The sequence below is a fragment of the Peromyscus maniculatus genome, chromosome 22 (assembly GCF_049852395.1).
Source record: "Peromyscus maniculatus bairdii isolate BWxNUB_F1_BW_parent chromosome 22, HU_Pman_BW_mat_3.1, whole genome shotgun sequence".
NCBI lineage: Eukaryota > Metazoa > Chordata > Mammalia > Rodentia > Cricetidae > Peromyscus > Peromyscus maniculatus.
Window position 1 is genome coordinate 18,794,594 of NC_134873.1, and position 567,034 is coordinate 19,361,627.

Consider the following 567,034-nt stretch of genomic DNA (forward strand, 5'->3'; position numbering starts at 1 on the left):
TGCCACGCATCCATAATCCCAGCATACGTACAGCAAAATGGGCGATGGATATAGGAGAATCTACCAGAAGCTCTCCTAGAAAGTGCGATGGTGGAAACAAGCATGATCCTGCCCCTTCCTGGGAAAAAAAAAAAGAGGAAGGAGAGAGCCAAGTCTCTTTGAAAATTTGTCCTCTGACTTCCACATGGCCACACGCTCATATGCACCTCCCCTACAAAGTTTTGGGGAAAAAAATGAACTATGGGCTGGAGAGATGGCTCATCAGTTAGGAGCACTTGCTGTTCTTGCAGAGGACCTGAGTTCATTTCTCAGCACCCACACAGCAGCTCACAACTGTCTGTAACTCCAGTTCCAGAGAATCTGATGCCCTTTTCTGGAATCTGAGGGCATGTGTTACATATATGCAGGCAAAATACTTATACACATAAGAACTCTTAAAAATTTTAACAAATAAACATGACAGATAGTTTTTACTTTTGAATGTATACACACAACAGAATAAAAAGGCTGAACAGATATTTGGACACCAATGCTCAAAGGAGTATTATTACCAATAACTAAAAGATGGAAGCAACTCCAGTGTCTACTCATGGGTGGCTGGAGAAAAGCTTGTGGTCTATCCACACAGTGGAGGATCCCTCAGATTTCAAAAGGGAAGAAATCCCGTGGCAACCAAACGAGGCATGAACCTTGAAATCATACTAAGTGAAATATGACAGCAACAGAAAGACAAACTGTAAGATGAGACTTCCAGGAGGTTCTGGGGTCGGGAAATTCATAGAGGTGGAAAGTGGAACAGAGATGACCAGGGCCTGGGGGAGTTATGTGCGAGGATTACAGACGTGGGCTGGCGATGGTGGCGAAGTTCTGGCGATGGACAGTGGTGATAGCTACACCAAAATTTAACACACGTGATGCCACCTTGTAGGCTCCAGAGCACATTTTATGGTGTATACATTTTACTACAGTCTCTTTAAACATTTATTTATTTATTATTGGATTTGTTTGTTTTGTTTTGTTTTCTGAGACAAGGTTTCTCTGTGTATCCTTGGCTGTCCTGGAACTCACTCTGTAGACCAGGTTGGCCTAGAACTCACATAAAATTTTACTATTTGTCTGTGTGTGTACACAGGTACGGGCATATGTAGAAGCCAGAAGTCAACCTCAGGTGTCGATCTTTAGGAGATAGCCACCTTAAGTATTTTTAAATTTTATTATGTGGGCATGGTGGTGCACACCTTTAATCTGGGCACTCAGGAGTCAGAGGCAGGTGGATCTCTGAGTTCAAGGCCAGCCTGGTCTACAAATCGAGTTTCAGGACAGCCAGAGCTACACAGAGAGACCTTGTCTTTTTTTTTTTTTTTTTTTTTTAAGATTTGTTTATTATGTGTACAGCATGTATGACTGCAGGCCAGAAGAGGGCGCCAGATCTCATTACAGATGGTCGTGAGCCACCATGTGGTTGCTGGGAACTGAACTCAGGACCTCTGGAAGAACAGCCAGTGCTCTTAACCTCTGAGCTATCTCTCCAGCTCTGAGAGACCCTGTCTTGAAAACAAAATTTATATATGTTATCTGTGTTTATTTGCATAAATTTATGTTCACCAAGTATGTTCAGGAGCTCCTAGAGGCCAGATCCCCTGGACCTGGAGTTTCAGGCAGTTGTGAGCCGACAGATGGGTACTGGGAACTGAACTCAGGTCCTGTGCAAGAATGGTAAGTTCTCTCAACTCTTGAGCCACCTCTCCAGCCTCCATCTTTTAAAAAAAATGTCCTTTTATTTATCATGTTATGTGTACAGGTGTTTGGCTATATGTACGTGTGTGTACCGCATGTCTGGTGTGTCTGGTGCTGGAGGAGATGAGAAGGGGCCGTGGGACTGGAGTTACAGACAGTTGTGAGCTGGCATGTGGGTGCTTGGAATTGAACCCAGGTCCTCCGGAAGAACAATCAGTGTTCCTAACCACTGAGCCATCTCTTCAGCCCCAGCACCTTATTTTTTGAGAAAGGGTCTCTCCCTGGGACCTGGGAGTGCTGACTTAGACCAGCTGGACAGCAAGTATCAGGATCTCTATGGCCTCAGAGCTGAGACTACCAGTGTGTACCATAGTGCCTAGCTTTTTACACAAATGCTAGGACTTAATTCAGGTCCTCGTGAGTGCTGGTTAGTTTTTCTGTCAATGTGGCACAATCTAGAACCACCTGGAAAGGCACTAATGAGGCATTAGCTACCATGGCATTGGCCCGTGGGCCAGACCATGGAGGACTGTTAATTGACGTCAAAAGTCCCAGCCCATTGTGGGCGGTACCATTCCCTGGAGTGGGGGTAGGCAGGTCCTAAGCAATGTAAGAAAGGAAGAAGCAAGCTGAGAGTAACCAACCACCAGGTTGTTCTTTCTTTGCTCTTGGCAGTGGATACAATGTAACTAGCAGTGGATACAAGGTAACTGGCAATGGACACAATGTAACTAGCAGCGGACACAACGCAACTAGCAGTGGATGCAATGTAACTGGCAGTGGGCACAATGTGACTAGCAGTGGATACATTATAACTAGCTATTTGAGTTTCTTCCTTGATGTCTCACCGATGCAGTTGTGAGCTACTTGACATGAATGCTGGGAACTGAACCCCGGTCTTGTGGAAGAGCAGTCCATGCTCTTAACTGCCGAGCCATCTCTCCAGCCCTCCTGAGTTTTTTGGTTTTTTTTGTTTTTTTTGGTCAGGGTATTTGTTCACAGTGACAAAAATAAAACAAGAACATCATGCTTACGTGGCAAAGTACTTTCCTGCCTGAGCCGTCTCTCCAGCCCCTGACTACAATTTCTAAAAATTAAGTAAATCACGGGCAGTGTCAGTGTGAAGTTGTTAGGGTCTGGTCTCTGTGAGCAGCCTGTGTGCTTACTGACGCCGATCAATCGGAGGAGCACCCCCCTGGACGTAAGCAGAAGCCGCCATGTCTGCCTTAACACGGGGCCCCAGAAGAGGCGAGTTCTCTCTAGCGTGTCCTTGAAAGCAACTGAGAGCTTCACATCCCAACCTCCCAGGGGGCTTGCTGTATCACTGCCCAACCTGGATCCTGGATCGGCACTTGCACAGGCTGCCCCAGCTGGAGGCTGCCAACAGCACTACAGAAAAGCACCATGGCGGCCGGCTGCCCCTCATATTCATACTATGGGCTCTGCAGGGACTCCATGCTGCTTGGAGATCCCCGTCTTCCCAGCTTTTTTTTTTTTTTTTTTTGATCCTGACGCTTTCAAACTCTCTCTACTTTCTTTAAATTTTCAATTTTTCAACGCCCCCATCATCTCTTCCTTTCAGCTTCTGAAACCCCTGGCTGGATCCAGCTCCCTTCACGCCTCCCCCGCCTAGCTCCCCCGGCTTCACATCCCCTCTCCTTTGGTTCGGTGGCTGTGTCTCAGGACATTCTCCTCTCACATAGCCAGGCAGACCATCTCAGATGCTCCGGTGGCTCTGGTGCCTCTGTGCTGTTCTCTGGCCCAGATTGGCTGGACCACTCCCCCAGATAATTGCCCAAGGGGCGTCTCACCCATACTTTTTGGCTTCTGCGGGCCGGTCAACCTGAAACACCTTCCCCATGCAAGACCTGGCAGGAGTCATCTCTCCCAGCTTAAACACAACCTGGTGGCATTTTCTTCTCATCTGTTAAATGCTCTGCCTCAGACCCTGCTCCTCCCTGCCCCTCCCCCACCTCTCTTCCACCTGCCCTGCACTTGGCCTGGGGCCCTTGCCAAGACCCTTCTTGCTCGTGTTTCTTCTCCGTGGCTTACACATGGGGATGTCTCAGGAGGGTGGCTGCTTTGGGTGGAGAACTTATCTTCCCTTCAGATGGCGCTGAGGCCAGGCCTCGCCTCTTCGGGTCCTTCCTCTGGTTCTTACCAACAAGAACACTCAGGTCAGGTCTGTTTCTGCAGCTCTGGTTCCTTGTGTTTGTTGGTCTACTGCCAGGGTCACCTTGGGTGAAAGGCAGGACACCTCATGCTTTTTCTGAGTCCTGTGTTATTCTTTCTGCCCCTCCCCCTCTGATCTGGTTCTCCGTGACCTAGATTATCCTCCCTTGTAGAGGCCATCCTGATCATGATGCTTCCAGGAGAGGCTTCTACTTGGGTCTGGGCTCCTGTGGGCTTGTGCATCAGCCACAGGAGAGCAAGTGGGTTGAACTTTTTCATTTGCTCCGTAGGAAGGCCAGACATGTCCCTAGAACAAAGGCTAGAGATGTCATAGAATTGTGACAAGGCCAGCCCAGCAAGAGAAAGAATATATCCTTCACCACGATCTCATCTCTTTCGTGCTATACCCCCCACTTCCTACCTCCCACCCCCCCATCCCTGCCCTTGTGTGCTGGAGTGAATCGCAGGGCTTTGTGAAAAGATTAAAAAAAAAAAAAAAAAGGCGAAGTGGGTACCTTTCGGTGGGCCCTGCCAAGGTCTGCCACTAAGCAAACACACCACGCATAACAACAGTCAGTGCAAGAGGTTTATTAGGAGAGGGAGGAGGGAGAGAGGGAAAGGCTGTGTTGGAGTGGGGACATCAGACAGACAGACAGACAGAACAGGGAAAGGACAAGAAACAAAGACAAGGGAGTCAAAAGCAGAAAGAAGAGGCAGGAGAGCGAGCTGTGCCTGGCGGGCACTTTTAAAGGGCGCACGTGTCGCACAGGTGAAGTGGAAAGGCACCTGGCGACAGGTGATGACGTAACTGCTTTGGTGGCAGAGGCAGGCTGCTGCTACCGCAGCGGAAACTAACACTTTGCGCATGGTAGACAAGTGCTCTCCCCTAAGCTTCGTTTCTAGTGTCCTAGAACTCTCTTCATACGTCCAGCCTTTGTCCACACAGAAGCTACCTTCTACATAGTTCTAGTTTGCCTTTTCCATTAATTATGAAGCCACGAACTTGATTCCACACATTTCAGAATCCTGTAATGGTTGTACAATATTGCAAGGTGATAATTTATATTTTTTGTTAGGTATACAATTTCTGATATTTTTTTTTTTGAGACAGGATCACATATAGCCCAGTATGACCTCGAACTCACATAGCTGAGGACGGCTTTGAACTACTGATCTTCTTGTCAGCACTTCCTGAGCGCAGGGATTACACCCAGTGTACACCAGCATGCCCAGTTAATGCAGTGCTGGGACTGAACCCAGGGCTTCATACATGCTGAGAAATGTTCTATCAACTAAGCTACATCTCAGCCGGTCTGTTTGTTTTTTGAGATGGGTTCCCCCTAAGTAGTGCAGGCTGATCTCAACTCCTGACCCTTCTGTCTCAACCTCCCGGCACTGGGATTATAGGTGTCTGCCGTCATGCCAGGATGTTGATTCTAATTTTTATTTTCATTAGAGTTGGTGAGTGTGGATTTGATCTATGTGATTATTTATATTATTTCCTTGGGATAATGCCCCAAGAATGGAATTGTAAAGAGGAAGAACAAACATTTTTATGATGCTTGAATCTTATCCCCCATGCGGCTCTCTGAAAAATACTGTATCAATTTGTAGGTATAGATTTCAATACTGACACAGCCCTGTTTGTTGCTAATGCTGATACATACTCAAGACATACTGGTTATTGCATTGGAAGTACTTTTGTGCTTATTTGTGCGGACAAGTTTCTTCTTAGGACCTTAGATTTTTCAGAATTGGAAGACATCTGCTTGTTTTACAAATGAAATGAGATCCAGAGAAATCATGTACATTCTCACACCAGTGGAGTTTGAAAATAACAGTATGTATAGTAAATGTGTGTCTGTGGACTCCAAGTCCTCGGCACTTGCTCCTCTGCCCAGCCGGTGCCGTTTGGTGCGGTTTATTTTCTCTTAAATGCACAGAAGAAAAAAATCACACCTCACACTTATCCTCTGGCCAAATAGCACCCCGAGTCTCTATCATGACATATGCTTGGGCAACAGGAAAAAGTGGGGAAGGCTAAGACCTCTATGACCCCCGACAGCTGAGTCCTCTGCTCCATGATACTACTTCTCAAAGGAGACCCCTTCACTCTTTCTTGGAGTCATTCTTACAGACCGTGGTCTCAGAGTCCTCCTTGGCTCTCAACACTCTGCCCTTCCCCTCGAGCCTCTGCTGAAACTTCTAGTGCTTGGGGAAGCTCTCTGTCTTGGCTTCCATAGGCTAACAGCCCTCTCTCTTCTGCCAGACTTTGGGTGTCTGTCATGTACCGTCGCCTAGCAAAACACCTTGGAGGTTTTCATATAAACTAATGATGACTTAGAATTACCCACAGTTCTGCAGGTTACCCATGTAGCTTCTTTGTCAATTTTGGCCAGAAAACACTCATTTGGTGTAGTATACACTCAACTTGTAATTCTTTGGCGGTTATTGGTGGCTGACATCTGAACCACCCATTTTTTCCCTCTGCCTCTTTATTCTCTTCCTCCTCCTTTCCTTTCCTCCTTCAATTCCCCCCCCTCCTCTTCTTCTTTCGAGACGTGGTCTTTTTAGTTTTTATGTTTTGAGACAGGGTCTCATATAGCTTGGCCAGCTTTAAACTTGTTATGTAGCTGAGGATGACCTTGAATGACTGATCTTCCAAATCCTAAGCCTGGTGCTTGCTAAACAATCTAAGCCAATCTCAGATGCCCAGGGATCCTCCTGATGAGTTCCAAAGGAGAAATGGGAGATGCATGGGAGCTCTGCCAGTCTGCAAAGATGCAGAGCTCCCGTTGCCAGGACCTCCTGCTGTGGAGGCAGGTTGTTCCTGTGTAAGGCCCTGGATATCTCTGGGGTACCCCAGGGCATGGCTTTATTTGATATTGGGGCTTTTGCTTCCATTGTTAAAACATACTTCCTTTCCTTTAAAAACTATTTTTTAAAAGATAGATTCTTTTAGATTTATTTTTATGTGTCTGAGTGTTTTGTCTTCAGGAATGTGTGTGTAGTGTGTGTGTGTCTGGTGTCCTCAGAGGTCAGAAGAGGGAGTCAGATCCCCTGGATCCAGATGGCTGTGGGCCTCCATATGAGTGCTGGGAACTGAACCTGGGTTCTCAACAAAAGAGCAAGTGCTCTTAACCTCTGAGCCCTCTCTCCAGCCCCATATAGTTCCTCTCTAATAGGAACTGGCCTGTGTCTGTAGCCAGGTAGCATTCTCACTGTGCTTTCTGCCTGCAGAAAGTGGGGCACCCAGGGGACCTCTTCATTTTGAATTCTGCTTTTAAAACCCCCTGAAAACATTGTCAGCTGTTCACACCTAGAAAACAGTCTACTTGTCAGCCAGAAGCCAAACCCATCACTGTTTCAGCGATGGTCCTTCTTTAATTCAGGAAGCCTATTGGAAATGATTTTGAGGGTCTCATCATCATCTACCCTAAGCCTCTAAGAGGTCTGAACAAAGGAGGCTTCCAGTCTCAAACTGAATTTGATCTCCACTCTGAAGCCATGCCTCTTTGTGCCTCTTTTTTTGGTGTCAAAAAGCCGGGAAATAAAAAAAAAACACTGATTTTTGCAGCCCAGCACCTTTCAGACCCTGAACGTCTCTTCTAAATCCAGTTTGCAAGCTGAGGAGTTCCTCCTTCCTTCCCAGTTAAAGCTGCTAAAAAGACAATTTACACCTTTAACACGCTGCCCGGAGATCTCCCTAGCGGCAGTCACTGGTTCATTAGGGACGATTCTGTCATCCCGGGTCCCACACAAGACAGTTTCACACACCACTGCTTGCGCTTTAAGTGTCCTCATTACTGGTCCTCTCACTGTGTCACACACCTTCCCAGCCTCCTGGAGCTGTTTCCTGCTACCTCTTCCCTACCCTGCGGCCTCCCTTTGTTAGGTGGCCCAAAGCACCCCTTTCTCCCAGGCCTGATTATATTACCCCCACGGTTTTTTTGACTTAAAGCAAAATGAATAACAACAATTAATAATAAACCGGAACAATTACAGTAATTCATAATCAATGAAAGTTATGAGCCAGGTGGCAGTGGCAGCGGTGGCAGTGGTGGCACACACCTTTAATCCCAGCACTGGGCAGGCAGAGGCAGGTGGATCTCTGTGAGTTCGAGACCAGCCTGGTCTACAGAGCGAGATCCAGGACAGGCACCAAAAATACACAGAGAAACCTTGTCTCAAAAAACAAAACGTTATGTAAATGTGTCCTCTCTCTCCTCTCTCTCCCTCTTCTCCTCCCCACCCCCCTTTCTCCACTCTCTTGCTCTGCCACAAGACAATGTGCACACTGTGGAAATGCTGGACAAATGGGTGATTTGGGTCCCTGGTGGGATGTGGTAAGATGACAATCTATTTCATCACACTATTCAGAATAACAGTTTAAAATTGAGGAATCCGAGAGAGGGCTCAGTGGCTAAGAGCCCATAAGGCTCTTGCAGACAACTTGAGTTTGGTTCCCAGAACTTTCACTAGGTGGCTCACAACCCCCTGTATCTCCATTTCCAGTGGATTTGATGCCCTCTTCTGGCCTCTCTGGGTATGTGTATTCATGTGCACATACCCATATACAGACATACGCACGATTATTCAATAATAAAAACAAATCTTTAAAATCTAAGAATTTTTTTCTTCTGTAAATTTCTATTTGCTTTAGGACTTCAGTTGACTTTGGGTAACAGAAAGCCTAGGTTGTAAGAGCATGGGTAAGGGACAGCGTCAGCTGACCAGAATGTGCAAGATTGTCTCATTCAAGTATCTGGGGATAGAAACTGACATTGAGTACACCTCGATTTCCCTCCACAGGCCTCTTATCCTTCCTGCAGCTATACTGGCTTTCTTTTTTTCTTTTTTTTTTTTTCAAAATTTTATTTATTTTTATTTCATATGCATTGGTGTTTTGCCTGTGTGTATGTCTGTATGAGGTTGTCAGATTCCCCTGGAAATGGAGCTACAGACAGTTATGAACTGCCATGTAGGTACCGGGACTTGAACCTGGGTCCTTTGGAAGAGCAGCCAGTGCTCTTAACTACTGAGCCATCTCGCCAGCAGCAGCACATTCCCCCCCCCTCTTTTTTTTGAGACAGGGTTTCTCTGTGTGGCCCTGTCTGACCTGGAACTCACTCTGTAGACCAGGCTGGCCTTGAACTCAGAGATCTACCTCCTCTGTGTCCCGAGTGCTAGGATTAAAGGCATGTGCCACCATGCCTGGCTAAGATTCAAGCCTCTTTAAGCAGAAATTTCCTGACCTATTTTCTATCCCATTTTCCCATTTCATAGCCTCTTGGCACAAACAAGGTACTCATTAAGCATTAGTTGCAGTGATCAGGCCCTAGCCTCACAGAGTGAAATACTATCGTTCTCGCCAGACAAGCAAGGAGCTCGTTTTGGTATTTCTCTCCAAGGGCCCAAAGTACTGCATGGGTCATAGGGCCTGTGACTTTCCCGGGTTTGTAAAACATCATGAAAGGATGTTGGTTGGTGGGCACAGGCATGTTAGTCTAGTCAGGGCAAACGGTCTTGGAGATAGATAGCTCAGTGGTTAAGAAGAGCACTTGTCTGTCTCTCTTGCAGAGGAGCTGGGTTTGGTTCCCAGAGCTCACATCGTGTGGCTCACAACTGCCTGCAACTCCAGTCTCACAGAACTGGTGCCCTCTTCTAGTCTCTGCATGCTTATGGAGCATATACATCAACTCAGGCACACACACACACACACACACACACACACACACACACACACACACACACATACTTTTTTTTCCCCATCATAACCACATTAATACTTGTGCTCCAGCCAGGTGCAGATCCGCTGAGACCCCAACTCTTTTGTTTACTCACCAATTTTGACCATGAGCCCTAAGCTTGAGGAACTTGCAATCTCGTTGAGGAATGAAAGGATATGTGTGAACCAACTGCAAAGTGCCTACCAAGTATGACATCTTCACCGTCAGCTTGACTGGATTTGGAGTCACCTGGGAGACACACTCCTGTATCTTCACTATTCCAAGAGTAGGTATTTTCCCCAAAGCATGTCTGACAATTGGTTTGCAGCTGAGATGTTTTAACTTGGAGATTTAACCAAAGAGGGGAGACTTACCCTGAATGTGGGTAACAGTATCCCATGATCTTGAGTCCCAGAGTGAATAAAAAGGGAAAAGTGAGGAAGCCAGATGGACACTGGCATTTGTCTCCTTCTACTTCTTGGGTGCAGTGGCCAGCTGCCTCATGTCATACCTCCTTGCTGTCATACCTCCCCACCACGATGGACCTCACCCCTTCTTAGGGCCAAGGAACTCACTTCTCTGTAGTTAGAGTTTTCCTGCCTTGCCCACAGTCAGGACAAATCTCTCTCACCTGCCAGTCCCACAGCCGCTCAGACCCAACCAAGTAAACACAGAGACTTATATTGTTTACAAACTGTATGGCCGTGGTAGGCTTCTTGCTAACTGTTCTTATATCTTAAATTAACCCATTTCTATAAATCTATAGCTTGCCACGTAGCTGGTGGCTTACCGGCGTCTTTACATGCTGCTTGTCCTGGCAGTGGCTGCAGTGTCTCCCTCTTCAGCCTTCCGCTTCCCAGAATTCTCCTCTCTCCTTGTCCCACCTACTTCCTGCCTGGCCACCTACTTCCTGTCTGGTCACTGGCCATCAGTGTTTTATTTATATAGAACGATATCCACAGCACTTCTCCTAACTTGCTTTTGTCAGATATTTTTTCAGAGAAAGGACTGAACACATCAAGCAACTGGCTAACAAATGCTAAAGTCTATACCTCTGACCCGGCCTCAACAAAATACTTTGCTTTGTTTGTTTAAAACACTTTCTCGCTCTGCAGCCCTGGTTCTCTAGTAGGGAGCATGTCTACCAGGCTGCCCTCAATTTTGTGATGATTCCCTCCCCACCCACTCCCCCCCCCCACCCCCGTGTGCATGCTATCTTTTGAGTACTGAGGCTGCAGGCTTGAGCTAGTTGGCTAGTTGGCAGGCCTGAGTCACCATCCACTGCATGCATCAGATCTGGAGTCGGGTTCTGATTGGGTGTGAATGGAGGCAGAGAGGATGTATGGCTTCTGATCTGTGGCTGTGGAAAGCCAAAGGGATGTGGTAGGAATTAACACCCAGTATGTAGGAGAATCAGTGAATCACGGAGGTTGGAGATGAAGTGGATGAGCTGGGCTGAGGAAGTGAGGAAGGCGGTGGATTCTCCTATAAGAATGCAGGTGCAGCTGGAGGATGATCCGGACCTCCCTGGGTGGTTTGTTTCCAGAGACTTCTGTACCTTACAGTGAAGTGCTTTTGCATTCTAAACATGTGAAGGAGTAGTTGGCACGATGGGTATGTTCTAGCTCCCTAGGGATCTCTGAGAGTTTGGGTAGCAGAGGCAGAATGGGTAGCAGGAGATGCTGGGTTGTGGGTTTCCACGTGCCACATGGTTTTGCTCAGTCTCAGCTGTGAATAAAAGTGATAACAAGGTGACTTTTTTTTTTCTTTTTGCAGTTTGGGTTTGGTGCTCCTGTATCTTTACAAAAGGTGGAACATCTTAATGTGAGAAAAAAAGCAAATTCCTCTAGGCAAAACCATTTGGCTTCTGCCCATCTCAGAAGCACCTGTGATGTGATGGAAGCCTTAGAGACCCCCATTTCTCCAAAAACTGTCCTCAGGCTGGACTGAAGCCTGGCAACCTTGGCCCTGCATCCTCCAGTTATGAGATCAGGAAGAACGCTGCTCTGTGCTTCTTCTGGTCTGAGCTGTGAGATGCCAAGACAGGCACAAACATGCCCCAACGCAGGGAAGAGACTGACCCAACCAGACCTAAGGAAATTCCTAACCCGGCGAAGTGGAGAAGCAAGAATGGCCAAGCATGGAAGAGAAGAGTCAGTGCCGCTAGAAAACCCCTCCCTGACCCCGGCGCCGGCCTTGAGCATGTGCCTGGAAGAGGAAGGAGATTCACTCCTCTCTCCTTCTTAGTGCCAACTGGGATGCCAAAGCCTCTATTTCAAAGCTGTCCAAAGCTGCCTGCCTGTTGGGATTCTGGAGTTTGGACCAGCCAGCCTCACCTTCGCTTCAGCACCTGCACAGGGGAACAATGTTGCTATTTAAGCCCAATGTGCTCAAAGCAGACAGAAGTGATCTTGGTCTCCATTCTGACTTGAGTTCCACTGTTCTTTGCATTCTTTCTATGGCTGGAACCTCCCCAAATAATTAAGTTTAACAAATAGAGGAGCACAGGCCCCCTAAAGCCTGAATGCTCTGCATATGTCACTGCTTAAACTGCAGTTTAGGAATGGAAAGATGGCTCAGAGGTTAAGAGCACTGGCTGCTCTTCCAAAGGTCCTGAGTTCAATTCCCAGCACCCACATGATGGCTCACAACCATCTATAACGAGATCTGGTTCCCTCTGCTGGCCTGCAGGCATATATGCAGGCAGAACACTGTATTCATAGTAAATAAATAAATCTTGAAAAAAACAAAACTGCAGTTTAATTGCGTAAACAAATTTGGTTCATTTATGTGGGGCCCAGGAGTAGGTAGGTATTTTTCCCAACGCATATTGGGTGACTGATGTGCGTCCAGGTTAACAATAGCTAGTCAGTCCTCTTGAGCAGGTTAAGAAGTTGAGCTGGGCTGGGCCAGTGGTGGAGCACGCCTTTAATCCCAGCACTTGGGAGGCAGAGCCAGGCAGATCTCTGTGAGTTCGAGGCCAGCTTGGTCTACAGAGTGAGTTCCAGGACAGCCAGGACTCCACAGAGAAACCCTGTCTCGAAAAACAAAAACAACAACAGCAACAACAATGAAGAAGAAGAAGAAGAAGAAGAAGAAGAAGAAGAAGAAGAAGAAGAAGAAGAAGACGTTGTTGAGCTGGAGATGTGGCTCAGCTGTTGGAGTGCTTGTGTTTGTCTAGCATGATCAGGCTGTGGGTTTGAACCCCAGGACCAAATAAACTGGTCATGGTGACCCACATCTGTAATCTCTGATCAAGACCCTGTCTCAGGAAGTAAGGTGGAGAATGATCAGGAAAATTCCCTATGTCACCAAACCTAGCCTCTACATGTGTGTGTGTGAGAGGGTGAGCACACCTTCACATGTACACACAGGCATGCACGCACACACTCACACCTGGGTGTAGTAGTTCACATCTGTAATCCTAGAGCTCAGGAGGCTGAGGATCAGACAGCCAAGGCCAGCCTGGGATACACGTGAGCCGGTCTTAAAAAACAAAACAAAACAAAACAAAACACAAACAAAAACGAAAACAAAACAAAAAACCCCATCACTAACAAAAATATTGCTTCAAGGGGGTGGAGACATGGTTCCAGAGAACCCAGGTTCAATTCCCAGCAGCCCCATAGCTGCTCTCTTTGGTAACTCCAGGTCCGGGTGATCTGATGCCCTCTTCTGGCCTCATTAGGAACTGCATTTACATGGTGTACAGACAAACACAGAGTTAAAATACCTATTTGCATAAAATACGTTTTTTAAAAAGATTGGATCCATATACAACACATTTATCTTTTCAGGCCTCTGATGCTTCCCAATAACCATCGGTAAACCTTGGTTTCCATGGATCAGCTCCTCAGAGTAATCTTTGGGAACTTTTGAGGTGCTACTTAACCTCCGCCCTCACCAGTTACGCCCAGTACAGTACAATGGCAGCCACCCCTGTGACCATGGCTCCCAGAAATCACAGTGGGGTAAGTCTCAATACCCAGACCAGTCTAGCCTCAGCTTGATCCCCAAGGCTGGCTTTGTTGAGAGCCTGGGTGCTGTTCACAAGGTGAATCTTAGAAAGTTTTGTCATGATGGTTTTTGCCTCCAGTTTCCACAGACTCAGAATGCCTCTGTTATGGAGAGGACGGGGCAGTGCCATTGTCTCTGGGCTGTCTCTCTTTCTTTCCCTAGGCCCATCCAGAAACCCTCAGTTTGCTTCGATTCCATCTTCATTCCATATTTGGGTCAGACTGGAAACCTGCGAACTCAGCCTCTGGTGTTAAGTGTTCTCAAATTGTCCCTGACATGCGTGCAACAGCAACCCATATTTATTTTTTCCAAGTTGCCCATTTCTGCCCGGGAGGGCCACCCTTTTTCTGCTGCGTTGGGAGAGGTGGCGACTCCCTCTGGGTTCCGATTACACACCCCATCTTGTCTGAACAAGCATCTTCCCCGAGCTTGCCATGCGGCCCAGGACCCTCATACTTTCTTTACCATGTGGATTACTCACTGCTGGACCCTTTCCAGGCCCGTTGTGTCATCCGCGGAGAACGGAATGGCACACGTTATGGGGTCAATTGCCTGTCATCAGATGGGAAGGTGAGCTGGCGCTGTCATTTCCAACATTACTCTGCACGTCTGGGTGGCTTAGCGTTAGGAAAGATGATCCTGGAAGCCAGACAGGATTTCTGACTTCAAGGACTGTTTGACTTGAGCTCATTTATCTTCCTCTTGCCCAAGCCAGGGCTGGCTGGCAGGTGTCTGCCTCCCACACGGCTCTCTCACATCCTCGGCAGCTTCACGCCACTCTCAGCTACCCTCCCACCCAACCCGGAGTCACGTGACCGCGGAGACTTCACTGTGTGCCTCTCCCCCAGATCACTTAGAACCTTCACAATCCGACTTGGATGCACAGGCTGGAGAATGTCAGTCAAGCCGGCTCTGGCATCAATTTTTTCTTTTTCTTCTGGATACAGAGTTTCACTCTATAGCCCCACCCGACGAGGGACTCATCATACAGCCTCGGTTGTCCTTGAACTCTTGGTGGCTCTCTTACCTAACTCTAAGTGGCTGAGATGACAGGTGTAAGGCCCCCCTGCCTGGCTTCTGGCATAGATATTTAAAAGTATTTTTACTACTTTCAAAAAACTATCCCTTCTGTTAAGACAGTTTTGAAAATATAAATAAATACAAAGAAAATTTAAAACTTGTAATCTTTATGGATTAGCTTATAAAAAATGTCTGCCGTAAATCAAACAGTGAAGGGGAAGATGAACAGGAATCTCATTTACACAACTTAAGTAAAACATAGCTCTCTGAACAGATGAAGATAGGTTTCCTCTGTATCCCAGAATCTAATCAATATTTATATGTATAATTCAGCTATTATTTGGCTTAAAAGGGCTTATTGGGAAATGTTATCATTTTTACTATTTTCTACAGAGAAAATATTTTCCAGTTTCAAATAACCCTGGACTTTTGAATTACCTGTTTTTATGTTAAAAAAAAAAAAAAAAAACTTGTAATCTTATCACCCAGAGAAAACCTCCGCTAACATTTTGGTTTATGTTTGTACAGTCTTTTATTCAGAGTCATAAAACACACATGCTTTATTGCGAACCATAGCCCTTATGATCATCCTGTTCACCAGCAAGGTGGTCCACATTTGCAATCCCAACACTGAGGAGGTGGAAGCTGCAGGCTCAGGAGTTCAAGGCTAGATAGAGCTACATAGAGAGGCACTGTCTCAAAACAAAACAAACAAACAACAAACGAATTTACACAAAATTTGCAATACAGAAACCATTTTACAAGACATCAAACAGCCTTTCAAAATTACTATAAATTGGACTCCAGAGACAGCTGTCAGTGAGGCCTGGGGGCTCCAGCACACAAGTATAATGCTGAGTATATGGGGTACACTTGTCGTTCCCATGCTGTGCTGCGGAACTGGAGAGGGGTGGATCCTGGGACTTGCTATCAGGCCAGCCTAGCCCCAGGCCAGTGAGGGAACTTGTCTTAAAAAACAAAAAAACAAGAGGTGGTCCTCTGGCCTCCACACACATGCCCACACATGCGCACAAGCAACAGAACACACATGTGTAGCTGCACACAGACCTGCACGTACATCACAAAAAAATCATTACAATTGTATATATTTATGGGATGCCGTGGGATAATTTGACATATGCATATACAGTGGGTAATGAAAAAAATCAGGAGAGCTAATATTTTTATCTCCTTAAAACATTTTCAGGGCTGGAGAGGTGGCTCAGTGGGTAAGAGCAAATATTGTTTTTGTAGAGGATGAGTTCGGTTCTGAGCACCTACATGGCAATTCAAAAGTACCCAGAACTTCAGCTCTGGAAGGATCCAATGTCTCTGGCTTCCTTGGGCACCTGCACTCATGTATACTACCCACAGACATACTCATAATTTAAAGTAAATCTTAGAAAAAATTTTAGAAACTTCAACTAACAGAATTACCGTACATATTTAAAAATGACCGTGCCTATTTCAATGCATGTATGCTATATATGATGGCAGGGAACTGTGTCGCTCACATGTACTGTGTACATGTGGTTAGGTTTATTTTTTAACTAGATACAAGTTAGAATCATCTGGGAAGAGGAACCTCAACTGAAAGATGCTTCCTTCAGATTGACTTGTAGGAAATATTAATGATTATATAGGAGGGCTGAGTGTACTGTGGGTGGTGCCATCCTTGGGCAGGTGGTCCTAGGTTGTATAAGAAATTGGGATGGTGTTGGCTGGAGAGATGGCTCCGAGGTTAAGAGTAGTGACTGCTCTTCCAAAGGACCCAGGTTCAATTCCCAGCACCCACATGGGAGCTCGCAACTGTTTGTAACTCCAGTTTCAGGGGACCTGACACCCTCACATAGACATATATGTAGGCAAAACACTAATGTTCATAAAATATAAATGAATGAATGAATGAATGAATGAATAAATAAATAAATAAATCAGGCCGAGAAAGCTATGGAGAATAAGCCAGGAAGCAGCGGTCTTCCATGGTCTCCGCTTCAGCTCTGTCCTCCAGGTTCTTGCCTCAAGCTTCTGCCCTAAAATCCCCCAATGTCAGATGAAATTAACCCTTTCCTTTCCAAGTTTTTTTTAGGTTAGATAAAAATCACAGCCCTGGAGAACTAAACCAGGACATCAGTTGTGTCTTGGGTGTTGTATTCAAGAAGACTTTACTAGACCCAAGGTAGTGAGATGCAAACCCCATTTTCTTCCAAGAAGATTATAGGTTTAGCTCTGACATTTAGGTTGTTGAAATCCTAACTCCCAGTACCTCAGAGTGTGACTGAAGTTGAAGAGAGGACCTTTAAAGGGATGGTTAACCTAAAACGAGGTCATTAGTGGTGGGCTCTATCAAACATGACTAGTGGCCGGGCGGTGGTGGCGCACGCCTTTAATCCCAGCACTCGGGAGGCAGAGGCAGGCGGATCTCTGTGAGTTCGAGGCCAGCCTGGGCTACCAAATGAGTTCCAGGACAGGCGCAAAGCTACACAGAGAAACCCTGTCTCGAAAAAACAAACAAAACATGACTAGTGTCTTCATAAGAGGAGACTGGGACACGGACACACAGAAGGGAAATCATCATGTGGTGATGGCCACCTACAGCCAGGGAGGACTAACTACAAACAAACCTGCCAATACCTTGATTTTATAAACTATTGTTTTTAACAGTGCTGATGTTTGACAAACCACGTGGACAGATGGTGTATAAAATCCTTTGCTTGCAGTTTCTTTCCATACATTTCTACAAAATGCTGCATGAGGCTTGCCTGGATTTGTGTGTTCCTCTTAGAAGTTTGATACCAACTATTCTGGTTAACAGTTTTTGTAACAAAGGACCCAAAAAGAAAATCCTGAAGTAAGAAACATTTTTGCTTGTATTTTTGTTTTTGTTTTATTTTTCAAGACAGGGTTTCTCTGTGTAACAGCTCTGGCTGTCCTGGAACTCACTCTGTAGACCAGGCTAGCCTTGAACTCACAGAGATCCACCTGCCTCTGCTTCCTGAGTGCTGGGATCAAAGGCGTGCACCACCACTGCCAGGCCTTTGTACTTTTATAAATTAGAATTCATTTAGGAGCCGTTGATGAGGGAGAAAATGAAGATATAATGGCTTAGAGAGAATATGTGTGAAGGCATGTGCGCATGTGCGAAGTGGGGGTGAACTGAGTCAGATGGGTGAACAATAGGCTTTCGAGTGCAGGCATGTCACAAAGCTAAGGGGATTTAAAAGAGTATAATACTTGTGCTATCAAGTGCTACCAAAGGTTCTAGCAGTCTGAGGACTCAGACGTGGATGGTGGTATTTGAGACGAAATCAGTCATTAATGCGGCAGAGTCCCAGCCCTGGGTGGACAGGCTGCTGTAGCGTGGGGAGGGCTTGTAAGACATTTATGAAAGAGAATACGGAAGGAGCAGTAGCTGGAGCAGAATTTTCCTTCTTAGGACAAGAAACGGTTGACCACTATAAATAATGCAGGGAAAAGACAAGTAGGTAAGAGACATCAGTAATCTTGAAATACGAGAGGGAAATAAATATGTTTGGGAAATTTTGTGAGGATGTGAGGCGATGACTCTCAAGAGATAGGAAAGTGTAAATTAGTGTGTTTCTGGAGACGTGTGCAATAGAGAAGCTTAAACTTGAAATCAGGATCAAGGTGTGATCCTCCTGCCTCAGCCTCCTGAGGTGATGCTCCTGCCTCAGCCTCCCCAGTGCTAGGCATACAGGTGTTTCAGACATCATGCTGGGCTTCCACAGCTTCAAGACACACACTCTACCGTTTTCATGCAAAAGCCAGTGTTTTCACCCTTGCAGTGCCCTCCCCACAGCAGGAGCTCAATAGATGGAAGAGAAGAAACTAAGTGGTTTTTGTTGTTGTTTTCGAGACAGGGTTTCTCTGTGTAGCTTTGCACCTTTCCTGGAACTCACTCTGTAGACCAGGCTGGCCTCGAACTCACAGAGGTCCGCCTGCCTCTAATTAAATGTATCTTATCTGTAGTCTGAGTATTCTGTTTGTTTGGATTTTTCGAGACAGGGTTTCTCCGTGTAACAGTCCTGAATGTCCTGGAACTCACTCTGTAGACCAGGCTGGCCTCCAACTCACAGAGATCCACCTGCCTCTGCCTCCCGAGTGTTGGCCTGAGCCACCACCACCTGGCTAGTCTGAGTATTTTAACATAGTTAAAGCATTCATCACCCAGCAACAAGTGAGTCTCCTCCAACATGCAAAATAGTCACAGCGTTCGCGAGTGAAAAGTGATGTATCTCTCCCCCCACCCCCACCGCGCCATTTACTTAAAGTCTTACCAGCCCCGCCTCACCATAGGAGGTTAAAAATAGAGTGAGAAGAGGAGGAAGAGGGTGTTCTGGAGGCAGGCTGCCAGTCTGATCGCAGCAGGTGGCACGATCTGCCTTTCCATAAGGTGTCAGCACGCTCAAAAAGCATCCTCAAAAGCTCACAGGCCGGGAGTTCCTTCCCTTCACACACGCACACGCACCAATAGGCGAACGGACCATACTGTTGTCTTAAATGATTTTGAGAAAAAAAAAAAATTGACAGTTTGAGCCATTAAAAGAAGCCTTGGCTGTTCCTAAAGAGTTTGGAAAGGATTCTGTAAAAAAAAAAAATGGTACCATGAGGCCGGGAGTGATGTCGCCGGCTTCTAATCCCAGCCCCCGGGAGAGAGACGCAGGTGGATCTCTCTGTGCTCGAGGCCAGCCTCGTCTACACAGAGAGAGTTCCAGGACAGGTAGGGCTACACAGAGAAACCTTATTTTGAAAAAAAACCACACAAACAACAAACAAAACAAATAGGTAACATGGGGGTCTGGAGAGAGAGAGCTCAGCAGCTAAGATCACTTGGATGTTAGCAGAGGACCTGGGTCTATTTCTCAGCACGCACATGGCAGCTCACAGTTCTAGGGGATCCAACACACTCGTCTGGCCGTTTTGGAGACACAAGTGGTGCACACATACTTGTAGGCCAAACACTCATACACATAACAGAAAAACAAATAAATCCTTTTAAAAAGTGGTAATATGAGCTGGCTGGTAAAGCTTTGCCGTTCCTGCTCCTTTGCCCAAGCTGTTTAATGTCTCAATGTTCCCCCTTTCAGCAACCACTGCGCAACTAAGCGGAAGTAATCTGTTCCTCCTCATCCTCTCCCAGCATCCGGCTGTGGCTGTGGCTTGCCTTTGCGCAGGTGACTGGGCTCGGTCGTTCGCAAGGCTGCTCTTCCCCTTAAGTTCCGCGCTCTTGGGGACCAGGGACCGTGACCCCGAGCGTGCCCACGGCGGCGCACCATGCACGGAGTCAGTGCTCAAGCGAGCCTGCTGAGTCAACGTGGAAAGTCACTCGGGGCAGGACCCCGCGCTCGAGGCGCCGGGGTGAATCATTCACCGGGTGTTCCTTTTGCATTCCTTACGGTGCAGTCACGTCGGCGCGGCATCCAGCCGCGGGGCAGAGCAGCTACCTGTGGCGTGCAAGCGCGCCTCCGCCTCCGCGCCCGGCGCCCCGCAGAGGCCCGGAGGGGGCGCGCGAACCCGCGGGAGGGCACCGGGCCGCCTCCCCTCCCCCTCTCGCGGCGGAAGCCCCGCCCCTCCGCCCCGCCCACCCGGCCGCTTGCCCGCCCGCCCGCCCGCCCTCCGCGCGCGCTCGCTCGCCCGCCCTCGCCCTCGCGCCCTCGCGCCCTCGCCGCCGGGGGCGGGCTCGCTGCGCGTGCCGGGCGGGGAAGCGGCGCGAGCCGGCGGCGCCGGGAACGTTCACCGCGGGGGCGGCTCCGGGGCCTGAGCGGGCGCCGTCGCCTCCGCCGCTGCCGCTGCTTCGGCCGCCCGAGTCGAGGGGGCCGGGCCGGAGGAGGCTGCGGCCCGCCGGAGAGCCGCACGCGCGACGCCCCCCCTCCCTCCACTCCGCTCCGGCCGGGAAGTGAGCCAGGTGGGGAGTCCGCCGGGGCTGGAGGAGCGAGCGGGGGAGCCTGCGGGGTGGCGGGGCGCGCGCGGCCGTGGAGCTGCGACCCTTGGGAGACAGCGCGCCGGGCTGGGGAGGCGGGGAGAGGGGTCCCGGGGCCACCCGCGCGCACGGCGGCGGGGCGCAGAGCCGGGCTGCGCGCGCCTGCTGATGCAGCCCGAGCCCGGCTCGCCCAGGAGGAGGCTCGGCGTTAGGTGCTGAAGGGGGCGAAGGCGGCAGGTCCTGGCAGAGGGCAGGTGAGGCAGGCAGGCCCTGGCAGAGGGAAGGGACTTCATTCCAGATCACCCTCCCACCCCCCGATGTCTCCCGGCAGACGAACCTGTCCACCCAGGTCACCCTGTGATGGGCACAGTGTCCCGGGAAGAGGGAGGATGCAGCTGACGACTGCTTACGGTTCAATGCCCGTGCCAGGCCTTGGGGAACCAGGGAGACTTTCCAGCATTCTCTGCAAGCGTTTATTGATTAGCTCCGGAGCAGGAGACAACCGCGGTCAGCACCGGGGTCACGACTTAGTCACTCCCAGCCATCATTTGCTGTTGAAGTGCTGACAGTTGGGCTGTGAAAGTATGCATATAAAATGGAAAGCGCTCAATCTCACGTCTCTTCTTCTGTGCACTTCGGGTCTCTTTAAGTCTTTTCCCCCAGCCCTGGGAAATTGGAGGCGTAAGTTGCTTGGTTTGTGGAGAAAGTGAGGGTAGCTGGTTGGGAGCTATTGGGAAGAGGTTGGAAGGATCTTAAAAGAGAGGGAAAGGGAAATTTGAAAACGAATCTTGCCTTCCCAAGGAGAATTAAGCTCCGTGCATGTGGCCTGGATCCCAATAGTCTTTGCAGTGGATGCCCACTGTGTGCGTGAATGGAGGAAGCAGGGGTTTGGTACATTTTATAGGGAGTAGTGTCGGTCTCTAGAGTTAGGGATGGTCGGTGGACTTCTTTTGGTCCTCAGATTCTCTTTTTGCCAACTTTGGTAACCCAGGGTTTTAGGCGCTGGGCAGGTTAAAACAGTGGCCTGGGTGGCAGACTTTGGTGGTTTGTGGCCACTCGGCTACATCCACGTGGATCTTACATGTTGGGCACCAGGTGCTTGTTCTTTGGGTGGTCGCTTGAGATCCGGTTCTGGTGGTCCTTCTCTCGTCGCCTTTCTTTTTTGAGAAGGATGGACGGTGCTTTTGCCTAGAGAGCACTTTTATAATTTCTCTTCTGCCTCGTGGGTCTTGGCTCTGAGGTGAGTTCTGTAAGGGCTGAGATCTGTCCTCCGCCATGGTTGGACTCTCCGGCCCCAGGTTGCTGTTTCCTTCCCCTGGCTCGCAGTGCTTGTTGGGTTACTTTGCTTGCCAAATTAAAACTTGACCTTTTGTGAGTTCTCTGAGGATTTTTATCAGACATAAGTGGAACTGCCTCTGCAGGGGGTGTGTGTATTCAAGGTGGTGCTGGCAGGGGCGGGGGAGTGGTCTTTATGTTCAATGAGTTTTGCCCAGGAGACAGAATTTCCACTTATGGTTGAAATATTAGAGTTCGTAGGATTTCCATTTAGCATTTATTTCACGTCTTCGATGTTAACATACCTGAGCCTTAGTTTCCTCATGCTAAAAAAAAAAAAAAGAGTAATATTAATCCAAGTTGGCATTGCATATATAGTAGACCTTGAAGTGCATCAATTTATTTTATTTTAGTTAGTATCTACACTTCAGAGTGCAACCTTAAGTGTCTAGTAAGTTTTGTTTTGGGGTGCCTATGTGGCTCTGCAATTTTGGGAGCCTTGTTTCAGGTTTTTCTAATATTTTTAGATATTTAATTTACATTTATTTCAAAATCAATATGTCATCTCCCCCCACCCCATTTTTTTTTGAAACAATGTCATGTTGTACCCAGCTGGCCTGGTATTCATCATACTTACTGTAGCCAAGCTGATAGGCTGACCTTGAACACATGGCTTTCCTCCTGTTAGTCTCCCATGTGAATCACTTTGCCTGGTTAAAACAAACTTTTTTGTTGTTGTTTTCTTTTTAAGATAGGGTCTCCTGGCAGGTGGTGGTGGCCCATGCCCATGCCACTAATCCCAGCACTCTGGAGGTAGAGGCAGGTGGAGCTCTGTGAATTCCAGGCCAGCCTGGTCTACAGAGCAAGATCCAGGACAGGCACCAAAGGCTTCACACACAGAGAAACCTTGTCTTGAAAAGCAAAAAAAAAAAAAAAAGATAGGCTCTCTCTATGTAGCCCTGACTAACTTTGAACTTGTGGCTGTCCTCCTGCCCAAGTGTGCTGGGGTTACAGGTGTGCACTATTATGCCTTCCTGATGTATAGTTTACATATGATAAAATGGGCAGGCTTTACCTGTTGAGTTGGATGCTTTGAAAAACCATACCCGTTGCCTGGTGTGATGGCACATGCCTTTAAATCCCAGCCCTCTGTGAGCTCAAGGGTTGCATAAGGAGACACTGTTTCAACGGAAAATAAAAGCAAACAAAGTAACAAAAGCCACCCTTCAAGAAAAAAGATACCACCACCACCAACAACAAAAAGGGAAACCATGTTTACTTTGTAACCTATCCCAATCAAGATATATACATTTGTATCCCCAGCAGGTGAACTCATGCTGTCTTGAGGACAGCCCCCTGCCCCATTTTACTTATTTCAAATTACACAAGGCCAGCGTTAGAGCTGTGGTTTCTAGTTGCGCTGGTTGTTTGCTGTCCAGTGTTAGGGCTGTCGTTTGCACTGGAGTCTCTGTGCCTGGCTACTCCTGGAGTTGCAGTGGTTCGAGTGGCTGAGAATGCATCCTTGGTTATAAAATACTCAGAATAAAAACACCCCCTTGACATACCTACTCCTTTTCCTACTTCCTAAGTTACTAGTTTGTTGTTTCCTTCCCAAGCCTTTTCCTATGCATTGTACTTTTTTTTTGCATGTGTATGTAGTATATATGAGTGTCTCTGTGGGTATACATGCACATGTGTGTACATTGCCTGTGAAAGCCCAAAGTTGACACTGGATATTCTCAGTTGCTCTCTTACTTATTACATTCAGCCTCCTGCTGAGCCTGGAGCTGGCCAATTTGGCTAGTGTAGCTAGCCAGTTTGCTCTGGTGATTCCCTATCTGTCTCCAGAGTGCTGGTGTATTTACAGGCGGCTGCCACACCTGCATGGTTTCTGTGTTGAGTCTAGAGATTTGAACTCCAATCCTTATGCTTGTGTTGTGGCAAGTACTTTATTCACGGACTCATCTCCAGCTCTCTGTCTGCATTTTACTATAGCATACTGTCCAGATAGCTCTTTGGGTTCTTTTTTTTCCCCTGATGGATAATTTTTGAGATTTTTTTTCATGTTGGAACACAGAGATTTACCCGAAGTTGTCTTTACTGTGTGATTTCTTAGTAGTATGTAGTATACTGTATTTAGTATATTTAAGCCTCTTTTTGTTAATGGTAATTGTTCAGTGAATGGAAAGGAAATACACCTTCCAGTCTAAGGCTTTTCTTTAACACACACACACACACACACACACACACACACACACACACACACACACACTCACACACTCCCCCAGACAGTGGTGGTGCATACCTTTAAGAGAAGAGGAAGGAGGATCTCTGAGTTTGAAGCCAGCCTGGTCTACAGAGTTCCAGGACAGCCAGGACTACACAGAGAAACTCTGTCTCAAAACACACACACACACACACACATACACACACACACACACACACACACACACAGAGTATTTAGTGTCATAATGCCATAAGTATATGAAAAATTTCTCCTAAGTGTCTCCAGGTGTGTGTGTGTGTGTGTGTGTGTGTGTGTGTGTGTGTTTGTGTGTGTTTTCAGAAACATTTCTCAAGCTGGTGCTGTGACTCAGCTGGTGAAGGCACCTGTCACTAGTCCTGATGACCTGAGTTCAATTCCTGGAGCCCACTTGGTGGAGGAAAAGAACTGACCCCTGTGGGTTGTCCTCTGACCGCCACCTAATACAGCATGTGGGTGGGTACCCTCACATACACACAGATAAGTGTAGTAAAGAACAAAAAATTGAAAATATTTTCTGTCTCTCAGGCTATGAATTATATTTCCTGGTTTCTTTTACTTAGCAATATGTATTTATGGTTCTTATATATCTGTTTATGGACTGATGGCTTATTTCCTTTTAGCAACAAATAATATTCCATTCAATAGAAATACTATTTTTTTTTAAAGATTTATTTATTATGTATACAGCATGTATCCCTGCAGGCCAGAAGAGGGCACCAGATCTCATTACAGATGGTTGTGAGCCACCATGTGGTTGCTGGGAATTGACCTCAGGACCTCTGGAAGAGCAGTCAGTGCTCTTAACCTCTGAGCCATCTCTCCAGCCCCAGAGATACCATTTTTTAAAATTTATTCATCTAGCAAAAGTTTTTGGTAATTCTGAATAAAACTTATAATCTTCTGTGTGCAGATTTTTTTTGTAGACACAAGTTTTTTTTTTTTTTAATGTTTATTTATTTATATATACAGCGTTCTGCCTGCATGTATGCCTGTACAACAGAAGAGGGCACCAGATCTCATTACAGATGGTTGTGAGCCACCATGTGGTTGCTGGGAATTGAACTCAGGACCTCTGGAAGAGCAGCCAGTGCTCTTAACCTCTGAGCGATCTCTCCAGCCCGACTTAAGTTTTTTTTAGACATACTTGGATAAATTAGGAGTGCAATACTAGATCAGATATTCCAGATCAAATATATGTTTGGCTTTATAGGAGACTGCTGAGCTGGCTTCCAAAGTGATCATTTAGCAATGGTAATATTTTTTAATGTTTATGTCCAAGTGTCCCAGTATGTATAATCATATTTGTAGTTGGTTGTTTTTCACTCATTTGCTCATTGGGGCTTGCCACTCAGCTCCCAAATAAATCACACAGAATCTTATTATTACTTATAAATTCCTAGCCTTAGCTTGGCTTGTTTCTTGCCAGCTTTTAAATTATCCCATCTACCTTTTGCCTCTGTGCTTTTTCCTTTCTCTACTTCTGTATACCTCTTTTTACTTCTTACTCTGTGGCTTGTTGTGTAACCGGGTGGCTGGCCCCTAGGGTCCTCCTCCTTATCCTGTTCTTTGATCTTTTCCTCCCAGATTTCTCCTCCTCTATATTCTCTCTGCCTGCCAGCCCCACCTATCCTTTCTCCTGCCTTGCTACTGGCCGTTCAGATCTTTATTAGACCAGTCAGGTGTTTTATTTAGACAGGCAAAGTAGCACAACTTCACAGAGTTAAATAAATGCAACATAAAATAATGCAACACATCTTTGTATCATTAAACAAATGATCCACAGCATAAGCAAGTGTAACAATTCTTAAAATAATATTCCACTACAGAAGTCAGTCTTGTCATGCTGTCTGTGAACTCACTATCTGGGATGAATTAATATTCAGTTACTGCTGTTGATGGCTCGCTTTTAGCATGGTTTCGCTTTGTGTAATTTGAAGGTTTTTGTTTTTTTGTTTTTTCAAGACAGGGTTTCTCTGTGTAGTTTTGGTGCCTGTCCTGGATCTCGCTCTGTAGCCTAGGCTGGCCTCGAACTCACAGAGATCTGCCTGCTTCTGCCTCCCGAGTGCTGGGATTAAAGGCATGCGCCACCACTGCCCGCCTGATTTGAAGTTTTGATTTATGGATTCATTCTACTTTGAATCTTCTTCTTCATCTTCTTTTTCTTCTCTTTTTGGTTTTTCAAGACAGGATTTCTTTGTATAGCCCTGGCTGTACTGGAACCCACTATGTAGACCAGGCTGGCCTTGAACTCACAGAGATCTGCCTGCCTCTGCCTCAAGTGCTGGGACTAAAGGTGTGCACCACCACCAGCACCACCAGCACCACCTGGCTTACATGTCTTTTTCTTTCCTTTTTCTGTGCTCACTCTTTTGTATGTTGTATGTGGGATTTCAGGTGTTCAGCTGGCCTGCAGGGGTCCCAGTCTAGAATCAGATATGACTTGGGGGTCAAGGGTCCTGCCCTCGGAGGTAGTTGATTTAGATCTGCTCATACATACATATCCTGGTTCCATTCCTGGTCACGAGTCTGTTTGCACCTTCCCACTTTTCCAAACGCGTAGCATTACGTAATCTGCATTCTCCGCAGAGACTGACAGTGGCATTTTAAGTTTCTTTTCAGCTCTAGTCTTATCCCCGGCCTTCAGCAGTGAGTCTGGTTTAAATGCCTCATATTCTCCACCCTCCTTTGGAATCCTGTTCCCCTGCAGGAGGTGCAGGTTCTGGACTCAGAATCCCGTAAGTCTATGGCTTCATCCTGCTCATAATTAATGTCTCTTGTTGTGTTTCTGATCCCAATGGAAGCTTTTCTTGTTTTTAAGCTTTGTCTTTTGATTTCTATTACATTTCCCCTTCGATTTGAAGGGGTTTCAGTGAGGTGTCTCTGATGTTGAATAGAGGTCTGAATTGATCTTAAGATCATACCACTGGCTTCTCCTTATTCTTGTCCCTTCATGTACCAGAGTTGACAATGGGCACTAAAAATTTTTTTTTCTTTGCTAAATGGATACTTAGTGTTTTGCTAGTATCTGTAATGTTTTCTGAAGGCTTTTGGTTGATGTTTCTTGTCCATTTAAGGATGTTCTTTCTATTCTTGTTTTTTTGAGTGTTGAATTTATCAATGGCTTGTTTTTGGCATTTGTTGAAGTTATCTTTTTTCTTTCTTTCTCTGTAGTATGGTAGAAATAGGGTGGACTGCTGGGGCTGGAGAGATGGCTCAGTGGTTAAGAGCACTGGCAGCTCGTCTAGAGGACCCGAGTTTGATTCCCAACACGGCATGGTAGCTCACCACCATCTGTAACCCCAGTCTCAGGGATCCAGTACCCTCTTCTGGCCCCTGTGGACCCAGGGCAAGTGCATGGTGCACAGACATATATGTGCAAAACAGCCATATACATACAAAGAAAAATTAAAAAAACTTTAAAAGAATTGGGATGGACCGCTTTGTATTGTAGTTAATTGAAAGACATGTCTACAATTTAATTTTTCCTTTGTTTTAAACAAGTTTCTGAGCAGAGTCTCAGTTTGTGATTACTGGCTGGTCTAGAACTCACTGTTTAAGTCAGGCTGGCTTCAATTCATGTCAGTTCTCCTGCCTCAGCTACCCAAGTGCTGACATTGCAGGCATGTGGCACTCTGCCCAGTTATGTTAAATTATTTATATATATTTGGTTTATGTATATATTTATATATATTAAATAATTATATATGTTTGGATATATAAATGTATATATATATATAATATATATGTTTGTTTTTTTAAGACAAGATTTCTTTGTATAGCCCTGGCTGTCCTGGAACTCACTCTGTAGACCACCAGGCTGGCCTCAAACTCACAGAGATCCACCTGCTTCTGCCTCCTGAGTGCTGGGATCAAAGGCGTGTGCCCCTATACCTGGCAATTTTTAGAGACAGCTGTGTGGTCTCAATCTCACTCTGTAGATGGGGATGACCTTGAACTTCTGATCCTTCTGCCTCTATCTCCTGAGTTCTGGGAATACTGATTTGAACCACTAAGCATGGTTTATGCAGAGTTGATGTTGGAACTCAGGTCTAGCAAACCCCGTAAGCATTTCTTGCATGTTGGTCAAGCACTCCAAATGAGCTGCATCTCCAGCCCCTGGATCTTTGTGTGTATTACTAACACTGACCCTAAATTAAGAGAGGACTGAAATGCTGTGATACCCAGGTTTGGACCGAATACCTTTGCGACTGAGCTGCACTGTTGTCCGAGTGCCCAAGAGCTGACGTTTATTAGGCACTTAGGTCGTGCCAAGCATTGTGCTGAACAGTTCACACGATTTGTTTGCTAGTCAGCATCGCGCCGCTGAGGTTAAGTTCGGCTGCTCAGAGCTCTGGGAAGATGTAGAGTATGTTACTGAATGTTTTTTTATTGGAACCCAGAGAACACTCTCAGATTTGTTCCAAGAAGATATCGAGGGTTTTAAATTTATTTTCCCTGGCACACTTTTTAATCTGAAAGAGAAAAAAATTAGAGGAAGGAGATCTGAGAATTTTCTCCGAAATGAGCAAGGGAGTTAGGTTATTTATTTATTTAATCTATTCTCTCTCTCTCTCTCTCTCTCTCTCTCTCTCTCTCTCTCTCTCTCTATTTTTTTTTTTTTTTTTTTTTTGGGACAGGGTTTTTCTGTGTAACAGCCCTGGCTCTCCTGGAACTTGCTCTGTAGACCAGGCTGGCCTCGAACCCACAGAGATCCATCTGCTTCTGCTTTCTAAGTGTGTTGTTGTTTTATTAATGGTAGTTTTGATTGTAGTAGTAACAGTCTGAGCTTAGACCCACCTGTATATCACGTGAACAGTCAGGGAATCTTGACAGATTTCTTCAGGAGACTGTGCATTTGCACATCGGTTTTCCATATCCCAGTGCTGTGTGTGTGTGTGCGTGTGTGTGCGTGTGTGTGTGTGTGTGTGTGTGTGTGTGTGTGTGCGCGCGCGCGCGCGCGCGCACGCCTCTGCTTTGCTTGTGTGTGCTGGTGCATGTGGCGGCCAGAGGATGACCTCAGGCGTTGTTCCTCGGGTACCATTCACCTTGGTTTCTGAGTTAGCCTCTCTGACTGGCAGGCTGTCACATCTGGCTAGTCTGGCTGGCCAAGAGAGCACAGCAGATCCACCCGTCTGCCTCCTCAGGGCCGGGATTGTAGCTGTTTGTCACCAAACAGCCTGGTTCATTACTTACCTCTTTGTTTCTGTGTCCGTGTGTGGTGTGAGCCTGTGTGTTCATATATGTGTGTTGTCTTCATGAGTGTTTCTCTGCCTTACACAGACAGGTCTCCCGCTTGAATCCAGAGCCTGCTGATTCATCTAACCTAGTGAGTCAGCTTGCTCTGGGGAGCCCTGTCTCTGCCTCCTGAGCGCTTGGATGAGTGCAGGCTGCCAGGCCATTTCACATGTGTGTGGGTGCTGGGAATCCCAGTCCTCATGTTGTGTGGCCAGTGGGGTCACTGAGCTATCCCCACCCAGCCCCTAGGTTTTTTTTTTTTAAGCACGGGGTTCCATGAACTCAGACCTTGGTGCTTTCCAGGCAAGCACGTCACTGCCTGAGCCCGATCTCTAGCCCCGTACCTGATTGCTTTGATGTGACAGAGGTACAAAGGTTAAGAAACTAACAAGCCAATTCAAAGGAAAGGGAGGCTCACTTAACACTTAGCACAGGACGGAGACGTGCTGGAGACATTTCCAAAGCATTCTCCCCCTCTGCATTAGTCTGTGTGCTGTGGCAATTACTTAACCTCTGCCTGTACACAGTGTCCAGCTCTGTAGCACACTGTCTTCCTAGGACAGAACAGGAGGATTCTTGCTGCCCTCCCCCCCAGGCTCATCAAGGGCACCGCTGTCTTGGTGATTTCTTTCCTTTTTTCATTTTCTCCTGCTCTTTTGCAGAGAGAGGGTGGTGTGCACCACGGGATGGAGAGGAAGGGCCTTTACAGCCACATTATTGGCTACCTAAAGTAATTGCTTCATAATCTTAGGTCTCAGTGTCCTCAGCTAGTTCTAACATGCACAGTCCTGATTGCTCCTAGGGCCTCTCAAGCACAGTCCGGATTTCTCAGTTTAAGGTTTTTTGTTTTGTTTTGTTTTGAAGACATGGCGAGTCTTGCTTTATTTCCAGGCTGGCCTTGAATTAAAAATCCTTTTGCCTCAGCCTCCTGAGTGCTGAGATTATAGGCAAAGGCACACCTGGCTGTCATGTCCCTTCCCGTGTCCCCGCCCCCCCCCCCCCCACTTATTCCAGAATTGAGAAGTGACAGGCATGGGAAAGGGTGCTACAAGAAGATTAAGCAGTTATGTTTTATTAATATGTAATCCGTCCATTGACACTTCATCTGTGTGTCTGATGGATGACGGGCCCCAGTGCCATGTGCTAGGGGATGGGAGCTGACGGTGGCAGCCCCTCCCCCAGCCTGGGTAGGTGATTCTCCTGTTTTCTCTGCTAATAGTATTTGGATAGACCGCAGCTCACTTCAGCCTGGCCCAGTGGGCTTTCAGATTGTATTATTTGATTGGAAGGAATGGAGCCCTGCTCACTAGATCCCTGGCTTACCAAAATTGCTGCCGAGAAGCAGCAGGGTGACGTTTGGTCCACTGAAGAGTGAGGCCGCGGTGTAAGCATACTCTCAGAGCGAGGAAAGGCAGCATGGAGGTCGCTTCTGTTTGTGTGATGGGCCTGTTGTCAGTCAAATGCCAAATACAGAAACAATGATCCGACTGATAGAGAGTCAGCCAAAAGTAACCCCAAAACCCCCTCTAATTATTAAAAATGCTATTTGTGTACACTGTTGAGTATATTATGCCTCAAGTGGTATTGTGATGATGTAATGATATTATGGACTATTTGTGAATTTATTTATTATTTATTTATTTTTGAGGCAGGGATTCTCTGTGTAGCCCCAGCTGTCCTAGAACTAGCTCTGTAGACCAGGCTAGCCTTGAACTCACAGAGATCTGCCTGCCTCTGCTGCCTCCCAAGTGCTGGGATTAAAGGAGTGTGCCACCACCACCCAGCGGAATTTTTTATTTTTATCTGTATTTTTTTGAGACAAGGTCTTACTCTACTGTGTAGCTCTGATTGACCTCTGTAGACCAGGCTGGTTTAAGCTCACAGAGATCTGCCTGCCTGTGCCACCTGAGTGTTGGTATTAAAGACGAGCGCCCCCATACCTGGCAGTTTTTTTTTTTTTGTTTTGTTTTTTTTTTGTTTTTTGTTTTTTTGAGACAGGGTTTCTCTGTGTAGCTTTGTGCCTTTCTTGGAACTCATTTTGTAGACCAGGCTGGCCTCGAACTCACAGAGATCTGCCTGCCTCTGCCTCCTAAGTGCTGGGATTAAAGGCGTGCGCCACCACTGCCCGGCTTTTTTTAGGTTTTTTGAGACAGGGTTTCTCAGTGTTGTTTTGGTGCCTGTCCTGGATCTCGTTCTTGTAGACCAGGCTGGCCTTGAACTCACAGAGATCCGCCTGCCTCTGCCTCCTGAGTGCTGGGATTAAAGGCATGCGCCACCACTGCCCGGCCTTGTGATATTTTAAAGCTAAGCATGCAGAATTGAAAACAAAATAAACTGAAAGACTGTATTTATTCATTTTTGAAACAATCTCTTGTAGTCCAGGCTGGCCTCAAATTCTTTGTGTCGCTGAGCTGGTCCTTGAACTCTTGATCCTCTTGCCTCTGCCTCCCAGTGCTGGAGTTACAGGCATGGGCCACTATACCTGGTTCTTTATTGAATATTTTTTTCAGTATGATTGAAATTTTGTGATAATTTAGTACCTAACATTGTATGAATTCAGTGATAAATTCTTAGAAGTTCTTTACTCTAGGAATGAAAGACAAAATTCACCATGACACGTAGGATAGCCTCACTGTGTGCCCCATCCACGCACCCTCCCGTCACCCCCACTCAGTCACGTGCTGACAGTTTGCTGTCTCTGACACCCTGCTTTCTCTAGGTCATGAGTGTGGGGTACCGCAGAATGTGGTGTTTTGATGTTGGCGTTTTTCCCTTTGCTACTTTTCACGTGTGTTTAAGCTTTTCCTTTGTATCGTTTCCCGACTCAGCACTTCATTCTTTTTCTTTGCTGAACGACATTGCTTTAGGAATGACTCTCGGAAGAACTGTACTTTATCTACACAGCCACCCGTTGAAGGGCATCTCTGTTGCTTTCAGGGTTTGTCAACTCAAAACAACACCGACTGGGGCTGGTTGTGGTGGAGCACATCTTTATTCCCAGCACGAGGAGGGCAGGGGGAAACAAGAGACTAAAACTACTCAGGTGTAGTGGCACACGCCTGTAACCCCAGCCCTTGGGAAGTACAGACAGGCATAGCCGGTGTTCAAGGCCAGCCTCAGCTACATAGTGAACTCAAGGCTAGCCTGGGCTACATAGCAAGACTTTATGTAAAAACAAAACAGGAACATTTGGATGGAGGTTTTGTGTGAAGTAAAATTTGAGTTTAGTTGGATAAACAGCACGATGTGACATCTGGGTCAGATGGTAAGAAACTGCCTGCCGCCTTCTAGTGCAACTGTTTGCCCGTTGTCTGGTAATAGGCAGGTGTTTCTTCTGCTCTCCATTCTTGTCAACATCTGGTATTGTCAGTTTTTTCTTCCAATTTTAGCCCTTTTTTTTTAAATTTATTTATTTTTATTTTATGTACATTGGTGTTTTGCCATGGATATTGGGTCCTCTAGAACTGGAATTACAGACAGTTGTGAGCTGCCATGTGGGTACTGGGAATTGAACTCAGGTCCTCTGGAAGAGCAGTCAGTGCTCTTAACCCCTGAGCCATCTCTTCAGCCCCAATTTTAGCCCTTTTTTTTTTTTTTTTTTTTTTTTTTTTGGTTTTTTCGAGACAGGGTTTCTCTGCGTAGCTTTGCGCCTTTCCTGGAGCTCACTTGGTAGCCCAGGCTGGCCTCGAACTCACAGAGATCCGCCTGGCTCTGCCTCCCGAGTGCTGGGATTAAAGGCTACTTTAAATCCCACTACTGCCACCCGGCTGGACTGGTTTTTTTTTGGATACTGAGTTTTAAGCTTTATTTCTAAAATTTGTATGGAAGACCTTTCTTATGTATGTGCTTTGGAAAAGTATTTGTTCATCTCTGTGTGTGATGTGAGTGTGGCCACTGGTGCCGTGGTGTGCATTTAGATGACAGAGGACAGCCCTCGGGAGTCAGTTCTCCTCTGCTTGGATGTGGATCCTGGGGATCAAACTTAGCTCACTGGTGCTTTTACTCACAGAGCCCTGCCACGGGCCTGAAGATTCTTCATCCTGCCTGTTTCCCCTTTTTTATAATAACTTTGCAGAATAGTTCATTTTGATAAAATTCAACTTAGAAGTTTTTTTCTCTCATGAGTTGTTGTTTTTGGTGTTCTGTGTAAAAAGTTGTTCCCTTGATTTGGCTTTGGGCCAAGAATATTAAACGGCCTCGTCTAGGAACTTGGAGTTTCAGCTTTTAGGTTTGAGATACTTTGCTTGTGTGTCACAGCTGGGGCTCTGGTCTTCGTTTACACTTTGTAGTGACTGCATCATGACTTTAATTTTTGTGGGAAGAAGCTCCTGCCTGAGAGGATGGCTGGATGCTCCGAGGAGCAGGCAGGTTTGTGTGGACAGAGCCGGGGGGGGGGGGGGGGGGGGGGGGGGCGGCGTGTGTCTTTGTGTGTCTGCAGGATGAAGTACAGGAAAAGGGGGTGGAGAGTCCTGGGATCAGGAGGTCATAGACTTTCATTTGTTCATTAATCTGGGTGAAGGCTTTGGCAGTAGAAATGGGAAAAAAGGGGGGGGGGTGAGCGTGAGAGTGACTGGGAGGAAGGAAATGGCAGGGTTTGAAATGAGAGCCAGTGTGTGAAGAGGATGGTAGAGAGATATGGTTATCTTTAGACTGGGGCCGAGAAGAGACAGAGTTCCAGGAGAGCAAGTGGAAGGAAGGAGAGAGCTGTGCTTACATTCATGCCAGTATTGATGTTCAGGGTCCTGCCTCAACAGCAGGGTTTACGGCCAGCTGTGGCGGGCGGGTGGTCCATGTTGGGTGTAGATCTGTTGAAAGCCTGACGGCGGAGATGCGGATAATGATGCCCATGAAGCATTGCCTGGGGAAATAATCCACGGCACTCTTAGCTTTTGTGACCCACAAGTTTGCACTTGAGGTAATCGGAATTGCGACCTTGGTCAAATGAACAGGTATCTTAATGTCTGCAGGAGCTGATTCTAGGCAGGGATTTGAATGCAAGCATTTTGTTCAGGAGGTTATCCCAGGAAAAACCGTTAGACGAGAGGAGTGAGATAGGAACAAGAAGACAGCAAATAAGGGGTTAATGATCCATGGTGTTAGTGGGAGAGTAGCTGTAGCTTGTTCTCACTGACCCCTGGGAGCCAGTGTGACACAGGTATCATGGGGTGGGTGAGGCGGCGGTGGCCCTTCTGTCCTGTTTCCACCAGTCATTGGGTAAGAATGTTTCCAGCTGGTAGGTTATAGTGTTTCAGACCTGCCCTGAAGGAGTCAAAATAGACTCCAGAGCTTGGGGATGGTGTGTGGGGGAGAGGGGGGCCTCGAGCAGCTGCTGCCAGTCTAGGATGCAAGGACTAAAGAGTAGATGGTGTGGAGGAGGAGGAAACCCTTTTGACACCTCCCCTAAAACCGTCTTGCGGTTCTAGCATCTCCAGCCCATTTTCTCTAGGATGTCATTTCAGCATTGCATTTCAGGTTTAAATAAGTCATCCCACAGCTCATCAGGATTGGCTCCAGATGTTTTTATTTTATTAAATCCTCATCCATGAGCCAGTGCCCCCTGTCAATCAACACACCTTTTCTTACCAGCATATACTGGGCCTCCACGTTCAGCACTCTCAAGAGCCTTCCACAGCTCCAGCAGGTGTTAGCTGATTCAACTCTGCTCTTCCCAAAGCACAGCTGACAAGCAAGTCTGGCCGACTCCTCCTCCTCCTCCTCCTCCTCCTCCTCCTCCTCCTCTTCTTCTTCTTAATGATTTCTTCATTTTTATTGTATGTGCATTGGTGTTTTGCCTGCATGGATGTCTGTGTGAGGATGTTGGATCTCCTGGAACTGGAGTTACAGACAGTTGTGAGATGCCATGTGGTGCTGGGACTTGAGCCTGGGTCCTCTGGAGGAGTAGAGGGCTCATAACTGTTGCGCCATCTCTTCAGACTTGGCCTCTTGTTCTTATTCTCTTGGAGGCAGGAGTAGATCCTGGAAGGTAAGCATCTTCCAGGACATAATCCCAGCACAAGCCTTTCAGCAGGAGAGACGGTCATCTTGTAGCAAGGGGGTCAAAGCTCTGTTTACAGTTTCTCGAGGCAGTAGATTGCCTGTGTGCTTTCTGCCCTGACACTGACACACACACACACACACACACACACACACACACACACACACACACACAGCCTCCTGATCGCCAGCTCCCTCCACCCATGTGGTGTGTTCACTAGACTCAGCGGGCCTGCATGGACACATCGTTCACTCCCAAGTTGGTAGTTTATGTTATGGTTGACTTAGTGTTGTGTGCTCTTGGCTTTAAACACATGGTATAATGGCATGTCCCAGCCGTCACCAGACTGAACAGTTTCACTGCACAAATATTCCTCCGGGTTCATTGGATTCATTGCCCACCTTCACTCAAGTGCCACCAGTTTTGACTGTCTTTGGAGTTTGGCCTTTTCATGGGTGTTGTATAGTTAAAACCATGTTTTTCCTCCTTTTTGGATTGGTTTTTGTGACAGGGTTTCATTTAGGCTGGCCTTGAACTTGCCAAGTGCTGGGATTACAGTGTCCACCACCTTTCCTACTAGTTGGCGTTTTTCCCTTCGTCATTTTCGATTGAGTGTCTTCAATGTCTTAATGACTTCGTGGTTCATTTCCTTTTAGAACTGAATAGTTGATCTCTTCACCCACTGAAGGCCAGTGTGGTTGTTTTCAGGATTTGGCAGTTATGAATAAAGCTGCTATGAACATCTGTGTTTTTTTGTAGATGTATGTTTTCACCGCCTCTGCCTAAATACCAAGGCTCGTATGATACTAGCCCATCTCGTTATGTAAGAACCCGGCTGATTGTCTTCAAAGAGTCCAGACCTGTTGCTTTGCATCTTCACTAGTGCGTGGGATTGTCTCTTCTCCACTTCGGCTGTTTTCATAGGCACTTGGTGCTGTCTCCTTGTTTTAATTTTCTGTATGTGCTTGTGTGTGAGTGTGCAGGTACATGTGAACATGTCTGTGGAGGCCAGAGGCCCTTTGTTATTGTTGTTGCTATTTTTGTTTTGTTTCTTGAGATGGGGGTCTCACTATTATAGCCTTGGCTGGCCTGGAACTCACTGTGCAGACCAGACTGCCCTCAAACTTACAGAGATCCACCTGCCTCTGCCTCCTCTGTGCTGGAAAGGTGTGCACCACCATACCTGGCCCTAACTTAATTTTTAGTGAAGGGGGGGGGGCGGTAAGAGAGCTGGCTGTGCAGACACAGGACTCGAGTTGGGATCCTGGCCGTGTTTGCACCTCCAACCCCAGCACTGGAGGGTGGGAAGGAACAGAGACAAGAGGATTTCTGGGGCTTGCTGCTTGTAAGCCTAGCTCCAGGTTCAGTAAAAGACCCTGTGGCAGAGGATTAAGGTTGTGAGATAGAGCACAGCGCCCCATGTCTTCTAGCCTCTAGTATGGGTACAGAGACTTGCTCCATACACCATATACTGCACACACACATACACCACACACAGAGTCATTATCCGCTCAATGTGGTGGCCCACACCTGTAGTTCCAGCACCTGGGACTCTGAGGCAGGAGGATTACTACAGTCGGAGGCTAAGACTGGACTACCTAGTTAGCCTAGTTCAAGCCAGCCTAGGTTACAGTGTGAGGTCCTGTCTGAGAAAACAAAAACCAGAGTCTTTACCTAACCCCTTTGCTTTCTCTTGTGATTTCTGGGAGCTGTATAGTTTTATGTTTGAAAATTAGGCCATTTTGAGTTAATTTTTTTTTTGAGACAGGGTTTCTCTGTGTAGTTTTGGAGCCTGTCCTGGATCTCGCTCTGTAGACCAGGCTGGCCTCAAACTCAAAGAGATCCTCCTGGCTCTGCCTCCCGAGTGCTGGGATTAAAGGTGTGCACCACCACCACCACCACCACCACCACCACCACCACCACCACCACCACCACCACCACCACCCAACATTTAATTTTTTGTGACAGGTATAAAGTCCGAGTTTAGATGAATATTTTTGCCTGTGGACATCCAGTTCTTCTAGTACCTTTTGTTGAAAAGACCACTTTCCTACATTGGATTGGCTTTTGATAGTGGGAGTCTTGAAGCAGGTGGCGTTTGGCCTCCAGCTTTTTATTTTTTTAAGATACCATCTTGGCTACTCTTAGGTTTTTGTCTTCTGTGTAGGATGAGTTTATCGATATTTACCAAGTAACTTGCTGGGAGTTTGGTTGAGATTGCATTGAATCTATAGGTGGAGTTTAAAGAAACTGATGTCCGGTTGGGGATTTAGCTTAGTGGCCTAGCAAGCACAAGGCCCTGGGTTCGGTCCTCAGGTCTGAAAAAAAAAAAAAAAAGAAACTGGCATCTTGACAGTGTTTGACCTTCTTATTTATGAACATGGAATCTCAGTAATTTTTAGTTTTATGTTGATTTTTTTCACAAGTTTTATGGGTTTCTTCACATTGGTCTTGTACATGTTTTGCTATGTTTGAACAAAACATTCACATCTTTTGGGGGATGATAGCATAAGTGATATATTTAAAAATTATTAGCTTTATTTATTTTTTATTTTATATGTAAGTGCTTTTCCCTCATGTATGTCTGTGTACCACGTATGTGCTTGGTGCCCGTCCACAGAGGTGAGAAGAGGGCATCGGATGCCCTGGAATTGGAGTTATGTTAGTTGTGTGCCACCATGTGAGCACTGGATATCAAATCTGGGTCCTCGGCAAGAGCGGCAAGTGCTCTCAACTCTGAACCATCTCTCCAGCATATATATTTTTTAAAGATTTATTTATTTATTATGTATACAGTGTTCTGCCTACATGCCAGAAGAGGGCGCCAGATCTCATTACAGATGGTTGTGAGCCACCATGTGGTTGCTGGGAATTGAACTCAGGACCTCTGGAAGAACAGCCAGTGCTCTTAACCACTGAGCCACCTCTCCAGCCCCCATTTTTATTTTTTAATAAAATTAAAAATTTTGTTATTCATTTTTATGCATGATGTTATTAATTTCATACTCTAGTTTCTTGCCACTATATAGGAAATGGATAGGTTTTTGTGTATTGATCATGGGTGTGCTGACCTTGCTGTAGTTGCTTATTCGTTGGCAGGTTTTGGTAATTCTGCTGTGTGTTCAGTGTGGACGATCATGTCAAGGTGAACAAAGACAGTTTTATTTCTCTCCTCTCAAGCCGGTTGCTTTTCCTTTCCCTTTCCCTTCACGGTTTTAACTCCTGTAGTTTTCCATCCCAGATGCCTTTTCTGCTTCTGTGGCCCTCAGTGTGAGATTGCCTGTGAGCTGGGGGAGGAGGGAATGAAGGGGGAGAGGAAAAGTGGTGGGGGATTTCTTCCATCTCTGCAAGCAAACAGGAGGGCTTGCCTGAGTGTTTTTTTTCTAGCATGTGCTACAAGGCTCTGTGGGGAGCTTGGCAGTTTGGAGTTCAGGCCTCGGGCTATGAGAGAAAGTAGTCAACTCGCCTTCTTGGGTGGTCGCTGTATTCCAGCTGCTCAGGCTTATTTCATGTGTGTCTCCAGTGACTCCACGTGCATTAGGTTGGATTTTGTAGTTGTGTTCAGTGGCTGAGGTGGTTATATGCTTACCCTAAATTCCAGGGTCCAGAACTTTCTCAGGCTGAGTATTTAGGGTTTATCTGTCATCTACTGCAGCTGTCCATTGCCCTATGAGAGTGAGTTAACTCTGCAGGCGTTTCTTGGCTAGAGAGCGTTCAGCCAGCTGGACGGAGTCCTCCAGGGAAGAGTGCAGCTGTGACAAGGTAACCAGCTCTTAGGATGGAAAAGTAACCAAGCCACCTGGGGAAGGGATCCGGGCCAGGACAGCATCCACTGCATTGTTACTGTTTCTGGGCTGACATGTACATCTCCAGTGTCTTCCTAAGTTGATCTTAGCCACCTCATTCAGAGTGTGTGTGTGTGTGTGTGTGTGTGTGTGTGTGTGTGTGTGTGTGTGTGTGTGTTAGGGGATGGTGTATATGCATGCGCTACCTTGGTGCTTCCACCAAGATTGATGTTAGGTGTCTTACTCTATTGCTGTCTACATTATTACTTTAGGCAGGGTCCCGCACTGAGCCTGGTGCTCACTGATTGGCTAGACTGGCTGGCTACCGAGCTGCTGAGATCAGCTTATTCCACCTCCCACGCACACCCCCACCCCAGCACTTGGGATTCCGGGTGCACACCACCACATCTGGCTTCTTTTATGTGGGTGCCTGGGATCTGAACTTAGGTCCTATGTTTCTGCAGCAGGCAGCTTACCCATGCAGCCATGTCTCCAGCTCCTGCCTCACTCTTTTTAAAACCTCTGAATTCCTGTTTACTTCTACGGTAAATTACTGTAAATTATTGAAGCGTTTTCATAGTGGCTTTTCATATTTTCTTCTCCCTTCTACATTTCTTCCCCCTGAGGTTTTGTTTTTTGTTTTTTGTTTTTTTTCCCTTTCCTTTGAAAACAAACAGACAAAAATAAGTAAATCTGGATGTATTCATTACTTGTCTTGTTGATGAGACAAAAATACCTGACTCAAGCAACATAAGGAGGGGTTTATTTTGGGTAGTGGCTACTGGAGCCCGAGGCAGGTGGTCACATTGTATTTGCAATTGGGAAGCAGATTGAGAGTGACGCCAGAACCTGAAGCCGACAGCTCCTCCAGCGATAGCGCCTCCGAGGCTGGCCTCCAACAACCCCTTCTACTAGCTAGGATGCAGTGTCAAAGGTTCCGCAGACAGCGCCACCAGCTGGGGACCAAGTGTTCAAACGCACGAACCTGTGCAGGACATCCACATTTAAACCACAACAGTTGGTGAAGTGCCTGTGGTTTTTATGCCATTTTAGCAGCAAGGGATGCATCTTAGAGTGATTAAAGTACTTCTCCCAGGATGGACTTCAGTAATGGAACCAAAAAGGCCATGGTATGATTGTGTTCATTTTGACAGCGGGGCCATACCAGCCTGATTGCAGCCAGACATGTAGCAGTTCAGTGTAAATTATTATTGCTATAAATAAGATTGGCAAACTTTTTCTTACAGGGCCAGATAGTCAAGTTTACTTTAGACTTTTCAGGCCAGAAGTTCTCTGTGGCATGCATTGTAGTCTGCCATTGTTTTGAGAATACAGAAATTCTGCTGTAGATAATAGAGAAATGAAGCCAGGTATGAATGCACATGCCTGTAATCCCACCACTTAGGAGGTGAGGCCGGAGGATTAGGAGTTCAAGGTTTCCCTCAGTTGTGTAGCAAGTTTGGGGCTAACCTGGACTACATGAGACCATGTCTAGCCCTCGTACTCCCTTCAAAAAAGAAAAAGGAAGCAGAACTGGATCAGCCTAGCTGTGTTCCAGAACTTTATTTGCAGGAGCAGATGGCGGGTCCAACTTGCCCAAGAAAGTTAAGTTCTATAGTTTGCCAGCCACCGGCCACTAGCAATTTTACATGCGGTTGAGGGTGCAGAAATTGCCTGACAGTACTTGTAGGGCCATCTAGATGACCCAGGATATATATTGCCTCCCAAGATGAATCTGGAAATAAAAATAAAATTTTAGAAAATTGCCATTAAGAATTTCATCAGTCTCTAGGAATTTGTTTTCTCTGCTTTGAGAAAAGTGATGTAAAGGAATACTGAAGTAGACAGAGGATATAACTTGTGAGACACACCATCAGGATGTTGTGGTTCTTCTGTTGCGATCTGTATCAGTAGTTGACTTTGTGAGAGACCAAATCTGGGATAAGGGAGCCACAAGCTTTTGAGTGGCCTCTTCTTCCCTTTGTAATTACAGGCTACTGGAACCAACTCCTGTTTTTTCTTTAAGTCCTCCATTTTATTAGATTGTTTTTCTGTTCCTGGCTGCTTTTTCTTTGGCTTTCTTTCTGTTTAAAATTCCTTTGACTTGGGGTAAATTGTAACCATGATGTGTGTTGAAGCCTTCCTGATAACATTTCCATGACCTGGGACAGGGTCATTCTTGATCAAAATCTTAATTAAGGAATGTTAAGGAATATATTTACATTTGAAAGTCTCTCTAGGGTATAACTAAACTTCCTATCACCAGGCAGGCAACTTGCTTTCATGAATATGCTGTTTATATAGTTGTCATTTAGTTTGTGATCATAAGATATTCGAGAATGGTTTGTACTAGTTTAATGTATAACAGTTTAATCACACTTGAAAGTGATTTACAACAGTTTAATCTGCTCAGGGTAATTATCTGGCTTATGTGCAGCAGAACTTGGCACAAGGAGGTCTGTATAATGGGTGCTGTTCTAGCTTTTTAGACCTTAGAGATCCACATTATCTGTCAATAACAGTTACATGAAGACCGTGTTCAAGAGGTTGCGAGGGCACCGGTGTTGAGCTGCGTGCCCTTTAGCAAGTTAGCTTTCTCAGCATCTGCTGCCTAAGCTGTGAGGCAGGAGCCGCAGGAATGATAAAGCAGGCACGAAGGCTTTTTGTGGGACCAAATAGATCATAGAGCAATGCAAGCGATGCTGTTGTTTTTGCTTTTGAGACAGAGTCTTGCTATGTTGTCTAGACCAGTTTTGGACAAAGTAGGTTATAAATTTCTCCTGTTAGGTCTGGAGAGATGGCTCAGCAGTTAAGAGCACTGACTGCTCTTCCAGAGGACCCGGGTTCGATTCTCAGCGCCTGCATGGCAGGCAGCTCACAAACTGTCTGTAGCTCCAGAATCCAACACCCTCGTACAGACATGCACACAGGCAAAAGACCAATGCACATAAAATAAAAATAAATAAAATATAAAAAAAATTCTCCTGTTTCAGCCTCTGAGGTAGCTGGGACTTGACACTTGGTTTTAACACCTGGCAGAGTCTAAGTGCCAGCATTAACTGCGATTGCTGTGTGACAGAGAGGTTCCTTTGAGGCGCTCTCTAGCTTGGGGATGACTATCTTTTTGTTGAATATTTTATGTCTGTCTTCTGTGTGGAAATGGAAAACTTTGTGTTCTTTACTATGGGTTTTCATTCTGTTATATCTGAGACCATACTTAGTAACATACTAATATATGCAAAGCAGTGGTGTAGAGGAAGCTGTCTCAACATACGCAGGGCTCTGCAAAGAAAAGAATTAAGTTGAAATGAAGGCATCCTCAGCCAGGCACGGCAGTGTGTGCCTGTAACTCCAGCACCCATAAGGCTGGGGCAGGAGAATAGCTGTGAATTCCCGGTCAGTCTGGGCTATACTGTGAGGTCTAGAGCAGCCCGAGTGAAAGTGTGAGCCCTTAAAGAAGAGGAAAGCAGTCCCTCCCGCATGCATTTTCAACTCAGGAACTAGACACACCAGCCCCTGTCAGCACTGACTGTCCAGTGTCGTTATAAGCTGCGAGGTGGTGGGAGAACGCCTCACCTTTCTCGGCGGAAGGCTCGCACTCAGGTTTACCGATGCTGCTGGAGAATGTTCTCTGTGGTGTGCTGCCCCTCTCACAGCTGAGTGATAAGTACCTGGTTGAGTCGTCACACACCGTGCCCTGGCTCATTTTGTGTCTTTGTTCATCTCTAGGATGATTGAGGAAGGTGGGAACAAGCGGAAGACCATGGCCGAGAAGAGGCAGCTCTTCATAGAAATGCGTGAGTATCCAGGGGGTCTGTGTTCGTTCTGTGGATGAGGTATGTATGTATGTGTGTGTGTGTGTGTGTGTGTGTGTGTGTGTGTGTATGTATGTATGTATGTATGTATGTATATTAGTTTCTCTGTGTAGCCCTGGCTGTCCTGGAACTCGCTCTGTAGACCTGGCTGGCCTCGAACTCAGAGACCCAGCTGCCTCTGCTTCCTGAGTGTTGGGATTAAAGGTGTGAGCCACCCCCACCCCCTGGCTAGGTAATAGTTTTAATCAGTTAGAAATTTTATGTTAGAAGCCTTAGGGGCTGGAGAGGTGGCTCAGTGGTTAAGGACACTGACTGCTCTTTCAGAGGACCCGGGTTCAAATCACAGCACCCATTAAAAAAAGGAAAAAAAAGAGAAGCCTTAGAGAGGGAAGAATGCGAGTTACAGAATCACGGAGTTGGAGGACTCTAAGCTACAACTAATATTTTCCTTGAATTGACTTGAGGCTTGAGTTGATTTTTTTATTTGCCTCTCTCTCTCTCAGTCATCCTTCACTCCCCCACCTCTCTCCAGGGTCTTACTATATAGCTCTGGGTAGCTAGGAACTTGCTATGTAGACCAGGCTGGCCTTGAACTCACAGAGCTCTTGCCTGCTTCTGCCTCCTAAGTGCTTTGAATTGCTTTCTTAGTTAAGATCGTAAATAATAACACCAAGGACAGTCAATGTTGGAGAGGATGTGGAGCAAAGGGAACACTCCTCCACTGTTGGTGGGAATGTAAACTTGTACAACCACTGTGGAAATCAGTATGGCAGTTTCTCAGAAAATTAGGAATCGAACTACCTCAAGACCCAGCCATCCCACTCTTGGGCATATACCCAAGGAATGCTGATTCATACCATAAAGATACATGCTCAGCTATGTTCATAGCAGCACTATTTGTAATAGCCAGAACCTGGAAACAACCTAGATGCCCATCAATGGAAGAATGGCTGAAAAAAATGTGGTACATATGCACAATGGAGTACTACTCAGCAGAGAAAAACAATGAAAGCATGAAATTTGCAGGCAAATGGATGGAACTAGAAAAAAATCATCCTGAGTGAGGTAACCCAAACCCAGAAAGACAGTCATGGTATGTACTCACTCATAAGTGGATTCTAGATATAAAATAAAGATCAATCAGACCACAACCCATAGAACCATGGAGGCTATATATATAGCATGGAGGTCCCTAGGACGACTGTGGCTTATAATAAATTTCGGTTTTACTCAATGATTGAAAAAAAAATAGCCAAATGAATGGAAACACATGAACTATGAACCAAAGGCTGAGGGGCCCCCAGCTGGATCAGGCCCCCTGAATAGGTGAGACAGTTGATTGGCTTGATCAGTTTGGGAGGCAACTAGGCAGTGGGACCAAGTCCAATGCTCATTGCATGAGTTGGCTGTTTGAAACCTGGGACTTATGCAGGGACACTTGGCTCAGTCTGGGAGGAAGGGACTGGACCTCCCTGGATTGAGTCTATCAGGTTGATCGCAGTCCTCAGGGGAGGCTTTGCCCTGGAGGAGGTGGGAATGGGGGGTAGGCTGGGAGTAAAGGGAGGGGTGGGAGGGGGGAGAATAGGGGAACCCGTGGCTGATATGTAGAACTGAATGGTATTGTAAAATTAAAAAAAAAAAAGATCATAAATAATAAGGTAGAGTGGAATACCTGTGACTTTAAGTCATGCCTACTGTTTGGAACTCTTTCTGTAACTGTTGATACCATAAGCTTGCAGGTGGTGATAAGTAGTTAATAATTAATACATTACATAAATTACCTTTTTACTAGATGCCAGGCATGCAGTAGAGAGAACTAAGCGTTAGAACCCTAAAGAAAGAACTTTACTATCCACTTAAAAATCTCCTGTTTTAATTATATTGTGACATTTTAAAAAAAAATCCCAAAACAGGGCCTGGAGGAATTGGGTGGTTCCCAGTATTTTGTTTTTTATGTGTTTGTGTGACTTTGACCATATGATACAGGCCACCTCACACTTGTTAGGTATGAAATTTCTTCATAGTATTGGTCGGGATTAGTCTTTGGAAAACCTTTGTGTGTGTGTGTGTGTGTGTGTGTGTGTGTGTGTGTGTGTGTGTGTGTGTGTGTCTGTGTGTCTGTGTGTGTCTGTGTCTGTGTTTGTGTGGTTTTTCAAGACAGGATTTCTCTGTGTAGCTCTGGCTATCCTGGATCTCACTCTGTAGACCAGGCTAGCCTTGAACTCACAGAGATCCACCTGCCTCTGCTTCCCGAGTGCTGGGATTAAACGTGTTCTCCACCACTGCCTACTGTAAACATTTTAAAAACATTTTATGGGTACTACTGCAAAGCTAGGTCTGGGCACGCGCCTGTCATCCTAGTGCTCAGAGGTAAGGCAGGAGGACCATGATGAGTTCAAGGACAGCCTTGGCTATGCACTGAGACCCTTATCTTAAAAAAAAAAAAAAAAATTACAAAACTGGTATTGCATGGCCGAATCAGGAAATAGGAGGCAGAAACTAGACTAGGACAGGACAGTCCTCGAGGTACTTGAAGAATTCTGGAATTCTGCCTGTTATGCTATAATTAACAGGTGAAGTTTCCAAAGATCCTTCGGCTCTCAGCATAGTTTGAATCTGTGGAGACTTAGTCGGTGGAGGCAGAGTTAGGCTCAGCTCAGAGGTGTAGGCAGACGACTGTTGGAGTCGTAGAGAAGAAACGCTGGCACCGAGTGCTAGTTATTTAAGGCAGGTGCTTCGCTCTGTCTCCCGCCCAAGGAAACAAAAGTGCAGTTGAGCTTACCTGAGGCCGTGCGCTGTCTCCCATCCCCCTCCTGTCTTCTCTCTCTTCACCGGGATCTCATCCAAACAGGATTGAACTCACCATCCTCTTGTCTCAGCTTCCCGTGCTGGGATTACAGGTGTGTGTGCCCATGGCTGGCTCTGTCACTGAGTCTTGGATCTGCTTCCCGGACCACAGGCTGTGCAGTTAGGATGCCTGGTCTGGATCTTGGTTTCCATGCTTAATGACCTTAGGCATATAATCTTTTATATCTATAACCTTGGGCAAGTTTCTTTCTTTCATTTAAAAATTTTATTATGCCGGGCGGTGGTGGCGCACGCCTTTAATCCCAGCACTCGGGAGGCAGAGCCAGGCGGATCTCTGTGAGTTCGAGGCCAGCCTGGGCTACCAAGTGAGTTCCAGGAAAGGCGCAAAGCTACACAGAGAAACCCTGTCTCGAAAAACCAAAAAAAAAAAAAAAAAAAAAATAAAAATTTTTTATTATTATTATTATTATTATTATTATTTTATGTGCATCCATGTGAGGGTCAGATCCCCCTGGAACTGGAGTTACAGACAGTTGTGCGATGCCATGTGGGTGCTGAGAACCAGGATCCTTTCTCCAGCCTCCTCATTTAAAATTTCTTAAGTCTCTGGGACTTTACATTTATTCCTTCACTTATTCCCTGATAAATCTATTGATTGATTGATTGATTGTGTGTGCATGCACATGCTCACATGCCGTAATGTGCATGTAGAGGTCAGAGGATGTTTCAGTTAGGGATATTATTGCTATGATGAAACTTGTGGAGGAAAGGGTTTATTTCAGCTTACACTTCCAGATAACAGTCCATCACTGAAGGAGGTCAGGACAGGAACTCAAGCAGGACAGGACCCTGGAGACAGGAGCTGATGCAGAGGCCATGGAGGGTGCTGTTGACTGGCTTACTCCTCATGGCTTGTTCAGTCTGCTTTCTTGTAGAACCCAGGACCACCAGCCCAGGGATGGCCCCACCCACCATGGCTTGTGTTCCCTCTCCCCACCCCCGACCCCCATCCCCATCAATCACTAATTAAGAAAATGTCCTATAGGCTTGTGCACAGCCTGATCTTATGTTTTCTCAGTCGAGGCTCCCTCCTCTCAGATGACATTAGCTTGTATCAAGTTGACATAAAAACTAGCCAGGAAAAAACAAAACTAGCCAGGATTGAGGACAACTTGCAGGAGTCAGTTGTTTTCTACTGTGTGGGTTCCAGGGGTAGAACTCAGATTGTCAGGTTTGGCGGCAGGTGCCTTTACTTGATAGGTCATCTTGTCAGCCTTTAGGCCAGGTTTCTTAATCTCTGTATGTCTCAGTTAACACATCTATGGGTTAATACTGACATCATAGAATTCTTGTGGTTAACTATGATAACACAAGGAAAGTACTCTGTACAGTGCCTGACCAAGGATAGTAAATGCGGTTAACTCTGAGTTTCTCTGTGTAGCCCTGGCTGTCCTGGAACCCGCTATGTAGATTAGGCTGGCCTCCAACTCACAGAGATCCGCCTGCCTCTGCCTCCCGAGTGCTGGCATTAAAGGTGTGCATCACCACCGCTGGGCTATGTTAAAATGTTTTAAAAGATTTTTAAGGATTTATTTTATGAATATGAATATTTGCCTGCATGTATGTCTGTGTGTCACGTGTGTGACTGGTGTCCTTAGAGGTCAGAGAGGGCATTGGATCTCCTGGAATTTGACTTACAGACGGTTGTGAGCTGTTCGAGGTGGGTGCTGAGAATCAAACCCGGGTCCTCTGCAAGAGCAACAAGTGTTCTCAGCTACCGAGCCACCTCTCCAGCGTCCATTTAAAACAATGTTTATCATCCTTTAAAAAAAAAGTTCTTAAAAATCATTTTGCGTGTATGAGTGTTTTGCATACAAGTATGTCTACATACCACTTACGCTCCTGGTACCAGCAGACGGCACCTAACCACCTGGAACTGGAGGACAACCGTTGTGAGTTGCCACGTGGGGCATAGGTGTGAACATTGTTATGACAGTTATGAGCTATGTGGGTGGTAGGTGTGAAGATTGTGCCTGGGGGTGCTGGAGAGATGGCTCAGTGGTTAAGAGCACTGACTGCTCTTTCAGAGGACCTGAGTTCAAGTCCCAGTACCCACATGGCAGCTCACAACTGTCTGTCACTCAAGATCTGACATCCTCACACAGTCGTACATGCAGCAAAACACCAATGCAAGTAAAATAAAAATATAAAAATAAATAATTAAAAAAAAAAAAAAAGAAAATTGTGCCTGGGCGGGAAGATGGCACCTAGTCACCTGGACTAGGAGTTATGACAGTTATGAGCCATGTAGGTGCTAGGAAGAGCAGCCGGTGTTCCTAACTGCTGAGGCCTCTCTCCAGCCCTCTTATTGTTCTCTTTGAACTAAGGCAATAAGCACCTGGTACGTTCTGCTAGCCCTGACCTCACGTCCGTAAGTGTGCCCTAGATCACGCTGTATGTGATCTAGATTAAACCATATAAATCCGTGCCACATCTCCGCTCAGAATTAGCTTAGTTGTTCCTTGTTAACTCCGTAAGAGAGTTCTGGCTCCAGACCATGCCTTTGGGCCCGTTCTTGCCTGTTCACAAGTTCCCAATTTCTATTTCTTGCTTGTGTTAACTTTTTGTTGCCTGAGATGATCGACTTATAAAGAGGAAACGTTTAGTTTGTCTCAAAGCTTGGCGGTTTCAGGTTTTTAACTGGCACCCCCTTCCTTTTATTTATTTATTTATTTTTTACAGTGCCAGGCTGTGAACATTGGGCCTCCAGCATGTGAGGTAAAATGTACCCACGGCGGGCCGGCCGCACGGGAAAACCATGTTTTTCCATAGCGGCATATAAATAAATAACAATGGCCAGTTGTAGTGAATAATCTTCAGTAAACTCATTCCTATCGGTACACCTGGGCATGAAAGCATAATCCAAGAACAGTTCAGTGTTTTGAAGAAACGGAGGTCATCAGACTTGTCTCTTTTTTCCTTGGCGTTTTCTCACAAGCACTCAGATTCCCCTTCTCCATTCTTGGCTGTGTTCCCATGCTCGTCCACCTCCCCTTGGTGCTTGATCGTGTGTGGCTGTGACTGTGCTAGCTTCCGTGTGTCCTGCCTAGTGTGCGTCTCCTGTAAACAGCACAAGTAGATTGCTTTAAAAATCCGGGTCTGGGGATGTAGAGCAGCGGAGAGCTCTTGCTTAGCATATGGTGAGACCCCCAAGTTCAACCTTCAGTATCAGGGGTGGGAGCGGGGAAGCCAGTGTTCCCCAGCCTGCCGGGGCTCCATCACTGCTTTATTCTGTTTGACCTTTGTGGGTGTGAATATTGCTACATTTTATTTTTTTATGACTTTACTTCAGTTCTGTGTGTGTGTGTGTGTGTGTGTGTGTGTGTGTGTGTGTGTGTGTGTGTGTATTTGTGTACATAGGTACATGTGTGTGTAAATGTGCATTTTGTTTTGTTTTATTTTTTTTGACAGAGTTTTTGCTGGGACTTGAGGCTCAGGGATTACGGGCTAGCTGGCCAGTGAGCCCCAAGGACGCATCATGTCTCTGCATCCCCAGCCCTGGAACTGCAAGCTTGTGTCAGCATGCCTGGCTTTTTATGTGGAGCCCTAGGTTCTGAACTCAGCTCCTCATGCCCGCATAGCAAGCACTCTGTTGACTAAGTCCTCTCCCCAGTACGACTGAGTCCTTCCTTGCTGTTCTCCTCCTTTCATGCCTTCTCTTGGGCGAGTTGGACTTTACACCTCACAGTTTCCCTTCATTTGAGTGTGACTGAGATACTCTCTTTGGTTACCTTGGAAGTTATAACATCAAGTCATATAAAGTCCAAGCTTACTAATATTTGTAACCTCATTGAAAGTAATACAGGTGCATTAGGCTATTGTAGAGCACCTTCTTTGTGAAGTAATGCCGTCTTTTAAAAATATGTCATTATTTTTATAATAATCACTCTTTTGGAAATACAATCCATTTTATTATTTTTCTTTCCTGTGTGTGCCGTATTTTTATTGTTGTTGTTAAATCCAGATTTTAAGACTGTGCATAGGTGTGGGTGCCAGAAGAGGGCTTTAGACTCCCTGGCACAGTAGTTAGAAGTGGTCGTGAGCCACCTGATGTGGGTGCTGAGAGCTGAACTCCGGGCCTCTGCAAGAGCAGTAAGTGCTCTTAACTGCTGAGCTACTTCAACGGTTCCTAAATCCAGATGTTTTGAAACGAAAAGCCAGGCTTGCGCTCCATTTCTTATCATTTCTCTTTGTGAATTTTGTCTTCATTTTTCCTCGTTCACTCACGGAGGTCGTCACCCTTCAGTGCTCTCAGGGTTTCATCTTTCCCCAGGATTTTAAATCCTTCTGCCAAGGGGACACACATCCTTGATGCTGCGCCTCTGCTAGTATTCTGTTTCATGTGTACAAGGGCATGCTAGAGCATGCGTGCGGAGGTCAGAGGGCAGCTTTCGGGACTCGGGTCTCTCCCTCACATGCAGGTTGTCGAGGATTAATACCCGCTGAACTACTTCACAGACCCTGCACTGCTATTCTCATGAAAAAAAAAATTATTTGAAATGCTTACAGTAGTTTAAGCAACACAGACACGTAGTTCTATGAACTCTACGTTTTAGTCCATTTCTGCTTCTAATAACATAACATGCAGACTAAGTAATAAGGAAAAAAGTTTATTTTGGCTCATGGTTCTGGCCTGAGTTGCAGGGCCGCATCTGGAGATGTCCTTCTTGCTGGCAGGGTCCTGAAGTGGGTGAGGACACTGCCTGGTGAGAGATAGGGAGCGAGTCGTGAGTCTTCTGGCCTCTTCCTCTGCTGGCGGTGGTTTTTGTTCATTTATTTATTTTTAAAATTTTTTTTTTTTTTTTTTTTTTTTTTTTTTTTTTTTTTTTTTGGTTTTTCGAGACAGGGTTTCTCTGTGTAGCTTTGCGCCTTTCCTGGGACTCACTTGGTAGTCCAGGCTGGCCTCGAACTCACAGAGATCCACCTGGCTCTGCCTCCCGAGTGCTGGGATTAAAGGCGTGCGCCACCACCGCCCGGCTTATTTTTAAAATTTAGGGTCTCACTCTAGCTCATGTGGCTTCCTATCTCAGCCTTTTAAGTGCTGAGATTACAGGCATGAGCTACTCACCCTGGCTCTGGTTCTCTCTCTCTCTCTCTCTCTCTCTCTCTCTCTCTCTCTCTCTCTCTCTCTCTCTCCCCCCCCCCCCAACTTTATTTTTATTTTATGTGCATGGATATTTTGTCTGCACGTACGTCTGTGCACCACTTATGTGCCCGTGGAGTCCAGAAGCCAGCATGGGATCTCTTGGAGCTGAAGTTACAGATGGTTGTTGTCCACCACATTCAAATACGAATGAAAGGAAATGCTTTTTACTTTTTTAAAATCTAATTTTTACCCTTTTTTTGGTTGTGGGGGGGGAGGGAGGAGGGCAGAGGCTCATTATATAGTCTAGGTTGGCCTGGAACTTGCTATGTAGACCAGGTTGGCCTTGAACTCAGAGATCTGCTGGCCTCTGCCTCCTGAGTGCTGTGATTAAGGATGTGTGCCACCACACTCAATACTTTTTACTCTTTGATGGGAGCTTACAGCAGCCAGCCCTGGTACTCCATGCCTGTCATGGCAGTACTCAGGAGGATGAGACAAGGAAGATCCCAAGGTTGAGGTCAGGCTGGGTACACAGTAAGCTCAAAGCCAATGCTACTTCGTGAGACTCGGTCTGGCGGTGTAGCTCTGAGGCAGAGCGCTTGCTGGGCATATTCCCTGAATTCAGTTCCCAGCACTTGAGGAGGTGGTGGCTTTTTTAGGGGAAGGGGTATAGTATACTATAAGCAAAGACATACCATTGTGACCGACTTGAGCAAAGGACAGTCTGCTACAGAGCGAGGAGGGGACCTTAGAGTTAGCTGTTACAGTTCCCTCTACCCATGAAGCCACAGGCTGAAAAAGAGATCTGCAGCATGGCCCCAGATGAGTTCATAGTCAGACTGAGGGCTGCAGATTAGAGACCTCCTTTGTCAGTCTCCCCACCTGTTTCAGATGGGTCTCACTGTGTCGTCTAGGCTGGCCTTGAGCTTGTAGCAATCCCCCTGTCTCAGTAACAATCTTCTTCTTCTCCTCCTCCCTCTTCGATAGAGTTTCTCTGTGCATCCCTGTCTGTCCTGGAACTAGCTAGCTTTGAAGAACAGGCTGGCCTCGAACTCACAGAGATCCACTTGCCTCTACCTCCCGAGTGCTGGAGTTTACCTTCTTGAGTCTCCTCTCCTCCGCTGTCCCTTCCTAATCCTTCAGCTCACAGCCTGAAGACACTGTGTGTTCCTCCTCTTGGAGTTCTCTCTAAGGCACAGCTGTGGCAGCGTCTTGGCATGTAGTAGGCGCAGGCAAGGTGTTTCCTCATCTCTTTGTGTATGTCATGGTGGAACCACACTTCTGCTGTTCTGTGTATGGACTGCTCAGTACAGCTCAGCTTTTCACTGTGTCCTCTTCTCAGGTGCTCAGAATTTTGATGTCATACGACTATCAACTTACAGAACAGCTTGCAAGTTACGGTTCGTACAGAAGCGATGCAACCGTAAGTCATTTCTTATTTCTCTGATGGGCAGACAGGGTTCCTGGTATTATGAAATAATTTTAATACCTTTCAGGCATACTGTAAAGTTAGTTGAATTCTGTTTGTCTCTTTGTAAATAATTTATCTTTATTATTTTTAAATCATGTGTATAAGTGTATATCTACATGTGGGTTCATGTACATAAATGTGGATGCTCCCAGAGGCCAGGTGTAGGCAGGGTGTTTCTGTTCGGCCAGTCAGCTCTGTCCCACCAGCTGGCTCCCAAATAACCACACAAAGACTTACTATTAATTATAAATGATTGGTTGATAGCTCAGGCTTATTACTGATTAGCTCTTACAATTTAAATTAGCTCATATTTCTTTTTCTTTTTTTTTTTTTAAGGTTTATTTATTTATTATGAATACAGTGTTCTGCCTGCATGTCAGAAGAGGGCACCAGATCTCATTACAGATGGTTGTGAGCCACTATGTGGTTGCTGGGAATTGAACTCAGGACCTCTGGAAGAGTAGGCAGTGCTCTTAACCTCTGATCCATCTCTCCAGCCCTAGCCCATATTTCTTATCATTTCTTAACATGCTCTACCATGTGGCGGTACCTTTTTTCGGTATGGCATATTCATCTCCTGCTTCCTCTGAATCTGGCTGGCAACTCTAGTCCTCTTCTTCCCAGCATTCTCCCTGTCTGGCTCTCCCACCTAACCTCTACCTGCCAACTGTTGGCCATTAACCTTTTATTAAACCAATCAGAAGGCGCCTTGGCAAAGGCACATCTTCACAGTGTAGAAATGACTGTCCCACAGCAGCCAGAGGCATAGGATCCCTTGGAGCTGGGGTTACAGACAGTTGTGAGCCACTTGACATGGGTGCCGGGATCTGAACCTGGGTCCTGTGGAGGAGCAGTAAGTGCTCTTAACCACTGAGCCATCTCTCCAGCCCCAATTCATTCTGTTTGTCTTAAACATTTATCAGAATATAAGCTTTGTAAATGGAATGCATTTGATGATATATTCCTGTTTCCCTTAAAATGCTTAACAAAATTGATGTTATAAGTAATGTTGCTAGAATGTATTTTTTTATTACATTTTTATTTGCTGTGTGTGTGTGTGTGTGTGTGTGTGTGTGTGTGTGTGTGTGTATGTGTATGTATGTTCACGTTATAGTTCACAGAGGGCAGAGAACAACTTTTAGGAATCATTTCTTTCTTTCCTCTCTGTGGGTTCCAGATACTAAACTCAGGTCCTCAAGGGTTGCAATGTGCCTTGACTACTGAGCTGTGGAGCCTGCTCCAGCCTTGACTACTGAGCTGTGCAGCCTGCTCCAGCCTGCTCCAGCCTTGACTCACTGAGCTGTGGTTGTGTGCATGTGTATGCACATGCATGTCTGTGTCCATGTATTCCTAAATAAAATACAGTTTGCCAAGTCTATATAGTATTTCTTATGTTTATATGTTTCAGAGCTGACTACTTGGTATCAGGTAACCAATTTGGGGGCCTCTTCCCTAGGGGAGACTGTTTCTCCTGTCTCGCTATTCCTTAGTTGTCTGTAGTTCTCTGTCCAAGGTTGAGGCCCCATAAGATTTCTAACACATTGGCATGTCTGTTGGTGTTGTCCTTGTTCAGGTCTTGTTTAGGCAGCCATGTTGTCGAAGCTTCATGGTGTAGCTTTCCTGTCATGGCTAGAAGACACTCTCACAGCAGACTTCCTGGTCCCCTGACTCTGGGGATCTTTCCACCCCTCTTTGGTGCTGTTCTCTGAGCCTTAGATAGAGGAGTTGTGTTGTTCATGTAACAGTTGTGCATGAACACTGTTACATGAACAACACAACACACCATTGCTTCCTTGTACTCTGCAGATTCATTGGTTGTGGTTTTCTGTAACAGTCTTAGTCTGGCTAGACCCTGGTGTGAACTGTGCAGGACCTGGCCAGGCGGGCGTACATACCTGGTTGTCATGTACCTGGCCTTTTACATGGGTGCTTGGGATTTGGACTCGGGTCCTCGTGGTTGCATAGTCAATGCTTAGACCCACTGATCATCCACCACTTCTGGCCCCTTGGCCATAGAGAGTGAAATTTGAGATGCAAAATGTTACTGAAGTTGCCAGACTAATATTACAAAATAAAGGTCATTCAGGATGATGTAGCAAATCGCTAAACAAGCTGAAAATTGGGCTGGCTCAGTGGTTAAAGGCACTTTTTTGTCACCAAGCTTGATGGGTGCCATGAGTTGAATCCCCAGAGTCCACAGGGTGAAAGAAGAGAATCAACTCTTAAATATTGCCCTTTGACCTCTATACGTGTGCCATAGCATGCACATATCCACCCACATACATACCAATAGCCCTACACTTAAATCAATGTAGCAAATATTTGTTTTAAAAGAGGAAAGTTTTTAGGAATAATTCTTGATATATTTTTCCTTTCATATCATCAACTGATAGAGGTCACATAGATCACTATTTACAAAGACCTGAAACACCAGTTATTTGAAGGAAGTCTCAGGTGGTCAGCCCTGTTCTGGGGCAGCTCCTTGATATCCATAATGAACATTCTATATCCTGTCGTGGAATGGGTTCCTCTGTTGTCTAAGGAGTTTCTGTCTTGTCTTTTTCCTTTTTTTTTTTTTAACCTTCAAGTTAACATTTCTCTATGTAGCCCTGACTTACCTGGCACTTGCTCTGTAGACCAGGCTGGCCTCAAACTCAGAGATCCGCCTGCCTCTGCCTCCCAAGTGCTGGGATTAAAGATGCGCGCCACCACTCACTCCCAGCTGAGTCTCTCTTTATTTTAAGCTTAAAAAATGAGTTGCTCAGTTTACGCCGGGCGGCGGTGGCGGCGCACGCCTTTAATCCCAGCACTCGGGAGGCAGAGCCAGGCGGATCTCTGTGAGTTCGAGGCCAGCCTGGGCTACCAAGTGAGTCCCAGGAAAGGCGCAAAGCTACACAGAGAAACCCTGTCTCGAAAAACCAAAAAAAAAAAAAAAAAAAAAAAAAAAAAGAGTTGCTCAGTTTAAATGTCCAGGTGTGGGGTGGCACTGTCCTTTAAAATGGTTGACAGTTTATTTTCTTTGGTTTAGTTCATCTCGTTGATATCTGGAACATGATCGAAGCTTTCCGAGACAATGGCCTTAACACCCTGGACCATACCACTGAGATCAGCGTGTCCCGCCTCGAGACCGTCATCTCCTCCATCTACTATCAGCTGAACAAGCGCCTTCCTTCTACTCACCAGATCAGCGTGGAGCAGTCCATCAGCCTCCTCCTCAACTTTATGATCGCCGCCTATGACAGGCTAGTACCTCACACGCTCACTTTTAACTGGTGCCCGTCTCCTCACGGCCCCCTCCACACCACCTTGCTGACCGCTTAGTTGGGGTGAATTACTCGTAGCCTACGTCCTCCCACATTCCGGACAGTCACTGCTGGCCTCTGGTGTGCCACAGGTCTGTCCCAGATGGGGAATCACCCACTTGAGTCATATCGTCGGGTAAAATGATAGGCCCTTTAGCAGACCTGTTCGCTCTCCAAGAATTAAGGAACATGCGTAAGCTTTGAACATGCTGATGTGGCTTTCTAGTTGACTTTAAGGCTAATCTTTCTTTACTCTGCAACACCAAATGCCTGTAGACTGAAGTTTTCTCCTGAACGGCTAAGAATCAGTTTCAGACTTTTTCAGTTTGACACACAGTGCGGTAGACTTTGCAAGAAGAGCAAGAGACCATTTGAGTGTAGCGAAATTCAAGTGGAAAGGATTTCCTCAGTTATAAAAGGCAAAGCAGAGTCAAGCCAGTCCCGAAGGGTGGAATGTGGGGGACTGGTTCTGTTCCAGGAGCCAAGAGTTCCTGTCTCTTCTCACTGTGCTTCTGTTGACCATGGGGTTTGGATGGATGCATTCTCTTGCAATCTCAAACCCTTGATAGAAATTGGTGTTCCTTGTGACTTAGCATTTGATCATGGCCCTGATTGGCCAGGGCTAGCTAGGGGCTTCTTAGGGGTATAGCTTTTCCATTCTCAGGCAAGTCTGAACAAGTCCCAGGCTTTGTCCTTATTTGGTTATTACCCGTGGGGTGGTGGTGGTTGGGGGGCAAGGGGAGTCGGCCCAGGCTTACGTATGGTCCTTGTCTAGTGTCAGGGGCATTGGTGATTGATTGTCCTTTGTTTGTGAACTGAGGCCCAGTTCTTAACTGTGTTATTAGGGCCTGTCATGATAGTCACCTGGCCTTCTCGGTCTCAAGGCAGGAAGGTGGAGCTAGAGGTCTCCTGCTGTGCGCCTCCGGCTTCTGCGTGTGCAGGCATGGCCTCACACAACCACACACACACACACACACACACACACACACACACACACACACACACACGGAGGTGGGGAGAATAACTAGACAGTTTATCAGAAGAAACAGAGAAGGGCTGTGTAGAACTCTCCTGGTTCATTCCCCAGTACTGCCAAAAGATGGTGTGTGTGTGTGTGTGTGTGTGTGTGTGTGTGTGTGTGTGTGTGTGTGAGAGAGAGAGAGAGAGAGAGAGAAAGAGAGAGAGAGAGAGAGAGAGGGGACATGAGTGGAAGAGCAGGCCGGACAGAACTAGTGGATGCAGAGAGATGAAGAGGAAGGGGTGCACTATGTTAGAGGGGGTCTTGGTAATCTTCAGGCCAGTATGTCTACACCTGACATTGGATGTCAGAATATGTTATCACGTCTTTACTAATGCTGAGATCTGGTAAGAACTTAGCTCTCCAGAAGTTTAAAATTGGTATCCTTGTACTGGAAACAAGAAAGGATCTGATTATTAAATCCTTCAAAGTTTAGCCATTTTATTGAATGGGCGTATTTATTGCTTAGGCTGGGGCATTCCTTTGATATGTAGATTACCTAGTCACATATTTTAATTGAGTCTTTCATATTTTGTATTCATAATTCCTTAAAATTAGAAATTGAATTCAATAATTAATTGTTCTTAATTTCTTTTTGCCTTCAGATTTATAGTCAGTATTTTTGTCCAAATGTTTTCTGAGTGGTATTGTAGATTATAAAACTCCCATACATGCTAGGGACAATTGGAGTATAGGATTTTATTCCTTAAGTGAATATTTTCTGAGGATTTATTTTATTTTACTTTTTTAAAAGATGAGAGTTTTGCCGGGTGGTGGCGCACGCCTTTGATCCCAGCACTCGGGAGGCAGAGCCAGGCGGATCTCTGTGAGTTCGAGGCCAGCCTGGGCTACAGAACGAGTTCCAGGAAACCCTGTCTTGAAAAACAAAACAAAACAAAAAGATGAGAGTTTTAAATACTGTTTGAGAACTAAGAAAGAGCAGGCGTCTGTGTGTAGGACTGAGTGAAAGCCACAAAGAGGAATGAAAACAATCACAAACCCATTTTCATCCCTGCGGTCCCTCACACCACAGGTGCTGATGTCCTGTGGTCTGGCCAAGCTGAGAGGCCCATGAGAGAGCCATGCAAGGAAATCCGTGTTCCTAGTATGCAGAGATGGCGAGGCTGCATCATTTCCTGCCACATTTACATTCTGGGGCTGTTACTTACAACCCCCTTTCTGTTTCCTGCCAGTGTGTTAGTTTAGCGACTTAGATCCCAGGCCTAGAAAGTCCAAGATAACAGGGGCCTACAGGGAAGCCAGCCCGGGTTTCCTCTGCATCTGGCTCTGGCCGCGTTCCCTGGAGCTGCTCCTGGCTTAGTCCTGTAGCATGAATCTTAAAGGGTCTTATTAATAAAAACAAACCAGGAGCCAGCTTGTTTGAATGCTGGAAGATCAGAGAGACGAACACAAGCCACAGATAAGGTCACCTCACCAATTCCTCAGCTGATCTTGTTTCCTCAAACTGGAAGCCTCTGTGTCCTCACCTGAATGGATCTCAGCTGAACTGCTGCTAAAAGCTTAAAAGCTTAACCAGCCTAGTTCCTGGTCCTCATGCCTTACATACCTTTCTGCTTCCTGCCATCCCTTCCTGGGATTAAAGGCGTGAGTCACCATGCCTGGCTGTTTCCAGTGTGGCTTTGAACTCACAGAGATCCAGAGGATCTCTGCCTCTGGAATGCTAGGATTAAAGGTGTATGTGCCACCATTTTCTAGCCTCTGTGTCTAGTGGCTGTTCTGTTCTCTGACCCCAGATAAGTTTATTAGGGTGCACAATATATTGGGGGACACAATATCACCACATAGTCCTCTTCTGGTGTCAGCTTTATTCTTGGGCTGACTTCAGAAGGATGCCTGCCATCGGGTCCTACCAAAGCCTCCTTCCTCCTTCCACACCTAGGTAAAGGGAGAGAGGGGAAGAGCCAGCTTTTCTGAACATCAAACAGAAGTACCCAGGCTTCCCTCCCGACCTGTGCCCTTAAGAAGTATGTCATGCAAGGGTTCTGTCTTATACTCAGGCTGTCAGGGTGTGTACCCCTGGGGCACAGGGTTGTTTAGTTCTGACCCTGACTGTAGGCCTCCATGTGGTGAGCGTGGATGACCTAGGTGTCCAGTGAGCTATTCTATGGCTTGGTACCCATTGCCGCGGAACCTCATGCACACTGTAAGCTTGTGGGTGCCTTTGTCAGGAAATGGCCCAAGTGCCTGGCAGTTCCTGAAACTTGACACCCGAGAGTCACTCAAGTTGTCGCCTCCCAGAGTCCACACGCAGTCATCAGTACTGAGTTCTTTCTGTCACATCTCCCTCCTGATCAGCTCTCCCATCTATGTACCTCCCTGTAGATTCCTGACCCACACCATCCGAGCCGCCCACCATCTGAGCCGTCCTCAGCTTCTCCTGAGCGGATGCAGTGCTCTTCACTAACTTTTTTTTTGTATATACGTCTTCCCTCCCTCATTCATTCATTCATTCATTCATTCCATTCATTCATTCCTAGAAATAATAAAATCATGCACTCACTGTCAACCTCAAGGATCGGAACACTGGCAGTGACTTCTTTTTTTTTTTTTTTTTTTTTTGAGACAGGGTTTCTCTGTACAGCTTTGGAGCCTGTCCTGGAACTCACTCTGTAGCCCAGGCTGGCCTCAAACTCACAGAGATCCGCCTGCCTCTGCCTCCCGAGTGCTGGGATTAAAGGTGTCCGCCGCCGCCGCCGCCGCCGCCGCCGCCGCCGCCGCCGCCACCACCACCTGGCTTACTTATTTTTAAAGACAAGGTCTAGTTATGTAGCCCAGGCTGGCCTGGAACTTTACGGAGATCCTCTGCCTCTGCCTCCTGAAGGCTGGGATTAAAGGCATGTGTCACTATCCTGGCTTTTGTTGTTGTTAGTTGTAAAAAGACTGCTATACATTGTATAACTTAAAGACTTAAGAGTGAGAGCCCTTAAAATTATTTCATGTCTGTCTTCCTTTCTTTGTCTTTATAACTTAATGATGACAGCCTGTGCTTTTGGTTTCATAGCCTAATATTAAATGTCACTATTATAATTCTTTTCCTGGGTAATGTATTTTTATTTATGTCTATATTATTGTGACTGTGCATTTTTGTTTTGTATATCTCTAAAACTAAGCAGATATTTAGCATTTTTTTTACTATTATTATTATTTTATCTGTGTGTGTGTTCCCCCCCCCCCCCCCCCCCCCCCGAAGTGTTATGTCTGTGCACCACATGCATTCCTGGGGGCTTTGCAGGCCAGGAGAGGGCATCAGAGCCCCTGTTACAGATGATTGGGAACCACCACATGGGTGCTGGGAATCGCACGTAGGTCAGTTGGAAGAGCAGATTTATTGTTTTTTGAAAGTTTCTCTCCAGTAGCCCAGACTGGGCTCTAACTCGCAGTCCTCTTGCCTCTGGCTCCCAAATGGTGGGGTTCTAAGTGTACACATAACCACGCCTGGCTACTGAGTGGACATTAACGTTTTTGTGTTGTTCTCATACTTATTCATCATATGTATTTGAACTGTGGTGAGTGTGTGGAGGTCAGAGGACCGTCTACAGGAGTCGACTCTCTCCTTCTACCGTGTGGGGCTGTAACTCAGTTAGGCCTTCACCCAGACTCAACAGCCCTAGGCTTGGTTTTTTTTTTTTTTTTTTTTTTTTTTTTTTTTTAAATAGCATCAACAGGGAGCTGGAGAGATGGCTCAGAGGTTAAGAGCACTGGCTGCTCTTCCAGAGGTCCTGAGTTCAATTCCCAGCAACCACATGGTGGCTCACAACCATCTGTAATGAGATCTGGTGCCCTCTTCTGGCTTGTAGGTGTACATGCAGACAGAACACAGCATGCATAAATAATAAATCTTTTAAAAAATAGCATCAACATCATTTAATTCATGAGTATGTTTATGAAAAGTTAAACAATGTTAATTGCATAAAGAATCGCCATCTGTTTGGTTTTTGAGTTTACTCAGGACTGCTGTCATTAGCAACGGCTTCCTTCTGCCTGAAGCATTTCCTTTGTGCGTGTCATAGTTTTATGTATTTTCATCATTTTTTTATTCTTTTTTTTTTAAGATTTACTTATTTATTATGTATACAGTATTCCGTCTACACACCAGAAGAGGGCACCAGATCAAATTACAGATGGTTGTGAGCCACCATGTGGTTGCTGGGAATTGAACTCAGGACCTCGGGAAGAGCAGCCAGTGCTCTTAACCTCTGAGCCATCTCTCCAGCCCCATTTTTTTTTTTTTATTCTTAAAGATATTTTCATGTGGCATGCAGTTATTGATTGATCATGGTCTTCTTCAACATTTTAAGAATGTTACTTCTTTTCGGTGGTGGTTTTTTTTGAGACAGGCTCTTACCAGGCAGTTCTGGCTGTCTTGAAACTTGATAAGTAGACCAGGCTAGCTCTATCTCACAGATCCACCTGCTTTTGCCTCTGGACTGCTGAGATTAAAGGTGTGCATTACCATGCCCAGCTCTTTCTGTTTTTGTTGCTTCTGTTGGGAGGTCAACCAAATATGTCGTCTTGGCTTCATTGACATTAATCTGTCTCTTGCAACCTTTAAGATTAAAAAGAATGTTTTTTAAAACTAGAATGATATAGCCATGATGTGATTGTCTTTGTGTTTATCCTGCTTGTATTTTGTTTAGGTTTTTGCAGTAGGTTGTTTGAGATTGCCATGTTTTGCTGAGATCGCAATTCTTTTTATTGGCAGGGGAGGGGGGTTTGAGACAGGGTTTCTCTGTGTAGCTTTGGAGCCTGTCCTGGAACTCACAGAGATCCACCTGCCTCCGCCTCCCGAGTGCTGGGATTAAAGGCATGAACCACTACCACCTGGCTATTTTCATAATTCCTTAAAGTCTTCTCCCCCTCTGTGAAAATTTAAATTATGTATAGTGTTCCTTCTTATATCCTTCATATTCTCTCTTATCATCTTTTGTGAATTTGCCTTATTTCCTCTTTTTCTGGCTTTGTTCTGGCTTTTTTCCTTCTAGTATATTTTCCTGGTACTTATTTTTTATAGATGTGCACCTGGTCTATGTTTAAGCCTCTTAGTGTAAATTTTAATGATTTTCTTTTTAGTTTGAGAATCTCTGTGTCAGATTTTTGAAAGTTAAAAAAAAAAAATCCTGTTCTCTGCCAAATATTTCATCGCTGTCTCTTATTCCTCGAATATGATAAGCTTAATTCTCTCTATACCTGTGCTTCAGCCTAATATCTGGATTTTATATGGTGATTTTTGTATTATTTATTGTTTCTATTTTTTATGTGTACTGTCTTCCTAGCTGAGTTATTTTTATTTATTATATGCCGAATGTTACATAATACCATTACTATTTTAATGGTTATTATATGACAGTTATTTGAGATCTTGGGAACTGTTTCTCTAGGCGGGGATATGTATGAGCTTCTGCCAGGTGCCTAGAGACCCTGGAAGTCCAGGATGACCTCCCTTCCAATTCTGATTCTGCCCTTGCCCGAGGCCCTGATGTCCTTTTCACACCACCATCTTTAGGTTGAGCTTCAAGTAACCTGGGTCCTCCCTCAGAAATCCCAGAGTCTCTCGCATGGAAAGAGCGATTCCAGGTATTGTGGAATTTTCCAGGGCACGGTGAAGCTCGAGCGAGTGGCGTTGGCTGTTGTAGAGCAGTGTGATCCTGAGGGAGAACCTAGTGTAAAAAGACAGCTGTCTTGAGGGCCAGGGGAGGAGGTCTGGTGTCATCACTGCATCCTGCCAGACTGGGTACCACCACCTGTGTGTCCTGATGAGAGCACTTTGTGCATCGTGTGACATGCTGCCCACATGCTGCTGCTGTGACAGGTGAGCTGAGCCACACTGAGCCTCTGCAACAGGGTCACCTGGGAGCAGAAGCATGTGACCCGGAAGCACCCTCACTTCTTTCTCAAGACAGGGTTTCTCTGGGTAGCAACCTTCACGGCTGTACTGGAGCTTGCTCTGTAGACCAGGCTGGCCTCGAACTCATGGAGATCCGCCTGCCTCCGCCTCCCAAGAGCTGGGATTAAAGGCGTGCACCACCACCACCACCACCACCACCACCACCACCACCACCACCACCCGGTACGCCCTCATTTCTTATTCTGGAGTTGTATAGCTTTTCCTCCACAAGTCAGCCTGATATAGGGAGAGGCAAAGGTACAAAGGTTTGAACACTAGCCAATATTTCAGATTTTGTTTTTGTTTCTTCTTTTGCATTTGTATCACAACATTTTTTTTAATGTTGTTAAAGAAAGGGCTAGACAAATACCTTTTCTAAGTGTATTGTTTTCGATTCATATATATATATATATATATATATATATATATATATATGAATATTGGCCGGGCGGTGATGGCGCACACCTTTAATCCCAGCACTCGGGAGGCAGAGGTAGGTGGATCTCTGTGAGTTCGAGGCCAGCCTGGGCTACCAAGTGAGTCCCAGGAAAGGTGCAAAGCTACACGGAGAAACCCTGTCTCGAAAAACCAAAAAAAAAAAAAAAAAAAAGAATATATATATATTCTGTCTCTGATGAGAACTCTCCAAATGAACCTGATAACTCTGTGACTTCACCTCAGAACTCTTCCAAGACTCATCTCTTGTTCCGGTCCTCATCTCTGCCCACACCGGGCTCCCAAGAAGTCCTCCCCTCTCCCACCCCTGTACCTCCCCTCTCTCTAAGGTACTTCTTTTCCCCACATGGAGTGTTTATTTCTCTCTTTATACAGGTGGAGCTCCTAGCTCTGCCTGACTCTACCTCAAGAGTTCCGTCCCTTTTTCTTCCAAATCTTTTCCCTCTCTCAGAGTTTACCTCAGGTTTTACCCAGGCTGTCCTTTTCCTTAACCTCACCAGCCCCACTTTGATCCCTTTGGGGACCTGTAGTTCTTGGCTGTGTAATTGTTTTGGGTTTCATTTATGTGATGCCTTATTAAGAGCACATCAGTGAACAGATGAGATTGGAACTCTCTGAGGACACAGGTCTACTTTGTGTCTTTATTCCTTAGTAAGCGCAGTGCTGGGTTCCTACTGGGGTCTGCGAGACCGAAATGAAAAGCTGCAGGTGGCTGGGAGAAAATCGAGTAATATCTGCAGTTGATTTTTCTCGATTAAGCTGTGTGACTTTTTTGTTAAGTGGATTCTCGACTTGCAGTTGATTATTGCACAATCCATTCACTGTGAAGTATTTAAAGTTATGATTAATTGGAAAAATATGTGTTTCTGGAAATCAAAGAGAAGAGCTCTTTTAGCAACATTGCATAATTGGACTGGTAACAGTGTTTCTAAAGTACAAATCTATTTTCATATAAGAAGTACTAATTTATGGCTGGCAGCACCCACAATTGTTTGCTACAGATGAAGAAACAGTTCATTTAAGTGAAAAATGGTCCCGGGAGTCTCGCTTCAGAAATATTAAGTGGAACATCAGACTCTTGCTAGGTACCGCAGGCCACTCGCCCAGATGGGGTTAGTTAACCAAGAGACAGAATTTGAGGCTTCCGTAAAGAGAACGTAACAGCTCCCAGGCAAAGGGCACAGGTGAGGCTTGCCGGTGCCTCTGAAGGTGCCTGTGGGTTAAAACATCACTGTTTATTCATCTGATTCACTGTCTGCCTAGCCTGGCCCCGAGTAATAATGGTGTTGTCTCAGTGTTGGATATTAAGAACCCCTTTTAGGAGTCACACGAGGTTTATTGTCAGTCTGTAAAGTGATAGGTGTGTGGCAGTGAATCATGGAGTTGTCTAAGGTAGAGACCTACCGTGCTCCTTGTGGGGATGGGTGCTTGGTGCAGGCTGCTGTTTGGGTGGGGCTAAAATAACAAGCTGCTTCCCATCCTCTCATTTTAGTCTTTGGATAGGGCTAATATGGACTCTGGTGTTACACTTAAACTGTTGACCCACTCATCAGCTCTCAGCTCCGATAGGCCGTGTCCGTGAGTTACGTGGTTTGTGCCGAAACTTTTTCCAAATCTTGCTTGCAAAGAACGAATTGTGAGGGAAGCTTGTGTTTTACATCAGAAGTGGTAAAACACGGACCTTTGGGAGGTTTGGCCATAAACAGGCTTTGGCAGGCAAGCGGCTGCTGACGGCTCAGAGTTCTAAGGGAGCTTGTGCAGTGTCCACGGAGTAATTCTATATGTGGGGTGGGAAGGATCAAGAGCGAGTTCTTCCCAGAAAGACCCAGTTAGATGAAGTGCATAATCATAGGGTATCGCTTCTACGTGACTCCAGTTTCTCTCCCTTGCCCCTAATTGTAGAGGAGAAATACCGAGCTTTAAAAGAAACGTCAGAAAAATGAAAGCAGCGCCCTCTCTGCTTGGGGAACTAACTGTTCATATATGGAAGGAGCCAAGAACAGTGTTCATGACAAAGATCGGTGCTGAAGTCGGGTTTAGCAAGCAAATAGTGAAGAGGGGGCAAGCAGAGGGGTTTTATTTTTATTTTTATTTTTTTTTAATTATTTTTTGAGACAGGGTCTCACTCTATAGCTTTGTAGACCAGGCTGGCCTTGAGCTCACAGAAGTCCACCTGCTTCTGTCTCCCGAGTGCTGAGATTAAAGGCTGCGCCACCACCGCCACCACCACCACCACCGCCCGGCTTTAGTAGGAGTCCTGATGAACAGTGTTTGAGTGCTGCTCTAGAACACCAAATTAATCAAGAATTTTATCTTTTCCCCCCTATATTCGAATATTGGGTCTAGGAATACTATATGTAACAATCAGGTTACAGAATATTTAGAATAGAGGATACAAAGTATTTTAGCATAGTGTTTCTAAGGTGTTTTGAAGATTAGGAGAATGCTGTGTCAGTACTAATTTCTAGAATGATTTTTAGAAGTAAAATGCCCTGGTATCAGTCAGAGTTACTGTGCTGACTTTGTGGAGGTTGCATTTGCCTCCACTGGAGAGCTGACGTTTGAGCTGTCTCTCTTGCTAGTAGCTAGAAGCTATTACATTTTCCTTCTCTTTGTACAGATGACATCAGTTTCTGTTCCCTAGCAAGGAATGGATGTTATTTTGTCTCTTTGAACAAAGGGAAAAAAAGTGAGATTTGGAGCCCAAAAGATATTTACAAAATATCCTTTATTATTCTTTAATCTTTTATTATGATAATTTTTTTTCCCCCGAGACAGGGTTTCTCTGTGTAGCTTTGCACCTTTCCTGGATCTCGCTCTGTAGACCAGGCTGGCCTTGAATTCACAAAGATCCACCTGGCTCTGCCTCCCGAGTGCTGGGATTAAAGGCGTGCGCCACCACTGCCCGGCGGCTATTATGATAAAATATTAAGAGAGAGAGAATATATAAATACAGTTAAAGAAGGTTTTAAAAATGTTTTGGCAACTTATTTTTATTTTATGTGATGGGTGTCTTGCTTGCATGTGTGCATGCAGTACCCACAGAGGCCAGAGGAGGCCTTAACATCCCTTGGCACTGGGGTCACAGATGCTTGTTAGCTGTCATGTGGGTGCTGGGAATTGAACCTGGCTTCTCTGGGAATGTAGTCAGTGTTCTAACCACTGGGCTATCTCTCCAGTGCTAGTTCAAGATTTTTAAGTACTGAGAAAAGTAGGGCTATTTAAGATCAAGGATCATCGTAAGTGTGAGGGAAGTTAATTTAAGGAGAAATGCTAAATCTTTAGGATTCAGAATGTGTAAGCTGTAGCTAGGCACCCTGAACATTGTGTTGGCTGTCCTCAGCTTAGGATGCATTTTTGAAATAATGGGAAGAGTTTTAAAAATAACGATGAGCACCGGGCGGTGGTGGTGGTGGTGCACGCCTTTAATCTCAGCACTTTGGAGGCAGAGGCAGGCAGATCTCCGTGAGTTTGAGGCCAGCCTGGGCTATAGAGTTCTAGGAAAGGCACAAAGCTACACAGAGAAACCTTGTCTCGAAAAAAACAAAAAAAGAAAAAAAAGTAAGGGTGAGCTTTAGTTACCCAGATGGTATACTCAGATATCTTCTAAAGGAGAACTCGAAAGACCCACAGTTGTTTTGATTCCTATAAAAATATTCCGTCAGGACTTTTAGACGTGTGAAATAATGATATGCATGTTGACCTGTGTCCTCACCCCTGGCAGTATCTGTGAGCTGAGGGCACTAGGGGAATCTCTTGTTTTTATGTTTAGTGTCTCGTTCCTGAGGAAGAGCTGCTACTCTTGCTGATGGTAGAGCTGAGGTCATCTTCTGTCCTGGTAGTTAGTCTTGGATGCTGCTAACTGACCAGTTTTCTAAGTAATGGGCATATCTGATCCAGTTCCCAAATTGTTAACCTCCCGAGCAAGAGCATCTATTGTTCTAATCAGGCGACTCCTGATGGGCTCCTGGGTAACCTCAGAATGGAAGCTGGTTGCCAGGGGGCCCAGGGCGCCCGGTCTGTTTGAGTACAGTTGGAACTTGCAGCTCCAGTCCCCAGCCTGGGGCATGAAAGAGGACCTGAAGGTTGAGTCAGACGCCAGCGTCCAATGACTTAGTCAGCCATGTGTGCGACTCCAGAGAACTGAGTTCGAGAGCCTCTGGATGGCTGAATGTACTCGTTGCCTAAGGAGGGCCTAAGAGCTCTGTGCCCATTCTCACATAGATCCTGTGGATCTTTTTCACACCCCTCTATTCATCTGTCTCCTTCATCGTGTCCCCTATGAGTAAACGTGTGAACAAAAATAGTTTCCCTAAGTTCTGTGAGTCGGTCAAATCCATGGAGGGAGTTACAGGGACTCCTGATTTCTAGCCAGTCAGATGTACGTGTTAACCACCTACCTACTTCTTGGAGCTGGCTTCTCAAGTCCAAGAGACGGAGTCTTCAGCCTGTCTACTAGGTAGATGGTGTCAGAATTGAACTGATCCTCATGTCCCCGCCCCCTCCTGCTGGGGTTACAGACACATGCCACCACACCTGGCTTTTCACATGGGCGCCAAGGGTCCTAATTCAGGTCCTCATGCTCACTTATTAAGCTCTTTACTCATGGAGCCATTTTCCAAGCCCTGCCCGGTTTCATTCTTAATTTGGTATTTTGTATCTTTTTTCTTCACAGGTTTGCTAGAGATTTATTGGTATAATTAGTGATCTGCCCAAACACTAGCTCTTTGCTTTTCTTAGTTTTTTTTTCCCTACTTTTATTTTCAGTTTCATTAATTTCAGCTTTTGTTCATATTCATTTTCCATTTTCTTGCTTGGAATTTAATTTGTTGTTTTACTTTCCCCCCCTGTAGTCATAAATTGGACGTGAGAACCCTTTTTCCAGTGAGAAGGGATCAAGTTCTTCTTCCGTTAAGGCCGTTGCCCGCCTCCCGTCATGGAGTCAAGCTGTTATTCTCTGTATCCCTTTACAGATGGTTTCTGCATGCACAGAACATGTGTGGAGATGCAGCGGTTCTTTTTTCTAAGTTTATTTTACGTGTGTGGAGGTTTTGCTGGCGTGTGTGCCTGTGCAGCACATGTGTGCGGTGTCCTCAGATCCCCTGGAACTGGAGCGGCAAAGGGTTGTGAGCCACCATGTGGGTGCTGGAAATCAAAGCCAGACCCTCTGGAATGGCAGCCAGAGCTCTTAACCACTGAGCCATCTCTCTCCGGCTCCGCTTTCTCTCTCCTTTTTAACATTTTCTCCATTGTACTCTGGCACGCACTTTATCCTGTCTCTGCTTGGCTTCCCCCCTTTAATTCTAGGGATTACGAGGCGAGTGTTCTGCCATTGAGCTACGTCTCCAGCCCCTTTTGATTTTTATTTTGAGACAGATTCTGGCTACATTCGGGCTGGCCACCAACTTACAGCCTCAACGCCTTCCGTATAGATGCAATTCAGGTGTGTGCTACCAAGCCTCGCCTTGCTGTCCGCTGCGGAGAGCGGTTTTTCTTGGATTTGTTTATTTTTAAATGGCCTTAAATTCCTCCCACCACCTCCTGAGCGCTGAGACCACAGCTGTGTGGTCCCCCACCACACCTGGTGTATGTGGTGCCGGGAACTGAACCCAGGACTTGAGTTCATACTAGGCAAACATTCTTCAAGTTCTTAGGCTCCAGCTTGACTTCTCCAAGTTCAATGAGACATGCAGGCGTTGACTTCAGCCATATTCTAGGATTCTTGACTATGTGGATTCTTTGGGGAAAGAAGGGAACAGTTTTATCTCCTTACTCCCCTGTCCCCCGTGTGTATTGTCTCATTTGTTAAGGGCCCAGTTGACATAAAAGTAGTAATTGTATTCCTGCACCAACTCTCTCACTTGTTCTGTCTAGATAACCTCAGACACACGAAGACTTATAAGACAATAATTCCTTCGCTATCCTATCGGAACCATTGTTAATAGTCACTGTGAGATCTGTAGTTGTGATAGGTCGGGGGTGGGGTGGGGAGCATTCTTTCTTAAGCATTTCTCAGGGTCTGTGCTTTTGCTCTAGGCCTGTGGTTCTCAGCCCGTGGGTTGTGACCCTTTCACGGAGATCACCTAAGACCATCGGAAAACCCAGATATTTACATTACGATTCATAACAGTAGCCAGAGTACAATTTCCAAGTAACAACAAAAATATTCCGGGTGGGAGTCAGCACGTGAGAACTGCACTAAAGGGCGGTGGCCTCGGGAAGGTTGATCGCTGCTGTTCTAAGCTGCGTTCAGCTTCCTCAGCGTCCTCGGGGTGTAAGCCTCAGACCCATCAGTTCTCATGCCGCTGGTTGGACTTTTATCCGGGCATGGTTTTGATCCTTCTGAAGGTCCACGCTTTTGAGTTGGGTGCAGTAGTGCATGCCTGTAATCCCGACGTTTGGGAGACTGACACAGGAGGATTGCTCTAAGTTCAAAGCCAGCCTGGGCTTCATAGTGAGTTCCAAATCACCAAGGACTGGGAAGACCTTATCTAAAATTTAAAAAAAAAAAAAAAAAAAAAAAGAGCATACTTTTTAAAATTGACTAATGATTCTCTAGACGCCGACCTTTCTTGCATAATGGAATGGTTGCTTGACAGGAACATTTCTGATCATTCCAGACCCATACTGCCTTACATATAGAACAGTGCCTTTATTTCTGAAGAATTGTATATTTCTAAAAACTCCTTCCTTGTTTTAGATAGTTACAGGGTTTCTTGTTTTTTGAATAAGCTGTGTGGTGTCATGGTTAAAAACTCAGCTGTAATAAAAAATGACTTACAGACCACGTTCTTCTCAGATGTGATCCTTTCAAATACAAGAAAGGTCGGGAAGCAGGGAGCACTGTGTGTGTGTGTGTGTGTGTGTGTGTGTGTGTGTGTGTGTTTCCTGTATTGAGATCAAATCAGGGCTACAGGCAGGCTAGGACTCGCTCTACACTGAGCTGTATCCCCAGCCTGGGAAACATTCTCTGTTGAATATAATGGGGCGTTTGCTTTTTGAAAGCCCACATGGTAATCTCTCCTCACTGCAAAGGTGTTTTGCTCTAAGTTACTGTGAAGCCTCACGATCACAGACTTTATAATACCCACAAAGGCCCGTCGTTAACCAGCTAGTGAAGGTTTTCATCTGCAGTGAAAGCCGGTGTGACCAAAGGGACGGCGCTCTGGTGATGTTACACAGCCTTCCTTAGGTTCTTCTCATCTTCTCAGTCCTAAAGAACCAGAGTTACTGTTCCCCTTCACTTGCTCACAGTGGTGAATGGAAGATTTGACCGAGCCGTGATGGAACTTCTCAGAATAAACACTTAACATTGTTACATAAAGATCACTACAAGAAAAACAAAGAAGTACATGCTATAAAATCTATAAAATCTTCATATCGGCGTGCATCTGGTGTTTAGTGTGATAAGCTACTGTTATCCTGATGTTGGGGCATTTCTTAAAATTATATTCAAACCGGGTGCTCTTTCAGTTTTGACCACTTGCTGTCACTCCGGCTGTAGATTTAATGTCTCGTTGATAGGAAAGTCCATTTCAGCCCGTCCACTTGGTTTCTTCCTACAGATCAACAGAGATTACAAGCTGTTTGTAAAAGTCACCTTCAGATGACCGCCTCAGCTTTCGCTGTCTCTGCCAATTGTAGATGAACCTTAGTTCTACAGAGGCTGAGAAAACAGAGTTGATAAATGTGGTACAATTGAAGCATGCAAGGGCAGGAATCAATGTCTTAGTTGCTCAGTGTATAGAGATACGTTTGATTGTTTTTGTGGTTCTTCCAGATAGCAATTATTTCTAATGTTTATTTTGCAGTGAGGGCCGAGGCAAGTTGACCGTATTTTCAGTTAAAGCTATGTTAGCAACCATGTGTGGTGGAAAAATGCTGGACAAATTGAGATGTAAGTATTTTCTTATTATTTGAAAGTCTTTATTTTGAAATTAGGATGTTTAAACAGCTTTAAGCGAATGAATGTTTTAAGAACCTTGCATAAGCTTCTGTTGTAGCAGTTGGCTCCAGATACATGAGCTGTGCCCCTCACTGTTCAGATGGATAAGCTGACTTCACTTCTTGTTAGCGTTTTTAAAAGAGAGAAAACTGTTCAGAATAATGATATTGACATTAAAGAAATCCTTTAAAAATGCTTTCCATATTAGTAAAGATGTGATTGGAGATGACTATGTTTTTAGTTAGAAAATAAATGTAATTGCTTTTACTAGGCTCAGACAAGTTTAGCCTTCTTACTAACTGCATTCTTTGCCAGTTGATTTTTGCTGTGATCCAATTGTTCCTTAGTCAGGCTCAGCTACTTAGAAATTGATTGCCTGGGGTGCTGGTGGTGGTGGTGGTGGTGGTGGTGGTGGTGGTGGTGGTGGTGGTGGTGGTGGTGATGCACTCCTTTAATCCCAGCACTTGGGAGGGGCAGAGAGGCAGGTGGATCTCTGTGAGTTTGAGGCCAGCCTGGGCTACAGAGTGAGTTCCAGGAAAGGCACAAAGCTACACAGAGAAACCCTGTCTCAAAAAACAAAAAACCAAACCAAACCAAAACAAAATTTAATGGGGCTGGAGAGATGGCTCAGAGGTTAAGAGCACCGACTGCTCTTCCAGAGGACCCAGGTTCAATTCCCAGCACCCACATGGCGGCTCATAACTGTCTGTAACTCCCATTCCAGGGGACAACACTCATGGCAAAACATCAATGAAAAAAATGAATTAAAAAAAGAAAAAAGAAAGAAATTGATAGCCTGATCCCCTCCCTGCCTGTCCCATCCCTTCCCAGCTGTTTTTCCTCTTATTCTGTTACTTGTTTTTCATTTCTGTTTTCCCCCTCTTTCCACAAGCTGCCATTTGTAACAATTTAATTTTGCTGCTTGTGGGTTTTACTTATCCAGTCACTGAGTTAGGTGTATGTGTGTGTGTGTGTTTGTGCCTGCCTGTCTGTCTGTGCACCATATTCACACAGATGTTGCCCTTTATAGAGGGGGCAACAGTGAAGGTATTCATCCAAATTTAGAGTCCAGTTTTAAGCTGCTGCTCTTCTCCACTGTGTTAATACTGCCATGGCATCCTAAGAGACACACACTTAGGACCAGGTGCCATGTTTCAGAGACACGAAAGCCAAGCGTGGGTTTTAGTGAAGTGTCGGAATTCTGTGTGTTGGAGGCGGGGTGCTTTGTCAGAGCCTGACAGGGCCCCAGAACTCACACCAGTCTCTGTGAGTTCCATGACGCACACACACAGGTATCAACATCGTTTTTAAAGAGACAGAATTCTAACTTTCTGTGTTTGAATGAAACATAATTTCATCCATATTATCATTTTTTTTTCTTCAAAAGAAATCTCCGTAAAGGAATAGAAAAAGGAAGAAAAGAAGAAATCCTTATATAAGTGGCCCTTAGCATTTGAAGTCTGTAGTGCTCAGGGGTCAGCCATACTGTGCTTTTGCAGATTTCATTTGTGGCTGTTTGTGGTAGTGATGTTCGGTCATGTGTTCGTTGTCACTGGCTGATTGGATGGTTTTAGAGGTGCACTGTCTTGAGAGATCTCTCTTTGCTTGTTCCTGTATGCCACTGACAGAGAAACATCACACAGGCAGGATTCCTTAAGTGGTTATCATGGGAGAAGCATCATGTATTCGGATGGTCAGTTTGGGCTGCCCGTGAGAACCTTTCCACCTGGGTTCTCCTTCCCAGATGTGTTCTCTCTGGTAGAGGTGGCTGAATAATGGTGCAGGCAAAAGAGAGATAAGGTCCTGCTTGGTAGCCTCCAACTGTAGTTTCTTTGTTTAATGTCTTCTCCTGCCTGTGGGTTTAGTTTACGTCCACACTGCGGCCTCTTCTTTCTGACTGCATTCTGTTACTTCTAGTAAAGGCCCCACTGTATTAAATAAACCTCTACTGTGTGGACTACACCTCAGCATTATTATTATTTCTCCTCCTCCTCCTTCCTTTTGCTTCTTGCCTTTTAGTATATTTTTCAAAGATTTATTTATTGTTTTATGTGCACTGGAGTTTTGCCTGCATATATATCTGTGAAGGTGCCAGATCCCCTGGAATTGGAGCTACAGACAGTTATGATCCACCACGTGGGTGCTGAGAATTGAACTCAGGTCCTCTGGAAGAGCAGCCAGTGCTCGTAACTGCTAGATCATCTCTCCGGCCCCGCCTTTTCGAATTTTTAAGCTAAAAAATTCCTTCATTTCCCCCTTGACCTTTACAAAACTATTTTTTACTTATGTGTGTATGTTTGTGCCTGCTTGTCTGTATGTACACCACATTCATACAGGTGCCTGCTTGAACTGGAATTACAGGAGGTCCTTTGCAAGAAAGCAAATGCTTTTCACTACTGAGCCATCTCTCCAGCCCCTGCCTCCCCTTTTATGTCTGATGTGTTTTAATATCAAAATAGCATTTTAAATGACTCGGTAAACATTTATGCTTTGGGTCTGAAATGTGTTAGATTTTTCAGAAATGCTTTGGGCATTCGTGTCTCTGGGACATTTACAGAAATGCCCCTTACTGTGGCCCCTAGGGCTGTATTCCTAGATCGAAAGGTAATTTGCGTAGGATTCTAAATGCCAGTGACTTGTAATCAGGCTAGACTTTAGTTGAAGTGTGATCAAAACTCAGTGTCAGCACCCCAGTGTGGGAGCAGCCCCCCAGACTGAAACCACCCCTGCCAAACCAGACCTAGTGGCCACTTGATTGACGGGTGACCGCCTTCCTTTGCCACGGTTCGCTACTTGTTTCCTAGGAAATTTAATCCTCTTGTTTAAACCCCATCTAGTCACACTGAAAGTGGCAGGCAATTGCGTTATTTGTATTTCGATTTGTTTAAGTTTTATTTTAAAGCTAGTGTTGTGATTGTGAAGAGCAGTTTAACAGATGTGTGGGGGAAGACTGTAGAGATGCTTTTATCTGCTCATTCACTGGACTTGGGGAGGAATGATCGGGGCTGTATCTCAAGTTACAGACACACACACCTCTAACACTTGTTTTTTATTATTATTATTATTATTATTATTATTATTATTATTATTATTAATTTTTGAGCTCTGAGTCTTGTAATGAGAGCCTAGAGCTCTTAGGCTTCAGGGATTCTCCTAGCTCAACCTCAGACAGTCCAAACATCAAAATGCTAGCAGCAGTTTTCCCTGGTTGAGCACACTGGGCTTACAATAGTACCTGTTTACATGACTTTACCGTTTCACATGTCTTCCAAAGACTGCACCCTGAGTAGAGAAAAGCTAGCCTGAGGTTCTCCCCTCTCAGAGGTTCGCTCAGAATTGGCTCTCCTCTCTGGTGTCTCAGCTGCCTGCTTCTGGTGTTTCATTAACAGGCCCTACAGAGGCCTCTGGTTGAGGCTTCAGTTGAACAGTTTCTGTCTTCAAAGTTCTGTTTCCTTTGCCCGGCCTTTAATCACCTGTCACTCTACCCTCACTGGTGTCTGCCAGCCAGCCCTTGATTTCTCTTTTAATCTGCATCAGAGACGCCCGTGTTTTGCCTTTCTGGAATAATTGAAATGCCTTAGAATTAGAAGCAAGCAAGAAATACTCTCTATATCTGCACTTTATGAACTATAAAAAAAAAATGAAGAAAAGCAAAAACTAAGAGAAGGGATGTTGTGGTTAGGGTTCTGCAGAGCAGTGGTTCTCAGCTTTCCCAATGCTGCAAAACTGTGCTGATCCCCAACCATAAAATTATTTCACTGCTATTTCATAAGTGTCGTTTTTCTACTGTTATAAGTCCTAATGTAAATATCTGTTATGTAAGATATATGGCCCAAAAGGGTCATGACCTGCAGGTTGAGAACCACTGTTCTAGAGGTACAGAACACATATGCATGTGTATGTGTGTATGTGTATACATATAGTACATGTATATTCTAATAAATCCTTTACATATACACACATACATCTATCTATCTATCTATCTATCTATCTGGGTTTATTCAAATGACTTACAGACCATGGTCCAGCTAGCCCAACAATGGCTATCTGTGAACAGAAGGTTCAAGAATATAGTAGTTGTTCAGTTTATGAAGCTGGTTGTCTCAGCTGGTCTTTAGTATATGCCAGACTCTCAAAGAAGTAGACTCTAATGCCAGTGAAGGAATGGAGTCGCCAGTGAGAGCAAGCAGGCAGAGTCCAAGTTCCTCCTTCCACGTCCTTATATAAGCTGCCACAGGAAAGTGTGACCCAGATAAGGCTGGACCTTCCCACCTCCAAAGTTCTGGATTAAAGGTGCATCTTCTCACCTCAGAAGATCTGGATTAAGAGTGGGTCTTCCCATTTCAAATGATTCAGTTAAGAAAAAAAAAAACCAAACCCCTCACAGGTGTACCCAGTCCCTTGGGTTTTAGTTAATTTCAGATGTAGTCAAGTTGACAACCAAGAACAGCCATCGCAGGGGCCAAGAAAGAACTCTATGTAAGGTGGGTGTGTCCGAGTCATCAAAGGCTTCGAGGGACCCCCCTCCCCTTCCGACCTCATCAGTGACGTGGGATTTTAATGAGTTGGAGAATGCAGAGTGCCTTGTATTTAGTTGTGTTGTGCGCTTATGAACAGACAGATGTGTGTACATGGGTTTCTGGGTCGAGCCACCCAGTAGGTTGAAAGATGGCCGGAGGTGGAAGTCATCTTTGCCAGGAAACATTCCTATGAAAGGAAAATGGCTGTTCATTAGTAGTCTTGTCTCTTTAGTCTGCACAGCCCTGTCCCTTTGCAGGGACCTCTGGTGGGTAATGAGTCTCCTGAGAGTACAAGGCGGAGGAGACACAGATGGAAGACCGTCAGTGCTTATATACAGATGTGAGCAGTCAGTGAAACCAGGGCCGCTGTCACCAGGAGCAACGTTCCAACGTGCCGATGGTAGATCTGCAGTCTTGTGCCTGTGGCTCAGGGGATGGAGGATTTTAGAAACTGGAGGAGACGTGCGTTCTGAGGGGCTCAGTTGTGGATTTCCCACAAGGGATCAAGCCTACTTTCCCCCTTCTTTTCTCTCAGCCAGGAACAACTGTTGAGGAACTGGCACACTTTCTTTCAGAGCTGTATAAATAGAAAGTTCACCCTGTTATGTCAGAACGGGATGGGGCTCTAATTAGAGAACTAATGTATTTTTCCTTGCAGTGCTAAGGGTGGGGCCTGTGGTCTCACACCCGCCGCACACCCCGGTACCTCCAGCTCTTGTTCTTGATAGCTTTATTCAATTTTATTTGCTTCTTTAAGCTTTGTCACAGGCAAGTAGTAAATTACGCTAACTTAGACTCATTACTTGTTATTCTTCATTTGAGAATTCCAAAATCAGCTTAGTTTTGCACCATTTTTCTTCAGACAAGAGAAGCTTATTTAAAAAAAAAAAAACCTCACTGGTTAAACCAGTAACTCAAGAAGTAATGAGTTACCTCATTATGTCTTCAGTTTTTAGAGCTAGCTGCACTTCTTCTCTTAAAACGAACAAACATGTTCCTTTTTTCCCTTTTATAATCAGTGCCCCTTTCCTGATTAAAAAATTACTACTTTGAGTCCATTCACATGACAGAGTAAGTGAGTGAAATTGAAAATAACACATTTTTATGGGCGTGGCTAGTCATAGAGTCTTTGGTGATTATTTCCCTTTATGTTTCTGAATAAATTAGATGACGTGAGTATTGTACGCATAAGCTTGTGATTATGATACTGTGCACCTGTCAGTGTGTGGTAGCTAATGTCCCCAGTCCTGTTTCTTCTGTTAATGGCCGTGAGTTACTCATTGTCTTACTAGCTGTGAATACATTTAGTGGTAACAGAAAACTTGATTAATAAGTGACTTAAATACATTGGAGGTTATATTCCTCATGTAAAAATAAGTCCAGAGGCTGCTGAGTTCAGAGTTGGTCCCATGACCCGAGGCCGTCATGAGACTCCATTTCTTTCCATCTTCCTGTCCTGGGTGTATGGTACCCTCCTTAGGGTAATAAGTTGACTGCTCTGCTCTGGGCTGGGGTATTCATTCCGGGCAGAGAGAAGAGAGGTACCAGTACTTTCCCAGCAATCTACTCCAGAGTTACAGTGTGGACGGGGGAGACTCTAAAAAACGTGCACACGGCCACAATAAACACAGTTAGGGTTCAGCTAGTGGGTGAGAGGGGAGGTAGACACTGTGTGGGTGCCTTGAGGTGTCTGCCACGTCCCGTACAGACCCTGTGTTCTGACTTAATGTGTAGTTGAGTTCCTCATAAGAATAGCAGCCAGGTTTTGAAAATGGAGTCAACTGTGCTCTTCCCTCCTTTTAAAAACATAAACATCTCCGAGCTCACTGCAGCCCTCAGCTGGGACTCAGTACTGGCTGTAGGAGGGCCCCACTTGCAAACATGTTGATAGGCCCTGCACTTAGTTCTGGTCTAGGTATCACATCTCTAGCTTCTTTATTTCAGTCAGGTTTGTCACAGTTTCCCAAGCTAGAGATTTTTGGGTATCATCCTAACCTTTAAAAGTTCTTTATTCTCTTATCCAATGCATTGAGACACCTTGACTTGATTTCTCTTCCGTATCTCTGGCCACCACTTCCGTAATCCATACTCTCGTGGACAGGGCTTTGTGGTGGCTGCCGTCCGGTCCCTCTCCTCCTCCTCCTCACAGTCATTAGCTGTCTACTCCTGAAAGGCAGCTTTTAAGCACTTGGGCTCCACTTAAACATTTTAAAATCAGATTCCACTCGTTTTTGTCTTTCAGAGTTTCTCTCATGAGAGAAACTCTGAACTTATCTCTCCGTGGCAGTGTGCTGCCCTGGTCAGAATGTTTCTTTAGTGCTGGCTTCTCGTTTACCACCCCATGAGGACATAGTCAATCTCTGTCAGGGACACTTGGACCCTTCTGTCTGGTGTGGCTCTAAGTTTCACTTGTATCCTGCTTGTACCACATTGTTTCAAATCTTCCTTTTTAGGATCTAGATACTAAATTCCTTTCTTTCAGACTTGTTTGGGTCTGGCATGGAGGTCGGTTGGTACGGTGCTTGCCTGGCACGCATGAAGCTCTGGGCTCACTCCCTGGCACCACATCCACCCTCCCTGGAGTGGTGAAGGGAGGTAGAGGCAGGGTCACCACAAGTACAGGCTATTCTTGACTACGTAGTGAGGTCTACACCAACCTAGGCCATGTGAAGTCCTTTCTCAAAAAGCAAACAAATGCCCCAAACCAACTTTTTTTTTTTAACATATTTAAATTAAATATGTAATTTACTTTTATTTTACGTGCATTGGTGTCAGAAGCTCTGGAACTGGAGTTACAGATAGATGTGAGCTGCCATGTGGGCGCTGGGAATGGAACCCAGGTCCTTCAGAAGAGCAGCCAGTGCTCTTAACCACTGAGCCATCTCTCCAGCCCCTTGACAGGACAGGAAAGTGCTCTGCCATTGTCCTCTTCCTGCTCTTTGTCTGACATGAGACTGAATATCTCTCCATTTCTCTTCTCAGGGAGAACTTACAGATTCGCCCTTCCTTCCTCCTTTCCTCCCTCCCTCCCTCCCTCCTTTTCTAGCATTTCCTCACCTGTCGTTCTGCCCCACCCACGGTGTTGGTTCTCGGCTGTAGTCTGTCCTATTCATTCTTGGTCATGGTTTGTGGTTCGTTTGGGGAGGACACCGTGGTTGAGCCTAGGCTCTCGCGAGTGCTAAGCAAGCTCTCCTGTCCCCAGCTTCGCTCCCCCCGTGTGTGCCCATGTCTCATAGTGACCACGCTTCTCTGTTGTGTTTATTTTAAAATCTCAGTTCACTTGTTCTCCTTCCTCCCTCTCGCTCTCCTTTCTTCCCTCTGGTTTTTACCAACACGGTCTTTTGATGGAGCCATGGTTGGCTTTGAGCTTGCTGTGTGGACGAGGATGGCTTCAAAGTTACGGACCGTCTCCTGCCTCTGTCTCCTGAGTACTGGTGGACAGGCAAACACCACCATACCCAGACACCACACCTCGCCAATGTTTCTGAAATTGGCATAGATTGTCCTTCCCGTCTGTCCTTATTTTTAAAGTAGCTTCTTTTTACCTTATACTAAGATGTCTTTAATTTTTTTTTGTTTTTTCCCAAAGGTTTATTTGTTAATTTGTATTATATATATATATATATATATATATATATATATATATATATATATATATATATATGAGTACTTTGTCTGTATGTACACCTGCCCACCAGAAGAGGACATCAGGTCCCATTCTAGATGGTTGTAAGCCACTATGGTTGCTGGGAATTGAACTCAGGACCTCTAGGAGAGATAAGAGCAGTCAGTGCTCTTATCCTGAGCTGTCTCTCCAGTCCCTAGGTTACATTGTAAGCAGTGTAATTTGATGAAATTTACTCCAGAGTCAGATAGGTATGGATTTAAAGCTTGATTCAACCATTGGCTAAAGTTCTGAACAATACTTTCTTAGGTCATGTGCATTGGTGTTTTGCCTGCATGCATGTCTGTATGAGGTGTCAGGTCCCCTGACACTGGAGTTACAGACAGTTGTGAGCTGCCATGTGGGTGCTGGGAATTGAACCTGGGTCCTCTGGAAGAGCAGCCAGTGCTCTTTACCACTGAGCCATCTCTCTAGACTTTAAAAAAAAAAAAACATTTATTTTATTTTTTAAAATTATTTTTATTTCATGTTCATTGGTGTTTTAGCATTACTTTCTTATCTGTTACTTTAAATAACTATATGTGAGCACATGTGCACATATGTGATAGAGGTCACGTTTCCTTGTCACATGGTTTTGAACTCCTGGTTATCTTTTTCGTCCCCTTAAGTCATGAAAAGAGGAATAACTGAGACAGAAACTCTGTACGAAGAACAATGAATAGTGTTACTGGAAATTCCTTTCCCATCCTCTTGGCCAGTCTCTCTGTAATGACAGGATTGTGTTATATCAGAATATCTTGGGATAGAGGAATTTATATGGTGTGTTAGCTGCTTTCCTGTTGCTGTGATAGAACACTCAGATAAAAACAAGTCAGGGAAGAAATGGTTTATTTTGGCTCACAGTCCCAGAGGGGGTAAGTCCATCACGAGGGTGGGGGGGGGTGGGGGGGCATGGTAGCGGGAGCGTGAGGCTGGCCTGGCAGTCAGGGAGCAGAATGATCACATGTCATCTCCATGTAAGGAGCAGAGGGGGGATGGGGAGGTGAGGCCAGCCCTAACAACAGTGTCAACACTTGTCCCCACACCCACGGGTAAGTGTAGTCTTCACCCCGTGTCAAGGACACTTGTCGCTGCCGCACGCGGAGACCACCGCGAAAAACCACAGCCAATCAAAATGCAGAGTGGCGGGGCCCAGTTCTCGTGGATAAAACGCTTATAAAACGCTCCTGTACCCAAGGCTCAAGGCACATTGCAGGAAGAGGGCGTGGAAAGAGGGTCGGAGCAGATGATCAGGGGGTTTTGTGGTGGGAGCGTGTCTCCTAGGAATGCCAGAAGCTACACCGTGGAGTCTCACCAACCGCCCAGACACAAGCTGAACGATGACAGTGCCAATAGATATGCCAGAGTGGACAGGGAAACGCCCACGCGGCCTCAGCCCTACCCAAAGAACTACAGGCGACCACGGAATGCTGAGAGCAGGAGACGGTCTGCCCTAGGGAAGGGCTCACCAGTTGGTTGTCCAGGGCCAAATGGTCAGCCCTGAAAACACACACACACACACACACACACACACACACACACACACACACACACACACATATATATAAAACATTGTACAGACGGAGCAAGCTGTATTCAGGGTGTGTGTGTGTGTGTGTGTGTGTGTGTGTGTGTAATACCAGTTATGAAAAAAGAGGCCATGATTTGAAAGAGAGCATGGGGGGCATATTCAGGAGGAAAGGGAAGGGAGAAATGTAATTATATTATAATCCAAAAAAAAAAAAAAAAGTGAGGCCGGGCTACAGTGTATAAAAACACCATGCCTGCTTTTAGTGACATGCTTCCTCCAACAAATAGGTGCCTCCTAAAAGTTTCAAAATGTTTTCCAACAGCATCTCCAACTGGGGACCAAGTGTTTGATACATGAGCCTGTGGGGGACATTTCTCATCCAAACAACAATGTATATGCTATTATTATTTTTTAGGTGTTTTAGTTGAAGTAGAATCACATCACTTACCCCTCTCCCTTTCCTCCATCCAGGCCCTCCCATGTGGCTCCCAACGTTCAAGTGGATAGCCTCTTCTTCTTTATTACTGTTATGTGCCGATGAGTATGTATGCGTGTACACAAATATAGAAATCCAACCTGCTGATCTGTTTTTGTTGTTGTGTGTATATGGCTTCAGAGCCGACCACTTTGCACTGGACACCCAGTAAGGGGGCTCATCCCTGGGAGAGGCGAATTCTCCTTTTTCCAGCAGTCTCTAGCCGCCTGAAGTTCTTTGTCTAGGGGTGGGGCCCTGTGAGATTTCCCATCTTCCATGCTGCTCTGCCCGTCGATACCGCCATCGCTCCGGTCTTGTTTATGCAGCCATTTTTAGGAGAGGCTGTCTCACTGCCGACTTTCTCGTAGTCTGGCTCAGCAGCCCCTGTTTGTTTCAGGAAACAGGGTCTCGTACCATTCAGGCTGGTCTTAAAACTGCTGTACAGTTTCTTTACCTGCCTCTGCCTTCTAAGTGTTGTGTGTGTGTCTTATATGACAGATACGAAGGAGTAAAGACATGCTGCTTCAGGTTTTTCTTAGAACAGTGGGTTGCATACATTAAAAGCTAATTATCCGTCAGTTAACGTGGATCTAGAAAGTTTCTAGGTGGGGGCTGGAGAGATGGCTTAGCAGTTAAGAGCACTTGCTGCTCTTGCAGAGGACCTGGATTTGGTTTTGATTTTGATCACAGCTGCTTGTAACTCCAGCTCCAGGTGATCCATTGCCCTCCTCTGGCCTCTGTGGGTACTGCACGCGTGTGCACAGCCCCTCCCCCACACTTAAAATTTTTTTGGAAAGGTAAGTGGGCATATGTAAATGGTTATTCCCCTTAGTGTTTAGGTAGAATCCTAAGTGATAGGATTGAGGGGTCGTGTGAGCAAAGTAACTAGGGATGATTTCAAGGGATGATTCTTTTCTCATAGTTTGCCTTTATTTGCTTTTGTCCCTAAAGACATTTTCTCCCAGATGTCAGACTCCAATGGCTTGATGATGTTTGGCAAGCTTGACCAGTTTCTGAAGGAGGCCCTGAAGCTCCCGACAGCCGTCTTTGAAGGCCCGTCCTTCGGTTACACAGAGCACGCAGTCCGCACCTGTTTTCCACAGCAGGTAAGAAGGACCTTTGACACAGCCTCGGGCCACAGGAGCCTCCAGCTTCTCCCAGACTGCCCCGATGGCTTCCAGCAGAGGCCAGAGTCAAGGCAGGGGAGGGGGAAAGTTCACCTGAGCACTCTGGTTCTCAGGTAAGGGATCATTGGAAGTACTTTAAAGAAAAATCTTTTAAAGGTTTTTTGTTTTTCATTATTGCGACTGAATGTATATGTTTTTCCCCCTTCTCTCTAAGTAAGGTTCTTTAAATTTTAAATCTAGGGATTTTGACCTAAAGCTATAGCGATCTTGGATCATTGTTTCCTGCAGTGTCCACCTGCCCCGGCAGAGTGCACTGAGTGCACATTGCATGTGACATGGGTCAGGAGTTTGGCTGCTCTTCCTGATTTTTCACCTAGAGGTTGGTATGAGTGAGTTCCCGAGAGTTTATCTCTGCCTCGGAGACTGGGAATAGAGTAGATACTCATGACTCAAGGTAGAGAATAGATAAAAGTACTGTAAGACTGTGTTTAGAAAGTTAGGACAAACAGAAAATTGAGGAAAAGATATCTGTTTTAAAATCAATAGAAAAGGGGCTGGAGAGATGGCTCAGTAGTAAAGAGCACTGGCTGCCCTTCCAGAAGACCCAGGTTCAAATCCCAGCACCCACGTGGCAGCTCAAGCTTGTCTGTAGCTCCCCAGTTCCAGGGGATCCCACACCCCCACACAGACACACATGCAGGCAGAACACCAATGCACATTAAAAAAAATACATAAATAAGTTTTTAAAAAATCAATAGAAAATAAAATTATCTTCTCAGAATATACTTTTTTAAAAAAACAATATATTTTTATTTTATGTGCATTGCTGTTTTTTCTGCATGTATGTCTGTGTGAGGATGTCGGATCTCTTGGAATTGGAGTTACAGATAGTTGTGAGCTGCTGTGTGGGCGCTGGGAATTGAACCTGGGTCCTCTAGAAGAGCAGTCAGTGCTCTTAACCGCTGAGCCATCTCTCCAGCCCCCAGAAGATGAAACAGTAGTTTTTCAGTTAGAAAACTAAACCAGACAGGAGACAGGGCTTCAGCCCAGCCGTCAGTCATGTGACCAGTAAAGGGGGAAGCTGACAGCTGGGGGGGGGGATGCGGTGAGTGGTGTGGCTCCCCGCTCAGACCTCCCTCTGAATCACACAGCTTGAATGGAATGTTGTGGAAATGTCCGAGGGCTCAATTTGTGGCTCCTCCATATAGCTGTGAATCTTGCCAGATTCAACAAGGTAGTTGACCACCTGAAAAGGTCAGAATCATAAAGAAAAGAAAAGACAGGAACGTTCCGGATTAGAGTCTACGAGTTGAAAAGTCAGTGACCCAGGGTTTGCTGGTTTTTTGTTTTTCTGTTACAAGAATAGGACAGTTGGAAAAATCCAAACAAAGTTTATAACCAGATAACAGTGTTCTGCCACTGAATGTTAATTTCTTGATATTGATATTTATCTTTAGCTATGTGAGAGAATGTCTTGCTTTTTTGTTAGAGAGAGAGAGACAGAGAGAGAGAGAGACAGAGAGAGACAGAGAGAGAGACAGAGAAGAAAAAGAAATTCAATCTGGACTATTTATGGAGAAAGGGACACCCATCTGCAGTGAGAACATGTTAGGGATCTGGATTGCAGGAAGGGTTTGGTAATTTATTTTACAACCTTTTTGTAGGTCTGAAATTATGTAAAAATAGAAAACTATATCCAGCGTGGTAGAGTATGCCTATAATCACACCTTTGGGAGGCTAAGGCAGGAGAATTGTTCCGAGCTGGAGAATAACCTGGTCTGTATAGCAAATTCCAGGCCGCGATAGGACTACGTGGGGAGTGGGGGGCCTGTCTCCAACCCACTGAAATGAAAATGTTTAGTCAATCTTTGATTCCCAAAGCACCCTAGGTATACATGTGCATCTTTTTATATTTAAGGTTTAAGGATCCATATTTTTCTGAATTCAAATGTTAAAGAATATGTTATAATTTGTGTAGAGGTTCCTCAGCTTTCACATGGAAGGTGCCACCAATAACAATGGGAAATTCTTTTTTAGTAACTTCTGAGATGTCCTCACATTTGTGCATAGTAGCTTTGTGCAAACTTTCCATTGTCAACTGTATTTCCTCAGTTACCGGTATAACTGGCAGTCAGTGTCAGCTTTTAGTATATTGAAGTACCTCCACTCAGTCTGTCAATAAAACACAGCTTGCATTTATGCCCCCCCCCCAATATACATCCGCAGAGGAAGTGAGGCTCTCCAAGCTCACACTGTTACCAGACTGTCCCGCAGATACTGAATCCCCTTCTCGGGTGAAGGCGGTGGTGTCAGGGTACCAGAACCACAGACGGCTTCTCCCGGGTTTAGCTTACCTTCCTGCTGCTGCTGCTGCTTCTGATGCTACAGGAGCACGCTTACCCCAGCTGGCTGCCCACACAGCACTTCGGAGCTGGCTTACAGGTGATATACACATGGCTCTTACACAAGGTGCTTCTGGAGATCAGGTGGGACCCTGATTCAGTTCTGGGATGCTGCTTTTGAGTAAAATGGTGGCAGGATCGGGGAGAGAAATTTATAGTAAAGTGTCAGTGAGGAATGATGTCTTTCAAGTGGTTGACAGTCACAGAGGTACTAACCCTAAAGTAACCTTTGACTTCATTGTGGTTTAGGACTGTAACAAGAATCTGCTATTGGAGTAGTGATTGAGACCATTGAGGGAGCTTTAGAAATTGTAATTGTTAATTCAGAGTGCTGCGAGGTCTCTGTAGATTATCTTAGATGTGCTCAGTGTGAGGCCTCTGAGCACACAGCCTGCTTATTGATTCTCATCTGCTTCAGATTCCCAGAAAATAGAAATCAGCCAGATGTCGTGTTGCATGCTTGTAATACCAGTACCAGGAAGGCAAAGGCAGGTGGGTCTCTGTGAGTTCTAGGCCAGCCTGGTCTACAGAGCCAGGGCTATGTAGAGAGACCTGTCTCAAAAAAGAAAAGAAGAGAAAAATCAGTCCACATTTTGAATATACCAAATTTGGAGAAGTCTGAGAAGCTCATGCCAGATTAATGATCCTTGGGTTTTCCTCAGTTCTTGAAGATGACATGGTAGAGGGAGAGAACCACCTCAGGGGCTAAAGTAGTTAAGTAGTATTGGAGAAATTATTTTGGTCACTCCACGTAGTTAAAAGGATATTTATTTAATGGCATAACTCACAAATTAAGTGAAAGGTAGGTCGCAGGGTCTGGGGAAGGTGTATCGCAGTCCAGCGGTGTTCTCCGGAGCTCTGCACAGTTCACCTTCACCATTCAGCGTCCCGGCACAGAGAGAGCGCACAGAGAGAGCGCTGGCCCATCCAGGTCTCAGGGCTCCAGGTACCTCCCCTGGCCCCGCCTCGTAGGCGTGACAGTTGCCAGAGTCTCAATGGGGGTTGGAACTTCCAGATCCAAGCTGAAATGGCTACCCACTACAAAGTAGTTAAGAATACGCACTGCTCTTCAGGGCACTGGATTAGTAAAGCCATAGTTAAGGATGTGACTGCTCTTTCAGGGTACTGGTTTTTTTTTTTTTTTTTTTTTTTTTTTTTCCCCTCAGTACCCATGTTAGGTTGCTCATAACTGCTTGTAACTCTAGCTCCAAGGGTTGTTAATATTTCTGGCCTCTGTGGACACTTACACTTGTGTGAGCATGCGCGCGCGCACACACACACACGCACGCACACACACACACGCACTTAGAAATAATCAAAGCAAATGTTAAAAAAAGTATCTTCAGAAAGAATAGAAACACTAATAGAGTGAGTTTGGACAAGGTTTAATACAAGAATTAAATTCATCTGGGGGATGGTGTCACACGCCTTTAATTCCAGTGCTCAGGAGACGGGGGCAGGTGGATCTCTGAGTTCTAGTCCAGCCTGGTCTAGAGAGCAAGTTCCAGGATAGCCAGGGCTACACAGCGAAACCCTGTCTTGAAAAAAAACCAAGGATTAAATTCAGTAAATTTTGGAGTTCTTTTTGTAAACAGTCTTTTTTTTCCTCCTGCACTCTCCTTCCTGCAGTGTATTTCTTCGATGTGAGTTGGTTCTTACACTGTCAGCTGGAGGGTTGTTTCCAGGCAAATTAGAGGTGGCCTTGCTGGTTCTGATGCAGGCTTCCTGATGCTTTGGGATGAGCGAGGAAGTGATTGATCACAATTAGAGAAAGGATGGAGATTTAAGACATTGGAGGTCCTGCAGACCTTCCTTAAGTGAAAGAGTTAAGAGGCCGGAGGTCCAGCCTTTACACCACACCTTGACAGGGTCCTCTACAAATGTGCTGGGCCACATTTGGGCATACCTGAAGAGATCGTGAGCTGCTTCCCTTTCTGCAGCATTCAGGTGACAGGCAGTGATGACACTTCCTCAGCCTAAAGTGCAAGGTTATGGAATTATGACCCAGTGTTTAGTTGGGTAAGACTGACCCATCTAGGAAATTGTTGCCCTTAGGAAGAAGGAACGAAGTATTGGATGTAAGCCTTCAAGTTTTGTTTGACTGATTCTTAGTGGTTATGAACCAACCAACTGAAATCAGAGGCTTAAAAGTTATTGAAAATAAACAGAAAATGAATTTAAATTCTCCCCAGTTTTCTAGATTCCCAAGTTTTGGAGGAAGACTGTTCTCCCCCCGCCTCCCCCTTTTTGGAAGATTTGTCCCTTGCTTGCTTACTTATTTTCTAGGTCTTGGTGCTGGCTTTAGCTTAAAGAGTTGACTACTCCCATGGAGATTTTAGATCTGATGTCTGTGTGGGCAGGGGAACGAACATCAGAGTCGGGAGGGAGGGTGGAGGGATGGAAGGTACGTCATACAACATGGCAGCCAGTGTCTTCAGACATCTCCGTGACACACACAAGAGGTGGGAATATGGAGAGGGGGGTGGCATTTTTGTTGGTTAGTTTTCAAAATAGTGAGACTATGTCATCTATTGGAGCGACTTCCTGACTTGACTTTATCCAGCGGATCTCCTCTGGCTATATGCCAAAGTGAATTTTCTTTCTGCTCGGAGACATTTTCTGGTGGTTCTGACTTTGCTTTCCTGGACGTTGAATAAAATTCGGCAAGAACTACCTGGCACGTGCATATTTGTGTTATACGGTACACATTTTAACCAAAGGATTTCAGCTGAGTAATTTCTGTAGACGAGTGCCGTGTTTGGTTGACCTGCAGACATCTCTCTACTTGTCATCTCTGGTGGTGAGCTGTGGCACATGACTAGTGGCGTCTTTAGTTTCCTTTGGGCAGGCACTGGCTGTGACAGGTTGTCATTTCCTGCGTGTGTGAGAACGTGGCCAGAACTGTTCGTGCTGACACTGCTGCTGAGTTAGAGCCTCTTTTGGTACTATACATGTCACTTCAGTCTTCTCAAAAATATACACTGTGACCGGGCGTTAACAAGTTACTGCAAATACAGGAAGATGTGAACGCAGACCAGAGGAGAAGAACTTGGCTGATTACTGCATTTATTTTGCAAAGCAACAGTTAGGTATTTACAGTATCTTGTTTTAAAGAGGATATCTACAAAAAGATGAAACTAGATTATATTATTTTTTATTACCAAACATTGGTGATGTCTGCGGGTTTCTATTACTTCAGTGAAACACCATAGCAAAAAAAGCAAACTTGGAGGAAAGGGTTTATCTGACTTACACTTCCATATTTCTGTTTGTCATTGAAGGAAGTCAGGACAGGAACTCAAACAGGGTAGGAACTTGGAAGCAGGAGCTGATGCAGAGGCCATGGAAGGGCGCTGCTTACTGGCTTGCTCCCCGTGTCTTGCTCTACCTGCTCCCTTATAGAACCCAGGACCACCAACCCAGGGATGGTGATGGGCCCTCTCCCAGGGATCACTAATAAGAAAATGCCTTACAGTAGGATCTTATGGAGGCATTTTCTCAATTAAATTTCCCTCCTTTCAGGGAAACTCTCTCGCTTGTGTCAAGTTGACATAAAACTAGACGGGACAGGTGATGGCCAAAATACCGCAGAAGAATTTCTTGTCACATCAAGCAGTGCATTTGAAGGTAGTGGAAACTCCCGAATCCTTTTGAGTTAGATGAAAGAAATTTCACTTCGTTAAGAGCTGGGTGTGATTACTCACATGTAATGAGGAATTGCAGCTAATTAAGCCATTGAGTTAGTTTAATTGGCTAAGTATTTTTCTTCCTTAGTGGTAGAAAAATATACATAATGATGTACCTTAGAAGTGATCTTCCCAGTGCATCTTAGATCAGACGAAATAGAGTGTATAAAATGGGTTTTATTATGAACGAGCCTGTCTCACTACCATTAATTAGACTGAGCAAAATTACAGAGACCTAGGAGTGAAGTTTTGTTCTAGCTGGGTCTGCAGAGGAGAACGTCTTATTAAGTGAGTCCTTAGACAGGACAGGTGGTTCCCCGGTTTTCTCCATTGAATTTTGTTAGCGCCCGCTGCCTGCATACTATACGAAACGTCCCCTGCTCAGTTGTTGCTAAGTGTGGAAACAGATCCAGCTGCATGTGCCATGCATGCCTGCCTGCCTGGGGCTGTGGGCAGGGTGGAAGGCTCCAGCCTGGAGTCTTGGGGCTGCTGCTCCAGCTCTTTGCCTGGTGTTTGCTGGTAGCGCAGTCTAGAGGGCATTCTCCTAGACCCTGGGTATTGCTCCTACCCTGCTGCTTTGTAGTTTTCTAGGCTTTATGGAAAGCAGGAACATTTGTTTTCCTTGGCTTTTTGGTCCCTTAGTGGCCCAGTGGTCCTCGAAAGAAGGCTGCTGGCCATGTGTCTTAGTGGTCCTTTTAATCGTAAGCAAGTTTGATGTTGGATCGTTTCCTGAAATGCAGCTCTAAGATGGAGAAATGGCTCATCTGGTAAAGAGTTTGCCTTGCAAGCCTGAAACCCCCAAGTTTGATCCTCAGAACTCATGTAAAAAGATCTGGGTTTGAGTGTAGTGTGCTTAGGATCCCAGCACTGGGGAGGCTGGGAGACAGGAGGAAGCCCTGGGCTCATCAGATAGGGCTGAATATGGTGAGCTTTAGCTGCAAAGAGATGTTGCCCAAACTATCTCCACTCTTTTGGAAAGCAAAAATAGAAACTTTTATGAATTCCTCTGTGTCTTCTGATAAGGTTCCTGTTGTGCCCTCCTGGCCCCTGCCATCTCACCCTCAGCCTGTCTCTTCTACGGGCATTCCTGGTGCAGACGTCTGCCACCAAGCCACGTTTGCTCCCTGGAGGCCCTTGCCAGTGTCCGGCTTGATCCCTGCAGCTTTGATTTCCATTTCTCTTGTTCTGAGTAACCCGCACTTGGGTGAGTGAGACTAACCAAGGTCCGGTCTCTGTGTATTTGTTAGCTTCCAGTGACGTGCAAGTCTCCCTGACTGCCTCTGATTTCATCTCCCAGCGAAGATCCCTGCCACTCCTGTCTGATGCTCTGAATCCTTCAGTGTTCTGCACTCCCATAGCATGTGTTTCTAGCCTGCAGCTCAGGGGCGCCCTGAGGGAAGGACATTAGTTCCCAACTGCACATCTCTAGTGATAAACAACACCAGGCCTAGAAAATGAGCCACGCTTACTAAATATTTAAACAGTGACTTTAAATCATGTATACATGAGAAAATCAGTATTTTTTGAGTTTGAGTTCTGACAGATTAAAACTTATGGTTATATTTGCACTCTCATTTTTATCATATTACTCCATTAGTTTCTCAAATGAAATAGTTATTACACTGTGGAAAATATAGAGTTTTAGAGCACTTTTTATAATACTTCTTGCAGCTATGATAAAAGCATCTCCAAAGGTATTCCAGCCTCTACAGTTGTATATCACAGAGTACTCTTGTTTTCGCAGGAGTGAAGGCTGCACCCAGGGCCTCATGCCCTCGACTGTTGAGTCACATCCTCAGCTTTCAGACTGTTCTGATGGTTTTTTTTTTTTGTTGTTGTTGTTTGTTTGTTTGTTTTTGAGACAGGGTTTCTCTGTGTAGCTTTTGGAGCCTGTCCTGGAACTCTCTGTAGATCAGGCTGGCCTCGAACTCACAGAGATCCGCCTGCCTCTGCCTCCCGAGTTCTGGGATTAAAGGCATGCGCCACCACCGCCCATGTTCTGATGTTTAAAGTCTAAATCTGTGACGGACAAATTCAGAGTCCAGTGGTGACGGAAGGCTGCCTTTTAGCATTGGTTCCTCAACTTAAGTTGATGTGTGTTTGCTCTTGGCAAATAAAATATACCTCCAACTCTACATAGTTATAAAAGCTACTTTGCAGTCAGTTTAAAAATGTTTTGGGGGCCATCGACATGTCTCAGCCGGTAAAACACTTACCGCCTTAGCCCGGCGGCCTGAGTTTAATCCCCAGGATCCAGGTAAGAGGTGGAAGGCGAGAACTGATTCCATAGCTCTTTCCTCTTTGCACACATGATAATAATAAATAAATACAGTTGTAATGTTTTTGTCCAACAGCTCATAAAAATGCCATTTTGAGACTAAATATCAACCATTTCTTAAGTTATAAAGCCAGTGGGTGAGAAATATTTACATATTGAGCAACAGAAAATACAGAGTACTTACAGGAAACGAAGTTAGAAATTGTAGCAGTGAGAATCTATTGCTAAATTATTTTGTTATTTTAAATGCTGTTTTAATGAGGCTAGATGTCTGAGGTAGGAGGGATGTGAAAAAGAAATAGAATAGTAATTGTTACTATCAAGGATCAGAATAACAAGTGATGATGAACAGAAATTCATTTTTAGGAAAAAAATACGAGATTACATTCAATAATGGGGATAACCAGTGTCTTACTAGAGAGAATTATAAATGCGTTGTTTTTGCTTAGTGTATCAGGCAGCTGTGAAGTGATTAAAAATGAAGACCTTGTATCAAATAAAAAAACTTCATAAAATGTTGAGTGAAAAATATTATTTGTGGGGGCTGGAGAGATGGCTCAACAGTTAAGAGCACTGGCTGCTCTTCCAGAGGACCTGGGTTCAATGCCCAGCACCCACATGGCAGCTCACAAGTGTCTGTAAGTGTCAGAAGTGTCAGGTTCCAGGGGACCTGACACCCCCACACAGACATACATGCAGCCCAAACACCAATGCACATAAAATTAAACGCAAGCAAACAAAACAATGCACATAAAATTAAAAATAAAATGTTATTTGTATTTGCCTCCTGCTGCCACAGGACGTGAAAGGGGAGGACTCTCTTAGTGCCCCTCCTCAGGTGATTGTGTCTGTGTCGTGCTGCGTCTGGACAGCCCCACTGTCCTCTCACGAGAGAACAAGGCTGAAAGACAACGGTATTCTAAGTAGGAGGAAGATAATTTACCCAGTGGATTCCCTGAAAATAAATGCTTAAGCACCTCTCAGGGGTGTCCTGGCCATGCTTTGAGAGCCACTTTCTGGTCCTTGAGAGGCAAAACAAACCCAGAACTATTAAGTCTGCTCCTCGTCCACCACACAGGCGTGGTGTGAGGCAGAGCGGAGAGCTGTGACTGCGCTCTTGAGTGTTCATTCCTCTGGCTTCTCAGGAACTTTCAGGACCCGGGGTCCCTTTGGAGATTGAACTGTGTGTGTTTAGGAGGGTCTGCTAGATATCAAAAATACACATTTGATCTTGACAACTAAAATGTTGGGGGAAACAGCATTACTATTATGAGTGGGTTCGTAAAACTGTGATAGTTAACAAATATATAAAGATACAGAAATTGTAAGCATTAAATTTGCAGTAGAGGATAAGATACGTTTTAAATTTTGTTAGTCCTAGCTGAGATTCAGGGATTGAACTAAAGCTGCCAAGTTGGCATGGTTAAGTAGCTTTACCAGCTGAGCCCCTTTTGGTGACAGGGTCTCTCTTTCTTTCTTTCTTTCTTTCTTTCTTTCTTTCTTTCTTTCTTTCTTTCTTTCTTTCTTTCTTTCTTTCTTTCTTTCTCTCTCTCTCTCTCTCTCTCTCTCTCTCTCTCCCTCCCTCCCCCTCCCTCCCTCCCTCCCTCCCTCCCTCCCTCCCTCCCTCCCTCTCTTTCTCTCTTTCTCTCTTCCTCCCTCCCTCCCTCCCTCTCTCTCTTTCTCTCTCTCTCCCTTTCTCTCTTTCTCTCTCTCTCTCTCTCTCTCTCTCTCTCTCTCTCTCTCTCTCTCTCTCTCTTTCTTTTCTCGAGACAGGGTTTCTCTAGTTTTGGTACCTGTCCTGGGACTCACTTTGTAGACCAGGCTGGCCTTGAACTCAGAGAGGTACGCCTGTCTCTGCCTCCCAAGTGCTGGGATTAAAGGTGTGCGCCACCACTGCCCAGCTTGACAGGGTCTTTCTAGATAGACCAGGCTGGCCATGAACTCCCTGAGACTGGGATTGCAGACATGCATCACAGTAACTGCCCACAGTTATCTGAAACATGCTTTGGGCTTAATTTTAGTTGTTGTTTTCATCTGCACATCCACTGTAGAGGTACTTTCTCTATCTGGCCCCCCAGCCACATTGAAGGGGGCGGGGCTTTCTGCCTTTCAATGTTGTCTGCTCATTCCTCCCAGATGCTACCTGGGTCTCAGAAACAGCAGGAAGTTGAGTGCCTTAAAGAGACAGTGTGCATTGGATAACATTGTCATGGAGTTTCTGAGCAGACTTCTCTCCTTACTGGCCAGCAGTGTGCAGGGGTGTGGAGAGGCTGTAGTATTGGTGAAATTATTATGGCCACTCCATGTAGTTAAAAGGATATTTATTTAATGGCGTAACTCACAAATTAAGTGATAGGTAGATTGCGGGGGTCTGGGGAAGGTGTATCGCAGTCCAGCAGTGTTCTCTGGAGCTCTGCTCAGTCAACCTCCACCGTCTAGGATCCAGGAACAGAAAGAGCGCCCCCCCATCCAGGTCTCGGGTCTCCAGACGCCTCCCTTGGCCCCGCCTCGTAAGTGTGACAGTTGTCAGAGTCTCAATGGGGGTTGGAACTTCCAGATCCAAGCTGGAATGGCTACCCACTACACTGTAGGAATGATACCCCGGCTCACCTCTGCTTTTTCCTCCCACCTTGATGCTTAGGCCTGTTTTCCCGTCAATGCAAACCACTTTTCCTAGGTCCTTACTACAGCTTTTCTCTCCCTCTCAGCCTCTACTTTATCTTCCTTTTCTGTTTACGTTCTAGTTTCTTCTTCAGAGATATCCTCAGTCAGAGTGACTTCCAGTTAAATGTAGTCTGGAGTCAAGATGTTCACAGTTGGCAAAGACCCAGGAGTGAATGTGTGTTTTTGTATTTGGTATGACAGGAGTATTGTGGGCGGATACCATAGAGGACAGTCCTTGCCTCTTCTGCCCGAAGCTCCCTGGTGTCATCACTTTTTGCTTGGGAGAAAATGGGATGAAATGCTGAGTGTCGTTGTTTTGCTTTGCCCTACCGACTCCTATACCCTGTCTTCATGTGCAGTATACCACCCCCCCACCCCCCATCCGGTACTGGAGATCAAACTCAGGACCTTACACATACTAGGCAAGTGCTCTATCACCTAGCTATACCTCCAGTCTCTACCCCATCTTCACAAGGCTGGACCAAGGCACAGAAATGTCTCCTTCGGGGTCATACAGCTTCTGTGTGCTGCCCTTTGTCTCTGTTCTTTAAAAAAAAGAATCTGTGTGTGTGTGTGTCTGTGTATCTGTGTGTGTCTGTCTGTGTGTGTCTCTGTGTGTGTGTCTGTGTGTGAGTGTGTCTGCATGTCTGTGTGTCTGTCTGGTTGTGTATGCATAGGCCTGCATGCTTGCTCAGGCCATGGCATTCATGCAGAGGTCAAAGGCCAGCCAGCTCTGTGGACTCGGTTCTCTCTTTTCCCTTTACGTGAGTCCTGAGAGCAAACTCAGGTCCCCAGGCTTGCCTGACAGGCACCTTTCCCTGAGGAGCCCTCTCCCTGGCCCTTGTCCTGTTTGAGACAGGATCTCATCTTGTGGCTCACGTTGACACGCAACTTGTGATCCTCCTGCCTCAGCTGCTGGAACTACAGGTGTTGTCGCCTTTCCTGGCTTCCTGCTCTTCCTCTGAGTACTGTCTGTCTGCTGTGGGCCCTGCAAATGTGTGCGGTCACTGCGGGCTTCCGACTGAGTGGCGCGACACTGCGTTCCCTTTCCTCTCCCTTTAGAGCTGGAAAGGTACTTTGTGGCTTAGAAGAAAGAAAAAGAAAGTGTATTAATTGGAAAAACTGCTTCACATTTGTTCTGTCTGAGTCACATAGCTGTACTTCTACCTTGCCTCTAGACAATCTTCTAGCTGTCTCTGTGGATCATAATAGTATCAGTGTTCCACCTAGTAGCAGCTGTCTGTTGAGAGACAGATACAGTCTATAGGGATCTATCGGGAGGAATGCAGGTGTATGTGTCTTACCTTGCTTGCTTGTTTATTTCAGTCATTACTTGTTATTTATTTTAAATTTATTTTTATTAGTTGATGTGTACGGGTGTTCTGCCTGTATGTATGTGAAGCCATCTGTCCAGCTACTCGACAGTTATCTGTTAAATGCCAACCGTGTGCCACTGTTGAGGATGCTGGAAACATGGCTCCTAACCAGGCATCCTCCCTTGCTGTTGTCGTAGACGTTTTGTTAGCAGGAGTGTGATGTCTGTCTTCCTCACAGGACAGCAGAAATGGTGATTGGAAGAACACTGGGCTCCGGCTCTGTGTCTGGTTTGGATTGGATGTGACCAGCCACTTAAATGCTTTACTCCTGTTCCTTACCCGTCAGAGGAGGAGGTCAAGACACTTAACAGGGGCTGGAGAGATGGCTCAGTGGTTAAGAGCACTGACTGCCCTTCCAGAGGTCCCAAGTTCAATTCCCAGCAACCACATGGTGGCTCAGAACCATCTGTAATGAGATCTGGCACCCTCTTCTGGCCTGCAGGGATACATGCAAGCAGAACACTTGCTTGTATACATAATAAATAAATAAATCTTTAAAAAAAAAAAACACTTAACAGCTGTTCTCAGAGACACGCCTGTAGAGATGCATTTTCAATAGAAGTGGTGTGTGTGTATTAAAATGTGTCAATGTGTGTAGTCGTGAGTGTGATAATGTAAAATAATGTTTTGTTGTAAAATTTTACATGCAGTTCATTCCTGCTTGGTTGGGGCAATATGAAATGAATCTAGAAGTTTCAAGACGCTGGCAAGATATAATGTGTATTTGTTTTTCCTCTCTTCACAGAAGAAGATAATGCTGAATATGTTTTTAGACACCATGATGGCCGACCCTCCCCCCCAGTGCCTTGTCTGGCTACCTCTCATGCACAGGCTTGCCCATGTGGAGAACGGTGAGTGTGGCTTGACCCTTCATCCCGTAGGCTGCAGGGAGGAGGACACTGTGGGCAGTGTCCTGAGCTGTTATTGTGAGAAACAGGAACTGCTGGCAGGCCACCATTGGAAGTTGTGCCTTTTGTTTTCAGAAGAAGAAATTTATTTCCTCACAAGAGCAGGAGTCTTGTCACTTACCTAGGATTCCGAGAGATAATAAAACCCACTTGGTATGGACATGGTTTTTTTCACCCTGAGATTGCTTGCGTTTACCCGATGTGGTCAGGAATTTCAACCCTTCTCCCCTTTTTAATTTATCAGGAATGTAGCTTTAGAAAATTGGAGCCCTGAAATATTAACCACCAAAAAACTCTCGTTGATTCTGAGTCATTAAAACATTGCTAAGTCAAAATTAAGTTCTGGGCCTCCTGTCTTCCTTCTTTTTCCCTTTATTGTTAATTGATTAATTAATTAGTTTATTGGTTCGTGTGTAGTCTATGCGTGTGCACTTAGTATGTGTGCATGCGGAGGACGTTGGGTGTCTTTCATTATCTTTTGAGACAGATGCTCAGTGAACCCAGAACTTACCAGCTGGCTGGATTGGCTGCCCATCACACTCCTGAGAACCGCCTTTCTCCATGGCCCTCCCACCATGCCAGGGTTCCAGACTTGTCTGACCACACCCAGCTTTTCTGCAGGTGCTGGGATCCGAACTCAGGTGCTTATGCTTGTGGGGCAGGCACCTTACTCCCTGAGCAACCTCCCCAGGCCCTTCTTTACCATCTTGCCTCTAAGGTGCCCTCGAGATCCTTCCCAGTGCTGTGAAGCATCCCAGGAAAGTAGATGTTTTCACTTTGAATTGAACCGATGCTGACTTCTCAGAACCCCTTAGTGTTTTCTGCTGTTCATGTCCGTGTTTAGGTTGTGGGACTGTGTTCAAGGGGGAGGCTGTCGCTTTCCCACGCAGCCCCCCTTCTCTCCAGGCTGTTGTCCGTCTTCCTGGATTCCACAGGAGGCACCGAGGCAGAACTGAGAGGCTGCTGAAAAGCAGGGTCCTCCTTCTCATTTTTCTCACATGCTTTTTATTTTTCTATCCAGCTTTTTTCTTGTTTTGAATGTCTATACAACCTTTTGCTCAAGTCTGGATACTTCACAAGCATCTCAGTTTCTGGATTATTTTTCTAAAGGACTAGACTCTTAAAGCAGCTAAATTTTTAAATAAGATTTTCTAAATAGATGCATAAGTATTTAAATTGCTGAGCTGTACTTGGTTTTCCTTTTTGAGAGCGATACTTTTATATTTTAAGTGTTTTAGTAGTTTCATATCCAGTTGATTTTCATAAACTATCTTGTATCTACTATGAGGAGGAGAGAGCCTCACTTGTCACGATGTGCTAATCATAGGAGTGTCGTACTATCACTTTATATGATTTGTGTTATTTATTGATCATATTCTTATATGATTAATAATATTTCTTCTTAGAGACAGAAATGTTATGGAATCTTTGAAATGTCTAGAAATCGTTTGTCTACCACATTGACATTTGTCTATATATCTACTTATTATGGTGGCAAACAAATCCTAAAATTATGATACACCTGGTTTTGATGGGGGGATCTTGTTTGGTTTGGGTTCTTCCTGGGTGTTGGAATTACTATTTAAAAGGACAAATACTACGCCAGGTATGGTGCTACATACCTGTAATCCTGGTACTTGGGAGGAGGACACAAGAGTGTCAGAAATTGGCTGTCATCATTGGCTGTATATTGTGTTCATAGCCAGCCAGGAAAACATCAGGACCAATTTAAGAAACAAAAAACCAAGCCAAACAAAAAAAAGGGGACATATTTTTATTTGTTTAAGCTGAAGTTATAGTTTTCATGTTGGTTTATAAATCCAGATGTGCACACAGAGGAAGGCACCTGGTCTGTGTTGCGCTTAACAAAGGCGACACTTTCCACAGTCTCTGAACAGCCGTTGGTGACAGACCTGCTCACTTGTTGATCTGCCTGCACTGGCTCTCACTGCCCCTCCCCCCGCTGTGTGAGCACTGGCTCTTAATATGCTCAGAAGAGTGGAAGAAAGTCACACATGTTCGGCCAAAATTGCCAGAGTCCATTTGATGACTTATGTGACTATACTGCGGCATTTAACATTAACCCCGAAACTTTCACGAACGTTGACCGTGCTGAGGTTGGGGCTGCGCCAGGTGATGGCTTCACTTCTGAGCTCACACTGTGGCTGGCGCTTCCATTATTTCTTGCAACCGTAACATCGGGGGTCAGACGGTTTCGAGCTCTTGGTCCTGCCTGTTTCCACCTCGGCTGTTCCATTAGACTTTTGGTTTTCCTCAGGGTTGGTTCTGGTGTTCCGTTGATGCTGTTCGGTCCCCCGCTCACCTCTTCTTTCTGGTCGCCAGTCTTCCATCCCGTGGAGTGCTCCTACTGCCACTGCGAGAGCATGATGGGATTCCGGTACCGATGCCAGCAGTGCCACAACTACCAGCTCTGCCAGAACTGCTTTTGGCGTGGCCATGCCAACGGCACCCACAGCAACCAGCACCAGATGAAGGAGCATTCCTCTTGGGTAACTAACTGCTCTGTCTCCACTCTTTGCTTGGCTCGTGTGTCGCACACAGTACTTGGTCCTGCAGGTGCCCTGCCCGATAGGGAGGTGGTGTCGAGAAATCTTAATGTCAGCTTGGATGCTGGGGTTGCGGCTGTGTTTTTAAAAGCAGATTTTTAAAATGTTCTGGGAGGTACAAGTGTTAACTGCGTTTAAAATGGTCCTTTGCAAAGTTAAAAGGTGGATGTCTTCTGATTGGAAAAATAGTACAGAGGAGATCTCCCTGGCGCTTATCCCCTTAGCCTTAGGTTGGGTTTAAAGCCCTTTCTTCAAGCCAGTTTTCTTCACAGGTTGGTGTGTTCATATGCTGCATAAAAAGTGTCATGTAGTACAGGAGTTACATTTGTGTATCTTTAGGTTGGAGAAAGACTGTAATTTATAATCGTTACTGCATTGCTAGTCTTACCTTCAAAAGGAGCTTGTCAATAGTCCTTGGGTGATAGACAAGCACAGTGGTGTACACCTTAATCCCAGGACTGAGGGGGCAGAAGCAGATAGGTCTCTGTGAGTTACATCATCCTTCCTTCCTTCCTTCCTTCCTTCCTTCCTTCCTTCCTTCCTTCCTTCCTTCCTTCCTTCCTTCCTTCCTTCCTTCCTTCCTATTAATAATTTTTTTATTTTATGTGCATTGGTGTTTTGCCTGTGTGTATGTCTGTGTGAGAGTCCTCTGGAACTGGAGTTACAGACAGTTGTGAGCTACCATGTGGCCGCTGGGAATTAAACCCAGGTCCTCTGGAAAAGCAATCTGCTCTTAACCGCTAAGCCATCTCTCCAGCTCCACATCATGCTTTCTACATGGTGAGATCCTGTCTTGAAACAAAACAAATAAAATAAAATAAAACAAACCAAACCCAACATTTGGATTGAAATTGATATCTGCTCTTGCTGAGGTGTTCATAAATCATGTAATATGAATCTCAAGTATTTTCCTCACATCTTATGATTTATTTCTAGTTTTCCTTTTTTTGTTTTGTTTTTTTTGTTTTTCGAGACAGGGTTTCTCTGTGTAGCCTTGGAGCCTTTCCTGGAACTCACTCTGAAACCCAGGCTGGCCTCGAACTCACAGAGATCCACCTGCCTCTGCCTCCCGTGTGCTGGGATTAAGGGTGTGCACCACCACCGCCCGGCTATTTCTAGTTTTTGTTGGCTGCTTGCTTTGCTAAATGGTAGAAGACCAGGCAGGGCCAGAAGTATGGTTCTAGACGTAGAGTCTCACCCCAGTACCTACTGGTCTGCAGGTCTTAAAAGGCCTTAACAACTGGGCTTCCTCACCCCTTTATTTTTCCTAGAATTCAACCAAGAAAAATGAAATAAGCCAACACCAGGAAAGAAGGGAAAAGGAAAGGAAACACTGAGCATCAACCCCGGTGCAGACTTGGCTGTATGAAACAAAACCTTGTTTGCTGAACATCCAATTGTCTAGTTTGCATTCCTGTACTGTGTTTTGGTTTAAGGTCATTTTTTTTTTAAAGTGGAAACCCTTCCAGTAATTTTTTAAAAAATTATTATTACAGGCTGGAGGGATAGCTCAGCCGTTAAAGGCTAGGCTCACAGCCAAAAAGTTACTCTTACCTAAAGATAACTTGACTGCCATTTTTTCCCTTTCCCTGGGTAAAGCCCTATAGCCCACCGTGCTAATTGTTGGTCACCGTGTCTTGTGTAGTTTTTGGTTTTAGAGTCCTGTCTGAACCGAGACAGGTTCTGCTCAGTCACTTTTCATGGTGATTTGGTCTGCTGGCAATGCTTCTGGTGAGAATCTCATTCTGAATGCTGGGGTGTGGAGAGCAAGGGGCTTCTTACTCCCTCAGTTTGAACCTGCTCGTTGACCCAGTCTATAACCTTTTCAAAAGTAAGGATTTTGCATTTATTTAAAGATCAGTAACTGGGGGCTGGAGAGATGGCTCAGTGGTTAAGGACACTGGCTGTTCTTGCAGAGGTCCTGGGTTCAATTCCCAGCAACCACATGGTGGCTCACAACCATCTGTAATGAGATCTGATGCCCTCTTCTGGCATACAGGCAGAGCACTTTAAAATCTTTAAAAAAAAGACCAGTAACTGAAACTGCTTTATGGTTTGCAAATGAACTTTTCATATACTCTTGAAATTTTTTTCTTTGAGTTATAGCATACATACAGAAAAGTAAAAGCCAGTCATGGTGAATTTATGCCTGTAATACCAGTACTTGGGCAGCTGAGGCAGGAGGATTACCATGAATTCAGGCCAGCCTGTGTTAAGATCTTATTCTCTACCAAACAAATAAATAAGCAGGTGCAGAATCCATAAGTGAATTCTTATGTATTTGATCCTGGCAATACTGTGAAGATTTTCTTTCTAAATATTTCTCATTTTTATTTCATCTTTTCTGTATTTTTTTCTGCCTTATCAATTCCTTTTTTTATAGTAATTTAAGATTTCCAAAACTCTAGTGTTATTAGCTTACATAATTTTGAGTCTGACACCGTAAATAGGTCAGTTCTGAATTTTGATGGCTTGCATGTACTTAGAGGGGTACATCTGTACTGGCAGTTAGTGTATGTGTCTATATGTAACTTGTTCTCAAAATTGAGAGTATGTACAGTAGTAACCTGGCCCTTTGAGGAGGATAGGGGTTCATTTTGAGGCTGGATACAGGAATTTCTGTTTAACAAAAAGATACATAGTTATTTTTTTGGTGAAATGGGATTGAACCTACATGCAAGGCAAGTGCTCTCCTACTGAGCCATGTCCCAGCCACTGTTACCAGTTTAATGGTGGGTTCTTTGAATGTTTTCCACTGTGTCTGTACCAGTATTTGAAACGAATGTGTCTATGTTTGCAGCAGCAGATTTTAGTTTGTTTGACGGGTTTGTTGAAGAACTGACACTGTAGATTTGATAGATGTATGTTTCGGTATTTGTAAGATTATTTTTATTGTCCCAAAGCCCGTATTTAATGTTTCATCTAAGTAAAGGAGTAGCAATTCAGTATTTCAGACCTCAGTGTGTTTAGTTTGCTTTTATTCCCCAAAACCGTCCTGTATGGTACTATACTCGATACTCCTCCTGTCCACGCATCATTTGTTCATTCAAAGGGTATTTTCGAGTGCTCACGTATGCAGTCAGCACAGGGACAGCTGTGAACAAACCAGTCAAAGGTCGCTGCCCTCTTGAAAACGTTTTAGAATATGAAAGCAATGGCTCGGCTTGCTCATGTCTCCATTTTTCTATTCCTGCTGGGCATCCAGACTGCGTCCCACACCTCCTTCTCCAGCTTTATATGGGTGGACTGTGAACAGATGCGTGTCTTTCCCCGGGACAGTTGATGACAGTGTCTTCTCCGCCCTCCGCTTCCTCACTTCAGAGGAGAGTTAAACTGTGAAATAAAAAGAAACTGGACCTATCATGAATGGTGGGTAGAGAGGAGCATATGCTGACCCATTTGCTTGAGATGGGGTCATGCTAAGAACTGTGTTCCCATAGCTGTTGAGGCTAAAACAGGAGGATTGAAGGGTCAAGGCTACCTTGAGTAACTTAGCAAGAGCCTGCCTCAAAATGAAATTTAAAATGGCTGGGGATACAGTTCAGTGGTGGAGAACTTGCCTGGTATTTACAAGTGGGTTCATTTTCCAACACACACACACACACACACACACACACACACACACACACACACACACACACCAAAACAAACAGAAAACCCCTTGTTTTAAATAATTAAAATTTTTGTTTCCCCCATAGTACTTAGTACTAGGAGTGGACCATTAGTAAAAATTAAAAGTGTATGGTGTGGGCCTGACATACAGGAGTATACCAATGAGCAGATAAATCAGATGATGGCGTAGAAAGACAAATCATGTGATACAGCCGTAACCAAATTGGTAAATCTGTCATTAGAGGTACTTGAAAGTACATTTACAAAGCCTAGTGGACATACTCAGGTGGAAGGACGAGACTAAGGGCCATCTGTAGAGCTTCTGTTGGTAGGGTTGAGGTCCATGATATCTGCATGAAGACAGTTCTCCAGGTTCCCTAAGTGATTCCGTCGTACAAAGTCAGGACCTTGTTTCGTGTGGCTTCTGGGTGGCTCCTGTTAGCCGAGAGTGAAAGACATGTGAAAAATGAGTCAGGCTTGAGAGTGAAGCCCGGGAAAGAACTGTTGTTTCTGGCACACAGCACCGACGGGGAAGAAGTAGATCAAAGGACCACTGTGTTCCTGGGGAGTCGTGTTGGCAAAGAATCCATGAGCCTGGACTGACAAGACCTTCTATTGTTGGAGCTAGACAATCACTTCAGGAAACCCAGAACTTGCTCGAATGCCAGTGAGGGGCAGGGATGAGTACGTTACGAAGGTTGTGTATCCTGAAAAGAGGGCATGCCGCAGCACACTTGGCCACGGGGGATATTGGGTAAGACGAGACTTACAGCCAAGTGTGGTGGTGCAAAGTTCTAATCCCAGCACCGGGGAGGTAGAATAGTGAGTTTGAGGCCAGTCTGGTCTACACGACACCTTGTCAAAACAGAGAAACCAAAGCTGGGAAGAAAGAAAAAGACCAAGCACACAGGCCTGCTTCTGTCCCCCAGTGTATCTTGGGAGTTGGGGAGGGTGCAGGTAACCCCCTTTCAGGTCAGTGGAAGCATTACTAGGAGTTGCATACGGCCCTGAGGAAGGCTGCACCACACACACCGCCTGAGATGCACTAAATGCAGGGCAGACCTTCTTCCTGTGTCTGCCATGGGAGGGGTTGACGGTGTTGAGACACTCGGTGACCACGGCGCTCACTAAACCATTTTCCTTTCTACCCAGGCATGCAGCTCATTATGTAACTCACTAATCGGGCCCACGTGGCCGGTCTTCTCCAGTGAATATTATTACCTCTCAGGCCAGGCAGTTTAAGCATGTCTGCCACCTCATCGTCATTGTCTTTATCCTCTCCTGCTGACGCCCACTGGCCTAAGGGAAATGTCTCCAAAGGGCCTAGGTGAGGCAAGAGCGAGCCCTTGATGGAAGGCGCCTGGGTACCTGAGTGGATGGAGCCCCTCTGCCGGTCATGAGCAAGGAAGGAAGATGCCAGATCAGGAGAATAGGGTTGAGGAGATTAGAGGCTGAGTGCAGATGTCACAGGGCCTGGCTTGGGAGGGGAGGAGCAAAGATGGATGGTTTCTGGGGAAGGAGCTGGAGTGCTGGGTCCGAAGGACCTGGGGTAGGAGCGCCCTGCCGGATCACAGAGCAGCCAGGGAGCCGGCGAGGCTGAGTAGCACGAGTCGTGGAAGAACTGCAGAAGAGGCCAGGACGTGAGCTAGGCTCTGGTCTGCTGTTGTCAGGACTTGTGAGTGATGTGAGGAGTCTTGGTAGAACTTGACATAACGTGATTTCATTCATGCTTTAAAATGGTCCATCTGGATGCTGGCAAGAAGTAAATGATAGGGTTGGGGATTTAGCTCAGTGATAGAGCGCTTGCCTAGCAAGCGCAAGGCCCTGGGTTCGGTCCTCAGCTCAAAAAAAAAAAAAGAAGTAAATGATAGACATAAACGAGAAGCGTAGAGACTGCTTAAGAAAAATTGTTATGCTAAATCTTATCAGCTACTCCCCTCATTGCTATGGCAAAATATCTAACAGGGAAACTTAGGAGAACAAGGATTTATTTCATCTGATGGTTCAGGGAATCTAGTCCTTCATGGCAGGGAAATTATGGCAACAGGAAGCTCCTCGCTTCCATCTGCACAGATTGGGAGACAGAGAAAAAGGGGATGCTTGTACTTAGCTGACGTTCTACTTTTTCTCTTGTTTATTCAATGAGACACCCCAGCCTATGAAATAGTGCTGCCCATATTCAGAGTGTGTGTGTGTGTGTGTGTGTGTGTGTGTGTGTGTGTGTGTGTGAGAGAGAGAGAGAGAGAGAGAGAGAGAGAGAGACAGACAGACAGACAGACAGACAGACAGACAGATGCATGCTCACAGCCGTTTTTTTTCTGTAGTTTGAACTCAGGGCCTCATATGCCAGGCAAGCATTTTACTATTGAGTTATCTTCTAGCCACGAAATGACGAAAGGGACTGAGCTGGGTTAAGTTATAAATCAGCGCAGTGGACCTGTATGGGACCTCGGAGAGGAGTTGAGAAACGCTGACTGTCCTCGGCCACTTGCATGGTGGAATTGTTAGTGGCCAAAGAAGGGGAAGGCTGCTGCTGTGGGTGGTACATGCCTAGGTCTTTGAATCACATGTGCAGTTCTGTTCTTTGTGGCAGAATCTCTTTCTGTGTCCCCAAGCATGCCTGGAACTCAGGAATCCACCCTCCTGAATGCTATGGTTAAAGGCATGAGTGATTATGTCCAGCTCAAGGCTTCTTCCGTTTGGGCCACGTTGCGTTAAAGTAGCTGTCCGTCCGTTTGGAGTGGTTGAGCAGGCCACTGGACATGAGTCTGCAGCGTAAGAGAGAGTCCGAGGTAGACTTCCACTTGAGGTGTATATGTATGTAAAGCTACAGGAACGGGTCACATTGAGTGGACGAGTGACCGACCAAGCCTGTCAAGTGTTTAGCAGCCGAGCGAGCAGACAGGGCTAGTGCTTTGCCCATTAACATCTGGGTTATTAACAGTGTGTTACTGGGGACACAGGCCTGATTAAAGTGAGTTCAAGAAGGAAAGGCAGCTCAGTACTGGAGCACGCCCTTAGTCCCAGCCCTCCGGAGGCAGAGGCAGGTGGATCTCTGAGTTCAAGGTCAGCCTGGTCTACAGAGTGAGTTCAGGACAGCCAGGGCTATCTAGTGAGACCTTGTCTTGAAAAGAGCAAAACACAAAAACAGAAGGGAGGAGTGTGCAGAGAGGTGGAGACGGCAAACGCGGACGTTTCTTGAAGTGACTGTTTGCTCTAGCAGTCTCCCCACCTCTTTGTGGGGTTTCACTGTGTAGCCTAGCCCTCCTGCCTTGGCCTCAAGCTGCGAGTGAAGGCTTCTACTGCTGCGCCAGACCTTTTGGAGCTTAGTCCCACTCCATTACACACACACACACACACATACACACACCTACCCCTCTCTCTCTCACACACACACACACACACACACACACACACACACACACACACACCTCTCTCTCTCTCTCTCTCTCTCTCTCTCTCTCTCTCTCTCACACACACACACACACACACACACACACACACACACACAAAATCTCAGCTAGGAGTTAGGCTGAGGACAGGCTGCAAGAGTGAGAGAGTTTTGATCGACAGGATTTAGTGAACTTGGAAGCAGCCTCCAAATTGGACACCCCCCTCTATACACACCTGCTAGCCTTTCTAGCAGGGGTTGATCTTGAACGCTGATGCTTCTGGGAAGCACAGGTCTTGCTGTGGAATCTGGAGACCTCAAAAAAAAAAGAACAGGAACAGGCTAAGGTGGGCATGTTCATTTCCTTCTCCATCACACTGACCAGTCTGTTAAATGAGGGGTGAGTGAGGGGCAGAGGTCCTCCACCTGGAAGCGAGGAGCGGAGGGGTAGCTCTCAGGTCTTATATCCCAGCTTGCAGGGGAATAGGTCGTCCTCCCTGAAATCCCTGGTTCACACCTGTGTGACTTTGCCGCCGGAGTTACAGCGCTGTAACATTTGGCGGTACTCTGTTGCATAATAAACCGCCCCCCAAAATCGGTGACATAAAACCCCATAGTCATCCGGTTATAGCCATGGTTTTATGTCAGGTATTTGGCAGGGTATAGGAATTGCCTGTCTCTACTTCACGCTTTCTGGGCTCTTCCTTGGGATGACTGAAATACTGGGGTGCATAGGTGTGGTGTGAAGGACTAGAGGCTTCTTTCTTCCCATGTCCACTGCCACTTTGGATGTCAGGACGGCCCCTCAGAGCTAGAACGGTTGCTAGGCTGCAGCCCTGCGTGCCCTATTCATGTACTGTGTGCCCCTTACTCATGTTTTAGGAGACTGCCTACGGCAGAGGCATCTGGAGAGCAAGCAGTGCAGATGCACCGTGCCGAGCTACCTGCCCTTGCCTCCTGGCAAGAGCAGCATCCCTCCTACCGTACCCTCTGGGCAGGGAGTGAGGTCACCGAGACCAGCCCAGGACAAGGGGGGGGGGGGTCACCGGGAGGGTGGAGTTGCAGGGATTCCAGGTGGTAGGAGTGCAGTTACCTCTTTCCAGTTTCTGTTTGGGAAACGGTCCACCGCACGCAGGACGTTCCCATGCAAGCAGGGCTTCCCGTACAGCGGTTAGCGTATCCACAGAGATGGTCCTGCTTTCCTGCTAAATTTTAAAGAGTTCTTACAGTACTGCAGAGGCAGAAGCAAGCAGATCTCTGTGAGTTAGGGGCTGGCCTACTCTATACCTAGTGAGCCAGCTCCAGACGAGATGATGTAGGGAGGTGTGTGCAAACACAGCCAACCCCGCATCTCTGCCTTCCTCTCAGACCTCTGCCCACCCTCGTTTTTCACTTTACCAAGGTCAGTCTGACGGACTCCCACTTCAGTTATGCCACATGGTAAGGGGGTTGGGGAAGGAGGGGGGAATTTATGCAGATATTCTTGGATCCAGACGCAGGTCTACGTCTTCAGTTACATAACTGGAGGGCGGGACCTGAACATTTCACCGTTCCAGCCAGCAGGTGGCAGGCTCCACCTCGGAACAACCTTATCCCCTTCAGAAACCTGTAAATGAGGAGGTAGTCTGTGTGTAACAGTGTGTTACACAAGCATTGCTGCTTTAAAAACGTTAATGATCATCTCACATGCAATTTCTGTAGCATTAGTAACACAAAGTTAAACCACTTAATATGAGGAGCCAGATTTATCAGAATCAATTAATTGTCCTCCCTTCCTCCCTCCCACTTTTCCTCCCCCCTCCCTCCCTCCCTCTCCCCTTCCATCTATCTCTCCCTCCTCCCCTCCCTCCCTCCTTCCCTTCCTTCTTTTTTTCTTACTTTCTTTTCTTTCTTGAGACAGGGTCTCACTATGCAGCCCTGACTGTCCTGGAACTCACTATGTAGACCTGGCTGGCCTGCCTCTGCCTCTGCCTCCTGAGTGCTCCACTGCTAACATCTGTGTCCTTACACCTCTTAAATTCTTAAAGATAATTTGCTAATCTATTCTGGGAGAAAAAAAAAGTGTGCTTACTGGCCATACTTTTTTCCATTTTCAAATGGATACATGTCATAATTTAATTCCTACTTTGTACATAGCACTAAACTAGATAGGAGGGAATATTTATTTATATATATTTATATAAATATATAATTTATTTATTTATAACCTATGGAGACAGGGTTTCACTGTTAGCCCTGGCTGTCATGGAACTCACTATATACACCAGGCTGGCCTCAAACTCAGAGAGATCCCCTTAGCTCTATTGGGATTGAAGGTGTGTGCCACCATGCACAACCTGGAGGATATGGAGACGTGTGTATAGATTTTCTTATGCATGAGTGTTGTATTTGTGTATGTGCACATGCATTACATGCATGCCAGGTGCTTGTGCAGCTCAGAAGAGGAAATCAGATTCCCTGATACTTCAGTTACGGATGGCTGTGAGCCTAGGTCCTCGGCAAAAGCAACAAATACCCTTAACCTCTCTCCATCCCTGGGTATATTTTTTTAAGTGTAAAACAGCATCCCCACAAAGTAGGAAGTGGAACATAGACTTGAAGAAATTGAAAAGAAACTCTACAGAGTCCAGTTTTTGGGCTCAGTGCCCAGGTGCCCTCAGAAGCCACCGAGGCAGTGTCTGCCCTGGCTGCTGTCCCTGTGTCTGGTGGTGGTGGTGGTGGTGTGGTGAAGAAAGCTGCCACCCCAGTGTCCTGCTTGGCACTGGCATTGCTGCTGGGCTCTCCCATGGGAGCTGAGAAGCAGCACCCTGTAAGAGCCCCACTTCCCCACGCCCCCTGCTGGCTTGCTGGTTATCGTCCCCACCCCCTCGTGTAGTTAGGAGACAGGTGGAATCATCGTTAAGGTGACCGTGTGACTTATCCCGTAAACTGGACTCGGTTGAGAGTGAAGGAAAGGGGTGCTGTTATGCAGACACCACAGGCATCATCTAAGGAGCACCTCCTGAAATGGAGGGCCCGGGCTCACTGTTTTAACATTCGGTGTCTGTGTGACGAGTCACTCCAGATTTGGTCAGAAGTCTAGGCACGGTGTGGCTGGATTCTCGTCTCCAGAGCCCTCTGAGCTGATACAAGGTGTCAGCAGAGGCAGAGGTGTCATCACCATCCGAGGCTTGTGAGGAATCTTGCCAGGTCACTGGTTGTTGGCAAAATGTATTTCTTTGCAGCTGCGGCTGAGCTGTGGTCCCTGCTTTTCCATTCATAGCCCACCTGCAGCCCCGTGCTGTAGGGCTGACATAGCCATCTACAACATTGACAGTCACTGCCTCCAAAGCCAGCTGGAGTGCATCGCTGTGATTTCCTCTCCTACCACTGGGGGTGCACTCCCCTTGGCAGTATAATGTTACGTAATCTAAAGGATCACTTCAGCATATTCACAGTTCTACCCGTAGTCCAGGGGAGTGGCGTCATGAGAGTGAGTGTTATTGAGGGTTAATTCCTAATTCTGCTCACACCAGTCACTCTGATTATCTGATTCCTCGCTTTTCAGTTTATTGCTTCTGGAACCTCTTAATTAAAAAAAGAAAAAGAAATCTTAGAAAATTCGAGGCCCCGCTTAGGGGCACATGCTGGTCTTGCTCCCCTCCTTCTCCTCCTGCAGTTATTTCCCTGACTGTGTGGTCAAGCCCCTTCGCTCCAGGGGATTGGTTTTTTGTTATCTCCCTGGTGATGTTACTGTCTGTGGAGTTAAGCCTTTTAAATCCTGTCTGTGCAGTCTCTTGACGTCTCTGGTTCTGATGATCTCCTCCAGTGAGCCTCACATATCTGCGCCGCGATTATGCCGGACATTTCACCCCATCTATCTGCTCCGCTCCCTCGGTCACCGGCATAGCCGTTCTCTTTGGACAAGCCGAGGTGATTCCCGATACGTTCCTCTGATCTCACTCGGGTCATCCTCCAATCTCCTTCCCGTTGCAGACCCGTTGACCCGTCTCTGTCTTCACTTCTCTCTTCATTTATTGGAGACGTGGCCGTCATTAACTCAGTCGTATGCGACTTTGTGTGTGTCTGTACCCGTAGGCATCGTCCCGGGGACACGCGCATGCGCCTCTGGACGCCAGAGGTCCACCTTGTTTTATGAGACCGTCGTTATCCTGAAACTTCCCGATTGGGCCAGGCTGACCGGCAGCAAGGCCCAGGGACCCACCAGTCTTTGCCCTCCTAGTTCTGGGATCACAGGTGTGGACTCCGGCGCTTGACTTTTTTTTTCTGGTTCCGGAGATAAAGCTCGGGTCCTCGGGTTTGCGTGGCAGACAACTTGCCCGACGGAGCCGTCTCCCCAGTGCTCGTTAGTATGTGACTGTTTAAAAAGAAATCCATCTCTTCTGCCAAGGAACGTCCTGGATAATTAATCGCTTTCTCTAAGAAAGCCGTGTAATGGGGCTGACGAGTGTTGCTGTACATCCATCACCGCTCCATCTCGGCGCTCAGCACTCAGTGCTAACCTGCCACGGTTCTGGGACCATCGTGCCTTGTCCTTTCTGGGAAGCCATCAGTTGAGGAAGTCTTTGTTCTTTTAAGCAGTCTCCTCCCTCCTCTCGGCAGATCCTTTCTTACCACAGGGAGATGCCTGGAGTCAGGCTCTCCCTCCACTTCTGCTTCCAGGGCTGCTCACTTGTTCGTGTTCAACAGATTCTTACCAGGTAGCCGTTAGTTGACCCTGTCGTAGGTGCTGGGGTCTTCCTGGGGCGAGCTGAAGGTCTGTCCCTTGATGGGGCTTGCACTGGACAGAGAATGGATGGAAACGAGCAGCCCAAAATGTCAGTTCTCCAACAACGAACCAAGAAGAAATGAAGTGATGGTTCTCTGTAGAGCAGTAGACGGTGGGCAGCTCTGTGAGATAGTCAGCAAGCTACCGACATTGACTCAGGTCACCAGTCCATGCTAGGTGCCAGCCCTGACCCCAGCAGTGCTGGGCAAATGTTCTACCACTGAGCTGCACCCTCACCCAGAACAGAAAAATCTGAACAGGCAATAACAAGTCAAGGGATTGAGTCAGTAATCACAATCTTTCTCACAAAGAAAAGTCCCTTAGTCTTTGCACCTGGGAGGTTGAAGCAGAAGGATCAGAATTTCAAGGCCAGCCTCAGGTATGTGGCAAGTTCTAGGCCAGCCCTGGGTCGTCTGAGACCCTGGTGCCTGGGGTGGGGGAGGGGGAGGACAGAGACAACGCACAGACCGAAGGAGACCAACCAACTGTGCCTCAGTGGTTTTGTTGCTGAGTTTTATTAGACATTTAAGGAATTAGTACCAGTGATTTACAAATTTTCCTATTAGATGAGACCAGAACACTTCCAAACTCATTTTATCGAGCCAGAGCTTTTATGATGCTAAAATAACAGTATTAAAAGCAAAAAATAGACTAATGAATAGATGCAAAATACAGTAGCCAGATATTAGCAAATTGAACTGAACATAAAATCCTATACAGCATAACCAAGTGAGAATTGCTACAGGATCACAAAGTTGGTTCAGTACGAAAAATTCAATAAAATAAATATTAATCAATACGGAAAAAAATCACTATTAATGGAATAAAGTACAGAAATTACAAGGTTCTCTTAATAAATGTGAGAGGGAATGTGGCAAAACTTAATGCCTTTTTGTGATTTAAGAAAAGAAAAAATCTTAGGGATATCGCTCTGGTGGTATAATGCTTGTTATCCAGCATGCGAGAATCCCTGAGCCCAGTGCCCAGCCTCAGAGAAACTGAGCAGGATGGCACGACAGCACTCAGGTGGTAGAGGCGGGAGGATCAAGATCATCCTTGATTACATAGCAAGTTTTTTGTTTTTTAAAGATTTATTTATTTATTATGTAGGCACCAGATCTCATTACAGATGGTTGTGAGTCACCATGTGGTTGCTGGGAATTGAACTCAGGACCTTTGGAAGAGTAGTCAGTGTTCTTAACCTCTGAGCCATCTCTCCAGCCCCTACATAGCAAGTTAAAAGCTAGCTTACACCATCTGGTGGGAAGCAGGGAGGAAAAGAGCAGAAATGCCTGCGGAGAGTTGAAGGGAGCATCTTCAGCCTCAGAGAGAATGCCCGTCAAGCACAGCGAGCGGCGAGCAGCTAGCGTGATAGTAAAAGAATGGACCCTTTCTTTGTAGGATCAAGAGTGAGACAAGGATGTCCGCTCTCGTTACATGCACTCAACATCATGCTCAGGGTCCTCCCCAGGCAATTACACAAGAAAAGGGAACCAAAAAGTGCAAAACATGAATAAATTTAACCAAAGAAATAGTAGGCTTTTACAACATATCACGAAGTGTTACCGAGAGAAGACTAAAGGAGTCAGAAAGACGTGCCAGGCTCCTGGGTCAGGAGTGTGAGACGGTCCAAGAGCAGCGCTCCCTAAGTCATTCCGCAGATTCACTGCCATCTTCTTGAAAATCTCAGCTGCTTTGTGTGACTCTATAAGCCGATCATTACGTTTATATGGAAACACAGAAGGTCCCTTCCAAATTTCCAAACAAAGTTGACCAGCTGGCCAGCACTTAGTTCAAGCCACAGTAAAAGGACGCCACAGCACAGGCATGAAGATGTACATGAAGATAAGTGGGGTGGAGTTCAACCTTCTACATTCACTCCTTATTTTCCCACAAGGATGAGAACACCGTTTACCAACGTTCCAAGATTAGTTGGCTCAAAATAGGGTGCTGGGGCAAGCAGATATTCGCGTGCAAAAGAAGGGGGTGGACTCCTTCTATAGATAAGATAAAAAGTTATTTAAAGCAGTTCACCCAGGGTGCTCGGGGATGGCCCTTGGGGTAAGATTGCTTTCCATGTAAGCATGAGGAGCTGCGTTCAGATCTTAGCACCCACATAGAAACAAAAGCAGATGATCATGGCCACACATGCCTTTAACCCCCACACTGGAGGGGAGTGAGGCTGAGACAAGATGATCGATAGGGCTTGCTGACCACCGACGTACCCCCAAAACCTGTGAAGTCTGGGTTCAGTGTGAGACCCTGTCTCAGGAATAAGATGGAGAAAGACAGAGGAGGATGCCAGTGTTCTCTGATCTCTCCGTGTGCGCACATGGGCATGTGCTTTGCATACTTTACACACTGGCACACATCACATACACACTGAATAGATCACAGTCCTGAATGTGAGAGCGAAAGCATAGGTCCAGGTTCCTCATCTCTCTCTGAGTTAGACCCCACGGGACACCCAAGCACAGTGTGATCAAAGGACTTCATCAAAATTCAGAACTTTGATGCTTTAACAGCTGCCATTAAGAAAGTAGCCGGGCGTTGGTGGCGCATGCCTTTAATCCCAGCACTCGGGAGGCAGAGCCAGGCGGATCTCTGTGAGTTCGAGGCCAGCCTGGGCTACCAAGTGAGTGCCAGGAAAGGCGCAAAGCTACAAAGAGAAACCCTGTCTCGAAAAAACCAAAAAACAAAAAAATAAAAAAAAAAAAAAAAAAAGAAAGTAAAAGACAGCCGGGCGGCAGCGGTGGCGGTGAATGCCTTTAATCCCAGTGCTCAAGAGGCAGAGGCAGGCGGATCTCTGTGAGTTCGAGGCCAGCCTGGTCTACAGAGTTCCAGGACAACCAGGGCTACATAGGAGATCCTGTCTCCAAACAAATAAGCAAAAGAAGGTGTGTGTGGGGGGGGGGGAGGAAATGTCCCACTGTATAGGAAAATTATACATTTGGCAAGGAACTTGTGACCAGTATGTTGAAGATGTTTAAACCACAGCAGCAGTAACTACAGAAAAACCAAGTGACATGGTACGAAGCAGGCACAGGGGAGGTAGAGTTGTGAGGACCAGAGGCTGTACTGGTAAGATGGGTACAGGGTTTCAGGCCTGTTTCACAACAGTGTGAAGAATATGCTTAGCCTCCGGAACTGTGTGCTTGAACATGACTAATATGGTGTGGATTTTGGTTTCTTTTAAAACTACAGTTTAAAAGGTAAATTAGGAAGAAAAAGAAAAAAGAATAAATACACTTAACCGTGAAGAGGGAAAAAAAGGTAAATTAGGGCTAAAGAGATGGCTCAGAGGTTAAGAGTGCTTACTGCTCTTCCGGAGGACAAGAGTTCAGTTCCCAGTACCCACGTTTCAGCAAATCTGACCCTGTCTTCTGGCTCCCGAGGGTACCTACACACATGTGGCCAATACGTGCAGACATACATATGAATTTTATTTAGTAATTTAGTGCCTAGGTATGATGGCACATGCCTATAATCCCAGAACTTGGGAGACAGAGGCAGGGGGATCACTGCAAAATCAAGGGCCAACCAGGTCTGCATAGCGTTGACCTTGGCTCAAAAGATAAAATAATGAGGAAGGGATTTGAATGCATTATTTCTTCAAAGAAATATACAAATAGCCAACAAGCAAGTGGGAAAATGTTGAGTAAAATAACCATTAGAGAAATAAAAATTTTAAAACCATGAAATGCTGGACATGATGCTGGTCCATGCCTCTAATGGAGGTAGGTGTGGAAGGACCCTTTGGTCAAGGCAGGCTTAGGCTGCCTATTGAGATCTTGTCTTCAAACAAATAACAAAACAAAATTCATGTGAGATGTCACACTCACAAGGATGGCTAAAATAAATAATGCTGACAATAGCAAGTACTGACAGAGATAAGGAAATCTTAAATCCCTCATAGGTTGACAGGGAGATTGTAAAATTGTTCAGCTATGTTGGAAGACAACGTGTTCTTGTGGTAGTTTGAATGAGAATGGCTCCTATGGGCTCATAGGTTTGAATGCTTGGTCCCTAGTTAGTGGAACTGTTTGGGAAGGATTAGGAGGGATGGCCTTGTTGGAGTGTGTCACTAGGGTGGGATTTGAGTTTTCAAAATCTCATACCAGGTCCAGCATCTCTTTCTTTGCCTGCTGTCGGTGGGTCATGATGTAAAGCTCTCCACTATTTCTCCAGCACCACACCCGCCTGCCTGCCAAAACACTCCACATGATGATAATGGACTATTAACCCTCTGGAGCTGTAAGCAAGCCCCTAGTTAAATGTTTTCTTTTATAAGTTGTCTTGGTCATGGTGTCTCTTCACAGCAGTAGAACAGTAACTAAGATAGTCCTCAGCATGTTGAACAACGTTGCCATGTGTTCCAGCAGTTCTGATCCTAAGTATATACCCTTGAGGACTGAAACCTCCGTAGGAGGGTTTGGAGACTAAGGATTCATAGGAGAGGGGATCTGTAAGAGAATGGACATTATCCCAAGGGGAGGAGCCTGCTTAATTGGCCAATAACCTTTTAGAACTCTGAGCTCTTGAACACCATCTGAGGCCAGAGGGATCCTGGTAACAGTTATCAGCTTGGGATGTTTTAAATACTGTTTTTGTCAATTTCTGAACATTGCCCAACTCTGCTGTGTGTATTTGGAGGCACTATTTATTCTTCAGCCCATGTACAGCTGCAGAAGTGCTGAGTTTGAAAGCAGAACATTTGCAGTGGACCCAGCTGTGTGAAAAGATGGCGCTTATCAAAGAAAGGAGTGGTGTGTCGTTTATAAACAATAAAGCGCTTCCCTCCCAACTGCGGCCGGGTTATTCTTAGAGCAAAGAGATGGTGAGGCCTGCAGGGAAGCGGGGCTGAAACCAAGCCGCCGTCCCGCAAAGAGCCGTTTCTCCTGGCTGTCATCACTCACCCACAGCCCTTTCTTCAATGTCAGATCCTCTTTGATTTGTACAGGTGGCCGCCAGAGCCAAGCCGGAGAGCGTCTGCTCTGCTTCCATGTGTGGGAACACCAGCGTTCCCTGACGACCCAGCCACGTGAATTGTTTTATCGTCTCTGCATTTTCTCAAGTCCACCAGTGATGACTGCTGTCTGCTTAAGATCCATACACATGGATTTAGGGGAGATTCTCCAATATATTAGTAACTGGATGTTATCTATATAATTTCCTTTTAGTGTCTGATTCATTGTCTGTTCATCTTCATTTAGTGTCCAATTATAAAAACACTCACATGCCATGTATTCATGAGACCTTTGGCTCACCTTCAGCAGAACAGATAAAAATTGTCTCCTCCAGTGTTCCCTCCTGAGCTCTTTTCTGCCCTGGGTGCACCTCCAAGAAAGCTTCTCTGTAGTTCCAGATCTCACATGCCCAACACTGATCAACTTTCCAGTTCTTAACTCCAGACAATGCTTCTTATGTTGGTTCTGATGCCTCTACTCACTGACCTCCTGGGCATCTCCGAGTCTTACCTGCTCTCTGTACACAAACAGTTCTACTAACGTTTCCATTCATATTTTTGGACTTCTAGAAGGCAATTTATTCTCACTTCCAAAAAGCAATAGCTGAAGCTCTTGCAGATAGTTTACATACCTAACTTGGTAGCAAGAATTTCTAAAGCACCATTTCCTAACCTTCTCTGCAAAGGACCTCTTGCGGATTGCTCATTCACTATGCAGAGTACCAGGTCCCAGCCCTGGGAAGTCTCACTTAGTGGCCCTGGGTTGAGGCAGAGGAGACTTGTTTTATTTTGTTTCTCAAAGAAGTACCCAGAAATTTCTCAGGTCCAGGCACATTTGGCAAAGGCCGTGTCAGGGCGGCACTAAGCAGCCGAGATGGCCTTCCCTTGCTGGGTTCGGGTGTGCTGTGCATGCTGCGGCTTGGCCACTCATGTTGCCCTTCTCTAGACCTCTCAGAGTTGTTCGTGGCAGCTGGGCACAGCCAGACAGTGGGCAGCCTTGCTGGCAGAGAGCCCTGTGCTCTGGACTTTGTTCATCAGTGCGGAGGGTGCAGGACTGGAGAGGAGGACCAGGCACAGACAGATGCATGGAGATCCCTCTGCCTCACTTTCCAGATCTCATCCTCCTTGGCCTTCCTTTCTGGGGACACTGGCTGCTTGTGTGACTCCAGCTCTTCGGGACTTGTGACCCTCATCCTTTGCCCTTCAGCTGGCTGTACCTGTTGTTTGTCAGCCCATAAAGTCCGGGTTGTGCTCGGCTCCATTTCTTCCCACCGTGCAGTCTGTGAGCGTGTGAGAGAGAGCTGAACAGCCGTCCGCTCAGCACTGGCTAGAAGCGCCTTCCAAAACAAGGTTACCTCCTCACAATGTGGTATTTTGAAAGCTCTTAGGTCTTTGATCCGGGGGTTTTCTTGTTTATTCATAGTCAGCAAGCAGTACGGCAGCATGAAACTATTTGTAGTTGCCTGGTATACTGTATTTTCTTAGGTTTATGCCTTTGAGTCTGGTGTCCTAGCTGCCTTTATCTCCTCTCTTCCCCATCCTCCCAGCTTGTCTTTGCCAAATTCTCTGTATCCTGTAAAAATTAGCTCAGTGGTTGCTTCTTTTTCTAGTTGCCCAGGCTGATGGCCATCTCTTCATGGTTTCCTGTAGCACACAGAATAACTTTTTCGAAGTATTTATCTCACTGTTAGGACCATCTCTGTATTGTGTGTTATTGTGCACATATTCCACCACTGGTCTTTAATGTGCTACGGTTAGCAGCCCTTACAAACCAGTTCCCTGGCACACAGCTTCAGTGTTGATTAAAAACATTGGGAAAGTTAGGGTTTCTCACTTGTTCCTGTTTTAAATGATTTGTGGCCATCGAAGTGTTTGTGTTATGCCTACCCCCACTTGCAGAAGAATGTAGGAGAGGGAGAACATCCAGGTTTGGCAGAGGGTAGGGAAGAGGAGTTTTCAGGATTCTGGTGTAGGGCGTGACTTGTTAGGTCTGAAGGACAAATCTTAAATTACATATGACCTTAGGCCCAACGACTTTCCATGTGGGAGTTCTCCCAAAACCACGTCTGTACCAAGCACACTAGGACTTTTGTGTGAGGATGTCATCGGCATAATTCAGAGTGGCTGAAAGAAGAGAGTGAAAATATCAGCCAGCCAGTAGTGAAATGGTTACGTTTACTAGGAGAGTTGGAAAGAGATGGCTCAGAGTTAGGACCACTGGATGCTCCTCCAAAGGACTCAGGTTCGATTCGCAGCATCCATGGAGCAGCTCACAACTGCCTGTAACTCCAGTCCCAGAGGATTTAATGCAGCAGCCGTGCGTGTGGTGCACAGGCACACATGCTGGCAGAACACGCATACACATAAAAATAATTTGAAAATTTTACTGTGGTGTGTAAGTACTGTGGAGTCCTATGTGGTAGTCTGTCAGAGAGCTGTGTACAGCTATGGAAGAGGTATGTAATATAATATGTGCATGTGTTTGTGTGTGGAGAGCTAGGGATTAACCCTGGTTCCTAATGCTTTCTAGACAAGTGCTCTGACACTGGGGAGCATCCCCTGCTCCCCCTACCCTTTTTTATTTTTTACTTTTTTGGGGGAGTTGGTGTGGTACCCAATGATCCTCCATCTTTAGTTTCTAAGTGCTTGGGACTATAGGTACATGCCGTCATACCCAAAGTATAATTGTTATTGAATGAGAGAAACAGGTTGCATATCTATATTCTACATAGTATAATCTTATTTTTGTAAGAGTAGATGATTTTGCATGTGTTTACTATTTCCTTGTTTATGTCTAGGAACCTGTTTAGAATAGTAGACAAGGGGAAATTCTGCTCATCAAGTTACATTATTTAAATATTATGTTGCACCACTTGATTTTTTTTCTAGTGCACATGCATGTGGGGGGAGTGCACATGTGTGTGTGAGTGCATGTGGCAGAGGACAACCTCCAGGTTGTCATTCTTAGGAACACTATCTCCCTCCTTTGAGACAGGGCCTATAATTAGCCCTGGACTCATCAGTGAGGCTAGCCTAGTGAGCCATAGAGACCTTCTCTCTCCTTTCCCATCTCTGGCACTACAAGCGTGTGCCACTGTACCTGGCATACTTGTGTGGGCTCCGGGGGTCTGACTCAGGCAAGCACTGTGCTAACCAAGCCGTTCCCCCAGCCTGTACATGAGTAGAGGCCAGAGGCCAGTGTTCAGGTGGTGGTCCTCTGTGTCTGCCGTGGGCTCTGGACATTGAACTCAGGTGTGTCTCGAGCGGTTAAGTGATTTTACCTGCTGACTCACCCACCTTCCCAGCCCTTCTCTCCTACTGTTAAAAAAATACATCTTTTTAAATTTTGTGTTTGAAACAAGATCTTACTCTGTCGACCAGGCAGGCCTAGAACTTGGAGTGATCCTTCTGTCTCTCCTTCCTGAGTGCTGGATGACAAGCATGTGCTGCTCTAGCTGGCTGGTTATTTTCAGTGCCATCTAGAATTCAGTTCCTCAAGTATTCCAGATCTTGTTTGCTCCCTTGCGAATAGACATTCAGCTGTTTCTGGTTTTCTGCTTTCCAAATGTAGTTTCAGCGGTTCTTTTTTCTCCTCTTATGTGGTATGGAGAGTGATCTAGTGAATGCTTTTAGGCCAGGACTCCTGTGCATTTTCAGTAGTAAAACGGTTTAATCTGATGAGGCCTTCCTTACTGCTTTGCATTCCTACTACATGCAAACTTGGCTGTTTGTTCGCATCCTTGTTTATAGATAACATGCTGCTTCTGTGACTTCTTGTATGCACTCGTGCACATCCATCTGGAGGCCCGAGAAGGACCACGGGGTCTTGTCGTATCACTGTCTTTGCCTTTTTCCCTTGACAGAGTCTGTCACCGACCCCGGAGCTCACTGACTGACAGGTGCCCCTCCCAGGCTGGCCGGCCAGAGGGCTCCATTGGTTCTCCTGTGCCCTTGCCTCCTTGCCCCAGTCCCCCAGAGCCGAACTCAGGGCCTCATGTTCGCATGGCAAGCTCTCTTATCCACTCACCTAGCCCCTCATCCTCCTGATACAGAACCGTCAATTCCCGTATAAAGCCGCAGAAGTAAACAAGTGAGATGTGAGCTGCCAGTCGAACCACACTGAGGGATGTTCCTCCCTTCCAGCCCTTCCCAGTTATAGGCGTTGTTTTTCTTACTAAATCTGCATCCTCTTGGCTTAAAAAAATAGTATGCAGAGAAAAAGAATTCGGTCCGTGAACTCAAATTGTGGTTTTATTGGGTACTGCAATAGCTGGGGTGGTGCCTTCGCAGTGTGTGCTGTGGAATGCCAGACGCCACTCAAGAACATTGCGGGGATCAGTTCAGGACTTCTCCTTCTTGCCGCCTTGATTCGACAACTTCATTAGGAAAACGTCGACCCCAGGCTTTGCCTCTATGCATTCACAATTTCGTCTGTCCTAAAGGGGCTGCGTTTAAGGCAGCGACCCTCCATCCTCCGTCCTTCATGCCCCTCTCAGCCCCAGGGGTGTCCTGAATGGGAGAATGACCGCCGGCCTGGCCGCTGTGGCCTCCTAGAAATATCGTTATGGATGCTGAGTTCCAGCAAGTTTTTCTTCTGGAAAGGCAACTGAAGGGAGTTGCTGAGCGCTGTGAGACGCTGCTGTTCCTCCTGAGCTGCGGGAGCAGGTGGGACAGCCGCGGCCTCTTTCATAGGTAAAGGGGTTTTGTAATTTGTAGAGACATGTTTCAGAAGCTGCATGACAACCAATTATATTTAATTCTTTAGTCATAGTTTCTTGTCAGAGAGCTTCTACTCTTAAATCTTGGAAGATTAACAAAAATGACACGAATTACATTTCTCTCATACATAAGTCACTAAAAAATACAGCTTTATTAGGGTAAGGGAAGCTGGGGCTTAGCAATTCTAATTTTCACTTGTGAAAAGCAAAGTTCAAAAAAATGTGTATTTTAGAATGAGGATTCCATTTCAAGCTGGTGGAGCGAGGACATGCTTCGTAGCCTTTTCCATCTTACTTCAGTAAGTTTCCAAATACTTAAAACTGGTAAGTTAGCATCTGAAAAATCATTAGCAGATACACTAACAAGGGAAGAGGAAGACAAACCTTAGCTGTAGAATATCCACGAGAAGCTGGTCTAAAGCAAGGGTAGGAAGTAGGGCAGGGAAGTGCGGATGCCTCGGCCGCCACCAACGCCGCCGCCAATGCCGCTGCCTCTGCCGCCGCAGGTGGAACAATGCCTGGAGCCTTTGCACTTGGAAATAGCTGCAGTGGGAGAGCAAGGGGCCCCAGACAGTTAACGGGGTGACTATGGCCCTGTGCATGCGATGGAGGCATCTCTAGCAGATTCAGTGAGTCCAGGAGCGTGGTCGGCAGAGACAGGGCAGTGTTCCAATGCTGGCGGGATCTAGGAGAGGAGGGAGTCCCCTGTCTAGGAGACTGCAGAGGTCTCACACTAGGGCGTCCGTCCTTCTGTCCCTCCTGCACGCCCCTGAGAACACCTCCTTCGCTTCAGCTCCAAGAGGGCATTACAACAGAGCAGGAAGCTCTGGCTACAAAGTGGAGCATTTGGGTCGAAACCACTCATAAGGAGGGGCACAGGCAGAGAAGGTTCAGAAATAGAAATAAGAGAATAAGTAAACTACATTTGAAATTTCTCTCTCTCTCTCTCTCTCTCTCTCTCTCTCTCTCTCTCTCTCTCTGTGTGTGTGTGTGTGTGTGTGTGTGTGTGTCTGTGTCTGTGTCTGTGTCTGTGTCTGTACAACTCCCAGGAGTCAGTTCTTTCCTATCACCCTGTGGGGCCCCGGGGACTGAACTCACGTAGTCAGTCTGGGTGCAAGTCTCTCTACTCACTGACCCATCCCACCTCTCCAAAACTACATTCATAGAACGTCCACTTTGTACTTTGAGAGATGAGAGCAGTTTTTTTTTCTACTAAAAATAATTAAACTTTTAAAAAAATTTACGTTTTATTTTATGTATGTGGATGTTTTGTCTACATGTATAACTTTGCACCATGTGTGAACCTGGTGTCAGTAGAGGCTGGATAAGGGCATCAGATCCACTGGAGCTGGAGTTATAGACGTTGTCAGCCATTAGGTGGGTGCAGGAATTGAACCTTTGAACCTTCTGGAAGAGCAGCCAGTGCGAATAACCACTAAAGCCATTTCTCCAGCCCCAAAATTAAACTTTAGACTACAAAAAAAAAAAAAAAAAAAAAAAAAAGTTCAGAGTCAGGTGTAGCTGCACACACCTTCAATCCTAGCACTTGGGAGACAGAGGCAGGCAAATTTCTGTGAGTTCGAAGCCAGTCTGGTCTACAGAGCAAAATCCAGGACAGCCAGAGCTATACAGAGAAATGCTGTCTGGGAAGAAGAAAAAAAAAAAGATGACTATGATCATGATGATGATGGAAAAAAGGAAAAGAAATTCAGTGACGGGCTGGTAAACAGTGTTCATAGGAAAGAGTGAATATATGAGCTGGGCTCTAGAAGGGAAGAATATCTGCAAATGTGTTACATAAGGAAAAGAAGAAAAAATTAAGGCCTGGGGATGTGCATCTAACAAGAGGCTGAGAAAGCAGCTAAAGAGAAGGCAGAGAGGTGACATTTAGAGTGAACAGATCCAGTGTCTGGATGGTTAGCCAAGCACACCTTGATTATTTTCATTCATCTGGACCCAAACCATCAGAGTGCTAAAACTTTAAGTTAGGTTAATAACCAGTATCCTTCATGACTGCCAACAAAAAAGGGAGTATTTCGGAACTGTTTGACATCTTTCAGTGAAGAAAGTGTGTTCAATAACAAGCTGCAGAAAGCATTGCCTGCTGGAGATCCTTTACTGCTGGATGCTCTGGAGCAGACTCAGCCTGGGGACCCCAGCCACGGGTAGTGTTGACCAAGACTACAAGCGAGGTTACTGCAAGACAGTTTATTATGTGTGTGTGTGTGTGTGTGTGTGTGTGTGTGTGTGTGTGTGTGTGTATGAATGTGTGCATATGTGTGCTTATGTGAGCCTGCATGTGGGTGCGGGATCTGAACCCACATCCTCTGCAGCCTCTCACAAAAGGCTTTAGAAAAGCTGACTCCTTAAGAAAAAGGAACGAGAAAAAGAGAGCCTGCTTCCAGGAGGTTAGAAAATGTTGAAAAACTGAAGCTGTAAATGTTTGCTGAGCTGAAGTATCCAGTGTAACTTTCTACCAACAAGTTACATAGTCACGTCCTTAATCCTAGCTCTTGGGAGAGAGAGACAGGTTTGTGAGTTCCAGGCCAGCCCGGGTTACATAGCAAGTTCCAGGCCCGTCAGGGTTATATAAAAAGACTCTATCACAAAAAGAAAAATAAATTAAAATTAGTACAAATATTTAACCGAGAGAAATGAAACTCTAGTTGTATGTCCCAGTATGGTAGTCATTAGACACGTGTGGCCATTTAATTTTAAGTTAAAATTTAAATTTTAAATGAGTTTCTTACATGCAATAAAAATATCACGTGTGCCCAGTTGCTACCATACTGGACAGTAGAGAAACAGCACATTTCCCTTAAAATTCTGTTGTATAGCACTACTCCAGGGGAGTGTCCATTGGGTGTAGCCTCCCACAACAACAACGACGACAACAACAACAACAACAACATCCCTCTGTGGCAGCATTGCTTAACAACTCAGACCAGAGGAGCTCCAGGCCAGAGCCCAGTCCCTGCTGAAGGAAAGCTCATTTTCAGAGAGGGAAAATCCAGTCACCGTGACGGAGAACCAGCAAATAAAAGCACACACGAAACAAATGAACAGACCAAGAACTTTAGAAAATGGTGTGTTAAAAAATACTAAACAAGGGGTTGGGGATTTAACTCGTGGTAGAGTGAATGCTTGCCTAGCAAGCACAAGGCCCTGGGTTCTGGTCCTCAACCCTGAAAAAAAAAAAAAAACTAAACAAATCAACTTGGAATATAAAGATAATTGTTTGGTTTGATAGAAGGAGGTCATCTGTTGTACTATATTTCCCAGGCTGGCCTCAAAACTTGTTCTTTGGCACATCTGTGTGAGCCTCCTAAGTGCCGAGATCACTGGTGTTTAAGCTGCCACATCTGGCTATCAACTTAAAAAATAAAAATAAAAAAAGGAACGAACGAATATGAAAAAAAGAGGCCAAATAGAATCCAAGAAATACAGAACATTAAGGATCAGCTCAATGAAGGGGCCGGATAACAAATGAGAGGCAGCCAGAGTGAAAATGGGAGAACGAGGAGTCGATTTTGAAGAAGATCCTGAGGCTGCAGAATACTGAACACAGATAAAAGATGGAAAATGGATGATCGTGGAAGGGCTTGAAGAGGAGAGTGAATAGAAGGTTGTAGAACTCTGTGCCCAGCTCATCTATTTAGGGTAAAGAAAGAGTAAGTTTTTTTTTTTTTTTTAAGAAATCCATTGCAATTGGAGCAAAGAAAAGATAATACTTGGAGGACAAGTAAATTGAAGCGAGGGGAGAGTTGGGACGTGGAAATGGTGCATTTAGTGGAATTGATAAGCATGGGTAAATCTAAGCCACAAATAGTAGCAAACAATACTAGTGATAGTTGGTTAGCACTAACCGACTTCACTGGGATTAAAGTAAGTCGCAGCGATCACAGCTGTGACATGGGACGGGTTGAGACATGATTCGATTGAAAGGATTTTAAGTTGCTGAATAAAGTGTTCATGTTAAAATACAGGAGATTCCAGACTTACTGGAAGATTTAATAGGCTTTGGATCAAGGGCCTTCCACGGCAGGGTACTTTTCTGCCCGAATCCTTTCAGATGGTATGGCCTGGAGCTCAGGATGATGTTCCAAAGGGGGCAATTAGAAGTGAAATGACAGAAACGGCCTCAGAGGCACCAATCTTAAGCTTTTTCTGGTAGGCTGTTAGTCTCCCAGGTGTCAGGGCCTGTCATCGTGTGCCCTGGCTGAAGAGTGTGCCATGCAAGGAATTAGCTGGAGGCTCCTTGAAAATACAGCGACAGGAGCTCAGAACTTAAAAACAAAAGTGTCTTAGAGCCCGGTCCGTGGCCGTCAGAGGAATCAGGTCCCAGCTCTGGTATGGGAAAGCCCACAGCAACAATGGTTTAGGTACAGGTCACCTCCCGGTGCCCATGGTGACATCTGCCCCACATCTGGAGGCTCTGTGTCCTGATTGTGATACTTGGATGTCCCACACTGAGCTCTGGATGTAGCTTCTCTCCAGCTGCTCTGAAGAATACCATGTTGTTCTGGGATGCCTCTCCTGCCTTCTGCATACTCTTTCTCTAAGTACCGTGACTGTTGAGGAGCTGGCTTTTGGCTGGAAAGAGTAATAAGACATGCCTGGCTCTGTGAGCTTTAGTGTCTCTACTGCATTTTAAAGTTTATTCCCATAATAGCCGAGGAGTCTTTTTAGTCCCATAAAAGCACCCATGGAGTCTTTGTACGGAAAAGCCCATTAGGTGTTATGGCTCTTGTTGTTACCCCCACCCCGTGTGTGTGTGTGTGTGTGTGTGTGTGTGTGTGTGTGTGTGTGTGTGTGTGTGTATTCAAGCAGTAAAATTGCCAAAATTTAAGATAGAATAAAATGAGAACTTAAAATAATTCTGGTCCTGTGCCATTTCCGAGATGTTAAAAAAAGTAAAGACGCAGAAAAATGGAATATTAAGGTGTTTTTTTTTTTTTAAGAAAAGACATAGCCGGCAGTACTAATCAAAAGACATTCATAAAATCATATTAATCTTAGGAAAAGGACCTTGAGGCAAAAATCTTTATCAGAAAAATTAGAATGGTAGGTTTTATGAGATCCATGTTTTATCTCGGTTTTAAAGAGTCCTTACCAGAGATGGAGCTTATCGAAGATGAAAAGATGAACAATTCTACACTAATAACACCTAATAATATAGCTCTATGATTTAAAATTTCAATGGGCCTGTGAGCTGGCCCGGTGTGTAAAGGCACTTGTCACACGCCTGATAACCAGCGTTCTATGCACTGGACTCACAGGACAGAAGGAGAGAATCAGCTCCCGTAAGTTGTCCTCTGACCTCCACACGTGTGTCACGGCTCATGTGCTCCCACATATAAAAATAATACATGTAATAAATTAACTAAGAGCACAATCAAAGTTGAGACGTATGTAAGCAGGTGGCCTTAACAACCTTTCTCAGCAACTGTTAGACTTAGTAGATAAAAACGAAGACTGTAGGAAATTTGGACATGGGCCGGGTGGGTATCTCAGTTGAAATAGTATGTGATTTACAAGCATAAGGACCAAGTCCAGTCCCCAGGGTATAGTGGAATGTGCTTGTAACTCCAATACTGGGAGCTTTGCTGAGACTCCCTAGCCAGACAGTCTAGCCTAATTGGTGAGCGCCATGCCTGTCTCGGAGGTGTATAGCTCCTGAAGCGGTTCTTTGGCCTCCATTCATGTGTGCATACAGGTGCACATGCACTTGCACACATACATGTACTGCCCACATGCACACATATGGAATGGGAGAAATCCACGGAGTCTGCTTTAAGGGCAAAGGAATTTATTTGGGGTTTAACTCACTACCATGGGAGATTTATCTTAGGGTCCGGGAAAGCTGAGCCATGTGCCATGCTGATTTGTCTGGTCCAAGATCTCAGCATCCAATACCGTGAGGAGGCAAAGAGAGCGCTGCGTACGTGCATCCCAGGTCTTAAGGGTCCCCAGCAGCCATACCCCAGGGGCAGATACTTCAAGGTCATAGGTGGAACAGCTACCCACTACACATATGTATATATAAACAAAATAGAGTTATTTTTACAAATCTGATTGTTTCCATTACTGATTGCATTCTTAGAAAACACATAAAAGAAGCCTCAAAGGGAATTCATGCCACATAGGCTATATTCTCAGGGAATTCAGTAACAACCAAAAAGCTTCCGTGCATTCGGAGATTGAAAGCTTTGTTGACGTGAACAAATTCCTAAAACAGCACTGCTATTCAAAACTGATTCCAGATGGAACAGAAAACCCAAATAGCTGGGAAGGCTGAGACATGAGTGTTGAGAGTTTGAGGCCATCCATGGCAAATATCAAAGCCTCGTCTCACAGAAGGAAAGGGGACGGGAGCGGCGTGGGGGTGGCAGGGGTGGGCACTAAGAGCATTGGGTTAGTAACTTTATCTTTCCACAGAGGAAACAGTCGGGCCTGCCTGGAGGACGTTGCATGAATGAACATTCAAATAAAAGATGCCAGCATTACAGAAAATTTCTCAGATCCTAGAAAAACTAATAAGCATTTCTACTTTATTTTTTTAGACTTTAATTATATTGGCACCATCAAGTTAGGAAATCATCAGAAAAAAAAAAGGAACATGACAAGCCACTTCTGTGCATAGATATAAATGAAATATAAACAAAATAGTGGAAGACAAATGAACAGCTGATCCCCAAAGACACATCATGACCACACTTGCTTTATTCCAGAAGTTAAGGACCTAGTATTATAATTGAACATAGATTTATAGTATGATGGAGTGAATCCATATAATCGTCTCAAAAAACATAGATGAAAACTTTACAAAATCCATTGAAAATCTAAACACGCATGTAACAACTCAAGAAAACCCTTAGATACCCACTAGTAGGAGAGATGCCCTTAACCTAGTGTGCGGTCCTTTGCTAAGTCACGGCACCCATTATGTTTACTGCTGAGATAGGGAGGCAGTTTGTTTTAGGATTTTAAGCAAAATAAGGAGATATGCTGTAGCCACTCTTATTTGCTGTGCTCTTAGCAATCCTGAACAGTCAAGTAAATAAGGAAAAGAAAAGCTGTTTCACTACTTGGTGACTGACAGTGTAGAAAGGTGGAGACATTTTCCCGGGTAAATCCTTAGAATGAGAAAAAGCATCCGGGGAACAAAGCTAAAAATGTATGAATTAAGCTATGTCAAAATGTAGAACTTAGGTGCATTCAATGATCAACAGCGAAGAATCACTTTTGGAATGGTGGAAGACACATGCAAAGTAGCCTGTCTCATAAGAAGTTAATATCCTGAGTATATAAGGACCTACATCTCAACGAGAGACTCCTCTAATGCTGTTGAAAGATGGTAAAGATGAACACACTCATGGAAGGGATTGTTGGGTGTGTAAAGGGGTCCCTTCCCTGCAGAGTTATCTACGGCTCTGTCAGCTCCCACTGAAGTCACAACAGGTTGTGTTTGTGAGTAGGGGGAGTAAATGACAAATGTATTCTAAAGTTCAAGTGGGACTGCAAAGAGTCCAGAAAAAAAATGATGCCGGGCATGGTGACTCACACCCTTAATCCCCGCACTCAGCGGGTAGAGGCAGGTGGATCTCTGTGAGTTCAAAGCAAACACTCCTCACGGACTCTTGCTGTGGCTGAATGGCTGAGGTGGCATGCTGTAGTAATTAAACTGATGTATTGCCCAGGACAAAATGTCTGTTAAATGACTTTTATACAGTTGGTTACCCTTATAGGAAAAAAAATGGATTCTTGCCTCATACCTATCAAAATCTATCAGCGCTAGGTTGGGAGGAAAAAGGACTGTGAATTTGAGACTAGCCTGGGATATATAGTGAGTTGTTTTTTTTTTAAGAGTCATAGCTAAATATATTCAGACTTAAATTGAAATCTATAAATGACAAACCTTTAGTGCATGATGGGGGAGGTATGCACATGAAAGCCAGTGGACAATTCTGTGGAGTTGATTCTCCCCTTCCTCTTTCACGTCAGTTCTGGGATCAACTTCACTCCATCCCTCCTGCACGGCCCCTGCTTCAGAAAACCTAAAGGAGAAATTATACAATATAGCTTTCCTAGGTTTAAAATACAAAAATATAAAGAATTGTGGCAAACCAGTAAGAGGGCCAGGCCTGATGGCATCTACAATTGTGATGGCAGTTGGATCACATGTTCAAAGCCATCCTCTGCTACATAATGGGTTGAGAAGAGCCTGAGCTACATGCAATCCTGTCTCAAAAAAGATTAAAAAAAAAAAAAAGTAAGAGGATAATCCCTACCAGCCTCCTAAACTGACTCTTTATCAATCTTTGAAACAGTAGGAGCAGTTATTTTAGAGAAGCATGAACAGCCTACAAATATAGGCAAAGACACCCAGTCTTTTTGCTTCTGAGGAAATTGCAAGTTGAAATCACAGTACCGTTTACTCCCCACAGGCCTAGCAAATGTTGAAGTATCTGGCAGTGACGAGGGTTGGAGACAGTGTGGAGTTTCGGGAGCTCTCCACACAGCTCATGGGAAACTAGTGTGACTCCTTCGTAGAGCAAATGAGTTGGCAGTGGTTACCAAAATTGGAATGTACACGGCCATGCAAGCCAGTAGTCCCAAACTTAAGAAATTCTCACATGTGGCCATCAAGCATCATGACATAGAAAACCTAGTAGCAACATTGTGAATAATAGGACCATATGGAAACAAGGCATTACTCATTGTTCATCGGCAGTGGAGTGACCATCTAAATTATAGGAAACTAAGCATGAAAGTACCATCAGGCAATGTATAAATTATAATTTATAAAAAAACATATATCCGGGCGGTGGTGGCGCATGCCTTTAATCCCAGCACTCGGGAGGCAGAGCCAGGCGGATCTCAGTGAGTTCGAGGCCAGCCTGGGCTACCAAGTGAGTTCCAGGAAAGGCGCAAAGCTACACAGAGAAACCCTGTCTCGAAAAACCAAAAAAAAAAAAAAAAAAAAAAAAAAAAAAAACATATAAATTATAATTATCTATATACCCACATAGATAAATTATAACAGTTTTGAGTGAAAGAAAGCAAGCTGATGAACTTACATTTAGCCTCTGTAGGTTTTAAACATTTCTTCACAATGTCTCATTGTCTACCATTGTGAAAATAATAAAGCTAAGGAAATCATTAATACAAAGTCCAAGTTAGTGCCTACCAGGAGAAAAGGAGATACGGTAGGAGGAGGTCAAGGGAGAACCCGCAAGAAACTTCAAAGTGACTGTCAGGTTGTTTTTCAGGCAGAATACTGGATAGATGGACATGATAACTTTTATAGTTTTATGGCTTTTAAAAGTATAGCACATATTTTATACCCTTTTGAACTTAGTATGTAACCAAGGATGACCTTGAACTTCTGATCCTCCTGCTCAGACCTCCTGAGTGCTGGGATTACAGGAATACCACCACATCTGGTTTATGTGGTACTGGGGATCAAACCCAGGGCTTTATGCGTGGTAGATAAGCATTCTGCTGACTGAACTACATCCCTAGCCCAGTGTCTGTTTTGGAGGCTTGAAATGGAATGCTATCTTTTTTTATTATTTTTATCTATTTATTTATTGTGTTGGGGGTATGCATAGATTGCAGCACATATGTGAAGGTCAAATAATAGTTGTGGGAATCAGTTCTCTCCTTCTCCCGTGTGGCTCCTGGGCATCCCACACAGGTCATCAGGCTTGGTGGCAAGTGCCTTTATCCATCTGGCCTGCCCAGAATTGCAATTACTTGTTAAACCTTGACTTAAAGCAGTATTTTCAAGAATACTCCAGAATATTGTTAAGATTATTAAGGATTATAAATGCAGACGCTTATTTCAATAGTCAAGTAGTTATTTTAATGTTGTTTACTAAGCCTTTGATTTCATGGCTGTTAGTGTTCAGGATGTAGGTACAGTGAATCTGTCTCATATAGACTGCATGAATTATTGTCCCAGGTGGTTCTTTGGTATACCAACAAATCATGAAGTGAAAATTAGTCGTAAAGGTGAATTAAACTACTGTGTTCTGTTTCCATTGGTTGGCTGTCTCCTACTTGTAATTCTCAAAAAAATGAAAAGCTGAAAATAAAGCTGGAAAATTGTGTTCCAGCCACATGTTCTAGTCTAAGAATAGGCTCTGTAAATGCAGAGATGAATAAGACATAGCTGGTCTCTTCAGAAGCAGGAGTCTAGCGAGGATGGAAAAGGAGTTCGACTCTGTGATCTAACATGGTCGGTGTGCGGGTGGGCATGTGCACAAGGTCATGGGTAGCCTGGAGAGGCGGCACTGAGCAGTGGAGCGGTGAGAAACTCTTCACTGAGGAGACTCCAGAGGCCTGGGAAACAAGCAGGAGACATATATATATATATAAGACTGGTGGGAGAGGACAGGCCTGGGAAAGGCGTGTGCCCAGGTCTCCAGACCTAAGGGACATGATGTGCATCTGCTGTGCTCCTTGGGGGTAGGAGATGAGAGAGGTGCAGGCTGGGAATGCATGTGCCTGTGTGGAACATGATGGTGTTCCTTTAGCTCTTGGTGTGTATGGATTATTAGCCCGTGAGAGCTACTAGGAGAAGGCCTTGCTCTCTAGGACCAGGGGTGGGCTAGAGGGGAGAGCCTGCAGCAAGCATGGCCACTTGTCAGTGAAAGGAAAAGGAGCAGAGAGCAGGGGGAGGGAGGGAGGAAGGTCAGAATTCCTACTGTGGTTTGCTCTATGTAACTTGAGGGGAAATAGGTTGGATGTAGACTTTTCCCAGAATAAAATGGGTTGAAGGGTCCGTGGTTGCTAAGATATCCAAAACACAGTTTCTGAAGATGCTGGTATTGACTTTATCATAATCAAATATTGACTTTGCCTATATGGTCTTAAGGGAAAACAGATTTGTGTTTATGTGGTGTTAAAATACAGCGAGCAGAATATAAAAGTTTAATAGTGGTGAATGCCTGTAAGTCCAACATTTGAGGCTGAGCAGCAAGATTGCAAGTTGAAGGCCAATCTGAGCTCCATCGTGGGTACCATTAATAAATGATAAGTGGGAATGCAGTATTGATGAGCCACATAGCTGCACACAGCTATACTTTCTATTCCAAGTGTCACATTTGATAATAAATTGTATAGACAGCAGACTTAAATATTCAAACTTATTGCTCATTAATATCCTGCCAAAATCTCAGACAGCAGTGTTATTTAAAGGGAATTGGATGGACAGCATACAGTATATATAAAGAGCCTCTATGGGAATTTTCAGAGGCTGTGGGTGTATATAACCCAGAAGTATGAGACCCTGGGTTTACTTGCCATCTTAAAAAAACAGCAAGAGGCAGACTAAGTAAGGGCTATAGAATAGAATATTCTGTTCAATATAATTATGAAATTTTATTCACTTTGTGCACATGTACTATTTCAATGAACAATCTTGGGAATTGATGTTTCTGCTTTCCAGAGAAATCAATAGAATTCCAACTTTTTTTTTCTGTACCTTGTAGTACATTATCATCTATCGTCACAGGTCTAGTGCTCACAGCTTGTATATAGACTTACACTTGTTTAAATCTGTTGGCCCTGACAGACCCTTAATGCCAAATATTCTGCCACAGTTTTTTGTTGTTGTTTCAAGACAGAGACTTATGTAGCCCAGGCTGGCTCAAATTAACTGAGTGGTTATAGATGACCTTGGACTCTTGATCCTGCTGCCTCCACCTCCTGAATGCTGGGATTACAGGCTTCCACTACAGTAACCGGTCTGCCTTGCTCTTATTTGGAATATTCTAGCATTTAGACAATTGATTTGCTAACATGTGCTCTTTTCATTGTCTCAGCCTTTTTGTATTTTACTGGGGGAATCAAAAAATTCCCCCAGTAGGAATTACCCTAATATCTTACCAGAAATGACCCAGAAGCCTCAAAAAGGGGGGTGGGGACTCCCAATATGTATAGATAACCAGAAGACATTTACCATGTCTCTTTAGCCCCATCACTTGATAATGTGACTTTATGGTGTAGGAAGCGAGGAACCGCAGGAATGAAGAAGCCGCAGGAGGGAGACGTCAAGAGCTTGGCTGGCTCTTTTCTGCGAGGCCCAGTCACACTGACTGCAGTGAAATTTGATTTGTTCTTGAAAAGGTCTCATTTCCTTATTTTCTCCTTTGACACAGAAATCCCCTGCAAAGAAGCTGAGCCATGCAATTAGTAAATCTTTGGGCTGTGTCCCCTCCAGAGAACCCCCACATCCTGTTTTTCCTGAGCAACCAGAGAAACCACTTGACCTTGCACATATAGTGTAAGTATACGGCTGCATGGGTGGTGCTGAGATGGGGCTTTCTGCTGGGGACTCTAACTTCAAGTGCTGATCTCGTTAAGCCACCGTCCGCGTCTGCGCGGACCACTCTGCCTTCCTCAAGCCAAAACAGTGCAGCAGCCTCCAGAAACACGAGTGCGCCGAAGAGCGTTTATGGGCGTTGAAGTGGGTTCTCCACCGCTGTCTGTGTGTCCTCCCTTCCTTGAGTGTGGCCGCCATGTCTGCTCTGTGCCCGTGAAACCCATGGGGACTTAGCTTGGATAGTCACATGGCAAGGGAACGCAAGTCTACTGGGTTTTATCTTTTCAAACTTAAGGACACAGATCGACGAAAGGCAGCCCAGTGTAACAGCTCATGGTCATTCTTGAGTGTAAGTTGTGAAGCCGTTTCTTCTACATATGTCTGCAGTTCATATGAGATGGATTTTTGTCGTGTGGTGTGATATTGAATTAGTCACACACACACACACACACACACACACACACACACGCACGCACGCACGCACGCACGCGCGCACGCACGTACACACACATGTACATGCACCTACGCACACCAATCTGCATTTGAACAATAACTTGCTTCCAAAGTCATTTTTTTGCAGAATAATTCATTTCCCCCATGTCCTATTGTTAGTGCTATCATTGTCAAAATTAAAATTTCCAGAGCCGAGGAGATGTAGTTGAGCATTCACATAGCATGTGCAGGCTCTGGGTCAGGCCTCTGATACTGCATAAATAAGAAAAAAGTCGTTTCCAAACGTACACAGACTGATGATCTTTATTCTGTCCTTTGGCCAAATTGGCTATCATCCCTCTGCCAGAAATCACCCTATCTCAGTTACCATAGAGACAGTAATATGTTTTAGGACTCTCTTCTCTATTCTTGTCCTCTCTTGTTTCCTACAAATTTTATGATCAGCTTATTGGATTCTTCTAGGAATTTTGTTCAGGTTTTTACTGATTTTTTTGAACCCAAAGATCAAATTGGAGAGAATTGACATTTTTATAATACTTAATGTTCTATTCTGCAAACATGACCTTCACTTAAATGCTTTTTTGTGCCTTTAAGTAAAGTTTTATGGTTTTGACCTAGAAAAAGTGTTATAGCCGGGCGTTGGTGGCGCACGCCTTTAATCCCAGCACTCGGGAGGCAGAGCCAGGCGGATCTCTGTGAGTTCGAGGCCAGCCTGGGCTACCAAGTGAGCTCCAGGAAAGACGCAAAGCTACACAGAGAAACCCTGTCTCGAAAAACAAAAAAAAAAAAAAAAAGAAAAGGTGTTATATATGTTAGATTAGTCTCTTTATTGAGATTTTGGGGTGGTTTATTTTTTTTTGAGCAGGGGAGCATCTCACTATATAGTCCAACTTGACCTTCCGCCCTCTTCTAGCCCAGGCTACCCTTAGTCTTCTGAGTGTGGGGTTGGAGTGTCTCACTTGACCAGATTGATTCCTAAGAACTCTACATATTTTGTTGCAGTTACTAATAGTTTTTTTTCCCTGCAAAATTCTGAAAATATATTTAGTATTTCATAAAAAACCTTACGTATATAATTTCTGTGAATTTGGGAAATGTCTTATCATGACAGTGGGCTCTTTTTTGAATTATGTTTGTAAGCAGTTGCTTGCAGTATGTGGAAATATTGATGACTTTTGTATTTTAGTATACTGTGTACTTAGCTTTCTTAACTTGCTCATTGCTTCTGATAATTTGTATTCAAATTTCTCTTTAGAGTTTTCTGTAAATAATTTTATAATCTACAAATAGTGATGACTTTGTTTTTTTCTACTTTTAGACTTTCAGAAATTAATCATGCCTTTTTGGGGGCAAAAGGTTTTACTATGATGACTAGAAACCTCCATACAATACTGAATAGAAAGGGTGTAATAGGCATGCATGCACTCATTCATTCTTCATTTATTCATTCATTTTCTGTATAGCCCTTACTGTCCTGGATCTCACTCTATAGATAGACCGGGCTGTCCTTGAACTCACAGAGATCCACCTGCCTCTCCCTCCTGAGTGCTGGGATCAAAGGCGTGCACCACCACTGCCAGGCACAATAGGCCTTCTTATGTTATAGTAATCTCAAAGAGAATGCTTGCGGCTGTCACATAGTAGAGATGGTGTAGGTTTTACAGACTTAATCAGGTTAATCAGCTTCTTTTTTTAATCTCTGTTTCCAGAGAGTGCTTCATTTTGGTGATGAACAGATGCCAAATTGTGTCAGATTTTTCTGTTTTGAGATGATTGTATGATTTTTTTCCCTTTAATTAATGTTGTGAATTACATTAGTTGGGGGATAACTGTGTGTTTGTGATGCTCGGGATTAAACCCAGGACTTCCCACACATGAGGCAAGTGCTCTACCCCTGGGCTACATTCCCAGCCCTATTTTTAAGAAATCACTCTTACATTCCTGGAACAAACCTAAGTTGGCTATTCAAAGCACAGTTGAATTTTGTCTGGCAATGTTTTGTTAGGGTTTGGCACTGTTTATAAGTGAATCTGGACTTCAGTTTTCCTTGTCGTCCCCCCCCACACACACACACACTTTTTTTCTAATAACTAAGAAAGGCTTTATTCTAAGACAAAACAGTTAGCATTGCTATATAGCCAGATTTCATAGTGTGTGTTCATTTAAAAAACATCTTTGAATGGTATAAGTACGTGTCTTATCGGTGTGTATGTATGAGGACACACGCACATGTGTGTGCATGACTGGACAGCAGAGATCAATGTTGACTGTCTTTCTCAGTTGATTTCCCCTTTATTGGGTTTGAAGACAAGGTCTCTCTCCCTAGAGCTTATTTAGCTAGACTAACCAGCTAGTGAGCTTCAGAGACCCACCTGTCTCTTCCCTCTCCACCACCTCTAGAGTTACAGATGCGGGCTGCCACACCCAGCTTTCCACATGGGTACTGGGGATCCAGGCTCAGGTTCTCGTGGGTACATAGTAAGCAAGTGGTTTACCTACTGGGCCCTTTCCCTTGCCCCCTAGTGGGTTTTATAAGAGAAATATTGAGCTAGGGAGATGGCGCAGCTGGTAGAGTCCTCTTTCTGCAAGCGTGTGGACCTGAGCTCGAGCTCCAGAAACCATGTTAAACACGGAGCGTGGTGGCTCACGCCTGCAGTCCTAGCGCTTGGAAGATCAAGACAGGTGGCTCCCTGGGGCTCACTAACCAGCCAGCCTGGCCTAATGGGCAAGCCCCAGGCCCTAGTGAGAGACCCTGTCTCCAAAAAAGAACAATACCCAGTATTGAACTCTGACCTCTGCACGGACACAAACACACATACAAACACACACTCAAATAATAACTATAGTAACAATTTGAAAAACTGCTCAGATATCAGCTCAAAGCTGGAACTATTGAGGAACAGCTAAAACAGCTCAGCAGGCGAAGGCACTTGCCACCCGAGTTCGATTTCTGGGTCCAACATGGTGGAAACAGAGAACCAGCTCTTACAAGTTGTTTTTTGACCTCCACATACGTGACCTGCACACATGCATCTCTCTTTCTGCTCTCCTCCGAAACACAAATAAACAAATTATTTTGTGTCTGCACTTAAGTGGAAATGCATGACAAAAAATAAGGCGATATAAGACAGGTAGACTTTAAGACCTCTTCTGGCTGGGTGGTGGCGGCTCACACCTTTAATCCCAGCACTCAGGAGGCAGAGGTAAGTGGATCTCTGTGAGTTCGAGGCCAGCCTGATCTACAGAGTGAGATCCAGGACAGCCAGGGCTGTTACACAGAGAAGCTCTGTCTTTAAAAGAAAGAAACAAAAGCAAACAAACAATGTCCATTCTAATGCACTCTTGCTCAGCTTTCTAGAATTAAAGTAATTAGCAGGTGATTTTTACAAAGAATGTTAATATCAAGGCAAACTTCTAAACAGTGCATTTGTATCCTCTGAAGCCAGATTTCACAGACACTTGCGGTCCCATGGAAACAGGGATTGAGGCTGGTTTACTCATGATTGCCCAGGAACTCTCGCTTCCTCACCTCTCCATCTCCGTCAGCCTCCTGCATCGCGGGCTGCAGCACCTCATTGATCACATTCTTGCTGAACTCAGCATGCACTTCAGGTTTATAAATGGCGGCTTCCCGGCGTCGGCATCACCGGAGTGGGAAAGCTTTCAGGGTTTCTGTCTCCCTCAGACATTTTCTGAGTCATCTGTGTCGAAGTCACTAGAAGTCACTTTTCCTGTCCTTCATCCATTTTGCTTATTATTTTCTCAGCTTCTGTCTTGGGTCCAAGGTCCAGGGCTCTCATAGATGTCTTTAGTGCCCTGAAACTAGAGTTACAAACAGTTGTGAACCACTATGGGGGTACTGGGAATCAAGCCCAGGTCCTCTGCAAGAGCAGCCAGTGCTCTTAACCACTGAGCCGTCTCTCCAGCCCTGGTCACTGAACCCTGTCCTCTTCCTGATGTGGCCATTTGAATTAATCTGTGTTCTCTGCTTTTCTCCGTCACTGGTCCTTTTAATACGTTTATTCAGGAGCTGGTCACGCCTAGTCAGTCGGGGCTGCTGGAGCCCTGGCTTCTGTCTAGAAACCCTGGTACAGTAGGACTTTTACAGAAGCTCAAGTATACCATGAACCTTTATCCAAACTTCCAAAATAGGTGATTCGTATGAATGCATAAAAACATATACAGAAGATAACCAACAAACAGACATTCGTGGCTACCCTTCGGGAAACAAAAGGTAAAATACATTCTGCCTAATTTGACATGCCACTTCAGAATTAAATTTTAATATTGTACCTTGTAACTGGTGTAGATCAGGGCCTTCATATTTATTTACTGTGTGTGTGTGTGCGCGCGTGTGTGCGTGCGTGTGTGTGTGTGTGTGTGTGTGTGTGTGTGTGTGTGTGTGTGAGAACATATGCCGTCTGTGTGCCTTGTGGAAGTCTAGGGTGATTTTAGGGAGTTGGTACTCTCCTTTCAGCATTTACATCCTGGGGCAGGCATCACACAGGTACCTTTTCCCACTTAGCCATCCCACTAACGATAAATGTCTGTTAAAGATGTCTAAGATTGTACTTGAAAGAATAGCTTCCTTGTGTTAAATATCCTTTAGCCGTGTGCCTTTGGCCTTCTCTGAACTAAATACCAAGGAGCTTAGGGATTTCTTTAAATCTCCTGAGAGTTTCTTGATGAACCAGTTTCATGGTTTCTGATCAGTTTCACAATTGTCCCATTGTATTCAGAAGAACTCTCCTGTTTACTTTGAAGCTTTGGAAAATAATGTCTCATATTTGGCCTAATATGCAAACTAATTCTGTAACAAGATGTTTTTACCTTATGGTCTGTCATTATCTTAGTGCCAAGCTAGGAAATGCACTCGTGAAGAATGGCATTTATGATGAAGCCAGAGATGACTAGGAATTAGCTGTGGAGGGTGCTGTGTCCTGACAGAAGAAGGCATTAGGACCAGAGCCATGATGCGCCAGAGGAGGCATGGGCCGCTGCAAGTTGATAGGCTTTATCCTGAAATGAAGATCTGTAGATAGGAAGACTTACCAAGTTTTCTATTTAAAAAAAAATTAAAAATAAAAACAAACAGAAACCCTACGGTCTATTATGTTGAAATGAGGAACAAGACAAGAAAGAACGAGGAGAGACCAGCTGAACAAGTGTTCCCTTGGACCATGGTGCTTTGGACTCCTGTGGCCATAGATCTTACAAAGACATTAGATATCTTAGGTTTAGGGCTTAGAGGATGCCTCAGTGTATACAGTGCTTGCTGTCTAAGCTTGAGGACCAGAATTCAGATCCCCAGACCCCACATAAAATCCAGGCGGGCCTAGCAGCTGCCTGTAATCTCAGAACCCAGGAGGCATAGCTAGAATCCCCAGGGCAAATGGGCCAGCGAGACTAGCTGGAGCCGGTGAGCTCTGGGGTCAGCAAGAGACCTCGTCTCAACCAGGAAAGAGAACAGTGACTAAGGCAGGAGGATTGCTGTGAGTTCTAGACCAGCCTACCTTATAGAGTGAGATTTTTGTCATTTAAAAGGTATATGTAAGGCTGGGTGGAGAGATAGAAGCAGGAGGATCTCTGTGAGTTCAAGCTCAGTCTGGTCTACACATCAAGTCCCAAGTCAGCCAGGGTTACCTATTGAGACTCTGTTTCAAAAAAATAAAAACAAAGAGGGTGTGTGGCAGAGATTGTTAAGGTCTTAGCTGGTAAAGTGCCTCCCATATAAGCATGAGGACCTGAGTTTGGATTCTCCAAACCCACGAGCAGCCAGACACAGTGACTTGTGCCTGTCACCAGCATGGGGGTGACAGGCACTTTCCTGAAGGTCATTGGCTACCCAGTCCCGCCAAATGGATGAGCTTCTGGTTCAGTGAGACCTTGTCTCGAAAAATTAAACCATAGAAAGACAGCTTGTGCCAACCCCTGGCCTGCCTACACACACACACACACACACACACACACACAAATGCACACAAAATTTTACATTTTCCTACTATTGCACAGAAAGATATAAAATTAAAATTCCAACCGAGGTGTGGTGGCACACTTCTACAATTCCAGCCCTTAGGAAGTGAAGGCAGGAGGGTCAGGAGTTCAAAACTACCCCCAGCTACCTTGTTTCCTGTAGCTGTAGCCGGCTTGAACTGCATGAGACCCTGTCTCAAAAAAAAAAAATAATAAACAAAAAAATTCAAATCTGCGGCAGGAATTTGGGGTGGACATTTAAGGTGACCGTGATACATAGAGTATTTGTGACTGTCTCCTTGTTCGCACAGAATGGGGATTTGTTCAGGTCTACAGATTCGGAGGTCACGTGTTGCTGCTGGGGACACCCAGCAGTCTAGACCTTCGCTTATTTAACTTGCGCAGCGACCCTTATGGTATAACTGTCACGAGCCTGTTGAAAAGCCAGGGACAGTCTTGGTGAGACTGAGTGACAGCCCCGTCATCACATAGGAACAGAGCAACGTTGTTGGGGCTTGTGTCCAGACCCAGCCTTCCGTTTCACCTGCTTCCTGTAGTGCTCAGAAGCCGTCGGCACAGAAACGGGGAGTTCCAGAATCCAGGGGGAACCCCGAGTAACCGTAACTTGGTTGGTTAGCAGTGGAAGGAAGCGATGGGATAAGACAGAAGGAAAATGAAGACCTCAGTTTGCTTTCTTGTAAGCTGGTGCTATCAGTCTGTCAATTACCTCAGGATACTCTATAAGAACAATGCATGTGGAACACTTGGAAGAGGTTAGGATTTCCTAAGGAACTTAAAAGCTTTTGAAATCTTTTCCTCAAGTAAGTAGAATCATCACAAAAATATGTACTCCAGAAGGCTTTGGCTTACTCTCTGCCGAATTCTAAGCGTGTGAAATAGTGCCCAGAGCAATGTAGGCATTTAAATATATTGAAGAATAAATGAATGAGTAGCACAGTACATGCCTTTTTGTGTTATAAAAGTCCTAATGGTCACGTCCCTATAGGTCCCCAAAGCCTTTTTGTGTTATGGAAGTCCTAATGGTCACGTCCCTACACGTCCCCAAAGCCTCCACTAGATGGCGGCTATAATTCCTGATGTTCCTTGGGGGTGGTTGAGACTATCAAGTAAACAAGGTTTCTAAAATCTCGAGGCTTATATTCAAAACAAAATAATTTGTCTATCAGCACTCTCTCAGCTTTTCTTCTAAGTCTCTGAGAGAAATTAGTGTGTCTTTGATCAAAATATTTTCGTACAACTTGCAGCTCTTGATGCCTTTGATAAACCTTCTGCTGTTATAGTTCAGGCAATTTGCTCTTGCTCAGGGTCTAATTATCTAACCACACAGCCCTGAAACCTAATTTCTCTAATTAGAGGTTACTCGCCGTTTCACTTCAGCTTGTGGCTATTTATTTCTGACAGGAAGCAAAACTAGCTGGTGTCGCTTCATGTCTGTATTATTTTCATACTCCAGCAAGAAGAGCAGGGCCATACATCCTTCTATGTGTAACTGGGGATCATTGCATTTTTTAACAGGCAGGGCTGACATGCGCCCTCCTACAAGAGAAAGCCAGCCGATAGATGGTCCACAGTCTAGGAATGACTTTCCTATTTTTCAACCATTAAAGATAATGTAGTATATGTGGACACACTTATGTACATGCATGTGAAGACCAGAGGTCAGTGTCAGGTGTGTGTGTGTGTTTAATTACTCCGTACCTTATTCTTTTCTACTACATTCATTGACTTCGTGTGTAGGGGGAGTGAGTGTTTGTACACGCCAGCCACAGTGGGTCTGTGGAGGTCAGAGGATATCTTATGAGAGTTGATTCTCTCTACCGTGTGGGTACTGGGCATTGACCCAAGGTCATCGGGTTTGGCAAGAAGTGTTCACCCACTGAGGCCTCTCACCGGGCTTCTACCTTATTTTTTTGAGACAAGGTTGCTCGCTGAACCCAGAGCTTGTTCATTTGACCACCACGCTTTAAGGATCCTCCTGTCTCTGCCTACCTCAACGTTGCAGGCATGTACCACCACTCACGGCTTCTTCCATGGACTCAGCAGTTACCGTGCCAACTGAGCCACCTCCCCAGCCCTTAGAGATAAATCTTAATTTATCTTTAGATAAATTTTAGTAAAATTTAATTTTATTAAATTATTTATAGAATAAAGAGAAGTTTTCGTAAAAAGAATGCCTAACCAGGTGTAGTAGCTCATGACTGGAATCCAAGCAATCCAGAAATGAAATCAGGAGGATTGCGGAATGATTGAAGCCAGCTGTGGTGATGTAGGCCAGACTGTGATGTACAGATGCACAGAAGTCAGAGAGTGTGGGTGCATGTCTCCTCGGGTGCGCGCTACTTTATTTACTGAGGCAAAGCCTCTTGCTTGTGGTATTGTATTCCCCCAAATATTGTCCGTGCTAATAAACTTATCTGGGGTCAGAGACAGAACAGCCACAATATTAAACATAGAATATAGGCAGTGGTAGCACACGCCTTTAATCCTAGCATTCCAGAGGCAGAAATCCATGTGTTCAAGGATACAGACAGGCATGGTGACTCATCACACCTTTAATCCCAGGGAGTGGTGGTAGAAAGCAGAAAGATATATAAGGCGTGAGGACCAGAAACTAGAAGCATTGGGCTAGCGGCATTTGGCCTGGTTAAGCATTTGGCCTGGTTAAGCATTCAGGCTTTTGAGCAGCAATTCAGCTGAGACCCATTCTGGATGAGGACTCAAGAGGCCTCCAGTCTGAGGAAACAGGACCAGCTGAGGATCCGGTGAGGTGAGCTAGCTGTGGCTTGTTCTGGCTCTCTGATTTTCCAGTGTTCACCCCAATAACTGGCCTCAGGTTTGATTTTATTAATAAGAACTGTTAAGATTCCTGCTACACTTGCTGAACTGGGAACTTTCCAAGGATCCATTGTCTTCAGCTCCCAAACACTGGGGTTCCAGGTGGACCGCCACACCCACCTGGTTTTTCTGTGAATTCTGGGGTTTTTACTCTCTCATGCTTGCATGGCAAACATTTTTCCCAACCAGACATCTCCCCAGCCCCATGATCTTTTTTTTTCAAGACAGGGTTTCTCTGTGTAGCTTTGTGCCTGTCCTGGATCTCGCTCTGTAGACCAGGCTGTCCTCGAACTCACAGAGATCCGCCTGCCTCTGCCTCCCAAGGGCTGGGATTACAGGCGTTGCGCCACTGCCGCCCGGCTATCCCCCCATGATCTTCTTGGGCCTCTGATCATACAGTCTCTGCCTGTCAACTATTGGCTTCACAGGCGTGGACCACCATACCTTGTTCATGTAGTGCTGGGAATCAAACCCAGTACTTCGTTTCTCCTACGAAAGCACTCTGCCGACAGGGTGGTATCCACAGGCACTGGATCTTGTTTATAGCTGTTTTCAGTTACAGTGGCAGAATAGAGTTGCTGTAACTGACGCACCCTAACCCTAACATTCATTGTCTGATTCTTCATAGAAAAATCTTGCCATCCTCTGCTTTTAAGGAAGCATGAATGAAAACTGACAATTTTGAACACTTGGTGCTTCTTCATAGTCTTCTTTCTGAACGCTTATGACCTTTGGTTCTGTGGTGCAGCTCGACGTTCCCAGTTAACAGAAGTCTTACGTTTTGCTCTAATGATTTTGAAAATGGTGCCCTTGGTAGCACGATTTGGAACTCAACAGTGCTCCATCAAGCACCCAACATTTCGGGCTTATACCATTTGACCTGTTTGTAACATGAATCTTAAAAGGCCTTATTAATAAAAACAAACTTGCCACTGGGTATTGGGGTGAACGCTGGAAGATCAGAAAGGCAGAACAAGCCATAGCCACCTCACCTTGCCAGTTCCTCAGCAGATCCTGTTTCCTCAGACTGGAAGCCTCTGTGTCCTCATCCGAATGGATCTCAGCTGAACTGCTGCTAAAAGCCTAAATGCTTAACCAGCCGAGTTCCTGGTCCTCACATCTTACATACCTTTTCTGCTTTCTACCATCACTTCCTGGGATTAAAGGCGTGTGTCACCATGCCTGGCTGTTTCCAGTGTGGCTTTGAACTCACAATGATCCAGAGGATCTCTGCCTCTGGAATGCTAGGATTAAAGGCATGTGCTACCACTGCCTAACCTCTATGTTTAGTATTATGGCTGTTCTGTTCTCTGACCCCAGATAAGTTTATTAGGGTACACAATATTTTGGGGAACACAATATTACCACACCTGCTGAAAGAAGAAAAGTTGCTTTTATTTCCCCTTTTCATACAGCCTAGAGTGGACAGCTGGCATGACATGACTCTCAGGCCACATTACAGCTGATTCTGACCTGTCTCCACAGCGTTGAGATGGCTTTGAAGACCTAGCAGTTCATACAGGGCTCATTAGAGGCTGAGTTCCAGACAGTCCTGTCCTGGCAGCTGATCAGGCTGAAGGTCCCTAAATCATTGTCTTCTAAGTTTAGAGTTGGCCTGCTGGTCCCAAAACTCTACCTTCCCAACAAGACTGAACACAGAAGATAGTGAACTAGCATAGTTCTAGAAATAGGAGGAAGATTTAGCCTGAGTGTGTGTATGTGTGTAGGGGTGGAGGAACTTGCATACACTCACAAACCCATACCTGTGAGTGTATATCTGTGTTACTTCTGTGTGTGTGTGTGTGTGTGTGTGTGTGTGTGTGTGTGTGTGTGTGTAACAGAGAGATGGCCGCATGAACAGCAAAGTATTCATTGTGGTGCGTTAAGGAGACCCAACTTTATGTAGTACAGTAAAACTAAGAGCTGCCAGGGCTTAATCCTAGGAAGGTATTGTTTACAAGCAGCCGGGTCTCACCCTGCTCTTGGGATCTTCTCAGATATTAACACCGGATCGCACAAAACCATCTACTTTTAAACTCTAAATCTCACATGGCCACAAATTATGCCTTGGCTTCTTAAAAAACTTCTTTTGACATTTAATTTTTTTTTTAAAATTTATATGTGTGGGTGTTTGCCTGCATGCACGTCTGCACATGTGCACATGTGCACTCAGAGGCTAGAAGAAGAGGGGTTAGGTCCCTTGAAACTAGAGTTACAGAAGATTGTCAGCCGCCATAAGGGTGCTGGGAATTGAACCTGGGTATTCTGGGAGAGCCGCCAATGCTTTGAACTGCTAAGTAATCTCTCCAACCTTTTGCTTTCTCTTTTCAAGTGTGTGTGTGTGTGTGTGTGTGTGTGTGTGTGTGTGTGTGTGTGTGTGTGTTATATAAACCTGCATATGGGTGTGTGCATGTAGGTGTGTTTACGCATTTGTGTGTGCATATGGAGAGTAGAGGTTAATGCCAGGTGTCTTCCTTAGTTGTTCTCCACATTAATTCTCAGCTAGACTGGCTAGTGAGCTCCAGGGATCTGCTTATCTCCTGGTCCAGCCCCAGGACTGGGGTTACGGAAGTGCTGTCGTGCTCAGTTTTTACATGAGTGCTGGGAATCTGAACTAAGTTCCTCATCACCAGGGGATCCTTTTGCCTTTTGGCCTCTGTGGGTACTCTACACCCATGGTATACAGACATCCATAGAGACAAACACCCATACAATTAAATTTAAAAAAAAAAAACTTTAAAACACATTATCATCTTAAAGAATTTTAAGTATGTAGTTCATAAGTAAAGAATATTTACATACCATAAAATTTGCTCACTTTGGCAAGTTACATTACTTTTCCTAAATTTACATCATTTTATAACCATCACTACCATCTGGTTTTAGATATTTCCATCATCCAAAGAAGTTTCTCTCATTTATTATAAATTGCGGCTCACAGTTCCAGCCCTGCCTTAGTTACTTTTCTATCACTGCAAAGAGACACCATAATCGAGGAAACGTACAGAAGAAAGACCTTATTGGGGCTCACGGTCCCAGAGGATTAGAGTCCATGACCATCATGGCAGAAGGCAGGCAGGCAGCTGTAGAGCTGGGGCAGAAGCGGAGAGCTCACATCTCATTTGCAAGCACACAGCAGAAACAGGGGCTAGCTGGGAATGGTGCAGGCTTTTGAAACCTCAAAGCCCACCCCCACTGACACCCCTCCTCCAACAAGGCCACACCTCCTAATCCTTCCCAAACAGTTCTACCAACCGAGGACCAAGCATTCAGACACATGAGCCTCTGGGGGCCATCCTCATTCAAACCACCACGAGCCCCAAGACAACTCCCAGTCTGTAGTAGTTTCTCTTTACCACTAAGAGTACATTCCAAGTCCCCTGGTGGGTGCCAGAAACTGCAGCGAGTATAAGTCACTTATATGTCTGTGTATGTGTGCCTATGCATATGTATGTGCATTTCACATGTATGGATTAGAGTCCATGACCATCATGGCAGAAGGCAGGCAGGCAGCTATACTTAAGGACTGGGGAGATAGCTTGGTGGGTAAAGTATTTGCTGGCAAGCCTGACAGTCTGGATTCTGAGAACCCAAATAAAAAGCCAGAGGCAGTAGCACAAGTGTCTATATATAGTACCAGCATGCCCCAAACAGAGAGCCGGAGAGAGACATGGCCGGATGATTGTAGGCCAGCCAGCTTAATACATGCAACAGTGAACAAGAACAGAGATCCCAACTCAAACAAGGCGGAAGGCATGACACACACACACACACACACACACACACACACACTAAAAGCAACCTACATTTAAAACTGTTCTTTTTAGGAGGAAGAAATTTGAGGAAAGGGAGGAGAATCGGGTGTAAGGGAGGGGGAGCATGTTCAACATACAACATATATTTGTAAGAAAAACTAATTCAAGGTTTTCTCTTTAATTATTTGTGTATGATTTGCCAGTGCAGGCATGTGGACGCCAGGCACACGTGTGGAGGCCAGAGGCTAGCTGTGCAGGGCGGGTCCTCTCTTCTCACAGTTGTGTGGCTTCTGGAAAATGAACTCAGGTTGTCGAGTTAGCATAGCCAGTGCTTTACCAGCTTAATCATCTCATCAGCCTGGAAAAAAATTTAATTAAAATTTAAATATATTAAGAGAACTGTTCTTTTGGGGTGCTCTCTGGTTCGCCCGTCAGAAGCCTGAGTCTTCTCTGAAGGATTGCCCTTAAAAACTTTAGCCTCAAATAATCTTCTCGGTAATCTTCCAAGGAACCTGAGCTTCCCCCCAAACCAGAAAAATACAAACTGGTGTGAATAAGAAGTAAAAGAAACCATGGTCAAGTCCCACAAAGAGTCTGGGTTGTCAAATATAAACTCAGAAAGTGTTGCAAAGAGTTTAAAATAAAACTGTAAAGGTAGCAGAAAACTTGGAGAAATCAAATCAAACTACTAAGAACTGAAAAAGTACTAGAAACCTCAATAAGAGAAAATACCCATCAATAAGGAGAGAATTAATGCACTGACGGATAAACCCAGAGTATTAGAATATAGAATGGCGAGACGGAGATGGAGGCGGAGAGCTTGAAGTTCTGACGTCCGAGTTAAAGAAAGTCAGCGGAGGGTTAGCCTTCCCGAAGCACAAAATGAAGTTAGAGGAAAAACAGTGGCAGATGTCAGCAAATTCCAGTGATTCTTTCAAAGAAGGGCTGGGCCACTGGATGTACTGTAGAGCTGCTTGGAGGGTCTGCAGCGGTGACCCTGCTTTAAAGAAGTCACTTATATGTCTGTGTATGTGTGCCTATGTATGTGTGTGTCTGAACTCTGACCTGGACCCCGGGCGAGACAGGGAGCTGTAACTCGGAATGTTGGTTATGTTTTGTCGGGCTAAGCATTGAGTGAATATCTGAACAGAAAACAAACTGGTCTACATTGAAATAAGTGTTACGTCTGAAGTCCGGGGTTACATGTCATCCAGCTTTGGCTTTAGCTTTTCCATGTCCCTTGCATTTCCATTGGAATCAGCCCACTGGGTTCTGCAGAAAAGGACACCTATGATGTTGATCAGAGATGCATTCCATCCATAGGTCAGTGCAGGGAGGTTTTTCCAACTCATGGACAAGAGGCATCTTTCCATTTATTTAGATTGTCTTTAATTTATAGTTTTAGAGTTTATGCAAGTCTTACACTTTGGTGAAGTTTATCATGGGCATTTTATTTTTTTTAGTGCTATTGTGAATGAATTTGTTTTTTAAATTTCATTTTGATTCTTTACAATTGATGTTTTGTTCATTGATCTTGTGTCCTGCAGCTGTGCTGAGCTCAGTTCTAATAGTCCTTTTGTGTGAGTTTTGAGGGTTTTCTACATGTGAGATCACGTCATCTGAAAATAGAGCTAGTCTTACGTCTTCTCGATCTGGATCTCTTATTTCTTTTTCTTATCTAATTGTATGGTGCCGCTGTGTGGTTTTGTTTGTTTTTGTTTCAGAAAGGAGCTCCCTGTGTATCCCAGGCTGGTCTCAAACTCACGATCCTCTGGTCACAGCCTCCTGAGTGCTGGAATTATAGTCGTGGAACCTTGTCTTCTGGGGGTGGCAAGGCATTATCGTCCTGAAATCAGAGCAACTGTAATTACTTCATGAGACCCTGGAAGGGTTGGGTCTGTTACATTAACGAGGAGAAGAAGGACGTCATCAGACCCTACCTGAGAGTCCGGCCACTCAGTCCGTCTTGTTTCATGCAATCTGGCCCCAGCTGCACTTAATTTGGGGAATGCTAGAGTATGCTGGGATAGATAGGGCTTTTCGGGATGCAGTTTCAGAAAAATCACACATGCTTTTGTAAGTAATTCCCATAAGTTCATGTTCACCTGGACGTGTGTGTGGGATCCTCTCTTTGGTCTTTGATAACCTGTCTGGGGTGGGTAGGTGTTTCTCCAGGAAAAGTCACACCACACGGGTGTGACTTCACCACCAGAGTGGTCTGGCAGGTGTTTGGTGTATATGCAGAGTACTGCTGCATCCAGGGGTCCAGGGATTCTCCGAAAGTTTTATCTAGTCATTATGACTTCTCCCACTCTGGAATATTTGCCCTCTCAAACGGCCTGCCTGACACCCTTCCTGAGTCTCCTGTCTAGACATTTGTCTCGTTAAGATTCAGTTCAGGTGAACCTTTCACTAGTTGGCACTTTAGGGTTTCAGATAGGATGTTGTTTGAAGTTGGTTAGAATGTTAAGTAGAATCATAAAAAATTCAGGTAGGAAGGAGACTCGTTATTTCACAGATTTGTTGTGGTTGCTGTTGTTGTTTGAGACAGGGCCTCTTGTAGCCCAGGCTGGCCTTTAAACCTCTGTGTAGCCAAGGATGTGTTCCATCCTGCCTAGCTGAACGGATATTTCTTGAGCTCCTACCATGTTCCAGTCGTGGTTTTAAGTAGGCAGTGTGAGTCAGATAAATGGAGAAGTGAAACCTGCCCTCGAAAGGTTGACAAGCTCCTGGGCCAGCAAGATGGCCCAGTAGATAAAAATGCCAGCTCCCAAGGCTGGCTAATGATCTGAGTTCAATCCTTGGGGCCCACACAGGGGAAGCTGAGGACCGACTCCTGCAAGTTACACCTTGACCTCATCCACGTGCAGTGGAAGTGCAAGGGTAGACACACTAAAACCACACAAATAAGTATAGCGAGGTTTACAAACTCTGAGTAAAAGCAGCTGATACATAAAACACTAGTTACACGCAGTTGCAAACGATAGTGAGTACTAAAAAAGAAAAATCTGGATGTTGGGAGAGAATACAGCAGGGACCACTCATTTAGACCGTGCAGTTAGGAAGGGTCGTCAGGTTCTTTACAGAGCAGTGGAACCTGCTAATCCACTGAAAGCCTTCAGTGGAGTCGGGATGGAGCGTCTTCCTGGAGTAGGAATGGAGTTAGGGACAGGTCCCGGAGGCAACCAGCCCCTCCACACAGGGCAGCTGGCCAGGCCCCAAGAGCTTCACTGTCCAGAGTCACTCTAGTTCCCACACCGGGAGAGAGCAGGCACAAAGCACAGGGTGGCCCTCCACCAGAAGGCCCCTGAGACAGTCAAATGTGGCTGACTCAGGACTGGCAGCACTCTGTGGGAGTTTGAAAATGGATCCAGTTCCCCCACACCACCCTTGGCCACCGCCCTCATTCTCCTGTGATACACTTCTGTTCTGAAGTCACGCTGTTTCAGGGGTGTTTTGTTAGGTGTTTTGTTTTTTGTTTCTTTCTGTCTCTCTCTCTCTGTACCTGCTTCCCCCCTCCCCGTGTGTGTGTGTGTGTGTGTGTGTGTGTGTGTGTGTGTGTGTGTGTTGTTGTTGTTGTTGTTGTTGTTGTTTGTGGGGGAGAGGGTATTTTGGTTGGCCTGGAACTCACTATATATAGCTCCAGTTGGCATGGAACTGGTAATGAGTCTCCTGCCTCTGCCTCCTGAATGGTGGGATTCCAGGTAAGAGTCACCATGCTGGACTACATTTTCTTAAATAGGAAAGTTGGTGTTTCAGCAGAAGTGCTGGCATACACTTTTAATCCCAGCACTTGGGAGACAGAGGCAGGTAGTTCTCCATGAGTTCAAGGCCAGTCTGGTTGAAATAGCAAGTTCCAGGCCAGCCAGAGCTACACAGTGAGGCTTTGTCTTAAGGGGGAAAAAATTGATATTTCTGTAAAGTGATAATAAACTTCCTCTTAAGTGTAATAAAGGAAGAAGAGCTGCATCCTGCAAAGGTTTTTAAAGTAAAATGGTGTGTTTCTGTGTATTTGGGATCTGCACCACTTTCTCAGAATGAATGATACTGGGTGTGCTGGCCCGTTCCTGTTGTTCCAGCACCGAGGAGGTGGAAGTAAAATGCTTTCTAATAGTTTCAGACCAGCTTGGCCTGCAGAGTGAGACTCTGTCTCAAAATCAGATCCCACACGCACAGGAAGTACTCTTGAGTGGTTCATTTGCTCATTGTTTCATCTCACAATTTGACCCTTTTCTCGAGCTAGAGCAGTGGTTCTCAACATGTGGGTCGTGACCCCTTTGGAGATGAACGACCCTTTCACGGTTTGGGGGGGTTTGAATATCAGATATTTACGTTACGGTTCATAACAGTAGCAAAGTTACAGTTATGAAGTAGCAACAAAATTATTTTATTTTCACCACAGCATGAGGAACTATCTTAAAGGGTCTTAGCATTAGGAAGGTTGAGAACCATTGAGCTAGAGAAAGACAGAAAGGTTCCTCTTCATGTCTCTGGATGCAGTGTGTAAGAAAGGTATAAGAAATAGTAAGGGGTGGCGCACACCTTTAATCCCGTCACTCGGGAGGCAGAGGCAGGAAGATCTCTGTGAGTTTAAGACCAGCCTGGTCTACAGAGTAAGGTCCAAGCCAGCCAAAGCTACATAGTGAGAGCCTGTTTCAACACCCCTCCCTGTCAAAGTTAGTTAGTGTGAGGCTTGTGAGCTGACTCAGCAGGTAAGGGCACTTGCTACTAAAACTGACTACCTGAGTTTAACCCCAGGGACCTGCATGATGGAAGGAGAGAACTCTGGCAAACTGTTATCTGATATCTGCACACACACAGAATAAGAAATTAAATATAGTTTTTAAAAAAATTAAGAATTAATATGCTAAACCTTTTCCTTCCTGGAAAAAAAAAACTCATTAAATAAGATCTGTATCACAAGTGGTTATGTTGAACTACTAGAAATAGCAATTGAGGCATATTTACTCATTGATTGATTAACAAGTTAATTATAGTCTGTTTAGATTAGAAGTTGATTTGGAAATGATACATATCTTCTGTGGGTTAATCACTATGGATGACTGTTAAAATGTGCTTCCTGGAAGTCAGAGAAACCTCGCCAATGATAAATAAGTCATATAGTGTTTTTGCTATACTATAGTACTGCTGAAAACATTTTTTGGGAGATTTATTTATTCTCGTGTGCATGGGTGTTTTTCCTGCATGTTTGTCTGTGTGAGGATGCCAGATCCCCTGGAACTTGAGTTACAGACAGTTGTGAGCTGCCCTGTCTGTGGGTGCTGGGAATAGAACCCGGGTCCTCTTGAAGAACAGCCAGTGCTGTTATCCGCTGATCCATCTCCAGCCTCTGATATTTTATCCTTATGATTATCAAAGGATGCTTTAGCTTATTGTTGTCTTGCTTTGCTTTGCTTTGGTTTGGTTTTAGTTCTTTGAGATAAGGTCTCTCTAGCATCGGCTGTCCTGCCTGGAACTTACTGTAACCCAGGCTGGCATTAGATTCACAATATTCCTCCATCACTACACATCCTCCTACACAACACTCAGCCTCTCAAAAGCTGAGATTAAAGGTACGAGCCACCTTGCCTGGTTTAGTTGATTGTTAGACTTCTTTGCTTTGGCAGAGCTTATTAGAGTAATAGGAGGCAGTTTGTAGCAAAACATCACACTATTCAAAGAAGATAAGATGAGCCATGCTTACAGTAGCTATTGCCTACAGGCAGAGCATTCTGTGAGGAAATAATAGTCATAACAATGAGAAGAACTTGAGGCTCTGCTTGTGTTACTGTTCCACCAGAGCAATAGAATTCTCTTTACCATAATGATAAGCTGGTTTTCTTTCTAGACAATTTATTATTTCCATTTGTGAGATAAAGGAATAATAGGTTTATAAATTTGAGAGGATAAGGACCAAGTGGAAAGAAACAGATGTTGGGCTGGGGCTTGGGCTGCGGTCTCAGTGGATAAAAGGCTTGCCATTTGGGTCCCCCTTCACACTAACGGGAACAAAGAGACCAGAAAGTCTATTAAAGATGCCCAAGTGCACGCTGACAGCTGGCTGCCCAGGTGAAGAGTAGTGGTACTGTGAGCGTAATGTCTGTAACTAAAAAACCGCAAGGGGCGGGGCGGGGGGATTCACACACCAACAGTGCAAGACTCTGACTTCCTACAGAGGGCTTCGGTCTACAGGCCCTGGGGAAAAGGGCGTCCCTGACGGAACTGGGCTCTCACTCCTCCGGCAGGCTTCGGAGTCAGCCCCAAGCTTCTGTCTTTCATTTGCCCGCAGCGCCAGGTACATGTTTTGCTCCCGTGACAGAGATGCTCTGCGTTCGTGTCCTTGGTTAGGGATCCCCATCTAGACCGTCATAAATTCAGAAGGCCAAAGCATGGGCTGGAGGGATGGTTCAGCAGTCAAGAGTCCCTGCTGCTCTCGTAGAGGTTGGATTCTAGGTTGGATTCCTAGCACTGAGATGGCGGCCCCCAGGCCTCTGTAACTCCAGTTCCAGGGGATCTGGTGGCCTCTCCTGCTCTCCATGGGCACTGCACGCAAGTGGTACATATGCATACATTGTAGGCAAACACTCATATGCATAAAATAAAGAACATCTTTAAAAAAAAAGCAAGCTGTAACTCTCAGCGATGGTCATGTGCCCTTTGTTAAATTTTTGTTGGTTTTAAGTCCGCAATCTGGCAGATAACTGGCTCACTACATTTACTTAAGCTCTTATACTGAGATTAAGAATTTAGTTGAGCTTTGATGTTATGATTAGATTTTTAAGTCCTCTTCAATAAATCAGAGGCACTCTTTGAAGGAAGGGAGTCACTCTGTTTCATATAGTTTTCTTTGTGACTGAGCGGAAGCTGAACTGGGAATGGTGTCTGTCACACACTTGTTTTGTAATTCCAACCCTCTGAAGGGTGGGCTGCTAGGATATGGGGTTCCAAGCCAGCCTGGGCTGCAGAGTAAGACCTGGTTCAAAGAAACAGAAAACAAACAAGCAAACAAAAGTGTTGCCTGGGGATAGGCACTTAGAATACCGCCACCGCATCATGATGATGTCATGGAGAGCCATACTCTGGGAGCATCATTGCCCTTGCTCCTTTGAAAAGGTTCCGGAAACTGTGAGCTGAAGTTTTGTTCTGTTTTTACTGTGTCTGTGTATCTGAGCGCTTGTATATGCAGCTGCCCAAGGAGGCCCGAAGAGGGCATCGGATCCCCTGGTGTTGGAGCTGCAGGCCGTTGTGAGCGGCGTGATATAGATGCTGGGAAATGAACTCCAGTCCTTTGTAAGAGGAGCAAGTACCCGTGATTGCCAAGTCCACTCTCCAGCCCCACATGATTGGTTTTAATTTAGCCACTGAAATACCAGCCTTAAATCAACATGTTGCTTAAAGGCAGTAGAGGCACCAGGCCACCAGGATGGAGAATAGCGAGAGCCATGCTGCCCTGGTCCGCAATCCTGAGTGTCTCACAATTAGCCTTTGTAACCTCAAACGCCTAATAGCTCTAGACAAGCATAGTGGCGCACGCCTTTAATCCCAGCATTTGGGTGGCAGAGGGAGGTGGATCTCTGTGAGTTTGGAGCCAGCCTGGTCTACATAGAGTTTCAGGACAGCCAGGCTACAAATAGATATTTATCTCAAAATAGATAAATAAAACATTACAGCTCTGTATGCCTTCGTTTTTAAATGTAAGGTTTAAATAAGAATCCCTGGAAAATACCCCCACTGAGACACGTACATGCTCAACACCCAGTAAGTATTGCTGCTGTTGTTGCTGTTGTTGTTAAAGACACACTGCCCTGCCGTCTCTGTCACTGAGTCACAGATTACATTAAACAGAGGGGAAATGGCAGACCATTTAAGTAGAGCAGAAGATGCCAGTTTCCAATACAAGGATGGGGAAATCCTGCTCCAGCTGCAAATGTATCTACCAAATATAACATTCACCAAGAGTTTGACGTAAGCTAAATTCACACATTCTCTGCTCTCTACACTGCTCTGTGTTCACAACATGGTGCTGACTCACAACCAGCAAATCCTTACTGAGTACTATGCTTGGCACTTGAAAGATGATGATAAAAATACCACACACATTTCTTACAGTACAGGAGCGGAGATAATCCAGAATTAGCCATGACGTTTTCTTTACTTCCTTCTAAGGGGTGGTAGGGATGTTGGGAGGCTGTGAAACTGGAGATACTCAAACTATTTCACAGGTCTTCACTGCGAGTGTCAGAGTTCTACACATAGACGCTCAGATAGATGCCCTCAACTGAGGATAGGGTTTTACGATCTTGCCCTATAGAAAGCTTCCCAGGTGGTTTCTGTGTACAACCACCCTGCAAAAAGAGGGGACTAGTCAGCAAGTGTCATTATCCTTTTGAGACAGGACCCATGTATTCCAGGCTGAGTCCAACCCAAACTGGCTCTGTAGCCAAGGTTACCTTCTAAGTGCTGGGTTTACAAATTTGGACCACCACGCCCATTGCTTATTTGGTGTTTGCTTCAATCCATTACTGGAGATCAGACCCAGGGCTTTACGCATCCTGGGTGAGCAGTTCTACCAGACGGGATTTTACTCTGTAGCCCAGGCTGGCCTTAAACTTGATGGAGTTCATGCTAGCTTAAATTGGAGGTAATCTTGCCTCAGCCTCCCTAGTACTGGGGATATAGGCATGAGCCACCATATCCAGCTTACATTTATCTTTTAAAACCTGGGCAAGGTAGCCATACTTGCAAATCTCATGTATGTGTGTGTGCTATGTGCATGACTGTGCCATCAGATTCCCTAGAACTGGAGTGAGTTATGGACGATTGTGTAGTTGCCATGTGGGTGCTGAGAATTGAACCCAGATCCTCTGTAAGAACAAGTGTTCTTACCCATTGAGCTATCTTTCCAGCCCCTGGTTACTATGAATTTAAGGCTAGCCTGGGCTACATGAGATCCTATCTCAAAAAATAAAACCCACCAAATTAAAACAATAATAAAAAATCAACTGTGATCACATCATTTTCCATGTTGGAAATACTTAATACAGGCTGAATGTGGTGCTGCACACCTGAAATCCCAGCCTCAGGAGCCTGAGAAGAGTTTGAAGTTTGAGGTCAACCCGGGTGACGTAGGAGACCCTGTCTCAGACAGAAACAAACCACTGGGAGCTTATTATACGGACTCAGAATTGTTGAGCTAGTGAGAGACCAAGATTCCTCCTTGCCGTGACCATCACCTGCCTTTCCCGTTACCCCCTGGTGTCTTTGGATCTAATCAAATGTGTTGAACCCAGTATGCCCTGAATTATTTTATGCCTCGTCTGTCTAGGGTGACGTGATGGTTTTCATGTTCCCGGGAGGCCCTTCTCCCTGTCACTTCACCTCGACGCCTCGGGCAGGAGCACACTCTCATCTTCCCCCAGGGTCTGTTCGCTCCGCCTCACTCTGTCCTTGGCATTGGGACTGCACATCTGTCCCCATACATGTGTACTTAACTATTGAGATAGAGTCTTACCTTTTATGACTATGCACTCGGGAAACATGCCTCTTACCCTTTAAGAAATAAAAAGAGAAGCCCGACTCCAAGGCAGAAGCAGCAGATCTCCGAGTTTCTGTGCGCTCAAGGCTAGCCTGGTCTACAGAGCAAGTTCTAGGACAGCCTGGTCGACATAGCGAGGTCCTGTCTCCAAGCAAACAAACAAAATGACAACAAGGCTCTGAAGAGATAGATGCTCAGTGGTTAAGAGCGCCAGCTGCTCTTCTAAAGGACCTGGGTTTGGTTCCCAGCACCCACATGATGCCTCACAACCATCCCTAACTCTAGTTTCAGAGGATCCAACACCCTCTTCTGACCTCCTTAGGTACCAGGTACATGTGTGGTGCACAGACAGTTATGCACACAAAAAATAAATGTTAAAAAGAAATAAGCCAGGTAGTGGTGGCGCACGCCTTTAATCCCAGCACTCTGGAGGCAGAGGCAGGCAGATCTCTGTGATTTCAAAGCTAGCCTGGTCTACAGAGTGTGTTCCAGGAAAGCCAAAGCTACAGAGAAACACTATATTTTTAAAAAATAAAAATGAAAGAAAGAAAAGAAAAGAAAAAGGCACTGGACAGTGTGGCCACAACTATAATAGATGTAGTTCAGTGATAGAGCACTTGCCTAATATACCCAGGGTCCTGGGTTCCATCCAAACTTCCTAACATAAAGGATGCTGAGTCAGGATGACTGCAAGACTCTGTCTCAAACAAAAATCAAAAAGACTCACAGGGGCTGGGGAATTACTCACAGTGGGTAAGAACGCTTGCTGCACAAGCCTGAGGCCTGAGTTTGAACTCTCAGAACCTACATAAAAAGCCGTGTTGGTGGGGACACACGTTCCTGTAACCCCAGTGTTGTGAGGGTTGTGGGGGACAGAAGGATCCACCCCAGGGGCTGCTTGCTGTCAGCCTAGTTCTAAGTTCAGTAAGAGACCTTGTCTCCAGGGAATAAGGTGCAGCATGGTAGAGCAGGCCATCCAACATTACCCGGCATCTGCGTGTGTGCACGCTTGCACACATGTGTATATATACACCTCTGTGTCTCTTCTCCACCCCCACCTCCCCCACAGAGAGAGAAAGAGGGAGAGAGGGAGAGGGAGAGACGCCAGACATTTTTCCTGACTAGCAAATTATTTTCGTCTTCTGCCTACGTCACTGATCTGCTTCTATCTGTTCATTTGGGGGGTGGATATCCTACTGGCAAACAGGAAACTATTATTTTTTTATGGTATGTGTGTGGCTGTTTTGCCTGTGTGCAGGTCTGTGCACCACATGCCTGCCTGGTACCTGCAGAGGCCGAAAGAGGGTGTCAGGTCCTCTGGAACTGGAGTTACAGGCAGTTGTAAGCCACCATGTGGGTGCTGGGAATTGAACCCAGGTCTTCTGGAAGAGCAGTCAATGCTCTTAACCACTGAATCTTCTCTCCAGCCCCCAAGAGGCATTTCCTAAGAATGCTTCGGTGTCGTTGGCTTTCCCAGTGGCCTGCAGCTCTGGTGGTGATCCCGTTTTGAGGACCTTGTTGAGATTTGCAAGTTCCAATTTCATTGTTCGGTAAAGCCGAGTTGTCTCTTTAGTATATGGTAGATGTCTAGAAAGGATGTGGACTGGGGGGCGGTGGTGTGAGGAGTTTCCAGAATATGATGTAATCATGAGTATCTGGCTTCTCTTTGTGTGAAAAGGTAATAAATAGTTGGTTGTGATATCTGCCAAGAGATATGAAGACTCTTCTGGCATCAGACCCAACACAATGCTACAGATCATGACATTTTGTCATATGTACTCATGTTCAAGAAATTAAATTTTTTTCGACTGTATTTATTTCCTCTGAGAGTGTCAACAAGAAAATGGATGCAGTGATATCTTTAAAATTGAAGTAAAGCAGATAACTACATTAGTTCTGAAAGCAACGTGAAATGTCCTTATTTCAGAAGTGGGTCGCTAGTAATAATACCCCGAGAAGCCAAGCCTGCTCTGTCCCTGACCAGCGTGTCTGGTGCCCTTAGAGTGCGGACTGCCGCTCCTCTGACTTGGTTCCTCTATAGGGATCGGCTCCTTGTTTCAAGCAGGACAATTGATTTAAAAGACCCAGAGGCAAAAGTAGAAATTTAGGACTAGAAGTAAGCTAATCTATCCATTTTCTCCCTTCATTAGTCAACCTAAAGCGATTGATTAATTGATTATAACTCAGTGCAGCCATTAGCATTAACAAGCTTGCAGGTTTAGATGTTCGTCTGGAGACCGGACGGCAGATGAATAGCTTAGAATTGAAATCTAGCCTGGGAAGGCATATTTCTCTCATCAAGCAGCGTCTAAGCCAAGCACTGTGACTTGGGCCTTTTATCAAAGCACTTGGAAAGGTGAAGCATGAAGCTAACCTGGACTGTCCCCTGAGACCCTGCCCTAAAAAAACAAAACAAAACAAAACACAGAGGCCTGGCTATGCCCCAGATCTGCTTCTTGCATCCACTTTTCCATTTTGGATTTCCTCCATTAAATGGGAAATAATTGTTTAAAGGTGCCTTACTCAGAAATGGAATTAGTGTAAAGAAAGTTTGGAGGTGCATGGGTATGTAGAGAGAGGATTCTCTCTCTTCCTCTGGGCCCGCTGGCTCTCCCCAAACTAAGTCCCCAGAGCCTTTGCATGAAGGTACTGTGTGCAACCTGCCAAACAGTCAAGTAGCTGTGCCCTCGCCATCACGGGGCAGTGCCGATGTAGCTTCTTCAAAACATTCCGTGCAAGCCACTGTCTCGGAGGCGAGGAGGACCCAGCAACTACCTGAGTGTTTCCTACTGGAGCTTGGATGACTTTATCGCCGGCACCACCCCTGAAGACAGCGGCACCCCTCTCCCCAAAAGCCACAAACTGCCAGCAGTCCCTCAAAAAGGAATGAAGTCTCATGAGCCTGAGCCCTTCTCCCACCCACGAGAAAACGCTGACCGGCCTGATTCTGGGCAGGTCTCGTTCTGCTAACCACAGCTGCAGTGCGCTTGTGAGTGAGCCAGCATGCGGCGTCCAGAAGACTGTTTCACAGCACTCTTTCCCGCCCACTGGCTCTCGAATTCATCTGCTCTCTCTTTCGTGGTGTTCCTGGAGCCTTGGATGAGGTGATACAGATGCCCGTCCAGGGGCCAGCACTCAGCAGTCACTCACTCTCAGGAGTAGTTCTTCCATCAGTTAGGAGTTTTTCCATTAACTGCTGCCCATTGCCCAAAGAAGCTTCTTGCTGGTCTCTGAGTGCAGATGTATTTAGAAGGCAGCTGACATCCATTTGGCAAAGCTACACTAATAGGTTCTCCACATGACCTGCGATCTCCCTAGCCGTGGGCTCTTGACCAGGTTCATATACCAGGCATGAGCAGTCTTATTTTTTATTTAGTATTTAAGAACCAAATACTTCGGAGTCTGGTGTGGTGGCACACATCTACCATCCCAGCACTTAGGAGGTAGGGGCAGGAGATCAGGAGGAATTCAGAGTCATCCTAGGCAGCCCAGAAAGTTTGATGCTGACCTGGGCTACCTGACACCCTGTCTCAGAAAAAAGAAATTTAAATGTTTTGATAAAACGTTTGCAAATTGAATATAACAGAACAATGAGCTGTGACTAACTGAATCTCAGAGGAAGTAACAAGTGGACATCGTGACCTGTCCTTAAACCAGACATGAATACTAGACGGGAGGCTCAATGGGTAAAAGACGCTATGCTCACACCCATACCACACATAGACATGTGTGTTCACGTGCACGCGCGCGCACACACATGTAATTTTTAAAGGTGGAGAAAAAAAGCAGATTAAAATTAATTAAAAGTATGAGCTGACTTGGTGGCGTATGCCAGCCACTCAGGCTGTGGAGGTAGAAGGATTTCCATCTTGAGCCAGTCTGAGCTCAAGAACAAAAACAAGAATGAACAAAAAACTAAAAGCAAGTCAGAATGGTACTATAGCTCAGTGATACAGCACTTGCCTAGGATATTCAAGGTGTTGCATTCAATTCCCAGTATCCCACCACCGTCAAAAGAATGGGCACAGTAGCAAGTGAGTGGATTTATATTCTTTTGTATGAAAACTACACAGCAGGAGCAAGCAGTTCCATCCCCAAATAAGCTTTTTTTTTCCCTTTTGTATGTGTTGGGGGGGTGAGGCAGTCTACTCACTGGCCCAGGCTGGCCTTAAATTCTAGGATATCCCAATACACCCTGCTCCAAAGTAATGTCTTTATAATCTGTCGCCTTCCCGGTTTGCCCCAGCTTCAGTGCTGGGGCCTTTGAGTGAGAACCCATCCTGTTGAATTTATGTAGGCCTGAAGAATCTATTTCTGAGCCCGCAGCCATCTGGCCCGGCATGTATCAGGAACCGTGGTAGCCGGTCCTTTGCCGACTCTCCTCTTTTGTTTCCTCCAGCCCTGGTAATTACTAATGTGATGCAAATCTCTCTTTCTTTCAGCCCTCCTCGCCCCCTGACTAATATGAACGACACCGTGGTCAGCCACATGTCCTCTGGAGTGCCCACTCCCACCAAGAGGTAGGTCCGTCTTGTACCTGGAAGCTGGGGGCGGACTTGTGCCGCTGATGCCCTTGCCCTTTCAGAAGCGGGGCTTGGGCAGAGTGTCCCACTGGGCGGGAAGACTGGCGTTCCTACCCCCACTGACATCCTCTTGATGTCATTTTCTGTCCTCACCCTCCCGCCCCTTCTGACTCATAATTCAGCTGTTGACGTCCAGCTCTGGCCAGTGCACAGCGGAGAGACCACAGTGACAGGCAGCGAGTGTTGTCAGTCAGAGTGGGTTAGGCGGGTTCGAGATCTCTACCAACACTAAGCACAATTTACTAGTCATAAGTTTCGACAATTTTGTATTTGATTTCTTTTACTATCAAAGATCATTTCTGCATCTGATTACAGTCTATAAATTAAATTAATCTCCTATAAAGTACTCTTAAGTCATTCTGTGTTCATGGTTCATGAGCATTTAAGTTGAAAGGCCCAGGTCCTTCAGTCTTAGTTATACAAAGAATTTGCTGTAGGGTCCTTCAAGAAAAGAGAAGTCGATAAACTCCTTTCTCCTTTTCATTTAAATTTCTCTTGTTCAAAATTCTCATAGGCAGACTTAAGAGAACTATACTGAATGACATGCTTTTTATTTGATTTAAGCTGTTCCATGACCAGAGCAATACAGAAACTCCCTCAAGGGCACAACCATTAAAGAATTCTTTCAACAGTCATCACTTGAAAAGGAGACGGAAAAAAAAAAAAAAATCACAGACATCCCAATTCACCCAGCATGACATCCCATCCTCCCTGGAAAAAACCAAAACCACTTAGTGCCATATGTGCTGAGCACTTTGGATTAATGCCGCTGTAGAAATGCGATCTTCCTAGTAATAATTTGACTCAGTATCTGATCCTGAAGGGCAGCAGTGGTTGTTCCCATTGGCTAAAGGTCCCCGAGCAGCATCTCTTAAACCTGCAGAAGAGAAGAAGCCCCTGGGGCACTTGTTAAAAATACACATTTCTAAGACCATGTCAGACCCAATGAATCAGAATCTCCGGGAACGGGACGGGGGTGGGGGGTGGGGGAGGCTGTGGGTTTAACAAGTTCTTCAGGTAGATTTTTGTCATCAAACCAATTTGGGGGAATAACCTTAGCGGGAAGCAGAGGGGCCAGCAGCAGGGCTACCCTAGAAAGAGAACTTAAAGGCCGAGGACATCAGTGAGACAGCTCTGTCTGTGTGGAGCCCCAGGACCTGGACCAGGTAAGAGCACTTCCAGCAGGGCGACAGCCATGCGGTGTAAATGGAGCCAAGCAGTCCGCGGTGCGGGGCGCTGGGGCACAGTCTTTTGAGCCATGCCGCCTGAGTTTGGGTCCGGCTCTCGCCTGACTTTAGACATGTTTCAATTCTTTAATCTGTAAGGCCGGCGGTGACATTTGCCTTGTGGGGTTTATGTGGGATTTAATAAACTGCCTTTATTATTTTAGAGGTAATTGGAGTAAGAGACCCAGTGAGAAAGACAGAGACTAGGTTACAAATTGATGTCCTTTAGGACCCAGAGCAGCCGACTGCCTGTCCTCAACATTATATATAATATATATATGTGTATATATGTATATATATATATATATATGTGTATGTATGTATATATATAAAAGCTGTAACATTTAAACCCTGCACTCTCCATTGAGTATGTTCTCACTTCCAAACTAGAAGGCGGGGCAGGTGGTTGGAAGAATTCAGCTTGGAAATTTATGTTAACTTGAGTAGCATTGCTTGCTGAGTAGGGGTTGACTGCATCTCAGTTCTTCGCATGGTTTCTGAGTTTTGCTCCTCTGCATCACTAGAGCACACAGAGGCTCCAAGTGTTAAGGAGTACCAGGATAAGATGCAGGGCACGCACTGACCACCCGTGAGTGCCGCTGCCAGGGGCCATCGCGAAGACAGCGTCTTTCTGACAGTGTTTGATTGATTGGAAAGATTGACAGAAGGGACCCTGGACCCACATTAACCACAGCCACTTTCACAGACAATCCTTAGGCTACCAGTGTCAGTCCTAAGATTATCTCTGCCATTTTTTTAGAGCTGGTTCAGACAGCAGAATATATTCCAGATTAAGACATATAAAGTCAGCATTTCAGCTGGCACCTTGGTCTGTGTGAAATTAGTCCTAGAGCAGATATTGCAGTGTATCCATGGCAACCAACGGGGCTATGCAGCTTGGAGAAGCACAGCTCAAGAGAAGCCACTTGGGCACAAGATGCCCTACCCTGACACTGTACCGTTCGGATCCTGGGGGATTTCGTGTATGTCCAGCGGACATTGTGAGATGTCACAGGGATGGTAATAGTTCATACATGTGGCCTTTTGTGGCTCTAGTAGCCAAGGACTCTAAATTGCAGGGAGCATGTTTACTTCTTCAAGGCTCAGCCCTTTTTATTCCCGCTCTTGAATGTACTCAGACCTGTGTTTCCAATCTGTGAAAGCCAAGTACCCAGCATGTCTTCCCATCATGAAGTCTGGTGCTCCTGAGGCAGGGATTCTCCAAGGGATGATGGTGCTACTCTCCAGAAATAAGCAGTTTCTTGTGGGACTCAGCACAAATATCAGACCAGATCAGACAGGAAATGTGTACTGTAGAAGTAAAAAAATAATAATAATTTTTAAGTAGGAAAATATTTGAGGCTGGAGAAATGACTCAGAGGTTAAAAGCACTGACTGCTCTTCCAGAGGTCCTGAGTTCAATTCCCAGCACCTCATGGTGGCTCACAACCACTTGTAATGAGATCTGGTGCCCTCTTTTGTAATGCAGGCATACATGCAGGCAGAACACTCAAATAAATAAATGTTTAAAAAAATAGAACATTTTAAGCAATTTGGCTTCTCCTTTCTTCCTTCCTTCCTTCCTTCCTTCCTTCCTTCCTTCCTTCCTTCCTTCCTTCCTTCCTTCCTTCCTATTAACCAATGTACTTTTTTGAGATTAAGTTTCATGTATCCCAGGCTGGCTTTGATTCACCTCTTGAGCGCCTGCGCTACCACAGCTTTGTGGTCCTGGAGAGCAGAACCAGGGCCTCATGCATGCCAGACAGGCACTCTTCCCACAGAGCTATGACCTCATCTTCTACTTCCTCTAGTAGGCATTGCGGATATGAATGGCTTTGGCTAGAGTTGTCAAAATAATGCTTTATTAGCCAAAAATAAAAGATGTAGATGACTTTCTAAATGGGAAAGATTCTGGCTGTCTTGTGAGCAGCTACAAATTAATTATATTCCTGGAAGTTTCTACTCAAGGGGTTTGCTCTTTGTAATATCCCCAAGTCAGGGAGCTGGAGAGATGACTAACGTCATCATGAGGACCAGGGCTCGGATCTCAGCACCCCCTTACAAGCCAGGTAGCCTGCACACACCTGTGACTCGAACCCCGAGGGCTCGAGACAGAAGGCTCACTGGAGCTTGCTGTCTTCTAGGCTAGCTCAGAAACCCAAACTCCAGGTTCAGGGAAGAGACCGTGCCTCAAAGGACCAGGAAGAGAGTGATGGAGAACTCCTGGGGCACTCTTCTGGCCTCTGCTCAAGCGAACACATGCACACACAGTTGCTCTTTTTGTTTGCTTGTCTTTTCCAGACAGGGTTTCTCTGTGTAGCCCTGGCTATCCTGGAACTCACTCTGTAGCCCAGGCTGGCCTTGAGCTCACAGAGATCCATCTGCCTCGGCCTGGGATTAAAGGCATGCACCATCACCACCACCTGGCCACATTTGCTTTTATATGCGTACAAGACACATGTACATTTACATGCACACAGGCACACAATAAATTTTTTAAAAAAGCAAAAAACTCTATGGATATTTCTATAACTAAAGAGAAATTTTGTCTTTGTCTTCAACTAAATAGTTTCTTTCAATTTATTTTCTTTGTATTCATTAGAATGTCACATTTTGAAACAGTTTGAAAAACTGTGAAAACTTTAAATAAATAAATAAATAAATAAATAAATAAATAAATAAATAAATAAATAAATAAAGCAAAACCAGAAGCAGTTTGATCCCTTCTTCCCTGTCCATTTTCTTCCCTGCTGTGGCCCAGCCTGCCTTTGCCTCAAGGCTCAGAACGTGGATCCAGCTGCTCACAGCTCTTGCCCTGAGACCCAGATAGCTTTGGAAAGCAAAGTTAGTATTTTATTTCAAATCTCTTTTAAAGTTTCAGCTTTAATTGTTTGTGACTAATTCAGTGCTTACAGTTCTGTGGAAATTTCATGTAACTGTACAGTAACAAAAACTGTCAATATGAAACTTTTTGTTTTGTACATTTGTAACTTCTTATGTTTCCAGGATTTTTTTTTTTTTTTTTTGAAACAGGCCTCACACTATAGCCCTTGCTGATCTTGAACACACTTTAGCCCAGCTTAGCTTCACACCTGAACATCGGTCTCTGCCTCCCAAGTGCTGGCAATACAGGCTTTACACCCTAACTTTACTAGTTACAGACCCACAACGTACAGGCACAGCTAGAGAGGGAGGCTGGACTCTGCGTTGATCGCCGGCAGAGGCTCCTTCTCTCAGAGACATCAGCACTTTTCCTGTAGTTGGCAGACAGACGCACATACCCCACCGGGACAGATACTCCCAGTATTCCTGGGGTGCTAGTGCACACCACAGCCAGGGCCCTCCAGGGACTATGCTTTTCTACCCTGTGATTTAAAAGTCCAGGAGAGGATTCCTGGGGCCTAGATTGTGTTCCTGCCTGTCGGGGGAAGGGGAATAGGCTATGCCCTTGAGAGCTGCATCATCAAAACAAGCATAGGGGCATTTCTCTCGCTCTCTCTTTAAATAATAAGGCCATGTTGTCAAGAAATGACAAGGTCCTGGGACAGGAAATGATGAAGCTATGTTCATATGTGCACACATTGCACACACACCCACATACACACACCTTCTCAGACCTGCTTCTGCTCCCACGATTTTCCTCCCGTAAGGCAGCTCTCTGTATTACTATAGATGCTATCACACCTTTCTTTCCTCCTGTGGAAAGTGCAGGTTGAGGATATCTAGGTTGAAGCCGTTGGTCCACATCAGATCTCAGTGTTTTTTGTTACTCTTCAGTCCTTGAAGCCATGTACCAAATAATACACTCTTTTTTTCTCTAAGTGATGCATTTAAATACTTGCACAGAGGTAAAGGTCTGCAAATAGACTGAGCATGGTGCTACATGCCTGTTATCTAAGCACTCAGGATGCAAAGGCAGGGGGATTGGAAGTTCAAGGCCAGTCTTGGCTACATGAGTTTTAAGAAAAAAAAAAAATGAAACCCCCCAAAAGATCTGCAAAGATGATGGTTGCCGATTAGAAAAGGAAGGAATGGAAGCCAACAGATGACATGGTATATTAAGTCACACCTGCCTGTAGTTCTTTCTGAAACACCACCAAAAACTACAGACCCAGATGCGGTGAAGCAAGCCTTATACCCAGCACTTGCGAGGCTGAGGTAGGCAGATCTCTACATAGAGAATTTCAGGCCAGCCAGAGCTCCTCCTTAGAGAGACCCTGTCTCAAAACAGATAAATAAATAAGAACTACAAAGAAAAGCAAGCTATAAGAAGAAGCAATAGATTTTAGAAGTAGCCAAGCAAGTGAATGAAAGAACAGACTAGAGAAAATGAGACCAGAGGTGTAGCTCCATGGTAGAGCATTTGACCAGCATGTATGGGGCCCTGGGTTTGACCTCCAGTCTGGGGCAATAGGGGGGATTCTTGAAGAATGTTGTATGCCTCCATGGGAAGTCACCGTTTGCTTGGGATCCTGGGTAAGGGCAAGGTATCATCACTTAGAACTTTCTTACATACTTTTTTACATACCAGAAAGCACCACAGTGTAAAACACTGTTCCTGGACTATGGGAAGGTTCAAGGTAGGCTGTGCTGTGATAGCGCCCAGGTGGCTTGCTGACCGGGGAGAACTCACTGGGTCATCCTCGGAATCCGGTAGAACGAGGAAGACCACAGTCTGCTGGCTTTTTAGATGGAGAGCAAGAGAGATGTGGGGGAAATGGTGAGAGGAGGCAGAAGGAATTGGCTGAGCCAGAGAGTCGCCATATATGTGGCCTCGGCCCACTGAGTGGCTTCCCAGCTCTGAAGAGAGGAAAATCAAGTCTGATTAAAGAGCAAGAATTAGTGAAGGTTGCAGGAAACAACTGGCCGGTTTGCATTCTTCGTGAGAAGCCCTCCACGTCAACACAGGAATTATGGTTTTTTCTCCGGTCTTCTTTTGAAAGATAGAAAAGCATAGTAATTAAAAATTAACACATTATCGGAAGAAACTGCAGGGCCCTCAGTGTTGGCAGACACCCAAAGCCGTCCCGGGCCTGGGCAGTCTGCCAGATTTCAGCCTCTTCTGGGTAGGGATTAGATTCCCGTTCCATGTAAGACTTAAGGTGGACTTTTTTTTTTACCAGTTCTAACTCAGACTGGTACAAACAGAAAACCTGAATATTTCCAGACAGATAGTTGCAGGCCTAAGATTGAAAACTCGAAGCAGACAGAAGCATAGCAGCGGGTCCTTTCCTCCTCTTGTTGGACTGAGGCCGGCGTCACGTCTGAACAGGTCATGGCAGTGCAGTGTGAACGGAACTAGGGTGGAATACTGCTCATTGTTCAGTTCCAGCCGAGAGGGCCTGGGGTGGTGCGTGTGGGTGCCAGGCTCTGGAGATTCTGTAAATCGGGCGGCCGAGGAAGAGGAAAGGTAATGTTCTGGGTCCCTTCCTGGCTTTCATTAAGGTAACTCGGGCAAGAAGCCAGCACGCTTATTTTGAGTTAGAGGTGCCTGTGGAACACCATAGTGTTCTTAGTACCTCATTCTCCCGTCTCCCAGCAAAGGGCGTGCCAATGCTTAGATCCAGCAGACAACCTGTGGAAGACACACACACACACACACACACACACACACACACACACACACACACACACACACACACGTTTCTCCCTCCCCTTGTTCCTGTCATTGTGTCTCTGCTTTTCTCTAATTAGGATCTCCCCCTGGGTCCCCACCCCACTGTAACGTCTATTCCATTCATTGGTTGGTTTGGTTTTTTTTTTTTTTTTTGAGATAGTCTCGTGTAGCCCAAGCTGGCCTCAAACTCCATAGCTAGGGATGATTCTGAACTCCTGCTCCACCCCCCACGGGCTGAGAATTCAGTTATGCACCTTCGTGCCCAGTTTACGCAGGGCTAGGGTACGAACTCAGGGCTTCATATATATTATGTGAGTGCTCTAAAAACTGAGCTACAGCCGGGCGGTGGTGGCGCACACCTTTAATCCCAGCACTCTGGAGGCAGAGCCAGGCGGATCTTAGTGAGTTCCAGGCCAGCCTGGTCTACAGAGCGAGATCCAGGACAACAGGCACCAAAACTACACAGAGAAACTCTGTCTTGAATCCACGCCCCCCCAAAAAAAACAACAACAACAACAAAAAACATACCAAAAAAACTGCATATGGCTGGTGCATGAGGAAAAGAGAGAGATTATGTTTTGTTTCTTTTTCCTCTGTTATGATCTTCATTGGCAAAGGTTTTTGCTGTGGTCAGTATGAGGTAAAGTCATTGGCAGACTGTCTGAGGAAACGGCACCTTACCGTTTCATCGGGGAAGGTGAGCGGTGTTGACAGGGCTGCTGAGATGCCATTCTCTGTCACCTGGCTGGTGCAGGTTTGCAGAGGACCTGACAGGTCATTTGGCCCGTTTGTCTTTCTCCATGGGTTCTTACTGGACAGCATCATTTGTCCTCGTTGGCTTATGTTGCAGTAAGGACCCAGAGGCAGTGAATCAAAAAGATGTCCCTCTCTACCCCTTTCACCTTTCTCCACGTTCGGTCCTTCACGAAGAGATCGAGGTTGGGGAGACGGCTTGGTGTGGACTAGCCCTTGCTGAGCAAGCGTGAGGACCTAAGTTAGGATCCCAGCAGCCTCGTTAACAAGCCGTGTGTAACTCCAGCATTGCTGGGGGCTGGGGCGGGGACAGGAGGCTCACTGGGCCTTGTTAGCTACCAACTTAGCTCTAGGTCGGTCGGAGGCTGTCTCAAAGGAATAAGGCAGAAAATAGAGAATAGTACAGCCGGACACCAGACATCTTCCTCTGGCCTCCACACGCATACATGTACACACACACACACACACACACACACACACACACGCACACGCGCACACGCACACGCACACCGTGGGTATGTACACACACACACACACACACACACACACACACACACACTCACACCGTGGGTATGTACGTACATACACACACACACACACACACACACACACACACACACGCACACCGTGGGTATGTACGTACATACATTCATATTCACACACACACACACACACACACACACCGTGGGTATGTACGTACATACACACACACACACACACACACACACACACACACACACACACACACACACGCAGGTATGTGTACCCACCCACGCACATGCACATGATCCTTATACACTCTCCCTGCACAAAACAAAGATGAATCTGAAAGGAAGAGAAGACGTAACCCAGACGGGGACATCCTGTCACCCCACCTCTCCCACACTAATGCCCTGACATCGTGTTTCTTTTAGTGACAGGAAAAAAGCAGCTTGGCTTGCCCGCAGGACTACTTACAGTGCCAGAGACGAGGGCGGCATTTTTTTTGCTTTACAGAGCTTGGAGTCTCAGCATTTGGAAACCACTGTTGCGGTACACACTGCTGAACGTTCTTACCGTACATTTTGCCGTAGAGGGATGGATGTCCCTTGACCAAGGGTGATCCGCAGCTACTGCCTCCTACCTACAGACTCTATCCTGCTGTTTTCAGTGTGCTCCTCTCCTGTCTCCGTCTCCATCTCCAGAAGGGCTTTCCTCATGAAGTCATTGGGTAGTCTGGTTATTTGGTGTGAGGTGGGTTTTTTTGTTTTGTTTTGTTTTGTTTTTGTTTTTGTTTTTGTTTTTTGGTGGGGGTGGGAAGTCTGTTTTTGTTGTTGTTGTTGAAAGGTGTTTAAATTTTATTTGGCGTGTATCAGTGTTTTGCCTGCGTGTGTGTAAGCCACACGTGTGTGTAATGACTGAAGAGTTGAAGATGGTGTCAGGTGTCCTGGAACTGGGGTTACAGGGAGAGTCGTGAGCCCCTGTGTGGGTGCGAGGAATTGGACCTGAGTCCTCTGCAAAAGCAGCAGCAGATGTTCTTATCCGAGGAGTAATCCCCCGGTCCCTGGGTATTTGTGTTTTAATTAGACTCCCCCTGGATGTCTTCCAGCCCCTTTGACAGGGGCCAGGTTCCCCCTGCTCTAACAAAATGCTAACATTTCTCTGAATCTAAGTGCTAGAAGGAGCCAGAGAATTGTCTTCCTTCGGCTTTGCTGTTGGAAGCTGCAGGTTTCACCGGCCGAGCGTATCAGGTGGCCTTGCTAACGGAGCCGCGTGCGTGACGTGTCTTCTTAGAAGTGCTTCATTCGGTTTGACCCAGCAGTCTTTCTCCCTCCTAGTCTTGCATTTAGAAGAGGAAGGAGGAAAACAGTAACAAAGTTTCCGAGGAACGGAGTTGTTTGTTACGATCTAGATTCCCATGTAGCTGAAGTTTGATCTCTTCCTCCTCCCTTCCTTCCCCGGCCTGCGGTTCCCTGTGTGCTGGGGTTCTTCGGGTCTCTGCTCTATGCTTCCTGTTGCTTGCTCCCCTTAGTGGTTCCACATCTTAATTCCCAACCACATCACTTTCCCAAGTTCCACTCAGAAACACTGGGCTGTGTCACAGGTTTCTCAAGGTCCAGAAGTGTGTGCCTGAGCTACCCTTGCCTCTAGAACCTCTTCCTCCTCATTACCTCCTCCCAGTGAAGAGCATCTCCACTTAGTTCTTTTCTGCTCTGCTCCAACAGGCAGTCACCACATCACTATTTTGATCTTTATGGAGTTATAATTTAAATGGAATTCAATTCACCAATTCAGTGTACATACCAGTAGTTGCTTGGTTTTGCGTTTGACTCCTTTTTTTTTTTTTTAATTATTTATTTGAAGCTGGGCATAGTGGCAAAGGCCTTTAATCCCAGCGCTTGGGAGGCAGAGGCAGGCAGATCTCTGTGAGTTCAAGGCCAGCCTGGTCTACAGAGTAAGTTCCAGGACAACCAGAGCTCTACATAGTGAGAACCAGTCTCAAAGCAAACAAAAATTTTATTTGATATGCACTTTTGAATTATATTTTTAGCCAGGTGTAGAGGTTCACGCCTTTAACCCCAGCACTCAGGACGCAGAGGCAGGCGGATCTCTGTGAGTTTGAGGCCAGCCTGGTGGTCTATATATAGTGTTCTGTGTCAGCCAAGAGTGTATAAAGAAAAGTTGTCTCACGCTCCCCCTGCAAAAAGCCAATAATTGTATTATGTTTCTATGTGTTTGGGAGAGGGAGGCATCTGCAGGCCAAAGGACAGCTGTGGGACTGGTCCTCTCCGTCTGTCATGTGGGTCCCGGGGGTCGAATTGTAGTACCCTCAGGCTTGCCAGTGAGCACCTTTACCTGCTGGGCTGCGTTTGACTTTCGATTTAGCTTGTTTTTGTTACCTTATTTCCTAAATATTGGCTCTCTCACTGTCATTTTGACCAATTACTTCCTGTGGCTCTCGGACCTGTTCACGTGGATTGGCCTTCGTTCATTTTGTGGGGCATTGTCTATCTAGCATGTTTTACCATCTTCCCTCCAAACTTAGACCATATCGGAACGCACCTGAGACCGGTGTGGCCGTGTGTATAACCACGAGCCTGGCAGGAACAGTGCAAAACAATGCAAATCGTATGTTGTAGCTTGGAACGGCCCTGTTAGATATGGAGCACCTTGCAGTTGATCCTGGGCTAGCGTGGGTTACCAGGAAACAGAATGTGGTAATTCCAGAGTTCCTCTTCCCTGGACTGTGTCACCATGGAAAGAGTGCAACTGCCGTTCTTAGTCTCTCACCAACGTCACAGTGCATCCCCAGGGACACCTAAAATTCATTCAGAGCACTGAGGACCCTGGAACATAGTTGGAGTGTAAGTAGGTTTAAACATTAGTCAAACCAGTCAGTGTGGCTCTGGGCTTCTCTGGTTCCTGATATTGACCCACATTTGAAACTAGAAGACAGACTTCCAAACCTTGCAGAGATGTTGGCATCGTGGGTGAGGTGTGTCTAGCCTTAGATTACTTTCCGGCCACCATATAGACTGCAAACTGTATACCCTGCAAGTAACAGCCTGGCTTTGTTAATAAAGTTTTATTGCCACACAGCCATGTCCATTTGACTACATGTTGTCCATGGCTGCTTCCTCCACAATGGCAACTGAACAGTTTATAACAAAGATCCCCATGGCCTCCAGAGCCTAAAATATTCAGTACCCGGCCTTTTGAGAAAAGCAGCCACTTCAACTTCGTGAATTTAGAGTAAGGATGCTGAAACGATGCGCTGTATTTCTAAAGACAAACTGCTCTTATTAGACTCTGGAATGGCATAGCCAAGAAATAGAACTCTGGAAATCAGTCTGTTATGGTTCATTATTGAATTCAACACAGGAGGTGATGACCTCCAATTACAGCAGGTTTCAGAGGCCCCCCTCGAATCTGTTTCATTAATAGTATCTTCTGATTATTGCGGGGGGGGGGGGGATCAAAGGTACAAAATTTGACCCCTGTGGAATTATTTAGAATCTCAAATATGGAGATGACTCTTACTATTACTTCACTTCAGCACGCCCATGGGCCTGGTAATGGGGAGGAGGGGTATGGTGGGGTATGGCTGAGTGTGTGAACGCTCTCAGACCCAGAGTATGATAGACATTTTCCTCAGAGCCGCTCGCTGGTCCTTAGTAATTGGGAGGACTGCTTCCACCGGGGCAGACAGTGTCAGTGAATAATTGTCCACCCGTGCATTAGAGGTCACTTGATGCTTTTAGCCTTCCTTGGAGGTCAGTCCCCTAAATGTCTAGCACTCTGAATAGAAGCTAAAGAGTCGCAAGACTGACGTCATTGTCTGAACTTCCGTCATGGTGTCGCCATGTAATCTAAAAATCAAAAACTCCCCATTTCACATTCCATTTTCTGCCCAGTATTTATCATCATCGTGTGATTATACTGTAAAATTATCACTCGTGGGCTAGCGAGATGGTTCAGTGAGTGAGAGCACTTGCTGCCCAGCCTGGGGACCTGAGTTCCATCCTCGGAACCCACGTGGTGGGAGGAGAGAACCAATGTCACTGAGTTGACCTCCACACTGGCCATGGTACCCTTGTGCCCACACATGTATGTGCATGCACAAAAGGAGTGATTCTCTGGAAACGGTCACTCTTCATCTCCTCCACTAGAATAGAAGCTGATCCAGTTGCTGTTAGTAATTAATTAGATCTAAAGAAATGATTATGCCTGAGTGTATTTGGCCCATGCTTCTTGGGATTAGAAATCCCAGCAATTGGGATGTGAAGGCAGGATGATCAAGAGTTCAACACCAGCATGGTGGCGCACTCCTTTAATCCCAGCACTTGGGAGGCAGAGGCAGGCTGACCTCTGGGTTCAAAGCCAGCCTGGTCTATAGAGGGAGTTCCAGGACAGCCACAGTTACACAGAGAAATAAACCCTGTTTCACGAAAAGGAAAAAAAAAGTTCATCACCAGCCTTAGCCACTTATCAAGTTTGAAACCAAGATGAGGTGTATGAGGACCATGTCTGAGAAAGTGGGGCCATTGAGGTGACTCAGCAGGGAAAGGCTTAGGCCACTAACCCTGACAACCAGTTCCATCTCTGGGACCCACATGGTGGAAGGAGAGAACCAACCATGAGGCTGTCCTCTGACCTCACACACACACACACACACACACACACACACACACACACACACACACACACTGTATTCGATACTTTTCGGTTGGCTGTGACAAAACACCGTAACCCAGGTAATCATTATGTAAGAGGTTTGGCTGATAGCTTCAGAGGGTTAAGAATCCATCGTGGCAGGGAGGCAGAGCAGCAAGCAGCCGGCGTGGTGGCTGGCACAGGAGGCTGAGCACGCCCATCTTCAAATGCAGGCATGGGGCAGAGAGAGCAGGCTGGAAGTGGTGAGAGGCTTTTACTATTAAAGCCTGTCCCCGGTGACATACTTTCTTCAGTTTCACCACCTAAACCTCACCAAACATCACCACCAACTGGGGACCAAGTGTTCAAATGCCTGAGACCATGGGGGGCATTCTCATCCAAACCATTGCATGCTTGGAAAAAAAAAAAAAAGGGAAATTCAGGGCTGAAAAGATGGGTCAGTGGGCAAAAGCACTTGCTGTACAAGTGTCCTTGGGATCCATGAGGAAGCCAGATAGAATGGGGCGTATTTGTAACCCCAACACACCTAGTATACGATCAGAGGCAGAGACAACAGACTCCCCTGGAGGCTTGTAGACCAACTAGCCCACCTTGGTCAGCTAACAGCTTCCTGTCACTCCAGCTCCAGGAGAGTCAGTACCCTCTTTTGACCTCCAGAGGCACCACACTGATGCACACAAGCTCATGCTTGCACAAATACACATTTACATGTAATTAAAAATAGGAATAAAATATTTTTTAAATGCTAGGAACTTCCAGGTGTGGTAGTGCACATCTGTAATCTCAGCACCCGAGAGGCAGAGGCAGGTGGATCTCTAAGTTCAAGGCCAGCCTGGTCTACATATTGAGTTCTAGGCAAGTCAGGGCTACATACATAGTCAGACCTTGATACATACACACACACACACACACACACACACACACACACACACACACCCTAAAACCATAGGATAAAAGATTGATGGAGGGGGCAGGGCACAGTGGAGCAGTATGGCCAATAATATCATCCGTAAGTCTGCAGTAGGTATCATCTGGAATGTTGCTGAAGAATGAAGAGACCACCAAATTCTTGTCTTTTCTCAAAGCAAATGAGCAAAACCTTAAGCCCCTAGATGTAATCACAGAGAATAGAAAAACAAACTCCACAGAACACAACCAGTGGAACCAAGAGTATTCCACGGGGTTCACCAGCATACGAAAGAAGCAGGGGAAAGAGAGAACCACGCTGGATTGAAAACAGAAATGTGTCAATCAAACACTAACGTGAAAGAGACGTATCAACCAAATGTAGTGGGAACCTACTTTGAATGATGATTTTTTTGTTGTTGTTTGTTTATTTGTTTGTTTTACTGAAAAGGACATTTCGTAAGATCTGAAAGTCTTTCAAATGGGCTTCAGACATTAGAACAAATGCCAAAATTGCTAGATGTAGTAGCATTGAGATCCTATGAGACATTTTCACTATCTCACAGGGGTTCCCCGGGTAAAAGGTTGCCTGACATCTAATTATGATTAGATCTAGGTGCCTGGGGCACCTTAGGACAGGAAAAAGGTGACTCGGGAGAAAGGGGCCTGCAAGGTGGCCCAGTTCAGGGAAAGCTGCCAAACCTGATGACCTGGACACCTTGATACCTGGAACCCACCTGTGGGGGAAGAGAACTGACTCTCCGACCTCCACGTATGCACTGTGTCCACATACGCACCACCACCTGAGAAATGAATGAATGCAATTATAAAACATTAAAATTGGGAAAGGAGGGCTAGAGTAAACAAGATTGATTGAGTGGTGAGGTTTGTTCAGGTTTGGCGACGGGTGCCTGGAGGGCAGTCGTTAGATTACTCTGCAATGCATCACTGCCGTAGACAAAAGGTGGTGGTGGTTGTTTTTAAGCTCGTATGATTACAGATCTTCCAGAGACTCGCTGTTCTGTCATACTGTTAGATGCAATTCTGAGGCGTTCGTCCAGGTGCTGGTTCGGTGAGGACACTCGATTCTCAATAGAACAGAGATACCTCAGCTGGCAGGTAGCGTGCAGTAACACTGGAAATTCTTAAGTGTAGAAAAGAGACGTAAATTGCAGTGGTGGCGCACGCCTTTAATCCCAGCACTCGGGAGGCAGAGCCAGGCGTATCTCTGTGAGTTCGAGGCCAGCCTGGGCTACCAAGTGAGTTCCAGGAAAAGGAGCAAAGCTACACAGAGAAACCCTGTCTCGAAAAAAGAAAAGAAAAGAAAAAAGAAAAGATCATACCATTAGGGTGTCACTCAGCAATAAGTGGATTGACTGTGCTTAGTTTTTTTTCTGCCAGAGGGCTTTTCCTAAAAGGTAATTCTATCCCAGAGCCCACAACCTGGGCAGAACTCGGGGAGCAGGGTTCCCCCTCCAGGACATGTTTCAGTCGACCAGATCGGAAACAGAAAAGACCGCTGTGGAGTGGTGGGGGCGACTCTCCATGACCTAACACCGTTATTCCGTTATGCATTGTGGTTTTATTGTTTTCCTTATCGTGATTTGTTTGTCTCTTCTTCTTTTACGTTCGCTGGTTTTAACCCATGTTCATTTCTCCCCCCCTGTGTCCATGTCACTCTTGCTGTCTTTGCCTCCACCGTTCCCAGGTTACAGTGTAGCCAGGACATGCCCCATCCCTTGGCCGATGAGCATACGCTGATAGCCTCCTATGTGGCCCGTCTGCAACACTGCACACGGTTAGTGGCCAGAGCAGCAGCAGCAGCCGCCGCCCCGGGAGGGAGCGCGGCCAAGGCTGCTCGGAGGGAGGGAGGGCGTGAGCTCTGGTTCCCGGGGTTGCCAGCAGCAGCAGCAGCAGCGCTCTGCATGTGTGGTGTGACTGAAGAGCTGCCAGCTGTGATTGGCAGAGTTAATTGCCAAAGCATTGGCTTCCCTAAGAGAAGGAGCCCGGCCAAGCCTGGCACTCACCTCAGCGTGGAGTTAGAAAGTCTCCTCTACCGTCAGGCACAGTCCCTGCTGGTCCCTGAGAGGCTTGAGGTTCCAAAGCTGGAACATCCTCAAAGGAGACACATTTTTTTATGTCCTCTTCTTGGGCAGTTGTCGTTGAGAAAAATGTACATAGGGAAAGAACTGTTTGGGGCCAGGGAGATGGCTCAGCGGGGAAAGGCCTTTGGAGATGAACATGATAACCCAGGCGGCAGAAGGAAAGAACTAGTTCCTAAACACTGTCCTCCAGCTCCACTGGCATGCCTTCGTAGCCTGCCAACACGCACGCACACATCCACATCACACACAAAATTAAAAACATACATAAATGAAAAGGACTGTTTTAACGGTTGCATTTCATACTATTTCCAATTACCGGTATGACTAAGCAGCAACCTTATTTAGGGGCATTTCCCTCTCCTTAAAGTCTTGGGGGAACAATCAGGTCCTACAAACTCCCAGGTGGGTTTGATGGGCTTCTCCTGTGGGCGGGAGAAAGGAGCTGATAATCGCATGCTCTGTCAGAGAATTTCCCTGTGCACCAGATGGTGTCTGTGTACTTATCCCAGCCTCTTGGTCTCTGAGAACAGAAGTGTTTATCTCAGGCAGAGTAAGTAACGTTCTGTCAGTAAAGGCAGTTGCTCATGGTACTTGAAAGCGTCCGTGGTAACCCATGGTAGCTGAATATTGCAGGGGCTGCTGCTTGATATTTCAGCCCATGAGTTCATGGCAGGTTTAGCTAGCATCCTCAAGTCCCAGATCAAGGATTGGTGACCACTGGTTCAGAAAGAGCAAGAGGAATGGATGAGTACTGCGTCCTCTATGGTCTACAGTCTAAGGAAATGAGCCCCATACTGCCCTTATTCCATTATGCATTGTGGAAGGAACCAGAGATTTCTTGGCTGATTATAAAACTGAAAGTCGACTAGAACAGACAGGTAACAAACCAATGACTATTTTGTTTTGTTTTGTTTTATGGCACTAGTGATTGACCTGGGGGCTTCATCCGTGCTAGAAAAGTACGTTACCACTGAGCAATATCCCTAGCCCTCTTTTCACTTTTGATTGGGGAACAAATTACCCAGGCTGTCCTTGAACTCATTTTGTGGTCCAGACACACCTTGAACTTATGATCCCCTTGCCTTAACGTCCCATGTTGCTCTGGTCAAGTCATCATCATCATCCCTATCTCCCTAAAGCTTCTTAGTGGACATGGTGGCTCATATCTGTAATCCCAGCACTCAGGAGGGAGAGGCAAAGAGGGTCACTGTGAATTCAAGGCCAGCCTGGGCTACAGAATGGAGCCTGACTTAAAAAAAAAAAAAAAAAAAAAAAAAAAAAAAAAAAAGTTAGCTATATCTGTGGAGCTGATTTTCTTTTATCCGGTACCATATTATCCGGTACCTCATCTGCATGGGTCCTCAGATTGTTACAATAATGGATGAGGCCGGACATAGTGACACACACTTGTGATCCCTGTTCTGGGGAGACTAAGGCAGGAGAATTGGGGTCTATGTCTGGGCAATAGAGAAATAACTCAAAATAACTCATCCCCACCCCTACCCAAAAAAAAAAATGGAGAGGAGGAGGATGGGCTAGTTCACTTCACACTGGACCCATGTATGAAATGAGCATCGTATGGCAGGAGAAAGGATGTTCAAGGGGAAGTCTAGTACCATGGACTCTTTGCAACTTGACAGTCTTCTTGGCCAATCCTGGCTGAGATTCTCCTTTTTCCTTCAGCCAGTATTAGTATTTCCTCAGCCGTCTGTTTTTTGTGATCCCATAGTTTTCTTAAGACCTAACTCTACAAAGTTAGTTTTCCCAAACATTTGGTCAGAAATCCCCGTCTTGGGTTTTTGCAGGGTGTCTTTTTTCAGCCCTCCATTCAGAAAGAAGTTGTCCCTTTGCTGATGTGGATGCCTGGGGATGGTATCTGCAGCCTCATTATTTCCCTGAATCCCCTCATCTGAGAATACCGAATGTCTGTGACCCAGATGTCTACTTGTTGTTATTATCATTCTTAGTCATAAGCCTTTCTCCTTGAGGAACAGAAGAAGAATTAGAGATGTCTAACAGACACCTATTGAATCTTATCTCCTTGGCAGTGTCCTGGACAGTCCGAGCCGACTGGATGAGGAGCACCGGCTAATAGCACGTTATGCTGCCCGACTGGCCGCAGAGGCTGGAAACATGGTACGTGAATGGAGGCTGCCAGGAGAGTACTGGAGTGTAGCGTCATTTGAATAGACATTGAATATGCGTATTACTTAGGAGAATAGTAATTGTGAGACTCATGAGAGGGGGTTGCTGGGGAGTAGAAGCAGGGGGCTGTGGAGGAAGAGAATGAAGGAGCTTTTAACTGTATCTGTAATGTTCTCTTTGAAACACAGATCAAGAAAAATAAGCAAACAGAATCTAGTTACTCAAAAATATCAATACATTCAGTGTAAACTCCTAACAATACCAATCAAGGGAAAAAGAGAGGCAGTACAAATTACCAATGTCAGGAATGAGAGAAGGGACATCACTACAAATCTTACAGAAATGGAAAGAATGAGAAGAAATATTATCTTCAATAAAATTAATAACCCAGCCAGGTATGGGAAGTGAATGCCGTTAATCTCAGCACTCAGGAAGTAGAGGTTGTAGATGTAACTGTCTTGTTAAATAAGAAACACAGAGCCAATGCAGAGATGAAAGCCCAAGAGGTCAGGGTAATAGCTAAGAGCTAAAAACCTTACCCTTCACTGCCACTGCTGTCCTCCTCAGCAAGAGAACTACTTCCTGTGTGTCTTTCTTCTTATAGACTTTCTGTTCTGCCTTCTCATTGGTTGTAAACCCAACCACATGACCTCCTCGTCACTGCCTGTCTGTACAGACCTCCAGGTCTTCTATGGTTGGTATTGAGATTAAAGGCATGTGTCTCCATGCTGGCTGTATCCTTGAACACACAGAGATCTGTCTGTCATGTGATTGGGATTAAGGGCATGTGCTACCACTGCCAGACTTCTGCTATGGCTTGCTATTAACTCTGACCCCCCAGGCAACTTTATTTATTAACATACAAATAAAACCACATTTCAGTACAAATAAAATATCACCATAACAGGTGGGTAAATCTCTGTGAGTTTGAAGCCATCCTGGTCTACAAAGGAAATTCCAGGCCAGCCAGGGCTGCACAGTGTAACCCTGTCTCAAAAAAAATAAAAAATAAAAAATAAAAAGGTTAGCACAGGTGCAGTGTGAATATTTCTTGAAAGACACACACAAATAACATGAAAATTAGCCCCCAAAAAATCAATTAAATGTTAAAGAAATTTAATTCATAATTAACTTCCCACAAAGAAAAAAATCCATACACTGATGACTTTACTGTTGAATCTATCATGCTTAAAGAATGGGGGGGAATGTGAAAAGGCGAATACTCCATGATCAGCTTAATTTATCCAAGGAATGCAAATTTATATACTATATTAAAATGAATCAGTGTAATTCACATTAACAATTTAAAGAAGAAATTTGTGAGATCATTTTAGTAGATGCAGAAAAGGCATCTGACGTAGGACAGACTTCCTCCCCTGAGCAGTGCCTAAACACACAAACCTCACGCTAGTGTCAACCTTTAAAGACTAAATTCTGGAACATTCCTCCCTATACGTCCTCCTGGTCTAATTTTGCCGTCTCTGTTTACAGTTAGTTGCATTAGAAGTCCTAGCCAGTGCAACACGAAGCAGAAACTCTGAAAAGAAGAACAATGGTCTTTGAAAGTAACTCGATCATCTCCAGAGAGTGCTTAAGAACCTGTGTAAACACTTGACGGTAGAGCTACAAGATAAAAATGTCTAAAGAGACTGGGAGTGTAAGACTCAGGGCTGGAGTGCTTGCCCTGGATTCAGTCTTCAGCGCCACCAACAATAAGATTAATAACAATGAAAGGGAGTTAAGACGGAAAGGTATAAAGCGCTGCTAAAAGAAATGAAAGAGCCTATGTCAATTGAGAGGTGTGCCATGTTGTTGACTGAAAGATTTGGTGTTGACATAAGTGTGTATCTTCAGACTGACTTAGAGAGGCAATACCAGTCAGAGGCCCAACAGGTATTTGGTTTTGGTTGGGTTTCAGGAATCTAAGTATATAAACCACCCTAGCTGGCCTCTAACATCCTGGGTAGACTAGGCATGTGTTACTGTGCCATATTCAACAGGCTTCTGTTTGTTGCTAAATTGGCAAACTCATTTTAAAATATGTTTAGGAAACTAAAGGACCTGTCTTAGTTTGGGTTTCTTTTGCTGTGAAGAGACACCATAACCATGGCAACTCTTACAAAGGAAAACATTTAATTGGGGCTGGCTTACAGTTCAGAGGTTCAGTTCATTGTCAACATGCAGGCAGACATGGTGCTGGAGAAGGAGCTGAGAGTTAGTTCTACATCTTGATCCAGTAGAAGTAGAAGCAGTCAGTAGAAGAAGTGTGCCACACTGGGCGTGGCTTGAGCATCTATGAGACCTCAAAGCCCACCTCCACAGTGACACACTTCCTCCAACAAGGCCACACCTACTCCATCACAGCCACACCTCCTAATAGTACCCCACCCTATGGGCCAAGCAATCAAACACAAGAATCTGTGGGGCCATCCCCATTCACACCACCACAGAACCCAGTGTAACTATGTCAGTCTTGAAAAAAGAACAGAGTTGGCAATTGTCACCCTAGGTGAAACCAAGGCCTGCTGTAAAGCTCTAGTAATCAAGAAAGTGAGGTTTTGCCAGGCATGGTGGCACACACCTTTCTAGCACCCGGGTGGCAGAGTCAGGTGGATCTCTGTGAGTTTGAAGGGCTACTCTGGTCTACAGAATGAGTTCTCTGTCTCAAAAAAACCAAACAGACAAACAAAAAAGTGAGGACTAGTCAAAAGATGGGCAGATAAACCAAGGAAACAGGACAGAGTATCCATAAAATAGACTCCCAACAATGACACAAAAGCAATTCTGTCAGGAAAGGGAAATAATTTTTTAAAGATTTATTTTTATTTTATGTATATGGATATATGTATATGTTTTGTTTTGTTGCCTACATGTGTATCTGTGTACTATTCACTGCTCTAGAGGTGGTGCAACCTGGGATAGATAGAGCCGATAAATAACGTCTCATGCAATAGTTTTATTCAGTACATCAGTGTAGTTGGATTTTTTTCCCCTTACTCTTTACTCTTTGGGGGCCCACCACCCAGCTTCTAAATAATCACACAAAGTCTTATTCTTACTTATAAATGCCTGGCCTTAGCTTGGCTTGTTTCTAGCCAGCTTTTCTTAAAGTATCCTGTCTACCTTTTGCCTCTGGGGTCTTACTTTTTTCTATGTCTGTACATCTTTTCTTTCATTTTTATTCTGTGGCTGGCTGTGTGGCTGGCCCCTGATGTCCTCCTCTCCTCCTTTTCTTCACTCCTCTCCCTTCTCTTTTTCTTCTTCTGTTTATTCTCTCTGCCTGGCAGCCCCGCCTATCCTTTCTCCTGCCTTGCTATTGGCTGTTCAGCTCTGTATTAGACCAATCAGGTGTTTTAGGCAGGCACAGTAAGACAGCTTCACAGAGTTAAACAAATGCAACATAAAAGAGTGCAACACATCTTTGCATCATTAAACAAATGTTCCACAGCCTAAACAAATACCACACAACTTAAAATAATATTGCACAACATAACAGACAATTTATACTCTGAGGGTTAAGAGGAATCACATGAGTAAAGTGTCCAATGACAAGGACGAGCTGCATGTGGCAGACAAGCCGTTCACGCAAAACCATGTTTTTCCATTGCAGCATATAAACAAGTAATAATACACAGTTGTAATGAATAATCTGAAGTAAACTCATTCTTATCTGCTATACTTTGGAGGAACACAAAAGCACATCCCAAGAACAATTTTGTGTTTTTGAAGAAACCGAAGTCACAAAATTCTTGTCTTGTTTCCTTGGAGTTTTCTCACAAGCACTCAGAATTCTCCTCACACAACTCCATTCTTGGACCGTGTTCTAGCTGTGTACCATGCATGTGTGGGAAAAGGCCAGAAGAAGGCACCAGATCCTCTGGAACTAGAATTACAGGTGTTTGTTACCCATCGTGTAGGTATTGGGAACTGGACCTGGGTCCTCTTGAAGAGCAATCAGTGCTCCTAGCTGCTGAGGCATCTCTCCAGCCTCCAGATTTCTCTTTTATAAGTTATTGATGTTAGAAACTTGGGGTGGGAGTGCTGGAGAGACACCTCAGCAGTTCAGAGCACTGGCTGCTCTTGCAGAGGACTGGAGTTCAGGTCCCAGCACCCACATCTGGCAGCTCACAACACTCTAAGGGATTCAATGTCCAGTTCTGGCCTTTGTAGGCACCTGCACTCATGTGCACAAGTCCATACACAGAAACGCATGTCCACATAGAACCAAAAATAAAATATTTTTTTACTTAAAAATCAGTCATGGTGTTAATGAAATATCAGGCACAAGTGAAAATAAAAATTTGTGAGCTAGAAAATATGTATAAAAAAATGTCCAAAACTTGAGTCAGAGTGGCTTGTGTGGTAACCCCTGCTGCAAATTTAAGGTCAGACCAAGCTATATAGTGAATTCCAGGCCATCCTGGGGATGTGTAGCACATCCAGAATTCCTGAGCATGAGAATCCAAAGTTCATGATCATCTTCACCTGCACTGGGAATTTGAAGTTAGTCTGGGCTACATGAGACCCCAGCTCAAAAGAGGGAAAAAAAGAAAGAGAGAAAGAAGGAAGGAAAGAAGGAAGGAAGGAAGGAAGGAAGGAAGGAAGGAAAGAAAGAAAGAAAGAAAGAAAGAAAGAAAGAAAGAAAGAAAGAAAGAAAGAAAGAAAGAAAGAAAGAAAGAAAGAAAGAAAGAAAGATCTCCAAAACATAACACAGAGTTGGATAATGTGAACTAGTGTGTTCAGAGATGGAGTATAGAGAACCAACAGCCATCAAACTAGAGTGTAAACACTTTAGAATTAGGGTTAAAAGCAATGGTTAAAATGAAGAGTCCTCAGGAAGTTCTTCTCTGAGTCACCAATGATAGTGGGAGGCACTGCTGCTTGGTTTTAGAGTGCTTTCCTGGTCTGCACAGTTGCTGACCTCAGTCCCCAGGACCTCAAGAGTAAGAGAGAGGAACGTACTGTTTACAAAGGAGTGGTAATCTCTCCACAGCAGCAATGGGATGATTTTTCATAAATGGTGGGGGAAAAGCTTTCTTCAAAGATACAGTGTATCTGAGTGTATCCTATGTTGCTGACGGTTTTTTTTGACAAAACTTAAAAATATTCCCTAGAGGGGAAAACAGTTGAGTGTCATTACTGCACTGAGGAGAGCTGGTTCCAATGGTAAAAGGAAAAGGAGAAATGTACTCCAGCCAGCTTGGGAAGGTCACAGGATGATGATGCTTATCAAAAGACTGGCACTCATGGCTCACACTTCCGGACTGGGCACTAGGTGGCAGTCACTATCCTAAGTGCTCTGCAGACCTTAGCTCATCGATGATTCAGAACAGCCCTGTTTGCTGGGGCCTGAGAGATAAACACCCAGGGTTGCAGTCTCTAAGTGGCTAAGCTGGGCCGGGGATGCCCTTTTTATCTCTCAAACACTGATAACTTAACTGTTGAAGGTTAAGGTTCTGGATGAAAAGAAGTAACAAAAAAAAAAAAAAAAAAAAAAACAGAGAATGAGATGCTCAGAGAGATGAACCCAAACCACGGACTCTCAGACACTTCCCGGTAAAAAGAACCAGGCTTTCCTCTTGTAAAGGTCCGGGGGTGGAGGGAGCAGGGTTTGGAGGCTCGTCCTGGAGAGAAGTGAAGCAAAGCAGAAGCAACATGGTCAGAGTTGACAGTGTGTACCCAGTTAGGTCTCCTTCCTCAGGAGGAGATAGACTTGCTTGCCGAAGCTGCTAACGAAGGCTCTTGATGCGTCTCTTCTCCCCCAAATGATCCCTGATTTTTCTCTTGAGAATCTAATACTGGGCCACGCAGCTGACTCCAATATTACAACTGTAAAGGCTGGTGGAGTGGAAGAAATCACAGTCTAGGGGAAAGGCAGAACAGTGTGGGAGAGGCGGGTGAACCTCACACATGCTCTCCGTCGGTCACCACCGGTCAAGCCGTTTTAGAAATCAAGATTCATGAGTCAGTGAATCTTGATTCACTGTGGAGATGGGCTGCCCCGTGCCTGAACTCCAGTTTAGTGTGCTGACCACCTTGAGATAGCCCGGGTGACCTCACGGGGTGCTTTAAAATACTGTAAATAAGAGGCAAAGCCTTTTCACCCCAGGTCCTGGTCTCCTTTGCCATGAACCCAGATAAGGATGTTTACACCCGCCGGCTCCCATTGCCTGCCATCCGTTGAATTGTCAGGACAGTGATCACAGCTCAGAGGAGCTGGAGGCCAAGTGCTGAAAGGGTCCCTTTCATCTTAGTTTATTTTGCCAAGTATGGCTATCTTCTAAATATCGGGCCTCTCGGGGGATTCTTCCTCACCAGCCCTCTGCCTGACACAAAACCCCTAATCCTCTAATCTCACCCTGATACAAGTGCTTTGCATGAAGTGGGTGTAATGCTCTGAAGAGTTTGTTCCTAGCCCACCAGATAGGCTTTGTATCAATTTTTTTCTCACAGGCCTCCTTCCACGGAGAGAGGCTGGTCAATCATTTGTGCAGCTGGCACACACCCCATAGAGCGCTCCCCCAGAGGAAGCCGTAGGGCGGCTTCAGCCTTGGTGCCCGACAGACCCCGCAGTACCTCACCTCAGGCTGACGCTTGAAGAAGGGCACTGTGGGTGTCTCAGATGTGCCAGGAGGACTCATTTGTTTTCCTAGAGTGCCTAAGTCTCTTTAAAAAAAAAAAAAAAGGAAATGGAAAAACCTGTGCTGTGTGGTGAGTCATAACAGTAACAGCAGATTCTTAATTCTGTCACCTGCCCGGCACTGGATGCGAGCTGATGGTTTACTTTGAAGGGTTTTCTCATGACAGAAATAAAAGACTTAAACCCATTACGGAAAAGGTGAGAGGGAGGAGAAAGCATTGCCCATTGCCATTCTGCCTCACGTTTAAACATTTCTGAGAGGCTTCGGCCACACACGTACCCCAGCCACGGTGACCTCATTGTCACAGTTACTCGAGACGCACGCTACCTCAGGAGCATCCCCGTGTCTTCTCAAACTTCAGGGATCAACAGTATCAAAGCTGGGTTTTGCACACGCGTAATGACTTCAAGCCCGGCTAAAATAGTCTCTGCAAAACCCGGCCACATAATGTGATCGTACATGAAGCACTTTAAAATGTGTAGGCTTTGCCTCTGACCTACTGAATGGGAGCCTCTGGGTTTAGGGCCCATCTGTCTTTACTGAAGAAGGAGGGAAAAAAAAGGAAGAAAATGCGATGTCTTCTGATTTACAGCCAGCCTGGGAGACACCATCTTAAACAGCATTATTGGATTCCGGGGAGAGGTTAATAACCCATAACCCTCCACTTGTCCTCTAGGAGGTGGGATTGTGGGCACACTGCCCAGGGGTAAGAAGACAGTGTAATGGCTCTCGGGGACATCTCTTTGGACTCGTCCTGTCAGGTTCCGACAGGTCACAGCCATGGGTCCCTTTTTCAGGAGGCTACAGAAATGCATGCCAGGCTCCATCTGGCTGCGGACATGTAGCATTTGCCCCGTTCCGTCAGAGGGACCTTGTTTCTTACCCTGTGTCTGTCAGATGTGTCCCCTCCTCTATAAACATGGTGTAGCTCTGTGACACTCTTGAACCGGAAAGGATGCTGATGTCTGAGAAGCACTGTCTTTCCTAGGAGAGGGACTGCGACCTAAGTGGACCCCACTCTAGGTTCTCACACGGAGCCTTTAGTCTCCATTACTAAAATCCCCCTCCCCCACTCCACATGGTTTGTTACATAGTCTAGTCTAGGCTGGAACTAGGTTACTCTGTAGTCAGTGCTGTGTGTGTGTGTGTGTGTGTGTGTGTGTGTGTGCGCGCGCGCGCACATGCCTGCATGTGTGCTCTTAATGAGGACATCAGAATCTCCTGGAGCTTGAGTTACTAATTAGGAGCTGCCCATTTGCGGATGCTGAACTCCAGTCCCCTGGAAGAGCAGCACATGCTCATAACGGCCACGCCATCTCTCCAGCTCCAGACAACTTTAGGAGACAGATAAGATGCCTGATGTGATTTACAAGTGGGAAAACAGACACAGAGAAAACAGGCAAAGTTGAGTCGCCTTGCTGAAGGTCTGCACCAGACTTGAGAGAGTAAATATAGGTCTGTATGACGTCACGTGTCGGTGAAGATCACCTTGCGCCTTTGCAGCATTGGTATTTTAACACACACATCACCAGTGTTTTTGCTAAGTACATTGAGGGGGAGGTGATGTTGTTTGGGGTTTTGTTTGGGTTGAGTTTTTTGAGACAGTGCCTCAAACTTGATATGGAACCAGGGATGACTTTTAATTCATAATCTTCCTACTTCTACCTCCCAAGTGCTGGGATTTAAATTGATTTGCTTTTAAGAATTGTTTTTTGTTTGTTTGGGGGAGCTGTAGTGGCCAGAGAAGTACTTGCAAGACTCAGTTTCTTCTTCCACCATGTGGGTCCCCGAGACTGACATCTGCCAACGGGTTTGGTGGGAGGTACCTTCACCCACTGAGCAGGCTTTGCCGTCTCTGCCTTGAAGGGAGGGGAGGGGGGAAGGAGGGGGTGCTAGAGAGGTGGCTCATGGTTAAGAGCACTGAGTCACTCTTTCAGAGGACCTAACTCTGCTTTCTAGCACCCAAATGGCAGGTCCAGGGGACCTGACTCCCCCCCTGACCTCCACTGAACCACGTGGTGCACATACATACATGTAGGCAAAAACACTCATGCACATAAAATAAATAAATAAAAACCTAAACACAAAGCCAAAAGCATATAGGAGGCATTCTAAGATGCTGGGGTTTTGTCTGTTCAGAAGAAGGTTAAGATATTTTGGAAACTGGAGTAATGACCCCTGGGGGCCGCTATGTGGGGGTTGGGAACTAAACTCTCCAGTGCTCCTAACCACCGGGCCATCTCTGTGGCCTTTGTGTTCGAGACAGGGTCTCACACTATATCGCAGGCTAGCCTGGAACTCACTGCGTAGCTCGGGCTAGCTTTGCATTTGTGGTAATCGCCCCGTCTCAGCCTTCCAAGCACTGAGATTACCGGTGTGAGCCACTGCCCTGGGCTTAGTTTGCTGTTTCGTTTGAGCTTCTTCTCGGGTCTCCTCCACAGCCCCAGATCTGGCCAGAGTTTCCTCACCTGGAGGCCTTCTGGGAAGAGAGAGGTCAGGCTCTGGTTAGAGGAATTGCCCTGTAATAGAAGCCCTCTTCCATTAATGAGAGGTTGGCCAGCTGATCAGAGGTTGGCTCTAAATAGTTAAAGAGCTGGTTACTGAAGTATGAAGTATGACAAGCATTTTGTGTAAAGATACTTCAGAGTCCCGTTAACAAATTAGTGTGAGCTTAAGGAAATTGATCTATTTCCTATTGTCTGCTTAAAATGTCCGTTTTTTTTCAAAAGTAGGTTAGAATGGGGAACCATAAACACAATCCGAAAGTCTCAGCACTGCTTTGTGTACACTCACACATAGTTTCGTGATGAAATCTCCTAAGCGCAGCTTGTCTGCTTTGCATGAAGCGATCTTTCTTTTCTTCTCGCTTCCCTTTTCAGCTCTGTGCCGAAATGACCGCATGGAAACTGATAAACTCTTGACTACCAAATTCTTCTGCCTTGCTTTCAAGCCCTTAAGTGGCCTCAGCGGGGCCAGCCGCCTTGGCACCCACCCTTTCTAGGGCACCTGCTCTTCTGGCTTGCTGCGCACGCTCAGAAGCACCTCACTTGGAGGAACCTCTGTCCCAGTCTCCACCTTTCTTCCTGTGCCTGTTACTGCTGGCGTGTGTTTATTTACTCATTTTTATGTCTTTGGTTTCTGATCTTCCCCGATGTAATGTCAGCTCCACGAGGTGAGGGTTGTTTCTCATTCACCCCGGCATCACTAGCTTGAATGGTGTCTGGACGCTGTGGAGCCAGGAAATGAATAAATTGATTTTGTTCTTGAAAGAAATTACCTAGGGTATCTTCTAGACACTGTATCCTGTGTCTTTATGAACTGATCGTTCTGTTTCTGTCTCAGCCTCTTCAGAGTCCAGAAGGTATTTCAGGAAGGGAGATTTGCCTTTGTTTTATTATATCATGACTATTATCATTAAGGAGCCCCCCATAGTGTTTGAGATAGCAAATAAATACTAAATGTGTCTGTTATATAACACATAGTCCATTTTTCATTGCTAGAATACCTAAGGCAAGGTAGTGATAAATAAAAAAGGTTTATTTGGGCTGGGTGGCGGTGGTGCATGCCTTTAATCCCAGCACTTGCGAGGCAGAACCAGGTGGATCTCTGTGAGTTCGAGGCCAGCCTGGTCTACAGAGTGAGATCCACGACAGGCACCAAAACTACACAGAGAAACCCTGTCTCAAAAAAACAAAAAACAGGCCGGGCGGTGGTGGCGCACGCCTTTAATCCCAGCACTCGGGAGGCAGAGCCAGGCGGATCTCCGTGAGTTCGAGGCCAGCCTGGGCTACCAAGTGAGCTCCAGGAAAGGCGCAAAGCTACGCAGAGAAACCCTGTCTCGAAAAACCAAAAAAAAAAAAAAACAAAAAAAACAAAAAAAAAAACAAAAAACAAAACAAAACAAAAAAATTATTTGGGCTCACTAGTCTGGTAGTCCAAGGTCAAGGGCCAGCATCTGGTGACAGTCTTCTTAGGGGAAGGGTCCCGAGGCATCCCAGAGCATCATACTGCAGGAGACAGAGATCAATGTATGTGTGCTCTATAGAATTCAGTCCTGGAGAAGCCACCAAGATGGAGTCATGGAGTCTCCATTCTAAAGACCTCTTTGAATCCTAATTACCTCTCAAAAGTCCTGTCCGAACATACTGCGGCCCCTGGAGTTTCCACCCTCTTTAATACCTCATCATGGGGATTACAGTCTAACGCACGAAATAGGGCACACCCAGAGAAAAGCACCTAGGCCATATTTACTGTTTTCATTTTGTTCTTTGGGACAAGGTCTCACTGTGTAGCCTTGGTTGTCCTGGAACTCACTCTGTAGAGCAGGCTGGCCAAGAACTTACAGAGATCTGCCTGCCTCTGCCTCCGGAGTGCTGAGGTTGAAAGCGTGTGCCACCACTTATATTTACATCTTGACCAAAGGAGACAGGCCACGGTAGACACTCACTGGGACTGGGTTGGGGGTTCTGTGAGTCCAGGCAGGTGGGGAAGCCCAGACCCCATTCTGTCGGCAGGAACTGTCGCTTGCCCGCTTCTGTTTGAGAAACAGCACTTCTGGGAGCGAGGGAATCTTGCCTGCTTAGGGGTCTCTACTATTGGCTTTGGGGTCCTACTTCCGCCTCCACTATGGGAGACAGCAGGTCTACAGTCTGACACAGAAAGTACCGGGGGTTATTTAGACATTTCCAGTGACTGACACCAAGCACGCTTGTTCTCTCAGGATGCAAGTCCTTCCCGCACCTCTAATCTCTCCTGCTCTCACCCTCACAGAAACTATAACTTTTACTTCCACTTCTTCTTCTTCTTTTTTTTTTATTAGAAATTGATTATTTGTAGCCAGGTTCATTCTCAGGCCATTTTTTTTGTAAGGCTCAGCCCAAGTTCTCACAAGACTAAATCCGGAGCTCAGGGGGCTGCTGGTCCTCACTTCATTTTTAGTTTTCATAGAAAGAAGAAAACTGTCGGGTGACCTGGTGAAATGCAGATCGGCTGTGCTGTTCTGCCTGTTTATTTAGGAGACACCCTACGGAAAGACTGCGTTACTGACTCTCTAAGCTCCGGGCAGCGTGTTAGGTTCCTGCCTCTTGTAGGTGGTGCTTGGGGCAAAGCAGAGAAGGTGCAGAGCGAGCGTGGCTGGCGCAGAGCCTAACCGGGAGCTCCCGTTGGAGCCGCCAAGTCAAAGGGAGACACCACCTCACCGTCCCCTCTCCTTTCTGTCTCCCTTAGCTAATAAAAGACTGTTGGGGTCGGGGGCGGGCTAGATACAGTCTCCCATGGCCCGAGCTAGCCTTGGACTGGCTATGGAGCCAAGGATGACCTTGAACTCCTGATCCTCCTGCCTCCACCTGAGTGTGAGGATTACAAGTATGTGTCCCCACACCTGGTTTTAGGTGGTGTTGGGGTGTTGGGGATCATATATGCAGGGCAAGCACTCTCTCAAGCTGAGCTACGTCCCCGGGCCCTGACCCACCCTGTGCAGTGTGTATATGGGTCTGGTTCTAAACGATTGTTGTTGTTTTCTACCATCTCCCTGAGGGAGCTAACAAGGGTACAGATCACACCCGCATGGTCTCTCCAGAGAGAACACAAATAATGACTAAGCCCCCGAGAGTGTGCTCAGCACTACAGCTCTTAAAGGGACCCACGATGAGATTCCCTCACACCCAAGAGAACGACTCCTCGGAAAGATGAACACGTACGCGTTGGCAGGCGTAGGGAGGGAAGGAGGAATGCCGTACAGTGTTGGTGGGAATTAGTCCAACCACTTAGGAAAACAGTCGCTCAAAAGGCAGTGAGCATGGGACTCAGCAGTTTTACCTCTAGATGAGGACTCAAGAGAAAACATATTTCTACACAAATGCGCAAACAACCCAAATGTAAATCAACTGGTAGAAAAATGAGATATGTTTATATTGTGGAATAATTTTCATCCATAAAAAGAGAAAGACTTGTTTGTGGTATAATGTGAGGGAAGCTTGAACGCATCTTGCTAAGTTAAAAGAAGCCTGAAGCTAGAGTTTTCCTGCCTGGCCCACAGTCAGGACAAATCTCTGTCACCCGCCAGTCCCACGGCCGCTCAGACCCAACCAAGTAAACACAGAGACTTATATTGCTTACAAACTGTATGGCTGTGGCAGGCTTCTTGCTAACTGTTCTTATAGCTTAAATTAATCCATTTCCATAAATCTATACCTTGCCACGTGGCTCGTGGCTTACCGGCGTCTTCACACGCTGCTTGTCCTGGCGGCGGCTGGCAGTGACTCCTTCCGCCTTCCTGTTCTTTCTTTTCTCCTCTCTGTTAGTCCCGCCTATACTTCCTGCCTGGCCATGGGCCAATCAGTGTTTTATTTATTGACCAATCAGAGTAATTTGACATACAGACCATCCCACAGCAGAAGGCTGCCGATTGTTTATGTGTAATATACAGAACCTGTGAAACTACCGAGATGGAAACAACGGTGGTTCTCAGGGCAGGGGAGAAGAGATCACGACTGCTAACGGGCGAGGGATTATTGGGAGCAGTAAAACTTTGCTGGAATTAAAGGGTGGGGATGGCTTCACAGTCTCATGAACACACTAAAAACTGCTAAACTGTGTATTTAAAAGGCCGGGCCTGGGGCTTTGATTCAGTCAGTCAGTGCTGGCTCAGCGTGCACAGAGCCCTGGGTTCAACCCCCAGCACAGCATAAACCAGGTGTGGCGCAGATGCCTGTAAGCATTTGGGTGGTAGAGGAAGGAGGGTATGAAGTGCAGGGCCATCCTTGGCTGCATGACATTCTAGGCCAGCACACGCTCCTATCTGAGACAGATTTATGAAATGTAAGCTCACCTCTCCTTAAATAAAAGGAAACCTTACAGGAAGGATGTTGAAACAAGGAAGGTCTGAACAGGTTTCAGCGAGACTGCTATGACATTGGAGCTGTGGAGGTGGCTTAGAGATTAAGATCACTAGCTGCTCTTCCAGAGGACCTGGGTTCAATTCCCAGCCCCCACGTGGTAGCTAACAACCATTTGGTACTCCAGTTCCAGGAGTTCTGTAGACGCCAGGCATATGGGTAGTTCGCAGACATACATGCAGGCAAAACAGCCATATACATAAATATAGAAAACAAAACTTAAAAAAAAAATGGGAATCCTCAGTCCTCATCAGACTGGGAGGGGAGGGGAAATAGTTGGCTCACCTACTTTGGGAAACAGTGTGAAAGAAAGTTCCTCAGACCTCGTTTATACATCTAGCATGCGGCTCAGCGGTTCCATGTCAGCATGCTTATTGAAAAGAAATAAAACATATATGGGGGCTGGTGAGGTGGCTGAGGGGGTAAAGGCTCTCGTCACCAAGCCCAAGTGCAGTCCTGGAGCCTACATTGTAGAAGGAGAGGGGCAGTTCACACATACGTCCTCCCACCTCACACCATAGCATGCGCGCACACACACAGTGGCATGTGCGCGCACATACATGCAAAGTAAAAGAACAAAGTGTCGCCGGGCGGTGGTGGCACACACCTTTAATCCCAGCACTTGGGAGGCAGAGCCAGGCGGATCTCTGTGAGTTCGAGGCCAGCCTGGGCTACCAAGTGAGTTCCAGGAAAAGGCGCAAAGCTACACAGAGAAACCCTGTCTCAAAAAACCAAAAAAAAAAAAAAAAAAAAAGAACAAAGTGTCTATTGATAGAGAGACTTGTAAGTAAAAGTTCGTTACTGCTTCATCTGTAGTTGCTGAAAGCTGGAAGCAAGGGAATACTCCTCAGCAGTAAACGAAAGTGGACAACAAAAACCCTCCTGCTCCATCAGAACCAGACTATGCACAGAACGATTCTGTTGGGTGACGTTTCTAGGAAGGCAAAGCCAGGTAGACACCCCACACGTCGGTGCCCAGCGGTGGCCTGAGCTCACTCCAGCTCACTCGGCAGTGGTGGTAGCAGCTGAGGACAGACTGCCCTCGGGGATTATTTTATGGTGATGGAAAATGTTCTAGAACTGCATTGTGGTGGTTGGTTATACAAATGTTTAAATCTGCTAAGACCATTGGATTGGATAGGTTTTATGGTATGCAAACGAAACCTCAAAAATTGATTTAGAAAAAAAAAAATCAGTCAGTCTCAGACTCTGGATGTTTGAATTTGGGGGAAAAACAAAACAAAAACAAAAACCTCTCCCCTCCAGACCCGACCTCCCACGGACGCCAGCTTCAACTTCGATGCCAACAAACAACAGAGACAGCTCATTTTAGAACTGGAAAACAAGAACAGGTGAGAATGTGCTCTCCCACCTGAGTCCCATGGCCAGTGTCCCCTTCTGTGGGGTCCTCATGACCCCACAGACTACGCGGCTTCTTCGCTTGCTCTTTTTGCTTCTGTAAAAAACGGCCCCTTGTAACCGAGGCTGACCTCGAACTCACTGTGTAACTGCAAGCAGACTTTGCTGTCTGGAGGCTCCTGTCCACCCCTCTCCTACCCCTCAAGTGCTAGGATTGTGGGTGGCTCACCACACCCAGCTCTGTACGGCTCCTCAGTGGACAGGAGTAGCCCAGGACTGGGAGACACTGCATGCTGTCCGTTCACGTTGTCCTGTTACCTCTAGAGAGGCTCTGTCTGAGGACTCGTCCCACCCACCAGTGTGTCCCCAGGAGCATTTTGCTCTGTCTTCACAGCCCTTCATGGCCTATTCCACCACATGTATCCAGTCTCGTTTTCTCATAAAAGGCCATTTTAAATGTTGCTAAAAGGCCCAGGGAACCACACATTACACCACTAGGCAGTGAGAGGTAGACACCGGGACATGGGGACTGACCCTGGCTAGCAAGCACTGGGGGGAGATGGTAGCGGCCTCCAGTCAGGAGGCAGGAATCAAGCGAAGGGAGAGCATGGAGAGAGAGTTGGGAAGTCCACGTACGACCCATGTTGGGAGGCTGCGAAGAGTTCTGTCCCTGAAGTGGAGCAGGGTGAATACAACGTCCCAGTTATCGTTTCCCCTTCCTGGAGAGGGTTGAGGTCTTGAGAAGAGCGTAATCTGTGGGGAGAGCACCCGAGGAGCTGGCGGGGGGGGGGGGGGGGCGGGGGGGGGGAGACTGTTGAGAAGGTATCCCCTGCCTCAGAGCGGAGGGGAGAGGAGGCACCACGGGGGTAGAGCCGTGGGGAAGGAGACGTCAGACACTAACAGTGTCTCCCGGCATCCCCAGAGAGATCCTGCAGGAGATCCAGCGCCTGCGGCTGGAGCACGAGCAGGCTTCCCAGCCCACTCCCGAGAAGGCCCAGCAGAACCCCACGCTGCTGGCGGAGCTGCGCCTGCTGAGGTAGGCACACATGCCCCTGCTCCCAAACTGCAGCCTGGGGGGGGGGGTTCCGTACGGGGAAGCCAGCCCAGACGGCATGAGAGTTCCGTCCACCACGCTGGAGAACGTGGTATGAGGATGACCAGACCTGTAACGAGGCATCTTCCTCTCTGCCGCAGAAGCATGTGGGTTTCCCTTAAGTGGAGACATGGAAACCGCCATATGGAAACCAAATCCGATGTCTTAGTTCTTTCTTACCAGAGCTCCAGATTCTTGAATAGTGTGCCTTGCTGTTTGTGTTGTAGCGTTTAGAATTCTACATTTGATACTTAGTTTTGGGGGGAGGGGGACGGGGAGATAAGATCTCATTCTGTAGCCCAGGCTGGCCTGGAACTTTTAGTGTTATGTAGTATAGGCTGGCTTTGAACTTGTGGTGATCTTCCTTCTTCAGCCTCCCAGGGCTAGGATTACAGGCCTGCACCACCATGGCCTCCTCATACTTCCTCATGAATGTGCTAGCATCTGGGATACACATAGCTGAATAGCGGAGTTTTTCAGGTGCTTTCTTTAGATCCTTAACCATGATTTTGGTTAGGTAGGGATCAATGATTATTGGTTCTCTACTTGTTTCCTGTCATTTAGATTTTTATCATCAATAACCGAGTGTCCTTTCCCCCAAAGCTTCATTTCAGGCTGGACATGTCGGTCAGTGCACACCTTTAAACCCAGCCCTTGAGGCAGAGGCAGGAGGATCTCTATGAGTTCAAGGTCAGCCTGGTGTACGTAAGTTCCAGGCCAGCCATGGATGCATAGTGAGACCCTATCTCAGGGGGAGGGGGGGGGAAGCTTCATTTCAGTCTGTGATTTAGTTAGGCTGGTTTTTTGTTTTGTTTCGTGGCCCCCTTGTTCACTGCCACACATTTGGGATGGTCACGTGGTAAGTGCTTTACTAAGGAAGACTGAGGAAGCAGGTGCTGACTCAGCAGAGGGTCAGAAGAGTCTTCCATCAGCTTAGGACACACTTGCTTCACTTCCTTCGCTCAGCTCAGGTACAGGTGACTGTTTTTATCTCTAGAAAAGCAGAAACCGTCGTTCTGGTATCTGTTGCCAGAACCGTAGTTACCGGAAGTGTTTGGTGACAATATAAGGACCTGAAAAGCATTGCGGATTCAGTCAGCTGAAGCTGGTTCCGGGGACACCACACAAAGCAGCAAGAAGCAGAGTTTAAGTCCGAGGGGGATCTGTGGCTTGAGAAGTCGGGAGTCCAACTCAGAAACAGCTTCGGTAGCATGAGGCAAGGAGGCACGTTAGACCACTGAGCTAGGCCAGTTGCCTGTACACGTGCGCACACACAGTACAAAGCCAGTCGCAGATGAATTAAACAGAAAGACAGGACTTGAAAACTTCTGAGAGAAAACACAGAGGAATTTCTTTAGGGTTTTGGAATGGAAAATGATTGGTCAGAATTACATACAATGGAAAGAAACTGGTAAAGCCATCTACATAGATAATAAGACCAGCGGGGCTAAGGATGTAGCTCAGTTGGCAAAGTGCTTGCCTGGCATACACAAAGTCCTGGGTTCAGTCCCGGCACAGCGTAAACCAGGCACGGTAGTGCATGCCTGTAACCCCAGCACTTGGGAGGTAGAGGCAGGAGGATCGTAAGTTCGGGGTCACCCTCAGCTGCATAGAGTTTAAGGTCAGCATGAGATGAAGGAGACGTGTCTCCAACAAAACAAGGCGGGATTCACCTGTAGGTATTTCGTGCCGTTTTGGTTTTGACCTGTCTGTATGGGTTCAGGACCTGCCAATCACAAGTCTCTGTTTCCTCCACCTCCCGGGCAGGCAAAGGAAAGATGAGCTGGAGCAGAGGATGTCAGCGCTGCAGGAGAGTAGGCGGGAGCTGATGGTGCAGCTGGAGGGCCTGATGAAGCTGCTGAAGGTAAGAACCCGTGTGCTCTCCGCCCACCGCATCTCTCACCTAACAACATGGGGCCGCGGAGAAACAGTTTTCAGGTAAACTTGCGTAAGTGGAGCCTAATCGGGTATCAGTCACTGATATCCGCATAGAGCCTCCAAGATGCCTTAGCAGGTAAAGGTGCTCACTGCCAAGCCTGACCGTTTAAGTTCAAACCCCAGGACCCACAGGGTGGAAGGAGAGAACTGACTCCTGCAAAGTGACTCCCTGACTTCCATACACACACACACACACTCACACACACACACACACACACACTCACACACACATACACACACACATACACATACACACACACACTCACACACACACACACTAAATAAATAAAATAATAGTTTTGGAAAGAGTAATGTTCTTAAGTAATTGCTTTGGCTCAGTGGTTAAGAGCACTGACTGCTCTTCCAGGAGACTCACATTCTATTCCCAGCACCCACATGCAGCTTACAACTGTTTGAAACTCCAGTTCCAGGGGATCCAACACCCTCTTCTGGCTTTCACGAGCACTAGGCTCACAAGTGGTGCAAATACATAAATGCGAAGAAAACACTCATACACACAGAAATATAATAATTGCAAACAAGGACCTTTGTCAGTCAGACATTAACTATGTATAAATGAAAAGTATTTCTTTTTTTTTTTTTTTTTTTTTTTTGGTTTTTCGAGACAGGGTTTCTCTGTGTAGCTTTGCGCCTTTCCTGGAGCTCACTTGGTAGCCCAGGCTGGCCTCGAACTCACAGAGATCCGCCTGGCTCTGCCTCCCGAGTGCTGGGATTAAAGGCGTGCGCCACCACCGCCCGGCGAAAAGTATTTCTTAACTACTTAGTTTCTTTTATGACAAGTTTTCAAATAGCCTGTCTAAATATTTGGCGAACATCAATTGTCCTCTTTTGAATAAGAAGTACAGCAGCAAAAACTGTATTAGGGTGTTTGCAGAGTGCTGTGGATACCGTTCTATATAAATAAAACACTGATGGCCAGTGACCAGACAGGAAGTATAGGCGGGACAAGGAGAGAGGAGAATTGGGGAAACAGGAAGAAAGAGGGAGAGACATTGCAGCCACCGCCAGGACAAGCAGCATGTAAAGACGCCAGTAAGCCACCAGCCACGTGGCAAGGTATAGATTTATAAAAATGGGTTAATTTAAGATATAAGAACAGTTAGCAAGAAGCCTGCCACGGCCATACAGTTTATAAATATTATAAGCATCTGAGTGATTATTTTATACGTGGATTGTGGGACTGCGGGGTTTGGTGGAACCTGGAGAGAAGCCCTCCAGCAACACAGAGAAGCGGCCCCAGGAGAATATTTACAGCTTTAGAAGGGGATTTATTGTGGCAAGTAGCTTGCTCCATCATGGAGGCCGAGGCATCTACTAGGGAGACACGGGAAAAGCAGTGGTGTGACCCAGTGTGTCTGAGGCCTGAGGACCTGGGGTAATGACTGCGTCATCCGAATCCAGGAGGTGGGTTGTAAGGAATGGGGGGTGGGTCCACCTAAGTCCTGGCATCTCGGGGGCCAAAGCCAGGGGAGCCCCAGTGTCCCAAAGAGAGAGCACACACTTGTTTCCTTTGCCTTCTGGTTCCATCCAGTTCCTCTGTGGTCTGGATGGTGTCTTTCCCTGTTGGTGAAGGCAGATCTCCTGTCCTTGGTCTTCTGGTTCCAATACTCTTTTCAATACTCTCAGGACAGGCCTGGGAATACTGTAATCTCTGTGCCTAGCCTTTAACCCTGTCAGGTGGTCACAAAGGTAAACATCACGTAATCCAACTTACTCATCCTGACTCTTTACTATATAGGGGAGAAAAATCAGAATATCCACTCTAGGTTTAGTGTATAGGAGAAGTGAATAAATCCACACTTTCGGTTTTTTCGGTGTTTGCTGGAAAGCACATTACAGCCCCTTACTTTAGATCAGAGAAAAACGATGGTGTCGTTAAATGTCCTCACCTGCACGGTGTGTCAGCGCTGAAGACTCAGTGGATTGTGTGGCAGAGATTCGAGGACAGTTGCCTGGGCTGTTTAAGGTCCTACCTGGCAAGGCTGCGCCCGCGCCACATTGTACAGTCTGCCACAGCAGCCACAGCCCGCTGAAGAGAGCGGACTAAATCTGCGACGAAGGGGAGTTATTAAAGATTTTAAAAAGCAGGGTTGAGACAATACGGGGCAGGCTAGAAGAGCAAGACACTACATGATGATAGGAGGACTTGTGTGATCACCAGGCCCGAGGTGACAGGGGTCCACCTAAGAGTGGGAACTCAAGAAGGCAGTAGCTGAGACATCTCCTCCATGTCTACGTTCTAAGCCAGCCCCTTAATAATAATAAAGTGGGTCCTGGCGACTGGCACAAATGTTCTGTTTGTGTTGGAAACTGATGCTTGACTTCCTCAAGCAATTACTTCCTTCAGTCTGGAGTTGAGGGGTTTTTTTTTCCCCCTTGCTTGGTCTGGTATTTGGTTTATTTTACATGGACGGACGTGTGTCTGCATAGACCCTGTTACAGATTTCCTCTCAGACGTATTTCATGTGCAAGTGAGTCTAATTTCAAGAAAACCTTAACCAGAAACTTGATCGTTCAAGTTCCCTGGAGTGGTCAGGTGCTCAGCTCAGTGGCCCCATCCCCAACTCACGACGGCAGCTGTGTACATAAGCAGTTGTCTCACGTGATAGCTCTCGCCCTGAGAGGTGTTGAAAGCTACGCCTTTTGGAGTTGGCACACTTGTAGGCCAGGAAATGGTATGAGCATGCCCCTCCCGTTCCTGTGTCAACCTCTAAATGTTAGCCACACATGGATGGGAAAGTGCCCAGCTGTGATTTCTGGTTTGCTTTGCTTTGGTTTTTTGGAGACAGGGTCTTACTATGGTACCTTAACTGGCCTGGAACTCAGGAGATTTGCCTGCCTCAGACCTCTCAAGTGCTGGGGTTGTTGTGCACCACTGTGCCCTCTCTGGCCCTCCGAGGGCACCTGTATGCAGATGGTGCTCATATAGACAAGCAGGTGCACACACATACACATAAATAAAAAAATAAATCATAGGCCAGGTGGGTGGAACATGCTGTTAATCCCAGGACTTGGGAGGAGGAGGCTGGGAATCTAGGAGTTCAAGGCCAACCTGGACTGCATAGTGAGACCCTGTCTCAAAATAGTAGTAATAATTACTATTAATCATTATTCTGTGTCTATATATTTTTCAAGTTTCTAAATGTCACGTTAAGTAGTTGATGAATAATGACTAGACCCAGTCTCTGTCATCAATCAGTGTCAACAACTTTCTCCTTTGTTTTTTTCTTTTAATGATATAATGTCATTGACACTCAGGTACCAATGTTCTATACGTTTTCTTTATATTTTTTCTTGTTTGTTTCTTTTTTGGGGGAGGCGGGTTTCGAGACAGGGTTTCTCTGTGTAGCTTTGCGCCTCTCCTGGGACTCACTTGGTAGTCCAGGCTGGCCTCGAACTCACAGAGATCCACCTGGCTCTGCCTCCCGAGTGCTGGGATTAAAGGCGTGTGCCACCACCGCCCGGCTTTATATTTTTTCTTGATGCATCAATATGTAACTAACCTCTTTCTCAAACTACTTATTTAATCTGTAAGTAATTATGTGTCAACTTTTCTGTTTTTAACTCTTGCTTCCAATGTTTTTACTTCACTTAAATTTTCTAATATTGCGTTTGTGTTAGTTTTTAATACAGGCTACTGCCCAACAGTGGTGTCACACGTCTTTAATCCCAGTGCTTGGGAGGCAGAGCCAGGTGGATCTCTGTGAGTTCAAGGCTAGTCTGGTCTACAGAGCGAGTTCCAGGATAGGCTCCAAAAGCTACACAGAGAAACCCTATCTGGAAAAACTGAAAAAAACAAACAAACAAAACAAAATAAAAAATACAGACTGCCATAGAACTTACTTGTAGCTCTAGGCTGGCTTTGAACTCATGATCCTTCTGCCTCAGCCTCTCAGAGTTCTGGGATTATAGGCATCAACCATTATCCTTGGGTTAGACGGTCAGTGTCTTTGGAGATGATTGCAGTAACGATGTTATTACTCTTCCACCAGAGAGAAGAGATAGATTCACGTATTTTTAGGGAACATAAACCCTTCTAGATTTGTGCCTCATCATTACGATATCATGACCCTCTTTAAATCAGGTTAGTACTGTCTCTTGTCATCAGTCCATGCTGACTGATTCTAGTGGACTCATACAAAATGCTCTCAGACCTTATAGCTGACCTTTTTTACTGTGCTGACAGAGCCCTAAAGGCTTCATGTGACTAACTCTTGTGAGTTTGTGTAACACCAGCCTAGGGAACACTTTGCCAGAATCTACCCTCTTTCAACTAGGAGACCTCCTCAGTCCTGAGAACACTGCCCTGTCCATCAGCCCATCCCAACCTGGCCCATGTTTCCCGGATAAATTGTAGTAGTAGTAGTAGTAGTAGTAGTAGTAAATAATAATAATAATAATAATAATAATAATAATAATAATAATAATAATAATAATAATAATGTCCTGGGGCAACCTACACAGCAGAGTGAGCATGGTGTGGTTTTAAAACATCATTTCTGAAATCTCCATACTTCGTGTCAAGACTGATCTTGAGACGGTCCTCTACCTAAGCCTCCCACGAGCTGGGAACCCAGGCATGAGCCAACACAGCAGCTTCCCAGTTGTGTTAAACCGAAGCCATGGCATCTTCGTTACCAAACCTGAGGCACATGGTTATATTTAGCAGTGTTCTTAGTGTAGCCAGGATTTCGGCCTGTGAAGATTGCCCCACCCTCCTGACCGCTCTCACTATATAAACGTGGCTGACCTCGAACTCACAGAGATCCCTCCGCCTCTGCCTCCTCAGTGCTGGGATTAAAGTTGTGCGCCACCATGCCCGGCCCATCTAAGTTTCTGTTTCAGCACGTAGTGCCGGCAGTTTTTAAATTGCACAATACCTCTCCTATGGCTTCTTCCTTGCCCACTGAGAGCTGGAGATGCACTTGTCTCAGACAAGCATCCTTCCAAGCCGCAGCTTAGCCCCTCCATGCTGCAGATGTGTTGGGAAGCCTCTGACTTCTCAGGTGACCCAGGCAGTCAGTGCTCAGGGCCCCCGGTCTGCCCACTGGGGTCAGTCCCAATGCAGGCCTTTAGCTTTCAGCATTAAAATCTCCTTCCCCAGCTGAACCGGGCCTCCAGGGATTTCTTGGTGCTCATTGAGTTTTGAGTCCATATCTGTCTCTCCCTTGCAAGAATAAGAAAATATTCTCCACGTTTTCCCCGTCCTTTGTGCAGTTCCTTTGCAGTACCAAATCACTCTGCCCTCACATCCAGACCTGAGGACCCTTCAAGAGCAGGAGCATCTCCAAGCCTGTGTCCCTCCACCCATGTACGGTGGGGACCACTGCACCCACGGACCCAGCATATTCCTAGAGTATTTAGATAACCTTCTGTGCTAACAGCTATGCTCAGCCAGAACTCCCAGTTCAAGCCTCCCTGTAATTATCATTATTGGTAGCATCCGGCCAGGTCTATCACCGGATGGAGGAAAGTACCTTATCAGAGATACCTTTGTACTCTCTAAGAACAGACTTAAGCATCCAGGCTACTTGTTTGAGAAGGCCTGGTGGATGTGCTAATTAAGCTTAACTTCTTTCCCAAATCTTACCTCCAGTTCCAGATCTCCCTTTAACTATCACCAGAGGCATCTAGCTGTACACAGGTTGCCTAGAGACTGAGCACACTTTTCCCCACCCTGCAGAAAAACAGCAGACAGCTTGGACAGATAGGAGCCACAGGAAAAAAGAAGACAGTTTTATTTTCTCCCATTGACCTAGCAACTTATAGATTTTTAACATCCTTTACCAAACACATTTAAGGTTATAGTTGTGCACGTAAGATCCCTCTTCTTAGATATTACCCGTATTTAGCCTTTAGTTAGTTCATTAGTCACTTCCCCTTTGGGTCACAAATGGTAATTAACAACTAGAGCCCCTCTTTGTAATTCTTATCAACCCTCCATTTGATCCTGATAATGGACAATCACTGCCTGAGGAAGTTCAGGCTGAGTGTCCTGGGTGGAGGGGAGGATTGTGATTTCTGGGGGATATATAACTGTAAAACAAGGGACGAGGAGGAGAATTAAAGCGAATGGACCAAAGAACTCTGCGTGCATAGATTGATTTACCCACCCATGTACGGTGGGGACCACAGCACCCCCGGACCCAGCATGGTGGAGCCATCATAGCCACACATTGATTTATATAGTGGGGCGCCATGGAGGCTCCCTGACCACAGTTACCCATGATGAAAAGGGTACAGAAAGAAAAGGCAAAGAGACCAGAAAGACAGTGACTGAGGAGCTCAGGACCAAGGCAAGAGAAACTCTAAAGGTTTATCTTTCCTTCCTTCAGCTTTTCTACAGCTCTGGGTACTGCGTCCATCTGTCGACCATAGTTAGCATGTCCTGCTCTACTTGCCCTTACTGTAAGGTTATACAAGAGAAGTTAATAAAGAACTGAGATTGAGAATCCCATTCTTCTCTCCCTCCCTCAGACAAGCCCTTGTCATGTAGCCCAGGCTGTCCTAGAATGCAGCTTCCTCTTCCCTCGGCCTTCCCAGTGCTAGGTTTACAAGCATGGAATACAATGCATAGCTCTAAAATTCTTTTTAACCTTCCCCTGGTGGCGGGGGGGGGGGGGGGGTATGTTTTATTTTATTTGTTTTATTGTGACATAGTCTCATGTATTCCAGTCTGGCCTTTAACTTACTATGTGGTCAAAGATGGCCTTGAACTCCTGACCCTTCTGTCTCCATCTCCCTAGTGCCAGAATTACAGTCATGAGCTTCCATACCTGGTTCATGTAGTGCACAAATCAAACCAAGGGCTTCCTGCATGCTAGGCAGGTACTCTACCAACCAAGCTATACCCCAGTCCTTAGAATCCTTTTTCTGAGAGGCCTCCCAGGGTCTTGAAGCCGTTTCCTGTTCCGTGGGGGACGTGGGCATGTATGTGCATCCCCGCAGGAAACAAAGCAGCTCGAAAGCGAGCTGGCTGGTGCAGCTTCAGCGAAACTGGAGAAGAGGACAAGCACCTGTGATCAGGAGGAACTGTTAGACAGGATGCTACAACAGTGCTTCTCAAATCGAACCCAAGGCTCTCGGGACACATTTTGAGTGTCCCCACCCCCATCAGAGCTTTGGCTTAATGGGTCTCAGGTGGGGCCTAAAATATTCCCCTCTGAGATGACCCCAGGTAATCCTGATGTTGGTGGTCCATGTTCCACACCATGTACAGCTGCCCTAGAAATATGGACCTAAATATATACGAGCATTGTAAATGGTGAACTACAGTGATAATTGGAATTTGAAGTTGAAATTAAACTTCCTCTTCAGTTTCCCTTAAGTAGTTGAGACTCTAGGCTAACCAGGCCTAGTCGATGGTTCCTAAGATTCGTTGGAAGTCATCATTGCACTCATTAACTGGTTGGGACCAACTACCGTCATCTACCATATCCTACTGGCCTTCTGGTGAATCCGGCCGTTGCTCTCCAGATCTGTGCGTGGCCACAGTTTGCCTAGTTTCTCCTGTCATTTCTTCCCAGTGTTTGTGGTGATGGGCATTAATTTCTTTCTTTTTCTCCTCTGCCTCTTTCCATCGTCAACACCTCTAGGAGGAAGAGCAAAAGCAGGCAGTAAGTGAACTTCAGAATTCTCCTCTGGCCTCTCCTTCCGTTGCATGTTCCTCTGCTCCTTGTGTACATGTCTCATACCTTCCCCTTCGATCCTTGCATCACTGATCTCTGAGGAGCTGGTTATATGTGAAGCCCTCAGAAGTTTCCCTCCATGGTGGTGTGCCATGGCCTACGCCTGGGCTGTGCTTACCTAAGGGAGCATGTTCTTACTGCAAGCCCAAGCTTGTTGAATTTGTGCCCATTTAAATGTGCATGCTCAGCCAGGCTACCATTGCGTTTTCACATTCTTTTATTTTCTGCTGGTTTTATGTCCCAAGTGACCTTCATTGCTTGAAACAGCTTTCCAGGTGGTGGGAGTGACCTCAGGTCCAAATGATGTGTTCTAAGTGAATATGCATGAAAGTGAAGTGTTCCTTGGATGATTGTGGACATCCTATGGTTGCAAATAGGCCCTGGCTCCAACCGGCCTTCCTGGCCAAAGTAGTGATATTTCCTGCTCTGAGCCTTTGAGGGCTGGGAAATCAAGTGACTCAGGGTGTTCTGAGTGGCATGGTTATTTATTAATTAATTAATGGTGTTTGGGACAGTTAATATTTGATTTTGTTTTTCTTGATAGCTGTTATCCTACACACAAAAAAAATCGAGGGCTTGTCCATGATAATAACCTGGGATAAACTAAATTCAAGAGAGAAATATGAAATACTAATTCCAAAAAGGACTTTAAAACATTTGATTTAAAAATGACCCATCTTTTGAGGCTGGAGAGATGGCTCAGTAGTTAGGAACCCTGGCTGCTCTTCCAGAGGACCCAGGTTTAGTTCCTGTCTCTCACATAGCGGCTCACAAAGGTCTGTCACTCCAGTCCCAGGGAATCTGACGTCCTCTGCTGGCTGCCAAGGTCACTGCATGAACATGGTTCGCGTACATGCAGGCAAAATACCTCTACACATGAAATAAAATGAGAAAGAATTCTCCATCTTTTTCAGAAATATGGATGTATTAATGTGTTAGATTTATATGTGAGTATTTCCGGCTAGGAGAGCATTGCTGGTGTGTGGCAGAGACAAGGAAGAATGATGAGAGACTGTCAGTGAGGGAAGAAAGCATTGGGCCCAGCTAAGCACCCAGAAATCCCATGGACGTGAATGTCCCAAGTTTGCCGGGTTTGGGTCTTGCCTGGTTTTGGTCCTATTTCCTGAGTCACACAAAGGGTTTTTTTTGCACTTGTCCCTCGATAGGTGCATTCACCTGAGCAAAACAGAAAGATGAAAAATCAAACCCAGTTTTAAACATTGTTGCTGGAAGGTGACAACATCATCATTTCCATCCCCCTTCATTGATGAAAGAAAGCAAATCCCACGGCCACACTTGACTAGAAGAGGGTCGGGAAGTATGTTTCCAGCTTGTTTAGAAGTCAGAGAGGCCGGGCGGTGATGACGCTCGCCTTTAATCCCAGCACTCAGGAGGCAGAGGCAGGCGGATCTCTGTGAGTTCGAGGCCAGCCTGGGCTACAGAGTGAGTTCCAGGACAGCCACCAAAGCTACACAGAGAAACCCTGTCTCGGAAAAAAAAAAAAAAAAAAAAAAGTCAGAAGATGCTGGGGACGCCTCCTCACCCAAGCAGGAGAATGAGTGACTGGGCTGAGGGGAGAGCCAAGGACCCCAGTCCTTCCTGTCCCTCCAGCCCATGCCTTTGAAAGTCCCTTCCCCTCATCCGATGTGGCCAGCTGCTGACGCAGACGCCATTCCATCCGTAGGCACCGGCCACCGGTGTACTTCTTCTCTCCATCCCTGTACCCCGATCCCACTGGGTAGCTGACAGCACTTCCTGGGAGTCTGCTTCCAGAGGTCTTCCTCGCTAGCAGCTAGCACAACTTCCTAATGTCCCTGTCCCTGAATGTGACAGCCCAAAGGGACCCATGGGTTGGAGGGACCCTCTTCGCTGCCCGAGAAGAGGTCCCATGAGAGCGGCAGAGCTTCCTGAGGACGTTACGTTTTCTTCAGTTGTTTTATAGAATAACGTGTAACCTACAAAATAGCAATTGCCAGCCCTGGGAGGCGAATTTAATGCTGTCCTTGCTGTATCTGGTGGTCAAGACTGTGATCCTAACACTGGGAGATAGAGGCAGAAAGATCAGGAGTTCAAGAACAGCCTGGGAGCTGGGCGGTGGTGGCGCACGCCTTTAATCCCAGCACTCGGGAAGCAGAGGCAGGAGGATTGCTGTGAGTTCGAGGCCAGCCTGGTCTACAAAGTGAGTTCCAGGAAAGGCGCAAAGCTACACAGAGAAACTCTGTCTCGAAAAACCAAAAAAAAAAAAAAAAAAAAAAGAACAGCCTGACAGCCTGGTCTATAGGAGACATTATCTCCAAAACAAAATAAATAAAAAGTAAACAAAGCTAACCTTGAGCAGACATGATCCAAGCACAGCATACTTGTCCAGTGACTTTTCGTTCTGCATGAAATCACCATCTCCTGAGATTGAAAAAGGAATTTTCCATGTCCGACAGCCCGAGCACATATCCTGATCCTTACAGTCTGGTAGGACTGTGTCCATCTAGATGGGGAAACCCTTCTGTCCACCCCACAGAGCTTACACTGAGAACTCACACAAGGTCGGTTCTGAAGCTCCATTGTGGCTTGGAAGACGTTACATAATCCAGCTGTGTGTGTGTGTGTGTGTGTGTGTGTGTGTGTGTGTATGTGTTTTGTAAGATAAAAAAGATTCTAAGTCTTTAGAGCCAAGCCTTCTGTAGCCCATATCATTACTGAGTATGACAACAAAACTTTTTAAATGAAGAATTGCTTTGGGGTGGGGGTAGGGCAGAGAAGCCAGAAGATGCCAGGTCCCTGGCCCTGGAGTTACGGGTAGTTGTGAGCCATCCAACGTGGCTCCTCGGGACGAGCAGCAATGTTGTTAACCACTCAATTATCTTTCTGACCCCTGCAGGGGTTCTTTGTTAACTAGTGTCAAGATTCTACTCACAGAACCCTTCAGACACCAAGTATGTGGGGCTTCTGTACCAAACCGTTTTCTAATCCACCATGGATACCAACTGGTGGTGCTGTCATTTAGCTATTTATGATACTAACCGGATTTAACCCCAAGTCCCCAGGCTAAGGGCTCATCTCACAAGACTGACCCTGACTTGAAGTATCAGTTATAAGGACTGGGTCTCCTGTTCCCTGCACTTCTGTCTGATTTGACTGAAAACGATTTCCTCTTCCTCAAGTTTGACCTTCTGCAGTAACGGCTTGTGCAACTAAGAGAATCCTTATTTGCTGTTATCAGTTTGACATGAGGATGTTATAAAAGATACAAATGAGGCTGGGCAGCAGTGGGGCACACCTTTAATCCCAGCACTCAGGAGGCAGTGCCAGGCGGGTCTCTGTGAGTTCGAGGCCAGCCTGGGCTACAGAGTGAGTTCCAGGACAGGCTCCAAAGCTACACAGAGAAACCCTGTCTCGAAAAACAAGAACACAAAAACAAATATACAAATGAGCAGATAAAGAGATACATACAGCAAGGTCCAGAAGGTCCCTAGTGCCACAGTTCTTTCTATGCGCTGGGGACACTGTCCCCTGGCATGTGGATGTGTTCACTAACCCCTTCGTTCAGGTTGATGAGGTTCTGTTTCATAGGCATGATTGATTCAGTTACTGGCCACTGGTAATTAGCTTCGTCTCTGTTCCCCTTCCTCAGAGGTCTGGAGAGGGCGACAAGTTCTAACACTGAATCATGCCGTGGGCTCTGGCAACCAACTCCTATCCTGGAAGCTGCTTTAGCATATAGACACTCTAATCATTCCGGTGATCCCAAAGACTTTTAGAAGCTCTTGTGGCTGAACCTAGGGCAGAAGACCAAATACATACTTATTATATCACAGTATGATAAAGTCATTTTGACTTTACAAGGACTTGAGTGATGGATAGAACTGCTACTTTATAAACTCCGATGCCACCCCCTCCGCTCGCCCCTTGACACCTGCAGCAGGTCGGGCCCTGCACCTTGCCTGGGCAGCACAGTGGAGTTGACCCTGTGGACAGGGACGCGGGTGAGCCGGCCCTGAGGGCGTGAGATCGGCATAGCTGGTACCACCTCCTTCATCCGTGGTGTGGCGGTGGGAGTGAGGGAAAGATGCCCCCCCCCACAATGCCTGAGGCAGGTGGGAGAGCTGGCCTTGAGGTCTTAAGAGCAGGGAAGTTGTTCCTGCCCCCCACCAGGGACAGCAGCCCTCAGGACAACAGGTCCTGCATCTTGCCTGGGCAGCACCGTAGAGCCAAACCTATTGACGGAGGTGTGGGTGAGCCAGCCCCAGAGCTGTGAGCATGGGAGAGCTGTTCTCACTACTTGTCTGCCATGTGTTGGGGTGGGCAGGGGAGAGATACTCCCCCCGCCCCCCACATACACCTGTAGCAGGTGGGAGAGCTGGCCTTGACGTCATAAGAGCAGGAGAGCTGTCTCTGCCCCTCACCAACTGCAGCACTCAGGAGAGTGGTTGGGAAGAGTGGCCCCTACACGTTGCCTGGGCAACACAGTAGCTGGCCCTGAAGGTGTAGGTGTGGGAGAGCTGCCCCTGAGGGTGTGAAAACAGGAGAACTGACCCCATGCCTTGCTGATCGCTGTAGGATCTCTACCACAGAGGGCAACCACAGGATAACCAGAAGGAATCCCAGTGAGGGCTCAGCATCAATAGTATAGCAGAAGCCAGAGGCCTCCAGCCAGACAGACCAATGACTCTCTGTGATGAACACTTGCACGTAAAGATATATAGGTGAAAGGACTGTGTGACTCACTGTGCCACATTCCAGCTTCCTTGACGAGATTTTTCCTTTCTCTCTCTCTCTCTCTCTCTCTCTCTCTCTCTCTCTCTCTCCCTCTCCCTCTCCCCCTCCCTCCCTCCCTCCCTCCCTCCCTTAAATTTTATTTTATTTGGGTAGGGGAGGTTGCAAGGGCAGAGGGTGGCTAGAAAGGAAATGAAGAGGATCAAAATGCATGATGTGAAAGACACAAAGAACAAATAAAAAGGAAGTTGAAAAGAAGCTTTGATGCTAGGGGTCAGAGGTATAGCGCAGTGGGTAGAGCCATCCTTAACATAGATGGGGCCTTGGGTTCCATCCCAAGCACTGGAAATAAAAGAATAAATAAATCAGCACAGTTATGGAGGCTAGGGCTCTGTCTTCAGTCTCACCCACATTTTCCATGCCGTGGGAAACCTTCCCTAGCAAGCCTTCTGTCTTCCACTTCCTCCCCTTCTCTTTCCCCAGATACAAAGATTAGAATTGAGCGCAGAACTGCCTGCCTGCCTCGGGTCACACTGCTCAGCTGATGGTTGACTCGGTAGTTAACAAGCTCTTTAGGGGCTGGAGAGGTGGCTCAGAGGTTGAGAGCACTGACTGCTCTTCTAGAGGTGCTGAGTTCAATTCCCAGCACCCACATGGTGGCTCACAACCATCTGTCATGAGATCTGGTGCCCTCTGCATACATAATAAATAAATTAAAAAAAAAAAAAGTTCTTTAGACTGGTCCAGGCGACTCAGGGTTAATCACACCCAGAAACATCATGAGACCGTAATGAAAGGACCTTGGCAGCTCTCTTCACTGTTGTTTCTCCAGGTCTCTAAACCAGCCTGCTGCATGGCAGACAATAAATATTTGCTAAGGGAAAGAAAGCCACTGAGAACCAGAAGACAGCATGAGTTCATCGGTGTGTTAATTGTGAGGGGCAGACCCAGTTCCAATGCCTGTAGCAGTGATTCTCTTCCAACCACTCTCAAGTAATAGGCAGATCCACTCAGGAGACTAAGGTCTGACTCAGAAATTCTCCTGATAGTAAGGAATCAGCCCTGTGTGGTGGTGCACACCTTTAATCCCAGCACTCAGGAGGCAGAAGCAGGCGAATCTCTGTGAGTTGGAGGCCAGCCTGGTCTACAGAGTGACTTCCAGGACAGCATAGAGAGACTTTCTCAAAATTAATTAATTAAAATGAAAAAGAAAGACAAATTTCAGTGCTCCTAAAATTACAGGAGTGCCAAGTTCATATATGGATATGATATACTTGTATTAGTTCTGTCTAGAGAGCAGATTATCTGAAATAAAATCGCCATTTGCCACTGGTAGCGTATAACATGCAGTAGGTCAGTTAGGTCATTTGAAACTAATTTCATCACTGCTGAGTGGAAAATGCCAGTGTGGACCATCAGGGGGTGGTTGTGGGACTTGTCTGCGTGTTACAAGGCAAAGAGAGCCACAGACTGACGACCAGACGGCCCCAGTGAATATGATCCCCAGCACACTGGACCCCGGAGCTGCTGCTCTAGATCACACTGGAAGGACTTGAGATGTGCAGTTCCCTTTGGAGACGCCTCCGATCTGCATTTCCCTCAATGACTCAGTATGCCACATAGTTTCAGTTCTAGATCCCCAAGGCTCAGTGAAACAAGCTGCCCGTGGCCAGCGGTTCGGCTTTCCATAAAGAATGTGTTTCCTTGAGCATTTCTATTCACCTCTCATACAGCTCCTCCTCTGTTTCTCACAATGTAACAGAAGCCCGAATCTGCTTCCAACACAGCAAGAAATTGCCGTCTAGTCCCTGACTTAGAAGTGCTTTACCACATCTATTACGGGCCATGGACTTAGTCTGTTAGAGGATAAAAAAGGAAACCCAACACAAATTCCAGTCTCAGTGATAGGAAAGTAATTTTCTGGTTAGTAGGAAAGTCACTCTTTGGTTGACACAGTGCCTTAAATACAGAAGTACAAGCTGGGTCATCAACATCCTGAGCCTGAAATACACTCCTGCCACCCTGAGACTGCAGAAAATGTAGCTTCTGATGAGTAAGGATTGATGTTCGGTACTTCAGGACAATCCCACAGCCCTTTACCCTGAGTCCCAGTCTCTATGCGCACAGACTGGCCACCAGCTCTAGTGGCCTGCAGACAGCGTGTGGAAGTCTACCCAGGGTGCTTATTTATCAGTCTTGCATTAAGCTCACGGTAGGGCCCCAGTGGTTCCTTGTTTGGGTTTTGGTTTCATTTTGTAAAAAGAGGAACTATAATTATACTCTCATAGAGCCCTCTTGACGGCCAGCAAGGAGTTTTCAGAGTGATTAGAAAGGAAGAAATAATTCTTGGATCTGAGGAGCACAGCCATGTTTTCATCACTCCATGAAAGACAAGCCAGGAGAGTCTCATCCTGTCCTGTATTTCTGTCTTTTCCTTTCCTGACCATAATGTGTATACGATATGAAAACTGTCCCCCAGGAAAGTCTCCACACACTAGGACTGGAGAAATTCCCCCTCCACTGAAAGAACATTAAATTCTAGTCCAGGATACACTGTCTCCAGAACGCTACCAACCATCTAGATCTCAGCAAGCATCCCAAGAAGAGGCTTACTGAGCACAGCTTCTAGGTTTGGAACCCCGGAATCTGGAAAAATGAAGGTCCCTGCCAGCAAACAAGTGGAAACCGATTATCCCGGGTTAGGTGTGATCTTGGTTGTCATAGTCTTGGTTATGTGGCTAACCAAGAAGTCAAGTAGGAAGGCTTACTAGATGCCAGAGCTGTGCAGCTAAAACTCGCGTGGGAAACTGGGCTAGCAAGGTAGATTTGGAAGTCCTCAGCATAGAGTCAGTGTTGAAACCATCAACCCAAGTCTTAGGGGAAATGCAGAGTAGACAAAACAGAAGAAGAAAAGACAGAAAGAAAGTCAGGGAGGACTGTGGATTCCCAAAAGGCCAGAGAATTTCAAGGGGATAGTAACTAAGACAAGGAAACCCTTGGATTTGACAAAAGGCAGCAGTTACCAATAACCACCAAGAAGGTTTTCTTTCTGTCGCGTATTAGAGTACAGTCCTCTGTTGTTTTGTGGTCCTGGAGTTTTGGCCTGGGACCTCACACATGCTAAGAAAGCACTCTATTGCCATGTTACATCTCCAGCTCTTACAGATACCTCCCTAAAAGTAAAACAACACAAAATTTTTAATAATTTCTTTATTTTTATCTTATGTGCATTGGTGTTTTGCCTCTTATATGTCTGTGTGAGGGTGTCAGATCCCCTGGAACTGGAGTTACTGACAGTTGTGAGCTGCCATGTGGATGCTGGGAGTTAAACCCAGGTCCTCTGGAAGAGCAGCCAGTGCTCTTAACTGCTGAACCATCTGTCCAGGCCCTGGTTATAAATACCTCTTTAAAAAAACAAAAAAGCTTTATCTTGCCCAATCATCATCCTGCCCCTCCTTCAATAACCTCACCTCTGTGAAGGAAGGTAAAGTGGGTGTTAGTGAGTCGTATGTGAGCGGACAGCCCTTCTGACTGACAAGACCTTGATGGTAAAACCTCACTTGTATCTGAACAAGTGCACAAACCTCGTTACAGACCTCGTTTTCTTCATCTACCGCCGTAGTTCTTTGATGAGAAAAGGGCTGTACGGAAAGAAGGGTGTACAGAGATCTGGTTGGTTTATGTGACGAGTTTCTTTGGTGACTTGGAAATCCGCTGGCCCTCACTTCACTGTCTGGCTTCTCAAAATACTGCAGGCCTGCTGAAAGGAGAGATGTCACTCCGTCCACATCACCACCCAGCACCCCAGACTGATGGCAAAGACTGATGTGTGTAGTACTTGGTGCTCATCCTCACCAGCACCGGGAGGCAGATACAGTCGTCCCCGTTCTGCAGATGAAGACTCTGAGACACAGAGGGGTTAAGATGCCCGAGAGCACACAGCTAGCGAATGGCAGAGCTGGAATCTAGGTCCAGCTAGTGGCCAGGTCCAGACTGTAATGACTGCATTACATGCAGCAGGCATGTGAAGATCTGGTGTTTTTGCCTTGGTTTTCGTGTGTGTGTGTAGGTGCCTATGGAGGCCAAAAGAAAGAGTTATATCCACTGGATCTGGAACTACAGGTGCTGAGAACCAAACTCTGGTCCTCTACAAGAGCAGCATGTACTCTTAACCACTCTTGGGCCATCTCTTTAGCCCCAAGCAGAGTATTACTAAATGATAATAATACTTCTTCATACATACAAGTGGCATTTCAGCTGGCCTCATTGAATTGTGAAGTGCCATTGGTAGGTTTGAGCCGCTGCCTTCTCACTGACCTAGCCTTCGAAAAGGACCACATCCTCCCAGGGACCTGTCTAGTTTTGTCTCTCAGGTACATCTGGAGTTTTTAATGTTGTCTGTAGAAGATTTTTCTCTTAGTGAGGTTCCTGACTATTTTGCTGAGAATTGGCTTTGAAGTCCTGCGCTGGACACTCGATGGAGAGACCATCTTTTATCCACTTTCTTTTTTCCCTTGAGTTTATTATAAGTTATAGTAAAATGTACCTTGTTCCAGAAATTCAGGATGCTGCTTTCCACCCAGAAAAATAAGTAGATAAGGAGTAAGTTCTGGCCTCTATTACAACTCCCTGTGACTCACAGAGAGACAAATCACGGTGATTGGAAGCTAAATGTATGCCACTACCTCCTGCCAAACACTATTGATCCACTTACAGAACATGGGCAACCCAGAAGACCTCACAGGCCTCCACAGTGAGATACTGGTCATCTATGGGCCCTGAGTTTCCTGTCCTGGTGTAGGAACAAGCAGGTGTCTGTCCTCTGCAGAGGGACCATATGCAGGCCTTTTGGTGGCCTTCTCCATCCATCAGATATAAGATAGATAGATAGATAGATAGATAGATAGATAGATAGATAGATAGATAGATAGATGATAGAGATAGACAGACAGATATTCTCAGAGCAGAGAAACATCATAGAAATTCTCCTCAGTGCTCTATGAGGAGTCTAGCAGCCAGGTTTGCCTTTTAAAGGTCATGCTGGCCTGTTCTTGCAAATGGGCACTCGCTGAGGCAGGACGCTCGAGCGCCTCCTTCCCTGCTTCAGCTCTGCCCAGACGGAATGCATCCCGCTGCCTTTCTTACTGCTGCTGCTGGTCCCTGCTACCCCCTTATGCATGAGATGTGGCTCCCAAGCCGAGTCCTGACTCCCAGCGGTCAGATGAGGTGGTTGTTTTCTCATCCTGCGGCTAGGCTGACTGCAGAGACAGCCCACCCTCTCTCCACAGTCAGTGGCTGGTGCAGCCGCGGCTTCCCAGCGCAGCTCCCCCTCGGCAGCGGCGCCAGCCCAGGCGTGTGAGGCTTTCACCTGGTCTCCCAGGGAAAATGCCCTGAGCCCATTCTTTATCAGTTCCCATTCTCCACACTGCCACCCGTTGCCTTGCCTAGATTTCAGACTTACAGCTCTTCTCTCTCCCCGGATTTTGTTTTTGTTTTTCTGAGAGGGCATCCAACAATCAGCAGCAAAAAGGCCAGTTTGTTTAATTTAAATACACTGCGGCAAAGTGAAGGTAATCGTCCACACGGGCCATCTGCCGCCTGGCAGGTATCCATGAGTCAGGGAGAGAGATGGAGACTGAAATGTCCTCCGTCCTGTTGCCATGCTACCAGCCTGGCTAGGGGAGGGGGAGTGTTCAGGGGGAGGAGGGCTCGCTCTCAACGTTACACTGTTTACCATAGGCTTCCCTGGGCTTGGCTACTTGTCTATAAGGTGTACCAATGAGATTACCAAAAAAAACCTTCCCTGTTCCATATGGAAAAGAGAGAAAGAAGGGCTATTTGTGGAGTCCCTACTGTGTGCCAGGCACCCTACTGGGGATGCCTAAAGACAGCCAAGAGCCGTGCCCTGGTCGTTTTGACTGAAGACAGTGCCCTTTTCTCTCTGCAGCTGGTCCTCTGGCAAGTCTCTGCCTCTGCGTCTGAGTTCCCATTCCTCTGGGGAGAGATCCCTGTCCTCAGCTCACCTTCTCTGGCATTCTCTGTACCTGTTCTGGCTCCCGGGTTTGATCTGTGTTCCAGATAAGCGAGGAGGAAGTCATGATCTGTCTGCCTTGTCCCTTGCTGCGTTTCTGGTCCTCCCTGGAAAGGAAGTTGATTCTCCTACAGGAAATCACAGTCGCGCTGGGATTATGGCTAGCCAGTAGAGGGCCCAGGGCCCACTCTTCCTGAGGGGAAGTGGGGGAACCATAGTTCGCCTCAGTCGTGGGAAGTCTTGACTGATTCGTGTTCCTTCTGACCTCAGGACTGTGGGAATATGATCCAAGCATACTCAGGCTTTTCCTAGCCATTCGAGAACCTTCTGCTGATCTGTTTGTAGCCTGGTTGACCTCTGTGGGTCTCAGTCTCTACATGCATAAAATGAGATAGGGCATAAGACCCTTGAATACATAAATGTAATTTCTACACACTTTTCCGGAGCCCAGGGCAAACCTTTCATAGCTTTGCTGGTTTGAAAATGAGCACCAGCAGTCTGGACTGCTGCTCGGGTTGGACTGTGCCTCTAGCTCTACATTCCCAGCGGAAGTGTTTCCAACTGTAAGGGTTGTCTGCATTCAGGGAACCTGAGTTATAGGACATTTGTCATGTGTGCTTGTTGGTTAGACCTATGATTGGCCATTCTGGATGCCAGCCTTCACTACGGAGTGTGCTGCAAGTGGTGTGTCAGGAATCCCAAAAGTTCTGCATTGTGTTGCAGGGCTTCTCTTCTTCCCAAGGCCAACGGCCCTCCTACCCTGGAGCCATGAGGGTTTTTATCTTACTCTCAGATTCCCTTGCACCCTCAGCTACCCATGTGCTGCTCATCCTGGACTAGTCGCTCTTCACGGAGAGCCTGGCAGTCCCTGTGGAGAGGGCATACCTTGACCACGGCCTTGCTGTTGAGGCCAAGTGCTAGTAGACCGTACAGCACTACCACGGCTGAATTCTTGGTGTCTGTCTGGCCTCAGCCTGTCAAGTGCCTGATCCCGGGTAGATGAGACAAAGCAAGGTGAGGGGATTGCTGTGCACCCAGGGCAGGCTCAGGATGTCCCACCGAGCTTCCCACATCCCAGTGTGTGTACGCGTGAGCAGAAGGCTCTTCTCCAACTTTCTTTCCAGAGCTCGTCCTGTACCCTGCCGGGCAGCCTGGGCCCTGTGCCCCTCCTCAGCTTCACACCTTCAAGACCTCTGTGTGCACTGTCTCTTGTGTGCAACCTCTCTGGTCCTGGCTGGACTTGTGAGGCAGGTTAGTTACAAGCAGGACATGTCACCAGGTGACACGAGACAGAGCCATTTCTTCTCAGGAGCATGCTCTTCTCTGACAGTGGTTTCAACCCAAGCCAAGCAAGGCCCTGCTGGCACTGGGGAGGATGCAGTGACGTGGTGAAGACCATGGATCACAGCATTTGTTTTTTTTTTATCTGAAAAATACCTCAGGTGTCAGCTAGCATCCTCCTGTTTATAGATGGGAAAGCTGGACCCTGGACATAGTTGGGTCTGAGTGCCTGCCATACGGTGGAGAGAAGAAGCCGAGTCTCTAACTTCCATTTCCAGCCCCTTGTCCCTGACCCACTCTGCCTCTCTCTGTGCTCACCTGGGAAGACCTAGGATCGCATCTCAGGACCTGCTTCCCTTCCGCTTTGGGTACCGAGCAGTGCTACAGGGCGCTGACAGTCATGGACAGAGAGCCAGAGACTGGGTATTGGGCCAGGCTACTGGTCTCAGGGCCCTGGGTGCATTGTCACATCAGGAAGATGTTTTCCTGGTTACCTTTCCTTGCCTCTCTTCCCTCCCATGGGCCTCTTCTGGGGGCCTTCAGCCTGTCATTGGGGCCTCTGGTTCTAGTCTCTCCCTAAATCCTTCTGCCCACTTTGTCAACCCAGTTCCAACTGTGATTGCTCTATTCAAGTAGTTATTTTAAAAAACAGAAACACAGTAAGTTTGGTGCATGTTTGGTTATTTATTGCTACACAGTATCATCTCAAAACTGGCTCGGAAAGACATATCACCCACCAGGCGTGGTGGTGCACGCCGGTAATATCAATCATATCACAACCCCTATGGGCCAGGAACCCTGCAGAGGCTCCTATAAGGCTACAGTCAAGGGTCACCCAGGCTATGGCCACCATCTTTTATAACCTAACCTCAAAAGTGGCATCTGTCCCATTTGTCTGATTCATTAGAAGCAAGTCACTTGGCCCAGCCAACATTCCAGAGCAGGAGATTATTCCAGGATGTGCATGGCAGGTCACTTTGGGCTGTCTGAGGTCTGGCTACCACATTTAGTCAGCTAGTTAGAGAATTTCACACCAAGATTTTCCAGTGATAGATAGATTTACTACTCCCTGGGGAACTCATTGCCTGCTCTAGCTGCTTTCCTACTTTCCATTACCAAAGGAAGGGTGAGAAACTCGATGCCCCTCATCATCGCCTGACAAGGACTTACTGAGCATCCACCTGTGCTGAGTGAGCACAGTGGTGTAGGCTTGGAACGTGAGAAGACAGTGCGTGCTGGAACAGAGGAGCAGAGCCTCTGCTGGGTCTCAGGATGACGGGGTCTCAGCCTCCAGGCCGACGCCTGGGGGTCCAGCAGGTGTACATGGGTCAGGAGGCACAGAGGGCAAAGGGCAATTGTGCATCTGAGGAGAGAAGGCAGTGTGAGTCACGTCGGTAAAGGAGGGCACAGTCTTTTCAACAGAGAGAATGCAACATTGCCAGCACTCTGGTGTTGGTGCTGGTGTTGTGTTCTGTTAGAGCGAGATCATAGTCTCTCGGCATCCCTGGACCAGTGGCATTCCACAGCCAAGACCAGTCCCTTCTCACACAGGGCTGAAGCAACTGCATGTCCATGAACCACCCCTTGTGTCTTCGAGCTACCCTGGGTACCAAAGTATTCCTACTCCACCCGGACAGGGGTTCCTGGACCCCTGCCGGCTCTATCCCAATGCTTTTTTAAGATTAATTTTTTTCACCGGGTGGTGATGGCACACGCCTTTAATCCCAGCACTCGGGAGACAAAGCCAGGCGGATCTCTGTGAGTTCGAGTCCAGCCTAATCTACAGAGTGAGTTCCAGGACAGGCTCCAAAAGCTACACAGAGAAACCCTGTCTCGAAAAACAAAAACAAATTATTTTTTCAATTTTATGTATATGAGTTTTTATCTGCATGTATGTATATGTACCATGTACTCTAGGTGCCTGAAGAGGTCAGAATAGGTTAGTTGGATCCCTTGGAACTGGAGTTACAGATGGTTGTGAGCCACCATGTTGGTGCTGGGAATTGAACCTGGGTCCTCTGGAAGAGCAACAAGGGCTCTTAACCACTGAGGCATCTCTCCAACTCCCTGTTCCAGCAATTTTAATATGCAAATATTAAATAGCCCAAATTGGTGGCTGCTGGGAGGGAGTCAGTTCCCTTCAGAAATGCAGCCCCTGAGAAACTACCCATGCCCCAGCGGATAGTCCCACACCCGCCCGCATGCTGGACTAAGGACTGTTTTATTTGTTTATTTTTTTAAGTACATGAAATTGAAAGGGAATAATGGTAGGGTGGGACTGGAGGAAGGATTGGAGGGGAGGGATGGGGTAGATTTGATCAAAACACATTTTATATATATATGTGTGAAATACTCAATTAAAAAAAATTGGCCATAAGAGGATTCACTTGTAACTGGGAAGAAATGATACATACTCTGAAAAAAGTAAGAAATAATAAAATGTTTAATAATTACTGACAAATAAAAAAATGAGTCTTTCACAAAATAAAAAAAAAATCTAGTCATGTCACATTTTATGAATCCAAGTTAGTGGACTTTGGGGTTAGTTCCACTTGGAGCTGTTCAATTATCGCCAGTAAACATTTGTACGATTTAGGTGGGCTTATGTTTTCGTTCCCCTCAGGGAGTGCTTGGGAGCAGGGTTTGCTGGGTTCTGTGGTTGGGCTTCTGACTGACAGTCTAAGAAACCTGGCAACTTCTCGCCCTCAGCAGCCGTAGGGTGGTTTCAGGTTCCCCCCACCCTTGACAGTCCCCAGTTGTAGCTGTTTCTAAGCAGCCCTGAGCAGAGTATTCTGTGTTGTGTGTGCAGAGTCCTGTCCCTTGGGACTTGGCACGTGCATGATTACAACACTCAGACTCCTCCTGTGAGGAAACGTGTGCTCAGATTTTGACTACTTTGTGGTTACCTTGTTTGTCACGTTACTGAGTTAGGAGAAATCTTCCTGTGTTCCGCTTCAACTATAATTTGTGATGTTTACTTCCAGTCTGTGCCTTTCTCTTGACTCACGTCCATCTGAAATTCATTGTTTTTAACTGTAAAATTCAGTGTTATTTTTTGTTCGTTTGTTTTTTGTTTTTGTAACTATATTCTCAGAGTTGTACCGTCATCATTACCTTCAGTTTTGGAAACTTCATCACTTCATCGGTCTCAAAAAGAAAAAAAAAGCATCATGCCCGTTCACAATCATCCCTCAGCCTTCCCAAACCCCCCATCTGCGTATATAACCACCAATGTTCTTTGTCCACAATTTCCCTATTCTAGGGTTTTCGTGTAAATTTAGAATGTGTCTTCTTTTGAGAATGGCTTCCTTCACTTAGCAAAATGTTTTCATAATGTTGTGAATGTTATCAGTTCTTCATTCCTTTTTATTGCCTAATACTATTCCACTGTCTGGATGTAACCCATTGGATCTGAAGCGTTCAAGTTGACTCTTGAGTTGTTCCACTCTCGGGCTGTGTTAGCGTTCTCGTGAACATCCGGACACCAATTTTGTTCAAACACGTTTTCCTTTCTCTTGGGTGGATATATACCTGAGAGTGGAATAGCCGTGTCATGGGGAGATCAGCCTTTGGAGGAGCATCCAGGCTGTTTTCCAGAGCAGCTGCATCCTCTCACATCCCTGCTGGCAGTGTCTGAGGATTCCCGTTTCCCCACATTCTTGTCGGCACTTGTTATTATCTTTTTTTGTAGCCTTCATCCTAATGGGTGTAAAGTGGGCTCTCATGGTGCTCTTCATTTCTTTCCCTAGTGTTCAGTGCCATCGAGGATCCTTTTCATGCCTGTTGGACGTTTTCCTGTCTTTAGAGAATTAACTGCTTGATCTTTTGCCCGTTTTCAAATTAGATTACTTGTCCTTTTGTGACTGAGTCGGGAGAGTTCTTTGTCTGTGCTAGGTGAGGTCCCTTATCCGAGATTCTATCTTAAGACTCGGCTCCCTTTTGTGATATCCTTTTTCTTGTTGTTGTTTTTCACTCAGATTGTTTTATTATTTTATATGTGTGTGCACACAGGCCCATGGAGGCCAGAGTGGGCGTTGGTTCCCTTGGAGCCACCTGATGTAGGTGTAGGGATCCGAACTCTAGTCCTTGGACAGCAGTGATCAGGGTCTCATGCAGCCCAGGTGGTCCTGGCTGAAGCTTACGGCACAGCTGAGGCTCGTCTCTAATCCACAGACCCTGCTGCCTCCCCCTCCAAACTTCTGGGATTACAGGCACATCTAACACTGAGTCAGTCTCTCTCTCTCTCTCTCTCTCTCTCTCTCTCTCTCTCTCTCTCACACACACACACACACACACACACACACACTATGTAGATCAGGCTGGCCTCAAACTCAGAGCTCTGCCTGCCTCCACCTCCCAAGTGCTATTCTGTTTTTGTTTATGTAGATCGTTGATCCATTTTTTAGTTGATCTGCCCATATGGAGTTTAATGACTGTACTTTGAAAAGCAAAGGGTTTTTTTTTTAATCAAAAGATGATAATTTTACATCTTTTTGCAGTATAGCCTGATCTAAGTTATATTGTATCAATTAACTAGTGTTTATTCATCCATTGGATGGATAATTATATCCATCATTATAAACAAGTAATACTTCCCTGTGATAAGAACATTTGAAGTTTTCTCTTCTGGATATTTTGGTAAAAGTTTCTAACTTGATAAAAAAAAAAAAAAAAGCCAGTGTATCATGGGCTAGGGAGATGGCTTGCTGGTAAAGCACTGGGCATGCAAAAATAAGGACAGGGTGGCACACACTTGTAATCCCAGCACTGGGGATGCAGAAATCACATCCCTGCGGCTTGCTGGCCAGCCAGACTAACCTAACCGGTGAACTCCAGTTCAGTGAGAGACCCCCATCTCAGGTGGAGGATGGAGAGATGGCTCGGGGGCTAAGAGCAATAGCCATGCTGGATATGGTGGCTCATACCTACAGTCCCAGCATTTGGGAAGTAAAGGCAGGTGGTTCTCTTGTGATCTCGAGGCCAGGCTGATCTACATAGTGAGTTCCAGGACAGCCAGGGCTGTTACACGGAGAAACCCTGTCTTAAAACAAACAAACAAAAAAAACCACTTGGCTGTTCCTCCAGAGGACCTGGGTTCAATTCCAAACACTCACATGGCAGGTCACAACCATCTGTAACTCCTGTTCCAGGGGATCTGACTCATCTTTGGGCACCAGGTACACAGACCCATATATATGCAGACAAAACACCCATACATATTAAAAAAAATATAAAAATACACATATAAAAATAAATACATCATAAGAAAAAATAAAGTGGGAAGTAATTGTAGAAGGTACCTAATATTGATCTCTGGCTTCTCCAGGCAACGCATAAAAACATGCATGCATTAAAAAATAAATAAGCCTGGAGAGACGGCTCAGAGGTTAAGAGCACTGGCTGCTCTTCTAGAGGTCCTGAGTTCAATTCCCAGCAACCACATGGTGGCTCACAACCATCTATAATGAGATCTGCTGCCCTCTTCTGGCCTGCAGGGATGCATACAGGCATACTGTATGCATAATAAATAAGTAAAATCTTTAAAAAATAAATAAATAAATAAAATTTATTCCTTTTTTTCCATTTAAGCATAATGGTTTGGGTATTATATTCAAGAAGTCTTTGCATAGGATTTTCCTTTGCTTTCTTTGAGAAATTGTGCGATATTAGGTCTAATATTTATTCTGCTCCTTTTTGAGGTTATTCTGTTGGTTTGGTTTGGGGTTTTTTTAAGACAGGGTTTCTCTGTGTAGTCCTGGCTGTCCTGAAACACTCTCTGTAGACCAGGCTGGCCTCAAACTCAAAAGTCGCCTGCCTCTGCTTCTCAGGGGTGTAGTTTGTTTTTTTAATGTGATGTGAAGGAAGGGTCTAAATTCATATGTATTTGTATCATGGATCACTTGCTAAGAGTATGCTAAGTAATAGAAACAAATTTAAAAGTAATCATTGTAGTTCAATACCATTCATACAGAATTTAAAGGCATGAAAATATTATATTCATAGTTATATATGTGCACATAGGTAAAAGAAAAAAGTCCACACCAAAAATCTCTGGTTAAAAAAAAAAACAAAAAAACAGGAAGTTTCCAAAGGGAAGAGATGAAGGGACTAAGCCTGCAAAGAATTGGGGGTTAACGGCATTGTAAGTCTATCTGTACTGTTTTTAGATTAAAATAAATTGTATGGGATTATTCACTTGGGGTGGTTTATGGTGTTATATCCAATCATTTTCTGAGCTTTTATATTTCTTAAATTAAAACACACACAGCTGGCATTGCAGTATGCCTATAATGCAGTACTTGGGAGGTAGAGGCAGGAGGAACAGGTGTCTGTGGCTATCCTGAGTGACATAGCAAGTTCAAGGCTAGCCTGGGGTACATGAGACCCCCCTTTTTTTTCCCTAGACAGGGTTTCTCTGTAGCTTTGGAGTCTGTCCTAGAACTCACTCAAACTCACAGAGATCCACCTGGTATTAAAGGTGTGTGCCACCACCACCACCACCACCACCACCACCACCACCACCACCACCACCACCACCCAACAAGACCCTTTTTTTTTTTTAATGAATAAATAACATACCCCCCAGCTGGGCGGTGGTGGCGCACGCCCTTAATCCCAGCACTCGAGAGGCAGAGCCAGGCAGAGCCAGGCGGATCTCTGTGAGTTCGAGGCCAGCCAGGGCTACCAAGTGAGTTCCAGGAAAAGGCGCAAAGCTACACAGAGAAACCCTGTCTCAAAAAAAAAAAAAAAAAAAAAACCATACCCCCACACAAAGGTTGAGCAAGAATCATCAAGAACAGGACAGAGCGGCAGGCTCCTGAAATCCCAGCACTGGCCTGCAGCAGGAAGATCTTGAAGTTGAGGCCGTGTCTCAGAAAACAAACTAGAAAAAGGAACCATCGAGAACAAAATATTCCATTCAGCACCCACACAGCTGCAGCAGTGAGGGGAAGCATTGTGCAGACCTCCAGGCAGCCGTGTGGGGCATACTCTGGCTGGCTGGCATCTCTGGGCTAAATCCCGAGAGACTCGCAGGAACCTGTCCTCAATTGTTACTTCTATTCATCCAGTTTTGCTACCCCCAAATCCTCCAATCTGACCCCCTGGGCCTCCGATGAGTTGACTTCTTCCAGCTGCTACACCCCATCGCTCCAAGCTGCTTCTTAGGGGGTCAACCCTGTCCAGACGAAACCAGCCATTGGAAACATGGACGTGGGCAATAAAAGTGATCATCGAAGTTCCTGTGAGAAGCGCATGGCCACAGAAATAGCTGCCGATGCCCTGGGTGAACGACAGGGTTTTCCCGCGAAGCAAGGTGTGTTGACCCACAGCGGAGTGAGTGGCGTTCTTGTTACCGACCAAGGAGAGCTAGGGATGGGATGTGCACCTCTGTTCCGAGTGTACTGGGGGTGACAGTCTGACTGTTCTCAGCTTGGTTATTTTTAAGAGAGAAGGATATTCCTGGACCGACAGACATGCTGTGCCTCTGTGGTTGGGGCCCAAGAGAGCTAGCAGAATCTGAAAACTTAGTTTCTTTAAAGAAGATGGTGTCCACCAGTGTTGTCAGAAAGGCCTTCTTACAAAGGAGGTAAGACGCCCAGGACCAGTGCACCCAAGATTCAGCGTCTTGCTCCTCCACGTGTCCTGCAACCCAGACGCAGCCCACTGCTCTGAAGAAACAATATATTAAGCAAAACAAGGAGGCTGCAGAACGTGCTAAGCTTTGGGCCAAGAGAAGGAAGGAAGCCAAAGAGAAATGCCAGAAACAGATTGCCAAGAACTGCAGGCCGTCCTTGCCAAGAGCTTTTTCTTCCAAGTCCGAGTCCAGTCAAAAATAAGTCTTTAAGAGTAATGAACAGCCGGGCGGGCGCGGTGCACACCTTAATCCCAGCACTCAGGAGGCAGAGGCAGGAGGATCTCCATGAGTTTGAAGCCAGGCTGGTCTGCATAATTCCAAGACAGCCAGGGCCACGTAGAAGAGACCCTGTCTTAAAAAGCAAGCTTGGCGGAAAATCCAAAACTATGCTAGGCTTTCTTGAGGAAAGCGCCCCCTCTAATGAGCCTGTGGTCACTCACCTGGTCCTCCAGCTACCCAACCAGACCTTCCCGGGAGGGTGTGGCAGGCAATGTGGCGGTTTTGCTGGATCTCACATGTGAGAGAGAAACCCTGCCACCGCCCTCCCCACCACCGCCGTCCTCCCCACCACCACCGCCGCCCTCCTCACCACCACCGCACACACTGCCCGTGGATTATTCTGGCGTGGCCTCTGGTGAACTGTGCTTCCTCCCCCACACTCTTGAGAAGCCTCTCCCGTGGTCTTGATTTTCATCTCTACAAGTTATATGAAAAGATGGGTGCTTTCTGCCCACGGGTTCTTGTGGGATCAGCTAAGAATGGGTACAGAATGTTGGCCTGCAGACACGAGGATGTTGGTGGATTTGTTGTTGTTGTTGTTTATTTTTTCCCCCTCTTGGACCCTCCTGGATGTCCCTGCCACGCGCTTCCCGCCTCTCTCAGCCCCTCCTTTTGGTTTTGATTTTCTGAGGCAGGTTCTTACCCTGTAGTTTTGAACTGACTGTGTAGCCCAGGCTGCCTTTGAATTCCCAGCCATCCTCCTGCCTCCCAAGTACGGGGTCTCAGCCTGATCTTACAGTGTTCTTATTCCCACGCCGCCCCCTTCTCTCTCTTCCTTCCCTTCCTTTCCCGAGTCCTGGCTCCTGTTTTTTTTTTTGTTTGTTTGTTTGTTTTTTTAAACTATGATCCCGGGAAGTGCTTTCCCCCTTTCCTTAGAGAGATTGGACACCCAAGGTGACATGTTTTCTCTCTGATCCTCCCAGGCTCAAGCCACAGGGTCACCTCACACATCACCCACTCATGGAGGCGGCCGCCCTATGCCCATGCCTGTGCGTTCCATGTCTGCCGGCTCCACCCCGACCCACGGCCCACAGGACTCACTGAGTGGAGTTGGGGGAGATGTCCAGGAGGCCTTTGCACAAGGTGAGGTTCCGGGCGCGTCTGTGGAGAGCTGAGGGTCTGAAAGCACATGCAGGATCCCTGCCAGGATCTTTCGAGTCACTTGCCTTTTGTGCTCCTGGCTTCGGATGATCAGATAGTGTGGCCTTAGTAATCAGATTGACAGTATAAATAAGTTATGTGCTGGCTCCTTCTCCGTGATAGGCTGGTCTTCCATGGGAGGTCTGCAGGCGCCTGCGTGAAGGTAATTGGCCCCTTGGGTTCTAAGCTCTGGACTGAAGGAAATGCCTTCCCTTTGGGCTTTGCCTCCTCACACATTGGCCCTATGAGGTCCTTATAATAAGCAAGAACAGGAAGAGCGGTAACTCCATAGGACCTAACCAAAGGGCAGTAAGCATGCACTTGCCACGCGGCCGACTGAGGAACCAGGGTCTGCTGCAGTCTTAAATAATGGGCAAGGGAGTCTTGAGGAGAGGGGATGGAGACAGGTAAGCCCCTCCCCCTGAGACTGAGGAATGTGCTGAGGCAAAGCTAAGCCGGAACCCCATTCTACCGTGGTGCCTTCAAAGCATGGACTTGACAGGCTCCCGCCCTCCCGCTGGAGAAGACGGAGTGGACTGGACGGTCCAGGAGCATGCAGAGCTGCGGCAGTCCCACCTGCCCTAATCGCCTCTGCACCCGGGTTCCAGGGCCTCACTGGCTGGGGCATCCCTCAGCGCTCTCCGCCATGCTCACCCATCTGCATTACCATCTGCTCTGACTCCTCAGGTACGAGGAGAAACCTCCGCAATGACCTGCTGGTGGCTGCTGACTCCATCACCAACACCATGTCATCCCTGGTGAAGGAGCTCCATTCAGGTGAAACCCAGAGCTCCCCACCAGTCTCCATCTCCCTCCCCTCTGTTCCCAGTGTCTTCCTGCCCTCTCCTACCTCCAGGCACACGGCCCTTCGTTCCACTCCGTTTTCCCTTCTAGGAACACACAGACTCTTCTCCACCCAGTGCCTCCTCCCTCCCACATGTGATCACAGCTTATGTTAAGAACAGTCTGAAGGAGCAGACATCATTCCAACATGAAGGAAAGTCTGCTCTTCAGTGCAGCCAGAGCCCTTCTCTCTCTCTCTCTCTCTCTCTCTCTCTCTCTCTCTCTCTCTCTCTCTCTCTCTCTCTCTCTCCCTCTCTCTCTCTCCCTCTCTCTCTCTCTTTCTCTCTCTCCCCCTCCCTCCCTCCCTCCCTCTCTCTCCCTTCCTCCCTCTCTCCCCCCTCCCCCCACCTCCACTTTGTCCACAGTGCCTCTCTCTCCCTAGGCTGGCCATCGCCTCCTTCTGAAGCTGTCCTGGATGTGGCAGCCGTCAGCACCACGCCCCCTGTCTCTATTCCAGCTGCCCTCTGGCTTCCTCCTGACTCTGTTTCGTCCATGAGCAGGCTCTGATCTCACCTGAAGACCCCAGCTGCAGCTCCCTCCCTTCTCCATGCTCGGTCCTGTTTGACTCCTTCCTCTGCTCCACAGCGTGTTCCCTTTACATGAACCCTGGGAGGGGGGGGACCACAAAGCCACCGTACCTCCAAGTACCCCTCCGCTCCATCAGTGATGGAGCCACTCAGAGCTTAGGGATTATCCTCCTGCCGCGGCATTCCTGTGCGGCTGCCATCCCCAAAGGGCCCTCTCCGTCCTTCATTACCCAAGGCAGTGTCTGTAAGTACTCTGCAGTAGCTTAGCAGAGCGTTGTGTCCAGGGGGCCGTTCAGACACTCCTGTGGAAGGCAAGCCACATTTCAGCATGGGAACGCATCTCCTTGAGGGCTGTCGTCTCTTCCACACCTCAGCCCTCACGTCCACCTCTTTTCCTTCGGAAGGGGTTACTCCCGTGGCCTGATTGGCTTCCCCAGCTCAGCTCGCTCGCCCATTCTGCCACGGGCCATGTGACGCCCTCGCCCTCTCTCATCCTGTTGCTCATGGCCACACTGAAACCCAGCCCTCACTGTATATGCACAGAGCTGGACGGGGGTCGGGGAGGGTGACCTCAGGAGACCTCGCAGCTGACTAGAAGGCCCTTTCTCTAACCGAGCTCCCTAACAGACTTCACTTACAGTTTCAGAGGGAGTTTCTCAGGGACTTCTAGGACACGCAGAGAGAGTACAGTTAGAGTTTAATGCAAAAGCAGGTGACTCACGAGCTCAGGGCTCATGAGAGTGGGATTTGATGGACAGGGACCGAGGCAGGATGGCAGTGCATGCCTGCCATCCCCAATTCTTGGGAGCCTTATGAATTCAAAGCCCACCTAGGCTCTATGGTGGGGGAGGGAGGCAAGAACATCAGTTAACATGGAAAGTTGGTTCTAATAAAACTGTGTCATTTAGAAGGTGTATGTTCGCGGCCCTATTGTCCAACTTTCTTATTTTTAGAAATATGGTGAGGGAGTTTTCAGGGAAGTTGCTTGTGATCACACAGCATGCAGAGGCAAAACTAGTTCTAGAGCAACATGAAGCCAGGCGACGGGGCAGGTTCTGTGATGCTCCTTTCCTCAAGCACAGAGGCCTGTAGTTCGACATAGACATCCGTCACCCAGCACCCTCGGTAAATGCAGAGATGAATCCTATCCCTCGGTGGATGCCCACGTGGCGCATGTTGACTTCTTCCTTGAAGGTGGCTTTGGTTAGGATAGGAGTGGACAACAGGTTGACTCTTCATACACCTCCCGCAGCATGCACAGGACACACATCTATAGTTTGTCTTCCTCATTTTTCAAAAAAATTTTTTTCAAGTAATGGAATCCTAGGGTTCAAAGGGGTCTTAGAGATATTTCAGTGAACTCGCTGTCAATTTAGAAGCCTCCAGTTTGAATATTTCCGGGGAGCTCATTTATAGCCAGCTCTAAGAGTTCTTCCTTATTAGGGAGCTAAAATCTCCCTTTCTGTCATGGGTTGTTTCCTGCCGAAAGCTGCCCTAAGTCCAGACTTTCTCTCCAGGCCAGCTTCAGAGTGGATGGTGGTAGACAGTGTGGTAACTCCCAAGTTTCCTCCTTTTTTAGGAGAGTCTCCCCAATCTCTTTAACATGTATCAACTATGTCATGATTGTCTGCTCTCCTGTTTGGCCACACCTGGCGAGATGTGGCCTGATTTCCAAGGTCCAGATGCAGCGAGAACACCCAGTGTTGAGCACACAGCCCCCTTTCAAAGCCGGTCTTAACCTGGGCTTCCCTCCGCCATGCACTTCTATAATTGTTTTCTTGAACCTGAATGCAAAATATTGAGTATAACCCTAGTAGATGGCACCCCCACCTTGATCTCCAAAGATGCCAGCAGGTTAACATCATGCCCCTGGCTTCATGGGTGTGCAGGGTTCCAGTCAAACAGTACCAGGGTGTGGAGCTGTTGGGCACGGGCAAGGGACATTTATACACCCTGGAGGCTGCTCGCTGCCTCAGGGCTCGGCCTCAGACCTCGGGCCTTCCAAGTTGCCTCCCTCACCTGCCTCCCACCCTGGTGCCAGACCCAAGGGTCACTGGCCTCCTTGGACTTGTTTCCACAGCAGAGGAAGGTACAGAGGAAGACGAGAAGATGCAGGCTGAGAAAGACGGAGGTAAAGGCAAGTCAGGACCCCTAGTTTGCATGGGAGACCAAGCTGTAGAGCAGTAGATGCTGACCTCCTTCCTTCCCTTTGTTTCCGACCTCTCCCCTACCACACCCTCCCCAAGGCTGCAGCCCCCACGGTGCCTCCTGCTGTTCTCCCAGCTGCCTTTGCGGTGTGCCCACAGGTGGTAGTGTCAGGCCATTTCCTCCTACTCCGGGGTGCAAAGGAGTCACAGAATATTGATTGCCCTTCCTCCTGGGGTTGACGGTCTAGTTGGGGAAGCACGACCCGACTGTGCAGAGGAAGTATGGGAGGAACCAAAGCAGCAGAAAAGCTCGATCAGGAAGGGTCAGATGTTGGCTGGGGAGGTGGCTCCCTTGGGAGATGGCTCACCTCGCACACCCAAAGGCCAGGCCAAACCCCGCACCCCACGAACCACGGGAGCAGTGGCATGCACCTGGAATCCCGGTCCTCGGCAGGCAGAGGCAGGAGGATCCGAAATTCAGGCTCATTCTCTGCTGCAAAGTGAGTCTGAGGTCAGTGTGGGCCACATGAAACCTTGCCTCAGAAGAGAACACCGTTAAAGCTGGGTGTGGTGGTGCCCGCCTTTAATCCCAGCACTCAGGAGGCAGAGGCAAGCGGTTCTCTGAGTTCCAGGCCAGCCTGGTCTACCAAGTTCCAGGAGAGCCAGAGCTACGCAGAGAAGCCCTGTCTCAAAAGAGACTATTGATGTAGAATAAATAATACTAAGATGTTCTGAAAAGTAAGAGACTTGTAGGTTGGAATAGATGGCTTCCTGGGGGAGTAAAAGCGAGAAAGAAAGGTGTTGGCCAAGGACAGTAATACCTTCCGAGTCTCCCTGTGCATAGAAACTATTCATGTGCTTGTTCTGTGCTAAGTGATTTCATGTCAAATCTCATGCGACCCTTTATGTTAAAATATACAGATAATAATATCCCCATTTAAGTAATAGGGAAACAGATTCTGGGGGAGTCTGTTCACACAGCCTCTGGATGAGAATAAGTATAAGCAGACTTGAAGTGGGTCTTACTGACTCCAAACTTCATGTTCTCTCTCTCTCTCTCTCTCTCTCTCTCTCTCTCTCTCTCTCTCTCTCTCTCTCTCTCTCTCTCTCTCTCTCTCTTTTGGTTTTTTTGGTTTTTTGAGACAGGGTTTCTCTGTGTACCGAACTTCATGTTCTTGATTGTTATCTTTCAGCGGGATATTAAGCCAATAACGAAATCCTCTTGAGACGTTTGAGAGTCTCCAGTTATGTCTGTCCTATATCGATACGTTGTTTCTGGATTCCTCCAGAAGGTACACTCCCTAAGGCAGAGGTCTTGACCTGTGCTGGTGGTGATGTATTCCCAGTGTCTGGAACAGTGCCTGTCTTCTAGTAATGTCAGTGAATGAGCCCGTCCAAAGAAATGAACAGGGCGACAGACATGCTAGTGTTAGGTGAGAGGCAGTGATCCCCCAGCCTCAGGAGGTGAAGGGGGAAAGCAGGAGAGGTGAGGAGAGACCCGTGCTGGCTCCTAGCTACCTCCTAGACCCGTAGGTAAGTCTGTAACACAGCCATCTTCATCTTCACTTGGCTTCACAACCCCAGAGGGGGAGAATTCTAGCCAAGGCTCCAAGGCTTATTAACTGGCCAGGTTAATAAGTGGCAGGACCTGGATCCACTCCAGGAGGCTCCAGCTCCAAGCCCAGGGTGTTATAGTCCAAGCAGAACTAGACTGCGTGGAGAAGCCCCCAGTGCAAGGTGGAAGGCAGTGACGGTGGGGACAGGTGGGAACCCCCTCAGAATAGTGGCTGTGTAATGCAGTTTTGCCCCTGGGATGGTACATTTAAGAGAGAGTATTTGCAGGCTGGGGGCAGGGAACCAGTCAGCAAGGGCCGTGATGACGTTACCAAGGAGACAGGAGAAAACACTGCCCATGTAGAGAAAGCACTAGGAAGCCAAAATGAGGCCTGGGAGAAATGGGCCACCGGGCGTGAGTTGGTGGGAATTGCTGCCCTGGCCACACTCGGGGCTGTCAGAGAAGAGCCATTCAGAGGTCCAGGTCCAGAGAAGAAGGGCCACGAGGCAGGAAGGAGGACAGAGACATGCCCCTCATGTAAACATCCGCTCACCCCCGAACACATGCCCATACCCCAACCAGACTTCAGCATTGCTGTGGAGATTTCTTGACTAAAGACATAGCTACTGCCTTGACCTCCCTCCTGTGTGCTTCCCCGTCCTGGGACCTCCTCCAGGCGCCCCTCAGCTTCCCTCTGTGTCCCCGAAGCAAGCCTAGAGCCCTGCCTTTGCCGCCCCACCTTGCCTTAACCGTGGACTCCACCCCGCCCCCCTCAGTTGCTTGTAGGAATTGGAGAGGTTTCTGTCGGCCTGACCTGGCTCGGGGCCTCCGTCTCTGTCCCTGGCTGACCCTGTCCGTCCCTTTCTGTCGGACTGGATGCTTGCTCTGAGTCTCCCTTTGTCCCTCTGAGTGCGCACACCAGGGTCTGTCTGTCTGTCCGCGTGCAGGCTGGGAGAATGCCTGAGCTTCCATGGCGCTTAGGTGCCATCTCCAAGAGCAAGAGGGTGAAGAGTCGGGGGCGAGATAAGGAGAGTTTGTTCGGGTTTGCCTCTCAACAATGTGCGAGTCCTTGCAGATCTGGGGTGGGGACATTTCAAATCAATAACTACCAATTTACAGAGGAGGATTTCTTGTCTTTGGGGTGAAGTCGGGCTCAGGTGACTTCAACACAACCCAGTCAGCTCAGCACGCCCCAGCATCTTCAGCGCACAAGGCGTGAGCACCACATGGGCACTTTGGAAGAACTCTGACCACAGCAGGCTTCCCTGCCATATTCACCCCAGCTCTCACCCCTGTCTGCCCTACTGTGGCTGTTGGAATCCTAGACAAGGATGCTGCTACTCTGTGGTACCTTCCCTCTGAGCATCCTTTTATCCTGCGTATAAAACCAAGAGCGCAGCGTGAGGCATAGACTGTCGCCTCCTCTGTCTGCCCCAGCACTCCACGTTCACCCGAGCTACCCCAGAACTGCTGTGTCCTTCAGGATGTCCCCTAGTTTATACACTGAAGCACCCTCATGCATCTCTGGGCAGCGGTGGCCCTCTCTGAGGACAGACGGGCTCAGAACCTCCAAGGGCCCTCTCTAAAGACACACATGGACATCCAAGGGGGGGTCTGGATAGCCAAGTTGTTCCAGAGTGTGGAGAAACAAGTTTCCCGTCAAAACTGTTTCCCTTTCAGAACCAGGCAGGCTCTGCTCCCCTCCCTATAACTGCTCCCTAGAGCTAAGGTGGCTTCCGCTTCCACTGGCTGGCTTTCCCTCACAGCACTCCATGCCAGCTGAGTTGTGGGCGGTGAGCAATCCACCTCTACCTCATTATCCCTGGCAGGCAAGCGCCAGAGAAAGGAGACAGAAGGCTAGCCCCTGGGCCGGGTGGGTCAGGAAAGCCCCCTCAGAGAAGTGCAGGAGGCCGTGGAGAGCCCAAGTGTGACCTCAGTATTGTTTCTGCCCATGCTGCCGCAGGTTAGCCGAGGAGCAGCCCGGACACTGGAAACTCAGGTGAGTAGTGCATCCTCGCCTTCCACCTCCCCGTCTTGCGTCACAGGTCCCACGCCAGAGCAAGCCTTACCACTGGAATTTTCTTGAAAGAACCCAATTGCTCCTTTCCCTCCGCTCCCCCACAGCTGCCGCCGCTGGACCTGTTTACTGGTTCCAGGCAGTGGCCTGTCTTGCACCGCGTGTCTGTGGCCCCGGTGTCTCCAATGGCACTGACGGAAGCGGGTGGCAGAGTACCAGCCGGGAGTAGCCACCTCCCGGGGCTGCCTCTGCCTCTGCAGCCCTGTCCTCTGTGTCCACTGTACCCACAGCAAGAATTCCCCTGGGATCCTGTCACTCAGCACTGCCCCCTAATGGGGTCCCGACCCAGCCACACTGACCACAGAGAGCCAGGGAGTCAAAGGACAGACAGACAGACACTCTTCTGGTCTTAGGAATGAGTCTGTCGGGGTTTTTTTTTTTTAATCTGTAGTCTTGATGCAACTTCCAGATTTGCTTTCTTTTCTTTTTTCTTTTTTCTTTTTTCTTTTCAAGACAGAGAGTCTTGAACAGCTTGGCTGTTCTAGAACTCAAGAAGATCTGACTGCCCCTGCTTCCCAAGTGCTGGACTAAAGGGGTGTGTCAACACTCCTGGTCTCCACTTATTTTTAAAAATTGGACATCCTTTTCAATTACAAATCTTCAGGGTAGAAAAAAAAAAAGCCGAGGGCCGTGGCACCACCAACCGGAAAAGGGACTTTCTCAGATAGCCTTCTAAGAATGACATCTCAGAGCTGCCTCTGGGCCGAACTGGTCCCCGCCCTTCCCGAAAGGTCAGCCTGCACACTTGGTTTGCTGAGCTGGCTGCAGGTGGGCCAGCACCAGGGTACTGCTGCTCAGTATATGCAGATCAGGCCCTTCCTGTGGCAAGCCCAGGCTGCTGCATGCAGCTGGTGAGGTCAGGAACTGACTCAAAGGCCTTCAGGAACCTGCCGGGTCCCCTCTGTCCCTAGGGGGGGACACTGGGGCACACTTTCTTGCCAAGAAAGACTGCGTGGGAAGGAGATTTGTGAGCACCATCCAGCCAGCCTGCTCCTTGGGTGCACATGAAGGCGCCAAAGCCCGCACAGAAGGACTTGGTGCCAGGGCTGGAATCGGCTGGTGCCTCTGCCTCACCGGCTGTCTGTCCTCTGACCCGTGTCAGGAGTCACGAGGAGCCAGCAGTAGAGACCGATGAAAAGTGCCACACACCGTGACATGCTCTCTGCTGCCAGAGACTCTCTCCCCTTCCTCTGCCCATCTCCTCCACCGCACCCCTCCCCTTCCAAACCTGCCACTGTGACCCAGTTTTTTGACATAAGCAATGACCTCAGAAGACACGCACCGTCACCCCACCCCAACCCTGTCCCACCAAAAGAGAAGAGGCAGCTACGTGCAGTGGAAGAGCTGAGCGCCCCGGCCGGCCGGCCCCACTCTCCCTGCAGATCTGCCGGTTCCCAGCCGTTGGCAGCTTTGCCCTGCGCCCCCAGTGTGCTTGTGACTAACAGTCTGTCTTGTCCAGGCACAGAGGCCGAGGAGGAGCACGCTGGCTGGCTGGCACCGACAAGACAAGGGAAGGTCTTCCCCCAGAGGCGCATTCCTGTCCGTCTTTGCTGCTGCTGCTGCTGCTGCTGCTGCCGCCGCCGCCGCACACCTGGGCCGGCCTTGCGGGCTGCCAGACTCACTCAACCCCCCGGAGAGAGGAGCCAGGCCTCTGGGAAGTGGGAGGGACTGCCCGGGGCCCCAGCTGGTGGGCCTCCGCGCGGAGCCCTGCATGTCCTAGCATCTGCATTCCTCCCTCAGGGCATGGTCTCATCTCTGCATCAGGAATTTACCAGGAGGTGGAAAAGAAAAGAAAAAGCGCTGAGCCGGTGTGTGTGTATGTGTGTTCCTGACCTAATGGGGTTCCTCCTGGCGTCTGGCCAGCACAGGGTACGGCCCCCTGGTGTGGGCACACAAGTTTCTTTCCTACCTTTGACCTTTAAAAAACCAACAGGTCTTCTGTCTATGCACAGAAAGCTGCAGGCCTTGCTCGGTTCTACAGACATTAACACCCTGGCCTCGGTGCTAAAAATAGTCCCGTCTCCGCTCTCCCCCCCCCCTACCTCTCTGAACTTCCGCCTGCACAGTGCTGGGCTGTACTGTTGCTCTGCAGCCAGGAGGAGGGCAGAGGACTCTGTGGTCCAGTCACCGGGGGAGGCAGCGGTGTACTAAGTGGCCGAGCTGGGGCTGGCAGCCAGGGGGCGCACTGCGTGGGTGCTTCTCATGCATCCTCTCCCCTGGGGTCCTGTGGCACATGTGATCACCAAGTCCAATTCACATTGATTTTTTTTTTCCTGCTCCCTGAGCTCCAGGATGTTATTTTTAGTAGAAGAGCTACTATAAATATTTATAAAGGGCAGTGACTGGAGGGAAGAGAGAGGACCCACAGCTGGCATTGCAGCAGACCCCTCCCCTAATTTTGAGGTGTGTGCAGAGGCCACACATGGATGGGGTCCCAGGAGAGTCTCCTCGAGGAGCAGTTGGGAGAACAAGGGTGGATGCTGCTGCATTCCTTCCCCGCCTGTCTCTCTCCGCCTTACTCCCGGTTCTAGCTGGAGTGAGTCAAGGCTGGAGTGGGAGAAGTCATGGGGACCTTGCTGGGTCAAGGTCCTCAGTGTCCTAGGTACTGTGTATGAAAGGCATGGATTACTGCCACTGTGAGAGCAAAAAGAAAAATAGGAGTTGGGAGCTGGCTTCTTCTGCGCACGCAGCTGTCCCAAAAACACTTGGCTCCCTGACACAGGTGTGCTTGGTTACAGGGCAGAGCTCAGGACCTGGAGGGCCAGCAGGGGCCTGAGCAGCGATAAGCGCAGTGAAAGGCTGCTCACACTCAGGGAAAGGGGATTCGGGCTTATGGAAGGCCAGCAGGGCAAAGATGAACACTCCCATGTAGGAAGTTCCGGGGACACCCTGCACACCCCAAAGATGAAATTGACAGTGAGGGTGTGACAGCCTCACAGACAATACTATGTGGTCTATGCCTTCCGCCATTCTCGCTTTTCACACTCTGTGCCCGGGGAACGGGGAACGGGGCAGACTCCCACCTCCTGACTCCTCACAGGAGCTTCCTGTTTCCCCCAAGAGACAGGAACAAAGCAAACTACCCAGGGCGGCAGGGCCAAACTGCTCTCTGCCAGTCTGCTCTCTGGGAGGGGTGACGCTCACCTCACTGCAGGAAATGCTGGCCACCCTCGGCCATGGAGAGGGTTGAGGGCCAAGAAAGGGGCAGGGTTCGTGCCTCTGATGCCAGCATTGGAGACATGATGTCTACCTTTGTTATATCAATTCTTGATTTCTTTGAGAGCTAGAAACCCATAGCTAAGGCCCCTGATGTCTTGGCGTCCGCTTTCAGACAAAGTTCTATACCATCGTCCTCGTCTCCCCAACCTGGAACCCAGGAGGCCATTCTGTGGTGGGAACTTCCTTGTTAATTTTCCCATAGCCACTTAATTTAACTTAGGCAGATGATCTGTGAAAGACCCGGACTGGCAGGTGCTCCAGTCTGGGGAGTCCAGTCACTCTACAGTACCCTGGCCTAGATTGCTGCTGTATGTGGCATGGGAGAACCAGATGCTCCCTGGACTGTCTTTTGTGTGCGTTGAGGGGAAGATTGAGATCCTAGCCTACCTGGAACTTGGGGTCTTCCCGCCTCTCCATCTTGAAAGGTGAGAGGTTGTGTGTCACCACCCTGGCCCTCCTGGGTCTTGAGAAAGCAACCACCCTTCTAGCCCTGGTGCATGATTACAGCTCTCCTGAACGTCTCCTCTCACCTGCCATTCTCTATCCACTGGTCGACTCCTTTCTGCCTGCTCCCTGCTGCAGGTGCCCACCAGCTTTAGAGAGATGCAGTTGCCATGGCAATGCCGAGTCATCTGAATCCCCGCTGCTGCTGTGTCTGGAAGCTGGAAGAGAAGGCCTGACCTCAGCCCGATGCCCGCTCTCCAGGGGTCAGGTGTTTGCTTACAGCTGGAGTGTGGGAGGGTGGGTGGCCTACCTGCCTCTGGAAGACCTCTACAGTGGCAAACCACCCACGCCCTCACAGGCTCTCAGAAACGGGAAACTCCCAACACAGGTTCCCTGGGCAACACTCTAGGCTAGTAGTTCTCAAACTGAGCAGCACCCACGTCTACTGGGGACCTTGTTGATGTCGCCAGGGTTTCTGAGCCAGTTGGCTGTGGGCTGGAGCAAGAGCTTTTCGGTTCTGTGGCATCCCGGGTGATGTTGGTGCTCTTAGCCTGGAGACTGTGCTGCCCGCACCACGCCGAGCTTTTATAAGGAGGAAAACAATTGCATCCGTGCAGGGAAATACCTTTTAGCCAGGCAGAAAAGGGCCAGAGTCTGTTGTCTGTTCTAGAGAAAGATGTGTTAGGGGGAACCTCAGAAATCCCAGTTCTTGCCTGGGGACTGGAAGAGAGTAATGTGTGCTGGAGCTGGTGATTCCTATACTGCATTTCTTTCTCCTTTTCTCTTTTGTCTAGACTTTTTTTTTTTGTTTTTTTTTTTTTGTTGTTTTTTGGTTTGTTTTTGTTTTTGTTTTTCGAGACAGGGTTTCTCTGTGTAGCTTTGCGCCTCTCCTGGAACTCACTTGGTAGCCCAGGCTGGCCTTGAACTCACAGAGATCCGCCTGGCTCTGCCTCCCGAGTGCTGGGATTAAAGGCGTCCGCCGCCGCCGCCGCCGCCGCCGCCGCCGCCGCCGCCACCACCACCGCCACCACCACCACCCGGCTGTTTAGACTTATTTTTAATTACGTGTGTCTGTGTATGGGTCTGTGTACATACATACATGGGAACATGGGAGTGTAGGTGCCCACAGAGGCCAGAAGAGGGGGTTAGGTTCTTTAGAGATGAAGTTACAGGTGGTTGTGAGCTGCCCGGTGTGGGTAACAGAAACCAAATATGGGTCCTTTGCAAGAGCGGTACATATTCTTAACTGCGGAGCCATCTCTTCAGCCTGGTAGACTGAACTTCTCTCTTATTTTTTAATGGTCAATAAACAGAGGGCCTGGAGAAATGGCTCATGTCTGCTAAGAAGTCCTTAATTAAACGTAATCAACCACCACCACCTAACCTAGCTCAGCGGGAGTCCTTAACCGGGCGACAGAACCCCTGTCCCAATGGGGTAGTATAAATAAGCATGGCCACACTAGCAGTTGGGTCGATAGTGCCGTGGAAGTCTGAGCAGGCTGATCCATCCCACCCACGTCTGTAAGGGTCACCGATACCCTTGAACTCCAGTGGGTCCTGTGGTTTCCCTGTGAGAAGAACTTCAGATTCAGCCCCCGGCTTGTGACTGGTGAGGCATCCGCCCCACGGAGCCTAAAGGCCACCTGTAGACACTGGGCTTTTCACCGGGGCCCAGAGACATCTATCGGTCCCTAGTGGAAAAGTGTCATCCATCATCCCATGCCAGGCACCAAACCCTAAAGAGCGAGATCAGAAAAGAGTCAGTTTGGGTCCTGTGTCTGAAGCCAATAAGAGTCCTCCCCAGAGCTCAAAAAACTGTCACCCTCTGAGGATAGGCCCTTCTCCCAGACTTCCTATTCCCACGCAGCCTCTGGAGCTGTGCCTGGGAGAGGACCCCCTCTTTGGCCACTGCCTTCCTAGCGTTACCTGTCTGCAACTCCTTGGTGATTGGGGTGCCTGCTACTGCTGGGAATGACACCATATAGTGAATGACGAGCCCAGGGACAGGAGCCAGGCACAGGTGACAGCGGCCAGGAGGGGGTCTGGTGGCGTCCTCTACCTTCTGCCTATCTTTTCCTCTTGGCGGCCAGTTGGTGTGGGTTCTGCTTTCCTTGTTGCCTAAGCAACCCCTAACACCCCCCCCATGGGCACCCAGATCCCTGCTCCTAAGAGGGGACAGAGGCCCACGGAACAGCAGGTGAGCTGGGGAAGAGAAGAGAAAGCGTAAAAGGAACAGGAATAGGTGCACAGCTGTGGGTGGGCGGGCCGAGCTCACACCGGAGGGTGCACAGGGTGCCAGAGGGGCAGCTTCCCTCGCCCTGTCCCCTAGGCTCAGGTGAGGGCTTCCTTTGTCCAGGAGCACCTCGTTAGGTCTGGGGTTGCCCTAGTGTGCTTTGGGGACCTAACGCCACAGTCCCTTCAGGAGGCTCCCTCTGTCCCAGAGACCCTTATCTGCCTCTCCTCCACTTCACACCCTGCCCCTCCCCCAGCCTATCTCCTACCGGACTTCCTGGGGGCTGCATGCTTCAAGGGGGCCGCTTATCTTTGTGCCTTCAGCCATCCAGAGAGAGTGGGAATGAGACTGGGGGTCATCCAGAGGCCTCGGGCCGAACTTCGTACGCTGTGGGGTTTAAAGCTGGTTTAACGTTCTGTTTGCTGAGGCCCCTACCCTGAGCAGCCCAGGGCCTCACCTGGTGCGGGCTGGGCTTTTCCCGGCCCCCCGCTTTATGACTTGGGTCTTAATCCTCTCCCGTTCGGTGGAGAGGAGACAGCCCTATGACAAGGTCACCTGGGCTGTGTTGTGCACACACAGCTCCCCTCAGAAAAGGCCTTCCACGCGGCACACCCAGGCACACCCTGGATAGGAACTTGGCTTTCAGAGCTATGTCCAAGCTGAGCCCTATGCCCAGAGTGTAGAGACGGGGCCCCGATGGGGTAAAATGAATCGGACTGTAGAACTGCTGAGACACTGAGAAACATGGATAGAGCTCACTGGTCCGGTGCTTGCCGAGAATATGCCAGGCCACAGGTTCAATCCCCAGCGCCAAAATTAAAGACATCTGGATAGGGAAAAGTGAATCCGGGTGTAGTGGTTCACACATACATTCCCGGCACTGTGACAGAGACAGGGGGATTGCAGTTAGTTCACTGTGAGGCAAGATCCCATACAGTGAGGCCTTATCTGTAGCAACAATGAAAACCAAGAGTTGAACAGTTATTCACGGCGACTCCGGAAGAAGAGGAATGTGTGTTGGTTGGGCTCATGGGCGTCGCTGACTGACCAGAGCAGGTGGGATTCTTCAGGGCTTTTCTCTCAAGGAAAGGGAGCCAGTGTACACTTCATGTCTGCCGCGTGCCAGGAGTGTTTATGTGTGCAATCTTGTTGAATGTCATTTGCTCACAAAGCTGCCACGTGAGGGCTTATCCATCCCCGGAGCAACAAGGCTCAGAGAGGTCAAGTGTCTTGCCTGAGATCACACAGAGAGGAACGAGCCCCATAATTGTGCTTGACTGGTGGCCCTGTGACCTCAGGCTGCTAATGAGGTAACGTCTGTGCAAAGTTTCGAGAAAGACCCGAGGATGCCCCGAGTTGAGCTGAAGGTGCAGGGAAGGGCTCAGGGAAGAAGCGCTGAATCTGGTTTTCCCACCTCGAAAGGCACAATGGAGGCTTGTAATGTAGTCCAGTTGCTACAGTGTTTACCTAGCATGCGCGGAAGCATAGACTGGGCGTGGTGGTACACAGCTGTTATCACCAAACTGGGGAAATAGAGGCAAGAGGGTCAGAAGTCCTAATGTCATCCTTGGCTATCTAGTGACTTTTGGGGCCAGCCTGGGCTAAAGAGATCCTGTCTTAAAAAAAAAAAAAAGAAAAGAAAAAAGAAAAAAATCGCAATGGAAGCTGGGCTTTATACTGTGTGTGTGGACTCCCAACATCCTGGAAACTGAGGGAGGGTTGCAAGTTCAAGGCCAGCCTGAGCTCTACTGTAGTGAGTATGAGAGCAACCTGGGCCACAGTGAGACCCTGCCCCCCACCCCACCCCACCCCATAAAAAGACAAAGGCCAAGCTAGAGAGATGACTCAGCCGTTAAGAGCAGTGGCTGCTCTTGCGGAGAACCTGGGCTGGATTCTTACCACCCACCCTCGTGGTGTCTCACAACCATGTGTAACTCCAGTTCCAGGGGATCTGATGCCGCCTTCTCCTTGGGCACCTGGCACACATGAGGTACATAACATACATGCAGACAGAATACCTGCAAGCATAAAACAAAAGATGGGGGGGGGGGCTACAGTGGAGGAATAGCCACTCCGATTCGCTGTTAACTGTTTAAGCCTTACAACGGATAACGTCTTACCATGCAGTAGTGGTGCACGGCTTTAATCCCAGTACTCGGGAAGCAGAGGCAGGAATATCTCTGAGTTCAAAGCCAGCTTGGTGTACAGAGAGAGTTCCAGGACAGCCAGGGCTACACAGAGAAAGCCTTCCTCAAAAAAAAAAAAAAAAAAAAAAAAAAGTGGATAACGTCTCAATTCCTAATGCTACCCGCCCCCCCCCCCCCAGACATACCCTTCCGTGCTTTCCAATCCATTTAAACCCAACATGGACCTGCCACAGATGACTGTTCACTTTCCCTAGATGTGGACCCTGTGATAATAACCCCGGCCAGAAGGGAAGGGAGCAGCAGCAGCCTGGCTGGGCCCATTGAGTATACTTGCTGGCAGGGTTCAGACTGACTCCCACAACTGTCCCAATAGGCACTGCGAACACCATCATCCCCTGGGGACCAATGAGGCAACTCCTCAGGGATGCTGCCTGAGGACCAAGGGGTGATGATGTGAATCTCAGAGCTGTCTCCAGAGGCAGATCTAGCCCCAGGAGGCTCTGCCTTCCCTTGGTCCCTCGTAACAACACTCCTAGTAGATTGGGTGAGGACTGTGAAGGATGGTTTGTCCAGCTCACCGCTCTCGAGGCTGGAAGTCCAAGATCAGGAGTCAAGTGGCCAGGACCTCCTGTTACTTCACAGTTTGGTGGGAAAGCAGGGGGGCATGTGTTAAAGAGAAAACCACAAGGGACAGGCCTTGCTTTCTAGCAACCCACTCTTGCAGTAACTAATCCAGTCGCCCCCCTCCTCCAGAGAACCCACTAATCCCTCTTAGCAATCTGATCACCTCTTAAAGGTCCACAGTCTCTACATGCTGTTCCACTGGGAACCAAGTTTGAATGTGTATCTCAGAGGAAGCAAGGCATGTTCAAACCATAAAGTGCCTCGATGCCCAATAGACTTGGATATGCAAGACCTTGAGTCTCTTCCGTATATCATTTCCTTTAAACAGGAGTCTCTGCTTAACCCGGGTGCTTTCTCTCTGAGGTCGTTCTGCATCAGGGATCAGTATTAACAGTTTTCAGGGCAGAATGGGAAAAGTCCTAGGGTCCTCTGAGAGGTTACCCTGCCTGACTCTGTAAGGGGACCTCCAAATTGAATCATCCCTACAGAGAGGCTGAGCGGTTCCCTCTGCCATGTGAGAAGCAAGGCACAGAGAGCCTCATGGAACTTGACAGCTCAGGAAACTGAAGCCAAGGCCTCACGTGGGCCAGGGCCACCCAGAGAGAGGTTGGAGGCGCTCCCAAAGGGGCCGATGATGCCTTCCAAACTCCTGCCAGCACGCATCATGGCAACTGGTCCTGATGCAGGAGAGGATCCTGGGTAGGGGACAGGGTGGTGAGAACACTCACTCTATACCCAGCGTGAAGCTGTGAGCATCTGCCCTCAGTCCTTGCCTCCTTCACTTTGTGAAAAGCCTCATGACTGACTTCTAGAGAGCTGCTTCCAAGTCCCAGGCTTCCCTACCACCAGAGACCGACGTTTACATCACAGGTCCCCCAAAAATGACATTTATCCTAGAGTTGTCCTATCCAGTAAGTAGTAAGTAGTCTGTCTGAATTTAGCTGACCAAACAAAGAGGATCCCCCTGCCCTGTGCTTACTTAAAAGTCCCCTGCAAGGTTAGATGAACAAGCAGGGCCGATTACAAGGCCTCCCACAATGAGGATGCCAGGCCCTCTGGGAAGGAGGTGACTGGCTGGGACTGTAAAAGACGACCAGACGAAACGACACCTGCTCTTGACCAAACCAGGACATAGAAAAATGCCGAGGGAAGAAGAGTCAACTTGGAGTAAATAAGGCAGTGGTAACATCTGAGGGCCCACAGTCCTGTGGCCTCATTCCATTCTAGGCTGGTCAGCTCCGTGAGCATCCTTATTTAAAGAACAAACCAACCAACCAAAGGGACTATTGTTGAAGTAACGCGTTTCCTCCTGGGGGAAAACTTGGCTTCCCTGGCTCCCGCCTTTGAGGCTTAGCTGTCACTGCTCTCCCTGGCAAGGCTCTGAGGTCCCTTTCAGGCTGGAGGCCTGCGGTGATGTCAGCATACCCCAGCTGCTTTCAATTAAAGCCCCTTGAGCTGAAGAGCGAATGGCTTTAGCGAGTTGATTTTCCAAAGGGTCAATCTTATTTTGAACCAATGTGTCAAAACAAAATCAACTCAACCACAACACATACTAAGCAAATAAATACATCTCTTCTCGGGTTCCCTTTAAAAACCAGAAGTGTGCAGGAAGAGGCGGCGTGCATGTGTGCATGCGTGCGGCTCAGCCCTCAGGACGCAGCTCCAGGAGGGAAAGGGTGGGGTTCTGTTCCAGCTCCCCTAAAGTAGGGGGCCAAGACCTGGCCACACAACAGGGTCTGGCTTTGGGGTCACCTGTGATGATGCTGGCTCAACACAGGAGGCTGTCTGAAGTGAAGGCTGGGCCTCCCCTGTTCGTGCCTTTACCTTGGAAACCGGCTGTGCCAACTGGGAAGGACGGATAGCCCACGGGAGTGGGTGGCGGCAGAGGCTGGCGAAGGCCATTGGTGAGCCTTCAGGAAGTGGGGTGCTGGTGCCCCCACGCTGTGGGTGTCTTCTTGCTGCTGGGAGGAACGCTTGGAGCCCAGTACCCCCAAGTCAGGTGGTTACCCATCAGGCTAAGGGAGTGGGTGCTGCTTTGAAGCTGGGGTCCACGTTGGGAGGTAGAATAGGAGGCGGCCCAGGGTTTTATTTTGTCTGACCAAGAGAGTGTTTTCAAAAACGGCAGATTGGGATGGTGAACTGTCAAGAGGTTCTACCAGACACAGACTTTAAAGCTTTCTTCTGCAAACACCGCACCCTCTCAGCTCCTTCAGTTCACATGGCAACCAGCCTGCTGTTCTTGGACGTCCCCACGGGCCTGCCTCTGTAAACACACACCTTGTTGGCCATGAGTCCCCGGGGCAACTGTTCAAGGTGCTCCATCGGCATGCGGCATCCCTCCCCCCCCAGACCCTCCAACGCGGAAAACCTCCCTCCCCATCCCCAGGCAGCAAGCAGCCCATCGGTGGCCACCCGCTGACCGCATCAATGCGCCAAGAAACATCCATACACCCGGGCGGCCCACCCTTGTCCTGAGGTCACCCCGACAGAGCCAGGAAGGCCTGCTGCTGAGTCAGACATCACTCTGCCCCAGTCAGCTGTTCCTGGGGCCTGCCATCACCATGCCTTCTGGTACCATTTCTGCGGCGGGGGAACTCCAGCAGCAAAAGTCCCACACCTCGAATCTACATGCAGATCATGTAATTCTGCTCAGTACAACATTTGCATAGGTAATTGTTGGAGGGTGGTATTCCTGGAACTTGCGACCTTAGACTCCCCTCGGGTGATTGCAGGCCTGGAATGGCCCACTGGGATGGCTCGGCCAGACGCAGGAAAATAATAAATAAATAAATAAATAAATAAATAAGAGAAATGATTTAGAATTGAAAAAGCTTGTAATGCCCATACTAGGAAGGTTGAGGCAGAAGGATCACCCAGAGTTGGCTGCCAGCCTGAGTTACAGAGTGAATTTCAGGCCAGCCTGGACTGTAGTGTTGAGAACATCTCAAGATAAAAAAAACTAAGAAAGGGGTGTGGGTGAGAGGTCATGAGGTTACCAGCCAGCCTGGCCTGTTACCTCGTGGATAGTTCAGGTGTCTTGCTTTCTTCTCAGCACACCCTTGCAGATGTCCTGGGCCCTACAGCTTTGTACCATGACTTCCACTGTCTTCCAGAAGCCAACGAGCTACCCAGGGCCTGCTGGGGTTTCTTCAGATACATATATTTATATTATCTGTAACATATACATATAAAGTAGATTCAATGTCTACCTGTTAGCACTCATGAAATGATACACTAGTATCTGACGAAGTTTGCAAATAACAATACTATTGTATTGCTTTAAAAAAAAAAAAAAGATCCAGAGCTGGAGAGGTGGCTCATGGGAGACAGCCCTTGCTGTGTAAGCATGAAAGCCTGAGTTTGGATCACTGAGCCTACAAAAAGCCGAGTGTGGCCTTACCCTGGCCTGTAAGCCCAGCGCCGTGGAAGACAGAGACAGGAAGGCTGCTGCCAGCTTGGCTCCGAATTCAGTGAGCCTTGTCGAAGGAATAAAAGGGAGTGAGAGAGATGGACACCTGACACTCTCCGGCCTCCATGAACAGGCACGCACACCCACCAACATACACATGTACATCACATGCACATCATACACCACATTCACACATACATAGACACACAAAAGAACTTTTTAAAAACACCTGTCATCGACGGTCTTCCAGAACAGTGCCCCAGACGGTGCAAACCTAAAACAGAGCTTCATACCCCATGCAAAGGAGATGGTCACCCAAGGGTGTTGGGGCACCGACTCCTGCCTCGTGACTCTTAACAGTGGGTGAGAGAAACGCCCATCACCAAGTCACCCATGTTGCAATTATTTTTTCTTTTGAGATTGTGACTTCTATACCCAAGCCTAGCCCTTCCCCTAGGACCACCCCAGACCTGGTCTACATCTCCCACGGCACTCACCTTGATTTTCCTCCTAAACTTGCTGCCCCTCCTGTGAGTGGCACCCTATAGGACCCCATGTTAGTCTCCTGGTCCTGCGCCTGTCCTTGCTCACAGGTGACTTCACCAGTATTAATTCTTTTTTTTTTTTTTTTTTTGAGACCATGTCTCATGTAACCCAGGCCTGCCATGTAACTACTGATCCTCCTGCCTCCACCTACCAAGTGCCAAGATTACAGGTGTATGATGCTACCACACCTGGCTTTTGATTTTGGGGTGTGTGTGTGTGTATCTATCACAGTGTATATGCACCACATGCATGCAGTATCTGTGAAGGCCAGAAGAGGGAGCTAGAGTTAAAGGCAGATGTGAAACCCTGACATGGGTGCAAGGAACCAAGCTTGAATTCAACAAAAGCAGCAAGTGCTCTTAACCACCGAGCCATCCCTCCAGCCCCTTGTTTTTGTTCTTTGAGAAAGTCTAATGTAGTCCAGGCTGACCTTGAACTCCTGATCCTCGTATCTCTACCTCCCAAACGCTGGCATCACAGGCTGGTGCCACCACCATGGCTGCACACCTGCTTTTGAATCCCAATGCTGTTGCCTTCAAGAATGCTTTACCTCTGCATGGACAGTGAAGGTAATCCCAACCTGGACTGCCGTTTCGGGTTGTATTAGACGCCCAAGACCTGGAGTGGTGCTGGGAAATGTGGCAAATTACTATAGCTATTACAGTCCTTCCTATCACCAGTGTTTGTACCACCCAGATGGCTCCGAAAGTCAAGGACACCAAGCCCTGGCCAGGCCCCTCCTGGCTCAGTCAGGAGGCTGTGGTGGTGGCATATGGGCACCTGGCCCTGCGGGAGCCGAAGGGCTGAGAGTCACCAGGCTGGCAAGCATGGTCAGGCTTGGAGAGCTAGTTCATGTCCCCCACAACAGACACATGAAGACTACCTTCAGAAGGTGGGGTCCCAAGTGCCAAGCCATACCTCTGCTCACAGCATCTTCACACAGCCGCAGAGGCCATGTCTGGGGAGAAAGGTTGGTGCTGGTCCAGGAGTGCCAGGTCAGGCACCCCACAGACCTCACCCCATCACTTGGCATATGCATACCCTCCTCGGGGCCTAGCAGCTCCCTCAGTATGGAGAAGGGCTCCCCCCTCACCTCACCCCGTCCCGCCTCAAGCCTCTGAAACACCAAGGTCTTGTCTCACAGGACGAAGGGCTATTTGCCAGACTGGAGACAACCTGCTATGTAGAGTTTACCCTTCACCGAGGACGCTGGACCCTGCTTACCCTAGGTGCAGATGAGGGTGGGGGACATTCCCATCCATTGAACACCGAACAGACACTTGTGCGCATGCGTCTGGGGGGGGGCTGCGCTCACCACTCAGGACCTGTGCAGTGCAGAGTTGGGGCGGGACTGTCTTCCTCAGTTTCCACCGTATTTCCTGAGAAGGACTCTCACTGCAGCTGGCGCTCACCTTTTCGGTTAGACTAGTTAGCCAGTGAGCTCCTGGGACCCACCCGTCTTCACTGAACCCTGTGCTGAAGTTACAAGCGTGCGGCCATGTTGGGTTTTTCCTTTCGGTTCTGGGGATCCGAACTCAGGTCATCAATCTTGTGCTGCAAACACTTTTTCTGTCCCCCCAGCCCTGAACAGATATGCCCCCTTGTTCTCTCTCCCTCCTTCTCCTCCTCCCCTCCCATCTCTCAGAAAGAGTCCTATGTAGCTCTGGCTGGCCTGGAACATACTGTGTAGACCAAGCTTGCCACAGTCTTGCTCAAAGTAATCCTCCTGCCTCAGTGCTGGGATTACAGACATGTGCTACTGTGGCACCCTGTCTTAACAGTTTTGGGTACCTACTATGTGCCAGGAATCATCTAGGCCCTCGGAAGCAACAAGACTACGCACACCTTTAGGAAGCATCTGTCTTCTGTGTAGGATATGGACAGTAAAGTAAGTGACTGCAGGCTGTGAAGAGGCGAAACGCGCTTGGGGAAGCATGTGGTCTCTACACTATTGTACAATAACCAGCTGCTTTTTTTTTTTTTTTTTTTTTTTTTTTTTTTTTTTTTTGGTTTTTCGAGACAGGGTTTCTCTGTGTAGCTTTGCGCCTTTCCTGGAACTCACTTGGTAGCCCAGGCTGGCCTCGAACTCACAGAGATCCATCCGCCTGGCTCTGCCTCCTAAGTGCTGGGATTAAAGGCGTGCGCCACCACTGCCCGGCACCAGCTGCTTTTTTTTAGATGAACAAAGAAAACACACTTGCCAGGCATGGTGGCACACACACACCTTTAATCCCAGCACTCAGGAGGCAGAGGCAGGTAGATCTCTGAGTTCGAGGCCAGCCTGGTCTACAGAGCGAGTCTCAGAACTGTCAGGGCGACACAGAGAAACCCTGTCTTGAAAAACAAAAGAAAACAAAAATCGGGGGAAAAAGAAAACCCACACTCTTCCTTGGCAGGATTGTCTGATCCACCTCTAAGTTCAGGACGATGCGTGACAATCCCATCATCCCCCTCCCTGAGGGCCCACAGGGAAAGCTCTCTGGGCCCCATGTCCCTCCTCTGTCCTGTTCCTCTCCCTTCCCTGGATCTGGCCACCGGCCTTTGCTGACTGCATCGGAGCTTTGGTGGTTGGGAGCTGGGCTTTCCCATCCTTCACGGACACCTTCTCCGGTGACAAAGGTTTTCAGTCCCCATCCCTTCCAACTCAGAGCTGGCTTTCTATCTGGAGCAACCAAAAGATATCCTGGGAAGTTACACCTCTGGGGCTTACCTCCACGGCAACCCGACACAGGCAAGTAGTGCCCCCAGCTGTCCAGGGCACCCCAAGATGGGCCTCTTCTCCATCTGTGCCCCTGATGCAGACCCCCCGGATCATCTACACTGCGCTCCAGAGCAGGGGCTGTGTCCTTGCAGGGGAACCCGACATCTCCCAGGCACCAGCCACACCCCATTCTCCCACAGTTATGAGTCTCAGACATGCCTCTCTGGGCCAGGCAGGGCCAGATCTGCATCAGTCAGGATACTCCAGTCAAGGTCCATCACATCCCCAGCGAGTGGACGCTTGACCATCTGCTGTCAAAAAGCAGCCATGGAGGACACTTGCCCTGGCTCAGGACGCACGGTCAGGGGCTGAGAGAAAGATGGGAAGGTGTGGGACCCCCCCACCCCCAAACCTGACCCGCCTTATAAATAAACCGACAAGCCGGGCATGATGGCTTCTCCCTGTCACCTCAGCACCGAGGAGCCTGAGGCAGGAGGATTGCCTGTCTCCAAAATAAATAAAAATAAATATTACACGAAAAGAAACAAACAATACATCTCTCTTAAGTAGGTCCCACCAGGGATTTTCCTCACATGTCCGTCTGTGGGTTTTTTTATAAATGTATGACAAATGGGAGACTTGGTTAATTATAGTCTTTACAAATTGCCTTTATTAAAAAGGAAAAACAAGATCATGAAATTGGGATTGTCCCCGAGGAGTGAACACACCACCAGCGTCCTCTTCACAGCAAGGAAGCCAGCTCCTCCCTCTGACCGCGTCCCCCACCACAGGTCCCCTGGGACGGTCACCTCGCCAGCCTGAGCCCAGCCAATCAGAAGTCAGCCTTCCCGATGTCCCGCCTCCTCGGTGACTGGCAGAGGCATGCTCCGCCCCGCCCGCCAGCGCCACCTGGAGGCTGAGGAGCGCAGGTGCGGCGTCTGCGCAGAAGGTGCTGGGCCAGGTTCCTAGGTGGATCCCTGCGGGTCCGCTCTGTGGGGTGCTGCGGGGGGTGGTTTTTCTGGCGGGGCCTCCAGGAACTGCCACCAGCGCCTTGAGCCTCGGTGCTCAGCTAGGTGTGTTGTAAAATACATCCCCTCGTTTGTTTTCCCCCCCCTTTTTAAAAAATGATTTGCTAAGGGAAAATTGGCTCAGAAAAGTGACCAGAGAGCATTGTCTATTTTTTTTTTCTTGCCCAGTTCCTCACTGTGTAAAACAGGCTGGCCTCTAACTTGCGGTAATCCTCCTGCCTCTGCTTCCCCAAATGCTGGGACTGCAAGCATGTGCCACCACACCTGGGCTCAGGAGCTATTTTCAATGCTCCATCACTCCCATCCACGCGGTGGATGCATGGGGGCGGGGGTGGCGCCCTTTTTCCTGGTCTTCACTCAGCCCCTCCCATCCTACCTACCTAGAGGGATGCAGGAGTGAGCCCAGGCCTCCAGGCAGCCATGGTTCGCTCGGCTACCCGTTCTTAATCTAAACAGAGCTCCCAGGGATATGGATGCTTCCTTTGAGTAACTCGGTGATCCTTAGGAGGGCAAGCGGTCACTCAGGCCACGCCACCCTGGCTTTGGGCAGCCCAGACGTGAGGGGGTGCGCCTCAGTATGATGGGGAGAGTGTTGGAAGAGGTGTGCTTTACTGAGCATCTACAAGGAGCGACAAGCCCTGGGATTCTGATTGGACTAGCAGCCTCCCCATAACCGGGAGAGATTTGTTTTAGCTGTGGAATATTGTGCATCAGTTTTACACAAAGGAAAATACCCAAGAGATAGAGGGAGAGACAGAGAGAGGGAGAGGGAGAGGGAGAAGGAGAGGGAGAGAGAGAGAGAGAGAGAGAGAGAGAGAGAGAGAGAGAGAGAGAAGAAGAAGAAGGAGGAGGAGGAGGAGGAGGAGGAGGAGGAGGAGGAGGAGGAGGAGGAAGAGAGGAGAGAAGAGGAAGGAGGGAGCCCATGGAACAGGAGAGAAAGGCAGAGGCATGCCACCTGAGGAGTGGGAGGAGGTCTGCCATGGGTAGCCAAGGTTTAGGGGAGACCTCCTAAGGCAGGTCGCTCCCTGTGGGTGAGGAACCTGCTTGGGGAACTCCAAGGTCATCTGCCTGGCCAAGGGAGAAAGCCATAGTCCCTGCTTAGGGCTGCCTTCCAAGAGGGAGCATGTCAGCCACGCCTCCAAGAGATCCACTGAATAGGGGCTAGGTAGACTGAGGCCAGCCACACCCCAAGGCTACTGGGAATAGTCCTGGGGTTCACGGAAGCCTCACCCCTGGAGTACTCAAGTGAGCCCTGATAGAACCAGCAGAAACCCCAGGATCCAAGACATCCCAACCCCATCACATCCAGACTCTGAACCCCCAAGGCCTGTGCTGTGGGGTCCACTGAGGCAGGCACTGGGAAGTGCTGGAGGCTATGAATTCCTGGTCTGGTGTTGCCTAGCAACCAGCCTTGGTTTCCCTCCAGTTTTCCCTCCAGAGTGTGTCACCCCTCCCCTGTTCCTGGTTGCTCTGTCCCCAGGGCTCCAGGGACATCAGCTCCTGGTTCCTGGTCGGGTGAGGCCCCAGTGCCTGGGGCAGGTGCTGCTTGGATTCGAAGTGCCTGGAATACCAAGGAGGAGGAGAACACAGCAAGGAGAGGCTGGCTTAGACCTGCCCAGGGAGGAACAGAACTGTGATCGCCAGGCCATCTGGAGCCCTTTGGAAATCCCCTGTAGGCATGGGATGCAGCTGCATGATCGGGTCTGGTTCTGGCTCTGCCACTGACTAATAGCAGCCTCATTCCTAAAAGGGACATCACAGGGCCGGGCGGTGGTGGCGCTCGCCTTTAATCCCAGCACTCGGGAGGCAGAGGCAGGTGGATCTCTGTGAGTTTGAGGCCAGGCTGGTCTACAGAGTGAGTTCCAGGAAAGGCGCAAAGCTACACAGAGAAACCCTGCCTCGAAAAATCCGCCCCCCCCCAAAAAAGGGGACATCACAATTGCTAGTCCGCTGGCCCACCTTGCCTGCCCTCATGACAAGGATGTAACCAGAGCTCCCCATCCCTCTGGCCTCCTGTGAGATGGGGCAGAAAGAACATGGGTTGCTATGAATCATGGTAGTGTTGATAGCATATGCAGAGGGCTGGCTACGTGTCAGGCACTAGGTACTCTCCCTTAACACTCACAGCCCTAAGGAGGCAAGGCCGTCACTCCTGATGGCAACATTATCAACATCACTGAAGCTAGTGAAACCCTCAGGAAAACGCACACTGGCCTAATGAGGTGGTTCTCAACCTGTGGGGTCGCGACCCTTTGCTAGTCACCTATCCGGTATTTATTATGATTCATAACAGTAGCAAAATTACAGTTATGAGCTGGGAGGTGGTGGCACACATCTTCAATCCCAGCACTCAGGAGGCAGAGACAGGCAGATAGCTGTGAATTTGAGGCCAGCCTGGCCTACAGAATGAGTTCTAGGACAGCCAGGGCTACACAGAGAGACCCTGTATCGGAAAAAACAAAACTAAACAAACAAAAATTACAGTTATGAAGTAGCAATGAAATAATTTTATAGTTGGGGGTCGCTACATCATGAGTAATTGTATTATAGGGTCACAGCATTAGGAAGGTTGGGAATCACTGGCCTAAGGCAAAGGCACCACCCTGGGACAAAATTCCCCTGAGGGAGAACTCTGGCGTGGGGAAAATGACCTTGCTAGAAGTCTAGTCTGAGTTTATTACTCTGTCCAGCTTCTGTGGGTCGGGAAAATTTGGTTAACATCCCTGGGCTTTCACGCCCACAGTACTTGACCGCAATGGCTCCGGTTCCTTCCTTCAAAGCCAGCTGCTGAGGGTCTCAGCAGCTCCACTCTCTCCTCTTCTGTGCTGAGGACCCTGTGACAACAGACATCTGGGGCTCTCCTCCCCACCCCAAAGTCTCTGTCCTCAACCTCAAGTCAGGCACAGTGGCTTACGCCTGCAGTCCGAGCACTCGGGAGGCTGAGTAGCATTATTGCCACAAATTCAAGGCTAACCTGAGAAATCCAGAGAGTTCTAAGGCCAAGCTGGGCTATAGAATGAGACTCTGTCTCAAAACGAAACAATGACCCCTCATTCAACCCCCCTGGCAGGTGGACCCGACATCTTCACAATTTTCATCAATTAGGAACACCATTCTGCCTCCTCTGTGCCCCCTGTGTTATGAATTATTGTGCAGGGGGACCCCCGAGGGTATCCGGTGCATGCAGGGAAACGTGCTGGGCAGTGGGCTGGGCAGATGCATGCCATTCATGTGGGCATGGCGGCGGCGGCGGCGGCGGCGGCAGAGGCAGTGGCCAGTAGTTCACAACCCAGATACTGCATCCACGTGGAGAGTTTATTATAATAGAGAGATGAAGGAAAGAGATGATAGGAAAGAGACAGAGAGAAAGAGAGAAAGAGAGAGGTTGTACACCTTGTGGGAAGAGTTTTTTTCGTTAGGATGAGGCTTTTACGTCAGGATGCAGGGCGGCACCAAGGGGTGGGATTTCAAGGGGCGGATCAGGATATTAACATCCCTCCATTTTGATTATTATAAAAAGAGGTGAATTATGGGAGCAAGTGGGGGAGCAAGGGCACTGAATTCTCAAGGCTTCTTCAAGCTGACCAGGGGTGAAGTGAGGAGGGGGGAACTGGGAGTCACACCAGGCAGAAGATCTCAGGAGCGTCCCTTGGGGGAGCCGAGGAGGCAGGTTTGCAGCAGCGGTCTTCCAGGAGCGTGGGGGGAAGTGGCATGCCAAATCAGGAGTATAGACGCCATGGCATCTGCTATTTCTCTGGAGGTCAGGCAGGAGCAAGGAATCTACAAAGTATGCTAAAAAAATAAATAAATAAATAGGTGGGGTCAGTAATGGGCTCTGGAGATGGTCAGTTTTCATCAGACTAGATTTCTTGATGCAGTAGCAAAACTTTTCCCAGGAGCCTGTAGATATCTGTAAGACAGCTGGAATGGATTTACATCATGGCAAAAGGGTTATAAATCCACTCATGGACTCTTAAGAACTCTTTGTAGTCAATGTTCTGTCAGTTTACCAAAGCTGCATTTATCAGTATTAAAACTTTGAACCTCTGGAGTTATATCTGAAACTGGTCTATCCTGTACCATGAAGTCTGTGCATGAGGCATACCTGTCTGTAATAAGAGAGCATAAATCAAGATATATATAATCTTGGGATTAAGGCTGTTAAGCTGATACCCTAGTCATCAAATGTCATCAGATCTGAGAAGGATAAATTTAAGAAGTGAGACACCTTTCCAGTTAACTAGCAATCCCAAGTCTTTCCATGGTCTTTGCAGGGCAGAAGCCCCAAAGGCAGCACTTGTTCAGATCATAAACCCAGAAGAGCTGACAGATTTTTTTTTTGTGAAATAGAAATTTGGGGATACTGACCCACCTTGACTTTGCAGTCTGGGGCAATCAATCCTCCATTGTTCCACTTATTCACAGTCTGGACAGGATCTTAGATTTTTGCTGTGTGGCCAGCCTTGCCATGAGCTTCCAGGTAGTTCTTCTGTGGCCATCTATCTTCTTGGAGGAGATATAGGATGCTGCCAGGAGCTGACATGTCTCTTTATCATAAAAAGGCTTTATATTATATGCCATATTCTCAGACCTCTACAGGTGTTTGAGGATTGGGGGAACAAAATCTGTTAGATGTATTTATAACGTTAAGAGCACGTATATGACTTAAATCTGAATATACAGGTTTCCCAGTTAGTTACAGCTTAATGAAGTCATCAGGGACAAGGAGGTTCACATTCTTAAGCCTGAATAGACCTTGGGTAAGGAGAGACATTCTTTAAGCTGTTGGCAGTGATATCTGAATCTATTACATTTTAAGGCCCTATATCTGTAGTTCTGATCTTTGAGTACAGCCAGAGTATAATCATGAATGACTTATATAGAAATAATTATTTCTTAAGCTGTCTCCTGAGAAGGCAGAGAAGAGTGACGGGAAAGATCCCAAGGCTGAATGAGAACAGGAGAAAAAGGGGCTTGTGAGTCAGGGTGCAGCCCAACTCGGAGAAAAGGACCCTGTGAGAAAAGGAAAAGGACCCTCTTGGTGGACTCTATGCCAGGGTTTCCATAACCAAGCCCTCCAGCCTGTCCTGGGAACAGGGAGCACAGGATGACGTGTTCTCCATAGCTGCTTCAAGCTGAAACAGGGCGTAGGTGGTCAGGTCTCTGGCTAGTTAAAGGTAAGGAGGGAATCCAGGTATGTGGTCATCTGACCTAGCTGTAGAGGCAGGGAACAATTACATTCGGCTGGGCTGGTCCACATCACATAGATAAGAATCTCTGCTGACATCCGTAGCAGGGAAAGCGCTGCAGGTTGTGGTCCACAACTGCTGCTCTGATGTTCCTGCCAGCCTGCTGAAATAGAGACTAGAGACGGAGTTAAAAACGTATGAATTTATATGGAGCCTTTTGACCCATGGTCTTAGTAATTGGGAAGAGCAGGAGTCCCAAGAGAGAGAAAAAAATACCATTCTTAGGAATAGACAAATGAGGGGGAAAAGTTTAAGATAAATTAGTATTATCAATCAGTACTGAAATCCAAATCATAGAAGAGCAGGTAATGAGTAACCAAGGGATATTTAAAATCCTTTTAAAAATCCTGAGTTTGTGACCCCAAGTGTATCAGAATTGTATTAATGTTAAAATCTGAATTTAAAATCTTAATATAATGATACCGCCTGCATGTGGTTTCCTGATGGCCCGGAGGGGAGTGCATACCTCTCCAGGACCTGCCCACACGAGTGGCTGCGGAGAAATGAACACCAGGCCACGACTGAGCCCCCGCCCCACCCAGATGGCTGGAGCCCGAGAGAGGCAGCTGGGGAATGCCAGGCCAAGGCCGGAGGATTTCTCCTCAGCCTGTAACACAATGGTGAAACGATGCTTGGTGGGAGGAGATGATTCCCTAACCTCCCTCCATACAGATGGCCTGAGCACCAGGGGCCCCCGCCCATGCCGCCCTTTGTAAAGATGGTGGTGAGGTCATATGACCTGCCTGTTCTGACATTAGCCAAGATGGCTGCTAGACCATGTGATTGCCCTTATTTAAGATGGCACCTTGATTGTGTGATTGCCCTTATTTAAGATGGTGCGGCCTGATCACGTGATCGCCCCTCTCGGATATGGAGCTCGACCACGTATTCATGTGGGTTGTTTTTATTTTCCCAAAATAAACTGAGCAGATAAAGACCAGATAAGTTGAAGCATTTAAAAGTCAGTCAGGGGGCTGGAGAGATGGCTCAGAGGTTAAGAGCACTGGCCGCTCTTCCAGAGGTCCTGAGTTCAATACCCAGCAACCACATGGTGGCTCACAACCATCTGTGATGAGATCTGGTGCCCTCTTCTGGCCTGCAGTCATACATGCTGTATACATAATAAATAAATACATCTTTTAAAAAAAAATAAAAATAAAAGCCAGTCAGAAAGAAATATAGATGGCCATACCAATCATACATTTTTATTTGCGCATAGGAAATAGACTTTGTGAAGGAAAGACGGAGAAGCTGTAGTGCAGCCGGGCAAGAGAGAGGGACTTAATAAGAGAAAGCTTGAAAGTAGGGCACCCCTTTCACCTACTGGATCATTGGCAGAAGCCGCAAAGGTCCTGTAAAATACCAGGATGTGGAGTGGCGGTAAGCGGCAGGCATTTTGATTGGTACATGGGACCAAGTCTGACTGCAAAGGCGGATAAGTTAAGCCCTGATGGAGGTAGGCACATTTTCCATGAGTGAGGTGGAGGAGGCCCAAGGGCCGAAATCTCTAGCATCCCAGAAATCCAGTGAGGATTGATGAGAAGACACAGCTGCTTGGCGAACAGTCATTAAAACAGCAGGGGCCGATGGGCCAGGAGCCCGGGTGAGACACAAGCAGCCTCCATATGCTGTCGCATAGGTTTAGGGCTGAAAGGGCTTAGAGCCCAAAAGACACGTGGTACCAGTGAGCAAAACGAGATGAATATGACCTCCAGTGTCCCGGAGGGTCAGTGAGGCACGAACAGCGCCAGATAGCCAATGGACCGTCGGTACCAGAACCAGAAGAATCCTCACTTGTGGGAAAATGGCCAGAAGGGGAGGGAGGACTCTTTCCAATCCCATAGGGTGGAGAGTCCCCGGCAGTGCTACAGTCAGAAAAACGGTGGGTGGTACAGGGTCCCAGGGCTCCTCAGACTGCCAGCGGGCAGGAGAAAGCAGTGGGAATGCCTGGCGACATTGGGCGCCAACGTTATGAATTATTGCAGGGGGGACCGCTGAGGCTGTCCTGTGCATGCAGGGAAACATGCTGGGCAGATGCATCAGTGAGCTGGGCAGAGGCATGCCATGCAGGCATGGTGGCAGCAGCCAGTAATCCACGTGGAGAGTTTATTATAATAGAGAGATGAAGGAAAGAGATGATAGGAAAGAGAGAAGAAGGAGGAGGAGGAAGAGGAGGAGGAGGAGAAGAAGAAGGAGAAGGAGAAGGAGAGAGGTTGAGGGTGCATATCTCGTGGGAGGAAAAGCAGAAGAAAGGGGGGAAGGGGAGGAGTTTTCCCTTAGAATGAGGCTTTTAAGTCAGGACTCAGGGCGGAGCCAAGGCGGGTGGGAATTCAAGGGCAGATCAGAGTATTAACACCTTGTCCCAAAGAGAATTTCCCAAATTGCTACACTTCTTACAGTATGTGAGTTAAGCTTTGTCCTTATTCTCTCCTGGGTGTCTCCCCCAAAGTCTGTGTCCAGTCCCTCAGTCCAGCCTCTGAACACTCGGCGGGGGTTCCTCTGGGGTGCCAGCTCCTGATGGGAAGCGCTCTGTGCCATCTTCTTAGCCTCTCCCCATCTCTGAGCTGGACAGGCCCGTGGCTTGGCAAGGCTCTGTCGCTGAGCCACACCCTCAGCCCCGCAGAGCTTATTATTGCTTTTATTCCTGGCTCTATAGGTTGGGGATGGGGTGGGGTATTGGGGAAAGGACTTGGGTGATGAAATTGGGGTCCTCTGGAGACCCTGAGTGTGCCTGTGTCTCTCTGAGGTGCTGGGACAGCTGAGCATTTCTACTCATCCCCTCCACTCTGTCTTCCGCCACTGATACTCTCCAGAGCCATCTTCTCCCCGGTTGCTCTGGGTAGTCTGAGATCAAATGCAGACACAGGTCTCTTCTCCCAGCAGCGGGCAGCTCACAAGATAGCTCTCTGGTCTTCAGATCCTGCATCATGCCCTCTCTCCCCCGACCTGTTTGTTTGTTTGTTTGAGACAAAGTTTCTCTGGGTAGCCCTGGCTGTCCTGGAACTTACTCTGTAGACCAGGCTGGACTCAAACTCAGAGAGATCTGCCTGCCTCTGCCTCCTGTGTGCTGGAATTAATGGCGTGCACCACCCCTGCCCAGTGATGCCCTCCCTTTTGAGTGACGTGCTTCTGACAGAGGCACAAAGCAAAGCTTCCAAGATTTGGTTCTGGAAGTTTCTCTCTCATTCACGGTGCCCTCCCTCTGGCTCTTACCTGCTCCCGAATATAGGTTAAGCCGGCTGCCATTCTGTGAGCCCTCTGTGGAGAGGCCGACATTGACATGGCAAGGAAATACGCCAAGGGTGCCCACCAGCCACTGTCAGAATGAAGCCCCCACCCAATAACGGGGAAACTCAGGCTTGCCCACTCCCAGCATGGAAAGGAGCTTGGAAAGGGCTCCTTCCCCCTTAGTCCTGGAGATGGTGGCAGCCAGACACCTTGATGGTAGCCTGAGAGAAACCCTGGGCCAGATGACCCCACCAAGCCCTTCACAGATTTCCCACACACTGAAACTGTGAAAAGAGAAATGCGCAAGCCGCTGTGACCAGGGCAGCTCGTCAGGTGGCGCTAGATGAAAGACACACACACACACCACAGACACAGACACACACACCACAGACACAGACACAGACACACACACACACACACACACACCACAGACACAGACACACACACCACAGACACAGACACAGACACACACACCACAGACACAGACACAGACACACACACACCACAGACACACACACACACACACACCACAGACACACAGACACACACACAGACACACACACCACAGACAGACAGACAGACAGACACACACACACACACACACACACACACACACACAGTCTTCTCGACCTCCTGCCTTGCTGATGGGGAGGAGGTCTCCATCCTTGCCCTTCATTCACTCATCTGTTTCTCCTCTTACCACCCGAGCCTGTTTTCCGCTGCCAGCCATCTCTCCCTTCCCCCAAACTGTGCTCTCTCCAGTGTCCCTGTTCTCCACATTCTCCTAGGCGTTGCCCACTCATGGCCGTGGATGTTCCCCACGAAGATCCCCTGTCTCTCACCACCGCACTCTGGCTCCCGAATGGATATTTTATCTGGATGTTACTCTAGCAACCCAAATCAGTCTCGCTGGTGCCCTCCATCATCTGGCTATCTGCTTTCCATCAGTGACAGAGGTTCTCCTGGGAATGAGGTTGAGTCCAGAGGGTGGTAGGTCCTTCCTTTAGCCTTCAGAGGAGCCGTGGGAAGGAGCAGGGAACTCAAAAAGAGGAAGAGAAGAATGAGGTAGGGAAGGTCTTCAAGACAGGGTGTCCAAGCTTAGGGACTGAGAGACCAGAGAGAGGAAATCAGAGAGTGAACTCTGTCCTGTGGCCATGTCCTCTCTGCCTTCTCCTTGATATTCTCTGCACCCAGGCCTTTGGTGTGTGTTGTGAGTGCATGTGTTGTGTGTGTATTACATGTGTGTAAGTGTGTGTGTGTGTGACTGTGTGCGTGTCTCTGTGGAAACCCAACACATCTTCAGTCCCAACCAGAGACACTTTCACCTAGCCAGGGTCACATCTTGCTTCAGCACCAAAATTCAGCCCTAAAGGGAAATGACTCGGCTCTGGGTGGAGTCTAAACCTTGCAGGCCAAGACCATCTTTCCAGGTCCTCTGGCAGGATGTTAGGCCCAGACACAAAGGTGCAGGGGGTCCCTGTCAGAGACTAGGGTGTGCTGCAGGGGTAGAGGCTTGCCCAGCCTACTTGAGAACTTGAGGTCATCCCTAGCACTAAAGATGTTTTGTTGTTTTATATCAAAATCAAGGAACAGCAGCCAGGCAGGGTGACACACGACAGTATCCCAGTACTTGGGAGGCAAAGCAGCAGGGTTTAGGGTTCAAGGTCCTCAGCTACGTAGAGAGCTTGAGGCCAGCCTGTGCTGTATGAGACCCTGTCCCAAAACCTCATCAGCTGTGTGTGGTGGCACACGCCTTTAATCCCAGGACGGAAAGACAGGTGGGTCTCTATGAATTTGAGGCCAGCCTGCTCTATGTAGTGAATTCTAGGCCAGCCAAGGCTACAGAGTGAGACCCTGTCTCAAAAAACAACAATGGGGGGCTGGAGAGATGGCTCAGAGGTTAAGAGCACTGGCTGCTCTTCCAGAGGTCCTGAGTTCAATTCCCAGCAACCACATGGTGGCTCACAGCCATCTGTAATGAGATCTGGTGCCCTCTTCTGAACTGCAGGGATACATGGAGGCAGAACACTGTATGCATAATAAATAATAAACAACGATGCAAAAATAAAAACAAAACAAAACCTACAAACTATCATCAAAAAGAAAGAAAGAAAAAAGAGCCTCCTCACTTGCAGAGACCATAAAAAAAAAAAAAAAACAAGGAAAAAAGAACTAACCACCTGACAGAAAAGTGGTCCAAAGACACTCAGTGATTCTCAATCTTCCTAATGCTGTAACCCTTTAGTACAGTTCCTCAAGCTGTGGGGACCCCCCCAACCCTAAAATTAATTCGCTGCCACTTCATAACTGTAATTTTGCTACTGTTATGAATCATAATGTAAGTATCTGATATGCAGAATATCTGACGTCTGACCCCTCTGAAATGGTCTGTCAACCCCAAAGGGGTCATGACCCACAGGCTGAGAACCACTGGTGTGCCTAGTGACTGACTGATCATTCTTGACTTCTAAATTGACAAATAGGCCCTGAACGTATGAAAGGTCCAGCTTTTTTTGTAATGTGAGAAATACAAAACAAAATGGAAAGTGAGAGGCCCTTCCCACCTACTCCAGAGGGGAAACGCCCCCAGTCTGTTAGCATAGTCAACCCGAGAGCCTTGAATCCTCCATGTTCCTGGTGGAGAGGCAAAATCCTGAACTCCCTATAACTCGGTGGAACAACCTCAGACTTATAAAGGAAGCTGCAATATGGTAGAAAACTCTTTCCTGGTTCAGAGCCATTGTGAATAAGCAGTCAGCCCCTGACATCCTAGTGTATATTACTTACAGACTGTACATTTTCTTTCATGGCTTCAGCGAAACCATCAAAATGAGGAAAGTAATATTGACTAATTACTACCACCTAATCTTTAGACCTAATTCAGATTCATCCAACTGATCTAACAGTATTTATTTGTTTATTTATTTATATTTTTATTTTGAGACAGGATCTTTCTACATAGCCCTGGCTGTACTGGAACTCACTCTGTAGACCAGCCTGGCTCCAAACGCACAGAGATCTGCCTGCCTCTGCCTCCTGAGTGCTGGGACTAAAGGCGTGTGCTACCATTTACTTGTTTGTTTGTTTGTTTATATTATGTGTGCAAGAGCAGGTACCCACATACCACAGTGCACATAAGGAGAGGACACCTTTGGGAAGTTGGTTCTCTGTTTCCACCATGGGTTCTGGGGAGCAAACTCAGGTCATCAAGCTTGGTGACCAGGGGTTTTTCACCTGCTAACCCATCTTGTGGGTTCTTACGTGTTTTCAGACAAAGTCTCACTCTGTAGCCCTCAAGTTTGTGAGGTTGCTCCCGCCTGCGCCTCCTCATGCTGGGGTGACAGGTGTTAAGTCATTGTTACACGGCGCCAAGATCCAAACTAAGCCTTTCACTTTCATGTGTCCAGTCCCCTTCCATATTGTAGAGTCAATTTTTTTTTCTTTTTTGTATAGCTGGTGAGCAAACCAAAGGCCTCCTACATGCTAGGCCAGCACTCTGCCACCAAGCTACGCTCTCCGCCCTTCAGTCTTTCCTGAACGGCCACGGTCTTGACTTTCTGGAAAAATGCAGTTAGTTAATGTGTAGGCCAGCCCTCATTTAGGGTTTGTCTGGTGTCTTCTGGAGATCCGATTCGGGGGGCGGAGGGGGGGTGGAATAGTGGCACACACCTGTAACCCCAGTACTTGTGAAATAGAAGCAGAAGGGTCAGGAATTCAAGGCTAGCCTCAGCGATATAGTAAGTTCGAGGACAGCCTGGGCTACAGGAAACAATGCTATGTCCTCTCCATAGCTTATTAGGTATAGAGCCACGGGGTTGGAATGGTTCTGCTCGGGTGGCCTCACAGAAGAGGGTGACGGTAGAAAAAAAAAAGAGGCTCAGGGTGGGGGACACTTACTAAAAGACGTGGAGTTGTGTGTCCTGGAGACAGTGAAAGATTCCAGGAAGTTCTATTGAGAAAATTCAAAGCCAAGACGAGTATGCCTTTCAAAGCTGGGTGGAGTTTGCTTCAAGTAGTGTCTGGTGGTGCATGCTTGTAATCCCAGTGCTGAGGAGACAGAGGCAGGAGGATCAGCCTCAGCCACAGAGTGGCCCTGTTTCAAATCCCCCCACCCCTCAAAAGAAGTGTAAGAGGGAAAGATGGATGACCACGTGGTGGAAAATAAGCCGGCATGATGGCGGAAAAAGGGGGCATTCCTACCCTGAGCTGCATTTGAATCCTGGAGTTGGTTACCTGTCCCTGAGTCCCCACCCTTGGGCCTCCCAGGTCCCTGTGTTTCATTTGGCTGGGATGCCATCTCTGGCAATGGTGAGTTGGGGCCAGCACAGCCACCCTCCCTGTAAGGCAGGTGGCAGCGTGACCATTTGGTGCAGATGAGGAAGGAGCCAGCATCCATAGTGGTCCAAGATGGCCTTCTCCTGGCTGGCGTGACTTGAGGACAACTGGGATGGTGAGTCCCTGGGGGTTGGAGTGGGGCTGACATCACCAAGCAGGGGGGCTGGCGAACACTGTCTGGAGGCCAGGGAGGCGAGTGGGGCGGCATGGGATATTGGAGGAGATGATGGAGAGGACAGACACAGAGCTAGAGACAGTGTGGGTATGCTGGGGTTGTCCAACTACAGTCAGCAGAGGAGGGCTGAGCTTCCAGTTGTGGCTCTCTGTAGAGAATGTCAGGGGATCCTGCTGCCAGTGAGAGGGTCCAAAGAGCCCCCATGGTGACCTCTGTGGCTAATTATCCAAAACAAACAAACAAATAAATAAACAAACAAGGTTTCATACCGCTCAGGCTGGTCTCAAACTTCTGATGACTTTGAACCCATAACCCTGCTGTTTCGACTAGAGTTACAGGTGTGCGCCACCACACCCGTTTCTGTGGTGCTGGGGATGGAAGTCAGGGTTGTGTACTTGCTCCACCGACTGACTGACATCCTCAGCCTAACGTGTCTGGTCTTTGGGGCCTTCGATAGCTTGATACCCAGATCTCTAGTTGATCGGAACTGTATGTCTAGTTTTACCCATCAATGGCATGCCCATCGACAGGGTGACATCCCCTGGTGCTTCCTTAGATGGTGGCGCTTTCTGCCCATCAGAGGCCCTGGATAGTGCATGGACACAGCCCCCAGTCCCACCCTGCAAACCCACAGAGGACGCATGGCACTTGCAAACTTTCCACTCTACTTGCTTTATTGTAGTCGCATACATATAACACAAACATCACCGTTTTTAAGTGTACCAGTGCATCCCACACCACCCGTCTCGGGAAGGCTTTCGTATTTCAGGATGAAGCTCTAGCAGTGATACCCTCACTTGCCATTCTCTCCATCCAGGCCCAGGTAGCCAGGATTCTACTTTGCCTGCACAGATTTGGCTATTCTAGGTACCTCGTGTAAACAGGACCATGCAGCATGTGCGTCTGTGACCAGTTTATTTCACTCAGCGTGATGTCCTCAAGGTTTCGCCCATGCTGAAGCACAGGTCAGAATTTCCTCTTCAAGCCTCGAAACTATCCTGGTTGTATATACAACATGATTATCCATTCATCTATTTGCGGGCAGACAGGTTTGCAGATTCAGGTTGCTCCTATTTTGTGGCTACTGAAAATAGTCATAAACACTGGTATACCGACACTCCACGTCTCTGCTTTCAATCCTGTTTGTTTGAGACAGGTCTTCCTGTGTAGCTCTGGCTACCCTGGAACTCACTATGTAGATCAGGTTGACTTCAAATTGTCAGCCATCCTCCTGCCTCTGCTTCTAGAGTACTGGCATTAGGGACATGTGCCACCACACCTGGCTTGCTTTCAGTTCTTTTGGACATACAGCTAACAGTGGAATTTCGGAGTCGCACGGTTACACTGCATTTAACTTTTTGAGGAGTCACCAAACTGTCATAGAACTTGGTGGTTTTAAGTTACAGAGATTTGGGGGTGTCTGGTATTATAGGGATAACTTTTTCTATTGGAAGCAGTGCTGCATCTTAACCCAGAATATCGAGGACCAAAGCAGTGTGTTCACTGCTTTTCTGTTGTGATGAATACCTCACAGAAGCATCCTAGAGGAGGAAAGCTGGACTTTGGTTCACGGTTTCTGAGGGTTCAGTCTGTGCATGTGGGCCAACTGCGGGTTGAACACTATGGTGGCAGGTGCAGGTGGTAGAGGAGGCTGCCTGCCTCAACCAGACTGCGGCCAGGGCAAGATGTAATTTCCAAGGACATGCCCTCAGTGACCTACTTCCTCCAGCCAGGCCTCATGTCCTGCAGGTTCCAGAACCTCTCAAAACAGCACCTCCAAGCTGAGTGTGGTGGCGCACGCCTTTGGTCCTAGCACTCAGGAGGCAGAAGCAGGCGGATCTCTGTGAGTTTGAGGCCAGCCTGGTCTACATGGGGAGCTCCAGGTTAGTCAGAGCTGCATAATATGTCTCAAACATAACCAAACAAACAAAAAAAAAACCCAACAGCACCTGCAGAGGACCAACCCTTTAATGTGCAAGCCTTTATGGAGGGATACTTCATATTCAAACTATAACAGAGCCTAAAGGCTACACCTATTTGAGCTGAACCTAGTTGTAGCGTGAAGAGGGTCATCCAGCATTGATGTGCTACCTCTCTGGACCAAAGACATCAGCGCTGGCATCTAGAATCAACAGCAGAGCTGCATGACCACTTCTCACTGGTCACAACTCCCCTACCTTGGTTACTGTGGGTCTCATGACACTAGCAACCCAGGTATCCAAGGCCACAGGCTTTTAAGGCTCCCAGTGACATCACCATCGGTACTGAACACAGACTTCACATTTGGCCCTCTTGGTCAATTTTGGCTTCTTGGGGGGCAACTGTGATATGCCAACCTGAGTCAAACAAACCCGGCCTTAACTCTTACTCTGCCAGGCTTAAAAAAGATGGGGGCTGGAGAGGTGGCTCAGCGGTTAAGAGCACTGGCTGCTCTTCCAAAGGACTCGAGTTCAATTCCGTGCACCCATATGGCAGCTCACAACTGTCTGTAACTCCAGTCCCAGGGGATTCAGTGCTCTCATGCAGACATATGCAGGCAAAAACACCAATGCAAATGAAATAAAAAATAAATAAATCATTTTTTAAAAAAGATGATGTGTATGGATGCTTTAACCTGCACCCATGTCTGTGGACCATGTGGCATGCAGCGTCATCAGAAGCAAGGTGTCGAACATCCCCTGGAACTGGAGTTAATAAACAATTGTGGGCTGCCGTTTGGGTGCTGAGAATTGAACCCAGGTCCTCTGGAAGAGCAGACCTCTTAACTGCTGAGCCATCTCTCCAGCCTCAGGATGGGCTTTTTGTTTGTAGTATTGAAGACTGAACCTAAGACCTGGCGATTACCAGGCAAATTCTCTACCACCAAGTTTCACCCCCCGAGTCCAGGCATGGGCTTCTTCACTGGGAAGTAGGGACAATACAAACCACTTGACAGGGTGGCATGGGCAAGGGAGAGGTGTCGTGTCTGCTGGGCTGCTCTTTGGGGGTAGTGCCATGTAACTCTTGAGGACGTTAAAGTCTTTCTCTAAAACAGCCTTGTCCTTAGTCAAGCCGGAAGCACCGTTTGGAGGGGCTGTGGATTTGGATTTGGATGAAGGGGTCTGTAGTTCATACTGTCATTCAACCAACATTTATCAGGACATAGCATGTACAGGTGCTACGCCGATGACAAATGGTGTCCTTGTCGTCACAGGGCATGGCGAGTCTTAGCACCGGCCAGGTGAGAGACCATGTGTAGCAGAAAGGAGTAGCTTGGGGGTGGGCATGGGGCAAGAGGTAGGGTGACATTAGGAAAGGTTAGGACAGTTGCCTGGGTGTGGCGAAGACTGAAGAGAAAGGTACCCTGCAATATGGAAGGTGGTTCTGCGTCCCAAGGAATTAGGCAACTGTCCCCGTGACCCTCAGTGGTGTGTGTGGTGTGGGGACCTGCTTCAGCATTGAGGGTCTGCACATAAGTGTGACGCTAAGTGTGGGAGATGCAGCCCAGGACACTGGGGCACAGCTGAAGGTCTGGATGGATGGGGCTGTCCAGTGGCAGGAGGGAGGAGCCAGACGAGGAGGCTGGGAGTCAGGGGATCCAGCGCCAAGCTCCAGTGATGGTAGCTGGAGGAGATGTAAGCACTACAGACCCGGAGCCCTGAGAGCACCCCCACCTTGAGGGATCCAGGTCTAGGGCAGGTCTGCGGAGAATCTGGCCGCTGGAAGAGGTCTTCAATGTCATTTAGTTCAACCTCCCACCTCTTCAGATCTTTCCAGAGCCCACCTGAGGGCATCCAACTCTTCTCGGGCACATCAAGGTACGGGAAGCTCGCTCCCTTCTAGGCAGCCCACCCCACGGCGGTGCCCGAGCCCCTAGGGTGGCCTCGAGGCGCCAGGCGCTCCGACCTTGGCCGTGTGCAGCCGTCTGGCCACCGCGGCACCTGGCTGGGGGTGGCGACGCGGCTGGGCAGGCGCTGCTGTCCCCAGCCCCAGTGCTGAGGCGCGCAGAGCGCAGTGGGCTCTGGTGGAGGTCGGGAGAACTGCAGGGCGAAGGCCGCCGGGGGCTCCGCGGGCGGCAGGGGGGAGGCACTTGACACCGGCCGGGGAGAGGAGGGGCCGCTGTCCCTGCGGCCAGTGCTGGATGCGGGGACCCAGCGCAGAAGCTGCGCCAGGTAGAGGGGCGTCGCGCGGTGGGGAGGCTGAGGCCAGGCGGCGACTCGAGGGGCATCGGGCAACCCGGAGCTCAGCCCCGGCGGGGTGCCTGGCCCGGAGCGCTACGGCCGGGGCGCGGCGGGGTCCCGAACCCGTTCCTCCCGCCGGGGGCGCTAGGACCGCCCGCCGCCCGGGCCGCTCCCGCCGCGGCGCCCCGGGGGCCCCCGGTGCTGCCTCCCGGGCGGCTCCGCAGCGCCGGGGCCGGAGCCAGCGCGGCCACGGGGGGCGAGCGGCGGGCGGAGGCCTGGGCGGCGGGCGGCCGGAGGGAGGGAAGGAGGAAGGCGGAGAGAAGGGGCGGGCGGGGGGGACCCGGCGGAGGAGGCGGAGAGAGGGAGCGCGACAGCGACGGAGGGAGGGAGCGCGGCAGGCAGCGGGCGGGCCGGGAGGCGGCGCGGGCGGCGGCGCGAGCAGAGGACGAGCCGGGACGCGGCGCCGCGGCAGCAGGGCGAGCCGGGCCGCCCGACCCGCCGGGCCACACGGTAACCAGCGCAGCCCGCGGCCCCGGAGCTGGGAGGGCGGGCGGGCGGGTGGGCGCAGCGGGGCGGTGGGGAGCGCGGCTCGGACCCTGCAACTCGGTGCGCGGCGCGCGGGGCCGGCGCTGCGGGCGCGGACGGCCCGGGCCGAGGGTTTGTTTATGTCCCCCTCGGCTCGCCCGCCGCCCCTCTCCTGCGCGCCGCCTCCACCGCGGACGCCCCTCGGCGCCCCCGCCCGGCCCGGGCTCAAGTTCAAGTCCGTACAATGCCGCGGGGGGCCTCCGCCGGCCTGCGCGCTGCCGCAGGGCCCCGCCGCCTCCGCCTTCCGGGCTCTGCCCCCGCCCCGGGGCCCTGGCAGGGCCTGGGGCCGTGCGCTGCGGGGCGCGGACCCGATCCGGAATCGGGAGGCGGGAGGAGAGGGGGGGGAGAAGGGGGAGGGGGCGCGGGCGAGCGGGCAGGCGGGCGGGCGGCCGGGGAGCGCCGTGGCCACGGCAGAAAATGGCAGCCTGGCACGACCCGGGCCCCGCGCCCCGCCCCGCCCCTCCCCCGGGCCTGGAGGCCCCGCGCGGCGGGGGGACCCTGGAGGCCCCCGGCAGGGCCGAGGGGACGGTCGGGGCCCGCGCCGGGGAGCGCGGCGTCGCGATCTTCCCGCGGCCACCTGTGGCTTGGGGGTGCGGGGCGCCGGCGGGCCTGGGAGGGGCGCGCGCGCGTGGGGAGCGTGCCCGTGCGGGGGGCGCACGCTCCCGCGGAGGCCAGGCGGAACGGCGTGGGGGGGCGTCGAGCCCGGCTCCTCCCTGCCCCCGCTGCGGGCCGTGGGAGCGGGGTGGCGGCGGTGGCGGCGGCGGCGCCGCAGTGTGGGGGCGGGGCGGGAGTGGGCGAGGATCCCCGGGCCCCGGGGCCGCGGAGGACTGGAAGGTGCGGGGGCGGGAGCGGCAAGGCTGGAAATGACTCCGGTGGGGATGCCGGGGTCGCCCCCCTGCAGCAGACGCCCCCTCCCTGCACACACTCACACGCACCCCCGCCGGGCCGGTGTAGACGTGTCCTTGAAAGCTTCGCATCTGCACAGTGAAGGACGAGGCCTCGCGGAGGCTGCGGATCGGGGGGTCGCCGTCCCCACGTTGCCCCACACCTCAGGAGACCCCCCGAGCCTCCGAGCGGCGCCGGCCGCGGTCCGTGTCCCGCCCTCACCCGGGCTCCCCACTCCAGGCCGTCATGCCCTCCCTCCTCGTTGGCGCGGACCGAGCTGGCATGCGTCCAGGGCCCGCCCCCGGCCTCCCCCCCAGCCCCTCTTCGCGGGGCCCGCGGCCCTATGGCTGCCAAACTTCATTTTGCTTTCCTGGAGCCTGTCTTCTTGGGGGCACCCTCTCCCTGCGCTCCCCCCACCCACCCTCGGTGACTTCCCCCTGTCTCTGCATCCCCTCCTCTCCTCTTCTCCTGCAGAGCCAGCTGAGTAGGTGTGGGCGCCCTGGGTGGGAGAAGGTTCCCACTAGGTCTTAGGGCTCCCTTCCCGGGCTCCCCAAGGGGAGCCCTCTGTGGCTGCACCTTGACCCAAGATGGCGTCTTCTTGCACCCAGCTGGGCAGTTCTGGCCTTCGGAGGGCTGGGGAGGAAGGGAGGGCTGGGGGGAACCTCACGACTGCACCCTCTCGAACTAGAGGGGACAGGAGCCTTCGGGGAGGAGTATCCTCCGCCGGGTGACCCAGCTTGCCCCTCGATGCCGTGCCCAGAGACTGCCATCAGCATCCCCTGGGGACAGGTCGGTCTTCATGTTTCACCCGGGGCTGCCAGCGGCTGAACCTCCTCCTGGGCAGGCGGGCGGGCGGGCGGGCAAGCTGCGCAGGGATTCTGGGATCAGGTGCTGCTCCGCTGTGCCTCCTCCTCCTCCCTCCCAGGCAGATGTGACAGCTGCAGCCTGGGGAAGCTGTTCTTGCGTTGCTGGGGTGTGTTAGGGCTGGCCTGGGGGATTCGGGAAGCCCAGCTGCCAGGCAGACCCTCTTTGCACTGTCCCTAGGTTGGCGGGGGTGGGGGGTGGCATTTGCAGGTAGTTAGGGCAGTCGCTTGCCTTTGGCTGGTTGGGTTGTGGAAGCTCCTGTGGGCTTTGGGGGGGCGGGGGCAAGCTGACTAGTCTCCTCTGCCTCTGGGGTCCATGAAAGGCCCTGGCGGAGCTGTTGACAGGTAATCCTGTCGAAGTGTGCGTTTGTGTGTGTGTGTGTGGGGGGGGCAGGGGTAGGTAGAGGCCCCAGGCCAAATTGTGTCATAGGTCTGGCACCTGCCTGCTTACCTTCTTACAGCCCCCTTCTCCTCCAGGCCCTGGTGCCTTAATCTTCTGCTCCCCCCGCCCCCCCATCAGATCTGCAGCTCCTGATTTCCTGGGCTCAGGATGGCCCAAGCTTCTCCTTGTTACCTGGCCCAGGCTCTCTGGTGCTTGCCTGGAGCCTAACCTGGGGGAAAGTGACTCCCCTTCAGACTCAAGGAATGAGCATCCCAAATGCAAGGGCCGCCTTCCTTCCGCACTAGAGGAGACTAGAGAGATGCCAGTGGCCATCTGTCAGTCTGTCTGCAGGCGGGATTCCTCTGTGGCTGGGGTTCGATGAAGCTTGAAGGCCCGTGCCGGCTTTGAAATGCTATGGCTCCAGTTTTCCTGGTGGAATTCCAGACCTAGACTAGGGATAGGGTGCTCTGTGTGTCCCGCCACGCCACGGTAGTGGTGGTGGAGAAGGTGGGAGAGAGTAAGGGCCTGCCAGGGGGTGGGCCTCGGCGGAGAGGGGAGGGATGCTGTGTTGGTGTAAAACACAGGTTCCATGCAGCCTTCACACTTGGGGCTCTCCTGAAGGTGTGTGTGTGTGTGTGTAAATCTGTGTGTGGGTAACTTGCAAGGGTCTTTCCCCGGCCAATCTGTTACAAGTCCCCCAGGCCTTAAGGATATGTCACTATTGTTTTTTTTTTAAACCAGCACAGGGACAAGATGAGCCGAAGGCTCCTTGTCCAGCATCTCTGGGTGGGAGGAATTGAGGGTGATCTGCCCTCTGGGGAATTCTGGGTGTTCTGTTGGACATTTAGTGGGGCTCCCATGAGGGGGTAGCTTGATCAGGTTCCTCACTGTCTCCCAGGATGTTGCTCTCTGTCTTGGTCCCGTGGCCATTATCTGTGTATAGGCCACCTGGAGAGGTCACATCTCCCAAGTTCTTTCCCAGATCCCCCCTGGACTCCCGTTTTAGGGAGCCAGATAGAAAGGGGGAGTCTCAGCACAGCCTCGCCTGTCAGAGGTGGGGACCCCCTTCTAAGATGTTACCATTAAGGCTCCAGCCCTCAGGATTGTGGCTGGGCAGAGAGAGCTGAGGGCACCTAAGAGCCGGGGTGGGGGGCTTTGTGGGAGAGGGCAAGCCCCGGTCCTCACAAGGTTGGCCCTGCTTCCCCCGGGGCCTGAGGCAGAAGGGCCCCTGAGCACGCACTTAAGGCCTCCTCTTCCAGTTTGTTGGCCGAGGGTCTCCCCTACCTCCTTCCCACTGATGGCTGAGTGCGTCCGGCTTGTACAAGTGCGAGCTACAGTGTGGTCTTTGGGGGAGCTGCTTCTACCTCCATTTTAGTATCTGGTGGGTACCAGAAGCCACCCGTGTCTCAGCAAGGCTGGCTTTCCGCAAGGGCTTTGATGCTCTGGACCAGGGCTCTGATAGTACATTAAAAAGGTGCCAGGTTCCTTTCCACGCCCCCCCTCCCTGCCCCCCCTCGGAGATCAGGTCTTGCTATGTAGTCCAGGCTGGCCTGGAATTGATCTTCCAGCCTCTGCCTCCCAAGTGTTGGTATTATAAGGAGGTTACTTTGTAAACTTTAAAGGCTTGTTTTGGGTCATTTGTCTTGTTTGTTTTATTTTTGAAATCACTCTTAACCCATACTGGTCCTAAGTCCTGCACTCAGCCCCCCCCATCCCCCCTGGGTCTGGCCTCATTTGTCTTGTTGTTTACAGTATTTTCCCCCTAAGACATGAAGTTGAGTTCCAAAAAATGCAGCCCTTTCCCTGGGATCTGTGTGGTGTCGGAGCTGCCTCCCTCTGACTAATTGTGTGGGTAAGATGGGGTCCGTGCCGTGTGCATGTCTGCATACTTGTGCAGATGTGTGTGGACTGGCAGGCTTGCTTTTCGGGAGCCTGTGTTCTGCACAGTGTAAGCAAGGGTCTCGGAGTTAGGAGGAGGAGGTATCTGTTGACTCGGCCTAGCTGCAGGACTCCCAGGATGTGTGGAAGAGCCACCACCTTAGCCAGGGGTCGGTGATCGTGGGTGGGTTGCTGTCTCTGCCCTCTGCATGTGGGTCTGCAAGTGGGGGGGGGTGTGCATTTGAGGAACTCCACCCACTTTTCTGCCTCTTTTTACAAAACCTTGGTTGGGTGAGGACAGTGCTGACGACGACGACGACGACGCTTGAAAATCTTGGCAGTCTGTCCCCAAGTCTCACAAATGGCTTTGTCAACAGGTTGTCCAAGCACCTCCAAGTCCCTCGAGTTAGTTCCAACAGTTTTCTTCTTACTCTGCCTCCTTGAGTCCGGTAGCATTTTAGTTACCCTCTGGGTTGGCTTCCTCTTGTCTGAGATTTTATTTGCAGGGCATTTCCTGTGAGCAGGGCCCTGTGCCCGCTTGGAGGGGAAGCTGTATTGTGGAGTACCCAACTAATTAAAACTGCAGGGTGCTGGAGAGGGAGGCCACTGCCAACTGAGGGGTCAGGCTTCTAGGAGGAAGGGGCAGGACCGAGTGGTCCCAGAGCCCAGGAGTGGCGCACGAGGGAGTGGGGGGGGGGGGGGGAGGATGCAGATCATCTGGGGCAGCTGCAGTGTGGTGGACCTGGCCTGGGAGGTGCTGGAATCTTGGCTAAGGCTTCCCGGTAGTTTGGAGAGAGGGTCCCTGCATTTGGTAACTGCTGTGTGTGCTCATGGTGAAATGCCCTAAACCTCCTGCGGGGTGTGTGGGGGGGGGGGTTGGAGGGAGGGGGAGGCAGGCTGGGCCAGCTGAGCCCAGGTGGTGCAGGATCTGTAGACTGGGGCTTAAGAGCTCAGACGTGGGACAGGAAAGCAAGGGTTCAGGTTGCCTAGCCCCAGGGGGTCTTGGCAACAAAGGGAAGGCCAAGCCAAGGCCTCCCAATGCTGCCACTGATGGCAACAGCCTTGTGGATTGCACACAGAAGTCCCTGTTCTGGTGCCCCAGAGGTCTCCACATGCCCTGTTGCTCATCTCCAGGCAGAGACCCTCCAGCAGGTTTTAACTCTAGAGTTCTGCCTTGTCCTCCCCTCCCTTCCCTATACCACGGAGATGTCTAGACAGGTCCGGGTGCTGCTCCTCAGTCAGTGGGGGCCCACAGGCCCCCCCAAACCAGATCTCCTTGCTGACCACAGCAGGCCACTAGCCAGACTGGACGACAGGAGGAAGTGTGGATACTGGGCCTTTCCTAGCTGAATTGACTATCGTGTGATCATTTTTCAATAGTGGCTGTTGCTCTGTACTGCCCTCTGTCCTTCTGTGGTCCTCTCTGACCCCCTACGGCTTCCCAGCCTTATTCAAACACTGGACCAACTTCCCGTTTTCTCTCGCCTGTGGTCATCCCTATTGATCCTGCCTCTGTGTTTCAAACGTCAAGGTCATTTTTAATTCTGAGCCTGTTAACCGGCCCGTCTGGGTACCCAGATGGGATGAACAGGTGGCCGGCCATCTTACAGCCAGTGATGGGACTGCGGTTGGGGTCTCCTGAATCTTAACCCAGTGTTCCCTTTTGGTTTGGTTTGGGTGTTTGAGGCCATGTCTCACTGTATCCGAGGCTAGTGCCGTACTCACAGCCATCTTCCCACTGTGGCCCGTAGAGTGCTGGGATTGCAGATGTGAACCTCTGTATGCGGCCCTAGTGCTCTCCTTACCCTGGATGGGGGGAGGCTGGTGCAGAAGACCGTTCAGACCTGACAGGTCAGCGAGTTCCAGTAACCATTCTGAAAAATGACGTGAGATACTTAGGGTGCTGACGGAGGGACCGGGGGTCAGGCTTGTGGGCTGAGCTGTTGGCTGGATGTGGACTGCATCATTGAGACTGTCTGTGGGTGGCCATGACCTTGAAGCATGCCTTCTCTGTTTCCCAAAGGACTCTGGGAAAGTGCCAGTGTGCCCTGCCCATGCCAGGCGGAGACATCCTCTAACATTCCAGCAGGCAGAAGCTTGGAGAGGAGGCTTGCCAATGGTGTGGGCTTGTGTGGTTAGTACAGTGTCTGAAAGGATCAACTTAATACAGAGATCTGCGTAGCCCTGTGAGCACGGGAGGGTGTCTGTTCTGATTGGTCGAGTGTCCGTGAGGTGCTGTAGGGTTACCCCAAATTGCAATGTGCTTAGTGTAATCTCTTGCCTTTTGTAGACCAAGCTAACCTGGAACTCTCCATCCCTCTCTGCTTTCCAAGGGCTAGACGTATAACTCACTGTTTAAAACTCTTTAAAATTTTATTTTATTAGATTTGGAGTGTGTGTGTGTGGGGGGGGGGTAGACACACGCATGACAAGCATGTGGAGGTCAAAGGTCAACTCTGGGAGTCTTCCTCCTACTATGTGGGTCAAGTTTAATAAAGAAAAGAAAAACCGGTGTAGTTGCGCACATCTTTAATCCCAGCATTCAAGGGTCAGAGGCAGGCAAATCTCTTGTGAGTTCAAGGCCAGCCTAGTCCACACTGTGAGTTCCAGGCCAGCCAGGACTACAGTGACACCATGTCTCAAAGAAAAAAAAAATTAATTATTCACACTTACAGGTTAGTGGATGCATAGAAAAGATTGCCCTCTAAGGATACACACCAGCCTGTGGAGAATATGGTTTTTTTTTTTCTTATTTCATATTCATGTTTTTATTGTTTGAAAAATGTCAATGAATTTATAATGACAACAAGAAGAAAATAAACTCAGACTTTAAAGGAGGTGGGGTAGGAAAGAGTCCACCGTGTAGAGGGCTTCATGCTCCGTTAGCTGGGACCGAGGGGAATCCAGGCCTAGGGTCATGGCTGGAGGCAAGGGGTAAAAATAACTAACGGAAGCCAAGCATCGAGGCTCAAGCCCGTGACCTCGGCACTCACGAGGCTGAAGCAGGAAAGCGGCTGAGAGTCTAGGGCCAGCCTGGGCTCCAGAGTGAGACCCTATCTCCAAACAAAACCAAAAGCTGGACTTTGTAGTGCACACATTTGGGGGGCAGAGGCAGGAGGACCTGGAGTTCAAGGGCATCCTCTTCTACATAGTGAATTTGAGGGCAGCCTGGGCTATGTGATACTGTTGAAAAGCAGGTCCCTGAAAGGAACCCTCAGGCGCGGGGCTTTTGCAGAGCAGGTTTCATAGGAGTCCCGTTGAAGGCAGGCCAGGGGCAGTGGATGAGATTTTGAGAGGTCTGCCAACAAAGGAAAATCATACTTGAAAACTTGTGGATAGAATATGGAGCGGGGTGGTGGTGGTGGTGCACACCTTTAATCCCAGCACTCAGGAGGCAGAGACAGGTGGACCTCTGAGTTCGAGGACCACCTGGTCTGCAGAGTGAGTTCCAGGATAGCCAGGGCTACACAGAGAAACCCTGTCTCAAAAAACAAACAAACAAATAATATGGAAACAACAATAACAAAATAAAAGCCAGAGAGAAAGCCAGGTGGTGGTACACACCTTTGATCCCAGCACTGGGCTCCAGAGTGAGACCCTATCTCACTCTGGGAGGCAGAGGCAAGAGGATCTCTGTGAGTTCTGGGCCAGCCTGGGCTACAGAGTAAGAGCTCCAGGAAAGGCTCCAAAGCTACACAGAGAAACCCTGTCTCGTGGGGGGGGGGAGAGCCAGAGAGAGAGGGCTCAGTGGGAAAACATGCGTGCAAGACAAGCCTGACGATCAGGGTTTAATCCCCAGGAACCCACATAAAGGGGTGTGTGCCTTTAATCCTAGCACTTGGGAAACAGAGACAGGAAGATCTGTATGAGTTCGAGTCCAGCTAAGTCTACATAAACAATTTCAAATAAACAAAACAAAATTACAAATAAATAAATGGTAAGAAATGGCTTAGGGCTGGAGAGATGGCCCAGCCATTAAAGGCTAGGCTCACAACCAAAAATATAAGAAATGACTTAAAGACTGGGGGTCAGGTGACTCAGTGTGTGCAGGAAGAGGCCCAGATCAGGAAGGGCTGGGTGCAGGGGAGCTGCTTGTACTCGGATTCCAGGGACAGTGGACAGGCTAGCTTTATAGGACTATGACTGGATAGGACTATGACTGGACCAGGATGGGGTGTGTGCGCATGCGCCGGGGTGGGGGGGGGATCATTTAAATGCCCCGAAAGGCATCACTGCAGTGGAGTACTGTCCCCAGATTGTCCCCTGGGAGTGGAAGACATAACTAAAGATCCAGCCAGAGGTGGAGGGCGTGTCTCCCAGCCCAAGTCCGTACAGAGCACCCGGAGAGGCCACACTCAAGCAGGAGACAGTGGCCTTGCCACTTCAGAAGGCCTTGCCATAGAAAGCAGTATCTGTAGAGTTCGCCTGGTATGTGGGCTCAAGCTGTGTCCAGCTCTGGTCCAGGAAGTCCTGAGGAGCTAGGTGACAGTCAGCTGGGTGACCTCAGAGAAAGAAAGGGGTAAGGAAGGGAACATAAAAATTCCTCTTCCTGGTCACCTTACTGCCCTGGGAAGCTCAGGGCCAGCTGTTTAGCAATGGTACCGTACCCACCTTGCCTTCCTCAGCCCCTTCCCCAGCACTGGCCATGGGTGCCTCTTGGATCCATGTCCCTGTTGGAGACATGGCTGGAATAGATAAGACAGGGAGAAAAAAAGAACCCAGCATGGAGATAAGCCCAGGGCCTGTCCATCTGCTGATCAGAACCTTAGTTCCAGGCTCTTGGTGACAGATGTGCAGGATAAAAAGGGAACTGGCGAGGGGGAGTCAGGCAGCCCCCCTACGGGAGGGGGGTCTTAGCATCTCAGCTGCTAAGACTCATTGGCTGCCTGGCCGCCAGCAGCTTTGAGTTGCAGGCTTTCTCTGTAAACTGTCTAAGGACAGAGTCCCTATCTTATAACTGCACATAGTGGGTACCCAGAAAGGAGGCGCCCCTTTTCTGAAAGTGGGGGTCATTATACAACGGTCCATGAATAAGGAGGGCACTCATGAAGGCCTTGTGGTGTGAGAGCCTACAAAACGCCTGTCTCATCACCCTGAGGATGAAGGGAAAGGGTCACTTTGGTCATTGTATATCTGGATGGAGAGAGAGAGAGAGAGAGAGACAGACAGACAGACAGACAGACAGACAGACAGACACATGTGTGGAGGTCAGGAGAACCTGCTGTGAGGTATCTATTCTCCTTCCCCCAGGATGTGGGTCCTGGGCATCAAACTCCAGTGACGGGGTTTGGCAGCAGACACCTCCATTTCCTGAGCTACCTCGATGGCCTCTGTTGCTCCCATTGCAAAGCCAGGAATTGTCTGTAGAGGCTCCCGCCCAAGTGGTATGGCACGAGGCCTGCCCCTGAGCTCCCTCCCTGCCCCCTGGTCTCCTGTGCGTTCTGGTCTTGCTGGCACTCCTGGCTTTGCCCATAGCCTAGAGCATGGGAGGGTCCAGACCATAATAAGCAGCTTGGCAGCCGGCATCGCAATGGCTTCTAATGGTTTTATCATCAGCAACCGTGTGGCTGGCGCCTGTTGCCATCCAGAGGCCTGTGGTTCCCAGCCTGGCTGGTGGTCGTGGCCGGAGGGCCCTGCCTGCCCCTGGAAACTCATCTAAAAGCCCAGTGGGGCTGGGCAATGCATTTACATTTTTCTCCCTCCCAGTCGCCTGGCATCTGAATCCCGGGCCTCAAGGTGGCTGGTCTCGCAGCCTTTCGGCTTTCTCTCTGGAGGACCCTTGCTCCAGGTGCATAGTGCCCCTATTCATCTCTGAAACACCTCCAGGGTGTCACGTGTTGGTGACTCAGATGAGACCCAAGGACCCTGCAGCTTCAGGTGGAGCTGGGTAACGAGAAAACAACAACAACAAAAACCCGGAAGGGGGCTCCTGTCTTTACTGGGGTTAGATAAGGGAAACCTAGTCACTAGGAGGGAATGTCCTGAAGGGATTTCTGCCGGATGTGCTGCCTAAGCTGAGCGGAAGGGCACAGAGCAGTTAGCTATGGTGGGTGTCAAGGGCATTTTCAACTCAAGGGGGCTAGAGGGTGGGGCCTGGCCAGGCTGTGGAGAGCTGTGATGTTATCCCCAGATGAGGGTGAGTGTTAGTTAGACTTGGAGTCCGAGCCCCCCCCCCCCCCCCCCCCCCCCCCCCCCCCCGCCGTGACATCCGAGAAAGGTCATTCTGGGGTACCAAAGAAGAGAGATGCAGGTAGAGAGCCAGTGTAGACATGTAGGGGACAGCCGTGCAGCGGAGGAGGGTCTGTGTGCTGAAAGAGAACGAGGGGCGGCAGTGGTGACCCTCTCCTCTCTACATGCGCAGGACAGCCCATGAGGGCTGTGGAGCGTTGCCTCCTGGGAGGCACTGGAGCTGTGGTTCACGTTGATTTCCTTGGGAGAGCCTGGGCCTGGGCCAGGCTCGCAGAAGGAGGCGAGAGCATGCGTCAGAGGGCCTGAAGGGGGCGTCCGTGGGATGGGTGACAAAGCATGGCCATTGCTTTCATCGGTGCTAGGCGGCCCTGCAGATGTGTGAGGGAGTTGGTGACTTCACCAGGCGTGTGCCACAGGCATCCGCGATGCTGGTGCTTGGGATTGGAACTGGGATGTCTGCTTCTTGGTAAACCCTCCCCTACCCCACCAGAGATGAGCTACCAGGTCTAGCCCTCCACTCCCAGGCTGCTCCATTTGGGTAAGTATCATTGAGAATGTCCTTGGACTTGAGTGAAGCTGTCTTCTCTATGGGGGGTGGGGGTGGGGGCACAGGTCTGCCCAAGTAGGAGGGAGCAAGCCGGGCCCAGCCTTTTTGGTAAGAGAACAAGAAAAGGAACAAGACCCAAAGGAGTCTTCAGTGTTTCACAAGGTAGACTCAGAAGGCTGTTCCCAAAGAATTCTGGGATAAGGACATGAACCGTGTTGGTCTTGCTGAACTCAGGCAGAGGCGGTGTGGCAGCGTGCCACGGCCACCAGACTTGGCACCGGGCGGATGGGGGTTTGACCTTGGCTCTGCTACTTCCTTGGCGTGTGTCCTTGAGCGGGTCACCCAGCCTCTGTCCACCTTGGTGTTACCATCTGCAGAGTGGATGTATACGGTCAGGCTCTCTCACACTCTGTGTGTTTGTCTGTCTGCCTTGTGTGTGCCTCTTGCTCCAAGCCTGGCTATTCTCTTTCCCTCGTCGCTTCAAAGACTCCTTAGGCAGTTGGCTTCACAGGTGTTGGAGGATTTAAATCCAGCCATGTGTGTTCCTGGTTTGGCACAGGGAAAGCGCGTCCGCACATGCCTGCTTCCCCTTCCGTCTTTGTGAGCTGAGCAGCCGACTCCACACCTCCCGCTCTCTGTAGCTGTGACGGTCTCTATCAGGTGCCAGAGACTTCCTTGCGGTTAGGTCTTTGCCACCAGCCTGGGTCACCCCAGTACACTTGAGAGGCTACTGAGTGTGGGAACTGAGGGGATCAGGGAGGGGGAAGGGAGGTGACCGTCATGGGGTGATGAGGTCTGGACCTGGGTGGGCTGCCCTTCTTGCAGAGCCAGAGCTCTGGAGACAAGTGGGTCCAGGTTCCCATGGGGGCATTTGACTGTGTTGTGAGCCTGGGACCCTCGCCTATGGCTTCTGGTAGACATTTGAAGATCCTTTGTATCCCTTTGGCTTTGGCCAAAGATGGCTTCTCATCAGGGATGCATGCTGATGATGTTGGCCAGAAGGGCCAGGCAAGCCTTAGACTGTCCCTGGCCAGCAGCAGTAAGACTGGGTGTGGCTTGCTATGGATCTGCTCCGGAACCTTGCAAGGAAGGTCCTTGACCCTGGCCTGGCCCTGGGGAGGCTGGGCCTCTGTGAACTCAGGGTGTGGAGGTGTAATCACACGAAACATACAGCATAATTAATCCTGTATGCTCTTAATGATATGCATAATTGTGCTGCATGGTAATTAGGTGTAAATGGTAAGCAGTTCACATAAATGTTTTTGTAATTGGTATTAATTTTGCAGAGGCAAACCAAGTTTATGTGGTTTTCTTCCTCCTTCTTGCTCTGTTAGTTTTCTGGTACAGACAATTCCCAGCTTTTGGAGGGTTCTATTGCAAGTGTTTGTTTCTAGGGCAATGGTTTATATTTTCTTGCAGAACAATGTTGTGAATGGTTATGAGCTTCCCAAGCTGGTTTCCAAATGCCTCTTTGGCCCACACAGTAGGTGAAATGTGCAAACTGCCATCTGTGTGGGGGTGGCTTTGGGTCCCCTGTTCCAGGTGTCCCCCCCGGGTCTATAGCTCCTGGAGGGCCCATGCCTGTGGGTCACTGTTAGAGCCTTCCTGTGTCTGGGTCTGTGTGCTCATCTGTGACTGTTTATGTGACTCTGTGCATCCATCTGGGTGTCTCTGTGTGCATGTCTGTATCTTTCATGTGGGTGTCATTATCTCTATGTCTGGGTGCCTCTGTATGTGTATCTGTGTTAGTAGGGATGTGTTTGTGAGCCTGTGTGTGAATCTGCGTGTATACATCCACGTCTCTGTGTGGCTCTGTGCATGCTTGTGATGGTGTCTGTGTATTTGTGTTTTGTGTTTCTCTCTGTGCATGCGAGCATGCCTGTGTGTGTGTGTGTGCGCGCGCGCGCGCGCGCGCGCATCTGAGTTTTTGTGTGTGTTTGGCCTTTGTGTGTGCATTTGTTGGTGTGTATACATCTGGGCCTGTGTGACTAACATATTTCTAAGGCCACCCTGGAAGGAAGGAAGTTGTGACCCTGAGTCAGGCTGCAGCAGACACCTAGGAGTGTGGGCTAGCGCTTCTGAGTGGGACTCGGCACACAGTCGAGGTGACCTGGCTCTTTATCCTGAGTCACAGAATAGTTTTTAAAATGACCATCTGCTGAGCTTTTCCCATATACGCCGGGCACCGCGACACACGTCTCACTCAGATGTTCTCATAGCTCGAGATACAGGCTGGGGGTTCTCATTCATCCCACTTGACCGATTAGGGAGCTGTGCCCCACACCTCTCCGGGGTCCGAGATATGGTCTGGTGAGCCACTGAAGCTGGGCTTCTGTGGAGGGGCTGGGGGTTCTGGGACGTGGGCTTTCTCCTGTTCTCCTCAACCCTTTCCACCCATGAAGAGGGTAGGGAGACAGAGCAGACGCACCAGGTGTTAGAACTGCCCCTTCCTGCCTTGTGGTCTGAGGAGAAGTTGACTCCACCCCACACCTCCCAGGTCCTGGAGACCCTAGGGCAGTTCCCACTTCTGACCTAGCAGGGGTCAGCTCCGTAGTTATCGGCATGCTTGGCGGAGAAAGAGGCGGGTAGAGTAGGCCTGGGGGAAGCTTGGCTGTGGACACTGTGGTCAAGAGGAGTGGCAGGCAGCCAGTTTCCAAGGGTCCCAAGGGGTGGGAGGCCTGCTCCTTTCTGGACTCCTTGTGATCCCCTCACCTGGGCATCAGGGGACAGGAAGACCTGCAGGACCCATGGCAGGTGTCACTTTTGGCCTGGGGATGGTGGGCTAGAGCCTCAGCTCCATGTGACCTTTCCATGTCTTCCAAGCGACCCCTAGAACGAGGATTGTGGGGGGGGTGTCACTAGGCAGTGCCCCACTGTGCTGGGGATGCTGCAGCTGCCTGGGAGTGACTTCCCAAAGTCCTCTCTACTCAAGGGTCACCTAGAACAGGGCAGAGGCCAGCCCCAACTGTGGGCTGGGCGGCCGGATAGGAAAGAACAAGACGTGAACCTTGACCTCCTATGTTTGGGGAAACTAGACACATCTATATACATGTGCAGTTACATGACCACCCACAGGCACTGTTAAAGCCCCTGGGTAGGAGGTCAGGGGAGGATGAAGGAAGGAGATATGTCAGCCTGAAGGATGGGGTGAGGGGTTGTCAGGGGGCTTGGGAGGGGCTCCCCTTTCAGAGGAGATTGGTGTGAACAGACTGTGGAGACAGCATATTAGCTGAGGACATGACCGGACATGGAGTGATGGGGTCAGCTGGGAGAGGGGAGGGGAGGTCAGAGCAAGCATCGAAGTGGTGTGTGGCCAGCTGTCAGGGTGAGATCGGATCAGTGAGGTTTTATCACGTGTGGAAACCATGGGCACCTCACAGCTGGGGGAGTCCGCTTTAGCAAGATGGAATTTGCATTCTGTACAGTCCACCCTTGTAAAGTGTACAGTGGGATTGTCGTAAATACCCCCCCAGGACTACGTCCATCACCGCAGTCGTAAACTTCTCGTAGGCATCAGGTTTGGCTCGAGGGAAGCCTGTGTGGACATTCTGCTGAGAAAAAAAAGCAAAACTCCAGTGAATACAGAAGTAGTGGCTATGAGAACAGCTAATGCCCCTGTAGTCGCCAGAGTACCAGGGAAGACGCTGGCCTTGATGGAGAGGGTGTGGCCATGGTTCCCTAAATGGCAGAGGGGTCACGAGTGCCGTGTGGATGAATCTTAGCAGAAGTCTGCATCCTGGACTATCTGGGTCTAGAGGAGGCATCTTCCTTCGAGGTTCGTTCGCTGCTCAGCTCCCCAGGGGATTGCTGGGAAGCTGCTGGCTGCCGCCCTTGTACCCTGCTGGAGCCAGAGAAGCTGTAACAGAACCGAGTGCTGGGAAGTCTGGGCTCCTATGAGAGCTTGATGCTAGAAAGCGTCCATTCTGAGAGCCGGATGCTGAAGAAGTTCTGTATGACAAAGGGACCTTCAAGACAGCACACTGGTCCAGGAAGGTCAGCTTCCCCCTTGAGTGTCTCTCTCCAGAGCTGCCGCAGCCTCTTCCTCCTCCCCCTATGGTTTTTTTTTGAGAAAGGGTTTCTCGGTGTAGCGCTGGCTGTCCTACAACTCGCTCTGTAGACCAGGCTGCCCTCGAACTCAGAGATCCACTCTGCTTCCTGAGTGCTGGGATTAAAGGCTGCCTGGCTCTCCAGTGCCTTCTCCTAAGTTTTACATTGTGCCAGCCAGCATAGGAGAAATAAAGGGCCCATCTGTACTTTCACAGAAGGCGGCGGTAAAGGGCGCTAACACCTGGTACAGTTTAGTTCTTTGGTTACATGACTTCCGAGTGAACCTCTCTTACCCATCCGACCTCCCACTCAGCAGCAGAATAACTGGGCACCTGTCTACCTGTCCAGACTTATCCTTGCAAAGTTCTTAATCCTGGCTAATCATGGTGGCATGGATCTGTAACCTCAGCATTTGAGAGGTAGAGGCTAGAGATCAAGAATTCAAGCTCAGGGGCCAGAGAGACGGCTCAGCAGTTGAGAGCACTTGCTGCTCTTCCGGAGGACCCGAGTTCGGTTCTTAGCACACACACACATCAGCTGGCCCACGATTACCTGTAACCCAAGTTATGGAAACCCCACAAGAGTCCTGGTTTCTGCGTTTGTTCACATTTTTGATCTCATTAACCAGTTCTGTTTTAACCCTGCTCACAGCCTGGAGAGCCTCGGCAGGTCCTGCTTCACTAGTGAACCTGAAGGAGCCAAATCCTCCACTGCCCTCACTTGGGAGCATGGAAATTCTCAGATCCCCTGGGGGGATTTCTCTCCCTTCTAGTCTGGCCTTCCTGGGGTCCTGCACACCAGCAATGCTTACTAAGAGGACCAGTCATTCCAGACATTGTAGTAACTGTTTTCAGACAGTTGAGTCAGTGGCCCCGGGGGCCCAAAAAAGCCAGGCAGATGTCTCACCTCCTTACAGACCCATTTGGAGGTCTGCTGGTGAAAGCTTTCTTTGGGGATTAAGTGTGTCTCCGGTGAATAGAAAGGTATGTGTGGGGAGGGGAGCAGGAGCCAGATGAACTGGGTAGAGAAGGGACTAAAGAGGCTTTGCAGTTGGCAAGTGTGGCCCGTTCTTGAGAGAAATACCCAGCTCTGGTTCAGGCGCCACCTCCCGAAGAGGGTAGGAGCTGCCACAGAGCTCCTCAGGGACCTTCAAGCTTGGCCCACCCCGTAGTCCTTACTCAGACCCTGGCAAGTTGGTTGCCACAACACATACCCTGAGGAGATGGTCTTTTGTTCCCCACACCCCGCAACGGGCGCTCCTTTATGGGAGTCTGTGGTGGCTCCCGTTGACTCCTGAGAACAATCCCAGCTCTTTCGCGGCATCTATTTTGGGCACAGACCTTTTATTCTCTCTGCTTTAGGGGCTGTGTCATGGTAACCATTAGCGCAAGCAAGGGAGTGTATGATTCAGACCCCTCCCCTCGCCTGTGGCTGCCATGGTGGCGGGAGGTGTAGCGTGCTCGTGCGTGGATGCTTCTGATGGTGGAGCTATGGTTTCTGGGGAGTCTGAGATCCTTCCACGATGACTCCTGAGTCAGCTGGGCTCAGAAGTGAGGACAGGATGGTAGGACTGTTGGTCTTCTGTGGGCAGCTGGTGGGCTGGGTGAAAGTGACGTTCCGGAAGGTGGGAGCAAATGGGACGATGATGTCACCTTACCCAAAAGTGGAACCAAGACCTCCTCCGGTCCCTTCTACCCAGCCTCAGCCTTATGACCCAGGGAGGCTTTTGGTAGGAGGTCGGGGAACCCCTGATGTCCCACTCAGCTTTCTGCTTGGACCACTTTCGTGGATGATGGGGTGATGTGAGTGGGGGACAGGCCCACCCTCCACAGGAGTCCCCTCTACCTCTTTCCCACCTCAGATAGGAAACTCAGCCATGTGGCCGTTGTGCAGGAGCTAGGGTCCCCCGGGTCACTGGCTTTGACACTGGGGTCTAGGCTTAGCATGCCCTGTTGGGTGCCTCCCTGTTTCCAGGGCTGTGGAGTAGGCTGGACCTGGATCCGTGATCCTGCCCCGGACTGCCACAGCTCCTTAGGATCCTCCGTTCTTCCAAAACATGGAGAGCCACCGGACCTGCTTAGGTTTGTTAGAAGGACTGAGTGCAGCAGTTTACACACTCTCAAGCACAGTGCTTGTCATGTGACAGGGCACTCAGCAAAGAGCTGAATGAATAAGTGAACTCCTCCATCGGGCAAAGCACTACAGTAGAAGACTGTGGTGTGTCCCACCACAACCAGCCCCCCAAACTGAACCAGGAGTCAGAGGGGCTGGAAACTGTTTCCTGGCCTGCCTGTGCCCTAGGTGAATATAGCTGCAGAAGTCCCGAGCTAAGTACAAGAGATGGTGATGGACAGGACGGCCTTTGAACCGTGGTCCTCCGACTATGACCTTGGGACAGTTTGGGAACCTGCCCAGACTTCATTTTCCTCATCTGGGAAATGGGGATAAAAATAGTTCTTCACTCCAGATGGTGGGGGTGCTGTGTGAGAGTTAATGAGATGTTGACATCGTAAAGCTCTATTCACAAGCGTGGCGTGGCGTAGGAGCTTAATACACACAGCTTCTGGTTGAGCGACGTCCACTTGTGGGCACTCCAGGGATTTTGAGAAAGGAGAGAATCTGTGGGTGGATGAGTCAGACTAATAATTGTGAAGATTTATCGATGTTTTTCTCAGTGCCAGGCACTCTAGGAAACATTTTTAATTCATTACTTTTTTGAGTCTCTCCACAGTTGTGAGAGGCAAGTTCTGTTATTCCCTCTATTTACAGCTGAGGAACCCGGGGCCAACCTGATTCAAAGGGAAAAGGTCAAGGTTTGGACCAGCCTGGCTTCCTGGAGGGCTTCCCAGAGCTGGAGACCAGCTCCTGAGTCAGGCTGCCTCCTATCAGCCTCCTCCTCCGACTCACTCACACAGTACAGGAAGTTCCCTCACCTCAGGTGGGCCAGTGCCTTGGCCAGACAATTATTACCTTTGATTCCTTCTCTACATCCATTGGCTCTTTGTTTTGGGCCCTACTCATCCCATGTGGCCTCAAGACAGTGGCTGGCAGCCTCCTGACTCACTTTCGGCTTATCTCATCTTTCTGTAGTATCAGTTAAAAAAAAATTCCAGGTAACGCCTCTGATTGGCTCTGTCGGGTCACATGGTCATGCTGCACCAGGGTGGGTCTGGGGGCGGGGGCGGCAGAATGCAAGCACAATCCAAACTTTCAGAAATCCCCAGAAGACTGGAGGTGAGGCGGGAGGGACTTTGGGACTGTTCAGGTAGGACAAGGATTCGGGTCTGTGGGTGCTGATGGGGTTATTTTGGTAAGTGGGAGCACAAGAGGAGCTGAGACCCAAGGCATCCTTCTGAGCTGTTGAGGAGGTTGAGCCTGGACAGGAAGGTGGAGATGGTGTCGGGGACAGTGGGTGGGACCCAACTTGAGGCCCCAGAAGGAGGCTGGATTGTGGGGCTTTGATCTGACGTGTGGCTGGCTGTGCTTGGGATGTGTTCAGCATCGACACCCCCAGTTTTGGGAGTGACGAAAATGAGGTGATATCATGGGCTGGAGGACTGGATACTTCATGAAGGACAAGGTGCATGCTGGGAGGGAGGTAGCTGGTGACGGAACTGTGTAGGTGTGACAAGCTGAGGTTGGTGGCTCTGTGGGACGTGATGATTTCACCGAACAGCCGAAGGGGAATAGCTCCTCTCCTGTTTCTGGAGGAGAGACCGAGGCCACACACCATCAGTGGCCGAGGTGGAGTTGAAGGCCTTTTCCCCACGCCGGGTCCCTCCTGGTAAATCATCTCTCCTAACGGTAGTACATACAGAGGGTCTAGGAAGCAGAATACCAACGATGAGGCAGGTGGCCTTTGCCTGTTCCTCTGCCTTCTGAGGGGCAGCTACTATTGATCCTTTTAGATGTGTCCGCCAGCCATCTTTATTTACTTCTGCACATAATAATCCCTCTCTATAGATACTTTTCATTGATTTTCTGTTCAATAGATTCTTTTGAATCATTATTACATCTTATTTGTGTGTGTGTTGAGGGGGTACACACACCCTGGCATGTGTGTAGAGGTCATCTTGCAGGGGTCACTTTCCCCCCCTCAATGTTATTAAACTCGGGTCATCAGGCTTGGTGGCAAGCCCCTTTATCCACTGAATCACCCTAAATAGTTTGTAGTAGGCTTACTATTAACAATACCCTTTCGATAGTCATTCAGAAATGTCTATGCTTATGTTCACACATGTAGTTGCCTGCTTCTAACAGGCATAATAAAAATGGCCATGTTCTAATTCCCTGAACCTATGGATATGTTACCTCTCATGATCAAAGGGACTCGGCAGATATGATTAAATTAAAGACCTTGAAAATGGAGAGATTATCCTGGATTATCTGAATCCATCATTGTAACCACGGGGGCCCTTAGAAATGAACCATGAAGGCAGGAACAGAGTGTCACAACATGATGAGAGGGACCGATGACCACAGATAGCTTTGGAGATGGAAGGGGCTGTGAGCCCAGGAAAGGAGTCAACCTCTAGAAGCTGGGACAAGTGGGGAAGCAGATTCTCCCTAGAATCTGTAGGAAGGGAATGCAGCCCTGCCAGCACCTTGACCTTAGCGTTATGGGGGAACCACTGTGACTTCTAATGTGCAGGGTTGCCAAGTAAGAAATCTGTTCTTGTAGGCCGCTAATTTTGTGTTACATAAAATGTTTGTGCCATGTGTGTAGATGTGTGTCTGTGTGTGTAAGCACCTTTGTTAAACCAACATAATATTTGCGTTATTGTGTCAATGTAACTTATTCACAGCTGAGCCTTTTTATTTTCCCTGTAGTTAGTGGTTGCCTTGTGTTTTGCTTGCCTTGTCTTTTTTCTTTCCTTCCTTCTTTCCTTCTTCTCTCTCTCTCTTTCTGGTTTTAAGAGACGGGGGTTTCTCTGTTTAGCCTTGGCCATCCTGGAACCATCTCTGTAGACTAAGTTGACCTCAAACTCAGAGATTCCCCCTGCCTCTGCCTCCCGGTGCTGGGATTAAAGGCGTGCGCCACCACCCACCACCCGGCTTGCCATGTTTTCTTTGTACCTGTTGCTAATTCCTTCTGCTCTCCTGAGAACCTTCAGAATGGTTTGCATTGAGACAGTAACAGTGGGTAGAAAATATCTCTGCCCACTTTTTGGGGTCTGTTCTCCCGCTGGGTCCACTAGGCAGGTGGCTGCGGTGGGTGACATTCCTGATGGTCCTTTGTGGTGATCCTTGGAACACTTGCTCTCTACCTGTGGGTTGTGACTGCTTTTGTGCCCTCCTCTTGCTCGGTTTACCCCCCTGGTTGGAGCATGTCCTCTAGGACAGGTGACGGAGTATCCAAATCCAGGCAGCATCTGGGTTCTGGCCATAGACTGGGACTAGAAGATGTCCCCGCCACTTGTCAGGTCCAGCAGCAGATGGCAGGGCCTGGCAGGCCTGTACCATGAGTCAGAGCATCACTGCATAGATGCTTTTCAGCTTCACAACAAAGATCGCTTTCCCTCATCTCATTGGCTGTATTATAGATATTATAATAGATTATAGATGTGCTGGATTATAGGTGTTTTCCTCAGCTTCCTTCCAATAGAGTGTGAGACCTTGTGTGCCTGAAAGTGTCTTTATTCTAGTCTCACATTTAAAGGACGATGTGATGGGGTAAAGCACCCTGCCAGGAGAGGTGAGGTCTGTTTCCTTTTGTCCCCAGGCAGTATCTTACCACATAGTCTTGACTGACCTGAAATTTGCTGTATAGACCAGGCTGCTCTTAAACTCATAGCAAGCCTCCTGTCTCAGCCTCCCAAGTAGCTGGGATGACAGTTTCACGCATAATCATGTCCATCTTTTTTTTTTCTTTTAAACAAAACACTTCTATTAAATTTTTAATAGAAATTTTAATAAAATATTAATTTTTCTACTATATGCAGGTTTTGGTGCACATTGTCAGGTATTTTTGCAAGTGGGTGCACGTGGGTACATGGTTTTGTGTGTGTGCGTGAGTGTATGTTTGAGTGTGTTTGTGTGTGCGTGTGTATGAGCGTACACATGTGCATGTGTGTGTGTGCATGCGTGTGTGTGTGTGTGTGTGTGTGTGTGTGTGTGTGTGTGTGTAACACTACTCTATCTGACCAGCGGGCGTCTGGTGGTTCTCTGGTCTCCATCTGCATCTTCTAGGATGTGAGTGAGTGGGGATTACAGACTTGTGTATTCCGGCACCTGCCCAGCTTTTTTGTCTGAACTCTCTGCTGTGCCTGTGTATCACACGCGCACACACACACACACACACACACACACACACACACACACCCTCTCCTGCCTGCACTTGGTATTTCAGTACTTCTGTGTAACATGCTCATCAAGGTGTTAGGGGTTCTGTGTAACATGCTCATCAGGGTGTTAGGGGAACCCTTACTCAAACATCAATCATTTCTTTGTGTTAGGAACAAACTCTTCTTCGTTGCTCTCCTGGGCTGCAGAGCATGAAAGTTACTCCTCCAGGAAGTTGGAAAGATGGCTCAGCAATTGCAGAGGGCCTGAGTTCTGTTCCCAGCACCCATAGGTGCCTTGGGATCCATTTCCTGGGGATACAGCGCCCCCCTCTGGCCTCTGAGGGAACCCACACATGTGATACACATAGTCACGTACATACAACATACATTTAAAAAAAAAAACTTTAAAAAAAAAGTTATTACGTGTACCTAGCTGTGCCCCTGTACCCATTAATCATCTTTTCTCACCCTCTCACATCCCTTCCCTTCCTCTGGTAACTGCCAGTCTATACTTTTTTTTCTGTGAGACCAACATGTAAAACAGCTTTCTCCTCCTCCTCTTCCCTGAGGCAGAGTCTCACTCTGTAGCTCTGGCAGGCTTGGAACTTGCTCCATAGACCAGACTGTCCTTAAACTCACAGATCTGCCAGTCTCTGCCTCCCAAATGCTGGGAGACGTGTGCCACCATCCCTGGCCAAACTTTTATATGTAAATAAAGTCATGTGATGTTTGTCTTCCCATGCCTGCTTTCTTTTTCTTTCTTTGGTTGTTTTGTTTTGTTTGTTTGTTTTTGATACAGGGTTTCTCTGTCTAACAGCTCTGGCTGTCCTGGATCTCGCTCTGTAGACCAGGCTGGCCTTGAACTCACAGAAATCCATCTATCTCTGCCTCCCAAATGCTAGGATTAAAGATGTGTGCCACCACTGCCTGGTGATTTATTTCTTAATCTAAGGTGCTCCCAGCCCTTCCCTGTGGCTGCAAATGGAAGTTTCGTGGTTTTGTAACTGAACAATACTTGATTGGGCATACATCCCATCTTCTCTTTATTTGGTCGTCTGTTGGTGGATTCCCTGTCGCAAACAGCACCTCAGTAAATAAGTACAGATGTCTCTTTGACATCTTTCAACTCTTTTGGATATGTGTTGGTATGACATTGGGCTAATGAGATCCTGGATCATATGATAAATTATTTTATTTCTAGTTAGCCACCGAGTTTTGTATTTCTACAACCATGATTTTGTAGTTCTACAAGTTCCTTTTTTTTTTTCTAAAAGATGCATTTATGTTTTAGCGATGTGTATGCCTGCCTGTCTGTGTATGTGAATGTAGATACACAAGAATCCAGAGGTGTCACATTCCCAGAAACTAGAGTTACAGGTGATTATAAGCCAGTTGATGTGAGTGCTGTGGGTGGGGTTTTCTGTCCTGCCAGCCTGCTCCCAAATAACCACACAGGGACTTATTATTAATTATAAATGCTTGGCCAATAGCTTAGGTTTGTTACTAACTAGCTCTTTCAACTTAAATCAACCATATTTCTTATCTACACTCCACCGCAGGGTGGTACCCTTTTCAGCACGGCATGTTCATCTCCTGTTTCCTCTGCATCTGGCTGGTGACTCCGCCCTTCTTCTTCCCAGCCTCTCTTTTTGTCCGAAAGTCCCGCCTAACCTCTACCTGCCTAGCTATTAGCCATTTAGCTGTTTATTAAACAATGAGAGCAGGGCTGGAGAGATGGCTCAGAGGTTAAGAGCACTGGCTGCTCTTCCAGAGGTCCTGAGTTTAATTCCCAGCAACCACATGGTGGATCACAGCCATCTGTTATGAGATCTGGTGCCCTCTTCTGGCGGGCAGGGATACATGCAGACAGGACACTATATATAGTGTATAATAAATAAATTTTAAAAGGAAAAAACAAAAAGACAGTGAGAGCAACAGATATTCACAGTGTACCAAAAGGTTGTTGCACAGCATGCCGGGAGCTGGATTCTGTCCTCAAGAGCGGTGTGCACTCTTAGCCCCCATGCGTCTCTCCAGCCCCCAGAAGTCCTTTCCTGTTCTCTAACTTTTCTTTTTCAGTAGCATCACGTTCTTGTTTTGCGGCTATAGAAACATCTTCTCTGTATCTAGCGTTTGTTTCGCCAACTTCCTGTTACCATCCTTGTGCTTTGTCCCAGTTGTTTTGATGTTATTTATTCTGGTCCCTGTCTTCCAAGTTAGATGCTTTCCTTTAAAAACATCTATTGGCCCTTGGTTGACCTTTCTAGATTAAGAACAGGGGATTGCAGGACGCAGAAGCAGGCAGAGCTCTGAGTTATAAGCCAGCCTGGTCTATGTAGCAAGTTCTAGGCCAGCCAGGGCTACGTAGTGAGATCCTTTCTCTAAATAAATAAGTAAGCAATGAACGGGGGACTGGCCAGGTGTGATGATTCATGCCGGAAATCACCGCTCACATGGTAGAAGCAGGAAAATCTTTAGTTTGAGGCCATCCTAGGCTACACGGAAAGTTCCAGGCCATCCTGGGTGCTATAATAAGATCCTGTCTCAGAAAATAAACAAACAAACAAAAAAAAAACCCAAAACAAACAACTGAAACTAACTAACCCAGAGAAGTTGTTTGGAAGCCCTCGGCCTGAAGGCTCAGATCCACACTGGTGGACCAGACAGGCAGTCCTGGCCCCGTTGTGGTGCTGATGTGAGTGCTGCCTCCTTAGGCCTTTGCTCTAGAGGAGATCTGGGCCTGGCTGCCACGGTTTCCCAGTCCAGTGGGGAAAGAACTCACATCAGCACTGAAACGGACTGCCTGGCTGGGCTGTGGCACCTCTCCTCCAGCCAACTTGCCCTCCAGAGAACCCGAAGTTGTGACTTGAGGAGAAGCAGGTGCCGGGAGGGTTCTGGAGCCAGCCTCTTTATCCTCACACGTGTGTCCTCTTCAGTCTAGTCCCACAGGTGCCCGGTGCCGTGGAGACAAGTGTCTGTTAAGGACTGTGCGTTGAAATCAGCTTTTCTCTGCCGGCCTCTGATTTGGCTGTTAACGTTGCTTTCCCAATCTTGAAATTTTGTTGGTAATGTCTTTTCCCTTGTTCAGCCCATTCCTGTCACTTCACATCTTAAAAAAATCAAAACCTGTCTAGAGGGTGAAGGTGGTACAATGTGGAGACTAGATGGTATTGCACCTCTCACGAGGCATGGTGGCACAGGCCTGTAATCTCGGCTCGTGGCAGGTGGAGGCAGGGGGATCAGGAATTCAAGTTCTCAGCTCTATAGCAAGTGTGTGGGCAGCCTGGTCTGTGAGACCCTCGCAGGAAACCAAAGTCAACAAAAGCGGCTGTCGGGGTGGTTCACTTAGTGGGGTTCTTGGCAAACACGAGGCCCTGGGGTTCATCCCCAGCACCACAGAGGTCAGGTGCGGTGGACACGCTGATAAATCCCAGCCCGCGGAAGGCAGAGGCAGGGGGATCAGGAGTTCAAGGATGAGCATTTCCTCACTAAAGATGACTTTTTATTGTGTGTGTGTGTGTGTGTGTGTGTATGCATGTGTGTGTATGTGTGTGAGCGTGTACCATGTGTGTGCCAGTGCCTGTGGAGGCCAGAAGAGGATGTCAAATCTGGAGCTAGAGTGGCGGTTAGGAGCCAGGGTCCTCTGGAAGAGCAGCAAGCACTCTTAACCAGTGAGCCATCTCTCCAGCCCTAAGTTTGTTTGTTTTTGAGACAGAGTTTCTCTGTGTAGCTTCTCGCCTTTCCTGGAACTCGCTCTGTAGACCAGGCTGCCCTGGAACTCACAGAGATCCGCCTGCCTCTGCCTCCACCTCCACCTCCTGAGTGCTGGGATTAAAGGCGTGAGCCACCACTGCCCAGCTCAAGGATGGACATTTTTTTTTTTTTTTTTTTTTTTGGTTTTTCGAGACAGGGTTTCTCTGTGTAGTTTTGCGCCTTTCCTGGAACTCACTTGGTAGCCCAGGCTGGCCTCGAACTCACAGAGATCCGCCTGGCTCTGCCTCCCGAGTGCTGGGATTAAAGGCGTGCGCCACCACCGCCCGGCCTAGGATGGACATTTTTATGCTGTTCTTACACACATTATTCAGGGTCACTATGGACATGAAGAATTATTGAGGAGAAGATAAAAACATGGCTGGGCTTGTGGTGAGGATTCCGGTTATGCAGCCTTGGCCTCGGTGAGGAGGATGCTGTAGGTGCTGGGGTCTGCTGGATCCTGAGGTGGGCTCTGTGCCGGCTGCCAGCTTGGGATCTCACTGCTCCCTGTAGTCAGGGTAGCTGGAGAGAAGAATGTGGCTCTCCAGAACAGGTGGGCAGTGCTATGCCCAGGCGTGGGGCCTTGGCCACTGAGTGGAACCTTGTCTGGTCACATACTGATGATTTCAGGTAATGCTAAGCAGTTTTGAAGTCTCTGGACAAACACAAAGGGACCTAGGTTTGACCCAGGACCGCTGTTTTCTGTGACGGCCTTTCATGAAGCTCACGTGTCAGGGACGTGGGTGGCCCGAGACACATTCCTTCATTTCCATTTCCTGGGTGCCCTCTGCCGTCCTGTTTTTCCTGCCCACTCAGGTCAGAGGCTCCTCTCCCAGAACCCCAATACAGGTTCCCCTGGGTCTCTCTGGACCGTGGCGCAGACAAATTCCCATTGCTTGCTCTGTGCCTGGTCTGTGTCCATTGGAAGACACTTGAAGGTGCCTCCTTAGCCTGCTGGCAGCCCCCTCCTGTTGCCTGTGAGACCCCAACTGTGGGGCAGGTGGAGCCAGGTGACATCCTGGCGATCAGCTGACCCAGTCGGGACCTTATCTGTTGGCTCTGGGTCCAACTTTTTTTTTCTACCAGCTGCGCCTCTATGCTATCATCCACTTTTCAATCTTTGATGTGGGGTGATTGGAAACAACCGTGGTCACGAAGGGAGAGCTGGGATTTGGGAGGAATCATCGCAGATAGCAGCAGGGAAGCCTCTTGGAGGACTGGGTTGGATCAGTTTTCCCCTTGTGCTGTGGGGAGCAGTTTCTATGGGCCTGGGGATAAGGAGGACTTAGCTTCCAAGAGCACTCGGGAGGGGGGGGGGCTCAGAGTTCAGTCATGAGATCTGGCTCACACCTCAGACATGTCCCAACTGTTTGAGCCCCAGCCTTAACGGTAAACTGAGAAAGTGTTTGAGCTTTCCAGATGAGGTGCGGGGTCCCTGTGTGGAGCCATGGAGCCTCTGCCTCAGGTATTGGGGCGGCCAGCCTTCACAGAACCCAGCACCTCGCCAAGCTTGGGGCTGTAGGGAGTAAGGTGCCTCCTATCCGGAGCGCCCCTTAGATAGGGTGCCCCTGTTGGGCAGAACCTCTTCAGCGGGCCTTGGTTGTTTAACTTGGGAGGCCCTTTCTCTCCTGACTCCGCCACGGCCCCCTCCAGCTCCGGCTTCCTTTCCGCCGCTGCCAGATCCCGATCTGAGGCACCCACCTCCCAGGCTGTCACCTCCCTGGGGAAGGAACGGGGGCCCCATGGGCAACCCAAGCTAGACGGTCTCCCGCTCCTGGTTTTCCAGGGAGCCCTGGCAGAGCGGGGGCTGGGAGGAAAGGCCCAACCGGGAGGGGAGCTGGGAAGCCGAACAGGGAACTGGAAGGGGAAGGGTGTGGGTGGGCTCCGATCCAGCCTACCTCCTACTCGTCCTCTGCTGCCAATCCCCTCCCGGGCAGGCACACACTCAAGGCAGGGGCTTGGCGCTGTCTCTGGGTGGGGGGAGCAGGGACCGCTGTGTGTCTCTCTGGGGGGGGGGAGCGAAGGAGGGTTGATCTGTCGCAGTAACACACCCACCCTGAGCTGTGGCCTGAGGCTCGGGCTTTGTTATTTCACTGGCTTGCGGCCCACACCTGGAGGAGGAAGAAAAACCCCGAGACTTACAGCTGTGTGTGCGTGTTCGGAAGGGCTCAAGCCCCCCAGTCCTGATGGCAAATGGGGCCAGGAGAGCGCCTTGCATGCATGCCTGTTCAGTGAGGCCATGGCCTCGGGCCTCACCCCTGGTACCCAGAGAGTCCAGCACACGCGCCTCCCAGCACAGCCTGGGTTAGGGCCGCAGCGTTGTTAGTGGGGTGCGTGCTGGTCCTGGGCAGGCCCAGCAAAGTGACATTCATTTCACTACATCCTGCGGGCGGCTGCTCACTTCCTCCTCCACTGGAGGAGCGGTGTGGGGGTGGGGGTGGGGGGGGTCGGGTGAGGACAGATTAGAAGGAAAATGTAGCTGTGCTGGGGGCCCCTGGTGGTGGCTGGGGTTTCCCAGGGACGGGCTCGGGTGGGAGGGAGGGGTTGCGGAAGTGTTCAGAGGGAAGAAAAGCAGAGGAGGGAGGAGCAGGAGGCCTCTGGAAGTCCCAAAAGTGGCGCACACTGTACTACACCTTTGAGTTCCTGAAAGGGATTGTCACGGCCTCCGGCTCTCGGAGGCGGTGGGGAGGCTGCCTCAGTTTCTCCCACTCTGGTGCGCCGGCGAGACCGGGAGAGGAGAGGTCAGAGGCCAGGCTGGCCCTGGGCTGGAGACTAGTCCTGGGAGGGAGTGGATTGCGCCCCGCGCTGACCAACTTCTCTTCCCCACAGGCAGAGCCACCCGAGGGCCAGCATTGGGGCGGCAGAACTCTTCCGAGGGCTTGACATCAAGATCTATGTGTAAGCTTTAACTCGTGCTCACGAAGACCACAGTAACTCCGTCTCTGAAGGCCAGCAGCCCCCCCAGAGCCCTCGAAGCCCAGACTGCCTCCTACTGCCCAGCTGCCAGCCATGCCCTCCAGCGGCCCCGGGGACACCAGCAGCTCCGCTCTGGAGCGGGAGGATGATCGGAAGGTAAGCAGCCCCCTTGGCTCTTTAGGGGACCCTGTGGCTGGTGTCCGGGGAGGGAGAGGGGCCTGTCGCCACCAGAGGTTAAATTCTGAGGTGACATAGGACTCTGAACCCAGGTAGTCTGGTTCCAGGACCTTCGTTCTAACCTCTGGGTCTTTTCGAGCACAGGCTCCAACTCTAGGCTCTGTAGCTTTGAAGGGTCCTGCTTGCAGGGGAGTCCCCAAAACCCGGATTTCTTTTTGGATCTGTCCTGTACGATCTGTGAGACGTCGGGTGAGCCACTGTATCTCTGTTGGAGCGGCTTCTGCTTCTCCCTTGTATTCGGTAGCTTTCTGGAGCACTCTAGACATGAGGTGAGGAGCCCACGCAGACATTCACACACACGTGGCTGTGTTCAGATGTTCAGGAGCAAGTGACATCATCGACCTTTGGAGATAATGATGTCACCACCCACCCAGGCTCCAAAAGGGAGTGTCACTGGGTAACTTTTGATGTGGCTCTAGGCCGTGGAACCAGTGACTGCTGTTTTTCAGAGTCCCGTGAGAGGTGACTTCCCCCCCCACCCCCCTTTACTGAACTCCAAGTCCGGATTAAGTTAGTAAAAGGGGATTTCATCAGATGGGTGGGAATCCCAAAAGTCACCTTGGAGTTGTGGCCACACATGCCAATGCTGGCCTCTGTGTCCACACTGCTGGTATGTGAACATCACTGTCCCGCCTTTCTCAGCCAATGGGAGAGGTTCGAAGTCTGTTCTTCTGACAAGGGACGGCCACATGGCTCAGGTGTGGGGCCCTTGAGTCCGCTGAGCAAGGGCAGCAGCTGGGAGCCCACGTCACCCACACTTGGCTCCTTCCTGCCTCATCCATTCTTTTTTTCTTTCTTTCTTTCTGGAGCTGAGGACCGAACCCAGGGCCTTGCACTTGCTAGGCAAGTGCTCTACCACTGAGCTAAATCCCCAACCCGTCATCCAGTCTTAATGTGTGTTTCTGTGTACTCAGTGTGTTCCGACCGTTGTGCCTTTTGTCCTGGTGACAGCCCTTGAAACACGTGAGGTTAAGGCAGGTGGCCCTGGTTTACAGAAGGGGAGGATCCTGAGCTCGGTGGTAAGCCCAGATCGGGGGTCTGGTCTCTTGCCTCCTGAATCTTACCTTCCCATAACCACCCACAGTCTTGATGTAGACAAGGGTCCCACCCCCAGGATACATAGGTGTGCCTACAGAAAGTCCAGGGGCCCAGCCTGCAACCCTGCACAGTGCTGCATGTGTGTGTGTGTGTGTGTGTGTGTGTGTGTGTGTGTGTGTGTGTGTGTGTGTATGTTCGTATGACAAGGTGGGAGTCAGGTGTGCTCTCGGTCTGGGTTCTTAAGCTCTCAGTTCACCCCCTTCCCCTTTTGGATATGGTCTCATGTAGCCCAGGCTGGCCTTAAGTGCCCGATGCAGCAAAGCATATCCTTGAATTTCTGATCCTCCCACCTCTGCCTCCTGAGTGCTGGGCCCGGCTTGTGCCGCCCCGACTGGCTTATGCAGTGTTCGAACCCAGTCTAGTGTGTGTTCGGCAAACACTGCTCACTGGGCTACATCCCCGGCCCTCCAGCCTCTCCCTTCTGATCCCATGGGAAATGACTAGACAGTCCAAGTTCCCTATAGGCCTTCTGAATTCTCTTGCTCTGAACTCCAGCAGTGCACAGACCCTGGCCATAGGGCTGAGGATGCACACAGTCTCCTGAATTCTGCCAAGGCCTGGCTCTGTTTCTTTGCTAGACTGGGTGACCCTGAGCCTCCTCTGCCCTGGCTCCATGCTCTGACGGATGCTGACACCCCTGCACATACACTTCAGACCGCCCCCTCAGGTGGGGCAGGCTCCTGGGGTCGGCCTGTGCACCCCATCCTGCCCAGCAGCAAGGCAGGTGATCTCTGCATTGTGATAGTTCCGTATGGAGGAGCAGAGGAAGAAACGCTGTACAAGGAGTCAGAAGTCCCCAGGCCCCAGCCCTGGGGCTGCTACGCATGGGGGATGTGACTTCAGGCCATCGGGGCTTGTGTTTGCTCAGCTGGAAAATGGGGATAGTGACTCTCGCCGTGCCTGTCCTATTACAGGGCGCCTGTGGAAGTCAGATGAGGTCACGGGCAGGGAAGTGCCCTGCAGACAGCAAAGTCTGGTCCAATTATGAGGGATTACGATTGCTATTATTATCTACCCATAGTAACTACGCTGGCTCGGGTGGTAACAAACACACACACACACACACCCAGCCCTAGATCCCGGGACTGATAGAGCAAACACACTCACATGCTGGCAGGGGCCATTATACCAAAAGATGACAGCGATCTGGAGAGACAAAGGCTGGGGCCTGGCCGGGCCTCCCTTCTAACCACTCACTCCCACACACACAGGCTGGCTCACCTGGCATTCTTCCCTAGCACCCATGGACTGGCTCCAGCAGCACCCCAGAGCCACCTGGTAAAGGCAGGTAGAGACACTGACGGTTGCCGTAATGGTCCTTAAAAAGCCAGCCTGGGGCCCAGACATTGTGGGGCTGCCTGTGAGGGACATGGACTTTGCTCTCTAGTCGAAGAGCCTGCTGAGGTGCCACAGACACCTGGCACAATGGAGCCATCTGCTGAGCCTGAGGGAAGGGGTGAGGCTCCTGCTGGCCCCTTGCATTTGCCAGCCCCGCCTGCCTGTCTAGCCTCATCCCTGCCGCCTCCAGATGCCATTTGAGCCCTGCCCGGGTTTAGGCCTTGTTTTGGCCTCCCCTGTCCTGATGGCGACGTCCTTGATCACCCTCCACTCGGGGAAAGCCCTGGCCGCACGCTCGTGGGTTCCGGTGTGCAGGAGACCAGTGTGACTCGGCTGTGACTCCCAAACCAGCCACATCAGCATCCCCCTGCCAACGTGTGGGAACTGCAAGGTGCAAGCCCCTGCCTGACCTACGGAGTTGAGAGAGCTCTGGGGAAGGGACCCTGGGGGTCCGTCGTCACCCACAGCCCAGGAGGGTGGGGTCTCTTACACATACTTCCCCGGGGTCTGCGGTGGCATGAAGTGAGAAGAATGTCATGGAGAAGAGCCAAAAGGCATCAAACTCCACCAGGGTGCCGGGGGCCAGGCAGGTGTGGCGGCGTGCGGAGTTAGAGCGACACTCACCAGGAGCCCTGCTCGCCTCTGAGCGTACACAGAGGGGGTCTATGGAACGGAGCTCCATTCTTGCATCCCGCCAGCCATGAGCTAGCTGGGCAGGGGTTGCTGCTTGGGGGGGGGGGTGGCTGGTGGGGGGGTTGGGGGCAGTGCTTTGGTAAGTGAGTCTACGGCACAGGGTTGAGACTCAGAGAGACAAGGAACTCGGGAAATGTAAGTCCGTGCCATCCCTATGGAGGGGAAGGGAGCAGGAACATTCAGGGGCTTCCTCAGACCCCCACATACGAAATGGAGCCAGCGGGGGGGGGGGGGGGGGGGTCTGGGCCCCAGGCTATATCCATGACCTTCATGACACCCTTTCCTCTGGCTTCAGATACTTTGTGACCGAGATGCGTTGAGCATTGACTGCTTGCTAGACACTCTGCAGTGCATCATTTTATTTCATATAGTTGTCCCAAAGGCACTTAATTGAGGACTAAATTGAAGCTTGGAGATGCTAAGTCACTGGTCTGAAGTCTCCCAGGGTGTTGTTCGGGTCCTCCCAGGTGAAGGGGGTGGGGTGAACAGTGGCTTCCAGCTGTGCCGCCCTGAAGCATTGCCCAGAGTTTCTCCTGCTGCAGACCAAAAGGTTGTTTATTTAGAATGAAAATGGAGGTCTGGGGTCTGTGGAGCTCTTCCCTGTGCGTGTGTGTGAGTGAGTGTGAGTGTGTATGCATGCACACACAGAGTTAAATCTTCCTCATTGAAGACACTACTGTGGGCATCTCACTTCTCTCCACCCCTCACTCTTTGGAAGCACTGTTCTTTTTCTAACCCTGTCTTTCTCCAGACTTCCCCACCTTTCGGGGGGGGGGGCAGGGGGGAGCTCTCACACAGCTCAGTCCCACAGTCTGCAGGATGAACCAAATGGTCCTGGAGGGCTAGTGAAGGACTTGGGTAGAAGGGTAAGGCCATGCCATGTCGGTCGGGCTGGTCCTCGGGCAGCTTACCCCTCCTGCCCTTCCCATTGTGGGGTGGAGGAGACTGCAGTAGTGCAGATTTGTGCAGGAGAGCTCAAAAGTATGTGCGTGCATGGTGTGTGTGTGTGTGTGTGCACGTGCATATCTGTAGACTAAGATTGGGGCTCTTTCCTTTCCTCCGTCCTTCAGGTCCAGCCCCGAGGCCTGGCAAGTACAGGTTTCCCTTGGCCCTGAGCTCTTCCTCGGTGTGGTACACAGTTCAAGGGCATCCTTGGGTGAGCCCCGCCAGCCTCAAGTCCCGGGTGCTTTGTTTGAAGAACCACAGGTCTTCAGGAGCACAGAGCCTTCTGGGAGCTCTGCCTTTATTGTACTCCGATTTCTCTCCATGCTCACTTAAGGCCGGCAGGTCATTAGGGGCTCCTCTGAAGAATATCTCCAGAGGAACCTTTGTTTGTTTGTTTATTTTTGGTGTTTTGCTTGCATGTATGTCTTTGTGAGAGCGTTGGATCCCTTGGAACTGGAGTTACAGACAGTTGTGAGCTGCCATATGGGTGCTGGGAATTGAACCCAGGTCCTCTGGGAGAGCAGCTAGTGTTCTTAACCACTGAGCCATCTCTCCAGCCCCATTTATTTAAAAATTTTAAAAATCATTTATTTTAAACCTGTGTGTGTGTGTGTGTGTGTGTGTGTGTGTGTGTGTGTGTGTGTGTAGGCTAGAGGTGCCAGGTGCTCTGGAGCTGTACTTAAACCTGGGTGTGAATTGCCGATGTGGGTGCTGGCAATAAAACTCAGGTCCTCTGAAAAAGCAATGCACACTTTTAACCACTGAGCCCTCAACCTTCTGATGGACATGGCCCACTAGAGCTGACGAGGACCCAGGCTTGGGCTTATGTTGTCTAAAATTCTTTAAAGTTAGATGCTGTGAACCGTCAAGTTTAGCCATGCTGTCAGAACGGCTGTGGGTGGGGCCGACCAGGCCCTAGACACAGACCTGGATTTGCATCAGGGCTTTTCTGCATGACTCAGCGGCCGAGACAGCAGCACCCTGTCTGCCTGGGATGCTTCAGTGGAATGGTGTGTGTGAGTGATTGATTAACTTAGGGACCTGTTACATAGTAAGCTAGCCTCATTAATCTAGATTTTGCTTGGTTTTGTTTTCTGAGACAGGGTTTCTTTGTGTAACAATCCTGACTGTCCTGGAACTCACTTTGTAGACCAGGCTGGCCTCGAACTCACAGAGGCCCACTTGCTTCTGCCTCCCTAGTGCTGGGAATCAAAGGCGTGCGCCACTGCCGCTCGGCTTAATATAGATTTTGGATAACTTATCGCTTATCCCTCTGCTTATTTGCCTTCCTGCCTCCCATACCTACCAGTCTGCCTGCCCCTCTCTGGGGATGGGGCCACTAGGGGCTATGAGCGAAGGGAGCCAGGATGGGGTGTGTTGAATGTGGCCTTGAGTCCTCTCTGAGCCAGGCCTGTGAAGAGAAGCTCTTCTCCAGGTCTGCAGGCCCCAAAGGCCTGAGGGACAGAAGGGAAACCAAGTCAGATGGCAGTGAGATCTACTACCTGCTGTGGCTAGCTTCAGGAGCCTAAAGCCAGGACTACAGTCTCTTGGGTCCTTCCTGCTGTAAATGATAAGGTGAGGATCAGAGCTCAGCCCTGTTAGGAAAGCAGGTTCCCTAGCTAGGGTAAGTGTAGGGAAGACTGGACTCAACAATGTAGAGGAGACATGGAGAGCTGGGTTTAGCATCCCAGGACAGGAAATGACTCCTTCTGCCCTGGTACCTGGCCTGGGCCCAGGAGGCCTGGTTGTGCCTGTGGCCACCTTTGCAGAACCACAGGACAGTGAAGGTGTCGGCCGTAGGCTGTATTGTGTGGCAGGTTACTCAGGCATCTCTCGATGCACAGTTGTTCCTGGTGACCTGGGAGACGCCCACTCCCTTTATCCCCCGTTCTGCAGGTGGGAACCAAAGGAGGCTAGGGACCCTGGCAAAGGTCAGGTGGCTGCAAAGTGGTTTCATCTAGCCTCACTCCTTCTGTACATCAGGGCAAGCCCAGAGCCATGATGGCTGATGCGCTGCCGGAGGAGCAGCAGGAGTGGGTGGGCTTGGTGCCCACGGGGCTGGCCGCCAGCAGAGCACTGGGAACATTCCACTCTGGCCCTCAAGACTGAGTTCCATTTGTGTCCCGTACACAGTGGGTACCCAGTGGATATTTTCATCATAACCCTGTTGCCTGGCCTGCTGGTGGGGGGTGAGGTCCAGCACACTGGGCTTGCGTTGTGTTTTGTTTTTTCTTTGTTTGTTTGTTTTTGGTTTTTTGAGACAGGGTTTCTCTGTGTAGCTTTGCGCCTTTCCTGGAACTCCCCTCTGTAGACCAGGCTGGCCTCGAACTCACAGAGATCTGCCTGCCTCTGCCTCCCAAGTGCTGGGATTAAAGGTGTGCGCCACCTGTGCTTGTGTTTGTTCCAGGAGTAGGTGAGGCAGGCAGCTTGTGGAGGCAGCCTGGATGCCCTGGCAGGCAGAACTATTTCTAATCCTTTAACATGTATGAAGCACCTGCTATGTACAAATACCATGATCTGCAGGGGACCCCAAAGGGACACTAGGACATGGCTCCTGTCTCCGGGGATGTGGCCTTTGGCTAGGAGGGATGATTTCCATCAGTAATTGCCCTATGAAGCCACCGGATGTTTGCCCACCACTGTTGAATTACTGAAATGAAGGGCCGATGAGCTTTCAGAGGTGACTGTGAAAGTATCCCCAGCAATTCTTGGGTCCTCAGCCTTTGTCCCTGGCTGTGTGGCAAGAACTACCTCTGCAGGGGGACGAGGCATGTCTGCATGTGGGAGCTGTGCGTGTTTTGAACCGGTCTGAGATGCCCTGTGATAGGGTGCTCTGACAGCCCCGGGCAGGGCTTTGCCTCCTGCAGAGGACAATTCTTTCATCAAATGCCCCGGCCACAGACAGCCCCTGGGAGACCAGCCAGCTGGCAAAGGCTGTACATGCTTATTGTCCTAGGAGGCCTGGGCAGGTAGATGGCTGGATCTGGCAAGTTCATCCCCTTGACTCAAACACCAACTTGAGGCGTCTGATCAGCAGATTCTGGGTCAGTGGCTTCTGGTCTAAGCACTGACAGGAACATGGATGTCTTTCTGTTTTGAGAAAGGGCTTCAGGCAAAATATCTGTTTGTGGGGCAAGGATGCCTACATCTGGGGATGGAGAGGGAAGTGTAAGTGCGTATGTGTGCCAGTGAATGTCAGGTGTGCTCTCAGTGTGCATTGCTTGTGTGTAGAACATGGCATGGGGGGCGGGTGGAGAATAGAGGCAGCTGCATTGGAAAGACCCACAGACTGGGAATGAGACGGTGGAACTGTTTGAAGGCCTCCTCGCCGGCTTCCGCCTTCCAAGAGTTTCATAGTCTCTTTGAACTTCAGTCTGCTACCTGTGTCGTGGGAAAACATGACACTACTCTGGTGTCTGTAAATCAGAAGATTAAAATTAAATAGAGCCTGACATGGTAGCGCGGGCCTATAATCCCAGCGCTCAGGGGGTAGAGGAAAGGGGATCAGAGGTTCAAGGCCAGCCTCGAGTTCTTAAGAGCCTATTTCAAAACCCAACCACCAAAAGGAGTATATGGAAATGCTTTCTTGATTCTGCTGTGCTGTTCAAATGCGAGCGGTTATTGTTGCCATAGCCAAGCTTGTCAGAAGGCAACGTTGTGTGTGGCTTAAAATAATCCATCCAGTGAGCTGTGCTAAAATGTAGGTCAACTCATAGCCTCCGAAGTTTAGAGAGAGGCTGATGGGGACCACTTAATCTAGCAGGCCCCCCTAGCTGAAGGTGCCCACAGAGCTGCAAAGACTTCCAGAAATGGAAAGTGGCAATGGTGTAGAAGATATATTTTAGGTGGGGGTTGTGGTGCATGCCTGTAATCCTGACACTTGGGAGACGAAGGCGGGACCACCATGAACTCATGGACAGCCTGAGTCACACAGTGAGGGCCTCCCTCAACAAACAATAACAGAAGAAAAAGAACACAGGTGTGGTGGCTCATGTCCATTATCAGCACACAAGAGGGCAAGGCAGGAGGATTATTATAGTTGGAGCCAGCCCAGGCTACATAATGAGTTTTAGACCAGGCTGGGCTAAAACCATCATACTCCTGTTTGTAACTGTGGAGACATAATGATCTGTGTGACTCTGGAGTCCTGTGCACTGTGTATTTGCACAGGTCTGTAAGTGTGTCTCATTTGTGTATGTGGCCTCTATTCTTTACTGAGTGTCCACTGGGTGATAGTCATTCATTTAAGGGTTTTCCAGTGTCTGTCTTGTGTCGGGTACATCAGTCCAGGCTTTTATTCTTTTTTGTTTTGGGGTTTTGAAGGCTCTCAAGTACTCTAAGCTAGCCTAGAACTTCTGATCCTCCTGCCTCCACCTCCCAAGAAGTCCCTATTGGCCAAGCACAGTAGTACATGTCTGTAATCCTAGCACTGGGAGGCTGAGGCAGGAGGATTGCAAGTTTGAGACCAGCCTGAAATTCACAGTGAGCCTTTGCCTCCAAAAACAAAAATAAACAACAGCCCTGGTTGCTTCCTTCAGGAAGCTCATAGCCTAGTCAGCATGATGCCCAAGGCTGGACTCCTGGGTGGTAGGCATCACAGGGGAGGGTGTCTATCAGGATCTACCCATTCAGTTAGGCAGAAGACAAGAAAAGGAGGACCCGGGAAGCAAGCCCAGGACCCGAGGCTGGGAAGCCTTCAGGAGAGGTGGGCTAGGCAGGGGAATGGTTGTGCCTAGATGCCTGGGAAGCAGCTGCTCTTGCACCTGCTGCATGCCTATGTCGGGGCCCTCGGACGCAAAGGAGGCACAGGCGTTCCAGCAAGAGGCCAGGGAACCTTTGCATGAACCAGGAGCTGGGTTGGATCCTGCAGGCCCCCGGGCTTCCCCTCAGAGAAGGTTGAAGCTCTGTAGAAGGACATAATCCACCGGGCGATTTGGAGAAGTCGGGGAGCCCCAGCATCCGCATAGCTCACCATAGCAACGGCAGCGGCCAGATGTTGGGATCTGTCTGCTGGTGAGTGATGGCTGCACATGGAAGGGAGAGAGCTGGGATTTGCTGGAGGCCAGGAGGGGTGGGGGCGGGGTGCTGGGGATGCTGGCCAGTGTGAAACATTCTAGTCAGACTGTATGGAGGCAGGAGGAAGTGAGCAGTTCCCCCGGTGACTGTCACATGTTCATCTGTCCCCTTACTTATTTCTCATGCTGTCACTGTGAAGTAAGCATGAGCCCCGTGTTATGGATGAGGGAAGCAAGCTGCAGAGAAGATATAGTGAATCTGAAGTGACTAGTAAATATAGAGCACAGCAGAAGTCCGCGCTCACCCCAGCCCTGCTCTTTCTACCTCCCTGTCTATAATGTCTGCCCCCCCCCCAGATCTTTTTTTGTAAAACATAAAAACAGGTTATAATTCCAAAGTCCAGAATTATTTGAAACTGGAAAGTATTTTCTCTGTAGAAAGTAGTAAAAATGATAACATTTCCCAATAAGCCCTTTTAAGCCAAATAATAGCTGCATTATACATATAAATATTGATTAGATTCTGGGATACAGAAGAAACCTAACTTCATCTGTTCAGAGAGCTATGTTTTACTTAAGTTGTGTAAGTGAGATTCCTATTCATCTTTCCCTTCACTGTTTGATTTATGGCAGACATTTTTCTATAATCTAAAAAGATTTTAGCCTCCCCTCCTGAAAGTACAGCCAGCGTATCCTTTCATCAGCTTGATACAGTACAAATTCTTATCCTAATAGTGAAATGTTTCACTAAAGCTTGCCCAGTGATTGGGCAAAACCAAAACTTATTATAAGCCACAGTCATCCTAGGGTCCTCCCTGCTAGGTAGCCTCCCAGGATCTGCCCCACAGCTCTTGAAGTGACTGACTGAGTCTCCTAACTTGACAGATGAGGAGGCCCGCCTGGACTCTAATCTGTTCCCATTAAATGTGTTGCTGTTTCCACGTGCTCAGGTTACTGCAGCTCAGATCCTTGCATTTCAGATGCCCCTTCATTCAGTGCTGCTTGCAGGACTTGAGAAGCAATAACCCCACATTCCTTTGCATAACCCATCAGCACAGACCCAGCGTAAAACAGGCCCCTGACAGATGCAAGCATAAGCCACTTGATACACTTCCCTGGAGTCACTGAGGGCATGGCCCGGACCATCTGTTCCCCCGACTCAGTGTATCAGCCCCCTGCCCGGCAGCATGAACCACGGGCGGGCCCAGAGCGGAATGCATGCCCTCCATTTTAGAATGGTATGTTGACAACTTGCTTTCCACAAAGCTGTCCTTCTGAGCCACATGGGAAGGTGGGAGCCAAACCTACCTGAAGACCGGGAGGTCTGCACATACCTTGCTTCAGGCTGGGCATGGGTTTGAGCCTGGCACATAGCTGCCTGCCTGATACTCTCCATGTTGTGGAGAGGTGGCCCCTTCTTCCTGGGCTGGGTTACCTTGAATTGAATCTAGCAGGGACAGAAGTGTGTTGAGTGTGTGTAGCATGCCTGGACAGCTTGCATGGGGGTAAAGCAAGGGACCACAACCATATGGCATAGTGTTTTACGGTCAGAGACGCTCTCCCATGGGATTCATGAGAACGGGGGGCTTGTCTGTACTGAAAGGCCCAGTGTCTTTGGTTTGGGTCATCCTTTTCTGTTTTGGTCAAGGCCTCCGGTGGTTTTGAACCCTCCATTTAGTCATGAATAACCTTCAACTTAAGATCTTACGTTTCTGCCCTCCGAGTGCCGGGATTATGGGCTGCCATGCCTGGTTTGTACTGCTGGGGTTCTAGCGCAAATTCAAGCATGCTAGGCAAGACTTCTACCAATCTAGCACAAGAGGCTTTGTTTTTCTGTCGTTGATATGTGGTGGCCATCTTTTCTTCCTGATTAAAGACCAGATTGGCTTTCACCCTTTGATTTTTCCAAATGAAATCTAGAAGGTCAAACCCCAAACAAGTAACTAATCAGTATAGTTTGCTAAAGAAATAGTTCAAATCCCAGGTAGTGTAGTTCTTACAGGATCCACCCTAGGCTCTGAGGTAGAAACAGCAAACAAACCAGACAACAGACCTGCCATTTGTTTACTTTAGAAACCTGAAAGGCTCCGTCCGGGTGGTGGTGGTACACACCTTTAATCCCAGCACTCCCAGAGGCAGGCAGATCTCTGGGAGTTCGAGGCCAGCCTGGTCTACAGAGTGAGTTCCAGGACAGCCAGAGCTGTTACACAGAGAAGCCCTGTCTCAACTGCCCGCCTCCTCCCTGCAAAGAAACCCAAGAGGCAGGCGGAATGGCCATATTCTTACCTCATCTCGTGAATGAAGGAACCTGAGGCTCAGAGAGGTGGATTCCATGATGAGAAACAGGAGCTCTGGATGTGCTTTTGTCAACTACAGGTCCTGTGCCATCTCTACGACCTCTTCATAGTTTTATGAATATGGTAGAATCAAGCCAACAGCAATACCTCACTCCCAAAGTTGCTATCCTATAACGACCTTCACACTCTGAGCTGTGTGGGTCAGATTTGGTCTGTGTGTCCCCGGTAGTCCTTTCTTGCAGGGGTATCCTTAGAACCTTGGGAGACAGCTCTGAGCCAACAGCCTGACTCCCTTGGGCATGTGTCCTTGGGCTACCCATGGCAGGTCCTTTGAGGTTCCCCCACCCAGTCCCCTTTCTGATGCCTGTCTCCCCGGAGCCTTCTATCACCTCTTCTTCGTCAGCCTCCCCTAAAAGGAGCCCCCACACCGGAGCCTCCTCTGCTCGATGGCTCCCCCAGAGAACCTTTATGGCTTACATGATCCTCTCCAGCCCTTCTCCAACTCCTTGTCCTCAGGCCATTGTGTGTTGCCCAGTGGCAGTACCCTCCGAAGCCAGCTCTGATGACCCCTAGCCAAGTCTCCTTGACCTCACTGCATCTGCTCTCTTGCCTAGCAACCGTCCTTCCTTGTTCCTGCAATGCACCTGAGACCTCGTCTGTACCTCTGTCTATTCTGTCTCCTTTGCAAGCTGGACTGTCCCCACCCATGGGTGTCACCTCCACTCACTGTCTCTTCAGAGGCCTCTTAGAACTGGAGCTGTGATTGTCTGCTTTCCAGACACACCTTGAGTAGATGGATGGATGGGCAGACGGACAAAAAGGTCAAGGATGCTCTTACTGGCTGTCAGATGTCTGTGATTGGTCACAGTAGGTCTTCACTGCATGCCCTACCAGTACCTGAAAATTAATGTGGTGAACCACAGACTATTTTGAAATCACAGAAAATGAAAGCTGAGTGGGATGTGGGGGCCATCTCAAATCTCCAGGAAACCTGAGCACCCTCGCCTTCTCTGTCCATGGTACCGGTGTCTCTGCAGCTTGGCTCCTCCAGTGAGATCTGCGAAGCCAATTTCAGCTCCCAATATCAGGTGGGGCTTGGGGGGCAGCCTGCCACCCTTCAGCTGGGTCCAGGGCACTTTCCCCTTCCCCAACATGGTTTCTGCCACTGGTTAGTCATGCTGGAGTCTGCTGAGTCAAAAGAGACTTGTGGGTGGTTTGTGGCCAGGCTGGAGCAGTGAGGCAGGACTTTCTAGGCATGCAACTCTGCCCCAGGAGTAAAGCCCAGAGGTCTCAGCCCTGAGCGGGTTTTGATGAACAGGAACAAAGCAAACAGAACTCTGGGAGTGAGAAGGATCTAGGGGTGCCATGGTCCCCAAGACACTTCTATGGAGCCATGGCACATCCGAGCCAGGGCCACATGGACCAGGCTCCAAGGTAGAGGTGTTTGCAGCCTGAATGAAATTCTGCATTCTGCACAGAGGCCTGCATTTCAAATATGGCATGCATTTTAAACAACATCACTAATTGACCATTTCTCTTCATGTTATTTTGTTGTCGATAAAGATTCATTAACTTATTCCTTGAATGTTTGTTTCTGTATAGATTTTTTTTTCTTTGTATAAATAAAACTTAGTGTGGTCTGGGATGATGGCTCCGTGGTGGAGCATGTCTACAGCACATGGGAAACCCTGGGTCCCAAACCAAAGAGACTCAGAAATAGATCTGTTACCAAAGCCTTGTGTTACGGTCTTGTAGTTAGGAAAATATGGGGGCTGGAGAGACAGCACAGTGGGTAACGTTCTTGCTATGCAAGCATGAACACCCAAGGTCAGATTCCCCAGCACCCACGTAACTGCTGGGTAAGGGGGTGCATCTCTGGAACACCAGTGCTGGGGTGACAGAGTCAGGAAGACCCTGGGACTTGCCAGCCACTTTAGCTAAGCCATTGAGTTCAGTGAGAAGACCCTGTCTGGGAAGATAAGGTTCAGGGTTGGCGATACGCAGAGTTCAGTCGATAAAGTCACTTGGCCCAAAGCCTGACCACCTGAGTTCAACTCCCAAGACCCACAAGGTAGAGAGAATTGACTGAAAGGTCTCTGACCTTTTCGTGTGTGCTGTGGTACATGTGTGTGCATGCACATATCCACAAATGATATGTGTAGTAACTTTTCTGTTGTTTGTTTTTCAAGACAGGGTTTCTCTGTGTAGCTTTGCTCCTTCCCTGGATCTCCCTCTGTAGACCAGGCTGGCCTCGAACTCACAGAGATCCACCTGCCTCTGCCTCCCAAGTGCTGGGATTAAAGGCATGTACCACCACCACCTGGCCCTATATGTAATAACTCTTAAATTATTTCTTAAAAGGTGGAGAGCAATTGAAGAAAACACTCAAGATCTCCACATGTGTGCACATACATGTACACATGCACCCATACACACAGAAAGAAAAAGAGTATGGTTAAAGCCAAGTATGGTGGCTCATGCCCAGCACCCAGAGATGGAGGTAGTAGTTCAAGGTCATCCTTGGCCACATCAGGAGTTTGAGCCTACTCTGAGCTAAATGAGATCTTGTCTTAAAAATCAAAAGAGAAGCCAGGTGGTAATGGCACACGCTTTTAATCCCAGCACTTGGGAAGCACAGGGAGGATGATCTCTGCGTTTTGAGGGTCCACCTGGTCTACAGAGTAAGTTCAGGCCAGCCAGGGCTACACAGAGAAACCCTGTTAAAGAAAAGAAAAAAACCAAAAAGAAGCTTAGTGTGGGGCAAGCACCTTTAATCCTGGCACTCAGGAGGCAGAAATAGATGGTTTCTTTTGAGGCCTATTCTACATAGCAAGTTCAAGGTCATCTAGGGTTATAGAGTGAGACCTATCTAAAAATAAATAAAACGCACACTCAATGTAGTCATCAGAGGGTGTAATGTCCCTGCTGTGGGAGTGGGGTCCCTGCTGGGGAATTGGGGTCCCTGCTGGGGGAGTGGGGTCCCTGAAGGCCCTCTAGGACTTAGGTGACCAACTTTTTTTATTTGGTCAATGCTGGGGACTGAGCCTAGGGTCTTGTGCCTGCCAGGCAAATGCTGTCACTGAAGCTGCACCCCAGCCCTCCGGATGTATTCAGATGGGGCTCAGCTTTACCATACAGGAAGGGTGGGGACGGCATGGCACGGCCCTGGACGTGTGACTTGTGGAAGTAAGGCAGGAGGAGGCCAATGCCAGTCCCACTAGCCTGGAACACAGTGAGTGCCTCTTGGGTCAGCCCTGGCTTACAGGGTGTGTCTGTGCCCACAGGAAGGAGAGGAACAGGAGGAGAATCGTGGCAAGGAGGAGCGCCAGGAGCCCAGCACCACGGCCCGGAAGGTGGGGAGGCCTGGCCGGAAGCGCAAGCACCCACCGGTGAGTGTCCTCTCGCACAGGACCCGTGCCTGTGCCCATACCGTGGACAGCAGTGATGTGTGACTAAGGCCTTGGGGAGATTAAGGCCAGCTGCGAGACTTTGCTAGATCCTCCCGTCTTTGAGTTCCCTTTCCCTGTTCGCTCCAGTTTTGAACTAGAGGCCAGGGAACTTGGCTGGTGGCTGTGGGAGCCGAGATTTCCACCCGGCTCTGACCCCTGGCTTCCCTCCGGAAGGGCACTAAGAGAGCCGGCCAGACTCTCCAGCTGGACTGAGAGCCTCTGAGTCTGGCCATGCGGGCCGCTGCCACAGAGTCTTACACTAGCCATGGGCCCTCTGCTCCCAGGAGGGAAAACTTTCAGGAAAGGACCTGAGGCCAGAGCCTGATTCCAGAGAAAGGAAGACATGCCGAGCTTCTGCAAGGGAGGTGCAGGTCCTGCGGACCGCCTGCAAGATGGAGGCAGGCGGGGCAGCTGGCCCCCAAGCTCCTTCTCCAGGGAGCCATGCTGAGGAGGTCTTGGGGAGCTCTGGGTCTGCTCAAGATGGAGAGAGCTGGGGGTGTGGCGAGGCTGTGGGCTGGAAGAGCCTGCCTGCCTTCCTCCCGCCTAATTATTTCCCAGCAGAGGGCCAGCTGGTTCCTTTCTCTTAGCCCTTCCAGAAGAGAGCGGTGCACTTGGAGCAGGAGCCCTGCATTGGTAACTCAGGCGTGCATGGCAGCTGGGCAGGGAGCAGCAGCTTTTGCACAGCCCGGGGTAGGGAGGTGGGTCCAGAGAGGCCTGGGAACCTGGTGGGCGCTAACCCGCGTCCGATTGGCTTGCTGTGGAGGGAAGAGCGGAAACTTACTAACTAGCTGGTAAGTCACGGAGGGCGTTTTAATAATAAAGCACACATGGATATTTTATGGCCTGTAATGAAAAATGCACTTGACAATGGAGGGATGAAATGAGAGTTCAGAAGAATTTCCGCTTTGGAGCGGGCTGCACTGGCAGATTCCCCCCCCCCGGGGGGGCGGGGCTCCTGCCCCACGTTCACCTAAGAGCACCTTGAGGGGTGAAGGTGTGTGAAGGGGGAGCTGGCCCCGTTTGCCTGCAGCAGATCCCTGCCCCCTGAGGCGCCTCAGCCTGTAATCTGCCGAGCAAATTTCTCCACTCCGGTTGCTAAGGACCCAGAGTCACCACCTGTAACAAATAAAGAGTCAGTGACCCTTTGACTCCAATTTGTCGGCCTGAAATCAAAAGGAAGGCAGAGCCCTGAGAGAGGGTGAGAGTCTGGGGTCAGAGGGTAAATATAAGGAAACAACCTGCGGAATTGGGGCTGGGAGGGAGCCGTTCAGCCCTGGCCTGGATTCCCACTTCGGGGCAGGAAGAAAAAAACCTGTCTTTGGAGTCCAGCAGACGTGGGTTCAAATACCAGCTTCACCATTCACCACCTTTCTGAGCTTGAACAAGTCACTGACAACCACAGCTTCCTTCTAGAGTGCTGTGACAGGGTGGATTCGGTCTCTACCGGCTGGTGCTGAGCAAGCGCACCAGGGTTTGACGGGAGAAAATTCCCGTGTTTGATGCTCCCGCGCTGTGTGACGGGGCAGTTGTGGGACGGGGCAGTTATTTAGCCCCGTGAACACCCGCGAATGACTTCTGGGGTGCTTGCAAACAGCACAGGGGAGCCCAGATGAACAGTGCTGGCCAGATTATAAACTTGCGTAATTTCAGTGGCCAGTGGCCACAGACCGGAGTGCAGGCCTTTGGGGTGGGGTCCAACCCTGACCTCCGAGCCGCCCCCATGGGAGGCAGTAGACGTCATGCAAAGAGCATCATGTGGATATGGTCCAGCTGTGTCCTGGGTGACATGTCAGCCACCTGGACGCGGAGGAGGGACCTTTGGAGAGCTGGCACGGTCTGAGGAGTCTGGGGTGTGCTCCGGGAATGTGGCTTGGTTGGTAGAGGACTTGCCTTGCATGCACGAATCCCTGGGTTTGAATACCATATAATACTGAGTATGGCACCACACGTCTGTATTCTTAGCACTTGAGTGTGGAAGCAGGAGGATTGGAAGTTCAAGGTCATCCTCAGCTAAATAGTGAGTTCGAAGCTAGCCAGTGTGACCCTGTCTAGAAAATTAGGTTAAAAACAATTTTTTTTTTTTTTGTTTTTGTTTTTTTTTTTTTTTGGTAAGGGGCTAGAGAGTTGGTTTAGCAGTTTGGAGTACTTGTTGCTCTTACAGAGGATCTGGGGTTTGACTCCCAGTAACTAACTATCTGATGGCTCACAACCATATATAACTCCAGTTCCAGGAAAACTGATGGTCTCTTTCTGACCTCCAAGGGCACCAGGCATGAATGTGGAACACAGACAAACAAGCAGGTGATACACTCATACATATATATATATATATATATATATATATATATATATACATATATATATATGTATACACACACACACACACACATTGGAGGAAATAGAGAAAATCAGCTCAGAAAATGCTTTTTTTTTTCTAGGAGACCGCCTGGGCATGCTGCTTCCGGTTGTTACTGCGGGGGCAGCCGGCAGCCTCAGGCTAGGTTTCTCGCTCTTGTGCGGCAGGTGTGGGCCGGGCTTCCTCTTCTCTCCTGGGGTCTCTATCTCCTTCTCAGCAGGAGCTCTGCCGGCTTCTCTGGGATCTGCAGTGCCTGGGGCTAGATTCCCTCGGAGCGTTAGAGACCCAGTTTGTCTCCTGGTAAGCCTGTGGAGGGCGGGGAGGGAGAGGAGAGGAGGCCGGGGACTTCCTTCAGGAAGGTTTGGCTCTGCAGCGCTCACTGCGCAGGGACGTTCAAGTACCCCAAGTGCTCCTCCTCCCCAGCCCCGTGGCTCCTCCTCCCCAGCCCCGTGGCTCCTCCTCCCCAGCCCCGTGGCTCCTCCTCCCCAGCCCCATGGCTCCTCCTTCCCAGCCCCGTGGCTCCTCCTCCCCAGCCCCGTGGCTCCTCCTCCCCAGCCCCATGGCTCCTCCTCCCCAGCCCCGTGGCTCCTCCTCCCCAGCCCCGTGGCTCCTCCTCCCCAGCCCCATGGCTCCTCCTCCCCAGCCCCATGGCTCCTCCTCCCCAGCCCCGTGGCTTCCTCCTCAGTTTGTCCCCAAGCCTTTCCTGCTTTGTCATCCTCAGATATCTGTCCTTTCGTGTTGCTGTGTTAGCCCCCTCCATCCCACCAGCCAGGGATGCCCAGGCTAGCTCACTTTGCAGACAACCCGCCCCCCCCCCATTCCCTCTGGCCCTTCACATGGGAAGAAGCAATTTATCTTCCAATCTAGTATACTGTAGAGGAGAGGCGTAAGTCACAGTAATATACTGCTTGGCAGGTCTCTGTTCTTGAGACTGTTGAGGGCAGCGGCTCCCAACCTTCCTCCCGCTTCGACCTTTTCATCCAGTTCCTCATGCTGTGGTGACCGCCCCCCCCCCCCAACCATAAAATGGTTTTATATATATATTTACGTTGGTGTTTTGCTTACATGTTTGTCTGTGTGAGAGTGTCAGATCCCCTGGATTTGAGTTACAGAGTTGTGAGCTGCCATGTGGGTTCTGGGAATTGAACCCCGGGTCCTTTGGAAAAGCAGCCATCTCTCCAGCCCCCCAAAACTGTTTTCATTGCCACTTCATAATTGTAATTTTGCGACTGTTGTGAATCTTAATGTAAATATCTGTGTTTTCCAGTGGTCGTAGGAAATCCCTGTGAAACGGTCGGTCGATCCCCAAGGGGGGCCACAACCCACAGGTTGAGAACCACTGCTCGAGGACCTCCCTTCTCCCCCACCCCACCCCCCTTTTTTTTTGTTGTTGTTGTTTTGTTTTTTTGAGACAGGGTTTCTCTGTGTAGTTTTGGTGCCTGTCCTGGAACTCACTCTGTAGACCAGGCTGGCCTCGAACTCACTGAGATCCGCCTGGCTCTGCCTGGGATTAAAGGCGTGGGCCACGCACCGCCCGGGCCCCCTTTTCTGTCACAGGGCCTCACTCTGTAGCCCTGGCTGACCTGGAACTCATTATATAAACCAGGTTGGCCTTCTGGAGTCCTGGGATTAAAGGTGTGTGGTGTGTGCCACCCCACCGAGCCCAGCGGGCGTGAGCTGCTGTGTGGGTTCTGGGAATCTGGGACCTGGGTCCTCTGGAAGAGCAGCCAGTGCTCTGAATGGTTGAAGCATCTCTGCAGCCCCAGGGCTCCGTTTCTTATAAGACAAGGTCTAGAACATTGTATCTGATGTTCCAGCACCTTACCATGTCACTTTCCTCCCAATCCCCTGGCCCCCCACTTGCCCCTCTTGGACAGAAGAACCTCCTCTTCCTGCTGCTCCACAGAACACCCCAGGCCCATTCTCCACTTGTGCTCTCTCAAAGCCCTGCTTGCCTTCTCCCTTGGAGCCGCACCCCCATCAAGCCTTGCTTGAAGACCTAGGGCCAGGGAGGTGGTTCAGCAAGCAAAGGTACCTGGACTCCCTGCACATAGCTGGCAGCCTGCGTTCAGTCCCCAGAACCCATGAAAAGGAAGACCAAGAGGACCGGCCCTACGACGTTGTCCTGGGACCTCCACACCCACGCTGTGGCGTGTGCACTCCCCCATATAACACACACACACACACACACACACACACACACACACACACACACAGTTACATTTTAACTAAAAAAATTAAAATAAGAAAAAAAAATTAAAAACCCAGTTTGGCCCCTTGAGATGGTCAAGTCCCTTCTTGACCTGGTTGTAAAACCAATCCTGGTGAAGAATTAAGAAACCAGATGAGCTAGGGGAGGGGGGGGGGAATGCACACCTTTAATCCCAGCACTCAGGAGACAGAGCCAGGCGGATCTCTGTGAGTTCCAGGCCAGCCTGGTCTATAGAGATCTCGGACAGGCACCAAAAACTACACAGAGAAACCCTGTCTCGAAAAAAAGCAAAAACCAGATGAACTGCAGGCCTCACTTCCAAAAACATGCTTGCTGCTTGTCCTCATAAGCTCCAGAATCAGTGTCTAGGAGCTTGAGGTTTTTGAAACTGCAATTTAATTTATTTACTTATTTACATACTTACTCAGGAGTACTTAAACCTAGTCTATACATCTTCTGCAAGTGCTCAGCCCCTGAGCCACGCCCCCAGCCCTGGCCTGAGCCACGCCCCCAGCCCTGGGAACATCCATCTTCATCCTCCTCCTCCTCCCTACCCCCTCCTCCCACCTCTTCTTTAATTGAGTTATATTATCGCATCCAGGGGCCTGTTTTTGTTTTTAGAATGATACGGTTTCTTAGCAAATAGAGAACTTAAAATACAGCCCCATCTCAGCGCCCCCAATCCACACCCCAAATCTTGGATTGGCCTTTGACCCCGGATGAGGAGAGCCTATCCCTGCCCTGGTCTAGTTTTGGTTTAGTTTGGGGGCTGGGGGTTTTGTTTGGTTGTGGCGGTAGGGAACCTGCTAAGCATCTGAGGTGGCCCTTACTCTACCGATTCTCCTGCCTCCACCATGTCTCGGGTACTGGGATGACAGGCGTGAACTCCCACCACACACCTAGCTGGTTTGGGGTGTGTGTTGGCTGATTGTGTTTTGAGACAGTCTCACTTTGTGGCCCTGGCTGTCCTTGAACTTGCCACAATCCCCCTGCCTCTTGACTCCCTTAGTTTGACCCTTGGTACCGTCTCCTTGGCATGACTGCCAAGGGGAGCTCATTTCATTCCCCACCACCAAGGACCGAGACCAAGAGTAACAGCCAGGAGCACAGGCTTCATTGCCTACAAAGGCCCCTTTAAAGGCTTACCTCAGGCTAGGGAGATGGCGTAGGTGAAAGCCTGCAGAATCCACAGGGAATGGAAACAACCAGCTCCCAAGAGGTGTCCTCTGACCCTGACAAGAGTGCCATGAAAACACACACACACACACACACACACACACACACACACACACACACACGCATGCACGCACGCACGCACGCACGCACGCATGCACAAGCACATGCACACACCCCACACTTGCGTGCACGCACCCCAATCACAGTTATTAATTAGAAGCTTCACCACTTGGATTCCCTGTGAAACCCTGTGCTTCCCTTCTCACTAATGTATACGAGGCCTGGGAGCCTGGGTCCCCAAAGACTTACTTAAGTTAATATATGAATGCAGGGCCGTTTGAAAACGTGTGCAAACCGTTTCAGAAAACATACGAAGAAAACTGAGGTCTGGGGGTGTGGCTCAGTGCGGAGAGTGCCTGCCATGCGTGCACCAGCACTGGGTTTGAGTCTCAACCCTGCATAGACATGCCTGTGTAATGGCAGCACCTGGGATATGGAGGATCGGAAGTTCAAGGTCATCCTTAGCTAGAATCAAATTCAAAGCTAGACTGGGCCGTCTGGGACCCTGTCTCAAAATAATAATAATAATAATAAAAACTAAAAAGAAAGGAACTATAATTGAGGGAGGGGTTTGATGCAGGTCTCGGGGATGCAGGTATTACTGGGGGAGCCGGAGTGGTCCACGGACTGGGAAGCGAGCCGGCTTCCGAGTAGGCATTGGCGTGCTTCGCTGGCAGCTTTGCGACGACGGTGAGAGCCAAGATAGCTCCGGCAACAGGAAACAGGAAGCCAGCTGCGGGGCTAGGAGGGGCTTAGGAAGGGAGCTGGCACCTGGGCCAGGGCCTGTGGGGCTGCCCAGTGCCCATGCAGGGGAGGAGACCAGCATGGGAAATCAGGCCTGTGCGTGTATCCCCGGGGGTGAAAGAAAAGGCCGTTTCCCCGTCCACCAGCCCCTGAAGACATTGCAGTGTGACAAGTGGGGCTGTGTCAGGCTGGTTCCTGCCTGGTCACAAGCCCAGACCGTTCTGCAAAGGTCTTTGTTCTTTGTGGGTGGTTCCAGCCGGGGCATCAGAGGGACAGTTTCTGCCTCGGCCCACCAGACCCTGGGGTTGGGGTGAGGGGGTGGCGGCGACCTGTCCTGCAAGGGTCTACACCACCGTGTGCTAGCTGCATGCATATCAGTGGGGATTTATACCCACCAACTTCCTCCGGGGTTATTTTTGCTTGGAGGGAGCATTCTGAGGTCACTCTTGCTAAGAATAACCCAGCAAGGGCGGGAGGAGGAGTGGGTGGGAGCTGGCGCTGAGCTCAGCGGAGGAGCCGGGCTGGGCTCCTTACTCCTTAGCAGCCTCCTGCACAGCCGGGAGGCAGTGGGTTCCAGAGGGCAGCAATACAGGGCGGAAGGGCAGAGGCTAGGGCAAGCCAGGGAGCTTTGGGGCCGAGCCTCAGCAGGCTGGGCAGTTTTACTCAGCTCCGAGGGCTTGATTCTTCTCCAACAGAATACCCTCCTTGTCTCCAGACCAGAACTGCTCTTTAATCCCAGCAGTGGTCTTCCAGCAAGCAGGAGGAAGATAGAGCTGTGATGGAGGATGCTGAGCTCCAGGCATTTAACCCTTCCCTGAAGATTGGCCCTCCTGAGCACTCACGTAAACTCTGAGGGAGTCCACCGCGGAGGGGCCTGGTCAGTTGTAGGGACCTTGAGGGTCATGGAAGCCAGGGAAAACTTGCTGGGACATGTGGGCCTTGCCTGGCCCTTCAAGGGGGGAGGGGACCAGCCAAGGGGAAAGTGGCAGGCCCTGCTGAGGCCTTGCGAGCAGGTGTGTTGTGCAGAGACTAAGAGGCAGGTCCTGAGCCTACCAGCCTGTCTGTGGACTAGGGTTTCATTAAAAACGGGTCTTACCTGGGCTGGAAAGGTAGTGTGCAGGTAGCCTAAGGGGTTTTATTCTTTTTTATTTTTGAGTCAGAGTGTCCTGAAATTCACTCTGTAGACCAGGCTAGCCTCAAACTCACAAAGATCTGCCTGCCTCTGCCTCCCAAGTATAGGGATTAAAGGCGTGCGCCACCAAACCCAGCTTCTTTTATTTTCGAGACAGGGTCATATTGTGTATCCCAGACTTGTCTCCAACTGGCAATCCTCCTGCCTCAGCCTCCAAAGTGCTGGGTTTATAGGCATGCACAATCATCACCTGGTGTTTTCATTCTGTGTCCTTTGAGACATGGGGAGAGAGGGAGCATGGGACAAGAAGCAAGGGCCTGGTGAGAGTGGAGAAGAACAGTGCTGGCCCCTGGTCAGGTGAAGGGGCAAAAGGAGATGCTACAGGCCCCACAATGGTACAGGGGGACAGTGTCAGGAGATGCCACAGGTCCCCATAATAGAACAGTGGGACAGTGTCAGGAGATGCCACAGGCCCCACAGTGGTACAGGGGGACAGTGTCAGGAGATGCCACAGGTCCCCACAATGGTACAACAGGGACAATGTCAGGGCCGTTGTCGGAGACCAAGGCTTCTGAAATAGAGTCAGTAGAGATTGCTGTCAATAGCTGGTCATAGCTTTGGGGGTGTAGTTCAGTGGTAAGCACTTGTCAAGCATGCTGGGTTCCACACCAACATTGGGGGACATTAAAAAAATGGTGGGAGGCTATCCGGTATTATTGGGGGACTTTCCAGTGAATTTAAAAGAATAACAAAAACAGGGGCTGGAGAGGTGGCTCAGCGGTTAAGAGCACTGATTGTTCTTCCGGAGGACCAGGGTTCAATTCCCAGCACCTACATGGCAGCTTACAACTGTCTGTAACTCCAGTGCAGGCAAAACACCAATGCACATGAAATATAATAAATTTAAAAAAAAAAAAAAAAAAAGAATAACAAAAACCCACCTCCCTTCATGCCCCGTCTTGACTCCTCCCCGGAATCACACGTTTTAGGGCCACTTCCGATAAGCATCTCACGTGCATCGGTCTCAGTTGCTGGGCCCTCCCCGAGGTCCAGTCACACCAGCCTCTCTCCCACCATGCTTCAATGGCCAGCGCATGGACCCTGGGGGAGCCGAGGACCTGTTTCCTTTCCTCCACCTCACCGGGGAGTGTTGTGTGCATGTGATGCTTCACATTGACTGCCAACTTGACGAGATCGAGACTCACCCAAGAGACAGACCTCTGGGTACGTCTGTGGGGAGAGGCGCTAGTTCGGGTTCACTGAATGAAGGAGGTGCCATTCCATGGGCTGAGATCCTGACCTCGGTGAAAAGGAGAAAGCCAGCTGAGCAGCAGGGTTCATCGCTGCTTCCTGAACTGTGGTGCAGTGTAAGCAGCTGCCCGCCCCTCCCACTGCCGTGATGGACGGCATCCTGGAACGAAACTTTCCTTTCTTAAGTTGGCTCTGTCGGGTTTTGTTTGTTTGTTTTTCTTTTTTAATTTTTATTTTTTAGTAAGAAAAGCAACAGATGGCAGCTCTTTCCACCCCAGGAAAGACATCAGCAAGCTGGGACGCCTGGGAAGGGCAGCGAGTGACCAGGGGGAGGTGACAGCACTAAGCTGGTTATGGCTTCCCAGAGAGTGACAGAGACTCTGTGAGCTGGGGTATGATGGAGGCTCTGGAGTCATGCTAGGTGCAGTAGGATGAACACAGCGCTAAGATTGAGGGGGGACCCGAGACGCCACTTCCTAGGGTGGCAGTGCCTTTTCCAGCTCACCAGCTGTGGGCTAGCAGAGGTGGGAGACTCGATGCTGTGATTTCTCAGAGTTATTGATTTTAGGTGTATGGGTGTTTTACCTGTGTGTGTGTCTGCATCACGTGCGTTCCTGGTGCCTTCGGATACCAGGAGAGAGCATCAGATCCCCTCAGACTAGAGTTAAGATGGTTGTGAACCATGATGTGAGTCTGGGAATTGAACTGGGTCCTGTGGAAGAACAGCTAATGTTCTTTACTACTGAGCCGTCTTTCAATCCCTCAGAAGTAGCTCTAAGGGGACTTCCTTTCTTATGTGGTTGTCCTATATACAATGCTTCCTTCAAAGGACCTTCCAGTTCCCCTGGAACCTTTTCAAAAATTTGCCCGTTAGCCAAGCGGCGGTGGTGCACGCCTTAATCACAGCACTTGGGAGGCAGAGGCAGGAGGATCTCTGTGAGTTTGAGGTCTGGCCTACAGAGTGAGTTCCAAGACAGCCATGAAGACAAGAAACCCTGTCTTGGGGCGAGGGGAGAAAAAAGTTTTGGTGTGTGTGTGTGTGTGTGTGTGTGTGTGTGTGTGTGTGTTTGTACCACATGTGTGCCTAGCTCAGAGGTACCAGAAAAGGGCATTGGATACCCTGGGACTGGAGTTACAGATGGTTGTGAGCCCCACCATATGGGAATTGAACCCGGGTCCTTTTGCAAGAGCAGGAAATGCTTGTAACCACTTCGCCACGTCTCCAGCCCCACCCCAAACCCTTTGCAGCTGTCCTTCAAAGAGCCCAGCTAGGCCCCCATGCAGGTGGACAGGTATCCCTGCTGGACAGGTATGTCGCTGGATTGGCTGTCACTGGACATGCCTGTCCTCAGACCCCGTTGGCATGGCTTGTGATAGCCTAGTAGTTACTTCTTGGCTGAGTCCACACAAGGAAAGGTCTCGGGGGAAGCAGCAGAGCCGGGCAGAAGTCATGAGGAGAACCTGGAAGGCCTTGAGGCGGGCAATAGCCAGGCCTGGGCCGGGGATTCTAGAATAACCCTCCTTGTTCACCGTCCTGCTGGCCCTGTCCACACCGCTGATGCTTTTAGCTAGTCTACTGGGTAGGAGACAGTCGGAGGAGACCTGGTTCTAAAGCCATGGCATGTGGCTGTTCCAGGAAGGCCGAGCAAGCGGACCTGGGGAGCCTCTTGTGGAAGAGCATGGGGTGGGCATCCCTGGCCCTCCTGCTACCATAGGCTTCTTAGGAGCTACAAACAGTAGGGGGCTGTCAGGGAAAGGGCTCGGGGGAGGCAGTCATGACCCAGGGCCAGCCCTTCCCCAGGCAGCTGCCCTCCTACTCACTCAGACATCCAACTGATTCCTAAAACTAGAGTCAACCTGGGAAAACCCAGGCTAGGTCTGCACTGTCGGGACGAGTGAGGAAAGGGGCCGAGCTGACACACTTTTGTTCCCATCACCCCTTGAGTGATCCAGCCACCGCGGAGGTAGTTAGTTGGCCAGCGACTGCTCTGCCTTGCTGGGGTGAACCCGTGTCTGTGCGTACGTACGTACGTACATAACTGTCAAGAGCCCATGACAGACCAGGGTTCCTAGATGGCCCAGCACTGCCAAGGCCTTGAAGGCCTTCAAGGCACAACAGCAGGCCCTAAGAATGCAAAGGGGTCTTGGTGGCTTGCAGAGGAAGGAGCTAGGGAGGAAACGGAAGGGAGCTAGCTGCCTTGCCTCTCCCTCCACCTCCCCACCCCGGTGAACACCATGGGCGCTTGGGCTCCATTTCTCCAATGTCTTCGCCCACTCCTCCTGTAAACCTGGTTGGGGGCTTTTAACTAGAAACATAGTTATAACAAAGAATTTTAATAAACTGTGTCCCCCATGGGCATTGTGACACGTCACTTTCTGTTTGAGAGCCACGGCCCTCACCTGGGGCAGGGCCGGTCAGAGTGACGCTCTAGCGGAGTTCGCTAGAGAGGAAGGGTGGGTGACAGGGGACTCCAGACGGGTTGGAGTCTGGCCAGGCCCCTGCGGAAGGCTCCTCGATTGACCCCTGGTTCCTCCTTGAGCGGGCAGCTGCCCTTCTTTTCACTGTAAAGCTATTTTCCTGTACGGGAGACTCAGCCAGGAAGGTGGCTGTCCTTCAGAAGCCCCTCCTGTCCTTGAGGCAACCCTCGAGCTTTGCTGAGGAGTACGAGGATGTGTGCGAGCCGGGGCCAGCCTGGGAGCCGTCTTCCTCGGACAAGCTCGGACTCCACCTACTGCCCCGGGATCCTCGGGATGATTAAGTTTATTGGTTTTAGAAGTGAATGGAGGCCAGGTCCTTTGCTGGGTGCTGGGGAGCTGGGGTTAGAGAGAAAGGAGAAGATCACTGAGGCACAGTCCGGAAGGGAGGCATACAATAAACAAGCCATTAGGCCCAGCATGGGGAATACTGAAAGGAGAGAGTGGGATCTCTGTAAACAGTGGGGCCTGCCATGGGACGGAGGAGGGAAGGGCACAGTGGACTCCACCGCTCCTCAGGGCGAGGCTGGGCCCAGCAGCTGTCCACATCTGCCATCTACGTGCGGAGGACTGTGGAGCTGTGCATAGGCTGAGGGTTCCGAAGATCAGAGATCACGGCCTATCCCAAGACCTCCCGGGGCATCCCCGGTGTTCCTTAGATGATGGGAAGCTGAACAATGATTATTGGGCGGAGGGAGTTTCAGGGGTACAGAGCTGTGTGGGATGATGGTGATGGTCACAGAGCATGAACATAGTTGATGTATACTTGAAAATGGTTAAAATGGCAAAGTTTGTATATACTTTATCATAGATTTGGGGGGATTATTTTATTTATTTTTGAGACAGGGTCTCCCTGTATAGCCCAGACCAGCCTTGAATGTGTATCAATCCTCTTGTGTCCATTTCCCAAGTGCTGGGATTACAAGGTAGGGATCACCACAGCCCCAGCTACCACAGAATTTTTTTTGTTGTTATGTATTTTTTTTTAAAATGTATCCCTTAAGACCAGACGTGGTTGATGGTGAGGTGTGCAGCAGCATCCTTGACCTGTATCCACCAGCTGCCAGCATGTGACATGTGACACCAAAATGAACTCCAGCCACATTGCCAAATGTCCTGAGGGGACCAGTAGTGTTTCCCTAGCCAGAAACCACTGGTGAACTCTGCTCAGAATGTGTTGCCCCAAGCAGAGGCCGAGGGGGGTGCTGGGTGGCGAGGAAGCAGGGGAAAGTTGTCTTGAGACAGGGATAGATAGGGTCTTGTCAGGCAGGGGACAAAGGCCAGCAAACCCTGAGAACTTGTAGAGGTGAGTGCCTCAGTGGACCCCACCGGTCCTCAGGGTGAGGTTGGGCCCAGCAGCTGCCCACACCTGCCATCTATGTGACGAGGGCTTTGGGCCTAGGCTGTGGGCGGGGCTTACAGACCCAGAATGGGGCATGCTGGGTGGAGGAGACGCCATGGCAAAGGGACCCAGTTTGACTGAAATCTGGGGTCTCAGTGTCACCATTTCCAGAGTGCTCCCTCCCCAGTTCTGCAGGGAAGGAGAAAGGGGACTCCATGCTGCTGTTGCCGCTCTGGTCAGTGCCTCCCGAGGTGGCCAGCAGTGACCAGTGGAATGTCCGTCTCAGGGCCGCGCTGTCTTCTTCAGAGGCACTGTCGAACGAAAGCAAACAGAAACAGCTGGTGTGACATTTGCATCTGACGTGGCAGCCCTGGGCCAGAGCTCCCTCTGGGCTCACGAGGAGCTGCGCCTTTGCCCTTTTAACCTGGTCTTTGCCATTCATGAAGCGATTGGGAGTATTTATGGAGCGCTGTTGGGGTCCTGCTCCGTGTCCAGCTGGCTCAAACCAAGTCCCCGGGGGGGGGGGGGGGGGCTGATAGGGACAGCGGAAGAGAGGAAGCTCAGGCCAGATAAGCAGGTCTGGCTCTTAAAAATGCCCCTTTTAGTGAGCCCCTATCTCCTCCCAGAAACTGGAAACCTACTTCAGTTCCTTGACCTGATTCCTTCCTCTGGGTAGTTCCTGTAGGTGGATTTCCCTGCCCAGTTACCCAGGTCCCAAGAGCCCAGGGTTCTGGTGGGTAAGGAGAAGCAGGGGTTTGCTACGATGTGAAGGAGACATGCGTTCACTTGAATCCAGGTCGGTGGCTGACTGATCACCTATCAGAACCGGAAAAGGAAAAGAAGTGATCTGGGGACGTAGCTCAGTGGGTAGTGCTGGCCTAGTGTGCCTGAAGCCCTGGGTCCCACCCCCAGCGTTGCGTAAACTAAGCACGCTTGTAACCTCAGCACTCAATAGGGCGGGGAGGTAAGGATCAGGAGTTCAAAACTAGCCTGGACTAGGTGAAACCAATCTCAAGAACGAAACGAAACAAAACCAAGATAGGAACCAAAGAGTCGAACCATAGAGGGTAGAGTGGTTAGGAAGAGAGCTTTGGGGGCGGGAATGGGGCTGGAGATATGGCTCATTGGCGGCATTTGCCTAATACATGGAAGGAAGGCTCTGGGCTTAATCCCGGCGGGGTGGAGAGGTGTGGACCGAGAGGAAGGAGTAGACCCTTCAGCCACTGAGCTGATCCTAGGCTTACAGCTGTGTGGTAGGTTCCCACTTCTGGGTATATCTGATACTACTCCCCAAGGGGGTCCTTAGGGCAGGGCTGGTGGAGAAGTACCAATGTGGTGTGATTGAAAGATTGTGTGGCCAGGCAGAGAACCCCCCTGGGCTAGGCTGGGTCCCAGAGCTGGCACTCCTGGCTTCCTGGGCCGTGGAGCTGGCAGCAACCGGAAGTGAGTCCTTGGGTGAGGAGGCCATGTGGTTCCCCAGGCAGGAAGTAAGCCTCTGTGGGATGATCTCACACAGCTCCATAGGGCAGCAAGGAGCTCAAAGAGAGAGCAACCCTGAGAGACTGGCTCTATTCAAGTGTGCCTCATGCCCACCTCCCTGTAGTGCGCGTTGGCCTTGTGGTACCCGGCACCACTGGTTCCTAGAAAGTGTCTACGGGGGCAGCGAGGCATGGCCTTCTCTCATGCATGACTCAGCCTCGCAGGGGGACAGACTGACACATGGGGGGTGCAAGGTGCAGTCTCAGCCCTGGGGTGGGTTGCACACGTGGCATGGGGACTTAAGTAAGTGGGTGGTCATCTGTTGGCTGGCTCCCCTTTCCTTCCTATATCTGCCCAGTAGCTGAGCAGCCTGGCAAGGCCAGTGGAGGCCTTCTCCTTCCCACCAAGGCACTTCCTCTTCTTCCGGAACTCCCAGCTGCTGAGGCCTGCAGTAATGAAGCTCCTCACCACTTTCTCTTTCCCAGATGAAGAGCCCGCAGCAGAGCCCGGGAGACCAGGGGAAAAGCCAGCCACGGGGCCAGCTGCCGGGCTCCTCAGGGGGGTGGCCTAGTCAGGGGACACTGGGTTTGCTGTTCTTTCCCAAGGCTTTGGTCCCTGTTATTCTCACCAGGTGGCTCACAGTTCCCATCCTAGGCCCGAAAGGGAGGCTGTGCCTCTCGGGCTATGTGCAGGTGCTGAAGCCTTTTGGAAGGGAGTTTGGCGTTTCTCTCTATACTGAGCCCAGCCAATCCTCCGGGGACTGCCCTGCAGAGAGGCTTGGCTATAGAGAACTGGAAGTAACTCACTGTAGCTCACTACAGCAGGAAACGGATCAGCCCCAGTACCGACGATGACGGCTGGCGTGAGTCACAGAGCATCCGCCAAGCAGGAGGCAGAGCCATATGCACGGCTGTGGAGAGATGCCACTGTACTTATCAGGGGAGAAGGGAGCTGTGGAACATTACGGGCAGCATGATAAAACATGGTCTTGGATCTCGTTATGTGTGGGACTATGTGGATAAATGCGTAGCTTACATGTGACTGCGAAAAGTCTAAAAGGGAAGTCCAGCCCTTTGGCACATGCCTGTAATACCAGCACTTGGCATGTGAAAGCAAGAAGATCAGGAGTTCAAGGCCAGCCTCAGATACATAGTTTGTTTGAAGCCAGCCTAGGCTACATGAAACTTTGTTATATTTCATTCTTAAAATTATTTTATGTATATGAGTGCTTTTGCTGGCCTGTGTGTATGATCACCATGTACATGCCTGGTGCTTGTGGATGCCAGAAGAGAGACTAGACCCCCTGGGACTGGAGTTACGGTTGTAAGCCACCATGTGGTTGTTAACAATAGAACCTGGGTCCTCTGCAAGAACCGTTAGCCGCTGAGCCATCTCTCCAGCCTGTGAATGAAACAGAAAACCTAAAAAGGCCGAGCAGGCTCCCATACACTAAACCTGGTACTCAGGAAGTGAAGGCACATGGATCTCTGAGTTCCAGGTCGTCCAGAGCTCCATGGTGAGACTCTGTTTTCTGGAGGGTGGGGATGAGGACTGAAAAGGACATCTGCCAAGCTGCTAATAATGATTCTCAGGGAGGAAGTAACTTGGGGTGTTAATATCGGAGTTCTAACTTTTTGCTTGTTTTTTGTTTTTCAAGACTGTGAAGCTCTGGCTATCCTGGAACTCGATTTGTAGACCAGGCTGGCTTCGAACTCACAGAGATCCACCTGCTTCTGCCTCCCAAGTGCTGGGACTAAAGGCTTGCACCACCATGCCTGGCTGGGGTTTTAACCTTAAAAAAACTATTTTCTTTAAAATTTTTTGTTTACATTTATTTATTTGGTTTGTGCGTGCGTGCGTGCGATATGGGGAGAGGGACAGAGGAAGAGAGAAACTGACTGACTTGTGTGGAGGTCAGAGGACAACTTGTAGGAGTTGTTTCTCCCCTTCCATCTTGTGGGTCCTGGGCATCACACTCGGGCCATTCGGCTTGACAGCAAGCGCCTTATCTGCTGAGCCATCTTGCCAGCTCAGGTTTTCTCTTTCGACATTTTGGTTTGTGCAATTCAAATTTTTATGGGGCTGGGATTTTGGATTAGTGGGTAGAGCACTTGTCTAGAAGTACAAGGCCCTGGGTTCACTTTCCAACACCACGTAAACTGGGTCCCTCCATTCCTCAGAGGGAGGCAGGAAGATCCGGAGTTCAAGGTGATCCTTACCTACATAGCAAGTTTGAGGCCAGCCTGGGATAAACGTGTCTTCTCTCTCTCTCTCTCTCTCTCTCTCTCTCTCTCTCTCTCACACACACACACACACACACACACACACACACACACACACACACACACACACACAAAACTGTGTGATGTATTTCTGATTTTTTATTTCTAATTAAATTTATAAATTTATTTTTGTTTTGTTGAGAGACTCTCATTATGTTGTCCGGGCTGACCTAGCACTCAAGAAATCTGCTTGCATTCGGGCAGTGGTGGCACATGCCTTTAATCCCAGCACTTGGGAGGCAGAGCCAGGCGGATCTCTGTGAGTTCGAGGCCAGCCTTGTCTACAGAGCGAGATCCAGGAAAAACGCAAAACTACACAGAGAAACCCTGACTCAAAAAACAAACAAACAAATCTGCTTGCCTCTGTCTCTGTGCCACCATGCCTGACCCATTACTTTTATAATAGAAAAAAAAAAAATCCAGGCAAGGTGACGCATGCCTGTCAAGTGCACCACACAGGAGGCAAAGACAGCATGGTCAGGCGTGCAGGGTCAGCCTTACCTCTATAATGAGTTCAAGGCCAGCCTGGACCACGTGAAGCCAAGAACAGCAAAGCCTCGGGTGCAGTATTCATTGATCAGCTGTAATCACCTTACCTGACAGGAGGGGAGCCTTCTTTTGGTTTGATTGCTTTGGGTTTTTGAGACTGAGTCTCCTGTACCGAGGTTGGCCTCAAACTCACTCTGTAGCTAAGGGTGACCTCGAACTCCTGATCCTTTTGTTTCTACCTCCCAGATGCTGGGCTTCCTGGCATGGCCACCATGCTTGGCTCAGGTCTCACCTGGGGCTTGCTGAGCCGATTCTACCCCTGCTCTGCACATCCTGGCCCTGAGCATTTTCTACCTGCTGGGTTGCTGAGCACACCTTAGCCTGAGAAGGTAGCAGTGTCTGCCTGAGACAGGGACCCTGAGCTAAGCACCTCCAGTCTGCCAAGATCTCCTGACCCCTTGCCTCCTGATGAGCAAGAACAGAGAGCACTCACACACACACACACACACACACACACACACACACACACACACACACACCCTACACACCCTACCCTTGTACAGGGACATGTGAGGACAGCCCGAGTGAGTGAATCTTGATTTGATTTCCACCAATTGGAGCCTCAGCAGGTTCTGACCTCAGGCCCCAGGGGATGAAGCAGTCTGCTGTCTTTCCAGGCAGACCTATGCCCAAGGCAGGTGCAGCTCAGGCTGGAGACAGCTTAGGGCCTTGGTGAGCCTGGGTCTGAGACCCTATGGGGGCCTGATTTGGGGACAGAACACTGTGAGGCTAGCTCAGGTCCAGAGAATGCTTCTTAGTGGGGACTTCTTTGACACCCCTGCCCCTCCCCCCACCGTGAGGGCAGAGGAGGAAGTCTCTGAGAGCTGAAGCCAGGCCAGCCTCGGGGCCTCTGAAGTTGATCTAGTGACGTTCACTGGAATTTTCCAAGGAAGGGTCCAGTTTCAATGATGGAGCATGAGGAAAATTTTTGTTTTGTTTTTGTTTTTTGTTATATATATTTTTTTAATTTTTATTTTATGTACATTGGTATTTTGGCTGCATATATGTGTGTGTGAAGATGTCAGATCCCCTGGAACTGGAGTTACAGACAGTAGTGAGCTGCCATGTGGGTGCTGGGAATTGAACCCTGGTCCTTTAGAAGAACAGTCTGCTTTTAACTGCTGAGCCATCTCTCCAGCCCTCTTGTTATATTTTTATTTATTATGGTCATCTGTGTAGGGAACACACACACACACACACACACACACACACACACACACACACACACACACACAGAGTCTCATGTAGCCCTGGCTGCTCTCAAACCCAGAATGTAGCTGAGGATGGTCCCCAGCCATCCCCTGCTGAGTGCTGGGATTACAGGCGCACACCGCTCTGTCTGGTTTACACAGTGCTGGGTATCGAACCCAGGGCTTCATGCGTGCTAGACAAGCGCTCTATCCGCTGGGCTACATCCCGAGCTGCAGGATCATTGGTTTAGAAGTGGGAAGCCAGAGGAGTCTGAGTGAGTTTGGCTGCAGTGTGGTATCCCTGGGGTGGTGGGACCAGGCCCGCCTGCTTGATTTCCACGGTTCCCTGAAGCCTCTGATGGTGCCAGCCAACCTGTGACTCCATCTGCTGGCGTGGAGACACACGTAACTGCCCGGCACTCACGCCTGTCATTAGAAACTCAGGACCTAACCCTTACATTTATTTGTCTGTTTTCACCTGTCCAGGTGGAAACCAGTGACACCCCCAAGGACCCCGCAGTGACCAGCAAGTCTCAGCCCATGGCCCAGGACTCTGGCTCCTCAGATCTGTTACCCAATGGAGACTTGGAAAAGCGGAGTGAACCCCAGCCTGAGGAGGGGAGCCCGGCCGCAGGGCAGAAGGGTGGGGCCCCAGCTGAAGGAGAGGGAACGGAGACCCCGCCGGAATCCTCCCGAGCCGTGGAGAATGGCTGCTGTACCACCAAGGAAGGCCGCGGAGCCTCTGCGGAAGAGGGTGAGTCCCAGCCTGAGGGAAACCTCTTCCGGGCCCTCTGAGCCCCTGAGAGTCACAGGCTCGGGTCTGTGGCGGGTTTCAGGACGATGGGCAAAGGTGGAAGCTGACCATCGGCTTGCCAAGGCAGTGGTCTAGAAGCTACTGGATGAATACAGCCTGTGTCCATGTTCACTTGGCCCACCCAGTGTGCTAAACAGTTAAACATTAGTTGCCAGTCTTTTTAAAAAAAAAAAAAAAATCAAGAAATTCCACATGAAAATCTGGAGTTTTGGCTCTTCGTGGGGAGAAGAAAAGCTGGCTCTTGCACCAGGCAACAGTGGGTTTGCATAATGTCAAGGGATGCTAAGCTGGGGTAATAAGTGCCCCCCCTCTTCTTTCTATGCTGGTTGTGTGCCTCAGTTTCCCTCCACTGCCAGCTGGCCTGCTGGCTTACTCTTACCCATGACCTGCCTAGGCTCATGAGGACCACCCAGGCCATGTTGCCCTGTCCCAGTGCAGAGAGCCAGCCTGGCACACGGTGGTTTGGATGACTCCGTGGTAAACTGCCACCATGTGAGTTGTGACAGCGGACACCGAGGAGGGGAGGGCCGAAGGAGGCCGCCTGCGCGCTGCCCTGCTCGGACCTCTCCATCTGGGGGACTCGGTGGCCCGGGCCCTGGAATTTTGGAAAGTTGCCCACTTTTCTCTTTCAGGTTAAGCCAGAGATTTCAGGGCCAGGCAAGCTGTAAACAAGTGAGTAATGAGGACAGCTAGCATTTGTCCCGGGCTTCACAGTTTACACAGCGCCTCCTCCTCCATTATCACATTGATACCCAGGGGCCCTGCCAGGTTGTTTTACATATGTACATTTTAATTTCAGAAAGTCTCCCCTTCCAAGTGTGTATGATGGCATGAGCAAATTGATTAATTGGCATAACTTATTTTGCATGACTCCAAACCTAATATTTATGCAGAAGAGGGAATATTTCCAGGAAAAAAAAAGAGGTTTCCAAACTTATTTTGGAATTTCTTCCACTCATTATTCAGCAAATATTTGCGATGCTCCACCATGTGCAAAGCACGCTCTACGTTTCGTTCTGTTTACTCTTCCAAATGGTCTTGTTCAAGAGGTGTTACAAGCCCGTCCTAAGTCCAGGAAGAAAGTACAGCTTAGAAGGTGACCCTTGTTCATGCCTCCAAACCTGGCCTCTGGCCTTTGGTGCTTATTTTTTTTATTCTTTCAAAGGGTCTCACTATGTAACACTGGCTAGCCTAGAACTCACTATGTAGACCAGACTGGCCTCCAACTCAGATATTGCCTCCCTCTGCTTCCTGAGTGCTGGGCTTAAAAGGTGTGGGCCATCATTGTCTGGCCCCAACCTTGAACTTGATCCTGCTTCCTGTACCTCCTGAGTTGTGGGATCACACAACCGTGCGCCCCATGCCTATTTTAATTAACTACTTGTGTGTGTGTGTGTGTGTGTGTGTGTGTGTGTGTGTGTGTGTGTGTGTATGTATGTGACTTGAGCATGCCATAGCATACATATGGAGGTCAGAGGACACCTTGATTCTGTTCTCTCCTTCCAGCATGTAAATCCCTGGGCTGGAGTTCAAACTCACATTGTTAGATTTGGCCACAGGCTCCTTTATCTGATGAGCAATCTTGGCTGCCCATGCCTGTTCCTATGTAGTTCTGGGGATTGGGCCCAGGGCACTGGACTTCACACATGCTGGCCAAGCCTTGTACCAACTGAACTAACCCTCCAACCCAGGACTAGTCAACTTCTGCTCCTGAGCTTCTGCTCTGCTCTGCTCTGGTGCCCTGTGCTGTGTGGCTCTCAGAGGAGTGTTGGAAGAGCTTGAGAGGAGAGAGAGAGAGGAGGAGAGTGCCCCCCTCCCCCGCCCCCTACACCCCCTGCAGTTCACAATGGCAGATATGCAGGAGAGCTCAGCCAGCTCACTACCCTTCCTAGCCAGACAGTGTGCTCCTGTGACTCACCTCCGGAGTGCTGGATCAGACCCAGGCAGGTGCCCAGAGCCAGGGCCAAGGCAGGCCCTCCTGCTAGGCAGGATAGAGCCAGAGTTCCAAGGCTGCTTGCTCTTTGACCTTGAGGGTTTTTTTTAAGGCTTTCCCTGCCTGTATTTCGGTTCTTAGGCACACACTCAGCCAACAAGTGTTCACTAAACATGTGTGGTGTGTGCCAGGTCCTGTGCCGGCCTGTGGAGACCATCCTGAACAGAAACCTGGCTCTTGTCCTCAAGGACCTCGCAGTTGGTAGAGACTCTGCCCTTTCAAATGTGTTATTAGAACCGGACATGTAGCCCTGGTCTTAACTCCCAGCACTGCATTAACTGGTACAGTGTCCAAATCTCAGGATTTGGGAAAAGCACGGAAAGTCAGGAGTTCAAGGTCATTCTCTGCCCATCAATTTTTAGGCCAGCCTCCTCTCTCAAAAGCAAAACAAACTAATAACAAAATCAAATGCGCGGTTGTGTACAGAGGACCGTGCTCCTGGGGTAAGGGGATACAGGGCCGTGAGGAGCTAGGACCTCAGGACCTAAGCTGGCCCCGGTTATTCTGTCTTAATGGAGGGATGTACTGGAGCCTGTCACGTGAGGGCTGTGGGGAGGAGAGAGTGAGAACAGACCGATTCCAAGGTGAGAGAATGGGGCAAGGAGGAAGGATGTGGGCAGGGAGTGGGCGGCAGGTGGCCAAACCAGGCTTTCCTAGCTGCCTTCTCGGGACCGACCTGACAGGCTGTGATTGGAAAAGATGACTTCCCATGTAGATTCCCCAACGGTTCAAAGGGGCTGGGAAGTGGGGTGAGAAGTCAGGGGGCTGCTGCAGGTGTGGGGAGGGAGCAGTCTGCCCTGAGAAGCAAAATGGATGGAGGGAGGTGAGCAAAGGCTGCCTGCCGTCTAAGAGGTAAAGAAATGGCGGAGTTGATAAGCTGGGTTGGGAACTTTCAGACAAGTCCGAACGTGATAGGCACAAACACCCTGAGTCTCGGCTTCCATTTGACCTTGGGGGCACTCCTGAGTGACCCTGGATATCCAAGAGAGGTGTGCAGCGGCCTCCTGGCAGCTCTGGCCTGTGTGTTGGTGTGTGGAGGCTGGTCCCTGCTCCAGCAGTGGGCTGACAGTGTATGCCCAGCCAAGGACTTCAAACGAGAAAGGAGGAGACTCAGCTACAGCCCCCCACCTTCCAAGACTCTTTTCAGAGAGTTGTAGATGGATTTGTCTTTGGACCTCCAGCTCTCTCTCTCTCTCTCTCTCTCTCTCTCTCTCTCCTCCAGCTCTCTCTCTCTCTCTCTCTCTCCTCCAGCTCTCTCTCTCTCTCTCTCTCTCTCTCTCTCTCTCTCTCTCTCCTCCAGCTCTCTCTCTCTCTCTCTCTCTCTCTCTCTCTCTCTCTCTCTCCTCCAGCTCTCTCTCTCTCTCTCACACACACACACACACACAGACTTATTATTAATTATGAAAACTCGGCCTATAGCTTAGGCTTGTTTCTAACTAGCTCTTATAACTGAAATCAACCTATTTCTATTCCTCTATGTGCTGCCCCATGGATTGTGGCTTTTACCTCTCCTCTTGTGTGTCTTGCTCCCTCTGAGTCCGGCTGGTGACTCTGCCTTTCTTCTTCCCAGAGCTCTCTCTGTCCAGAAGTTCCTGCTATACCTCCTGCCTAGCTGTTGGCCATTTAGTCTTCTATTAAACCTGTCACAGTGACATATCTTTATACAGTGTAATCAAATATCTCACAGCAGAGTTCCATCTATCCTTCCTGGAAACCCATGGCGCCTGCCTATACGGCACAACGCACTGTACCCTCACTGCCCAGTGGTCCATGGTCCAGCTGTGTCAATAGTAACTGGGAAGCCAAGGTGCAGGCTCTGTAGGTCCTCGTGCTGTCTGAGAAACCGCTCGCTTCAGTCTTGTGCCCTGTGAGGAAGACCTTATTGTCTCAGGAAGCCAGGTGTACAAGCACACACTTGTAGTCTCAGAACTTGGTAGGTGGACGCCAAAGGATCAGAAGTTCAAGGTCCTCCTCAGCTACTTAAAGCCCCGGCATCCAGACTGGGACACAGGAAGCCTGGTAACAGACAGAGGAATGGCTGGGGGTCAGCATAAGGCTGCTCTGCTCAGGCTGAGCATGGGGACAAATATGGTCCAGTAGCAGTGCTTATATAAGTCTAGCATCTGTCCTGTCAACTGGGATATTGTCTCATTGTGAAGAGAACTTGGGAATGGTCCTTGCTGGACATACTTGAGGCCCCTGACCTCTCCTGTCCCCAGGACCCGAGGTGTCTTGGGGTCATGTTCCTATCCTCCAGGGCCACTCTGGAAGGCACACCTGGCCCTGGCACCCTGGGTCTGCAGAGGGAGCCCTCAGAGAGCAGAGAGCCAGTGACCGCCCAGCATTCTGTGTCAGCCAGTCTGATGTGCTGGCCAGGCTGGAGAGAGGAAGAGAGTGCATGTGTGCGTGCATGCGTGCGTGTGTGCGTGCGCGCGCAGCTGAGAGAACGATCAATCACTTGCATGGGCATGCGCAGTCTGTCGGGGAGAAAATTCCAGAAAGAAGCCAGTTGGAAACTGTTTCAGGAAGTTTCCATTTGGGAGACCTTGGGGGCCAGAGACCTGGCAAAGGAAACATGGAACAGTGTGGTGGTAGCGCACTTGGGAGTCAGGAGCCCCGAAATCGGATTACAGCTCTGCTCACCCGGCCTCAGTTTCCTCGGGTGAAACATGGAGCAAACTCAACCACATCTTCTTTTCAGCTCAGCTTTTCTTGTATTCTAATAAACAAATCACTCCTGATAAACGTAATCCAAAGCCACTGGGTTGGGGTTGGGGGAGGGGGGTATTCAGGAAACTCCTAGGTCCATAGACAGTCCAAATCGCGTGGGCCAGCTTGGGGGCCTCACTCACCACCCTCAGCTTGCTGCATGGCTGCTGCTGCAAGCTGTTGCAGCTTCAGCAGGAGCATGGAATGCGAGCCAGGGCAGGCGCCCCCTCCTGGCAGCCTGGGCCCTGGGCCGAGCACCGAGGTCTGAGGGAGGGGCCGGTCCCAGAGGTGGGAGCCTCCTGCCCCCCCCCCCCGGGGAAGGCGCATGAGGGGGAACCCCGTGGAAAGTGGGGAGCTGACTGCGGTGGGAGAGAGGCCGTGGAGGAAGAGATGGAGATGGGTGTGACGGGTGAGACAGGCCTTAAAAGGCCAACCACAGACCCTGTGCTGGGAGGGGCGCACGCCCCCACCCACACACCCCCACACGGGTGACAGCCACCACGCTCCTCCCCCGCACCGCCTCCACGGGGGGCCCAGCAGCGGCACGCCTCCCACCCACAGGGTCCACAGCCCACGGGGTGTCCCGCAGGGGCTCTGCTCTCCCTGCCTCCTCCCCACCCACCCCTGTGGATGGGAGCAAGGCACACGTGGCCGTGGGGCGCCCTGGGCAGGTGCAGAGAGGAACCCCAGGTCGCGTCTGGTAACAAGAGGGAAACGTCCAGGCTCAAAATTCAGAGCCGTAAATGCTGCGGGTGGTTTCCGCTCCTGAGCTAGGCGATGCAGCAGGGGCTGTTTTTTCCGTTTGGGGCTCTTTGTCTCCCGTACCCCCCTCCTCCTCCTCCCCGTACCCACCAAGCGACGTGAGTGAGCCAGCCTTAGTGACCTTCCTGCTCCGGGGTGGGGGGGGGGGCCGAGCCCTGTATTTTCTCAGCCTCAGAAAAAGGCGTTCAGGCACCCAGGGGAAAGGTGGCCCAAGTCTCCCCACTTGCTAGGAGAAGCCATCCAGCTGGCTGCAGCCGGGCTGGCTGGGAGAGGAGCTGGGCAGGCAGGCAGGCCGAGGCGGACAGGAAGATTGTGGCTGCCCGCATGTCGCATGTCTGGCCTCGAGAAGCCCAGAGCCCTCCCTAAAGATGGCGCTGTGGGGACTGCTGTTCCCAGCCCAGATGTCCCTCCCTGGAACTGGAATCGGTGCCCAGTCCAGGAACTTGGAGAAAAGCCAGAAAAACAGGGGAAGGAGGAGTCCCTTGGGGCGGAGGCATGCCGACACATATTGAGCGCCTACTGTATGCCAAGCCCTGCTCCATGCACTAGTTGCTCACGCGCCAATCTTTAACTCACACGTCTCACTTTGTTGGTGAGGAAACAGCGGAGGTTAGGGAGGTCATCCCGGGGCAGTTAGAATCCAGACTTGATCTCGATGACCCGAGAGCGGGCCAGGAATGGAGGACAGTTGACATGTTAGTAATGGGGCCGTACTATGTAGAACTGTTTACAGTGAAGAGAGACTCTCGAAAGATGGCGCTGCTTCACTTGGGTCTGGGCCAGCTGACCCATTGCCCACGGCTGGGCACCTTTTTCTAAGACCTCACACAAAGAGGTGAACAGCCTGGCTTCTTCAGTCCAACCCCGCTCTGCCCCTCCACCCTCCTGTTCCTTGCTTTGAAGGTGCTTTGAAGGTGGCTGCTTCGAAGTCCTTTTTTTATGAACTTGGGACCAGGGTCCGTGGGCCAGAAACCAGGCCCGCGACTTTTTTCTTATTCCTATGTTCTTGGGCCTGGAACCTGGGCCAGGACGTCTCTGCTCCAGACATCGTTCTGGGTCCTTGGAGCCAGCCTGGCACCTGGTAGGCCAGCATGGACGGCACATGCAAGGAGCCTCCCCCCCACCCCCACCCCACCCCTCAGGCTCCTCTGAGCCACGCGTGAGTTGGTCGACAGCCTCCTTGTGCTTCCCTTTCCACAGGCAAAGAACAGAAGCAGACCAACATCGAATCCATGAAAATGGAGGCAAGTGTTTTCCTCACCCCCAGGGGCTCTGGATCCTGATTCTAGAAGAAAGCCACCTCTCTGACGGACTGTGGCGAGTGTGTGTGAGGGGGGCCCGAGGGTGGGTCCCTGCCCCTTCTTTGGTGTCCCTTTGTGAGAAGGAGAGGAAGTGGGGGGGTGGAGGTTGGAAGTCCCCTAGCCAGGCAGCCAGCTCATCCCCCTCCGGAGATCAAGCACTTCCCCTCGGCAGCGGAGTTCACGTGTGGCTACCGACTTCGAATCCCTCCTTCTGTATTCTGGGGTCAACCCCCCTCTGGCCAGGAGCCAGAATTCCTGTAGTCTGTGTGGGATGAGTGACCCCCTCTCCGTTTCCCCTCTAGGAGGGGCAAACCCTGCAGAGGTACCTCCGCCTGCCTTAACGTCTGTCTGTCTGTCTTCTGTCCTAGGGATCCCGTGGACGGCTGCGGGGTGGTCTGGGCTGGGAGTCCAGCCTCCGTCAGCGGCCCATGCCAAGACTCACCTTCCAGGCAGGGGACCCCTACTACATCAGCAAGCGGAAACGGGACGAGTGGCTGGCACGTTGGAAAAGGGAGGTGAGACGCCTTCTGTCCCTGGTGCCGAGTGTGAGAGCGGCAACCCAGAATTCAGTTCTAGCCACTCCCGTCAGGCTGGAGCTGAGGCTGTCAACTCCGAGAATTCCCAGAAACCTGCTACCCGGCAGTGGTGGTGGTGGGGTTCGTTTGTCCTCCCATGTTTTGGGGGTGCTAGCTGTGAATGAGGTAGCGTGTGCCTATGGCGGCGTTCCTGCCCGTGTGGAGTCGATGCTCTGATGGGCGAGCGGGACAGAACCGAAGGGGGTTGAAGGCTCGGTGACACCCAGGTGGCGTCTCCATTCTCAAGAGTGTCCAGATGTGGACGGTGTCCGTGGAGAGAAATGAATCTGGTGCAGGGGGCAGCGGTGGAGACAGGACAGCTTTGGCTGCATTCTGGTGATAGGCTCCAGGGCGTGTTGACGGGAAGGTCAGAGAGACACTGTCAGCTGTGGCCTGGACACACAAGGGGATGGCCGTGTTTGCTCTGGTGGGAGGACGAGTTGTTGGGATCCAGAGCTCAGTGCCAAGGAGCTGGAAGCTGGACGTCGGGCTGCAGGTACCAAGGTGCAAACAAAACAAGGTCTGCGGAGCCTGCGCAGTAGAGGGCAGAGAGGCAGAGTCTCAGAATTCCCTGTGCAGGAATGGAGAGGTTTGGAGAGCCACCGGAGACCTGGGGAGAAAGTGTGTCTGGGAGAGCTGGTTCCTTTAGACAGTGGCTGCGCTGGGTGGGGGCGTGCCCCCACACTGGGCAAGCCTGAGGGAGCTGGTACTTTTCCTGAGGAACCTCTGGGGGATCTAGGAGGGAGCTGGAAGCAGCCCAGGGCTGCCAAGGGGAAGGAGGTGGGAAGTCAGATAAAGACCTAGGCAGCCTCAATCCTTTAAGATCAGCTGTGGGAAGGAGAGTTGTGGGTACCACTTCCACCAGGAGGGAGAGGAAGCAGGGTCTTGACCTCAGGCTATCTGACAGTATGTGCCAGAGGCCCTAGAGAAAGTTCCAAACGAGTGGGAGGGGACATGGTCCTGGCTGCTTTATTGTTTTCTAGTTCCCTTGGGATCCAGGAAGGCAGAAATCATCCTTCTGAGAGGGGCGCCTTCAGCCCTGGTGCTAAGACCAGGGTGCACCTTCAGAAAGTGCGCTGTTCTCTCTCTTCTTCTGGGGCTCTGGGACTCAGGCTCTGTGTGCCATGCTCCTGAGCCGTGAGTCGGAGGTGCTGAGGGGGTGACCTGGGTCTGATCTCCTTCCTTAAGCAGCGCATGGAGGTCACAGGAAGAAGGGTTTTTCCCACTCCTAGAAAATGAAGGTCCGTTTTTTTATCAATTGTAAGTTTCAGCTAAAATTTTTACAAGATTTGAGTGGTCAAGTTGGGCCCAGCCAGTAAGGGAACTTGTCACTTGAGTTTAGTCTCCAGGACTGACACAGAAAAGAACCAACTCCTCCATCCTCCTCACAGGTGCTGTGTACACACACACACACACACACACACACACACACACACACACACAGACAAATGTAGGTAAGAGTTTTAAAATTTAACCTCAGAGCATGTAAGATAGGTGTGATGGTATACACCTATAACACCTATAATTTCAGTATTTGAGAGATTGAAGAAGGAAGATACAACTTTGAAGCCAGCTTGGTCTGTATGTCACCACATAGTTCAAGCACTTCCACCCCCAACACACACACACACACACACACACACACACACACACACACACACACACAGCAAGCCCCGATCCCCCCAAAACAAAAATAATAATAAGTTAGGAGCCAGACGGTGGTGGCACACGCTTTTAATCCCAGCACTTGGAAGGCAGAGGCAGGCAGATCTCTGTGAGTTTGAGGCCAGCCTGATCTACAGAGCGAGATCCAGGACAGCCAAGGCTTTTATATAGTGAAACCCTTGTAGTTGTTGGTATTTTACTCTTTGGCTCTTTACTCTTTAGCTCTTTTGGGGGTCCACCACCCAGCTCCCAAATAAATCACACACGAAGGCTTATTCTTAATTATAAATGCCTAGCCTTAGCTTGGCTTGTTTCTTGCCAGCTTTTCTTTATTTATTCCTTCTACCGTTTGCCTCTGGGCTTTTATCTTTATCCTGTACACCTTTCTTTACTTGTTACTCCAGGGCTTGCTGTGTAGCTGGGTGGCTGGCCCCTGGAGTCCTCCTCCTTCTCTTGCTCCTCAATCCTCTTTCCCCAGATTACTCCTTCTGTTTATTCTCTCTGCCTGCCAGCCCTGCCTATCCTTTCTCCTGCCTTGCCATTGGCCATTCAGCTCTTTATTAGACCAATCAGGTGTTTTAGACAGGTAAAGTAACACAGCTTCACAGAGTTAAACAAATGCAATATAAAAGAATGCAACACATTGTTGCATCATTAAACAGATATTCCACAGCATAAACAAATGTAACACATCTCAAACTAATATTCTGCAACAAACTCTGTCTTGAAAAAGAACAAAAAAAAAGTTAGGAACATTGGCCATGTGTGGTGGCTCATGTCTTTAATCCAGCAATCAAGAGGCAGAGTACAGTGGGTTTTCTCTGAGTTCAAGGCCAGCCTCATCTACCTAGGGTGTTCCAGGCCAGCCAGAGCTACATAGTGAGACTTTGTCTCGGAAAAAAAAAAAAGAAAGAAAAGAAAAGAAACATTTGCTAATATACACAAAAGTAGAACAAGAAATTTATTATATAATATATGCATATATCTATACATACATATATATCTATATCTACATCTATCTATATCAGTATCTCTCTATATACCTGTATCTGTCACCTACTTCAGCAATTATCAAAAGCTTTTCTAGTGAGTCTGCCACATCTGGGCATTTGCTTTTCCACCCCAACCAACATAGACGCCATTGGTCTCTAAGTGTTAACAGAAAAGTGGAAAACATTGATTCAGTTTGAACTGTTGGAGGTGCCTGTGACCTCAGAACAAAATCTGCTTCCTAGCAATGAAATGAACTCTGTGACTTCTAGTGCCGCGAGGTCCACGGGTCTTTTTAAGTTGTAACTACACATCCCTCGATCCTGGACTGGCCACAGCCCCCCAGGACAGGGGGGGAATGGGGCCAGAATGCAATTAGAGTTTAGGTTTCTTAAGAGTTTAGCTCTAAACGCCACACCCAGATAGGGGACAGGGTAGGATTAACTGCTGGGAAAACACAGTTACTTTCCAGACTACGGAGCAGAATCTGATGTGATTGGGCCCGATTTCTTTTTCTTTTCTTTCCTTTTAGATTTATTTAATGTGCATGACTGTTTTGCCTCATATGCGTGTCTGGTGCCCACAGAGGTCAGAGGAGGGTGTGGGATCCCCTGGAACTAGAGTTATGGATGGTTATAAGAGTTATAAGCCACCATGTGGGTGCTGGGAACCGAACCTGGGCCTTCGAGAACCAGTGCTCGTGACTGCTAAGCTAGCTCTCCAGCACTACCACCACCCCAAAACACACACACCTGCTTCTAAGGCTCACCTTAGCTCCTTAGCCTTTGACCTTTGCTTCTGATACTGTTTCCCTGGGCCTTCCTGGTGCCCCTGAATTTTATACTTCCTGCATTTCTCAGCAGCATATTTTGTCCCCCTTTACTCGGGTATCCTCGGGTCCCCTCTTCTTGACCTACTTACCTGCATTTCTTGGTTTGGGGGGTTGGTTGGGGGAAGGGTTATTTATTTATTTTCTTTGCTATGTAGCTAAAGCTGACATTGAACACCTGATCTTCCCGCATCCACCTCCAGAGTACTGGGATCACATTTGTGCCTCTGAACCCACCTTCATTTCCCACATGTAGCAGATTGACTAGAAAGGCTTTCGTAGATCTAACTCCCCACTCCTAACCACACACCCCCACCCCCACCCTCCACGCCTCTACCGCCACAAGGGCACCTGCATCCCAGGCAATGCCACCAGCCGGCCTTTGCTACATGGATGGGATGCAATAGTTACCTCTGCTTTGAAACTTCCTTCAGGCACGTTTTGAGCCCTTTGCCCGAAGTCCTGTGAGCTCAGTGACCTACAGAAAGTACACGGCTCTGAACCCGGCCTCAGACTAAATTCATCAGCAAGAGGCCGAGTTGGGCTTTTAGAGGACGAACTGGAATTTTGGGAGGAGAGAGGGAAGCATTTCGAAAGGGATGACTTCATCTGTGAAGTTCCCAGGGTTTTTCAGGAATGGAAGTGTGTGGCTCAAGCCTGAAGGGCTTGTGTGGCCTGCTGGAAGCTTCCATTGGCTCCCCACCCTAAAAGTCCCTCTCCTAGGGCTAGGGGTGTAGCCTAGGGGGAGAACGCTTGCCTTGGCTTGGGTCCCAGTGCCATACACAAGTAAGAAGCTCCCTTTGCCTTCTTCGTCAATCACATCTCAGCTCGTGGGTAAGATCCATCCGTTTCACCTGCCCAACATTAACTCCAGAAGGTGGCCTGTGCCTTTAATCCCAGCATTCCGGAGGTCAAGGCTGGTGGGTCTCTGAATTCAAAGGCCATCCCTGGTGTATGTAGCAAGTGAGACCTGTCTTTTATTTTATTTTTCTCACTAATTTTTATTTATGAAATTTAATTTTACATATCAGCCACGGATTCCCTTGTTCTCCTCCCTCCCACCCACCCCAGACCTGTCTTTTAAAAAAATAACTTAAATTGTACAAATGAAATACACTTCAAACAGGTGATAAGGGAAACTGGCCATTTCCTTCATCTCTGAATGGGACTTCCTGATGGAAAGGGGAAGGCTGTTGTCTGCTGTGTGCCAGCCCTGCTGTATGTAGTAAATGACTGAGTTCTGCTACAGAACCCATGGCGGCTCCCTAGTGCCCGCAACCCAATCCAACACATAGACAAATTTTGGCTGTTTCCCAATGTTTCAACCCTGTGACCTCCCAAATCAGCCCAGCGATTGGGCTCTGTGGTGGATGTTAGGACTCACCCTGGCGATCCTAAATCACTTCCAGGCAGGCCTCCCATTTTCCAGGCTCTAGGGTATCTCCTATCTTCTCTGGCTCCCAGCTGGAAGGTTGGGCCCTGGCTCCTGCATCCTTATGCTTATCAGATAATATTGCATTGTGATAGTAACAATCTGTGGTCTGGCCAAAGAATCCCAGTCTCCCCTCCCCGCTCCGCCCTTAGGTGCACCCTGCCCCCACCCTAGGCTGTCCATTACATTCCTGAGGTGGGGGGGGGGCTTTGTCCCTAGGCCTCAGGGGGCATTGTGCAAATGCGGGGGTTTTAGACTTCAACACCAGGCCCTCCCCTTGGACGGACTTGCCTGAAGTGGGCTGCATGAGGAAAGACTCCTAAACACAGAAGTATATGGATTAATAAAGAACATATAGCCTTTACGGCTCTTCTTAGAGTTGGCATGGACAGGAACTTGTTTGCTGTTTGTTATTTTGAGACATGGTCTCTCTATGTAGACCAGGCTAGCCTTGAACTCACAGAGATCCGACTGCTTCTGCCTCCCAGGTGCTCAGATTAAAGGCGTGTGCCGCCGCCTCCCCAGGCAAATGAGTTTATGTGTACATGTGTGTGCTATGGAGTGCATGTAGACCTGGAGCAACCTTGTGGATCTGATCACCCACCCTCCCACAGGCCCCAGGTTCAGCTCCTCAAGCTTGGCTGGTGGATGCTCCATCCAACTGAGCCATCTTGCTGGCTCCTGTTTTTATTAGTTTCTGAGACAGAACTCTGTAAAACAGTCCAGGCTGGCCTTGAACATTTGCAGTCTCCTGCCTACTTCCCCCGGGGTTAGGATTCTAGGTATGAGCCTCCATGTTCAGATGATTTGATACAAATTATTATTATATAAATTATGTAAGTATCACACAAGCACATTCTTATTTTTAAACAGTCTCCCCCCATACAATTTTAATTCTTTGAATATGCTCTAGAGCTGGACATAATAGTGCAGCCTGAGATCAGAGCAGTACTCAGAAGGCAGAGGCAGGAGGATGACTACAGGTTCAAAGCCAGAATGCGTTGCCTACTGAGCTCCAGGCTAGCTTGGGCTACAGTGTAAGGTACTGCCTCAGAAATCACAAACACACACACACACACACACACACACACACACACACACACACACACACAGATAACAAAATACTTTGAGAGGTCTTCGATGCTGTCTGGTGCATACATGCCAATTTTTTCTGTTTGTATGTCTAAACATGTAACACTGACTCACAATTTTGTGTTTTATGAGTGGCAACATTCTGTAGTTTCATTTTACAGTTTGGTTTTTTTTCACTTACAATAAGGTGGCCAGTTGAGCCACATAATGACTATTATATTTCCACTGTATGAATTGCCATGATTTTATTTAACCAGACTCTTACTGCTGGCCATTTATGCCACCCCCGTAGTTTGCTATCCAGGCATACTGTGGCAGTACAACATCCTTGGTATGTGTGAGGACGGTCTCGGGTAGCCCAGGCTGGCCTCAACCCTGGTATGTGGTTGAAGATGAGTTTAGCAAGCTTCAGCCCTGTCTGCCTTCACTTCCTAGGTGTCTGGATTATAGCTGTCCGTCTCCAGACCAGTTTATGCGGTGCTGGGGACTGAAGCAAGGTCTGCATGCGTGCTAGGCTTAGCCTGCTTCTGTGTGCTTCTGTATTTCCGCAAGACAAAAAAAAAGAGAAGTCCGAGTGGAAAGAGTGTGCATTTCGCATTTTACAAAATCTGTCAAATTGCTAGAAAAGGGCCACGCTGATCCCACCTTACACCACAGCTAGCTAGCTGCTGTACCCTGCTAATAGACTGGGTAGGAAAGCGGTGTCCTGTTATGATTCTAATTGTCATTTCCCAAATAACAAGTGAGGCTAAGTTATCTTTTCATATGTTTATTGACCATTTGTGGTGGTGCTGCTGCTGCTGCTGTTTCTGGGGGTTTTAACAAGTGTGGCTTCCGTTGTTGGCTTTACAACTTGTGGATGTGACAGACTGCTATCTGTGTGTCCCGGAAGAACAGCCTGCGAGTGTCTAGAGGGTCACCTCTTGCCGGGCCATATGCCATTTAATAAGCAATCACTCTGCACCCCCTGAGTTGGGGGAGGAGGGGGCTTGTGTGAGAGGCTGTGGAAGTTGAGGTGAGCAAGCTGTGATCTCCTGAGCAGTTTCCAATGGAGACCAATAAAGTTCAGTGCAGGGGAGCAGCCCCGTGGTGTGGGTGCTACTTGACCGGATGTTGCTCACGCTTGCCACACCCAACTTTTGCTTTTTTGGGCAGTGCCTGACCACCCTGGAGAGCATAGGAACATTTGCAGCTGCGACAGCTTTACCAAAAGGCTGAGGGCATTTTAAAGGGGCTCCCGTGAAGGCCATAATCAGAAATAGCCTCCTAGGTTGGCCCTCGCCCCTGGGCTGTGGAAAATGTCAAAAAGGGACTGCCACTGTGATAAGTGGATGGACGGGGTGGTGTTTGGTATTTGTCTTGAGACAGGGTTTCAGTTAACCCAGGGTGGCCTTGAAACTTGACTCTTGGAGCTGTGAACTCTTGATCCTTCTGTTACCATCTCTGAAATGCTGGGATTACAGGTGCAAAAGACTTAGCTTTGGTCTGGGCCTGTTTGTTTGTTTATTTTGAGCCAGGGTCTCCCACTGTAGCCCAAGCTGGACTCCAGCTCAGGGTATGAGATTGCACACTTGCACACGGGAGAATTCATTCACTTCTGGGCACAGAAGGAGTTGCTTTCTGAACAGCCCCCACTTTTTAGTAATGAGAAAATAGGTGAGGGGTAGTGTGTGTATGTATCCAGGGTACAGCTGCTGGCTCCAGCCAAGAATGACCTCGGGGAAGGGGGTGAGCCTCACTGACCTCCAGCCTGTGCCCAGAGCATTAACTTCACCGCAGACCTGAAGCATATCCCGACATGGGTTATGTTTGGCTTGATACTTGGGGCGGAGCCCAGTGTCCCCTACATGTGCACTCTAAGCACATGCTCTACCACTCAACTGAACCCCCAGTTCTATAAGAAATTTCTTTATCAGGACAGCAAGATGGTTCCGGGTGACGGACTTGCCACCAAGCCTGATGACCTGAGTTTGGTCCCTAGAACTCCCGGTGAAGGGAGAGATCCAATTCCTTTGAGTTGTCCTCTGACCTCCACATACCTACAGAGAGAGAGAGAAAGTGAGAGAGAGCGCAAAGATGTCCCAAGTTAGTTAGAACAGAGCCATAAAATGGCGTTAGGAGGGTCCCCTGGCCAAAACCAACTCCCGTTCTCAGGCTACTTCCGGCCTGGTTCTCCTAGTTTTCTCTGGTGCATCGTCTTCAAGGCCAGGCCTGAATCCAGAAGGGAGGCCTCTAGCTTGCTGCTCTCCCTAGGTCCTGTTATCTGGGCTGACCCTCAGGGCCATCTTTGTGGACTCAGACCCGTCCCACAGCACCGCCCCCCCAACCCCCCACCCCCGTGCCCTTGCCCCACCCTTGACTTGCTGTGTCCTCAAGACTGTGTCTGAGGTTGTTAAACCGGATTAAGATAATGTTGGAATGAAATTCTGGAAGCCTGGTTTCCAGTCTTTTCTGCTCCAGATTAGTCAGTGGGTTTCCTGATTTATAATGTGATAGAAGTAGATTGCTCAACTCCAGGAATTCTAGACATTTATTATTGCATCCACCTGCACATTCACACACATAATTGTAAAATAAAAATAACTAAAATCCTAAAAGAAGGCCAGGGGAAGAAGCACTGGCTTCTCTTCCAAGAGGACCCAAGTTCGATTCTCAGCACCCACATGACAGCTCACAACAGTCTGTAACTCCAGTCCCAAGGGAGCTGGCATCCTCTCTGGCTTCCATGGGCACTGCATGCATGTGGTGCACAGATAGATGCATAGTAAAACACCCAGAAAAGAAAGTGGTTGGGGGAGGGGAAGTGGTGTGGTTCAGTGGGTAGAACACTTGCCTATTATACAGGAAGCCCTGGGGTTTATTCCCAGGGATGCAGAAACCAAGAATGATGGTGCCCACTTTTAATTCTCTCACTTGGGAGGTAAAGGCAGTCTGAGCTGCAGGAGACTGTCTCAGACACCCGGGCTTGGTGATGCACACTGCCCTGCAATCCCAGCCGAGACAAGAGGAGCATTGCAAGTTCTAGGCCAGCCTGGTCTACCTTGAGTTCTAGGCCAGCCTGGTCTACCTTGAGTTCTAGGCCAAGTGAGACTGTTTCAAAAAACAAGAAACAAAAACAAAATGAACAACCAGGAAAAAAAAAAAAGCTACAAAAAACAAAACAAAACCACAAGTTTTTGCCCACTGACCAGAGAGGTCCCAGTAATGTCTGCTCCTGGTGGGAGAGGGTGCTTGGACTCTGTAGCTCCCCAAGGGACTCAGGTTCTAGTAGGGGGAGTTAAGGGACCTTAACTCAGTATTGACTAAAGATAGAGCTTATTGTGCTGGTGGCCGGGAGACAAATGGACTCAGCCTCTGTCTCAGAGACACACTGTTTGGTGGAGGAGGCCGGAAGGCTCTGAGCAAGGCTGTGTTAGGTAGACCAGATCTGACCGGTGCTCTGTAGGCAGAGCTCAGAGGAGGACGACCACAGCTTCCTGGGGGATGTGAGGAAAACTTCCTGGAGAAGGCTTCCGTGGAGAATATCCCCAAGTCTAATTTAAGGCGATTCAGAAAAGGAACCACCATGGGCAAAGAGAGGAAGACAACAAGAAACAGGCAGTACAGGGTTAGGGAGGGTATGTGAGAAGAGATGCAACAGAGGAAGCCGCTGGTTAGATCACAGAGACCTTCCTGCCGCGGTGAGAAATCAGTCTGCAGTCTGCAGCTGGGGGCTGAGAGAACCTGGCATGCGTTTTAACATGCCTGCCCTTGGTGTGGTGTAAGGGGGCTCCATGAGACGTGTTCAGGAGCAGGGCCAGTAGGAGGGTACCACGTGTGACCTTTACCAAGGGTCAGGTAGGAAAGGCAGAGTTGAGAGAACTACCAGCCTGGGCTGCAGAGTGAGTTCCAGGCCAGCCTGGGCCACAGAATGATGCCCAGGTACAACAAAATAAAACACACAAAAATGTGGGAAGGAAAGGAGAAATAATGATACGCAGGGAGGTGAGCTCAGAGTCCTGGAGGAAGGGCAGGTTCAGGGCCTGACGCGGGAGGCTCCATTTAAGGAAAGTCCAACTCATTTTTTTCCCTTTGGCTCCTGTGATGGTTGGTGGTGGTGGTGGGGTTACCTCTAGGCTTTCTATGGAAGGGGTACTTTTTGCTTGGTCTGGGGCAAGCTGTTGTTGAGCAGCTAACATAAGCCGTGAGTGACCATGGGGAACAACAGAAATAGACAGACAGACAGACCCAAAGCAAGACCAAGACAGGGAGAAACAGGAATGTTCAGCTGCTGGAAGCAGGTCACCGCCAACATCTCGGCTTCCCTGAGAACTTCCTGGGCCAGCCAGAGAGCATTCCTTCATTTGTTTTTGTTTATTCTGAGGCAGGGTCTCTTGTCAGTTCAGGCTGGCCTTGAACTCATTATATAGATGCGGGTGACATCGAACTCTTGATCTTCCCGCCTCCACCTCTAAAGTGCCAGGCTTACGGGGTGTGAGCCACCACCCACCCCGCCTGAGTCCCCTTCTGGGCTGGCCTCAGAGCTCTGCCTAACTTCAGCCCCTCACCCTGACCTTCCTGGCTCCACACCTCCCCTAGGCTGCAAAGGAGTAGAGTTTTGTTGTTTACACTGCTCCGGCACTCCACGTCGCCACGTGACCGCCACCTACCCCGCCTGTATCAGCCAGCAGGCAGCACCTGTCTATCCGCATGCCAGCTCAGATGGATGGGCTGGACCGAAAAGAACAATTCAGCCCTCTGTATATTTAAATCTCGCTGCTGTCTGCAAGGAAATTTGGGGGTGAGGATTTCAGACGGCGAACGTGCAGTTAATAAACTTACTTTATACATCTTGTGGGTGCTGGCCAAAGGCAGAGCTCAGCTGGGTGTGCTGTCCATCCCACAGGCCCAGTGCCAGCCTGAGGTGGGAGGATTAACCTGAGCCCAGAAGGTGAGGTCCGCTCGGACGGGAGTGCTGTTCTAACAGCCGCCGCCGCCACCACCACCACCACCAGTGTGTTAAAGTGTGTGCTGCCCTCGGTCACCTCGCAGGCATCCAGAGCCAGGCTTCTGGACCTTTTCTGAGTCACTGAAGCTCTAGTTTCTGGGGCCGTGGCTCAGCAGGCTGGGTATCAACCTCAAACCCCAGGGGACGGGCTTACGAATGTTTGAGAAGCACTCAGCCTCTGGTCCGAACAGGACTAAAGCTAGCCAGAGCCCCGAATGCTGTATCACTTGCACCAGCCGGCCTCACCGAGCACCAGGGTCACCTGGAGCTGTTTGTTTAAACATCACTGCCTGGGGCGGATTAATCGCGTTGGGGGATTGAGTGACAGCTCGGGTCTTCCGGGTGATTGGAAGGTTCACTGCGGCTGCGGCTCTCACTTTCCAGCCCTGGGGGTAGGAAGACCGGAAAGGACTGAAGGCTTTGATTTAAATGTTCTCTTTCGGATGGAGATGGAGGCCAGCCCATTGTTTTCAGCGGTAGCCAAGCTAGTCTGCTCAGGCTCCTCCCCTCTTCTTTGGACCCTGAAAACTCTGCATGCCTGAATCAGAATGGTGGTCCCTCTGCCTCTTTCGCTGAACTTCCTGGAGGAAGGGGTGGGGGGAGGGTAGCGTACGGGGGTTCCTCTTGACCCACTCTCCCTGCTGAGTGTGATTAACACCTCTTGGCGGCCTCAGGTTTCTCCAAGGTGACAACATCCACCACTTGAGCAAATTTGCCCTGAGTCTTTCAGCCCCTCGGGCTTCCTTTGATCCCATCTACATTGAGCGGAGGATGCCCTGGAGTCCCCTAAGACTGGTTAGAGAAGCTAGGCGGCCACTTAGGAGCCTGTCATCACTGTCACACCCCGTCCAGTCTCAGACCCCACGCACCTCCTGTTGATTTTTTTTCTGGTAGGGGGAAGGGACGCCGGTGTGTGTGTGTGTGTGTGTGTGTGTGTGTGTGTGTGTGTGTGTGTGTGTGTGTGTGTGTGCGTGTAGCGCATCCTCCCCTTGTCCCTGAAGTCTCTTGCCCGGGTCCTTGGACGCAGACCGAAGTGGAACTGCAGACCTAGCAGCCTGGTGACATCAGGTCACAGTGCCAGGAAAGGAGGCTGGTTTGGGAACCGGCTCCAGAGCTGCATGGGAAAGTAGGCAGAGGTCTGGCCAGGGAGGCGTGGGGAAGACGAAAGCAGGAGCCCACAGGTGAGTGTAGGAATGTCCGAGAGGATCGGGAGTGAGGGAGGCCTCAGGTATGGATGCCTGGGCTAAACCAGGATGTTTCTAGCCTCGGTTAAACGCTGCTCATGAAAATTCCCTCAAGTACAGCAGCCCTAGGCCACTGTTCCTCTCCCAGGAGAAATGTCTATGGCTGACGCCCTGCTCCTCACATCTTCCCTCCATCCGCTACCAGGAAGATCGTACCATTGCAGGTGACCTCCAGACCTGCCCGTCCTGCCCTAAAAGCTTAGAGGTTCTGTCTGTTCCTGGTATACATCCCTGGAATCTTCCTTGCCTGTGCTGGTTCTGGCAGCCTCTGATTTCCCTCAGCACATGTAGGAAGCATCACTACCACATAATTTACCATCTAATTGCATGCTGTCTTGAATGAGGGCTGTGGTTTGTGTGTGGTGGGTCCTGGGCACACAATTAGACTGTGAGTAACAGGCGCATGGCAGCTCATCTCGTCCACCTTCTTGCTCCTCCTCAGGGTCCCTCCCCCTGCCTGGCTATTACAGGTGCCCCAGACTCAACTCCTGGTGTAGGTGTGTTTCAGGCAGGCTCACAGTTGGCTCCGGGAGATGGATCTGGTTAATGGGGGCAGGCTGTGTGGCATTGGGGCCAAATGGCTGTTGTTCTGAGCTGGGGACAAGGTTCTGTGGCTGGGTCCAGGTTTGGGCTGGCTATGTTAGCATCAATCAGGCTGGCACCCATGGTTGCCATGGTGACCCTTTTGCTTTACTTTGGAGGATGGATTTCTCTTTGAGCCTGAATCAGCTGCCTGGGCTGCCACCTTTCTGCACTCTGTGGGAAGCAGGCTTCCCAGCCCCCGCCCTCTGCTCTCTGCTTTGATTTCAACTCAGGACCTAGTCAGACATTGACCAGAGGAAAAGGCCCAGGAGGTGTGGTGGCCCTCCTGGGACACCTCATTGAGGTGAGGGAGATCCGCCTGGCTCTGCCTCCCGAGTGCTGAGTGCCACCACCGCCTGCTGACCATTTCCTTCTTAGGTGGTGGCTCTGACTCTTCTGGCGGGCTTCTTAAGGACTCAGTTGCTCACATGTAACCCACAGTCTGGGCTTTCTGAGGTCCACACACTTGGCTGATATTAGAATCACACACAGTGGTTTTAAGAGTCCTGGCTCCCATCCATGCCTGCTGATCCACATCAGCAGGGCCTAGACATCTGTATTTTTAAATCTCCCCCCAGGCCTCTTCTGGCAGGGTCACCTGGGAAAGACCCACTGGCCTTCCTGGGCTCCCAGGAGCCTCTGGAGCTGCTGGCTGCCTAGTCGTGTCGGGAAGCCAGTGTTTCCTGGTCCCGGTGGTTAATCTAAGTCTTGACCCCCACCTCATCCTCGGGAGAAGCCAGGAGGGAGAGAATGACAGGAAAGGGGGGATGTTGCTATAACAACCAGCTCCAGGCAGAGGCCTCCCTTCCAGGGGCTGGTACTTTACCCCAGTCCTGGTGGTTGCCATGGAGATGAGGTACTGAGGGACAGGGGGGGAATATTTATCCCCGACTTGAACAGTAGTCAGGGGCTGCCAGAAGGCAGACCATCTCTGGGTGGGAGCATTGGACCCCTGTCAACGCTGAGTCCCCCAGCCCAGCCTTTTGCTCTCCCGGTGAATGTCTGACACCTTCTCCTGCTTGGTTGCTCTCTCGGTGGCTGTCTCCTTAGCAACAAGTCCTGCTAACTCCATGCTGTTGGCTCCGAGGCTATTTTTAGCTCCACTGCCAGCAGCCAGGTCCTGGTCATTGACTTGCAGCCTCCATCTGGGTTGCAGGGGAAACGGACATTTCCTGGCAGCTTTGGAGAGCCCTAAACCCAGGACCCTCCTGGCAGTCATTAGAATGTCTGCTGTGGACAGGATCGGCCTGTAGCCTGGAATTGGGGATGGCGGTAGATGACGGTCCTGAGGCAGTGTTGCATTCTGTTCGGCCAACACTGCATTATTCCGCCATTGTGTTAGCAAGGTGTTCCGTCCACAGTTTCCACAGGAAGCTGAGGAAGATCCATCCCATGCCTGCCCTCTAGGGAGCTGTAATCTTCATGGAGATGAGTCCAGTCCTCTTCCTAAGAGGCAAAGCTGATAGTCTGTGAGATTTTTACAGTGGAAAGGCTGGGCACAGGAAAGGACTGGGAGATAAAGAACAGTAGAGGGAGATAAGGGTCAGAGCAGCCCTATCTAGAACTTTCTGTGATGATGGGATTTTCTGCACCATGCACCCAAAATAGCAGTTCTTGGACATGTAGAATGTGGCTAAGGTAACGGAGGAACTGCAGTTTAATTTTTACTTCGTTTTGATTAATTTAACTAGCTGCATACAGCTAGCAGCCCAGGGTTAGAGGAACTGTGTCGGTCGAGGGAGGGAACTGGTCAGCTGGCATAGAAGACTAGCCAGGGTTCTGGTGGAAGCTGAAAGGGAAGAACACTGTGGAAAAAAGGAAGAGATTGTGGAGATGTATGCTGTTCTTAGGGAGACTTCCGGAGTGTGTGGGGGGGTGGGGCCTTGAATGTCATTTGGAGTGTTGGCGGCTTCTGTGGACTGAAGGGCAAGTTCAGAGCCGACATCCATCCTGACCTCATAGCCTTTGTCCTGGGTAAGGTCTCCCTGTCTGGGATCAGTGTAGACAGGTGTATGGAAGAAAAGAGGTAGTGATTTCCTCGGTGTGGCTCCTGTCCTGTATGTGTTGGAGGCAACAATCCCCCCCCCCCGGGGGGGGGGCATCGTATGCTGCAGGTGCTGAACCCAGGGCCCCGGCTTGCCAAACAGGTGTGGCTCTTACCATTGACCCCCACACAGCCCTGCTCTCTCTCTCCGCTTGGTGACCTGGCCTGGAGGGCCACCTTATTTCTGTGCCACTGGAGAACCAAGGTCACACGCTTCTCATATTATGTTCCAATGACCCAGGAAAGTGATGCACAGCGGAACATGGGCTTGTCATTCAGGGCACACCACCTGTCCCGGTGTTTTCTGGCAGATTACTGGTATGAGTATCCCTGGAAAAATGTAATTAAAACGAAGCTTGACTGATGACTGCAGGATGAGGGCTGAGAGGCAGACGTCCTTTAAGAGGTGTCCTATCAGCTCCGGTGGCTTCTTGAGTCCCAACTGTCTTGTGTTCAAGAGGGAACATGCACTGTGTTGAGGTCACCTTCTCTGTTGGATGCAGATCCACCACCCCCCACCCTCCCACCCCCCCACCCTCCCACCCCACCCCCACCCCCGCTCACCCACCCACCCACAGCCTCTTCCGTGTTCTTGACATCCACCACACCTTCTATCCAGGAGCGTACTCTGAAAGCAGTTTCAGGGACATGGCTTGTCTTGCCTGATGCTATTGTAGGTTGACTAGCTTCATCTCGGTTGAAAGACCTCCTCACGGGCACCACCTAACTTTGGGAAGTCCAAGAGAATCTGCCTTGTGTGTGGGCCAAGAAGAACGGCTCAGTTCCGTTCTGGGGCCTGGCCAGCTGCACAGAAAGGTGTCTGTCTGAAGAAGCTGAAGATGTCCACGGGGTAGACCTAAGGTAGTCAGTCAGCCACATTATGAGGGAAGGCGAGCCATGAAGACTCTCTGAAAGCCAGGTGTGCACCCCTGGAGGGAGATGAGTTCAAGGCTAGCCTTGGCTACACACTGAGTTTGAAACCCAGCATGGTTTGCATCTGAAAAGAAGCGGCCAAGCCAGAAAGCAAGAACTTCTTTGGGAGAGAGGTCTGGGGTGTTATTGTGCCTGGAGAGGGTGCAGTGAGCTAGTCTTTCACAGTCCTCCATGTCTTAAAGGTCAGGGGGCAGCAAGAGGAGTCAATTCAGGGCTTCCTTCCTTGGGAGAGGGGGTGTGTGCTAGGGAGCAAACCAGGGCTTGAACATGTGGTCTACCATGGAACTACAGCCCGCCCCACACTCTTGGCTTCTCCTCACAGCTTGGCTGGTCTGAAGAGCTGGCCCGAATGTCACGATGGTGTTGAGAGGTGTGTTAGACAGCAGAGGACCTCTCGAGTTTCCTGAGGCAGGAGGGAAATGGCTTCCTCCTTTTTCTCGTAGCGGAAGTTTGTACTCCTAAGGTTTCTGTTGTTTTTTGACACAGAGTCTCACTCTGTGGCCCAGGCTGGCCTCCAACTTGAAGTGATCTTCCAATCTCCCTGCTTCCTAAAGGCTGGGGTTACAAGTGTGCACTACAGGCCTGACCCTGTCCCCATGAGGCTTTCCATGGAGAAAGCTCTTTCAGATGCCCGCTTACTCTGATGGTGAGCTGGAGGGGTGAGCTGGTCCTTCGTAGTTCGTCCCTCCACCTCATTATACCCTTACCTGTTCCAGCTGGTATGTGCTAGCTCGCTAACTAGGAGCCAGGCACCTGGGGAGTTAGTTACCTCATTGTCTTTAGGGTGCAGGTTTTCCAGGGCTACAGAGGGCTGATGTCATCATGCCTGTTTCGCAGATGAGAAAAACAGACTTCTTGGGGTTTCGGTGGCTTGTGTCAAGGTTATGGTAGTGGGATCAGAACTCAAGTCCAGATCTTTGCGCAAGTGTACCAGCCACACAGCAGTCTCCTGCTGAGGGCATTCCCCTTCCGTTCTTTGTTCTGATTCATCTTGCAGACCGAATCCGGCTAATCTTTGTAAAACACGCATTCACCTTGTTTTTCCAGAACATCTGCCCTGCGACAGTGCCTAGCTCCATTCCCATGCTCGACCCGGTTCCCACTGTCCAGCCTCACCTTTTCCCGTGCCGTTTAGCTTCAGTCAAAATTGAGAGGGTGGGAGAGTCTCCTTCCTTGCCATCTAATATCTGACTTACCCAGCCTGCCTGCCCTCCTCCAATTCCTGTTCGTCTTCTGATCTCCTCTGCCTCATCTATCCCCCACACCCTTCATTGCATGCTGAAGTCTGCCATCTGCTTGGTGGTCTGGGTAGTTATCGACACAGGGGTTTGCAATCAGTGATTCCCCGCCCCCAGCTCCCCAAGTCTAGTGGAATCTATTAACTTGGGAGCAGGAACAAGTGTCCACCCCTGTACCTGATGCTTCAATCCCCCTAATGGGGCTGGGAGTGTCTGCCTTGGGGTACGGTGCTTTTGCTTAGGAGTGACTTGAAATGACCTAGACTGCACCTGGTGGTTCCAGGAGATATCACACGTGTGTGTGTGTGTGTGTGTGTGTGTGTGTGTGTGTGTGTGTATACCTGTGTCTCCATCCCATTCTTGTTGAGACAGAGTTTCATAATATCCAGGCTGGTCTTGAACTTGCGTTAGTCAAGGATGACCTTGAACTCCGGATCCTCCTGTCTCCCAAGTGCTAGGATTACAGGCATACTTCACCAACACAGGTTTTGAACTGCTCATTGAGCTGCAGATGTCTTGGCTGGGAATGAAGGCACTGCTTCTTAAGACCCGTAGACCTGGGGGACCCCCGGGACTGGGCCGGGAAGAAGTTTTCAAAGTCTGACTTGTCAGCCATGCTTTTAAAGCACCCAGCCCCATTCACCTGTAGCGTGGAACGGAGCGGGTGGGGTCGCTTGTGCCCCACAGCAGTTCTGTGCTGGGGCGCCCCAACCTGCGTGCGATCCCTTCTGTCCCCTGGTGTCTACTATAGTCCCGCTTTCCCTAAACTGCAGTTTCCTGCAACTCCAGGCCTCATCTCTAATCCGTCAACTTGCTCGCGTGCGCGCTCCCTCTCTCTCTTTTTTTTTTCCTATGTTCGTGCTTCTGTGAAACTCACTCACTTTCTACAACTTTCTCCCGGCACTCTCAGGCTGTCTGAAGCCAGGGCTCCTGTCCCACGGCGGCTGCTCGGGGTCCCCCCCGCCCCCCTCCGCGGCCGGCACACAGCCCGCCTCCCCTAGGGCCCCCATCCTTCCCCATAGCCCCCCAATCCCCAGAGTTGGGGGGGAGGAGAGGGGGCAGGGCAGGCCGCCCGCAGGAGCTGGCAGGCGGGGCGGGGCCCTGGGAACGGACCGGCCAGCCTCGCCCCCAGGCCCCCTGCGCCCCTCGGGCCGGGGTGAGGGGCTGGCCCAGCGCCAGCGTAGGAGGCCGGCCCCCTCCCCCGGCCCGCGCGTAGCCAACCAGGAACTCCAGCGGGGCCCACGTGACCTGGAGTTCTAGACAAAGAAAATGTTCCCTCCCTCCCCCCCCAGCGCCCCCTCCCCCTCCCTCTGGCCCCCTCCGCCCCCAGCCCCAGCGCCCCCTGCCCCTCCCCCCCGACGGGCAGCTATTTACAGAGCTCCGGGCCGCGGCTCACACCTGAGCCGGACCGCAGAGGGGCTGCACCTGGCCTTATGGGTAGGTTCCTGGACGGAGCCCTGGGGATATTGGGGGGGGGGCGGGGAGGTGGCAGGGCCGGTGGGAGGGTCCCCCGCAGCCCCTCAGTGTTGTTGCAAACAGTCAAGTCAGCCTGCCTGGCCCACCTGAGCTCCGGGGTTGTTCATTGGGGTCGTCCCACTCACTTTCCGTGTTGAGGAGCTTCAAGGCCCCACTCTTGTCTGGTCTCATGTGTCACCCGGCACGCTCAGGGGACTGGGAGATCGGCCCCCCGGCAGTGGTAACTGCGAGCTGGGAGCGGACGGCCCTGCTGAAAGGCTGCAAAGAGTTGAGTTGGAAGCAGCCTGGGCCGTAGCTGTTGGCAGATGGGTGCCTGGCAGTTCTTTGATGAACCTGTGTGTGCCTTCTTGGGGTACCATGTTGGCCTCCAGGCCCTAACTAACTCTAGGACTCTGGAGAGGGACGGTTTCCTCCCAGAATACACCCCCCCAATCGTCCTGTATCACTAGGCCAGCATCCAGAAAGAAGTGGTGGGTAATGGCAGAGAGTAGAGCCCCCGAGTCGAGAAGGGTAGCCTGGTGTCTTGTGACACTGGGATAGCCCAAAGCCGCATGGGCTTGGGGGAAGAGGCAGTTAGACCTCTGACCTTTGGAATGGGAGTCGCCGAGGGAGGTGGAGCCCGGTACAGCTGCCTGAGGAGGTGGGACCGGACAGGGAAGCTGGAGGCAGTGGAGTCACCAGCAGCTCTCCAGGGCCGGAGGAACTCGAGGCCAAGTGGCTTTCTTGAGCCCTGGGTATTAGGGGGTTGGTGTTGTGTCCCCTCTTGGACCCTGCCCAGTCTCGGGGCTTGGAGACCACAGGCTAGAGCCCCTGGTTAACCCTTCCCTTCCCTATTGTCTGCTTTAGGGGGAGTCGGGGTAGTAGTGAACGTGGGAAGAGAGGGTGGCTCTCTCTACCACCCGGCTCACTATTCTAATGAGCCCCTCCCCCACCGGCCACGCCGCCCCCTCTTCCCCTTTCCTTCCCTCTGGCCTCCTGCTGCTAACCCCCTCTGCTGTGCGGGTCCTGGGGGAGGCCCCCTTCCTCTTGTGCCAGCCCAAGCTGTGCCGGGCACATGTCCTGTGCTGGCGGATCATCGCGGGGTGCTCAGCAGCTATGGGCAGCGGCATCTGACTAACTAATCGGGGGAAGTTGTGGGAGACGGATTTTTCACGAAGTGTGGTGAAGGGGGTGAGGAGAAAGACAAAGGCGTGATGGGGGAATGAAGGGTTGGGGTGGTGGCAGGCACGACTGCTCCCTTAGAGACCTGGCATCCTGGGGAGGAGCCTTCGCCTACCAGCTCTTCCTTGCTGTGGGAAATGGTCGAGGGAATCGGCAAGCTGCATGCATGCCTCACGCGGGCTGAGGAGCCTCACCAGGCCTGCCCACCTGGTCTTTGGATCATTGGAGGCAGCCGCCACCCAAGCTGGGTCTTGTCATGACTGTCAGAAGTTCTAGAAGGCGTGGTGGGAAGAGAGAGGCAACATCCGGGCAGGGGTGTGTGTGTGTGTGTGTGTGTGTGTGTGTGTGTGTGTGTGCGTGTGTAACTTTTGCAGACAGTGATTCCAGAAGAGGAGGAGGCTTCCAAGAGAAGGGAAGACTCACCCCAGAGGGGAGGTGATCGCTAATTAATTGGTAGAAGGAGGGGAAAGCAGCCCTGGCCAGGTGAGGCTGAGGCTGGGGAAAGGAAATAATTGCCCAGCAGCCTTTCCTCCCCAGCCTGGAGCTGGTTCTCCCAGCCGTTATCATTCCACTTGGGGTTTGTTGAACCAAGGGCAAGCACTCAAAATTACCACCCCCTCTGTGTTTCAGGGTTCACCGGAAGAAAAGGGGTTGGGTTGTTGCCCTGAGGCAAAAACATGGAGATTGGAATAAAATAACGCTCGATGGCTCACCTTAAAGGTGACCCTGTGAGCAGCTTTGCGTGCACGTGGTGTGTTGACAGCCTTTGGGAGCATCCTTGGAGTCTTTTGATGTATACCCGTTTCAGGCGGTCATCAGGTCAAGAAAGGTGACCAGAAAACCTTGAAGGCTGAAGGTTTAGGTTGGAACAACCCACAGGGAAAGACTGGGCCAGTCAGCTGCTGCTGGGTTTCCATGCCAACAGAGGGTACCTAGGCACTCAAGCTCCCTGCTGACATTTTTTTTTTAAAGAGAGATTTCAAGGTAGCCCAGGCTGGCCTCCCAAGGAGCCGCTGTACCGCTTGTGCTCAGATTATAGGTGTGCACGCTATACCTGGCTCCCAAGTTTTCCGATCTTTGAAAAAAAATAACACTGACTTGATTGGGCTTCCTCCTCCCGCCCACATGGCGTGAATGGGGAGACAAGAGGGACAGCTAGCTGGAGCTGGTTCTCCTACCAAGTGAGTCCTCAGGCCCAAGTTCAAGTCAGTAAGCAGCACCTTCACCTGCTTAGCCAGCCACACCCCCCCCCTTTTTTTTTTTTAATCTTAAGGGTGGCTTAGCTGTCATAGCTCCAGGTTCTTGGGGAAAGCTATGTAGAAAACGGTGTCGGGGGAGGGGGCTTTGGTAGAGCATGTGCAGAGCTGTGCACAAGGCTCCAGGTTCAGTTCTCAGCCGCGATTTAAAACAGGCTGGGCCCTGGCATGCTAGCGCACGCCAGTGCACGCCTTTAATCCCAGCATTGGGAAGCAGAGGCAGGCGGCTCTCTGAGTTCCAGTGAGGCCAGCCTGGTCTACAGAGTGAGTTCAGCCGCGGCTACACAGATGAACTCTGTCTCAACAACAACAACAAAATAAACAAAAAAGCAGAGGAAAGTCATGGTCCCTCTCCCTGCTCCCTCTGTTCCCAGCTGATAAGGTGAAAATAGGTACAGATCCTTGAATTTTGTAGATGCGTGCTCTAGATTTACTGGTGGAGGTGAGCTGGAAGGTCCCGAGAACTTGGTATCAAGCCTACCTTCATAGGAATCTTTGGGCAGTAGTGTTTTGTTTTGTTTTTGTTGTGAGACAAGGTCTGTCTAATAGGTGTGACTCTGGCCATCCTGGAGCTCGCTGTGTAGACCAGGCTGGCTTCAGACTCTCAAAAGATCCACCTGCCTCTGCCTCCCGAGTGCTGGGATTGAAGGTGTATACCAGCGTGCCTGGCTCTGAGGAGGTCTTGAGAAGGAATTGGGCTCGAGGTGTCCCTTAGTGTCGAAAGTGTGATAGAGAGAGAGGATGCGGACTGTTCAGTTAGAGGTTCAGTGAGGGTGGCTGGTCTGTTGGCCATGTTGCAGAGACCGGTCCTGATCGGTGTGCTCAGTACATAACTGAATGAGCACACCTATGGATGGTCAGGTGCACCTATAACAGCACACAGTATGCTGGCTGGGTGATGAGTGAACTTTAGTGTCCTCTGCATGGGGACAGGCATTTATAGAGCTTCCTGTTACAGTGTCGGAGGAGAAACATGGGGTTGTAACTCTTTAATAGAGGCGTCACACAGTTGTGGTCTGGAAACTAGGTGGGAAGGGTTTGATTGCCAAAAAGAGGACCATGGAAAGCTGACTTCTCAGTTGGGAAGACAGACAGGAGGAGCTGGACCCGAGATCCTTGCCTGAACAGTGATGCGCAATTAATATTCGAGACGCTGGCCCTTGTGGTGTGAGCCTGGAACCCTAGCATTCAAGGGGTAGAGGCAGGAGGATCAAGAGTTCAGGATTGATCATCATAAGCTACAAGCATGTTTGAAGCTAGCCTGGGCTACGTGAGATCCTGTGTCAAAAAAGGCGAAGAGGGGGGTCTCCTGGAGGCAGGAGGGGAGAGTTGTGTAGACCTTCCAACTTGAGCCATTCATCTTGCCATGGGGAGCCGCTTGGGCTGATGAGAGAAAAGCTGCTCTCTCCAGACCCCCCCCCCATGGGTTGAAGAGGCTCCGTGTGTCACATGGCCTTGCTCATTCCTGGAGGGGTCAAGGTGACTTCCTGTCCCCATTTCCCCAGGCTGAGAAGAAAGCCAAGGTCATTGCAGTAATGAATGCGGTGGAAGAAAACCAGGCCTCTGGAGAGCCTCAGAAGGTAGAGGAGGCTAGCCCTCCTGCTGTGCAGCAGCCCACAGACCCTGCGTCCCCTACTGTGGCCACCACCCCTGAGCCAGTGGGGGCTGATGCTGGGGACAAGAATGCCACCAAAGCAGCCGACGATGAGCCCGAGTATGAGGTGAGCAGGTTGCTTCTCTGGTGGTAGCCTTGGCTAGCTCTCTCCTGGGGTCTGTCACTACCAGCTCCTCCCTCCCTCTCTCCTGCTGCTGCTTCCAGGCCTTCATCTTTGTCCGCTGCATTCTCCTGGGGGCTTTCTCCTTCCCACATGTCCAGGGCTGGGGTTGTGCTCTGGGAGGTTTCGGGGTGGCTGTAGTTTTGGTGCCTGTCCTGGATCTCGCTCTGTAGACCAGGCTGGCCTCGAACTCACAGAGATCCGCCTGGCGTGACTGCTGTTTATATGACTTTTGCTCCTTGGGGCTCCAGGACGGCCGTGGCTTTGGCATTGGAGAGCTGGTGTGGGGGAAGCTCCGGGGCTTCTCCTGGTGGCCAGGCCGGATCGTGTCTTGGTGGATGACAGGCCGGAGCCGGGCCGCTGAAGGCACTCGCTGGGTCATGTGGTTCGGAGATGGCAAGTTCTCGGTGGTGAGTTGGGCTTGGCGGTCGGGGGGGGGGGGGGGGAAATAAGGGGTCTTGGTCCGGTGGCCTAGACTCTGCTGGGTGCAGTCTGGAATAAGGGCATTAAAAATACACTCTGTTTGCCCGCCTATGTGGGGGCAGTGGAAGAAGCCACGGCGATCATTGAGCTGAATAGAAAGGCTGCTGGCCCGTCAGCTGCCAGGGCCCCTTCAGATATTTTTCCCACTCACGATCTGGGCTCTTCTCTTACTGTTTGTCATTTTTGTCAATGCCTCTGGTCCCCCAAGGGCCCCCAGACTCTTGGTTTTTTGAGACAGGGTTTCCTCTGTGTAGTTTTGGTACCTGTCCTGGATCTCGCACTGTAGACCAGGCTGGCCTCGAACTCACGGAGACCCACCTGGTTCTGCCTCCCGAGTGCTGGGATTGAAGGCGTGCGCCACCACCACCGCCCCCAGACTCTTAATGTTCCTCATGCGTAACAGCTACAAGGCACGTGGCTTAGCCGTGTAGGGAACACCTGGGTGTGGTTCACCTCCTGAAACCGGAGAATCACAAGTTCAAGACCAACCTGACTGACTTACATAGTGAGCGCCAGGCCACGCAGGCTGTGGAGTTGAGACCACGCCCCCACGGGCGGAACAAACTGAGGGTGGCTTGGTCCCTAGGTGTGCGTCGAGAAGCTCATGCCCCTGAGCTCCTTCTGCAGCGCCTTCCACCAGGCCACCTACAACAAGCAGCCCATGTACCGCAAAGCCATCTACGAAGTCCTCCAGGTGAGCGCATCCCCGGCAGCTCCGGGGGAGTGGGAGCTGGTGGGGCTGCCAGGATGCCTGGAAGTTGGAGCCCAGTCAGCCCCGACTGAGGCCCTGGGGTTGTGGTGGTGACCTTCGCTCTCCTCCCCGGCCGTTCTCCTGCCTGCCGCCTGCCCGTCTGTCTTGGCTGCTTGGACGAGTTGGGCGTCGTCACCTGTCATCTCATCCGTCCCCACCCTCGTCCCCTTCCTTCCAGGTGGCCAGCAGCCGTGCTGGGAAGCTGTTTCCGGCCTGCCACGACAGTGACGAAAGTGACACCGGGAAGGCTGTGGAGGTGCAGAACAAGCAGATGATCGAATGGGCCCTCGGGGGCTTCCAGCCCTCTGGTCCCAAGGGCCTAGAGCCACCGGAAGGTAAATGTGGGCAATGGGGGCTGGTCCATCCAGTGCGGCTTGGACTGGGAGAGCCGCACTTGGGGACGCTGCAGAGGCCCCCCACAGTGGGGCAGATAGAAATGGGCCTCCCAGGCCTCTGTCACCCCCACGGGCCTGCTGCTCTGCGATTCCAAAGTAGCCTGTCATCCATTGGCACCCCAGAAACTGGGAGGTGGGGGGCAGCTGGGCCGTGGGGGTGCCCCACGGTGGGCACTACGCTAGGGATCGGCCTGTAACCCGGTGTGGTCCGCCTGCCCTTCTTGGTGCAGAGGAGAAGAATCCATACAAGGAGGTCTACACGGACATGTGGGTTGAGCCCGAGGCGGCTGCGTATGCCCCTCCCCCACCAGCCAAGAAACCCAGAAAGAGCACAGCAGAAAAGCCTAAGGTCAAGGAGATCATTGACGAGCGCACAAGAGGTAGGAGCCGGGCCCTGGAGAGGAGAGGATCGGGGAGCCCTGAGGGGGGCAGAAGGCGTCTATCTGGGTGCCTGTCCTGAGCCGTCTGGACAGCCTCCTCATGTGGGCTTTTCATCCTCTGCAGAGCGGCTGGTGTATGAGGTGCGGCAGAAGTGTCGGAACATCGAGGGTGAGTGTTGTCTGGGAGGTGGCTGGGCTTGCCCCTCACGCAGCCCAGAGGGTGGCCGTAGCTGTGGAGGGGCGTGGGTTCTTAGGAAGGCTGGGGTAATGTGGGCCCAGGGGCCTAGCTGCACACCCCATCACTGTTGGGTGCTCCTATTCCTTTAGGGTATGGGAACACCCCCATGATTTCAAAGAAGGTGGTCCTTGTGGCCACAGTGGAACTTGACTGAAGTTGACCTTGCCATTTTCTTTGTTTTGGGTTTTTTTTGTTGTTGTTGTTTTTCAAGAAACAGGGTTTCTCTGTGTGGTTTTGGAGCCTGTCCTGGATCTCGCTCTGTAGACCAGGCTGGCCTCGAACTCACAGAGATCCGCCTGGTTCTGCCTCCCGAGTGCTGGGATTGAAGGCGTGTGCCACCACCGCCCGGCCGACCTTGCCATTTTCAATCTTCACTTTCTCAAAGCCAGTATCCACCTTCCCTGGTCCTGTGGTAATGATCTGACCACAGGATCTTGGGTCTAGAAACATTGGGAACTGGACTGGGGGACTTCCCGAGGAATCCCTCCGGGGCAGCTTGAACCCGGACCCTGTTCTCGTGAATGTTTTCTTGTCCCCATGTCACCCTATTCCTGGGCGGTGGTATAGCTGAAAGAGATGAGTGGGCGTCTGAGATTAACGTCTGCCTTTACACAGAACTGTGTGGGATGTCTGTGAACAAGCACACATGCATGTGTGTACGCGCGCGCGCGCGTGTGTGTGTGTGTGTGTGTGTGTGTGTGTGTGTGTGTGTGTAGGGCATAGACTGAGGTGTCTTCCTCAGTTGCTCTCCACTTTATTGCATGGGACAGGGTGTCTCACTAAACCTGGAGCTCATACATTTCACCTAAGCTGGATGGCCAGTGAACCCCCCCTACCCCAAGAATCTAGCCATCTCCTGCCCTCCCCAGCACTGGGATCCCATGGCCATGCCTGGCTTTTTTCTTCTTTTTTAGCTTGGAACACTTTGTATGTGCATACAATGTATCTTGGTGATGTTTACCCCCAACTCCCACTGGTCTTGCTACAACATGGTCCTTTCTTTGTCTGCTCTCCTGCCCCAACCCCCCATTGGTGCATCATGCCCAGCTTTTCATGTGGGTGCTGGGAATCTGAACTCAGACCCTCATGCTTCCTTGAACCACCCATCTCCACAGACCTTTGCTGGTTTTTGCTTTGTCTTGGGACAGAATCGCCTGTCGCTCAGGCTTGCCTTGAACTCACTTTGTCGTCCAGGCTGGTCTTTGATTTTTCTCAGCCTCTCAAGCGCTGAGACTATGGACATGAGCTACCAGTGTTGACTGATGTTCTGACAGACACTTTGGTGGATGTTGTCTTCGCTGGGCTCTAGCCCCAGGTGGACAGGAACTCCAGGGGATGGATGCTCATGGCATCTTGTTCTCTTACAGACATTTGTATCTCATGTGGAAGCCTCAATGTCACCCTGGAGCACCCACTCTTCATTGGTGGAATGTGCCAGAACTGTAAGGTAGGGGACACAACCCACCTCAAGAGGTGACCTCTTCACTATTACTTGGTGTTGGGAACCAACAGCCAACCGGATGTGGTGTGGACCCTTGAGTGCACTCCAAAGATTGAGGAGTCCTGAAAGATCCTTGCATGCTGGCATCTTGGCCCCGCGTGGGCAGGAATGGGACTTAGCAATGGGTGAAGGGTGGGGGGCAGGGGCAGGGGTAGGGGCAGGGGGGCTGACTGATAGGTGGGTTGCCATTCCCTCGGGAGCGAGCCCCTGTAGAAGGCGATCGGACAGGACTGTTGGTGGGCAGATCCCAGCCTCGCTGTCCGGTTCAGGGTCTGTCTACACTCGGCTGTGCCGAGTGCTTCTGACCCTCCCCGCATTCTCCCTAGAACTGCTTCTTGGAGTGCGCCTACCAGTATGACGATGATGGGTACCAATCGTACTGCACCATCTGCTGTGGGGGGCGTGAAGTGCTCATGTGTGGGAACAATAACTGCTGCAGGTGAGGCCCCTGGCCCCTCCCCGCAGAGCTCCCTTCTGGGTCCTCACTGCCCACCGGTCACAACTGTCCCCCGGCCAGCACTTAGGCCTGTTGCTTCAGATTGGGTCCGAGACTCCGCCCTCTTCCCCGGGCTGTCTTCCAGGTGCTTTTGTGTCGAGTGTGTGGATCTCCTGGTGGGGCCAGGAGCTGCCCAGGCGGCCATTAAGGAAGACCCCTGGAACTGCTATATGTGTGGGCACAAGGGCACCTATGGACTGCTGCGGAGACGGGAAGACTGGCCTTCCAGGCTCCAGATGTTCTTTGCCAATAACCATGACCAGGAATTTGTGAGTGCCGGTCCCTGGCTGTGGTCTCCCACTGGTCCTCCGTGTGGGCGCTTGGGTGGGCTGTGGGGTCTGGGCGGGAAGCAGAAGGGGAGTGAGGTGTGTGTGTGAGTTGTGCAGATCTATCTGGAAGGCCTGTAGTTCTCAGCCTGGGGGGGATCAGCATCACAGGATGGGGAGCTGGGACAGTCCCAGGCATGGACCTGACCAGTGGCGTTCACTACTTAGGACCCCCCAAAGGTTTACCCACCTGTTCCGGCTGAGAAGAGGAAGCCTATCCGGGTGCTATCTCTCTTTGATGGAATTGCTACAGGTGAGTGGCGTGGGTTCTGAGGAACTGGCCTGCTTTTCTCTGGAGAGTAGAGTAGTATGTTTGTGTAGCTGATAAAACTAAGTGACTTAAGAACTAGGTACGATAGTGCACACATCATTCCAGTACTTGGACAGAGGCAAGGGGATCAGGATTTAATTCACCCTAGGCTGCACAGCTAGTTCAAGGCCACCTTGGGTTATGTCTCAACAATAAAACAGTAGCAGAATGATTATTGCTTGTTAGAGCTGGGCATGATGTGCACACCTTTAATCTCAGCACTCAGGAGGCAGAGGCAAGTAGAGCTGAGTTCAAGGCCAGCCTGGTCTACAGAGCGAGTTCTATCCAGCCAGCTGAGGATACATAGTGAGGCCTTGTCTAAAAAATTTAAACAATCACTCGGGCTGGAGAGATGGCTCAGCGGTTAAGAGCACTGGCTGTTCTTCCAGAGGTCCCGAGTTCAGTTCCCAGCAACCACATGGTGGCTCACAACCATCTACAATGAGATCTGGCGCCCTCTTCTGGCCTGCAGATATACATGCAGATAGAACACCATATATATAAAATAAATAAATCTTTAAAAAAATTAAGTAATGAATCATGTTCCACCTAAGAAGCTCGCCACGGAGACCTGGTGGGGTTGTAGAAATGGTGCCACTGTCTGTCATTTTTTGTGTCCCCTCCCTGGAAGTGTTACTGCTTTCCTGCATCAATAGGCAGCCCTCTGGGGGGCGGGGGGAGCTGGTAAAGAAGTCACCGTAGCTAGTTAAGAGAAAGAGCAATGAAGGGACCCTGACATGGGCAATCCAAGATTGGGAAAATAAAGTGAGGCCGAGAGATGCGAAGTGCTTGAACGCCTGGCCATGGAGAGTGGTTCCGGAGGACTGCCGGGGAGCCGGGCCAGTGTCGTTCTCAGCTGGGGGGCTCAACACAGGATGGCGATCTGGGACAGTCCCGGGCATGGACCTGACTAACGGTGTTCACTGCTTAGGACCCCCTTTCTTAGAGCAGGTGTGGTTCTGTTGTGTCACGTGACGGCATAGAATTTCAACAGGAAGTAATAGGTAGTCAGTCAGGACCACAGTGTGGGCATGGGAACTATGAGAAGGCCACCAAAGGAGCGGCTGTTCTCTGTGGATCTGAAACCATCTGCTGTCTTGGTTAGTCTTGCCTGGCTTTGGCCACCTTCCACATAGACAGAACTGATGCACAGCCATATTGCTTGTCTGTGCTGAACTGCTTTGATTGGGAAAAGATACCAGAGAGCTTCATGCACGTGGGCAAGGGGAACCTTGGGGCCGACAGGTGACCCCCTGTGCGCCTTTGGCAAGATAAGCCTTAAGACCCAAATGTCAGGTTCAGGGCTCTGGGTGACAGCACTTGCTCTCCGCTGGCTGGCACAGGGCTCCTGGTGCTAAAGGACCTGGGCATCCAAGTGGACCGCTACATCGCTTCAGAGGTGTGTGAGGACTCCATCACTGTGGGCATGGTGCGGCACCAAGGAAAGATCATGTACGTCGGGGACGTCCGCAGCGTCACACAGAAGCATGTATGTCCGTTCTCGGGGATGCCCGGTTTTCCCCCAGTGCCTCAGCGGGTGTGTGTGTGTGGGGGGGGATGGGATGAGCAGATTGGAAATGGGAAGTTGGGAGCCGGAGGTAGAATTGTAGGACTCTTGTCCAGAGGAGGGCCCGCAGCCCTGGTTCAGTCCCCAGCCTGTGTGAAATGGGGTGCTTGCTGTCCGGGGCTCCAGTTGTTCTCTGGGGCTCCAGCTGTTCTCTGGTGGTTTCGGGGCTCTTTGTGGTAATGTGTTCTGGATGGGGGAAAAAAAGGTCTCTGTCATCTAGGTGTTTCTGGCAAATTCTTTTCCTGGTCTCCATTTCAGGGGGTTAAGGGAAGGCTGGTAGTCTTCCCCTTAGAACCTGTGTATAGATCCATCTCTGCGATCTCATGTTCACATGACAACCAGCAATTCCTCCCCACCTTGGGGAAGGCTGTCTTTTTTTTTTGCTTGGCCTCTCTTGGGCTCCTTGATGGGTCTGTTTGCTCAATGACTGTTGTTAGACTCACAGAACTTTCCGCGAGCGGACCCATCACGTGACCTTTGTCCTCCCAGATCCAGGAGTGGGGCCCATTCGATCTGGTGATTGGGGGCAGTCCCTGCAATGACCTCTCCATCGTCAACCCTGCCCGGAAGGGACTTTATGGTAGGTGCCCATTTTGCTCCCTCTGCCTTCTGAGCTGGTCCTTCTTCACCTGGGTCTTAGGTGTGGTCCTCTTTGGACATGGCTGCCCTGGCAGCTCCTCCAGTGACCCTTTTCCCTCACCCTCCCCGGGCCCAGGCCTCCCCACCGTCTGGTGCACACAGCCCCAGCTGATGGCTTTCTCTCTCTTCCGACCTCTCAGAGGGTACCGGCCGGCTCTTCTTTGAGTTCTACCGCCTCCTCCATGATGCGCGGCCCAAGGAGGGAGATGACCGCCCCTTCTTCTGGCTCTTTGAGAACGTGGTGGCCATGGGCGTGAGCGACAAGAGGGACATCTCACGATTTCTTGAGGTACAGCCAGCCAGCACCCCGGGTTTGGCCGGCTCGCTCACGGCTTCCACCATGGAGTGCCGCTCCACCCCTGTCTTGTCTGCATCGTGGGGCTGGGGGCTGGGGGCTTCGGTTTGCAAGGCGCAGCTTGGGAAAGACTCCCATGGACCCCCTAGAAAGAAAGAGTGCTCGCTTAATGCCCAGAGGTGGCATGATGGTAGGTCAAAAGAGCAGGCTGGGGCCAAACTCCTAAGACTTGGGGTTTGGAGAGAACTCAGATTCGTGTGTGTGTGTGTGTGTGTGTGTGTGTTTTGTCTCTGACCAGAGTGGCCTGTGCTCACCCCTTGCACCCCCATGGATGCTTCATGACACCTGAGATGAAATCATGGCTATCTCTGTCTGCTTTTATTTCCTGTGATGTCAGCCCCAGTTCAGCACTGAGCCAAGTATCAGCCTTACACACAGGCCATTGCTGCTGCCCAAGGCATTCTTGGGGTGGGCCGTCAGCCTCTGCTCCCATGATCTCTAACTAGCTCAGTAATACCTCGGGCGTAGTAAACACCCAGGCATGTCAGAGCTTGCTCTCCTGAGCCTCCGAGTGGTCGGATGTAGCCACCGGCCTTGTGGCTGTTCTAAGAAGAATGAGCCTCATGCTCAGCACAGGGAGACACCCATAGTACACAGTGGCTACTGGAATAATAATAATTGTTCCTGTCGTTACAGAAAGTTCAGGTGGATTGTACTGGTCTGTCTGGAATGTTCTAGCAAGCACACGTGGGATGATGTATTTAGGTTTGCTTCTGACTTTTTTGTTGGTCCTTCAGGTCATCCCAGAAAGAAGTGCCTCAGAGGCATTGAGGCTTTCAGTCAGCCCAGTCACCCAGCAGCAGGATTTTAGTGACTATTCCTTCTTTGCTCATCTTGACACCGTCTCCTGTTTTACAGTCCAACCCCGTGATGATTGACGCCAAAGAAGTGTCTGCTGCACACAGGGCCCGTTACTTCTGGGGTAACCTTCCTGGCATGAACAGGTTGGTGAGCGCTCTCGGCATGGGGGAGAGGAGAGGAGTCGCTGTGGGCAGGAAGCCCAAGGAGGGGGGGGGAACACCGAGGGTCCGGCCTAGACCGCCTTTGCTGAGCGGCTGCTGCTCTGTGTGCGTGTGCGTGTGTGCGTGTGCAAATCCTTTTTTTTTTTTTTTTTCCCCTGGAGCTGAGGACCAAAACCCAGGGCCTTGCGCTTGCTAGGCAAGCACTCTACCACCAAGCTAAATCCCCAACCCCTCAAAAAAAAAAAACTTTTTGAGAAAGTGGATATTGCAGATTAAACCTGGCCTTTGTTGTACACAGTAGGCAAATGTTTTCACACTGAGCTGCAACCCCAGCCCTGGTGTCTGGAACCGGGTGTCCCTCTGTAGTCTGGTTGGGCCTTGAACTCAGGGAATCCTTGCTTCTTGCCCCTCTTGAGTGTTGGGTGATAGACTCTGTTACTGCACTCAGCTCACTCTTAACCTAGGAAGGGCCTTCACTTCCCCGGGCTGCCCCTGAGATAACAACGCAGCGGCACAGAATTTTAAAGTGTGCCTTTAAGGTTTATTATTCCAGCCGGCTCCAGCCACCATACCCACCCATGAAATCAATTGCCACAGATCAAGGTACAGGTTGATTTGTGGCAAGGCACTCAAAGCTCAGTATAATGGATTTTTAAAATGTACTTTTCCGCCGGGCGGTGGTGGCGCACGCCTTTAATCCCAGCACTCGGGAGGCAGGGGCAGGCGGATCTCTGTGAGTTCGAGGACAGCCTGGTCTCCAAAGCGAGTTCCAGGAAAGGCGCAAAGCTACACAGAGAGAAACCCTGTCTCGAAAAACCAAAATAAATAAATAAATAAATAAATAAATAAATAAATTTAAAAAAAAATGTACTTTTCCCCCTAGGTAGGCGTTAACTGCCTAGTGTGCGCTTTGAAACTCCTTTAAAATTTGCCCTTAAGGATTAAGGCTTGTTTGGTTGCTTGTGGGTAGGCGTGTATACAGAGGGTTATGTTGTGTGTGTCTTTTTGGGGGTAGAGGGTTTTAGAGCTTCCCTTGAGTCCTGTGGCTGCTGGGGGTTGGCACCTGGATAGGGCCTTTCTTGCTCTGTGCTGCCATGGTGCCTCTTGCTTCCTAGGCCATTGGCATCCACTGTGAATGATAAGCTGGAGCTGCAAGAGTGTCTGGAACACGGCAGGATAGCCAAGGTCAGCCTCAGCACCCAGGACGAGGGTGGGGTGGTAGTTGACGTCAGGATAAGGTAATGCATGGCAGAGCTGTGCGCCATTTGCCCTCTTGGGATGTGCCGGGGGGATGGGCCAAGCCTGCTGACCCTTAACCAACCCCTCCTGCCACTGAAGGGTCTTTAACAGGGTTCTGGGAGGTGCTTGTGTTAGTATTTGTTAGTATTAGGTACATGGACATTTTGCCTGCATATTCTCGGCGCCACCACATGTATGCTCATAAAGGCCAGGAAAGGGTGTCGGATGGCCTGGGACCGGAGTTAACAACCAGTTGTGAGCCTCCCTGTGGGTGCTGGGAATTGGACCTAGGCCCTCTGGCAAAGGAGCCCATGTTCTTAACCTCTGAGCCATCTTCCAGTCTCCGAGCTTTTTAAATCGGGTGTCTCCCTACTTCCTAGATCAGTCCCTGTGAGGTTTGGCTTCGGCTGGGTCTACCCCCTTCTGACTCAGAAGGTGCAATTTTTCCATTCCCCCCCCCCCTTCTTTTTTTGAATGCTGACTAGGACTCAAGTATGCTTTTTCTGATTCTTTGGGTTTCCTTACTCTGTCTCTAAAGCCTCCCTCCTCGACACGGGGCTGCTTGTCCGCCATGTTGTCTGATCTACATGCCAGCTTAAACAGCATGGCATTTTCTCCTTCTCTCCTCCAGGCAGCTGCTGAACATTTCCAGCTTGCCTTTTCTGGAGTTTTTTCTTTTAAGCGCTAATAAAATTGTTCTTCACTTCAAAAGAAAAGAACAGTTTTTGTTTGGTCCGTGTCTTGCCGGGACCTAAGAGGCTGCCGCATGGAGAGCAGCCTCTTCTAATGTAATTTCTCTCTGGAGAACTCTCACGCGAGTGCCTCAGATGTGAGGCTCTGCCCGCACAGTCTGGCGTTCTGGGCTGCAGGTCCCCACAGCGCGCCTTCGAGCTGCTGACTCGTTGGCATCCTCCTCCTGCCTGCAGGTTGCCCACCCCTGAGAGAGCCAGGGCTTCGGAAGACTGGAGGAGTTGAGGTCACCATAGCTGCTGCCTCCCAAGCCTGATTAGAGCGAGAATGCCCACGTGACCTCAGAATGGGAAGGGAAACAAACAGGGACCAGGCAGGAAGGAGGCTTACACTCAGTGACCTGAACGGGCTGGACCAGCCAGCCAGTTATCCACAAGTGATGTCTGCTCATTCCTCTTCCTCTTCGTCTTCTAGTTCAGCAAAGTGAGGACCATTACCACCAGGTCAAACTCTATAAAGCAGGGCAAAGACCAGCATTTCCCCGTCTTCATGAATGAGAAGGAAGACATCCTCTGGTGCACTGAAATGGAAAGGTAGCTGTGTTGGGTACTGGTGTCTGGCTAGGGCTGGGTTTGAAGGAAGGCTCTGCCTTGCCTGCCACATCCTCGTTTCCCCCAGATTCCTTGTAAGTGAATTTTAACAAACATTGCCTAGCAGGCCAGGCTCCTGGGGAGGACCTGCACATTCCATGGCTGATCCCTGTTCAGAGGGGTATTGGAATCACACAAAGAGCCCACTGGAACCCCGAAACACAGTCCATGGGCCTCCTGGACTTGCATCCATAGTTATTTTGTATGGGTTTTGAAAGTCAGTGTAGATGCCTGTGGACCACACCAGATTGCTCCCAGCTGGGTGGGCTCCTCCCTGGATCTGAGTCGGATTTAGCCAGACAAAAAGGCCGTTCACACAGACACTAAGCAGCAGGCATCCCTGTCCCTGGAACTTGCCAAGTCAGAGTCCCACTCTGAGGCCCCTCTCTTCCCAGAAGGGGCATTTAGGGATGAATCTGAGTGTATTCAGACACAAACTATCTGCAGCCCTCCAGATCTCATGTGCAGGGGATCTGTAGAGCATGTCCAAGAGGCATTTCAGAGGTGTGGGGTTATTTTAGTTTGTTTTTGGTGGATGTGAACCTTAAGGCCGGGATTTCATTACCCATCTTTAAATCCACAGAGTTCCTGGCACGTGGCCGAACTGGCCATAAAGGAGAGGGCAGCCCACCTCAGGCCTGCAGAGTGAGCTGATGGCCCTGGCACCCACACTCACTCAGCCCTTTCTGTCTTCTCCCTCCCACAGGGTGTTCGGCTTCCCTGTCCACTACACAGACGTCTCCAACATGAGCCGATTGGCGAGGCAGAGACTGCTGGGCCGGTCGTGGAGCGTACCGGTCATCCGCCATCTCTTCGCTCCGCTGAAGGAATATTTTGCTTGTGTGTAAGGGACGTGGGGGCAAACTGAAGTAGTGATGATGATGATGATGATAACAAAGTTAAAACAAACAAACAAACAACAAAAAAAAAACACCACAAAACACCAAGAACGAGAGGACGGAGAGAAGTATCAGCACCCAGAAGAGAAAAAGGAATTTCAAACAAACAGAGGAGGAAATGCCGGAGGGCTTGGCCTTGCAAAAGGGTTGGACATCATCTCCTGAGTTTTCAATGTTAATCTTCAGTCCTATTTAAAAAGCAAAATAGGCCCCTCCCCTTCACCCCCTCCTTTTCCGAGGAGGGGAACCTTTTGTTTTCTGCTCTTTTCAGAGGGGTTTTCTGTTTGTTTGGGTTTTTGTTTCTTGCTGTGACTTAAACAAGAGGGTTATTATTACAGCAAAATCGGTAACAACAGAAAGTAGTGATACCTTGGACAGGAAAGGGAGAGGGAAAATTCTATAAAAATTTATATATTTTTTTTTTTTTTTTTCTATATATCTCTTTGGTTGTCTCTAGCCTGATCAGATAGGAGCACAAACAGGAACAGAATAGAGACCCTCGGGAGGCAGAGTCCCCTCCCAGCCCCTGAGCAGTCTCAAGAGCACCATTCTTGGTCATGCAGAACAGAACCCAACTAGCAGCAGGGCGCTGAGAACACACCAGACACTTTTCTACAGTATTTCAGGTGCCTACCATACAGGAAACCTTGAAGAAAACCAGTTTCTAGAAGCCGCTGTTACCTCTTGTTTACAGTTTATATATATATGATAGATATGAGATATATATATAAAAGGTACTGTTAACTACTGTACAACCTGACTTCATAATGGTGCTTTCACAACAGCGAGATGAGCGAGAACATCAGCTTCCACCTGGCCTTCTGTGCAAGGGGTTTTTAGCCCAGGATGTGGGGGGAGAGGGCAGCTGGAGGGCTCGCCTCTGAGGGAGAGGGTATCATTTTCCCCTCTTGGTTTTTAACAAGCCAGAGGAGGAACCGTATCCCCCCTGACCCATGCCCAGCTTCTCCCTGCCCGAAAGGGGGTCAAGCAGAGGTGGTCGGGACCTGGGGAAGCTGAGTGTGGAATTTCTCCAGACTCGTGCAATAATAACCTTTGAATATCATCAAAAATGACTGCCTCGGGAAGGTGGCAACGAGAAAACTTTTCCCCCCGATTTTGAATTTGTCAGCCACATTGAAGGCTCCTCATGGGATCAGAAATAATCCAGAGTGAGGGAAAGTGATCTGCCATGAACCCCACCTGGAGCAAATAAAAAAACATACAAAATGTACTGGTGCTTTTTGTCTAAGTTGCCTTTTGTGTGTTCTTTTATGAGGCCCCCCACCACCACCCCCTCTGCACAAGGCAGCTCTGGTCCTGGAATGGGATGTTTTTGCTCATCTCTACAGACTGCAGTTTCATACTTGGAAGGCTGATGACACCTTTATTATAATTATTCTTATGGTTCTGGTTATAATTGTTTGTTTTGAGATTTTTCTTTGAGAAAACAGAAACCCAACACCCTTCCCTTTAGGTTTCAAACCAAGGTGCAGGGGGGTGGGGGTGGCAGGTGCTTCTAAGGACCGGTGGCTCTGGTGCCCTGGCTCCCACCCCTCGGGCCAGGTGGGCCACTGGGCAGTACAGCAACAAGCTAAGACGGCCAGGGAGTTCTGAGGCCCACCCTCCGGGCCGGTCACTCTCCTCTTCTTCTTCTTCCCCTCCTCCTGAGTCCGGTGTGTCAGGGCCGGAGGGAGGCCGGGGCAGCCTCTCTCCTCGTGTGTGTGGTTAGAATGGCGTGTGTTTCTTTTCTAGTGTTTGGTCTGATAGCCGCGCTCTCACCTTGGGGCAGCGTCACCTGGGGCCCCGCGAGCTCGCACTTTGTCCCGCTTCCTACCCAGGGCAGGCAGCCTGGTGTTGGCAGTGGGAAGAGGAGGTGACGTTGGCCCCAGGGTGAGGGCCCGATTGGGCAGAGCTTGCCTGGATGGATGGAGTGTAGATATGTGGCATATAGAGATATATATTTTATAATGGGAGGGGGGACGGCACCTCCTGGGACCAGCATGGGGCTGGGAGGTGTGCTGTCAAGCACATGGTCCCAAGACCGCATCCCTAGAAAGATGGGGCCTATGATAGGCCCCATATAAATAGATAGGGTCATGTATAAGAAGTATCCGCCGTGGGGATCGGAGGGAATGGGCTCTGTGTTGAGCCCGCGTCCCTCCCACAGACAGCCCCACGCCAGTCAGTCAGTCAGTCCAACACATGCACAGGAACCGATTTCTGTCTGGATGTACACCAGGGAGCTCCTGGCATGCTTCCTCTCCCCAGGGTCAGGAGGCTGGAGTCGGCCCGAGCCGCTCTTGCACCTCTGGGGCCCTGATGACAGGTAGACTCGATCCCGAAGTTGCTAGGTGCTGAAGTCAGGAAGAGGAGGAGGTTCGATCCAAGCAGGTGCTTCCTCTAGCAGGTCTCTTATATACCTTTTGCCCCTGGTGATGTCAAAGATTCTTCTGTTAGCAGCCTGTGGTTACTGACCTGCAACTCTAGGCACCAGTCAAGTGAGCCCTCAGCTCCCCCTACCTATTCTCCCCAACCAAAATCAAATTGAAATTCTGTCTTGGCCACTGGGCTTCCATTGGGAAAAAGAAAAAAATTTAAAAAAAAATTTGAAATTAAAATGGGACAGGGGACCTCACCTTTGGAGTAATTAGTGATAAAACCAAACAAAGGCTTTGGCTTCCTTGCTCACTCCTCAGGAGTGAACCCAGCCGGTGGCTTGTGGTCCTGCCCACCTCTGCTCATTTTCTCTTGGATAGGTTTTTAAGATGACAGTTTGTTCTTGCTGTGGCAGGTAGTGGCTGCGGGGGGCCGGAGCATCTGAGAGAGGGGGATGCTTGCCCCCCTTGGAGTCCCTGTGCTAAATGTGATGTCCTCCTTTGCTCCAGCAGGCCTCCATTCTCAAATCTCTGGAGTCCACCAGCACCGTGCGGGAGGACTTGGGGGGGAGGAGGGCTGCCTTAGGCAGTCCAAGGTGCTCCCTCCCCCTCTAGCCAATGCCAAGGTCTTCCCAGCTCTTCCTGTCAGGATGGTCTTCATCTTCTGCTTCTGCCTACTGCTCACGTGAAGAAGCTAGCCTTTCCCAGGAGCCCAGCACCACCTCAGCTGGGCCTGGTGCTCCCCAACCCCTGGGCTTAGTGTGAGGGTGCAAGAGGAGCCTCAGTGGTGGCGAAGGACGTGGCATTCTCAAAGAACTGAGTGCAGGCTTCCAGGTGGCTGACCAATACTGACCTGACAAGTTCCCTAGAACGGATTCCTCATGGGGCATCTGGTGGTTTTCACCGGCTTTCACTTCCAGCCCCGTCTGTGGGCTTGGTCTTGCTGTAGTGTGTAGGTACCAGGTAGCCATTGACCATCCCCCCATCTCTCTCTCTCTCTTTGGGGGTCTTTGGGAATGTGCCACCTTGGCAAAGCTGTGATGCCCTTCATCCACCTCTACCCCAAATGGAGAGAGCTAGGATGCTGCGGTAGTTGAGGTGGGCGTTGTGGGAAGTTGATGCTGTGCACCTAGGAGCTCACTGTAGATGGAGCGGAGGCTGGCCTCAGGTCCTGGGAAGATCCCCAGAGGGGTTCCCTGTGGGGTTTCCTCTCCAAAGAAAAGGCTTGTTTTTCCCTGGAAACTAAGGTGCTAGGGACCGAGTAACAGCCTGCTTTCTGCAGGTGCCATGTGAAGCCTTGTGCCAAAGATCTGTGGCCCTTGCCCAGGGGAGGTAGCCGGTGCTAGCCAGGGTCACGGAACCAAGGCCTCCTGCGGAGGCGCACATGCCAGCGGGGTCCCAAGCTGGTGCTAATCCCTCCCCATAGGACCCAGTAAGCCTGGGGGCCTGTAGTAGGCTGTTTTTCTGCTGTTGAATACCCGATTTGAAAGCAAAAGTCCCCTAAAGAGCCTCCTGGACCTCTTCACTTGGGCAGCAGGGCTGTGTGTGGCGGCAGGTAGGGAGCCGGCAGGTAAAGATTGCTGTAGCTTTTGGCAAATGACGAGTGTGGATTTGGGAGCAACCGGTAGTAAGGCAGGCCAGCATTGAAAGGGCCTACCAGCCCAGCCGCGTCTCTGTTATGGAGATGCTCTGGTCATCCGTCACGTGCTGCGTCCAGGGTAAAGCATCTGGTTTAGGAGTTGGGGAGAGTTAAGCTGAGCCACTTTGAAAGAATATGCTTATAGGAAAACTAGAGATTGTTGGTTTCTATATCTTTTTTACTACGCAGTGTGTCCGGAGAGGAAAAGTGGAGATGGGCGCTGAGCTTTTATGGCACGACATGGCCTTCAGGAACTGTCACTGTAGGGGCCTGGGCCCTGTGGCCAGCCGAGCCGAGTTTCCAAGCAGGCCCATGTTCAGATCTGAGTTTGGCCCTTGACTACACGCAATGCTCATGATGAGGTGGTGGCACTGAGGTGCCCCGCGTGGCGAGGGAACAGCTGGCAGCCTCTCCCCCCGCTGTAACGGCAAAGGTGGTGTTGCTGAGTGATGAGGTGGAGTTAGAATGGCCCTGTTGACCCTTTCCCATCCAGTGTCAACACAAAAGAGCAGCAGTGCTGGGTCGGGGGACCCCTAAGGAAAGGGTTGAGGGGGGACGGGTCATTGTGAGCTCATGCATGTGTCTGTTAAGAAAGCTGAGATCTTTGGGGAGTGAGGATCTTGTTCGCAGGCTTCCAAGACCCAGCTAAGGTGGGAGGCTTTGCTTGGAGGCAAGTCTCTAGCCCCAGGCACTGGAGTTTTGGCATTGAGACCAAGAAGCAGGCCCAAAGGGAGAAATATGGAAGGCCCTTAGCTGGTGGGGACTTGGCAGCTTCTCTAGGGGACCCCAGAAACTCCAGTAGCTGGCTCCCCTATTGGGGTGCGCTCTATCTGTGGGCTCATAGAGCGGTCCCCCTAAACCCTGCCCAGCACCTGAACCTGAGGACATGAGCAGTGGTCTAAAGTCTCGCCTAGTCCCATTTTACAGACTAATTTGATTGCCCAGCCCTAGAATTCTCTAGAAACAACAACAAAAAAAAAGCTGAAATTCTTCAGAATATGCAGAGGGGAGGGAGAGGTGACTCCACAAGGTGCTAAACACATTTTATTAAAAATATATATTGTTAAATTAAGTCTGCTGTCTGGACAATGATGTTTTGTTTTGTTTTCTTGTAGTGGAGTTTAAAAAGAGACTATTATTTTACTCTGATATATTATTATTAAAAAAAAAAAGGCATTTTAACTTTGTACTTGAAAACTTAAGTGAGCGATTTCACGTGTTTTAGCTGAGGCATCGAAGTAGCAGGGTGCTTACTTGTGGGAAATCATGTATTCATACTGCAAAATAAACTCCGTAGCTGATTTGGTAATAACGTTTACTGTTACAGGCGACTTCGCTTTGACCCCGGTGGCAGAGCCCTTGTACTCCACATTCCACGCAGCTAAATGCAGGACCTTCCAGAATCTTTCCTCCCTCGGCCCTCTTTTCGGTTCCTCTTCCTCTCTCTCTCTTTTCCTATTTTTTTTTTTCATTGTTGTTTGTTTGATTTTTTTTTTTTCCTGGTCCCAGCATCCTTCTTTCTACCACTGTATTTTTTTTTTTTTTTTTTGGTTAGGGTTGCTTCTCTATTTATTGACAATAATAATGTACATTTCACAGTCTGGTTCTGGGACAGCCAGGAGGGGCGCGGGGGGCCGCACACAGCCTGCTGCACCGCCCGGCGTCCCCTTGTATCTCTGTGTACGTGATGCTTGTGACATATAGCTGTTGATGAAATAATTAAAAAAAAGGTCAATGCGTACAGCAGATGTAGAAAGTCTGTCAGGTCCGCTTTCATCACATTTTTTTTCTTTTCTTTCTTTTTTTTTGTGCCCAGAAGAATATAATAAAGCTCCTTTCTAATGTACTTGTGCTGGAGAACACTTGAATAAATGGACTGTTTTTGTGCAAAAAGAAAAACGGAAAAAAAAAAAAAGCACCGTCATAAATGTCCTTTTGTCCTGCGTCTCCTTTTCCCCTGACGTGACAACTCACGGTCCTCCAGAGGGCTGAAGTACCCAAGTGGGTGCAGATAACGCAGGGGGGTGCGGGCGGGGAGTGGATTGCTAAAGTATCGCCCGCCCGCCCGCCCGCGTGGGTGGTCACTAGGGCCTGGGGACCCCAGGACGAGGAGTTTAGAGTTAGACTGAGATGAGGTTGTCTAGAAAGGTAGCTTGACTTCCGGAAACAACAGATGTCTTGAGACCAGAGCAGGAAATAGACCAGCATCCTGGTTAAGTGGCGGTGGGAGGACCCAGTGGAGATGGACCTTACCTACTCCAGGGTCCAAAGGGAAGCAGCCTGGGAGGCAGACATCTGGGGCTGGGGCTGGGGGAATCCTGGAAGAACCTGGGGTTTAAAGGAGATCTTTGCAAACACTTGACAGGTGACCCAGGGGCCGGGACACGTGGCCGATAAATAGGGCTATTGCCGGGCTGCTTCCAGGCTCCCTGGCAGGGCCTTGGCAGTCTGCGGGGTTGCCCAGCATCCCTGCTGTCAAGAGGGGCAGCATGAATGCAAGGTCTGTGTCCTACATGTATCTCCAGGAGTCCCCAGCAGGCTTGACCCAGGTGTCGCTCCTAAGGGTTGTTCAGGCCGTTTCTTCCACCAGGCTTTGGGGAGGTAGAATGGCAAAAGCATTGTGTGGGGGCACTTGAGCGGATGGGAAAAGCCCTGCCGAACAGGGTTTCTCATGGGCACTTTTTCTTGCTTGGTTTTTGTTTTTGTTTTTGTTTTTTTCCTTTGACAAGGTTGTAAATGTATATTTGACTTTTACTATACTTTTTTCTCGATGTTTTTCAATGTTGATGTGGAATCTTACTTTCAAATGGCTGCATGGCATTTTCTTGTTGAATGTTTGTTTATATATATTTTATTTTCGCTATAAATAGAGCTTCAATAAACATCTTTATGTTTTGGCTTCCCCCTTTTTGTATTATCTTTTTTTTTCTCCTTGAAATAGATTCCCAGAAATGAGACCAACTGGAGAAAGCGACAGTGGACATTCTGGTTGGCGCCCGATTCCTTCCAAGAGGTCAGCAGACAGGCTGTGGGTTTCAGCTCTGAGATTCTGTCTGGCAAGAAACAGACTGGGCCCTTGGTGAGCAAGGAAGATGCTAATTTAGCTCGCTGTTCTGAAGGCTGGGTCCAGGATCGGGGACCTCTTGCTGTCCTGACAGACAGGGCAGACGAGAGTTCAGACTCCCTTCATATGGAACTCACTTCCCAAAGATTCTCCAATGCTGCTCCAGAGCTGTAGAGAGAAGACAAGCCACAGGAAACCTGTAGCATACATGTGAATCCCAGTAGGGAAGTGTGTGTGTGTGTGTGTGTGTGTGTGTGTGTGTGTGTGTGTGTGTGTGTGTGTGTGTTTGCACATGCGCAAACACGTGACTAGAAGTCACCAGCCCAACGCTGGGTGTGATAAAAGCATCTTGACCTGCCTCTACCCACTAACCCCCAGTGTACCCATTCCCAGCGCTGGGATGTGCAACCACACCTGGCTTTCTACATAGGTTCTTGGGATTGAATTCAGGTCCTTACACTTACACAGCAAGCAGGCTTTACCCACTGAGCCATCTCCCCAGCCCAAGACTATTATAATTCCTGCGAGGCTCGACACTAAGGAGACGAAGAAGGGGCGGGCATTGTGACAAGTCCTCTTTCCTGGTTGAATCCAGGCAGCCACAGTGCAGCCTCGATCTCCAAGACTGACTCCAAGGCTCGGGAGAGAGGGGAAGACAAGGGGAGGTGGGGGAGAGATAGGCGGAGACATCCTTGGTTCTGAAAGCCGTGCTTAAATGTCGAATGGCCATCCTAGCCAGGATCGGGAGAGCTCACTCAAGGCAAGGCACTGCCCGCCATCTGGTTAGTAAAAACCGATCCATAGGATCTCTGTGAATTTGAGGCCAGCCTGGTCTTCAGAGTTCCAGGACAGCCAGGGCTGCACAGAGAAACCCTGTCTCAAAAAAAAAAAAAAAAAAAAAAAAAAAGAAAGAAAAAAGAAAAAGACACACACACAACAACAACAACAAAAAAAAAAACCCACCCCGTCCCCCATCCCACTCCCCCCAAAAAAAGCCTGGCGGTGATGGAGCACGCCTTTAATCCCAGCACTGAGGAGTCAGAGGCAGGCGGATCTCTGTGAGTTCGAGGCCAGCCTGGGGTACAGAGTGAGTTCTAGGAAACGCGGAAAGCTACACAGAGAAACCCTGACTTGAAAAACAACAACAACAACAAACCCAAAACCTATTGGTGAAGCTCCTGTGTCCCTTGATGATGCAGGGTTTGTAGGAACAGGGATGGAGGCACAGAGCCAGGGCTGACAGAATCAAGCAATATATTTGTGAAACAAGCCATGGAGTTGAGTGGCACCCCCATACCTAGGTGGTGTAGGTGGGGTGGGGTGCATACACTCTGCTACCTAGGCTGAATTTCAGCTTCTGCTAAGGGGACTGACTGGTGGTGGGTCTCTCGAACAGAAGAAGCGGGACAAGGGGTGGCCACAGCTGGCCACGAGGGAGGGTGAATGCATACAGCAGAGCTGGTGTGGCCTCTGGTGTAATCTCTGGGCGTGTGTGTGTGTGTGTGTGTGTGTGTGTGTGTGTGTGTTAGATGGAGGCCTGCAGTGATGTAAGAAAATGGGGGGGCGGGCGGTGGTGGCGAACGCCTTTAATCCCAGCACTCGGGAGGCAGAGCCAGGCGGATCTCTGTGAGTTCAAGGCCAGCCTGGTCTACAGAGCGAGAGCCAGGACAGACACCAAAAAACTACACAGAGAAACCCTGTCTCGAAAAACAAAAACAAAAAACCCCAAACAAACAGAAAAAAATCACCACAATGTGACATTCTGCCTTTGACTTACTGCGGTAGAGTCTCAGGGGGCCATCCTTGCGCATGTGTGTGCCACCCTCCGTGGGTTTCCCCGCTCTCCCCTACAGGCAGCCTGCCCAGTCTTCCGGGTCACAGGGCCATCCCTTCCTTTCACGAAGGGTCCTGTACGCCCACCCGGCGCACATCCTCACTCTGGGCAGCCAAGGTCACCCTGAGACCCAGACTCTGGGGCTGCAGTTGGGTGCAGTTAGCAGCCACCGAGGGTCGTAGGGCCCGAGACCCTTAGCGACTTCTTGGTGAGACGGTGCCACCTTGCCCAGGCCATGTGACCGTGCGGACGGCAGAAGGCCAAGGCTGCAGGTCTAGAGAGCTCTAGTGGTTGGCTGCCCGGGACTGCACCCCGGTGCCAAAAACGACATTGCCCTCACTGCTCTGCAGATTGGCTCAGGCCCGGTGTGGGGACCAGACTCTGAGGAGCAGAGACCCAGGTGTGGGTGGGAATTCAGTGAATCTACGCAGAAGAAATCAGACCAGTTCAAAGCCTGGCTAGGTTTTCCTATCTGTGAAATGGGTACAATGAATAACCACTATGCCCCACGCCCCCTCCTGGGTTGTGTTGAGTTCTGAAAAATGGGCACCACCTTCTGGTGTTAGTGTTGGGCCATTGTTTGTCCCAGTGCTAGAACTCAGCCCTGGGCAGCCAGGAAGGAGCCCCAGCCATCCAAGAAGGCAGGCAGGCGGGCCTCTGTCATTTTGAGGGCTCGCTTCCCACCTTCCCTGCAGACTACCCTGTGTCATCCCGACATTATAGGGATTTAGACTATCCATAGAATGGCCTGGAGCCCGGCTGCAGGAACCAGGGCCGGCAGCCAGGAAGAAGGTTCCAGAATGCAGCTCTCTGCCCTTCTGGGCTGTGTCCTACCACTTCCTTCACCAGCTGGTTTTTGTTTTGTTTTGTTTTTTAAGATTTATTTATTTATTATGTATACAGAAGAGGGCACCAGATCTCATTACAGATGGTTGTGAGCCACCATGTGGGTGCTGGGAATTGAACTCAGGACCTCTGGAAGAGCAGTTGGTATTCCTAACCTCTGAGCCATCTCTCCAGCCCCACCAGCTCGTTTTTTGTTTTTCCCTCTGACTTCCCAGCCTCAGGTCCAACTCAGAGCACCTGTCAGTTCCACACTGGCACTCTCCGTCTCTGGCTCCTCACCAGGTTCCTGTGACCTCTGGCCTCTGGCTGCTCAGAGCCGACCGCAGGGTCACCCTGGTCCAGTGAGCTGTGACAGAGGTGTGTGTGTCTCTTGAAATTCAGACACCTGCCTTTTCCAGTGGTAGCTGGGTTTTTCTTCTAAGAGGCGCTGGCCTGGTCCCCTAGGAAAGGCCACACTGGGGGTCATCCAACCTAGGCTCTCTGGTGAGCTGTAGCCTGGGCTACATTATGCCATTTCAAAGACACCCCCCCCCACACACACACACAACAACCAACAACAATAAACAAAACTCCACCCTAACCCTCATAGAAAGAAACCATTGGGACACAGAAGAAGAGCCTTTTAACGGCAAATCTCAGACCCACCATCTCCCTCTACATACAACTAGGTTCATTAAAAGACGATTCCTGGGGTTGGGGATTTAGCTCAGTGGTAGAGCACTTGCCTAGCAAGCACAAGGCCCTGGGTTTGGTCCTCAGCTCCAGAGGTGGGGATAGAAAAAAGACGATTCCTTAGGGCCCATGAAATGGCTCCGTGGGTAAAGGCATTTGCTGCCAATCCCGGTGACCCATTTGCTGCCAATCCTGGTGACCGGAGTTCAATTGCCAGAAACCACATGGTGGAAAGAGAGAACTGAGTCCTGCTGGTTGTCCTCTGACCTCCACATGTTGTACATTCATGTGCCCACGTGCACACAAACACATGATAAGTAAATGTAAAAAAAAAAAAAAGAAAAAGAAAAAGAAAGAAAGACAGACAATTCCACCATGATAAATGTAGAATCACGCTGACCCATGCTTGGAGATTGGAGGGGATGGGCTAAGGCTACTGCCTGTATCCTGGTTGCGGGAGCTTTTAGGCAAATGTCTCCATTGTGGATACTTGAGAGAGTCGTGGAGGAGGCGGAGACATGAGGATTGGTAGTTCAAGCCCAGTCTTGGTTACATGTCTAGTTTGAGGCCATGCAGGGTGACTTGAGACCTTGCCACAAAAATTCCCCCAAGAGACAAAACAACAAAAAAAACCCCAAGCTCTTACCCATAAATATCGTTTCTCCATTAAGAGAAAAAGCAAGGCTAGGGAGATGGCTCAGTGTGTCAGTGTGAGTGCCCACGTGGACACTTGAGTGCATACACACACACACACACACACACACACACACACACACACACACACACTCTTATACACTCTAAATTTTAAAAGAGGAAGGGAAGAGCTGGCCAGTGATGGCGCATGCTTTTAATCCCAGCATTCAGGAGGCAGAGCCAGGCCGAGCTCTGTGGGTTCGAGGCCAGCCTGGTCTACAGAATGAGTTCTAGAACAGGCTCCAAAGCTACACAGAGAAACCCTGTCTTGAAAATAACCAAAAAAAAAAAAAAAAGAGGAATCGACTCCACTACCACTTAGAGCACTCACCAGGTCAGATCAGCCATGGCTGGCCCGTCTACGGCTCTGTAACAGCGCATAGTTAACTCTTGCTTCTCGGCTTCCAGCCAGGCCTCTGAGTGCGCATGCTCACACTACATGTGTTCCTGAGAGCGCTTGCGTTAGGGTAAAAATACCCGAAGTGGGGTTGCTGGGCATCCGCTTAGGGCCTTTTTGTGTTTTGGATTCCGCATTTTTCACCTGATGTCAGAGTGCGTGCGTGTACACACACACACACACACACACACACACACACACACACCACTGCACAGGCTGGCTTTCCTCGCAGCCACCAAAAGTTCCCTGCCCGCCTCTTAAGCACTCACTTCTGCAGGGAAGAAGATGGAAGCCCCCACCTGTTCCTACCCACACAGTGTCACGCCTGGGATCTGAGTGGCAGAATGACAGGCAGCCAGGAGGAGCTGTCACGGCTGTCACCATCCTCTGGGGGCCTCCCGGGACACACCAGGTGAAGATAACGCCTCTGGCTCCTCATGGCACGGACAGGAAGGGACCTGCAGAACAGGGCGGTGCTCTGTGTCCCTGCAGGCCCAGGGCACAGGCCGGGCTTCCTGCTGGTGATGGCCGGCATTGGAGTGTCTGCAGCCTCCGTGGCATCGTGGCATCGGAGGCGTCTGTGGCTGGTCCAGGGTGAGCTCTGCAAGCCTGAGGGGCGGGGACAAGGATGGACCCAAGACAGGACCCTGACCCAGGACCAGCTGAGAGAAACAGCCTCCTGTTTCACTCGGGTTTCAGTTAGTTTACGTTTTCATTTTAGTCACTAAATTTTCAATTTTTATTTTAAAAATTAAGACCTCAAGGACAGCCAAGGCTACCTGGAGAAACCCTGTCTTGAAAAAAAAATTATTTTAGCTACTATTTTATTAATTTAATGCTTACTTTTTGTTTTATAGTTTACTTTTGTTTTTGCTTAGAGAGACAGTATCTCCAAATTGTTTTCTAATCCAAAATAACCTGAGAATGACCTTGAACTCCTGATTCTCCAGCCTCTGCCTCCTGAGAGTGGGCTTGTAGGCCTGAATCACCACTCTGTTTATGTGCCCAAAGAAACCAGGCCTTTGTGAAAGTGAGGTCTACCCAAGGAACCACATTCCAGCTCATAGGTTCTGTTCTTAGTCTGTATTACTTTATTGCATTTGTGTACTTATTTGTGTGTGTGTGTGTCTGTGTGTGTCTGTGTGTGTACACGTGCTCCAGAGTGAACTCAAGTGCCATGCTATGTGGGTGGAGGTCAGCGGAAACTTGCAGGAGTCAGTTCTCCTTCCGTTATGTGGGTCCTGGAGATCAAACTCAGGTCCTCAGATTTGGGAAAAGCACAATTTCCTGTTGAGCTGTCATCTCTCCAGACCCATTCTTCTTTTGTTCTGTTTTTTATTCTGAGACGGGGTGTGTTTCTCTGTGTAGCCCTGGCTGTCCTGGAACTCACTTTGTAGACCAGGCTGGCCTCGAACTCAGATCTGTGTGCCTCTGCCTCCTGAATGCTGGATTAAAGAAATGCACCACCAAGCCCCAACTGAATTTGCTTTTTGTTTCTTTTGTTTTTTGGGACAGGGTTTTCTCTGTGTAACTCTGACTGACCCGGAACTTGCTCTGTAGACCAGGCTGGCCTCTAACTCAGAGACCTGCCTGACTCTGCCTCCTGGGGTGCTGGGATTAAAGGCGTGCATCACCACTGCCCGACTGAATTTGCTTTTTTAAAAAAGGTATATCTGGCCGGGAGGTGGTGGCGCACACCTTTAATCCCAGCACTCACTCGGAGGCAGAGACAGGCGGATCTCTGTGAGTTCGAGGCCAGCCTAGTCTCCAAAACGAGTTCCAGGAAAAGCGCAAAAAAGAAAAAAAAAAAAAAAAAAAAAAGGTTTATCTATTTATTTATTTATGTGTGTGTGTGTGTGTGTGCTTGTGAGAACTCAAAGGCCAGAAGAAAGTATCAGGTGTTCTCTTCTATCACTTTTCACCTATTTCTTTGAGGCAGGGGCTCTCTCTCTCTCTCCCCCCCCCCAGCAAAACCTAGCAATCCTGTTGGCTCACCTCAAAACTAGGGCTACAGGGCGTGTTGGCTTGTTAGGTGGCTGCAGGGATCCAAACTCTGGCCCTTGGGATGATACAGAACACCCCCTTAACTGCCGAGGAGACATCTCTCCAGCTCCCCTGGGCTGGACTCTCAACTCGCCTACCTCCATCTCCCAAGGGTCGAGATGATGTGTGCCACGCTGCCTGGCTTCTGAGAGCCCTTTAAACACCCATAGCAGCAGCCACAACACTCTGCTAACGCAGAGCGGGCTGGCAAGATGCCTCAGCTGGTAGAGGTGCTTGCCACCAAGGTTGACAGCCCAAGTTCAACCCCCGAACTCACAGAGTAGGAGAAAGCCGACTCCTGTAATTGTCCTCTGCCTTCCACATACCTGCCATGTCGAAGTTGTACCCTCCATAGACACATACTCTTTTTTTCTTTTCTTTTTTGGTTTTTTGAGACAGGGTTTCTCTGTACTTTTGGTGCTCTGTAGCCCAGGCTGGCCTCAAACTCACAGAGATCCACCTGCCTCTGCCTCCCGAGCGCTGGGATTAAAGGCGTGCACCATCACCGCCCAGCAGTTTTTTTTTTTTTTAAGACAGGGTCTCCCTGGAGCTGTGTAGAACAGTCTGGCCACTAAAGGCGCACGCGCGCGTGCGCGCGCACGCACGCACACACACACACAACGATCCCATCTGGATCAATAAAGAAATGTGTTTTGTTTTATTTTTAGAAGGCGAGGGACAGGACAGCTCCCAAACATCCAGGGGACCTGACTCCCTCTTTGAGCCTCCTTGGGGGTGCCAGGCATGTACGCAGTGCGCTTACATATAAAAGAAATATTAAATACGAGTCTCTTCTATCAAATACTATAAAACGTGTGTTCAGGACAGGAAACCCAAAGTATTTCTCTCCCCCACCTTTGGAGACTTTTATGCAAATGTTTTACCTCCCTCCCCCTCCAGCCAAACCTTTGTTTGCACAAAGGGCCACAGCATTCCAGGAATTTGATGGCCTGAGCAGTGGCCCGTCCCCTTTCCTCCTTCATTTCCTGGGCCGCCATTCTTTTAGGATTAGCCAGTCGATAAGACTGTGAGGGCAGAGGGCAGCCATTGGGGAAAGATAGTCACCTGGGTCAGAATAAAAGGCAGCTGCCGTTCCTGGCTCTGTGATCACTCTTGGGAGCACACCACCTTTGTTTGTTTTGGTTTGAGACACAGTCTCACTATGTAGTTAGCCCTGGCTGTCCTGGAATTCATTAAGTAGACCTGGCCGGCCTCCAACTCAGAGATCTGCCTGCCTCTGCCTCCGGTTGCTGGAATTTAAGGCACGGGCTGCCACTCCCGGCTTGAGCCACACCCTCTGGATCAGGAGTAAATTTTTGCTGTGTTCAGACACTTCCGTTGAAGTGGTGGTCTCTTTCTCTTTGATCTTAAACTTATCTCTAACACATACATGCAGGCAAAATACTCATATGCATAAAATTTAAAAAAAAATTTTATTTTTAAAAAAGTTCAAGGGAGCTGGAGAGAGCTCCGTGGTTAAGAGCGCCCGTGTGTGCTCTTTCAGGGGGACCGGAGTTCAGATCCCAATACCGGAGTTGAGCATCTTATAAACCACAGGTTACTCCAGTTCTCGGGGACGCAATGCTGTCTTCTAGCCCTCATGGCAGATACCCACAAACACAAACACCACACACCCAAATTAAAGTTATATATATATATATATATATATATATATATATATATATATATATACACATATAAATAAATATAAATTCATATATATATATATATATATATATATGAAAAAAGAAATCCCCATAGCCTGGAGCCAACTCACTTTATTATCCCCATCCAATATTTTTCAAGCACATAGAAACATAGATGTTCATCTCTGTGTAACCATTAGCATGTACATGTATAGTTACACTAATGTATCTATATGCAGCTTTAGCAAGACCAGCCCAGCTCTCAGCACCTCGTTCTCTTGCAAGCAGGCGCCAGAGTTTTTCCAAATCACCCACCACGCAGGCTGCCACCCTCTGCCCTAGCCGCCCTCCTTCCTAGGTTTTTTTCCCCGCCTCGAGAAAACGCTGCAGAGAAATCAATCCTTGGCAGTAGCCTGGCCCGCGGCTTCACCGGCGTGTGCAGTTAAACCGTTGATGGCTTCTGTTAAATCACCGCCCTTAAAGGCTCCGGCAATTTCCATTTCCACAAATACTCTCGCCCTCAAGAGCACTTCCCGGTGTCTTTGCTAATCATTGGACACTTTCCTCTCGTCTTAATTTGTGTTTTAACAGTCAAGAGTTGACATAGGCTTTCCACGCGTCTATCCTGCATCGATTCTCTCTTCACTCAGCCTCTCTACTGGGGTCACTCTGGGCGCTTCATGGATTTCTAATCCTTCTTCTTCTTTGTTAAGGATATTAGTATATTGTCTCGCGTCTCGGTGCAAACATTTTCCCCCGATTTATCTATCGTCTAGCTGTATTTTTGCCACCAGGGAGCTTTACATTTTAAAAATTCACATTAATACACGTATATCCCTCCACCCCCACCATAAGCTCTATGGTTCCATTTTGAAGGTTCCGTTTTGAACCCACCTGCAATTAATTCCGATGTAAAGGAAAAGGTTTGGATCCGTATTTAACTGCTCTCTGAATGGCTACCTTTCTCCTGCACTATTTACTGACTAGACCATTTCCCCGCTGGGGTAGCGCCATTTTGAGAGTATTTGAAATGTCCGCATACAGTGGGTCCCCTTTCTGGTCCGGTGTGTCTTACGGAGTTTTCTGCTTGCTTAGGAGCTTGGGCCAAGTCGCCTCATTTACCCCAGCTTTACGCTATACTTTTTACAGCCTCGTAAGATGACCTGTTAGGAGGTTTATTGCCTCCTGTCGTTTATTTTCCAGATGACTCTTAGTGGTGTTTTCTTAGCCTCACGGGAGAGCAACATAAAACACGCAAAATAATCACATTGGCATGTGCTCTGCAGAGAGTGTGTGTCCTGGGGTGGGAAACGGGAGGACACAACAGAAGATTTTGTCATCTATGAAAATACCAGGCTTTTTCTTTTGGGCCACCAAGCAGCTTGGCCTAGCTTGGGCTCATTTCTGGCTAGCTTTTTTTTTTTAATTTGGTGCCTGTCCTGGATCTAGCGCTGTAGACCAGGCTGGCCTCGAACTCACAGAGATCCGCCTGGCTCTGCCTCCCGAGTGCTGGGATTGAAGGCGTGCGCCACCACCGCCCGGCTTAACCTGTTTCTCTTTATTTACCTTTTGCCTCAGCTTTTTCTTTCTTTCCTCCTGCACATCTTACATTCATGGCTTCTTGCGTCTGTCTGGCAACTGCCTGGCTTCTTGCCCCAGGGGTATCTCTCTCTGTCTTGGTCTCTCCTAATTTATTCTCTCTGCCCATCAGCCCCGCCTGTCCTTTCTCCTGCCTAGCTATCGGCCTTTCAGCTTTTAATGAGACCCATCGAGTGCCTTGGGCAGGCAAGGTGAAACAGATGCAACACATCTTTACACAATGAAACACACGTCCTTACATCCTTGAACAAATGCAGCCTAAACCAAAGTAACACACTCTGTAACATAAACAACTGTAACACATCTTTGCCCAGTTAAAGTAGTATCCATAACAATACATAGCTGGCAAAAAAATATAGGTTAATTTAGGGAAATTACGTTTTCTCATGCATACCATTCTCCTTTAACAGTGCTCTCTCACTGTGTAGACCACGCTGACTTCCAGCAAGCCCAAAGAGATCCCCCTGCCTCTGTCTCCCAAGCTCTGGGATTAAATACATACACCACCATGCCCTTTATTTAAGATAGAATCTCGTGTAGCCCCAGCTGGCCTTCAGTCCTCTATGTGGCCAAAGATGACCGTGAACTCCCAATCTTCCACCTACCTCCAAAATACTAGGATCACACACTTGCCCTACCGAGTTGGGCACAGCACAGTTTCGTTCGATACAAAGTGTGTCTTCCCGTTCATTCAAGCTCGTCATGGTCCTCAAGCTCACATCTTTCAGTTAGAGAGGATTGATAGGATTCTTGTTAATGCGTTTCGAAACAGCTCTTCTTTGTGTTGACATTATGAATGGGCTGTTTTCATCCAGTGTGCTTCCTAACTGGTTATTACAGGATCTTTCTAAAAGGAGAAGAAGAAGAAGAAGAAGAAGAAGAAGAAGAAGAAGAAGAAGAAGAAGAAGAAGAAGAAGAAGAGGAGAAAAGAAAACAAAGAAAAAGAAAAAAAAATTGTTCAGGTGTCAGGTAGCCCAAGCTATGTACTGAGGCTAGCCTTGAACTCTTGATCTTCCTGCCTCTGCTTCCTGAGTAACTGAGATTGCCCCGGCAGCCACTGCCAGGGACGTGGATCCTTGGTTAAGTCAGGCTCTGAATACCTTCATGCCGGTTACTGCTCTGTTCCTAGCAAGGGCCCTGGCAGGTGTCTGTGTTGAGAGGACTCTGGTATTGGGTGCTGTGATTTTGCTGTTGGAACTCTCGGGCATGGGGCGGAGGCTATGGAGGCTGTAATGAGCATCTTGAGCTCTCTCCTGCAGAGACTAAACACTCATCATTCGGCCTCATTCTGATCTGAAGAAACAGCCACTTATGGAGGCTGTTTACTAGACAAATGGCTGAGGGTATTCACTCAGTGGCTGCCTGTGGCCATTAAGCGATGATTTTCCTGCCAAGTATGTGACAATATAGTTTATGACATGGAATAAAGATTTCAGGGCAGAAAAGCCCAGGGTGATTACAACCAGGGCAGAAAGGAGCTGCATACTAAGTTTTATCCATTCTGCTCCTAGCTGGTGCCTGCAAGGTGGTAGGTGCTCTGTATATACTTCATGGAACAGAGGACCTGGTAACAAAATTCAGTGGAAACTCCAGGAGCATGAGGATTATAAAAATGATCTAAACAGGGCCAAGTGTAGTGGCGCATACCTTTAATCCCAGCACTTGGGAGGCAGAGATAGGTAGGATCTCTGTGAGTTTGAGGCCAGCCTGGTCTACAAAGTGAGTTCAGGATACCCAGGGCCGTTACACAGAGAAACCCTGTCTCATAAAACAACAACAAACCACCAAAAAACCCACTAAATAAATAGAACCTCCAATCTCCACCAAAGGTCAATGGAGATGGCTCAGAGGATCAACATGTCTGCATGAGCCTGACACGTCCAAGTTCCCTCTCTGTCCCCGCAACCCATGATTAAAGTGTTGATGTGGGGGCTGGACCTGTTACCCCAGCTCCTACATTGAGATGGGAGGGGGAGACCTGAGACTGTGGAAGTTCATGTTCTCTGACCACACAAGCGTGGGGGCACATTCATGTGCTTGCCCTCAAGTAAACAAACAAATCTTCAAAAGATGATTTGGTTTTTTTTTATGTGTGTGGTTGTTTTTAATGTGTCTCTGTGTGCAGGAGGCCAGGAGAAGGTGTTCAGTCCCTAGGAGCTGGTGTTATAGGCGCATAACATACCAATTGGGGTGCTTAGAAATGAACTCGGGTCCTCTGGAAGAGCAACAAGCACTCTTAACCACTAAACCATCTAAACCATCTCTCCAGCCTTTTTTGTTTGTTTGTTTGTTTTTTTTTTTTTTGTTTGTTTTTTTGAGACAGGGTTTCTCTGTGTAGCTTTGCGCCTTTCCTGGAACTCACTTGGTAGCCCAGGCTGGCCTTGAACTCACAGAGATCCGCCTGCCTCTGCCTCCTGAGTGCTGGGATTAAAGGTGTGCGCCACTACCACCTGGCTGTATTTTTTTTTTTTTTTTTAAGACAGGGTTTTTCTATTTTGCAGCTCTGGCTATTTTGGAACTCACTGTGTAGACCAGGCTGTCCTCAAATTCACAGAGACCCACCTGCCTCTGCCTCCCAAATGCTGGGATTAAAGGTGTGCTCCATAATGGCCCTATCATATTTTGAGACAGGGTCTTGCTATATAGCCTTGTATGACCTGGAACTCATATATAAAACAGGCTGGCATTAAACATGCTGCAGATCTGCTTCTGCCTCCTGAGTTCTGGGCTTTGTGCACATCACACCTAGATAATGAGATCACTATAACTATTGTTCTCTCTCTTTTGAGACAGGGTCTCATGTAGCCTAATCTGGCTTTGAAATCACTATGTAGCCTAGGCAAGCTGGCCTTGAACTCCTAATCATCCTGTCTCAGCCTCCCTAGTGTTGGAGTTACAGGCGTTCATTCCAACACCTAGTTAATGTATTTTTTTTCCAAGTCCCATATGTTATGTCTTCTAAAATGTCCATATGGAAGAGAATCCCTGCCTCCTTCTTTTTGGCCCGAGTCCCGAGGAGGCGCTGCCCTATATGACCACCAGGGGGCAGGGTTGTTCTACTGTGGGGGGATTGCAATCACCTGATCAAGTTCTAAACAGAGTTTTGCAGTCCTGTGGAACCACCTGCCTGAGACCTTCAAGGAGTTAAGAATCAACCTGTTTCTCCTCACTCAAACCACAGCTCCCGGTCTGGGGACATGCACAAGCATGTCTTTCTGCTTCTTGTGTGATGATCACAGCCCGACACTGGGCCACATACCTTCTCTGAACTCACAGGAGACCTTCAATGGGAAAGCCATGTCTTCTCTCTAGGGCACGCATTAGGCTCTGCTAACCTCCAGACTGATGAAGAAGAGTGTGTCCCCAGCAGGTCTTGAATGCCGGATCTGAACAGTTCTTCCTGCCGTGAAGCTCACGGTTTGGTGTGTGTGTGTGTGTGTGTGTGTGTGTGTGTGTGTGTGTGTGTGTACGGATGGATGAAAGATACATAAACATGTAATGAGGGCTGTGATAAGTACTGTGAAGAAAATAAATTAGGACAACGGACCTGAGAGACAAAGGCTGGGAGTTCTATTCTTAGTGCCTTTGTGTGTGTGTGTGTGTGTGTGTGTGTTTGTGTGCTTGCCGCCAGACACGTATGAACATGCATGGGGAGGCCAGAGTCGAGAAGCCAGGAGTCTCTCTCCATCATTCTCCACTTGACTGATTGAGATAGGGTCTCTCACTGAAACTGGAACCCAGCAATTTGGCTAGGTTGCCTGACCAGTGACCTCCAGGGATCAACTTGTCTCTGCCTCCCCAGAGTGAGGGGACACAGGCACCCCCTATCTGCCACGTACAGCTTTTACGTGGTGTCTAAACTCACACTTGCATGGCAAGCCCTTCTCTGAACTGTCTCCCCAGCCCCGGGGAGTGCTATTTTATACAAAGGTCAGGGAAATCTCTGATGAGGTTAACTTTGAACAGAGACTTCAAGGAAGACTAAGGGGAAGGCTACAGTTATGACCACGCAGTAGAGCGCTTGGCTAGCACACACAAAGCCTGGGTTAGATCCCCAGAACTCTGAAATAAAATGCAGAGCTCATTAAAACAAGACAACAAGGGGGCTGGAGAGATGGCTCCGCGGTTAAGAGCACTGACTGTTCTTCCAGAGGACCCGGGTTCAATTCCCAGCTCGCAACTGTCTGTAACTCCAGTTCCAGGGGACCGGACATCCATGGCAAAACGCTAATGCACATAAAATTAAAAGCAAAGCAAAACAAAACAAAAACCCCACAAATCAACAGTGATAACACTGGGGGAGAAGTTAGGCCAGACTGTGCTAAGGCCATGTGGCCGCAGAGTGTTGTGTGGATTGTGTATTCAGGGGTGAGGGTACAGAACCTGCAGGGGTGTAAGACTCCGGGTCCCTGCGGGCCACTGGGGATGGTGCCTCTTGGTCTTTTTGCTCAGTGAATTACTGTATGGAGAACCTGCTCACAGAGGCTGGAAGCCTGGCCAGGAATCTCCTGCAATTATCCATGTGAAAGAGGAAGGTGACTTTGTACTCAGGATACTCAGGAAGTGCTTGCATGATTGAATTGAGCTGTTTTGTTTCAAACCTGTTGAAATCAGGACCTCCCAGCCCCTTCCGGAGCATGAAGGAGACCCCCCTCCATTAGAAACAAAAACCTCCACAGGAAAAGCCATCTGGATTAGGGAGGTTGGGATTCACAGAGAATCCTGTTTTCTGCCAGGAACCATGGAGTTCGAAGCCAGAAATGCCCACAGGATGTTGAATTCCAGATCTGAAGGTAGGCAGTGATGTGACTCATCCGAGGCCACATGGCGGCAACTCCGTGGCTTCTAGAACGAGGGCTTGCTCAGCTCATGCTCCTGACTGGCTGCTCCCACTCTGTACCCACCATCCTGATGGTGTCCCTGGGTTGCAGCAGAGATATGCCTCTGGCCATAGGCCAGGCCAGCCAGCAGGCCAGCTTGGCAATGCCACACTCACAACCCATACTCTGCCTTGTTTGCCCAGACCTCTGAGGCAGCTCCGGCTTCTCAGCGTTTGGCAGCTCCTGGATCCTCTCACTCACTACCCAGATCAGAAATAGATGCTGGCTGAGACCCATGCCTGTGTGCGATGCTGATGAGAGGCAAAGTCAGAATGCCTGTCAAGATCCTGAGTGTCCATGCACTTGTGGTCCAGTGCTTCCTGCTCCAGGATGCGGCCCACAGCATTGCATTCAGATTCCAGGATGCAGCCCACAACATTGCATGCAGATTTCAGGATACAGCCCACAGCATTGCATGCAGATTTCAGGATGCAGCCCACAGCATTGCATGCAGATTTCAGGATGCAGCCCACAGCATTGCATTCAGATTCCAGGATGCTGCCCACAACAATGCATGTAGATTTCAGGATGCAGCCCACAGCATTGCATGCAGATTTCAGGATGCAGCCCACAACATTGCTTGCAGATTTCAGGATGCAGCCCACAGTATTGCATTCAGATTTCAGGATGCAGCCCACAGTATTGCATTCAGATTTCAGGATGCAGCCCACAGCATTGCATGCAGATTCAGGATGCAGCCCACAACATTGCATGCAGATTTCAGGATGCAGCCCACAGCATTGTATGTGGATTTATGCACTGGGATCACAACAAAGAACAGAAGGCTTGTTTATGTGTATGTGTGTGCCTGGATGAGTTTACACGCACCATGTACGTGCAGGTGACTGGGGAGGCCAGAGGGTGTTGGATCCTCTGGAACTGGAGTCACACAGACGGTTGTGTGAACCACCTGATATGGGTGCTGGGAACCAAACCCAGGTCCTGTGCAAGGGCAGTAAGTGCCCTTAACCACCGAGTCATCTCTCCAACCCTGAGTGATACGGTTTAAGGGAATTTTTTTTTTCAGGACAGGGTTTCTCTGTGTAACAATCCTGGCTGTCCTAGAACTCTGTGCTGGGATTGAAGGCGTGCAACACCACTGCCTGGCTTTAAGGGAAATTTGCACGTGTGCGTGTATACTATAGCTACTATAATTTTGTTTTGTTTTTCAAGACAGGGTTTCTCTGTGTAGCCCTGGCTGTCCTGGAACTCACTCTGTAGACCAGGCTGGCCTAGAACTCAGAGATCCGCCTGCCTCTGCCTCCCGAGTACTGGGATTAAAGGTGTGCGCCACCACTGCCCGGCTACCTTCAATAAAATCTAGAGAAGGAGAACCCCATCACCAACCAGCATCAGGCACAGTTGCATACACCTCTAGTCCTAACTTTTGGGAGGCAGAGGCAGGTTGATCTCTGTGAGTTCGAGGTCAGGCAGGGCTACAGAGTAAGAATGTGTCTCCAAAAAAGAGGAGAAGGAGGTGAGGGAATTGAAGAGAGGGTTCCACAGGTAAGATAGAGCAGCACACTTGCTGAGGACCTGAGTTCAGTTCTCAGGCCAGGAGGCTCCCAGCTGCCTCTGATTCCTGCTCCTGGGCATCTGATGACTCCTTCTGGTTTCTAAGGGCCTTGACGCTCAGGCACATTCATGCACACAATAATTAAGAATAAAATTTAAATATTTAAAAATCTTCAGAGGGGAAAAAAGTAAAGCTCAGAGTCATCACATGAGCTATTGCACTTCTGGGCATAAACCCAAGAGAACCAATTAACATTTACACAAAAAACTCAGCATGAACGCTCAGAGCAGTGCTCCTCATAACAGCTAAATGAAGAACAGCTCAGATATATGAATAAAATATGCCATGCAATGAAGTTTTATTCAGATATGAAAAAGAACGAAGGGGCTGGGGCATAGCTTAGTTGCTAGGGTGTTTAGCCTGCCCCAAATCCTGCGTTCATGCCCAGCACAGTGTAAACCCATCATGGTGGATCCTGGGTTCATACCCAGCACAGTGTACACCCATCATGGTGGACCCTGGGTTCATGCCCAGCACAGTGTAAACCCATCATGGTGGACCCTGGGTTCATGCCCAGCACAGGGTAAACCCATCATGGTGGACCCTGGGTTCATACCCAGCACAGTGTAAACCCATCATGGTGGCGCAGCCATGAAATCCTAGCACTTGGGAAATGAAGACAGGAAAGTCAGAGGTTCAAGGCCATGTTTGGTTACTTACGGTGTTCAAGGTTGGCCTGGACTGCAGTGGTAAAGTACTTGCAGCTCTCACAAAAGGACAGGTCCAGTCCCCAGCACTCACATGGTAGCTGACAACCATCTGTATCTCCAGTCCCAGGGGGTCCAACACCCTCTTCTGATCTCAGAGGCACCGGTACATAGACATACAAGCAGGCAAAACATCCACACATGTAAAATAAGCAAATCTTACAAAAACAAAAACAAAAAAACTCCTGGGGGCTGGAGAGATGGCTCAGTGGTTAAGAGCACTGGGTACTCTTCTAGAAGTCCTGAGTTCAATTCCCAGCAACTACATGGTGGCTCACAACCATCTATAATGGGATCTGGTGCCTTCTTCCGGCATTAAGGCATACATGCAGATAGAGCACTCATATACATAAAAACAAATAAATAAAAATTAAAAAAAACTGAAACAAAAAAATTTCCCCATCCTATCTTTCTTTTTCAAACAATTACATTTATGTATGTGTGTATATGTCTGTGTGCATGCATGCATGCATGCATGCATGCAGTGAGGGAACATGTGCCATGGCATGTGCGTTGGGACAGAGGACAACTTGCAGGCATCAGCTCTCTCTTTCCACAAGCTGAGTTCCGGGGTTGAACTCAAGTTGTTGGGCTTAATGGCAGGCACCTTTCTCCACCAATCTGGTCTCTCGACTCTGGTCTCTCGGCTCTCTGCCGGCCCTGCTTGCCTGCTTTTGTACATTGTATTTACCACTCTACGACACTGTGTAGATTTCAGAGTTGGTTGTTTGGGGCTGTTACATTTACTTCTGAGTTTCTAGTGCCTGGGTTAGGGCCTGGCAACAAAGTAGCAGTACACAGGCAGAAACAAAGAGTGAAACGCACCTCACCCCCCACTCCCCCGCCCCCCACCACTTAGTGCTTTTTATTGGAGGGAATCATTTCTCAGGGTATCTAGCTCAGTTTCTCTAAATAACGTGCTACTGTTGCAAACTTTTGTTTTCTGTTGTTATTTTGTTTTATTTTGAGATAGGGGCTCACTAATTGCTAAGTAGCACAGACTGGCGTACCATGGCTCTGCCTCTGCCTCCCCAGTGCTGGGACTATAGGCATGTACCACAACACGTCGTTTGCAATGTTTAAAAATTTATTTGATGCGTTTTACCCCTCTATTGACTTTTCTAGAACTCTTCAATTAGGTAATGGGTAATCTGTTACCTCCAAACCGACACTTTACATTTAGTTAAATCATTATGACTACGTAAATACTGTTCACAGCAAAGACAAATTCCCACACTGATTATATTTCTTTCCACACAGCTTTTGCTCTTCCCAGAGCACCTAATTGCCTGTTTCATTGCCTGAAATGCTTATTATTATTATCATAATCCTGATAATTTTCCAGTATTACACCATGTTAGAGATTCTTGGGAGTTTTCTTTTTTTTCTCCCATGGTACTTATCATACATTGCCACTGTGCATTTATTTCGTTATTTATTTTCTTGTCTGTCTTATTCACTCTTTGAAACATAAGCGTCTAGAGGCAAAGCCTGTTGTTTCCAGAACATTCCCACCACCTGACACCTGCTCCTTGTCTGACACCTGGGACCTGGAGCCTGACAATTAGGCTATACTGCTGGGAAGTGGTCCAAGGGATTGTGATGGATATTTTTGGTTGTCAACTTGACTACATCTGGAATTAAATAAACCCCAAACTGGGGTACACCTGTGAGGGATTTTTGCTAAATTCGAGGTGGGAAGATCCACTTCTAATTTGGACCTTTGAGGTGGGAAGACACACCTTTTACCCAGATCTTCTGAGGTGGGAAGACCTGCCTCTAAATCTGGGCCACCTTCTGCTGAAAAGCCTATGTAAGGATGTGGAAGAAGGAAGTTTTGCTCTTAGCCTGCTTGTTCTCGACTTGCTAGCAAGTCTGTTCCTTCCCTGGCATTAGAACCTAAGTCTTGCACATTCCAGTGTATACTGAAGACCAGCTGAGACTTCCAGCCTCATGGACTGAACAATTACTAGATTCTTGGACCTTCCATTCAAAAGCAGCCGTTGGTGGATTAGCTGGACCACAGCCTGCAAATCATTCTAATAAACCCCTTTCTGTAGAAAGAGATTCATTCTATAACTTCTGTTACAGTAGAGAACCCTGACTAATACAGATATTCTCCTGTTTCTGCCTCTCCAGTGTTGGGATGTGGGGCATGTACCACTGTACCCAGCTTTTTACCTGGGTGACAAACACTTTACTGACTGAGCCATTGTCCCAGCCCCTGACCCTTTGTGTTTTTAGACTTCACTATGTAGCTAAGGCTGGCCTTGAACCCCTGATCTTCCCATCTCCACTCTGAGTGCCAAGATCAAAGGCATGTATCTCCACACCCAGCTTTTTGTGGATTTTGTTTATCTTGTTTAACTCTAGCTGGCTTGGGAATTTACTATGTAGACCAGTGTTCTCAACCTTTGGGTCAAGATCCCTTTGGGAATCACATATCAGATATCCTCCATATCAGATATTTACATTAGAATTCACAACAGTAGCAAAATTGCAGTTATGAAGTAGCAACAAAATAATCTTATGGTTGGGGGGTCACCACAACATGAGGAACTGTATGAAAGGGTCACCACATTAGGAAAATTGAGAACCACTGATGTAGACCAATTTGACCTCAAATTTATGGTGATTTTAACAGGGTCTTAGTACCCCACCCCCCACCCCCCCACCCAGACCTTAGCACAACTGGCTCCATGATGGAAGTGCTATTCGGGCCATAAAACTCAGCACATAGACAGCACCATTTGCCAAAATGAAAACAAAGACCTAACCCATCACAGTCCACAGTTCTGGGAAAGTCTCTGAATGTACTAACCCCGCTTTTTGGCTTCTGTAGTTCTGCTTCTGGCTAACTGCTCTTGTTAACTGAAGTGTGTCAACACAGACTATGTTTTTTTTTTGTGTGTGTGTGTGTGTGTGTGTGTGTTTAAAAGCTCACCCTGGGAAAGGCTCGGGGCTACACTGAGATCCTAAATGGCCAACGTAGTGGCCGGCTGGCTAATAAAGACTTTCTATTGGCTTAGACGCATGTCCAAGCAGTCTTCTCTGGTGGATACCCCAGACACCATGAGGATTTATTCCTGTAAAAAGACACCATGACTACAACAACTTTTTATTTTACTTACTTACTTACTTAATTAATTAATTAATTAATTTTTGGTTTTTTTCGAGACAGGATTTCTCTGTGTAACAGTCCTGGTTGTCCTGAAACTCTCTTTGTAGACCAGGCTAGTCTTGAACTCATTGAGATCCACCTGCATCTGCCTCCCAAGCGCTGGGATTAAAGGTGTGCACTACCACTGCCTGGCTTTATTTTTTTTAAGATTATTTTAGTTTTACGGGTATGAGTGCTTTGTCTGTATGTATGTATATGAGTGTGAGAGTGTGTGTGTGTGTGTCTGAGCGTACACACATTTACCACCTACAGAGGCCAAAAGAGGGAATCAGATTCCTTAGAACTAGACTTAATAATGATTGTAAGTGGGGCTGGGGGGATGGCTCAGGGGTTAAGAGCACTGGCTGATCTTCCAGAGGTCCTGAGTTCAATTCCCAGCAACCACATGATGGCTCACAACCATCTGTAATGAGATCTGGTGCCCTCTTCTGGTATGCAGGGATACATGCAGGCAGAGCACTGTATAATAAATTATACAAAGTATAATAAATCTTTAAAAAAGAACGATTGTAAGTAAGCTGGGACCTGGACTTGGGTCCTGTGCAAGAACAGCAAATGCTCTTAACCACTGAGCATCTCTCCAGCCTTTTTTTTTTTCTTTCTTTTCTTTTAATGATCCACCAAGTCCAATCCACCATAACCAGGCAAGCCTACACTGTCCAAAACAAACAGGCTCCCTCCCCCAACAGCCATCAAAGTGTGGCTTGGCTACTGAACTGCGCATGTGCGGTCAAAATAACTCCTTAGCTAAGGGTGGGGCCTTGGGAGCTCCTCCCCCACCCACGCTAGAATGCTGGCAGGCTTGATCTAGTGCAGTTACGTAACCACAGCCGCTGGGGGTCGGTGAGTGCAATGGGCACGCCATCTCCAAAGGCAGTGTTCACAACATTCCTCCCCACTCTCCAGCTCTTGTTTACTTTCCGCTCCTTCTGTGATGTCCCCTGAGCCTTAGGGCAGTTAACACAGATGTCCCACGCAGAGCTGAGCGCTTACGATCCCTTATTCTCAGCACTTGGATGCGTTATGAATCTCTTTGTCAACCACTGCCCACTTCAAAAAAAGAGGCTTCTTCTGGCCAAGGCTGCGTGCACACTATTTCATAGAGAGAAACAAATATTTAGAAGGCATTTTGACAACATGTTCACTTAGCCAAACAGCAGTATCAGATTCTCCCCTGGGACCTCCGCAGCCATGGCTTTAGAACAGCTAGAGTACCCGGCATGAATTACCTCCTGTGGAGCAGGCCTCAGATTCAATCAGAAATTGATTGGTTACCTCCCAAACAGTCACGCTGCTGGTTCACCAACAGTGGCCACTGTCAACACCGTCCAAAAATGGAGTTGTGTAAGGTGTTGGTTTCAATGCGGCGGACGGCGCTGTTATTCATTAAGCGGCGTTGTTACCGTGCGAGAAAGGCCATGAGGCACGACAAAATCCACTATCAGAGCTCTGTTAGGAGAAGAGAGGGACAGAAGAGAGCGTGACCAGGCCTGTGGAAGCCACGTGCAGAGAGAGAAGTGGGGAGGAGGAGAAGTGGGGGAGGAGTCTGTGTCCCGCTTCTTATGGATTCCCCTGCACATGCGCATATGAGTTTACAGAGCTATGCCGCACATGTGCATAGATTGTGTGATCACGCTGTGCACAAATTATGCGATCACGCAGTGCACGGATCTGAACTGCTTGGCTACTGAACTGCGCATGTGCGGGTCACGTAGGGGCGTGGTCAGGAATTCCAACGTAAGGGAGATTGTAAATGCTTGTGAGAAAACTCTAAGAAAACAGGAGTCTTGTGGCCTCAGTTTCTTCAAAACACAAAACTGCTCTTGGATTATGCTTTTGTGCCCCTCCCAAGTACAGCAGATAGGATTGAGTTTACTTCAGATTATTTATTACAGCTGGCCATTGTTGTTTGTTGACATGCCTCTATGGGAAAGCATGTTTTTAATATGTGAGGCTTACCCTTGTGGTTGGACACTTTACTCATGTGACTCTGCTGAACCCACAGAGTATAAATTGTCTGATGCTCTGAATAAAGTTGGCTACTTCGTGAGACTTTGGTCTGACTCATTTATCAGCTCCGTTCTCCCAGGTCTCACGCCATCTAGAGCGGTAAGCAGTCCACCATACTGATGGCTTTTCTCCCCCCAGCAGCCTGCAAAGCACTATGAGAGCCAGTAACCAAGTAGAAAATTTCCAGGTCAATTCTAACATGCTTTCTCTAAGTCCTGCCTCTGATGTCTTCAGCAATAAGGTCTTAACCATTAGTTGGGAAGACAACTAAGCGACGTGGCATATTTAGCACTCTGCACATCTTAGTGATGGGAAATGATTTCCTAGATGCTGACTTAGTTTCCCTCATGTCTTCGGTTGTTGTTGTTTTGTGTTCTCAGACAGAGTTTCTCTGTGTAGCCCAAGCTGTCATGGAACTCTCTCTGTAGACCAGGCTGGTCTCCAACTCAGAGCTCAGAGATCCACCTGCTTTTGCCTCCTGAGTGCTGGGATTAAAGGCGTGCACCACCACTGCCTGGCTTCTCCTTATGTCTTCTGTAAGATGCAAAAGTCCTAACTCCTAGCCGAGTGAGTGGTCGTGGTGCACCCCTTTAATCACAGTACTCGGGAGGCAGAGCCAGGTGGATCTCTATGAGTTTGAGACCAGCCTGGTCTACAGAGATCCAGGACAGGCACCAAAACTACACAGAGAAACCCTGTCTTGAAAAACAAAACAAAACAAAGCAACAACAACAATAATAATAAAACAAAACAAAATTGTCACCCAAGGTGGGCTTTTTGGTGATGTGGCTGCTCTTTTGAGTCTTCCCTGACCCATATACTCCTGTTAGTATCCACCTTGTCACTGTGTTGGACTTTGCAGTCATTACTTAGGTCTGTTGTGGGCTCCCTTTCTGGGATGAGTAGATGTGTGTATTGCATCTCTCCAGAAGTCTGTCATACGCACCACACCTAGCTTAAGAATATGTTTTAAAGATTTATTTGATATGTTTGGGGGTTTTGCCTGCATGTGTGGAGGTGTATGACCTGGATGTAGAACCTATGATGGCCAGAAAAGGGCATTAGATCCTCTGGAACTGGAGTCATAGATGATTGGTAGCCATTATGTGGGTGCTGGGACGTAACCCCGGGGTCTCTGCCAGAGCAGTAAGTGCTCTTAACTGCTGAGCTCTCTCTCTCTCTCTCTCTCTCTCTCTCTCTCTCTCTCTCCTCCCCACATTTGGCTGTTGTGTGGGTTCCAGGAATCAAACCCAGGTCATCAGGCTTGCACATGCTTTACCCACTGAGCCGTCTAGCAGGCTGTCTTTGTTCGTGAGTCATGCTCTGACACAGCCCGTGCTGGCTCTGAACTCTTTACACAGCTACTTCCCGGGTGCTGGGATCATGGGTATGCCCTCCCCACACACACACACTCTGTTTACATGGTGCTGGGAAGAAGCCCAAGGATGTGTGCTGGCTAGGCAGCATGGCTGGTGTTTACCATCAACTTGAGAAATCTAGAGGCACCTGCGAGTTTGGCCTCTGGGCACGTGCCCTCCTTCCTTTCCTATTGCCGTACAAAACACCACAATCAAGGGACCTTATAAAGGAAAGCATTTGACTGGGCTCATGGTTCCAGAGGATGACACTGAGGAAAGGTGCAAAGCTACGCAGAGAAACCCTGTCTCAAAAAAAAAACAAAAAAAAAAAAAAACAAAAAAAAAAAAACCCAGAAGATAACAGTGTCCATGACCATCACGATGGGGATCATCGCAACAGGCAGGCAGGCATGGCGCTGCGGCAGTAGGTAAGAGTTTGCATCTGGTCCACAAATATGAGGCAGAGAGAGACTCAACTGGAATACTGTGGGCTTTGGAAACCTCAAAACCCTGTGACACACCTCCTGCAACAAAGCCACACCTTCTAATCCTTCCCAAACAGTTCCACCAACTTGGGACCAAGTGTTCAAATATATGAGCCTATGGGGACCATATGTATACAAACCACCGCAGCAGTACCTGTGGGGATTATCTTGGTGTCATGAACTGAGGTGGAAAGCCCTGTAGGTTGAACCATTCACTGGACGGGATACCGGACTGTATCAAGTGGAGGAAGGGAGCTGAGCAACAGCGTGCATTCATTGTTCTCTGCTTCCTGACCACAGAGGCAGGTGGCCGGCTAGTTCAAGGTCTTGCTGTCTTCACTTGAACTTGGAGCCACAATAGACCTTTCTTCCTTAAGCTGCTTTAATTTTTTTTTACATTTATATATATGTGTGTATGTATTTGGCGTGTGTGTGTGTGTGTGTGTGTGTGTGTGTGTGTGTGTGTGTGCAGGAGTGTATATGGAAGTCAGTTCTCCCCCCCACCATGTGGGTCCTAGGGATTGAACTCAGGTCATCAGGCTTGGTGGCAATTGCCTTTGCCTACCAAGTCATCCTGTCAGCTCCTTAAGTTGATTTTGTTAGCATGTTTTATCCCAGCAGTGGGGAAGTAACTAAGACACGAGGCAGGCACCATATTAACTGTTTTTTCGAGACAGGGTCTTACGATATAGCATGGGATGGCTTTGAACTTGGGATCCCCTTGCTTCCTGCCTCAGCCTTCCAAATGCAGGGGTTATGGCCGTGAAGCATCCTTGTCTGACACGTATTTCTAAGTTAATTTCATCTCATGGGTTGGGAATCAAACCCGGGGCTGTGCAAGCCTGACAAGCATTCTTCCACCGTGAGAGAATGAGCTGTGGCCTCAGCCCTCACATTTTTATTATTAATAAAGGCATTTTTTTTAAAAAAGCACCATATGTTTATTTTAGAAAATTTGGAAAATAGAGACAAAGGAAAACACAAGAGCGTCATGCAGTCCCTGGATGGGCATTATTCACACGAGATGCATGTTTTCCAAAGTTCCTGATACTCTTGTGTATGTCCTTTTAAATGGTAAGTGTGGGGTGATGGTATATGTGTCTGTTTTCCACCTGTTTTGGATAACATCCGTCGTGTGAACATCGTCACCTGACATCACAGGATTTCCTATGACCTGAAGGTGCCGAATTCCAGCAGTTGGAGGAAGAGCCTTTGGGGGCTCATATGGCAGCTCCTTCTCCTTGATGTGTCCTTGAGGTACGTGCTGCATAAGGATGGCCCTGGCTCACCCCTGTGGACACATACTCGGGCTAGGCTCAGGAGTAGGGACACCTGTGTGCCCTTGTCTCTTCTCTGACTATGGAGGGCACATGTGTGTCTTGGTGCCTGAAGTTAATCCTTTCAGATGGCCCGCTGGGTCCTGAGTGGGCCGCATGGGAGGCTGGTTGTAGACAAGGCTCCCAGACCCTCTGAGAACTTGTGGAAGTGCCCCCCCCCGACCTTGGCCTCCCCCATTTCCCCTCCAGCCCCCAATCCCTTTGCATCCATTACCCTGCTCTGGCTGTCATTAGTGTCTACATCATCCACGAGGCCTTGAGTCACTGGGCTCCAGGGCCTTTGTTCCCATCCACTTCTCCAGGAGCACAGTGAGCTGAAGGTCACGGACACAATGGTAAATGGCTCTCCTGCCCGCTGAGGCTCCGGGCGGGCGCTTTCCTGAGAGCCGAGGCCCTCTCCAGTCCTGCTCCCCTCCAGCTCCATCAGAGAAACCTGCCTTTTAGCAAACCACTTCCCCTCTGGCAGCCCCAAGCTTTCTGAAAGAAGGGTAGAAGCTGGAGATGTGACGCGCCCCCTCCCCCACCTTCGCTCCCCCCCACCCCGCCCCGCCCTGCCCCAGCAACCAGCTTCCTACTGCCTCTTCCTCCTGGGGTCCAGCTGAAGGCAAGGCCCCTTGATGGTATTGCTTTCTCTCTTTGATTGTCAAAGGGCCAGAGTATCCCCAAGGCCAAAGGGGCAAGCCACTAAGCTGCCTTGGGGACCGGTCACCCCAGAAGCGGTTATGGAGGGCTGACGGCAGAACGTGGCATCGTTTATTCGGGTGCTGCTTTTGCAGACATGCGGAACGCAAGGGTAGCGGGAAGGCTTGTGCTAAGACTGTAGAGACGCGCCTGTGAGGTCAGGCTGTGTACAACAGGGTGGAAGTGTCTGTAGTGAGGCCAATCCGTGAAGGTGAAACCTAAGGTTCATGGGAAACCCCAAGATGTTGAAGATGCTAGGTATGTGGGTCATTCTACTGAGGAAAGCTACAGGTTCCCATCCGATTGGCCTTATGGCCTACAGGCTGCAGCGGGAAGAGGAGGGCACGGGGTGGGGGGTGGGGGGTCGGGCGGGGTCGGGGTTGGGACAGTCTACTCAGCCCGTGGGAGCCTAGATGATGGCACCATGGATATCTGGACATGGTGTTAGAAGACTTGAGAGTCTCACGGCTGACTGTCAATCCATACCCCAATTCCTCTTGGAGTAGGAAGGTTTATGCCACCGTATACCAGAAGTATGAACTTCAAATTTTTTTTTTTTTTTTAATTTTACAGGGCCCCACAGTTAAAAGACCACCTTGAGTCTCAGAGAAGATTTTAAGGCTTCAGAAGAGCCTTTGGACTGTGAGGACTAGGGCGACTTTTGAGGTTGGACTGAATACATTTCCCAGTGTGAGATGCCCAGGAGCTAATGGAGGCTGGGAGTAGAGAGCATTGTGCTTGGAATGTAGAATGTCCCCCATAGGCTATGTCTGAAATACTTGGTTCCCAGCTGGTGAGTGGAGGTTGTAGAGCTTGTGGGAAGTGGGGTGTCATTATCAGAAATGGGTCACCGGAGGTGGCTCTTGTAGGTTATATCTGCTGCTAGCGTCAGTTTGAGCTCTCCGTTTCCTGGTTGGCTGCCATGATGTGACCAGCATCCCTAAAAAAGATAATGCTTTTCTGTTGCCATGGCAACCCTGCCAGGGTGACCTGAAATCCTCAGAAACTGTGAGCTAAGGTCTATCTTGCTTTCCTTAAGTTGCTTCTATCAAATATTTTTGTCCCCATGATGAAAAGGTAACAAATACAGAAATTTGATGACTGTTTCATGACAGAGGAGATGCTGGGTGACCTCAGTGGCCGGGCCAATTTTCCATGCAAATGTCTACACCCTTTCTGAAACATTGTTCTTGGAACGCTGGAGCCTCTATACGAGTGGTTCTCAACCTGTGGGGTCTCGACCCCTTGGGGATTCATATGACCCTTTCACAGGGGTCACCTAAAACCACAGGAAAACACAGATATTTACATTATGATTCATAACAGTAGCAAAACTACAGTTATGAAGTTGCAATGAAAATAATTTTATGGTTGGGGGTCGCCACAACATGAAGAACTGTATTAAAAGGTCGCAGCGTTGGGAAGATTGAGAACCACTGTTCTATACAGTTACCTGAGGCCATCATGCCATGAAGATATCTCAGATGTCCAGAGTATATAAGAGAATGAACAACAGACCCAGCTAAACCTGGTCTTCCAATCACCCAGCCTAGACATTAACCAAAGTGCAAGTTTATTCCAATCTTCACACATTTCAAATCATTCCCTGCCCTTCAAACACAGGATTCATGGCAGAGCTACGTGATTCTGGAGACTCACGTAGACATACAGCGTCTGCTGTGTTCTGGCCAAACCCCCAATCTCCAGAAACAATTGGTTATTGGCTTGTACCACCAAGTTTGAGTGGTTTGGGAGGCAGTGACAGACGACTAGAACACACGGCGGTGACACATCTGTGCCTGTGTGTGCACAGCTCTGTTTGTGTTCGCTTTCCTTTGTTTATTATTATTATTATTATTATTATTATTATTATTATTATTATTATTAAGACAGGCTCTCATATATTTCAGGCTGGTCACACACTCACTATGTAGCCAAGGATGACCTTGAACTCCTGGATCCTCCTGCCTCTACCTCCCAGGTGCTGGGACTCCATGCTTTTCTTTGAGATGAGGGTTCTCTCTACGTCAGCCTAGGTTAAACCCTCTCTCTCCTCCGGCATCTGCTTCTCAAGTCACTGGCATTAGAGGCGAGTGACACTCTGCCCAGGTTGACACAGTCAGTGTCTACGTTAGGAATGTCTGTGTTAGAGATGTTCCATCCCTCCCAAAAGAAACTCAATACCCATTAGTAGTCACTCTTTCCCAGCAACACTCGAAAGCCTCCAACCACTCATCTATTGATTTTCTGAATGGTTTAGCCTGTTCTGGGTACTTCGAATCAAAACCGTATGCCTGGGTATGGTGATGCGTATCTGTCATCTCCGCACCTGGAGGTGAACGCAGGATGATCGGGAATCCAGAGTCACCCTTGCCTGCATATAGAACTCAAGACCAGACGGGGCCACCTGAGACCCTGTATCAAGAAACTGCTAAAATGTGTATAGGCCTTTGTGTAGGTCTGCTTCCAGTTAGCAGCATGTTTTACATGCTCACCTGTGCTGTGTCTATGCAGTTCATGTCCTTTTACTGTCTATTGCATGGGTATATCATATGTTATTTATCCACTCAGCAGTAGATGACAATTCAGGTGGTTCCTACCTTTTAGCTACCATGTACATGCTACAAATACATATATATAAAATCATAATATATACAGAGCATACATATTTAATACAATTTTCTATACAAGTTTTTGAGTATATGGTCAAGAATGGAATTATTGGGTCCTATGATAACTTTAATTTTTGTGTGTCCCCATGTGTGTATGCATGCGTGTGTGTGTGTGTGTGTGTGTGTGTGTGTGTAGGAGGGTGTCTATGTGTGTGTGTTTGTCCAGAGTTTGACAATTTCCTCAATTGCTCACCACCTTTATCTTTTTATTTTTCATTTTTTTTTGAGACGAAGTCTCTCACTGCACCCGCAGCCCATTGATTTGGCAGGCTGGCTGGCCCATAAGCTTCAGGGATCTTCCTGTCTCCCTCCCAGGGCTTACAGAGGTACACTGCCATGCCAGTTTATTTATACTTTTTTTTTTTTTGTAGGAATTACAAAACAGTTTGCATCATTTTATATCACCACAAGAAGATGTCTCCTTTATCAAATTCTTAATAATTATTGGTTGTTGTGTATGCAAAGGAGTGTGCATTGCAATGTGTGTATGGAGGTCAAAAGCAAGTCTGGGAAGCCGGTTCTCTCCTTCGTCTTCCCTAAGTTCTAGGGGTTGAATTTAGGTCATCAGGCTTGAGAGACAGGTGCCTTCAGCAGCTGAGTTATCTTGCTGGTCCTTTAAAAATATTTATTACTGCAGGGCGGCGGCGGTGGCACATGCCTTTAATCCCAGCACTCAGGAGACAGAGCCAGGTGGATCTTTGTGAGTTCGAGGCCAGCCTGGGCTACAGAGTGAGTTCCAGGACTGGCACCAAAACTACATGGAGAAACCCTGTCTTGAAAAAGCAATGTGTGTGTGTGTGTGTGTGTGTGTGTGTGTGTGTGTGTGTGTGGTATATGATTAAGATGTCCTTTATTGAGCCAGGCATAGTGGCACGCACCTTTAATCCCAGCATTCAGGAGGCAGAAGTAGGCTAATTTCTGTGAGTTTGAGGCCACCCTGGTCTACAAAACGAGTTCCAGGACAGCCAGGGCTTCACAGAGAAACCATGTCTCAAAAAGAAAAAAAAAAATAATAAAATGCTGCAAGCCATAGGAAAACATAATGGAATTCAGCTACTATCACAAAAGCTACTACTTGGAAAAGTCGAGGACTTCTCCAAAGGTCAAGCCATGGCTTAAGAAGTCTTGGTGATATTCTAGCTTTTGTTATATATATTAGCTCATTCCTACAGTGATTTTCTTGTAATGCTATGTGTGCTTCCAAGAACTCCTAACAGTGTATTTATCTAAAATACCTATCAAGCATCCAAGGCCCAATGAAACAACACCTGTCTCCTAGGTCAGGCGGATAGCTTTATTTCTTGTGCAATTTAGGGTGAGACCCTTCTTTCTTATACAACCTTACTAATGGACCCCTAATTTCTTACCTAACCACTTCTGGGAATGTAGATTGAACACATAAATTCCCTTCTTGATATACTAACTGATCACTAGCTCTCTATTGACCTCCTCCTTTACCACTCCCCTTTTGGGTTGTAAAAGAAAGCCTGGTGGTCACTGCCTGAGGAAAATGCTTACCTGCCTTTATGAACCTGTAAGAATTCAAGCCTGGTGACCTTGCTCGGTGGAGAAGATTGATATAGCTTGGGTTTATAACTGGATTCCTGAGAGAATTGAGAGAATAAGGAGACTGAGAGGAGGAAAGAGAGAGAGAGGAAAAAAGAGAATGGAAGAACTGAATGGGTAAGAACCGGAGAGGAATGACTAGATAGGAAGAACTAGATTGAAGGGCTAGGAGAGAGTATTAGAGGGACAAGATGGAAGATGAGGAAGAGCCAGATGAGGAAGAACAAGATGAGGAAGAATAAGATGAAAAAGGAGGAGATGGGAGAGGAGCTAGGATGGGAAGGAACTAGATGGCTGAGAACCTAGATGGGGCAGAACTAAGATGAGAGAATTAAGATAGAACTTAGAGGAGACAGCAGACAACTATAGAGAGAATTAAACCGAAAGGAACTAGGTTTGAGTACAGAACTGAAGCAGTGCAGGTAGGATTTTATCCCAGAGGAATAAAGTAGATGGAAGAAGAGCCTGATGTACTTAGATCCATTTTCTGAAAAATAGTTCTCACTGTACGTAGTTTTCTCTTCTGAGCCCCTGGGAAGTATAACATTAAGACTGGTCCTTTTAATATTATACAAGAATAAAATGTCCCTTACTTTTATTTAGTTGTTTGAGTGTGTGTCTATGTGAATGTATGCCATGTGTAACAGGTGCTTGGGGAGGCCAGAAGAGAACATCGGGTCCTGTGGAGCTGGGGTTCCAGGTGGATACTTGACAATGGTACCAAACTCAGGTCCTCTGAAAGAGCAGCAAGAGCTCTTAACTTCATTTTTGGTGGTGTTTTGAGACAGGCTTTCTTATGTGTAGCCCTGGCTGTCCTGAAACTCGATCTGTAGACCAGGCTGGCCTCAAATTCAAAAATCAGCTTGCCTCTCTCCCCTGAGTGCTGTGATCAAAGGCGTGCGCCACCACCACCAGCTCTTAACTTCTAAACCCTCTCTCCAGCCCTGAAGAATGTCCTTTTAAGAGCAAATAAGTTATAAGATTTTATTTACTATATCCTGTTTGTTTTTTGAAGTCCTGGCTGGTGTAGAACTTGCTATATAGACCAGGCTGGCCCCTAACTCAGTGATCCACCCACCTCTGCCTCCTGAGTGCTGGGATTAAAGGTGTGGGCCACCATGACTGCCTGATGTCGTTTTTGAGATAGGATCACATTACACAGTCCAGGCTGGTCTGGAACTGGCTGTGTAGCAAAGGCTGGCTTCCCAAGTAGTGACTATCTTCTTACCGGAGCTGTCCAGGTCCTGGGACTATAGGCATTTGCCCCTGTGTCTATCCTTAATGACTACCTTAGAATGAAAACCATTGTACCTATAATGAAAGAAGCAATTAGCAATTCAGCAGAAGGATTATAACTGATAACCAAAAAAAAAAAAAAAAAAAAAAGTGACTTTGGAGTCAACTGGCCTTTTCAAGTAAGGGGTGTCCGCTCAAGGACCAAGGACAGCTGCCCAGGGAGCTGGTGTAGAGACTTGCTTTCCATTCTCAACAAGGTTTTGACACACACACACACACACACACACACACACACACACACACACACACACACACACACACAGAGTAACGGACTCTTGGTTGTGCCCTGGAGCAGGTCACCCTGAGCTGCCTCAGCTAGGGCCTGGTGTTTACTCATTGGGGACAGCAAGACTGAGGCTCAGTTGGGTCGCTTGATTGGAAGTCCAGGCTGCTCCGTTCCCTTGAGGAGCAGGCATGAAAAGCAGAGGACGCCAGCCCGCAGAAGCGGGGACAGGGGCCGAGCTGAGTGCCTGTAAAAAGGCCACTTCAAGCCCCATTGTGGGGACAGCAGCAGGTGGGCATGTCTGCGCTTTGAATGCCTCTTCCCGAGATGCCCTGCGCTAATGGATGTGCATTAACAGCGTCCCTTCCTCGGTCCCCGCTGGAGAACTCTGAATTCCTGAGGAAGGGCAGCCGTCAATGCCTGAGGCTCCCACAAAGGGCCCATTGTGGTCACCGCTGAGTCAGACTGGTGACGGTTGGCACCTGAGCTCAGTCAGTCTGGAGTAAGTGGTTGGCAGGGACGTCATCCGGGAGAGCGGGTTTGAGTGTAACGGCCAGGACATCTTCAGCAAAGACCTCGCCTCCAGGAAGTCCATTCTGACTGCCCAGAAACAGACCCTCGTTTTGAAAAGAGGGTTTGGGGCTAAGGTAAGCTTGGGAAAGGGCACAGGAAGCTCTGCAGCGGAAAACGCCCACGCTCCGCGCAATGGAACAAGAAGAGCGGGACGTTCTAACGCAGGCGTCCTGCGTCACTGCATCACACCATCGTGATGAAATGAATGATACAGAGGCCGTGACCCGGGCTGGCTGGTCAGCCACAGGATGGGTTTGCCAGCAGGCCTGGTACTTAGGAAGAGATCCACCTTGCCCCCCTGGCCCTAGCTTTCTCTGGGACTGAGAATGGGCAGGAAGAGCGGTTGGCCAGCCCCTGTGAGGAGTCTTGAGGAGGTACAAAGGAGACCAGAGAGGCCGGTGGACAGGTGTCTAGCTCCTTGGCTCAAAGTTCAGAGGGCTTTGTTGTGTCCATTGGTGCGTTCTGTTTCCCTTTCTTTCCTTCCTTCCTTCCAGAGAGGGTCTCATGTAGGCCAAGGTGACCTTGAATTCACTATATAGTTGAAGAAGATGACCTTGAACTCTGAAGTCCTCCAGTTCCCATCCCAAGAGTGCTAGAGTTTCAGGTGTGCACCACCTCACATGGTTTTATGCAGTGCCGAGGACTGAACCCGGGACCCTGTGAGTGCGAGGCAAGAAGTGCCAGCCGGACCGTACGCCCAGTCGTTTCTGTTTTTTCTCCCTATTCCCCCTTCTTCTCTTTCGGTAAGGCCTTGCTATGTAGCCCAGGCTGGCCTTGAACTCATAGCAACCCTCCTGCCCCAGCCTCTCAAGTGCTGGGGTTAGAGGCATGAACCACCACATTCAGCTGTTATCATTTCTTCACAGAGTTCCATTCTAGACCTGATTTTAATCCATGGAACATCTTGCCTGGAAGGGACCAAGGGCCATGGAATCCTGTCACTGTTTAGATAACAGGGGGTACAAGGCACGGCAAGAGCCCAGGTTACCCCATCCCTCACTGCTTCTCCCTTCAACACTCTGACTCCACTTTGGCCCCAGGGGGCTGAAAGCCAATGGGGGGTGGGGGTCCCGAAGAGGCCTTGCCTTGGCTGTGGGCCTCTGGCCTGGACCCTTCTGCTCTCTGGGACATGCAATCCTTGCAGGCTGTGGTGGGCTCCTGCGCTAACACATGCATTAGTGGATGAAAGCCGTCTCCAGGGGCTCTTCACCAGGGCCCTTTGGCTGTAATAAAGCAAATTAAAACCCCATTCAAAGGTCAATTGAAATCTCTTTCATGCCACGTTTCCACACAAATTGATTCCTCTTTGCCCTTGGGGTCGCAGTGAATGCCATAAAGGGGCCCAGCTGTAGCTAGATGGGAACAACTTGAAAAATTGCCTCCCCTGGGGCTTTGGCAGGGATGAGGGGGCAGTGGACCCTCCCCTTTCCCAGGACCATCTGGGGCACCAAGGGCCCTCTTCTCCAGTTTGCTCCTGGCTTTGGAACCCATCCATGGAGCTCAAATCCACACTTCTTCCTCCATTCCAGCAGGCTGCCGTCAGAGGAGTCAGGATTCCCTTTAACTAAACTGCCCAGCCTGACCTCAACCTTGAGAGGCCCTTGCCTCAGTATCCCGAGTGCCTGGATGACAGACGTGAATTGTGTGTCCAGCAGACGGACCCAGTGTTTGCACTGACAATCTCTGTTTTATTTCTCTGTATAGCCCTGGCTGTCCTGAAACTCTCTCTGGGGACCTCAAGAGATCTACCTGCCTCTGCTTCCCAAGTGCTGCCATTAAAGGTGTGTGCTGACAATCTTAATAGCAACTGGAATGTTCCCGATCTGCTTGAACCCTGGCCAGCACCATGAGGTGGGCCTTTGAGAAGATCAGAGAGGTTAAGTAACTCTTCAGGGTCACAGAGCTCATGATTTTCTTCCTCACACCATTCCGCCCTGCTGTCTTCCCACATCCCAGAATGATGCATCGTCTTGAGGCCCCGCCTCTGCGTCACTTTCAAATCTGACCTCCGCCCTGGCTTCTACGCTTGTGACTCCCTGACAACCTTGGCTTATCTGTCCCCTAATGACCCTGCAGCAATGGCCAGAGGCACCATTCAAGGAGGCTTTCGGGATCTTGTCTCTGGCTTGGACCCAGTGTGGCTCTTTTCTGCACTTGGCATTTGTAAGGGAGGAGGAATCTTTACGATTGACTTTGACAGGTTCATTTGAGACAGATCCTTGTAAATGACTAGGAGGAGAGAAAGGTAGGTCCTGGGGTGTGGCTCAGTGGCAGAGTACTAGGTTAGTATGTGTGAAGGTCTGGGTTTGACCCCTAATGAAAGAGGGGGAGAGAGAGAGAGAGAGGAGAGAGAGAGAGAGAGAGAGAGAGAGAGAGAGAGAGAGAGAGAGAGAGAGAGAGAGAGGAGAAAGAGAAAGAGAGAGAGAGAGAGAGTTTATTAACATGTGTTGGACTTCGGAGTGATTGTGAGAAAACTCCAAGAAAACAAGTTTTGTGACCTCAGTTTCTTCAAAACACAAATTATTCTTGGAATGTCATTTCAGGTCCTTCTCAGGTGTCGCGGATAGGAGTGTGTTTACTTCAGATTATTCATTACACCTGGCCGTTACTTGTTTGTATGCCTCTGTGGGAAAGCATGCTTTGCCACATGCGTCTCACCTGCTCCCTGGGGCTCGCCTGCCCCGTGCAGTTTGCCCATCACACATGCGGCTTGTCCTTGTGGTTGGACACTTTTTTCAGGCGACTCCTCTTAACCCTCAGATCATAAACTGTCTGATGCTCTGAATAAAGTTGGCTATTGCATGAGACTTTTGTCTGCCTCATTTATCAGCTCCCTTCTCCCGGGTCCCACCACCTCTAGGTGACAACATGTATATTCTGTGTTCAAGAAACAAGAAGTGCTCAGAATGGTGGCTTTGGTTCCAGTTTATATATAAAATCTTCACCTTTTTTTTTTTTTTAACTCAGTTTGGCCTAGAACTTGATATATAGACCAGGCTAGACTCCAACTCACAGCTCTGTCTCTGCCTCTCAAGTGCTGGGACTGAGCACATCTGGTCCCCTAGCTCCACTCTAAAATGCTGGACAACTTTCCCCCACCCCACACTCACACCCAGAATTCAGCTTATTGCAAGGTCTGGTCCAGGCTGTTTTCTTTTTCTTTTCTTTTTTTGGTTTTTCAAGACAGGGTTTCTCTGTGTAGCTTTGCACCTTTCCTGGAACTCACTTGGTAACCCAGGCTGGCCTCGAACTCACAGAGATCTGCCTTGCTCTGCCTCCCAAGCCAGGCTGTTTTCTAACCTTTCCTATCCAGGGCCCTGGGATGTATCTTTGGTCCTGGGCTGGGTAGCACACATTCTGCTTCCCATGACCTACATCCTACATCCTACATCCTGTGCCCAATCCATGGGCTTCTTCCTTCCTTCCTAAGCATCAAGACACTCAGCCCATGGGTTAATTCCCAGAGGGACCCTAAGTAGGTAGAAAAGCCACCCTCTGCTCCAGGCTCCTTGGTCCCCATGGGAAGCATAGGAAGGATATTTCAGAGCTAAAGCGAAAGGCGGCACTTTGCCTCTCATTCTCTTCTCTATACTCTCCCAGATAGCCAGGAGCTTGTCATTTGCTATGTCTCTGCCAAAAGTGGCACCAGTCCAGTATTTAGCACCCCCCCCCCCCCGCCCCGCAAAACAGCAACTTGAGGTCTCTCTGTCAGGGGCCCAGAGAGGGTCATAAGTGCTTCTACCCCAGGGCAGCTACTACGACTTTTCCATGGGGACCACGGGTCAGGGCTGAGCCGGGACTTCCTCACTTCCTGCTAAGAGTTGAGTTGGTGCTGGCTACAGCCCAGTCTCCCAAACACAGCTGGCTGGCAGTCTCATCCCCAAGACTTTTCTCGCAGTGAGATGACCCCAGTGCTTGGCGCCACTGGGGAGGCTGAGAGTTAGACCATCTGGTGCTCCTTCTAGCCCCCGCTGGCCCTTTCTACCCCTGAGGAGCTTGCTCTGCACCTGCCTTTGTAACGTTCTTACACCCTGGTGCCATCTCCTTTCCAATTAAACGCGCAGAGGTGAAAAGCTGGGTGACGAAAGAGGCTCAGCCCTGTGCCCACAGCCACCTGGTAGGGCTGGAGCCAGGGGTAAGACTCCCAGGAGCCTTCACCACGCAGGAGTCACGCAGGAGTCACGTGGCTCAGCCGGAGCCCCTCTGCGACTTGCGATCCCCCCACCCCCCCACCGCCGCTGCCCTTCTTCTCCCACCCTCCAGCCAGCATCCTCATGGCATCTGCTGCAGGCCCCGCTCTGAGAACTCTCTAAACACCTGACGGGCAGCGGATGAGCCGGACAAACTGAAGCGCCGTAGGCAGCAAGCAAGGAGAGCGGTCGGCTGTCCTTCAAGCTGTTTGGAGAAAGGAGAACTGATACAGAGAAGGACCAGGATCCCCAGGGATGGGGGTTAGGGGATCATGCCAGGCAGAGCTGCACCCTGAAGGTTCTGGAACACAGGCCAGGCTGTGTCCCAACATTTCCTCTGACTGGGAACCCCGAATGTGTGTGGGGTGTTGGGTGAAGGGAAACTGTCTCTTCGATGTTATAGTTCTTTCTTTCTTTATTTATCATGTATACAGTATTCTGCCTGCATGTATCCCTGCAGGCCAGGAGAGGGCACCAGATCTCATTACAGGTGGTTGTGAGCCACCATGTGGTTGCTGGGAATTGAACTCAGGACCTCTGGAAGAGCAGTCGGTGCTCTTAACCACTGAGCCATCTCTCCAGGTCGATGTTATAGTTCTTTAGTTTTAGGAACACGTACAAGGCCCTGGCTCTGAGGACCCACCCACCTCACAAACACCCCCAAGCCAGTAAAACTGTCCATGAGTTCTGGGGGCTTGAAGTTGAGCCCCTAAGGAGTGTGAAGTGAAGGTCTAGAGGGAGGAGACGAGCGCCCTTTGCATTTAAGTGGAAAGATTGGTTTTTCAAAAGAGCGGCAGCCTATCCACTTGCTTCCTTGCCTTCTTCCCTCCCTTCTTCCTCCTCCTCGTCTCTGCAACCCCCCCCCTCCACAAGGTCTCACTATGGAATTCACACTGTAGATCAGGCTGGCTTTAAACTCGGAGATCCCCCTGCCTCTGTCTCTCTAAGGCTGGGATCAAAGGCGTGCGCCACCACACTCGTCAACCACTTATCCTATCGATGTGCTGCCAATGTGCCCTCCTAGAAAGCTGGAGTCAGTTTCCCTTTCCCTTATAGCTGTGTGGGATTTGTGATAACCTCAACCAATAAAGGGCAAGAATGCTTCTGTGAAACTCCCAAGGCTAGACCATAAGGCTAGGCAACCACGACCTCTACCTGGCTCCCAAACCTGTGCTCAGGAGGCCTGGGTCTAGACATGAGAAGCCCAGCCGTTCTCCAGCTACTGAGAACCCCATGCCCAAGTTCCATAGAGATGGAAGTGGGGATGGGGGGATCCCAGAAGCCCTAACACTCCCCCCATGCCTGCTCCCCCTGATTTGAGCATTCTCAGCCCAGGAGCCAGAGCTGTGAGCAAGCAGCTTCTGGAGCTATAGACCTCAGGCTCCAAGCTGCCCCATGGTGGAGCAGGGCCCTGATGGTCCTGCTGAACCCTCCTACTTGTGGTGCAGGTACCCGAGCAAATTAAACACTGTTGCTGCAAAGCATTTACCGTTGGGTGGGCTGTGACTCACCTAGACAACCAGAGCAACCCTCATTAACACTCGCTCTATTTTCCTCCCCGTCTCTGCTTCTATCCACACCTTCACCTACATCTATATATCTTTTATTTCCCCCACCTACTATCCAATGATGATGATGATGATTATTATTAATGGTTTTTTTTTTTTTTTTTCGAGACAGGGTTTCTCTGTGTAGCTTTGAAGCCTGTCCTAGAACTCACTCTAGAGACCAGGCTGGCCTCGAACTCACAGAGATCTGCCTGCTTCTGCCTCCCAGGTGCCGGGATTAAAGGTGTGCACCACCACTGCCTGGCCCAATGATTATTTTTATGTTGAGGAATAGCCCCATTTAAAAAACGAAAGGACTTATTCTTATAACTTTTAATGTGTGTGTATCTCTGTCTGAGAACGCGCACGTGAGTGTGGGTATCTATGGAGGCCAGGAGAATTGAGTCCCTTGGAGCTGGAGTTATAGGCAGTTATGAACTGACCAACACAGGTGCTGCCTAACCTGGGTCTCTACAAGAACAGTACATGATCTTACATGATCTTATCTGCCAAGCCATCTTTTTTTTTTTTTTTTTTTTTAAAGATTTATTTATTTATTATGTATACAGTGTTCTGCCTGCATATATCCCTGCAGGCCAGAAGAGGGCACCAGATCTCATTACAGATGGTTGTAAGCCTCCATGTGGTTGCTGGGAATTGAACTCAGGACCTCTGAAAGAACAGTGCTCTTAACCACTGAGCCATCTCTCCAGCCCCTGCCAAGCCATCTTTCCAGCCCCCCACTGTTATTTTTAAATAGTCACAGAATATTCCACTGTATGATGTCATTATAATTCTTATAACTGCATCTTTAGCATTGGTTTTTATTTTATTGTTGTGATAACTGATATAGGGATGGTCTTGAAGAAAATTTAGTAGAACTGCTAGACGGTTTCTTGGGATAAGTCTTAAGAAATGCTGAGTCACAAGGTTAAAGACCTGATATCTAGAAAACCCATTCATCTCCCTCTGGTTTAGCCTACCAGCCCACTTGTATCTTACATCTCCTCCTCTTCCCCCTTCTCTTTTATCCTGTTATAGCAGAGGAAGCACCCCAACCCCCCCCCCCCCCACACACACACACACTCCAGCTGTGTTCAATGATCAGCTTCATTTTCTGGATTCCATCTCTAGTTTTCTTAAGACTTATATAGTACTTGCTTTTCTCATTAGCAACAATAACGTTCCCCTCCTCCTGGGTTTTTCCCCTCAGAAAACAAAAACAAACAAACAAAAAAGCAAGCCGTACAAGGGATACTCATCATCATTAAATTGGACTTCTTTGAAAGCACAGTACATTCAACATTGGAAAAGCAATCAACAATGTGGTAAGAATTCACTACAGTGTTAGACTAAAAGAGGAAAACTGTTGTTGTTTGAGACCTTCAGAGGCACCTGCTCCAGGCTTTCAAAGAGAAACTATTGATATTAAGATGCAAAACAACAGTGATTTTTTTTTTTCTAGTGACACTAATGTTTAATGCCTGTCTGGTGACAGTGTCCTCTTGACCCTGGTTCTGTCCTGGGTTTTTCTAAAGCTTTTTCCAGAAAATATATTTTTATTTTATATGCATTGGTGTTTTGCCTGCATATGTATGTATGTAGGAGGGTGTCAAATCCCCTGGAGCTGGAGTTGCAGACAGTTGTGAGCTGCCATGTAGGTACTGAGAATTGAAACATGGGTCCTCTGGAAGAGCAGCCAGTGCTCTTAACCACTGAGCCATCTCCCCAGCCCCTGGTTTTCGTTCTTTACTGGATCAAGTGGCCTGATTTTTGGCCATGATTCCAGCCACCCTTTTCTCCTGCCTTTTTTTTTTTTAAACATCCTATAACTAAACCAGTGTTTCCTAATATGGTTCAATGACTTTTCAGTTCACATTAACTAAAGTAAGTTCTTCTATATATAATTAGGAACTCAAATGATTGTCCAATCCAACTTTATCTTGGTTTGACTTTTCTTTTCTTTCTTTTTTTTTTTGAGACAGGGTTTCCCTGTGCCACAGTCCTAGTTGTCCTGGAACTTGTTTTGCAGACCAGGCTGGTCTTGAACTCACAGAGATCCACCTGCCCTTGCCTCCCAAGTGCTGGGATTAAAGGCCAGCGCCACCGCCTGGCTCTGGTTTGACTTTGATGCCACCCCGGCCGGCTTCCCAAAGTTGCAACAGTAATGCAAAGGGAAACAAGACAAAGTCACCTTCCGATTGAAAGGCGTCGACAGGCCTGGCGGTGGGAAGGGCAGAGGTGGATGGAAGGGAGGACAGAAGACAGAAGGGAACTGGGTCAAGCACCATAAGCTGCTTATCCAGGAGAGACAGGGATGGGGTTCCCTGCAGAACAGACATTGCCTCTCAGGCTCCTGGCAGAAATAATAGCCAAAAGGAGCTAAATGGGAACTGGGTGATGATGGAGAGCTAGATTTTTTTATTTTATTTTATTTTGTTTTTGAGAGCTAGATCTTACTATGAATCTGAGTTACCTCACTGGAGGGAGGGAGGGTGCTTAGCTTGCGGGGAACACTGGGGGAAGTAGAGGCAGAAAGTAGCGCTTATGGAGTATGAATGTTTGGGGGTGGGTGAAGTCCAGGATACAAGATGGACAGCAGGTTATAACCCTGCAAAGAGGCCAAAGCCTGGTGCCACACGTCTTGTTCACCATTAGGGAGCTCAGTGCTCTACTGTGGCACAAAAGGAAAGGAGATTTGGATGCAGAGTTGGTGCTGCCAATCAGAAAGGCTGAACTCTCAAGGAAGTCCTGGAGTCTGCCCCCTTCCCCAAAGGGCATCTAATTGGGGGGATAAAGTTCCTTCTATTGGCAGATTAAGCAGGCACCCTGATTCTGCCAGCCACACCTCTCCTCACAAGTTTGTTTTGCTCTTTGTCCAGGGTCAGGTAGATGTCACTGCAGGTCTCTGTGTCCTGGTCTGGCCTGGCCTGTGAGAGCTTACAGCCAAGCCAGAATGCCTGGGCCTGGCCACATGGTGAAGGCTGGCCCACAGTCCCCAGACCATCCTGCCAGCTCTCAGCCCAGAGAGGAGCCTGCTTCGGTAGACCTCCTCAGAACATTGCACCTCCTGGTTAATAGTCTGAGGCTGGGAGCTTTCCTTGGAGTTTGGGCACAGAAGTGCACCTGTCCTGGCCTAGGCCTTGGGGACCGAGGGGGCTGTCCAGCTCACTTGCACCCTCCCCAACCCCAAGAGGTAGCCCTTGGGTTGCTGTGGGTGACCCCCGACAGCCTGTCGTTTTCCTTTCCAAAACGGAACAGATAGATTTTGATCCCACAAGACCATCACACTTTCCCAACATTGGGGAAATCTGAGGCATAACAGACTCACTCCTCATTAGTGATATTTACTTCCAAATGCCAGGAAGGCAGACGGACGCACACAGGTAATTTCACTCCGATCTGCGTGACCTCAGAGCTAGGCCTGCCTCGCACCAGGATGCTAAGCCTCTGCCCTGTCCTGAGTAGAGATCCAACACCATGCTTAATTAAGTTCTTCCTGACCACCGGCCGCAGGTGTGCGCTTCTGCGGGTCTGTGCTAATGCCAGCCTCCGCGCTTTCCAGGCACATCTGCCCTGAGCTCAGCCTCCACCGGGAAGCCCCCCCCTTCCCGCGGCCCGCCGCCCCCCTTCACGTGGCCCGGGATTCGCCTGTTGCGCTGCAGAAGCGCTGCCAGGAAGGTCACGTCCAACGCTCACCCACCCAGCCCCGCAAGTATAAAAGGAGCGAGAGGAGCGACAGGATCCAAACCGGCGGCGAAGGAGGAGAAGGAAGTTAAAGAGCAGTGACCAAGAGAGGCCACCAAACGTCTTTGTCCCCGGAGAGCTGCCTTTCCGCGACAGGTAAGGGTGCCACAGCTCGGGACAGCTCTTCTACACTGAGCTCTGCTCCTGGGCCTTGGGATGCTCCGCAGGCGGGAATGCAGACTGGCGCTCTAGCTTGTCGGGGACCTGAGCTCTTTGCAAAGTTTTTGAGAGAGGGAGAGAACTGAGCCGGGACGATGGGGTGACAGGCTGCAACGCTCCAGAAAGCAGGTGGTTTGGCGATTCCGGGGATGGCTGCCGTCGGGGAAGGGGGTAGTCTTGGGGTCTGCACGGAGAAATGAAGCATTGGGATGCTTAGGATCATCTTAAAGTCCGACCAGCCCCTGGGGAGATCTTGGAAGAATTCCCCTGTTTCTCTTCTCGATTGTTCGGACTTGTTTATATATTTGTATTGAATGTAAATGCACGTTGGAAAGGCAGTGGGAGAGAAGGCCAAGTCACAATAAGCTCCTAATAGTGGGGCTCCTTTGTTGCTGCTGCAGCCCCCAACTCCTGATTTCCCCGCGCATCTTAGCGGATCGGAGGCGGCTGCATTGCGGTAATTATGTGGGTTACGGGATAGGACAGTAGGCATTCCTTCCCAGTAGGCATTTCTTCCAAGATCCAGCCCCGGTTAAAATACCGAGAAGGGAGGGAACTGTCCAAGGTTCTGAGATACCTGTCTAGTTTTGGAAGCCCTCAAAAGTACATGTAGGGCTGTGCGGCATTTGAAAGGACCATGCTCAGGCAAAGGACATTTCAAATGAAGGAGGGACAGAGCCCCCAAATTCTCCGTGTATAAATAAAGCAGGGGAGGTTTTCACAGAATGGCTGGGAGGAGCCAAGTAAAATGAAAGTAAGTAGTGTATGTTTGTGTTACTCAATTTGTGAAGTAGGCGCAGATTCATTCAATGGCTTGTTTCCTTTGAGTATTATAGAAGTTGAGGCGCGTGCTCGATGTATGGATGAAGTCGCATCTCCATGCCTCTTGGAGAGGGCTTTAGAGAGAGAGGACTATGTCGGTGGCACTTGAAGAGGAAGTAAATATAAGGCTCTCCTGAGTTCAGAGAATCCCCCTGTACATGGGGTCCTAATAGGTGTAGTTGTGTCAAAATGAATAAATTGCAACTTTCTATCTTCCAGGGCTTTTAAGGACTGGAATCCTACACTCTCCCACCTATGAGAAGCACAGCTTTCGACATTTCCTGCACTACTTTTAGTTCCCTCCCCCAAAAGATACAAATAAGATATTTGTTTCCCCCGTGAGAAAGGGGGAATACATATGAGAAAACACATAGCAAGTTGCTCTCAGGAGCCATCTAACCAGGAGCTCCTGGAGGAGGAGGAGGGGGGGGAGGAGGAGGAGGAGGGAGAGGAGGAGGAGGAGGAGGAAAAGGAGGAGGAGCAGGAAGAGGATTTTAGTCCACAGTGGGTGGCTAGGAGAGAGCAGGCTTTTGAAGGCCTGAAATCTCGACTGTGGCTCCTTCAACTATAAACCTCATTCCACAGTCATCCAGCTTTGAGGACAGCTGAAACTTAGTTGAGATGACTATTAGATTTGTATGATCTTATTTTTCTTTACTGACATGTTTTCATGTTAGTTATCATTTTTCTGGGGGGGGGATTTGTGATCTCAGCATTTTGGGCTAATTGTGTGCCCATCTGAGCTTGAGCACCAAGAAGGTGAATAAGGTTGCTTCTGGGCTGAGGTGTGGTCCCCACAGTTCAATGGCTGCCAGCGCCCACTAATGGTGGCTCTGAAAAAAAAGAAAAAACCCCAAAACTCAAAGCTTGTACTACAACCAGCTCTTGCAGAATGATACAGGGGTGGAGCAGAGGGGAAGAGATTCTTGAAGGAAGACTTTCACTCCCAAATCATCTCTCTCAAAAATAAAGGCCAGGCTCACATCTCTCCAAATGAGATTTTTCTGCCCATTCATTTTAAAATGCGAATGTTTGTTAGGAGTGACAGACACTTTAGTTATTGAAATCTCTTTTAATTAAATTTTTTTTCTTTGTTTTTCAACATGGGGTGTTTCTCTGTGTTGCTCAGGCTGTCCTGGAACTCACTCTGTCTCCACGACCGCCTGGCTGTCCTTCACATCTTACTACGAACTAATTTTTCTGATCTAGTGTCACCTTAACAGCTGGTAATCAGAATGGGTGTAGCGTTGGTGAGAAACATTAGACTAGGGTGACATCAGGGATCCTTGGTGAGGGGGAGCAGGTGTAACATTCTAAGAGCTAGGGTCAGCGGAGCTAGGGAAGAGCTGGACACCAGGGGGTCAAGGCAGTGTGAGTGTTCTCATCTGCCTATTGGGCTCTTGACCTTGGCATGTGCCCAAAGGTGCTTTCTGCATTCTCCAACAGTGTCCCCCAGTGGCTCTTCACTGCAGAGAAAGCTTCCTTTCAGCCTCCTGCCTTCCTTGTATCAATATCCTCTAAGTTCGTACATTTCAGGCTTCCAGAGGTATGGTGCATGGTATGTAAGTTTAGAAAACAGGACAGTTTAAGAGAACTGGGATCTGCTTTAAAAAGACATCTTCCCAGCCCTGGGCGTGGTGGCACACACCTTTTACTCTTAGCACTTGGGGAGGCAGAGGCAGGTGGATCTCTCTGAGTTCGAGGCCTTTGTCTTCCTGTCGGATACGGAGTGTTGAACTGTAGCTTCAGCCAGGCAGTAAACTTAGAAAGCTCTCTGGGAATGCAGGAGAACTTACCTTTACTTCATCATGAACACAAATGATTTTTCCTTTGGCTTCAGCTTTCCCGCCTCTCCGATGAGGGATTGGACTACGTGATCACCAAATAGCCTCATCTCTAATTTCTCTTTTCTTTAAGGGTCTGGTTTCAACAGGAAATAGGGGGGGGGCAGGGACAGCTGCCCAAAGCTGAGTTGAGCTCTTCTTCTCTTATCCTGCCCATGATAGCTCCACGCACACCTTCCAACTTCTGAGCATGGCTCCTGTCCTCAGAAAGCCTTGGACGGCACAAGTGAGAGCTGTTAGTGTTGGCCCGAGGTCCTTCCTGGTGACTAGCCAACATTGTTCTGCTCCTTGCAGGGGTCCCACCAATCTTGTTTGCCTCTGCAGAGCCGCAGCCTGTCACCTGGAAGATGCCGAGGTCCTGCGGCAGTCGCTCAGGGGTCCTGCTGCTGGCCTTGCTGCTTCAGACCTCCATGGAAGTGTGGGGCTGGTGCCTGGACAGCAGGCAGTGTCAGGACCTCACCACGGAAAGCAACCTGCTGGTATGTGGCCCACGGGAGACCTCCTTGGTTTGGGGAGAAGATGGTCCTGGGCTTAGGACAGCTCCAGAGGAAGAGCAGTGTGGGGTTGGGGAAAGTCATCTCCGTTGATTGGAGTGACCCAGAGCAGTTACAGAACTTTTCCCCATAAGGCTGGAATTAGGCAAAGGTGAGGGAGGAGGTGGCTTCAGAGAAAAAGGGGTCTGGTCCATGATTTGTGCTCTATTATCCTCACTCTGTTTTCTGTGAAAACCCCTTGCCATATACTCAATTTAGACAGTGCCATATAAACCATGATTGCTCCCTTAATTGATCCTGTATCTCCAACCATTTACTTCCCAAAATAGCTCCCCTTTAGGAACTGAAAACTTACAATTTCGCTTCAAATGTCTTTATTTTCTTCCAGTTACAAGGCCATTACCAGTTAGGTATTTCCATACAACATCTCCAGAAGGAGAAGGAAAGACCGAAGTACTGTGTGTGTGTGTGTGTGTGTGTGTGTGTGTGTGTGTGTGTGTGTAAAACTGGTGCCAAATATCTCATGCTGTTTCTAGAAGGCAGGCTTCCTGCCAGGTTCCTTTCTGGTCTTTCCAGAAGCATGTACAAGCCCTCTGGGACAGGCTGGAGCTCCTTCCAGGTCACCACGTGTGTGCACACGAATGCCGGGTGACTGCGGGTGTCTGTTCTGCTATCGATAGACAGCTGAGGCTAGATGATGGGAGAGGCCTCCTCAAGACATAAGAGCAAGGTTCATATACAGTGTGTTTTAGACTCAGAGAACCCAAGGAACCTTTGGGAGAACCCAGTTCAGAACCCCCTAAGACTGTTGATTTTTGAGACACATTGCATAGCCTCTCCTGAGGAGATCTCATCAGAAAGGTGTGTGTGTGTGTTTGTGTGTGTGTGCGCTAAATAAGGTCAGAGTCATAGGTTCTGTCCCCACCTCTGACACCAATGAGCAGGGGCACCTTGATCAGATATTTTTCTCTTTCTGAGCACCCCCCACCCCATTTCATTATATGTCCTGGGGGAAAGGTATTTAAATTACATTGTTTTTATCATCCACTGTTAGCATTCTGCAGTATTATAATTCTGAATCTCTGGTGTTGAAACCCCTCAACTGAAAAGAGTGGATGAGAGCCTTCTGTCTTCTCCTCAGCAACTCCCAAGGATCTTAAAAAAAAAAAAACCTTAAGGATGCAGGCTATGGGTAAATAAAGCCCCCTTGTCGAATCCTCTAGGGCCGGAGTGCAGAGGCACAAGCATAGCATTGCGGTGGAAATACACCCCCACCCCGGCTTTCCAGCCTTCCTTCAAGTTAGAATAAGGAGGCAGAGAAATGGACCAACTTGTCTCAAAATTCTGATGGAGACAACACGAGATCAACACACAGAGTAAAAGAATTAGTGGACGCCGGGAAGTTTTGAGACAAGGGGGCAAGGGTACAGGGCCGGAGTAGGCACGACACTGTAGATTACTGGGGTAAGATTGAGGCACTGTTGAAAATTTAAGCCCCAGAAGTCAGACATCTATAACTAGGAAAGATCCTCTCTCAAACTCCGGTCCCATGCCCCTCCTGTACTTAAACGGAGCCACACTTTGCCATCATTAAATGACAACACCCCGTTTTGGTGCATGTAATAGCAAGGTCCTGATAGTAAGAGCTAAAAAAGACAAGTAGGCAAGGAATGGGGACGGGGTGCTTGCTGCCGTCTGGGCAGAATCATGCAAGGGCAAGCACAGCTGTGTGCAAGATGTCGGCGGGGCCTGGGAGACCGGGTGCCCACGTGCAGGTGTGCAGGTGCCCACGTGCTGGGTGCGATGGCCTCCAGGCTCCAAGTGGCTCTGCGACCAGGGGACGGTGGCCGGTGGCCGGTGGCCGCAGGCTCTGGCCTGGCTCACGTGTGGGTGGGGCGCGCGCGCTCGCTCTCTCTCTCTCTCCAACAGGCTTGCCTCCGAGCCTGCAAACCTGACCTCTCGGCGGAGACGCCCGTGTTCCCAGGCAACGGGGACGAGCAGCCGCTGACCGAGAACCCTCGGAAGTACGTCATGGGCCACTTCCGCTGGGATCGCTTCGGCCCCCGGAACGGCAGCGGCGCGGCGCAGCGGCGCGCGGAGGAGGAGGAGGAAGAGGATGCTGCTGCGGCTGCGGCGGCGGCGGCGGCGGCGGCGGCGGCGGGGGAAGCCGGTGGCTCTGAGCCCGGCCTGCGCGAGGGCAAGCGCTCCTACTCCATGGAGCACTTCCGCTGGGGCAAGCCGGTGGGCAAGAAGCGACGGCCAGTGAAGGTGTACCCCAACGTCGCCGAGAACGAGTCGGCGGAGGCCTTTCCCCTGGAGTTCCGGAGGGGCCTGGAGCCCGAGGCGGCCGCCGACGGCGCGGCAGACGGGCCCTATCGGATGGAGCGCTTCCGCTGGGGCAGCCCGCCCAAGGACAAGCGCTACGGCGGCTTCATGACCTCCGAGAAGAGCCAGACGCCCCTGGTGACACTCTTTAAGAACGCCATCGTCAAGAACGCTCACAAGAAGGGCCAGTGAGGGCGCGGGGACAGGGGGGGAGGTCTCCTCACCCCAAGCCTCCTCCATCCCTGCATGGGCGAGCTGCTCGCTGCCGCAGACCTCAAGCCTCCTAGAGTTGCCTGTAGTCAGGAAATAAAACCTTTCCGATTTCACAGATGGCTCTGGCCTTCGATGCAGACCGCGTGAATAAAGTCAAAACACACACAGCTGTCCATTGACACCACCACGTGACCAGGTGGTAGCGTGAAGAAAACATAGCTCTACCCATTTGCCCCAGCAAACGACTCCGGGGGGCGTAGGGTGGGGGTGCAAATAGTTTGGATGGCTCAGGGTTGGTTCTCTGTCCAACATCCCTATGATGTGCTTAGCTGGGAGCCTGTCCCCAAAGCAAGATTCCTACAAGAGTGATGACCTTGGGGGCTGGAAGCCGGGTGGCACCACCAAGGCCCACTCCCCATTGGAAAGGGCTTTGGGGCTGTCACTCAGGAAGCTCCGACATTCCTTGCCATGTTGAGTCCTGATCTGTGAGCTCAGGCAGGTCCCTGCACCCTCCCCGGATTTAGTTATCTCACCTGCCCCTTCCTTCTTGACCTAAGGGCAAGGATAAGAGAAAAGAGACGTCATTATTTGATCAGGAAAATGTCAGGGTTGATAGCGGTTTCAATTTGGTTATTCACATATGCGCAAGGCACGTGATCTTACCCTCTTCCGCAGATAGACGCATCGTCTCTCCAGGCTCGAGTCTTAGGGGTTCTGGTTTCCTACCTTGCTGTGTCTCCCCAGCCCTCCCTGTTGTTCAGTCTTTCATTCTCAAGTTCTCCCCGAAGACCTCCACTATCCTAGTGCGTTAACCAGCCGGCGTCCAGTTGCTCCCTATGCCGATGATCCGCATTAATACATATATTTAAAAAGAGCTTGTTAGTCTCACAGTCCCTGGCCCACCAACCAAAGCAGCGCCCCCTACACCCCAATTTCCTTCCCATCAGGTGCAAACTTCTGGGGCAAAGTATGTAGAGCCCATGTCAGCCATGTTCACTCTCCTACCCAGCTTTTCAGCTCGTGTTTCCTGGGATGAAGGTCCTGTTTCATGTCTGTTGGTCTCATTGCCGCCCTTCGGTTCTTCACGGCCTGGACCCCATTCCTAACGCCACCTTTGCCCACCTTACATCATCTTGCCTCTTTCAATGCAAGCCTAGGCTCGAGACCCCCTCTTCTAGGCCAGGCATACTCTCATCCAGTGGCTCTGCTCATTTTCAGGGCTCCGGCGGTCAGCTCCCTCTCTTGTAGGGCATGCCGTCTGTCCAGGAGGGCAAGCTACTTGCTGTGTGTCTGTTATGCCCCTCCTCTTAGAGAAACTCCAAGCTCTGCAGGCTTGCATTATATTTGGTCTCCTTGTGGTGTCTTCACAATGCTGGGGTCAGCGTTTTGCAGCCCGGTGTTGACAATGACAAACCTATCTTCACTTAGATTAGGCATCCATGGGCCACACCCATCAAAGCCTGGTGTATTTGCTCATAACCCCTTATATTTGATAGACATTCCACAAAAACATGATGAGCCCTGGGAGTCCTGGTGGGAGGAGAGTAGGAAACTCCAAAGAAGCTCTCCCTAATGTAGGTCATGGGAAATGAGCTACAATGAGGAACAGCCTGGGCCCTCCTGAGGATGCTCCCTCGCTGGGGATCCTCACTTAGTTCCATCTCTAACATCTTTCCCCGCCCCCTCCATTTCATTAGAACCAGGTAAAGCAGGGTCGGTGGGGGTGGCTAAATGCCACTGGCACACTGTTGATATTTTCAGATTCCGGTTTTATCTAAGACAAAAACAAAAAACCCCAGCCATTTCCTTTTAAGAATTCAAAGAGACAGCCATATGGTGACAACATTGACATTTATTTGAAAAGGGCATTGTGAAGGCTCATCGGGAAACCACGACTAATAGTCCTAAAGAATGACTTTGGAATAGTCCTTCCCACACCCCCTGCCTCCCCAGAAGGAAAACTAATTTGATTCAACAAGTTTAAAATACAGAGAACTGCCACAGGTGCCGATTCTGCACTCACATATAAATAAGTCGGCTAGTTTATACACAACGTTGGCAACTACTAACTACATTAAACACATGCATGGACACAGGCACATACACACTCAGCCAGGGCATGAAGGTCTAAAAGAACTCAGACACATTGAGATGGATGGGCTGCAGCATCTATGGGTGTTCAGTGCACGCTTTTTACCCTAGCACTCGGGAGGCAGATCTCAGAGATCTCAAAGCCATCCTGGTCTATAGAGTGAGTTCCAGGACAGCCAGGGCTGTTACACAGAGAAACCCTGTCTCAACCTCCCCATACACACCACCACCAAAAAAGGGGCAAGTGCTGGGCTCAGGAGACCCTATGCTTCCTGAAGGAGCTGGCTGGCGCCAGGGGGCAGCCAATGGGGCCATGAAGTTCTTCCCTCTAGCCCACGGCTTCTCCTTATCACTCCCCCAGGTATCCAGGATCAAGACCTCCCATGGTTCCCCTCCTGCAGTCTTTAGATGTAGACCCAGCTTAGGTTATGGAGCCATAGAAACCAGACTTTTATATTAAAGAGACAGAGGTAGCAGTTTTCCTTGAACCTTTTCCCCCAGATTCCAGAGGACAGGACCCCTGTGGCCAGAGAAGGTCAAGGGGAGCAGATGCAGCCTGCCTAATACGACCGTCTCCCACCTTCCAGTCTGCTTTTAAACAACATTCAGACCCACAGCTCAAGACTTCCCTTTCCCCCGGGCCCCCAAACACAGCCAGCCGCTCATTCTCAACAGCATCTCTGCAGCAGATGGGGAGGTCTAGGACAACAGATCACTGGAAGGCGCCATGACCCAGGGATCCCCCTAACCCAAAGATACCCGGAGGAACCTTAGGGCTTTTCCAAATCCCACTCCAGCTGAACTGTGTCCTGTGGGACCAGGAACAGCCTGTGCATGGGTAGTATACAGGACAGGGCTGCTCTGACCAGGGTCCTTGGCCCAGGCCTATGTTCCCCTGCACTGTGTAGGTCAGGGACCCGGACACAGGACATTTTTAGGTTTTCTTATGTGGTCATTGAGGAGTCATGGAACCATTTATTTCTGGTCTTCAAAGTAAAGAGGAAACAGGCTCAGTGCAGGGACAAGAGCAGCTGCTTCTGGGTCACAGGTATTTTCTGTCAATCCACTTCTTACGCTTGCTTAGGATCGACCAAATTAACTTCTGAACCTCAAACACACTCGTGCCCATTAGAGTCTGTCATCAGGAGGCCACCGTCTGGCCCTGGCCTATGAAGCCAGAGCCCTGGGTGGTGGTGGTGGTGGTGGTGGTGGTGGTGGTGGTGGTGGGCTGGGGGCCAGTTGGCCTTAAAGAGTTGGCTGGCTCCTTTTGGCTCTGGCTTACAACAGAGAGGGTGGTACAGAACAGGGCAGGAGACAGCGCTACCAGACACCAGAGGCAAGGAAGGTGAGAGTCCCACTGGGTTCCTCCCCAGCGCCCACCCACTCTGCTTTTACCTCTCTTCCCCAGCCTTGGGATGGAGTGACAGACCCCTGTGATCGCCATCTAGACTTCCTGACTCCGAGGCATACTCGGCCAGGATCGGATTCTGCTCCCTGTCAACAGGCACCCCAATATCTTACTGAATATCAACTTAAATTCTACCCAGAAGAGGGCACACCAATGGCCCAGCTCTCTAGAAGCAGCATGTCCCCGCTAAGCAGCCTGGGTGCGGAGAAAAAGAGGACGGACAGAGAGAGGGGCTGAGGAGGAGCAGATGAGTCCGCAGAATTGGAACTCGGTCCCCTTTCTCCTGTTGCCGGGGCAGGGCTGAGGGACAGAAGTATCTGAGTGGGGCTTGTGTAGGCCCCTCATGCTCTAGGAGGTCTCCAAGGAAGTGACTCTCACAACCCACAATCAAGGTCAAGATACCTCAGGGGTGGACACTGATGTCACTTGGGAACAAGAAAGAAACTGGCGAACTCTTTATCCAAGCCAGGCCTGGTATAAGGGATGTGGCAGGCAGGTGAAGGAAGGTGTTTTTAGCTCAAACCTTAGCTTTTCTCAGTTTCTAAAGGGTCACTTGCCTTCGTGCTTTTTTAAAACTTCTTACTAAAGAGATATTAAGGAAAAAAACCTAAGTCCATGCTTATAAAGTTGGATTGAGCAACAGCCACATGGCTCCAAAGTCACAGGCCACCTCGTCCTCAGGGACCTGAGATCATGCAGGCCATGCAGGAGCCATGAGCCCATAGCTCAGTGCAGAGACCACGGGAAAGAGTTGCATTAGAAGTGAAGAAACTATGGGGACAGGGGTCAGACAGGCCCCATCTGTGACATTTATCACATGTGCAACGGGGATGAACATGTGTTCCAGTTCTCCTCACTCTGGAAAATGTTCCCACCTGTCCTAGTGAGCGGGCTGTCATCATGAGGGGTCACAGGCAGGGCTGTGATCTAGAGCGTCCCAGAAACGGCTCCTTTATGACCCCAGGTCACGCTGCCTAAAATTACACCCTGGAAAGGACTCCTGCAGGTCACCAGATCTACGCTCTCTTCCTAAGAAGCAAAATCTCTAGAGGCAGTTTGAGAGGAAAACAGCTCAGAAAACTCATGGGAAGTTTAAAATGGAAAGAAAGGACCGTCCTGGGCCGTAGGGTGCTCCCACTGGAAGAGGCCTGGGGTGCTGCCAGAGGCCTCCTGGGAGGCACAAAGGCACCCAGAGGGGCATCAGGAAAGGGTCGAGTGGTCCTTTCTGCACCCACCCAGGCCTCGGTTAGCTGCCCCCCAGCACACGTGAGTCACAGAGGCACAGGTAGGTGGCACAGAGGGAAAACGGAGCCAAAGGGATTTCCACCACCTCTGCCCAGGCCACAGCAAGGCCGATTAATTGTCCCCAATGTCTTAGACTTTGCCCAGAGGGGGAAAATATTTCAATCCTAGTTGTTAAATCTCTTTCCTTGAACCCCAAAGCGACACTTGCTCATTTGCCCCCTCCTCTGCCCCCAACCCTCCCAACCTCAACAAACAAACCAACACACAGTTCTGCTGGGAGCATCTTCCAGGAAGCAATGTGGACCGGCCTCAGGGCCCAGCATCTTTCTCCCCCGCTTTTCAGTCCTCTAGAACCAGCTGGCCTGCTCAGCTTTCTCTCAACCCAGAGGGTGTGGAAACACTGTGGGATATTTGGAAGAACGACATCAGGGATCAAACTTAACTACCCGGGAAACCTCCAGAAGAGAGAGAACCGGGGAAGATCCGCCACAGGCTTCCTCTGGATAGAGGAGCTGAGAAGACACAACACAGCAGAGACACAGACTGGTCACACTGTGCCTTGCCGATGCTGCCACCCAACCTAGGGGAAGCCGTCCCCCTCCATCCCCAGTCTGTTGCTCTTCCGCCAGCATCTCTACCCCAGCTCCCGCTCTAAGTGCTCAGCATTCATCGATAGTAGAAAAAGAGACACAGATAACTGGAGATTAAAGAAGAGGCCGGGCAGGACACCGGAGACTAGGAGGTGAGAGCAGACATCTCTCATACTGTCACTTCCTGATGGGGGGGGGGGTTCCTCAGCTTCCCCGAGTACCATCTATGGCTTCCTTAGACCAATCACGTCTTCATCAGGCTCCTTCCCTCGGGGTTGGCTGACACTCCCTCATAGACACATTCCCAATGGAAGCTTCCCAGGCCCCTCTGCTTCTCGGTGGAGACACCCTCATGATTCTCTGTCCCTGGCTGATACAAAAGGGAAGACGGGTGAGATGCTCATTAGCCCCAGGGGGCAGGTGACTGGATATTCCTTGTGGAAGACCAGGAGGAGGCAGGAGGGCCACCGAGGACCGGAGGCTCCGTCTTTGCTCAACTTGGGAAGAGCCACTGTCCAAGGTGACTATTTCTCAGCTCTCCCAGCTAGATTTCCAGATGGTGGGAGTGGGCAGGAGGGCGGTCCTCCCACAGGGTCCTCTAAGGAGTTCCGTCTCTTGGAAGTCAGTACACACACAGATCGGGGAACTTCATCTCGTAGACGGGGATGGAATGGTTCTGTGGCTGGCCATAGGCTGCAGTGATGGTCCCTGAAGGGCTTGGAGGGGGCCTAGGGGCACATGGAAGAGAAAGGTGTGAAACAGGAATTGGGGTCCTATCCTTGTGCAACTGAACCCAGGGCCTCAAACTCACAGAGATCCACCTGGCTCTGCCTCCTAAGTGTTGGGATCAAAGGCGTGCGCCACCGCTGCCTGGCTTCAGTTTCTCTTTAAAACTCATGCCATTCCATGAGTTCCAGATTTTCAAGATGTTCTAGAATCTTCAGTCCAGTCAAGGCTATGGCAGTGGCTCTCAACCTTCCCAAAGCTGCAGCCCTTTAATACAGCCCCTCATGTTGTGGTGACTCCAACCATAAAATTATTTGGTTACTACTTCATAACTGTAATTTTGCTACTGTTGTGAATTGTAATGTAAATATCTGATGTGTGGGATATCTGATATGTAACCCCCCCAAGGGGGCCGTGACCCACAGATTGAGAACTATTGCTCTATGGTGCCATTTTAGAAATCAAGTACTTGCCCAGGACACGAAGGCTCCTGGCCTTCTCTAGGCCTCACTGAGCCAATCTCTTGCCCTCTTCATGGTGGCTGGGAACAGAGGTTGGGGGTGGAGGGAGGGCTGCAAGCAGGTGTGAGAAGGGGTCTTAGGGTTCCGCCCTCCCCCCTGACGCTGGACACCGAGGTAGGGTCTCCTGTCTGTGCTGCCACTTACCGGATGGTGATTTCAAAGATCTGGTTGAGCTTGCTCTGCAGTAGCGATGCCTAGACACAGACAGAAGGGAAGTGAGTTTCGGGCACCAAGAGGGTCAGCTGCCACCTCCCTGCCACCTCCAAGGACATCTGGAAGCTTCTGACTGTAGCAACCAGGGTAGGGTAACCAGGTAGGTGTGCTCTCATCCCTGGCACCTGTCTGTTGGACTTGAACATTCAGATCAGGGACAACCACCCACCAAAGGCTGGCTGGGGACTCAAAGAGGGCCAGGAATACCAGGGAGCATTTGGGCAGGCTTCTGCTCCTTAGTATGGGTCGCAAGGTCTGTTGGGCATGGGGTCAGGAGACCGGAGCTGACGACATTGCTCTTTCTTTCTTTTTCTTTTCTTTTACAATACCATTCAGTTCTACATATCAGCCATGGGTTCCCCTATTCTCCCCCCTCCCACCCCCTCCCCTTACCCCCAGCCTACCCCCCATTCCCACCTCCTCCAGGGCAAATCCTCCCCCGAGGACTGCGATCAACCTGGTAGACTCAGTCCAGGCAGATCCAGTCCCCTCCTCCCAGACTGAGCCAGGTGTCCCTGCATAAGCTCCAGGTTTCAAACAGCCAACTCATGCAATGAGCACAGGACTTGGTCCCACTGCCTAGTTGCCTCCCAAACTGATCAAGCCAATCAACTGTCTCACCTATTCAGAGGGCCTGATCCAGCTGGGGGCCCCTCAGCCTTTGGTTCATACTTCATGTGTTTCCATTCATTTGGCTATTTTTTTTTCAGTAATTGAGTAAAACCAAAATTTATCATAAGCCACAGTTGTCCTAGGGACCTCCATGCTATATATATAGCTTCCATGGTTCTATGGGTTGTGGTCTGATTGTTCTTTATTTTATATCTAGAATCCACTTATGAGTGAGTACATTACTCTTTCTTGATGTGTGTCCAGCACTTGGGCCTTCTCCAAGATCATAAAATGGACAGTCCACCTCTCAAAGTAGGATGGGAATAACTTATGACAGGGAACACAGGCTTGGAAGATCTGTGTCCCTATACAACTACAAAATACGTAGATCTTACATAGATAAAATTAAAGTATAAGCCACATGCCTGTAATCTCAGCACTCAGAAGGCTGAGGCATGATGACTGAATGTTGTAATGTGAGCCTAGGCTACATAGCGAGTTCAAGGCCAGCCCAAGACGGTACAGCAAGACCCTCACTGAAAAGAACCTGGCTAGTGAGAGGCCTCCGTGGGTAAAGTGCATGCTGCAAAAGCCTGATGGCCAGAATTCAATCCCTGGAACCCACATAAAGGTGGAAGGAGAGACCCAAAGTCCTTTGACCTATATATACATACACACAAGATAATAATAATATTTTAAAAAATTTTGCTTTGTGGACAGGGTACCATCCTGTCTGGCCTGGGATTATCTATGAAGACCAGTCTGTCCTTGAACTCAGATCTACTGCCTCTACCTTCTGAGAGATGGTTTAAAGGTGCGAGCCACCCCACCCAGCTGGCACCCACCTCCCTTACCCCCACCCACTCCCTGCCTGCCCTTTTTTTGAGGTCTCACTATGTAGCTCTGGCTGGCCTGGGATTATGTATGTAGACCAAGCTGGCCTCGACTTTCCAGAGATTTGCCTGCCTCTGCCTCCTAAGTGCTGGGGTTAAAGGTCCAAGACAGTGAGTCCCTGGGCTCCGGGGAAGCAATGCAGTGGAGAGCATTGGGGTAAACAGCAGCGTACTGTATACTGGAACCAAAACCCCAATTTCTGCAGGACAAAGAGCAGAGGTCTGAACCCAGCCCTGCCCTGGACCCAGGTGTGGCTTCTGATTGGTCAGGAAGGCACCCTATGGTAATGCTACTCACCCGGGCCCCACAATGGGCTGCAATCTCCTCGAAGGGCGCCTTCTGGAATTTCTCCACCACCTGTCGCCGCCGCTCACGCTCCTGTTCCTCAACTGCCACACTGTCCACTGTGACACAGAGAACTGAGTTAGTGTTCAGGGATGAGTTAGGGGAAGGTGCTTGAGGGAGACGGACAGGGTGGACTCGTCAGATGAAAAGGGGGCGGAGCACGGAAAGGGGGCGGAGACATGAAAAAGGGGCGGAGACCTCATGCGTGGCCTAGACCCAGAGTCTTTCTGCTCGAGGCCCCGCCCTCTTGAGAATCAGTTCAAAGGACCTGCATCTGGGCTTTAAAGACCCCCGTGGCTGTGCTCTTGCTGGAGCTCTCAAACGAGACCTCAGCTAGTTGTCTCTTTTAGTACTGCCGGGGTAGTTTGAAAAAGGACCCGAACATTGTAAAGGCAGCTAGACAGTGAGAATCAACGCAGCCCCACAGCACAAGTCTGAGGAAAGTTCACTTAAGGCTTTCCATACACCATTTGCTATCTAAAGTGAGTTAGCACCAAATAAAGGAAAATAGGGAGTGGGTTTGGAGGTCAAACAATGATCACTCTGAGAGGGTTAGGGAGGCAGGCAGTGCATACATTTATTTATTTTTATTTATTTATTTATTTATTTATTCATTCATTCATTTATTTATTTGTTTATTTATTTACTTATTTATTTTTGGTTTTTCGAGACAGGGTTTCTCTGTGTAGCTTTGGCGCTTTTCCCGGATCTCGCTCTGTAGCCCAGGCTGGCCTCGAACTCACAGAGATCCTCCTGCCTCTGCCTCCCAAGTGCTGGGATTAAAGGCGTGCGCCACCACCGCCGCCTGGCTATTTTTATTTTTTATCTTTTCGAGACAAGCTCTCACTAGATAAGCCCGGCTGTTCTGGAGCTTGCGTCACCACACCTACCTGAGTGCATCTATAATAACAAAATACTGAAGAGTCTTCACGGAAAGCCCGTTCAGCGGCTTAATTTGTCATCAGTTAGAAACAACCTCTTCATAGGAAGACTTCACGGGCCAATCATGCAGATAAAGAGGTGACTCGTGTTTAAAGTCTATTGCCCTTACTAAATGAACACCAATATGATTTCTTCTCGGTGCCTTTCCCTGGACATCTCGCCCTTTTGTGTCACCTTCACACACAAGGAGTTTTATTTGCACAGACCAGTCAGTCCCCTGGCTATAACCCTCGAGCGGTGGCTTTCAGGGGCAGTTGTCATTAGTAAGTAGGAAAGGGACTGCAGTGACAGGCAGTACCGACCCCCTCATCGGGGAGTGGGGACTTGCAGCTGCAGCTTTGGTGGCCGATGAGTTTACAAGAGACCCCCAGCCTCTGTCACCTGGTCCACGTCAGCCCCAGCCTCCTCTTTCATCAGAGTTCCCCGGGGCTGCTGTCTTACCAATGGCCTTCTTCAGCGTCTCATAGGTGATCTCCTCTGCAGGGACTCGCTGAAGGAGAAGAGACAGACATGTTCAGAAAGGTGTGGGAGAGAAGGCAGCCCCTTTGCTTCTTAGGGGGATGTCCCTAGGACACCCCCATTGCCAGAGGTGCCTCTGAGCGCATGTGGAGAAAAGCAAATGAGGCCAACTCCTCATGAGGGTCCCTCAGAATAGAATTCTATTCTTTTCCCTACCTAAGTCTGTCCTGTCAAGCTCCGTAGGAGGAAATCATCACGCGATTTAAAAAGAAATCCTCAGAGAAACAACTGGATGTAAGAAACACAATCTCCAATATAAACTCCAAGAACTTCATAACATTTTGAGGGCTCATGATATTAAATTATACCCCGAAGTGATGAATCTTAATACAGTAAGTCATAGGAGGTTAGAAATAATGGGACCTCTGCTAATGAGATTAGTCCTAAGACCGGAGGCAAAGGATCTCAACCTCTGCAGAACCTATGAAAGGAGGCAGGAAATAATAAAACCCAAAGAAGGGGACTCCGTGGATGCATGGCCTCAGGGAAGATGCTGAGGATAATGAAGTTTGGACCAGATTGCATGAACTTCAAACCAGACTATAAGCTTCTCGGTGTTAACATCCATGCTGAATCATGTGCCATTACAAGAAGTAAGGGAAAGATGTAGACAGGAGAGAAAGATTTAACGATATAAAGTTCCCAAAGGTACACAGTTATGCTAAGTGGTTCCTTTGAGGGAGAGGAGAGCAGACAGGCCCCCGGTGATGATTGTGTTTGATCTCCTGATCTGAGGGTGAGGACATGGGTGCAATCACCTTGTGAATTCACAGACAGGACAGTGCTAGGCTTGTTTGCCATTTAGTAAATGTCTGTTTGACTGGAAAGGACAGATATGGGATAAAGACATTCAGCAAATATTGCATGGACATCAATAGCATACAGAACTCTCAGTGGGTCAAGAGAAGCTGCCAATTTGTTAATAGAAGAATTACATGCAAGAGAGCCTGAGGATTCATCCTATGTACACCATCTATCATCCATCCATCATCCATCCATCCATCATCCATCCATCCGTCATCCATCCATTCATCATCCATCCAACATCCATCCATCCATCCATCATCCATCCAACATCCATCCATCATCCATCCAACATCCATCCATCCATTCGTCCATCGTCCGTCATCCATCCATTCATCATCCATCCAACATCCATCCATCCATCCATCATCCATCCAACATCCATCCATCATCCATCCAACATCCTTCCATCCATTCGTCCATCGTCCGTCATCCATCCATTCATCATCCATCCAACATCCATCCATCCATCCATCATCCATCCAACATCCATCCATCCATCCATCATCCATCCAACATCCATCCATCCATCCATCATCCATCCAACATCCATCCATCCATTCGTCCATCGTCCGTCATCCATCCATTCATCATCCATCCAACATCCATCCATCATCATCCATCCATCCATCTATCATCCATCCATCCAACATCCATCCATCCATCTGTCCGTCCTTCCGTCATCCATCCATTCATCATCCATCCAATATCCATCCATCATCCATCCAACATCCATCCATCCATCATCCATTCATCATTCATCCATCCATCCACCCATCATCCATCCATCCATGTCAGTGAAGACCAATGTAGATGAACTACAGGCATTAAGGAACCTCAGGATAAGGGAAAGTAAAAGCAAGTTCTTCAAATGAGAGCAGGTATAGAGTTGTGCATGGAGGAAATGGGACCTGGCTGGGCTTCAAGGACAAGCACTCCATAGGTCCAAAGGTCTAAGCACCTACACGAAGAAGAAGGCAGATTCTGGGAGGGTTTTTGTATCAGTATACTCGTGCAGATAGATAGCTGAGTGTGGTACAGAGAAATGGAACAGTGCCACCATGCCACACAAGGTGATAAGGAAATAAAATGAGTCTGGCAGGGCTCAGGGGCACAGGGAATTAAGGTTTGACCACATCAGCATTGATTCATCACTCAGAGCACAGTCACCCGGCACAGGATCCTGAACCAGGACACCATGGGCTGAAACGGTGTCGCAGCGTAGCATGGCGAGGGCATAGCCCTGCATCAGTTACCAGGACACCCCTGGGCTAAGCTGACTCAAGGAAAGAACCAATGTGAGTGTTGCAGGAGGCCACCGGTGAGTAGGGGGCACTAGCTTGGTAAGCATTTCTTCTCCTTGGCGTCACTTAACTACTGAAGGCCTCGGAACTTAGGATAGGAGACGTCCCCTCTGCAGTGTGGGGAAACAGTCAGCTAACTCCGAGGCTATGACACGAGGTTCTGTCTTTCATGACCGGAAACGTCTGAGGGCCCCCACTTCCTCTTCCTCACTTTGCTTGCCCAATTAGCCAGGGTCAGAGCTTCCTGCCTTCCAAGGGAATGTTCCAGACCAGCTCTGAAGGTCCAGGTTTAGAGCTTGGCCCTCGTTACAGAGATGCTTAATCCCAGCCTGTAAGGGCTTGTCTATACTCTGATCACACCTGGGGAAAGATCCAGCGTCCTCACAGCTGCTCTCAGATGCCCCCTGAGTCTTCTTGTCCCAGTCTCTCTCAGATGTGGCTCCTCCTTACTTTGTGTGAGGCTTGCCTCATGCCTGCCATTTCCCTAATTTGTATGAGGAGGAAATGGAGCAAGCCTTTCTAGAGTGATTTTTTTTTTAAATGATAGTCTCATGGTAGAAGAAGCACATTACTCTCTTAGCTGGAAATACCACTAATGTACACATGAGCAGAGTCAGTAAGAAAATGGATGTACCGGAGAAACTAATTCCCACGGACACTTTGATGCACGGTAAAGAGCTTTGGAGCACTGAACATCCAGAGTAGTGACAAAACACTCACTTCCTCTTTCTCTGGGCTGTTCCTCGATTCCACCTCTACCTGGAGGGAAATGGTCTCACCAATGCTCTTCCTCTTGGACAAGCGATCTTCATCTGGAAAAGAAGAGCCCAGGAGCTGGGATTCCCAGTCCTTGCTAAGCCACTGGTCCCACCCTCTGTGCCTTGGTCCACAGCCCTCAATGGCTCAGTACATAGGTAGGCTACACTTAGAGCTTCCAGAAGCTTCTATCTGCTGTGGGCTTTCTCCACCCATCTTAGGGCGGTCAGGTTGCCTCTTTGGATTAAGATTTTTGCAACCATGTGTGGAAACAAAGACCAGAAAGCATATCTCAACTAGCATAAGCTGACTGCATCCACTAATAATAATCACCAGTAATAATCATGTGTGCAGTGTTCCCTGGGAGCTTATGACTTCATTACTCCATACACCTCCACATAACCCTCTAATTGTAGTCAAGTAACTCGGGGATTTTCAGAGAGTTGCCCAAGGTGTTTTTAGAGAAGTAAGTAGGACAGACATCTTGAAATGGGCCCCTGGTTCTATAGCCCATGTGTGCTCTTTCCAATACTATGGACCAACCCTTCATAAGCCAGGTTATCTCACAGCTCAGTTGCTTTCTGAGATTCCAAACAGAGGAGGAAGAGCGTCAAAATAGGAATTGCACCATAAATTCTGCTACGTCTTTCAGCTCTTATATAACTTCTAAGAGGCCACCACAAGTGATTCAGGGGTCCACACCCCCTTACTCTAGGGCTCTCACCTGGCAGGGAAGGCAGAGGTAGGTGGGAGGCTTTGCCCAGAGCTCATACCTGTCAGCTGAGGGATGTAGGGCAGGCAGAGCCTGTCTGAATTGTAACCGCTTCCTCCCAGGACTTCACTGATTTTACTCTGACGGAAGAGAAGCTCGATCACCACGCCGTCTAGATTTTGAGACAGCCTGAAGGACAAAGAGGCAGAGCAGAACCGTGGGCAGCTAGAACAATTCCTGGATGACTTTATCACAATAGCAATATCGTGACTGTGCAAAATGACAGAGAAATAGAAGAAAATCCCCCTAGTCCCTTTTCCAAGGGCACCCACTAGCCTACATTTTATGCGGAACCCTTCGGTTGCATACATTTGTGCCCACAGATGAATGTTCCCTTCCCTAACACACTGTCCTGTGACTAATTTTGGGTGCGTGCATGTGTGTGTGCAGATGCACATGTGTGCACACAGATATGTGGGGACCAGAGGTCAATGGAGAGGCCACAGTTCAGAAGGTTAAGTCCTGTTGCCGGACACCTGGTATTTCAGAGTATCTTTCTCTTGAGCTCCTCTCGTGTGGAAGCCATACTGGTCCACAGCACTGTCTGAAGGCAGCTGAAGGCAGGAGCCTGTCAGGGGTGACCTCTCTAGGCTGCACTCCCCCTGGGTTTGATCAAAGCTGCTGGAGACTGCATGACCTATGCGGGACAACACTCCCAGCTCATCAGAGCCTGCCCGAGGCTTGATGGTAGGGCAGCCGTGGACGGAGAACGGCAATGGGATGGGGGTCAAACTCTGCTCAGGGCTTGGCGACCTCAGGCAGGGTCTAGGTCCCCTGATGTGTGTCCTTGCCTGGCGTCATACTGCCCACTCTCCCGTTCTGACCACACCCCCGGTACCGTTCTTACCTGGGCCTTTCCACAAACACGTCTTCGGGAAGCATGTATGGCGCTTCTTTCTTCCTGGTCTCTATGACCTGGAATTTTGGAAGGGAACAAATGATGAGATCCGGGTCCAGCAGGAGCGAGGAAGAGCTGCAGCCTCCCTTTCAGGGTCCTCCTCCACCCAGCATCCTTGGAGATGCAACACACAGAGCATCTCCAGGGAGACTCCAGATTCCCCAGTCGCCGTCAGAGCGGCCCTGGGGAGGGGAGCTGCTGCTCAAGATGTCGTCACTGATGACGCACATCGTGTCACGTGTCCTCAGAGTGCGGGGCACTGCATTCCTAAGAGGCTGGGCTTTCTTAGTCCTGGGCTTCCAACTCACGCCAGGGAAAAGGGAATGCGGGTAGCGCCACATGCCGAGTCTGGCTGAGGTAAAAGTCTGGCTGATGGGCACTGGCGGCTTGAGAGGCTTGAGATCTCCCCCATAGCCTTCGTCAGTGTTTTTGGAAGAGCTGTGAAAGCCACCTAAGTGGCGAGAAGCCGGAGATAGACAGTATGCAGGTGTGTGAGTGTGACGTGGCAACAGCCCCGCTCTTTCCAGTGAAGGGGACTTCTTGTGCTTCCTTATCGGCCTGGAGCCGGTGAGAGTCCAACACTCTTGGGAAGTCTTTGGTACAGTGGCACAGCACCTGCCCTCATGTCCCCAAGCCAGCTTAGGCCAGCAGAGACCTGGAATCTTAAAGTTAACCTTAGACATCCTACGAGCCCACCTAAAATACTTAAAAATTTTAAGTCAGAAAAAAATCCTCACATATATGAATGTTTTGCCTGTATGCAAGTATATGTACTAGGCTCATATGTCCGGTATCTGTGAAGGCCAAAAGAGGGTGTGAGATCCCCTGGAAATGGAGCTATAGACAGATTGCAAGCTACCAGGAGAGAATGGAACCCGGGTCCTCGGCAAGAGTGGTCAGTGTTCTTAACTGCTGAGCCATTTCTCCAGCCGCCTTCAGGAGGTTTTAAAAGACCTTTATGCAACTGCCGAGACTGATGGACTAGACTGGCTACTAGAGAACAGCAAGGCAGGGAGAGATTCAAAATGAATTAGCTAAGTGACAACGTGGCAGCCTTGGAGGGAGATGCCACTGTTCCTTCCCTCTCTCTCTCCCGATTCATACGGACAGGTAGGTTAAATTCATGCAGAGGGAGCTGGGATTTGCGTTAGAATATTTCAGCAGAGGAAAAGAAGATGATCCTGATAAGGAGATGTGAGAAATTCTGACAAGTATTTAATTTATGTAGCTGTGGCTCACAGTTCCACTTTTGCTGTTGTGGTACTGGAGGGTGTTCATGACAAAATCCTTGTCTTTTTTGGGACAGGCTTCTTTGCTGTTTAAATTATTTGGCACGTGTGCCATGCCTGTGTGTGTCCATGTGTCCGTGTGTCTGTGTCTGTGTCTGTGTGTCCGTGTCCGTGCGTGTGCGTGTGCGTGTGCGTGTGTGTGTGTGTGTGTGTGTGTGTGTGTGTGTGTGTGTGTGTGTAGGGGAATGCACACACCACAGTTATGTGTGGAGGTTCTGGGAGTTGGTTCTTGCCTTCACTTTGTCGGGACCGGGTCTCTCTGGCTTTTGCCACTGCGCTGTATATTCCAGGCTAGCTGGCCCACGAGCTCATGTCTCATTTTTTGTCTCTGACTCCCATTTTGCCATTGGAGTGCTGGGATTTAGGTGTGTACCACTGCATTTGGATTTCTTATATGAGTTCCAGGGTCGCACTCAAGTCCATCAGGCTTGCTTGTCAAGGGCTTTTACCCTAAGATATTTCCAGTGTTGTCCAGACTGGGCTGGGCTGGATATCCTCTATCACCAGCCTCTTGGATGGCTGGGACGACAGGTCTCTATCACCATGCTCAGCTTCCTAAAATTTTTTTTGGTGGGGAGGGGGTCTCATGTAGCCCAGGTTTGGCCTTAGGCTTGTTATGCCAAGGTCTCCTTACCTCTGAGACTTCTTGATTATAGGCTTATGTCACCATACCAGATTCATGTGGTCTGGGAATTGAACCCAGGGATTTATGTATGCTACAAAAGCACTCTATGATCTGAGTCACATCCCCAGCTCTTCTTCAAACTCCTCTCAAGTTGCTTCCATCCACATAGTTGGAGGAGTGTGTGTCATGTGCTTCCTGAGGACAGTGGGTAGGGGGCAGGTGTAAGAGACCCCTTTACTGGGGAGGCTGAGGACTGAGGATCTTTAGGCCTATGTCTAATGCTCAAGGGCTCACTGAGTTCTCAGGATCACGAGGACACCCACCTCGTGGATGTGCTGGCAGAAGGCAGGCACCGTTGTGAGCTGGCTGATGAGGTTCAGGTAGGCTGCACCCAGAGCGTAGAGCGCACAGCGGTTATAGGTAGGCAGATTCTCTTCATTGACTTGGGCCACATCCTGCGGTAACATAGACAGGCTTCCGGAGTTTTTCCCTGACAAACCACACCAAAGTCTACACCCTCCCACCTGACCTCTCCTCAGTCTTCCTAGAGATGGCTCATCTTTCTAGACTAAATCTTTGACCTAGAACCTTCTGGGAGGCAAGGGTCATCCTTATAAAGCTAGAGAGCATGGTCCCTGGAATAACCCATGAGCTGGAGGCTCGTGAATCCCTACTAAGCATAGAGGCAATAACCTCATGTCACCACTCTGTTGTTTCAGCTGTGGTGACCACCACTGCCCAAACCCTCCTCATTAGCAGTAACCCTACCATTAGCTGCCATTTCTTTCAGCAAAGTTAAAGCTTAGACAACTGGATTGTCTTGTTAAATTGGGTCCATACGCTAAAAGTTGTGGGAATCACCAGGAGACTGGGACTCAAAGGAGTCCCAAATTCTACCTCTTGGGTAAACAAAGAAAATCGTAACATCTAGGTTGGCCTGCAGGATCTGGCATGGTCACAAAGATGACCTAAGACACATGTCACTAAGTTCAAGAATGTGATGGCAACTTGACTTCAGGACCCAGGAGACTGGAGCCTTTGAGGTCTGAAGGACCCACCTCAACTTGTGTGGCAATGCACTAGTATCCAGGCAGACCCTGAAGGTCTCAGGTCCTACCTAGTACCACACTGGCTGCCTATGAATCCCAACAGAGGCTTGTTAAAGACACAGGTCCCAGGCTTGGGACACAGGCTTTCCAGTTTGGGTAATGTGCATTTTTTTTTTTTTTAAACAAGCACCAGTGGCAATTCTGAACAAGTAAGTCTGAGAATGAGAGAATTTTTAGATGAACACATTTGTTTCAGGATCACCTGGGGGCTTTTGGATGACCCCTTGGGAATTTTTGGGGTGGTACTCAGACCCTGTGAGGTGGTGATTCTGGGTGACCTTGTGTCCTCTTTACCTTAATGATGAACAAGAGCCATGAATTACTTTGTTTCTGGGGCTTCCCAGACAAGAACATGGTTTGGGGTCTTCATGGAGGAATGACCAACCAACGTACAATGTCCCCAGACAAACAACTGCCAAGCAAGTTCAGAAGAGTATCTCTATTTGTACCTGCTAGACAGACCCCTCCCTGTGACGCTCTTCCGGTATTCCCTACATCCGACACTCCCCACATCCGGTATTCCCCACATCCGGCACTCCCCACACCAGGCCCCTCCCTATGATGTTCTTCCGGCACTCCCCACATCCAGCACCCCCCACATCTGGCACTCCTCACATCTGGCACTCCCTACATCCGGCCCCACCTGAACGGCCAGCACGAGTCGGATGAGGTCCACCATCACCTCCTCATTGGCCAGCTCAATGCTGATGAGTGCCAGCAGGCCATAGAGCGCCTCGTAGTGCTTCTGGATGTTGGTCTCCTCCTTACAGCTCAGGTAGATGTGTCTGTACAGCTGCTGGGAGTGCTGGGGGCAGGAGCAGGGGCAGAGGACAGCGGCGGTCAGTGGGGTGAACCCAGGGTGGGGGGCAAAGAGAACTGGGGAGGAAGGCCCATCTGAAGGGAGGTGATCGCTGTGTGTAGTACCCATCTCCATCCTCAGCAACTGGTTAATCTGGTCAATTGAAGAGGGGAGGAGGCAGGCTCTGGGACCAGTGGTCCAACAGTGGCTTAGATGCTGGAATACTGGGACTAATAAACCTGACCTCTGCTGGGGCTCTCTGTGTCTTCTGGTCATATTCACCTTCTTCATGAAGACAGTGTCCTGCCGGGAGCATTTGTCCACTTTCAACTTCAGGACCGAGATGTCACCGAGGGTGCTATGAAGGGACAGAGGAGCCTCTTAACCCCTGTGTGAGGCCAACCTGAGTTCACATGGTGTCACCAAGCTTTATCCCCAGCGCCGTAGGTTGGCCTTGGCTCTTAACCCAGTCTCCATGTTCTCCAAAGCTCTCACATTCCTGTTTCTTTCTCTTGGGTGCACACTCTCTCCAGCCCCCAGCCAGGGCACAAGCACGCTCTGGCTCATGCTCTCCAGGACCAAAGCCAGGGATGAACTCTATAGTGAGTCTCACTGCGTCCAAATTGTCCTCCCACCTGGGTGTGAGGTTACTGGCCAAGAAGACAGGTCTCATTGGGGGGCTCCCCCCTCACACATCCACCGGAGGAGAGATGTGGAGCTCACCTGATGGTAGAGAATTTGTGGCGGTTGCCATGGCGATCAATGAAGCTGATGAGAATCTCTAGGACGAAGAGGCGGATTTCTGCATCTTCCATGAGGGCGGTGGAGAGAAGGCGGTCAAGGAAGTTGCTGGGCAGGGCTGACATCATGTTGTTGCACTGGAATCCTGTGGATACCTGGGAGGAAGCCCGGGACGGGCGTACTTAGGAACACTGTCTCTCTCGGTGTAGAGATGAGATGAAGAAGCAGCCAGAATTCTGGTGTAAAGTGTCCCATTCTCTGCACAGAGTCCCCTGGAAAATCTACTCAGGGCAGCTCAGTTGACATGTATGGGGAGAGTATGCAGGGGCAGCAAGTGCTGAAAGTGAGTAAAGGACGAGCACTAGAGAAAGGCAAGAGTCAGGGACTCCCTCAAAGTTCTAGCTGGCCAGGGAACAACTGGTGAACGGCCAGCTGTTTTGTTACAAACGCTTTAAGACTAGGAGTCACAAGAACTTAGAGGGCAGAGGAACTAACTCACAGCTGGGTGGCAGAGTCCGTTTGCGTACCCGACAGTCAGCACAGCACTGTGATAATGGCGCCTTCCGACTCAAATCAGTCGGCACAGGTAGGTACATCATGCATGATGCCAGATGCTCAAGAGTAGCAAAAGGCACTTTCTGTTAAGTCCATACTGCAGAATGGTACCTCTGAGGATTCGGAAGGTTTCCATGGAGCCAGCCCAGCCCCAGAGCATCAAATGTTCTCTGAAGGGGCACATGAGCGTCCCCCAGACGGTCACATAAGACAGTGGGTGCAAATTAACAAGGGTCAACTCGGCAAAACTGCGGGGTTACAAAGACCAAGGAGAGAATAGACAACTAGATACGGGAGGTATAAGAGCAAAAGGGCCGGGTGGGGGTGGCACACGCCTTTAATCCCAGCACTTGGGAGGCAGAGGCAGGCGGATCTCTGTGAGTTCGAGGCCAGCCTGGGCTACAGAGCGAGATCGAGGAAAGGCACAAAGCTACACAGAGAAACCCTGTCTGGGGGTGGGGGGGAGCAAAAGAGCTTTGGGAAAGGACCCTGAGTGGGTGAGTGGGGCGGGAAGTATACTCAGTGGAGGGGCGTTTGCCTAACGTGTGAGGTCCCGGGTTCAATCCCCAGTGCTACCAAAGCAAAGCAGCCAAACAAATGCAGTAGAGGATGAGGGTAGGAGAAGAGGGAAGAGAAGGCGTACATGGAGTGAGGGGTCTGTACAGACTGGCGTGCTGGGAACAGAGACCGGAGCTGGCTGGTGCAAGGAACAGTCTAGAGCAGTGGTTCTCAACCTCCCTAATGTTTTCTCACGTCGTGCTGACCCCCAACCATACAATTATTTTCATTGCTACTTCATAGCTATAATTTTTTTTTCTTCCTGAGACAGCGTTTCTCTGTGTAGTTTTGGAGCCTATCCTGGATCTCGCTCTGTAGACCAGGCTGGCCTCGAACTCACAGAGATCTGCCTGGCTCTGCCTCCCCAGTGCTGGGATTAAATGCCTGTGCCACCACCGCCCGGCTAATCTTGCTAATGTTATGAACTGTAATGTAAATATCTGTGTTTTCCAATGGTCTTAGGCGACCTCGGTGAAAGGGTCTTTCAACCTCCAAACGGGTCATGTCCTACAGGTTGAGAACTGCTGGTCTAGAGAGAGGAAGGCCACTGGGAACTTTGCTCGGAAAAGTCTGAAAGTTAGATGTTCATATTAGAAATTGAGATCTCCTCTGAAATAAGGAGAGAACTGGAAATGGTATTTCCAGAAAATTCACCTGGTGTTCATGACGGTTGAAGGTGGACATAGAGACATTGAGGAGAATAACCTGGTCATGAGATGTCCAAAGTTTAGGCTAGGGCAGGGAGCTTGCTACAAAAACAAATTTCAAAGCTGGGTATGGCAGTGAACGTATTTCTGCAATCCCAGCACTTCGTGGGTCCGAGGCAGGAGGATTTTGAGTGTGATGCCAGCATAGGCTATGTAAAGTTCAAGGCCAGCCAGGGCCACAGAGGGAGGCCCTAAATAAATCACACACACACACACACACACACACACGCACGCACGCACGCACGCACGCACGCACGCACGCACGCACACACACACGCGCACGCGCTCGCACACACACACACACAAATACAGGTTTTCAGAATCTCATGGTGGCTGACCTCTCACACTCCCTACGGACCCTACATATTTGGCCCGCTGGCTGAGGGAATGGTGTTTGTGAACAACAGAACTAGACTCCAGCAATGAAGGCTGAGATGCAAAGAGGCGCATAGAAAACACAGAGGAAGAAGGTGGTGTCCGGAAGGTGACAGAGACATGAATGTCAATGGTGAATCGGGGGTGGGGGGGTGGGGGGGGAGGTGGTGAGCAGAGGGACAGGACCTAGGGAAGGGCACCAGGTGGGCAGTGAGGGAGGAGTCATCTCAAGACCCACCAGGTTATAGTGACTAGACTACCAATCGGCACACGGAATGACCATTAAAAAAAAAAAAGTGCCGGGCGGTGGTGGCACACGCCTTTAATCCCAGCACTCGGGAGGCAGAGGCAGGTGGATCTCTGTGAGTTTGAGGCCAGCCTGGTCTACAAAGTGAGTTCCAGGAAAAGTGCAAAGTTACACAGAGAAAACCTGTCTCAAAAAAAAAAACAACAAAAAAAAAGCATTAAGCTAGGCGTGGTGGTGCACGCCTTTAATCCCAGCACTCGGGGAGGCAGAGGCAAGCGGATCTCTGTGAGTTCGAGGCCAGCCTGGTCTACAGCCAGGGCTGCGACACAGAGAAACCCTGACTCAAAAAACAAAACCAAACAAAAAGAATTCCGTTTCCACTTGGCTCCGAACAACTTAGTGGAGGTCAGGCTGGGTTTCAGTCCCTCCATTACCCTCTTTAATAGCTGGGCGTCTGTGCAGTATGTAACACCCCTTTACTGCCTCGGTCCCCTGAAAGGAGCCATGTCCCACAGAGGCAGAGCTGGGATGGGCGTAGGAGGCGCTCACCTGAAGGAGAGATTTCAGCAGCATGATCTGGGTCAGCCGGTTCCTATTCTCCCTGTAAGCCAGAGATGAGCACTCTCAGAAGGATGGCAATAGGGTCCCCGCTGCGCCCCCCCCCCCATCAGTTCTGCCACCGATGAGTTTTCTCACCAGGAGGCTTATCTTGTTGGGTTACCCAGGAAGCCAGACCAGGGAACCCATGATTTCCCTGAAGTGAGGAGGGAGCCTGAGAAATTGCCGTGGGACCTACAACCCCCACTGTTGAGGGGTTTTGGAGTCAAGAGAAGACCCACAGAAGTAAGGTGGGTAACCAGGAACCAGAGAGTCTAGGTTGGGAGAAAGGCCGCGGACTAACCCTGTCCTTCCGGTCTCCACCGGGTGGTGCAGGGACGGTATCGGGACTTTGCTCATGATAAAGAGGATCACCTCCGAGCGCTGATAGGTGGGCAGCGTGCTGGCAAAAGAGCCTGTGAGGGAGAGAACAGAGCATTAGCTGTCCCCCAGGCTCAGTATATTAGTTGAATTGGGTAGAGAGTGAGGCTCACTGATGCCCAGGCAGACTGCTGTGAAATTGCCTCCTGGGGGAAGGGAGTGTGGAGGATCCTAGAGGACTCTTCTAGATCCCACTTCTTCCCTTGTTACTGAGGCTGTGGTCACAGCCAGGGCTCCTTCACTGGAGGACAGGGCCTGGGGCGCAGGGCAGCTCTCTGGTTTCATTGCTTCGGCCCTGACTCTCCGGCAATGAGTCCCTGGCATAGCACAGAGACCTCTGAGAGGGAGGAGTCCATGGTAATTGTGGTTTTATATTTCTCCAGGGCACAGATAGTCTCCATAGCTTTCTTCCTTTCCTCTTTGCTTCCTTAATCCCCACCTCCCCTCCAATGGCCCCGCCGTGGACGCACTAGGCACGCCTCATGAGGATGGGATCAACAGGAATAGTCTTCCTTTGCAGGAAGGCCTGGCGGAGAAACCCAGGGCCAGCCAGGCATGTGTATCATAGGCTGCCTCCATTTTCCCCAATGTCCGTAAATAACATAATAGCGCTAGACAGTCACACAGCAGATGCTACAGTAGAGGGAGGCGTGGTCCTCTTCCTCTTACAAGGAGCATCTCTAGTCTAGGTTCCACTCCACTCTCCCAAGACCCCTTCCTTTCCTAAGTTCCTTTCCGAGGCCCCAGACTAACTCCTCCCCCTAGAATTCTTCCCCTCTCCAAGCTTGGCCAGGGTCCCTCCTTTTAGCACCGCCATCCATGTCTTGAACCACCGGCCCTGCTCGACCCTGGCAACCTCTTCCCAGACTCTCATTCCGCTCCTAGCCTCACCGGGCCCCGCCCCCTCTTAAGTCCCTCCCCCAGAGCCCCGCCCTCCTCCCAGCCTCACCGGGTCCCTCCCCCAGAGTCCGGCCCCTTACCAAGCCTCCCCCACCATCTCCTCTGCCCGGGGCTGCCTTGGTTCCTAAGCTCTGCTCCCTTAGCTCCGCCTCCAGATCTCCTGAGCCCGCCCCCGAGCCTCCGTGGCCCCTCCCCGCCCCGCCCCGCCCCGCCCCCTCCCTACCGATGGTCTTGATGACCGCCTCCTGGAACATGCGCTCCTCATGCTCCTTGATGATCTTGGTCCCCAGGCTCACAGCGCCGTCGTAGCTCCCGGTTAGCGCGTAGTCGATGCTGAGCCGCAGCTGCCGCAGCAAAGTGTTGAACATCTCCAGCACCGTGGGCCCTGGGCGCCGGGAGGGAGGGACCCGCAAGTCAGGACGGGCATCCCTCCTGCTCTCCCTTAAACCCAAGCCCGCTCAGCCAGTCGGTCCTAAACCCAACGCCGGCTCCTCCCCCCTGCCCCTCGCCTTCTGCTCCGGACCCCCTTACCGACAGAGCCGGTGGCGGCGATAACCGCAGCTTCCGATAGGACCTCCACGATGCCGGCGCGCACGGTCGCCGCGCTGCGGCTGTTGGCGTCCAGGTGGCTCAGGAGCTGCTGGATAACCAGGTGGGAGTGCTGCGGCTGTGGGGGAAGGAAGACGTGATGGTCCCCAAATAACCACCCCAAAGGCAGCCTCCTGCGGGGACCCAGACGACATCCCACGGCCCGCGGACACTGAGGTGGCACCCAGACCGCGCACTCTTTTTCTGTCTTGCGGCACTCACCCCCAACCCCCAACCCAGCCCACAAACACCGAGCCAAATCCCGGGAAATGTGTTTGCACATTCTCCCCCCCTCCCCCGATTCCTTTTACTTCAAAAGGGACCAGAAATCCATTTCAAAATACTGTCTTCCATTTCTCCTTGTCCCTAGGTCTCACTGGCAAGGACCCCGAGAAGCCCCGTGGCTCAGCTGCGTGCTGCACAGTGTGGCTGGGGGGCCCAGTGCCAATGCACGAGCTGACTGATAACACCGCTTGCTGCGGAGAGGAGGGCGGGCCAGAAGGAAAGGAAGCCTAGCAGCCGGGAACGCTCAGCAAGCCAGGGCGTGCAAGGCTGCTTGTCTTTTTGCGCCATTTAATTTTTCTCTAGGAATTCGTTTTCGTTTTATTTCATCAAAATGCCGACCTCGGATGTACTAAACATTAAACTGGCCTCCCTTTTCACAGCCGGGTGATGACAGCAAGGTCTGCGGCCGCTAGGGTCTCTGGGGGAAGTCAGAGGACACGTGGCTTGGCACTTCGTGCACTGTCCCGCACCCGGAAGTGCCCTGGGGGCGTGGTAAGGGAGGGGGAATGATGAAATGAGGATACGGAGGGGTGGGTGGGTGGGTGGGGCACTAGCTGCATCAGGGAAGCTACCGTACCTGAATTGAGTACATGACGATTTTGAAGCAACGGGTGGCGAACACCTTGGGTTCCCAAAGAGAATGGTTGTCCAGGTGGCTACGAGGGAGAAGACACGAGGGTGAAGGTGACGGGATGAGCTCGGAGGGCCAGTGACACCTCCTGAGAGTCCCTGGCAGTGCTCAACCACGGAAGGGCTTACAGTAGAGGGTCCATAGCTTGACGCAAGGAAGGAATGAAGAAGCTGGCACCTTCGTCCAGTTTTGGGTACCCTCCTGTTAATCACCACAAACTGCGCGTGGCCACTTGTGGTAGCCTCGCTATGTGATACAGGGTATGCAGACACCAAAAGAGGGGGTGACCTCACCACAGCGTGACAGTGCCATCTCCTTTTCCTCCCACATTGGCAGAGGGGACCAGTTGGCAAGGAGATCCGGGGGACCTGGACCAGTCATCTGGCAGTGGGACATTTCCGGGCTGGGGCGGGACACTCAACTCACATGAGAACAGGCTTGATGGCGTTTTTGATATTGCCGAAGGCTGCCCGGCCCAGCAGCTCCCGCAGGCACCTCTCAGCCAGCTCTGCTGGGTTCTCCTTTTCCTTCTCTGGTGCTTGGAGGGGCGAGGGAGACCGGCTGTGGAGACAGACAGAGCCACGTGGATAAAGGATGAGGTGCGAAGTTGGGAGTCAGGATTGTATACCTTTGGGTTTCTGTCCGGGACAAGCAGGAATTTGAGATAAGCTACACCAGGTCAGCAATTAGTCAGGGTAAGGGGGCTGGGGGTAGAAGATTGGGGGAGGGGGGGGACAATAGAATTATTTTCATGGAAACACTTCAGGGTGGGCTGGATTGCAGAGTTGGAGGCCTGCAGACCTCAAGGGTCTATATATAGCTAAGGGTTGGGAGGGGTCCGAAAAGAGGAAAGGCAGACAGGATGAAAGAGGGAGACGAAAGGAAAGGAACAGTGATTGGCTAGGGCGTGACCTAATGACACGCAAATCAGAGTGTACCTTCTCTGAACAGAACTCCCCTTCTAAGAGACCAAAGCCCCAGACGGGTGTGAGCTGTGATATCAGAAACAGCCAGCAGGGGGCACGCTTCTCTCTGCTGGTTTAACAGCCCAGACCCAAAGACTAAGCATCTAAGCACAAGGCCAAGGTGTGTGTGTGTGGTGGTGGTGGTGGTGGGGGGGGGGGGACAGACAGCAAAGGGAACCTTTCCATCCATCCCATTCTACAGCGGAAAGCAAGGGTCAGGGAGCGTTATGAGTCTGATGCTTTGGGGGGCTCTGAGATTAGAATCCAGCATCTGCAGCTCCAGTGGCCATGGCTGGTCAAGCAGTCATGTTTTAAGGTCTAAAGCAGCATCATGAAGGGAGACAGGAAGGTCCGAGGAAGTCTAGCATTTGGAACCACGGAAGGCATTTAAACCTCCTTAGCTCGCCGCTTCTGGAGGGGCACAAGGGTAACCTGTCGCTTGTGTCCTCACCAGCTTAACGCGTATACTCAGGTGGCACAGACTCATTGCTGCTCCTGCTTCCTTATTTGGGAACCGAAGGGGTCCAGAGGCTGGCAGAAGCCATTTCCAAAAGCGTCCAAGGAAGGAGCCAGCCCTTGCACGCTTCGCAGAACAAGCCACAAAGCCGGGTTCCCCCGGCCTCCGAGCTGGGTTTTCCCCTTCCCGAACGAAGCCCAAGCTTAGGCGTGTTCCCGCAGCCTGGATGGGAGTGGTGCTCGGAGAGGGGAAACCCCCACACACCCCCACCCCACTCACCTCTCTGCCTCTTCCACGTGCTGCAGATTGAAGAGCAGCGACGGGACGATCTTGTCCATGTGCTGTGGGTCCCAGATGTTGGCCTGCAGCTCATCATTCACCGTCTTCCTCACGACCCCTTGCAGGCCTTTGATGCCCGACATTCGGATTCTGTACGGAAAGAGACGGAGGCGGCTCCACACCCCGAGCGAGCATCTCTACAGCCCGGAGAGGAGCACAGTTCAAGATCTAGGGACGCAACTGCTCACAAAGGCTTCTCCTCATGGGCTTTGACCTGACTGGGATACATTAATGAGCAACGCGCGGCCCTTGTCCTCCTGTAGCTTGGGAGCTCGTGGGGCCCCACGGGCAAGGGGTCAGAGACGTAAGAGGGGAGCGATGAAACTTGTTAAAGGGGATGCAAACCACGGTGGGGGGGGGGCGGGCAGAGCAGGATACAGAAGGAATGGGGTGAGTGTGGGGACAGCCAGGCGGACTTCACTGATGTGAGCAAAGCCACGGCAGAGGGGAGGCAGCGAGCTATGAGACCCACGGAAGGCAGCTTCCGACATGGCAGACTGTGCAAACGTTCTGGGGCGGGAGTGTCCTGCGTGTCCTAGGCGGCATGGCAGAAGGAGGAGGAGTGGGTGGGAGGACCCGGAAGACGGCGTGAGGGAGAGCCAGCCTGAGGACTTGGACTCTATGGAGGGGTGTAGACACTGGCAAGTAGGTTGTTTCTGCAAATGCACATTTTGTTAAAAATGTGCGTGAAAGGTTTGTGTGTATGCTACACAGGTGTGTTTTCTTCCTGGTCCTCAAGTTCAGCTCAGGGGACCACCGTTATCTTGTATTTTGCCCTATTTCCTGGCCCCAAAGAGTTTTCCTTCAGAACCACCTGCCGGGAGAGCCCCATTCTGATTCACGCCCACCCATCCCTGGCAACCGCAGGCCAGAAGGAGAGTCAAGGAAGACAGACTGGTCAGCCAGCGCCGAAGCCCTTCAAGGCCCCTGGATGATTCTGCTGGGAGCCCCGCAGGGCCCCCGCCTCCCGCTACTCACTTAGTCTTGATTTCCAAGTCATCATGGCTCGAGTGGCACATTTCACTGAATCGGGACACAAAGAAGTCATAGCTCCGGTGATACGACGGGGTGTCCTCTTCAATGTTGGCGAACTTCACAAACTATCAGGGCAGAGGGAGAGAATTGGCATGTGAGGCCGGCGCTCAGCCCCTGGAATCTGAGTGTCCCCAAGCAAGATCTGAGTTCGAATGCTGCTCAGCTTTCGTATACACAAAAGTCTGGGAACCATGACCTTTCCTGTTGAGGCAGGGCAGAGGAGGGAGGAGAAAGCAAATGATGGCTCCCCCTGCATACTGCGGCACACCCCCCTGGAGGACGAACGCACAGTGAATGAAGCACAATTCGGAGACCGAAGGAGAGCTGGGTCCACGCGTGGAACACCTCCTTGACTGAATTCTGAGACAGGAGAGCAAATCCGAACATTTGACTTCAAAACTGTTGAGATTTTGAGTGTTTAAAAACGATTTGCCATTTTGGTAGCCTCCTTCCCATCCCCCATCCTCCCCGTCTCTCTGTGGGACAAGATCTCATGTAGCAGATGTTGGCCTTGAACTTGAGCCCCCTACCTTTACCTCCCAATGACTGGGATTACAGCTGCTTGCCCCATGCCCAGCTTTGGCTCTCATCTCCAGCAGCATTCTCCGCTGCTGGACTGTATTGCACTGTGCGTCTCCAGCTCTAAACAGGAAACTCATTTCAATCACATCCCCCAGAGAGGCAAGCATTGCGTACAGAATAAACCGCTTGAAACTAACATAATTCCTTTTGCTTGATGTTACGTTAGTAGCCCCAAACAGCTCTAAAAGAAGATTAGATTAATGGGTTAGACAGACAGCTTGATTGACAGAGTACTTACTTAGCATGCATAAGCCCCGAGCTCCACCCCCAGAATGGGATAAACTGAGTGGGGCAGCACAGGTCTGTACTCCTGGCACTCAGGAGGTGGAGGCAGGAGGGTCAGAAGTTCACAGACATCCTCGGCTAAATAGCAGTTTGAGGCTAGCTTGGGCTACGTAAGACCCTGTCTCAAAAAGAGAGCTTAGATTGACAATACGTTATATAATTTCTCAAATATTGGTTTAATACACACACACACAATCCTTTCTCAAGGTATCTAGTTGGTTTGCTTTCATAGTATTTGATATTAATTGTTAATCTGTGTCTAGTTAACTACTTAAAAGTTGCTAACTTTATCCTAGATGTAAATTATCAGCTTCCAGTAGTCTCATTAGTTATTACAGTTTTACATTTTTTATTCTTTGAGAATTTCATGTGTGCATACAACATATTATCCTATAACCCCGACTCCTTCCCCCAGTTTTCCCCAGATCCACCCTCCACGCCTCCCCTCCAAACTTCATGACTGAATTATGCTGCTCATATACTCCTGGGTAGGGGGCCATCCACTGGATGATTGGATGGTCAACCTGCCCACACTCTTAAAAAATGAAACCAAAAACTTGACTATCCCTCCCCCAGAAGCAACCACCTAACAATAGTTCATTAGCTAGGGTTGGCCTTGTAGGCGTCTCCTGCCTCCACGCTGGAGTATGGACTGGCTTGATCATGTACAGGCCTTGAGTAGACAGCCACAGTTGCTGTGATTTGATGAACCCCATCGTCCTGTTATGCCCAGAATATGCTAATTTGCTCCGGTCCTCCCTAGCTACGGCTCTTACAATCTTCCTGCCCCCTCTTTTGAGAGGCTTCCTGAGCCTTGGAGGAAGAGGGAACGGTACAGACACTCCACTTGTGACTGCGCACACCGAAGATCCTTATTCTCTACCGGGTTCCGATGTGAGTTTCCGCCTTAACCACCGTCCACTACATAAAGATGCTCCTCAGATGATGACTAAGAGCTGCACTAATCTGTGGGTGGAGATGTGAACTTAGAGGGCGGTTTGACACTAAGTCCTATTAGCAAAACAGTCAGAGTAGGTTTGCCTCTGGGGATGGTGAGCGGATCTACAGTAGCGGACCTTGGTTTCTTCCCACTCGGAAGGCAGTGGGTTACCCCCACAGCGTGTGTACCACTGTTGCATTTACAGGCATATCTCGTAGCTCAGTCCCAGAGAATGAGCTGCTTACCACATCATCCCCACTGGGATGAACAAAACCTCTGAAACCACGCACAAAACAACCTTTAAACACGTCGTGACAGACATTTTGTCACCGTGACATAGAAGTGACTGACACAAACCGTAAAATATGCAGCTGTTTTTCTGCCGACTGATAGTAGTTCAACACCCAAAGTGGGTGAGGAGGTCTATCTTCCCAAGCCACAGCTGAAATGCATGCACCTGTACATCTGAGAGAGCATGTTCTAGTATTAGCAACAAATAAAACTGGCATTGCTTGCCTTATGGATGTGGTGATGTGGTGAGATATAGCAGGATTGCATGTCATTCCAAGACAACTGACTCCACCCCAGTTCAGGAGTTCTGGAAACAGGGGTGAAGCAGGCCCTTGCTCTGTGGCCTTCCTAACCCCCCCAGGTGTGCCTGTGGCCTCGGCTAAAGCATGGTTCCAGTGAAGCTCGATTTGGAGAAGGCTGCAAAGGATGCTCAGGTTCTTCAGCATGGACAGGATGTCCCCAAGTCACCTCCTCCACAACCCAAGGCCGCTGCCACCTCCTCCTCCTCTTCTCTGAGACAGGGTCTCATAGGTAGCCCCGGCTGACCTGGAACGTATTATGTAGATCAAGCTGGCCTGCCTTTGCCTTCCAATGCTGGGGTTAAGGAGTGTACCACCATGCCCAGCCTTTGAGGCCCCCTTTTTTTTTCTTAAAATGCTGGCTTGCCCTAAAGTCCAGAAGAACAGACAGTGCTCTGCCTAGCATTGGTCCCATCTCATTCTTGCTTTTTTTTTCATGGAGCACAGGACAGGCTCTGTAACTTCTGAGTCTTTACTCCCTCGAGGCAGGCATAAGGAATATCTTCGTTACTTGGGACTCCCCCTGGCTTGGGCTATACACATACTCTCTTCAAGCTTCAAACAGTAGAAATAAATGACTCCCTCTAACATCCCCATGATAATGCCCCGTTTTTATGGAGCTAGGGCCAATGGTCCCATTTGACCTAGACTGCTTTTGAGGGACTGTGCAATAAAGCGGCCAAGCCCTCAAAGGAAACTTCTAGGGTGAATCCCCTTTTTACCATCTTGTGCCTGTGAACTATTGAGCATGCATAGGATTAAACTCAGATGTATTATGGTAAGGAACGTGTACAAATGAGCAGTGGCCTACCCAATCTAATCCTGTCAACCAAAATAGAGAAACACCCATACCGCACCTCCAAACTCCTCCACTTAAACTTAGTAAATGGACGCCCTAACATCCCTGGGACCCCAGCTCTCTCGAAGTGGATTCTAACCTATTCTACTGCTCTCCTTTAAATAGAATTTCTGGGCTACTCTGCAGTCTGTGTGGGCTTGTACTTTACTTCATTCTCAAATAAGACACCAAGAAGCTGGAAATACCCAGCCCAGACCCTAACCACTGGCAGCATCCTTCTCTGCGAAGTGGATACAAGGCCCTACTTCATAAGGCAGTCACGAAGATGACCGAAGATACACACAGAACAACCAGACCCGACCAGGAAATGACTCTATGGCCGTCATGGTGGTGTTTATACTCAGCTCCATCAACTGTGGTGTAGGTTTGGATGTCCTGAGCTCCATCAACTGTGGTGTAGGTTTGGATGTCCTGAGCTCCATCAACTGTGGTGTAGGTTTGGATACACCGTCACCTTTGTTATCTCCAAACCCTCGAGCCCAGAGCCCAGACAGGCAGCATGGACTGGAGTGGGCAACACCGACATTCTGAGCGAGGAGCTGGGTGCAGTCACCCCGACCTGTCACCCCGACACTTGAGAAGTGAAAGTATGAAGGAGCAGGACAAGTCCAAGGACAGTCCCCACCACAAAGTGAGTTGAGGCCATCCTTGGCTACATGGGATCTCTGTCTCAAACACACACACAAACCCCAAAACACAACAAAAATTGATACCCAGAAGGCACAGAGAAATGGAAAGGAGAGGCAGCCGCTTCTCCAGTGACGTGGTACCCGAGGGTGAGTGTGAGCTTGGAGCAAAGGGGTGGGAGCAAGGGGTTCCATGGTGACAGCCAAGCCACGTGGGTAGAGGTCACCTGATGCAGCGCGGTGGGGGGGGGAGCAGAACCCAAGGGGATTCCAGGAGCCACAGCTGCACACACACACACACACACACACACACACACACACACACACACACACACACACACACACACACAGGAACTGGCTAAACCCTTGTTTTCCTCTCCTTACATGGATCACTTCCTGGGGGAGTGAATGAAGTGGAGAAGGGTGGGAAAAGAATCCAAGACTGTTTGAATGCAATGCATGTTACCACTTACTCTCTGGAACTTCCACTTCCCCTGCCTCCACAAGATTCGGCTCTGTGGTCACAGGGAGTGACATTCACGGGGATGATATGCTACATAGACACATTCCACGCACTACTAGGAAAACACTCCACACGTCACTCAGAAAACAGTACTCCACCCAGGCCGCTGTGCATCGCCCTAACCCTCTTGATCAGTAAGCCAAACTTCAGGTAGACACGTCCTAATTGATGTTTGTTTGCTTTGGCTTAACCTACACCTTGCTCAGCTGCAAACTTTCAAGTATTCAACAGACACCAAGTAAGAGTCTCTGAGGCAGCACACCTTTAACCCCAGCACTCGGGAGACAGAGGCAGGTGGATCTCTGTGAGTTCGAAGCCAGCCTGGTCTACGAAGTGAGAGCCAGGCCTACACTACACATTGAAACCCTGTCTCGGTGGGGGAAAAGTCCTTGAGGAAGCTGTTGTTCAGACACAGGCATTTCCATCACAAGCAGCCAGGCCGGCCATGTCATCTTTTATTTTTTTCCAGAAGAGGTCTGGTTATATCGCCCAGGCTTACCTGGAACTCACAATCCTCCTGCTTCAGACTGTAAGTGCTGGGACTACAGGTATGAACCACTACACCTGCCTTCAGTGCCTCCTCTAAAACGCCAGGGGTCCATGGAGCGGGAGGCGGGGCGTAGGCAAGAGTGGTTGATGCCAGCGTGCTCCGAGAGACAAGCGAAATACTCCGTGCATTGTACTCCCACAGAGAGGACCCCTTATGCTCTTGCCCTGCCTCCTCCCATGGTACATCCTTCTACTTCTCTTACGAGACGCACGGGACAGCATTTAGAACCGCTCCAGCCCCCGAGCCCAGATAACGCAGCACGCTCTCCAGCCTCTTGAGTAACTCACGGCTGTAGACACCCCATTCCCCTATAAAGTGACAGGTTCCAAGGCACCGGACACAGACATCCCGAGGGACACCATTTTCGGGCTGCCACTGCCCCCCGTTATCTGGTCTAATTTTCCATCAGGTAGTGAGTGTGGCAGGACACACACTCGCCCCATTACAAAGAAAAGGAAATCGAGGCCTTTGGCGAGTGAATGGATGACTCTAGGTCAGCTCGCTTGTGACGGGTCCAACCGGGCCTCAAATTTGGGAGTTCCGACTTTGCCCTCTGAATTTATAAAAACACCTTTTTAAAAAAGATGAATTTTTAAATGGTGTGTGTGAGGGGGGAGAGGGGGGAGAGAGATTGCATGAGCGCGCGCGCGCATGCGCGCACGCAAACACACACACACACACACACACACACACACACACACACACACACACACACACGTTCCCTGAATTTGCACTGAACCTACCTGGACAGCTTGTCAACTTCTGCTGTCTCCCCTCCCCAGGGACAGGGCTTCGGTACCTATATTTCCAGGAGCCCCTCCCCTCCCCCTCCTCCCCCTGGAGTCTGGGCCAGGGACTCCACAGGCTCCGTATCCTTTGCGCCAGAATGAACTTGTCCACAGCTATGGCATTGCTCAAGGCTGACCCCACGGATAGTTGGCCCACCTCTTCTAAAGGGTGGAACTGGTGTGGCTTTGAGTCGGATCAACGGTTGGATGGGTGATCCCGCCGCCGCCACCGTGGTTCCATCTCTGGAAGCCAATCCTCAACCCTAAAGTCCAGGACTGCCCGGGACGCTCCAGCCACAAGGCTCAGCTGCACACCATCCTGTTCTCACTCCTGCACGGCTCCAGCTGTGACAGGGACTGGGGTGGTGTCCTTCACCCCAGTCCTGACTGCCCACACAGAGAGCACGCGCTTTCTTTCTTTCTTTCTTTCTTTCTTTCTTTCTTTCTTTCTTTCTTTCTTTCTTTCTTTCTTTCTTTCTTTCTTTCTTTCTTTCTTTCTTTCTTTCTTTCTTTGGTTTTTCGAGATAGGGTTTCTCTGTGTAGCTTTGCACCTTTCCTGGGACTCACTTGGTAGCCCAGGCTGGCCTCGAACTCACAGAGATCCTCCTGTCTCTGCCTCCCAAGTGCTGGGATTAAAGGTGTGCACCACCACCACCCGGATTTTTTTTTTTTTTTAAAGATTTATTTATTTATTATATATACAGTGTTCTGCCTGCATGTATGTCTGCACACCAGAAGAGGGCACCAGATCTCATTACAGATGATTGAGAGTCACCATGTGGTTGCTGGGAATTGAACTCGGGACCTCTGGAAGAGCAGTCAGTGCTCTTAACCTCTGAGTCATCTCTCCAGCCCACATGCTCTCTTTCTAACATGAAGCCTGGCAAAAGGGCTAGCTAAAACAGAGGCATCCTCTCCACGCCGGGCTCTGCGAGCCGCATCCCTAAGCCACTGTTTTGATGGTGTGGTAGAAGGCGTTTCTTCTCAACCTGGAAGCCTGGTGGCTACAGGCACGGCAATCCAGTTGCTCACGTGACCGGGTCAGAGAGTGCCAGTCTGTGGTGTCCCCGTGGGGGGCAGCTCTTAGCCCACTCCATGCTGCTCCTGAGTCCTCCAGGGGTCGACATGAGGAGCCAGAGAGGACATGCTAGGTAGGGGTCTTGATTCAGGTCTCTTATGGGGTGCCTCATGGGGGCTATGGCCAAGAGGCCATAGCCATACTCACGACTAAGAGGGCCCAACCCAGGCTGGGACATAGTTGGAACCTGTCTTCGCTAGAGTTTCTATTGTTGTGAAGGGATACCATGACAACTCTCTTTGTTTGTTTGTTTCAAGAAAGGGTTTCTCTGTGTAGCCTTGGCTGTCCTGGAACTTGCTCTGTAGACCACGCTCTGGCCTCAAACTTAGAGATCTGCTTGCCTCTGCCTCCCAACTGCTGGGATTAAAGATGTGCGCCACCACTGCCTGGAGGACCATGGCAACTCTTCTTTTTTTTTTTTTTTTTTTTTTTTTTTAAGGTTCACCAAAGTCATTTAATCTGTGAGTTTCTCATTCATTTTTATGTCTTAATAATATTCTATTGTATGAATAAGCCACATTTTATTTCTCTCCAGTATTTGATAGCTATTTGAGTTGTTTTAACTTTTTTACTATTAGCAACATACTGCTGTAAACCTTCATGTACATGTTTCATAGGTGCACATTTTCAGTAGTTTGAGGATATATTCCTAAGGGTAGAATTGTTGAGTAACAGAGTAACAATGTTTTGCATTTTGACCAACCACCAAACTGTTTTGCCAAAGTGGCACACCATTTTACAATCTCACGAAATCCTTTGTAAGGCTCTGATTTTTGTACAAAAGCATTCAATCATTCTGTCAGACCAAACCCAGAAAAGTAAGCTATAGTTCAGAGCTGTTCTATTCCATTTACTATGCAAAGCCATTCTTGGCGTTTGCAACTCTCAGCCCTTTTGAGTATTCTCGCAGTGTTCACCTTTTCCTCCACCACTTTTTTTTTCTTTTTTTTTTTTCTGGTTTATTTCTCCAAAGTGAGAAGCATGAGTATTCTTGCAGTGTTCACCTTTTCCTCCACCACCTTTTTTTTCTTCTTTTTTTCTGGTTTATTTCTCCAAAGTGAGAAGCACATGGCAACTCTTAATAAGGAAAACATTTAATTGGGGCTGGCTTACAGGTTCAGAAGTCTCGTCCATTATCGTCATGGCGGAAGGCATGGTGGCGTGCTGGCAGACATGGTGCTGGATCCGCAGGCAGCAGGAAGAGAGCATGACACTGGGTCTGGCTGAAGCTTCTGAAACCTCAAAGCCCACCCCCAGTGACACACTTCCTCCAACAAGGCCACACCCCCTAATAGTGCCACTCCCTAGGAGCCTATGGGGGCCATTTTCATTCAAACCACCACAGAACTTTATAGGGGGGCTTTCCTTCTTCCTCCTTCTGTCTTTCCTTCTTTGCTTACTTGCTGTGCTGGGGAAGAAACGCTGCCCCTTCTGCACACAAACAAGCTCTCTATCAGTGACCTGTAGCCCAGCCCTTTGTGGTTGGTTTCTTGTTTATTTGTTTGGCTTTAAAAGACAAAGACAGAAACAAGGTCTTGCTTTGCAGCTCAAGATGGCTTGGAATGAATGATTTTCTTGCCTCTATCTCCTAAGTGCAAAGAATACAAGAACGGTACCACTGTACCTGGTACCCCCTATTAGTATTTTGAGGATGGGTTTGGAGACCAACTATACATTCAAATTCCAACTCCTCCAATGATCAGTAGGGTGACCTGCGGCAAGTTTCTTACACTTCCTTGGCCTCAACTGTCCCACCTATAAAATGGAGTTAATGAATACTTGTCTTATAGGCACACTATGACCAGAATGACCACTCACCCCGACTGTCACTTTAAAAAAAAAAAAAGATTTATTTTTATTCTTTATTTATGTGTTTGCATGTGTCTGTGTGTGGGGATATGCACATGTTTGCAGGTGCCTGAGGAGGCCAGCAGAGGGCATCAGATCTTCTGGTGCTGAAGTTATAAGAGATTGCGAGCAATCTAATGTAGGTCCTCCCGAAGAGCAATCAGTGCTCTTGACCACTGAGCTACCTTTCCAGCCTCAGACATGTTTATTTTTTAAAAAATATTTATTTATTTATTTATTTATTATGCATACATGTTCTGCCTGCATGTATGTCTGCAGGCCAGAAGAGGGCACAGATCTTATTACAGATGGTTGTGAGCCGCCATGTGGTTGCTGGGAATTGAACTCAGGACCTCTGGAAGAACAGCCAGTGCTCTTAACCTCTGAGCCATCTCTCCAGTCCCCAGACATGGTTTTTATTAAAATGCTAGTTACTTAATGTATGAAATCACCAGAGAATAAAGTCGAAATTTTGTTTCTTTTTCTTGTTCAAGACATAGCCGTGATGAAGAAGGTCTCCATGACAACAAACTGACAATTCCAAACACACGACATTTGAAAGACCAGGAGCACACTGCCAGGGCCACCCTTTCAAGATCAAAGTTCTGGCTCTTTCCATATAACAAAGGGCGCCAAGCTTGCTGGGGCAGATCACCAGTCCTCACAATGCCTCTCACAAACGTGTGGAAAACCGAGGGTGATTAAGGGCTTGGGAACAAAGAGCGCGTCTACTCCAGATAGTGACCCTGCACAAACAGCTCTCCCCTGGCCTGAAAAGGGAATCCGAGCCTTGCGGGGCTCACTTGGTACCAACAAAGTGTCTCCAGGCAGAGCTAGCCCTTCCCCTTCTACAGAAGGCGCTGAGTAAACTCTCTGTTGTCAAGAACAGGACAACAGAGAACCTGGGGGCAGAGGCAGGACCTCACCTCTCCTGCAGCCTGGGAGCTGCTGGTCTTTTTCTGCCGTCCCTTCCTCTTTGCCTCAGCAAGACCGTTCTCGTGATTCAGCAGTTCTTAGAACCATTGCTATTTTGACTTTCACGTTGTCTGCTCCGGTCGCCTTACCTTTTTTTTTTTTTTTTTTTTGGTTGTTGAGATAAGCTCCTCCCATGACCCCCTGAGTGCTGAGACCACAGGGCCATCCTACCACATCTGATTTCTCTTTTCTTCTCCTGGCAGCGAAACCTTCTTACAAGTTAAAAAGTGTTTCAGTGACTAAATAACACACAGTTAAAAGGAGTTGGATGCTGGGTAAAGAAGAAAGGAACCGGAACCTCTCCTTAGCTCCCACAAAGCTTCAGATCCCTGTGAAGACCCTGTTGACTGACACTCCTGGGCTAAACATCCCAAGGCAGAGCAAGGCGGGCACTGGGGTCCCTGCAAATCTAAAATAATTCGAAGCAGGGCTCTCCTGGGGGTTCTTGGCGTAGATAACTGGCCAGAGCGTCCAAATGAAGAACAACCCTAGGAAGGGTTACCTCCAAGTAGGAATCCCAGCCCACTGCAGGTTCAGCTGAACTCTTTCGGGTTGCCACCCCCGCTAATCTCCATGGTCATAGCACAGGCGTCATGTTATTCAGCCGCCTGCTCCCCAGCTAAGACACTGAGTCACCGGGATGTTGAATTCAGACGAGGTGGCATTTTCAAGGCTGTAGATAATAAATACCTGCCCCATGGGCTAGGATTCCCTTTGAGAAAAACAAGAGCTGCCCGGCCACCTGCTTCTGTGGCCCCCCGTGGATGCAGGGTGACTGGTTTATTTTCCATGCAGATGCTCTTTCCCAGATTGTCGTTATCTTAAACACGACAACTAAAACAGTACATGAAGCTGTTGCCCCGGCAACATGACAAAGGGCCTCGCCCTTAGCTGCTGTAGATGTAATTTGTCAAAGGCAGCTGGTGTAAAGGGAAGAGAACATCAGGTCCTGCAAAGGACTCTTTGGAGACTTTCTTCCAGTTAAAGCAACTCTGTCACAGAGCAGGAGAAAAGTCATGGCCTATGTGATTAAACATTCAGAAACAGGGCTAGCAAGATGGTTCAGGAGGTACAGAGGCTTGCTGCCAAGCCTGACGACCTGAGTTCAATCCCCAGGACCCAGAAGGTGTTAAGAAGAAAACTAACCTTTGTGACTTCTCCTCTGACTATGAGCTGCTCACGATGGCTAGTTCATGCCCACACACATACACCAAGGAAATCAGTAAACATTAAAAAAAAAAATTAAAGAAATATTCAGAAACACCTAGCTAGGAACACCAAGGAAAAAATTCTCCTACTTTTCTGTTCTCTCTGCAGAAAGATAAAGGACTCACTAAAGCCATAGAATAGCTGCATCTGAGCTGTTTAAAGACCTGGAGCTGAAAGCATGCTCTAAAGCGGGAGGGGCGCTGGGACTAAGGCAAAAGGCAAGAGATACAGAAAGCAGCCAGGCCGGGCGGCGGTGGTGGTGGTGGTGGCGGCGGCAGCGGCGGCGCACGCCTTTGATCCTAGCACTTGGGAGGCAGAGGCAGGCGGATCTCTGTGAGTTTGAGGCCAGCCTGGGCTACAGAGTGAGATCCAGGACAGGCGCCAAAACTACACAGAGAAACCCTGTCTTGAAAAAACAAACAAACAAACAAACAAACAAACAAAAAACCAAACAAGCAAAAATAAAGCAGCCAGAACATTCGAGAACATTTAGACACACACATTATAGTGGAACTCCTTAGCATGCCTATTACCGATTCTCTCATAAATCATAACATGTCATGGTAGCATCTGTTGGTACTGTCACCAGCAACAGAGCCCAGGGGACCCACAGAGACCAAGTTCAGCTCGCTAGAGATTTTGGTAGAAACGCCAAAGCCTACATAAATCAGCCAGCTGGGAAGGGGCGGACCTAAAGCCACAGCCTATTTCTTGCTTCCCTACAGTCTCCTCTCTTCTCTGGGGCCTTCATCTCTGAGCTCTTATCTCTAAGGGACATATAAGTGAGACCAGCTTTCAAATGGTGACCCATGGAACACTGAGTCATAAGGGCCTTGGGCACCTCCACCCTCCACAGAATGACCCAGGTTCAGTCCCGCCTTTCTATTTCTTGGGCCCTTACTGAAAATTATTCATGAGGACAATTTATTAGGAAAAAAAATCAGAAGTCATCAGTCTAAGGAGCAGGACCTTATTTATTTATCATGAGATGTGGGTTTTGTTATGTAGCCTTCCCTGGCCTTGAACTTACAGAGATCCATCTGCCTTTGCCTCCCAGTGCTGGGATGTAAAGATGTGTGCCATCCTACCCAGCCCATGAATTTTATTTTATTTTTGAGATTCATTCTATCATATTTAATTACGTGCCCATATGTGTGGGTCTGTGCACATGTGTGCAGATGCCTGAGGAATCCAGAGATGTCTGGAGTTACAGGTGGTTGTGAGCAGGCCAAGATGGGCGTTGAGAATTAAACTCAGGTTCTCTGTAGGAGCACTGTGTGCTCTTAACTACTGGGCCATTTCTCCAACTCCAGCACATTTTATTTTTAAGGACTATTTTATCACATACTTATGCAAGAAGCATATTCACTGAAATTAAAACACAATGCCTCTTTGCTCACACAAAGAAAGACACTAAGACAAGACATATACTGTGCGTAGGGCAGCAGTTCTCAACTTGTGGGTGAGTCCCCTTTGGAGGTCGCATATCAGATATCCTGAATATCAGATGTTTTTATTATGTTTCATAACAGCAGCAAAATTACAGCTATGAAGTAGCAATGAAATAATTTTACGGTTGGGGGTCAGCACAGCATGAGGAGCTGTATTAAAGGGTCGCAGCGTCGGGAAGGTTGAGAACCACTGGGGTAGAATCAGAAATGGAGTGATGATGGAACAGACTGACCCAGAGGTCATCTAATCCGTCCCACCCACCGCGTCCCCAGCCCCACCCCTTACCGAGTTGGTGCCCAGGATTTGCAGGTTGGGTTTCTCGGACTCCAGCAGCTTGGCCACCATCTTAAGGAAGCTTTCCACGAAGAGGTTGATGCTCTGGCAGTGGCAGGCCATGAGTAGCTGGTCCAGCGCCTCCATGGCGATACACACGTACCTGAGGACAGAGGCAAGGTGGCTTCACTCGGTCTCGGTCTCGCCTACTATCGCACCTGGCTAGGGCAGTATCTGGGGGAGGAGATGCCTCGGTGGGCTGCCAGTGTCTGTGCGGTGCTTCTAACAAGTGTTCACTCCAGCCTGGAACTGAGAATCAGGGTGAGACCGAGCTGCAAGAGGTGCTTAAGAATGTTAAGGCTCCCTGGTCAAGTTCATGTGCTACACGTATAACTAAGAATGAGCCCAAAGACCAGATCCTCCTCATCAGTCCAGATCAAATGCATCTTTGAACCCGAGGAGGATATTTATAAACTCTTGATATTTTGGGTCTTAAAAAAAAACAAAAAGCAAACAAACAAACAAACAAAAATGTTCGAGTCAATAAAACAAATACCTAGGAGGAATCACCTGGCCTCCTCCAGGTCCTAACCATACTTCTGTGGTGGCCATCAAACCACAGAAAATTTCTAGTAAACCACCTGAGCCCCAAACCAACTTGGCACATCCACACAAAGTCACAGAGTCCATGGTGTCTTCTTCTTCTTCTTTTTCTCTCCCGAGACAGGGTTTCCCTGTGTAGTTTTGCGCCTTTCCTGGAACTCACTTTGCAGACCGGGCTGGCCTCGAACTCACAGAGATCCGCCTGCCTCTGCCTCCCGAGTGCTGGGATTAAAGGTGTGCGCCACCACCACCCGGCCCATGGTGTCTTCTAAACCTGTTTTTAAAATTTTTTATTTTTAAAGATTTATTTATTTTATGCATATGAGCGTTTTGCCTGCATGCATGTCTGGGCACTATATGTGTGCCTGGTGCCTTTGGAGGCTGGAAGAGGGCATTGGACCCCCTGGAACTGCAATTACAAATGGTTGTGAGCAGCCCTGTGGGTGCTGGAGCTCAAACCTGGGTCCTCTGGAAGAAGAGCATCCAGTGCTCTTACCTACTGAGCCATGTCTCCAGACCCTAGACCTGTTTTTAAAAACAGCCATCGGACACCAATTACTAAAAACATCCATGCACTAACTTCTGTACAAAACAGTCATTTAAAAAAAGAAAAGACTCTATACTTTGAAATCTTTTCCACTTGTACAAAATTTATTTCTGTAATCTCTATGAGCTTGAGCCCGATATTAAATCCTTGAATATTACTAAATTCAATTATTAAGGATTATGAAATAGTCATCTCTGGGTATACTAAAAAAATGGATCATGTCATCCGTTTATCTATCAAGTCCTTTTTCTCGAGGGGCTAGGGTGGAACCCAGGGCTTTGTACACGCTTGTTAAGCACACTAGCACTGAGCTACAGCCCCAGCTCTCCATGGCGGCTTTGGAACACAAAGGCAGCATTGCCTCTTAGAATTCATTTGGTGAGTGGAAGCCCTGGCTTGGCATTCCTCCTACCCAGGACAGGCATGCCTCACCCTCCATGACCTTGACCTCCCCAGACGGGCACAGCCACAGCTAAGACGCCTCTGGCAGGCCTGGCATTGCAGAGAGTTCAAGCCACCCAAGCTGGAAAAGAAAACTGGCTGGGGCCCCAGCCAGAAGGGACATGCCAGAGAGGACAGGTGCGGGGTGGGGGGGGGTGGGGGGGGGCAAGCTTCCTTGTAGGGATACCTGGACACGGCCAAGTCACCAGGCACAGTTAGAAAACGATAGGCAAAGAGAAATCCCCCCCCCTTTTTTTTTAATGGGTCATGCCAGCATTTTTGTCCTGACATCTTATTTCTAATAGAGTTTAAATGAAATAAATAGAGGAACGGGGTGGGGTGGGTGGCAAGAGAAGATTCCAGAAGGCCTCTCAACTTCTTAAGCATTATTGTTACCATCACAGAGATCCAAGTTCTTCACGGGATCCACAGTAATAATAGGTCTGAGAGTCCAAACTGGCCTCTGTGGGTACTTGGGGCAGAGCGGACCAGGATGGAGCTGGACCATGGGGGAAGAAGGTATAGGCTGCCGCCGCAGCAAACATTGACCCCAGATATGCCCCGCATGGAAGATGAAGATGAAAGGTACGTAAGTGACCTGGAACAGACTGGGAATCCCGGGCAGCAGAGGAGGATGCTGGGTAGGTTACAACCAGAAGCCAAGCTCAGGAACCAACACAGAAGGTGAATGACAGCCGCAGAGGAAAATACCCAGAGTGCCTTATGCCTACGAGTCAGACGAGAAGTCCCTCTGTGGAGTTCCTGGGGAGGCTGGTTCTGCCTGGACACCTTGTTCCAGATCAGAAGTAGCCAGGAAAACCAGAGAAAGGTCTGTAGCGTAAGAAGTGTGGGATGAGTAGGCTGGGAGCCCCACCCAGATGGAGAGGAAAGATGGACCTGGAGTCCCTGGATAAAGGGCCTCTTACTCTACGCATTCTGTGTATTCTGTCTATTCTCAGCCCATTCCTGAATTCAACTTTCTGAGTTTTTTAGAAGCCCGGGAACAGGGAAGACAGTTTTGGCCCCAGCTAAGGAAGAGCAGGCTGACCCTCCCCATCAAGCAGAGTTTGCAACACACTCTTCTGAAGGGTCAAACCACTCTCCCACCAGCTTCAGATCCCTCTAGAAAACAATGTTGGGTCATCTCGTCTCCATCCTCGGTGCTGAGCCCTGGGCTGGGGCAGATCTGCAGACACTGGGGACCTCAGATACTGTCTAATAAGATATCCCGTACACCGCGGTCTATACTTGGTGCCCCTTGTGACTTGTCTCACTCAGCACAGTCATCCTTCCCTTGTGCCCCTGTTTCTAGGGACGCTGGGCTGATCTGGAAAGAGACTGAAAGGAAGGAGAGAAGCGTAAGAAACGCTGGGGTTTGGCTCCTTTGCCTATCACCACCCTTTATACCAACAACTTGAAGTTCGCCCATCTTCTTCTCCCTGCTCACAGCTGACATCCTTCTGGGGCCAGACACTCAGGAATCAGGACCCCGTACGGCAGTGACACAGTGACAGTGTGCAGAAAGTCAGGGGCCATGAGGAGATGGTTCTGGGGTTCACAGGTCATGAGAAGGTGGTCCAAGGTTCATATCCATAGAACCAAACCATAAATAGTCACCCCTAGCCGGGCGGCGGTGACACACACCTTTAACCCCAGCACTCAGGAGGTAGAGCCAGGCGAATCTCTGTGAGTTCGAGGCCAGCCTGGTGTACAGAATGAGATCCAGGACAGGCACCAAAACTACACAGAGAAACCCTGTCTTGAAAAACCAAGGAAAAAAAAATAGCCACCCCTATCATGCTAGGAAGACACAGCTCCTGTCACTGATGTGAAAATGCTGCTCTTCCAAGGCCCCCACCCAGGACAAGGAAGAGGCCAGGGTGTTGGGCAGGGAGCCGCAGAAGGGCAAAGAGAAAAAGAGGATCCTAACAGACATTTCTCCAAATGTTTATGATCAAAGTCCTCCTTCAGGCTTTAAATACCTAGACGCTGCGAGGGGCTATTTTTAACAGGATGATGCCAATTTTGAATTGTCATTCCAGGAGCAGAGAGGCAGGATTCGAAGAGGCTCTGTCAGCTATGGACATTTTTAATCACCAGAAACATGACTGCAGAGAGCTCGGGCAGAATCGGTATTAAATGTTTAATGCTGTCGCTGGCATGGTAGGCGTCTGGTTCAGTCTAGGCTGAAGCCATTTTTCCTTGCTTGAAATGTGCTCTACAGTCCGTCAAGGCAAGGAGTTATGTAATCGGCATGCACAAGGCGTCCACGCTCCTCCTCTCATGGAGTGGCAACCTAATTTTATTATATAGAGCATGGTCGTGGAAACATATTAGTTCGCGTTTTTGTTTTCACATCAGAAGAGATAGCCTGGCTTAAGAGTTGCCAGAGCTGGCGGGAGAGCACATCCTTAGTATACACAAAGCCCCAGTTTGGTGCCCAGCCTCCTCCCCAACCCCAGCATTTACTGATGGCCCTTGGTTTCTCAACCTGAGGACTGTCCAGCCAGTCTGTCTGGTATTGGTTATATAATAGGTGTGGTGGGCATGGCTGGGCGGTGGAAGAGACGCTAGAAGTTGAGGAGCCTGGAGGTGATTTTTTGTTTTGTTTTAGTTTTGTTTTTCAAGACAGGGTCTCACTATGTAGTCCTGGCTGTCCTGGAACTCACTCTGTAGACCAGGCTGGCCTCAAACTCATAGAGATCCGCCTGCCTCTGCCTCCTGAGTACTAGGATTGAAGGCGTGTGCCACCACCACCTGGCTCTGGACTTGATTCTTTCTTTTCCCCCAGACAGGGTTTCTCTGTGTAGTTTTGCGCCTTTCCTGGAACTCACTTGGTAGCCCAGGCTGGCCTCGAACTTGGGTAGCTATTTGGCCTATGAATTACGTGATCATGGCTGCAGGGCAGGAGCAGGCACAATGCACACTGAGGTCCACTCTACTGTTGTGACATGTCCAACAGTCAATGTGTAGGCAACAGAAAACGCAATGAGACAAACAAAGTCCTCCAACTGTGCCACTCACAGATGAATGCTCTGAACACATCGGCATTTGGACTTCAGTTTTTAGTCACTGAGATTTGTTGATATATTTTTTTCACTTTAAATACTTAGTACATGGCCATTAGAGTCTAAGCTTTCCTATTTTTAATATCATTAGATAGGGATCCTTATAAACTCCATTTCTATCATCTTATCATACGATACAAACCATAACTTACTGGGGTTCTCTCTCGCCAGACGCTTAGGCCATGTCTAGCTTTTCATTGTTATAAAAAGCACTATGGTCTGGGCATGGAGCCCCACATTTGCGCTCCAGTACTTATGAGGAGGCAGAGGATCCAGAGTTCCGGGTCATCCTCAGCTACATAGTTAGTTCGAAGGCAGCCTGGACAAGCCGAGACTCCGTTGGTTTGGTTTGGGTTTTTTGGGGACAGACAGAAAACACAGCAAAAACCGTCTCTGGGTATAAGGTAGAGGTGTTGAGATGGTTTCCTTGGGAAGCCACGGGCGGAAAAGGACTAGAGTTTTGAAGATCTAGACACATATTTCATGACCTAGAAAATTTTAACCGATTTGTTCTCTTTCCAGAAAAGTGTGAAAATGCCTCTTTTTTTTTTTTTTTTTTTTTTTTGGTATTTCCTGATTAGTACTGGAATATTTACTTTTAGAAAAAAGTGAATGTGATAGGATGGTCCAGGAGTTTGGGCACGGACTGTAAGTCTGACTTATCTAGGCGACACTGGCCCTCCGAGTGGACCCTTTATAATCTTTTCCCTATGATGTTACTAATGTGCGACCTTGAATCCTTCACTTTATTTGTTGTTAATATTTATCTTTGATGTTCAGTTTTAAAAATCTGATGGTTTTGGCCGAGTGGTGGTGGCATCCGCCTTTGATCCCAGCAGAGGCAGGAGGATCTCTACAAATTTGAGGCCAGCCTAGCTTACAAAGCAAGTTCCAGAACAGCCAGGGCTACACAGAGAAACTCTGTCTCAAAAAACCAAAAACCAAAAACCAAAAACCAACCAACCAACCAAATAAATAAATAAATAAATAAAATTGACATCAAGATTTAAATAGCAAGGACTCCCCTGGAGGAGGTTGGAATGGGGGGTGGTTGGGGGGGGAGGGGGGGAGAACAGGGGAATCCGTGGCTGATATGTAAAATTAAAAAAATTTAAATAGATAAATGTATTGATCATTTTAAGATTTCTTCTCTCTCTGAAACACACCAAGTCCTTTCCTCTCAGAAGATGAAGATGATAAAGATCTCACTGAAGTGTATTTTTGTCTTGTTTTGAGACGGCAGCTCACATTTCCTAAGCTAGCCTTGCTCTGATGCTGGGGATGACCTAGAACTTTGGATCTTCCTGCCTCCACCTCCCGAGTGCTGGGATCACAGATGTGCTCCACTAGAGATTGAAGCCAAGGCTCCTAAGACACGCCAGACACTAAGCCACACCCCAGCCCTTTCTCTCTAAAGTGTGTTTTTTAGTGGACAAACCACCCCAACCTTGCCTTCTCAGAACATGGCTGGCTCCACCTTCCTGCCTCAGACAGTAAGGGGAGCCAGGTCGGTGAGAATAAGCACCCTGAGAGTCAGACTGACCATGTAAGCTCTACGTGGGCACACGAGGACTCAGTGATGATGCCAAATGGCTACTCCTATGGAGCCAGCATGTCCCCTTCCCAAATGTCCGCAGAATCATCCAAATTCACCTGCCTCAGGAGGCGCATGTAAACCCACCCTCCTTGGTCCCGGTCTTGCCTTCCTCAGTCTATCCAATAGCTCACCCCATACTTTTTTTCTTGAAATGTTATTACACCATCTTACCCTAAAAACGTAACGCAATTTCTGAAAATCCCTTCCTTGGCTTACCCATAGCGATGGCGCCCCACGTCTCGGATGAGCCTCTCTGAGAGGTAGGCACCAATGCGATCCAGCTTTTCTGGAGCCGAGAGGGCATAGAAGGTCAGCTTCTCCATGTTGGTTTTCACCAAACCATCCTGCAGAAGACAGGCAGCTTAAGATCACCATGGCCCCCGTACGGTGGGAAGGCTCCAGTCTGGAGCAAATACCAATTCAACGGAGCTGATGTTTACAGGGTGTCTATTATACAGGGGCCGGGCATCAGGAATGTCGAAAGGATGAAAACAGCATTTCTGGCCTCCAAGCATGGGGCTGGGAAGATACCGTAAATAGCATAGTACTTGCTGTACAAGGATGAGCGTCTGAGTTCAAGTTCCCCAGAACCTGTAAAAGCTGCACACAGCAGCTCTTGTGCCTGTAACCTAAACACTTCCTAAGAGCTGGCTGGGCGTGGACACAGGGGGGCTCCCTGAGCCTCACTGTCCCCAGTTTAACCACAATAGCAAACTCTAGGTTCAGTGAGAGACTTGTCTCAAAACACATGGTGGAGCGTGATAAAGGTACTTGTTGTCAATCTCTGGCCTCCATACATGCATGCCCAGACAAGTGTACCTGCACACATTTGCATACAGGCATACACCCCATACATACAAATATGGACAGAGGTAGGTCTGTGTGCCTGTGTGTATATGCATTAATGGATATACCTGTGGGTGTAGAGACACACACTGGTGTGGATGAAGGACAAGGCATCATTAAAGGTAACTCAGAATTAAGGCGTGTGGATAGTCACCACTAAGACACAAAGGAGGCAATTTCGCAGCTCCTAGGGAATTCTCCAGAGGATATTAGAAACAGGATCCTCCAGCTGCCCATGCAGAAGAGGCCAGTGATTCTCAAATATCACGGCCAATGCATCAAATCCCGACATCCCCAGGCCACAATGCATAACACAGAGTGACACACAGAGTGACGGCTTGGAAGCCAAGCAGCCAGGCCTCCTGTGCGATGCACAGCCAGACACCTGACAGATGCCAGAGGGAGCTGGGGAGAGACACGGGTTCCCGAGCCAAACGCTAGACAGGGGCACGTCTTCCCTAAGTGACGGGAAAACATTTCCATCAGGAGAGTGAGCAACTGAGACAGGGTGAGAAAGATGTGTCAACCGTACAGCCACAGCCCAAGACATTCCTAACAGCCCTTCTGCGCACCCAGCCTTCCAAAGAGTCAAACGTCCTCATCCTCCGTGCGACAGAGCCGCCCGCCATCCTCAGGCTGTGGGCCGGGAAGAGCCGCTGCCCAAAGGCCTTCCCTAGTCAGCAGCCCATGCAGCCCTTAAGGTGACCCACCTCAGGATCTTCAGGGAAGATGTTGTCCACCAGCCTCTTGTACCTGGGACGAAGGGCTCCACAGCAGCCGCACACACCTGGAATGGGGAAACAAAACAAAACAAACACAAAAACTAAGAGTGAAGCCTTCTCAGGAGGCTGCAGAGACTGGAGATCCAGGACCTCTGAGGAAAGAAACCAGGACTGGTGGGCCAAGGGCCTTGTTTTTCCCAGGGTGGAGGTCTCCCACTAATTCCCACAGGCGAAGACGTTGGTCTTTCGTTTGTCTTTGGTTTAGGGATGGGACAGAGTGGGGTGTTCAGAGGAGGAAGCCAGACCTCAGAAGAACACCTGGAGGATAAGACCTCATGTGAAGGCCAAGTGCTGCCATGCCACCATTGACACACACACACACACACACACACACACACACACACACACACACACCACACACCACACACACACACACACACACACACACACACACACACACACACACACACCATGAATTTCTGGGATTAGACTATAAAACCTACCGCTGCAGCCCATGAGTCTAGAATATCCTGGGAGGATAAAGGCCACACGGGGGGTGGGGGGTGGGGGTGGGCGTGGGGTGGGGGTGGGTGACTGCTCCTCCTGCCCTCACTGGCTCCCAGCTCCCTATTTCCTGAGCCTCAGTCTCCTCCAGTGTCCTTTCCTGTCCACTCCCTCTGCTGAATGGTCACGACACGATGATGAATGGACAGGATCATTAACTATTAACAGACAGTGAATTTCTAAGGCTCTTGTCTGTGGTATTTGAAACTGCGTAGAAGAGCTGGGCTAGTTCTCCATGCCAGCCCTTCCCTGGTCCCCTGGCCAAACGGAAAGACCAAGAACAATGCAGCAGGGTTTTACAAAGTTAAAATTTATTCCACCAAGAAGCCCCAAATGACCCTGTTCAGGATCTCTGAGGCTGAGAAACCAATGGTGTCCGGAAATCACCAGTAAAACGAACTGGAAAAATAACTTCATGTATCAAATGGAAGCTTCTAGAAACTGTTTCTCTTTAGCCTTCTCCCAGGCAAGACTGTCCTCTGCTGCACCCCAGAGCCTTCGTGCCAAGAGAGTTGGGGGTGGGTAGAAAGTGGAGGGGTGTCTGTATCACAGAGGAGCCTATCAGGGCTTGGGAAAGTCCACCCCACAAAAATGCCCCGTCCACCCGCCAATTATAAATGAGTTGTGTTTGCTCATGCCTTCTACTTGAAATGCAAATGTTCACTGGGAAGATGAGGGGTGACCGAGAAAAGAATGAATTGCTTTGGTGGGAATTCCTTCACCACACAAAGAGCTCTGCATGGGCCAGTGGAAGACGCTGCGAGGGAGCTCCGGCTGGGAAGTCTGGGTGGCAGCCAGCCAGGAGGAGGAGACAGCCATGGTTTGGGCTTCAGACTTCATGATTTGGGTATGTGGGAATGGATGTGAACTTGAAGAAGTGCAAGGTAGCCAGAGGCAGGTTAGCAGGGAACTACCTTCTGTGAGTCTCACCCCTGCCTCATAAGGCAGCCCTCGCTCACGGCTACCCCAAGCTCTCCTGGTCACCAGACTCAAAGACCATGGTTTAAGGTTATATATACACCATCATCTGTCTGGCCCAGATTTTTGGACACTTTCTCCAGGTGCCCAGGCAGGACAGACATATGGCAACTTATTAAATCTTTAGAACAACTCCATGAGGGTGTTTATATCTATATTTATCCCTGCTTTACAAATAAGGAAACTGAGACATGAAGAGGTTAAATGACCTGCCTAGACCTCTACAGTGGCCAACCGGGATTTAGTCTCCCCAAATCAGAGACCAAGCAGGTAACCACTGTACCAGGGCTGGATGGGTTACATAGTTACCAAGCTAGGAAAACTCAGAGCACACGTGCAAAAGGGAAATACAAATTGAGTTGGGAGCAGGAGAGTGCACGCGAACTTGGGGGTGGGGCCCGAGAAGCTGCATTTCCACCCACGGCTAGGCAATACTGAGGCGCCAGTCACTGGCATCTCTTGGAGTCCGTAAAGTGGCAGAGCACTGGGGCTAAGTAATTTAGGCTCGAGAGTCAGACAGAGAGATGCCCGGGTTGAAACCCCAGTTCTTCTGGTTACTTACTGCATGACCTTGAATAATTTAACCCAAATTCACAATTCCTTCCAGATCTGTGGTAATAGTTCCCCAGTTAGGGGGGCATGAGAGACACTGCATCTTTCTTAACATCCTAGAAGAGGAGACGCAAAGACCAGGCAGGGCCAGACCGAGGACCGCTGTGCCCAGGCTAACAGGAATCTTTGAGCGTCATCTGAGTAACAGGCGACAATAAAGACCCACCCCGATGTCATATGCAGGATGGTACAGGGATGTCTAATCAGGGAGCTGTGTGGGTGGGCCACCCAAGACTGGTGACGTATCAAGACAGGACAAGGGAAGGCAGAGTCCAGCAAGACGTGAGTTACCTCCTAGAAGCGAGAGGACAAGGTAAGAATGTGGGGTTCAGACACACAAGCAAGGAACCCAGAGTACAGTAGCGCCTCACAGAACTGGAGGAAACAGGTGTCTGTGAGTGGCCTCTAGAATGGGCCACAGCCAGAAAAGCTAGGGTTGAAGTCCTGGGGGTGGTCTGCCTGTGCGAGACCACCGAAGCTGCACTGTAATGCCCTGAAGCACCATCGCGCTGCCGGAGATGGGGGGGGAGGGAGGGGAGGGTTTTAGAAGAAACACCTGCTGGGGTGGGGGTGGGGAGGGAGAAACCACCAAGAGAGCCTGTCATCTCTACCAGTTTTCCATAAAGCACCTTCATCCCCTCCTTATTTCTCTGCCTCTTTCCTAGGGTCCTCCAAACCCAGACACCGGAGCTTTCAGGTGGCTTGACACTGGTCTCCGATGGATCTCATGAGCGGCCCCCGAAAACTAAATTCCCATTCCCCCGGGATCATCTAATTAACCAATTCACAAGCTGCTGGCGTCTGAGAAGCAGTCTTCTAGAAGGCACATGTTTTTGGTTCGGTTTTGTTTGTTTTGTTTTAAAGCCTGGAAGGCGAAGGAAATAATCCCTAACTGTAGAACCTTCTAGACATTTGGGTGTCGGGGTGTTTATATGAGAAAAACCGGCTCACAGGTGTCTGAGACCCATTCTGTTCTGTTGGGTGCTGGAGTTTTGTTTGTTCTTAAACCTTTACAGGGTTTAAAATAAGGTAGGGATGTGAGATGAAGAACCTGGTTTAGGAGGGAGGGAACCCTCGGAAACAAAACAATGGTTTGGTCAGCTATACGCAGTTCACGGCATGGTAAATATAAAGCTGTGTAGCTCGGCGCGTCCCAACAGAAGAGTCAACGGGACACTCAGTGCAGGGCTGGGATTGCATCGGCATCTTATCCGCATCCTTTTAGGAACTGAACAGTCACGGTCATATAGCTAGAGTGAATTTTTCTGAATCTCAGTCATAGGGCAGTAGGTGTTATATAGCCTCTGTATTTCCTGGGCAACCTGGAGGTAAGGGGAAGAGCGGAGATGGGAGGTTGGGGTGGGGAGTGGGGGGGGGCGGCGAGGCGCTGGGCTCAGGCCTGGCCTCTGGGACCTGAAGCAGGTAAAGGAGGTGCTGGGAAACCCACAAGCCTCTCCCTGAGTTTTCTGCCTGCCTCAGAGCAGGTGAATTTAAAGGAGACACAATCCTGCCAAGAAAGCAATAGGCTTGTCTATTGTTTCTTTAATCTCGCTCCTGAGAGCACTGATTCTTAATGTTCACACACTGAGGTGGGTGGAGATCAGCTCGCGGCCACGTGCCTATATTGTCCCTTTTAATCCTCATCCATTTTCTTTCCAGGAGGGAACTGTTCTCCACCAAGGCCATCGCTCACTCTCTGGAGATCGTGCCTGGCAGATGCAATCTCCATGCACCAAAGGCGACTGACTCTCTAAAGGATGTTCTTGTCACCAAGACCTCACCCGCCTAATCTTTTATACCTATTTTAAGGAAAGTGAAGGAAAAGTAGCCTGGCCAACTTCCTGCTTTATATATATATAGTACCTCTGGACACTTGAAAATCAAGCGATGAATAGAATTTAAGAGACTGTCCAGTTACAAGGCTTCAGTGGCACCCAACAACTTGAAAATCAAGCATGGTCAGACTGTCCTGGCCCCCTCTCCTCCTTTTCCCCTAGGACTCCTCAGCCCAGATGCAAGGACTCCTCACAAGGACATTTGTATGGAAGATTCTCCCTTACAGAATGTTCTTCCCACTATTTTTTGGGGGGAGGAGAACTTCGCTCATTTCTCAAGGGGGTTTCACACAACCTAACTGGGGGAGCTTCCCTTGACTCCATTCCCTTTTAATTTCCTGCATCAATTCATCCATTTTCATAGCACGTTCCCCAAATGACTCCCTCCATCCGTGTCCACATCATGTCCCCTGCAGGTAAGCTGGTCAAGGGTGAGGACAGTGTCTGCTCTAGTCCAGGACCAGCCAGGTGAAGGTTGGTAGGAGGTGCAGGTACATTACTTCATGAATGAAAGCCACAGCTGTGGCTGAGGAAAAGCCCATGGGGTTAAACTTGTAAGCCATCAAAGACGCATTAAAGCACTCGGCAACAGTTCCATAAACGCCTGCCTTGGCCTTGGAGGCTCTGGGAAGGATCTCGGCCTTGAATCCCACAGGGCTGCCGCTACCTCCGACGCTCCAGTTCCAGCTCACAGTTCATGGCTCTGGGGTCCCATCTTTCTACAAAACAGGGTCTTTGAAGCAGGCATGCTGGAGACGGGGAACCGGAGGTCAGAGGGGTCTCCTACCTGCCCATGCCACATACCCTGGTCTCCCCCCTACCTCCTGGCCTCTGTGTGGTCCCAATGACCCCATCAGATGACCCTTCCCCTCTAAGGATGGGCACGGGCTTTAAATGCTCCTCAGGGACTGGTGTGCAGCCATGGTGAGGGCGCTGGCCCCACTCTGGGTGTTCTAGATCTGATGGCAAACAGCCCTGGCTGCTGGCAACATCATCTGGCCAACATCGTCAGCCTTGCCAACTCCTATCCATGGCAGCCTTTCCTCCTGGGCTCCGCCTGCCCCCATCCTGGGTTCTGGACCAATCTGTTCTTTTGGCCAGAACTGCCTGGGACAAGCGGGAGATGGGAACAAAAATCCCCAATCCTAAACATCGCGAACTTTTCCAAATCTAGGCCTCCTCTGGTGACATCTTCTCAGCCCACATGACCTACAGGTCCAGGACACAAGAGAGTCCATCCCCTCTGTATTGCTCGCCCCCTCCCCTCACTGCCTCTGGCTCCCTCAGGCTCATCTGTAATATTTCAAACCCCAGGGTTCACCACTGGCTTTGGGCCAAGTACTTTGTAAGTATTTCACATAGAACCTGGCATGATCCTGTAAGACAGAGGGAGGATCTGAGAGATTATCCTGCCCAAGATCTCACAGCACACGTCTCTTTGCCAGGAGGCTTCCTAATTCCCTCATTATACTATAACTAAGATGCATCTTCAGCTACCCCCCCACCCCCCCGCTCATTCTGGATTGCTCTTTGTCACTTGATTAGAATCCCCCTGGGCGCCTGACGCTATCCTATCAATCCGGCCACCGGCCAGTCTTCTTGTTTTCATCCGTTTCATCCGTAGCCTTCAGGTGGCTCTGGTTTGGTTTGCTTCCCAGCAGAAGAGTTAGCGGGCCTTCCATGTCTGCATCAACATCGCAAACCTCGCACATAGCATTCACCCAGGGAAGCCCACTCAAGGTGGAGGTCACCCTGTCCTTCAGCCGTCCTCCAGGATAGGTGCTTTTGTTAATTCTCTGCCTCCCAAGGCTCAGAGGCCAGACTGCATAACAGAACGTCCTAACAGGAACAGGGAGTGGAGCATGCAGTAAGCAAATGAAGTGACAGGGATGCTGGGTACAAGCTAGGGTGGGGGGTGACCCTGACTCAGGACCTGGACCTCCCTGGACGCCTCCATCCCTCACACCTCTGCCAGCAGCCATCCCTCCCACCCGCTGCTCCCCCCGCCCCCACCAGCTGGAGTCTGCGCATGTGTATACTTTGCACTGAGGCACACAGGCAGAGCCCGGCTGGCCGTTCAGACTGTTATTTCAGTGATTCATTTTTTCTTCCTCTAGAAAAACTGTAAATTGCCCAGGCTTTGGGTCCTGCAACCTTGACCTCTGTACAGTATCCTGAGCACAGCAGGCCCAAGAGGAAGGCTGACGTGAGGGGAACTTCACCTGCCTTTGATCGGCGTGAGACCCAGGGAAGTCCTTCCTTTCCTCTTGGCTCTCATTTTCTGTCTTAAAAACATGAGCTCCATTATCCCCATTCACACACACACACACACACACACACACACACACACACACACACAAAGCCTTTTGCTCAAAATAGTCCATATTTATTTTCTTCTATAATCTCCCTGTAAAAACAAGGGCTAGACTTGGTCATCCCTACCAAAACAAATGGAATTAAAAAAAAAAAACACAACAATTCACAATAAAGTCTAAACCCAGGGCTAATGGCACAGACAGCCCTTTCAGATGAATTGGAGGAAATGGGACAAAGTTCAGAGAGAAAGGCGCGTCACCCCCATGTGGTACGTCCCATGAGGACCCAGCTTGTGTGAATGCTGGTTAAACCCCGGCAGCTGGAGGGCACTGGCTGGGCCATGTGGCCAGGAGAAGGAAGTTCAATATAAACACATGCAGCCACCAAGGGTCCCACCCTTTAGCTGGGGATATGAGGCCCCCACAGAGTTGGTGAGTCCAAGGGTCCGGCAAACTGAAGTTATCTCTGAGTTGGTTGAACCCAGAAAACCACCTAATGAGGTCAGACTTGGATCCTTAGCAGTAGAGCACGTGATGAGAACTCAAGCCACCGCTGGGGGAGAAAGGAACAAACTTCCCGTAGCCATGGCCCCCTTTTCCCTTGCTTGAAAAAGACATCATGCTCTCGGGAACACATTTATAAAGAAGTAAAAGTGAATGGAAACCCTGTAATCATCACTCGGAGATGGTGATTGACAAGGTGGGGCTTTGGCTCTAGATTTGTCGCTGAGGTTTCACGTATTTTTAAAATACATGCATGAAATTCGGGTCCCATGGGCTGCTGCTGTCAAAGCGTCCTTTCTTCCTTGGACCAGGAATACTGTGACCTTCTCACTAGATATATTTTGTTGTTGATGTTCCAAACTTTAATGGCTGCTTTTATTATTCCGTCTTTTGACCAGACGCCGACTTATTTATTTAATCATTCCCTGTTGTTCCCGATTTCTCATTACTCAGAGCGAGGCAGCCATTTGCCCTGGGTAATTAAAGCCAGGGAGCCACACAGGCAGAGCCTGGGTCTGATCGGTTGGTGATAAGGACATTGACGGCGCCAGGCGGCTGCAGGACAGGTATGTGGTTGGGAGGCACAACAGTGGGGTACCATCACCGGTCTTCACCCAGGGAAGATTATGGATGGAGAAGAACAAGAGAAGGGTCGGGTGAAAATGAATTCGGGGAAGGAGTCAGGAATTGGTTTCTAGACAGACCTCACTGAAAGAAGAATTCTGCAGCAGCTGAATTCTCCCCAGGGAGTCAGCCTAGCCAGGAGCTGGCAGCAGCAGGCTGACCTTTCACGCTCCAGAGCCTCCAAGACGCTCCCCGCTTTCCCAGCCAATCTCGGGTAATCTGATTGCCACCTTAATTGAGAATGGGAATTTTAAAAGAAACGTGTACGATTGATTTCATGTCAGGACTTCAATTCGTTACTACCTGTGGGCTTCCCCTGGGGGTTTTAGCACCACTTTCCAAACAGATAACAAATAAAACCAAACAGAATCTCTTCCAATTGTCTGACTCTTGGGACCGCAGACAGTAGGAAACGTTTATCTCAGCCGTGTCCAGGGGGGCTTGATGGCCTGGTTTTCAAACCCCAGTTCCAGCTCTGATAGCTCTACAAACCGAGGCAAGGTGTCTAAGCCTTTGTGTGCCTTGGCCTATGCATCTGTGAAATGGGACTGAGGAAGTCTGTTTCTCAGGGCTATGAAACCAGAAGCCACTAGCACGGTTTCTGCTACAAGATAAACACTCCGTTGCTATCAGCCTTCATCATCTTCACCACCACCATCATCACCACCACCACGTGGTACTGCAACAACTGATGATTACGATTTAGATTTTTGTTCTTGTTGTTGTTTTTTGTTTTTCAAGATAGGCTTTCTCTGTGTGTATCCCTGGCTGTCCTGGAACTTGATCTGTAGAGCTGGCTGGCCTTGAACTCACGGAGATCCCCTTCTGTCTGTCTCTCGAGTGCTGGGATTAAAGGCTCCTGTGTTCTACCACCTCCCAGCTTAGCTTTATTATTTTATGTGTGTGAGTGTACTGCCTGTATGTACAGATGCATATCACATTTGTACCTGGTGCTTGCAGAGGCCAGAAGAGGGCATTGAATCCCCAGGAACTGGAATTACGGAAGGTTATGAACCAATGTGGATTCTGAGGACCAAACCTGGGTCCTCTGGAGGAATAAATGCCCTTAATCACTGACTGAATCATTCCTCTGTCATCATCATCATCACCACCACCACCACCACCACCATCATCACCACCACCACCATCATTATCATCATCGGCATCGGCAGAGTCTCTAGCCCAGGCTGGCCTTGAACTCTCCATGTAGTTGAGGAAGGCTTTTTTTTTTTTTTTTGGTTTTTCGAGACAGGGTTTCTCTGCGTAGCTTTGTGCCTTTCCTGGAGCTCACTTAGTAGTCCAGGCTGGCCTCGAACTCTCCATGTAGTTGAGGAAGGCTTTGAATTTCTGATTCTTCTACCTCCATTTCCCAAGAGCTTGGATTATAGGCATGCACAACTCTGCAAGGTTTATGCAGTACTGGATGAGTGGGCTATGGATATATGATATGAACTCTGTGCATGCTAGGCCAGCACTCTACCAACTTAGTTACAGTCCCAGTTTCACGTAAATTATTATGATTTTTCTTTCTTTTTCACGTAATTATTATTAACATTTCTGTGGTTGGGGAGAAGTCACAGTCACTAGAGTGCTCACTAGATTTTGGATCCCCTGCAACAACTTAAACAATGAGTGTGGTACCCTACGCCTGTAACCCCAGAGTAGAAGGGGCAGACATAGGCATATCCCTGGGGCTTGCTGGCCAGCTGGTGTAGCCAACTGGTGTGCTCCAGGTTCGGTGAGAGACCCTGTCTCAGAACATAAACCCAGCAGCAACCTTTGGCCTCCACTTACACACACACACACACACACACACACACACACACACACACACAGACAGAGAGAGACAGAGACACAGACACACACACAGATACACACAAACATACACACACAGACCCACACACACCGACCCACACACGTACAGAGGCATACACACACAAATAAATTATTTCCCAACTTAGGAGAAAGGCGTCAGGATAGAAGGAAATAAAATAGCAGAAAAATGCCGGCGGTGGTGGCACACGCCTTTAATCCCAGCACTCGGGAGGCAGAGGCAGACGGATCTCTGTGAGTTCGAGGCCAGCCTGGTCTCCAAAGTGAGTTCCAGGAAAGGCGCAAAGCTACACAAAGAAACCCTGTCTCAAAAAATAAAATAAAATAGCAGAAAATGACTGGCCACCACTGCCTCCTATCTTCATTTTTATTTTTATTTTTGTTTATTTGTTTTTGCTTTTTTGTTTTTTGAGACAGGGTTTCTCTATGCAGCTTTGGAACTCACTCTGTAGTCCAGTGTGGCCTCAAACTCACAGAGATCCTCCTGCCTCTGTCTCCCAAGTGCTGGGATTAAAGGTGTAGGCCACTACTTTTTTTGGGGGGGTGTTATTTTATTTATTTTTTTTTAATTTGTAAAGATATATGTATCCTTTATGGATGAGTGTTTTGCTTACATGCATATATGTGTACCACAAGAGTGTCTGGTATTATGGAGGTCAGAAGAGGGCATGGGATCCCTTGAAACTGGAGCTAGGATGGTTGTGAGCTACCATGTGAGTGCTGGGAACCAAACCCAGGTCCTCTGAAAGAGCAACAAGTGATCTGGGCCACTGAGCCACCTCTCCAGCCCCTCTATATTTTAGGCTCGGCCTGTGTCTTAGTTACAGTTCTGTTGCTGTAATGAAACACCAGGACCCAAAAACAAGCTGGAGGAGGAAAGGGTTTATTTGGCTCACACTTCCACATCACTGTTCATCACTGAGGGAAGTCAGGACAGGAACTCAAACAGGGCAGGAACCTGGAAGCAGGAGCTGATGCAGAAGCCATGGAGGGATGCTGCTTACCGGCTTGCTCCTCATGACTTACTCAGTCTGCTTTCCTATAGGACCACCAGCCCAGGGATGGCCCCACCCACAGTGGGCTGGGCCCTCCCCCACCAATCAGTAATTAAGAAAATGTCTTACAGCCTGACTTTATGGAGGTGTTTCTTAAGTGACATTTCCTCCTCTCAGATGACTTCAACCTGTATCAAGTTGACCTGAAACTAGCCAGCACAGAGTGAAGCACAAACAGCCATTAAGAAAGCCCACCCTGACCCAGATGACACTCATGCTCTCAGATGCCCAAGGACAAAGCCCTTTGGGCAAACAGCAGAAGGGACAACCCCGGTAGCAGCCAGTGGGTTTCGAGCTCATCAATGCTGGACACTCTGCTTTCTTTCCTCCTTTCTTTCCTCCTTTCTTTCTTTCCTCCTTTCTTTCTTTCTTTCTTTCTTTCTTTCTTTCTTTCTTTCTTTCTTTCTTTCTTTCTTTCTTTCTTTCTTTCTTTCTTTCTTTCTTTCCTCCTTTCTTTCTTTCTTTCCTCCTTTCTTTCTTTCTTTCCTCCTTTCTTTCTTTCTTTCCTCCTTTCTTTCTTTCTTTCCTCCTTTCTTTCTTTCTTTCTTTCTTTCTTTCTTTCTTTCTTTCTTTCTTTCTTTCTTCCTTCTTTCTTTCTTTCTTCCTTCTTTCCTCCGTCCCTCCCTCCCTCCCTTCTTTCTTTTCTTTGTTTTTTGAGACAGGGTTTCTCTGTGTAGTTTTGGTGCCTGTCTGTCCTGGATCTCTCTCTATACTCCAGGCTGGCCTCAAACTCACAGAGATCCGCCTGGCTCTGCCTCTCGAGTGCTGGGATTAAAGGCGAGCGCCACCGCCGCCCCACTCTGCTTTCTTTTAGTTCATCTTTACACAGTCTCTGAGGCTGGTAAAATTATCCTTGTGTTCCAGATGGTGGCAAACCCAGGCTCTTCTCCAATATGTTGACTTGTAGAAATGAAAGAAATGAAAGATTTGAGGTCTCTACTGCAAATACCTCATAGCGTTGCTAGGTAAAAAGCAGAAATGCGGGGTCTGGAGAGATGGCTCAGAGGTTAAGAGCACCGACTGCTCTTCCAGAGGTCCTGAGTTCAATTCCCAGCACCCACATGGTGGCTCACAACCATCTGTAATGAGATCTGGTGCCCTCTTCTGTATACATAATAAATAAATAAATCTTTTTAAAAAAAAAAAAAAAAAGCAGAAATGCGAATATGTTCAAAAGGAGTATGAAACACATTAAAGTCAGGTTCATACACATTCAGTGTTATGCACACATAGACCGGGTTGCTGAGGAGACTGGAGATGGGATGGGAAAGGTGTCAGGGGAGAGTAATTTTGAACCTTACTTAAGAGAAGAATTCCACTGTATTGTGAGAAAAAGGCAGCGGTTAATGTAGGAGAGGGTAGAGGAAAAACACATTTCCTGAGTGCACTCACTTTTTCATTCTGTGTAGGCATTTGTGTCTGTGTCCTCACACAAATACAGATGTACATGAGTACAGGTGTTCACAGAGGCCAGAAGAGGGCATCCGGTCTTTCAGAGCTGGAGTTACAGGCCACTGGGAGCTACCCGACATAGGTGCTGGGAACTGAACTCGGGTCCTCAGCAGGAGCCGTATGCAAATGCACTCTTAACTGCTGAGCCATATCTGAGTGTGTATTGTTTTATGTGCTTATCCAAAACATTTTGCATTAGAACCCAAAAGTCCCATGAGGTTGTTATGGCCGCTCTTCAAATGAGAAAACCAAAGGGGTTAATTCATTGGCCCAAGATCCCACAAGCAAGCAAGGAAAGGGACTGGATAGCTCTCAAATTTCAGAGCAGTTGTGCATAGGAAGATCTGAAGTGAGGAAGGGGATGTCACACAGGTGTGGAGGACGCGTGTTCAAGTAGAAAAAAGACAAATTCTGGGATGGAATGTTTTTTAAAAAGTTGTCCACAGCCAGGTGGTGGTGGCACACGCTTTTAATCCCAGCACTGGGGAGGCAGAGGCAGGTGAGTCTCTGTGAGTTCCAGGACAGCCAAGACTGTGACACAGAGAAACCCCGTCACAAAACAAAACAACAACAGCAAAAGTTGTCCACAAAACTGGTGAGACGGCTCAGTGGGTAAAGGCACTTGCCACCAAGCCTGACAGCTTGAGTTCGATCCCCAGAACCCACACGGCAGAAGGAGAGAACTGACCCCCACAGGCTGTCCCCTGATTTCCACTGCAATCTGTAGCATGCTTACACACACACCCAGACTCCCGTACACACAATAAATAAATGTTCAAAGTAACATAAGATGTAAAGTTATCTATAACTGACGAAACCGAAGTCCGCTTTGTGGACAATGTCAAGTTTCTTGTATTAAGACTGAACTATACTACACATCACGTCAGTGCTGGAGGATGCTGGGTGAAAGGGTACATGGGACTTCTCTGTGCGTTTCTTTGCAACTACCTAGTAATTTATATTCCCAAATAAAATTTTTTAAGTTTAATATAAAAAAGGCAGAGATGGTTCTGCAGGTAGAGGTGGGAGTCACCAAGGAGACTGGATCTAGAAACCTCATCTACACATTAGGGGCACAAGAACACATCCCCACATCACATCACACCTTCCCCTGCCTTCCCCTTTATGTGACAATCAGCTTTGTGCTAGGTTGGCCACTAGTGGGGGACGGGGAAGAAGAGGATTTGCCAATATACTGCCAGTACCATGGTTCCCCACAGTGACAAGGGTCCCGTGGGGATATCAAGTAGTGACAAAACACAGCATGGTCGTTGTGCCTTCTCCCCCCAGTGACTATGAGAGCCAATCAGAAATAAAACAGTGGTGGGTGCGTGCTGATGCGTCTTTGGGAAGGTCCCCTGTGTTAGAGGCTCCTAGGAGGGCATGTGCTTCTCTGGCTGGGTGACTTTCAGGGGAGGCAGAAGCCAGGCCCCGTCTTGAAGGAGGCAGGGCTAGCTGTGAAGAGGGGAAAGGGGTCACCCAGGCAAGAGAGGCTGCTGAGCAAAGGGTCACAAGGGCAAGTGGCCTAGGAACCCCAGCTGGCTTGGGAATCCTTGCAGACTCGAAGTCCTGAGGAAGAACACACACACACACACACACACACACACACACACACACGGTTTTATATATATGGTATGTATCTATGTGGTGTGTATATATATGGTATATGTGTGGGTGGGTGCATATATATATATACACACATATATGGTTTTCACTATATATAAGAATAGTTTATAGGCTGGAGAGATGGCTCAGAGGTTAAGAGTATTAATTGCTCTTGCAGAAGACCCTGGTTCAATTCCCAGCATCCACATGTGGTTTACAACCATCTCTAGCTCCAGCTCCAGGGGATCAGACACTCTTTTCTGGCCTTCGAAGGCATTGGGCACATACATAGCACACGTATATACATGCAGGCTAACATTATATATTTAATAAATAAAGGTACAAGTCCCAGCACTTGGGAAGTAGAGCACTTGGTAAGTCTAAGTTCAAGGCCAGTCAAGGCTACATTGCAAAGACCTTGCCTAAAACAGAAACAAAGCAACCATCTAAGAACAGTATACAACATAGCAAAGCATGCCTCGGGATTCACCGAACCAGGACAGAGCTACGTGACATCCGCTACATCGTTCATGCTTTCTGTTGGCTTCCTTGTCTCCAGGAGATGCTCAAAGTAACTCCCACAATTAACTTCCAAACACGCGGGCTTCTTCCCAGTTCACACGAGTTTCCCCCCATTGTCAAGGTAGCACTCTGAATGGGTGTTTCAAACTCCGGTGAGACCCACAAGACTTACTGCATCCTTTTCAAGTTCTTTGATGTTTATCTTGTTTACATCTTTCACGCGACCGCATGACAAAGTCATGACAAAGTAACGCTGGAAAGAATGTATGCCTGTTACAGTTGTTCTCATTTTTCCAGAGTAGTCCCTGAGGATGGATTTCCAGAGGCCAAAGACAGAAGCAGGAGTTAAGACTCAAGCATCTGAATTGTGTCTTCGGGGACAGGACAGATCCCAACTGTAGCAGGAGAGGACTTGAAGACCGGGGCACTTTTAGCCACTTTGTTGGGCTAAGGAGGGAGAGGAAGGCAGCCTTTGGGCCCGATGCCTGGTGACGGGGGTGACTTCTGGGCTCTCAGAAGAGAAACCTGGCTGGCTGGATTTGAGTTTAGAGTGACTAGAAGGAGCCAGAGCCAGGATGGAGGGCTAGAGGAACACGACGGAGAGCCCAGAGGGCCAAACCCTGGCCGACAGCATAGAGAGGGAGAAGCCAAAAGCTTGGGACTACCGGCAAAAATGGTGACTCTCCATTTCCAACAGGGCTTTGGAAGCCACCCTGGTCCTGAGAGAGCTGGATTAGAACCCATCCCACCCAGGAAGGAACGACAATATATATTTTGAAAAACGCAGCGGGTTTCAATGTTTTCAGTGTATTCTGTTTATGTCTATTGTGCGTGGGAGCAGGGGCACACACGTGGAGGCCAGAACAACCATGGGAGTCAATTCTCTCCTTCCACGGTGCGAGTCCCAGGGATCGGGCTAACGTCACCAAGCTTGCACAGCAAGTGCCTTTACTCACTGAGCCATCTCGACAGCCCGGAATGACAATATTAATACTCCCATAGGTTTGGGAAACAGGCACAAGACACAAGGCGAGTTGGGTCCAGAGTCTGAAAACTACCACGTAATCTGCAGGGAACACAATGGAGAAAGGCTTCCCACATCGGTAATCTCTTTTGCCGGTTCCCACTAAACATAGGCACAGGACATGCTTTCACCGTGATGTCTGCCAACAAAGGCATTCCCAGTGAAACTTGGCCAGATGGCTGAAATGTGTTTGCATAAATAATTTAAGTGCGAACTTCACTGGCATCATTTTGAAGACAAGGGGGACACCCTGGAAAATTTCCTAGGGGCGGGAATGTTTGATTAAAAAAAAAAACATACACAAGGGTCCCTGGGTGTCTGCAGTTTCTCTTTCTGAGGTTTGTTACCCAGGGTCCACCTTGGTGCACAGATACTGAATGGAAAAGCACAGAAACAAGTAAAACTCCTATGTTCTAGATTGCATGCTATTCTGAGCAGCATAATGAATTCTCATGGCGGGGGGTCTCACCCCACCCAGGCCAGAATGTGAATGACCTCTTTGCCCAGCGTATCCACACTGTATATGCTACCCTCCAGAAAATCACACAGCAGACATCCTGGTTATCAGACTGACTGCTGCAATACTGCCATGCATGTGTGCTCTACTAACCCTTTTTACTTGGCAATGGACCCCAAGTGCAAAGGTAGCGATGCCGGCAGCTTACACGGGATGGGATTATAACTGTTCTATTTTATTGTTGCCATTCATTTCTCACTGTGCCTGGTTTATAAACTACACTTATCCAAGGCATGCATTATAGGAATAAGACACAGGCTACTTAAGATTCAGCACCATCATCATGGTTTCAGATAGCCAGTGGGGGGGTGTTTGGGATAAAGGGAGGGCATTAGACTTTCTCACTGCCATGGTAAAATATGACAAAAACTGCCTAGGGATGATTTATTTGGGGTCATGGCTTCAGAGGGGCCAGTCCATCGTCCTGGGTGCTGTGGAGTCTGGACATTAATGAAGCAGACGTTATGGCGGCAGAAGAGGCTCCTCACTTCACGGCCCCCAGAAGTAAGAGAGAAACAGGCATAACGGGGCCTGAGACAACGAGGAACTTCCTCCAACTAGATCCAACCTCCGAAGTTTCCAGAGCCTCTCCAAAGAGCAGTAGCAGCTGGGGATGGAGCCTTTGAGTCTTCTGAAAGGGACATTTCATATCTAAATGATTAACTGTATCTAATTGTTAAATTAGGACAAAGGGTATCTGAAAGGGAAGTAGGTTGATTGCTGGAGTATCAGACTATGATGAATTCTAAGGCATTGGGCATGCATTTGTGTGTATAGGTATGATACATGTGCATTTATGTGTATATGTATGGTATGTGTGCATTTGTGTATGTATAGGTATGGTACGTGTGCATTTGTTTGTATAGGTATGGTATGTGTGCATTTGTGTGTATAGGTATGATACATGTGCGTTTATGTGTATATGTATGGTATGTGTGCATTTGTGTATGTATAGGTATGGTACGTGTGCATTTGTTTGTATAGGTATGGTACATGTGCATTTGTGTGTATAGGTATGATACATGTGCGTTTATGTGTATATGTATGGTATGTGTGCATTTGTGTATGTATAGGTATGGTACGTGTGCATTTGTGTGTATAGGTATGGTACGTGTGTGAGGGCTGGTGCAGGCATGCCACAGCGTGTGGGTGGAGGTCAAAAGACAATGTTCAGGGGTTGGTTCTTGTCATCCACTTCATTTTGAGTCAGGGTCTCTCTCGTTTTTTGCCCCTGCATGGCTTACTTCAGGTTAGGTGACCTCAGCGCTTCCAGGCGATTGGCCCATCCCTGCTTTCCATCTCACGGCAGAGGCTCCGGGATTACAGATGCACCTCCAACAGCCGCTGGCTTTTCTATATGGCTTCTGGGGATCCAAAAACAGCTACTCAGGCCTGCGTGACAAGTGCTTGTACCCACAAAGCCGTCTGCCCAGCCTACTCCTCAGGGTTGTGTGGGCACCTTCAGAGCCTACCCATGAGACAGACTAGCAGCGTCTGTCCCTCTGGGGCCCTCTCCTGCTCACCTTTCTCAGGTTTTTATTGGGTGAAAGCCCACAGGTGTCTCCCACTCCTGGCCGCAGGAGCCGCATTTCGAATGGAAAGGTTATCCACTGCTCGCTACTTTCTTCTTCCAATCTTATCCAGCTCAGCCTCTAGCAATTCCTCCAGTGCTAAATTATTACCATTATTTGAGATGGACAGTTTTTCTGGGTAGCCCAGTCTGGTCTTGAACTAGCTCTGAAGTCTGAGCTGGCCTTGAACTTGCCAGTCTCCTGCCTCGGCATCCCATGAGCTAGGATTACAGGTGTGCACCACCACACCTAGCCTTCAGTGTCAATTTTTAAGATCATCAAAAGCCCTCAGTAACCAGGCGCTGGTAGCATACGCCTTTAATCCCAGCACTTGGGAGGCAGAGGTAGGCAGATCTCTGAGTTCGAGGCCAGCCTAGTCTACAGAGTGAGATCCAAGATAGTCAGGGCTACACAGAGAAACCCTGTCTCAAAATACCAGAAAGAAAAACAAAACAACAAAACAAAAAACTCAACATGAATCTCTAGTAATTCTACTTTGGTGTGCTTTGAAATTAGGATTGGGGATACTGGAGGTGTGGCTCAGTGGTAGAACACTGGACTAACACAAAAGGCCTTGAGTTCAGTCTCCAGCACTGAAAACAAACAGGAAAAGAAGGCCAGTAGGCCCGGGCGGTGGTGGCGCACACCTTTAATCCCAGCACTCGGGAGGCAGAGGCAGGCGGAGCTCTGTGAGTTCGAGTCCAGCCTGGGCTACAGAGCAAGATCCGGGACAGACACCAAAACTATACAGAGAAACCCTGTCTTGGAAAAAAAAGAAAGAAAGGAAGGAAGGAAGGAAGGAAGGAAGGAAGGAAGGAAGGAAGGAAGGAAGGAAGGAAGGAAGGAAGGAAAGAAGGAAGGAAGGAAGGAAGGGAGAGAGAGAGAGAAAGAGAGAGAGAGAGAGAGAGAGAGAGAGAGAGAGAGAGAGAGAGAGAGAAAGAAAGAAAGAAAGAAAGAATACCAGTAGGGTTAATAGCACTGGAGAAAGTACCCTGTGTCCCTCAGAAGCAGGCAGTGACGTCTCATCTCAGTATAATTTATACTGGCTTCCTCATCATGCCACACACCCCTTTAGACCCACTTGGACAATGATCCTGCACACAGCAGATGATGGGTCTTTGTTTTCTTCACAGCTCCACACCCAATATCCCAGGGTTTGCAGTATGTGAGCCTTTAACCCCATTGTTTAATGCTCGCGCCCCAAAATGAGCGTCGTGAGTGAACTTGAGAAATCTAACTTAAAAACAAGACCCTCGCCAGCCAGGTGAGGCTGTGCACATCTGCAATCCCAGCATGCAGGTAGCTGAGGCAGGAGGATTGTCATGAGTCTGAGCCATCCTGGGCTACACAAGAAGACACTGTCTCAAAAATAAAACAAGGTGCTAAGAAGCGTTCTGGATCTCCCTGGAGTCTGAGCTTAGCTCGGCTGTCAGAGGAGTGCCGTCTGCGCCCGTCATCTTGATTTGTGATTAATGTCTCAGTATTTCCAGACCTCATCACCATCCCTTTGACAGCATCTAGGTGTCAGCTTCTCAGCCTGGCAAGCGGCAGATGACCAGAGCAGGACACGGCTGCCAGCTTCCGCCCATGAAATAAATGCTGGCTCCTTGGTGGCGTCTCAGACTCTCAGGGCTGACCTCACACGGGCCCCGACCCTGCCTAGGCCAAGCAATTGGGATGGGAGAACCCAAGGCACGATACGGACACCCAGACATCCCATGTCTCCGCATCTGTCCCTGCCCACTTGCCAAAGAAGCAGGTCGGGAGTGGCTTCGGTGGCTTTGTTTGGAAACAAGGCAACGCTCCTCAGGAGAGGACTACTGGGTCACCTAACCAGGGGACATCCATTTGGCAGCTGAAACAAATGAGATTGAGCTGTGTTACCTCTGATGGCTCCGTAAACATCCTGGTGATTCAAAGGAAAGCTGCAGGATATGCATGACATGATACCACGGGCGTGCAACAAACCTGGTGGGTGTGTAAATGTGTGTGTAAAATGTGCTACAAATGCAGAAAGACCCACAAGGACCCAAGCACAGTGGCAATGTTGGCTACTGGCTGCAGCTAGGTGACCAATTGATGAAGGGAAGGGGGCAGGTCTCAGAGTTCATCGTACAGTGTGACAGTCACTTAGGTTTTTAAGTTTTATTTTATTACTATCTGTTTATTTTTTCAGATGGGGTCTCGCTCAGTTTCTCAGGCTGGTCTCAAATTTTCAACCTTCAATTCAGTCCCCCGAGTAGCTGGCTGTACAGGGAGATATAGCATCTTGCCAAGCTTTGCGGCTTCTTAAACAGAAGTAAAAACTCTGAAGCCACCTTTAGTCCCAGCACTAAAGCACAGTGGTGGGCGGATCTCTGTGAGTTCGAGGCCAGCCTGGTCTACAGAACTAGTTCTAGGACAGCCAGGACTGTTACACAGAGAAACCCTGTCTCAAAAAGCAAAAAACAAAACAAAACTCTGCCGCTTAAGTAGATGTTTCATTTGTGTGTTGAATAGACAGAGACAGGAGGGGAGGACCTGAGGGAGGACGGGATGGGAAGTTAGTACTAAACTACAGTTAGACCAGAGGAAGAGGTCCTGGTGTGGTACTGCAAGAGGGTAGTGACAGTTAGGTTCTTATATATGTTAAAAAGCCAGAGGAAGGGGCAGAGGCAGGCAGGTCTCTGGGAGTTCAAGGCCAGCTTCATCTATATAGTGAGTTTCAGGCCAGACAGGACTACGTAGTGAGATTATTATTTTTTCCTAATTTCTCTGTGAAGAAATGACAGGTCCTTGGGGGTTGAAGGGATGGATGGCTCAGTGGTTAGGAGCACTTGCTGCTCTTGCAGAGGTCCCAGGTTTGGTTCCCAGCATCCACACTGGGTGGCTTAAAACCCACTATAACTCCAGTCTGAGGGATCCAAAGCCCTCCTTTGGCTTTTGAGGGCACTGCATGCACATGGTACATGTAGACAAGCAGACACAGGCACACACACACACACACACACACACACACACACACATTTGAATTAAAAAAATGACAAATATTTGAACTGATAGTTTAACCTGATTTAAACATTATACAGTGTATATGTATAATTACAATAGAAATATTACATGGTACCCCATTTATATGTATAATCCTATGCCTTTACATATCAATTAAAGAATAAATTAAAAGTGGGGCTGGAGAGATGGCTCAGAGGTTAAGAGCACTGACTGCCTTTCCAGAGGTCCTGAGTTCAATTCCCAGCAACCACATGGTGGTTCATAACCATCTGTAATGAGATCTGGTGCCCTCTTCTGGCCTGTGGTCATATATGCTGTATACATAACAAAAAAAAAAAAAGAATAAATTAAAAGTATGTTTTGAACTAAAAAAGAAAGGAAGAAAGAAAAAAAAAAAACAACAAAAGCCAGGCAGTGGTGGCGCACGCCTTTAATCCCAGCACTCGGGAGGCAGAGGCAGGCGGATCTCTGTGAGTTCGAGGCCAGCCTGGTCTACAGAGTGAAATCCAGGACAGGCACCAAAACTACACAGAGAAAACCCTGTCTCAAAAAACAAACCCAGCCACGCATAGCTAGTGGCTAATGTATCGAACAGCAGAAACATGTAACATTTGTGTCTTCCTAGTAAGTTCCCTCAGAGAGCTCTGATTTGGGGCTTTAGTTTTTAGTTGTATTTCTTTCCTCAATAGAAATTGTTCTATAGAGCATCCATCTAAATTAAAACAAGTTTAATATTTTGTTTAAGAAATAAAGTTTAACATCTCTTGTTTTCTCTTAAAGTTAAATTGAAAATCTGATAATTTTTTTTTTTGTTGTTGTTCAAAGATTTGGACTCCTAGAGTTTTACACACACACACACACACACTCTCTCTCTCTCTCTCTCTTTCTGTACTTGCTCAGCTCTCCCCCCCCCCTCCGGAGCTGAGGACCGAACCCAGGGCCTTGAGCTTGCTAGGCAAGCGCTCTACCACTGAGCTAAATCCCCAACCCCTCAGCTCTTTTCTTGCTGGAACTCTGGGTGGAAGGAGCTGCTCTGTGACCCGGAAGTTATTTTATCTCGTCCTGTACACGTGCGTGTAACCTAAAGGCATTGAGTACATAAGACACTGGTGAGGGTGGAAAGGAACAGGAAACAGTTGTGTGGCCTTGGCGTGACCGCGTGTGCAGAAGCAGCCAGAGCAAAGGGCAGAGCAAGAGCCAGGTGTGTCAGACAGCAGGCTGGCAGGACTTCGGGGGGGCAGACATGCTTTAGTTCAGACATCCCCACAGACGTGGGCATCGGCAGTGCGCCAGCAAAAGGGAAAGGAAGCCTTTTCTCAGCGATGGCTCCTCTTCCCAAATGACCCTGCTGTGTCAGGCTGACAAGAAAACCGACCAGCACAGATGGAGATGAGTGACCAAGGCTTCTAGGGGAGGCACTGAGAGGCAGAACAGGGCAGGAGATTGCAGGCAGACCCTCAAAGCATTGTTCTGGTCTCTCAGTGTGTGACATGGATGAGCTGAACCACACAGGAAGCAGAGGCCTTTTCACAGTAAGGACATGAGGGGCCACCATGTCCTGGCAGTCGGTGGGAAAGTGAATTTCTTTCTTTCTTTTTCTTTTGTTTTTTTCAAGACAGGGTTTTTGTGTAGCCCTGGCTGTCCTAGAACTCACTCTGTAGACCAGGCTGGCGCCTTGAACTCAGAGATCGCCTAGCCCTGCCTTCCAAGTGCTGGGATTAAAGGTGTGCACCACCACCACCACCACCACCACCACCTGGCTAAAAAATTATTTAAATATTTATTTTTATTTAAAAAAATTTATTTTATTTATTTTATTGTTTTTGGTTTTTTGAGACAGGATTTCTTTGTAACAGTCCTGGCTATCCTGGAACTTGCTTTGTAGACCAGGCTGGCCTCAAACTCACTGAGATGCTCCTGCCTCTGCTTCCCAAGTCCTGGGATTAAAGGCATTGAGCCACCACCACCCGGCTAAATATTTATTTTTATTATTTTAAACGATGTGTCTATGTCTGTGCATGGGTATGTGCACCTGAGGCTAGTACCAGCAGAGACCGGAGGTGTTGGACCCCTGGAGCCAGAGTTCACTGGCCATTGTGAGTCACTCAAGTGGGATCCTGGAATTGAACTTGAGTCCTCTGGAAAAGCAGTCCAAGCTCTTAACCACTGAGCCATCTCGGGAAAGTGAATTTCAAGAAGGAACAATGGCCAGAGAGGAAGAGACAATAAGAACAGGGAAGGAGAAGAAGGCTTTGTAGAGCTTGGCTATGGAGCATGCGCGGACCGCCTTCTAGAGCGGCAATTAGGAGGGAGTGACATTGGAACTTCCGCGAGAGAAAGTAAAGAAGGGCCAGGAAAGGAGGGGAGAGTGTCATCTCAGCGGCAGTGACTGCCAACTCAAGGGGCTCACTCAAATGTCACACGAATTCCAGATGTCACTACGGCTCTGCAGACCAGGCAGGGGCACGCTTCTCCAAGCTCACGCCTGGCCAGCGGCGAGTCCCTGGGACTGTAGGTTGCTTCCCAAAGCAGCTGTGCAGACCCTCGGGAGCCTATCTGCCCTGGGCCAGGATGGACTTGAGACGTGGCCCAACGCCTTCTGGCTTCAACGTATAGCCTTGCGACCCCAGCTCCTCTGGTACTGGTGTATACCAAATTACCACAGGAGAGCTGGTGTTTTACTCAATCACTGATTGCTAATAAGCACTCACCTCATAAACAGTGTTTGCCATGACAGGCAGTCTATCAGTTACATCGATGGAAGTGTTTTGTGAGCTTCTTAAGCCCCAGGATTGTCAATAAATGAGAGCTCAGATTTAAGGAATTCCATACTTGTGTGCCTAGCTCTTTGTGAAGTGATCCTTTCACGGGGATTCATTCATCCGAATATCTTGATACGTTGCAGTACTTATTTGTTCCTTCCCGTTCATACAAACTGTGAGATAAAAAAAGCATCCCAAAAAATAACTCCTAAAGAGCTCGGCAGCACCAAAAATCTACCACAAGCACTAGAGCGTTAGTAACGTCACCGGTGATTTGGTTTAAAGTTGGGAGCCAGAAATTGGGATTTGGAATGGACAACACATTTCTGCTTTCCTCTTTCTTAAAATACACCCAGTTTCCTACTGTGGTCAACAGGCAGCCTATAAAAAGCAGGGTTACTCACCTCCAGTTTCCAAATGAACACACGTTTACAAATATAGAAGCCGGAGGAAGCCTCATTGTTATGGTGCCAAGTTGATTGAGGGCAAGTATAAGCATTTTAACTGTGCAGACGGGTAACAGATTTGAGACAGGGACTCTTACAGGCAGGCTAAGAATCTGAGATCAATTATTCAGACATCCAAATATATAATCAGAGTCTGTTGCATTATGTGTGAGTCACCAGAATACAAAATAGGCATTGTGCCCAGGGCAAATAAAATGTAGAAAGTCAGGGTCCAGGGTGGTCTTGGTGCCAAAGGAGATTTCAAAAGCAATGCACTGGAAATGCAGAACTGAATGAGAAGCATCAGAATTCTAGGGGAGAAAAAAAAATACTAGGTTGAGCCCTGCTAAAAATGCTCAGTAAGCAGAGGCCCAGCAGAGCCAAGACCCATTTTCAAGGAAGCCCTGGTGCGCATGGGCGTTCCGTTACACCTGACTGAGGAACGAAGTCTCAGCAGCTGCTGCCTACCGTAAGTAGCAGCATAAGCAGACAGAGCGCAAACACAGCTCCTTCGAAAGCTCTCCAGGAGGCGAGGTGCACTCTCCCGCCCAAGCAGATCATCCAGTCCCTGGGGAGGGGCCCTCATTCCTGGGGACCTTGTCATCGTAAAGGACTGGCGGGTGGGAAAACGTGTAGTGGCTTCTCCTATTAACATCGACACCATCTACCACTCGTTATCCTGACATCGTGTGTCAGGGACTGTTACGTGGTTTGAATGCCTCTTTCTTTAACCCTTCCAATGCCATCGAGATGGGTCTGTTGTCCCATTGGACAGATGGGGAAAATGAGACACAAAGCAGATAACACTTCCAAAGACACCCAGAGGCTAAGTAAAGCAGCTGAGTTCAAACCCAAAGCGATGTGTCTCTTGGAGGTCTTTATACTTATGCTGTTGGCCAAAAGGGAGACATGGAGATGTATTCATTCCAATGTGTCACTAGAGAAAAATGCATCTTCTAGCCACGGAGACACAGCTGTCTATGCAGAGATGTCACCAACCAGCACATTATTAAGACATTAGGTGAATGGCAAGCCCATTAACGGCCGCGCATCCTTAGAGGAATGACTTCACTCTGGGCTGAACCGGTCACAAAAGCCCCAAGGAGGAAATGGAAAAGCCGGTCCTTCACACAAGCTGGCTCTGTTTAGCCACGCCTGTGTTGGGCTGAGACCCTGCTAAGGGCCCATTAGAGGCAGGCCTTGACATTTCTGGTCCTCTGAAAGTCAGCAATGTCACGCTCACTGCTCCCGGGGCAGACCCTCCACCCAGATGGCCCTGTGTGGGTCCTCTGCCCACTTACCCTGCCTGCACCAGCAGCCTCCCAGCTGCCAACGGGCTGAACTTCCAGGGTCAGCTTCCTCTGCTTGCTGCTCAGCATGTTATTTGCCTTGTGTCATGGGCTCTGCCCAACAGTTCTCAATGAGTCCTTTGACCAGGGTGCCAGGGATCATCTTGGGCTATGGGTAAAAGTCATGGTGCAGGCTGGCACAGACCCTACTTCCTAGCATACCCACTGCCTGGGCTACAGAACAGCCTTGTGATTGTCTGCCTGGTTTCTGCTTTTCCTGGATTTCCCTACTCGTTTATTATGATATTATTAACATGCAAAAGATGCACAGATTCTTAAAAGTTCAATACCATACATTTTGGCAAGTATTTTTTAAGAACTGTATACCCAACCACCCAACAGAAAAGGCATCTCCCAGTTCCTAAAAAATTCACCTTCCCAACCAATGCCTACATCCAACTGAGGTTTGAAGCCTATCAACATAGATTTGTTCTTGCATGAATCTTTGCATAATCACTTCTTAAACATAATTAGAAGACTCTAGATAACTACCCACAAGACTGTTGGTGATGAAAAATACTTTTAATTATATTTGTGCCCTGACATTAAAATGCTCAGAATGCAAACTATGAAAAAGAAATTTAAAGTAAATTAAAATCATCCACGGTCCTCTTAGCCATGGCTGGAGCTCCAGTGTGTTTCTGTCAAGGCTAGGACCAATGCATTTATCACAGTTCCTGGGTGGGGCATGCGTTTTGTCTACTCTCCCTCCTCCCTCCTCCCTCCTCCTGCTCTCTCCCGCTTCCTCCAAGTCTGCCGCTCACTCCAGAGCAGGTCTTTAGAGTCGCCCTTGCAAAGTAGCTCAGGCAAAAATCAACCCATAATTCGAGCACCAACCCTCCCGGCTGAGTTGAAGCCGAGATCCGAATTTACGTGGATCCTCTCTGGAGAATGCCTGGCTCACCTCTCTCCCCGACAGCCGCCGCCGTGTGGGCCTCTCCTCGCATCCCAGCTCTGCTGCTCAGGATCACGGCCAGCTTCCTAGAGACGCCCCCCAGGTGAAGAATGCATTTGCTGCTGAAGGCGATCCACCCCAACATATGCCTCAAATCCGATAATCTTCCCTCTACCCACTTGCAGAAAAACGTAGCAGCGGACATGCCCTTAATCTGATTTAGGTAAAATTGTCATTTCTTTGAAAATGGCACTTTAATGGCTTGCTTGATGAGAGTTTTCCAGAAATCCGAAGACTATGAGGATGCCTGTTTCTGAGCCTCGATTTATAGACACCCCTAAACAAGAGGTGATTGCTGCTAAGTCATCAACATGGCCAGTGGTGAGGGCTTGAGCAGATCTGAAAACGGTGCCATGTGCGCGCATCTGTACACACACACACACACACACACACACACACACACACACACACACACACACCGTGCCCACACACACCCTGTCTTAGTTATGGCGGTAAAATTTATGTAAGCTGGGTACAATAGCTTATACCTGTAGCACCCGCTGCTACTTGGGGGGGGGGCTTTGGAGGGGAGTAGCCTGAGCCAAGGAGCTGGAGGTCAGCGTGAGCAACTGGCATGACCCTGTTTCAAAGCGGGGAGAGGCTGGAGAGATGGCCCAGCGGTTGAGAGCACTGGCTGCTCTTCCAAAGGACCCGAGTTCAATTCCAGCAACCACATGGGGGCTCACAAACATATATAACTCCAGTTCAGGGAGATCCCGTGTCTCCTTCTTGGCTCTGCAGCCACTGCACACACATGGTGCACAGACATACGTTTTGCAGGCAAAGCACCCAAACACACGGAGAAAATTTTTAAATTTAAATTAGGCAATACCAAACTTTCTCATTTTAATTCTTTCAAAGTGTACTTCAGTAGTATTAAAATCTATTCACAACCATCACCACATCCATCTTTGCTTTTCACTAAAAACAAAACAAACAAAAAACCAAAAAAACTGACACTCTACCCACTAAACACTCCTCATTCTCTCCGCCCATGAAACAATTCTCCATTCTCCTGCATCAGGTCCACCTGTTTGCTTGAAACAGGTTTTCTCACTTTGGAGCCCCAGGGATCTACCAGTCTCCACGTCTCAGCCCTGGGGTGACCAGGGGAGCCGCACTAGCTTTTGTATGTGGTTTCTGAGATTCGAACCCAGGTCTCTGTGTTTCCATGCCAAGCCAGAACTTACCGACTGAGCTTACCCCAGCCCCTGGATCCATTCTGTTTTCTGTCCCCGTGAATTGAACACTAGTAATCCGATGGGGACTTACCAGTGAAAACATCTGGCCCTTTGTGAATGTCTATTTCCCTTTGTAGAATGTCCTTAGGGTTAATCCATGTTGGAGAAATGTGTCGGGGGTTCTCTTTTTACTTGTTCATTTTTGCCGCACTGGGGACTGAACCCAGGGCCTGATGACTGCTAGGCATATGCTCTACCACTAAGATATATCCCCAGGACTCTCTTTTTCAGAACTGAGTAGCATTCTATCTTATGCAAACATCTGTCTGTAGAGGCAAAAGTTCAAAACTAAACACAATATTCCTACACTTTATCAATGAGATCGCGACCATTTGGAGCCTGACTTTAGCAACCTAAGATGTCTTACACAAACGCCTAAAGCCATGGCACCTTCCAGAAATAGCCAGTCTCACAAAAAACCAGCATATACTATAAATGTTATTCCTCAGCAAGAGTGGCGAGCCCAGCCATCCACCCAGGTGTGGACTCCACACAAGCGGCCTGCAGGAAAGGACGGAAGAGCCTCCCCTTAGCGGCTATAAAAGAGCAGCTCCCCTCTTCCAGGAGTGAGATCCCCATCTGGGAGTTCTTCAGGAGCCTCCCATCTGGTGTCTTAAGCTGTGGTCCCTCACTGGGGCTTGGAGCTTGCTGATTGGCCTAGAGATCCCCAGAGATCTTCCCGTCCTGGGCCTGGCTTTTTATATGAGGATCAGGCAAGAACTCTACCAACTGAGCTACACCCCCACCCCACCCCACCCCACCCCATGCCCAGTCCTTTCCTGGATTTTTGGAAGCAGCTGCCCTAAGGGGTCTGAAGCAGCACATGACAATGGTTTTGAGTTTCATGCGTTTGTTGGCCTCTCGCATATGGGATGAAATACCCCTACTCCCCCAACTCTCACTTTTTTTTTCTTTTGGTCAGTATATGGCCTTTAACTGACCTCCATCCTCCTGCCTCAGCCTCCCAGCTGCTGCACACCCTCCCCTAGCTTCTAGAGCACTTTTCTGGGACGTCGTGCCAGGATCTCTATTGGGTTTAGCTGTGTTTTCTTCCGCTGTTATTTTTGCAGCATGAGGGATCGAACACAGGCCCTCATCCACTCTGGGCAAGCGCTGTACCCGCCCTCCCTAGTCAGGTCTCTTGTACATTTTAAAATCAAGGGTTTTTTTTTGCGTGTCTGTTGAGCTTCCGACATTCCTTATAAATTCTCTAACTTGTCCTTTATCTAGTGTATCACCTGCCGGGATCTTCTCCCGTTTGTTATTTCTTCCTGTTTCACTGTTAGGCGTGGCCTTAGTGGCAGAGTCTTGAATTCTGGTGTAGCCCAATTGGAAATAGTGTGTTCAAGCAACCATGTGGAAGATAGATCACCGTGAGATAAAAAGGCACCTGTTTTTTCCCTAATCTATGCCACACTAAATTAAGCTAGATGACTTTGCACAAGACATCTAAATTCTGAGACCTTATTATCCTTGAAAGTGGGAAGAAACCAAGAAAGGATCACTCACCAAGCAGGATTCTGGATGAGACTTGAATGGACGTAAAACAAGAAAAGTGGCCCCAGACAACGGGGCCCAGCATACGGGTCAGCATGATCATCCCATTGGTCAGGGCCAAGGACAGACACTGGGCACAAAGGTCATTATTCCTAACTTGCCAGTGAGGAAGCTGATGCCTAGCCAGGCTACAAAAAGTGGCTGGTTCCCACTAAGACCCTTTGTTTACACCCCTCCATCCACCCCAACTACCCACCCAGCTTCTTTGGGTGCACACCAGCCTCAGAAGCCTGGGCCCGGGGATAAACCAACTTTGCCAATCACTTCACAAGCTGTAAGAGCCTGGAAACCCTTCGAGACCATCCAGGCCAGCTCTTCCTATTTACAGATGGTAAAAAACTGAAGCTGAGGGAGGTAGAGAATCCTGCCCAGATTCACACAGCAACAGAGCCTGAATCGGCTCTGATGGCCAACTCCCCGCCCCCACGCACTCCAGAAATGTCCTTGATGAAGCAGAAGGACAGTGTGGCCGATGCCCGGCACCACCCACACTCTTCCAGAACACTCAGCTCCGTTCTCCAAGAGTGCTGTCTGGAGGAGACATTTCTAGCAGTCCTAACAAGCAGCTTCCGGATGGTCAGATGGGTTTCCTGTCTTTACCAGCTGCCGGGGCTCAGGCCTGCTAGCCGGGACTGCACACTCTCCGGGGTTCAATGTCAACAGAAGATCCAGTTATCACACACAGTGCACTCTCCGCAGCTCCCAGACTGAAGGTGCACGGGCCTGTCGTTTATCAGGAACATTCTGGCCAGTGCTCCTCCCCCCCCCCAACACCCCCTCTCAACCCCCCCACCCTTGCTTTGTTTTGTGATAGACTACACAAGTGACAGGAACAGAAATCACACTAAAGGCCACTAGATGACCCTCCTTTTTGAATAGAAAGATTGCGGCATTAACGTTGATCTCCACAAACCACCCGGGAGGAAATACTCGAAAAACGTCTGGCCTCCTTGACCACATCTCACAGGTAACCAAGGGCTGTTTCCTAAGACTGAAACCTCAAAGTGGGAGAGGGAGCCAGATGATGAGACACTGGTCTGTTCTTATATGGACTTATCAGCGGTGTGGGAAAGCCCAATGAGGACGGCAACACATAGTTGCTCTCATTTTCAGGATTGTCTCTGATCTCAGCGGGACTCCCAGCCCACCCTTAGTCATTTCCCGGAAGCGTGGGTTCATGGACTGCTAGGCGTATTTGTGCAGATGAATGATACACGGGATGATTTTCAAGTTCAGTGCCAACCTGTGAGTTTTCACTACGTGCCCTAGTTCTTCACCTGGGCAAACAGAACTGAAACACGCTGGAGACCGTGTGCTCCATAGAGGCTGTATGTTCAAGAGGCTCCCAGATCTGTGGTGTAAGGAGATAATGACATTCACGGTGGCAATAAATGACAGACATAACAATAAAGTATCCCGGGGGGGGGGGGCCTGAAGCAGGCTTGGGGGTCGGGCTCTGGATTTTCCCACCATCGTCTCCTCTGCTTCCATTCTAGAAGTTTCTTTCAGGTTGTGAGAAGGTAGGAGATGCTGGCATCCTGTCATTTTAAGAGATCTTAAGGCGAGGTCTGTGACAAGTGTTCTTGTAATTCAGGGATCAGCCTTCACACAAGTTATGGATGAGGAAAGCTGGGCCAGGGAGGCATGGCGGTGCCTGCCTGGAATCTCAGTCTCAGTCTCAGTACCCAGGATGCTAAGGCAGTGTGGGTCAGCCGAGGCTACCTCCCAAGACTGTCTCAGAGGCATGAACTAAGTGTCCAGAGTCCTGTGACTTGATAATGCTACTCCATTGTCTCTTCCCTGGTCCCAGCCAGGCCCATATAGGGCCTGGGTAACCCGGTCTATGCATGAGATCCACATAGGATACAGGCCTGCTCCATAGAGCCTGCTCCAAGCCCGCCTCTGAGGCAGCACGAGCTAAATCTAGTCTGCTTAGACCTGAGGTTGGAGGGCAAGTTCTAGTTCACAGGCAAACTCTCAGGGAAACAGAGGCACCTCTTGTTCCAGAAGGTTCTCTGTCCAGGACAAACGCTAGCCACGAGACTTTTTTTTTTTCTTCCTTAAAGCAGGCTGTCATATAGACCAGGCTGGCTTCCAACTTGCTCTGCAGAAGAGGATGACCTTCTGCCTCAAGTACTGGAATGACGGGCACGCACCCCCCAGGATAGGAGTCCCCTTTAAGGGCACTGCCATCCTAACACTGTCGTCTTGAAGGTGCCAGCCCCACTCTGCTCTGTCTGCCCGGGAAACACATGTGCCACCTCTTTGCCCGAGCTCCCCATCATGGCACACCTGTTTTTGTGTCTTTCTTGCTTATTCTTTAGTCCTCTGAGGTTCTTCCTTGAGTCCTTTCCCTCTGACAAAGCAAAACAATGATGAGAACGGATTCCATCCAGGAGTGAGCGCCGTCTGTAGATGGCCTGGAACCACAGAATGGTGGTGTGTCGCTTTCTGAAACATTGTCACCCTCCGTATTGGCCGGGTCTGGGGAAGTACAGTGTAGTGAGCCCCATCAAGGAAGGCCTCTATCCTCTGGAAGGTTCGCATCATCTGGGGCCAGTGCGATGGCATTTGGAGTCGGGAAGCCCAAGTTCAAATCTCACCCTTATCCCCAAAATAGGTGGCCCTGGCGAGTTTATTCGACTTCCTCCGTCTCAGTTTTCTCACCTTGAAAATGGAAAGGCTGATCCCAATTTGTAGAATTTAGGCAAGATAAGTCAGTCAGCACACAGAGTCTTCTCTTACAAGTCACTTCTACTTCAGGATATTGCTGGCAGACCAAGGATGACCTTCCGTCCCACCTGGCTAGATAAACTCTGTTCCATTCCAGGCATGGCGGCATGCGCATTTACCTACTGCGCCATCTCGCTAGCTCCTGAAGTCACGATCTTGATGCAAAAGACATGGATTTTTGTGTCCCCTTTGATGCCCTGGGTTATATCATACATAGCCGGTATCCCACAAATAATTGGTAGTTTTTTTTGTCTATTTTCATTCAATGCAATACTGAGAAAATGCGAATTGAGTGGTAATATCCTTAATAAACACGGCACTCATAGTCTTACAATTCACTGAAACATAAATGCTTAAAAACACAGGAAGCGTTAGTAATAAAATGCAAGTTACGGGGTGAGGGAGATGATTGAGTTGGTGAAGCCTTGCCATGTAAGCACGGGGACCTGAATTAGGGTTCCCAGCACCCACATAAAAGCTGGGTATGGTAGATCATGTCTGCATCCCATCTCTAGGGAGGCAGAGACGGCAAGGGATCCCCTGAGCCCAATGGCAGGCAGCCTAGCCAGATCAATGGACTTCAGGTTCCTGTCTCAAAAACCGAGGTGGAGAGTGACAGCGGACACTCGGTGTCAACCTGTGGCTTCTGCACACTTTTGTGCACACGTATGCACACCCGGTGCCTGCAGAGACTGCACACCCAGAATGCAAGTTAAAATGATACGAAGGCTTTGATCGGATTAACAAAGAAAGAAAGCGAGCCTCAGGAATGCTAAGCAATGTTCCACCAACCATAGCCTTAGCCCCGAGCACTAACTGGAGCCTTAGCCTCTAGCATTAACGGGAGCCACACCACTAATCCCTAGTATTTATTGCCTTAGAGGGTCCCAGAAAATAGGCACTCTGATAACTACCGGCAGGAGTGTTACCTACACAAAAACCACAGTTTTGACAGTAGTAACAAGTCCCTAAAATGTTTATGCACTTACCTTCATTCCTTGACTATGGCCTGAGGGAAAATTCCAGAGTTCAGAAAAAAAAAAAAAAAACCTTTGGGTACCAGGTGTTTCTTAATTCCCTGTACCATACCAGAGCCTTTAAAAATCAGCCTGGGAAGCCAAGCGGCAGTGGTGGCGCACGCCTTTAATCCCAGCACTCGGGAGGCTGAGCCAGGTGGATCTCTGTGAGTTCGAGGCCAGCCTGGTCTATAGAGCTAGTCTAGGACAGGCTCCAAAGCTACAGAGAAACCCTATCTCAAAAAACAAAAACAAAAAATCAGCCTGGGAAGACAGGCGGCAGTGGTGGCGCATGCCTTTAATCCCAGCACTCGGGAGGCAGATGTGAGTTCGAGGCCAGTCTGGTCTATAGAGTGAGTTCCAGGCCCGCTAGGGTGTTGACACCCAGTTTAAAAGACAGGCTCAGTGTGGGAAAGGCTTGGGCAAACTCTGGCTCCCAGAGTTTGAGCCCCAGAATCCGAGTAAAAGTGGAAGGAGAGAGCCAAGTCCACAGAGCGGTCCTCTGACCTCCACAAGTACGCCCTGGTACGTGTCCCCTCCTCCACTTTGTATACAAACTCAACAGTAATAACACACAAAAAGTGTAAAACGGCAGCTATCTGGTATAGAGTGACTACAGACAGTAATATTGGACCATCCATTTCTTTAAGGTTTATTTTTATTATTTTTACTTACATGTATGAGCGTGCATGCTTGTGGAGGCCAGAAGAGGGTGCTGGGTCCCCTGAAGCGGGGTGTACACAAGTGTGTGTGTGGGGGTGGTTATAGGCCAGTGGTTCTCAACCTTCCTAATGTTGCAAACCTTTAATACAGTTTCTCGTGCTGTGGTGATTCCCAACCATAAAATGATTTTTGTTGCTACTTCATAACTGTAATTTTGCTATTGTTATGAATCATAATGTAAATATTGTGCATGCAGGATATCTGATATGTGACCCCTGTGAAAGGGTCCTTTGACCCCCAGGTTGAGAACAAGTGTTATAGGCAGTTCTGTGCCACCTGATGTGAGTGCTGGGACTCAAACTCAGGACCTCTGGAGGAACAGCCAGTGCTCTTAACCTCTGAGACATCTCTCCAGCCCCCAGTGTATATGAATGTATTTTAGCTGGAAGACAGGATTTTGAATGTTTTCATCACAGGGGAATGATAAACGTTTGAGGAGCTAGACATGCTTAGCCCGACTTGAACATCATAATACACATATACTTATGTATATATGTACGTGTGTGTAAATATCACACCGTACACCATAAATAGGTTCCTGTGTACACAGTGCTGGGGTCTGCTATACTTGAGGTCTGGAATGCTCTCCAAAGGCCCATAAATTGAAGGTTTGGTCCTCAGCTTGGTACTCTTGGGAAGTGTAAGCTGTGAGGCTGCCTGACGGAAGGGTCAGGCCAAGGGGCCATGACTTCCTCCTGAGAAGACACCGGGACGCTGGCCCCTCCCATCTCTCTTGACTTCCTGGCCACTGTGAAGTCTGCAGCCTCCTTTCCAGCTTCCACCATAGCAAGCTATCTCACGACAGACCCAGAAACAGTGGGGCCAACTGACCACAAACTGTAACCTCTAAAATCGGGTCAATAAACCTTTTCATTTAAGTTGATTTATTACAGCTCCCACCCCACCACCCCACCCCACCACCCCCACCCCACCCCCGCCACCGCCCCAAGTCAAGGTTTCTCTGTGTAGACCAGGCTGGCCTCGAACTCAGAGATCCACCTGCTTCTGCCTCCCCAGTGCTGGGATTAGAGATGTGGGCCACCACAGCCCAGCTATCACAGATTTTTAATGTAGCAACAGGGAGCTAAGTAATAACTGAATGCAGGGCGCCAGGACTTAACCACTGAGCTATAACAACCCAGCCTCAAATACCTATTTTAAGTGGCAACTGGCAAATTTTCATTAATTTGGGGCTGGGGGAGGATGCAAATATGCCATTTGGGAAAAAAAGAGAGAACATGAAACTGTATAAAATGAGTAATTCCAACCATGTAAACAAATGCGTAGAATAAGTATCAAGACATTGGTTATAGCTAGCTGTATTTGCAGCTTCTCTAGGAAGATCATTGTTAAGAGCAGTAAAGGAAAATAAAGGTCCTTTTAAGAAATTAAGTTTCCATTGTTTGAATTGAGGAATAACATAACAAGCATTGTTCTTAAGCTAAGAGGCATAAGTTTTTGTTTGATTTGGTTCTATCTATCTATCTATCTATCTATCTATCTATCTATCTATCTATCTATCTATCTATCTATATCTCTTTCTTTTGATATTTCAAGACAGGGTTTCTCTTGAAATCCCAGCCCTGTCTGCCCTGGAACTCACTCTGTAGCCCAGGCTGGCCTTGAACTCAGAGATCGACCTGCCTCTGCCTCCTAAATTCTGGGATTAAAGGCGTGCGCCGCCATGGCCTCCCAGCCCCCTTTTCTTAAATTAAAAAGCAAAGGAGTATGGGTAGGGAAATGGCTCAGAAGGTAAAATGCTTCTTGCCATGCAAAGGGGAAGACCTGAGTTCCAATCTCCAGAACCTACATAAAGCCAGGCGTGGCAGCACACATCTGTAATCCCAGCATTCTCATGGTGAGGTAGCAGTCAGAGACACAATATAGACTCTGGAAGCTCACAGGCCAGCTAGCCCGGCCTACCCAGCGAAGGGGTAAACAAGACAAGACGGGAGTCAAGGACTAATACTTGAGGCTACCTCTGACCTCCACACATGTGCCGTGGATGCCCCCCACCGTATACGCATATATGATACATATATACACACAAACAATAAAATTAAGAAGCAGAGAAGATTTGAGGAAAGAAGAAAAATGCAGGCAGCTCTCATTCAAATTAATTTCCATGGTGAGGTGGGCGTTCTTTTTAGAGCGTGAATGTGTGTGAGTGTGTGTGTGCCTGTGCCCTCCAGCGCACTAAGAGAAGCTCCAGTTCAAGGTTACCTGAGGGGAAGAGCTAGGGTCAGAGCTGGGGCCCTTAGTGCTCAGTGCTCTTTCTCTATTGCTGGCCTAGAGTAACAAACACAGCAGATCCAGAAAGAAAGGAAAGGGCGAAGGATTTGGGTGAGTGGCAAAAATCATAGCATCTGTGTGCACTACAGCCCGGCAAACGGAGGGTATGGGGAGTTTTGTTCAGTAGTTCATTCTTTTGGTTGTTCTGTTTTTTGAGACAGGTTTTCTCTCTCTGTAACCCAGGCTGTCCTGGATCTTGCTCTGTAGACCACGCTGGCCTCGAACTCAGAGATGTGCCTGCTTCTGCCTCCCGAGTGCTGGGCTAAAGGCGTGCACCACCACCGCCCGGCTCAAGAGTTTGTTCTTTAGGGTTTGTTTGTTTATTCTGTTTTGTCGTGCTGGGAATCAAGCCTCAGACTCTACCACTGAGCTAGTTAGTCCCAAGCCCAAAAGATAGGTCTGAATGAGCAGCAGTGGAGGGATGATTTCCCCCCCATTCTCTCTTTTCCAGATCTTCTGGAAGGTGATATCAACTTCTGGTTTTTAATTGACACAAAAGAACAACACTGCAACAGCCTGAATGACTGAACCGTGAGCTGCAAGGGACAGAAAACAGGCTGTACCCGCGGGGCCTCTTCCAAAGGAGAGTAAAGTAAAGACGGGTGTGTGTGTGTGTGTGTGTGTGTGTGTGTGTGTGTGTGTGTGTGTAGGTACTGGCAGGCCATGCAGCTGAAGCCATGTGGGGTACCACGAGCTGCAGGAGGCTCAGGGTTTGTAGAGGAGGTCAGTGTCGCCGTGTGTGTGTGTGTGTGTGTGTGTGTGTGTGTGTGTGCGCGCGCGAGAGAGAGAGAGAGAGAGAGAGAGAGAGAGAGAGAGAGAGAGAGAGAGAGAGAGAGAGAGAGAGAGAGAGAGAGAGAGAGACAGGCAAGCAGATTTCCGCAAGGGTGAGTCTGCACCTCAGAGAGAATCAGCCTGGTCCTGCGGTTTCTCTGCTCCATTTACGACACGATACGGAGTGTGTGTTGGATGCGCTGAGCACCGTTCTAAAACCCAGACACCCCTGCTCTCCCTACAGTGAGCATTCTCCCTCGCAAAGCAGGAAGGGAGGCCCAAGCTGAGCATACAGAGGAACTGCTCAGAGCAGCTTTGGCTCCAGTGGGACCAGCGTGCCCAGACCACAGTGCGGTGGGGAAATCCTCTCTCCTCTCTCTACTCTTAGTGGCCAGCTGCCCTCGGTCTCTGGAGGCATCTTTCTCGGGAAGCTCAAACTGGCCTCGGTGGGGGAATGGGATGCTCTCATGCCTCTGGCGCAGGTAAGAGGAATAGGTTAAATCCTAGTTACATAATCCCAACCAAAAGAAAACGGGATCCACTTTTGCACAGAATTTGTCTGGTGACCCTCCCTCCCCAGGACAAAATGCTTTGCTCCTCCTCCATGGCTCTTGTTAATCCACATTTATAGATATAATCACAGGGCCAGGCGGCGGCGGCGGCGGCAGCGGCACGGCGGCGGCGGCGGCGGCGGCGGCGCACGCCTTTGATCCCAGCACTTAGGAGGCGGAGGCAAGTAGATCTTTGAGTTCGAGGCCAAGCCTGGTCTACAGAGTGAGTTCCAGGGCAGCCTGGGCTACACAGAGAAACCCTGTCTCAGAAAACAAACAAGAAAAGACTGTAGGAAGTAATATGTGTCCCTTTGGAGAGCCATTTCAGAAAGTGACTCTGGGTTAGGGTTGAGTGAATGATAGGGCAGCCTGGGTGGGTCAGGAAATGGGAAAGAAAATAGTTCAGGCTGAGTGTAGTTCCACATGAGTAATCCCACCACTTGGGAGGCAAAGGCGGGGAATATGAGGAAGAATTCAAGGCTAACTTGGGATACATGGTGTGACCCTTGTCTCAAAAAAAGAAGAAAAGGAAGGGGTGTGGGGAGCTGTTTAGTGGCCCATAGTTAGCAAGGTCAAGGTGATACGTGTTGAGGTTTCTTGCTTCTCCTCCTGGCCAGTTCCTGCACCTACAAGAAGCCCCAAGAGGACCTGGAAGGGACAGGCTCTTCTGTGCCCTGTCATGCAAATGTAGAACTTCTTGTGATGCTCTTGACATTGTTGCTTGGCTTTTGAGGTACACAACAGACCTGGGAGGTAGGTAGGCATGTCACCATTTTATAGAGAAAAAGAATTCAGAGACACGACTGCACTTGCCTAAGGCCAGAGAGCGTGACTGGCTCTTGGGTTGAGATCCAAGGACCTCAGGTCTAGGATCCCACTGTGCCCTCCAGGAAAGACAAAAGACTTTTGGCCTCCTATAGGGCAAAGGAAGGAGACAGACGGAGCCCCCACAAGATGGCTGAGCTGGGGAGGGCGAAGGTATAAGGTAGACACTGACAAGAGAGAAATGAAGATCGGTCTGAAGTTGGCCTGAGGCAAGCATAGGGCCTGAGGACAGGACAGGGTATAGTTCATGGATCTGAATTTATAATGGATCGAGTCACCACGGTGGGTGCCCAAAGGTCACCTTTATCTAAAGCTCTTAAGTAGCTTCTGGTTCTGAATGTCCTTACTAACTATCAGTTCATAAGATGCCTGGTGGCATCTTATAAGACGTATTCACCCGGGACATTAGGGGAAGGGGTACAGGGGGCCAGCACTGACCCTGAGGTGTGTCACCCTGCCTCACTCGACCATGTCACCCTGGACAAGTCACGTAGAAAATCAGGGGAAAGGATAATCCATAGGAAGTCCACAGTGCCGTGTGTCTCTCACCACCCCACTCACATCTTCTGCCTTTTTTTTCTTCTTTTTTAGCCAGCCTCTCCCTACGCAGCCCTGCTAAGCTGGAACTCACTCTGTAGCCCAGGCTGTTCTCAGACCTGCAGTGACCCTTCTGTCCCTGCTGCTAGAATGCTTGCACACACACACACACACACACACACACACACACACACACACACACCCCTGTCCTGCTCACATCCCTTTTCATCACTGACTTCTAGGGAGAGAATGTAACCGCTCTGCAGCCAAGGCAAGACCACGCTAGAAGGCAGGCAGACAAGCGAGGCTCCTCGGGAGAGCAGATTCCCAGACAACTCCAGAGACCGGGCTTGGCAAGGGGAGGGGGGCAGCTCCCCCCAGCACTGATGTGACTTTCCTGTGCGGTAGGCAACTACCCCGAGGAGGCCCTCACCACACTCTTTCTATGAATCACTCAGGGTCAAGTCCCTGCTCTGTTTGCATCTGGGGAAACAGAAACATTATTAAAGAGAATTGAAATTTTGTGGCGCCTCTGAAAATAGCCCGCAAGTAAGGCTTGCCTCCTCAGTTCCTCCTTCTGTTCTAGCCCGGCTCTTCCAACAGGAGCAGACCTGGAACCCCCACACCCCAGTTCTCAGACACCCTACGGAAGTTACCGCATCATCGACTAGCTGTAACGTGGTGACCCAGGGCTGCTAATTCTGGCCCATACGGATGGGCCTGTCCTAACTCCTTCCCGCTGCAGGTGCTCCCGGAGTCACATGTTTCTATCAAGTGATCTGCAGCTTCAGGCTGCACCCGGCTGCACCCTCTGCAGAAAAGAACGGGGCGGGGGTGGTGGTGGGGGGAGGTAGACAGAATAAAGGAGGTGGTATATGGCTCTTTTATCCTCCCAACAGGCAAATGTGCAAGTCCAGTCACCTTCCTTCAGAGTCCCCACTGGTTATGGGTCCAGCCTCTGAGGTCAGGCTGCCCCTCCCCCACTGGGTCCACCCAAGAGAATGAATGCACGCAGTGAGGACCTGCTGATATCTTTACAGGGATCATAATGTGGCGGTGTGATCGGCTGGGCAGGGAAGGAGATGTGAAAGTTGAGCCTTTGTGTTCTAACTAGGGGGCCCACCAACTGCCGAGCCCTTTCAGCATGCTCTCAAGCTTCCTCTGTGCCAACAAACTTTGTGACTCATGGTCTGTTTGCAGAGGCAGCCAGCAGCCTTCCAGATGGGTTAAATTGGGAACGCGCTCTTCTAGATCACTCACCCCTCAGGTGCAGAGTTCCTACCCTGCAGTAGGAGAGGGGAGTGAGCACGGCTCCAATTCTTTTGCTGGCCCCAGAATAACTACCAGAGACCTGGGTTCTAATAGTCTGTCCATTGGAATACAGGCGCGCGCACGCACGCACACGCACACACACCCCTGGTAGGCTCTGCAAGGCAGCCCATTCCTAGACTGGTCCAGATCGCCAGTGTTCTCCACTCTTTTGAGCTGCCAAGTGGGACCCAAGGAGAGCTTTCCTCATCCCCACTGCCTGCAGAACCAGAGGAATTCCTGATAAATGAGCAAGCAGAGCTGTGCACACTGAGGGTCTTGGAACTGTCACACATCCGTGGGGACGGTGCCTGTGGAATTGAGGGAGACCCTCGAAGCTACATCTCTTCCCTTGAGCCCTCTGCAGGGCCATTCTAGAAGTTGGGAAGCCTGCATCCCACCGGTAGCCGGATTAGGTAGAGGCCAAGTCCACCCAGCTCGAAGAGATGAGGCTTCAGCGCCGGTTTGCTCCCCAGCTTCTGCACCGCCGGCGCCACCTCCCACATCAGACAGGCGGCGAGCCCGGCATCAGGCTTGCAGCGAGCAGCTCCCCTCTACCTTGGACCAGTTTCGCGCATCAAACTCCCAAGCACAAGCCTCTTTGTTAATTCTGCAAACACTGTCACACGATCGCCTCCACCAACACTCCTTGTCGGCTCAGCTCCGGAGCCACTCGCTTTTCCCAAAGCCAGGTGCCTCTCCACCGCCAGAGTCCCTTACCCGGGGACGGACCACCGCCCCTTAGCGCCTGCACACGCCGGCCCGAAAGACCTCAGGGGACCAGATAGTCCCCCGGCCCGAGGCATCTTTGTCCTCTCTGGCACAGACGCGCGCTCACACGGCGACTGAAACAGCCAGCCTGGCACCAAGTCGGCGCTCTCGCTTTTGGCCGGGGGGGCCACTCCGGGGGACAAAGGTCCGCGTCCTGGAAGTTTGCGGGCCCGAGCCGGGGCGCCCAGCCCTCCTTACCGTACATCTCCGCGGGGAGCGCGCCTCCCGGGAGGCCGGCGTCGCCGCGTCGCTGGCAGCTAGTCCTCGGCCGCGCCTGCCTTTCATTCACAGCCCGGCGGGCTCAGGCGGCTGCGGGCGGAGACCCGGGCGCGACGGGAGCAGCCGATGGGGGGCCGGCGGCGGGCGGGACGGAGCGGGATGCCACCCGCCCATTCAGCGCAGAGGTTGGCCGCCGCCTCCCGGTCTGGTCCGCAAGCTAGGCGGCGCGCAGGGGGCGGAGCTGTGTCCTGCCACGCCCCTCCCTCTTGGCCACTGGTGGGCTGCCTCAAGAACCCCGCCTCCATCCCTGCCCCCTCCCTTCCCTCCCCAGCCTGGGGCGCGCCTTTTGCCAACCCGACGCCCCCAGGAGCCAGGATTCTGGTTGCTGAGGTCACCCGGTGAATCACCCACCCTGAATTCCAGCTCCTGACTCAACAACCCTTAACACTGGTCTCTGAGGTGTTCCCCATCCTGAGGACCCCTCCGAGGTCAGCAGGGAGCTTGAAGCGGCAGGTGCACCCCTCCTCCAACTCTATCCAGGATGCTCAGACTAAGCCACGGGCTCCAGGGAGCAGGAACTGAGTCATTACCCTCCTTTTTTCCGTGGGTCCCCACATTCTAGCCCAATCCTTCGTCTCTCTGGCCAGGTGTTTGCTACCTGGGCCAAGTATGCAGGAAACGGGGCGCACCTCCAACCCCCAAGGGCTGCAGGAAGTCCGCTTGATTTTTCCCCCCTCTAGATTTATTCCTGTAATTTGCAAGCTTTGCAGCCAGCATCCTCTCCAGCGGTGCCCCAGAGCCCATTTGAATTCGGTATCTTCCACCTGACCTGACAGAGTTAAGAAGCAGACACAAAAGGGCAGAAACCTCAGGCCAACGCCCCAAGCCCTGGAGATCTCTGCCTTCTGTTTCCCCAGCCTTTCTGTGTGTTTTAATTTCTCCACTTGCCCCTGGGCGGAGGCTTTTCGTTTTCTTCCCGACCATAGAAATTAGAGAAGGGCCTGAAAGATAATGCATTGGCCTTCATTTTATTAATACTCCATTTAACCTTGAGAAGTTAATTTGTGTTCTGTTTCCTATATGTCCTATGCTGTGAGCCTGATAGGATAGGTCAATGCATTACCCTCTTCAAGTCTTGCTTCCTACAGGGCTGTTGAGAAATCCCCTGAAACCTACAGTACATAGCACCCACACATTTACTTCTCATCCTTCTTTGGAAAGACAAGGATAAAACCAGAGAGAGAGAGAGAGAGAGAGAGAGAGAGAGAGAGAGAGAGAGAGAGAGAGAGAGAGAGAGAGAGAGAGCCAGTACATGTATCTGGAGACATTGCTCACCGTACCCCAAACCTGCATTTTCTATTTTTCTCTGGCTTCCTTCTCCCAGACACACCCACCCACCCACCCACACCTCCCCCATCCTCTTTCGGTTTCTGTGGTGGTTTGAACAGGAATGGCCCCCACACACTCATGTGTTTGAATGCTTGGCCCACAGGGAGTGACACTATTAGGAGGCGTGGCCTTATTGAAGTAGGTGTGGCCTTCCTGGAGGAAGTGTGTCACTGTAGTGGCAGGCTTTGAGGTTTCATATACTCAAGCTAGGCCTAGCGTGGCACACAGTCTCTCTTGCTGCCTGCAGACCAAGATGTAGGACTCTCAGCTCCTTCCCCAGCACCATGTCTGCCTGCAGGCTGCCATGCTTCTCGCCATGATGATAATGAACTAAACCTCTGAAACTTTAAGCCAGCCACAATTAAAAATTTTCCTTTATAAGAGTTGCTTTAAGGCCCTGTGGCAGTGGTGGCGCACACCTTTAATCCCAGCACTTGGGAGGCAGAGGCAGGCGGACCTCTGTGAGTTCGAGGCCAGCCTGGGCTACAGAGTGAGTTCCAAGACAGCCAGATCTACACAGAGAAAGTCTGTCTCAAAAAAAAAAAAAAAAAAAAAAAAAGTTACCATGGGTCATGGTGTCTCTCTTCATAGCAATAGAAACCTTAACTAAGACAGTTTCTGTTGTTGTGATAAACTGGATGACCAAAAACCACTTGGAGAGGAAAGGGTTTATGTCATATTAAACTTTACAGTACATCATTGAGGGAAGTTGTAATAGTTTGAATGAGAGTGGTCCCCCATAGGCTCATATATTTGAATACTTGCTCCCTAGTTAGTGGAACTGTTCGGGAAGGATCAGGAGGTGTGGCCTCGTTGGGGAGGTGTGTCACTGGGGGTGGGCTTTGAGGTTTAAAAAGCCCACACTAAAGCCTAGCGGTGGTGGTGGTGGTGGTGGTGGTGGTGGTGGTGGTGGTGGTGGTGCACACCTTTAATCCCAGAACTCGGGAAGCAGAGTCAGGTGGATCTTTATGAGTTCAAGGCCAGCCTGATCTACAGAGCGAGATACAGGACAGGCACCAAAACTACACAGAGAAACCCTGTCTCAAAAAACAAACAAAAGAACCAACCAAACAAAAATAAACCCCACACTATTCCAGTTGGCTTTCTCTCTGCCTCATGCTCATGGGTCAGATGTAAACTCTGATCCAGAGCCATGCCTGCCTGCCTCCTACCGTTCTTCCCACCATGACGGTTGTAGATTCTGCTACCCTCTGGAAATGGGAGCCCCAAACTGAATGCTTTCTAAGTTGCATTGGTTATGGCGTCTTATCGCAGCAATAAAAAATGTAACTGAGACAGGGTTCATCCCTAAAGTTATCTGGCCAGTAAGCAATTGCTGGAGGGGGAGGAGAGTTCTCAGGTGGCGTAGCTGCCCGTATGTTGTCCAAGAGGTACTAGTGAGGCAGGTTTTTTTTATTTTTTATTTATTTATTTTTTTTAAGATTTATTTATTTATTATGTATACAGCATATATGACTGCAGGCCAGAAGAGGGCACCAGATCTCATTACAGATGGTTGTGAGCCACCATGTGGTTGCTGGGAATTGAACTCAGGACCTCTGGAAGAACAGTCAGTGCTCTTAACCTCTGAGCCATCTCTCCAGCCCTGTTTTTTTTATTTTTTGAGACAGGGTTTCTCTGTGTAGCTTTGGTGCCTGTCCTGGATCTCACTCTGTAGCCTAGGCTGGCCTCAAACTCACAGAGATCCACCTGGCTCTGCCTCCCAAATGCTGGTATTAAAGGCATGCACCACCACCTCCTGGCTTTAGTGAGGCAGACTTAGAGTCATCCATCCCCCATGTTGGTTGGGCTTTCCAGTGATGCAACTGCCTAGTTACCGGCTCTCCTGTAAGTGACCACAACAAACTCTTCAATTCATCAAGAGAGCTTGGATGGGATTGTTTCTTTGGTCTGGTGATAGCCACACTATCTGGGTTGAACAGAAATAAACTCGGGGCGGGGGGGGGGGGGGGCGGGGGGCGGGGAATAATGCAACAGATAACAGTGTAAAACCAAAGGGCCAAATTCAAGAGTCCCAGCCTCCTGAGCAATGTGACTGTCTAGGAGGATTCGGAACAGAAATCAGCTACTTGGGGGAACTGTGGGATCCAGGGAAGTCAGAATTGGGATTTCTATCTTCAATAGTTCCTCTTTCCTTACAGAAACCTCAAATAAGGTTATGGGTTTGAACAGAAAGTAAAGTGAAAGAAATTGCATTTATGAATGATGGCCCAATTGCAATGCATCTATGTAAGGCCGGTTTTTTTTTTTTTTTTTTTTTTTTGGTTTTTTGAGACAGGGTTTCTATGTGTAGCTTTGTACCTTTCCTGGGACTCACTTGGTAGTCCAGGCTGGCCTCGAACTCACAGAGATCCGCCTGGCTCTGCCTCCCGAGTGCTGGGATTAAAGGTGTGCGCCACCACCGCCCGGCAGGCTGGTTCTTATACAGACTGTCTGTCCCTTGACTTATGATGGCCAGACTTTACATTCTGTGCAGGTAATACATCTTCTGTAGAAACTGTTCTTGGAAGTTTGATCTTTTCTCAGCCTAGCAATATACAGCGCTGTAGTCTTTCTTGCTTCTGGGCAGTGACAATGAGCCCCCAGCCTGTCAGCCCTGGTTCATGAGGAGAGGTAAGCAGTAGCCTCCAGTGCACTGTGTGCCAAGTTATGACACAGGTAGGCAGAAGTAAGTGAATTTTCTACTCGCAATGTTTTTATTTTTCTTGGTGTGTACGTGTGTGCTGTGCATGCATGTTGTGGTGGGGGAGGCATACACATGTATGTTTTGTTTTTTTTCTGTTGCTCTTCATCTTAGTCATTGAGGCAGCAGGGTCTCTCATTTGAACTCAGAACTTGCTCATTAGACAACCATCTTGCTCCAGGGACCCCCCGGCTCCTCTTCCCAAGAGCTGGAATTACAGGCGGGCTGCCGATCTGAGCCAGCATTTACATGGCTGCTGTGGATGCAAACTCTGGTCCTCGCATTAGCTCAGCAAGCGCTTGGCCAGCTGACCTACATCCCCAGCAGCTCCTACGGGGATTTTATCAGGGTGTAACACCATTGTCGGCCAAGGAGCATCTAGACTGCTCTTTCTGCCTTATGGCTGGAGGATTGAGGTGCAGAGAGATCAGAGAGCTTTCCAGCAAGAGGCTGAGGAGGGGGTTCAAGCTCAGAACACTGCCTACGGTGATTCCTAACCAGCACGAAGCCTCACAGTGCACACTGATACACAGGACTGCACTCTCAGTGGGGTGGTTCTTCCTGGCAGTTGGGATGGCCTGCCTCCTTCTCTCCCTTTACCTGAATTAATTCCCCTGCCTTATGCGCTCTGGCTGTCTCTACCAAACGGGGTCCTTTCATTTGCACCCTTCCTAGATCTGCCAGTTCTGGCTCCCTTGGTGCTGGCTGGGGGCCTGGGCGCCTCTGAAGACTGGTTTGCAGGGCTGGAGAGATGGCTCAGCAGTTCAGGGCACTGGCTGCTCTTCCAGATGGTCCTGGGGTCAATTCCCAGCATCCACGTGGCAGCTCACAACTGTCTGTAACTCCAGTTGCAGGGGATTCAACACCCTCATACAGATATACGTGCAGGCAAAACACCGATACCCATAAAAAAAAAAAAAAAGACTGGTTTGCTCAGGCCTAACACAAGACGCTTGGTCTTTAGCCAGACTGCACCCTGCTCCATGTGGTTTCCCTTTAACAGTGGCCTTTGTGGTGACAGCTCCCATGGTCCCCTCTGCTGGAGTTTCCATACGAACCAGAGTTTCTCTGTGTTCCACAGAAGGAAGGCTTAGAAGCAGAAGGCAAGCAACAGCCATCATGCATCGTCCAGGAACCTTCCCTTTCACCCCGGACATCAGTATCCGTGCGATATCCCCTAGGCCTGTCTTCTAGCACTCTGACAGCTAGCTTCGCCAGGCCCCATCACTCAGCTGTGTCCACTCAAAGCCTCCAACCTCTCCATCAGCTGTCGTTCTCATCCTCATCCTTGCTCCAGGCACCAGCAGTGAGCAGGGGACAGATTTAAAGCACTACCTCCCAGATGAAGGGGAAAGAGAAGAAGAAGAAGAAAAAAGAGACAGCCCCAGGGGAATGCAGCTTCAGGGAAAAAAAAAAAAAGGAAAGAAATCCTGAGACCTAAAGCCAGCTCAGCAAGACCCGGAGGGGAGAATGCACGGGGAGGGTTGCCATGCAGCTGTTAATAGCTGAAAATAGAATTCAAGAGTCCTGACACCGGGGCTGGATTTCTTGAACCCTGGCACTTCTCCCTAAAGCAGGTTAGCTACCTTGACCTACTTTTTGAAGGCCATAAGAAAAGAACAGCCTATTAAAAAAAGAAGAAGAAGAAAGAAAGGAAGGAAGGAAGAAAGAAAGGCAGAAAGAAAGAAAGAAAGAAAGAAAGAAAGAAAGAAAGAAAGAAAGAAAGAAAGAAAGAAAGAAAGAAAGAAAAAGAAAAAAGACAATGCGTACATACAGGAGTAGAGGTCTCCAAGGGCTAAAGAATGGTCTCCACAACACACACTCCAGCAGCTCAGCATCCAGGTAGGAGGCAGGGTGTGCCCCGGTCACCAAGGTGCTATCAGCAACCTTGGGCTGCCACAGGGACAGAGAAGGCAGAGCTGCAGGGAAGCGAGTAGACCTAAATACACATGGGCCACAGACCAGATTTTAGAATCCGATTTGACCAGGGTGCTAGGGGCGTCTGAGATGTTAACGGCTGGCATATGGAGGTATAAAGACACTGCCTTAGGCTTCCCGGTGTTTCCCCTACCAGGCAGGGTTAGTTCCACTTCTCTCTTTTTGTTTTTGTTTTGAGGTTTTGAGACAGAGTATCTCTATGTAGCCCCGGCTGTCCTAAAACGATCTGTAGACTAGGCTGTTCTTGAACTCACAGATACAGCCGCCTTTACCCCCCCTCCAAGTGCTGAGATTAAAGACGTGTGCTACACACCCTGCTCAGCCCCTCTTCTCTGGCCACTACTCCCTCTGATCCCCGGAGACCCTTTTCTCACATGAAGTTCAAATTTATAACCATTTATTTCTGGCAACACACAGTCACTGCAAACCCATGGCCCAGCTCAGATGAAGACCAGGGAGATCCCATTTCCTGGCTTCCAGCTGTAGGAAGTACCTTCTCTCCGTGGACACCGTAATTTCTGATCCCTCTGGGAGACGGAAGCCTCCCAGAAGAAGGACAAGCCTACAGTGTCACTTCCATCTTAACCTTAATAGACATGGTTTGCGACTGAAAAATGAACCGGAATGGGCTGGAGAGATGGCTCAGAGGTTAAGAGCACTGCTTGCTCTTCCAGAGGTCCTGAGTTCAATTCCCAGCAACCACATGGTGGCTCACAACCATCTGTAATGGCGCCCTCTTCTGTATACATGATAAATAAATAAATCTTTAAAAAAAAAAAAAAAAAAAAAAAAGAACCGGAACAGAACAGCCGCTCAGAGAGCTGGCTACAGCTCTCTAGGCCACAGAAGAGGAAAGCCTCATCTTACCATCGCTGGGGGGCGCGGGGTCAGGGTGGGGGGCTGAAGGGCGGTGATCCTGACCGAAAGATGGCTCAAACACATGCAAGGGACCCAACAACTATAAACTTGGCTCCAAGAATATAGAGGAGTTGCCCTGAGTCACTTGAGCCAAGCCATACTTCCCAGACCCTGTGTGTGCTGTCACATGGTAGTCTTGGACTCAAAAATCACTCTTCTTCCTCACTACAGGATGCTGATGTTTACACTCACCTGCTTGGTCGTTGATAACTCTGCATGCAGTTAGACAGCCGCGTGTGCACTGTCTCTCAGAGACCCAGCCTGGCTCTATTTGGCCACAGGACTAACTCATCTTTGATATTCAGCTCCAGTTATCTATCAGCTTCTAAATTTTTTTGGCCTAAAGCTCACCTTCCCGGCTCACAAGTAGCAGCTCATTTCAGCCATACAACCTAGTTCAAAGAAAAGGATGTCTGAAAACAATCCAAGCCATGCTGGAGAGGTGGCTCGGCAGGTAGGAGCACTGGGCTGCTCTTCCAGGGGTTCAATTCCCAGATAAACCACACGGCAGCTCACAACTATCTGTAACCCCGGTTCCAGGAGATCCGGTGTCCTATTCTGGCCTTCATGGGTAGTGCATGATTGTGTGCACAGACATACATGCAGGCAAAATGACTATACACATTAAAAATAATTAAATCTTTTTAAGTCCAAGGGAAGAAAAAAAAGCTGGGCGATGGTGGCACACGCCTTTAATCCCCTGCAGAAGCAGATGGATCTCTATGAGTTCGAGGCTGGCCTGATCTACAGAGCAAGTTCCAGGACAGGCTCCAAAGCTACACAGAGAAACTCTGTCTTAAAAATAAAAAAAAAAAAATGAAAAGAAAAAGAAAAAATACTAAGAATAAGATAATAATAAGAATATTATAAAAATAATAAAAATCTCTGTAGCAGTGTGCAGGTAACAAAGTCAGTTTGAAATTTGAAGCCTGGTAAGGTAGGTAGAACTTGTATTATGGAATATACCCATGCTGAGGATATTTTGTATTTCTGGTAGACACAGTACACAGAGAGAAACAAGAGTATCCTTGATGACCTGAAAGATCACAGTCTATCAGAGAAGGTAAGTCAACACAGAACAAATGGATGTGTCAGAGGAGAGATCAAAATGGAGTCCCAAGGGAGGTTGGGGATGTGGCCCAGTTGGTAGGGCACTTGCCTGGTATAGTGGTTAGTTTTTTTTTGTTTTGTTTTGTTTTTTCAAAATTGGTTAGTTTTAATTGTCACCTTGACACAGTCTAGACTCACCTGGGGAAAGACTCTCACCGAGGGATTGTCTAGATCAAGTTGGTGTTTTAACTTCCACAGTGACTGCATTTTAACCTTCTGCTATGTCAGCCAGCAATTCTGACTCTGAGGTTACCGGCCTACTTCTCTGGCAGCGACCGGTGTGTGTGTGTGTGGGGGGGGGTGTGCTCAGACTGCAGCCTGGCAGGAATTCTGCTCCTGCAGGCACTGGCCCTTTCACTACCACTAAAGGTAGCTCTAACTAAATTTCTATTGTTCTATTTACAAATAAGACTTGAGATTCAAAGGCTGGGGTGAAAACCTGCTAGCTCAGAGAGGTTGAGTAGCACCTAGCTAACCTTCTCTCCTTACAGGCGGCTCCCAAAGAACGTCCTTCCTCTCCACCAAACAGAAAAAAGCTGTGCCACTCAAAATCTCCCCCTGCTACTTCTGCTGTGACTCTCTATCTCCTCCAGATGCCCTCTGATGCTTTATGATTACTTTCTGTCAACGAGCTGCTAACTCAGCCCCCTGATCCAAGGATAATTTTTATTAAATTAACACAAATGCAAACTTGGGGTTTACAGTGTGATCGAATATACCCCAGCAGGTTGGCCTGTGGGCGTGTCTGTGGAAGACTATCTTGATAAACGAAAGAAGGTACCTGATGTCTACAAAGCCCTGGGTGTGCTCTCTAGCACTGCATAAACAAGGAGTGGTGGTGCACACCTTTAATCTCAGAAGATGGAGCCTGGAAGATCAGGAGTTCAGGGTCATCCTTAGCTACGAGATTTTGAGGCCAGCCTAGGGTAAATGAGATCATGTCTCAAAAAAAAAAAAAAAAAAAAAAAAAAAGGGTCCTGGGGGAAGCAGAAAAGGGAATGGAGTGGTAAGGAATGAGGGAGATTTCCAAAAGAAATGAGCTGTGGAGAGGTGGGGATGTGGGTTTTAGAGAATATAATGAACAAAGACAGATGCTGGGAATTCACCTTATGAGCAAAGACATGTGATTCATTTGGTTACAACATATGCCAACCAAAGGGAGATGGTGAGAGAACCAGTAAGAAAGGTGGGTGCTGACCCAGCCGTGAGGGCCTGGGGTACCGGAAAAGGAGTGGGACCTTCGTTCCATGAGGAGAGTTTTCCCAGTAGCTATAAACGGAACTGGGGCACCAACAGTGTGAACTGCTGAACCCAGATAGAGAAGAGAAGGCAGTCCTTATGCAACAGTGAGGTCATGGTAACCAGACCTGACTCATGACAGACATACTCTGTCAGAGAGAGAGAGAGAGAGATCGAGATCAAAAGCACCAAAGAAGCTCGGCACACTGGCACACACCTGTAACTCCAGCACTCGGGAGACTGAGACAGGTAGATCAAGAGTTTAAGACCAGCCTGAGCTAAAGAGCAAAACCTGTCAATATACATATATTTATATAAAGATGCATAACAAGGTTGTACAGAACATTTTCTCCCTTCTTGATCTTTTCAGAAAAGAGTGGGAAGGGATTATAAAGCTCATCTTCCTTCCCGTACATTCCCTTTCTCCCCCACTAAGGAAATGGCGCTTAGCATGGCAAGAAATGAGTCATACTGTCTACCTGGGAGGCTCTTTGGGTTTTAGAGGTCTCGGTTAGGTTCAGGAGACAGGAAATGATGCACTCTTCAGAGCTGCCTCTGGCTCCCAGCTTCCTGGGTAAGAGTTTTTCTGGCTTCTATACCACCTCCAGTACTGGAGGTCTCTACCCCCATCCAAGGCCCACTTGAAAAGACCTCTGGCATAGAGTAATATAGTCAGACTCAAACCTGACTTTCACAGTAGACCCCAAACAACTCTCCAAGAGTTATATATCCTAACCAGCAAGCCTAGGGATTTCAGTCCAACTAGTAAGTGAAAGACCAGGATGCATCAGACCATCATAGCTGAATACCATTGGATAAATTGACCCATGTCCCTTGTTACTTCTGTCTTACCACAGTCTTCTGGATAAGCTTTATCACTCTCATCATGTCCAAAAGACACTGCTTTATCCCAGTCCTTCCCCAGCTTCTGGCTCTTACAATCTGTCTGCCCCCTCATCTATCATGTTCTCCGAACCTTAGAGCAAATTTGCAAGATATACACATCTCGTTTATGGTTGAGCATGCCAAACTCATTCTCTGCACTTTGACCAGTCGTAAGTTTCTGCGTTAACCACTGTCCACTGCACAGAGATGCTTTTCTGATGAGAGCTGAGAGCCACACGGACCTACAGGTATGGAGATGGGAACTTAAAAGGCAGGTTGAGCCAGGCGGTGGTGGCACACACCTTTAATCCCAGCACTTGGGAGGCAGAGCCAGGTGGATCTCTGTGAGTTTGAGGCCAGCCTGGACTACCAAGTGAGTCCCAGGAAAGGCGTAAAGCTACACAGAGAAACCCTGTCTCAGAAAAAAAAAAAAAAAAAAAAAAAAAAAAGGCAGGTTGATATGATGCCCATTTAGCAAAATAATAATAGTAGATTTGCCCCTGGGGACCTCTGAGCCCCATGGGTTCTTGGTCAGATTTACAGTATTTCCTCTTATGGAATAGGCCTTAAAAGCAATAATAAAGCAATTGGCTACCCCCCTAACATCTGTGTCACTATGGGCATACCTTGCCAAGCTGGTTATCATTGTAGCTTGCAAAGTTCACACATTTGCCTGTGTTGGTCTCTGTATATGTCTGAATATGTGTTTGTATCTATGTGTAATATGTTTGCTGGTTAATTTTTTGGTTAACTTGAACAAACTAGAGTCATTTGGGAAGAGGGAATCTTAAACGGGATGATCCCTCTATCTGATTGCCTGTAAGCAAGTCTGTGGGGCATTTTTTTGATTAATGATTAATGTAGGAGGCAGTGTCACACTTGGGCAGTGTGGTTCTAAGTCACACAAGAAAGCAAGCTGAGCAAGCCATGGAGGAAAAGCCTGTAAGCAGCATTTCTCCATGGTCTCTGCTTCAGTCCTTGTCTCCAGGCTCCTGTCCTGCCTGAGCTCCTGCCTTGGCTTTCCTCTGTGATGGATCATGGGATTCTATAAGATAAATAAACCTTTTCTTTCCTAAGATGTTTTTGGTCAGTGTTTTATCACATTGACAGAAAGCAAGCTAAAATAATGTATGTCTGTGTGTCTGTGTAGGGCTGTATTGGTCTCTCTGTGTATGTGTGTGTGTGTGTGTGTGTGTGTGTGTGTGTGTGTGTGTACCTGTGTGCATGTCTCTGTGTGTGTGGTGGTTTGAATGAGAATGGACCCCCATAGGCTCATATTTGAATGCTGTCCTTAGTTGGTGGAACTATTTGGGAAGGATTAGGAGGTGTGGCCTTGTTGGAGGAGGTCTGTCACTGGGCTTTGAGGTTTCCTAGATCTCTCTCTCTCTCTCTGCCTGCCGCCATGCTCTCTGCCATGATGGTCATGGAATCACCCTCTGAAACTGTAAGCAAGACCTCCAATTAAATGCTTTCTTTTATAAAGTCTGCCTACTGTTGTAACTGCAATAGAAAAGTAACTAAGGTGTGTATGTGTGTGTATGTGCATGCTCATGCGCGCGTGCGTGCCTGTGTGTCTGTCTCTCTCTGTGTTTCTCTATCTCTCTGTGTGTGCCTTGTCCACAGTGTGTGCTAACCATTACCTCTTGGGTTATGCTTGATAATTGGCCTCCTGGGCATGCTGGCCCCTAATGTGAGTTACACACTTGGAGATAATGAGGATTGGAGGATACCGATAATTGGCTTCCTTCTGCAAGGGAGCAAGCTGAGTTCCCTCAGGTTCATCGTCATGGACAGCAACAGCAGCCTCATTAGACATTGGACAAGGCTCTGTTTTGCTTGGCGATGGAGACAGTGTGGGCTGGTCCAGAGTGTCCCAGGTCCTTCTAATATGTGTGTGTTATCATTCCAGGTCATGAGAGACGATGCTTTCCTGACCAGTATCCTCATCTCCACAGAGACCTGGTGAGCTATGGATTCGGCTGACTTTGTAACTCACAGAACTGGCTTCCATTCATCTCCATCGCATGTCTCTAAGAAATTAGATTCCTTTTTTATTTTACTTTATATATTCTTTTGAGACAGGGCCTCTCTTTGTAGCCCTGGCTGTCCTGGAACTCACTATGTAGACTAGGTTGCCCTCGAACTCAGAGATCCCCCTGTCAGCTTCCCAAGTGCTGGGGTTAAAGGCGTGTGCCACCACCCCCAGTTCCTTTTGGAACTGTCATTGAAAGTGCCTTAAATCAGTGGTTCTCAACCTTCCTAATGCTGCAACCCTTTAATACAGTTCCTCATGTTGTGGTGACCCCAACCATAACATTATTTTCACTGCTACTTCAAAATTGTAATTTTGCTATGGTTATGAATCCTAATGTAAATATCTGTGTTCTCCAATGGTCTTAGGTGACCCCCGTGAAAGGCTGAGGATCTCTGCCTTAGAGGTTGGGGGTGGGGCTCAGTGAAAGAGTGCCTGTGTAATATGCACAAGGTTCCATCCCCAGTGCGGCAAAAAATAAAAACAGAGACCACTGTCTAGTGCATATGGTAGCACATGCCTCTAATGCCAGTACTCAGAGGCAGAGGCAGGAGGATCAGAAGTTGGGTCAGCATCTACATAGTGAGTTCAGGCCACCTTGGTCTACACAGCAAGTGCCAGGCCAGCTGGGGCCACACAGTGAAACTTTGTCTCATGAAAGAGAGGGGAGAGCAGAGACTAAAAATGAAAAAAAGAGAGAGAGAGATTAAAAAGAAAGTGGGCCTGTGCCCGCCTGGATTAGGATCTAAGCCTCTAAGCACCTGAATTTGTTCATTTTTGTGTCAGTAGATTGGAGCCAATAAAAGAACTCTCTGGCGTCCTTTGATTTTCCTATAGTTCAAGGAAGAAATAGTTAATGAGCAGGAATCACAGGTCATTTTTGCCTGTTCATTTTTTACCATCATATAGCATGGAGGAGGGTATCATCCTGTATGCTAACATTTAGAGTTGTTTTTATTTTTTTAAAGAAATTTATTCCTCAGGGCTCTTAAGTGACAAGCCAATTTCAGATCCCCTCTTGTATCATCTCTAAGATTCTCCTTGTTAGCAATTAGGCATCTGCACTGGCCTGCCCTTAGGGTCCTGACAGGATAGACCTCAGCTGCAGTCACTAAGACCACCTCCCTGTGCACATTTGCTGTGTTTCCTTTTAAAAGGTGGGCCTTGTACACCTCCTCTCTCTCTCTCTCTCTCTCTCTCTCTCTCTCTCTCTCTCTCTCTCTCTCTCTCTCTCTCTCTCTCTCTCTGCTCTCATCCCCAGGGACCAGTCTCTGCCCCTTCTCTCCATAATTCGCAAGCCCTGAATTGCTTTTGGATCTGATCCGATAGTCAAAGCTCATCCATCAGACACACAAGAAAGGCCTAACATGGCAGACAGACAGACAAAACAAAACAGACAGACTCGCAGGAGGTCAAGAATGAGATTGCTTCAGGAGCTTCACAGATAAACAGGTAGATGAGCCTAGATTTTTGAGCTTTGTTTAATTTCCTGTTTATATTAATACGCGTTACAAAAACATATAGTTAGCAAGTTAGACTCTTGATTTCCCAGTTGGCGTTGTTGAAGATGGATCCAGACACTTGAGTTTTTTAAAAGAAAGCCAAATAAAAATAGTAAGCCACTGGTATTCTGGTGGCGTCTGGAGACAGGCTGGTGGGTAGTTGAATATGAGTCTCCGCTCAGCCCAGCAGACAACGTCTCCCCGATCTCCAGCCGCTTTCAACATTTCTTTGCAGTGTTTGCCTCCAGTCTTGTCCTCTCTTGCCTGGTTCTTGGAATTTCTCCTCTACCTAGATGTGAGCAGCTTTCTTTGCTCACTTCAATCTCAGCTTTTGTGGTTTTCTGCCTCGTGTGAGTCTCAGAGGTCCTAGCAGCAGCGATGGAGTTTTCACTTTTTATTTTTAAAAAAAGTATGCCTGCAAGTCAGGCATGGTGGCTCATGCCTGGAATCTGAGCACTCTGGAAGCTGAAGAAGGATTAAGCCGGGTGGTGGTGGTGGTGGCGGCGGCGGCTCTCAGGAGGCAGAAGCAGGTGGATCTCTGTGAGTTCAAGGCCAACCTGGTCTACAGAGTGAGTTCCTGGACAGCCAGGGCTACACAGAGAAACTATCTAGAAAAAAACAAAAACAAAAAAGGAGGAGGAGGGTTGCTTTAGTTTGAGGCCAAAAAGGGAGACCCTGCCAAAAACAAACAAACAAACAAACAAACAAATAACCCCATCCGCATACACCAAACCTTCACCAAGTCCCTTCAGTGAAGGCCAGCAGCAGATGATGGCTACCTGACAATGGCCCCCTTTCCCTGCCTCCCCTCAGGCACTCCCTTCTCTCAGCCCACAGGATCTCACAGTCTCTCCATTGTTACTTCTCACCCCAGGTCACATTCCACAGCCTCCGTGGAATTGGAGCAAAGAACTCAGTTCCAGGAGCAGTCACCCGGTTCAGCAGAGCAGCCACAGCCTGTGGCTTGTCTCAGGGGACACGGAACATCCGTCCTCCCCACCACAGCTGCTAGGACCAGGTGTCAGATTCCAGCAAGCACTGTGGAAGTGGGGGACCCTTCCCAAATGTAGTTAGTGCACTCCTGCAGATTCTAGAGACAGGCAGGCAGGCAGACACACAGACAAGCTTGCCCACACTTGCACACAGAGTCACACACACACACACAGAGTCACACACACACACACACACACAGAGTCACACACACGCACACAGAGTCATACACACACACACACACGCACACGCACACGCACATATGCACACATGCACACGCTCACGCGCGCGCACAGAGTCACATACAGAGTTACACTCTACCACCAGCCATAAAGATAACCTGTCTGGAGCAAGACCTGTATTTTGCCTCTAGCTTCAAGCCAGGGAAGAGTGTGATGCTGCGTTCTGGCCCAGATCAGTGGGAGAAAGAGCAAGTGTCTGAGATGATGACTAAAAATGCTCGTCTCCCCCTCCCTGTGACCCACAGGAAGCTCTACTCTCCGACCACAAGGCTTAAGGAACAACCAGAGACTTAATCCTGAGATACTACAGCGATCACGTGATCATTTAAAAGCAAAAAGTGAAGGAGAAAACCAGGGTGCTTGGAATGGGATATCCCAGGTACCACCTTGACCACAAGCCCAGGCTTTCTTCTCACCCTGAGGATAAATTCAGGCGGCAGGAATTGTAGAGCTAAGATGGAAGTTTCCAGAGGCAGTGGAACCCACTAGGAAGAATTCACAAGGGAGTTTTTACCGTCCTTCTGAACATTTAATAAATCCGATTTAAAAAAAAAAACATAATTGAATGGTTCTAAAAATGAAGACCACAGAAAGTGAAGGTGATTTATTCATGACAAATACATCTCATGAAAGCTTACATTCCCTCAAAATAGAGTTCATCACATTTTGTGAGGTCAAGCCTTAGTTACTCGTCAAATGACCAGGGTATGAAAGGACAAGAATAGATAGTTTCGTATGTTAGAAAATATGGGATGTGACTAAATACAAATCAGTGGGAATTAGATGAAGGCACAACCAAACATCTCAGAGGTTGTCCGCCATCTGCCTGGAAAACGAACAAAAGATGAAATGCTGCAACTGAAAGCCAGCATCGGTGGGTTGAAAATAGAGAATTCAAGAGGGGAAAAAAAAAAAAAAGCTTATTTGCACAATAATGAATCCATGGTATTACTTACAATATTTGCAATAACTTAGATGCAATACCCGAGGCTCTCACAATAAAGATATGATTAAGTAAAAAAATGGCATACTGGTAGAACGATTACTTATATAGCCACTAAAAAAGAATGAGTGTAATGATCATTGAAGTGTGTACATTTGAAAAAAAATGTAGACAGGCAAGGAATATATAAGCATAAATTTCAAGAGAAGATAGACCCGGTAATGAGGGCTGAAAGCGAGTTCAGAGGGGCTAGTTGGTAAGCAGATTCATTGTCTGTCAAGCGAGTTCATAAGGAAGAGTGTGTAGTCCTACATAATGAGGTGTGTGTATGTGTGTGTGTGTGTGTGTTGGGGGGTTCTTCCTCTTTGCTTCCCAGAAAGCTATGAGGGTGAATTAAGTGTTTTGAACTTCTTGGATCAAATTATTAGAAGCTAGAATAAGCAGGCGGTTAGATTTGTCTTGGAAGTATTTAAAAATACCCGTCTGTCAAGTGTTAACCATGCCTTTGCATTCATTTTATGACACTGAAAAAATGATTATAATTAGTGCTGGATTTTTGTCTTGGTTTGGTTTTAAAAGGTTCTAGAATACTCCCCCCCAATGATTCTTTGCTGTAGGCCCCCTCCTTTGCTCCCTCTCACTTTCTCCTTCCCCAAAATCAAACATTAAAATCGGACTTATTTATTTAGCGTTAATAAAAAAAAAAAAAAAAAAAAAAAAAAAAAAAAAAAAAACGAAGGGAAGGCGTCTCTGAAGGAACTGCCATGTGTGCCCCAAGCACCTGTTATTTTTGGTTCGTTTCCCCCCCCCCCCCCCCCCCCCGTGGCTGTCTTTCATGGTTCTCGCACGTGCACACACACCGCCACAGTCAACAGTAGAGGACCACAAACGACGATCCTAAACTCATGACTTCCCCTTTTCTCCACCTTGGTGTTTCCTCAGCTGTGCTCATGACGTCCCTGGCCAGCCTTACAGCAGAACATGAAGGCATGGGCAAAGTATCGCCCAGTTACTTGAAAAAAATTTTTTTAACAAAATATTAAGCTGGGCTGTTGTAGTGGGTAGCCATTCCAGCTTTGACCTGGAAGTTCCAACCCCCTTTGAGGCTTCCGGTAACTGTCACGCCTACAAGGCAGGGCCGAGAGAGGACCCTGAAGACCTGAGATCCGGATGCGCCGGCTCTCTTGGTTCCTGGACCCTGAACACTGGAGGTAGACCGAGCAGAGTTCTCCAGAGAACACCGTTGGACTGGGCTACACCTTTCCCAGACCCTGTAAACTATCCCTTCACTTGTGAGTTACCCCACAAAATAAACCTCCCTTTAAACTACGTGGAGTGACCTTAATAATTTCACCAATAGGCAGTGGTGGAGAAGGCCTTTAATCCCAGCACTCTGGAGGCAGAGGCAGGCTGATCTCCAGGAGTTCAGAGTGAGTTCCAGGATAGACAGGGCCACACAGAGAAACCCTGTCTAAGAAAAACTAATAAACAAAACAAAACAAAACAAAACAAAAGTTCATTTCCCCCCAATTATATGGAGCTACAAATAGTGATAAACATATTTCCTTATTTCAATATTGGCAAGCAGGGGGCTGGGGTGGAAGTAGGGGTGGGGGTTGGGGTGGGAGGTGATACCTCTGGATCGGGCAGAAGCAGATGGCATGCAGCAGCAGGCATTTTTTGCGGGAGTGGGTTTTTAAGAAGGAAAAGGGGGAGTCTGTTTTAGAGTGAGTTGGTAAATCCTGATTGGACAAATTAGTCAAATAATGAATTTTGACTGTTGGATCATGGTGTTTAGCCTCAGAAATGAGTCAGTGGTGGGGCTGGAGAGATGGCTCAGTGGTTAAGAGCCCTGCCTGCTCTTCCAGAGGTCCCGAGTTCAACTCCCAGCAACCACATGGTGGCTCACAACCACCTCTAGTGGGACCTGATGCCCTCTTCTGGCATAAAGTTGTACATGCAGATAAAGCACTCATATACCTAAATAAATAATTTAAAAAAATGAGTCAGTGTCCAATAAGGGAACAGTCTGTGTGGGCTAGCTTCAGGAATGTAATCTAATAGTTTTTAGCAAGGGCAGGGGGAAGAAAGGGGAAAACCTGACGAAGTCATGCTTCCATGCTCGGGCCTGTGTTTGCCATGCTCAGGCCTGCTAGGGAGCCCTACAGTGTGGGTGCTGGGAACCCAACCCAGGTCCTCTAGAAGAACAGCCAGTGCTCTCAAATGTTGGGCCATCTTTCCAGTCTCCCCAAATTTCATTTTAATGTTATGTTTATCCAGTGTTTAATATGTCTTAAATATTGAGGGCTATTAAGTGTGAGTTCCGTAATGACATCCAAATCATGTAAAATTCTGTCAAAGAACGAGGAGCTGAAGTCATGTCAAGGGTAAAGGACTTACTCAGTATAGGTCAGGGCCCAGGTGTTATTTATTAAGCAGCACAGTATTTACTGTACGAGAGAAGCCACGAGGCACACCAAAACCCAAACTATAAGAGTTTGTTAAGGGAAGGGAATAGAAAGAGTATGCATAGGCCTATGGAATGACCATGCAGGAAGAGAGAGAAGGAATAGGTGGAACCCGCTTTTATAGGTCCCTCCGCATATGTGCATACGGGCTTAAGTACCTATGCCAAACATACGCATAGATTATGTGATCATGCTGCACACAGGTTACATTTACATGATCACGATGCACACAGGTTATGTAGGACGTAAGGCCCTAGGATGACTAAGCGTCTTGCCTGGCTACTGGACAGTGCGCACGTGTGGTCATGTCACTGAGGGTGTGGCTGGGAATTCTAACAACGGATTCAACCCCAGTACCACCAAAACAAATGTATACATAAAGCAAGTATGACAGAAAGGTAATCTGTCCCATAACTCCCCAAAAGAATGCTCAACTTATTAAATAAAAAAAAATCGTAATACAAAAGTATGTGCATGATGAGGGTCCACGGTGAGGAACACAGGCATCTCCATATCCATTCAAAGACATATTAATGGTGGCTGCTGGTAAAAGGACGGAATTGTAAGTTCAAGATTTTCCTTCCACATAGTTTCCAAATTTTTCTACCATAAAAATGTGCTAGCTCTATAACAAAGAGAAAACTCAGAGTTATTAATAGAAAGCAATATCCAAGAGTCTGGGAAGAAGCTCTCACCACGACGACTACGTCAAGGGCAGACAGGTCAGGAGGGGCAGACGGCAGCTGCCGTGTCTAGAGCAATGTTCAGGGAAGGCCTTTTTGAGCCCAGAACGGCAGCCTCTTGAGAGAGTATCCAAAGAGAAGGGAGCGGAAATTGAGCCCAAGAGACTGGAAAGGCAGACTTGACAAATCTCATTATCACTTAGCTCGCGTGACTCCCCATGACATTAGAAAGGAGAGGTGCCCAGGACCAGGCACCTGGAAAAGAGGCTCCTCAAGCATGTCTGCTCTCGTCTTTGTGCTCCCGAAGAAGAGCCTCTTAGGCATCTAACCCCTTCCCCTCCCAGCTGCCCCATGTGGAGCCAGTATCTAAGTTCCCAGCCTCTCATGGGGGTCAGTTAAACCACATTAAGATTTCTGCCACTGTGAGTATTATGAAAGTGTGTCATATAATCTTTGTTCCGGACCAGAAACTGACCTCACTCCAAGTGGGTCCTGGTGATGATTGATTTTGAAAGTCAACTTGATTTAGAATCGCCACAGGGGCTAAAGGGATTGCTCAGTGGTTACTGCTCTCCCAGAGGACCTGAGCTCAGTTCCCAGCACCAACGTTAGATGACTCACAGCTGCCTGTAACTCCAGATTCAGGGGGACCTGGTACCTCTTCTGCCCTCTGTGGGCGGAGCCCCCACCTCAAACACATAAATAAAAACAAATAGAATCACCATGGAAACAAACATTGGGCCCTGTCTGTGAGACATTATCTACATGAAGTTAATTGAGAAGGGAAGGCCCACCCTGACTATGGGCAGCATCATCCCATGGGCTGGGTCTCATTGGCTTAGCCTTGAGACTAGTAACTAGGACAGTTTCTAAACACTATCCCAAATTGGGACAGATTCCATATATCTCTTTATTTCTCTTGACTTTAACCCCTCTCCCATACAATGAACTGCGTCCCTCCAAAACTCCTCTGTTGAAATCCAGCCCTGGTCGGTGGCATGGAATTAGGTGGAAATTAGAAAAGGAGGGTGGGGCCCTGATAAAAGGAGCCCCAGAGAAACTTCTCATCATTTCTCTGCAATGTGAAGGCAGCAGCAATATCGACAACCCACAGGAGACTCCTGACAGACCCCGGACATGCTGGCACCCTGACCTTGGAGGCTCCAGAGCTCTGGAGCCTTTGGTGTTTGCGCCTCCAGGCAATACTGTTCTGCAGCGGCAGCCAGGACTGACGAAGCCAGCTGATTAAGCTGCTGTCATGGGGCTGGCTTCCATTTAATTCTTCTCCTTTTCATTCTTTTTTAAAATTTTTATTTATTATTTTTTTATAGTATCTAAACATTCAAAAGCTCAGAAGAGCAGTTCAGGGACTCCATGTGTCTTTATCCAAATGCAAAGATCAATAGCATTTTGGATCACCCTTACCTGTCCAGTGTGATTTACCTACAAGTCCCGTGCCTGTAAAAACATCTGTATCATATTTGTATGTAGCCATACACTGCACTTTTTCTTGAAGTTCTGAAAGTAGATTGGCAATATCCCAGCCCTTTATTCCTTAAATTCCAAGTACCATACAAGAATAAAAGCAGCCGGGTGGTGGTGGTGCACGCCTTTAATCCCAGCACTGGGGAGGCAGAGGCAGGAGGATCTCTGTGAGTTCGAGGCCAGCCTGGGCTACAGAGTGATTTCCAGGAAATGTGCAAAGCTACACAGAGAAACCCTGTCTATAAAAATAAATAAATAAATAAATAAATAAATAAATAAATAAATAAATAAATAGCCGGGCGGTGGTGGCGCACGCCTTTAATCCCAGCACTCGGGAGGCAGAGCCAGGCGGATCGCTGTGAGTTCGAGGCCAGCCTGGGCTACCAAGTGAGCTCCAGGAAAGGCGCAAAACTACACAGAGAAACCCTGTCTCGAAAAACCAAAAAATAAATAAATAAATAAATAAATAAATAAATAAATAAATAAATAAATAAATAAATAAATAAATAAATAAAAGCACCCTTGGGCTGTGGAGGCTGTTCAATAGGTACTATGCTTGCACCACAAGCATGAGGACTTGATTTTCAACCCTAGAATGTACATAAACATGCCAGGAGTGGGGCTGGATGGTTCAGTGGTTAAGAGTACTTGCTTTTGGCTGTCCTAGAACTCGCTCTGTAGACCAGACTGGCCTCTACCTCACAGAGATTCACTTACCTCTGCTTCCCAAGCGCTGGGTTTTAAAAGGTGCTCTACCACACCCAGCCATGAATGCCCAGCCTCACTTGTTCTTCCAGAGGACCCAAGTGTGATTCCCAGAAGCAACATGGCCGTTCACAACCGTCGGCAACTCCAGTTTCAGAAATCCAAGCCCCTCTTCCGACTTCTGTGGACATCAGGCATGCACGTGGCACACAGACGTATATGAATGCAAAAACACTCAAACACATTGTTCGGCTGGAACAGCTCGGCCCACTGAGAAAGCCCAGTTCCTGCCTCCCCAAACCCTGTGCGGCACCGGGAGATCCCACCCAAAAGCTTACCATAGCACAGCCCACCTTGGCGTACGTCATCACTCCACGCCCCTACAGGGTATTTAAATCACCCCTTTAGACTGGCCATGTGATTTCTCTCCTGCCCCCTTTCCCGAGAGTCACCTGGGAAGGCTTTGCTCAGATCAAACCTGGTTCTTTATTTTTTTAATTCGGCTCAGTTTGGCTAATTGCGTCGATGGAGAAACCTACTACTGCGGATACAAATAACAAACAAACAAACAAACAAACAAACAAACAAACAAAATAAAAGCCTGTCACACATAAAATAAATAAATAAATAAATAAAAAACTAAATTGGAGAGGATTAGATGAAGACATAGGCTTCAACCTCTAGCCTTCTCACACATGTGCATGTAGATGCACATCTGCATGTACCGTATGCACATCTGCATGCACCAACATGCACATATGCATGTAAACACACATGTGCACTATACACACACAAGTAAATAAGTTGGGACTAATTACTAAAAAGAAAACAATGTATAACATTTAGCTCGCATCCAAATTCTCCCCTTGTCCCCAACACGTCTTTGAGAGGGGTCTGAGTTCTCCGTCAAGGATCTCCTCAAGGATTACATATTTTGTAATGGGCTGGTCTCCTTTTACCTAGAGTCGTCCCCTCCCATTTTGTCTTCATTTTTGTTCATGATGACACTGAAGTCTTGAAGGATTTCAACCAGTTTTCTTACATACCACCCTACACTCAGGTTGTTTCCTCAGGTTTAGACTGAGATCAACAACCATCAACTATCCGTGAGAGCTCATGCGTCTTTCTTTTGAATCACAGCAGAAGGCAGATGGTACTGGCTTGTACCACATGCTGAGTCTGGCTTCCTCTGTAAGGCAGTGGCCCCTGGATCTTTCCTTTGCAAAAGTGTGGTCTCTCGCTGGGTGGCGGCGGCGGTAGCTGCAGCTGCAGCGCACGCCTTTAATCCCAGCACTCGGGAGGCAGAGCCAGGCAGATCTCTGTGAGTTCGAGGCCAGCCTGGTCTACCAAGTGAGTCCCAGGAAAGATGCAAAGCTACACAGAGAAACCCTGTCTCAAAAAAAAAAAAAAAAAGAAAAAGAAAGTGTGGTCTCTCCCTTTGTGCTTATCCATAGAGTGATTCTGAGATTGTGTGAGGAGCGTCTCTTTTATTGATCACTTTAACCCCTGCCTGAACTGGGGTTGCAACATGACTCTTCCTGATTGACATCAGGTAGCATTTCCTTCCAGGAATTCCCATCTCACCCCCTGTGCTCTCCCGCAGAGGACTTCTGACTTCTACATGCCTCCACTTCAGTTCCCTGAGCTTGGTCTGCTGCCGGAGCGAGCGTGTGCAATTGCAGATCTGGACATGCTCATGTTCAATCCTTCAGGGACACACTGGGCTCTACAAGGCTGTCATGGGACTCTGCAGTCTGGTTCCTCCCTGTCTGTTCAGGCTCACCTTTCTGTGCACCTCTTTGAGTCTCTATCCAGACGACTTTCCGTTCTCCAAGTGCACCACCGTCCTGCACCCCCAACCTCTGCATGAATAATTCTCTGTGCTTGAAAGTGCCCACCCCTGACAGACACACATCTTCCAACCTCATCTGACTTCCTCCTGGCCTTAAGCTTCGCCTCAAACATCACATCCTCTGAGGTGAGGCCCAGCAAGAACCTGCCTGAGAATGAAGCCCACTTAAGGGGAGAGAACCCACAGAACTAATGACATTATTTAAACCTGCAAACACCCAGGAAAATCTTAAGTCAGCAAATCCCTTCCTTTTTGCCTTCAAAGCAGACAGAATCTTAATAAAGGCAAGCATTCTAGAACTTTCTGCCCTTGGTTAAGCAAGCAAATGGAATTGGGTAAGAAGAATTTTATTTTCATTTGGCCCTTTGATAATAATAATAATAATAATAATAATAGGGATAGGCCAGCAGGATGGCTCAGTGGGTAAAGGTACTTGCTGCCAGGCCTGACTACCTGAGTTCAATACTTGGGACCCACATTGTGCAAAGAGAGAACTGAACCGGCTCTTCCAAGTTGTCTACATGTCCACTATAGCATGCCTGTGTGCTCACACACATCCATCTAAATAAATAAATAAGAAAGTTTAAGCTTTTGAGAAAGAGAGGCTGTACCACATAGCTCAGGTTGACCTCTAGTCTTACCATATAGTCCAAGCTGACCTCCATCTCATGATCCTCCTGCCTCATCCTCCCAAGTGCTAGGACTAAAGGTGTGTACCATCACACCTGGCTTCTTTCTTGCTCCTTGAGAACCATGCAGAGGCTTGCACCAACACCGTCTCTGGAGCCCTGGAGCTCATCTCTCCAGCACTTCCCGCCTCTATCCAGAACTCTGGTGCCAGGCGGAAAGACAGTGTTTATCTAGCTGTCTCTTACCTCAGGAAGAAAAAGTGCATTTGGGGGCCCCGTGCTTATCTTCATGTTGCCCCCTGTTGTGGAATATTTGTGCACTGTGTGAAGATGTGTTACTGTGATTGGTGTAATAAAAAAGCTGAATGGCCAATAGCTAGGCAGGAGAGATAGGCGGGACTTCCGGACACAGAGAAAGGAAGAAAAGGAGTAATCTAGGTGTAGCAGGAATCTTAAAAGTTCTTATTAATGAAACAAACCTGGAGCCAAGTATTGGGGTGAACACTGGAAGATCAGAGAGACAGAACAAGCCACAGCTATCTCACCTGGCCAACTTCTCAGCTGATCTTGTTTCCTCAGACTGGAAGCCTCTGTGTCCTCATATCCAAATGGCTCTCAGCTGAACTGTGCTGCTCAAAACATAAAAGCTTAACCAGCCAAATGCTTCTAGTTTCTGGTCCTCACGTCTTATATACCTTTCTGCTTTCTACCACCACTCCCTGGGATTAAAGGCTCGCTTTCTGGGATTAAAGGCGTGATGAGTCACCATGCTTGGCTGTATCCTTGAACACATGGATTTCTGCCTCTGGAATGCTCGGATTAAAGGTGTGTGCTACCACTACCTATCCTCTATGTTTAATATTGTGGCTGTTCTGTCTCTGACCCCAGATAAGTTTATCAGGGTGCACAATATTTCAGGGAACACAATACCACCACATCTAGGTGTGTGGGAGATGCCAGGAGACACAAAGAGGAAACAGGAGGTACAAGATGGAAGAGAGGTAACACCATAAAATAGAATGTAGATTAATACAAATGGATTAATTTAAGTTATAAGAGCTAGTTAGAAACAAGCCTAAGCTAAGGCCGAGCTTTCATAATTAATTAGAAGTCTCCGTGTCGTTATTTGGGATGTGGCTGGCGGGACTGAGAAAGACTTGCTCCGTTCCCCATGTCTCTTCCAAAGGAGGGAAGCAGTCTCAGGTGGCGTGCTAGGAATGCTGAATAGCCAGGGTTGTTACTGATTCTGTTCCCGAAGTCTGTTGAACCCTCCTCACCACATGCAGCCATCACATCTTTCTCCCGAGGTGCACAGCAATCTGCTTCTGGCCCTGGATGTCCAGAATCACGAGGATGGAGAAGAGGAGTGGGAAGGCACTGGGCTATCTATGGACATCTGCCCAGCACCCCCCTGAGTTTACAATGTCAAGTGCCCTTCTGAGCACCCTTAACCGAGATGTTTTCCAGACTTCTCCTAAAGCTCTATATCATTTCTTACTAATGAATGGTTTAAAACATGTTTTTTGGTGGGATGGTGCATGCCTTTAGTGCTACCCAGTACTCTGGAGGCAGAGGCAGGAAGATACTTTAAGTTAAGGGAAAGCCTGGGCTACGTGCCTACATAGGTCAGAGTAAATCGGACTATATAGTAAGACTCTGTCAGAGAGAGAGAAAAGGGGAGGGTATGATTCTCCCCTGTTAGACTAGCTGAGTATCCTGCCTGGGTATTTCTAGGAAGGGGGAGAAATAGCCAAGTTCTTTAAGGAGAGTGGTTTTCAGGACTGTAATTTGAATTAGCTTAATTAGATGCTTTTCTCATAAATACTAGCTAAAAGAAACCGCCCCATGGGAACCAGTTATGAAGTATAGAAGGACAAAGAAGGCATTTGACGTGTGAGCTCCTGCTCTCCGGGTCTGGTGCTAGTGTTGCTAGAGAGCGTGTGTGGAGCACAAACTTCCCTGGGTGGAAGAAAATCTGAAAGGGAAACCAGTGCAAAGGGATGGGGGCCAGGCACGGGGAAAAAGGGGGGGCACTGTGGTAAACGACAGTCACCGTGCTACGTTGAAAGACTCCTGAAGGCAGTCTTCCCTCTGGAGAGACCCTCGCCCAGAGATCACACGAGACCACAAGTCAGATGCAAACAGCAAGAGGCTTTATTCAGGAACACGGGTACCCGGGGCAACACAGTCCCTCAAGAAGCTCAAGAGACTGGCGCGCCCCCGGGCTGGAGCGGAGGGTTTTTATAGGGTCGGGCAGCAGGAGCACGAGGAGGGCGGGTTCAAACTCAGGGCAGCTCATGGTTTACAGGGCTCTGATTGGACGATTCAAATGAGGCCGGGTTCAAACTCAGGGCAGCTCGTGGTTTTTCCCCGAGCTTGACACGCCTGCTGCCTGGCTCCAAGCTGTTTTTCTGACCTTTAGTACCCTTTTCTGGGGCCAGGAGGCCGGCCGTAGACACCCCGCACTTTTCAGACCTTACTTGAAATGGCGTTAGGCTAAGCTAGTATGCTGGGATCTTTCATTCCCCCATTTTCTTATCTCAGGGAATGGAATCCTCCATTCATGGGGAAGAGTAGGGATGTGGCTCCATTTCCACCTGGTTGAGTCGTTGGTATTGTTGGATCAATACCAAGGTCTGAACTATAGAAACACGTTCCCTGATAAATTGGACAAGTCTGTTTAGGATGTAGGGCCCGAGCGTCAGAAGGAGCAATAAAATCAGAAGGGGCCCTATAAGGGTGGAGATGAGGGTGGTGAGCCAGGGGGACCTTCCGAACCATTTTTTAAACCACCCCTGCTGTTCTTTAAAGAGTTGTTGTCTCTGTTTTAGTCTCTTTCTTAACTTAGCCATGTTATCTCTCACCACCCCAGTATGATCCGCATAGAAGCAACATTTTTCTCTAATCCCCTCCGGTTCTGCAGAACTACCTCCGACAGGGAGGTGAGTGACTTTTCCAAGGCACTCACGGATTCCTCCAGTGCCTGGATATCGGTATGCATGGCAACCTGGAGTTGTCGGAACTGGTTGGTTTCCATGAGGGCAGTGGTACCTGTGCCTATAATCCACCTAGTATCAGGGCCAGGGTTAGTGAGACTGGCTCTCTTTTTATACGGGGGACCCCTGTTTCATATCGGGCATAGATATCTTCAGGTGTATGATAGACTATCCTGGGGTACAGTTCTATGAGCACGCAATAATCGGCCGTATTAGCTAGTATTGAGGGGGAGAGGCATGGTGTAAGTCCAGTGCTACAGGCCCAGTAAGTTCCGTTGGGAGCCACGAGATAATGGGGTCCTGGTACAAGTACCTGGGTGCGATTACACAGGTGTTGGTAGGTGTAGGGTACTGTCCCCAGACATAGTCCTTGTCCTGACACCTCGGAGATTGTGAGCTTATGCTGAGGTGTTGAGGCACATCCTGATGGGGGTGAAGAGGAATTGGTGAAGCTTCCGACTACGGCCACCCCCTCATAATAGGGAGGTGTGGAAACTAGGCATAACCAGCACTCCTGAGTCCGATTTGGGCTAGTAACATTGAGGGCTGAGTAAGCGCCCTCTATAAGATTCAATATCCTGTCTCCCGTACCGGGTCTGGGTGGTTGGAGGGTGACTGGGGTTACAGCGGCATTCGGAGCCGTGCTTGGGCGAATGGCCGAATTGGGTCGGGTGGTAGCCCTCGGGGGTGCTGGAGCAGGTAAAGAGGGGCGCCTTTGGTCAGAGAGAACCTGGTTGGGGCCTATAGAGGCGGAGGGCTCCTCAATTTTAAGTTTAATCATAAAGGTAAATCCCTGGTCCTGTCCTGTCATGAAAAATCTAAGTCCCCATGTTTTTCCTTTAATCCAATCTTGTGCCGTCCCCCTTCCTTTCTGAGTAAAGGATATGTTTAGGGGGTTGCAGGTGAAGTTTATACAGGGGCCCTCCCCCTCCCAGTATGTACTAAGCTCGCCTGGGAAACCCCAACAATGTGCTCGGGTGAGTGGGCGCCATGTGCGGCTTTCCCCTTGGGTAGTCCTTTTTACCCTAATGAGGTCCCAAGTGGACGAAGGCTTCCAATAGGTATTGCCAGTTGTTTCATATCCCCATGCTTTACAGAAGTAACTTTCATAACGCCCACATTGGCTAATCAGCTTTCTGTCCCTACCATCCCGGGGGCAGACGTAGAAGGATAGTTGTGACAGGGCTTTCCTGGCTTCAGGGTGGCCACATCCGTATCTCCCGTCACTACATTTGCAAGTTCCCTTACCATCCTGACAGACGTCTGGTGCTCTGGGGTTCATGGGGTCAGTGGTAGGGATGTCCCAGTCCTCTGACCCTGCTGCTAATTGGCAGAGATCTGGATGTAAGTTAGGCCACCATGTAAAGGGGGTGTGAAAGGCGGTCGTTTGCCAGACCGTCTCCCCAGTTTGTGAGATGACCTGCCAAGTGAGCCTCTTAGCTAGGTGCGGGCTCTCTGCCGCCCTAGTCCCCTGGGGGTAGGTAGAGATTAAGAGGAGGGGGAGGAAGAGGAGCCGCGGGTCAACCTTATTTTTAAGGGGTTTCGTGTATGGCGCACTGTCCATGTTGACTTTCTGGATCCTGCTGGGTCGGGTTCCCTGGCAGCCTTTACATGAGAGGCGTGGATCCATGCAGCAATCCCGTCGACCTTGAGTGCAGTGGGGATGGTCAGCAAGACAGTATAGGGCCCCTTCCACCGTGATTCCAGGCTCTTGGTCTGGTGTCGTCGGACCCAAACGGAGTCCCCGATCTGGAAGGGGTGGGGCACCACCGGCTTGTCTCCTTGGCCAGGGGCTTCCAGACCTCCCTCTGCACCAACTGGAGGGCTTGAAGATGTGCTTCTAAAGTAGGGGTGGTGGCAAGAGAGGAAATATCAGGATGGAGAAAGTTTACAACAGGAGGTGGGGCCCCATATATGATCTCAAAAGGGGTTAGGCCGTGTGGGCCGGGGGTATTTCGGGCTCGATAGAGAGCTAAGGGAAGTAGGAGCACCCAATCTCTAGTGCCAGTTGCAAGCGTTAATTTGGTTAGAGTCTCCTTAATTGTTCTATTAGCTCGTTCTACCTGTCCTGAGCTCTGGGGGCGGTATGTACAATGGAGTTTCCAATCAACCCCCAATAGTTTGGCCACCTTCTGACTTACCTGGGAGACGAAGGCAGGCCCGTTATCCGACCCCAATATTTTGAGGCATCCCATACCTGGGGAAGATTTCTTCCAACAGTTTCTTTGTTATCACGTTAGCCGTCTCATTCTTGGTTGGAAATGCCTCGATCCATCCAGAAAAGGTGTCCACGAAGACCAGGAGATAGAGTCCAGGTTTTACTTCTGTAAAGTCTATTTCCCAATGAACACCAGGACGATGGCCTCTTTGGCGGGCCCCCTTGTTTAGATGAACCTTTCCTGCATTGACTTGAGCACAGGCTGGGCAGGTGGAAGTTACCTGCTGGAGTACCTGATCCTGGTTCAGCAGCACTGCTCAGGTGTTTTCTCTGTCTAATAAGGTCTTTATCTTGTTTTTGCTCAAATGGGTCAATGCCTGTCTTCTTTGTTCCCAGTCCACCCCCATTTTCTTTGCTAGCTCATGGTCTTCTGGGCTATAGGGCACGGGGTCTCTCTCAGGCTGTGGTCCCGAAATTTACCCGGTCTGAATCCAGCAGTAAGGCCTGATAGTTAGTCATTCTGGCGTTAGAAAGCCATCTGTCCGGTGGTTGTCGGGAGTAATACGACAATGGCTGCCACCATGCGGAGGCATGGAGGCCATCCTGTAGCCATCGGGTCCAATCTCTTGGACAAGCACGCTACAGGTCTCCTCCAAGGTCCCAGTCTTTGCATCAGTACCCCCTTGGCAACACCTGAGTTCTCATTCACAAACAGCTCAAAGGGCTTGGTTAGATCTGGCAGACCCAGAGCCGGGGCCTCGAGTAAGGCCTTTTTGATCTGTTGAAACGCTTTCCGATGTTTCTCTTCCCATTGGAACATGGTCCCTGGTTTAGTGAGGGGGTATAATGGGGCTGCCAGTTCGGCAAAGCCAGGAATCCAAAGGCGGCAGTACCCAGCCGTAGTTAGTCATTCTCGAACTTGGTGGGGGTTACGAGGAGGGGGGATGGAGATTATCGTCTCCTGTCCCCGGTTTCTTAACAGGCAAGAGAGGGGTGTTCCAAGGTGACTGGCAGGGCTTTAACACCCCTTGATCCAGGAGCCTCTGAATATGGGGCTTGATCCCCTCATGAGCTTCCCGTGACATTGAGTACTGTCTGATTGAAACGGGAGTCGCGGAGGCCTTTAGTGAGATCATCAGTGGTGGCTGATCGCGTGCCAACCCCAAGCCCCCAGTCTCTGCCCAGGCCTGAGGAAACTTCCTCAGCCAGTTCTGTAGCTCCTCAGGTGACTTCTCCGTGGGTTCTGCCTCAAACAAACGGTATTCTTCCTCTAAACTGAGGGCAAGGATTTGTAGGGGGTCTCCTTTAGGACCTGTGACTCTTGGTCCCTTCTTCTTACAGTAAGCATATTGATCTTTATCAAGGGGTGGCCTCCTTCGCTCTCCCAACCTATCTCCCTCTTTCTGCTGTCCCTGAGACACAACGGTGGCCAAAACCTTTTTCATCTCCCTATGTTGTTTTCTTGTCCCTTTCCTCACGTTTCTGCCATCTCCTTTCCTCACTCTCCTCAAGAGTTTCTCTCTTACTGAACACTTTCTCTGCTTCCTTCAATAAATCTGGCAAACCTAGCGCTTGCAAACTTTCCAACCGCTGCAATTTGGTTCGGATATCTGAGCTATACTGGTATCTGGATCATACGGAGTGTACATCCTATAAGCCTCCTTCAGCTTCTCTAAAAATGCAGCGGGTGATTCTTCCTTTCCTTTCCTTTCCTTTCCTTTTTCTTTTTCCTTTCCTGAGCCAAATTGGTAGGCCTTCTGGCGGCCGCTCGGAGACCCGCTAAGAGCAACTGGCGATAGAGACGTAGATGCTCCCTACCTTCAGGTGTATTGAAGTTCCAGTCTGGGCGGGTCAAGGGAAAAGCGGCATCGATGATATTTGGGAGTTGGGTTGGCCTCCCGTCATCGCCCGGAACCTGCTTCCAGGTCTCCAGGAAAACTCTCTGCTTTTCTTCTTCCTCCGAGTCCCCAGCGAGCGGGGTCATCATGGGGGGGGCGGCCGCCGGGAAGGTCGCAGCCGGCGCCGTGACAGGAGCCGCCGCGAGCGCAGTGACAGGAGCCGCTGCGAGCGCGAGCGCAACCGCTGGGGTGGTCGCGGCCGGCGCCGTGACAGGAGGCGCCGGGAGCTCAGCCGTGACAGGAGCCGCCGCGAGCGCAGCCGCCGGGGTTGCGGCCGGCGCCGTGACAGGAGGCGCCGTGAACGCAGCCGTTGGAAGGGCCGCGGCTGGCGCCATGACAGGAGGCGCCACGAGCGCAGCCGCCGGGATCGCGGCCGGCGCCATGACAGGAGGCGCCACGAGCGCAGCCGCCGGGGTCGCGGCCGGCGCCATGACAGGAGGCGCCGAGAGCGCAGCCGCCGGGATCGCGGCTGGCGCTATGACAGGACAGGAGGCGCCGAGAGCGCAGCCGCTGAGGTGGTCGCGGCCGGCGCTATGACAGGAGGCGCCGAGCCTGGATGGAGAAGGATTAGACACAGAACGCAAAACAGACCGACACCACAAACAAGAAACAGTTTCGCTGCGCGGCTCCGGTGTAAAACCGAAAGCAAAAACTCAGATGGGGACACGGAGTGTTTGAATTCTCCGTCCCCTGCCAGCACCACGTATCCTTCTGATACGGGGGTGGCCCCGAAAAACCGTGCCCCAGAGGGGACTTCCCGTGCCCCAGAGGGGACTTCCCATGCCCCCGAAGGGGACTTCCCGTGCCCCCGAAGGGGACTTCAGAGACCCGTGGAACGTCTTCCAGGGTCGCAGTGGCGAAGTCCGAGCTCGTCAGCTCCTTCAGCCCCACTGACTCCAGACCGATTCAGGCGCGCAAACAGACAACATTCTGACAGGACAGAAACGACATACACCAAGGCCGGCTTACCTCCTGACAGTGGGTCGGTGGTCCCGAGGTGGGGGTCTCAGATCCCGGACGAGCCCCCAAATGAAAGACTCCTGAAGGCAGTCTTCCCTCTGGAGAGACCCTCGCCCAGAGATCACACGAGACCACAAGTCAGATGCAAACAGCAAGAGGCTTTATTCAGGAACACGGGTACCCGGGGCAACACAGTCCCTCAAGAAGCTCAAGAGACTGGCGCGCCCCCGGGCTGGAGCGGAGGGTTTTTATAGGGTCGGGCAGCAGGAGCACGAGGAGGGCGGGTTCAAACTCAGGGCAGCTCATGGTTTACAGGGCTCTGATTGGACGATTCAAATGAGGCCGGGTTCAAACTCAGGGCAGCTCGTGGTTTTTCCCCGAGCTTGACACGCCTGCTGCCTGGCTCCAAGCTGTTTTTCTGACCTTTAGTACCCTTTTCTGGGGCCAGGAGGCCGGCCGTAGACACCCCGCACTTTTCAGACCTTACTTGAAATGGCGTTAGGCTAAGCTAGTATGCTGGGATCTTTCAACGTCACTGCTGGGGGAGGGGCCAGTCTCCCCAAATGTCCATTTAGAGATGCAAGGATGGATGTTGGAAGAGTCCAGTCTTTAGGTCTCTGTGTTTGGGTGGGGAGACTGTTATTTATTAAGCAGCTCAATGTTATTTATTAAGCGGTGCTGTTTACCGTGGAAAGAGAAGCCACGAGGCACAACAAAACCCACTATAAGAGTTTATTAGGAAAGCCGGGTGGCGGCGGCGGCGGCGGCGGCGGCGGCGGCGGCGGCGGCGGCACACGCCTTTAATCCCAGCACTCGGGAGGCAGAGGCAGGCGGATCTCTGTGAGTTCGAGGCCAGCCTGGTCTCCAAAGCGAGTTCCAGGAAAGGCGCAAAGCTACACAGAGAAACCCTGTCTCGAAAAGCCAAAACCAAAAAAAAAAAAAAAAAAAAAGAGTTTATTAGGGGAAGGGGACAGGAGGGGTGTGCACAGCCCTATGGAACGACCTTGCAGCAAGAGGGAAGGAATAGGTGGAACCCGTTTTTATAGGTCTCCCCCACACATGCGCATATGGGCCTGCCTAGCTGCGCCACGCATGCACATAGATCATGTGATCACGCAGCTCATGGATTAGGTAGGATGCAAGGCCCTGGGATGACTAAGTGTCTTGCCTGGCCACTGGACAGCGCATGTGTGGTCATGTAGCTGAGGGAGTGGCTAGGAACTCCAACAGAGATGGCCATGCCCACCTTCCTCTCCTAGGTCCTACGAGCTTGGACCTCCGTTTTTCAAACACGTGCCACAAGTTTTCATCCCTAGGGAAGAGGCAGAACTCTGGCTCGGAATGACGCAGACAGACAGAAGTCGGGAGAGTTTATTTCCTCGGACTGCTTCTGGAGTCCATGCTGGAGCCTGGAGTTACAGCTCTAGCCTGCAACTGTACCTTTCTAGGCCCTTGCAGACATCACCACACTTTTCTATTTTAAAGCTAGTGTCTCACTGGGTGTAGTGGTTCACACCTTTAATCCCAGCGCTCAGAAGGCAGAGGCTGGTGGATCTCTGAGTTCTAGGATAGCCTTGTCTACGGAGAGAGTTCCAGGACAAACAGTAGGAAAAACCCTGTCTGGAAAAAAAATCAAACCAAACCAAACCAAATAAAGAAAAACACAACAACAAAAAGATAGGGTCTCACAAAGCCCACACTGACCAGCCTCAAACTCGCTGTCTAGCTGAGGAAGGCCTTGCACTCTGCTTCTCCAGCCTCCACTTGCCCAGTGCTGGGATTGCTGGCCTGCGTCACCACGACAGTTTAGGCAGGATCCAATCCAGAGCCTCCTGTGTGCTAGGCAAACACTCTATTAACTGAGCTGCGGCCCCAGCCTGTCTCCCCTTCGCCCCAGTTCTGACATGGGCTATTAGTTGAAGAGGATGCTAAGGGGGCAAACCTGAATTTCATAAATCAGCCTCCAAGGGGGCTGGGAACGGAGCGTGGCGACCCGGAGAAAGGAAAAGCCCATCATCTTTCTGTTACAGGATTCCAAGCAGCGCTGACTGCTTCCTCTGAGCCCTTCCTTGATAAGATTTGAGCAAAGGGGATTCCAGAGCACAGCCTCACATGGAATGTTAAAAAAGGGCCACAGTGCTCCTTCCCCAAGGGAGGCGGGAGCACTGGGAACTAAGACAGCAGAGGGAGGAGGGCAGACAAAGGCTGGTATGGGTGCTGCAGATGGTGAATTTGCCCTTTATGTCCTGCCTGTCCCTGGTGACACCCCAAGGATGTCATTAGCCTCACAGCTGTCCCATTCATTCCCTTGCTTAGTGCAGCACCTTCTGAGTCTCTGGGTGGCTGCTCCTCCCTGCTTCCTGCATAGCCACTATCAGTATCAGCATCAGCATCAGCATCAGCATCAGCACCAGCATCAGCATCAGCACCAGCACCAGCACCAGCACCAGCACCAGCACCAGCACCAGCATCAGCACCAGCATCAGCACCAGCACCAGCATCAGCATCAGCACCAGCATCAGCACCAGCACCAGCATCAGCATCGGCAGCCAGCGCTGATTCTCCCCCGGCCACCGCTGTCACTGCTGCCGTCACCACCCTTGGTCTCAGCAACTCTGAAGCACACAGGTTGTGCCAGCTGCAGGAGCTCTTTCCCTCAGATCTCCCCAGATGTCCCCAGACAGCCAGAGGAAGGCTGAGCCCACATCCCTGACTAATGATCACGCCTTCAAGACTGGAGGCAGCCTGTGACTCAAACTGTGGAGGCACACACAGCAAGGGGAAGCAAGAGTGGGAGGGAGAGAAGGGAGAGGAGCATGGGGGAGACTGAAGCCTGGGGGGGGGGGAGGAAGAATGCAAAGGGATCGGAGTGCGTGAGTTTTGCCTCTATAAGTGTTGTGGCTGCATCTTGAGGCCCCCAAGCAGGACCACGCAGAGCTGATGTCCAATACAAAACACAAAGGGGTTTATTGATAACAAGCAAGCCCAGGCTTGGTCTGCGTCCAACACACTGGCTATCCAGGTGAAAGAGGACAGCCCTGAGCTCTCAGAGTGAGGGTTTTTTTTTTTTAAAGGGAAAAGCCACAAGCAGGGTGACACAAGCCTTTGCATCATATGATGGGTGAGGGTGTGTCACCTTTGGATTTACTGGTTGGGGGTTACAGTTATCATTTTGGGGGCAGGCCTGGACAAGTCCCAGGCTCTGTCCTTGAGCTGCCATGGGGACTGGCTGGCCTCACATGTTCACATTGACCCACGCATGTAGCTCTAAGTTGGTGAGGGGTCCCAGACAGTAAACAACTGGCTGATCCTTGAGCAGTCAGAGTACATGCAGAAAGGGAGCTACTGCAAGGACTATGTCTTTTGTTCACAGCCCTCCCAGAAACTGCTTGCTCAAGTCTCAGGAAACTGAAATTGAGGCCTGATCTCTGAGCAAAGACTGAGCAGCCTGTTATGGCGTCTGCTTGATTCTCTCGTAAGGACCCTCTTCACTGTGGCCTCTGCTCTGCAGCCTTGCTTCGTCAGCCCGGCAATCCACTTGATAGGACTTTGAAAGGAAGAGGGGACCAAGACTATAAAGGGTATTGTAATCGCAGGTGATGTAATTGGTACCATGGTCTCATGCATACCCTACATCCAAATTCATACTTCTGTGGCGTGGGAACTCCCAAGGAGCCAGAATCATGGGTCCTTTTACCACACAGAAATGATTGTGTGCTCCAGCTGTCCTGGTTTAGTCCTGGTCAAGAATATGAGTCTGGGGCTGGAGAGATGGCTCAGTCGTTAAGAACATCGGCTGTTCTTCCAGAGGACCCAGGTTCAATTCCCAGCACCCACATGGCAGCTCACAACTGTCTGTAACTCCAGTTCCAGAGGATCTGACACCCTCACACAGACATGCATGCAGGCAAAACACCAATCAATGCTCATAAAATAAAAATACATAAATAATAATCATTTTTTTTTAAAAAAAAGAATACGAGTCTAACTGCATGGTGGTGGCACATCCAAATACTCAGGAAGCAGAGGCAGATGGATCTCTGTGAGTTCAAGGCTAGCCTGGTTTACAGAGTGAGTTCCAGGACAGCCAGAGCTGCACAGAGAAACCCTGTCTCAGGAAAAAAAAAAAAGGATCAGAGTCTGTTTGGGAAGGATATAGGTTATTTTGAGGAGAATTAAGTTCAGTCTTGGCACAGGACAGCGTCATGTTGTAGGAGCTATCATTCGACATCTGTCATATTTGAGGACTGTTTATCGTAACTATGTTATAAGAGGCAATTTGCTCTGAATGCAGTATCTGTAGACACATAGGGGAATGACTAGAAGTCCATTTAAAGTGTGATTTAATTTGGGCATGGTGGCACAAGATTATAAGCCTGGTACTCAGAAGGCTGAGGTAGGATGATTGCAAGTACAAAGCCGGCCTAGATTTTACAGTTTTTGCCTTGAGGTCTCTGACCCATCTTGAATTAATCTTTGTATGTGATGTTAGGTAATGGTCCAGGCTCATTCTTTTGCAGGAAGATAGCCAGTCTTCTAAGTGTCATTGGTTGCAGAGACTGCTCAAGGGCCTTGGAACTCCTCTTAAAGATTATTTGACACTATACGGGAGAGTTAACTTCTGGGGTCTCTATTCGCTTCTGTTGGTCTATACATCTGTCCTTATGACAATACCACACTGTTTTTGTTTACTGTAGCTTTTAATAAGTTTTCATTTAAGAAACTGACTCCTTAACTCTTTTCTTTTAAGATTTTATATATATGTATATATTTATAATATATTTATTTCTATATATGTATACATATATGCATATCCATACACACAATTCTACGGACTTTGTCGGAATTAGACTGAATTTGTCAATCATTTTAGATAGTAATAATGTCTTAGCCATTTTAAGTCTTACAACCCATGAACACAGAGATGTTTTTCCATTTATTTAACACATCTCCTTTTTAAATTTTTAACTACCATATCAAACTTTTTTTGGGGGGTGGGGTGGGTAAAGGCGTAGTTCTCTAAACTCTAAGGGATTTCTCTATGCCCCTGTAGTGATTTGAATGAAACTGTCCCTTGGTTCCCAGTGGAAGGTGCCATTTAGGGGAGGTTTAGGTGGTTCAGCCTTCCTGGAGGAAGTTCATCGTGGGGGAGGAGGGGGTTGAGGTTAAAAGCCTCACACCACTTCTAGTTCACGCTCTCTGCTTTGTCCTTGTGATGGAAGATGTGAGCTTCCTGTTCCTGCTGCCATGCCTATGACCTGGATGTGACCCGACCATGACTTGCTGCTGTGGTCCCTGTCACGATGGACTCTTAGCCCTCTGGAACTGTAGGCCGAATAAATTCTTCCTCCTGTAAGTTGCCTTGATCACAATCTCTTATCACAGCAACAGAAACGTAACTAATAGAACCCCCAAATCCTACCCTTTCCCTCTGCCCGTCTCAACAGTTCCGCATCAGGAAACGGGTCCTTTCTTAATGGTTTCTAAGAGATGAGATGGCCTTCTCACAGCAGGAGAAAACTCCGGCAAGAAAGCTAATGAGGTGATTTGAAGGTTAAGTGAGATGGAGAACTTGCTGACTTACAAACTTTTCTCCAACTCGAGATCCCAAAATGGCTTTTATTTTCTCTTTAGAATGTAGAGCCACAAAGCATTTAAAATTAACATCCGTGATATACTTTAGGTTTTGCTGGCAACAGAATCTCAGTCACAACACTGCCATTGCCAATATACTGCAATAGAAGACAGAACCAGGCAGGACAAGAAGCACCGATGTCGCCACACAAAAGATGGACCCTGAAAAAAGTATGCTAAGTGAAAAGGGCTGACACCAAAAGTGAATGTTGTTATGGGTCTACTTATAAGAAACGCCTAAAAGAGGTGAATCTACACACACAGGGAGCAGATTAATGCTTTCCGTAGGCTGGGAAATTGTAGAAGAAAATGGGAATGACTGTTAACGAGTGTTTACGGCTCTAGAGGCGATGGGACCCAGGAGAATGGAGCCAATAAATGAGGCAGACTAAAGTCTCATGCAATAGCCAACTTTATTCAGAGCATCAGACAGTTTACACTCTGAGTGTTAAGAAGAGTCGCCTGAGAAAAGTGTACAACCACAAGGACCAGCCACACATGGCAAAAACATGCTTTCCCGTAGAGGTGTATAAACAAATAACAATGGCCAATTGTAATGACTAATCTGAAGTAAACTCACTATCTGCTGTATGTGGGAGGGGCACAAAAGTGTAATCCAAGAACAATTTCCTGCTTTGGAAGAAACTGAGGTCACAACACTTGTGTCTTCTTGGAGATTTTTCACAAGCACTCAGAATTCTCCTCACAGGACTCCGTTCCTGGGCGGTGTTCCGACAAATGGGTACAGGGTTTCTTCGGGGAATAATGAACATGTTGTAATTAATATCAGATGGCAATAGTGGTTACAGAACTCTGCATACACTGGAAACCCCGAATTGCAAGCTTTAAAGAGTGAATCCACGATATGTGAAATTCCTCGATAATTTTCAAGTCATAGTCATGTGTGTACAAAATGGGAATGTTTGTGTTCCAAAATCATATTTATAAAAACAGTAGATTTGCCAGGCGGTGGTGGTGCACGCCTTTAATCCCAGCACTCGGGAGGCAGAGGCAGGCAGATCTCTGTGAGTTCGAGGCCAGCCTGGTCTCCAAAGTGAGTTCCAGGACAGGCTCCAAAGCTACACAGAGAAACCCTGTCTCAAAAAACCAAAAGGGAAAACAACAACAACAGTAGATTTGGCTGACATGTCATATTTTGCTGGGCTCTGTCCTAGACCTTAGCATTCATACCATAACAGATTGTACCTTACTTTAAACTGATTTCTAGCACCCAATATAATCCCTTCCAAGTAAGTAGGTATCAATGTAAGTATTCGCCGAGTGAATGAATGAATGAACCTGAAGGCTCTGTGTGGTCAACACGGAGCTGTGTCTGCTACTCACTTCTCAGCAGCCCAGTCTTCTTGGCCCCTCCTTTTCCAAGATGACGTCATTTGCTCACATCGCTCTACCTACTGCTAGCCAACAACCTCAGCTCTCCTCTCCGCATACTGCCTGGTTCTCTTAGGTTTTCATCTCTTCCTTTGATTCTCCATGCTATTTCATTTACACTTTATTCATTCAACAGGTATTTTTAAAGCATGAACTATTGCCTCTCACTTAAAAAGAATCTCCGTGTGTGTCCGTCCATGTATGACATGACCACGTGTGTTTGTCATTGAGGGTGCAAGTGTGTCATGGTGTCCATGTAGAGGTCCGAGGACATTGCCAGGTGTTGGTCCTCCCACTCTGCCTGGTTGGAGGCAGGGTCTCTTCTTGCTCACTGGCCCATGAACTTCCAGGGATTCTCCTGTCTCCAGCTCCCATATTGCACAGTCTCATGTTACTGTGTCTGACTTTGGATCCAACCCCAAGTCCTTACACTTGAACTTTTCCCACTGAGCCTTCTCCCCAGCCCTGCCTCTGTCTTTTAATCCCCACTGCTTCCAATAATGTGATCTAGGTTGAAGGTGAACTTGAGTTCCGTGGTCCCTACTCTTTGCACGGAGTCAAACTTGACTAAAGTCCCCAAAACGGACATTGGAAAGAAGTTCAAATTCCACCCTTCCTCTTGACTCCGTGTCTCCTCCCTGTCTTTACTTTTTCTTTCCCTGAGTCAAATATCTGTGGCTCTTTACAAAGAGTGAACCGTTATCAGCGTGGGCCATCCACTCTTCTTTCATGGTTGTACAGCAGCATATTTATCCAGCTTGGAGACTACAGTTCTCTTTGGAAGCCTCTAGGGCTGACACCAGATTCTTAGCTGTTCATAGTCTGTGTCTGAAAACCCTTAACACCGAGGATCGGGGCACTCTACAGAAGTGGCTTTACCGTATACAAGAGAGAATACCTCCGCTGGGTGAAGTCCTCAGGTCTATAGGCTCTGACTGGATGGTCCTTTGTCGTGACTTAAAGCAATATGTGAAGCCACTGCTGTTTCCCCAAGGTCCAGACAGGACCAATAAATTGGGACCTGGAACACGCCAAGGCATGAGTGGCCACACATTCACAGAAAGTAGGTCAGGCTGTGGCATCTCCGACGTGAACCACGTGGCTCTCCGGGGCTCCTTCGTAGGGGCTGCTGCACAGCCACAGAGTACTAGAAGCTGCTGCTCAGAGAGCCCGCTTAAGGGGCGGAGATGCGTCTACACCACTTTCTTTGCTGCTTCGGCTGTATTTTCTCCACCTGCCTTCTTTTTCCTAAGGGTCGTCTTGTTTCTTTGTCCTTTCTTTTGCCCTCAAAAAAAAAAAAAAAAAAATCACCAATTGTGAGAGTTCAGTGAGGCCTTTGAGACTGTGATCTTTACTCAAAAACTTTATTCTTGGCTGGGCAGTGGTGGCGCACGCCTTTAGTCCCAGAACTCAAGAGGCAGACGCAGGCCTATCTCTGAGTTCGAGGCCAGCCTGCTCTACATGGTCTACAGAGCAAGTCCAGGACAGCCAAGGCTACACAGAGAAACCCTATCTGGAAAAAAAAAAAAAAAAAAAAAAAAACCAACCAATAAATAAATAAATTAAATTAAAAATTTGACTCCTTACATGAATTCCATCAAAGTGCCCCCGATCTCTCAGGCCTGTTCCATAGACCACTTGAGATATCCCACCCCAGACCTGACTGAATCTTTTTTCCTTTTCTTGATGACACACGCTTGTGAATTTGACATGTGTACCCTGCCCCCACCCCCCAAAATTATCCATCCCTCTGGCTATATTTTCTTAGAGAGTCAAGAAGCTCCATACCAAACTAATAACGTTTTCTGTGTGATGCCTGTGGCTCCCTGGCAGGGAAACCCTGGAGTTGTTGCCTGGCTTGAGGCCATTTCTCAGCCTCTGAAGCTTTCCGCTCCTATAGCACGGCATTGGCATGTGTGGACTTTTCTAGAATCCTTGCTTTTCTGATGCACCTCTCTAGTTCCCGGTGCCCGCACGTAGCAGTTCAGTGCCTCCCTGATGTGGTCTCCATGGTGAAGCTGGCAGAGGTCACCAACTTCCCCTCCCTCCAGCAGAAGCAGGGAAAAATCTATGGTCTGGTTTGCAACTATGGAGGGAGATGTTTTTGCTTCCCGGGTTTCGGGTGTCTACTAGTTTGATTCTCTTTCTGTAATAACTGGTGTTAAGCAATCTGTTCTCGCTCAGATGCAAGTTGGATATGGGCATCTTTTAAAGAGGTTTTTGCTTTTGCCGTGGTGGCTTGGTCTCATGCCTCCTCGGCTTCCCACGGAAGTTCAAAGTCTCCTTGGTCAGGCTGAAAGGTCTGCACTGAACTGCATTTCATGGTTGCCTGAATGAGGAGCAGGCTGTCCCCTGCTAGTATTCTGTTTGATCTCCTAAGATAGAGTACAAAAATCAAAATTCTGTTCTTTACCATCCTCTGACTTACTGTTTGCTTACAATATCTTTATTTCTTATTACTTTTAAACATTAATTTTTGAACAGTCAAAGCACAAGATACAAAATTCTGTTCAACAAAAAGTATATCTCCAGGGCTAGAGAGATGGCTCAGAGGTTAAGAGTGCTGACTGCTCTTCCAGAGGTCCTGAGTTCAATTCCCAGCAACCACATAGTGGCTCACAACCATCTGTAATGAGATCTGGTGCCCTCTTCTGGCCCGTAGGCATACATGCAGGCAAAACACTGTATACATAATGAATAAATCTTAAAAAAAAAAAAACTAATGAAACACTACAATTCAAGTTTTTTTTTTTTTTTTAAGTATATCTCCAATGCTTTGTCACTGTTTTTTATTGTGTTGAGGTAGGATCTCACACTGTAGCTCAGGCCGGCTGAAACTCACCATATAGCTGAGGATGACCTTGAACTTCTAATCATCCTGCCTCTACCTCACTGTGTAGCCCAGGCTGGCCTTGAACTCGTGTCAATCCTGACTCAGCCTCCCAAGGGCTGGGGTTACGGTTGTCAGATATCATTATCTCCAAATTCTTCGTCCTTCTCTTCAGGGAACCCACAACTCCCTGCTGTCTCTCTGTTTGCTCAGAAGCACACATACACTTATTCTGAGGACCAACAAGGGAAATCACACACGCTGTTCTGAACCTTACTTTTTTTCTTGTCCGTCCCAAAGCTGATGCATAGTTCCCTCCAGTAACACGTTGCTGCCTCCTTTTCTTTCATTAGCTGTCCAAAGTTGTGCCCTAAAGCCAGCCGAACTCCTTCTGATGGGCACGGAGGTTTCCTGAGCATCCAGTCCTCGATTTGCATGGACAAACGATTCAACAGACCAAGAGAAGCAAAGTAGCTCTTGTGTTCCCTTCATTCAAGGGTATTGCTGAATCTGTGAGGTTTCGTCAGAACACGGGGCCTCAGAGTCCCTGGGTGAGTGTTGAGAGGCTCCTATCAGGCTTCCTGTCAGACCTTCAGAGCACACTCAAGAAGACTGCCGTGCCGATGAGGCAGATAGATGAGGCTTCCCTGTGGCTAACTCTGAACATTCCTGTCCCTTTCTACCTCCCCATTTCTATGCTATGTGTGATAAAAATATGAAACCTACAGCAGAGACTTAAAAAAAAAATAGCATAGACCAGGCAGGCTGGCACAGGCCTGAAATCTCAGCACTCAGCAGGCTGAGTCAGGGGTTTTGTGAGTTCAAGGCCAAGCCGCGGCTGCACAGCAAGAAAATGTGGCACAAAAGCTTTGCGGGAGGTGGGAAGGTCTCAGTGTGCGTCGGCAGTCAGATGAAGGAGCTGATACAAAGACGGGGGTGGGTGAATTAAAGGCAAGGAAAATAGACAGAGTAAAGGCAGAGGGGGCAAGAGCCCAAACTTAGTGTGAGAAGATGCAGCACATGGGGACGAAAGCATCATGCTAAGGAGCGGGGGCACAGGACAGAGGGCAGACAAAGAGGACCAAGGTGATGCCGGGGTTGAATACACAGGTGGTGATAAACCCTTATCTGCTCTCAGAAGAGTTAGAATGTGTCTTCCTATCTGCTAGGGTGTGTTTCCCCCAACACATCCTCTTTTCAGACATACCCTACTATCAAACCTTCGTTCTTCATGCATAACTTGTAATCCTCTCATCAGGTCCCTTTTGGGGATTGTGCTTCTAACAGCATCGACTCTGTGGACTAAGAGGAAGTGATATTTGTTTATTTACTTATCCATTGGGTAGGTGTGTGCTGGGGATTGAACCCATGGCCCCATACATTGACATTTCTGTACTGTCAATTTTTTTTTTTTTGGTTTTTCGAGACAGGGTTTCTCTGTGTAGCTTTGGAGCCTGTCCTGGATCTCACTTTGTAGATCAGGCTGGACTCTGAACTCACAGAGATCCGCCTGCCTCTGCCTCCCGAGTGCTGGGATTAAAGGCGTGCACCACCACCACCCAGCTTCAATTTTTTTTTTATGATGATGAACATGGTTTATTTACCCTCTCCATTTACCCAGGCATTCTTTACTGTCCCTCAGTGGAGTTTATCTTCTCTTACAGGTTGTAACTGAGCTTGTGCCCTGCAGCAAGCCTCGTTCTAAGTGCCTGGAATCCGGATGCACAGGGAAGACACGGGGAGTTTGCTGCCCAGCGAAGGAGATGGACAGCCTAGTGACATAAAAATTACACTCCAGTGTGACAAGCGCCAATGGAGAGGAAGTTCCCCAGGCTTATAGAAGCCCACTGAAGCAAACTTGGGGTCCGTGGATACAAAACAGGGGTCAGACATGGTTTCCCAAAGGAAGGAGCTTTGCAACCTCGTTGCCTGCTGCCCGCCCGTTGCAACTTTGGGCCGTCAATCTTTCTACGGTTTCTCTTTCCTTCAAGGCCCCCCATTAAGCTTCTTCCTAGGCCTCCCACAGGCTCTCATCTCCTTATGACAAAGATACTAATTCAGTCCAGAGGCCAGGCCAATTCAGACTCAGGTTTCCGTGCGCACACACATGTGCACACACTGATGAGGCTGAGTCATACAAAAATCACTGAATATTTAACCATTTTTAGCCCACACACAAAAAAAGGCAATTCCATATGGCTCAACCATATGACTTGCGAACTTGGCCTGGAGCTTTCCCTCTGTAAATCCACACGCAAACTTAGAGTTTCGCTCGAAGAACTAACCTCAGAAGTGGCCGAAAATGCTCTTTCATGTTTTCTTCAGCCTCACAAACATGGAGGCTCCCATTTGCATATTTTATATGCCATTTCACACACACACATACACTTGCAAAATGACAAACTCTTTCACAAATGTCCTCACATACCACCCATACAGTTTACACACACAAAACCAACAGATGCGCAGGGCCCAAATGTGTACGGCTCTTTTACACACGTTCGTTATAACCAACATAGCGGCATACATAGACGCCTACATGTGTGCTTGCCTACACAAACTCATACCCAGATACATCCAGAACAAGTCTCAAACACAGCGAAGCCAGGTGCATGTTGCACCCTTGGGAGAATTCCACCCACCCACTTCTAATGTGTCTTTTGGTAGACCCAGAAAAATCAAGTAACAAGGTGTTGTATGTTTAAAATAGGAATTAATAAGCTCTGAAGAACACTCCTGAGCAAAGAGTGTGTGCTTAGCACATGGCTCCTGAATGCTCACTATGGCTATTCCGGGACCTTTAGGGTCCCCTTTAGAGCTGAGGTTCCAACATATGACTTCTAGTTAGTGAGGTATGAAGAGTCCTCCATGCAGACTCTCCCCCTCTTTAATATCAGATTCCTATCAGGATAACGGTGCTGCTGGATTGGGCGGAATGGAAGGCAGTAGCAGCCAGAGTGGCCTGGAATTGGTTTAGGGGTGTGAACGTTGACAGGCAGGAGTGCAGAGTCACACTGGCGGGCAGCTGGCTGAGGGTGAGTGGGATCAGAGCCCGAGGGAGAAGTCTCATTGCCAGTCTGTTTTCCGTGGCGTGCGCTGCATTTCCCAGGCTCTGCTTCTTTCTTTCTTGTTTCCACGCTGTCTCTGTCTGGTTGCCATGGACACCGAGATCTGTGACAGCATCAGCGTGAGAAACTCAGCAGAGACAAACATCAGGCCCAGCCCTCTCTCGAAGTCTCACGAAAATCAGGTAGAAATTGTTTCTGCAAATGGTTTTGAATTAAAGCGTGATACGCTAAAGTGCGTGGTTGTCATACCACTGTGTTCCCGCAAAGTGAACACATCTGTGTAACCACGGCCAGATTAAGACATAGACCTTGTCAGGCATGGCGGTACATGTCTGAAATTCCAGCGTGGGGGATGCTGAGGCAGGGGGATCAGAAGAAGTTAAGAACCAGCCTCAACTACATAGTAAAATGCTGTCAAAATAAAATAGGAAGGAAGGAAGGAAGGAAGGAAGGAAGGAAGGAAGGAAGGAAGGAAGGAAGGAAGGAAGGAAGGAAGGAAGGAAGGAGGGAGGGAAGGAAGGAAGGAGGAGGGAAGGAAAAGGAAGGAAGGAAGGAAGGAAGGAAGGAAGGAAGGAAGGAAGGAAGGAGGGAGGGAGGAAGGAACGAAGGAAGGAAGTAACGAAGGAAGGAAGGAAGAGAAAAGCAATAATAACAAAAATTGAACACCACCAGCACTCACAAACTCATCTTATACTTCTTCATTCACTGTCCCCAAGACAACCACACCCACATTCCTCATATGTGGATGAGTTTAGCTTGGCTTAAACATGGTATGACAAAGCAAATTCATTTGTATCTGTTGTTTTTCTGTCAACTTAGAGACTACACCTGAATCTACTGATATTTTAACTACCCTCCGGGCCCCTTCCCCAGGTCAGTGTCCTGCCACTCGGGCCTCAGCCTGGAGGGACTTCTGGTTCCTCCAGGCAGCAGCAGCCAGCTGTGCCGCTGCAGCCAAGTCTCTATCTACTGGCCGAGTCTCTATCTAATAGCCAAGTCTATTGGTAAATGTCCCATTTACCAATAAAGACTCAGGAGTCAGATGTTGGGGTGAAAACCTGCTAGCTCAGAGGGGCCAAGAACCAACCTGCTGACCTTCCTTTCTGGCTGGAGACACAGCAAGAGAGTGTCTTTCCAGCTGTCCCAAACCAAAAAGACCTCGAGACTCCAAGTCCAAACCTACTCCTTCCTGGGCACCTCTCTATCCATCTTCCCGGCTCCTCTGTACTCTCTATGGCTAATTCCTGTCGATGAGTTGCTGGCTCTGCCCCGCCCCCCCATCCAAGGTTGATTTTAGTAACATAGTCTCGGGTTTCATAGTGTGATCAACTATTCTGCAACAGCCTATCTTTTTAAATTTGACATTATATTCATGAGATTCATAACAGTAGTAGATAGTAATCTCTAGCAACAGTATATAGAATTGCAAGCCAGGGCAGTGGTCACATCTATAATCCCAGTGCTCAGAAGGCTAAGGCAGGAAGGTTGATGAGAATTTGAGGCTAACCCTCAACAAGTTTTTTTGGGGCCGTGATTGGACACCAGATGGCCAGGTGCATTTGTGTGGGTGCTGGGAGTTGAACCTGGGTCCTCTGGAACATTAGTCAGTGCTCTTAACCACTGAGCCATCTCTCTCCTCTTATATAACAAGTTTTGAGCTATCCTGGACTATATAGAGTGAGACCCTGTCTAAAACAAACAAACAAAAAACAAAAGAGGAATTGAGTTCTACGTATATAGGTTAGGCTGAGCATCTCTACTCCAAAATTCTCCCAAATCTAAAACCTGTTGAGAAATGACAGGAAGCCACGAGTGGATAGCGTCACACTACAAACTTCCTTTTGCTGTATGATTATTATTTAGTGTATAAAATTATCTTTAGGGGCTGAGAGGTGACTCACTTGGTAAAGTGTTTGCAGCAAAAGTGTGAGGACCTGAGTTAAATAAAAAACACTTTTAGATTTATTTATGTGGATGAGTGTTTTGCCTGCTTGTAAGTACAGATAGCATGTGTATGCCTAGTGCCTGTGGAGGTCGGAAGAGAGTGTTGGATCTCTTAGAACTGGAGTTACAGATGGTTATGGAACCACTATATGGCTGCTGGGAACTGAACCTTGATTCTCTGCAAGAGCAACAAGCACTCTTAACCACTGAGCCTGTTCTTTAGTGCCAGGACCTTGGGTTTACATACCCAGCAGCCACGTAAAAGTTGTGCTCTGAGTGTGAGCCTGTGAACGCAGCATTGGAGGGTGGGACAGGTAGATTCCTGGAGGTAACTGGCCAGTCAGCCTAACTGAATCTATGAGCTCCAGACTCAGTGAGAGACCCTGTCTCAAAAAATAAAGTGGAAAGCAACTGAGGAAGATACCTAGTGTGGATCTCAGGCCTTCACAATTACAGGCATGTGCACACATGCAGATAGACACACACTCATGAACAAATATGCATACACTACACACACATATAATTACCTTCAAACTGTGTGTACAAAATGTATATGAAATATAAATTAATTTCATGCTTAGGCTTGGTCCCTAACCACAAGCGATTCTCTCTCTCTCTCTCTCTCTCTCTCTCTCTCTCTCTCTCTATATATATATATATATATATATATATATATATATATATATATCCCAAAAAAATCCACAAGTAAAACAAAACAAAAAGCCTGGGGCTGGAGAGGTGGTTCAGCAGTTAAGAGCATATACTGCCCTTGTAGGAGACCCAAGTTTGGTTCCCTGAACCCGTGACAGGTAGCTCCAATGCCTCTGGCCTCTGAGGACATTTCCATGGGCATGCATGCTCACATGTACACACACACACACACACACACACACACACACACACACACACACACACACATTCATAATTTTTAAAGAATATATTTAATGAAAAATCTAAATTTCAAAACTCTTCTGGTCCTAAGCATTTCCAATGAGAGATACCCAATCTGTGTATGACACAGTTTACCCATTCTGCCACTGCTGGAAAGATGGCCTCTAGTGTTTTCCCCCTTTTTTTTTTTTTGCATGTGTATTCGTATGTATGTATGTTCATATATGTATAAGTTCATGTGTGTACACACGCATGTTGAGATTACATCAAGTGTGTTCTTCAATCCCTATCTTATCCATTGAGGCAGCGTCTCTCACTTGACTCTAGCAGCCCACGAGGTATCCCAGAATGCTTCCAAAGAACCTGGCACCCTGTCCTGGGCACCTGTCTACCAGTTCCTTGGTGGGTGAATGGAAGTTTCTCGTCAATATCACTGTCCCTTGTCATGTGTGCCTTACTGATATACACACTACTTATTGGCATCAGACTTTCATTGCCTGGCACTTCCAAGATGGCTTAATCCCAGGGCTGGCAAGTAAGGCTGCTTGTCATATGTGAACTCAGCTGTGAGTGTGGGTGTGGGTGCAGGAATTTCAACTCCTGCCTTACAGTGATATTTTATTTGTACTAAAATGTGATTTGTATGTTAATAAATAAAGTTGCCCAGGGGTCAGAGCTATTAGAGCCATATCAAAAGCTGGGCGGTGGTGGTGCATGCCTTTAATCCCAGCACTTAGTAGGCAGAGCTAGGTAGATCTCTGTGTGTTCAAGGATACAGCCAGCATTGGAGACACATGCCTTTAATCTCAATACCAACCATAGAAGACCTGGAGGTCTGTACAGACAGGCAGTGACGAGGCAGTCATGTGGTTGGGTTTACAACCAATGAGAAGGCAGAACAGAAAGTCTATATAAAGACAAACACACAGGAAGTAGGTCTCTCTTTTGCTGAAGAGGCTAGCTGCAGTAGACGGGTAAGGCTCTTAGCTCTGATCTCTTGGCTTTCTTCTTTGCATTGGTTCTGTGTTTCTTATTTAATAAGATGGTTGGTTACATCTACACTGCCTCGATGGTCCTCTCCATGACCTTTGAGGATTTCTTGTCTGGTGGCTGAATTCTAAGGTGGGCATTACAAGAAAGCCTGAAAGATATTGCATGGCCTTTGAAGACCAAGTTGAAGAGGTGGTATAATGTCAATGATACCCTCACAAGACCTTCCAGACTCACTGGAGTGGAAGAATTGTCCCTCTACTTCTCAAAGACTACCAGCCCTGTTAGAAGACCATCTAAGGAGAACTTTAGAGATATGACACTATGGGAAACAGACCGGCCACGAAAGGACAGATGCTATGTGATTCCACTTATATGAGGTATCTAGAGTTAAGTTCACAGAAGCAGAAGTAAAACAAGAGCTTCCAGGCAAGGAATAGAGTGTAGGGTTTCAATATGGGAGGATGAAAAAGTTTGGGGGATGGATGGCAGTGATGGTCATACAATGTCACAGAATGCCACAGAACTGTGCAGTGTGTGTGTGTTTGAGACAGGGTTTCTCTGTGTAACAGACCTGGCTGCTCTGGCATCTGCTTTGTAGACCAGGCTGGCCTCGAACTCACAGAAATCCACCTGCCTCTGCCCCCCCCCCCAGTGCTGGGATTAAAGGCAGAGGCCACCACCACCCGGGCAGAACTGTGCATTTTTAAATTCTGAAAATTGGGCTAGGGATGTAGCGCAGTTGGTAGAGTGCTTGCCTAGTATATGTGAGGTTCTTGGTTCACTTCCCAGCACTGCAGAACTCGATCTGGTGCCACGCACCTGCTGGCCCAGCATTGGGAAGGTGGAGACCGGAGTATCAGAAGTTCAAAGTCATCCTTGGCTGCATAGCAAGTTAGAGATGAGTCTGGGATACATGAGACCTTTTCCCCAAAATAAAGAAGAACTGAGGCGATAGCCCAGTCAGTAAACAAGGACCCGAGTTCAATCCTCAGAACCTACGTTAAACTGAAACAAACAAAAAACTCAGATGTCATGGTGCATGCTCGTAATCCCAGTGCTGGGGAGATGGCAATGGGTGGATCCTTGGGTCTCACTGGGCAGGCAAATTTCAGGCCAACAAGAGACCCTGCCTGTCCCTACAGGAAAAAAAAAAAAAGGTGGATGGCTTCTGAGGAATAAAACCTAAGGTTGTTCTCTGGCCTCTGTATTCACACATATGTCCACATACACATGCATATTAAAAAAGATAGTAAATGGTTAAGTGATCCATACTGCAATATACAATACACATATTTTTTCCATAATGAAAAATATCATCTGGAACTAGAGCCATTGTGACAGGCATTTTCAGAAAAGACAAACTGTCACACACTCATTGGAATGGGCAATGACAGGCGTGACTGCTGTCTGGAGGGTAACATTAATCTCCATCTCTGTCCCCCTTTTCTGTGGCTGTGATAAAATACTCTGATAGAACCAACTCAAGGGAGAAAGGATTGGTTTGTCTCGCAGCTCGAGGTACAGCCCATCATGGTGGGGAGGTCAAGGCAGGGGGTGCATGAAGCAGCTCAACACGTCAAAGCCACAGTCAGGAAACAGAGAGCAGCTGGCCACAGCGCCACACGCCTTTTATCCCAGCACTTCAGAGGCAGAGGCAGAGACAGGTCGATCTCTGTGAGTTCCAGGCTAGCCTGGACTACATAGGGAGTTTCAGGATAGCCAGAGCTATGTAGTGAGACCCTGTTTCAGAGAGAGAGAGAGAGAGAGAGAGAGAGAACAATGCATGCTGGTGCTCAACTCACTTTCTGCACTCTGTACAATCCAGGGTCCTGCTGAGGGACTAGCTCTGTACACAGTCAAGATGGATCTTCCCATATCAACTGACATAATCAAGATAATCTATGCTCAGAGGCCAATATCCTGTTAAACCGACTGACAATTGACACTAACCATCATATCCTATGATTTGGTCAGAGTTTACTCATAACGAAACCTCGTACAAGAACAAGACAGAAGGCACTAATCAGGGCCAGGATGTTCCAAGGACCTTGTATTGGTGGGAGAAATTCATCCTTTTGCCAGCGACTTCCACAAGCTTTTCCTCCCCGTCGCCATCTGCCCGGCTTCTAGGCAAGTGCTCCACCACTGAGTTAGAGCCCCGGCTCAGCTGCTGATTTCCACCTCCAGACTCCCTAGGTCACTGTTTTTCTCTTCTAACCAGAGTTTGTACTTAGTGGGAGAGTTGGCCCAGGGGGCTTTCACCGCCATCCTGGAAGCAGATCTCCTCAGGAAATGGAATTTGCAGCCATAAAAAAAAACTGCTTCAACAACAGGAATTCATGCTAACTTTTCAGTGAGTTGATTCGTTTCCCACTGGAGCAAACCAGATCACCACAAAGTTAGCAGCTTCAAGCCTTAGACACTTAATGTTTTCAAGTTTTACAGCTCAGAGGTCCAAGCATGAAATAGCCAGGTCTACCAGATGGCCACTGAAGTACAGGGTGGCTGTTCCTCATCTGATGCTCAGGAGCGTCTTCCCAGTTCAGTGAGGTGCTGGGCAGGATTAGCCACTGTTCTGAAGGACTAAGGCACTGTGGATCAAACCCAGGGCTTCATGCATTAGAGGCAAGTACTCTACCCACTGAGGCCCATCCCCAGCTCCTGACTTGAGATTTCAACTGCATGTATAAAATTCCTTCATCCCAGCAGTCATAAGGCCAGACTATGAGAGCCTGAGACCAGCCTAGGTCATATATATAAAGATCTTGTCTCAATAATGTAAAAAGATCCTTTTAAAGTAGCACCCAATAATTTGATTAATAAACTGGAGATGTGCACATCCCAGGGTTCCAGAATCTTGGACGCCATCTTGGAGTTATCTCTTCCTAAAGGTACCAGTGGCATTATGCTTGTGTTTCAGAGCTTTGCATTTTAAACATACATAATGAGATATGTATGGCTGTGGATAATTGTCTCAAAATAATATAGGTGGGAGAGGATGAAACAAAAATGGCTACATGTTGATATTGCTGAGGCTGGGAAGTGAGGATATGGAATGCTCATTCCACTATTTTTGCAAATGTCTGAGTTTTGTCACAAATGATTCCAAAATATAGAAAGCTAAACAAAATTTCCAAATGTTTTTCATGAAGCAAGTGTAACAATATTTAAACCAGAAAAAAATAACATAAAGCTATCTAATTTAGTGATTTGTTTCTTAAGAAAATCATTTAATTGCAATATTACTTAAGCATAGATTGCAGTTCAGTGGCAGAACACTTAGTTTTCAAAGCCCTGGCTTCAATCCTAGCACCATTGCAAACATACAAACAAACAGGAAGAATACTGAGGCGAAAATATCTCCATGTTGTCTTACAGAATTTGGTAATACATAGAAAGTGTGAATATGCGTTTGCCTTTGGCCCTGCAATTCCACATTTTTAGGCATTCCCATGCAGGGCTCAGGTCACAACTGCCTACAGCTCCATGAGATCTAGTGAGTGCCCTCTTCTGGCCTCCATGGACACTGCACCCACCTGCACAAATACATAAAAGGCACATGTATTAAAAACAAGAATGTTTAAAAAAAATGAGACATTTTAAAAAATACACATACAGTGCTGGAGAGATAGCTCAGCAGTTAAGAACACTGGCTGCTCTTCCAGAGGTCCTGGATTCAATTCCCAGCATTCACATGGTAGCCCACACCTGTCTGTAACTCCAGTTCCAGGGTTTCTGACACCCTCACACAGACATTCATGCAGGCAAGACACCAGTGCACATAAAATAAAAATAAATTATATAAAAACCATGCAACTGCTTATCTGTACAAAGTGCTTAAGTTTGCTTTCTGTGATAAACACGGTGACCAAACGCGACTTGGAGAGGAAAGTGTTTATTTCATCTTATACTTTACAGTCTATCATCACGGCAAGCCAAAGCAGGATCTGAAGCAGAGACCATGGAGAAATGCTGCCTATGGGCTTGCTCCTATGACTAGCTCAGTATGCTTTCTTATATAATCCGAACCACCTGCTCAGGGGTGGCACCACCCATGGCGGTCTGGGCCCTCCCACGTCAATCATTAATCAAGAAAATGTCCCACAGACATGTGTACAAGCCAGTCTAATAGATGCATTTTCTCACTTGAGGTTCCCATTTCCCAGATGACCCTAGTTTATGCTGAGTTGATAAAAAACAAACAAACAAACAAAACAAAACTGACTGTGGTATTGTGTTCCCCGAAATATTGTGCACGCTAATAAACTTATCTGGGGTCAGAGACAGAACAGTCACAATATTAAACATAGAGGATAGGCAGTGGTAGCACACGCCTTTAATCTGAGCATTCCAGAGGCAGAAATCCATGTGTTCAAGGATACAGCCAAGCATGGTGACTCACGTCTTTAATCCCAGAAAGCGAGCCTTTAATCCCAGGGAGTGGTGATAGAAAGCAGAAAGATATATAAGGTGTGAGGACCAGGAACTAGAAGTATTTTGGCCTGGTTAAGCATTTGGCCTGGTTAAGCTTTCAAGCTTCTAGCAGCAGTTCAGCTGAGACCCATTCTGGATGAGGACTCAGAGACCTCCAGTCTGAGGAAACAAGACCAGCTAAGGATCCGGCGAGGTGAGCTAGCTGTGGCTTGTTCTGGTTCTCTGATCTTCCAGTTCACCCCAATACGTGGCTCAGGTTTGATTTTATTAATAAGAACTTTTAATTTTCATGCTACAACTGACCAGTACACAGGAAGATGAGACTCAAAGAGGATGTAGAGTCCCAACAAGGTATGTAGGAAAAGGGTCAGTAGGGTGACAGTTTTCTGAGCATGTCAGTTTGTACCATTTAAACTTTGAAAGACTGTGCTTTATAAACTAAATGCTTTACAACATCTATAATAACCAGACAATGGGATAACATTAAAAGACAATAGAAATAAACCCAACTCTCTTTTTTTTAAAAAAAAAAAAAAGCATTGGTGTTTTGCTTTCATGTATGTCTGTGTGAGGGTGTTGGCTCCCCAGATATTGAGGCTACAGACAGTTGTGAGCTGCCCTGTGAGCTGGGAATTGAACCTGGGTCCATTTGGAAGAGCAACCAGTGCTCTTAACCACTGAGCTACCTCTCCAGTCCCTACATAACTCTATTTCAAAGACATTCTAAGTCATTTTGAAGGGAAGATGAACAAACCAACCCAATTAACCTGAAACCTTACATGACAATGGTATCTGTCAGTTCAGGACAAAAAAGAATTGTAATTAAGTATTGAATTCTAGCTCAAATATTTTCTTTTTTTGAAATGGTGTTAACAATCCTGAAAACACTTTCTATGTATCGCACATGACTAAATACACCAAGGACAGTGGAAATCAACTTCTCGCTATAAAAAGGAGAATATAGTTATGAGAGGGAGACTACCAGAACGTATCCACTAGGCAGAAATGCATGCAAGGTGTGTTTTAAAAATATGGGTTTAGATGTCTATATGGACCTACATGTGGTTTTTCCCCCCAGTCAACTGGAGGAGCCGAAAGCGGAGACATGCCGGTACCAATGAGCACCCCTAAGACCTGGGTCTAAATGCCACACTGCTTGAAAAGGAAGCAAGGGATCAGGAAGGGCTTGCTATGGCAGAAAGCAAGAAAATGCTCAAAAGTGGTGGAGATTCAGGGAAGGACATAGGAGTGCGGGTGTGTTGCTCAGTGGTAGGGCTCTTGTCTAGCATGCATAGTGGTGGTGGTGGGGATCCCCAGAACTCTCCGGCCAGTAAGTCTAGCCAATCAGTGAGCCAGTTCAGGGAAAGATCCTGTTTCAAAAGATAAGATGGAGTCTATACAGGAGGAAGATAACTGACCCCTACACACACACACACACACACACACACACACACACACACACACACACACACATTATGGGGACAAATCACAAAATTTGATAATCAATTAAGTCAAGCTTTCCTAGTTTTCTTTGTTCGTAGTGGTGTTAAAGTATCTCTGTCTCTCTCTTTATTCACATTGTGTCCTGGTCCAAAGATATACCTAGGTGTAAACAACTCATGAAGTATCTATGCTCTAATAATTTAGTAGCCACTCGAAGACTAATACATGAAAACTGCAGCAAGCCCTTTCTGAGGACTGCACGGTTCCGTTTTGAAAATCATGCCCTGAAAACTCCAATATGACACACACAACGGTTGGGTACCATCTAGTGTTAGAACTGGAAACAGCAGCAAAGCGGCATCTCTGCCGTTTGTTTTCGTTTTGTGTTCATTTGGTTTGCCTTGAAATTTTAGAACCCTACAGACATCCCTGTGAATTCGCTGTGGGACTGTGGAGATCTCCTCGTAGTTTGAGAATCACGGGGGGGGGGGGGGGGACACATGTTAATGCTGTTTAAAGGTTGTCTTGCCTGATTTTATAAAATCCTCTTACGTTTTATTTTGTGTGCGTGCAGGTGTGTGTCCTGTGTGTGAGTGCCTGTGCCACAGCATCTGTGAGGAGGGCAGAGGACTGTGTGGGAATTGGTTCTCTCCTTCCAGCATATGGGTCCTGGGGATCGAACTCAGGGTGCCAGGTTTGGCAGCAGGCACTTTACCCACTTTGGCATCTTCTTGGCTATATTGCCTGATTTTGATCCATGTATTATTGCTATGTAAGATAAAGTTTCTGCTCTTAGAAATACATATTGAAGTATTTATGGATTTAAGAATTTTGCAAATTAATTTCAAATGAGAAAAATGTGCATGCATAT

General features: G+C 48.9%; 5 protein-coding genes and 1 long non-coding RNA gene across 25 annotated transcripts; 3 read left to right on the top strand and 3 right to left on the bottom strand.

Moving 5' to 3' along the window:
• Positions 1 to 20,462: 20,462 nt before the first annotated feature.
• On the top strand, positions 20,463 to 232,749 carry Dtnb (dystrobrevin beta). Of its 11 annotated transcripts, none has more exons than XM_076558737.1 (21): positions 20,463 to 20,601; positions 42,902 to 42,969; positions 52,284 to 52,364; positions 55,441 to 55,654; positions 70,905 to 70,990; positions 82,180 to 82,334; positions 95,507 to 95,612; positions 98,013 to 98,179; positions 131,859 to 131,983; positions 159,037 to 159,114; positions 174,542 to 174,631; positions 176,987 to 177,074; positions 191,887 to 191,972; positions 192,902 to 193,015; positions 194,840 to 194,936; positions 202,627 to 202,647; positions 223,580 to 223,739; positions 224,484 to 224,573; positions 227,247 to 227,303; positions 230,832 to 230,867; positions 232,405 to 232,749. In XM_076558737.1, exons 2-20 carry the CDS (start codon positions 42,903 to 42,905, stop codon positions 230,834 to 230,836), a joined length of 1,887 nt encoding a protein of 628 aa, XP_076414852.1. In that variant the 5' UTR covers positions 20,463 to 20,601; position 42,902; the 3' UTR covers positions 230,837 to 230,867; positions 232,405 to 232,749. The 11 variants fall into 11 exon arrangements, with proteins under 11 accessions (XP_076414852.1, XP_076414853.1, XP_076414857.1 ...); XM_076558738.1 differs by having other exon boundaries at positions 227,247 to 227,297; XM_076558739.1 differs by lacking the exon at positions 20,463 to 20,601 and adding an exon at positions 20,750 to 20,870 and having other exon boundaries at positions 227,247 to 227,297.
• On the bottom strand, positions 101,094 to 131,876 carry LOC121825144 (uncharacterized). 2 transcript variants are annotated; one of them, XR_013046962.1, is made up of 7 exons: positions 131,660 to 131,876; positions 127,610 to 127,748; positions 106,333 to 106,845; positions 105,476 to 105,555; positions 103,070 to 103,600; positions 102,131 to 102,283; positions 101,094 to 101,569 (listed from the first exon to the last, which is right to left on the bottom strand). It is a non-coding gene; the product is annotated as an uncharacterized LOC121825144 (long non-coding RNA). The 2 variants fall into 2 exon arrangements; XR_013046963.1 differs by lacking the exons at positions 101,094 to 101,569; positions 127,610 to 127,748; positions 131,660 to 131,876 and adding an exon at positions 108,265 to 109,923 and having other exon boundaries at positions 102,069 to 102,283.
• A 31,098-nt stretch (positions 232,750 to 263,847) lies between the features above and the next one.
• Dnmt3a (DNA methyltransferase 3 alpha) lies at positions 263,848 to 374,157 on the top strand. 6 transcript variants are annotated; one of them, XM_015999964.3, is made up of 23 exons: positions 263,848 to 264,080; positions 292,686 to 292,928; positions 307,680 to 307,784; positions 326,579 to 326,846; positions 333,571 to 333,614; positions 334,040 to 334,186; positions 356,681 to 356,896; positions 357,202 to 357,360; positions 358,020 to 358,127; positions 358,363 to 358,519; positions 358,810 to 358,959; positions 359,084 to 359,128; positions 360,565 to 360,644; positions 361,025 to 361,137; positions 361,280 to 361,463; positions 361,689 to 361,773; positions 363,174 to 363,319; positions 363,887 to 363,977; positions 364,177 to 364,325; positions 365,250 to 365,335; positions 366,469 to 366,538; positions 367,757 to 367,875; positions 368,639 to 374,157. In XM_015999964.3, the coding sequence occupies exons 2-23, from the start codon at positions 292,866 to 292,868 to the stop codon at positions 368,778 to 368,780; spliced, it is 2,727 nt and encodes a 908-aa protein (XP_015855450.3). In that variant the 5' UTR covers positions 263,848 to 264,080; positions 292,686 to 292,865; the 3' UTR covers positions 368,781 to 374,157. The 6 variants fall into 6 exon arrangements, with proteins under 6 accessions (XP_015855450.3, XP_076414937.1, XP_076414939.1 ...); XM_076558822.1 differs by lacking the exon at positions 263,848 to 264,080 and adding an exon at positions 264,342 to 264,434; XM_076558824.1 differs by lacking the exon at positions 263,848 to 264,080 and adding an exon at positions 264,831 to 264,953 and having other exon boundaries at positions 333,571 to 333,691.
• Positions 374,158 to 408,123: 33,966 nt separating this feature from the next.
• Positions 408,124 to 423,638, top strand: Pomc (proopiomelanocortin). 2 transcript variants are annotated; one of them, XM_015999967.3, is made up of 4 exons: positions 408,124 to 408,258; positions 417,487 to 417,764; positions 420,788 to 420,972; positions 422,917 to 423,638. In XM_015999967.3, exons 3-4 carry the CDS (start codon positions 420,841 to 420,843, stop codon positions 423,502 to 423,504), a joined length of 720 nt encoding a protein of 239 aa, XP_015855453.1. In that variant the 5' UTR covers positions 408,124 to 408,258; positions 417,487 to 417,764; positions 420,788 to 420,840; the 3' UTR covers positions 423,505 to 423,638. The 2 variants fall into 2 exon arrangements, with proteins under 2 accessions (XP_015855453.1, XP_006981475.1); XM_006981413.4 differs by having other exon boundaries at positions 408,129 to 408,258; positions 420,818 to 420,972.
• Positions 423,639 to 425,357: 1,719 nt separating this feature from the next.
• Efr3b (EFR3 homolog B) lies at positions 425,358 to 512,022 on the bottom strand. 3 transcript variants are annotated; one of them, XM_006981414.4, is made up of 23 exons: positions 511,788 to 512,022; positions 471,739 to 471,815; positions 470,399 to 470,526; positions 463,939 to 464,089; positions 451,292 to 451,413; positions 450,254 to 450,403; positions 448,979 to 449,113; positions 448,499 to 448,577; positions 447,580 to 447,715; positions 447,272 to 447,433; positions 446,072 to 446,183; positions 445,720 to 445,771; positions 442,711 to 442,883; positions 442,270 to 442,345; positions 441,832 to 441,993; positions 440,403 to 440,534; positions 438,115 to 438,182; positions 437,269 to 437,396; positions 436,460 to 436,551; positions 433,554 to 433,602; positions 432,123 to 432,229; positions 430,251 to 430,300; positions 425,358 to 429,587 (listed from the first exon to the last, which is right to left on the bottom strand). In XM_006981414.4, the coding sequence occupies exons 1-23, from the start codon at positions 511,792 to 511,794 to the stop codon at positions 429,482 to 429,484; spliced, it is 2,454 nt and encodes an 817-aa protein (XP_006981476.1). In that variant the 5' UTR covers positions 511,795 to 512,022; the 3' UTR covers positions 425,358 to 429,481. The 3 variants fall into 3 exon arrangements, with proteins under 3 accessions (XP_006981476.1, XP_076415698.1, XP_076415697.1); XM_076559583.1 differs by having other exon boundaries at positions 511,539 to 511,800; XM_076559582.1 differs by lacking the exon at positions 511,788 to 512,022 and adding an exon at positions 472,254 to 472,272.
• A 25,632-nt stretch (positions 512,023 to 537,654) lies between these two features.
• LOC143270318 (uncharacterized) lies at positions 537,655 to 542,960 on the bottom strand. Its single transcript, XM_076559884.1, has 2 exons — positions 542,495 to 542,960; positions 537,655 to 540,358 (listed from the first exon to the last, which is right to left on the bottom strand). Exons 1-2 carry the CDS (start codon positions 542,955 to 542,957, stop codon positions 540,186 to 540,188), a joined length of 636 nt encoding a protein of 211 aa, XP_076415999.1. The 5' UTR covers positions 542,958 to 542,960; the 3' UTR covers positions 537,655 to 540,185.
• Between the last annotated feature and the right edge of the window lie 24,074 nt (positions 542,961 to 567,034).

What these genes read in the sequence shown, in the direction of transcription:
- Dtnb (XM_076558737.1), top strand. Translation starts at nt 42,903, where the DNA reads ATGATTGAGGAAGGTGGGAACAAGCGGAAGACCATGGCCGAGAAGAGG. An exon ending in CTTGACCTTGCACATATAGT is followed by an intron (nt 131,984 to 159,036) that starts GTAAGTATACGG and finishes TCTTTCTTTCAG; the next exon opens with CCCTCCTCGCCCCCTGACTA. An exon ending in CCGCAGAGGCTGGAAACATG is followed by an intron (nt 177,075 to 191,886) that starts GTACGTGAATGG and finishes TCTCCCCTCCAG; the next exon opens with ACCCGACCTCCCACGGACGC.
- Dnmt3a (XM_015999964.3), top strand. Translation starts at nt 292,866, where the DNA reads ATGCCCTCCAGCGGCCCCGGGGACACCAGCAGCTCCGCTCTGGAGCGG. An exon ending in GGGCCTAGAGCCACCGGAAG is followed by an intron (nt 358,520 to 358,809) that starts GTAAATGTGGGC and finishes TTCTTGGTGCAG; the next exon opens with AGGAGAAGAATCCATACAAG. An exon ending in AACACGGCAGGATAGCCAAG is followed by an intron (nt 366,539 to 367,756) that starts GTCAGCCTCAGC and finishes TTCGTCTTCTAG; the next exon opens with TTCAGCAAAGTGAGGACCAT.
- Pomc (XM_015999967.3), top strand. Translation starts at nt 420,841, where the DNA reads ATGCCGAGGTCCTGCGGCAGTCGCTCAGGGGTCCTGCTGCTGGCCTTG. An exon ending in CCACGGAAAGCAACCTGCTG is followed by an intron (nt 420,973 to 422,916) that starts GTATGTGGCCCA and finishes TCTCTCCAACAG; the next exon opens with GCTTGCCTCCGAGCCTGCAA.
- Efr3b (XM_076559582.1), bottom strand. An exon ending in GCCATCAAGCCTGTTCTCAT is followed by an intron (nt 448,578 to 448,978) that starts GTGAGTTGAGTG and finishes TCTCCCTCGTAG; the next exon opens with CCACCTGGACAACCATTCTC. An exon ending in CAGCCCATTGTGGGGCCCGG is followed by an intron (nt 430,301 to 432,122) that starts GTGAGTAGCATT and finishes GTCTGTGTCTAG; the next exon opens with GCATCGCTACTGCAGAGCAA.
- LOC143270318 (XM_076559884.1), bottom strand. Translation starts at nt 542,957, where the DNA reads ATGGCGCCGGCCGCGATCCCGGCGGCTGCGCTCGTGGCGCCTCCTGTC. An exon ending in GAACTTCAATACACCTGAAG is followed by an intron (nt 540,359 to 542,494) that starts GTAGGGAGCATC and finishes CCCCTACTTTAG; the next exon opens with AAGCACATCTTCAAGCCCTC.